Genomic DNA, 490,269 nt, shown 5'->3' with positions numbered 1-490,269 from the left:
AGTTAATAAACAAGTTCAACAAGGTTACAGAATACACGATTAACATACAAAAATAAATTGTATTTCTATATACAAGAATGAACAACCTGAAAATAAAAATAAAGCGATTGCATTAACAATAGTATTAAAAAGAATAAAATGAATAAATTTAGCAAGAGAATTGCAAGACTTGTTCAGTGAAAATTTCAAAACATTGTTGAGGGAAATGAAATATGGTCTGAATGAATGGAGAGACATTCCATGTTCACTGGTTGGAAGATTCAGTATTGTTAAGATGGCAGTTCTCCTAAATCAATCTACAGGTTCAACTCAATCTCCATCAAAATTCTAGCAGGTTTTTTTTGCAGAAATTGACAAGAGAAACCTAAAATGTATATGGAAAGCCAAAAGACACCAAATAGCCAAAAAAAATTTTGAAAAAGAACAAAGTTGGAGAATTTTCGCTTCCTAATCTTAAAACTTAATATAAGTTACAGTTATCAGAATAGTTCGGTACTGACATAAGGATAAAAGTATAGATCAATGGAACAGATTTGAGAGTTCATAAATAAACCCTTATATTTATGGTCAATTGATTTTTTTAATTGAAGTATAATTGACATACAACATTATGTTAGTTTCAGCTACAACATAATGATTCAATATTTGTACATATTGTGAAATGTTCACCACAATAAGTCTAGTTAACATCCATCAACATACCTAGTTACTTAGTTATAGAATTCCTTTTTCTTGTGATAAGAACTTTTAAGATTTACTCTCTTAGCAACTTTCAGATATGCAATACAGTATCATTAACTATATTCACCATGCCGTCCATTACATCTCCATGACTTATTTATTTTATAACTGGAAGTGCCAATTGATTTTTGACAAGGGCAGTTTGATAGAAAAAGAGTCTTTTCAACAAATGGTGATGGGACAATTGGATATTCACATGCAAAAAAAATGAATGTAGACCCTTACCTCACATTATATACAAAAATTAATTCAAAATGGATCAAAGACATTCATGTAAGGGCTAACACTATAAAGCTTTTAGAATAAAACAGGAGAAAATGTCAAGACCCTTGGGCTAGGCAAAGATTTTTTAGAGGCAATCTGAGAAACATGATCCATTGAAAAAAATTAATAAATTGGACTTAAAATTCAAAATTTGGGGATAAAACTGGATGAACCGTATGAGACCTCTCTATCCTATCTTTGCAACTTCTGTGAACCCTTATTTCAAAATTTTAAAAAAACTTTGCACTCAAAAAACATTAAGAAAATGAAAAGACAAGGCACAGATTGGGAGAAAATATTTGTAAATCACATATATGGCAAAAAACTTGTATCATACAAAGGATGCTTACAACTCAAGAAGAAGAAAATCCAATTTTTAAATGGGCAAAAGATTTGAATAGACGTTTCTCCAAAGAAGATGTACAAATGGCTCACAAGCACATGAAAGGATGCTTAACATCATTAGTCATGAGGGAAATGCAAATCAAAACCACCAGCTATTACTTCATATCTACCAGGTTAGCTATGATTGGAAAGACAGATGATAACAAGCATTGGGAAAGATGTACAGAAACAGGAATTCTCACGCATTGCTGGTGGAAATGTAAAGTAGTATAGCCACTTTCAAAAGCAGTTTTGCAGTTTCTGAAAAGGTTAAATATAAGTTTTTAATATGACCTAGCAATTCCACTCCTACATATCAAAACATATCTAAAACATATGTTCAAAGATTCATACATTAATTTTCTTAGCAGCTTTATTCATAATAGCCAAAAAGTGGAAAGAACCCAAATACCTATTAACTGGTGAAGAGAGAAACAAAATGTGGTATATCCATAATGGAATACCAATACTAGTAAAAAAGAGTAAAATGTAGATACGTGCTACAATATGAATGAACTTTAAAAACATGCTAAATGAAAGAAGCCAAACACAAAAGATTACATATTATGTGACTCTATTTATATGAAATATCCAGAAAAGGCAAATCTATAGCAACAGAAAAGTAGATTCATGTTTGCCTAGGGTTGGGGGTGGGAATAAGGTTTAACTATAAACAGATATGAAGAATCTTATGGGGAGAAAAAAATGCTGTAAAACTGGATACGGTAATGGTTGCAAATTTACTGAAAGTCATTGAATTGTATACTTAAAATGGGTGAATTGACAGTATATAAATTTTACGTCAGAAAAGTTATTTTAAAAGGGATGTCAGTTTGATCAAGTTTTTATAACTTTTGTAATTTCCTTACTATAAAATTGACATATTCTTTACAAAAATTTTAGAAAATACAAAGGAGCAAAAAGAAGAAAATTTAAACACCCATCCTTCCATCTTCAGATAACCATATTTGACGTTTTGACATGGGTCCTTACAGTTTTTCTTTCTTTAGGGACGTAGGCTGAAAAACGAAAACAGTCCCTACCCCTTGACCTAGACAGAATCTGGCATACATTTACCACAATCCTTTCAAAGCTGCAGCTGAAATCTTGGACATGCAAAGGAAAAGCCTGAGCTGAATCTGGATGTAAGGAATGGAAAGAGCTGAATGGTTCTGCATAAAGAAAGAGGGGCCTCTGAGAGGGAGAGTACAAAGAGAGTCCAAGCTTGAGTTTCCCCACCACAAAAAAAGAAAAAAAAAAATAAACACAGAGCCCGGAACAAGGACTTGTGTGTAGGTAATTTATTTGAGCAGTGATCCCAGGGAGCGGAGTGAGAAAGCTGGGAGTGTGAGAAAAGGAAGGTGGGAAAGCTACTGTAAGGTGTGTGATCAAGCTTGTCACTGTGGGCCTGATTTGTCCAGAACCTCCTGAGAAGCATAAAGAATGCCTCCCAAAATCATCCCCCTGGAGGAAGGGAGGCAGGGGCATTCACCCACCAGCTCCTGACACTCATTAGCTGAAGGTTGCCCATGGGGATGTTAACCCCTACACTTCTGAGCTGTGCTTGGCCAGGCAGATTTATCTGCAGCAGAAAGTGAAAAGACACACAGCACACTTGGGGCAATGTTGTTAGTAAAGTTGATAGGGAACTGCCCACTACAGTTACTGCCAAAATCAGAAGTGGGCTGAAGAAATGTAACACAGGGCACCAGACTGGATCAGAGCCTCGTGGGAAGAAGGAAGAGGTCAGGTGGTGGAAATCATCAGAGGACTTTTTAAGCACAGAGAAGTAGAATTCCCTTTTTCATTGAATCTAAGATGCCATTGATTGTAAAATGCACATTATTCTGGGTACCACTGAGAAAGAAAAGACACTGCCGACTACACTCTGACATGCCTTCAGTTGTAAGACACGTTCTTATTTCAGAAATATTAAAATGAGAGAAGTTGCGTGTCTTAAAATTGACGAAATACAACGTTAAACTCTTCGTATTACTGGAACGTAAATGCCTCCATCTCCAACCTTTAATAAAGTCTGCTAAACACAGAACACTTTGTGCGGCTCATTTTTTGTGCAAATTAGGGGGAATGGCTGAATTTCACATCTGAATCAATGTGAACAGCAGACTGACATGCGTTGGATGTCAAGATAACCACTGTTGGAGGAAGCAGGAGCTTGGAACCAAAGGTGGCTCTGAGTCTCAGGAATCTGAAGAACTATGATAACAACTTTGGACTTTCTTCCGTTCACAGAATGGAGTTTGAGCCAGTCTTAACAAGATCTTAATAGACAGGGAGATCACTTTTTAAAAGAACACAAAACTAGGATCATATTAAACAGACTATTTTATGTCCTTTTCTTCTTAATTATGTAATTTGATCATTTTTTTTTTTAGATTTTTTTTCATTTTTCCTTTTTCTCCCCAAAGCCCTCCGGTACATAGTCATATATTTTTAGTTGTGGATCCTTCCAGTTGTGGCACGTGGGATGCCTCCTCAGCATAGTTTGACGAGAGGTGCCATGTCCGCGCCCAGGATCGGAACCGGTGAAACCCTGGGCCTCGGAAGCAGAGCACACGAACCTAACCACTCAGCCACAGGGCCGGCCCCTGATCACTTCCTTAACTGGCTAAAAGCTGAAATCAGTTTGTCACAGGTCTGAATCTTAGAAAAATAAATCTGATCCTGTGGTGCTATCTTATCTGTAGGCTTTCCTTCAATAAATTTGGCATTCTTAAACTTTTTAATAATAAAAATAAATAATGATTAAGACAGAACACAGTGTGTCTAAAAACAGCTTTGTTTAATCACTCTTGACCAGTCGTCTCCAGCTTTGTCAGGTTTAAGAAACTGAAGGATTGAGTCGTGCCTTTTTCTTTTCTAAACTGTTTTGGTCTTACTTTCTTTATATGTTGACTCCTGACAATATAATATGGAGATTTAAAGAGGTAGTGTGAAGTGATGAAATGAAGATAATGGGGTTTGGAGACAAGCAACCTTGTTTTGAATCTTGTCTCATGACCCAAGACTTGTCCCATAACCAAAGTACACATCTCTTGTACTCGACCACCTCATAGGGTGGTTGTACAGATTATTACTACTGAGAGCATCTGGCACTGGAACATGGTAGTTAATAAGTATTATTTCCCTTCTTGTACATCTTCACGCACCCACTACCCACTACCACGTGAGCCACACGTGAGTGCACACACGCATCGTCTGTCAGAGAGAAACAGGGCCTTTCCTTCCTACGAGAACTAAACCTGTATTGCTTTAGGTCATTTCTTTTCCTACAACGTGTAAACTCATTGCTTACTCTGAAGGAATAAAAACAGCACTGCTTTTCCTACCATTCTTTCTGGCTCTTAGACATATATTGCTTTTCCCCTATCGTATCTCAACACATGGGCTCTATGAGAGAAAATGTCAGGTCATAAAAGTCTGTTTTGTTTTGCTTGTTGACATCCAAATTTTCAACCCTTGATTTTGTTGCACCCAAAAATATCCAATTTCACCTTAGTCCACAGAAAATAGTGTGAGGGAGGAAGAGATTTTCTTCTAGAATCCTTCTAGGTTCTTCTGACTGGTCTAAGAGTTAAATGGACGTGAGGCAGATTAACAGGAGAAAATCAAGTTTAATTTTACACGTGCAGGAAGCCCACATACATGAGACGGTCAGAGACCCCACATACATGACAGGTTCAGACACAGAAAGGTAAAATGAGATATTTATGCCATCTTGAGCCCAGGAATGGGATAGGAGCCTGGGGCTTCAGAGGGGAGGAGGTTAATCCACAGGGCATTAAGAAGAGCACAGGTTCAGTAATTAGATGTTGGCCCTGACATAGAGATAGGTCATAAAAATTTATTTCTGGAGCCAGCCCTGATGGCCCAGCAGTTGAAGTTCAATGTGCTCCACTTTGGAGGCCCAGGTTCGGTTCCCAGGAGCAGAATCATCTGTCAGTAGCCAGACTGTAATGGCGGTTCACATTCAAGAACTAGAAGAATTCACAACTATATAAAACTATGTGCTAGGGCTTGCGTGGTGGGAGGGAGACTAACAACAAACATTAGCTTAGGACGAATCTACCCTTGCAAAAAAAAAGAATTATTTCTGGTAATAATTCTTATTATGGGCAAGGGCCCCAAGTGAAATTCTTTAAGGGAGAGGTAAAGTTTCTGTTGAGCCTGCAGGGTCTCAAACGTCTTTAGCTCAAAGTATTCCACATGCCAAAGTGGCACATCTTGGGGTGGCCTTTTCCAAACCCCTTGAATAGCAATTCAAAGATTGCAGTTTTGCTAAATCTACTTATGATTGTCTCTGGACCCACAAAACCCACATAGGAGAACAAAATTTTCTATTCACATCTGAAGACATTTGAAGGCTCAAAATTTAGCCTTTGATTTTTCCTCCGATGATAATGGGTTTGCTCATGGATGGGCCCTCACGCCTGTGAGTGGACTCTGTGTTTTGTCTATGACCTAAATTAAGCATATCTCAGAGAGCTCAGTTCAGGAAACTAGAAAGTAAAAGCAGTCAAAGGTATAGGCATTGGAAACCATAAAATTTGGTGCAAGATGACGTGAGATGCCACCGGCCCCCAAAAGAGCTCCTCAATTGACCTACAAAGGAAACACTTTCTCTTTCTGGCTCTTAGACTGCAAGACAGTCTGCAAGATATTTTTAGTATCCTTAACTCATGTTGTGAAGCCATTTGACAGAAGCGAAACAACAAGTGGAGATATTTCCAGAAAGCTCTCAGATACCATATTCTGAACACAATGCCTTTTAAGACCAGAAGCACACGTAAGGCAGAACCTAGAGCCTTCCAAAGATGCGTTACAACAAGACGGGTAAAAACAAAGCACAGAGGGAGAAGAGGACCTCTGGTTGGCTGACTGGGGAGACCTTCACAGAAAAAGTGTCATCAAAGCTAAGCATGGAAGGACAAGAAGAATTTCAATAGATGAATGTGAGGAAGGACTCTTTCCTCCTAGGGTGTGAACCTGGATTTGTTGAAAGTTCTCTTTGAAGGTTAGAGCGCTAATGACGTAGCAGGTACGAGTCTTAGTCCTTAAACTCTAATGGGCAAGAAATACAACCTTGTTTTCTATGTTTTCATTTCTACTCCAAGTTTTCACAATGTTGAGGTAGTAGACACTTAATTTAAATAATTGCCGGGTGCCCCTCTTTCTCCACAGCTGTATTTAAGTTCCATAGAGTAAATAATATAAAGGTGTCCAGGATGGGATGGGCAGGGAATCTAGCCCTTGGTCATTGTCAACAGAGTTTCACATCTGCTGAGATGTCCATCATCCCCTTTTGGTCCCTGACCAACTATCCACAAAGTTGCTACTGTGTAGGCTCTCATTCCTGTCCACAAAGCCCCTGTAGGTGTATGGCTCTCTGCATCTACGTGGTTAACATTATTGGGTTGCTGGTCCAGGATCCAAGTGATCTCTCTCTATTATGTAACAGACAGGTGATTGGGGTGGGATTAACATAAACCACTCCCCCCTACCATTTCCGTTGGTGGATCCTGATTGGCTCAGGCATAATCCCATCCTTCTCTCCTTGATGGCAAGTTGTTAGAGTGGTTATTTTAGGGGCATGCACGTGACTGAGGTTGGTCCAAACTAAAGCCCAGGAGTACTTTTCCACGCTTGGAAAAATTAGTTCCCTTTCTGAACAGGCAGATTGAGACCTGGAACAGACAGAACAATTTGCTTTTAGGAGGAAAGCCAGCCTGAGGACAAAGCCAATACTCACAAGAGAACAGCAATGGAGCCAGCACCTGATCAGTCTCTCTTACCTCTGAGCTTTATTACCAAGCCAATAAAATCCATTTATTGTTTATATCAGTTGGAATGGAATTTCTTATTACTTTCGTACAAAACCCAGTCTACTTTAGTGACACTCCTGGGCACACTGAAAGTATTCTGGTTGTTTGGGATCCACTGGGATTCAGAGAACTCTGAGAGGTCGTTCAGGTTTGATCTACTGGATATGCCACATAACCATTTCTTTTTTACTGTCTTGCTGCCTCCTAGGGCTCTAGGCAGAAGAGGGGGCATAGAAATCCTCTATTCTTATTTCTCAAAAGCCATCTGCAAGTGTTTGGGGGGAGGTGTCGACCTATACCCCATTCCTAGAACTCAGCCTGGTGGGAAGTCAGGTCTCCAAGACCTACTCAGCAAGAAGGCTCTCATTGGTTCCCCTCCATGTTTACCTCCTCCCCTGCTTTGAGGCTTACTTTCCTAGTTGGGAAGGGAGAGTGTGTACAAACTGTAGGAGGGTAGCCTGCTCATCCTGTACCTCCAAACAAATTTATCTCCTCTGTGTCCTCTTCCTTTCCTTGGCTGAACTGTTGGTGGTGGGGCATAAAGACCAAAGGATGACAGGAAAAACAGGAAAGGAAATGGAGAGTTATCACAGAGCAACGCTCCCTGGGCAGAGCAAGGTCTGCATCAGAAATAAATACCATATAAATGTTGACTCTCAAATTTATACTTGAAGTGCAGACCTCTCTCCTGAACTACAGCCTCATATATTAGTCATATACTACGTTAGTATATACATATATTAGTCATATATACATATGACTGAGTCATATACTCAACATTCTTACTTGGATGCCTAACAGACAACACACACTTCACTTGTCTAAAATGGAATCATCCTAGCAATTTCCTCCATCCATATTTGTCACCACAGCCCTGACTGTCCTCCAGACCAGGCTTTGTGGTTGAAGGCCTTGAGAAGAACTTTCTGTGGCATGGCCAAGGAAGGCTCCTCCTAGAAAGAGAGGTTGAGTGGTGCCCTGAGGCATCTCTGCTGTTCTGGCACCACTAAACCCTGCCTTCCTGCCTATGCTTTCATGGCACTTGTCACTGCAGGGCTCTGTTTATAGGGTCCTAGTTTCTAAGAGTATCCCCTAAATCCACGTCTGTACCCACAGTAGTTGACTGTGAACTTGTATATTACCACTCACTGATTTGGGCGCAGTCCTTAGCAAACAGAAATATAAGCCAATAATGAAGCTCTTCCTGCAGAGGGTCACCGGTCTCATGTCCGTTCAAGTCCGCACAGGCAGATGCTGGTTTGGTAGGGGCCTGAGCCCTCTCCAATGAAACAGCGTCTTTAAGAAAAATAATACAGGGGCTGGCCCCATGGCCAAGTGGTTAAATTCACGTGCTCCACTTTGGTGGCCCAGAGTTTCATGGGTTCAGATCCTGGGTGCAGACACAGCACTGCTCATCAAGCCATGCTGAGGCGACGTCCCACATGCCACAACTAGAAGGACACACAACTAAAAATATACAACTATGTACCAGGGGTCTTTGGGGAAAAAAGGGAGAATAAAATCTTCAAAAAGAAAAAAAAAAAGAAAAGAAAAATAATACAATATTATGAACAAAAATCAGGTACAAAAATGAATACTTATTTAGAATAAGAAAAGAAATCAAATTACAATTTTTAAAAGCTGACAAATTCCATAAATATTACTATATACGGATAAATAATATTAATTTCCTGAAACACACACATAATATCTTTAAATGTTTTAATATTTGTTAATTTTTAAGTTGCCATTCTATGAAATTAACTTAGCTTTGGTGTGCAGTTTATGGATTTTTAACAGATATTCGTGAAATTACTAACGTAAGTAAGATACAGAATTGCAACCAAATTCCCTCATACTGCCCCTTTGCAGTCAAACCCACCTCTCAATCCTCACCCATGGAAAATACAGATTGTTTGTCTTCTGTATAGTTTTATCCTTTCCAGAACGTTACACAAAAGCAATCATACACTATGTAAATATTTTGGACTGGATTTTTCCATTCAACAAAATGCCTTTGTGATCCATCCAAGTTTTTGCATCTTCTATAGTTCAGTCCTTTTCATTGTTGAATTATCCCAAAAAACCTGCTCCGCTCACAGTTATTCCCATCTTAGTTGATAGCAACTCTATCCTTCTAGTTGTTCAAGCCAAACACCTCGAAGTAGCCCTTGACCCCTCTTTTTCTCTCAAGCTCACATCTAATCCATCAGGAAAGCAGGTTGGCTCTATCTTTAAAATACACCGAGACTCCAATCGCTTCTCAGCACCTCCACTGCTACCGCCCTGATTTGAGCCACTTCTTCTCACCTGGGTTACCGTGACAGCCTCTCACCCGGTCCCCGGGCTCCCACCCTTGGCTTCCCTACCATCTATTCTCAACATAGCAGCTGCAGTGTCCTTTTGAAAACATAAATTCTTCTCAAAATTCTGTACAGGCTCCCCATTCCATCAGAGTAAAAGCCAAAGTCCTTATAACAGCTTACAAGACCCTATGCCAACTGGTCCCCACTTACTCTCCAGTTTTGGCTCCTACTTCTCTTCTCATTTATTCTGCTCCAGCCACACTGGCCAGTCTGTTCCTCAAACACACCACACATATTTCCACCATAGGGTCCACTTGTTTTCTCTGCCTGGAATTCTGTCCACCTCCCTCCCGTGCAGATGCCCATTGACTAATTCCCCACCTCCTTCAAGACTCCGATGAAATCTCTGTTTTTCGAGGAGGCTTACCCTGACTGCTCTATGTAAGACCATCACCTGCCCCATCCCACCTCCAGGCACTACTGATCCCCCTTACACTGCATTGCTTTTCATCGACAGGCCCATCACCTTCTAACATACTATATAATTAACTTATACACTATGCCATTGTTTGTTGTGAGAGCCCCCATAGGATATTGGCTCCATGAAGGCAGGGACGTGTATCTGTTTGATTTACTGATGTATTCCAAGCACCTAGTGCAGAACCTGAAACATAGCAGGTGCTCAATATATGAGTATATATGAGTGAGTGAAGAAGGTAAAGTACAAATTCTGGGGCTTAAAACTTTCTTACAGACAGAGTAAGTCAGTCAATAAAAAGCACAGACTTCCAAGTTCTCTGAAGTGTTGAGGACCACAGAGAATAGCCTCAGCTTTCTGAGCTGGGGGCAGAGGGCAACATCTGTGACTTTCAATTTTGCCCATCACTCAGCAGGGGTTGGCAGCCTCAGCACCTCCCAAGGTTAAAAATACTTACTATAGAAGAGAGAATGCCAACACCTGCTGGGCCCAGCGCCACCGAGGAGAGCTGTGCAGGTGGTGCATGTTGTACAAAATGAACACAGTGACCCTGGCTGGTTGGCATTCCTTTCTCACCTTAGTGACACCTCACACCCTGACCTTCCAGTTTCCAGAAAGGCCCACCCTTCCTTCCTGGCACCCTGACAGGGCTGGTTATACCCAGCCAAGTGGTAGTAAAACTCCTCCCTATCGAATGCCTGTTGTGTGCCAGACATTATTTCATTTAACTGCACAGGTATCCATGAATCCACTGCCTAATACAGAGGCTTGAAAGGCTAGTGCAGTCTATGCCAGCTGCTCACAAATTGCTTAAGGAAGCAATAACAACCTGAAGGGCTGGGGGTAGGGCAGAGTCTCCCTACTCCTCTAACTAGTGGGGAAGCCTGGGCTGCCTGCCAAAGTCACGACTTTCATCAGTCAGTGGTTCCGTGACGCTAAGAACTTGGTTTCCTGGTCCCTTCTCGTCTCCATTGTCTGACTATCAGTCTTTGATCTGCCACCTCACCACCTCCCCTCATTGATTTCCAGCCAGCTCTTCAAGGTCGGAAGCCATGTGTTGCATCCCTGAAGCTCACATGTTATTTTCACCCATAGGTAGAGGAAGACAAAGCAAGTTAACAAGAATTATTTGAGTGCCTTTCATGCATCCAACAAGTATTTATTGTGCCCACACTATGAGCCAAGCTCTTTTATAGACACTAACAATTTGGCAAATAAGAGAGACAGATTTCTGTTCTCAAGGTGATTACATTCTAGGAGAGAGGAAATGAGACTAGAAACAATTTTTTTTAAAAGATCACAATATCAGATAGTGAAAAATGCAATGGGGAGAATTAAGAAAGTTTGTGAAGAAGCGGCAGTTAAACTAAGATCTGCAGGCCAAGACAGAGGTTCTCATGCCCAGATTATGAGGAAGTACATTCTAGGCAAAGAAAACAGCCAGTGCAAATGTCCTGAGGCTGGAATGAGTTTGGAGTGTACGAGGCAAAGAAAGGGGTTTCTATGGCCAAAGGAGAGTTGGCAGAAGGCAGAGTGGCCATGGATGGGGTGGGAGGGGTAGTTGAGGCTTGATCAGAGGCTTTGTGGACTCAGGTAAGGAGTGTGGATTTTACCTAAGTGCCAATAGAGGGCTTTAAGCAGGGGGACGACGTGATCTGATTTATGTTTCTAAAAGATCATTCTGGGGCCAGCCCGGTGACGTAGTGGTTAAGTTCACACGTTCCACATCGGCAGCCCAGGGTTTGCCGGTTCGGATCCCGGGTGCAGACATGGCACCGTTTGGCAAGCCATGCTGTGGCAGGCGTCCCACATATAAAATAGAGGAAGACGGGCACGGACGTTAGCTCAGGGCCAGGCTTCCTCAGCAAATAGAGGAGGATTTGCAGCAGTTAGCTCAGGACTAATCTTCCTCAAAAAAAAAAGAAAAAATCATTCTGGCCACTGGGAGGAGAATGGACTTTAGGTAAAGGTGGAAGCAGGGAGACAAGAGGCAATGTACTCGCCTGGGTGAGTGATGATAACAGCGGATGAGGATATAGTAGTGGAAGTGGAGAGAATTCTGAGATTCACATGTGTTTTGGAGGAGAGCAGAGTCAGCAGGAATTGCTGGTGGATTGGACGTGAGGGTAAGAGTAGGCAGGTCCAGTATGACCCCCAGGTTTGGGGCTGACATCGCTGTGCCCACAGACACCTGGCCTAGGTGTCCGATCTTACCTCTCAAGCAAGCTGAATACCTAAAGGGTATAGTTCATTTACTGTTCTCTCTACAAAAATCTGCCCCTCTACATTTACAGTGGAATTTTCCGTGTGCAAAATCACATACAGACAGACATCTTCAAAAAGGCCTCCAGACAGGCTTGATGTTGATTATTGAATTGTCACGTTTGAGGTAATGACTACAAGGGCAGTGTATCATCCATCCCTAAAGCAAGATAAAGAGAGATAAACCTACTGTATGCCTATTCATAATAACATACACAACCAACATACATGCTTGTGACTTTAAAAATTGAGACCAAAAATCAAATTGTAGCCCACGTTTTTCCAGATCCTCTAATTGCTTCCATAGAATTCAACAGACAGAATAGGTCTTGTTCATAATTGCAAAGCCCCAATTAAAAAAAAAAGAAAGGAAGAGGCTGTTATCCCCATTGCACAGAAGAGTAAACCGAGGTGCTGAGGAAATGAAAGATGGAAGCTCAGGAAGTGAAATATTTTGCCCCAAGATCACATGCCAGTCCCTGGTAGTGCCAGACCTCCAGGCCCCCTGGTCAATCCAGTGCTTCTTCCACGATGCCATAAGATTTTCCCATAAACCACAACACTATTTATTGGACATCCTGGGCCCCAAGGAGAGAAGAAAAATGAAGTTCAAAATAAAGAGACTAATTGAGACCTTAGTAGAGGCGCACGAGCCAATATCCAGTGAGCGTACCAGAGAGACAGCAGGCAAGATCCGTGCCTTCAGGAAATTGAGAGCCAGAGAGTTAGTCACTTGGCAGATATCATTAAGCACCAACAACATGCCAGGCATTGTTCTAGGTGCTTGGCACACACAGATGAAGCAGACACAGAGCTGGATTTAAGAAACATGACTGTCTATAAGAGAAAAAAACAAATATATTTGAAAAGTGTTAAAAGGAAAAAACCAAAAAAGACATTGTAAATGGGGTCTATGTTATGCCAAAATCATCCATCAATTCAGTAAATTCAGCTTTTAAAACTGGTTTCTTGGGAACAGTTTAGTGGTTAGCAGAGGGGAAGCGGGTTGGGGAGGGAGCATAAGGGGTAAAGGGGCACATTTATGTGGTAACGGACAAACAATAATTTACAACTGAAATTTCACAACGTTATAAACTATTATGACCTCAGCAAAATTTTTTTAATTGGTTTTTTTTTAATTAGGTGGGTTATTGGGGATCTTGCAATAAAAGAAAAGCAATTGCTTAATTGTTTTTACCTTTACTGGTAATCCTAATAACTATTGCAGTTATGCATGGCCTTACAGAGCTATAGATATCTATACTGACAATAAGCATCAGACACAGCAACAGCACATTAAACACAAAAAATGTTTATTAGTCATGAAGGCCACAACAGGGAAGCCAAGCCAAGTAAGGTTCCTCAGCGAACTCTTCCTAGAAGAGGAGATTTTTAATCAGACTTAAGGTAAGAGACTTGTTCTGGTAGAAAAAAAGAGGAAACAATTACTACATACTGTCGATTTCTCAAAAGTGTCATCACATGTGTTTTGTTTGTTTTATTTACAGTAAGAAGAATAAGACTATAGGGAAAAATTTGTGTTCAGTGGAAAACTACTGTCTGTTTTTAATTGAGGTATAATTGAGATATTATATTAGTTTCAGGTGTACAACATAACTATTTGATATTTGTGTGTATTGCAAAATGATCACCACAATAAGTCTAGCTGACATCCATCACTGTACATAGTTACAGAACTTTTTTTCTTATGATGAGAATTTTAAGATCTACTCTCTTAGCAACTTTCAAATATGCAATTCAGTATTATTGACTATAGTTGCCAAGATGTACATTACATCCCTATGACTTCTTTATGGGGATGTAATGTACACCCCTTTTTCACTGTTTGAGCCCAACCCCCCACCCCCACCTCTGGCAACCACCAATCTGTTCTGTGTATCTATGAGCTTGGTTGTTTTTTTTAGATTCCACATATAAGCGAGATCATATGGTGTTTGTCTTTCTCTGTCCAGTTTATTTCACCTAGCATAATGCCCTCAAGGTCCATCCATGTTGTCACAAATGGCAAGATTTCATTCTTTTTTATGGCTGAATAATATTCCATTGCACATGTATATATTTATATATACACACATATATACACATATATACATATACATACATACATACATATATACATATACATATATATATACACCACATTTTCTTTACCCTTTCATCCATTGATGGACATTTAAGCTGTTTCCACATCAAACTGCATTGTCTTAAGAAGACTCTTTCAGTTATCTGATTCCAATTCTATTGGAGCTATTTTACTATTCTGTAAGTTGTACACAACTAATAGCAACACGAAATAATTCTCGTCTATAGACATGCAAGTTCTGTCCCATCCAGTGGAAGAGCGATTGACTTTCCTCCTTCCTTCTGGAACACTACTTTGGCCACCATTTGCACATTTATTTCAATATTCTTGATCTAAAACTGGTTTGTTCTTTGGATTCTCTTTTGAACCAGTCGTAACCTCTTCCTGGTTCCTTCATTGATTAACGACTAGAATAAAATCTTTAATGTGTGTTTATGTTTATACCTGTATAAGAGTCATGACTTCACTTTATATTGAAAGTTACCTTTTAACAGGATAAAAGAGAGACAGGCAATATAAGAAAGTGAGAGAAACTGAGGGGAAGAGGAGGAGACAAAGGGAAAAAAGATAAAGCAGTTCTCTTGTGTGCAAAGTCTGAGGGGAATAAACTAGAAGTCAGGTCTTCTGAGAGAGTCGATTGGATGTAAACTTTTCTTTTTTGCATCTGCTGTTCTCTTGAGTTGTGGCATTAGTGTGTGTTGGAGAAATATAATTAGGAACAAAATCTCCCAATCCAGAAAACCTCTCCACAAAGGAAGAGAAAGAAAAGTTTTATTATTGAATAAGCATTGAAACAGAACGTTATGCGCATGCCAAGCAATCTGCTAAGAGGTTGCAAAAACTGAAAGAAATCGCATCCCCTTAGACAGCCAAGCAGATACAACCCATTACTTCTGTGTTCTCCAGAGAAGCAGTAACTAGTCCTCATGATAGCACCATTTATTACATATAGTTCATTCTAAATTCACCTAGTAATTGAGGTGATCAACTGTGTTAGTTAATTGGTTTTATACAAAGAAAAAATAAATTTCTATCTTTGTGACAAGAGGTAGTTTTGCAAGTGGGAGCCAGATACCCACTGAATGAGGCTCCTACCTGCCCACAGAAACTGGGAGATAGGGGCGCTATTTGAGAGATGGCCCCCAGGTCTTTCAGAAAGACATCCTGGGTCATAAAGCTGGCAAAAGCCTTATTTAACTTTCAAAAGGATTTGCATGTATTTCAGAGACGGAGACATAACCGACAATGATCAGTGTTCTGAAGTAAATGCTCTCAGAAGGGGTAAGGGGGACATGTCTCCTCCCTTACTTTTAAGGAGGAGAACTAAGCCTCTTACTGTAGACGTTTGTTTGCCCTACATGTGTAAATCATTACTCACGTAACTGTAATATTCAACTGCACAGTTGGAGGTGTGAGCAATGCCCTCCCCACAAAATGTAATGCTCATCCCCCGAGTGCAAGTCCAGTTCAGTCTCCGTAAGGCCTCTGCTCCCCTGGAGTGTGCGGGAACCCTGTGTGAGTACAGTGTCCAGAGAGAGGGAAAGAGAGCTCCCCCACCCCCATCCCCCAACCCTGTGACATTTGAGGCTGAAGGATGCCTCTGTCACCACCAGACTGGTTTTAGAAGGGTTGCTCTGAGAGCTAGCGTCACAGACGTCCTGAGAAAAGTCTGAGGGACTTGCCATTTGCTGCTCTGGTCTAAAGAGTTCCTCGAGAGAGGACAAGCTCATGCCTCACTGTGAAGCTCGGTCAGGGGTTCTGCAGATGACAGTACTTCTCACACAGCTACTTCCCCAGGAGGCCAGACTGCCCCAAGAAAGCTGGGTGAGGCCAGCTTCCAGCACTGATCACCCCACAGACCAAGAGCTGTGCCCTTCTCCTCACCTGACTGGCACAGAGGCCAGCTCACTGGTTCCATCTTCAGCCATCATGGGTATTTTATAGCAGGGAACTAGAACCCCTGGTCTTACCTGCCACCAAGCTTAAACACAGCGTCCCTCCTTCTAGACTCCCTAACCTTGAGGCAAGAGACTGGACTCTTAAAGCCTATCCTTTCAAGAGGCTCCTGAGTTCCCCATACAAATTTCCACCTCCTCCTCAGAGCCATGCACATGAGGAAATTGGAAGAGGGGAGGGGGGGCAGTTACACTCTTCCCCTTGGGCATTGGAGAAAAAAGTCACAATTCCACAGTCAGGAAAAGCCAGTCAAGGATTTCTTCAGGTAATTTCTGCTGTAAGTAATTTGCTTCCTCCACTTAAAGGTCAAGAAGCAGCATAATCTCAAAGCTCTTCCTTAACCGGGCATCTAGCTACGCTGGATCAATGAGCTTAGAACTTGAGAAGTAATCTTTCCGTGTACTCAATGCAAAAATTCAGGTTTTAAATTAAGGTTTACTTCCCCTTTGCAATGAGGGAAAAAAAACGAGGTAACTTTTAGAAATAGACTTTGAAACCTTGAGATAGGTAATCAGATTACCAACTAGTCCTACTGACATTTGAGTCACGCTGCCCTCCATCCTTTGTTTCTTGAGAGCACGGGACTCTGCCTTATTCCAAAACAGCCCCAATTAGAATTAAAGCTGCATTTAGTTTTTGCTATGGTTCTGAGTCTTTTTCTTAATCGCCTTTCCTTTTAATTGGATATTACAATATTTCTAATACTTTATACTTTTTTAAAGCATATAAAGGAAAAGTTCAAACTAAAATGGATTGACTATGATTATTCAAATAGCTACAGTGTTGCCAGAGTACTATTGCGTTAGTTTATCCTTGCAGCTGTCAAATTGAGCAAGAGGTGTGGGGATTTCCACCCAATTTAAAGCAAAATGATCTGAAGAGAGAGTTATATTCAGATTAAGCAGCTTCACTGCCCGTGTGACTAATCTTGGTTCTTAAATTTCACGGGCTCTGCTGACTCACTTCTCTATTTAAGATGTTTATTGCCCAGGAAATAACACTTACACCATCAGAATCCATTTCCACTTTGAATGATGCCAAAGTTACGAAGTAGCATGGGAAAAGGCTGACCTCCTTATCTGTGAGTTACAACATGAATGCCAGCAAAGGAGAAAACTTTTACCTTTTACAGGAATCCTTAACTTATCCAGCGTTATTGACCAATGTTGAGAGGTAAAGAGGCGACAGTTGACTGACCAGACTAGGCTCCCCTATTTGCCTGACCTTTGGTGCGGTCACCAGGGGTCATGGAAACAGGCTTCAAATTGAAGGATCAGATCCTTACATTTGTCTAGTTGCCCAGTAGAGATTAAGTTCTGGCTGTGCTCTTAAGAGAGTAATTTATAAGCCAAAATGCCAATTTATTCAGTTTCTATGCACATACATGAGTGTGCACACACATACGTGCACAATAAAACTGTCAAACGGACAAAATTCCAGTGTCCATTAGTCAATATACTCACTTCCTAGTTAAAAAAAAAATCTATTTAGAAATCAAATCATTATCAGAATTTTACTTTTGAATATAGTATCCTGTCTATTGTCTTGTGTGCCTTTGAGCTCCTGGAGATCAAGAGACGGGTTTTTTTCATCTTTATATTCCCAGGGCCCAGCACAGTGCCTGGTACACAGTAGACACTTAAATATGTTTTAATACATGAGTGAATGAATGATGATGTATGTGAAAACTCTGCAAATTGCAAGGCACTATATAAAGAAAGAATTATGATTATGAATAAGGAGTGGTGACCTTAAGCTACCACTGATTAATGTATCCATCTTTGCAGTGGGAGCAATGGAAGTATGAAAGTAAACATTGGGAAGCAAGTGCACGTGTATAAAAGCAAGATTAATGTCAAAACGTCAATTAATAGTTTTAGATAACATTGAAAGAGATATAAAGTACAGAAAATGGGGTTTTAAAAGCATTTCAGATGACCAAAATATAAGAATGAATTGATGTGCAGAGAGAGAGGAAGGGGAACCCGAAAACTAAAACTTCATACCTCCGCACCACGTGTCTATTAACTCCAAAACTCGGTTCCATACCTAACAGGAGAAAATGTCTCTGTAGGAGATTGTTCAAAAATTTCTGCTTGCATGTCTTTTCCCTTGGAGGGTGGGAATGAGGAAAAACAAAAATACGGGTCAGTCAACGAGCGAAAACTTTCCAGAGAAGATTGTCAGGATCATTTTACCTTAGAAAAAGAAAGAGGTCACACTGTTGTGTTTAGGTGAGATGCTGAGTATATTTGGGTTAAAATATACACTAAGTCAGAGAGAATCTGTAGTGGTTAGACCCTGATCTGGCCAGAAAAATATTTTGATTCTCTAAACTTATTAAGTAAGACTAAGAAGCTAAATAAAAAGGCGTTGAATTCCCCAAACCTCTAAGTCACAGGAAGAAATAAGTCAATGACAAATAAGCCCCTAATTCTGCTGGAAGAGCCTTGAGAGAGAGTAATCAGTGATGGACATAGTTTGGGGATGGGGAAGAGGTGCCATGGCCACAAACTTGGCAGAGCCACCGACATGGTTGAGTCCTGGCTCGGGAGGCACCGTTCATTCTATGCTGGCCATCAGTCACATCCATCTGCTCAGGGGAAGAGTATGCACACTGGAAGCGGGAGAACAGGTGGACAATAGAAAGTGCCACTTCCTTCTGTATTCACAGCATCCTAATTTCCTTTTATTTTAAGTGTATGGTATTTTTTAAAAAAATCTTCATATGGGTAGAATATTGAGCTAGGCCAGGAAAGATTTAGATGAGCTAGTACTGAAGTCGTTTAGCAGCGATGTCCCTTTCTTCCCACTGGAAGGAGTAGTTTCTGCTTCTGGCCCATAGTCTCTGTCTCCTGAAGGTCGCCTCTCCCCGCAAGAAAGAGAAAAGAAATCATACTGGCAGCTGTTTTTTTGTTTTTGTTCTTTCGTTTTGTCTTTCAGTCACGTGAATCTCAAAGTGCAACTGGGCAGAAAGTTTGAGGAAACTAACTAGCCCTTGAGTATACGACCCTGGTGTCATTTAGAGTTGGGGGAGGAAGCAGAGACAATCTTACTAGGACAGCATTTTTAAAAATCACAATTCCTCATGGACTAGAATAGCTGAGACTGACAGAAAGCCAGGCAATAGGAGAAAAGAAAAATGCAACTTCAACAGGGCAGAAGGATACGAAGCGAAAAACTGCTGGAAACTAGGACATATGCATCTCACTCTGCTCTCCACACAGAGATTTTCAGCAAGGATTCAATCATTATGCCACCGAACAGAAATCAGAACCAAAGGGAATCCTCACTCACTCTGCCTGGGAGCAAAAACTGAATCTAAACAGATATCACCGTGTTCAAAGTGGAAAACAGAATAAAAAAAAATCAGCGTGGAAACTATTAAAAAAAACAAAACAATAAAGCAAGAGAAAGGAAAAGGTATTCCAGAGATTCAGAAGCTTTACATACATCTGAATGGCTTTTCGCTGGAGCCTGAAGAAAATTACAGGAAATTGTTGGATGTCTTAAGTGGACTTGAAGAAGACATGAATGTAGGCGAGTGACGAAGTAGAAGAAATAAGATAAGCAAAATTTTGATAATTGTGAAAGCTGAGAGATGGGTACTTGTGTAGGTTTTTTAATTTGTATAGCAAAAGTTTTCAAAACTAAAGATCTGTTAGAGATAATGCATTCATTGTGCAAAATTGCAAAATGTTACACATAGCCACAAAAAAATAATTTCGCTTCAATATATGAGTGATATGAGTAAGAAAACATACTTTTTAAAAATCCCATTTATAGTCATAAGAAGGAGCATATTGGGAATAATCTAATTAGGTAATAAAAGCTACTCAGAGAAAAAGGATAAAACTTAAGAGAAATAAAGGACCCCTAAAACAGATAGAGAGATGCTCATGGACGAGAACACTAAATACAGTGAAGATGGCAATGCTTTCCAAGTTAACATCCAGATTTAATACAGAACCTAAAGCAGAACCATGTTAATGGGTATAGGTTAAAATTCCCATTCATATACTTTTTTAGCCATAGCATTTCTTTTAAGCTCTAGAGTCTTATGTATTAATCGTATCTTTTATTTTTCTATGTTTCATGATGTTTTGACATCTTTGGAGGGCCTTGCTGGCTGGAGAGAATCTGCCTTGAGGGCTAGCTAATTCCTAAGACGGTAAACAACTTGTTGGTGAGCCCACCTTTCCTATACAAACCAACCAATCTCAAATCCATTCTCCCAACCACCTGCTTTCTCCAGCTCTCACACACAAAGCCAATATCTCTCTTGCCCTAAATCAACCCAGGGCCAGACACCAGACAACTAGAGTCAGCCCTAGCCCACTGGAATTACTCAAACTATCCAATCCTGAACAGTTTGCTTTTCCCTGTCTTGCCTTTCCTGCAAAAACACACAATAAAAGCTGTGGCCTATGCTTTTCCCTCGCTGCTATCTGCCTCCTGACTAACACTGGTGCTTCCCACTGTGGCCCTGCATGGCACAGCGTGCCTTTCGTTTCTAAGGCAACTTTTTTTTCAATGGCATTGACCTCTCCATGTTTCCACTCAAGTTATTTTTATAAATGAAGAGCTGGGTACAAACCATCTTACTTTTCTGCATTCTTTGGCCAAGAGGCTTAGCTCTTTTTTTTTTTTATGTCTAGTTTTTTTGTCAGAGCAGCTGCTACTGCCAAAAAATATTTATTTACAATGTCACTGTATTGTTGAGCATCTGTTGATCACTCTCGAGCTGCACACTGCGTCACTTCTGTTTACAACACCTCCTTCCATTCAGGTGTGTGCTGCTCATTTGCTGATGAAAAGGCGGAGGCTACAGAAGCCACACTCATTCATTCATCCAACAACTTCTTCCTGATGACTCAGCATGTGCTAGACAGTGTGCTGAGTTCAAGCGTGGGAATATAAAGGTATCTGAGACAGGAGCCCAGGCCTTAAAAGTGTCACAATCCAACTGGGTAAGTAAAACATGAACGGAAGATTTCTAAGTTATAATAAGATGGGAATTTAACTCAGTGCCATTTCTTTTGCTTTCACATCCTTTTTACAGTTCTCCTGGAGAGCTGTCTCACAGCCGTGACGCTGATACGGAAGTCCACTTGGCAAAAGTGCTTACTTGTTTGTACAGAAGGAAAAAGAGCTATTTAAATGACCAGTAGGTGTTTTCTGAGAGTGAATAAAAAAAAACTCTAAGATTCAGGGTCAAATCTCAAGACTTGGGGAGATTGTTCCGTTTTGTCACTGTTGAAGGGGAATTAGAGGTCTCCTGTGTTTCACTTGGTTTCTAAGCATAGCTATTGCTTTTTTAACTGGGAAGCATGGCTGAAAAACCAAAGGAAGGAATACAGAACACACGCAGACACGTTTTTGTCAGGAAAGGTTCAGATTATATGACAATGACAAACTTTTGCCTGGCAAAGAAATATGTAAATACAATGAGATTCATATGGCAACAACTTTATTTTTAAAGCTGGGTTAACTTCCTGAGAATAATATGTAACCAAATTAAATCAAAATGGAATATAAACCTCTCTAGTTGATTAAATACATGAGTTAAGAAAAGGAGGGAAAAGGCAAAAGAAAAAAAAGATGAAAAGACACTGATGGCAACTATGTTGACACACAGTTCTAGAGGGTGACAGCCATGAATAAAAAGATGAGGAAGAATTGAGCAAGAAGATGGGGCAGGTCATTCCAGGCAGAGGGAACAGGAGATGCAAAAGTATGATAATGTTTTTACTTCAGCCTCTGATTGCTTATACACCTGTGACCATGCACCATGGCTCAGCTTTCCTCCTACGCAGCATCTTAACTTCGGTTCATTATAGCAAATTCTTTATGGTACATGCCAGAAGCCTCTCTTCACTTTCACTACAACTATTAGGATGTCTTTCAATGGGCTGGCCTGGGAGCTTTGCTTTTAATCAATCCTTTCCCACACTATAACTTTAAAATGCCATGTGGGGGGCCGGCCGGTGGCGCAGCGGTTAAGTGTGCACATGGAGCTTCTCTGTGGCCTGGGGTTCGCAGGTTCGGATCCTGGGTGAGGACATGGCACCGCTTGGCAAGCCATGCTGCGGTAGGCATCCCACATTTAAAGTAGAGGAAGATGGGCACGGATGTTAGCTCAGGGCCGGTCTTCCTCAGCAAAAAGAGAAGGATTGGCAGCAGATGTTAGCTCAGGACTAATCTTCCTCAAAAAAAAAAAAAAAAAAACGCCACATAGGAAAATTAAATGCTGTATGAATCCCATTCCCCATTCTTCGTGTTCAGACTTACTTTGTGAACTTACTCATATTACTGCCCTTTACAGTCATTTCATAAACTTTCACTTACCTGTCTCCCCGTCCCCCAGACCATGAGCTCCTGGGGTGCTGGAACTCTCTTTTTTCTGTGCATATTTACATACATGTTGAAGGGGACTGGACAGGATGTCGAATGACTCTAACTCCTCTTTCTCACAGGATCCTCATCAAGCTGTGTGGTTTTCTTTATCTTTTCTGCTTTTCTGCCTGCGTCACTATAACTTCACCTATTGAGTTATCAAGCTTTCTCATCCTTGGTCGTCACATAAGTGCTATGGTATCTAATTATGGTTTTGATTATTGTAAGTAAAGATGTTGCTATTTTCATATATTTAAAAGTCATTCGTCTGCCTATAACCCCTGCTCACTTTTCAAAAGAGTTGTTTGTATTCCTCACTGATTTATTTTCTAAGACAATAATTAATCTGTAAATCAATCCATGAAAATGGTATTTAACCCATTAAAAGTATAGTTTTGGAGTCAGGTGGATCTGTGTTTAATTCTTGGCTCTGGGTATTTGTCGTCATCTCTAAAATAGGGATGAAAATAATACGTCCTGTCCTGTAGATGTCATGAGTATTATGAGAAAAGTAGCAGTGTACCTAGTATATAATTATAGGTACCATTTAATGTTTACTATCATCATTATTAGAAATAAAAACATTAATAACAGTAATTAAATTTTATATTGGCATAGCATTTTAAAATGTTCTAAGTATTTTAACATCTTTTAAAATCTTTATAACAATCCTGTAAAGTACATAGGACTCTGCTGACATAATGCCTCACCTGTGCTCTCTAGACTAGAGGAGTGAATAGAGTTCAGGTAAGCTTTTTAGGTCAGATAGGTGAGAACACAAAGCCCAGGTAGGCTAGGTGTAGGAGCTAATTCAAATCTCACCTTATAAGTGGTAGAAGGACTCCATGCACGGGGCTGAGCCTGAATGCAGGAAATATAAAGGAACGCTGGACAGGGGTTTTTGCATAATGTAACCCAGATGTCACCTGAAGTTTTCTTGAGATCTAATATTCCATGCAATGTGGAAGCTCCAAGTCGCCACCTCCTACCCCAAAGATTCTGCAAATTCCTAGGAGGCTTACATTCTCCTGGTCACTTCTGGCTCCAAAGTCCTTCTTCCAGTGAATTGGTATAGTTTGTGGATCATCTTAGCATCCAACTTGTGCTCTGCATTAAGGATATTGCTTTGACCTTTGATAGGAATTCACTCTTGATACAATTTCCAAAATAAAATGAAACAAAACACTCACACTCTTACAAGGCATAGTAGATATTACTGAAAATTTGTGAGGGACAAAAGAATGAGTTACATTGTCAAAATGTAAAAATAAAAATCTTCAAATTGCACACGGACACACTCGTCCATCTTTTGGTCACTCCACAATCAGAAATTTTTTTCACTGGTTTCTATACCCCTCTGGTCCCCCAGATCCCAGGCTCACTCCATCTTGCCACCTCTTTTCTCATCTGCTCCTCTAATCTCTCCTCTTTCCTGAGTCCCTTCCTAAATTAGTTTTAGTAACTTCAAATTCTCCTTGTTTCATTTTGCAGAACAATTTAGCTCCCCTCAATGTTTGCCCTCAAACTCGGGCTTACACCTGCATTTCCCAATCCATTACGCGCTCAGCAGAATAAAACGGATTTTCATATAACTAACATTTTTAGAAGACTTTTCTTTGTGTGTTGACCCCATTCTCTCAGTTGTGGTTATACAGCACATTTTCCCCCCTCCACTACATCATCATTTAAAATTTCATACAGTACCAACATATTTGTCTCCATGTCCATTCCCAGTGCTCAAATGTTAACCGGGTAAGTGAACACACTTTCTGGAGAGTGAGGACGACGAAGTTCCAGACACCAACACTCTTCAGTCTGCAACGATGAAGATCGCCAGCCTACATCTACTCACTACCAAAACTCACCCAGCTAATTTCATCAAAGAATGCAGAGCAGAAAGTGGCCAACTCCAGCAGGATGATAAAATACACACTACCTATGCACTGTTGTTTTCTTTCGTTAAATCTATTTTTCTGATTGGAATATATGTTCATTGCCAAAAAATAAACAAACACTGCAAAAACATATAATGTAACCACTATTAATAGCATGGTATATATATATTATATGTATATACACATAATATATATACAAATTTTCTAAACAAAATTGGAATCAAACTATAGTAACCACTGCTTTGTTTTTAGTTAAAATGTAAAAACACAACTTACACATCTCAACTTTCACATCTTAACTTTAAGGTTAAATGTTTTTATGATGTGTGTGATTTGGGAGGAAGACAAACTATGAAGAACATTCTGGTAAAATTATTCCTTTAAGTCACATCGCTGGGAATGTTACGTTATATCCTGACAGATCCCAATTATATCTTCCTCACCAAGCTATGGACACTTCTTTAACGAGCTGTGGTAGCCCAACAAGCAATCTGACCCTTTAAGCCATGGTAGAAGATCTAAGTGCATTGTCATTTCTTTGAATGTATTAAATGGATCGTATTTGCTGCAATGAAGTAAATAGTTGAGACTAGAATCTACAAGGAAGGGAGATGCAAGCCTTTGCCTGTAGTCAAATCCTTCCTTTCATCATACTTACTGTTGTTTCTCAAGCTGGACAGTTAGCTCATTGACTCTTTCTTCCCTTCTAGACTATGTTTATAAGGCTATAAACATAGCATCTAAGGATGTCTTGGACTGCAGGAAGTAAGCTTTGCTATATATCATTTTTAATTGTACATTTTCCATTATTACCTAATTTCCACTATAACTCATTCTTTGGCCTACAAATTATTTTGAAGTATCTTTCTTACTTTAAGAATATATCACACTGGGGATTGTTTTGGCTATCTGTATTGTTATTACATTCTAATTTTAATGCATTATGATCAGAAAATGTGATCTGTATGGTATTGATTCTTTGGTATTTGTTGAGGCTTTTTTTTGTAGTCTATATACATGGTGAGGCGTGTTCTTGAAAACAGTGTGCATTCCCTAATTGCTGGGTTCAAAGTTCTATGTATGTCTACTAAATAAAGCTTCTTAATTTTATCTTTTAAATCTTCCACATCATTATTAATTTTTGTCAAATTGATTCATCCATCTCTGAAAGACACTTGACATTTTCCACACTTCCTCTTAGAATTCTGTCAATTTTGGTTTTGGAAATTTGAGGCTATAATTATTGGGTGTATATAGGTTCAGGATTATTATAACATATTGGTGAATTTTTTATTTTACCGTGTAACAACCCTCTATCTTTAACAGTCCTTTAGCTTTAAAGTCTACTTTGAATGATATAAATATAGATATGCCAGCTTTCTTTTGGTTTGTATTGTACTATATTTTTTTATCCCTTTACTTTCATCCTTTCTATGTTCTTATATTTTAGGTATATTTCTTGTACAGTATATAGCTGGATTTTGGCTTTTTTTTTAAAAAGATTTTATTTTTCCTTTTTCTCCCCAAAGGCCCCCAGTACATAGTTGTGTATTTTTTTTTACTTGTGGGTCCTTCCAGTTTTGGCGTGTGGAATGCTGCTTCAGCATGGCTTGATGAGTGATGCCATGTCCACGTCCAGGATTTGAACTGGTGAAATCCTGGGCCGCCGAAGCAGAGCACACAAACTTAACCACTCAGCCACGAGGCTGGCCCCTGGATTTTGTTTTATCTCATCTGAGAATCTCCATTTTTTAATTGAGAAGTTCCATGTGTACAACATTATAATCAACGTCTGTATACATTACTGCATGCTCACCACCAAAATCTAGTTTCCATCCATCGCTATACGATTGACCCCCTTTACCCATTTCGCCCTCGTCTGACCTCCCTTCCCCTCTAGTAACCACCAATCCATTCTCTGTATCTATGTGTTTGTGTTTGTTTTGTTTTGTTTGTTCATTTAGTTTGTTTCTTTATATTCCATATATGAGTGAAACCATACAGTATTTGTTGTTCTCTGTCTGATTTATTTCACTTAACATAATACTCTCAAGGTCTAACCATGCTGTCACAAATGGCAAGATTTCATCTTTTTTATGGCTGAGTAGTATTTCATTGCATATATACATCACATCTTCCTTTATCCATTGGTCCATCAAAGGCCATTTATGTTGTTTCCATATCTTGGCTATTGTAAATGATGCTGCAGTGAACACAGGATGCATGTATCTTTTCAAATTAGTATTTTGTATTCTTTGGATAAATACCCAGAAATGGAATAGCTAGATATATGGTATTTCTATTCTTAATTTTTTGAGGCATCTCCATACTGTTTCCCATAGTAGCTGCACCAATTTACGTTCCCTTTTCTCCTTATCCTCTCCAACACTTATTATTTGTTGTCTTTTTGATGATACCCATTCCGATGGACGTGAGGTGATACTGCACTGTGGTTTTCATTTCATTTCCCTAATAATTAGTGATGTTGAGTACCCTTTCATGTGCCTGTTAGCCATCTGTATATCTTCTTTGGAAAATGGCCATTCAGATACTCTGCCCATTTTTTTTTTTAAAGATTTTATTTTTCCTTTTTCTCCCAAAGCCCCCTGGTACATAGTTGTGTATTTTTAGTTGTGGGTCCTTCTAGTTGTGGCATGTAGAACACCGCCTCATCATGGCTTGATGAGTAGTGCCGTGTCTACACCCAGGATTCAAAGTGGCGAAATCCTGGGCTGCCGAAGCACAGCATGCGAACTTAACCATGCAGCCACAGGACCAGCGCTTCTCTGCCCATTTTTTAATGGGGTTGATTTGTTGTTGTTGTTAAGTTGTATGAGTTCTTTATATGTTTTGGATATTAACCCCTTATCAGATATATGATTTGCAAGTATCTTCTTCCATTTGGTAGGTTGTCTTTTCATTTGTTGATGGTTTCCTATGCCGTGCAGGAGCTTTTTAGTTTGATGTAGTCCCATTTTCTTACTCTTTCTTTTGTTTCCTTTGCCTGAGGAAATATATCCAAAACATATTGCTAAAACTGATGTCAAAGAGCATACTGCCTATGTTTTCTTCTAGGAGTTTTATGGTTTCAAGTTTTACATTCAAGTCTTTAATCCATTTTGAGTTAATTTTTGTGTATGGTGTAAGATAGTGGTCTAATTTCATTCTTTTGCATGTGGCTGTCCAGTTTTCCCAACACAATTTATTAAAGAGACTTTCCTTTCTCCATTATGTGTTCTTGGCTCCTTTATCACAAATTAGTTGTCCATACCTGTGTGGGTTTATTTCTGGGTTCTCAATTCTGTTCCATTGATCTGTGTGTTTGTTTTTCTGCCAATACTATGCTGTTTTGATTTCTATAGATTTGTAGTATAATTTGAAAATAGGGAATGTGATTCCTCCAGGTTTGTTCTTTTTTCTCAGGACTGCTTTGGCTATTTGGGGTCTTTTGTGGTTCCACACAAATTCTAAAAAATTTTGTCCTATTTCTGTGAAAAAGGTCATTGAAATTTTTATAGGGATTGCATTGAATCTGTAGATCACTTTAAGTAATATGGACATTTTAATAATGTTAATTTATTCTTTTTGTTTCAATTATAAATGGGACTGTTTTCTTAATTTCTCTTTCTGCTAATTCACTGTTAGTGTATAGAAACACAACATATTTTTGTGTATCAATTTTGTGCTCCTTAACTTTTATTCATTTATTATTTCTAATAGTGTTTTAGTGTAGTCTTTAGGGTTTTCTATATACAAGATCATGTCATTTGCAAATAGAGATAATTTTACTTCTTCCTTTCTGATTTAGATGACTTTTATTTCTTTTTCTTGCCTAAATGCTCTAGCTAAGACTTCCAATACCATGTTGAATAAAAGTAGTAGGCATCCTTGCCTTGTTCCTGATTTTATAAGGATAGCGTTCAGTTTTTCACCATTAGTTGTGATGTTAGCTGTGGGTTTGTCATGTATGGCCTTTATTATGTTGAGGTATGTTCCTTCTACATTTATTTTATTGAAAGTTTTTATCCTAAATGGATGCTGAATCTTGTCAAATGTTTTTTCTGCATCTATTGAGATGATCATATGGTTTTTAGCCTTCATCTTGTTAATGTGGTGTATCACATTGATTGATTTGCGGATGTTGAACCATCCTTGCATCCTTGGTATAAATCCCACTTGATCATGGTATATGATCCTTTTAATGTATTGTTGTATTCGCTTTGCTAATATTTTGTTGAGGATTTTTATATCTATGTTCATCAGAGATATTGGCCTGTAGTTTTCTTTTTTGTGGTTGTCCTTGTCCGGTTTTGGTATAGGGTAATCTTGGCCTTGTAAAATGAGTTAGGAAATATTCCCTCCTCTTCAATTTTTAGAAGAATTTGACAAGGATAGGTACCAAATCTTCTTTGAATGTTTGGTAGAATTCACCAGTGAAACCATCTAGTCCTGGACTTTTGTTTTTTGGGACATTTTTGATTACTGTTTCAATCTCCTTACTACTGATTGGTCTATTCAGATTTTCTATTTCTTCATGATTCAGTCTTGGAAAGTCATAAGAGTCTAAGAATTTATCCAGTTCTTCTAAGTTGTCCAGTTTGTTGGTGTACTTGTTCATAGTAGTCTCATAATTTTTTTGTATTTCTGTGGTATCCATTGTAACTTTTCCTGTTTCATTTCTGATTTTATTTATTTGAGGCTTCTCTCTTTTTTTCTTAGTGAATCTAGCTAACGGTCTGTCAATTTTGTTTATCTTTTCAAAGAAGTAACTCAGTTTCGTTGATCTTTTTTATTGTCTTTTTAGTCTCTATTTCATTTATTTCTGCTCTGATTTTTACTATTTCCTTTACTGTACTGACCTTGGGTTTCATTTGTTATTCTTTTTCTCGTTCCTTTAGGTTTGAGGCTAGATTACTTACTTTAGATTTTTCTTACTTCTTGAGGTATGCCTGTATTGCTATAAACTTCTCTCTAATCACCACTTTTGCTGCATCTCATAGATTTTGGCATGTTGTATTTCCATTTTCATTTGTCTTCAGGTATTTTTTTATTTCTCCTTTGATTTCCTCATTGACCCAATAATTGTTCAGTAGCATGTTGTTTAGTCTCCACATATTTGTGACTTTTTCAGCTTTCTCCTTGATTTCTAGTTTCATACCGTTGTGGTCAGAAAAGTTGCTTGATACGATTTCAATCTTAAATTTATTGAGATTTGTTTTGTGTCCCAGCATATGGTCTATCCTTGAGGATGTTCCATGTGCACTTGAGAAAAATGTGTATTCTCCTGGTTTTGGATGGAATGTTCTATATATAGCTCTTAAGTCCACCTGGTCTAATGTTTCATTTAAGGCTGTTGTTCTCTTTTTGACTTTGTGTCTGGATAATCTATCCACTGATATAAGTAGTGGTGCTAAATTTCCCTACTATTATCATATTGCTGTCAATTTCTCCCTTTAGGTCTGTTAATAACTGTTTTATACATTTTGGTGCTCCTATGTTAGGTGCATATATATTAATAAATGTTATGTCTTCTTGATGGATTGTGTCCTTTATCATTATGTAATGTCCATTTTTGCCTCTTGTCAACTTTTGTTGGCTTAAAGCCTATTTTGCCTGATATAAATATAGCTACACTCACTTTTTTTTTGGCCACCATTTGCTTGGAGTATCATCTTCCATCCCTTCACTTTGAGTGAGCCTATGTTTGTCTTTAGAGCTGAGATGAGTCTCCTGGGGGCCGCATATAGTTGGGTCTTGTTTTCTAATCCATCCAGCCACTCTGTCTTTTGATTGGTGAATTCAATCCATTTACATTTAGGACGATTATTGATATATGAAGACTTAGTACTACCATTTTATCTTTTGTTTTCTGGTTGCTCTATATCTGTTGTTTCTTTTTCCTCGTGTTTCTGTCTGTCATTTTAGTTTGGCAGTTTTTATGATGTTTTTCTCAGTTTCCTCTATTTTTATGTTTTGTGGCTCTGCTTTGGTTTTTTGTTTTGTGGTTACCATAAGGTTTGTATAAAACGTCTCATAGACAAAGTAGTCATTTATCTGCTGATAGCATTTTATCTTCATTTGCCTATACAGGTTCCATCCTTTTCTTCTTCCTGTTTTATATTTTGTTATCACAAATTATCTTTTTATGTTGTGAGTTCACTACCAAATTGAAATACCAAAAGTTATTTTTAATGCTTTTTTTCTTTAACCTTTATGCTGTAAGTGTGTTGACTAACCTATTCTGATACAAAGTTGCAATTTTCTGATTTTGTATGTCTATTTATTACCTTAGTCAAAGTTTTGTGTACTTTTGCCTTTTCATTTCAGGTAGAAGAGCTCCTTTCAACATTTCTTGTAAGGCAGGTCTAATGGTGATTAACTCCCTCCCTCAGCTTTTGATTGTCTGGGAAAGCCTTTATTTCTCCTTCATATCTGAAGGACAATTTTTCTGGATAGAGTATTGTTGGCTAACAGTTTTTATCTTTCAATCTTTACTTTACAATCAGTCATTCTACTCTTTCTTGGCCTGTAGAGTTTCTGCTCAGAAATCTGCTGATAGACTAATAGGAATTTCTTTTCTTTTTTTTTTTTATTAATGTTATGATAGATTACAAGCTTGTGAGATTTCAGTTGTACATTTTTGTTAGTCATGTTGTGGGTACACCACTTCCCCCTCCGTACCCTCCCCCCACCCCCCCCTTTTCCCTGGTAACCACCGATCAGATCTCCTTCTCAATATACTAATTTCCACCTATGAGTGGAGTCATATAGAGTTCGTCTTTCTCTGACTGACTTATTTCGCTTAACATAATGCCCTCGAGGTCCATCCACGTTGTTGTGAATGGGCCAATTTCGTCTTTTTTTATGGCTGAGTAGTATTCCATTGTGTATATATACCACATCTTCTTTATCCAGTCATCAGTTTCTGGGCATGTAGGCTGGTTCCACGTCTTGGCTATTGTAAATAATGCTGCGATGAACATAGGGGTGCAACGGACTCTTGAGATATCTGTTATCAGGTTCTTAGGATAGATACCCAGTAATGGGATGGCTGGGTCATAGGGTATTTCTATTTTTAACTTTTTGAGAAATCTCCATACTGTTTTCCACAGTGGCTGTACCAGTTTGCATTCCCACCAACAGTGTATGAGGGTTCCTCTTTCTCCACAACCTCTCCAACATTTGTCGTTCTTGGTTTTGGATGTTTTTGCCAATCTAACGGGGGTAAGGTGATATCTTAGTGTAGTTTTGATTTGCATTTCCCTGATGATTAGCGATGATGAACATCTTTTCATGTGTCTATTGGCCATATTCATATCTTCTTTTGAGAAATGTCTGTTCATGTCCTCTGCCCATTTTTTGATCGGGTTGTTTGTTTTTTTGTTGTTAAGCAGTGTGAGTTCTTTGTATATTATGGAGATTAACCCTTTGTCGGATAAGTGGCTTGTAAATATTTTTTCCCAATTAGTGAGCTGTTTTTTTGTTTCAATTCTGTTTTCCCTTGCCTTGAAGAAGCTCTTTAGTCTGATGAAGTCCCATTTGTTTATTCTTTCTATTGTTTCCCTCAACTGAGGAGTTACAGTGTCCGAAAAGATTCTTTTGAAACTGATGTCAAAGAGTGTACTGCCTATATTCTCTTCCAAAAGACTTATTGTCTCAGGCCTAATCTTTAGGTCTTTGATCCATTTTGAGTTTATTTTGGTGTGTGGTGAAAAAGAATGGTCGATTTTCAATCTTTTGCATGTGGCTGTCCAGTTTTCCCAGCACCATTTGTTGAAGAGACTTTCTTTTCTCCATTGTAGGCCCTCTGCTCCTTTGTCGAAGATTAGCTGTCCATAGATGTGTGGTTTTATCTCGGGGCTTTCAATTCTGTTCCATTGATCTGTGGACCTGTTTTTGTACCAGTACCATGCTGTTTTGATCACTGTAGCTTTGTAGTATGCTTTGAAATCGGGGATTGTGATTCCGCCGGCTTTGTTTTTCTTGCTCAGGATTGCTTTAGCAATTCGCGGTCTTTTGTTCCCCCATATGAATTTTAGGATTGTTTGTTCAATTTCTGTGAAGAATGTTCTTGGGATTCTGATTGGGATAGCATTGAATCTGTATATTGCTTTAGGTAGTATGGACATTTTAACTATGTTTATTCTTCCAATCCATGTACAAGGAATGTTTTTCCATCTCTTTATGTCATCGCCTATTTCTTTCAAGAAAGTCTTGTAGTTTTCATTGTATAGATCCTTCACTTCCTTGGTTAAGTTTATCCCAAGGTTAGACTAATAGGAATTTCTTTGTAGGTTATTGTCTTTTTTCCTTTAGCTACTTTTCAAATTCTTTCTTTATCATTGACTTTTGACAGTTTTACTATAATGTGTCTTGGAGAAAGTCTTTTTGTTTTGAGATAATTCGGTGTTATATTATCTTCATGGACTTGTATATCAGTTCCTTCCCTAGGTTTTGGAAGTTCTCAGTGATTATTTCTTTAAATAAGCTCTCTGCTCCCTTCTCCCTCTCCTCTCCTTCTAGGATACCCATTATCCTTATGACGCCTTTTCTAATGGAGTCAGATAGTTCTTGTAGAGTTATTTCATTTTTTCAAAAAATCTTAGTGCTCTCTTCTCTTCTATCTGAATCATTACTAGATTTCTATCTTTGAGCTTGCCAATTTTCTCTTCCATGTGGTGTGCTCTGTTTCCAATGCCTTCTAATGCACTCTTCACCTCATTTATTGAGTTCTTCAGCTCCAGAATTTCTGTTTGGTTGTTTCCTAGAGTTTAAATCTCTTTGGTTAAGTATTCCTTCTGTTGATTAATTTTATTCCTGAGCTCATTGAACTGGCTTTCTGAGTTTTCTTGTAGCTCACTGAGTTTCTTCATGACAGCTATTTTTCTCTGTCAGATCACAATCTTCTGTGAATTGAAGTTTGGTTTCTGGAGAGTTGTCATTTTTGTGTGTGTGATACCATGTTACCCTTATTTTTCATGGTGCTTGCTGAGCTGTTCCTCTGCTGGCACATTTCAAGTAGTGAACGCCTTTTTTATTTAGGTAAAGCTTTGTTTACTTTGATTTTAATTCAACAGATTGGTAATCAGAGGCCTTTCTTTTGATTTTCAGTAGGTGGCACTATAACACAAGTTTTTTATCTTAACCTGTGCTGCCTCTGGCTATATTTGAGAATTGGCTCTTTCCACCCTCCACTGCCTCTGCCAGAGGTGTCAGCAGTGCCCTCCTCATAGCTGCTTATGCCTCTGGGGTCACTGGTACCTTGCTTCTGCTGGTGTCTCTGCAGTCACTGGCATCACTTGAGTCAGGGGCACCACCACTGCTGCAGCAGGGGAAGGGTGAGGGTGGGGAGAAAACCAGGTTTGTATGTGCCACTGCTGTGGGCAGGGGGTGTGAAGCAGTGGGTCCCCCGCCACTGCTGTCTGGTTCCCTTTGGCTACAGGCACTGCTGTGGCTGGGATGCCAGAGTTGTGTGCGGTGCCTCTGCTACTATTGGGTTCCCTGGGGCTGCAGGCTCAGCTGCTGTGGCCAGCAGGCCAGGATCACAGACACTGCCTCTGCTGTTCCCCTAGTTCCACCTTCTCCATGTGTTCCAATCCACCCACCTTCAGATGTACAGAGGTGTAGATCTCTCTGGCACCCTACTATGTTGGGCAGAGGAACCTTTGCTTAGTTACAGATGTTTTACTAGTTGTAGACTTAAGGGGAGAGACAAAGGGAGCATCTCACACCACTGTGATGCTGACGTCACTCTCCTAAGAGTCTCTCTGTATTTTAACCAGCAAGTTTAACACATTGACCAGCCCAGTGATTAGTGCTATATCTGGATTTAATTTCTGCCATCTTATTTTGGGCAATTTACCATGTATTTCTTCTTTTTCCCCCTCCTATTATTTAAGTTAATTAGTAAATCATCCTTGGACACCTGGATAATTTCTAAGTAAGATAGAGAATACAAAACATTTGTCACCAATGATAGTTTTAATATACCTTTAACTATTTTTACAGATTATAGATTGATTATCAGTTAACATGTTTAATAGAATGTTCCTATGCCCTTGGGGGATACTAGTGTTTACTGAGATACTTTGTACATCAGCTCTTAGTCACCTGCCTTCTAGTTTTCTCTCTGTCTGTAAGGGAACAGACATTTATTACTGTGGTTAAAAGTTGTAATTAATATGGGTGATTAAGACTATATTAAATACAGTAGTTGCAGTAAAAGAATATATAAATCTGAAAACATTAATACATTTTGTCTACTTATCAAGGAAAATTTTAAAGTTTACTAAGGTGAAAAATCCAACAAGATATGTGTTTGCCTAATACGCTAAGATTAATTACATGTTAAAGCTAAAGTCAAAAGCTTTAAATCTATCATTTAATTATATATTTTTGTATGTATAACCATGCACATATGAAGAAAATATCAAGTAGTAGAAAAAAAAGCTTATGAATCATTTTTAAAAAGAAAATCAGTAGTAAAGAATAAGATTGTTCTTTAAATATAGTTTTTGTGGCTTCGTCATTCTCTTCAATCAGTCTTAGCAAAAGTTCCTCACTTCTAAAAAAGCTTCCTATTGTATGTATTGTCACTCTAAAGGAAGATGTTTTCCTATATTCAGTAATTGTGACTTATGCCTATATTTAATAACCAATTTTCTTGGACAATTTTTTTTTTATTTCCTAAACTCAAGGCTTAAATTCAGAATAATAAAACTGTTAAGAGGCCTTTTACATCTAAACTTTCTTTGGAGTGTCCCAGATGGTGACAATGTTTTTTATTTTCCTACCTTGTGAAAGGAGAGATACTAAAAATAATTAGGTATATTTTGTATTCTTCATATTTTGATTAACTAAAACCACTATATGAGCTGACCTTAAACAGGCTTTTTCTCTCTTAAATAATAACCTCTCTTACAATAATCTCTAACTTTGGGTATTCCTAACTATGCTACACCCTTCTCATTGGTCATGAAAGACAGGATTGTACTTTAGTGATCCTTACTCAAAAGTAGGAACCATATAAAAGCTTCTTGCCTTCTGTAATATTATTTCATTGTCTGTTCCTTTTATAACTATTAAATGCTGCTCCAATCTAAATCTAGCTGCCCTACTTCTCCTTCCTGATAAAGGGTAATTTCACTCTTTTCAACAGCTGTTAAACTCTAAGCACGCCTCATCCTGTTTTGACTGATGCTATCATGTACAACCCTGATATATTACCATTTGATGATGACTCATAACTTAAAAAGAATCAAGGTATACTTTATCCTAAATATGCTGTAACTTTTGAAATATTCTATTTTGGAATATTTTCAAAATATTCAGATGGAACCAACATCTCAGACAGCTGAACTGATAGCTCTATTAAGAGCATGCCATCTTGCTAAATAATTAAGAATTAACGTCCATGCTGTCTATGGATGAGCATTCAGGATTGCTTGAGATTTCAGCATATTGTGCAATCAAAAGTATTTTCTGACTTCCTCAGACAATTCAAACAAAAATTGAAAATAAATTATTGTCTTATTGACAACACCCAGAGAAACTTTGTCATTAAGAATAAAGCTTAAGGGCTGGCCCCACGGCCAAGTGGTCATGTTCGCATGCTCCGCTTCAGCAGCCCAGGGTTTCGCTGGTTTGGATCCTGGGCACAGACATGGCTCATCATGACATGCTGAGGCAGCATCCCACATACCACAACTAGAAGGACTCACAACTAAAAATATACAACTATGTACCAGGGGGCTTTGGGGAGAAAAAAGGAAAAAATAAAATATTTAAAAAAAAAAAAAGAATAAAGCCTATACTAAAGTTAATACTATAAAGCCTACTACCATACAAAGGGGCCTTTCTAGCATTACCAACATATTATAAAGACAGCTGTTCAATCTTATTTCTTTATAAGACAGACTAATTAAAATACAACACTCTGGGGGGCTGCCCCCCTGGCCTAGTGGTTAAGTTCAGTGTGCTCCACTTCGGCAGCCTGGGTTCAGTTCCCAGGCACACACAAACACCACTCATCAGTGGTTGTGCTGTGGGGGCAACTCACATACAAAATAGCTCAGGGAAAATCTTCCTCAGCAATAAATAAATAAATAAATAAATAAAATACAACACTCTTCCCTCATTGGAGGTGTGAGGGTGGATCAGGGGAAAGACACCAGCTTTGTCAAGACTGTTTCATACTGCATGGTGTCTCCCAAATGACCTCCAGACTGAAAATAATTATGCTGAAGGAGTTAATAATAGCCCAAATTACAGGAACAAATTGGCTCAAACTTTGCAAAAATATTAGTTAAAAAATTTTTACCTAGGAGGCTTAACGAGTGATAAAATTTTACTCATTTTAATTATAATCCAGAAAACGTATGAAGAAATCCCCACATCAAAGACCATTTGAATATTTACAAACGGATTTAATTCAGTTGACCAAATTACAACCCTTTAAGTACTTTTAAATAACAGTTTATAACTTTTCTGGTTAGACTGAAACTTTCCCTTAGTTCTAAGTTTTATGCCTAGGCCTAATGACATTCCAAGTTACATTTTAAAATTTTCATAAGCTCTCATATGAAACTGTTACAGAAAGACCTCATGAGGCTGAGTTTGACTCATCCCCTAACAGACTCCATGCTTGGTATGTTGCAATCACTACATTTTTTCAAAAATGAATCTTATATACACAGTCTTATGCCCAACATACAGGTTATATCTCTGAAAGGCCTATCATCAGACATATTGCGCCCCCTACCATCACCAGCATAATCCACAACTGGGAGACTAGATTTAGTAGAAGAGATGCCAATAAACGTCAGCCTTACAACCATTTCAGGTACTTTTAACTTCAAATATAGTTCTTAAGGTCCAGGCCCAGAGCCGTGGACACATGCTTCCCAGTGTAGTGTAAAGGTGCTTAGGATTCTATAATTTGGATATCCAGACTGAGAATTGACCCCGACATTCATTGTAAGGACTCCAGAGAAACAGATGACTTTCCTAAGTAGACTCCAGCTCCCAAGATTCTGTGGATGGAGAAGAGAACATGAAGGGGAGACCACTTTCTCCAAAGACCTTCTGATGCTTGATCTGACAACTGACTTATATTTAGACTTCCATCACATTGTGTTTATATTCTGTGTCTGAAAATTCCGCCAGGGTCTGAATTCTTTGGGGATGTGGTTCTTTCTGGTTTTTGTGCTGACTCTTGTTCAGGGTGTTCCTGTATGTATTGTGGTTTTTTGCTGGAAGTTCAGTTCATTGGAACTTTGTGGGCATTTCTGAGGCTTGTGTTGGGGAAACCTTCCTCCAGTAAGGATCTGTTTACTTCTGCCCGGCATCTGGGGCACTACCAAGCTGGGGAAACGTTACACTTGCAGCATGTAGTCTTTTGAGACACGCAGATAGTATGAACTCAGGCCGCAAACTGCCATGAGGGCTGGCCCTTAGCCGCATATTCTCCAAGGAGATATTCTTTCCTCCAACCAGAACAGACAAGTTTCTCTGCTCTCCGCTTTTTCAGGTAAAAATTACTTAATTCACCCTTCCTTGAAGGCAAAACTCTTTGTGGTTCCTGTTTTTAGGGAATCTCCAATCTAACTCCAATTTGAGTCCAAAGCTTTGCTCCTAGCCCACGTTGCCTTCTTGAAATGAGAACTCCAGGTCACCTGGGATTTTATTAAACAATCTCAGGGCAATTGATGCCACTGGCATTTGCTTACCTCCCTAAATGCATGCTCATTTTGTTTTGGCTTGAAAGGGTTTCATTTTGCAAACTTATTCATGTTTTTTTTAAATCACTCTCTGCACGTTTTTTATTTTTGGTAAGGAAGATTGGCCCTGAGCTAACATCTGCTGCCAATCTTCCTCTTTTTGCTTGATGAAGATCGTCACTCAGTTAACATCCATGCCCATCTTCCTCTACTTTGTATGTGGGACACCACCACAGCATGGCTGGATGAGCAGTGCATAGGTCCGCACCTAGGATCCACCAAACCCCAGGCCACCAAAGCAGAGTGTGTGCACTTAACCACTACACCAGGCCGGCCCCTCAGTCATGTTTTAAAGGGTGTTCTTCTCATATAACGTCCTTAGGTGCGTCATAGTAAAATAACTTCTAAAATTTAGTCTGTCATATAGCCCAAAATAGAAGTTGACAAATTCTATCTCTTCTTGGATATCTCACAAATCCAAAACTTGGGTAGTGACCTACCCCCCCACTACCATATCTAATTCTCCTTCAAAAATTAATGACGCCATTCGGGGCCAGTCCAGTGGTGTGGCAATTAGGTTTGCATGCTCCACTTTGGCAGCCCAGGGTTCACTGGTTTGGATCCCCGGTACACATGTACACACGACTTGTCAAGCCATGCTGTGGCAGACGTCCCACATATGAAATAGAGGAAGATGGGCACAGATGTTAGCTCAGGGCCAATCTTCCTCAAAAAAATAAATAAATAAATAAATAAATAATGACACCACTTCCTGTCCACCTATTTATGACAAAAAAATTGAGCACAGTCTCCCTCCTCTCTCCATCTTTCACACCCCAGTACAACTCTTATTGATTCCAAGTTCTAAACATCTCAATTTGTTCTCTTCTTCATTCTGGCTACTACTGCCTTCAGAATTCAGCATTTCTTTTCTGGATCACTGAAATAATCTCCGTTTCCATGCTTACCTCACTCAGATCCACACTTCACACAGCTGCCAGCATGAATATTTAAAAGAAACATCTGACCACATCATTTGCATAATTAAAAATCTTCGATGACTCTTCATTGCCATTAAGATAGTCTCAATGACTTCCCCTGGCATATATAGTCCTCTACAATCAGTCCCCGTCTATGCTGCAGTCCTACCAAATCGCGTGCAATCTTCTGCTCCATGTATGCTCCTCGAGTTACGCTCACGCCTCACCCCAGCTTCCTTGGCCACCTGTCAGCTCCTTATCTTTCAGAACCCAAGTCAAGACTCTTCCAGGAAACTTGCAAGCAAATTCTTTTTTTTTTTTTAATCTTTTTTTTATTTTATTTTTTTTTCCTTTTTCTCCCCAAAGCCCCCGGGTACATAGTTGTATATTTTAGTTATGGGTCCTTCTAGTTGTGGCATGTGGGACGCTGCCTCAGCGTGGTTTGATGAGCAGTGCCATGTCCGTGCCCAGGACTCGAACCACCAAAACACCGGGCTGCCTGCAGCGAAGCGTGCAAACTTAACCACTCGGCCACGGGGCCCCACAAGCAAATTCTTACTGCACCTTTTGTTACATCACTGCTCGATGTGCTTAACTATTATTGCACTTATCACACTATATTGCAATCATTCACCTGTCCCAATTAGACTATCAATTCCTTTTAAGGGCAGAGAAATTCTTCTCTCTTTAGCCACAGTACCTGGTGCAGTGCCAATTCCATGGGGTTCTAAGTACCTACTGAATGAATGTTTTTGATTTCTACAATACCTTATGAAACTAATTCCTACTTTCCACTGACTGCCCAGGTTCGGGCCCTTTCTTCTACCTCTATCCTCTTAAACGTCCTTCTGCCTCTAGTTTATCAAACTTCCTAATATCACCTAAATTCTTTCTGAAGCACAGTTCTGATCATGCCCTGCTTAACCTTAGAAATCTCCTATTGCTGGTAGCCCCTACCTCTTCTCCCTGCTGCTCCAGCAGCTCACAGCAACCCACTGATTTTCCAAAGTGACAGCTCAGCTCTACCCTAATTACAAAACCAACCAGGCCCTGTGGCAGGCAGTACCCAACCAGCCTCCACTCTACCTTCTCAATCCTCAGCTAACGAAATTTGTTAGGATTAGACACCCTTCCTACCTAACACCTACTACTTAATCTTAATACTCTCCTCATACCAAACTACTCATACTCAGTATATGTCTGCCAATAACATGTAAGTCTTTTTTGTAGTACAGTACTTTGCATCAGATTTACCTAACTGCTAAGCCCCAGAAGGAAATTTAAGCACTAGGTCCTGTTTTAGTGCTGTAGATGAAACACACACTCAGTTCTATTGAATAAAACTAGGGACAGTTATTACATAAAAGAATACATTTTTATTATATAGCATTTTATTTTTAAAAAACTTTATTTTCATAGAATACATTTTCACATTGGTGAGTCCCATAGTGGGAAAATAACAATTTATTACTTACAGTTTTATACTTGTGGACAGATTATTTTAGGACAAGTAAAATAAACACATTTGAGGATTAAGTCTCAGCTTAGCATCTGTAATATCTGATACATCTATAAGGGGATCTCTTCCCTACATGGAACTTCTCTATATTCAGAAGCTCTCCAGGCTCTTCCTAGGATTTAGAAATTAGTAATATGAAATACCAGCATTTCCTAATTTTAAAGTTTCCCTAGAACATGTAACCATCAGTAACTGGTATCGACTGAACAGAAAGGGAAAGTTTCAAAAATTAAACACTGCCTAATTTTCTGCAAAGTCTTTCCCTTTCTCCATCACTCCCGGGACAAATACAGATGTTTGATCAGGTAGTGATAGTAATAAAGGTGAATTCCCTTTAAGAGTTCGATAAACTAAAAGGCAAAAGCTCATATATAATGTTTAGTTACACTGTGAGTCTTGTGGGAAACTGGGAGACAATCCCTCAACTCGCTAGAATATGGAACTCAGTCTCACAATTTCTTGGATACAGTTCCTCTCAAACCTTTTCCTCAAAGAGTAAATTCTAAAAACAACCAGGTGACTAGGAGAAGAGGTTTGTCACACCAATGGACTTATCTGTTATTTCCTCCCTATTGTGAGTTGAATGGCATGACAGAGCAGAGGCAAAGAGGTGTACAATCAATTCTCAAGGTATTAAGTCAAAAAGGTCACAGTTTCCACAGCATGGCAACAGCTTTGCAAATGCCCACATCATGATAGTTGAAATAACAAAGCCCAGCAAAGGTTAAAGCCGAGAGCGCCAAAAGGCCTGTCTGGGAAGCTTTCTGCAATGTATCCCCTCGAACATAGTCAGTAACAACTTGTCCAAGGCCCCTAAAGAAATAAAAAAATCACAGTACAAATGAAAAATCACAAGTGAAGTTAGAAGGCTATACAGATAACTTGGCTGCAAAAAATAATCAGTCAGCTTCAAAATGCAACTCATGGTAACAAGAACCATAAACCAAAATGAAGGACTCAAGAGTTTTCTAATAATATAATAAATTCTTCCTATTCTTCAGATTCAATTTTCCAGAATCATTTATATCAGAGACAGTAAATAATTACTACTCTATTTACAAAATCTAGGGTTTTTTCTTTCAAACTAAACCATATGCTCTACCGAGTTTTTCATTAATTCAAGAAGAATTTATCAGGCAGATATTATGTGCCAGAATCTGTTACAGATGTTGAGAGAAGAGCAAACAAGACAGCATCCCTGCCCTTTATGGTACATTCTACTGAAGAAAAAGTACATACGTGCTCTAAAGAAATATTTTAGAAAGGATGACCTGAATGAGAAGAACATTCCAAATAAAAGTGACAATGATCTTGCTATCTTTGAGGAATAGTCAAAAGGTCAGTGCAGCTGGAGAACATGGAGATCAGAAGGCAAGGGCAGAAAACATAAGGCCTTGAAGGTCATGATAAGGAGTTTGAATTTTATTTGAAATACAATGGGAAGCCAGGGATGTGCTTTAAGCAGGGAATGACCTAATTTTACTTTGTTTTAAATAAGTTTTATTGAGATATAATTCATGTACCGTAAAATTAACCCTTTTAAAGTGTACAATTCAAGGGCTTTTAGTATATTCACAGAGTTTGTGCAACATCATCACCATTTAATTCCAGAACATTTTCATCATCCCAAAAAGAAACGCTGTACCCACTAGCCCATTACCCAACCACTAATTTGTTTTCTGTTTCAATGGACTTGCCTGTTCTGGACATTTTACATAAATGAAATCATACAATATGTGGCCTTTTGTGTTGAGTTTTTTTCACTTAGCATGTTTTCAAGATTCAGCCATATTGTGGCAAGTGTCATTACTTCAATCCTTTGTATGGCCAAATAATATTTCTTTCTAAGAATATATCACATTTTGCTTAGCTATTCATCAGCTGATACACATTTGGATTGTTTTCACTTTTTGGCTATTATAAATAACACTTCTATGAACACTACTACACAAGTTTTTGTGTGGGGACATATGTTTTCAATTTTGGGAGTTATACACCTAAAAGTAGAATCGTTGAGTCACATGGTAAACTCCACAACTTTTAGACGGAACTGCCAAACTGTCTTCCAAAGTGGCTGCAACGTTTCACATTCTCAACATTACATGAGGACTCCAACTTCTCCACAGCTATAGAGCCATTCTAGTGGGTGTGAAGTAGTATCTCATTCTGGTTTTGATTGGCATTTCTCTAATAACAAACAATGTTGAGCATTTTTTCATGTGCTTATTAGGCATTTGTATATCTTCTTAGGATAAATGTAATTTTACTTTTTAAAAAGGTCACTCTGGTGGTAGCGTGGCGAATGGACAGTGCAGGCAGGAGAAAGGGGGCAAGAAGAGAAACAGAGAACTAGCTAGGAGGCAACTGAAGTAGCCTAGGCAAGATTGTTGGCTAAACCCAGGCTGTGACGGGGATATACTGTGGCGTGAGAACCCAGGCTATGTTTTGAGGAGAGAACTAACAGAAAAAGTTGATGGACTGGATGTGGGGTAAGACAAAAAGAAATATCCAGAATGACTCCCAGGATTTTTGGCTTGAGCAACCAGATTTAATTGAGTTAGGGAAGAAGAGGAGAGTAGGTGGTTTTGAGGGGAAATCAAGAGAGATTTGGGGGGAAAAAGAGTGATTTTGGCAATGTTAAATTCAGGATGACTATGAAACATCTAAGTGAACATGTCAGTTAGACAACTGCAAATATAAATCTGCAACCAGGGGCAGAGGTCAGATCTGAGCTCACCTCTGGAAAGTGTGTACATGGAGAAATTAAGAAAGCCAAGACTGAGCCTGGGGTTCAGACCTTTATTATTTAGAAGTCAAACAAGACGACAAGGAGCTGGCGGAGGAGACCGAGAAGGTACAGCTGGTGAGGTGGAAGAAAACAAGGTACGTATGGCATCTAGGAAGTCAAAGAAACATTATTTAAGGAAGAAATGGTCAATTAAGTAGAATGCTGTTGAGAGTTGAAGTGAGTGGAGGACAGAGAATAGACAACTGGATTTGGAAAAATGAAGGTCTTTGGTGACTTTGGTAAGAAAGACTTCAGTACAATAGTTGGGATAAAGGTCCAATTAATGTGTGTTAAGAGACTGGATGCTGAGGAACTAGTGCACAGTTACAGACAACTCTTTCAAGTCTTTTTGTGTGTGTGAAAAAGAAGGACAATTAGTAAGGCAACTGGAGGAGAAACCAATAAAAAAAGCATTACTTTAGAATTATCTCTTATTGTGATTTTTCATTAATTTAGATGGATCTCCTTCCAAGAAACACATATTAGAGAAGTATTACTGTACCTGTGAGCTGATATTTTATACACAACTAGAATCCTTTATTTTGAAAAGTCTATCTGGTTAAAGGGTAATTCTCCTAACCCACCTCAAAACCCCAAGAAAGCAAAATCTCCTTTAACACTAGCTAGAAAATGCTTCTGACAAGTCACTTAACCTCCCTGAGGTTTCATTTCCACATCGATAAAATAACAGGGTGGGTTAAGATACTCCCCTCGTCCTTTCCGTTCTAACAATCCGAAAACGCCTCCCCTACCCAGTGTCATACTGTCCTTGCCAAACAACATAAATGAACAAGTCAAGAAACCTGTTATTTACAATTTTCTAGGAGGTTCACTAACTTAGAAAGTCTAACAAACTACACCGGAAAAAATAAACAGAAACTGGAAATTCATTCATTCAACAGGTATTTACTTAGTACTGTGTGTCAGGTGCTGTTCTAGGCACTAAAGATATAACAGCAGACAAAATAGTCAAAAATCCATATGATACTTCATTTTTTAAAAAGGGCAAGACTGGGGCCAGCCCCGTGGCCAAGTGGTTAAGTTCACGCACTTTGCTTTGGCGGCCCAGGGTTTCATAGGTTTGGATCCCGGGCATGGACATGGCACCACTCATCAGGCCATGCTGAGGCGGCCTCCCACATAGCACAACCAGAGGGACCTACGACTAGAATATACAACTATGCACAAGGGTGCTTTGGGGAGAAGAAAAAAAAAAACATTGGGAACAGCTGTTACCTCAGGTGCCAATTTGAAAAAAAAAAAGAAAGGGCAAGACTGAACTATAGTATATAGGGATACACATTTGGGTGATAAAACTATGATGAAATGTAAACAAGTGATTACTACAAAAATCAGGATAGCGGTTCCTGGTTGGGGGTTGAACAGTTATGAATGAGACAGAACACAAGAAGAGGCTTCTGGAGTAGGTGGCAAAGTTCTTATTTCTTGACCTGAGTAGTATTACTGTTATAATAATTCATTAAGCCATAGATTTGATTTTTGTGTTTTTCTATATCCGAGCCTTCATTCTAGTGAGGGGAGACAAGGAATATACAAAATAATAAATAGATGACATAGTATAGTAGAAGGTAATGAGTGCCACTGAGAAAAATAAAACAAGAGGGAAGGATAAGGAACGTTGGGAAGGACACTGCAATTTCGAATAAGTGGTTAGAGAAGGCTTCACTGAGAAGGTGACACAGAAGATGTGAAGGAAATGAGGGAATAAACGAAGTATAACTAGAAAAAGTGAGTTTTAGGCAGAAGGAACAGTAAGCATAGAGCCCCGAGGCCTGGAGTGTCCCTGGCATGTTCAAGAAATGTCACAGAAGCCAGTGTGAATAAGGAGAGCGTACCTGGAGATAAGGGAAGAAATGGGGCCGGACCACACAGAATCTGTAAACCACTGTAAGAATTCTGACTTTTAGTTTGAGTAAGATTAGGAGACAACAAGCGGTTTTGAGAAGGGAAATGTCTTGACCTAACAATATTTTAAGAGGATCACTGGGGCTGCTGTGTTGGGAACAGACAGAACGGGGAGCAGTTAGGAGACTACTACTGGAATCAAGGATGATTACCAAGCTTAGGGCTTGAGCAAACAGAAGAAGGTAAATGCCACTAATTCAGATGAGCAAGAGTGCTGGAGGAAGAGACGTGGGGGGATCAGAAACTCAGTTTTTTATAACACACTATACTCAAATGCCTATTAGATATGGAAGTGAAGACATTGAGTAGGTGGGTACATAAATCTGGGCATATAAATGTTTTATATATATTTTAAAGTTTTCCACAGGTCTTGAGTAGCTCAATCAACTTCTCCCTCATATGCAACAAAGAGACAAGCTCACAGCAAACAAACTGAGCAGACGATGCAGTACTGAAGGGACTGCTGTACTTGCCAGTGGCTATGGAGAGTGAGCGCCGCAGCCAGGGAGTAGTCCATCGCAGAGCAAGGATTCAAATAAGCAGCTGGAAGCAGGCCCAGGAGCAAAACGCTGACAACCCTCTCACTAGTCCAGTGGAGAGATGCAGCCTTGGAACCAGCTAGAGAAAAAAAGGACCAAATTCATAAGAGTTGAAGGGGGAAACACATCTCTCACATTCAATATTTGCCACAAAATAATCCAAACTGACAGAATGGCAAACAGTATGCAATAAGACTCAACTCGGAGCATAAAGAGGGTGAGATTAAGAAGGTAACTGAGAGAGGTGCTATCTCCCTTGTCTGAAGTCTTTTAGCACAGGGCTTCTCAATGCCTACAAACACTGATTAGAAGACAGATCCGCTTTGCTGATAGGCAAGAAGATGGACGAAATGTCTTTGCAGAATGACTAATCTTGGACTTCAGTGTAATGGACAGATACCTTACAAATATAAGTTAGTGACACTTGAGGATTTCCTTTAAAATATTAGTCTTTTATTTACACCTTGTAATCTTTGGAAGTAAGGTAATATTTAAAAAGCCTCCCAAAACAAAATTAAACCAGCCAACTCAAAGAGAAGCAAAATTCTGATGTCAAGTTTTAGGATCATGGTCCTTCTGTTCCATCACTTATAAATAGCCCAAAACAGATATGAAACATGAAAACTTCCTTTAAACAAGTGAAAAACAAAATGAGCTTTAAACATTTCTTTGAGAGTCTCTATCTTTTTTTGGTTACAGACTCCATTGGGAATCTAACAAAAGGATGGAGCTACTTCCTGGAAAAATGCATGTAGACAAAGACATTAAAAACAATGTACACAATGTCAGGGGCTTTCCTTCAGTCCCATGCACACCAAGTTAAAACCACCCTGCTAAACCTAATTGAACTAAGCAAAGGAATGCAGAAATAAAAACTTTTCGAAGCTAAAATAATTCTAAAAAGCAGAAAAACTACAGTTGCCTAATTTCTCATAACTCGGATGCAAGCATCTCTAAATGGCTGACTCAAGTATCAAGAGAAGTCTTTCTCTCTGTAAAATACTGATATTTCCAGACTTTAAAAATAATTAGTTAACTCATTATTCACCTATAGCTTTTTTAAGACTAATTTTAATAATACGTAAACAGTATTCATCCAAGAAATTCCATGATTTTAATATCAACCTAATAAGCAAGTCAATTACAGCTATAAATATGCATGACTTTTTTAATTGTCTACTATTCTAAAGTATCCACATCTGGCTCCTCTCCATTAGCTAAATAAATAAGAGTGACTAAACTATATACAACACTCTTCCTACAGAGCTATTTTCTTTTTAAAAAACTAAAATTTTTGAAAAGACATAGACCAGAAGGTTCTCTATGAATGTAAATGGCATCATACAACCATGCTGGCATTATCTGCTCAAAGGTGTAGGCTAGGTCTTCATTTGACAGAGTTAGACATAAGAGGTCCCACCACAGACAGCAAGTCCTGCCAGTAGCGTGATAATTAGCCCAGATGAAGATGGCCAGAGCCCAGAAAGCAGAGCCAATGGAGAAAACATACAATGGCGGGTGGGTGACAGGTGAATTTGCTGCGATCCACACCATCCTGGGGTAGGTCGGTCCTGGAGAAATGCTGAGACTTGAGCAGGTCTGATCACTGAGGTTCGGAGCAAGAGAGCTGAGGAAAGAACCATTAAGGGGATGATAAGCACCTCTCCTTTAACAGGATTGACAGACTTTTTTTTTTAAAGATTTTATTTTTTTCCTTTTTCTCCCCAAAGCTCCCCAGTACATAGTTGTATATTCTTCGTTGTGGGTCCTTCTAGTTGTGGCATGTGGGACGCTGCCTCAGCGTGGTTTGATGAGCAGTGCCACGTCCGTGCCCAGGATTCGAACCAACGAAACACTGGGCCGCCTGCAGCGGAGCGCACGAACTTAACCCCTCGGCCACGGGGCCAGCCCCTGACAGACTTTCTAAATGATCATAGGCAAGCTACTTAACCCCAAATAGGATAACACCTCATCTCTAAAATGAGGATGGCATCTATTTCACTGGGTTGCTGTGAGGTCAGACTAAGCAGCCACTGAAAGATCGAACTGTCAATGAACCACTTACGTAAAAGGACTTCATTTTTACTAATTTTAAAAAGTAAATTATGGGGGTCGCTGCAGGTGGCCCAGTGTTTCGTTCGTTTGGGTCCTGGGCGAGGACATGGTACTGCTCATCAAACCAAGTTGAGGTGGCGTCCCACATGCCACAGCTAAAAGGACCCACAACGAAGAATATACAACTGTGTACCAGGTGGCTTTGGGGAGAAAAAGGAAAGGATAAAATCTTTAAAAAAAAAAAAAAAAAGTAAATTATGGGGGCCGGCCCCATGGCCGAGTGGTTAAGTTCGCACCCTCCACTTCACCAGTTCAAATCCTGAGTGCAGACATGGCACCACTCATCAGGCCATGTTGAGGCGGCGTCCCACATGCCACAACTAGAAGGAGCCACATAGTATAACTACGTACTGGAGGGATTTGGGGAGAAAAAGCAGGAAAAAAAAAAAAAAGATTGGCAACATTTGTTAGCTCAGGTGCCAATCTTTAAAAAAAAAAAAAAGTAAATTATGGCTCCTTTCTCCTTCCATGTATTCATCTATTCATGCAACAAACATTCACTACATGTAAGATTATGCTCTGCACTGGAGCAAGAGATAAAAGACAAAGTCTTTGTCGTAAGGAATTCAGTCTAGTCTGGGAAGTTCATCTACTACTGTCTTGCTTCTCAAGATTAATTTCTCCACTTGTATTCTTGAACTCATCCCTCTCTGTCCCCTTTGGGATCCTGTCTCTGGGTTAAAAAACAGACAGACCAGGTTTACCCAACTCCACCACTTACTAGCTGTGAGATGATGAGCAATTAAGTTAAACAGGTTCTCTAAGCCTGAATGTCCTCATTTGTAAAATGAAGTAACAGCAGGTCATAATACTCTGTTGAAAATTAAACAATATATGCAAGGTGCTCAGCATAATTCCCAGAATGTTATAAGCACTCAATAAAAGGTAAAAATTTCTCTCCTGTATCTTTAACCTCTCCTTCCTTCCTATTGGTCATTTTGCCTCAACTGATGTAATATACTTAACCCTTCCCTTGATCCTATGTCCTCTAATGCCTGTGCACTCTTGCCCTGCTCTCTTTCTTTCCTTTCTAACCATGCTTCTTTAAAGTGTCGTCTAAATCACTTCAACTTCCTTACTTTCCTATCATTTTTCAACTCTGAAACTTGTCTTCATTCCCACCAAAGCTGTTTTGGCAAGTCCCCAATGGTCTCCATGGGGCCATATCCAACAGGTACTGTTCAGTATCCATCTTATTGGGCCTTTTTGCATCACCTGGCATTGGTGGCGCTTCCTCCCTTCTTTTCTTTGACAAAACTCTCTTCTGGTCCTCCCTTTGATTCTTTGGCCATCCTATATCAGCCTCGTCCTGCATTCACTCTTAAACATTTTCCCAGGATTCTATCATCTGCCCATTGCTCTCTTTGCTTCCTGTGCCCACCCCTGGCCATTTCGTCCACTCAGCTTCTATTACGTATAAGCTGATGACACCCAATTCTGTATCTCTAGCCCTGGTATCTCTCCAGAGTTTCAGGAGTTAAAGTGCCTGCTCAGTATCTCCCCTGAGATATCCTACGTGGTCCTCAAACCATGCCAAAAACTAAAATCATTCTTTAACTCACTTTCTCATCCAAACCTGGCTCCCATTTGCATGTTCCTTACTTGATTTAATGACATCTCAGCTACTCTTTAACCTAACCCGGAAATCTGCAAGTCATGTAGGACTTTGTCCCTAAATTCAGTCAATTGATAAATCATATTGATCTAACTCCTTAACATTTCTTGAGACAATCTTCTCTTTTTTGAACTACTTTCCAAGTTCAAGACCTCACCATCCTTGCCTGGACTACTACAACAACAGTGTCCTATCTGATCTCCCTGACTTGTGTCTTAGCCTGCCCCATCTCCCATGATAGCCATCCACCACATTGTACCAAAGTGCTTAATCTGCTGCAAACATATGTCAAATCTTTCAATGGCTCCACCTTCATACCCGGTAAAATGCATACTCCTTATCAAGACAAGTTCTTCTGTGATTTGACTCCAGTTCACCTTTATAGATTCATCTCTCATTTCTCAACTTGAGCTTCACACTCCAGTATCTGATTTGTTTTGTTTTTTCTCATACCAAGCAGTTTCTACAACTTCATCAATGCTTTTGCTCATCCCTGCAGCTCTACCTGTGATGTGCCCTTCTTCCCATAGCTATCCTTATCCTCAAGACTCAAATCAGGCACACCTCCTTCAGGAACCAGGGCAAGGTAATCTTTCCAAAATAGAGCTAAATGTATTCTTCCTCTGGACTAGCATAACAATTTACGTACAACACAATTCTTTTTGCTTTATGTTAAATTATGCTTATATGCGTTTTCCCTATAAAAATGAAAACTCTTTGAGCGCAGGAACTATGTTTTATTCACATTTATGCTAACCTTACTAGAGTACCTGGTATAACCCAGTTCCATGATTATCGAATTGATCCCCCCCACCTCTACACCAACTGCAGGGGAAATGGGCAAGACCAGGCTTTGGCACTTAGATTCCAACACACTTTTCTGTTTCAGGGTGGGAGCATTCGAAGGACAGTGAATGGGGAGAAAAAGAGAACTTTTAGGAATAGCCTCAGCAGGACTGTAACTTCCAGAAGAAGCTCTTTGTCAGATTACCCCATCACCACGCCAGCCTAGAGCAGCGGAGATACGCGCTCGGGCGAACGTCTGGGTCAGGAAGCAAGGGTGGTCACTGCCGTGGTTTCGGCAGGAGCCAGAGCGGCCAAAGGAAAGGAGGAGGGATTCCCTGCTCAAGAGGTCTCACCACCCTGCAGACGAATCCTCAGCGCATGTCCTTCCCCGGCTGGAGGCTGGGCTAAGAACCTCCAGCCGCCAAGATTCCTCACCTCGGCCTCCTTGGGCACCGCAGAGGACACTCAGCCTCCAGAGAATCGCCATCTCGCTCCTGAAGGCTCAAGGTCATCCAGCAACCCGGAAGCAGTTATACGACAACTCCCGCCCCACAACGGTGAACGAAAACAACGAAAAGGAAAACACAGCGTGAACCGGAAGTCGGGTGTCCGCGCGCGTGCCCGCTGCGCATGCGCATACGCATTCGACGGAAGGTCCGGAGTCCAACGCGGAGAATGGCGGACTTGCGTGAGGCGGATGAAGCGGAACTGCAGCGCCTGGTGGCGGCTGAACAGCAGAAGGCGCAGTTCACTGCACAGGTGCGGGGACAAGGACCAGGGTGAAGAGAAAGGAGGGTGAAGTACGGGTCCCGGGTACAGTGGCGGCGCAGTGAGGCCGCCTGATGCTCCATCTCTGCTACGCCAGCTTCCCCTCACAGCAGAGAGGACTTGGCTGCTGGTGACCGATAGTGCTCAGGTGCCGCTAAGCAGGCCCAGCCTGGGGAGACGAGAAGGTGTCAAGCAGAAGAAAGAGTTGGGCGACGGAAGGGCATGGGAGCCTGCGTTGGCGGCGAGCTCTCTGGGCTGGCATTCAGAAGATCTGGGTTCTAAGCTTGCCTCTGCCTCTTGCCGGCCACGTGCCCCTGGACAAGGCACCCATCCACTGAGTCTTGGTTTCGTTGTCGCTCGCTGCCTTACTGGATTGTGAGGATCATATGCGACAATGTATTTGAAAACGATAGAGCAGTAGAACATAATCGGACAAAGATGGGCTCTGGAGACAGTCTAGACTATTAGATTAGAACAAGCGTTTTTTGAAGCCCTTTAGGCATGGTTGCAACCCTGGCGTCGTCTCTTACTAGCCGCATGACCTTGGGCTAATTACTTAACCACACCTCTTAAACGGAGGTGACAGTCGTCTTTTAGGGCTGCAGAAAAGATTGACTGAATGTTTAGTACCCAGCCTCCCAAAAAGTAAGTCTTTAGTAAATGGTTATTTTCTAACCCCCCTTTTTTAGGAGGGGGAGGGCTCGTTGGGGAGAAGTAACAAGAATCCTGATTAGAAATCTTAGGGTCCTGAACATTATGAAAGTGCACACCTTTTCTGTGCCTGTATTTGCATTTTTCAGGAGAGTGGATCCATAACCGTCATCGGATTCTCAAAATATGACCATTACCCCCCAAAGGTTAAGAACTCACCTACTCTGTAAGGGATAGGTTTGGAATGAGATGAGTGCAGTGGTTTGGGGGAATTAATTCGTACCGTACCTTCCTTCCCAGTTTACACTGGTGCTAGTTTGAGAATATAAGAGAAGGTATTAACCCTGCCTGAAAATTTACAATCTGATTAAGAACTTGACACAAAAAGAAAATAATAGACAGTGGCCTTCAAGGAGGTAAGAATTTTAACTGTTTTAAAGGATAGGGAAATCTTTAGGGAGGGCATTCCAGGAGTATTATTAAGAGTCAAGTTGAGTATGCTTTATGTGGACCTCATTGAAACAGTACAGACTGGAGATTAAATAAGGGAGTGCCCTGAGTGGCTAACAGGGAAATTGATACATTAACAAACACAGGGGTGACTTGATGGGAAGTATTTTTTAATTACTAAAAAGGAGAAAAACAGAAAAGGAGAGGATAGAGGATTGTTGCAATGTAGGGATAAGGATCTAAGCCACCTTGATGACAAATTAGAAAGTGAGGAAAGAGGAGAGCCCATAGTTTGTTGATTGAAAGAATGATTTAGTCAGGTGACGGAAAATGGGAAGGAAATAGAAAATTGGTAGGCCTGTCTGCAGACCCCAATGGTTACTATTTTTCCTTCCTCTTAGGTGCATCACTTCATGGAACTCTGTTGGGATAAATGTGTGGAGAAGCCAGGGAATCGCCTAGACTCTCGCACTGAAAATTGTCTCTCTAGCTGTGTGGACCGCTTCATTGACACTACTCTTACTATCACCAGTCGGTTTGCCCAGATTGTACAGAAAGGAGGGCAGTAGGCCAGCCCCTGGGACAATGACAAAAGAAGCAAAAGACTTGTTATTAAGCAGATTGAAGGGCCGGTGGGGGAAGGTTGTCAACCCACTGTCAGTCAGGTCAACTTCAGGCTATTACCAAGCCTGTTGGTACGAAAAAGGAACAGATCAAATGTTCAAAAAGTGAATTTTATTTATTTGGAATTCAGAAATTCCATGTTGTATCACAATAGTTATTCAATAAATGTCAATTCTCCAACTCTTTTTTTTTTTTGGAATCCCATTTTAGGATTTAATATAGAAATCTCTGATTGGCAAGAACACTAGAAATAAATATGTTCCAAAGCCAGTACTGCAAATGGGAGATCTTAGGTTTTGATGAGCCATCCTAAGCCATATTTAAGGGGGCTGGAAGAAGCATCCAAGCTTTAGCCTAAGGCATAGAAGAGAATTTGGGGTTGAGCAAGGTGAAGAACAGGAAACAGCTTTATTGCTTATACGTGACCAAGAAAAGGTAAACATGGCAAACAAAACAAAACAGGCAAGATGTATATTCGCTGGGAAAGAGGCCTGCTAGTGTGGGAGGAAGGAAAAGTCAAGACCTAAATAGAAGCCACTTCCTGGAGATGCCTTGTTCCACTGGCCCCTCTTCCCGAGTCTGTGCTTAGAATCAGTAATTTTATAGCACAGAAACAATGCTAAAAATATATATGCTGAAAATCCCTTCCAACAGATTTCACTTGCTCCAAGAACAAAACAATTGCTTTAGGTTAAGAGGTAGTAATTATAGACTGTTCTTCCCCCCTTGGGCCCCTACCAGTCCCAAAGGTAAAAATATACACCATGGAACACTGATAATTGAGTACCGAAGTATTAATATTTCAAATAAATATCCCAAAAGGTAGCACCTGCTTATAATCAAGGGATAGGGAACCTCTGGCCAACCATGTATTTTATGACTAAGAATTTTAATAGAAATCTGTTCTGTAAAGAGAACAAATTTAGTAGTTAGAACCACAAAGTATTACCACCTCATGGAATGCTGTCATAGTTATATTCTATTGCTGGTGTCTTACACTGTCCTGCTACCATGAAATATGTTTGTATTACACATGGGAAAAGTAAGGCTAGGGATGTTAACTTACCTGCTCTGAACCTCATAACCAATCAGTGGCAGAACCAAGACCAAAGTCTGAGTTTTCAAGCTTTTTACTCAGCCCATGAAGCAACCACCAGGAAAAAACAATGTGTCACCTGATCTGTCATAATGAAAAAATTCACTTGTGTTCTGCCAGCCTTCGTTCAAAGATATTTTGGTTTCTTGAGAATTAACATAGTAGGGATCACAGTAGTCATGCGCCACATAAGGATGTTTCGGTCAACAACAGACCCATGTGCAACAGTGGTCCCATAAGATTAGTACCATATAGCCTAGGTGTATAAGTACCCTCTGATGTTTGCACAACTATAAAATCACCTAACGACACATTTCTTAGAACGCATCCTCATTGTTAACCGACACATGACTGTATCTTAGCAAAGGGAAATAACCAAAGGCAGACTGGGAAGAAGTGGCTATGTCCCTGAGAAGCCTGTTTCATTCTGGAACTGATTGAACCTAGTTTCAGGGAAAACCTAAAGTTCATTAACAGATCTAAAAATGAACAAGGAAGATAACATTTAAATGGCAGTTGCTGCCCTGAATCCTGTTCAGAGCACCATTAGATGGCATGACTAATTCCTCATTCTTCCCCATTTGGTTGAGGACTTACCTAAGACAACTGAAGAAATAATTTTGAACACAAGTCCATTTAGGCAATATGCACCAATGGAACTAGAAAACCACTTTGTATCCAATTACCATGTTTAGGGGTATATTGAGTAGCCACTGACCCTGTCCAGCAGGGGAATTTGACAGAAAATCCTAGTCTCTTCTAATACCAGCTATCTATGGATGTTATCATGAAGGGAAAATGTTCTTATGCTCATTTCCTCATTAAGTAAATAGGACCACACCTGTGGGGCCAAAATACAGAAAGATGAAAGCACCAAGAATGAAGACAAAAAAAGTCAAGTTGTGGCACCTGCTATATAAACAGACGAGAGCAACTTGATGTTGCCTTATACCATCCTACACAGCACTGGTTCCAATCCACCTCTTGATCCCATTCCTTGCTTTCCCCAAATCCAACATTCCAATTGGTGTACCCAGGTCATTACTGGATTCAGCTTTCTGGGTCCTTTAATTTGCTGTATATGCACTCTATGCTAAAAGTGATTAATTGCCAAAAAATAATCTCTTCAAGAAAACTTAATAACAAAATACCAGATTCCCTATTAACAGTAAGAGGGTCAAGTTTAACAGGCCAAAATGAAAGATAAGAAGTCTGTGAGAACGTATACAGATGGCACAGGACAGCTCTGACCTCAGGCCCCCTGTGCTGAGCAATACAGTCAACAGGAAACCCCAAGGTGTAAAAGCTGTAAATAGCCAGGGTCTCATGGAAACTGGAGAGTGTTTCTTTCTCATTTAGTCATCCTCTGAACTCTCGGCAGACCTTTCATCTGTAGCCACTTTCCAATTTGTGCGTTTGTTTGTCCTCTCCTGGATTTCATTGTTAACTACAGGGATATGAACTTTTTTCTCTCTCTTTTTCCTCTTGGTTTTCTTAGTGTCTCTTTCCTCACTTTCCTCAGAACTGCTGGATGCGGAATCATCTGACCGGGAACTGTCACTTTCTGCCTCTAAGAATAAAGCAGGTTTTCTGAGAGACTTTTTCCTGGATTTTTTCTTGTGCTTATGTGGTTGTTTCCTTTTCCTGGTACTAGAAGCCCCAGTTTCTTCTGAGAACTCGCTTGAGGAATCTGCTGTTATATCTGTGGCTTCCTTTTTGCTTTTCTTCTGTTTTTTGTGTGACTTTTTTTTCTGCTTTTTTTTGTGGGCTTTCTTTGACTTCTTGTGTTTGTGAGATTCATGGGAAGATGATTTTACCTGGGGAGATGTTTTTTGTCCATTGGTAATATCTTGCTGATCACTACTAATAAAAAAAGAGAAACTTTTACCAAAGAAAATAAAAAGTGTATTTATATTTTACTATTCCACATTCTAGACAGGAAGTTGGGGGTTAACACCTAAATATTAAATCAGAGCTTTGACACAGGGTTACTAAGCGACTATCACCTTCACTGAGTTTTTGTTTCCTTATCTTTAAAATGAAGATAAAAATTCTAACCTGCCATACTGAGTTACTGTATGGAATCCTATATATAAAACCTAAGTGCTATAGATACGCAGAACACCAATGAGGGAAAGGCAAAACACCAATGGTCTCCCAGCTAAGTTGCCTATTATTTCTCTGGTTACATTTTTAATGGCACATGTTATATCCTTTGTAAAAATCAGGAACTCAATTCATAGTCTGGACTTTGTACTAATCTTATCTTGTAACTTTTTCTTCAGTAAGCCTATTTGCCTTACCTGTCTGTTTCAAATTCTTCAGGGTATAACTCTTTATAACCACTGTGACCCCATCTGTAAGATGACATATTTTATTACACATACTATAAGGCAATGCATACATTTTTAAAATTAAGACAAATTAGACTTACGAGCACATGCTTACACAGATATACACACAGAACAAAGAAAACAGAGATAAAGTAGAGCCAACGCCACATTATAGCTCAGTAACTTAGTTGGCTGTATTTTCTGTACCGCACACTATCATTTCAGACACAAAGGATTCCTTTGTCCATCTGTAAGAGAACTTGCCCTTCTCTTCCTTAAGAAACACTAAGGAACACTCATACTCTGCTCGTTAGCTGTGAAGTACTTCTCCAAAAACACTTCACAACATAATGCTGTCTACATTTTTTTTAAATTTTTTAAATTACAACTTTACTGAGATATAATTCATATACCATAAAATTCACCCTCTTAACATGTACAATTCAGTGGCTTTTAGTATATTCAGAGTTGTGCAACCATCACCACTATCTAATTTCAGAACATTTTCATCACCCCAAAAAGAAACTCTACCTGTTAACTCTCCATTCCTCCCTCTTTTGTAGCCCATGGCAACCACTAATCTACTTTCTTTCTCTAGATTTGCCTATTCTGGACATATCATATAAAAAAGAATCAGACAAATGCCTTTTGTGTCTGGCTTTTTTCACCTAGCATAATGTTTTTAAGGTTCATCCATGCTGTACCATGTATCACTACTTTATTCCTTTTACTGCCAAATAACATTCAATTACCATTCAATATACCACATCTTGTTTATTCATTCATTAGTTGATAGACATCTGGGTTTCCTCTTTTTGGCCATTATCAATAGTTATGCTATGAACATTTGTGTACAAGTTTCTGTAGCGATAATTAATTTTTAAAAGTATACTTTCTCAGGCCAAATAGCATTAATGGTCACAAGAATTTAGTCACAAACCTGTCTGGCATGTTAGCTTCATAATCATATAACTTCTTGTTCCAGGATTTAGCCTTAAGAAAATCATCTTCTAATGTCCCAGAAATTTCATTCTTTGGCCTCCAATAGTCTCTTTGACTTTCTTCATCAAAACCATCACTACGCATCCGGCTATAAAACAGAAGAACTTTTAGGTTTAGAAGCAATCTGTGAGGTTACTTTATGGAACATCATGCACTAAATTCATTGAACAAGCTAAGGGGAGAACAAAACAACCTGATACCTAATGTTAAAAAAAAAAATCACGTGAGAGCTAGCCCTGGCCTAGTGGTTAAAGTTCAGCACTCTCACTGCTTCGGTGGCCCAGGTTTGTCTCCCAGTTGCAGAACCACACCACTCATCTGTCAGTTGCCACGCTGTGGTGGTGGCTCACATAGAAGAACTACAAGGACTTATAACTACGATATACAACCATGCACTGGGGCTTTGGGAGAAAAAAAAAAAATTGGGAAAATACATGATCTGTTCCTCTCTATAAGTCTTTACAGTTGTCCAATGAAAACCAGACCATTACTACTCATTCTATTACAGAGTACAGACAAAATGACTTCTGGACTGCGGCATGCTGTAGCTCCCTCACTGGTTTTCAACTAGGAGGGCATGCAAAGAAGGAAGCAGAGCATAATCACAGCTGGGGACATTTCAAACTACTCTAGAGATTTTGAAATACAACCCCTTCCCTGAAAACCAGCAACCTGCTATAGTGAGCAAGGCCTAACCCATGAGTATGTTGGGGTACGAGAACCACTTATCCCGCCTGTGCTTATATGTTGACTAACAGGTCACCAAGCCAGCTAATCAGTTATCAAAAATGTTTAAGGGGGGCTGGCCCCGTGGCCGAGTGGTTAAGTTCGCGCGCTCCGCTGCAGGCGGCCCAGTGTTTCATTGGTTCGAATCCTGGGCGCGGACATGGCACTGCTCATCAGACCACGCTGAGGCAGCGTCTCACATACCACAACTAGAAGGACCCACAATGAAGAATATACAACTATGTACCGGGGGGCTTTGGGGAGAAAAAGGAAAAAATAAAATTAAAAAAAAAAAAAAAAAAATGTTTAAGGGCCTCCTATGTGCCAGGGACTGTTCTAACTGCTGGGAATATAATAGCAATTGAGGCAATCAGAATCTCTGCCCCTAAAGAGATTGTTATTAAAAATTTATTCACCATAACAAGCATTAATAGTCCACTCTAAAAGAAAAATATTTTGTTCATGGAAATGCCACTTGGAATTGAACAACCAATACAAAACAAATCATCATCTTCAGTAACTGTACTTCTAAATTCTCAAAGGACCATCTTTTTAGAAAACAGACTGAAAAGATATTTATTTTTATGTTGAGACTCTGACTTCTTTAACATGGATACCCTGAATACTTTATTGTCTGAAGCCGTTCACACCCCCCAAAGTTCACATACTCCACAGGCACAATCACTCTCCTTAAATATCTTACTATTAACTATTTCCCTGGGTGGCTTTAGAAATCAGCATTATTACTTTATAGTCATTTTTCATACACAGAGCTCTACACTAGCAGGCATATGAGGCCCAAGAGATGTTCCCAATACTCAGACGCTTCTATACCTCCACGGGTAAGACAACTAAGCCTGCACAATCCTTCATATTCACATTCAAATTATTAAGAAGGTAATGTGAAAGGCTGTGTGACTTGGCAAAGATAGTGAGTAGATGGAGTAAACAAAAGGCTGAGAGAGAGAATGAAAGACTAACAGGGGAAAGGAGTGAATGATCAGCTAAGTGACCATAAGATACCAATAGAAAATCTTAAGTAAAAAGCCATCCAGCAAAGTCAGAATTCACAGAATCTCTGAAGTTTACAATTGTTTAAGGTAGAATTTTTAAATTCTCCATTGCAAACAAATACAAAGAGTGAGGCCATATGCATCCTGGCCATTACCTTTATGCTTGGGTCTAGATTTATGAGAGTCAGAAGACTTAGGGACTCACAGAACTGAGTTCATCTATCTTTAGCACACCAAAGTGTTTTTAAACAAAAGTTGATGATTCTGAGTAAGATGAGAATTATTACAGTTCTCAGAGCTGCAACTTCACCTTGAACTGCTGGGTAACATTTCCCTTTTAGTCCCCCGGTAAGCATCTTCCATCTGTTTCTCCAGTTCTCTTATTTTCCACATATCCGATTCCTCCTGAATCTAGATTTTTTAAAAAGGAAAGAAATAAAAATAAGTTAACAAAAATAACTTTACATCACAGAAAAGTAACTGAAGATACAGTCTGCACTAATTATTGGATTACAGACTGGGTTACAATGAGGAACCTGGGAAGCAAATCCTGGTTTCTCTAGAGTGGTTAAAAAAATCTGACCCCGTAAATCACAAATAAGTAGAATTTTGCAGCAAAAGGAGAACTTTTTAACCCCTACAAAGACACACTTACCACCTCATCAATTTTGCAATTATGCTGCAATTAGCAAATGATAATGTCTTATGTTTCTAAAATGCTTTATGATTCTAATTGTATCATCTCAGTTGAAACTTAAGCAATCTTATGAGGAAAACAAAGCAGGTACCATTATTACATTTTACTGAGAAGAAACAAAAGCTCAGAGATTTTACCAAAGTCAAAAGCTGGTAAGGACAGGTCTTTAAACTTTCTAGGCTAAGTCTCTTTTCACAACATTATAATCTTTGTTAAGCAAAGCAAAACAAAATAGAACAAACAGTATGAGAACTGCTGGAGAATTTCCTGAAAAGCAGATTACAACTGCCCAAAGAACAAGAATACACTTTATTTCTAAGTCTTCATGTAATGTTTTGTTCGATCTGTGGTTGGTTTCTCTCTTTTAGCCACGACTTTCAAATCCAAGCTCACCACCCAGCTAGGGGTTGTTTAACCTAACGACAGAGGCTGCTTAGGTAACAATTACACCTTCACTCACAATCAAAATATCAGGTAATATGATAGTAATAACACTTATGATCAAACTAGGAGTTGTACAGTTCACCAAAGAAAACCAAAGGGTCCTCGGCCCTCTTTTCATCATATGTGCTCTCCTAGGTGACCGCATCTCTTCTCATGACCTCTATCAATTCCCACATATCAATAATCCCCAAACCTTTATGTCCAGCCTCAACTTTTCTCCTTTCCTCCAAGTCTGAATTTTCACCTGTTTGGACATCCTATAAGCACCTCACCATCAACATGTACAAAACCAAACTAATTACCTTTCCCATCACACTTGTCCCTTTGCTTTTGTTTCTCATCTCAATTAATGGCATCATCATCATTCACCCATTCAATATACATAACCCAAGATGTTTATATTCGATTCTATAATTATCATTATCATCCTATAAGTCACAAAGTTCTTTGGATTCTATCTCCTAAATTCTTCATCTTCATCAGTACTATCACTGCTTTCATGCCAACCCCTCACTCTCTCTCATCTGAAACACAGTATTTACCTAACTGATTTCTCTCCTGTTTCACCCATCTGCTCTATCCCCCACCCAGCTAACAAATCGTCTTTCTAAAATACAATTATGTCACATCCTCCTTAAAAACATTTGATGGCTGCTTTATTGCCTAGAGGAAAAGTCTAATCTCCAAGCATCATAATCCAACTCTAATTTATCACTCAGGCCTCATCGTCACTATACCCCGCATTCCCTATTTTCTGGATGCACACAATTTCTTGCCATGCCCCAAGTGCTTCATGCACTATCTTGTTGCCATGTTAGTACATGATGTTCTGTCTGGAATGATCTTTTACACCTGGCAAACTTGAAACTGTTCATCAAGAACTAGTTCAGGAGCCGGCCCCGTGGCCAAGTGGTTAAGTTCACGTGCTCTGCTTCGGCGGCCCAGAGTTTCATGGTTTGGATCCTGGGCATGGACATGGCACCGCTCATCAGGCCATGCTGAGGCAGCCTCCCACATGCCACAGCTAGAAGGACCCACAACTAAAAATATACAACTATGTACCAGGGGGCTTCGGGGAGAAAAAGGGAGAATAAAATCTTAGAAAAATAAAAAAATAAAATAAAAAGGAATTAGTTCTAATATCAGCAACTCAAATACCACCAGTTCTGTGAAGCCTTTCCTAATTCCCCGAGGCAGATTTCACTATTCCTTCCTCAGTGCACTAAAGCACTTTGTATATGTCTCTGTTACAAGTACTTATCAAATTATATTGTAATTATCTATTTTATTCATCTTTGTATCTCCCAACTGTACCAAAATAATGCTAGGTGCACTGCATACGCTCATCGAAGGCTGAGAAATAACGAGGTTCTACCTCTCACCTTATTGTGAGCATCTGTGTGCCGGATGACATTCCTCAGGAGGACTTTCCCCAATGGAACCCGGGACATTCTTCAATCTGAAATGAATCAATAAATAACATTTAATAATAACAATTCTCTTTATTACTTGTCTTCCATTACAATGTTATAAAGAAGCGTATGGTAAAGGAACGATCACTGAACTGGAAGTCAGAGATCCTGAGGAATAGTTTTTCCTTCACCATTAAAAGGGGGAAATGCCTGACCACACTAATGTCAGGATGAAAGGAGATAATGTACACTGGAGTTCTTTGAAACTGCACAAAATTAAGTGCTTTCAAGAGCATCATTTTATTTAATCCTCAAAATAACTCTATTATTTTATATAAGGCAAGTAACTTCCTTCCTACTTGGTAGATGAAATTCCCTTAAAGCCATAACTTGCCCCAGGCGACACAGTCCAAGGCAAACGAGGTCCTGATTAGAAATCAACTCTGGAATCCCAAAATTAGTTTGCGAATACCTAGACTTGAGAGCCTCAGGGATCACAAATGTCAACAGTAACAAAAACTGAGACCCAAAACCATCGAATGCAGAGATACCCTCAATTTCTCCATTTAGGGGAATTTCATTTTCTATTCTGACAGGGATATTCACGTGTGCACTAGCAGGGGCTTTGTGCAACCACCCCACCACTCACTCACCCCTCGATCCTGAGGAAATCAGGCATCTTGTTAGTGTGAGACGAAGAACCACTCCATTACAAGATCTCCTCCGACCCAGGAAGCCAAGGAGTCAGGGCTCAAAGGCAGCTCTGCAGCTTCACCCGAGTCCTTCGTGAAAATGCAGCCTTCCCACGGGTTATTCTGCCCTCACCCGCGGCCCAGGCCACGGCTGCCTTTCCCCTAGCCCAGACCGACAATCTCTCCGGACCGAGGCCCGAGGCTGCGCCGGCGCGGGATCCGGACGGCGGGGCGGCTGGGGCATTCCCCGCTCACGCTCCTCCGGGATGGCCCCGGGGGGTGGGTTTAGCTCCCCAGAAAGGATGGGGACGCGCTGGAGGGGTATGGCCGTCGACTGGGCCCCAAGAAGCATCTAGCGTGCCTGAAGGGGGAGTTGAGGCTTCCAAGTGGAAGAGAGAAAAAACACCCCCATTTTTGTCACCGGGATCCCTGCCCCCCTGCGGCCACAGAGCTCCCGGTAACCTTCCCTCCAAACGCCCTCCCCACACAAATACACACAAACACACCCATACCGTGCGCCGCAGCCTCGCGTGGCGGGGGTGGGGGGAGAAAGCGGTCTGCGAGAAAAGCGAGCAGGCTTCCCTTTCAGACCGGAAGTCGTGCTCCTGAGAAATTCTTCCCACCAACAGGACGCCCAGAGACTCCCACAGGGAGGGTTTCCAGGACACTCTAGAGGTCGACAGGTGCAGAAGGGAGGCGGGCGGCTTCCTGAAAAAGAAGTGGGTCGGGCTCAGCTGAAAAGCTAGCCCAGCAGCAGAAGGGGGAGATTCCGGAACTGGATGTGAAAGGACCTTTCTGTCTGCAGCTTCCCGGACCCAATTAGATGTTGTACCCAGTCTGGTTACCCTGGTAACAGGTGTCGCGGTTTGTCAAGGAACTGAGAGAGGAGGTGAGTCTGCCGAACTGTGGAATGATTGTCTGTCGATTCAGTTCCCCATTTAGTTTGATCCTAATATAGTATTCGAAGAACCCAAACCTCGTCTTTTCCTCATTCTGTGGCTGCTGTGGGACACGTCTCCAGTGAGGGAGGTTATCTCAAGACAGAGAGGATATTATTATTCTCATCTAGTGTTTACCAGGTGTTCCGGCCTCTATTAGCTTACTTAATCCTCACAGGAACCCTATGAGATAGGTATTATCGTCGTCGTTCTGGGGAGAATAACGTGAGGCACATATATAGATTATTTCTTAAGGTCGCACACCCAGGAGGTGATAGAGCTAAGACTGGAATCGAGGCTTCTGGCTGGAGCCCATGCTTTTAAATACTAGGCTATGCTGAGGACTGAGGAAGTCTCATGTGGCCCTCACCCCACACACACCTCTGGCAATTTCAGGACTGGATAGGCACCAGTCAGCCAATACCTAGGTACTGGAACAAGAAAATCACCAGGAAATCCAGACTTAAAGTGACTACTCTGTCCCCTCAGGGCTTGTGAGGTTCTAGGCAGAGGTAAGGCCCTATTTGAGAGGACAACTTGAGAATTTAGGAAGGGGTGGTAGGTAATTAGAGAATAAGGAAAAGATATAGTGGTGCTGAGCCCAGTTTTTTAGACACAGGTGTTAAGGATAGCTGCTAACTTCACCCAAACAATTTCTGACCTTTTCCTCCTCCACTAAAAGAAGAAAGGAATCAATAGTTACAAAGACTTTCTTTTCCCTTAAGTCATGTCTTTCCACAGACTTAAGAGGCCTATTCACTTGAATCATGGAGTCATCCTCAAAGGGTCTGCTCAGCCAAGTTACTCAATTCTGGAACCTCCTAGATGATCTGGCTGAAAGCAATCCTGAGAGCTATGAGAAGTTCATTCAACAGCAGTTGAAAGAGGGGAAACAGCTCTGTGCAGCCCCAGAACCACAGTTCTGTCTACAAACTAGGATCCTGGTATGTAGAGTCGGTGCCCAGGGATGGGGAGGTCCTGAATGAAATGATCCTGTAGTAGTGTGTTAGTGTGGGAGATTGTTTTCAAGGAGTAAGAATGGGACATTCATATTTGATATATTTTGGAGATCTCAAAATGAGCCATTTTTCTGCTAGAATGAAAATAAGTAATTTAATGATTTAATAGAGCTGCATGGAGTTGGAGATTTTTCAAATAAAGAGAACTTATTTAGTGTGGGAAGTAAGGAAGTGGTGAAACAGGGTCAAACAAATTCACCTGGAACAGCTGCTTAGATCAACTCCTCCTGCCTCCTCCCAGATACTCTGGGAGCAGCAACTGGATTCTTGATGAAAAGCCAGCAGCTTTGGGGAAATCAGGTAACAGTCTAATTTCTCAAACACAGTTTTAATACATGCAATGACTTACTTGGAGCCTAAAGTTCTCACTCTTCAAATTCTTTGACCTTTAAGATATTTAAAAATAAAAAACTAGATTTTGAGATATGCAAAATTATTTGCTTTCTAGAAACCAAAAGAAAAAATACTTTTTATCAACCTATGTGGGTGGAAAAGGATCCCAGCTCCCCAGTCAACCACACATCCAGTACCTCTAAGTATTGGAAGACCAGAAGATATGTCTGAGGCATCAGGTACATAGAATTATGGCCGAGAAAACACATTAAAAAAATTTTATTGAGAATAAGCATGGACCAAATTTTACTTGGCAAAAGGCATTATAAGTAAAATATTTTATTTAGTTATAATGTAGTTAATGACTAATAAGTGTACCTTTATTGAATACTGTTTGGTTTTTCTAATAATATGAGCCGTTTTTAACCCAAATAAAATATAAGAATCGAATTTATACTCTCTAGCTTTATCAGGATTATGGCTTAATGTATTACCTGACAATATCCTTAGTGAAACAAGTTGTCTTCATTTCACACCCTCTGAATTACACACACAGATGTTTACACAGTCATCGATGTTGCCTATAATCCTGATGTTCTCCAGGCAGCAGAAAAGGACCAAGTAAAAAAAGATCAATTAATATGGATGGCCATGAAATGCATTGAGGAACAACTTCAGTTCACTCTCTCACACTCTTACCATATCACCAAATTTAGGATAAAAGGAAGCATTCAAAGGATGAAACAAAATCTGATGAGAATCCAAACTGACCCCACAGATTTAAGAGAGAAAATGAGAAAGGGTAAGTTAATGAATGGAAATAGAAAATTAAACTGATTTAAATTTGTTTGCATCCTGTGTACATTTTGCAAACTAGAAGTCTCAATTTTAAAAGAAACTTAAGATAGATAAATATAAAGATTATATATTAGAAATATTAGCGTGTCCTTAAAGATTTTTAAATCCTGCATACTTTTAAACCAAATTCTTTGGTTTAAGACTCTTTTAAGATTCCCAAACTAATTTAGCTGCAGCTTTATCTGCCATCTCAGCTAACACTACATATAGCTTATGGCCTGTTAGTATTTTATGTTGTTGATTAATTTTGTGATTTCATCTTCCCCCTTTTTTTCATAAAGAACTAACCCTTGAACAGATAAGAAGCAGTACTGTGAGCAACACAGATCACTTTCCTCAACTTTTACTGCCAAAAAACCAAGTTTCAGGCAAAACAGGGTGTCTGATACAAGAGATGTCCAGTACAGAGATCCAGGTGGAGATGAAAAGACCAATCTACGAATTAAAAGTTGTGGTGGATCAAAATGAGAAACCTCTGAAAATTGAATTAAAAGTAGAATTACCTGGTATTAATTCAGTATCTCTCTGTGACCTTAGTGTTTCTGAGGTAAGTTGAATAGATAATACTGTAAATTTCTATCAGTCAACATTCACTAGATCACGCTATAGTAACAAACTCTACAATCTCAGTGGTTTACAATAATTGTCAGGTGACATGTCAGCTAGCCCTGCTCTGCTCCACAAGTCTTGCACATTTCAAGATAACAGGTGAAGGAGCAATTTCCATCTGAGATATGCCATTCTCATGGCAAAGGGAAAATAGAAATGGCCAAACCATGCAGTGGATCCTAAAACTTCCTCTCAGACATGGCATATGTCACTTTTACTCACATTCTGTGGGCCGAAGTAAGTCACAAGGCCAGGTCCTATATCAGTAGGGCTGGGAAGAATATCCTTTTCACAGCTGGCCACAGGAAGTTACATGGTAGAGAGATGTAATCCTTTTACAGCAACTAATTGGCAACAATCCTACAACCTACCACAGTCCACTCTCTTGGTCACAGACATTTGCTTCTCTCCCCAAGGAAGACCTCCAATCCCAGCATCAGATTCCAAATTACATGATTTTGCCATCGTAGTCCACCTTCTGCTCCTCTTGATCCACAAAGACAAGCTATCGACTCTTGTAACCCCATGCACCATACAATGTGGAATGAGGAGAGGATAACCATAGTTAGCGGTCTCAGTTCGGAAATGCGAAAAATATGAGCCAGAGCAGTTCTGAAATCCTGGTAGGCAGATATTGCAAGGGTCACTTTCCTGGTGGTAGATGTTCTTGCTTAGGTCCCATGACAAGGTTCGTTGATTACCTCGCCCCCTAGTTCCATTATTTTCTGTGTCCTTCAGTTCCATTCTTTGGGAGGTTTTTTCCTTTTTCACTATCCACCTTGGCCACATCTGAAAATAACATTGGAGACTACGCTATCCTTGGGTGCTAAGGAGCTAACGCAGCCTGTTTCATGCCCACGGAATGTAAGGGTGCAGAGATTATTTTAAATTAGTTTTAGTCCAGGCTGGCAGCATTTTATTTCTTTGATTCCCATCAGTCTACCAAAATTCTTCTTAGATATGTCGATTTTTCAATGGTCTGTCTCTTTTGACCTAATTGCTGTCATTTGGGCAAAATGTAAGGATCTACTGAGCTCCACCTTAATCCAGTCAGGTTTTAACAAAGGGTATAAAGACTTGTGATTTAGTCTTTGCCTCTAGGCTGTTTTAATCAGCCTTTGTTGATAAAACGTAATTTTATCCTTTACTGGTTGAAAAGAAAAATTAGTTCCATTTTTCAGTCTTAGAATTTCTGGGCTCTGTATATTCCCTTTCAATTTTTCTTGTAAACTGGGAAATTCTTTTCTAAGTTCATCTTTTTGTAGTACCTTGTTAAATGTAGCCCATAGAACCAATGCATAATACCAACATTTCATTTTCCCATTTCTTTACCTAAAGCCACAAATTAACCAGATACATTATTTGTCTTCCAAATTATTGTGATAGTTTTACTCAGAGCTTTAGCGCTATAAAACATGGATCACCATCTTTCCACTCTCCAGTAAGTTTCCTTGCTCTTTGCTGTTCAGCCCCAAAGTCCATGCCACATAATTTAGGATGGCAACATTCATCTTCTGGTACCATATCAGTTAACTTTCGATGTATTGTGCAGCAGTAACAAATAACCTCAAAATCTCAGGGATTTATATCAGCAATTTTAATGCTCATTGCCAGTCATATAGCAATAAGTAGGTTCTTCTCAGGGGAAAGGAGTGAATAACTGGGAACAATAATCTGGTAGCACAAACTTTAACCAGAAAATACTTTTCTATTTTCATCTTTTAAAATCTTTCTTGGTTTATTATTCTTAGGATGATTTACTGATCGAGGTCTCTGAGAAGTACAGATTACATCTGAATCTTCCAGAATCTGTGGATACTGAAATGACTACAGCAAAATTTATTAAAGAGAAAGCTACATTATTCGTCACGATGCCACTTGTGTAAATCAAGAGCATCACGTGTTTTGGGTTTTCAGTGCTAAAGTCATGGGAATTATAGGACCCTCATTACGGGTGAAGAGGTAGTGGTTTATCTTAAACACTAGTTTCATATTTTCTAAGAGTTCCTTTAGATGGAATGAGATTTTTTTCATCAGCTGTTTTTTTTTTTTAACTCACTCTTTCTCCTCAAATAAACTTGGCATCAGGCAGAAACTACTAAAGTCTTGCCATGATATACTTGTTTTGAAGATATTTGTAATGGTCTTAAGTAATTTAAGTATCATTTGGGGAATTTTGTTTCTAAGTAACTTGTGAGAATTCCTGGTTTACTGGTTGAAAAAAATTTTGTCTCGAGTAAATTTTTGCATTAGGAATAAGTCCTAGACTGTGCAAGATGTTTTTTATTACCAAGATGGGCCATAGCAATTAAAGTTTCCACCAGCAATAAAGATACAGGGCCTATGTAATAATATGCAAACCTCTGCTTCTATGAACCTCTGTACTTCTATAAAACAGCTCTGGCAGCAGTCTAAGCTACCCAAGCCAACCTTTAAATGTCAGATGTGGACTTGTCTTTGGATTGGATACATGCAGTAACAGTAACTGAATGTTATTGCACGTAAGACACAAAATACATCCAATTCTAGTTTAAGAAAAAGGAGTTGACTTTTGAGACAAGTGCCTTTCTCCTAATAATTTTAAAAATACAGAAGTAGGGGCTGGCCCTGTGGCCGAGTGGTTAAGTTCGCGCGCTCTGCTGCAGGCAGCCCAGTGTTTCGTTGGTTCGAATCCTGGGCGTGGTGGACATGGCACTGCTCATCAAACCATGCTGAGGCAGCGTCCCACATGCCACAACTAGAAGGAACCACAACGAAGAAAATACAACTATGTACCGGGGGGCTTTGGGCTTTGGGGAGAAAAAAGGGGAAAAAAAATAAAATCTTTAAAAAAAAAAAATGCAGAAGTAATGTACTTTTCAACTCCTATACATCTAAGTTGTCAAACGGTTGTTCAATACCAAGCTATCAACTTTCCAATTTATATCACAAGTAAGCAAGGTTCATTTCAAACTTTAAACATCCCTTAATTGTCTTTTCTAGATACAAAACAGCTTCCTTGTAATTATTGGTTTCTAGTTCAACATAAGGTCTTTAAATGAGGTCCTTCTTAATTTTAAAGCTTTTTAACTTTAGAAACTAATGTTGTATGTGTAATAGAAATAACTAATATATGACATTTAAAAACAAATATAATTTTCTTAAACCTGGCCTGGATCTGAATTCTCCTAGCAATAGAATAGTACATCATCAAAGTTTTCCACAAGTGTATAACGTCCTAAAATTAACAAACCTATTATATTCTCATCCCTCAGAAAACTTGGAATGCTTTCCTCTTTCCTTCTACAAAATCGCTGTCAAATCACATTCCTAGAAACTCCCATACCTCCCCACGCAGAACTAACTGAATCATCTACTCGTGCAGTCACAGCACTTAGGTGTTACTTGTGTCAGCAGCTATGTGCCTGTACACTCATTACTAAAGTGTGTATCAAGATCTAACAACGCTTAAAGTTAAAATGTTAAATTGACAACCGATTTTGCAAAACATGTCACATATTGTTTCAATGGATTTTATATTCATAAAAACATATCTCACCCTCCCTACAAAAAGCAAAACTTTGCCCAAGAGCATTAACTAATGAACTGTGGAGTAAATTTGAATTGTATCAAGTTTTTTCCTCAAAATTGGAAATTATTTGAGATGGACATTAATTATCTTTGATTTAGGGAGATTTTTCTACAAACTTGGTTTTAGAGGGATTATCGGCAGTGATTATATTCCCATGTATTCCAGGGCTTGTGCATTACTAGGTAATGAGTATTCCTTGCAACACATTCCTGTCATCTCGCGTTGGTCAACTCCTCTTGTAACCATGCCTTGGGACATCATATCTTCACTCACTCAGGACTGGAGTTAAATATCTAACAGAGCTACACCCCAACATGAGGTGCTTCAGTAACTCCTTGAGCTTAAACTATCCTCCTAAACTCAGTCCTTATTTTACCAATTCTAGAAAACCAAAATGTATCAAGAGCTTATATGTACATAGCTGTCCCTGGTCTTAATCATTTAATGGGAAAAACAATTACCAAAAGATCAAAAATTAGGCAAGACACATTAGAAATATACAGTTAAAATTTTTTTTTTTTAATATTGGCACCTGAGCTAACCTTTGTTGCCAATCTTCTTTTTCTTTTTTTTCTTCTTCTCCCCAAAGCCCCCCAGTACATAGTTGTATATCCTCGCCATGAGTGCCTCTGGCTGTGCTATGTGGGATGCACCTCAGCATGGCTTGATGAGCAGAGCCATGTCCGCACCCAGGATCCAAACCGGCGAAACCCTGGGCCGCAGAAGTGGAGCGCATGAACTTAACCACTCGGCCACAGGGCCAGCCTATATAGTTTAATTTTTAAACAATCTAATTTGAACCAAAAAACACTACTTCTAACTTTTTTTCTTTCAGTTCTGGTAAGAGAAATAGAATGAATCCAGATTTAAATTATAGCTCAGATTTTTAACTCAGAACAATTTTTATTAGAAGGAGTTTTTATTTTTCTATCAAGGGAACAACAGAGCCATAAGCATTAGCAAAGAATGAATTGTTTTTGAAGTTTCATGTATTTGAACCAGATGTGGCTCATATTGACGATGGTCCCCTGTGATAAGCTTGTTCCTTCTGCATAATCTTCAATTCAAGCTAAAATTACTAAATACTGAAAAATCAGATTAATGTATTGAATTGTCTTCATAATAATACAGCAAGGATGTTTGCGGAATATACGGAGTGTCACTTGTGCACCATGTAATAATAAAAGATTCAACACTGAAAGACCTAAATTTCAGGGGATAGTCCACGTAGTACATATACAAGGAAGCACTGGTCAGATTTATTTTAAATAGTCATAAACAATTCCAAGTATTTATTGAAACATATCAATTCAATAGAAAGTCTGGAATTGTAATAATGTTCCCAATTCATTTTTATTATCCTAAATATCACCTCCTCCTTCCTCGCCACAGAAGAAAGGCAAATTGTAACAAAATAGAAAAAAATATTTAGGCTGATAAGGAAGCATGCAACCTAAATAATTTTTTCTCTGCAATAGGATTTTAGGACTTTCTTATTTTACATGAGACAACACTGGGGTGGAAAAACACAGAACACTTTTTTTGTACACATTTAATATTTTTTCCTTTATCCAAGTAGACATGACCACTTTGTTTTGGCCATGATCTTTTAGCACTCCAAACTGTTCACCAGTGTATCTCTCCCCCTCTTCTTTTCAGACAGGACTTGGTGATAAATGGACTTTGGCACATACCTCACTAGAAATCATATTTTACATATGTACACTTATTCCATAGTTACTTGACACAGTTTGCCAAAGTTATTTGAGTAATAAATTCTAGTAATTAAGTTCATTTGCAAGTAACCACCAGTTAATCTTGGAGGAAAAATTCTACTTTCACAACTTCTCTCAGTTAAATTCTATAAGCATATTCTTTTATTTGGAGATAACTGTGGAATTCTGCTCTCAGAATTATACATTTAAATTGTTTACATAACTACCCATACAAATTCTCACTTATACCAAGTAGCTGGTTTATATTTATATCTTCATCTCAAGAGGGGAAAACAACCATTTCAGGATTCATAGAAAAATAAAGAACAGTTGATTTAAGAGGTCTAAGAAAATGGTGACTTTTAAAATTTCACTTATTTTCCTTTAAGTTCTCTACCCTTCCTATCCCTGATAAACCAAGATCATGTAACAGAAAAATTTAAATTAGGGTTAAATTCCAAAATCAAGCTTCAATTCAAAGAGAATTCTCTTTTCCAAGAGAACTAATTTTCCTGACTTCTCTTTCCCTCAAATCTAAGCAAAAGATGTGAGGCAATTAAATTTCAAAACCTCAAGGTTTCATCCAGGTTACTTTTCGAACCTGTCTCAATAGGGAACCACAATTCTACTTCTATATTTCCCAGTGGAAGTACTTATCACCAAAGGGCTAGGCCACATGTCCCTTGACTAGGAGTACACAGCTTAAAATCTGGTGTTTATTAAATGTGCACAATATTTGAGTGTAATTGGCATTTAAAAAAATTCAGTAATGCACATTACAAATAACTTATCCAGACAGACTCAAAAATAACTGGTTAACTTTAAAATAAAAAGAATACCTGTTTAATAACATATTTATATCTTGATAAGAATGAACCAGTGTGACCTGGGAGAGTCTAGAAATTCTTGGGTTAATTATAACAACATAGTGATAGGTTTTTCAAGGTACTTTCTAAACTCAGCAAGCCATTGGGCTCCAACTGCTCCATCCACAACCCGATGATCACAACTGAGTGTAACAGACATCATGCTAGCCACATCAAATCTAGAAAAAGATAAAAACATTATTAGGTATTCTGAAAGCAATCACTAGATCTGCCAGTAACCAGCCCAACTGCCAACTCCTACTCTTAATCCCAACCAGGTATCACCATTCTCTACCAAGTCTTCATGTCCTGTATACCTCTAGCTCATATTAATAGCTTGAAGAAATAGACCAAACAGCCATCTGGAGCGTGGGTCAGCAAACTACAGCCCACAGGCCAAATCTCACCAAATGCAGGTTAATTAGGATTCATTTATGTATTCCCTATGCTTGCTTTCATACTATAATGGCAGATAACTGCAACAGAGACCACATGATCTGAAAAGCCTAAAATATTAACTATCTGGCTCTTTAATAAAAAGTATACTGACCCCTGACTTACAGTAAATAAGGTCTCCCATCTCAAATAGGATTAACTACATTTAGTAAAATAAGAGATGCTGCCCTGAGAAACTTCATTCTATACTTACGTCTGACTCTACCTGAAGCTTCAATATGCCATGCCAATAACTGTAAAACTGAGACTCAAGAACAGGTGTAATGTAATGAAAATGAGCTTACAACTCCCTCTCCATTTTGGCACTCACCCTTTTTCATTATCAGCTGGAAGCAGTCTATCCTCTGAAGCACCAACTGCCAGAATACATGCTTGAGGTGGGTTAATAATAGCAGAGAAGTTCTTAATTCCAAACATTCCTAAATTGGAGATTGTAAAAGTGCCACCCTTGAAAAGAGATTAAAAACAGATCACGTTAATTGCTCGTCAACATAAATAAGAAAAAATGACAACTGTTTGTGAAAGACTTTAAGATAATCTTTTACTCTAAGAAGGCCTCTGAACTGCCATAAGACAGAGAGAAAGAAAGGAAAGGAAAATGGAATATGAAGTGATGGATACGTTAATTAGCTTGACTGTGATCATTTCACAATGTATACATATATCAAAATGTCAAGTTGTACACCTTAAATATGCACAATTCCTATTTGCTAATTATACATTAGTAAAACTGAAAGAAAAAAAAAGGCCTGAATGGAATACACTTTACTGAAAATATATAACATTTACAATTTGAATAAAAGTCAATTGTGTGGCACATTAGTTGGAAAACATCCTATTTTCAGCTTTTGACAGGCTACTCAATTTTTATTTTCAGGTCCTTGTGTCAGTGAGAATACAAGGTAGAATCAAAAGGTGTAAATCCATTAAAAGCATAATGGTGACCTTAAAAACAACACAATTCTTAACATTCAGAAGGTTAATAAATAATACCTTACCTGGAATTCGTGTGGCTGTAGTTTACCCTCTCGTGCTTTGGTTGCTAAGGAAACAACATCATTAGCAATGGTTTCCAGTCCTTTTATATGTGCATTAAATACAATAGGTGTGATGAGTCCTGCAGGAGTACTGACTGCAACGCTGATATCAACAACATGATTTCTATTTAAAAAGAAAAAAAAGAGATCTCAATAATTATCAACAATGTTTATTAGGAGCTTATGTGTCAGGTTAAGCAAGAATATTGATATTTACTTCAGTTTGTGTACTGCTCAGCCAGAGAGATATCTTTCCTGTTTTTACATTTTGCTGTGCCCTCTCCTTGGTCTGCACTTTTTTAAATGAATGAGAAATGTGTTAGTAGGTTGGTTTCACATGCACTCTCTAATTCCCTGCCTCCTCTGCCTTGACTAACACATGTGTAGGTGGGGACAAAAGGCTCAGAGCATTCAGTGAGAATTAAAGAGAACTCCTTGGATTGTGAGATGAAGTGTTTGGCTGCAGTTGAGTCTGCAAGCAGAGCTTGAGCAGATGAAAGGAAGAGTGAAGGGAAGGAACTGCATTCTGGGAGAAACAGGAGAGCTAAGGATGTAGGGTGGTCATGTCTCAGAATATAAAAGTAGGATTCCTACGGCCAGCCTGGTGGCTGAGTGGTTAAGTTCGTGCACTCTGCTGCGGCGGGCCAAGGTTTCACTGGTTCCAATCCTGGGCACAGACATGACCCCGCTCATCAGGCCATGCTGAGGCAGCGTCCCACATGCCACAACTAGAAGGACCCACAACTAAAAATATACAACTATGTACCAGGGGTCTTTGGGGAGAAAAAGGAAAAAAAAATAAAATAAAATCTTAAAAAAAAAAAAAGTAGGATTCCTAATCTTTTTCTACACCAGGGCACCTTTGCACTGGAGTTCCTTCTCAGAATACATTTTTTTTAACACAGAAAATAAAATGCTCAAATTACCAGAAAATCAAAAAACTACACTGAAAGTCAGATATCAAACTATTCAAAAAACAAAAGTGTGATATATGTGCTTCTGTATTAATAACAAGATCTTGCAGCAGGTCTAATAATAGCTATGATTTTGAAGTGATGATAAGTAAAACAATATATATTTTTTTTAAACATTGGCACCTGAGCTAACAACTACTGCCAATCTTCTTTTTTGTTTTCTTCTGCTTTTTCTCCCCAAATTCCCCCAGTACATAGTTGTATATTTTAGTTGTGGGTCCTTCTAGTTGTGGCATGTGGGACGCCACCTCAGCACGGCCTAATGAATGGTGTCATGTCCGTGCCCAGGATCCAAACCAGCGAAACCCTGGGGCCACCAAAGCAGAGCGCACGAACTTAACCACTCGGCCACGGGGCCGGCCCCAGTAAAACAATATTTTGAGACATGTGCAACAACCACAATGTGATATCAAAATAATGTTACTGGTTACCAGCACAAGTACTGTTAATACCTCTTTTTTTTTTTTTTAAAGATTTTATTTTTTCCTTTTTCTCCCCAAAGCCCCCCAGTACATAGTTGTATATTCTTCGTTGTGGTCCCTTCTAGTTGTAGCATGTGGGACGCTGCCTCAGCGTGGTTTGATGAGCAGTGCCATGTCCGTGCCCAGGATTCGAACCAATGAAACACTGGGCCGCCTGCAGCGGAGCACACAGACTTAACCACTCGGCCACGGGGCCAGCCCCTGTTAATACCTCTTTTATTCTCTACATTTATAATAGGAGGAAAAGCTAGATTTCAGTTGCAGGTTAGTGGAAAAGAATGATTTTTTTCCTCATCCAAGTTGCCAAACTCCTGAATTATATCCACACCTCCTTAAGGGCCCCTGCTAAAGTGTTCTGCAATCGAGAAAAAGTTAAAACTTCACAAGAAGGAAGAACTCCAGCTCATTCTAGGCACAAGCTTTAGAAGATTACAGCTACCAAATCCCTCAATGTGCCCAAGCTGGCCTGATGGAGCCGGCTTTTGTCACTTGCAAACATAGGGACCTGCTCTAGCAAAAGTGTGTGACCCTTAGCAGCTACCACAGCTGTGCTCTGGTTAAGGTACCACATGGCAAATAACTTCTTTCTTAGTAAAATTATCTTGTTATTACAATATTATCTAAAGATCTTCCTCATAAGAGAGTACAGATGGTGTTTCCTATCTTGTTCACCACCGAATCCAGCAAACAGTACATGTTCAACAAATATTTGTTGAATGGCTGTATGAACAAATGAATGAAGGGCATTTAGTAAGAATTAATGACTAATTCATAGAACTTGCTTTGCAACCTTGATCCTTTCATCTAAGTAGTGTTTCTTCAGATATTCTTAAAAAGTTAAACATATATTTACCCTATGACCCAGCAACTCCACTCGAAGGAATCCGACTGAGAAATGACAACATGTCAACACAGAGAATTGTATGCAAATGTTCACAACAGCCCTCTAAAAGATAAGTCTATGTTTTAATCCCAGAATCTATCAATGTGACCTCATTTAGTAAAATGGTCTTCACAGGTATAATTAGGATCTTGAGATGAGATCATCCTGGACTATCTGGGTGGGCCATAAATCCAATGCCAAGAGTCCTTATAAAAGATAGAAGAGAAGACACAGCCACAAAGAAGGCCATGTGAAGATGGAAGGAGAGGTTGGAGCTATGCAGTCACAAGCCAAAGAGTGCCTGGAGCCACCAAGGAAAAAGAATCAGCAGATTACCTGGTATGTGTGACAAGACTGCAAAATGGTTTAAAGTTCTCTTGGGGAGTTTCAGAAAAATTCATGATAAGTACAGAGAAAACTAGCTCCCTCATAGGCAATCATTAATATCAGTTAGGTGAGTATTCATGGTATTTACATATCTTAGTCATCAACAATATTTTCATTGGAATAAAAATATTAACACTGAATACTGATTTATTCAAAATTTGTGCTATATCAACTTGGTAGGATGATGGTGTGTATGTGTGTGTGTGCGCACACACACATACACACACATGTAAGAAGAACACAACACAGCTAAATCTTAATCTTCAACAATAAGTCAGTTGGTGAAGTAAAACATGAAAAATTCATACAAGGCAACAGAAAAATGTTATTTAGAAATATGAAGGTAAATATCAGAAGAAATAATAGTTTAAAAGTTGTGTTTGCATCTTGGGAGTAGAGCTCAGATTACAGGTCAAGTTGGTCACTGTAAACCATGGAGCAATATTCTAAAGTATATACTATTCTTTTAATAAAAACTAAGTTAATAATAATACAAGAGCCTACACAGTAGAAAAAGCCTAGGCTTAGGAATCAGAATCCTGGTTCCAATCACAATCCTGCTACTTACTAACCTATTAACTCAGGGAAAGTTACTTAACTCACTGAGCCTCAGTTTCTTCATCTAGAAAATGGACGTGAAAGCACCTAACTCATAAGGTGGTCATAGGATTAAATGAGACAAATGTGGAAGACACTGAGCACCATGCCGGTCACACGCCACCATAATATTAACAAATACTGGATTTTGGTTCTGTTTTCAATTTTGCTCCCACCCCTCAAGTTCAGCAGAACTAAAAGGTGAACAAAACCCATTTCAAGCCAGCTTTGTGAGAGTCATCATCAACTTAATTATACATATCTGTACAGTTATCTCCCTTTGCTAAACTCATATAAAGAATTTGTAGTCTTTACTAACTAAATTTAGCACTATCTCATAAATAGTTTTATATTGTTTTCAAACTGTTTTACCTACAGAACTCACGTTCCACTCTGTATTCCATTTTTCCTTACCTCCTATACTCCTAGTCATATATAATGCAAGAAAACTGCTGATGAATATATACCTTCCCTACTAGTGTTATACTTACTGTCTTATAACTGTGTCCAGCCAAGAAGAATTTGCTTCAGGAACTTTTAAACATGCTAAAGCTGAAGCTTTTATGATGAAATCATTGACGGAAATTTTGCTTCTTCCTTCTAACATCTGCAAAGATAAGAAACCATTGTAGTTTCTTAAATTCTCTTCCCAAAGACTGAAACTATATAATCTCAGGGGGTTAGGGGAGGACACACACATACAAATGTTCTGAGGTGGAAAGGATGAAATAAAACCAAAAGTTGGTTCTTTCATCCTTTTAAATTTAGGCCTTTGCAGCTGTTAAGCTTTCTGCTAAGCACTGCTTTAGCTGCATCCCATAAGTTATGGTATGTTATGCCGTCCTTTTCATTTATCTCAACAAAACCAAGTTGGTTCTTTGAAAAGAACAACAAAATGCCAAACATTTAGGTAGAGTGACAAAGAAAAAGAAGATTCAAATTCCTAAAATCAGAAACGAAGTAGGGGACATTACTATCTACCTTACAGAATTAAAAAGGATTACAGGTAATACTATGAACAAACATATACTAACAAATTAGATAACCTGGGTGAAATAGACAAATTCCTAGAAAGATAGAAACTACCAAAATTGAATCAAAAATAAACAGAACCACTGAATGGATTTATAACTAGTAAAGACACTGAATTGGTAATTAAAAAACTGGAAAAGCCACATTTGAAAGCCTAGACCCAAATGGCTTCCCTGGTGAATTCTATGAAATATTTAAAGAATTACAATCAATTCTTCACACACTCTTCTAAAAAATAGTGGAGGACAGAACACTTTCTCACTCATTCTATAAGGCCAGTATTGGCCTGATACCAAAAGTAGACCAAGATATCTCGATTGAAAACAAGAAAAAAACCCCTACAAATCAACATGCAAAAATCAGTTGCATTTCAAGGAGTGATGTCAGCATCATGGCAGAGTGAGCTCTCCCCATAAACTCTCCCCTCTAAGATACAACGAAAAGGACATTCATATTCCAACAGAGGACATCCACACAACACAAAAGGTGTCTGAGAGACCCACACAGCCACACACATTGGAAGGTGGAGGTGCTGGAGCACCACCCCCAAGGAAGTGATACAAGGTAAGAGAAAGCTTCTCTTTCTGCTTGAAGGGAAGCAACTCAGTGACTCCACGTGGCTCCACAAGAAAAGGGGGGAGAGAGCGGTGGCCCTCCGCAGGAACACCATAGATCTCTGAGGTGCCTCTCAGCCCAGGGGAAAGCCCCACACAGAGGTGACTAGCTATTGTAGGGGTGTCTTCATCAAGCCAGTGCTCCAGGAGAGCAGATATCAAGGGCAGAGCAAGAAGCCCTAAGACTGCACAGAAGAAAGAAAGCGCCCCAGCACCTGGGAGCTGTCCTACAGATTGCAGCAGGCTCCAAATACGCAGTTCTTGACTCCAACCCAGTGGCAAAAGGCGGAAGTGACAATGAAATACTACCACAATGTGGAGGCACATATCCATGCCATCTAGCAGTATGAAAAGATATATTAAATCTCCAGACCAGAAGGAAAATGATAACTGCCCAGAAATCAACCCTAAAGACACAAAAATCTATAAACTAAATGACAGAGAATTCAAAATAGCTATCATTAAAAAACTCAATGAGTTAAAAGAGAATGCAGATAGTTCAACAAATTCAGGAGCTACTCCACAAAAGAGTTCAAACTATAAAGAACAACAAACTAGAAATATTGGAGATGACAAAAACAATGGATGAGACAAAGCAGAACATGGATTCCCTGAACAAGAGACCTGATATCATGGAGGAACGAATCAGCAATATTGAGGACAGAATCTAGAAACGCTCCAGATGGAGAGAACTAAGACTAAAAAGAAATGAAGAAAGTCTCCAAGAAATATCTGACTCACTTAGGAAATGTAACATAAGGATTATAGGTATTCAAGAGGGAGAAGAGGAGAATGGTGCAGAAAACTTGTTCAAAGAAATAATAGTGGAGAACTTCCCAAACCAGGGGAAAGAGATGGAAATCCACGTGAAAGAGGCAAACAGATCTCCTACTGCAAGGGAAATACTAGCAAAGCTGGCAAAAGTCAATGACAAAGAAAAAATACTAAGAGCAGCAAGGCAGAAGAAAATGATGCACAAAGGACAAAGGAAATCCTATCAGGCTTTCAGCAGATTTCTCAGCAGAAACATTACAAGCTAGGAGAGAGTGGAATGATATACTCAAATCTTTGAAAGATAGAAACTTTCAGCCAAAAATACTCTATCTACCAAAAATATCCTTCACATATGATGGAGAAATAAAAACTTTCCACAAGACCCTAACCCACTACAAGAAATCCTCAAGAAGGCCCTCATACCTGAAAAGAAGAGAAGGGGTTACAGAGCCCTGAGTAAGGAGATAAATAGGCACACAAGATCAGAAAATTGCAGCTATCCATCAGAACAAGTTAGCAAACACTCAAGTAAAATATTAAAGGTAAAGGGAAGGAAAAGAACAAAAACTAAGATAATCTTGTAATTTTAAACACAAACTCACAACACAAGATGGAATAAGATGAGACAAAAACAACTTAGGCTGGGGTCAGCCCAGTGGCACAGCATTTAAGTGCACACGTTCTGCTTTGGTGGCCTAGGGTTTGCTGTTTCGGATCCTGGGTCCGGACATGGCACTGCTTGGCAAGCCATGCTGTGGTAGGCATCCCACATATAAAGTAGAGGAAGATGGGCATGGATGTTAGCTTAGGGCCAGTCTTCCTCAGCAAAAAGAGGAGGATTGGCAGCAGTTAGCTCAGGGCTAATCTTCCTCAAAAAAAAAAAAAAAAAAAACTTAGGAGGGGAAGAGGAAGGTGATTGAGTCAGCTTAGTCTAAGGAGATAAGAGGTCATCAGAAAATGGACTATCTGATCTAGGAGATTTTGTATACAAACCTCATGGTAACCACTAAACAAAAAAGCAGAACGAGAGGCAAATAATAAATAAGGAGAAAACTAAGAAAGCCAGCATAAAAAACTACCCAACTGAACTGGTAGTCCAAAACACACAAGATGAGTGACAAAGGAAATGCAAGAGAACCAGAAAACAAGTGATAAAATGGCAGCATGAAGCCCTGATATATCAACAATCACTCTAAATGTAAATGGGTTGAATTCTCCAATACAAAGACATAGAGTGGCGACATGGATTAAAGAACAGGACCCAACAACATGCTGCCTCCAGGAAACACACCTCAGCTCCAATGACAAACACAGGCTCAGAGTGAAGGGATGGAAGACATACTCTAAGCTAATGGCAAACAAAGGAAAGCAGGTGGTGCAATACTTCTAGCAGACAAAGTAGACCAAGATAAGACAGGAAGAGAGATGAACAGGGACAGTATATAATGATCAAAGGAACACTCCACCAAGAAGATATAACACTTATAAATATCTATGAACCCAACACAGGAGCACCAAAGTACATCAAGCAACTATTAACAAATCCAAAAGGAGACATTAACAACAACACAATAATGGTAGGGGATCTCAACACTCCACTCACATCAACGGATAGATCATCCAGATAGAAAGTCAATAAGGAAACAGTGGAATTAAATGAAAAACTAGGCCAAAGGAACTTAATATAGATATATATAGAACACGCCATCCAAAACCAGCAGATTACACATTCTTCTCAAGTGCACATGGAACATTCTCAAGGACAGACGATATGTTGGGAAACAAAGCAAGCCTCAATAAATTTAAGAAGACTGAAATCACATCAAGCATCTTTTCCAACTATAACGCTATGAAACTACAAATTAACTATAAGAAAAAAGCTGAGAAAGGGACAAAAATGTGGAGACTAAAAAACATGCTACTGAACACCAATGGACCATTGAAGAAATTAAAGGAGAAATCAAAAAATATTTGGAGAAAAATGAAAATAAAAACATACCATACCAACTCATATAGGATGCAGCAAAAGCAGTCCTAAGAGGAAAATTCATCACAATACAGGTTCACCTTAACAAACAAGAAAAATCCCAAATAAGCAATCTCACAGTACACCTAACAGAATTAGAAAAAGAAGAATAAACAAAACCCAAAGTCAGCAGGAGAGAAATAATAAAAATCAGAACAGAAATAAATGCAATTGAAACAAAAAAGACAGCAGAAAGGATCAATGAAACAAAGAGCTGGTTCTTTGAGAAGATAAACAAAATTGACAAACCCTTAGCCAGACTAAAAGGCACAAGGTAAGAGAGAAAGCTCAAATAAATAAAATTAGAAATGAAAGAAGAGAAATTACAATGGATACCAAAGAAATACAAAAGATTATAAGAGGATACTATGAAAAGCTATATGTCAACAAAATGGACAATCTAGAAGAAATGGATAAATTCTTAGACTCTTACAACCTCCCAAAGCTGAACCAATAAGAAATAGATAATCTGAATAAACAAATCACAAGTAAAGAGACTGAAACTGTAACCAAAAACATCCTAAAAAATAAAAGTCCAGGACCAGAGAGCTTCCCTGGAGAACTCTACTAAACAGTCAAAGATGATTTTAATACCTATCCTTCTCAAACTATTCCAAAAAATTAGGTAAGACACAACACTTCCTAACACATTCTATGAGACCAACATCACCTTGATACCAAAGCCTGACAAGGACAACATAAGAAAGGAAAACTACAGGCCAATATGGCTGATGAACATAGATGCAAAAATCCTCAACAAAATATTGGCAAACCAGATACAGCAATACATCAAAATGATCATAGACCGTGATCAAGTGGGATATATACCAGGGACATAGGGATGGTTCAACATCCGCAAATCAATGTGATACACCACATTAACAAAATTAGGGATAAAAACCACAAGATCATCTCAATAGATACAGAGAAAACATCTGACAAGATCCAACATCCATTTATGATAAAAACTCTTAACAAAATGGGGATAGAATGCAAGTACCTCAACATAATAAATGTCATATATGACAAACCCACAGCCAACATCATACTTAATGGGGAAAAACTGAACGCCATCCCTCCAAGAACAGGAACAGGACAAGGATGCCCACTACCACCACTCTTATTCAACACTGTACAGGAGGTTTTGGCCAGAGCAATTAAGCAAGAAAAAGGAATAAAAGGAATCCAAATAGGAAACGAAGAAGTAAAACTCTGGCTGCTTGCAGGCAACATGACTTTTTTTTAATAAAGATTTTTATTTTTTTCCTTTTTATCCCCAAAGTCCCCCAGTACACAGTTGTATATTCTTAGTTGTGGGTCCCTCTAGCTGTGGTATGTGGGATGCTGCCTCAGCGTAGCTTGACGAGCAGTGCCATGTCTGCACTCAGGATTCAAACCGACCAAACACTGGGCTGCCTGCAGCAGAGCGTGCAAACTTAACCACTTGGGCACGGGGCCAGCCCCAGGCAACATGATTGTATAAATAGAAAACCCTGAAGAATCCACTGGAAAACTATTAGAAATAATCAACAACTACAGCAAAGTTGCAGGGTACAAAATCAACTTACAAAAATCAGTTGCATTTCTATACTCTAATAACAAACTAACAGAAAGAGAACTCAAGAATACAATCCCACTTACAACCTCAACAAAAAGAATAAAATATCTAGGAATACATTTAACCAAGGAGATGAAAGAGGGACCAGCATGTGGCCAAGTGGTTAAGTTTGCATGCTCCACTTCAGCAGCCCAGGATTTCCCCAGAATCTACACCTATGTACTGGGGGTCTTTGGGGAGAAGAATTAAAAAAAAAAAAAAGATTGGAAACAGTTGTTAGCTCAGGTGCCAATCTTAAAAAAAAAAAAAAAAAAAGGAGGTGAAAGACCTACACAATGAAAACTATAGGACATCACTGAAAGAAATTGATGAGGACATGAAGAAACGGAAAGATATTCCATGAACATGGATCGGAAGAATAAACATAGTTAAAATGTCCATACTACCTATAGCAATCTACAGATTCAATGCAATCCCGATCAGAATCCCAATGACATTCTTCATGGAACTAGAACAAAGAATCCTAAAATTCATATGGGGTAATGAAAGACCCTGAACAGCTAAAGCAATCCTGAGAAAAAAGAACAAAGCTGGAGGCATCACAATCCCTGACTTCAAAATGTACTACAAAGCTATAGGAATCAAAACAGCATGGTGCTGGTACACAAACAGGCACACACATCAATGGAACAGAACTGAAAGCCCAGAAATAAAACCACACATCTATGGACAGCTAATCTTTTGACAAAGGTGCTAAGAACATACAATGGAGAAAAGATAATCTCTTCAATAAATGGTGTCGGGAAAACTGGACAGCCACACACAAAAAGTAGACCATTATCCTATGCCATACACAAAGATAAACTCAAAATGGATCAAAGACTTGAAGGTAAGACCTGAAACCATAAAACTTCTGGAAGAAAATACAGGTAGTACACTCTCTGACTTTGATCTTAAAAGGGTCTTTTTGAATACCATGTCTTCTCAGACAAGGGAAACAAAAGAAAAAATAAACAAGTGGGATTTCATCAGACTGAAGAGCTTCTGCAAGGCAAAGGAAACAGGATCAAAACAAAGACAACCACCAAGTGGGAGAAAATATTTGCAAACCATTTATCTGACAAGGGGTTAATCTCCATAATATATAAAGAATTCACACAACTGAACAACAAAAAAACAAACAACCCAATCAAAACATGGGCAGAGGATACGAACAGACATTTCTCTAAAGAAGATATATAGATGGCCAATAGGCACATGAAAAGTTGTTCAACATCACTAATCATCAGGGAAATGCAAATCAAAACTACAATAAGATATCACCTCATACCCATTAAAATGGCTATAATCACTAAGACAAAAAATAACAAATGAAGAGGTTGTGGAGAAAAGGGAACCCTCATATGCTTCTGGTGGGAATACAAACTGGTGCAGCCACTATGGAAAATAGTATGGAGATTTCTCAAAAAACTAAAAATAGAAATACCATAAGACTCAGGTATCCCACCACTAGGTATCTATCCAAAGAACTTGAAATCAAAAATTCAAAGTGACTTGGGCACCCCTATGTTCATTGCAGCATTATTCACAATAGCCAAGATTTGGAAGCAACCCAAGTGCCCATCGACCAAACTGGATAAAGATGTGGTATATGTATACAATGGAATACCACTCAGCCATAAAAAAGGATAAAACCATCCCATTCACAACAACATGGATGGATCTGGAGGGTATTATATTAAATGAAATAAGCTAGAGAAAGACAAACACTGTATGATTTCACTCATATGTGGAAGATAAACACACGGACAAAGAGAATAGTTTAGTGGTTACCAGGGGGAAGGAGCGTGGGGGGTTGGGCAGAAAGGGTGAAGGGGAGCACTTATATGGTGACGGAGAAACAATAATATACAAGTGAAATCTCACAATGTTGTAAACTATTATGAACTCAATAAAAAAAATCAGTTGCATTTCTATACATTGATAATGAACTGGCAGAAAGAGAAGTCAAGAACACAATCCCATTTACAATCACAACAGAAAGAATAAAATACCTAGGAATAAGTTTAATCAAGGAGGTAAAACACCTAAACACTGAAAACTATAAGACATTATTGAAAGAAACCAAAGAAGACATAAAGAAATGGCAAGATATTCCATGCTCACAAACTGGAAGAATAAACATAGTTAAAATATCCATAGCACCTAAAGCAACCTACAGATTCAATGCAATCTCAACCAGAATCCCAATGACATTCTTCGCAGAAAGAGAATAAAGAATCCTAAAATTTATATGGAACAACAGAAGATTGTGAATAGCGAAAACAATCCTGAGAAAAAAGAACAAAGTTGGAGGTATCACACTCCCTGAATTCAAATCATACTACATAGCAATGGTAATCAAAACAGCATGGTACTGGCAGAAAAACACACACACACAGATCAATGGAAAAGAATTTGAGAGCCCAAAAATGAAACCACACATCTATGGACAGCTAATCTTTGGCAAAAGAGTCAATAATGTACAATGGAGAAAGGAAAGTCTCTTCAAGAAGTGCTGTTGGGAAAACTGGGCAGCCACATGCAAAAGAATGGAAGTAGACCATTGTCTTACACCATACCCAAAAATGAACTCAAAATGAATTAAAGAATTGAATGTAAGACCTGAAACCATATAACTCTTAGAAGAAAATAAAGGGGGTACACATCAGTCTTAGCAGTATCTTTCTAAATACCATGCCTACTCAGGCAAGAGAAACAAAAGAAAAACAAATAGGCCATCGGATTAAAAAGCCTCTGCACAGCAAAGGAAACCATCAACAAAACAAAAAGACAACCCACCAACTGGGAGAAAATATTTGCAAATCACATAGCTGACAAAGGGTTAATTTCCAAAAAGCACTCATACAACTCAACAACAAAAAAATGAACCACCTGATCAAAAAATGGGCAGAGGATATGAACAGACATTTCTCCAAAGAAGATATCTAGATGGCCAATAGACAAATGAAAAGATGATCAACAGGGGCCGGCTCGGTGGCACAGTAGTTAAGTGTGCAGGTTCCGCTTCGGCGGCCTGGGGTTCGCTGGTTTGGATCCCAGGTGCAGACATGGCACCGCTTGGCACGCCATGCTGTGGCAAGCATCCCACATATAAAGTAGTGGAAGATGGGCATGGATGTTAGCTCAGAGCCAGTCTTCCTCAGCAAAAAGAGGAGGATTGGGGAGAGGGGGCAGAGCAAAATGGCAGGGTGAGCTGACCCGGGATTCTCTCCCCTCCAAAATAGAACAAAAGATTGGAAGAACTGAATTTCAGAGGATAAACATAACGCCAGCTCGTTAGAGACCTACAATACCAAGAAGGCGGAGATCATAACCTTGCTTGCACCTTCGGAGGCGCTGGAACGGTAGGAGAGAACATCGCTCCCTCCCCTAGAGTCTGCAATCGCTGTGGCACGGGTCGGGAAGGAGCGGGGGAGGGGCCGCGCGACTGGGGGATCATCCGCTGATTCAGTGGAGACCCGCTGACGGGGGGAAAGCTTCCGTCCCCGGGGACCCCATAAATCAAGGGCCTTGGGAGACCAGAGAACAGAACTGATCTGAACCCAGACCAGTGCGAGTGAGTAACAGCCCCTCCCCCCTGCTGGCAAAGCCAGTGGGCGCAGCCGTCTTGCCCCAAGGCAGAGAGCTCATAACACGCGGCTCTTGACCCCCATCTAGTGGCGACAGGCTGTAACTGCAACTGAATTCTACCACCATGGGAAAAAACCGCTCCTCTACCATCCAGCAATTGATAAAAGCCCCAGACCAGAAGGAAAACAATAAAAACAGAGAATTAAGTCCTGAGGACTTGGAATTAGGTAAACTAAGTGATAATGAATTCAGAGCAGCTATAATCAAAAAACTCAATGAAGTAGAGAGAAAGAGAAACAAGCCGAGTTCTGGAGTTACTTCACAAAAGAGATTGAAATCATAAAGAAGAATCAAACAGAATTACTTGAGATGAAAAACACAATGGACCAGATAAAACAGAATACAGATTCCCTGAATGCCCGTGTAGACAACATAGAGGAGAAAATTAGCATAATCAAAGATAGACAGGCTGAATGGCGCCAGACAGAGGAAGAGGAAGAAAGAGAACTACGAATTAAAAAAAATGAGGAAAATCTCTGAGAGATAATGGATTCAATGAAGAGTAAGAACATAAGGATCATAGGAATTCCCGAGAATGTGGAAAAGGAAAATGGAGCAGAAAGTGTGCCTAACGAAATTATTGAAGAGAACTTCCCAAATCTAGGGATCGACGGAGAAATGTGTGTAGAGGAGGGTTTTAGATCTCCTAGATTTGTCAATGTAAAAAGACCTACTGCAAGGCACATAGTAGTAAAGTTGGCAGATAGGAAAGATAAGAAGAGAATATCAGGGAAGTAAGGAAACAAAAAGAGAATAACCTATAAAGGAGCCCCTATCAGACTGTCAGCGGATTTCTCTACAGAAACCCTACAAGCTAGGAGAGAATGGAGTGATATATTCAAAGCTTTAAAGGATAAAAATCTTCAGCCAAGAATACTCTATCCAGCAAGAATTTCCTTCAGATATGAGGGAGAAATTAAATCTTTTCCAGACAAACAAAAGTTAAGGGAATTTGTAACTAAAAGCCCTCCATTACAAGAAATCCTCAAGAAGGCTCTCATACCTGAAAAAAGAAAAAGGGAGAAAGGGGACACAATCCACAGACTAGGGAGACCGATGGATAGAACCAGAACAGGATAGCAAATATTCAATTATAGCATTAGAGTAAAGGTAAGGAAACTACCAAAACAAGGATGATCTTAGCACTCTACTACAAATTAATAAGACAAGTTGGAATAAAAAATGAAAATAATTATTTAGGAGGGGAAGAGCAAAGGGTCTAAATCAGTATTGGTCAAGTAGGTAAGAGACCACCAGAGAATAGACTATATTATACAGGAGATTCTAAATACAAACTTCAAGATAGACACTAAAATAAAGTACAGAACAGAGTCACAAATCATAAATAAGGAAAAATCTAAGAAACCCAGCATAAGAAATTGCAGTATTAAATGGGTAGTCTAAAGCAAACAGGAAAAGAAACACAGGCAAACAAGATAATGAGTGACAGATTAACAGCATTAAGTCCACATGCATCAATAATCACTCTCAATGTGAACGGATTGAACTCTCCAATAAAAAGACACAGAGTGGCAAAACGGATTAAAGAACACGATCCAACAATTTGTTGCCTCCAGGAAACAGACCTCAGCCCCAAGGACAAACACAGACTCAGGGTGAAGGGGTGGAGGACAATACTTCAAGCAAATAGCAAAGAAAAAAAGGTAGGTGTTGCAATTCTCATATCAGACCAAGTGGATTTCAAAATAAGACAGGTAAAGAGAGACACAGAGGGACAATATATAATGATCAAAGGGACACTTCATCAAGAAGAAATAATGCTTATAAATATCTATGCACCCAACACAGGAGCACCAAGATTCATAAAGCAACTATTAACAGACCTAAAGGAAGATGTTAACAACAACACAATAATAGTAGGAGACCTCAACACCCCACTCACATCAATGGACAGATCATCCAGACAGAAAATCAACAAGGAAATAGTGGAGCCAAATGAAAAACTAAAACAATTGGACTTAACAGACATATATAGATCACTCCACCCTGAAAGAGCTGAATACACATTCTTCTCAAGTGCACATGGAACATTCTCTAGGATAGACCATAAGTTGGGAAACAAGGCAAGCCTCTACAAATTTAAAATAAATGGAAATAATAACAAGCATCTTCTCAGATCATAGTGCTATAAGGCTAGAAATTAATTACAAGAAAAAAGCTGAGAAAGGCACAAAGATGTGGAGACTAAACAACACACTACTGAACAAGCAACAGATCACTGAAGAAATTAAAGAAGAAATAAAAAAATACCTGGAAACAAATGAAAATGATAGCATGCCATACCAACTCATATGGGATACAGCAAAAGCTGTATTAAGAGGAAAATTCATCGCAATACAGGCACATCTTAACAAACAAGAAAAATCCAAAATAAGCAACCTTAAAGCACATCTAACTGAACTAGAGAAAAAAGAACAAATGAAGCCCAAAGTCAGCAGAAGGAGAGAAATAATAAAAATCAGAGCAGAAATAAATACTATTGAAATGAAAAAGGCAGTAGAAAGGATCAATGAGACAAAGAGCTGGTTTTTTTAGAAGATAAATAAAATTGACAAACCACTAGCCAGACTTACAAAGCAAAAAGGGAGAAAGCTCAAATAAACAAAATCAGAAATGAGTGAGGAGAAATAACAACACACTCTGCAGAAATACAACAGATTATAAGAGAATACTACAAAAAACTATATACCAACAGAATGGATAACCTAGAGGAAATGTATAAATTCTTGGACTCCTACAATCTCCCAAAGCTCACTCAAGAAGAGGCAGACAATTTGAACAGACCAATCACAAGGAAAGAGATTGAAACAGCAATCAAAAACATCCCAAAGAATAAAATCCCAGGACCAGATGGCTTTCCTGGGGAATTCTACCAAACTTTCAGAGAGGATTTAATACCTATCCTTTTCAAGCTATTCCAAAATATTAGGGAAGATGGAACACTTCCTAACACATTCTATGAGGCCAACATCACGCTGATACCAAAACCTGATACAGGACACCACGAAAAAAGAGAACTACAGGCCAATATCGCTGATGAACATAGATGCAAAAATTCTAAACAAAATTTTGGCAACCAGAATTCAGCAATTCATCAAAAGAATCATACATCAGGATCAGGTGGGATTCATACCAGGGACACAGGGATGGTTCAACATCTGCAAATCAATCAACGTGATACACCACATCAACAAACTGAGGAATAAAAACCACATGATCATCTCAATAGATGCAGAGAAGGCATTTGACAAGATCCAACAGCCATTTATGATAAAAACTCTGAACAAAATGGGCATAGAAGGAAACTACCTCAACATAATAAAGGCCATATACGACAAACCCATAGCCAACATCATACTCAATGGGCAAAAACTGAACGCCATCCCCCTGAAAACAGGAACGAGACAAGGATGCCCTCTATCACCACTCTTATTTAACATAGTACTGGAGGTCCTGGCCAGAGCAATCAGGCAAGAAAAAGGAATAAAAGGAATCCAAATAGGGAGGGAAGAAGTGAAACTCTCGCTGTTTGCAGACGACATGATCTTATATATAGAAAATCCCAAAGAAACCATTGGAAAACTGTTAGAAGTAATCAACAACTACAGCAAAGTTGCAGGGTATAAAATCAATTTGCATAAATCAGTAGCATTTCTATACTCAAGTAATGAATCAACAGAAAAAGAACTCAAGAATACAATACCATTCACAATCGCAACAAAAAGAATAAAATACCTTGGGGTAAATTTAACTAAGGAAGTGAAGGACCTATATAATGAAAATTACAAGGCCTTTCTGAGAGAATTGGATGATGACATAAGGAGATGGAAAGACATTCCATGTACATGGATTGGAAGAATAAACATAGTTAAAATGTCCGTTCTACCTAAAGCAATCTACAGATTCAACGCCATCCCAATCAGAATCCCAAGGACATTCTTTACAGAATTAGAACAAAGAATCCTAAAATTCATATGGGGCAACAAAAGACCCCGAATTTCTAAAGCAATCCTGAGAAAAAAGAACAAACCGGGAAAACATACTACAAAGCTACAGTAATCAAAACAGCATGGTACTGGTACAAAAACAGGTGCACAGATCAATGGAACAAAATTGAAAGCCCAGAAATAAAACCACACATCTATGGACAGCTTATCTTTGACAAAGGAGCTGAGGGCATACAATGGAGAAAAGAAAGTCTTTCCAACAAATGGTGCTGGGAAAACTGGAAAGCCACATGTAAAAGAATGAAAATTGACCATTCTTTTTCACTATTCACCAAAATAAACTCAAAATGGATTAAAGACCTAAAGGTGAGACCTGAAACCATAAGGCTTCCGGAAGAAAACGTAGGCCGTACATTCTTTGACATCAGTATTAAACGGATCTTTTTGGACACCATGCCTTCTCAGAGAAGGGAAACAATAGAAAGAATAAACAAATGGGACTTCATCAGATTAAAGAGCTTCTTCAAGGCAAATTAAAACAGGACTGAAACAAAAAAACAACCCACTAACTGGGAAAAAATATTTGCAAGTCATATATCTGACAAAGGCTTAATATCCATAATATATAAAGAACTCTCGCAACTCAACAACAAAACATCAAACAACCCAATCAAAAAATGGGCTGGAGACATGAACAGACATTTCTCCAAGGAAGATATACTGATGGCCAATAGACACATGAAAAGATGCTCATCATCACTGATCATCAGGGAAATGCAAATCAAAACTACACTGAGATATCACCTTACACCCGTTAGAATGACAAAAATATCTAAAACTAATAGCAACAAATGTTGGAGAGATTGTGGAGAAAAAGGAACCCTCATACACTGCTGGTGGGAATGCAAACTGGTGCAGCCACTATGGAAAACAGCATGGAGATTCCTCAAAAAATTAAAAATAGAACTACCCTATGATCCAGCCATCCCACTACTGGGTATTTAGCCAAAGAGCTTGAAGTCAGCAATCCCAAAAGTCCTGTGCACCCCAATGTTTATTGCAGCACTGTTTACAATAGCCAAGACGTGGAAGCAACCTAAGTGTCCAGCAACAGACGAATGGATAAAGAAGATGTGGTACATATATACAATGGAATACTACTCAGCTGCAAAACAGAACAAAACCATTCTATTTGCAGTAACATGGATGGACCTTGAGAGAATTATGTTAAGTGAAATAAGCCAGCGAGAGAAGGATAATCTGTGTATGACTCCACTCATATGAGGAATTTAAAATTATGGACTAAGAACAGTTTAGTGGATACCAGGGGAAAGGTGGGGTGGGGGGTGGGCACAAAGGGTGAAGTGGTGCACCTACAACATGACTGACAAACATTAATGTACAACTGAAATTTCACAAGATTGTAACCTATCAATAACTCAATAAAAAAAAAAGAGGAGGATTGGCAACAGTTAACTCAGGGCTAATCTTTCTCAAAAAAAAAAAAGATGATCAACATCACTAATTATTAGGGACATGCAAATCAAAACTACAATGAGATATCACCTCATACCCGTCAGATGGCTATATTTAACAAAACAAGAAATAACAAGTGTTGGGGAGGATGTGAAGAAAAGGGAACCCTCATATACTGCTGGTGGGAATGCAAACTGGTGTGGCCACTATGGAAAAGAGTATGGAGATTTCTCAAAAAATTAAAAATAGAAATACCACATGACCCAGCTATCCCACTACTGGGTATCTATCCAAAGAACTTGAAATCAGCAAATCAAAGAGATTTACGCATCCCCATGTTCATCACAGCATTGTTTATAATACCCAGTAAGTGGAAGCAACCCAAGTGCCCATCAACGGATGAATGGATAAAAAAGATGCTGTGTACATATACACAATGGTCTACTACTCAGCCATAAAAAAAGACAAAATCACGTCATTTGCGACAACATGGGTGGACCTTGAGGGTATTATGCTAAGTGAAATAAGCCAGAGAAAGACAAATACTCTATGATTTCACTCATATGTGGAAGATAAACCCACAGATAAGGAGAACAGAGTAATGGTTATCAGAGGAGAAGGAGGTGGGGAGAGGGTGAAAGGGATAAAGGGGCATATATGTATGATGATGGACAAAAACTAGACTATTGGTGGTGAACACGTGGTCTATACAGAAACTGAAATATAATAATGTACATCTGAAATTTACACAATGTTATAAGCCAGTAAGACTGCAATAAAAAAATCAATTAAAAAAATTTTTTTTGAAAACTACAGGTTAATATTTCTTACAGATATAGACGCAAAATCCTCAAAAATATTCTAGAAAACCAAATCTAGCAATATATGAAAAGGATTATTCATCATGACCAAATGGGATTTGTCCTAAGAATGGTAAACATCTAAAAAGCAATTAATGTAATAATATCCTAATGGAATATAGGACAAAAACCACATGACCATCTCAATAGACACAGAAAAAGGATATTTGACAAAATTCAACACCCCTTTTGATAAAAATACTCAACAAACTATGAATAGAAGGGAACTTCCTCACCCTGCTGATAAAATAGACATATAAAAACTCCAAATCATCATCATACTTCAGTGATGAAAGACCTATTTCCCCCTAAGATCAAGACAAAGATGTCCACTCTTGCCAATTCAATTCAACATTGTCATAGATGTGTTAGCCAGACAAGTTAGGAAAGAAAAGGAAATAAAAGGCATCCAGACTGGAAAGGAAAAAGCAAAACTTCCTCTATTTGAAGATGACATGATTTTGTATATAGAAAATTCTAAGGAACACACAAAAAACAAGGTTGCAGGATATAAAATCAAAATACAAAAATAAACTGTTTCTACACAATGGCAATGAACAATCTGAAAACGAAATTTACAATAGTATCAAAAAGAATAAAATACCTAGGAATAAATTTAAAAGAGCAAAAACTTATACTCTATAAAAATTGTTGAAAGAAATTAAAGAAGACCTAAATAAATGGAAAGATATCCCATGTTCATGGAGTGGGAACACTTAATTTTGTTAAAATGGCAATACTCCCCACATGGATCTACAGATTCAATGAAATCTCTATCCCCATAGGAAATATCTAGAAAAGGCAAACCTATAAGACAGAAAGTAGATTAGTGGTTGGCTAGGGCTGGGAAGGATGAGAGGATTGGGGTAGGGGTTATGGCTAAGGGGTGCATGGTTTCATTTTACGGTGATGAAAATGTTTTAAAATTTATTGTGGTGATGGTCACACAACTCAGAATATACTAAAAACCACTGAATTATAAACTTTAAATGGGTAAATGGTACAGTATGTGAATTATATAAGAATAAACTGTTTTAAATAAATGAATAAAATAATACATTGCACATAAAACTTCCATGCCTAATTTCCAAACAAATTTATTATAAAATAGCTTTAATATTTTGACAATAAAAGTATGCCATGATCTTTAACCCTGTAGTCAGTTGCAAAGTTCTACTGATGCTTCATTCATTCATTAATATTTGAGAGTCTACTCTGTGCTGGGCATATAACTCTAAAGCTCTAGATATAAAACAGTGAAAAAAATGGGTAAAAATTCTTCTCAGGGAGCCTATATTCTAAAGGGGATGGATAGATAATAAATAACTAAAACATATAGTATGGCAAATAGTGTTAAGTGTTGAGCAGAAAAATAAAGTAGGGAAAAAGAACTAAACAGAGACCCCACCACTCACTCCACTCCTCTTTCCTTAATTTTAGCATAAGGTGACCAGGGAAGACCAGAGAAGGTGATATTGAGTCAAAACCTTAAGGAGGTGAAGGAGGAAGCCGGATAGATACTAGAGGAAAAATAGTCCATGCAGAGGGAACATACTCCTAAAGCAGGAGTATACAGGTGAGTGTTGAAGTATAGCAAAGCAACCATTGTGTCTGCAGCAGAGTGAGCTGGCAGGAAAGCAGTAGGAGAGGAGGTCAGAGAGGTTATAGACAACCTGTGTAAGGCCCTGTATGCCACTCTAAGGAGTTTGGCTTCTACTTTTCACTTTCTTGAAAATACCTTTCATATCCCTCTTTCCTACTCCATTCTTAATGCAACCCTCAAATCCAGACCCCTATCACCCTCATTGCATGATTACATGACAAGCAAAACTAGTCTCTGCCATTAAAGTGTGCCAGTAAATATCTATTAGATTAGTCTTTCTTAAAACATTCTTATCATCATGTCACTTTTATTGGTTTCTTACTTAATGTCTAATTCAAGTCTAAATTCTTCTGCTTATAAATCAAGGTCTTCCCTAAACCAACAACTGTGTATCCACTCTAGAAAAGATAATCTATTTCCCACATATGCTATACAGTCATCCCTTGGTATCCGGGGAGATTGGTTCCAGGGCCCGCCCACGGATACCAAAATCTACCAATGGTCAAGTCCCTTAGTTGGCCCTCCATAACCACGGGTTCTGTGGTTGCTTGAACCACAGATGCGGAATCCATGGATATGGAGGGCAGACTATACTTACCTCCTTTTTTGTAAAGGACTTTAAACTTTATGATATTCCATCACTAGGATGAACTTTCAACATGGCTCAACCAAGTTTTTCCACTTGGTTTCCTACTGTGAATTCCCCAATGGTGGTCTCCCCCTTCTCTGAATTCCTATTAACACTTAACCTATACAAGGTAATTTAGCAGACAAGGGGCATTACCGTGCAAAGACTGATCTGCAAATGAATATTTTTACTTTAACAAAAACTGCCTCCTCTCTTTTTCACATGCATCATCTCAATTAAATTATAAACTCATGGAGAAGGATGATGCCTGATGCTATGTTCCTAAAAGCACCTTATGCCAAACACTAAGTAGGGGCTTGGTACTTAACTATAAAGACGAAGCAAACATACTCTTTCTTCCCTACCAAAAGAGACTCACGTAGTTTCAGAGAATCATATTGACTCTGTTAGGCTAAAATGGATCACTGCAAAGTCAACTTTAAATGATAAGCTTTAATCAAGGGTTAAAAAAAACAAAAACTCTCCAGGATATTTCCTGCAAGTTAAAATTAAGATGACACCCATATTCCATCAACAACTGGCATACTGTAACAAAAATATGGGCAAAAATGTAAATGTTTACCGGGGAAAAGCAAGACTTTTAGAATTTATAGAGATGGAATTTCCAGACCTTTTACCTTATTAAGTTCTTTCCGTACCAACAAAACTTCTCCCATATTTACATCAATAGAAAGGTAATAATGAGGTATGGTTTGCTTAGATTGCATTAACCGCTGTGCAATAACCTGAAATCAAAGAGATCAAAAAATAATTATCTTGAGTTGAGATGAGACCTTACCCACGGCTGTTTGCCCCTTTGCCCTGCTCCCTGGTAATGCTTACTCCTCAAGCATTAGTAGAACTGGAGGATGAAGGATTGTACCATAATTTAGCCCCTTCCAATGGCATTTAATCAGAACAGTGTTTACCCCAAGTACTCAATTGGTCAAACCAGACATCTCTTAAACTAATCATCTAAGATTCCCAACGAAAAAAGTCTCTGTCAGTATTTCAAACTATATATGCAACTAAACAATCAGAGAAAAACACGCCCCCAAGAGCTTTGGTTCCAGATTTATGGTAACAGTCTTACTCGACGAATGTTGCTGATTGGTATATCTGTGAAGACACCTGTAGGAACTGGTGCCACTCCTGGAACTGCGGGAGGAGGCACAGCAGCTGCTGGAGCCTATGGGGAGGTAAAAAAACCTCTTGGTAACTGTAGCTCAATCTTAGCAGAAGCAACTGGTGACTATTTTACAGATGGCAAAGTAAAAACTAAAAGGCTTATAGAGAAGTACAGCTATTTCTATCCCAAGGGAGCAAAAAGAACTCAGATTTGGACTGTGCTTAAGAGTTTTGTTTTCAGTTTTTATATTTAGAATTCTGTAACCATGTTTTAAGTGTCATTTTTCTTTGAGCCAGACTATGTTTGATGACTAGTTTATGTCAAAATATTTTTTTTCTTTTTTTTAAAGATTGGCACCTAACATCCATTGCCAATCTTATTTTTTCCTTTTCTTCTTCTTCTCCCCAAAGTCCCTCAGAACATAGTTGTACATTCTAGTTGTAGGTCCTTCTGGTTCTGCTATGTGGGACACCACCCCAGCATGGCTTGATAAGCAGTACTAGGTCTGTGCCCAGGATCTGAACTGTAAAGCCCTGGGCTGCTGAACTGGAGTGCACACACTTAACCACTCGGCCATGGGGCTGGCCCCAGATCAAAATAGTTTTGTTTTGCAAAATTATCTTCAAGAAAAGCAATCAAAGCATTCCTAAATTGAAAGAATTAAGAGATAAATATAAACAAGGTAATTCATTTTCCTGTACAGTGTTAAGAAAAAACAATGAAGGGCCAGCCTGATGGCATAGTGGTTAAGTTCTCACGCTCTGCTGTGCTCACTGTTGGTGGGAATGCAAACTGGTGCAGCCACTATGGAAAACAGTATGGAGATTTCTCAAAAAGTTAAAAATAGAAATACCTTATGACCCAGCCATCCCACTACTGGGTATCTATCCTAAGAACCTGAAATCAGCAATTCCAAAAGGCCCATGCACCCCTATGTTCATCGCAGCATTAGTTACAATAGCCAAGATGTGGAACCAACCTAAGTGCCCAGCAACTGATGATTGGATAAAGAAAATATGGTATATATATACAATGGAATAATACTCAGCCATAAAAAAGGACAAAATCGTCCCATTCACAACAACATGGATGGACCTTGAGGGTATTGTGTTAAGTGAAATAAGCCAGACAGAGAAAGACAAACTCTGTATGATAACTCCACTCATAGGTGGAAGTTAACATATAGACAAAGAGAACTGATCGGTGGTTACCAGGGGAAAGGGGGGGTGAGGGGAGGGCACAAAGGGTGAAGTGGTGTACCCACAACATGACTAACAATAACGTACAACTGAAATTTCACAAGGTTGTAAACTATCATAATCTTAATTTAAAAAAAAGAAAAAAAGAAATAAAAATAGGGCCTGAATGAGGAGAGGATGTATTAAGAAAAATTTAGTATCACTACTCAAAAAAAGACAGTTTGGAATGCATGTCAATGTAGTATATCATCTTTGCTTTTGTATATGAAAGACAGCATATTCATATCTATATAAATTGCTAGCCAGTGAAATTAAACAAAAGAAAACACAATACTGGTTAAGCTATTCCATTCATAAATAATGTATGAAAGGGTCTAATAGACTGGACAAAGCACTTTGCACAGACAAATTACAAAAAAAAAAAAGCCAAATGTAACTCACAGGAGCAGCTTTAGTCGGCACAAAAGAGTCGATGTCCTTCTTGACGATTCTGCCTTCTGGTCCTGTCCCTGGAAGAGATACATGTGAGACCATACTGCTGGTTCCTCAAGGAGATCAACGATGATCCTGAAGTGCAAGTTGCTAACGGTTCTCTACCAAAGACCCTCTGAGGGAATCACTGTCTTAATCCTGCCCCTTAAAGTGCTCCCTAAAAATACCAGCTGGTGTCAATTACTAATTTTAATTCACACAGAGTGCTCTTGATTGATCTGTAGTGGTTTTTTTTTTAACTATAGCAAATATTCTTTTATTTTAAGTATTTCTCTTTTAGAGTTTTATCTAATTAAGTTGTACTTTATTTTTTCATGTTCTTTAATTTAAATTGGGAAATACCAGCATAAGGATAATGCTGAGTACAATTTATACCTCCAAAAGTAAGTCTGGCTGCCTCCTCCTGGTTAGCTCCAAAACCCTTTCTGAATCCTGAAACAGCTCTCATTTGAGTTGTAGATTCATTTGATCATGAAGAATTCCCTTTGTACACAGTCGACAAATATGAAAATAATTGTTTTGGACAAATCAGGCAAGTCAATTTTTCCACCACAAAATAACGTGAATAACTCTCAATTGCAATGATCTCATCTTTAGAATGATTCACTCCTTATGTGATCTCCAACATGCAAGGCTTTCTCACAGGAGCCAAGGCTCTAAACTGGCCTGTGTTAGAGCCTATGTAGGAAACAGGTGCAATGTCACACATGAGGAAAGATCTTCAAACTTCTCTCAATGGGCTTAATTTTATTTTCATTCAATTTCCTTCCTCCTCCCATCCACAACTTTAGACCCAAGTAGATAATCCTGAACCTTAATTCTCAGGAGATTGAGAATTTAGTTATTAAAATACCTTTTACACTGGCCCACTTCTAGAAAAAATTTGGTCAAATTGATTCATCTGCCCCAAGGCAGACTTTTAAAAGGATTCTCGTTGTGCGCAGTTCGTCCCAACTCCTTTCCTTCATTATGAAGAGTGAGTAGGCTAGGACTGTGTTTATCCTCACCAGCAGCTCTAGGACAGAGGTAGCAGCACCCCTATTAGATTCTCCTCCTTTACAAAAAGACAGAAACCATAACCTCCCCTTACAACCAAGGCTGATCTGGACACTGTGGCCCCTCAAGAGGAGGACAGCTGCAGTACCACCTGCCTTATGCTAAGCTTCAACCCACAAGAATTTCCTATTAGGAGTTAGCTGAAATCTTTTAAATCCTTTTGCCTATTTCCCTAAGAAGGCACAACAGGCCATCATAAAACAATATGGTATAAGGGGAAGAACACTAGACTTGGAATAAAAAACACAGGGCTGTTGTCAAACATAAACTAAACTGATGACTGTAGTCACTTAATCTCATCTGGTCTTCAGTCTCGTCTGTAGGATAGAGATTATAATACCAGTCCCTGCTCACAGGGATGTCGTGAGGATAAAATGGGATAGTGATGTCAAAGTGCCATGCATCAAAGAAATATAAAACATAATATGGGTAGTTTTGAGATATATCAAACTCTGAACATCAGGGTTTAGGATTTAAAACAATTTCTCCTCAAATGGTTACATTTTGGTTAAATTTCCTAAGTAATCTGTCCTTCTAGGGAGAGTAGGGGGACTGGAGATTGAGCTCAACAATCAATGGCCAATGATTTAATCAACCACGCTTTTTAACTGAAATGTAAAAACTCTTGAACAACAAGATTTGGAGAGCTTCTGGGTTGGTGAGCACACCAATGTGCTGGGAGGGTGGTGCTATAGAGAGGGCCTGGAAGCTGTGCACCCACGCTCCTACCACAACCCCATACCTTGTCCCATGCGTCTCTTCTATATGACTGTTCCTGAGTTGTATCCTTTATAATAAAATGGGCAACAGTAAACAAAGTGCTTTCCTGAGTTCTGTGAGTCGTTCTGGTGAATTATCAAATCTGAGGAGGAGGTCTTGGGAACTCCTGATTTATGACCAATGGGTCAGAAGTATGAGTGGTCCCAAGACTTTCAACTGACATCTGAAGTGGGGGCAGTCTTGAGGGACTGAGCCCTTAAACCTGTGGAGTCTGATGCTAACTCTGGATAGTGTCAGAATAGGACTGAATTGTTGGATACCCAGCTGGTGTCAGAGCATTGACTGTTAGTGTGGAAAACACACACATTTGCTGTCAGAAAACAGCACACAATCAATGATCCTCTCAGCTCATTTAATGTAGACCACGCCCTCCTCCTCCTACAAAATTTCTTCGACCTCATCAAGACCTTCACTCCACTGACTCCTCTGCTCTCACCATCCATTATCTCCTTCTTGTCTTCACTTCCTCCTTACCCAGCTTATACTCTGTGGATCACTGTTAAAATCACTCCCTGGTCAAACTCTAAAACATTTGCCTTCTCAATGCTAGCACCAGAGGAGCTTAATGTTGCTAGGGAAAAAAAGCACACACCTAGCTGACTGACTGTACTATAAATTCAGGGCCACAAACCTAACGTAGACACACAAAACTACCCAGAAATTAAATTATATTTCCCTTGAATTCACATTCTCAATCTCTGAGAACACTACTCCATGATCTCTCTAACCTCAAACCTCCCCGTATTCATTCTCCAGCTGATATCCTCACTTCATATTTTATTGATCAAAGAGTAGCAACCAGAGAGGTACTCTCATCTTCTGCCACCAAACCTATAAAACCACCCCATATTCTCTTCTCTCCTACAAAAACAGACAAAATGTCCCTAATTCCTATCAAGGCCAATCCCATCAACCCTTCCACTCTCAAAAACTTTGTTTCTTGCCAGATTATTCTGCCCTTTCTCCCTTTCTCCATCATCAATTTATCCTTTTCTATTAGACCACTGGTTCTCAACCAAGGGAATTTTGCCCCCTAGGGGACATCTAGCAATGCTTGAAGATATTTTTGGTTGTCACAAGTGGGGGATGCTACTACATGTAGTGGGTAAAGGCCAAGGATGTTGCTAAACATCCTACAATGCACAGGACAGCCCCCTACAAACACAAAGAATTACCTGGTCAAAAATGTCAATAGTGCCGTAGCTGAGAAACTCTATACTAGGCCCATTCTACTAGCTCTCATTTTCAAAAGCCCTCTCTTGAGCCCATATTGTCTCAAAGCTACAACTCTACTTCTATGCCTTCCTTCACAGCAAAGCTTCTTGAATGAGCTGTCCACAATGCTATCTCCACTTCTTCATCCACTTTGTGCTTTTCAACCTATCCAGACTGGCTTCCACTGCACTTTTGTTTCTATATTACTGTTGTCAAAACCCCATCTCCAATCCTTGACTAAGTTCTATGGATTCTATGTCAAAAATGTATCTTGAAGCTGTCCATTTCTTTCCATTTCCACTAAGCCACCATCATTACCTCCAACAAGAGGATCTTATCAGGTTCCCTGGCTTTCATTTAATCCATTTGCACAGAGCAGCCAAACTCATCTTTTAAAAATATAAATCATTTCACATCACTTCGTTGTTTTAGTCTTTCAATGGCTTCCTACTGCACTGCAAATACAAATTCTACCATGATCCGTAAAGTCCTTTTATGTTCTCACTCTTGTGTTTCTTTCCAACCTCTACACTAGACTCTTTGCTCACTATGCTCCATTAACTCTGGTTTCCTTTATGTTCTTCAAATGTGCCAAGCTCTTTCCCACTTTAGACTATGTACTACTGGTCTGCGCCCAAAATGCCTTCCCCCCAGTCCTTCACATGGTTGGCTCATAGCTGACTCCTTCTCATCTTTCAGGTCAGATAAATGTCACTTCATCAGAAAGATCTTCCCCAACCACGCCGTCTAAAAGCAGTCACAACTGCACATATCTTTACCCTGTTACTCACTGGTATATCACTTGGTTTATTTCTTTCTTAGCATTCAAATTATCTTATTTAATAATAGTAAGTTATTATTATCATTATTCCTAATACCTTTATATGCTTTCTATGTGCAGGCACTGTTTATTAACTTATTTAATCCTCACAACCTATAGGGTATTATTTTTATATACAAATGAAGAAACCAAGACACAAAAGGTCACATAGCTATCGTACAGCAGAGCCGAGGTTCAAACCAAGCATTCCAGCTCCAGAGCCCGTACTCTTAACTAGTATGCTCTACTCCCTTTCTGGTCACTTAATTCTTTATTGTTATTAATATAAGCATCTGAAAATGAAATCTTGTCTGTTTTATGAACAAGTGTTGGATGCAGAACCAATATTCACTGAAAATTTGTTTAAATGATAATAAATGAATCACCTAACTCTGCATGATAACAATATTGAGATGTTTCCACTTCTATCTTTAGTAAGGTAGCCAGTGTTGCTAAATATTTAATAAATGGTCCTTCTTTACTTGTCTAAATTCTTCAGATATAATTATTAAACCAGTCCCTCTTCCTCTTAAAATTTACTCCAACTGCTGTCCCTGATTCTAATCACATGAACATAAAGAATGGCAATATACTAATGAAATAACATTAAGGTGGAAAAAAGGGTCTTCTAATATTACAAGAATCTTCTGAAGTCCAAAAAATGTATAACATTCTATTCTTGTGTCTTTGGGAATTGGCTTGCCTTCTAACCACACAACAACTGATTGCAGACAAATGATAAGCAGCACTGAGTACCCATAGCTGGACGATTGGGGAAATAATCATTACTTTCTTGAGAAATTAAGGAAGGCAGAGCATCAAAACAGAAGGCAGCACAGGATAGTGAGAACAACACAGGCTTTAGAATTAAACAAATTTAGATTCAAATTGTAACTTTACTACTTAACAGAAAGGGAGATCCCTTACAAGTCTATTTTCTTCTCCAAAATAGGGAAGAACAATTCTTACTTCAAGAAACATTGCGTAAATTAAATGTGGCAATTAAGTGACTAGCACACAGTAGTAGCCATCAAACAATGTTCCAGGAATATTAATTTTCTTCCTTTTCCAAATAAGTATCTTAATTATCTTACATCAATTTTAGCTTTAGTTCAAAAACTAAATTTATTTCAATGCCAGGCAATAATAATAATATGAACAAAACTAATGTGTACTGACTATTATATTCTAGACACTGTTCCAAGCACTTCGCCTGTTTTAATGTACACTATTATCCCAGTTTTACAGATGGACTAAGTAAAGACATATACAAGTAATTCACCTAAAGACACATTACACAGAAAATGATAAAGCTAGGATTAAACCCCAGACGATCTGATTCAAAACCCCATGCTCTTATTACTAAGCTACAGTTTCTCTTTGGGGAGAAAAAGATGAGTAAGACATTATCCTTTACCCTCAAGGAGGTTTAGTTCAGTTTTATATTAGTTTTATTACTTTAAGTCATTTCAAATCACCCCAACTCCATGTTTTATTTTGCATATTGCTACAGTCAGCCTAGCAATAACAGAGATTGCTTATTACATAATCAAGTCCTATAACTCAGCTTTGCTAAACAAGCACATTATACTTTCACCAACAATTAAGCAGTTTCCATAAATAGAGAATGAAAAAAGCCATCTAAATTATATAGGTAGATTCTAGACAGACTAAATAAAGTAAAATAAGTTTCCCTACTCTGTGGTGGCAAAAAGGAGGTATTTCCCCCCTCCTCCTCCCCACTATCCCAGATAAGACAACTATATAGAGTTGTACTTGCTGGCCTTAAAGAGGAAACTCAACTAAATTTTACCTTTACAACCTCATTCCACAGAAACAAGACTTACCTTTTACTTGTGTAAGGTCAATCCCTTTCTCGGCTGCCAATTTCTTTGCAAGAGGACTAACAAACAACCTTCCCTTTGGTCCAGCAGGAGCAGCTGGGCGGGCAGCTGAAGGTGTAGGGGTTACAGGTTGGGGAGTTGGAGGAACAGAGGCCACCTTTCGAAAACAGTCACAAATTGTTAATTTGCCACTGTACAGATTGATCTGAAAGATCAAGAGTCTACATTTTATTAAGATGTCAAAGGTATATTAATTAAATAACTTTCCTCTTTTTCCAAAGATCGTAATGCACATTTTTCCTGCTTAACCAACACAGCAAGATTATTCAAAACTTTATGTCAAAGACAGAACAAAGGCAAATTACCTTACTCCATAACTTGGACAGGCATGGATTTTAAAACTGCCAACCAATAAATAATATCCTTAGAGCCCTTCTTCACTTTACTTGCCGCTTCTCATTCTCTTTATCACCAATGTGTTTCTTGTTTTCACTTAATTTCAAAATAATAAACTATGCTGGAAGATTCTATGTTCGAAGAACTTTAAGAAATAAACCAATACTACTACTTGCCAGCTCCCTGTGAATGTATGGCAGTCAGAAATCAAGTTTTCTCTGACAGAAACGTGTACCTACTCTCAACTCATGTGATTGCAGCAACCGCAGAAGCCTCATTATACTGTTACTGAAGCTTAGAGTTTGTACAAGTTCATGTTATACGTGCATAGTGTAGAGCATATAGTGACAGACTAAATCCTATGCAAAACAAGCCATGTTATGTCAAGGTTCCAATGTATTACAAATATAAGCTTGATCTGCTATAATATGTGAATACCAAGAAGACTGACAGCAACAAAGATTATACAGTAAATTCTATAGAAAATGGGGAACAAAGCATTACCTTCCATATCCATATCTACACCTAAAGCAGAAAAAGAACACATCACCTTAGCTTTGTTCTCAGCAGGACTCAAGACAGCAGGAAAAAAAAAGAAAAGCCACAAGGATCAAACTATTGACCACTAGATGAGTGGTGTAGTGCCACATACCCTGTAGGTCTCCACAAATATTAACTGACTATCTCCCTCCTTATTCATAGAACCTTAGAGCTGGAAGGAACCTAGAATATCATCTAATGTAATCCCTTGATTTAGAGATGAGTAATACGCATTCCTTCAATTCTAGAAGCATACCTACCGGGGGTGGGGTAGGTGGTGCCTGTGGTTTTAAATCCGTTACTTCAGTCGGCCTATAGTCAGCAAATGCTGGGATATCTGCCTCTTTTTCTACAATGATACAGAGTGGGGTTCCTAGAGGGACGTCTCTTGTGCCTTCAGGGATCAGGATTTTTGCCAAGTAACCTTCTTCCTGTACTTCAAAACCTTAAATGGAAAGAAAAACCATTATGGAACTTAAAGGGCTCCACTATCCCACCAAACTCAAAGCACAGTTTTAAGAAAAAGGCTCCTCTCCTTCAAACTAGCTATCTAACCTTTTGCAAACTATTCAGCCTCTCTGTGTCTCAGCTTCTTTCCCTATAGAATGGGGATAATAACAGTACCTACTTCACAGGGATATTATGAAAATTAAATAAATTAGTACTTTTAGCACTACTGAAAGTGAATCAGTACTGGTACAAAATACTAAATAAATATCTGTTAAATAAAACTATGAGAGATTACAGACAGTGGTTAGTTCTGAACATTTTCTTAAAAACATCTCCATGGGCAGCCCCTATGCGTACCCACTGCACTGCTAAAGATCAGACCCACGTGAATGTTAAATTAAGGGAGCTACTAGGCTTGACAGTGATGGGAGATTACACCCCAAAAGCATCGTTGGAGCTTTTCAAAGAGGGTATACTTGGTATTATACCAAATGTATCAACGTGATGAAATACAGCATTACCAGGGTTTCCACGGTATTCGCAACTTACATTTTATTTAGCTACTGCTTTTCTTACAAGGAATTCAAACACGAAGGACTGCAAAAGTAAAACTAAAAGAAGTCACTGCAGAGGACAGCTATTGCCTTCCAGATCTCGGCTTTCTGTGGCATTGTGCCTCTCCCTGATGGACACATATTTGATGAACTCTTCCACTTCCCAGTTGAGAATTAATATCCAATAAAAGATGTGTTTAAGCAGAAAAGACTACAAGGCCACGACAGAGTTTAAAAGGTTTGATTAAGGTAATACTTCTCTAGCGACTGTTTCTAGAATACCAGCCCCTGCAGCAACATTAGTATTCAAGTTAAAATGCAAAGCAGACCTACTGTTACCAAGGTTTTTTGTTTTTCTCTTTAAGAAACAGAATCCTTTCTTCTAATAAAATCCTATGAGGGGAAGCACAATATGCAAAAAGAAAAGAGGAGTTGTTCTGGTGGAAGTTGGGGGCAGGGGGCAGTGCACAGTCAAGTCCTGCTTGTTCACTTCTCCTTTTCCCCAAGGTGTCATCAAGGAATCAGGGGGTTTGAAGAACACAATCTGAAAACAACCACTGCAGAGGATGCCCAGAATCTCCCACTGCATCTCTAGGGACTGGACAGGAAAGAAAGATATTTATCTATAAATATTATCAGAAAGACATGATTGTCTATGTGGCTTTTATTCTGAGCATAAAAACAAATTAGGAAAGGAATATACAGAAATGTGATACGATATCTGAACAGGATATATACATTCTATCAGTCATTCTCAACTATGAAAATGACCTAAACCCTGGTTTCAGTTTTCCCTCAGTCATCTTAAATTCTTTGGTATTTTCCTGCCTTGGAAGTTATTTTTTCCTGCTTCCTCTTTTTTTCCCTTGTCCAGTTTAAAGAATGGCAGTTCTGATATAGCTTCTCAGTAACATAATAAGGCCAAGAAGCAAACTCAGGCCTAAGATAATCCCAAAGTTGACATATCCTTGATTCACTGACAGTGCAGTATGAAACTGACAAATCCGACTACGCACACTTTTGTTATGAGATATCCTGTTCCAGGAAATGAATCCAAAGAATTAAAATTTTTTCACCTTATCACTCACTCGTTATAGGATAGAATGGCAATCCTCTTCCCTCACTGGAAAACTCAGTGCCTCACCCGTTAAGAGCTGAAGAAATCTCACCTATAGTGGCCTTGTCAGTCTCTATCTCTGCCAATAAGTCTCCTTCACTTAGCTTCTCACCCACTTTTTTTTCCCATCTCTGAACTGTGCCCATGGTCATGGTAGGAGAGAGAGCAGGAAGAACCACCTGCAGAAAGAAATACATGTTATTGCTTAATACTGGGAAGCTCTGGATACAATGGAACTTAAGCAAGCTTAAACAGTTTTATGGGATGAGAGTGACTGTGAGAAGCCGAATCCTCGTCTGCCTGATGTCTCTCTAACAGTAAAAGCTCAGTGTCTCAAAAGTGTCCCACCAGTGAAATCATCCTTCAAATCTCAAGCTTTACAGTATCAGCAATACTCCTGACTCACCCTCCAAAGTTAAAAGCAACGGGCAGATGGAAAAGCTTTCTTTCTAGACAGTCAAAATTAATTCCTCAATAAATATCTAAGCACAGAGCATCTTTTCATCTTTTTCTTTTAACACTTAGATTAAGCTAGAATTTTTCATTTTCACAGAATGATCTGGGCCCAGACTGTTCCATTAAAATTTTGCTGCGCTCTTTATCAGTATCTATCTTTTCCCTCAGAGGAAACTGCATTTCTCCCGAATTTCCCAAATACCTTTCCAAGATAAAAACTAAGAAGTGTTCTTACAATAGTCACTTTCGGCTCGATAAAATCTACACATCAGACTGGCCAATCTAAATTAAAAATTGCTTTCCTACTTATACGGCTTGCGTGTCCACTGAATTTGGATGCTTATTCAGTTATTATGGGTCTTGTTTGTTGCCTTCTTAGTCTTTTGTACCTAATTAACAATAAAATCACGCTGAGAGAAAAATCATTTCCATTGAAGATGTCTCAGGAAGGCAGGAAAAAAAGTAAAATAAAACTTAGACTGTAATTAGAAAATTTTTTAAAAATTTTTTTCTTGTAGGGGCCGGCCCCATGGCCAAGTGGTTAAGTTCGTGCACTCCGCTTTGGTGGCCCAGGGTTTCACCAGTTTGAATCCTGGTGCGGACGTGGCACCACTCATCAAGCCATGCTGAGGCAGCATCCCACATGCCACAACTAGAAGGACCCACAACTAAAAATACACACCTATGTACCTGGGGGCTTTGGGGAGAAAAAGGAAAAATAAAATCTTTAGAAAAAAAATTTTTCTTGTCAACCTTCATCTACTTCCTAAAAATTGGTGAAGCCAACAATCTCTATGCAGTATCTTAAAGGATAATTATGACACAACCCTAACACTTGCACACAAAGCCACAGACATAAAATGGAAAGAAATGAAGTAAAAGTCTTATGTAGTAAGACAGAATTTGCTGAACAGGATGAAATAAATACGTGAACTGAACACCAGACAAAACTTCATCATGAGTGACTGCTAATAATAAATCATGGAGGAGAACATTACGTTCAAAGAAGACAATAATTCCCATACAGAAATTTCTACAAATAAACTAAGAGAAGGAAAAATTCCAGTCTTAATCCTTTAGAAAAACGACAGCTGGGTTTTATCCATTTCTAATATCCGAAACACACAAATATAAATGGGATAACCCTAATATCTAGTAAACTCAGTCTCTTACAAACTGACTTAGTAAACAGAATCAACAGTGATTATAGTTACTGCCTTCAGCTTTCTTGCAATGCTATTATATATGTCTATTCTACGCTTATTATTTATTGTCAGTTTCCTCATTAATACTACTGGACTACTTCATCCACTCTTAGAAAACAGATCACTACACGACAGAGGAAAACACCAACTGGGCACTTTCATTCAAGGGACAGCACTTGAGGCTCACTAAAACTCCATTTATACAGGTAGTAGATGTAAGTACAAATCATCCTCAAAATCCAACCCAATGTTCTTGAATGAGAAGTGCCAAGCATTATCCTGTCTATGACAATGAGGCTGAGAAACGTTAAAGGAACCGTCCAAGTTCACACACCTGGAAATAACAACTAAGACTATAAGTTGTTAATTTTCATGTTTATATCTCCGTTTGCTTTCAAATGACAAGAGCTGGCCATATTTAATGCCAGTTTCCAGGATGCGATAGTCATCTATGAAAACTAACGAATAAATAATAAATTTTCTAGAGCAAACACCCAGAGGCTGAGCCTCACCTGCATGTGAGTGGGATATGAGCTACCAGGAGCCTGAGCAGAAGGTGTAGGAGGCGGAGCAGTGGCAGCAGGGGTTGGTGCAGGGGCTGCTTGTGGGGTTGGTGCTGCCGAGGAATCCAGTGTATAATTTTTAAAGGCCTCAATATCCTCAGGCCTAAGGAAGAAAAAGAATGCATAAACATAAGGGAGTTCTAAAGAAGATTCAGCTCCTATACAAGTAGTCTTAGAAGCCTTTAACTCCTAAATCCTCACTTCTGGGTTAAGATACTCCACTTAGCACCTAAGTTCCACAAATTACCAGGGTACGACTCACTTTTCAACTGTGATACAGATGACAGATCCAACTGGAACATCTCTGGTACCTTCAGCAACAAGTATCTTTGCCATGTAACACTCCTCCGTGCTCTCAAATCCAACAGTGGCTTTATCAGTTTCAACCTTTTAACACAAAAACAGAAGCTTAGGCTTGTGCTGCCAGTATGAAGTTTACTAGCTTGTCTCTAAAATTAGACAGTTCAACAGTCACGTAAAGATAAAGCCTCTATCACAGATTTGAAAGCAGAAATTAGTTTAAAACATCTTAGCTAAAAATCAGTTTGGCTAGTTGCTGACAACTTACCTAACCAATCTCCCCTACTATCAAGTGGTAAAAGGAAGAACTTTCAACCCAGAAAGGTGACGCTCAGTTTAGCTGGGCCAGTCCCTCCTAACTCATGTCAACGAAAATAATGCATAACCAATCTATAAATGAAAATTTGGGAGAGTTTATTCTGAGCTAAAATCTGAGGACCATGGCCCGGGGCCTTTCTTCCCGAAGGAAGAAAGAGCACCAAAGAAGTGAGGTATACAGAGTGGTTATATACCCCCAAACAGGATATTTCACATATGATTGAAATGTCCCTCCCACAATAGTCACAAAATTGCCCTGTCGGCACAGCCCTTGATGGACACAGCAGGTAGTGGGTCTGCTATCTCAGAGGGCGTAGCAGGAGGCAAGTCTGTAGTCTCGGGCTGGGTGGTCACAGGTGAGCAGCAATCAGTTCCTAGCCTAAGGAAAGATGCTTAATCCTTAAGGAAATGCCAACTTTGGGCGGGGGAGGGAAGTTGCACCTTTATCTCAAGGGCCTTTGTTCTTGCCATAGGGAATATCCAAAGCAGATATACAATGCATGCTCAGCGGCCACGGTCAGGCCCTTTTAGAAAGACAAGGTCAGGCCGAATTAGGTTTACACCAAATGTCTTCCTCATATACTCCAATATATCCTATTGCTTGCCATTTTTATTTGTCATTCACTTCCACATTTTAAAACAACTTACCTCTGCAATTAGTTCACCCTCATTGATTTTTTCCCCTTCTTTTTTTTCCCAACGGGCTATGGTGCCTGCCTGCATTGTGGGGGAAAGAGAGGGCAATGGAACCTGGAGAAGAAAAAGGAGAAACACCAAATTTTAAAAGGGCTACCTAAGTCTCAGTCTGATTTAATGTTTCGTTCAACTCAATTCAATTCAGCTTAATTTAATGCAAAGATTTTATTGAGTCCCATCACACGCTGAGCACCGGAGATATAAAAGGAGTTTCTGCACCAGAAGCTCTCCAGTTACAGGCTCCCTGCTCCTCAGTCCTGTGGGCTGACAGAGCACGGACCTCAGCAGACATTCCACATACTGCCACAGGTTTGCAGCTCTTCCTTCAATGGAATAGAAGAGGAGAAGGAAGCTCAAGAGCTACAGCGAAGATGGGTACTGGAGAAGGGCCGATGATATATACAGGGAGAGGGCTGGAGGATCCCTGAGGCCTCTGAGGGAGGATCCCGAGGCCAGAAAGTCTGCCCTGAAGGACAACGGGGTCCCGCGAAGGACAGGTCTGAGGCTCACCTTCTGATGCGGGGGGAGACTATAACAGCGGCGGCTCGGCGATCCCAAAAACTGCAGCAGGAAGCGATTCCGCGGCGTGGCCCGCGAGCTGGGGCTCCAGCCGCAGAGCGCCCGGACCGTGCCATAGCCTATGGTCGCGCGGCTGCAACCAGCCGAAGCCTGGCCAGCACGCGGCGTGACGCACGGAGCTCCCGGTTCCTCCCGCAAGGCCGTCCACCGAGCCCCGAAGCCTGCCCCTGGGGCCGCACTCTGCGCCCGCCGCGCACAGACGCGCCACATACCGCCGCCGACCCCGATACCCCAAAACCCGCGGTCTCCGGAGTGACCTCTCCAAGGGAAGCCCGTTGTTGCCGTCAGCCACGCCGCGCAGCCGCACGTTGTCGTAAAACTGGCTCCAAAGATTCACCCCACCCCCTTCCCGGACCAGAAAAGTGTGCAACGTCTGCTTTCCTCGCGGGAGTGGGAGAAAGGGTGGTCCAAAGCGAGTGTGGGGGGCTACTTTGGAACCCCGGGGCTTGGGGTGTCTCAACGGAGCCAATGCAGGCGCAGATTTGGGAAGAATAAGCTGAGGAGTGGAAGGGTCTTAGGAAAGGTATCTCCAAGCGTCGGACGGAGCCTAAGAGCTGGGAAAAGCGCGGCTGAAGGGGAGGGGCCTACAAAGGCAGCGAAAGCCGGGCTGAGAGAGGCAGAGTGGTCTGAGAAGGTGGGCCGAGGGGAGGGACCAAGTGTTGAAAAGCTGGGCGGTGAGCCCGAGGACCGGCCGGCGCTGAGAGCCTCCGGCCAAGGGGCGGGGTCTTGGAGCGCTCGGATGGAGATGAGAGTGAGGAACCGGCCCACAGGACGTCAAAGCCTTCCGGCGGGTGCCCTCAGCTCTGCTTACTCAGTGGTAACCGGGTGTGGGGCCTCGCTCTGTGCTGGCTATCCTGGGTTATTGCAAAGGTTTATTTTCAGGTTTGTAGCCCAACCAGAAACCAGATAAGAGACTTTCCAGCCAAATGGTGTGAAGGGCAGCCAAGAGGAAAATACATTCCCATATTCAAGATGTACTGTATAGCAGGATTAAGCATATTCCCTGTGTGGAGATACAGGTTTCAAAGCAGATTTGCATTTCTAATTTACCATAGAATCCCTTTAAATAGCAAAAAGCTTTGTTATGCTTGAAATATTTCGTACTAAAGCTAAACTATAAGCCCGTGAGGGCAGGGTATGTCTATTTGTTCTTCCATGTATCCTCAGATTTAGTATAGGATCTAGTAAATAGTGGAGGCTGAATGCATGTCTGTTGAATTAATGAACAAAAAGTTATCTACAGCACGTTAGTACACTTCCACTGTAAGCTTATCATCCTATAATTAGAAAATATCTCGGAGGGCCCGGCCTGGTGGTTGAGTCCATGGGCTCCGCTTCGGTGGCCCAGGGTTTCACCAGTTCGGATCCTGGGCCCCCGACTTGCTACGCTCATCAGCCATGCTGAGGCATCCTCCCACATAGCACAACCAGAAGGACCTATAACTAGAATATACAACTATGTACTGGGGGGCCTTGGGGAGAAGAAGAAGAAGAAAAGATTAAGGAAAAACAAATCTCATTTCTGAGCTGAGGGTGACATTATATTAGGAGGGGAGCACATGCTATATTTCTTTCTCTTAAGTTCCCATTGTCAGGGACCACCAAGAACACAAGGAACAGGAGGAAAAACCGACATTTGAGAACGTGTTCAACCTTGCTAGTAATTAAACATTTGGAAAATTAAAACAGTTAGAGGGTGCTATTTCATACCTACTTAAGTGGGAAACTTGAGAAAGTCTAACAACCCAGTATTAATGAGATTGGAGAGAAGGAGATGCACTGTTGGGGCCACTGAATATTGGTTGTTTTTAGAAATGATAATAACAGTAGGAAACAAGAATCAGAAAAAATTGTTTAGCTCTTTCCCCAAAATCCTATTCTAGTATCCTTAAGGCATTTAAAACAAGGTAAACGTTTTAGCATCTTTCTAACAGAAAAAGAACTGGAAAATATAACTATCCAAAAATTAGGAAAAGATTAAGTAGGCACAGCTGCCTAACAGAGTTAATATATAGGCAATACAACTGAGAAATATGAAATTTCCAGGTTGAATGGAAAGGCACATTTGAAATAATATTGAGTAGATAGAGCAATTAGATTTTTACAATTATGTAAAACTATTTATGAATAACAATTGGAAGAAGCAATGGAAGAATAATTGTGGTTCGCGAAAGGGCTTATACTGTAAATTTATAAATTATAAAAATGTTTTAACAATTTTGCATTAGCTGAAATGTCTTACTACTTCCACTGCATTTGAATTTAATAGCTGGATCTAAATTAGCCTTTGTATGAGATGATCTTCAGTTTTGTTCTTCTTAGGTAGGCTTGCTTAAACCTTGTTTTGCATTTTTCAGTGCATTATCAAGTTTGCATTTTGAATATACTTTTGACAGGTATTGCTAAATCATAGGAGGGCACAGGTGGAACAGTCCAGGGGTGGTAAGTTTACCCCACAGGTAATCTAGGAATTCTTACGTTTGTCAAATCAGTCTTGAGAGAATAGGCCTGAATTCTCCTAAGCAGATTGGATAAAGGAATTTAAGGAAAAGGAAGACTCATTACTTTAAGGTTTGAAGTAGAGAGACATGTAGAATGGTGACATTACTGACACAAAATGGGTAGATGGAAAGAGGAATTAGTTGGTAACAAAGGATTCTAAGTTAAGTTCTTTACATATTTAATTTTAACATGATAATGGAATAACAATTAAAATGGCTTGTAATTAATAGTTGAAAATTAATAGTTGAAAATAGTAATTAATAGTTGTAATTGAAAGTCAAGTGAAAGCACTCAGGGCTAAAGATTTAGATATATAAAACATTCAAATTGCAGTGACAAATGAAGCCTACTTAAGTTTTAGAAAGGCAGCTTTCAAACTAACTTGGAAATTCTGGTTCTTTTAAGGACATTTCTGAAGGTCTCTTGTTACTGTTTCTTGCTTTTCATTAGAGACTGTTTTCCCACATGGTTTACACTCACAGGTTCTTATTTGTTTGCTTTATATATAGTTTCCAAAGAAATGCTAAATCAATTAATTCTCTTTGATAATAATAACCTATTCTGTGCTTACATTAGAAATACCAATAGTAAAATATCTGTAGCAATAAAGTAATCCTTATCTCTACTCCCCAGGTAGTGAGTAAACATGCTACCAGGGAGATCACTTGAGGAAATTTACTTTCAGTAAATGTAAATGGCTTTATTAATTAATTTCAGTTGATAAACACAAGTGAAAATACTTAAAGGTATTTAGTTTGCAAACTCCATTTTATTCATAGTTTCTTTTTTTTTTAATTAGTTCACAAATCTGGTACATACAGGCAGTTAAAACTGGTTATCACTTTGATAATCAGAAGCCTCTGGTATAACACAGCCTTCATGAAAACACTGTAAAACAGGGAGAATACATGGTAATAATCTCTTTGAAAACAATGGTTGCAAACATCCATGTTTCTAAGAAAATATAACTTTACATATATATTTTAAGCAAGCTATACCTCTTACATAAATTCAGACAATAGGAGTGTGCAATCATAATGCTTATTTTATGGGAAAAAATGAAATTATAATTATGACCTAAATGCTTTTAAGTAATTACAGTCCTCGTGGATTGGCTGTAGAACATAAAGATATTTTCCCTAATTTACAACCATCCTGGTCAAAAAGAGCTGAAAAGTTGGTCAGGAAGTAAGATTGCCATTACCAAGTAAGTTTAACCCAAATTCTTTAGGTTCAAATTGTAAAGTGTTCCAATTCCAACTAATTTAAGGAACTGAATGAGAATAGGGCTTCAGTTTTTAAATGATGAAGACTTCTTAAGGAATTGAGCTTTCTACTAAACTAGTTTTTATGAGAGGGTCATTTTTTTAATCTAACAGGGTTTAGAGATTATTTTATGAACTCTAAACATTCTAGTTCCTTAGTTTTCTCAAAGAGAGAACTTTAGGAATAGCAGGATGGACTATTCCACACAAATGCCACGAGGGGACAATACTCTGATCAGTCAAGAGGCCTCCCCCAGTGCAGCCACAGGATATCAGATGGACTATTCAAACCAGAATGAATCAGTGCACGCTCCTCGGAAGGCTCCTGTCTTTAGAAACTGGAAGGAGGACTACCACTACACTTTACACAAGAATTACTGGAGTGACATCCTGTATTGCGGGGGCTTAGCTGTTACCCATGGCATATGAGATTATTGGGCCAAAGAGGAAAAAAGTCATCTTATTTTCTCCCCTGAACTCAACTTCAGCTTTCTATGGAGGCACTAAGGCCATGCAGGCTCCTTTTTGAAAGGACATAAAGATAAAAGACAAGGTAGAGGACTTTGACATTTTTCTCTGATTTAATTTTCTCTGAAAAGTTAAATTCTACATAATGGTAAGAATGTTTGCTGAAAGAAAACTGACAAGTAAAAACTGATTTAAGAGACAGACATTCAAGATTAATTGTACTGGAAATACAATAACGAATTTTGGTCTGATAACCCTCATGCTGTCTTATAGCAAAACACTAAAATTCATGCAACAGAGAAATGGGTGACATGAGGATTTTTTCTCCAGACTTCCTGGGGAAAAAACTGAGAATATACTGTTTTCTTCTGTTTGCTTTCATAATGAATTATTCTTGCTTTTGACTAACTTTCCAAAGTGTCATTTCCAGTCATTTCTGATGAGAAATCATTCTTCAATAGGAGAAGACCAGGTAAACGTACATGAAAGACATCAGGTGTCTTTTGAGCTCCTTCTGTCCGCTAGAGGAGCAACCAAATAGATTACATAAAACTACCTCCATAACTAAAATGTCAGGTAGAGTTGGAACAGAATTAGTTGTCATTAGTATACTTGTAATAAAATAAAGCTTGTTCTGAAACTGCAAGGGCTGGTAAGAAGAGAAGAGCCTGTATAAAAGCTACTGGGTTCTCTAGAAAATGGATACAGTATACAGAATGTGAGAATATACAGAACTCACACTCAAGTTATAAAAATAGACATGGTTCTCAGACAACAAGCAAATGAGTACAAAAGAATTCTCCAAACATAACTATTTTTAAAAGACACATCTATATATAACAATGAAATGTCATCTCAGAGCTTCAATGAGTAGACTGTTGAAATGGCTGAAAAGGGGAGATGAACTAGAGACAGACAGGTCACGAACCCAGGACAGATCTGTCTGTTCTGGTTGGCAGTGTACATCAGTGGTCATAGGTAGAATTTTGGGAAAATATGTATATATAGTAATGGCTGATTGGTTGATGGTGCTTGGTGAATGAGAAAACCCAAGTTACTAAGTTATATCTGGAAGTTTAACTCTCTTAGCTTCTACACTTGACAATGTTGCACATGAGAAAGGATTCTAGATTTTTTTCACCTAGAATCAACCCTGCCATTCACAACTCATGCTCCATGCCCCCATGGTTCCTAGTGTACCCTAAAGGATCAGCCTAGACTAAATATATAATAGAAAATAACTCTGGCCTTGAAATGAAGAGGGGCAGACCAGTAACTCATGCTCAGTACTCATAAGTTACAAATACTGAAATTAATGGTCTCTCTCCTTTTGACTCCAAAGGAGATGTCATGAGCTAAAGAAAGTCATGAGAGAAAGAAAGTCAAGAAGATATGGGTAGCAGCACCTTTCCATACCCGCCTGGATTTTTAAGGAGACTTTCACTCCTTATTCCTTTCAAGCACAAAGTTCATCAACTGGAAAAGACAAAAATGGCTCTAAAGTTAAAGAGTCCCCAGAGAAAAACTAGCAGTACATGAAATACGCCTCTGTGGGCCAAAGGATAAGTTGCAGAAGCAGTTAAGACACAAGAGGCAGCCCAAGGTCTTACTTATGGTTTTAGCACAGTATAGCACAAATGGGCAGCCCTTTTTCCATCCAATCAGCAATTCAGCACCATCCATGTCCAGTCCAAAAGATTCCTGAAGAGTGGGCTTTCATCTTTGGTACCACCTCATGAGTTATTCTTGGTTTGCAATAGCTGCAAAGAAGCAAAAAAGCTGGTACCTTTGCCTTGTCTGTGAGTACAGATGCTGGGACTCTGATTGCTGCAACCATTGAGGCCAGTTAAAATAATACTGTAACACACAGGAGTGATGCATCCAATTCCCAGGTTCCAGATAATAGCAGCCATGCCCCTATAGGAGCGGGATCATCCATCCCCATTGGTTAAGGCCTTCGGTTTGTTGTTCTCAGAGTAGAATAAAACACTGTGTTCCCACGGACAAGGAACTCCAGATGAACCCATGGTCTACATTTGGACAGAGATTTTAAGTACCATATATGCCAGGCACAGACACAGGACTGGCCTGTGGCTATCACACTTGGAAAAGTTTCTGTTTTGGCAGCACGAACTAGAAACTTCTTAGTGTTTTCCGGTTTTAGTCCTCTTTCCTGAGTGAAGCAGCCAGGAGTGCCAAGTTCCACAAGGCCCTAATCTAATACTCAGCATTAATTTTCTCCATGGTCTTCTTCCACCCAGGCTACAATTTTCCCCTCCCATCCAGGGATGGCATCATCATCGTGAAAAACCTAGAGAAAGAAAAAAAGCCACAATGAAAAAACAGAGTAAGACAGAGAGTCTCACCAAACAACTGCTGCTGAAGAAAATAAGACCTCCAACATAAAGGATAAGAAAGTGTGGAATGGGGGCTGGCCCATGGCTGAGTAGTTAAGTTGGTGCACTCTGCTTCAGCAGCCCAGGGGTTCACCAGTTCAGATCCTGGGTGCGGACATGGCACCGCTTATCAGGCCATCTTGAGGCAGCATCCCACATGCCACAACTAGAGGGACTCACAACTAAAAGAACAACTATATACTGGGGGATTTGGGGAGAAAAAACAGAAAAAAAAAAAGAAGATTGGCAACAGTTGTTAGCTCAGGTGCCAATCTTTAAAAAAAAAAAAGCACGGAGGAAAGCCTGTGTCCCTTTGGTTTTGTCCCTAAAGTTATAACCAGTAAAAAAATATATACATATATATAAATAATATATATTCTTAGTTCCATATCTATGAAATGGTAAAAGCATCCCTAACACTGCTTTGCTCATAGAGATTTATAAGAATTAATAAATTACTAACCATAGAGCATTTTGGGCTTCTTGAGAACTGCAGTAATATAAGCATTAAAAAAATGAGAAAGGGGAAAATTTTGGTCCTAGGCATTATAAAGAAAGGGTTAAAAAGACTAATCTTAACATGTTTGCATGCAGTTCTTTTCATTCATTCTTTCAGTGCATTTCCTAAGCCACTAATAGGACACGGTTATTAAAACATTTCAGTTAGGAAATTTTTACCAAATAAAATACTGGCTTTTCCAACCTTGTTCATTCTGTAATGACAATGAGAGCACTTGCAATATGTCATAACCCAGAACTCTTCCCCCTAAAGAGGTCTATTTTTAGCAGATGGATTATAAAGAGAAGCATGGGCTAAGAAAATTGTCAACGAGTGGAGAATAAGCTTAGATGACTTTCCAGAGCTCCTCATTTTCGTCAGCTGAGAAACTACCACCACAATATACAGTTCAATATAGTCATGACTGTTTATTTATTTTGCTCTACTATAGCAAAAAAAACTATCTGCTTCCTTATAGCAGAAAGTTTTCTAAGATTTGACTACAGATAGAAAAGGGACCCCAAAACCAAGCTTTTGTTTAATCTTAGGTCTTTTATTTTCCCTAACAAAACTTTTTCTTTTTAAAATAAATCCAAGTTTGGTCAAAGTGATTAAGTCCTTGAACTCAAGAAGCTACCAACTTCTTGGGCCATTTCCTAACCTTCTCAGTCTAGAGTAATCAGACTGGTCTGAGGCTCTGGGAAATTCCTCTGACCTGGTTAGGGAACTCAGGTAGTTCTGGGTACTAATCCTTGAGTAGGAGGTTTGTGGTGCAGGAATGACCGGTAATGCCACCCAGACTTCCCGGGGATTCTGTACCTCCTCTTTGACAGTGCCAAACTCGGGATCTAGCGCTTTGAAGTGATACCGGTGATTCCCTTCTCGGTCAATAGCTGCTTTAAAATCCTTCAGTGTCACTTCCTCTAACCTGCAACAAAGGAGAGAGCACTAAAATAGACTGCTTATCAATAGGTTGGAAAGATAAGATGTTAGTTTTAAACCCAGGCCCCTGCCAAAGCCTCTCCAGGCATGGCCTTGTTAGGTCACTACCCCTGATAACCCTGATGATTCTAAAACAGCAGAGGTTAGGGAGTAAGTCACCATTAGGGAATGAAAATGGCATTACCTGTGGGGTGATCTGAGAATTTAAAATAGATTTATTGCTTCAGCAGCAGCCAAATCACTTTTCTCTATTTTCCTCTGGAAATAAGACATAAGGTCTCTGAAATCTAATTTGTTGAACTATCAATATGTCTAAGTTCTCCTGATTTCCTTCTTTGTAACAATATTCTATTTCTCTAGGCTGGCAGTATTAAATCAAATATTCCATCTTTATCCTTCTAACTTCAGAAAGCTCCCCTCTAACCCAGACCAAGCAAACAGACTCTTTAAGGAAAGGGAAATCCTATCATCTCTCTCAGTAATTGGTTCCAGGGTTTAAAAATCTTTACTTCAAAGCCAATTACCTTAGAAGGGAGTATATCAACAGAGTGTGTGAAGGTTTTTAAATAGGTTAGTTGCAGTCATCAAATAGTGACAAAGAAGAATGAGTAATAGCTGTGGAGTAACAGACTACAATCTATGGCTATCAGCAGGAGCTATTTTGAGCACTTAAAAACTATTTTTCTGGGGCCATCTCCGTGGCCAAGTGGTTAAGTTTGCACACTCTGCTTTGGTGGCCCAGGGTTTTGCCGGTTCAGATCCTGGGCGCGGACCTAGCACCACTTGTCGGGTCATGCTGAGGTGGCGTCCCGCATGGCACAACTAGAGGGACCTACAACTAGAATATACAGCTATGTACTGGGTGGGGCTTTGGGGAGAAGAAGAAGAAGAAGAAAGAAGATTGGCAACAGATGTTAGCTCAGGTGCCAATCTTAAAAAAGTAAAATAAAATAACTATTTTTCCTAATAATAGCAAATACTTGGAACATATTTGCATATCAGGACTGGAAGCACTATTACTGCGTCTGTACCTAGCAGATTATGACTTGTCCCTTGTAATGTCACTGGTTAGTGGTAAAGCTGGAACTAGTACCTCTATCTCCTGTGCTCTTCTCACTACGCCACAGTGCCTCCCAAACACCTCAGCTGGTTAGATAGGCAGTAACTAACGATTCTGCCTTCCTGCCCTTTTTTCTAGAGAAATAATGACCCCGGAATCTCACCTCTTTGGTATATTGACCATGAAGGGTGTAAGGGACCGGTCAGTGAAATACAGCACTTTAGTGCAGGCGCTGCTGACAGTTGGAGAGCTCTGCGAGTGAGGCAACTCTGCAATCAGAGAAAGACACTGTGGTCAGAACATTCAGTTTCTCCCAACCACCCCTCATTTCCATTTATTCAAAATGTCCCAGGAGAATAAAGCTGCCTGAGGTCACAGCACAGCTTTCACACCCTTGCCAAACACCATATCCATAGGGTGTGACCAACAGGAAGTCACCGCTGGGGCCACAAAGACTACAGGTGCTTCAGACGGACACTTTCACAAGGACCATCATTTCTCACCCATTCCAGGTATTTCTAGCAGGGGAAAAGCAACCGTTCTGACAGGCATTGTTGCTAAGAGTCAAAGAGGTCACAGAAGCCCAGCAAGATTTCAGCTAGGACAGAATGGACACATAGCAGGCGCTGCAGACACTGCTAATATTTAGATTTTGGAGGTCAGTGTAGCGAATGCTCATGCAATTCATGAAAAGAGAAACAAATAGGAATATGATCCATAGGAGCAAAGTAACCTTAGAAACTCAGATTCTAAGAGGCCTTATGCTTCTAGTCTAAAAGGTACAAGACATACCTTATCCTTAGCTATTCAGGATCTATATGTGTTGGTCCCATGGTTTTTAACTCAGGTCTCTAGATCCACATCTTGTCTCTACCCTTTGTATAGGTACTTACACAAAATCTTAATTAATAAGTACATGTGATTATGACTTTAAGAGAATAGGAGAAAAGACCAATCAGAAACTTTTATCATAAGCACTAAGAAATAATTAAACTTTGATTCGAATCTCTTCCGCAATTCCACCTACACATATTTTCTTCTTAACTTAATTCTAGGCATTGATCCCAATCAAACTGGCAGTCACAGGAGAGCGGTTCTATGAAGGAGTTTAAAACAAGGGAGAATATGAAGGATGAATTAATACAGGAGAGAAAGACAAGGGAACACTCTCTCTTTGGACAGCAATCACAATCAGTCAGTTTTCTGAATTATTTTTCAAAGAATGCCAACTATTGAAACTTTCATGTCATGATGCTCATTTGACTCCAGCACCTAGAACAGTGCCTGGCACACACACAGTGGCTGTTTAATAAAATATTCAGTTTTATCATTAAATTTTAGGATTCATTCATTCATTCATTCAACAAACATTTACTGGGCACCTTCCATGTGCTAGATTTTGAGAATATAAAATCAACTATATGTGGCCTCCGACCTCAAAGAGTTTACAATATCACATGGATGACATATATGATTACAAGTAATTTCAGTACACTAAAATCAGATTTTTACAAGGAAGACTGGAGATGGGGCAGTTAATTCCACCTTCAAGAGGTCAGAAAGGCCCCATAGTTGGAAAATCTTTAAACAAAGCAGCTTAAAAAAATCATCAGGGGCCATCCCCCTGGCCGAGTGGTTAAGTTTGCACGCTCTGCTTTGGCAGCCCAGGGTTTCGATGGTTTGGATCCTGGGCGCGGACATGGAACCACTCATCAAGCCATGCTGAGGCGTCCTCCCACATAGCACAACCAGAAGGACCTATGACTATAATATACAACTATGCATTGGGGGGGGGGGGGCGGAACTTTGGGGAGAAGAAGAAAAGAAAGAAAAAAACCCATCAGATAGAAGTTGGAAAGGGCATTCCAAGAGGGAAGGATACACATAAAGGCATGAAATGGGACCACGTATTTATAAAACTGAAAGTCAGCTAGTAAGGCTGGAGCATAAGGAATACACTGGGAAGCTGTGGAGATAAGGATGACAAAGTAGGCAGGAGCCAGATCACAAAGGGCTCTGCCAGGCTAAGACATTTAGATATTAGTCTTAAGCTCTGGGGAGATACTAAAAGGGAGTGACACAATCAGACTGACATTTTAGAAAAGTCAATATAGCAGCAAAGTAAAGTATGGGTTGGATGGGAGACACTCTGGAAACCAGTAATCTCCTTAAGAGGCAATTAAAACAATCTGAAAGATGAAGAAGGACAAGATGTAGCTCTAGAGCCAGAGAAGGCATGGATGTGAGAGACCTTCAGAAGGTAAAAGTCTTAGTACTTGGGATATAGTTGAACATTGGGGATAAAAGGCAAAAGCCAAAAATAACTGAGATTTACGGTCTGGGAAAATGATGCATGGTAGTACCATTAGCTAAGACAGGGGAACAGAAGTGAGTTATGTCATCCATTTAAAATGTGTATTTGGTGCCTATTATGTATCAGGTACTAGAGATGCAAAAATAAATTAGATACGATCCCCACCATTAAGAAGTTCAAAGTCTAGTGGAATGAAATAGCAAAAAAGTTACGATATATGAAAATAATATTGCTATGGACTGAACTGTGTCCTCCCAAAATTCATATGTTGAAGCCCTAAACCCCCATGTGACCGTATTGCAGATAGGCCCTTTAATGAGGGATTAAAGATAAATGAGGTCATAAGAGTGGAGTCCTAATCCCATAGAACTAGGGCCTTTATAAGAAGAGGAAGAGACACCAGAGCTCTCTCTCCACCATGTAAAGGCATGAAATGGGACCACGTATTTATAAAACTGAAAGTCACACAGAAAGAAGGTGGGTGTCTGCAAGCCAAGAAGAGAGCCCTCCCTCACCAGAACCTGACCATGCTGGCCCCCTGATCTTGGGACTTCCAGCCTCCAGAATTGTGGGAAAATAAATTTCTGTTGTTTAAGTCACTCAGTCTATGGCATTTTGTTATGACAGTCCAAGATGACTAATACAAATGTTATGTACACATTTTGGGTGAATTTTAAGGAAAGAGTAATCATGATGTCAACTGCAACACAGAGGTCTAGTAAGTAAAGATGGGTTTGGTAAATAAGTCATCAGTGACATTAGTGAGAGTAGTTTCAGGTACTAGTGAAGACGGCTGGATTGGATTGCACAGACTTTCAAGTGAAAAGGAAAAAGAGAATAATGAGGGAGAACTAGTCTTACTCAATAGTAAATCTTATAATAAAATGATAATTGTAAATTCAGTGTGGCATTACTATAAAAATCATGTACAAAAAGATCTGAGACTATATGACCCAGAAACATATCCTTGTGTACATGCGTATGTGTAAATTTAATACAGATCTTTAGATGGGGTTACATCCCAATAAACCCATTGTAAGTTGAAAATATTGTTAAATGGAAAATGTGTTTAATACATCTAACCGACCGAACATGATAGCTTAGCCTGGCCTACCTTAAATGTGCTCAGAACACCTACATTAGCCTACAGTTGGGCAAATCATCTAACACAAAGCCTATTATATAATGAAGTGTTGAATATCTCATGTAATTTATTGACTACTGTACTGAAAGTGAAAAAAAGAATGGTTGTATGGGTACAGTATGGTGTTAAGTGTATCAGTTGTTTACCCTCATGATCACGTGGCTGGCTGGGAGCTGCAGCTCGCTGCCACTGCCCAGCATCACAAGAGAACATCGTACCACATATTAATCGCCTAGGAAAAGATTAAGATTCAAAATTCGAAGTACAATTTCTACTGAATGCATTTTGCTTTCCCACCATCATAAGGTCGAAAAATCCTAAGTCAAACCATCGTAAGTCAGAGACCGTCTGTACATGATTTTACAAGCCATCACGAATCAGTTTTAGCTTTAAAGTTTAGGTTTATGATCCATTTGGAGTTAATCTTGGCATATGGTATGAGGTATAGATCAAGACTCTTCTTTTTTATATGGGTGTTTAATCATTCCAGGACCATTTGTTGAAAAGCCTACCCCTTTGCCATTGCATTGCCTTTGCATCGTTGTCGAAAATCAACTGCTCAAATACATGTAAGTCTACTTCTGAACTCTCTCCTCTGTTCCACTGATCCATGTGTCTAACCATTCACCTATACTGCGCTGTCTTGATTACTGTAACTTTATAGTTAGTTTCGAAATCAGATAGTGTGGTCCTCCAACTACTTTGTTCATCTTTCTCAACTCTTTTTTGTGGTTATTCTAGTCCCTTTATTGTTCCATATAAATTTTTAAATCAGCTTGTTTATGCCTACAAAAAGTCTGGTAGGATTTTTATTGGAATTGCATTGAAACTATAGATCATTTGGGGAAAATGGACCATCTAAATGTTGAGTACTCCAATCCATAAACATGGTATATCTTCTCATTTATTAACATCTTCTATGACTTATTTCATCAGTGTTCTGTTGTTTTGTAGTTTTTAGTATTGAAATGTTACACATGTTTTGTAAGGTTTATACCTACATATTTAATGTTTTTTTTGGTCCCACTATAAATGGTACTTTAAAGGTTTTTTCTATTTCCAAATATTCATTGCTAGTATAAGGAAGAAGTACAATTGACTTTCTACATAATGACCTTATATCCTATGACCTTGCTCAACTCACTTCTTAGATATAGTAGCTTTATTATAGATTCTTTGGGATTGCTACATAGACAATTGTGTCATCTACAAACAGGTAGTTTTGTGTCTTCCTTTCCCATCTCTATGCCTTTTCTTTTTCCGGCGTCTGTGGTTCATTAGAGATACTAGTTTTGGAATCAGGGTAAAATAAAATGCGTTAGGAAGTGTTCCTTCTATTTTCTGGAAAAGTTTGTGTAGAATTGGTATTATTTCTTCCTTAAGTGAACCCATTTGGTCCTGGAGTTTTCTTTGATGGATGGAGCATTTTAAACTACAAATTCAATTTCTTTAATAACTATAAACATATTCAGCTTATCTATTTCTCCTTGAGTAAGTTTTGGTGGTTTGTGTCTTTCAAGATATTTATTCATTTCATCAAAGTTGTCAAATTAATAGGTGTAAAGTTGTCTCTTCCTTAATTATGCTTTTGATGTGTAAAGGATCTATAGTAATATCCTCTCTTTCATTTCTAATATTTGCAATATGTATCTTCTCTTTATCATTATGTCTCTTTATACCTGAAAATATTCCTTGTTCTGAAGTATATTTTGTCTGATACTAGTATAACCACACCAGCTTTCTTTTGATTAATGTTTCCATGGTATATCTTTTTCCATCCTTTTACTTTTTTTTTTTTGAGAAAGATTAGCCCTGAGCTAACATCTGCTGCCTATCCTCCTCTTTTTGCTGAGGAAGACTGGCCCTGAGCGAACATCTGTGCCCATCTTCCTCTACTTTATATGTGGGATGCCTGCCACAGCATGGCTTGCCAAGTGGTCCCATGTCTGCTCCCGGGTTCCAAACCGGCGAACCCCGGGCTACAGAGGCAGAACATGTGAACTTAACCACTGCACCACTGGGCTGGCCCCCATCCTTTTACTTTTAACCTATTTATATGATTATATTTAAAGTGGGCTTCGTATAGTCAGCATATAGTTGAATCTTGTTTACTCATCCAATTTGAGAATCTCTAATCTTTTAATTGATATGCTTAGACCATTTCTATTTAATGTACTTATTACATGTTTTGATTAAAATCTACTATCTTCCACTAAATACAATAAAATGATAATAGTCTCTAGGTCAGTGGTTTTAAATCTCTTGTCCTCAGACCAGCTACTTTAGTAAGAACCTTCACTCTTCATGGCAACCATAACTGGATATCATCACCCACATTTACCAATGAGAAACAGAAGTTACGGGGGTGAAGAGTTCAGTTCCTGAAGTCCCAGAATTCCTGATTGGCAGCCCCAGAGTTAAAATACAGTTCTGCTTTACTTGAAAGCTGTGTTTTTCCCACCAAACAAGGCTGCCTCCCAATTAATATGATGCTCGTAAACAATAATTTTGTAAGTGGTAAGGGACTATGTAATAAAAGACAGATTAGTTTTTAAAACCTACCATCCACCTTGTTTTCTATTTGTTCCATATGTTTTTTGTTCCTTTTTCTCTTTTATCCTCTTTTCCTCCCTGCCTTTGGATTGAGTGTATATTGAGTGTGTGTGTGCGTATATATAGATATATTTTTTTATATTGTCTTCAAAGCCCACTGTATTTTTTGTTTGTTTGTTTGTTTTGAGGAAGATCAGCCCTGAGCTAACTACTGCCAATCTTCCTCTTTTTGCTGTGGAAGACTGGCCCTGGGCTAACATCCATGCCCATCTTCCTCTATTTTATACGTGGGATGCCTGCCACAGCATGGTGTTTGCCAAGTGGTGCCATGTCCACACCCAGGATCCGAACCAGTGAACCCTGGGCCGCTGAGAAGCAGAACATGTGCACTTAACCGCTGCGCCACCAGGCCGGCCCCAGCCCAGTGTATTTTAGATTCTCAATTTGGATACATCATTTCAACATGTAAACAATATTTTTAACAATGAGATATTTTACATTTTTTGATACTGGATTGAGTATTTTATGATTCCTTTTTAACTCCCCTCTTAATTTTTTATTTAACTTTTAAAAATTTTCGTGGTTGCTCTTGGATTTAAACATACACCTTTAATTAGTCACAGTCAGCTTTCAAATAATATTATCCCACTTCCCTTACAGTGTGAGAACCTTACAGCAGCAGAGTCTAAATATCTCTATCTCAATCTCTGTACTATTGTTGTCATAGATATTACTTTCACACAGGGGATAAACCCATAATACATTAATACTATTTTTGCTGTAAACAGTGTGTTATCTTTTAGACCAATTAAAAATATGGGGAAGAAAAGGTCTTTTACATTTGCTTTCACGTTAACCACTTCTTTGAGTAGAACACTCAGTCTTTTTCCAGGGAAGGAGGAATTTATTAGACTTTTGAAAAAGAACTTCCAAATATTTAGACTATCTACATTGGCAGTTTCTACTAACCTACAGAAAGTACTCAAGAGGATAACAATAAAATAAAAAACCTCTCAAGAAAACAGAAAGGACTGTTTCTAAAAAATGCTAGGAAAAGAAACTGAAACTAATGTTGGTACTAACATAATTTGTTTCATTCCCAGTGTAGACACCTCTTGATTCAAGAGCACAAGATATCTGGAGGCTTAAGAATGCTACTTTATTTACTCTACAAAAATACTTTACCTTTCATATTCGTGCAAATATTTTAAGTGTTTTACTTTAGGTTTTGTTTATTAATGTGGTCTTTAAAATTGCATGCAACATACAAAACTGATGATGGTCAGCTTTTTACTATTTGGTTGTTGTAAATTATTAGATAGTTTTAGATTAGGCCTGGGTAAACTATAAAAGATAAGAAAATGTGAACGTTATTAAACAAAGGCTACGATAAAAAGTAAAATAGAAATTACCAGGCAGCGTAGATTTCCAACATGCTGAAATGAACAGGGGAAAAAATGTAATGAGTGAGCATAGAGCCAGTTAAAACATACTTCCTAGCCATGGCCACTAGATGGTGCAAATATTTTGCAAGACTAAACTGAATGACCTAAGCACTCAAAACTTAAAGGAAAATTCCCAAAGAAATGAAACTTCTTGCCTCTAGGAAGAACTGGAAATTCTCTGTGCTATTTGGGATTATAGGATGATTTGTGTTTTTGTTGTATATTTTGCTTTGTTCAGTATAAATGTTTTGACAATGTCCAGAGACATTTTAGCCTCTCTGAGTCAACGGCATCTTGCGTGTGGTACTTGAGGTGATGGTGTGATGATGATGGTATGTGTCTTCATAGTCCTAGAAATAACTTGATTCTAGTATTGCTACAGAAATAACATAAGAGTGAGTACTACAAGAAATATTCTATCCCCAAAATATTAGTAGCATGAAAAATACTAAATTTCTGATCTAATACACTAGGAGTCCTTACTGAGCAATAATGAATACTTACTCGAATTAGGGGGCCAGGAGTCCCGATATTCACTGCCTGCTTGAGTTCTGGTTGACTTGCCTTGAACCTGGGGAGCCATATAAAAATCCTAAGAATTATGATCAGTAGAGGAACTTTACCAAGAAATTTAAATCATAAAAGAGCACCTAAAATATATACTTGTCTACCCTATCTCCTTCCACAGTATATAAAATTGGACATATTCACCCTAACACTAATAACATACATTTATAAAAGGCTCTCGAGTTTCCAATGCATTTTCTCTTATATTTTTTTCATCCAATGTCAAGCTCATTCAGTGGGGAAGGGGTAAAAAATAAGCAGTAAAGAGAGGCCAGTGGGGTCAAGAACCACAATTCCTTAGACAGTTATACGGTTGCTAGGAGCAAGAGTTATCACGAACTCCTTCCCTAGATTGTCCTACCATGATGGAGAGTCCACTGAGAGGAAAACCAAAGAGAAAAGTAACTATAACCTTCAGCAGGCTCTTATATCTTTTAGCACTGCCTTCATCTAAATTAAAATTGATAAAACTAAGCTTCTTTGGGAGCTTGCCTAAGAGAAATACCAAAGAAAGAGGATTACCCTTCTTTCTTGTTTCTTCTGGGTCTCCATGACATGCAGGCGCTCCATGAGGCTGGAGATGCCCTGCTCTAAGCTGTCAATGGTGTGGTGCTGAGGATCATGGCCACTGAAGCTATTGCGCAGGCTGCGGAGGGCATCTCGAACAAGCTGCAGGTCGCTTGTCTGTGGGCAAAAATGAGGTGCTGTTGGCATGGCACAGTGCCGTATTATTAACCACAGCCAAACCGCTGGGCTTAAGAAGGTATAAGGGAGAGGACTCCAGGAGAGATCTTTTATTTTTGAGGGAGGAGGTGTCAACAGTAGGAAATTTTCCTGCATGGAAGCGGGCCTACTGTTTGCCAACTAATTCTTGATTTTGGATATCAAGTACCTCACATCTTTATATACCCAACAGATGTAAGAATTAGGAAATGGGGATAGAAAAGGCCTGGTCCACTGGCAATGGTTAGGGTATTCTTCTGGTTTTAGCTGGATGTGACAGGTCTGTACTCAAATCCTAAGAACCTACCCCTCTGTGGGTGATGGAAGCAGCTGCTTTTCCTGCCACTGGAGGGTGGAAACCATTGCTTTGAGAGTTGTGACTGTTGTAGTTGGTCACCTATAGCAGCAAGATGAAATGATGCTTGTTAGAAGGGAGAATTCCAAACCCAGATGTCCTGTCTTAGTTTTCTTCTTTACATTTATCACTTCCTGACACAGTAGATATTATGTATTTATTTAAAGTCTCTCTGTTAGGGCGTAAGCCTCACGAGTGCAGATTTTTCCCCCCTCTATCCCCAGTACTTGACACTTGGTAGGCATTGTCGAGTGCAGAATGAACAGAATGGAAACTTCAGCCTAGAGGCCCCAACTAGCCTCTGCCCGGCCACTGGAGGGCCTGAGATTACTGTGCCAGCACCTCCGGCCTTTGCTTTAGTAATAAAAAATAAGAACAATGACTAATACTTTTTGAGCTTGACACTGTGCCAGATAGATCTACCAGGACTGCATTTAGTTATTTACATGGATAACCTTACATATTCTTCATAACGGCAGAGAAGGCCACTATTACTTCAATTTTCCAGATGAGCCTTATTTCTAAGTCTCAGAAGCTAAGCAAATTAAAGTCACACAATGGTAAAAAGTGATAAAGATGGAATGTGAAACCAGATTTTCTTAGCCTTGAATCTGCACTCTTAACCCCGCATCAAATAGCCTCCCAACACACTGACCTGTGGCCTCGGCTCAGCCCTGAGTCAGAAACAGAATCTCCCTCTTTGCCCCTGTAAATGTGGGAGGGAGACCTCGAGTTGGAGGTTACCTCATCTGCCTCTCTTTTCATACAGTGAGCCAAAAGGACATCTTTGTGTTCCAGCTCCCGCTCCAGATCAACCTGCAAATCAAAGACTAAATCAGCAAAGGACGTCTTCAGGCCAGAAGGGCAGGAACGACAGTGGCTGAATATGGTCCCACCTGCTGGTAACTGGCCTCAGAGAGTTTCCGGAGTGCTTCCTCCAACTTGGCCTGATGCTGCTGAAGGAGGCGATCCTTCTGCCCCAGCTCTTTCTGCAACAGAGAGCAAGCTTTCAGACGTGTGGCAAAGCCAAGGACATCGAACAGTTCACCCTTCGTGACGCAATTTGCACCTGAGGAAAGTAGAGCCTCGAGGGGAAGTCCTTTCCCCAAGCTACACAGGAAGACATTACGCACCATAGTAGTCTGACTCAGTGCAAAGGATTCTTGGGAAGGGAACTACCATGTGCAGAAGGACCACTACATTCCCTCCATTCTAATTAGATAGAAAGGTTAAGACTGAACTGAAGTTTCCAGACTTCTAGTTCTGTACTCCTTCTCCTAGCCATGCTATCTATTCTTCAGGGTTGGAGAATCAAAGGAACACAGAAAAAGATTTCCTTGCAGAAAGGAAGGATGAGAACTGAGTACCTAAGCGCTCTTTGAACAATGCCAATAATAGGCTGCTCATAAAAGGTCCAATGGAAATCACTTCCAAACTGATATACATTCTTACTTTATATTCTCCCAAGAGCCGGTTCCTCTCATCTAGCTTCCTCTGCAGATCCACCTGCAAGAAGGATAAGAAAGAATTAACTGGCATAGAGGTATTGTCTGCCAACACTGGTAGGAAACCACCTACTTGGTAACCAGAGTTCATGCTGCCAATTATAGTATACAGCACAGAGAGGGCATGATTATAGTAAAAACACACAGCTGCTCTCCATGTCTTTAGCGAGATAATCAGACTACAGAACCACAACAATTTAGCCTCTGTCTCAGTGTCCTCAAAGTTGAAGAGCTCAAGGCCATGTAGTGTGAGCTTTTACCTAGGAACAGACATGAGTCTGATGGGGGATAAAAATAACTGCAGACACTGAGGGCAGGCATCCGGAAATAGGATAAGAGATTAGGATGGCAGACCCAATAGGACTTCATGCGGTATCCTATTGTGCTACTGGGGCTCAATGAGGTCAGAGTTCCCTCATTTAACTGACATTCTGGTTGTGCAGCTCATCTTTGTCCATATTTGCTCTCAGCAGTTCTTGTTTGAGCTGAAGAACAGATGTGTCCTGCTGAGTCAACCTCTGCTGCAAGGCATCCTGGGGGGAAAAAAGCATGCTCATTACTGTGGTCCCAATTTACCAATCAGCCAGTTATTACTAAAAGTTTTAAAGCCCTCACTGCATATCAGCATTAGTTCTGGTAAACTGGGAGACAAAAGGACTGTAGGATCTTGCCACAAGGTGATAAGCAGGGATTCTTTTGTCCTCTTCCAAGACACTAGCATCTAAAGGAAAATCCTATGCGTTGTCCTACCAAGCTGATGAAACCTGATTTTTCCTTCACCTCATACTCACTCCCACCCTCCACTGTATTCCTGAAAGCATGATGCCCCAGAGAGCAAATGCCTTTGAGATCACATAGACCTACATTCAAATTACAAGTCTACCACTTACTTTCATGACAGTGACCTTGGACGGTGCACCCTCCTTCCTCCCATCCTGGCTTTCTAGTCTATATCTTGGGCATATAAAATACTCAATCTACATGAGGTTTTTTTCCTTCTTCTTCTTTGCCAAAACCCCATTTCCTAGAGGGCTGGGCCCTATCGCGGCCCGCCATATGTTCATGTAGGATCCCTGGAATTCTCCCGCCCTGCCGTCCAGAGCCTGCTCCTGCCCTGCTTCCATTGCCTTCCAATGCCTAGTCTGGACCAGGACTCGGAATCTACTTCCATGCTCAGAATTGTTCTTGGATTGATGGTTCCTCTTCCCGGTGACCTAGGATCTTACCAGCTTTAGGCTATCTTTCTCTCAGCCTGGACCCTCTTGGCTCCTATCACACCTAAGAAAAGGTGGGTTGCACATACTTACTTAAAAGTGTCTGCTGTAACACATTCCTCCAATCTTGGTGACTTCAAATCGAACTAATGGACTGGAGCTGCATTACAGTATATTTGCTCTGCCTTTTCTCTCTTTACAGACTGTAAAGAAATGGTGCAGACTCTGGAGAATATGGGAGCCCATTCTAAATATGCTGTCTGCCATGACAGTAGATGGCAAAGGTAGTGTAAGGTGCCCTTGGCATCAGCAGTTCAGAGGAACATTTCCCAAAGTGTGCACCGTGGGCTCTTAGTAAGTGTTGCATGGGAGACAAAGTATGTCTGTGGCTAACAATTCTAAACTTTTTTTAGGCCAACCTCTTTATGACAGACCCTTCTCAGGACCTTTAATATGCTATTATTCACTGTAACTCTTCAAACATGTAGGGCATTTCTCAAACTTATTTGAGCATGAAACATACTTGCTTTCTGAAGTATCTCAAGGGACTAAGGCTACAGGACATACTCTGGAAAATGCTGCTGTTACACTCTAGTTCAGCCCATAAATGGGAGCGTAGGGAAGGAGAAAAGCAGCAGCTGAATAATAACTTTGTCCACTTTTAGGTATTTATTCAGCAGATATACTCCTGCTTGGGTGAAATAACATATATTCAAGGTTATTAGCTAGATCACCGTTTGTATTAGCAAAAGACTAGAAATAACCTAAAAGACTATCACTAAGAACTGATTAACAAATTATCATATATACAAATACTGGAATACTATGCAGCCAAAAAAAGACCTAAGAAGGTCTTTATTTACTGAAATAGAATGATCTCCAAGATATTCCTAAGTGAAAAAAAGCAACATGCCAAGCTGTATTTATTTATACTATTTATATTTATCTACTTATAGTATTTATATTATTATTAGGGGGAAGATTATATACATACATAATTGTTCATAACTGATAAAGTTACCTCCAGGAAAGAGAACTAGGTGACTGGGTGCACAGGGCCAGAAGGCAGCCTTTTCAAGGATTATCCTTTTGTACCTTCTTAACTTTAAACCATCTCAATGTTATTAACTATTCAAAAACTAAGTAAATTACAATTATTTATTATTATTATTATTTTTTTTTTTGGTGAGGAAGATCAGCCCTGAACTAACATTTTTTGCCAATCTTCCTCTTTTTGCTTGAGGAAGATTGCCACTGAGCTAACATCTATGCCCATCTTCCTCTACTTTGTGGGTCGCCACACAGCTTGATGAACAGTGCATAGGTCCACACCCAGAATCCGAACCTGCAAACCCCAGGTCGCTGAAGCTTGAACTTAACCGCTGTGCCACCAAGCTGGCCCCATAAATTGCAATTTTTTAAGAGGACATTCTTCTTTAGAACTGAAGAAAACTCATAAAAAACTGAAACTTAAGAAAGCTGTAAAAACAGACTGTTTTTACATATAGAAACAATCAAGGTGGTACTGAGAGAAGTGACAGCACCACGAGTCATAACTACCAGAAATAAGCCTCAGCAAAACAAAGGTATATTCCTCAACATGCCTCACTCCCCATTCACAAAGCCCTCTCTTTACTAAGAGCACAGGGCCTGTTAAAGACCCCGGCAAATGTATACAAGAAAAGACCACAGGCCCAACTATCCTCCTAGTACCACTCTCACCGGCAGACTACTTTACCTCGCAGAGAGCTTATTTAAAGAGTTGAACGTCTTCTTTTTTTTACCTTTATTCCCTGTAAGTTTCTGGCTTCTTGTTTGCATTTCAGCAACTCCTTCTGCAAACCAAATATAGTTAAATCAGATGGTAGCATCTGGGTTGCTTCAGAAGCATTACCTCATTCTGTCAGTAAGAACACAAAACTCAGATAACCATTCTAAAAATTAACCCTCTACTGAGGCAGAAAGCCAGTCTGGTCTAGTAAACAGTACAGGCTGACCCACACAAACAAGAATAGGACCCATTCCATTCTTTCCTGAGGCACCCGGACTCAGCTGCCCAGGTAGAGAAGAGTCTTGCCGAGAAAGAAGATCCCAGACATTCCCACGGGCCCCCCTTCCCATATTTAGCAATCTTCATGGCAGGAACACTTAAACATAATAATCTAAATCCCTCTCACTGAAAAATATATGTCATATCTTAATATGTCTATCCCCAATGTCATTAAATAATTATCTCAGTTTTTAATATTCAGCAAAGGGTTAGAGTGCTTCTGATTCTCCAAGAGGGTATTGTTCTTTATGGACTAAATAAAAACACACGTAGCACAATAATGAAATATTCACAATAATGAAATGAAAAATGAAATAATGAAGTAATTAAACTTACAATAGATTAAATATATGTGTATGATTGTCACTAGGAAAGAGATTTTAGGAGAGGGACACCCATAACCCAGACCCCACTCCCTTCTTTACCTAATGCATCACATCAAGGTTTGGAATTAACATGTCTAAAATGGGGATTCTTAACCTGGACTCTACTATGGGCTGGAAAGTTATTCAAATAAAAATTCAAGTCAGTGAGTGTGTGTCCATGCACTTCGCATATTTCTGGGGAGAGGGTTAATGGCTTTAGTCACTTACGACTTCAAAAAAGTCAAGACCCACTAACCTAAAAGGATTCTGGGAAGTATTCATTAAAAAAAGACCATATTGGACTATAGTTAATAATACTGTACTGTATATTTGAAAATTGCTAAGAGAACAGATCTTAACAGTTCTCATGACAGGAAAAAAGATTTGTAACTATGTGTGGTAATGGATGTTAACTAGACTTACTGTGGTGGTCATTTTGCAACATATACATCTATCAAATTGTACACTCAAAACTAATAGAATGTTTTATGTCAGTTATGAAAAAAAGACCATACTGATATTAGATCCATTTTTTATTTTAATTGAAAAAGAAAAACAAGGAAAGATTTCAAACATATAGAAAAGTATAACCAATAATGATACAGATACCTATTACTCACCACCAAGATTAAAAAGATGTTACTTTTTTGCCATATTTAGGACATATCTCTCTTTCAATTACAGACGTAATACAGATACAGCTAAAGTCCCAAGTCAGCATCCCTTCCCCTGTCCCCATTAGCATTCTGATGCTGGTGGGTAACATTCCCTTAATTTTTTTCAAAGGGTAAAATGTGCACGTCCTGACATACCTTTAGGTCCTGATTCTCCTCCATACTCTGATCCAGACGACTTTGGATTATAATCTGAATATAAGGCAAAAAGAGAATGCCATGAAATTCAGAGGCCATTCATTCAAGAGATATTTATAGAGTACTTACTAGATGCCAGCCCTGTGCTGTGGATACAAAGAAAAACAGGAAATAGGGGAAGCACATGCCCAGCCAGGGTGGTGCAGATAGATGAATCTGGATAAAGTCGGGAATGAGTATGTGTGTGCTGGGTGCAGGGGTTGGGCAAGGGGAAAGAGAAATGGCAAGAGATGAAGTTGGAGAGGAAACAGGGGCCAGATCATGAAAGACCATGAAGGCAACGGAGAATCCATAAAAAGTTTTAGGCAAAAGGATGACAAAATGAAGTTTGCCTTGAAGGTAAATTATTCTCGCTATTTTACAGAAAATAAATGAGAGGAGGACAGGAGAGGCATCAGGAAAACCAGTTAGGAGGCTGAGAAAATACTGAAGACCTGAATTAAGGTAGTGGCTGTAAGAAGGGAGAAAACTGGATAAAGATATTTAAAAAGTAAACTGACAAAACTTCGTGACTAATTGGATGTAGAGGGAAGGGTCAAAAGGATTAAAGGATGATATTCAGATTTCTGTTTTGCGTATTTGAGTAGATGGACAGTGCTAACAAACAGAATCGAAAAGGACAAGCAGGGCCAGCGCAGTGGCGCAGCAGTTAAGTGCGCACGTTCTGCTTTGGCGGCCCGGGGTTTGCTGGTTCAGATCCTGGGTGCGGACATGGCACTGCTTGGCACGCCATGCTGTGGTAGGTGTCCCACATATAAAGTAGAGGAAGATGGGCATGGATGTTAGCTCAGGGCCAGCCTGCCTCAGCAAAAAGAGGAGGATTGCCAGTAGTTAGCTCAGGGCTAATCTTCCTCGGAAAAAAAAAAAAAAAGGAAAAGAAAAGGACAAGCAGTTTTGGTGGTGGGGAGAGAAGGAAGAGAAAAGTTGTTTAATTTAGGACTCATTGAAATTGAGATGCTCATGGGACATATAAGTAGAGGTAATCAACCAGCAGTTGCACACTGCATATACAAATCCAGCACTCCATAGACAGAGCTGAGCTGGAAATAAATATTTGAGAGGCAACATCTGAATCAGATGGGAAGTGAATGAAGCTATGAAGGTGAATGAATAAGACAGAAGAGGGCCCAGAGTGGGACCCTGAGGAGCACCAACATTTAAGGTACAGGCAGAAAAAGATAAGCTTCAAAGGGGACCTGAATGTAAATTCTATGAGGACAGGGTCTTAGGTCTGTCTTGTCATTGGCACAGCTCCAGCACCTTGAAACAGTGCCTGGCACATAGTCACCACTCAATAAATATTTGTTGATGAAAGAAAGAAAGAAGGAAGGAAGGAGACAGAGAGAGAGAGAGAAAGAAAAAAAGAAAGAAAGGGTAGTTAAAGATACATGAGGAAAACCAGGAGAGTTGGAGTCAGGGAAGAGAGCATTTCAAGAAGGCATGGTAGGGGGCCAGCCCGGGGCATAGCGGTTAAGTTTGCGCACTCCACTTTGGTGGCCCAGGGTTTGCAAGCCCGGATCCCAGGTGCAGACCTACACACTGTTCATCAAGCCATGCTGTGGCAGCATCCCACATACAAAATAGAGTAAGATTGGCACAGATGTTAGCTCAGGGCCAATCTTCCTCACAAAAAAAAAGAAGAAGAAGGCACGGACATGTGTATGGTGATGGATGGCAATTTGTCTTTGGGTGGTGAACATGATATAAACACAGAAATCAAAATATAATGACGTACACCTGAAATTTATATAGTTATAAACCAATGTTACCTCAATAAAAAAAAAAGAAGGAGGCACAGACAACAGTGTCAAATGCTAAAAATAAAATACATAAACCAGATTATTTAGTGTCTAGTCGGAAAAGAAGGGGCTCACCAATTGTTCCTCAGGATTGACTCCTGGTTCACAGAGGGCCAAGGGCCTCTCCTGTTCATCTTCAGGTAGGGATCCATTGAGGAGTAAGGCCTGAATAACCACAAAGGCAGAAGGAAACTTAACTCCCATCAGATGACAGAGGCTAGAGTTTGGCTTGGTAAACTCATTCCAAATTGAAAGCACAACCAGGCTTCCTCTAGAAATCTCCTTGGTAAGTTTTGATCCCTAGACACCTCCAATTGCTCATCTCGGGTCTATCTGGGGTTCCTTTTGTCAGGCCCCTGCTCTCGGTTTCTCTCATCTTTCCAGATGCACCTGAATCCTCTGCGCCAAGGCTCCTTGGCCCCGAAAAAAATGTAAAAATAAACTCTCCTTTCAGAAGTGACGTTTCCAACCAGAGCTGTTCAAACTGAACTGTACCGGCTAGAAAGTGAACTAAAAGCAGTGTGGCATTATCTTGGTTTAGAAAAGTTTATCACAATGAATTATTTGGAATACATTTGGCATATTGACTTCGGTTTTTTAAATTTTTGTTTGCTTTAATAATTCTGCATTTTTACTCTCAAAAGCAACCTGGATAGAACAAGAAGGAAAACATATTTGCAGAGACACGTCTTCATTTCAACTCTTCACACTAGGCTTTGTTTTTATTAGAATATGGGGGGGCGGGTGAAGATTTACCCTGAAGCTAAGGAAGCTGAAGCCTCAGAGCTCCCCCCATGCACTGTCCCTTCCAAGGCCCTACATCTAATATTGTGTTCCTAATCTGTAATCCTATTGTTAAAGAAGGCCCCGAAAATCGTCTATTTTAGGACTCACAAAACTTGGATCTACCCCTGCAGGTAGGTATTACGAGATCTATCAGTTCAGTGAAAGATTTAAAAAGTGTCCCCGTTTTATATCACGACATTTTCTCAATCCAATCAACAAGATGAGTTACAGAGGTTTAATCCTGTCGCAAGTGAGAGAACACAAATTACATCACAAACGTTGGTATATGAAAACAGTTTAAAATCCAGCCACTGGTTGGCCTACTAAGCACTGATTAATAATAAGATTTTAGTAAAACAAATTAACTTGATTATCCCATGGAGTTGTAGCAAGAGGTATAGACAAGTATAAGAAGCCAAAGGGGGCCTGGCCCTGTGGCCTAGTGGTTCAAGTTCCACACGCTCTGCTCCAGTGGCCTGGGTTCACGGGTTCAGATCCAGGGTGCAGACCTACTCCACTCACCAGCCACGCTGTGGAGGTGTCCCATGTACAAAAGAATAGAGGAAGATTGGCACAGATGTTAGCTCAGGGCTATCCTCAAGCAAAAAAAAAAAGAGGAGGCTTGGCAATGGATGTTGTTAGCTCAGGGTGAATCTTCCTCACCAAAAGGAAAAAAAAAAGCCGCCACAGGGCTACAGGTTGCTAAGGGAGGGCACGTTACAGAAATACCGACTCTACAGGCAGTGTTCAACGGGCTCTAACTAAGGCATACTAATAAGTCAGAAATCCTGGATGTGGCTTAGCATGCAACTTGTTCATCACTGAAAGAGTTAAGCAGCCCAGTGGATGCTGTGAACCCCATTGTATTCTATAATGGAACTGAATTCTCATTGTTATCATGTGGCTGCGAATTAAAACTCCTCTGTTTGCAGGGAATATTAGGATGCTGACTTTCTGCCTGTAGATTCTCTTCTTTTTCTGTCTAATCTGCCATCGGATTTCTCCCAGGCTGAAAAATGCAAACCCAACTGAAAGCCAATTGATGGATATCTATGCTCACATAATGCAAATGATCCTGGGAAAGACCTGGTTGGGTGGAATCCCAAAGTTCCCCACGCTTTCACACCTCCTACTAAAGGACAGCACACAAAAAACATTCCATTAATTAAAACCATTCCTTAATGGGGTGGCAGAAAAGGGATCTAAAAGGCAGACATTTTAAAAATACAGAGCAAATGGGGGAAAATCAACAACTCTCCTTGGGAATGTTTAGGCAGTAAACACTCCTACAACCCTCCTCAGTGCCTGGGGCATATATTATGCAAATTGTTTTACCCCAGCACCAATCCCCTTTTCTCTTTGGGAACCCTTTGTGTCCGCACCCTGTTGCTGGCTGGCTGGGAGCACGCCCTCCACCGCCTGCCGGCTGCCAGAGCCACTCACATAATGTGGGCTTTGTTTACGTGTCCATAAATATTTGACAATTCAGAAGCAGTGCAGTTCCTAGCACAAAAAGAAAAGAATATTCCTAGGCAATTTCAGGGTCATCAGCACTCCACACGGGCTCCCCTAAAAAGGGACAGATGCACAAAGACAGAGGACTTGGGGGGTCGATTGGGGTAGGAACTAAGCCAAGTGGGTCAAACGGCCTCTGGGGGAGATTTGCTGAGCTGGCACTGAAGGTATAGGAAAACCTGAAGGGCTCTGTGGCTCGAGGAAAAGTTCTTCTACCTGATCACCGTGGTCAGCATCCATTTGCAAATGCAGCGGGACTGAGCTGAATCCCTCAGCTAGACTCAAATGGAAACCTGCGGCATTACTGGCTCTTCCACCCCTTTTGCTGAAGAATTTCTAGGAGAAAATCCCTGACTCTTCACAGTGCCATTCTTTGGTGAACGTTGCAATGGCAGGTCTGCAGCTGCAGAGAGGGGAGAAACCCACCTATGAAGCCAAGAGCCAGAATAAGGCTTTGTAGGGGTCAATAAGGGCTCCCAGGCTTGCAGAAATCCTAACAGCTGTGCTATAAAAAGAGTCCATAAAGTCCATTTAAGAGTGCCTACATAGAAGGAACTTTCTGCTCATTGTATACTACTCCCTCCATCTAAACTCCCCATTCAACTCCGACCTCATAGACAACTCAGTTTATTTTCAGCTGATACTAGTGGCTTAAGAATAATAATCAACTGGTGCACCAAAGACAAACTACAAGGGAGAGAGCTACCTGTAATCCTGATATCATTTTCTTGGCTTCCTCCATTTCTTTTTCTAAGTGTTCTTGTTGTTCCAACAGCTGTTCTTCCCATGAAGTCTCCAGATAGGTTCCCGGGCTGCCCGGTCGCCAGTCGCGGGATAATGGAGAGTCTGTCTCCTCTGCAAAATGAAAGGAAGGAGTAGAGTTCATGTTGAACAAAAGTGAGGTTCCAGCAGAAAGTGTTCACAGTCCTCTGCGTTCATAGGTTCAGGTCACCTGCCTTCTGAACTTGTCCTCGTTGCAGAAACTGGACTCTCCACCAGGGGGGGGTTGTGAGACATAAAGAAACCATTCTTAACTCCAGGCTCTGGAGAGCAACACTTACTCTGTCCGGGACATCTATCCTCTGTAGAATCTTTAGGAAGCAGTAAGACTCCCTCTTTGGGAGTCTTGGTATGGGACACACATTTTACTCTTAATTCTCCAGAACTGGCATTCCCAGAGCTTGATTCTGCCAGGTACCAAGAGGGGAGCTGTCAGGTGCAATGAAAACAAAATTCCTGTTTGTTGCTCTGGAGCTTCAGAGGGGAGACCTCAACTCAACCTTCCTTTGGCCATTCTGTCATAACTGAACCCTGTCACATTTAAGTTGTGTAAATCACACAGGAAACAAACCAGTAAAAGCACACTCGCACAAATTGTTGGATCTCTCTCAGGTTTTATTTTCCTACCCTTATAGTCTCTTTGCTCTGATCTCATTCATAAGAATGAATATAAGTACACTCCTTCAGGGTTGTCGGGAAGATTAAATGAGATAACTTACATGCAGGGGTCCGTGGTGCCTGGCCCAGAGCAGGCACTCAATAAATGCTCTCCGTCTCCCTCCCCAGGGTCCCATGGTTACCGACTCAGTAACATGACTGACACTTTGGTACTAACACCAGGGCTAGAGGGGGAGCAGAGCAAGAAAGAATTTAACTCCAGTTTTTCTTCTGAGGGCTTCGGTTTCATTCATCCCTCATAGGTGAACAAAACTCTATCTAAATCACGTGCTTTGCCTCTTCCGTGCTTCCCTCTGTGTTTATGCAAGAAAAAGCAGAGTGATTGAGACAGAAGAAGAAGTCGTCTAAACAAAGGGAACTCTCTGTGGTCCCTTCTGTGGTCCTCATACCAGGCCTGCTGTAGACCTGCTCTCTACCGTATGGTCTCACAGACACCTCAGCTCCTACTACGTATTCCTGGCCCCAGTTTAAGTTAGGAAGTACTGAAATGATCTGTATAACACAGAAGTAATAAAACTGTTGACTTGACTAAGGCTTCTGACGGTCCCAAAGTCATTTCCTAATTTATAGCAGCCAGCTGATGAACAGCCTGTCTATGCTGCTGCAGAACTTTTGACAACCAGGACATCAGAAGTGACATTCTGTAAGAGGATAACCACACGAGTTGGCTCCAAAGCATTAGAGTCCTCTAGAACTGACGCCGCACGCACAGACTATGCAGAGGGAGAAGGCCAGGGAGCTAACAGGTAGATAGTCAGGACCCCTAAACTCTTCAAGCCGAGGGCTGTTTCTTGAGCCAACTAGGCAGGCTGAGAAATAGTACCTGTTCTGTTCTCTATTCCTTCAGAGGGAATAATCACAAAATCTGCCTTCTCTTCTGACTGGGTTATAATGGATTCGCTCTTTGCACTGTGGATAGGACTGGGTGAAGTCAGGCTGTGATCAAAAGAAAAGAAAGAGAAACAATTATTATGAACACTTGTTTAGAAGCCAAACTTTTCATAATTTATCCCCGAAAAATGTTCTTATTAATCTTACTCCTATTGCCTAACACAGAACCCCAATAAGAACAAATATTTGTCGAATGAATGAATATGAACTGATTGAATGAATGAAATGTACATTGAATGAATGAATGACCCAGTCCTAGGAAGCCTTTTCCACAACAAGGCTACCTTTAAGCCTAATTCATTGAAAAGAGATTGATCAGAAGTATGGGTAATCTAGCATTTTAAAGAACTCCAAGTTTGGTGTTGTTTGGTTGGGTTTTTTTTTTTTACTTACCACCACCACCATCCCTGGGCCCAAGTTCAGAGACTGATGACTTCATGTCTTAGTAGCTTTGGGAGCTAGAAGGAAAATCTACTTCTAATACATTGATCTTTCACAGACACAAGCAATACCAGCAGAGTAATCATGACAGATCAGCTCTGGGCAGATCCCAAAGGAGGGGGCAGTGTGGAGGGTGCCTCACGGGGTAGAAATCGCTGGAGTGTGAACAGTGTCAGGCTGAGCAAAGGGGCAGTGATATATTAACAAAGCTAGGATGTGATAAGGAAAAGGCTAATACATCAAAAGGGGAAAAGACCCGTTAGGGGATGGTAAAGGTTTACTTGATTTACTCCCATCAAACAGTTATTTACATCTCTGCCACAGTATTTCAAATTGTCATCAGAAACTTCATGACAGTTCTTGAGTTATGCTATAACTACTAGCCTTGGAAGGAATTGTTCAGATTTTTAGGAAAGTGGAATTTTAAGTCTCCAGAACAACAGCAAATCTACAAGACAAGATGGGAATGTAAGGCCAATGCTTCCACCCAAAGAGCCCTTCTTTGCATCACACCTTGAGAACATCAGCACCGAAACAATCTCAGGGGCTGTGGGGTCTGCAGACCCAGCTCCCTCTCAGGAATTCTTTCCAAATCCATCACCCAGACAACAGTGAAAGTGTCTAGGATTCACTGACCCACTTAATGTGCCCCCGAAGTCTCCCAGGCTAATCCTCACAGCCACGATCAGGAGTTAACATTTTGTCTTCCTAGAAACCAGTAAAAACAAGAGCCAAGCACCATGGAGGTAGCCAGAGATTTTAAACCCTCTGAAGCAGCCTGAGGACCAGCGTTTCATCTTCCTCACTGTCCAGAGTTTAAGGGCTTGGTAGGAATGACTCCAACTAGTAATACATTCTCACCCCTATTAGAACCTCAGAAAAAATTTCAAAGTTTTTTGCTTCTTCAAATTAAAGAAAGTCACTTAACCATATCTATAGATCTATAACCCAAACAGGCAAGAGAGGTGGAAAGCAGCAAGAGGTGGTATTTAGAAAAGATAACTGCTTTATAGAACTCTCTTATCCATCTTTCATCACTTAGGCAATCTGACTTACAGACCAATATGCATTAGCTGCTGGAAAAGCACTAGTCTAAGGGTACTATGTCATTTATAAGAACAGATTTACGACTGTTCAGACCTCAGCATTGGTCTTCTTACAGAAATAGGGATCCAAGTGCAGAGATGCCTGCAACGGCTGCTCCTCTTTGGGAAATAATCAGACAACACTTTCTCAGCTGACAAGGTGCTATGGTTGTCATGTTCCACTGCCTGCATTTGGCTGGACCACGGTTGGCATGTGTGAGACGAAGGCGGGTGGGGTGGGAGGAGTAGTGTGAACCTAGGATGCTGGAAAACTGCTTTCCTAAAAGCAGAGACGCATGCTTAGCTCCACCTTCTCCCTCCTAAGTGAGCTGTCGCCCATATAAGGGCAAAAGGAGGCGGATGTCTGCATATCCAACCCCACTGGGGGAGTGGCAGAGCAGCCAAAGGAAAACAACATTTCCCTTTCTTGAATTGAGGCTGCCAGTATGTGAGGCCACAGAGAGGTAAGACGGTGAAACTAGATGGCCAGGTCAAAGGATGAAGGACCTGAGGAAGAAAAATCCTGAGGCACAGGTCAGAGCAGGCATCACGGCTGCCTCCCCAAGAACCTCACTGGATGAGGATGGGGCATTAAAGCCTCTGCCTCAAGTCAGAGAAAAGTATTTTAATGCTAATTAATTATATCATTTAGGCTCTCCTTGATTAGCTTAAAAACCCTATTTTATAAACAGGTAATCCCCTACTTCCCATCATAATCCTCTCAAGTCAGGGAACAACAGATTGCAAATCAGGTCCCCGTGATACGTTTCTTAATTCTCACAGGTGTAACATCTCTCCAGTCTTAACTTATTAGACAGGCAACCCCCAGCTAGATACTTCCATATTAGTCAAATCAATTTTTTTTAAATGAGTAATGAGTGATAAGAAAGAGAGTCCTTACCCCCCTTCCCCCAAAAAGAGAGTCCTGTTCTCTCCTTGTCTCCCTTAGCAGAGACAAGACAGGGTAAAGTGCCACTCCTCCTTCCCTATGCTGGCTCCACCGTCCGAAACCCACTGTCTTTTATAGTGCTAACCCCAGGCCAGCAGCCTGTTCTCCCTAGTATAGCGCCCCCACCCATCCCCCTCTGTCTCTGGCCAACAGAATGCTCAGTCCTGGCCCTGCTCCCACCCATGCCCCCCACCTCCAAAGCCAAAGTGGCCTCAGCTCACCATTTGACTTGCGTCCCTCCCATGGTCCCCCTCCTGGCTCCGGCTTCAGCAAGCCTGCTTCCCTGGGTGAAGCGGGAGGCTGAGAGTCACAGCGCTCCCAAATTCGGGCATGTCTCCCCGCGCTGGGGCCCGAAGAACGACTCTACGGGCAGGCCAACTACCAGAGCTGCTTGCCCCTATCGCGGGAGAGAGTAGGAAGGACAGAGAGGCAGGCGTCACGGCCCCAGGGACAGGGATGCTCCCGGGTCTGAGGCGCGCTGTCCCGGCGGCTCAGACACTGCAGCAGCCTGGCCTCGGCGGAAGCTGCCTCCCCTCGCGGGCTGCGGGTCCCTGGCAGCGGCATCGTGGTCTCCGCGGCCGCGCGGCTCCGGGCATGCTCCCGGGCGCAGGCATCTCAACCCATCTCCGACCGGGGGCAATGATCCCGCGGCTCCAGCTGCGCGGTCGAGTCGGGGCGGCGAGCGTGCGGACGATCCCGGCTCCGCGCCGCCTCCCTGGTCCCTCCCTCCGCTCCCTTCTCTTCCCCTCCGCCCCCCTCCCAGGCTGTCACATGCGGCCAGGCAGCGCCGGGCTCGGACCCAGGCGGACGCGCGGCGGGCCGGCCGAGCTCTGGGCAGGGGCAGGGCGAGGGCGAGGGCGAGGGCGGGGGTCACGGGCGGGGTGGGGCAGGGGAGGGGCCGCCGTTCCGCAGAATCCCGAGGAGGGTCTCTGGTCCTCGTCCTAAGAACCCCAGAACTGAAAACGCTGCCTTCTCTACTCTGACCCTTCCCTTCGTGGACAACGAGGTCGGGGCAGGTCTATCCTGGCTCCTTACGGGAGGGACTCTTCCCCGGAAACCCGTCGACCGCCTATCTCCTCCCACCTTCCCCTCGGGCGTTTCATGTGTTCTTTTTTTCCCAACTAAGGATCATTTTGCTTGGACACAGTGAGAGGCTGGCCCGAGGCTGGTCTACGTAGGAAGCAACAGGAGCGCTGGATTTCGCCAGGATGTCTCGAGGAGCAGGGGGAGAGGATTAAACACCGGGGCTATCTTTCCTATCTTCTCATCCCCGGGTCTCCTGGCCTTCATGGGTCACCGGGCCATTAGGTGGGCTTCCCCTGAGGAAGGGAATGGGTGGGCAGAATGTTCCAGAGCCTGCTGGGTCCCAGGGAGCTCACCGAGGTAAAGGCAAGGTGCTGACCGAGCATCCCAGAGAGGTGAGTGAGGAGTGGGGCTTAGAAGAAAATGACAAAATCAAGAAGCAGTGAAGGACAGAAAGGGAAATGCAAACTATTCTCTGACCCCTCTCCTGGAAAACTGTCACGGTCAGCCCACTGCAGCCCCATTTCCAGTGGATCTCTAATTCACTCTCTCTCTCTCTCTCTAACTCTGGCAGGCACCAGAGGAGTCAAAGGCCTGTACCCATGCAAGAAGCAACAGATCTCATCATACAATGAAACATCCTTTGATTCTGTACCAAGTGATAGTCTCCACAGCAAGCAAGGAAGAAATGGCTTAGATTCGTATTGAAAACACACCTATTGCTTAACAAGTACAGGTTTTCCTTCTGGGGTCTTCAAACTGGATAGGGGTGATGGTTGCACAACATTATGAAAGTACCAAATGCCACTGAATTGTACACTTTAAAATGATTAGTGGTTAATTTTATGTTGTGTGAAATTTATAAACAAAAAAGCACATCTATTAGATATGAAAATTAAAGGAAACTGCATAAGGTTACCAGTATATTAAAACACTGGAAAGAATTCCATGTGACCTTGATAAATTAGAAAATGGTCCATCAAACTAAGATGGAATTTCATGAGGAAAAGAAATCATAAGAAGAAAACAAATACACATAAGATATATGTAAGACAAAGAACAATTAGGCTTAACAAGAACAGACTAAACTGGGTTGGGGTAAGAGAGAAAAGGTCGTAAGAGCATAAATTAAATGTGACTCAGCAATGAAATGAAGTTAGTAAATAAGCTAACATGATCTGGGGATGTGTTTACAGGACCATGATTTACATGAGCCAGGAAAGCAGTCTTTTTCTGCCACTGCACTTGGCATTGATCAGGCTTTCATTAGAGCACTTTGTCCTGTTTTGGTCTCTGCATTTGGCTCTAAGGGATATAGACAGCCTTTCAGCTAGAGTCACAAACATCATTGGCCCACTCAAATGCATACTAATCTGCCACAATTCCCAGCCCTATAAATGAAAGTTGGAAACATTTTAATGCTCTCAGACAACTCTGCCCCATTTTTTCTCTAGTTTTATACAGCTTCTCAAGACATAACTTAGAGTTACACTCAGGCGCAAAGACAATGCAGTAAAACTAGCTCTCAAAAACAATGGCAGCTGAGACGCATTGGGCTGGAGGTCACAGTCACGCCCCCACGTGGACACAGCTAAGCACTGGCACTGGGGCTCTGCACAAAGCTTCCTTATGTGGGAAATTTACCAACACCCCACCCCACCCTCCCGCCAGCACAAAACCGCAAGGCAGTGCTGAAGGCTCCCCTTTTAAAGCCAAATACAAACTGAGGGAAAGAGAAAGGGCTTAGGAGCCTTACTGCCTGCTGTGTTGCTGCTTGAAACCGAGAACCCTGAGAATCCCCAGGAATTCAGCTTTTAGCCAGGACTGTAGTGGAAAGAATCTGAGGCCACAGTTACCTGGAGCAGCTGGACTCAGACGGGGACCTTTGCTGCCCTTCGTACTGCTGCACCAGGGCTCGCACGCTCCAGTACGGATTCTCAATCTCCTCGTCCATGCTGCTGTTCCTAAAGTCAGGGGGCACCAGCAAGGAGAGGGTGTCAGTCTTTCAGTTCAGGCCAACTCAACAGGTACTGATAGATAGCCCCTCTGAGCACTGGAAATAAGATGAATAAGGCAAGCCCCTGCCTTGGAGACACTTGAAAACTAGTAGGGAAGAGAGACATAAAAACAAGTAATTTCACCAATCTTTGCAACACCTCAGGGTCATGCTCTCTCTCACCAGACACACAACCCCCAAAGTGTTTCCTGCATGACTCTCCAGAACAGCTTGGCCTTTAGGATACATTAGGTAGAGACTCCCCAGATGTACTGGACCACTGCTCCCACATATCTCCCAGTGAAGAAGACACATACTGAAAATTCTGGGCACCAGAGCAAAAGATTACATATATGATTTCTTTACTTTCTGCTAAGTACAAAATAAACACTGCTGTAAAAAGGGCTTTTCTTTTGGAGCGCCCTCTCCAACCTCCACTCCATGCTCTTTTCTGCAATGTGGAGCTGTTTAGGTGATATTTCCACCCACTGCATCATTTAAGAGGAGAAATATCAGAGAGAAGGACAAGTTTCCATCCCTCGCCTCTACCCTTACCTCTGTCTGTATCGAAAGACATCGCGTCCTGACCGTGACATATCATGACACACATCGGCCAGAGCGGCAGCTGCTCCCTGGGCCACGGCAGTGGCACAGTGTGGCTGGTGACTCTGCAGAGGGGCTCTGGAGTCCCGTCCTTGGCTCACCGTCCTACTTGAGCCAGGTTTGAAATGAGCTGCCAAGGCAAGAACCAGCCTCATGATAGACTTCAGGTTTCCTTCCACAATATCTGAGGGGCAGAACAGACCAAGAGGTCCTAAGAAGGAGGCAGAAGGCTGAGGACTTACTCATTTAATACGTATTTGCTAGTGACACAGGTAAACAAGGCAGTTAGACCTCTGTCCTCACACGGCCACATTCAACAGGGAGAAAGAAGACTTAAAAGCAATTCCAATAAAGCACAATAACGTGTTATGGTAGGAGAAGAACAGGATTCTTTGGGAGCTTAGAGTAGAGGCATCTTGTCTAGTCTAGAAGGCTCAGGGAAGGATTTCTAGAGGAAATGAGTTCTAAACTGAGACTTGGTTGATTGAAAAGTGGTTTATCAGATGAGGGAAGACAAGGTAAAGGGTATTCCAAGAAGAGGGGACAGCAGGCATGAAGAGGTGAAAAAGAGCATGACCTACTGGAGCTGTGCTGTCCAATAGGGGAGCACCAGCCACATGTGGCTACTGAGCCTTAAAAGGTAGCTATATTCTGAAGTGAAGTGTGCCATAAGCGTAGGACTTAGCGCACAAAAAAATAGAACTAAGAAATCTCATTAGCCTTAGTACAAAAAATAGAATGCAAAACATTTCCTTCATAGTTTTTTATATTGATTACATGTTGAAATAATATTTTGGGTTAAATAAAATGTTATTAATATTAATTTCATCTTTTTTTCAATGTGACTGTTAGAAATTTTTAAGTTACCTATGTGAATCATATTATATTTCCATGGCACAGTACTGTGGTAGAACTGAAAGAAGTTTGGCAGAGCTAATGCTCAAAGTGCAGGGAGAGAGGGTGAAAGATGAGGGGGGTGAATCAGAGGTCAGGTCATAAAGGGCATGGTAAGCCACAGGAAGGACCGTGGAGTGCATCCTAAGGGTCCTCGGATACAGAGGACTGGCATAAGCAAATGTTCTCTTAGAAAGATCGTTCCGGCTGCAGTGTGGAGAGCAGACAGGAAGGGAAAAAAATTGATGCAGTGGGACTAATTAGGAAGCTGTTGCACTTCTCCAGGTAAAAGACAATGATGCCCTGAATGGCAGTGTTCCCTCAAAATAGCCGACTTTAATGGGCCAGATCCCCAAGCCCACTCCTCATGGGGACCAGATCGGAGATATTATGACATTCTAAATTTTGCCCTAGAAAAAAAGACGAATGCAGGCAGAAGACAATGGGATAGGTCTGGTGAAAGTTAATGTAAGGAAATGGGTAATATTCTATTTTTTTTAGTTTCAAAGCCTTTTAAATATGCAAGGCTTTGAGAAGGATTGATTGATACCTTCTACAGGGTACTGTCAATGGTGAGTATCTGCCCCACTGAATAACCCCAACACAGAGAACACCAATAATCCAAGGTGAAAGGAGGGCTCCCTCCTGGCCCCATTCTCATCAGAGCCATGGGCAGGCAGGCCCAGACACTGAAGCTGAAACAGAACCACATTACAACCTATTCTAGAGAAATAGTAAGAAGACTAGGGAGCCTCTGCTCTCCAAGGACACCTACACGATTTCTTCCTCGTAGCTTGAGCTCAAAATGGATTGAGAAGTGTCCTCTTCTGGCCTTGTGGCTATAGGAGAGGGCACGTGCAGAGGTCACAGAGCCCATTTCACCCTGCCTGGAATGTTCTGTGATGTCCAAAAAAAAAAATGGTATAAAATATTTTCATTCTGGAAAACTAGTTAGAAAAAAATATAGACTATTATGATTTGAAAGAATTCTTGGTCAGGAAACCCTAGGAACTTGAAAGGCATACTCTACAGTAGTCCCCTTATCCACGGTTTCAGTCAGCCTCAGTCCCAAAATACTAAATAGAAAATGCCAGGAATAAACAATTCATAAGTTTTAAATTGCATGCCATTCTGGTAGCATGATGAAATCTCAGGCCATCCCGCTTTGTCCTGCGTAGGAAGCTACGTCACAATACCTACGTCATTCACCTCACTTCATCTCATCACGTAGGCATCGTATCATCTCACGTCATCTCAAGAAGGGTGAGTACAGTACAATAAGATATTTTGAGAGACAGAGACCACATTCACATAATTTTTATTACAGTATATGGTTATAATTGTCCTATTTTATTATTAGTTATTGTTCTTAATCTCTTATTGTGCCTAATTTATAAACTGAACTTTATCACACGTATGTATGTATAGGAAAAAACACAGTATAGATAGGGTTCAGTACTATCTGCAGTTTCAGGCATCCTCTGGGGGTCTTGGAACGTATGCCCTGCTGATAAGGGGGACTATTAGATCTTCATTTTTGATAACTTAAATGAGATATTCTAAAATTAAAATCCAAATTTTGTAATCTCTTCTCTATTAATTTTCCTACACACACTCAAGTAAACCTTTATTTAATGAAAATGAATAGAGAACTTCTATCTCCACCCGGGTTTCCAAAACACTCAGATTTTGATAATAGTTTCATCCCAAGAGGATAACTTTCTTTATGGAGAAGTGATATGAGGTCATGGGCCTGATCCTACTCCTGTCTACCCAGAACCCTCAGCTACACAACTGATGGTTCTTCTGAGGGTGGCAATCATCAGTTAAAGCTGAATGTAGTCATATGTACAACGACGGATAAAAACTAGACTATTGGGGGTAAACACGATGCAGTCTAATACAGAAACTAATATGTAATCATGTGTATCTGAAATTGCACAATGTTATAAACCAATATGACCTCAATAAAAAAAATTTTTTTTTAAAGAATATAACCTAAAGAAAAAGAAAAAGAAAGTTGAGTGTACGCATGCACCAAGGATGGGATGAGGCACTGACCTTTAGCCGATGTCTGGTGCATACGAATCTTTTTGGAGGCCACAAACTGCAGCACTTTCTCCACATTATTCTTCATCTCCTGTTGGTTACTCGGACTCAGCTGTACCCCACTCAGCTTTTCTCCTGCTGTTAGAAGACAGAAAATATACGAAGTTATAGGAAGGAAACTATCAAAGTTTCATAGTACCCAGACAGACAGTAAGGCATTATTTGATGTAAACACTAAGATTATATATAAATACGCAAGTGAGTTAAGCCTTGGTGTTTGTAACTTGGATGGGGAATAGGAAAATGAAAGCCTTTTGAAGGGCCTTAAAATTTTCACATCTACTCCCAGGGGCCTCTGAAGTTACTGTGTGGATATTCATTCATTCAACAATATTCATCGAGCACCCACTGTGTGCCAGGCACTGTTCTGGACACCAGAGAAACAGCAGTGAATAAGACAAAGGCCCTTCCATCACAGAGTTTATATCTGCAGGGATGACAGATGACCAGGTTAACAAGTAAATGTTTAATCCAATTCCAAGTAGTGATAAATTCCATGAGGAAAAACAAAGAGTGATCACAGCCTCTCTGAGAAGACATCTGAACAGAGACTTGAATAAAGTAAGAGATGCTAAGATTTGGGGAGGAAGCATTCCAGACTGAGGAACCACAGGTACGAATCCCAAAATGGGAATGAGCTCAGGTTATCTGAGGAACAGCAACAAGACCAGTGCTGCTGGAATGGAGACAGCGAGGAGTCGAGTCCTAGAAGGCAGAGACATATGCAAGGCCAGGTCCTGTGAGGTTCCGTGGACCAGAGTAAAGAGCCTGAATCATCTTCTAAGTGTAATGGGTAGCTAGTGGAGAGTTTGAGGCAAGAGAGTCACCTGATTTTATTTATGTTTTTAAAAGTTGATTCTGTGTGGACATAGATTATTTGGAGAGGAAACAGGGAGATTAGTTAGAAAATGAAAAGAGTCAAGGCAAGAGATAACGATGGTTTGGGCTAGAGTGGAAGAGGCTGACAGGTGAGAAGTCAGATATCAGATAAATTTTTTTGTCTTTTCCCCCCCAAAAAACTAGAAGAACACAAGTAAGTCCTATTCTAAGTCAAGAGAGGTTCTTTGTTAGGTGATTGCTTTTTTTTTTTATTTAATTTTTTTATTGAGACAACATTGGTTTATAACATTATATAAATTTCAGGTGTACCAAGTTACAGGTAAATATTTGATATAAAGCAGACAGCACCTGTGAAGGACTGGATACGATATAAGAGGAAAAGAGAATAATTAAGGACGGCTTCTAAGTGTTCTGCATTAATAGGGTAAATGGTACCATGATGTGTTACATGAAGAAACCTGGAGGATAAAGGGATTCACAGGGAGAAGGAAATCAAAAGTTCTGAGTAGGACATGTGAAGTCAGAGCTGCAGTGTAGACATCCAAGGAGAGATGGTGACTAGGAAGCTGATATTCATGTCTTCAATTCAAGGAAGAGTTTAGGGCTAAGGATACAAATTAGGGAAGAGATCACTTAGGGATAGGGTATACACAAGGGCAGGACTGACCCTGGAGAACTTCAACATTTAGAGGTCAGGACGAAGGAGAACAGGCAGCAAAGCAAACAGGAGAAGCCAGCGGGGAAGGAGGAGGACGGTAAGTCCACAGGGTCCTGGGAGCCACGTAAAGCAGTGTGTGAAGCAGGAGGGAGGGATCACCTGGGGCAAGTTCTACCGTGAGTACAACGAGGACTGAGGCCCAGCCACTGGATTTGACAGGGCGGAGGCTGTGACCTTGAGGAGAGCAGTTTCAGTGGAGTAGTGGGAGCAAAAGCTCAAGGGAAGAATGGGAAATAAGGTAGTGAATTCAGGGAGTTTTTTCATATAGCAAAGTCACAAGAGAATCCAGCATTTAAGAACCTGGCTTTTGCTTCAATTAAGAAAAAAAAGAAAGGAAAAAAGAATTTGGGTTTTGGGAGAATAAGAGTACACATTCATATTGCTTGTATATGCACACAATATCTCTGAAAGAAATTCAGGAAACTGCGAACACTGGTTGCCTCCAGAAAGTACAAGGAGCTGACAGAGGGACATAGGTGGAAAAAAGGCTTTTGACTTTATATCTTTTTATACCTTCTGGATTTTCTACCTGATTATATTTTCAAGTACAATCTATTCAAATAAGTGAAAATTTAAATGTTTAAAATGAGCTTTGGAATTAAAGCAGATCTAGTTTTGTACCTCTGCTTTGCCACTTATAGTTATGTGACCTTGTAAAGTTGCTTACCTTTGTAAACATCACAAAACAAGAAAGACACTAGTACTCATATCACACCCATATCATAACTCAATCAGTCAAAGTAGCATGCTTAGCAAAATGCTTGATATATTCTAAGTGCTCAATGAATTTACTTATTCTTATAAATCCTCTCTTTTAAGCTTGTTTCCTAAAAATGGGGATAATATTATGTTTTTTAAGAGTTGATGATTAAATGAAATTAAACAAGATAGAAAGTGTTCAATAAATGGCAGCTACTATTAGTATTACCATTGTTATTTTCATTAAAAATGAATACTTTGATGAATCCATGAGCTGTCCCAGTGAGGTACTCATGGATAGGCTGCCTGTAGCAAACCCGGCTTCTTCCATACAACTTACAAGCCCCACATCCCTCAAGGACTCTAAGCAAGGTCAGCTGACTAATATAACAATAAATGTTTGAGTAACTATTATGTGCCAGGCACTTGGGTAAGAGTGTGGAAACAAACAAAAAATTATACTCTACCTTCCCTTAAAGAGCTCAGTCTATATAGGAAAGATAAGTAAACAATTACCATTTGGTGAATGGTAATAATATTATAATTATAGAGCCATAGACAAATGCAATAGAAATAAGGCTGTGGTACCATCTAATAAGAATGGCCAGCAACAACTCCAGGGCTTCAAGAGAACAAGCCCTTTCATGAAGCATTATGGTAGTGAGTATCACAGAGGGGTCCTTTTGCTGGTAACACACCTTTTTGCCTGGCTACTACTTCCTTTTCCAGCCTTGGTTTAGACATCAATTCATTTGGTAAGCTATCCTTGAACCCCTAAGACTGGGTTGGGTGTCCCCCCGTATGCTTCTATCTGTACCTACCCCATCAGAGTAAACACATTAATGGAACTGACTTCATTTTCCAGTCTTTCTAAATAGATTGGGAGACTCTTGAGCATAGACGGTGCTCATCCTCATATTCCCAAAGCATAATACAGTGCCTGGCACACAGTGTTTAGTGACTAATAAATAAATGAATTAACCTTGGGCAAGTATTTTAAATCTGCTCTACTTCCATTTCCATATATTTTAAAGAAGCAGCAATCTGCTGTGAAGGACATATGGAGGATAAAGAAGGCCATGTTCTGGTTTAAGCTAGCATCAGTGTCCAGGGCCAACTGACCAACAATTTCGATGAGATATGCCAGGATCACCCCATCCCGAAGATCCTGTCGCAAGTCCTGTACCGGCTTCACCGCTGGCCTCTTCTTGAGCTGTGCATTCACCCAGGCCACGTATGCCTGCAGCTGTTGCTGGAAAATGAAGGGTGGAAATAAGGGAAATGTTACATATTATTCTTATCCTCTACCCTGCACCCTCTAAGGCAGCATTTGAGATAGAGCTATAGTGAGCAATCCATATCCAGAGGGAGGAGGAGGAGGTTTTAAGGAAGAAAAGAAGAAGGATGGTTCAGACATGGAACATGTTCTAAAATTTTCTAGTTTTATGATAGTCTCCAGAGATGAGCTAACCTCTGACTTGGGTGGCAGTGTAGACACAGAGAAGCAGATGAGTGTTTCAATGACTACAACACCTGCTTTCCCTGAGTTTTGCTCTGTTGACCAAGGATGAGGGCCGCGCCCAGAGCCACAGCCAATTTTTGGGTGTCATGACTGCTGCCAGCAACCCATCGCGCTTCTCAGGAACAATCACTCATGTTCTGTATGCACAATGGACTGTGACACTCCTAAGAATTGATCTTGGGGAACCAGGAATAAACAGTAAACCAAGCTCAGAACCGCCTCTCCCATCTCTGCTTTCTTCACAATGAGATTTAACTGAAATCATCTCACAGTCAACCCAATATTTATTCTCCTGAGCCCATAATCCTGGGATTGCTACAGAGTTAGTTTTAATCTGTGCTTTATACTGTCAAAGAGGATCAAGCTACCTAAAACCTGCACAAAAAAGGAAAAAGAAAGGCTATGGTGAGCCGTGTTCCTGAAGACTTGTGGGGCAGAGCTGTATTTTCATTTATTTTCAGACAAAGCTAGGGCTCAGTATCATCAGAAGCCTGTTAGGCCCAGGCAAGGATGTATAAGTCATCCTTACATATTCCATTTTGTCTCTTAAACACAGCTTGTATTCAGGTGTTTATTCTGATTATTTGGTCTGAAGACGGGCACTAAATATCAAAATAGCACATGAACAATGTCATAGTACAGGTAGCAGTTCTGTCTAGTTTCTGTAGAAGCCCAAGACTCTGAACCTAAAAATTAAGTTCAAGGGCTAATGGTATTAAATTATAATTTGGTTAAAGTACAGTTGATTTCTAAGCCCCAAGTACTTCCTTAATGAAATGATGCTGGAAATTACTCACTGGTTGCTTCCTGAGCTTAAATTAAATCTTATTTTCTCTCTATCAATTTGTGGGGATAAATATAAAGTCCTTTGGAAGACAGTACCAAGGCAACAATCTATCAGATACTGATACACTACAGGAAATGCAATGATGAGCATGGGGTGGGGGGAGAAATCTAGTATTTATTGAGTACGTACCATGAACTAAACACTATTTTTAGTGTTTTATACAAGTTTTAATGAATAATTGAATGTAATTGGAACAGGGCCTGCCACACAATTGATGCCTACTAAATGGTCATTAGTATTTTCATCATTATCCTCTTCTACTTCAGTTCTCACAAAAGCATTGAAGGGTTGGTATCATCTCCATTCTATGGATGAGGGTCAGAGAGATTATGTAACTTCTCCAATGTCCCCATAGCTAGGACATAGCAGACCCGGTACTGAAACTCTGTAAATGTGGTCCAGGCTTTTACAAAGGGCCTTTCGCTATCCAACTCACTCCATAGAATAGAAGTGGCTGCACCTTCTGCTTAACATGGGCCAGACTCTCATCCAAGGTCTGCTCCCACTACACGGTCAAAGCCTGTGTGAAGCAGCCAGGCAAAGGGCACCTCCACAGTAAAGCACTCTGCTCTGGGGGAAAGGAGTTAAGACCCGAAAAGGCATTAAGGGTAACAGCTGGAATCTAATTACCTGGCTTATGTATAAAACTCCTGTCCAATCTCCCTGTATTTACTATCACCCTCAACCCACCCTCCACAGATTCCTGTTTAAAATCCTTCACTGACCCCTCATTATCAAGATAAAATCCAATCTCCTTAGCTGCATTTAAGTCCGTCAAGCACTAGCCCTTGCCTCTTCTCCAGCTTCACTCACCCCTCTCCCATTTGCCGCCCTAGGTTTCAGTTTGTCCAAACCATGTGCACTGCCCCAAATGCACCACGCTTTCCAGTCACTGTACCTCCCCCAGCCTGCCTCCTCTTGAGTCTGAGCTCAAGCCTCACCTTTTCCAGGAAGCCTTCCCTGACTGTCCCACACACCTCAGACTCTGATCTCCTTGAGGATGTCCTGTATCATGCAATCTGTTCAACAATAATTTGAGCGCAGGCACTGTACTAAGTTATGGAGTTACAAAGAGGCTATGCCTTCAAGAACCTTGCAGGAAAAAAATGGAAGAGAGGAAGAGGAGGAGAAGCTTGCAGGCTGGTAGAGACAAGTGCTATGACAGGGGTGCACAGAGTGCTAAGAAAGTATTAGCCCAACCTGAAACCCACGTTTCCAGGGGTTTTCTGAAGGAGCACAGGATGCAAAGAAGACAGTTAGCTCAAAGGAGCTCAGGTCTGAGCTATGCTCCAAGCAGAGAGTTATGATAGTTCAGAACTACTGGACTCTCAGAGTAACAGGCACTCAATAAATATTTGTTTGAATCAGTGAATCATTTGTCACATTTCATCAGGCACAGACTTAAAATGATTGCAAAAGTTAATTATGCAGGGACAGAGAAGAACAAGTATTTTTCATTAGGCCAAGATAATTTCCACTTAAATAACCATGGCCTTCTTTTGCCTGTTGAATAGAAGTAAGTCATCTCTGATGCAAAACTGATTAGAGGTTCCTAACAGGACTTTTCATGCACATTAATCACAGCTCTGGTCTTCCAACAAAAGAGGATTCTATGGCATAAACGATAATAATAGTCACCACTTTTCTGTGTCAAGAGCTATGCTAGGTCCTTTAAACACATGTTCTCTAATGCTAATCTGCCAGGGAGATTTTATTGTATCTAGTTTGCTAATTGGAAACTGTGACTCAAAAAAGGTGAAATAATTTATTTAAGGTCACCCAGATAGTAAACTATGACTATGAGATTCACTCTAGCTCCCAAGCCAATGCTCTTTGCAATCTACCACACTAAATAGATGCATCCCTGAGGTGTAAATGACCTCACTAAAACTCTCAGAATGGAAGTCACCTTAGTCTAGACCACTTCCTCCACCACATCCAATGCTTAAGTCTCTTGTGGAATAATCTACACTAAGTAGCTGTCTCCTACTCCAAGCGTGGTCCCTGGACCAGCAGCATCAGCATCATCTGGGAGCCAGTTAGAAATATAGGCTCTCAAGCTCCACCCCAGCCCTACTGAATCAGACCCTGTATTTTAACAAGATCCTCTGGTGTTTCATATCACTGTTCCCATACCTGGCTGCACATCAAGATCACAAGGGAAAATTTTCAAAAAGATAGATAGGCAGACCTTACTCCAAATCCACCAAAACACTCTCCAGGGGGTAGAACTCAGAAAGCCTTATATTCCCAAACTCCCCCACATGACTCTTGTAGAGCTAACTTGAGTCTTCTCCTCGCTAAACATTCCAGTCCCTTTAACAAAGGGGTTCTCAACCCTGACTGCCCATCATAATCACCCAGAAGCTTTTAAAAAATACTAACATCTAGGCCCCACCATTGACCAGTCAGAATTTCTGGGGGTGGGGCCCAGGTACGTCAGTATTCTGTAAGTGCTCCCAGGTACATCCAGACTTGCGAGCCAAGGTTAACCATTCCTTACATTAAATGGCTCAAATATTATTGATCTTCCTGTCTAAATCTCTCTGAAACTATGACATCTAGAACCTAATACAATATTCTGGGTGTAAAAAGAGACAAGCAGATTCCTCATTCAAGATATTTCTCTTTCTTTTCTTTCCTTTTTCTTCCTTTCTTTCTTTGCTTCCTTCCTCGGCCACCAGAACGCAGTGTTGATCTACACCAGGGGGTTATTCAAAACCCCAAAGTATTATGTTTTTATTTTACTAACTGTTCATTTTGAAATAACTTCACTTACAAAAAAGTGGCAAAAATGGTACAAAGAGTTCTCCTATACCCATTACCCAGATCCCCAAATGTTTACATCTTACATAACCACAGTACAATGACCAAAACAGGAAATTAACACTGACACAATAACATTAACTAATCTACAGACTTTTTCAAATTTCACCAATAGTCCCACTAATGTCCTTCTTCTGGTCCAGAATCCAATCCAAGATCTCTCACTCATTTAGTTGTCATATTTCTTTAGTCTCCCCCAACCCGGGACAGTTGCTAAGTCTTCTTTGTCTTTCATGATCTTGACAATTTTGAAGAATACTGGCCAGTTATTTTGTAGAGTGGCCCTCAATTTGGGTTTGTCTGAAGTTTCCTAATGATTAAATTCAGGTCATGAATTTTTGGCAAGAATTATTGGGTTTTTTTATGACTACTGCAGAAGTCACACTGTGTCCCTCTCAGTGCATCAGATCAAAAGGCACATGATGCCAAAACATCTCATTATTGGTGAAGTTAACTGAGATCACTTGGTTAAGGCAGTGTCCACCAGTTTCTCTACTGTAAAGTTCACATTTTTCCCTTTGTAATTAATAAGTATCTTGTGGGAAGATGCTTTAAAGACTATGAAAATATTCTTTTTCTCATGATCACTTTTCCTGTCCATTTTAAATTTAACATCCATTGATTTTTCTTTCCTGCAACAGTTATTATTATGGTATTTCCCAAATGATGATTTTCTAATTCACCATTCCTTCTACAATTATTGAAATTTGTAATATAAGGAAGAGCTCTCCCCTGTTTCCCCGTTTATTTATTTATATCAGTATGAGCTCAAAGATAATTATTTTATTTTTATTTATATTTTATACTAATCCATTACTATAATTATTTATTTTGCTTCTCAAATTGTTCAGATTTGGCCATTGGGACACCTTCATATTGGTTCCTGTATCCTTTTCACATGCTCTGGCCATTTTTTTTTTAATTGTGGTAAAAAAAAATAACATAAAATTTACCATCTTAACCACTTTTAAGTGTACACTTCAGCAGCCAGTCACACTATTGAACAACAAATCCACAGATCTTTTCCATATTGCGAAAATGAAACTCTATAGCGAATAACCAAAAACTCTACATGCCCCGCCTCCCCTCAGCCCCTGGCAACTACCACTCTTTCTGTTTCCGTGAATTTGACTACTTTAGATAACTCAGATATGTGAGATCACACAGTACTCGTCTTTTTGTGACTGGCTTACTTCACTTGGCATAAAGTCCTCAAGGTTCATCCTTGTTACAGCATGTGACAGGACTTCCTTCCTTTTTAAGGCTGAATAATATTCAATTGCATGTTTATACCATATTTTGTTTATCCATTCATCTGTTGATGGACATTTGCGTTGCTTCCACCTCTTGGCTATTGTGAATAATGCTACTATGAACACCAGTGTGCAAACATCTTGTCAAGCTCCCTCTTTTTGATTCTTTTGGCTATATACCCAGAAGTAGGATTGCTGGATCACATGGTCCGATCATTATGTGAGCACTTTGTTACTTTATGGCTTCATTACACATTCCAGTCTCCTCATCTTCTACTTTCCCTGCCCCAGTTCTGGAATCAGCTATTTTTCAAAAGAACTGTGGATCCTTTTATTGGAGAATAGTTTTTAGAAACCAAAATTCGGGCATGAGGTGTACTCATTCTACTGGGATAACATTCTAGGCCCTCTCAGCAGTAGAGTAGGAAATGCATGTATGTATACACACATACACACATATTTATATCTACTTATCTTGACAGATAGACAGACATACCATGAATTACACCATAAATTATACTGATCCCCACTTCAACCCAACACCACAGGGTTCATTCTTTCCTCTCCCTGTTCCTTACTTGTAACTCCTTTCTCCCACAGTGAGAAACCTGACATTCACGTTCCATAATATATTTACTCATATTTGCTCAATCCTAGAAAACACATCGAATAGTTTCAGACTTGCTAATCCACACTTTGTGAAAAATAAGTTTACTAACCAGAATATTTGTATATAGTTCTTTTTGTCTTTACCCTTACAGTATACAATCAAAATACTGATTTCCAAGTGAATTAGGTTAGTTCTTTCCTTTTCCATCCCCTTCAGTGTGGTTGTTACTCATTTGTAATACAGTTAGGTACATTTCTTCTATTTGTAGTCCATTTGCAGTTCTCCCCACATTTAGGTTAGTTTTAATTATTTTCTTTTTGTGGTAGGTAAAAGATTAACATGATTCTAAAAGTCAGAGCTATACAAAAACAGACATTCAGAAAACTGTCACTCCCCTCATTCTTTGCACTCCATTCCCTTTTCTCTGTTCTTTCCATCTCATTCCAATACACCCATCTAGGTAACCAATCTCGTAAGTTCCAGTTTATCTGGAAAAAAAAGATACATGTATATTTTCTTATTTCCTTTTCCTTCTAATGTGAAAAATAGCATAGTATTGACACTCTTTTTTTTACTTGCACTTTACTTAACATTCACTTAATATATTCTGGACATTATATTGTTTTAGAGATCTTCCTTATTCATTTTTATAGCTACATAGTACTGCATTATGTGGACATACTATAGTTTATTCAATCATTCTTCTATATAGGGGCATTTAGGTGTGGACATACTATATTTTATTCAGTCATTCTATATATGTGCATTTAGGTTTTTCCCAATATTTTGCAATTTCAAACAATGCTGCAATGAGTAACCTTATGCATGGGTGTTTTCATGTTGATGGAGGTCTATCTTTAGGGTAGATTCCAAGAAGTAGGATTGCTGGATCAAAAGGCAAGTAAGTATATAATTTTATTAGACATTGCCAAATTCCCTGCCAAAAGGGTTGTATCTGTTTGCATTCCCATCAGCAATGCACAAGAGCACATTTTCCCACAAGCCTTGCCAAGAGAATATGTCGTCAGACTTTTTAATTTTTGCCAATGTGATAGGTGAGAAACTGGATCTTAGTGTTGTTTTAACTTTCATTTCTTTATAAATTTAAATCTCTTTTTGTAGGTTTAAGAATCCATTTTATATCTTTTTTTATATCTTTGTGAACTGTCTTTTCAAGTCTTTGTCCCATTTTTATATCAAAGTTTTTAGTCCTTTGTTCCTCCAGTTTTAAGATTCTTGGGGCCGCCCGTTGGCTAGGTGGTTGGGTTCACGCACTCTGCTTCAGCGGCCTGGAGTTTCACTGGTTCGGATCCTGGGCACAGACATGGCCCCGCTCATCAGGCCATGCTGAGGCGGCATCCCACATGCCGCAACTGGAAGGACCCACAACTGAAATATGCAACTATGTACTGGGGGGATTTGAGGAGAAAAAGCAGGGGAAAAAAATGAAGATTGGCAGCAGCTGTTAGCTGAGGGGGGCCAATCTTTAAAAAAAAAAAAAAGAGTTCTTTATGTGTTAGAAATGTTACCCTTTGTCTGTGATAAATGTTGCAGATATTTCCCAGTTTGTCAGATGTCTTTTGACTTTGTTTATGGTGTTCCTTTTGGCAATGGAAAGGTTTTCACTTTATTTTATTTATTTATTTATTTTTGCTGAGAAAGACTCACCCTGAGCTAACATCTGTGCCAGTCTTCCTCTACTTTGTATGTGGGATGCTGCCACAGCATGGCCGCCGCCAAGTGGTGCAGGTCTGTGCCCCTGGGAACAAACCTGAGCCACCAAAGTGGAGTGCGTGGAACTTAACCATGAGGCCACGGGACTGGCCCCAGTTTTTATATTTATATAACCAAATTTATTGATATTTTATTTTAGCACCTATGAATTTTGAGTCATAGTTAGAAAGGTTATCTCTACCTTGAGGTAAAAGAATTCACCTGCTTTTCTTTTCTAGTTTCTTATATGGTTTCATTTTTTACATTTAGATCTGTGATCCATTTTGGAGTTTATTCTTGTGTATGAAGGGAGATATAGATCCAATTTATCTTTTTCTAAATGGCTACCCAGTTGTTCTAAACCCATTTATTAAAAAGTCCCTCTTTAGGGGCCGGCCCCGTGGCCGAGTGGTTAAGTTCACGTGCTCCACTGCAGGCGGCCCAGTGTTTCGTTAGTTCGAATCCTGGGCGCGGACATGGCACTGCTCATCAGACCACGCTGAGGCAGCGTCCCACATGCCACAACTAGAAGAACCCACAATGAAGAATACACAACTATGTACAGGGGGCCTTTGGGGAGAAAAAGGAAAAAATAAAAATCTTTAAAAAAAAAAAAAAAAGTCCCTCTTTACCCCGTGATTTGAGATGTAACCTTTATCATATGCTAGATTTCTGTAAGTTCTTGGCTCTACTTCTGGGCTTTGTATTCTCTATCACTTGCATATTTGTTTATTCATGCACCAGTACCACAATGTTTTATTTGTAGAGGCTTTATAGTATATTTTAATGTCTAGTAGGGCCAGCTCCTCCTGCTCAAAAACTTTCTTTCTTCAGTGTTTTCTTATTTTTGCATATTTATTTCTTCATATAAACTTTAGTATCTATTTATCTAACTTCCAAAAAAAGCCTGTTGGAATTTTTATTGGGACTATATTAAATTTATAAGCTGACTTAGGGAGAACTGTCATCTTTATGATGTTGAATCATCCTATTCAAGAATGGGGGATGTCTTTCCATTTGTTCAAATGTGTCTTTCAGGAGTATTTTAAACTTTTCCTCCTGTAGCTTTTACACATTTCTTGTTTAGTTCATTTCTAAGTATCCAATCTTTGTTAAAATTGCAAATGAGGTTTTCTCTACTATTTTGTTCTCTTATTGGTTACTTTTTGTGTACATGAAAGCTATTGATTTCAGTATGTTAATTTTACATCCTGTTACCTTATCTTCTATTGTTTGAGTGTTACCAGGATTACCATTACATCATCTGAAAACAGAAATACTTTTACTTCTTTACTAAGCCTTGTGCCTCTAATGTCCTTAGTCTACTTGCGTTGGCTAATACCTCTGGTACCAAATTGAATAGCAGTGAAGATAGTGTGCATCCTTCCCTTGTTTCCGGACTTAAAGAAAATACCTGTAGTATTTCCCAATTTAGTAAGTTAATGGTATTAGGACTAAGATATATACATTTTATCATGTTAAGAAAGAATCCATCAAGTCTTATTTTCTTGAGCGTTTTTATGAGGAACAGATGTTGAGTTTGGTAAAAGTTTGATCAGCATTTATGAAGATAATTTTATGGTTATGTTTCCTGAGATCTACTAATATGGTCTATGATGTTAATGGATTTCCTAATAATGAACCTGCCTTGCATTCTAGGAATTAATCCTACCTGATCATAAGGCATTATATTTTTAATATAATTAAAAATCCAACTGGTGTTGGATTCCGTTTGTGAATAAAGTATTTATTAGTGCTATATTAGTACTACATATGTTACACTTTTTCATGGGTGTTCATAAATAATATTAGTCTGTAGTTTTCTTTTTTGCACTGTCTTTATCATGTGCAGATATGAATAATTATGCTTGCTTTATAAAAAGAAGTGAGAAGTTTCCTTTCATTTTCAGTGCTCTGAAATAATCTATACAGCATTAGGACTACCTGAAATGTGGAGGTTTGGTAGAATTCCTCTGTGAGATAATCTGGGCTTGGTACAGAAATTAGTCTCTGAATTTTCTCTCTCTATCAGCTTGGGTAATCAGAAGTTCCCTAGGAAATTATCCATTTCACCAAAGCTTTAAAATATATTTGCATGGACCTGCAAAGACTCATAATTTTTTCTGTTTTAATGGTTACTTCTCCATTGTCATTTCTTATTTTGTATATTTGTGCTTTCTTCATTTCTCTTCTTCTTTATGTCAGAGAGCAGTTTTGTCTACTTTGATAATTTTTTCAAAAACTCTTAAAAACAAAATGGTTTCCAGATTTATTGCTATTCGGGTCTAAGTCCCTCTAAAATAATGATATCTAGAACCAAACACAACAATCTGGGTGTAAAACCAGACACTCAGCTTTCTAATCCAAAATATTTCACATTCTTTTCTCTTCTTCCTCCTCCTTTTCTCCTTCTTTGCCTTCATTTGTTACCACCTCACCCTGCTGATTCACACAGTGCTGTCAACCAAAATCCCTAAGTAATTTTTAATACATTCTACTGTTAAACCAGTCTCTTCCATCTTCATTCTTATAAAACTGGTTTTCCTTTTTTTTTTTTTTTTGAGGAAGATTAGCCCTGAGCTAACTGCTGCCAATCTTCCTCTTTTCGCTGAGGAAGACTGGCCCTGAGCTAACATACATGCCCATCTTCCTCCACTTTATATTTGGGACGCCTACCACAGCATGGCGTGCCAAGTGGTGCCATGTCCACACCCGGGATCCAGACCAGCAAACCCCGGGCCGCAGAGAAGCAGAACGTGTGAACTTAACCGCTGCGCCACCAGGCCAGCCCCTGGTTTTCTTGATCCACATTTACCTTTAATAAATTTCAACTTGTTAGATTCCATCTCACAAGATCCTTCTAGACCCTGTCATTTCACGCATTTGTTTATTCAAATCAACCAAAACTGCCAGGCATTGTGCCAAGCCAAGCGCTCACAGGCACATAAATAACTATGATGCAAAGTGATTACTGCAGCAGTAGAGAAACCTTTAAAAAATGCCGTCTATGCACAGAAGGAGCAACTGGGATGGAAGCATGTGGGCATCAGGGAAAGGTCAAGAGGGGAGGAAACATTTGGCTGGTCCTTAAGGCTGTTTGGCAGTTGGAGAAGAGAAGAGCATTCTAGGCAGAGATGATAAAAAGAGGAAGAGTCGTGAAGGCATATATCTTGGAGGAATAGCCAGTTGATAAGTTAGTGCGTGGGCACAGCTGTCAGTGGCAGGGATGATGATAGAGAAATAGGTCAGCAAAAGGCCTACCAACACTTAGACTTAAGTCTTAAAGATCTTCAACAAGAAAGTGTGCACTTTTGAAACAGGAGAGTGAAACTGTGAGACCTGTATTTAAGAAAGGTCACTTTGGACACAGGGACAATATGAGACAGAAAGAGAAGCATCCAGACGTGGAGAAACCAATGAGGAGACCAAGAAATAATTCAGGTGAGAGAAGATGAGAGCATAAACTGAAGTAGTACAGTAAGAAAAGGACAAATTCCAGAAAAAGTCAAAGGTGACTCATAGGTTTTAGGCAGTAACAAAAAGAAAGGGTCCAAAAAGTCATACCCTAATGGATGCTGATTTAACTGAGATGCAGAATATATAAAGAGCGAGTACTGGGAAAAGCAAATAGTTCAGTTTTGAACAAGAGTGAGCTATCTGTAAACATCAGTGTACAGATGTTCCACAGCCAGTTGGCAAAATACAGGTCTAAGGCACAAGAGATGGGGGGGAGGGGTGGGAGATAGATGTTTGAGAGTATCTATGTGGGACAGGAATAGCCACAGGTGCAAATGAGACAATAACTATCATCTACTGAGTATTACTGAGTATCTTCTACATGCCAGGTACTGTGCTAAGCACTTTACCACATCCTTCCCTACAGCCAACTATACTTTTTTCCCTCAAATTGCTCCTGTGAGGAACTATTATTCCCATGTTTCAGATGTGGAAACCAAGGTTCACAGCAACAACATACCCAGGGCCACAGGGCTGGTAAGTGGCAGAACAAGGATCTGAACTCAATGCTGACTCTAAATCCTGGGCTTACACTATCCCAAAACATAAGGAGATCTGTAAGAAGTCATCTGGCAGGAAAGGGAGTGGGGAGAGAGGGCACTGAAGGGAAAGAAGAGAATGAAAATGTTCTGGGTGCCAATTCTTGTCAGCCACTGAACGAAGTATTTTGTATGCCTTGTCTCCTTTAATCCTCATACACAATCATTAAAATCAATATTATTAGGGGCCGGCCCTGTGGCCAAGTGGTTGGGTTCACATGCTCTGCTTGGGCGGCCCAGGGTTTCACCGATTTGGATCCTGGGCACGGACCTAGCACTACTCAACAAGCCATGCTGAGGCGGCGTCCCACACAGTGCAACCAGAAGGACCTGACAACCAGAATATACAACTATATACTAGGGGGCCTTGGGAAGAAGAACCAAAAATAAAATCAATATTATTAGCCCCATTTTCCACATGGGAATCCTCGCTCAAGAGCATAGCACTGATAAGGGGTGAAAATGCGATTTGAACCTGCTCCATCTTACTCCGAAGAATACATTATTTCCACTATACCAAAGAAAGCACACAATGCGAGAAAACAAAGGAATACTCAGGGCAGAGGCTGCAATATATCAAAGGGACAAGTGAAGTGAGATGAGCAACAAAAACTTATTTTAGAACATACTTAGAACATTTAGAAAATTATTTAGAACGTGCAATCAGAGGGACAGAAGAAGAATCAGGGGAAAGTGTTATGTGGGAATTCAGGCACGGGAGAACTTTAAGACGGGTGATCAATAAGGTCAAACGCTGTAGAAAAGTCAGGCTGAGGACTGGAAAGTCCATTTCATTGAATAGTTAACAGGCTTTGGTGAGCTTTTTTAGAAATGATACTGTAGAGTGGTGGGGTTAAAAGTCAGAGGGCAGTGAACTGAGACCTCAGGAGGGAGGAAAAAAAGTAGTGAGGGGAGGAGAAGGGTATTAGCTGGAGAGAAAGGTGGGATAGAGAAGGAGGGTTTTTTAGGATTAGAGGACCTTGGTATGCCGAGATGAGGGGTCAGTGAAAGAGAAATTGGTACAAGGGGAGGAGTGTGAATGATGCAGCAAGATTTCAGAGGAGGAGAAGAGGGCCACTTCCTGCTCTGATCATGAGGAAGCAGGAATAGGCACCTAGGTGGGGAAATTTGGACATGGGGAAGATGGAGATTAAAGGAGCTCAAATCCAACTGCCCCTCTATTCATTATGAAGTAGGCCAGTTTATCTGTTGACGGTAAAAGGGGCAGGGAGGGAGGGAGCCCAGTGGTTAAGTTCACGCACTCTGCTCCATCAGCCCAGGGTTCACAGCACGGCTCGTCAAGCCACACTGTGGCAGCATCCCACATTAAACAGAGGAAGATTGGCACAGATGTTAGCTCAGTGACAATCTTCGTCAAGCAAAAAGAGGAAGATTGGCAACAGATGTTAGCTCAGGGCCAATCTTCCTCACACACATACACAAAAAAGGGACAGGGAGAATGACAGAGGCTTTAGGAAAGGGACCCTGTGGGGAGCTGGAAAGAACAATGACTGCTCAAGATTTCTGCGCAGCACTAAGGACTCAGCTAGAGCTGGATATCATCATTTTGTAATTGAATCAATCAGCAAGGTTATGTGATTTCCTCCAGAAGTGCTCAGCAGGCCTGAGGCATGAGTGGAGGAAACCAGGAACGGGCTAATCTAGGACTGGAAATGGTCAGAGGAGAGGCAGTGATCACCAGCGCCGAGGAAGTGAGCATGATGGTGACAGTGTATTTGAAGTGACTGATGGTGGAATCTGCACCAGGAAGAGGAAATTAAAGGAGAGCTGATAAGCTGAGAGGAGAGAAGAATAACGAGAGGAGAGCTTAATGAGACTGAAAATAAGTTTAACAGGAGTGCAGGAGTGTGAAAACTGAGGTTTTGAGGAGAGGGTAGAGTTTCAGAGTTCAAGATTTCAGAGGTAAGACAATTCTGTGGAAGGAGTTCCAGGATGTAGCCTTAGTATATGGCCTTGTTGAAGTGGCACAGAGGGGGACAATTACTGCAGTGGGGACAGTCAAGGAACCAGAGGCTAGACTTCTTCATCATGGATCCTGAAGTCATTCTAGGAGAGTAGAAGATGTTAAAATGCTAACGATATTTACTATTCTGCCCAGATTCATGTAATTTAAAAAACTGATAAGCACGCCTTCAATGAAATCATTGATAAAACATTTTTAATTGAAGAAAGGCCTTTATCATGTCATTACTGTGTCTTCATGTTGAGAGACCTACTAAGTGGCATCGAACAAAGAGATGAGAGATTCACAACCGAGTGGGGCTCTTCCTAACCACAGGTTAAGGGTTACACTGGCTTTAGGTCTCTTCCACTCGCTTTAAGTCTAATGTGGGGATTTGACCACTAAACTACATCTCAGTTTGTCTCCTCTTTGACCTGAAAATATCTATACTTCACACCAAGGGGCAGACAAGACCTGTTCTTGCTATAAAAGCCTACTGCTGGCTCTGAAAAAAATGATTTGAAGGATAAAGTAGACACTTATGAGGACCAACCTCACCACCCATTTCCCCCACAAAGATGTTTATCTTAAAAGAGGCCTGTGGTGCAAGCCTAGGCCCTGAGTGGCTCTGCTGCTTGGTTTAAAATTTACTAGAGCTGCTTCTGCAGCAGATGAAATACCATATACTTTTTGTAAGAGGCTGTGACTCTCTGGGGGTTGGACTAGTAGTTTTCTTTTTTCTTTTTGAGGCCTCATAATCTTTTTTAAAATTATAACTTGTGCGAAATCTAGATATACAAAATAGGGAAAAGCAGAGCTTCTCTGGTTAGGGCCAGGGTGGGGATCCAGAGCATACCTACTTTTTCTCTACCTCCAAACCCCACCCACCCCCAGCCATCTGAAGTAACTCATTAGGGCTTCTTGCAGCAGCTGAAAAAAACAAGACACCACATTTTGTTTCCTTCTATAAGTCTATTATTTAGTGAAGACAATATGCAACAGGTTCAGCAAAATGAGATATCTGGAGTATTAAGAAATATATCTAGAACATGCCCCTTGTTCTTGGCCTATTTCCAACAACAGCTGCAGAAGCACAGTAGGACCACAATTAGGTTCAAATCAGATCCACCAGGAGCAGTGTAGCTAACAACTCCTGGGGCAGCTGCCCCCTCACAATGATCCCCCTTCTGTAGGAACATGCCCCCTGCATACAGTGGTGAGCCCAAGGACCAGACTAGAATCACAGTCATTTGATCCAGCATTTAGGAATAGAATGAGTCTCTCTCTGAGGAAGTTGTAAGATATAAAACACAGATGTTGCCATAGGCCATGTTGCCCACCTGCGAGAGTGAGCATCTGTAGTGAAAGAGAATAAAGCCACCTACAAAAGAACCAGAGATAAGAGGCAGAGAGCAAAGGGAGTGATATTGCCAGTGTTTGAGTTCTTGATTTTCATTGTTTCTGAGACTCTGCTCCATCCTTGCTGTTCCCATGGTTTAAGTGATCAGCCTTTCCTTGGATTCCACGAGTCAGTAAATTCCACTTTCTATCTCTGCTCATTCAAGATGGGTTCTTGGCACTTGTGACCAAACTCATTAAAAAAGCAAGACAGTCGAACACACAATGTCGGTGACAGCAAAGAACTACTCTGGGTCCAGAATTAACATTTCTAACTTGTTCTGGGGAAGCTAAAAGGATGCCTGTATAATCCAGAAGTCTAGAAAGTGAGGGGTTTTATGGCAACCTTCTGAGTCAGGCCTCAAGGGAAGGAAAAGTAGATGCCACAACAAGCAAAGCTGACGAGACGGACGCTCTCCAGTCGTGAGAGCAGTGTAACAAAACCAAGGAACTGGAGGCCTTAGTAACCCTTTAATCACCATCAGCTTCCTCCAAGACACTCCAAATAACCCTACAATATGAGTTAAACTCTTCCAGGATAGACAGTTCTGTCCACATTCTTAATTTGTGCAGGAAATCTTGACCTTGAAAGCTTTCTTACCACCAAATGTAACTTTCTTTCTGTTTTTCTTGGGGACCTGCCCTTCCTTCCAAACAAGTTTGTAAACCCAGCCTCTGCTCTCCATCTCCTCTAAGCTTCAAGGTCAAAGAGAATTCCTGCAGGGGTCTGGTTTAGTTAGAATTGCAAAAGCACTGCCTGGGCTGCAGCAGGCAAGTCTGTGGGACCTACTGCTTCTTGTGTAGAAGCTTCCAAGAAGTTGGCAAGGAAGAAAGGCAAACAAGAAAAGCAGCAGGGCTCTTGTGGTGTCTAGGGAGAGAGTTCAGAAGGAGACCTGCATGGCTCCGGAAGGAAATCAGTTTCACAGTGAAACCAGATACCTGTTTAGAACTCTGAGACCCTGCAGCAGCAGCAGATGAGATGGGAGCAGGGATGTTGCTGAGAAACTAAGACGGAAGGAGGTTTGGAAACTTTGAGTTATTATTGGCCTAAATTTTGCCAGTAAAAGAATGCACTATTGTATTTCTTTTCTAACAACTCCTTCAGGCCCTTACTGAACCAGGAAAAGCTACTTATTCATTGAACTTGGTGGCTAACTAGATAAATAAAGTTCACATGTAAAAATATCATTAAATTTCTTCTTCCCTGTATGAGCAGCGCTCTGCATATTAGTGTTCAGCCCAGTGATAAAAGGATAATCTATCAGAAAGTGAAGAGCTAAAAACTTTCTGAAAGATACATCTCCTAACCTTATTTTAAAATTTCCATTTGTTACGAGTTCCACAAACACTCTGTTCCTTCAGGAGTACATGTTACAAGGTAAGTGCTGAATAAATGCAGGTGAATGAATGAATGAGATATCACTGTATAGTCTATGAGTGTCTCTTATCCTAGCAACAGGGCATGGAGCCCACTGTTGCAGGGCCTTTGGAATTGGTTCCCCATCCCATTACCATACCTGACCACGGAAGGTTATGTCCATGACCACTTAAATGGGGCCTGGTTTTAGGATAATAAGGAAATAGATTCAGGAAAGTGTCAGTTGGAGACTTTGGTCCTTACAGCCTAGAGAACAAGGGCAGTTATGGCCAACGAAGCATTTCTAGTGGTCCCCAGACCCTCTGAACTGCCTGCGGGAGAGGCACCTGGCAAACAGGGCCCAATCACTGCTCCACATGCCTGGCCAGCCCATCACACCACAAGGAACATAAAGCTGCCTGATAGCTTGCTGCCAGGGAGCATCTGTTTAGCTGGCATTGACTCCTGTGGGAACAAAGCCAATGAGCCTGGGTGAGGAGAGGAGAAATCAGTCAGGATTGAAAAAAGGTTGGGGAGTATGGTGCTTTGTTACATTAAAGACTTAACGGGCCTTTAATTTCTACAGCAAAGCACAGAGGAATTCATTGTGGAAATGTCTGAAAGCCTCTGGTTGGCCCCACGTTGCAAATCCTACTCCACGGAAGGCACGAGGCACTTAGGAGAGATGTTCGCTGCAGCTGCTCCACTTGCCAATCCTCTTCCTCACTCATTCTACATCCCCCTCATGGGACATGACACCAGACAAAGGCTCTTCCTGTATTTCTCAGGGACTGCCAAGCAGATGAATCTCAATGTGGGATTTAAATTCCCACTTTTCCACTTGGAGGGAAAATAGTAGAGAAAGTCTTCCAGGTCATGTGTTTAAAAGGTTAAGGCTCAGACAACTGATTTCCTGTCAACCAACATTTTAATAAATCATTCCCACAATTTTTAGTCCCTCAGGCCACTCAGACTACAGCGAGGCATAGGTTCACTCTTGCCTGACAAGCAAGATTATTATATCACCAAAATTTTCCCAAGTTTCTACTCTGAACGTTTACTTTATTTTCATCAGCCTGTGAGCCACTAGGGCACAGATTCTGTGTTATTTGACTTCTATTTCCAGAGCCTGGCATGGTGCCCGGTAAACACAGTAATTCAGTGAACGTCTGTTGAATGAGTGCTTGCAAGCATGTTTACCAGACTAGCAGCAAAAAAAGTCTGGCCTCAGTGAGCAGGTAGGTTGGTAAATATCTTCTGCTTTTCATGATATCATTAAGTAAAAGATAGCGCTATGATCTCCCAGCAACACTACCTCTTTTATAACACTAATCACATTAAGCATTCTATTATGGTTTTTTCAGTACACCTATAAATCACCCCCCATAAATTCCTTGGGAGCAGGAACCAGGTGTTTTTCAATTATTTTATCCATCCCTTCACCCAATAAATGACCTAAATAACTGAATGAATGATGATTGGCCAAACCATATTATAGTCTCAGGTCTGTCAAAACCTCCCAACACAGGCACCAAAGTCTTTTTTAAACAAAGTTCAACCCCCAGAAAAACACTTGCAGAAATTCATCGTGGCATATTAACCAAGGACAACATTCATATGGCAACATCAATACCAAGTGGCAGAGAAAATAAATAACTAGCTTTGAGGCAGATGCAGAATGGGGAAATTGTGAACTACAGAAAGCTTGGCCAGGCCCAGAACATAGGAGACAGGGGATGATAGCCAGGGTGGGCTACAGAATTTGGCAATAGCCAAAACTTGCAGATAATTCATAGTGCAGATTAACCACGTTAATAAAAGGAATTGCATTGACAGCACTGACGTGGATTAATTCAGGGAGTAATCTGTCAAGTATGTTGAGGCCAGAGCTTTATTCAGGGAATGTGGTAGAAGAAAATTCTGTCATGCAGTTATGCGTAGTGGCATAGAGATTGAGAACAGAGGCCAACAGTGGGTAAAGGGAAGCCTTGATTCAGAGGGCAGGGCTTCTCTCTGCTGCAGGGTTCCCTTATAATGAACCAATTAGGGCCATAGCTTCATTTCCTGTGGCAGTTTTCTCTGCCATAGAGAATGAGGTCACAGCCCTAACCACACAAACCTATAAAGCATCTGGGTGATGAAGAATAGCTTCAGATATGCCTGGTTCATTCCAGGGAGATGCTTAGACACATGTGTGGTATTCTTAGCCTCAGTGGGAAGAGTTTTTCAGAGGAATTGAAGTGTTTTCTGACACTAGCTTTTAAGTCCTATTTACCTCCTTATCACATGACTCTAACAAAAGAGGCTGAATATTACTAGATGTATTAAGCAACTCTAGAGGCTGGCATAGGTCAAATAGGGCCCCATCAACTCTGAAATAACCAATCGTACCATTATTCAGTAGCATTAAATGTGATTATGTGAGAAGAATTATTTAATATAATTTATTAGGTCAAAGAATTATTTAAACTGTAGAGGACCATTGAGATTTAACATATTACTATTAGTAGTATGTAGATGATGTCAATTTCTCAGAGAAACCAGAAGCACTTATTGGCTATCAGAGTTCAAATCTACTAATAGAAAGGAATGGATTGTACATTAGCTTCTGGAGGGGGTGGAGAGAAGTTTACAAGATGGGTAGAAAAGTCAAATGCCAGAGAGGGAAAAGAGGCACTCCCGCATTACTCCAGAGATGAATTAATTATAAAGTTGTGTGTCTCTTGTTTTTATGAAGACTCTATTAACACCACAAAAGAAAACTTGCCCACTCTCCTTTTCCCTTATGTTTTACAAGAATTCGAGGTCTGGGGATATTTATGGAAGGATCAAAGCATGAAAAAGACAGGCAAACCCCTTGGTTTACCTGGCTCTTCAGCTGAAAGGTTTGAAAGTGAAAACAGGCAGAAGGCAAAGATGAGGACTCCCTCTGAGCTGGTTTCCACCTCCTACTAAGACAGTGGGACCTGACCGGCCGGGCTGAGTTAAAAAAAAAAAAAGAGGAGACCATAAGAGGACCTAAGGAGCTTCTGTCACAATTGGTGGATGAGTCAGATGTATGAAGCTTGAGACCAGGGAAGCCCTAAGGCAGACAGTGAGGAAAGAGGAGCCAGGAATTCTGGAAGCACTCAAAGAGCTGGCTCGTCTGTGTTTCAACTCTCAGACTGTAGCTCTTTGTTAACAATCCCCTTCCATGTGTTCAGAGAGGAAGGATGCAGAGACGAGGAGCCCTGCAGTGCAGGCAGGATGCAAGCGCTGCCCTTCACTGAAGGTTGTGACACCCTTCAGCCAAAGGAAAATTCTGACTGAGTTGGTTAGGTGGGGACAGCATTTCTGCAGTTTTCCTCTCTGTGTCAGGAACAAGGCTGAGGCACAGGGGCCAGGACTGGGGAAGGTTCTGAGGCAGGTCAGGCCACAGAGCTTCTTAATTAGAAACAGGAATTAAGGAAAGAGCCCGTGGTGCAGCTGTAGAAAGAAAATCTTATACACAAATTCACGAGAATGGTTACCTCTGGAGAACAGGCCAGGACTGGAGGGGTGGCCAAGGCACTCAGTCTCACCTGTAATGTTCACATTTAAGAAGAGAATGTATTCATAACATTGTTTAACTAAAAACTGATTTTTAAAAAAAACTTTAAGAAAGAGAGACATAGAGGGAAGAGAAGGAGAGTTAGAAAGAAAAGGAGAGAGGGAGACAGGAAGAAAGACACAACTAACAGTCTAGGTGTCCTTGTAGGGGGGTCCCTGGATGCTGGGATAAAGCAAGCCAAGGGTGGGGCTCAGAAGCCATCGATGACCTTTGGAGCAAACCACAAGGGGAAAAGGTCCTAGACCAGAATTTCCTGGGTCACAAGGGAAGGAAATGGAATAAATAACAGAAAACAAGTGAAGAGAAAAAGACCCCCAGCCAGTCCTTGCCTTTACTGTCTGTCAGGCGGAGGCCCCAGTTTTTGCACCCTCATACAGAAGGGGCTCTGAACTGGACCCAGAAACTCAGGCACCCTCTCCCCTCTTACCTACTCTCTGTCAATCATGCCCTTAGCTGTGGAGAAATCTACTGCCCCAGGTTTAGAAAGAGATATAAACATGAAGAGGGCACTTCACATGGACCACCTACTCACCCTGCCCTCTCTCAAACTTTCTACCAATGCAATGTCACCCCACCTCCCCTGGCTCACCCAGTTAGCTCCCGAAACAGAATGAGCACTTTTGCTATCTATTCAGGGGCTTCCCTGGGGATTTATTTGGCGAGAATCCCCGGGGAAGGCGGAGACCACCTCCTTTGGAAGGAGATGACCTTTGAATTTGTGGCCCTGTCTTCTGGGCTCAGGTAAACCGCGAGGGGAGGTCATCGCTCAGCTTAGCTGGAGGCAGGCGGTCCTTTAGATTTCTCCCGGTTACATCATCTCGTCTGTACCGTACCCACCACCTTAGGGACTCTGCGGTGGAACTGGACTGGGGTCCCGGTGAGGATGGGGGCGGAGGAGGACCTCTTCCAGAGATTAGGCGGCAGGCGCTGGGGGAGGGGAGCTGGGGAGTGGGAGGAGCAAACAATTACCTCATTGAAGCCCTCCTGCAAGACGTCCAGTAAGTTCCCCCGGGTCAGGCAGGCTAGCATTGTTCCTGCCGGGGGCTCCTCGGGAGGGGTCTCCAGGCCAGGCGGCCGCCGCCGCCTCCTCCTCCCTCTGCACACAAAGACTCTCGGCTCAGCTCATTGGGATCTCTCCAGAGTCCCGCATGCCACTTACTGGAAACCTAGACCCGAGCCAAACTAGCGCCTTCCACTGGGCATGCTCGCACGGGGGCCTCTGCTGGAAGGGCCTGGGCGCTGTCGCGGTTCCTATAGAAACAGCAGGGCGCGCACCGGGTGGAGGGGCGCTGGCGGGCGGCCCCTGGCCCGGCGTGCGTAAGGGAGAGCCCTGCGGGCGCGCGGGCCGGCTGGCGTGTGCGCGCGCTGCACACACACGCGCGCGCGCAACACACACACACACTGGGCTGGGGGGGCGGCTTGCGTGTGCGCCCGCTGCACACGCACACATACACACACCCTGGGCTGGGGGGCGAGCGTGTGTGCGTACGCTGCAGACATAGACACACACGAGGCTTGCAGGCGGGCATGCGGGTATCAGCGCGCGCCACGAGCATACACACACACACACACACACACACACACACACGTTGACACACAGGCGGGCTGGCCGGCATGTGCATGCGCTTGCAGTCACATACACGCACACACACCAAGCCTGCAGGCAGGCGTGCTGGTGTGAGCGTGCGACAGACACACACACATATATGGGCTCTGCTTATTTAAGGCCGCAAGTACCCCACCCCAAGATGGGTGGGAAGGGGAGTGATTCATAAGATTTTTCCCCCTCACTAGCTGAAAACAGCAACCTTTTTCCACTTGGGGCCTGGACAGTAAGGTTAGGCTAAAGAAGATGAAGCAGAAGGGAGAAAGGCAAAAAGAGAAAGAAGAACCAGCTAGAAGGAGAGAACAAAAAGAGAATACAGAGTGATTGATGGTATTAGGACAGATTTAATAGAACAGTGCTAAACAAACCACTCAGAATCACAACAGAAACATGAAAGGTAAACCAAGGATAACCAAGGCTTTACCAAAAAAAAAAACCTTTCTTACTTTCTAAAATAACTGCTAAAATGTAAAACCTGTATTTTTAATGAGTTTTAAATTAAATGGGTTTTAATTAAACACTGCAAAAATGTCCTGGTGCTTTTGAAAGAGTTAGTAAAAATTTCCTCAAGTGAAACAGAGAGCTGTTCCCCTCTGTTTCTAGTTATTCAAGTAGCAGCCTTGATTATTTTTGAAAACACTAGTCATTGGTACTCTCAGTGCTCACTCTTACTTCTATAGGAAAATTGGAAGCTGAAAGAACACCCATATTATGTTACACCTCGTGATCCCAGATGGGAGGGAAGGGTTTTCCGAGTGGTAAGGCTCAGAGAAGGTCAGGACCTTGCCCAAGGACACAGCTGGTCAGTGACAGAGGCAGTTGGAAAAGCTAGGACGCACGATTTTGGAGATGGCCCAACTCTCTCCCCAAATCCCCATTAGTTCATTAGCAGGAAAAGTCAATAATGGCTCCTATTCAACCTAATGACCTCCTCCTCAGGTCCCTAGAGAAAAAGAAAATCCTTACCAGGAGCAGCCAGAACTAGCTACATCTTGCCTGAATGTCTAAAGCTGCTAAACACAAAGATGCTTCTGAGAAAAGACACCCCTCCCTCTGACCACAGCAGCAGGAAGCAGAAGGTCAGTAGAGGTGTTAAATGCCTGCTGCTGGCTGAATGCTGTGGGTTCATTTCTGGCTAAGGCTGGGGAAAAGCCATGACACCCAATCACACTGAACCCTAGCAGCCCACAAGTCAGAAGACCACTGTCCTCCATAATCTAGCTGGGGAATTTAGTTGCCAAGAACTCCCTTCACTGTGACCACAGTTCATGGTGTAACACTCTCAGATGAGTCACTAATCCATGTTATTGCAACAAGACCCTTTTTAAAGAGAAGTGTGAAACTTCCAACAGCATAAAATTGCACGTAACACATCTACATGCATAGTGATACAAAACCCAAACACCCAGTTGGAAGATCCCTCTATAGAGGATTCTGATTTGTTGACAGTCCATCATGCTTTGGACACGGCAGAAAATATTCAGACATCAGAGGGAGGTCCTGCTGACGGTTATCTATGCCAACAAGTCACTGTTTCTCCAACAAGAAGTCATTGATCAAAGTAGGACCTGTGAGCTCTGTTCTTGGGAAAAGATATTAAATCACTGAATTTTAAGGCTCCAAAACTCATGTGGCCCAGCTCTGTCATCTCACAGATGAAGGAACCAAGACTAGCAGAGGTGCTCACAGTCACGCAGCAAGTCAGTATGGGGCCTAAGATTTGAACCAAAGGCCTCTGAGGCCAAGCTCTGTGCTATTTGCCCTATACCTCACAGCATGCTGGATGAATTAGAGAGAATTGTGGTAAATAGACACAAGATTTATTATAGGGCATATGGCCCAAGATTGCACTATTCCCTGGAAGTCTGTAATAATGCTAACCACATATTCTACAACAGTGGTGTCCAATTGAACCTTCTGTGATGGTGGAAATGTTACATAGCTGTGCTGTCCAATCCAGGGGCCACTAGCCACATGTGGCTATTGAGAACGTGAAATGTGGCTAATGCAAATGTGGAACTAAAATTTAAGTTGCATTTAATTTTAATTCACTTAAATTCAGATAGTACAATTTCAAAATATTCTGTTCCACTGTCCCCACACAGCTAATGAAATGTTCCAAAACTTATAGTATTTTTACATATAGTCTGCCTCTCACACTTGGAAAAAGCACAAAATTCCTGTTGGACCACATAATCTCATTTTTTTTTGCTCAGAAAATATGTTCACCATACTTATCATGGTCTGACTTAGAAAGTGGCCCAGGTAAAGAATTGAGCTTGAGCTCTAAGCAACACTAACATTTACCATTCCTTCCATCCTCTCCATCCCACCCTATTGTGATATCAACATAAGAGCTGGGAGAATAAGTGGGTTAGCTAAAAGAATTCGGAATAACTAGGACAATGATCTGTATCCTGTAGTGCCGGTACATGGGAAAACTGCAAGCCAGTCCTGGTAGCTGGAACCACTCCCACTGCTGCGGGCCTGTTATTCACTCTGCCTGGGAGGAGAGGCAGAGTCCAAGCACCTGCTTTCTGCATATCTCTGCCATGTTGCCTGATTTCTGAAATTATACCAGGCTTCCTCAGCCCTGCATTATTTTAACAATAATGGCAGATACGTCCCTCACCAACTAAAAGGTACCCATATATCTATACACAACAGCAATAATAGCAAAATCGAGCATCTACTCTGTGCCAAGCCCTGTACTAAGCACTTACATACATTAGCTCATCTGACGGTCACAATTACCATAAACAGTAGGTTTTTTTATTCTCCCCATTTTATGTATGAAGAAAGAGAGGTTTGGAGGATAAATAATTTACCCCAGACCCTATAGCTACTGTAGGAGAGGAAGACAAATCCTCTACCCATTCTAGGTCCTTCTGGCTGGTCTATGAATTAAATTGACATGAGACAGAATAAAAGGAGAAAATCAAATAAAGCTTTATAACATGTATACATGGGAGAGACCCAGGAAAACTGAGTAACTCAACAAAATGGCCGAGCTGCCAGCTTCTATGTTATCTGCAGCTAAAGACAAAGGAGGATATCGGGAGTGGAGAGAGTCAGTTATGGAAGATTACCAGAAAAGCACAGTAAACAAGAGTAAGGTTATTATGCACATTTAAGTCTTTGCTTTCCACATTGATAAGAGTTTCTAGAGATAAGGTTATCCACCCTTCTTCCTGGCACAGAGAGGGAGACACCTTTACAGATGGAGATTTCCCTTATAAATGTAAATGTCTCTTACAAACGGTAACTTCTACTTCTACTTGGTTTTCAGAGCTTTTCCTGTGTCTGCAGTTTTGAAAAGGAACCAGCCCAAAATAATCCGTATGCCAAAGAGACAGATTTTGGGGTGGCCAATTCTGATCCCCCACACTACTAACTGGTAAAGGCAAAGTCCAGTTTCTTAATCATTATGCAATACTTTTATATGATGCTTGCAGCATAGAAGGTACTCGGTAAATATTTATAGCTGAATGAATGAGCCAGTGCAGGAAACATTGGCAAACTCATTCATCACTTATATTAATACAGATAATAATATGTTAGCCTAAGTAAGACCTTGAGCCTTAAACAGACCTGTCATTTGGTGAAAATATTGACTGTGAGTTCTCCCTGTGTAGAAGTAAGATGTGTGAAATTCACACCTATGTAAAATATAACACATCTATTCTGGGCAATCATTAACGATACAAAGAAGCAGAAAGGCAATGTGAAGAAACAAATAATTAAAATTGTCAATGGAAATGTTTTAAATGACTCTGAAATAATTTCTTAATCTTTTTTTCTCACATTAGCGAGTTCCTTGGCAGTAAAATATGTGTACAATTTGTATTGCATTTATCTTCAGAGACATCAGCATAAATATATACAAAAGGGCTCACATCTACCTGCAAAGGTTCCAAGTGGGTCCCGGCTCCTAAACTGCTCTCTTTTTCTGCCAGTCTGCACCATTTAATCTTCCTTAGACAATACATTCATCTTGCGGATCAACTACTCAACTGTTTTCAAATACTGCCTTTTCCTACTATGTCAGATATAAATTCCTCATGCCCAGCTCTTAAGGCCTCCCACCAAATTTCCTGCGCTCAGGTTAGCAGGCTCTTCACTGTCTCACAGATATACAAGGCTCATTGTCACCTCCATGGCTTCACAACTGTCCGTCTGCCTAGAATGTCCCACAGTTCTACTACTCAAATCTTCACTAGGCCTAGTTCAAGTTCCACTTCCTCGTGAAACTCCTCTGACCACTCTTGATTTTGTTAAAATCAAGACAGCTCTGATCTTAACCTGTCTGGATCAGTCATCTCGCACATAACCCATGGTTCATTCCTGCGCTTCTTTCAGGTCTCTGCTCAAACGTCACTTGAACCATTTGGCCTTCTCTGACTCCCTATTTAAAATGACAACACCCCCTCACCTGGGCACTCCCAAACCTCTTTGCCTGATTTATTTTTATTTTTCTTCCTAGCTTTCATCACCATCTTGTATGTTCTATATTTACTTATTTATTTGTTTATTGTCAGCCTCCCCCTGCCCGGAATGTAAGCTCCATGAAAGTAGGGAATTTTGTATGTTTTGTTACTGTTTTATCTCCAGAACCAAGAATATTTCCTGGCACATAGTAGATGCTCGATAAATATTGGCTGAATGAATGTATGAATCTTCCTCTCTTTAAAATTCAAAGTTATAGCATGCTCTATACTATATCATTTAGCACTTAATTATAGTTAATTTAGGAATGTGAATTCTTGCCTCTTTTACTGTATTTCCAAGACAAATATAAATAATTTCTGGTATCCTTTTATATATTCCTCTCTTTCATCAAGGCATTCCTTCATTAAGTATTCATTAAATATGTGTTGAGCACCTATTATATGTTGTTATATGCCGGGTCCTATTTTTTTAGCAAAAACTTCAAGAACTCATAGTTACACATAAATACACACACACAAAAGCAAGAAACAAGACTGAAATAAAGAATAGTAAAATGAAGACTAGTACAACTGAGAATCCAATATTAGTATGTGGTGACTGAGTGTACAGGGTGAGTGTGACAGACTGAGTGGGTAGAAAAATGAAAAAAGAGACAGAATGGTGAGAGACTAGAGTAGGATGTCACCAAAGTAATCACCAGATGCTAGTGCTTAATATAAACTGTACCAAAGCAGATATGCAAATATATTCTACATGAATTTTTTAAATTCATATTTCAGAATTCATATCTGCCAGCTATCCTGCAGGTAAAAATTAGATTAAGACTAGCGACATCTGGTGGATATTTTGGAAGTGACCCTTGAGTTTCTCAACTATGAAAACAGTGTAAATGCCCCCATGCCTCTGGACTGCCATTCATAATGTGTTAGGGCTCCACATTACTAATTACACTATCATGAAATAATCTTTCTGTAGGACCCAAGGTCTCATTGCAAGAGGTAACCAGATTTTTATCAAGGACCTTTCTGTCTCCCAACTGATATCCCTCTGCCTTCTGAAGGATATATACAAAATCTGGCACCGCAATTGTTCTTTTAAAAAATAACTTTGTTACTTAAAATGTTCACATCCTTTGACCTAAGGATTCTACTTCCGGGACTCTACCCTAAGGAAAAAAAAGTCTTGAATAAGGAAAGTGATTAGCTATTTACAATGGGGAGGAGAACCTACAAGTCCAACCACAGAGGAATGGTCAAGAAAATTACAGCCATTATGATGTTTACCAAACATTTGTACCCATAATAAAACAAACACTAACAATTTCATATTAACAAATATTAAGTTAAAAAAGCAAAGTCAAAAAGTGTGTGCATATCTCAAATATGTAAATAATATACATAGAAAAAAGACTAGAAGAAAACATTCTAAAATATTAACAGTGACTGCTTCTGGATGGGAGGATTTTTTTTAAATCACGGTTTGCAATATTTCCCAAATGCTCTATAATTAATATGCATTATTTCTATAACGAACATTATTTAAATCTTTTAAACAATGCATATGTTCTTATTAATTGCTAGAATTTTTCCACTTCTGCCTGACTTTATTAATTCCAGAAAAAGATAATGAACAAAGCGAGCTAGAATTTCCACAAGAAGGGGAAGCAAGGAAAGAAAGCAAATATATTACAATTTTCTTCCAGGATCTGAGTCGTGACAGAGAAATCCCCCAGTTGTAGAATTGTACTGAAATTCCATTAATGGCATCACATGCCTCTCAACAGTACAGCAGAAACTTACAGAGGGCTCCGCTGGCAGCAGGGAGTTACAGAGTCTCATAACCACTTGGGTCCCCATCTTCAGAGTCCCCAGAAGAGCTGGATCAGGGCCACCTTAAGACAGGAGAGGGAGAAATGTGCAAAAACACAGCACAGGAAAAAAACTTCGAAAAGCTAAACCAATCTAGTAGGGTCAGGCCCCATCCCCAAATCTACAACTTAAGTCATCTGGAAGTATCAGAAACAGGACCTTGTTTAGGAGGTAATTCAGCCCAAGTATGTTATGTTATAATGAAAACAGGGCTATCCCAATGGCATTTGAAAAACTAGTTGCTTAAGTTCTAATAATAATCAAGTAAATAGCAATGCTTCCCTATCATGAGTTAACGGCAAGGATGCATTTTCCTTCCTCCCTACATTTATCTGTCAAAGACCATAGGAAGGATTCCGAAGACACTTAGGAGAAATACGGGGAGCTCTCCTGACATGCACTTCCCTTCATCCTCAGGAATTCAGTTTTAACCAAGAAAGGCAGCATATATGTTCTAAGGCAGAAAATTGTATATAGCACTTTAAGTTTACAAAGTGCTATCACCTACTTCATCTCATTTCACCGTCATAGTAAATAATCCTTGGAAATAGAGTTCATTTTATTATCTCCAGCTAATAGGAAATAGGCTAGGGGGTTGCTCTGCTAATTAGTGGTGGAGGCAGTTTTCTAGCCACCTTTTCTGAATCCCACTTGCACTAGGTCAGTGCCAGAGAACAGCCAGGAAAAGAGTGGTGGTGGTGGTGATGATGATAATGGCAGTCAAAATTTGCCTACATACTACGTTCTGTTCCAAGTACTTTACGTTCTCACACTCTATGAAGTCGATACTATTATTACCAACTTCTTTGTGCTGTGATTCCATCTTCAGTACTCTATCGGTCTTAAGGAATCATCCCTCTCAGGGACAAACCGTGGGGCAGCAGTATTTGGGGAGGATGGTGTAGAGATTGAGAAAGGGAAGTGCATTTCCACTTGTCTCCAAGCTCTAAAAGTCTGAATCAGGAAAGGCACACTAAGAACCTGTAAGGCTTGGATTCGTTTTGGAACCTGAAATTTCCGCCACCTTCTTCCCACCCCGGCCTCGTGCCTCTGTGTGTCCCCAGTTCTGAGCTGGACGCTCGACTGTGGTAATAAAACTTCCCAGATACCCGCCACCTTTCAGCACCTACCTCTTAAATCATCGGTTCGTCTGGTTCAGCAGCTCCGTCTTCAGTCCTTCAGAGCACCGCCTCCTCCAGCTAGAGCGTCGCCGCTGCGTTCCCGCTGCCATGGTGACGCGGGGGCCGGCCCAGGCCCTGCCTGTCTCCAGTGGACCCGCGCCCCGCCCCCTGCAGGCTCGAACTCTGTCTCCTGACAGCCAGGATCCCACCTCCTACCGGCCTAGACCCGGCCCCCTGCCTGTCCTCCTCCTAATGGCCCAGACCACAACCCCTGGCAGCCTTGACCCGCCCCCTGCCTGTCCTGACCCGCCTCTCGCTGGCCCGAGCCTGCCCCGCCTCCTGCTGGCCGGGTCCCCACCCCGCCTCCTGCCGGCCCCATCCCGCCCCCTGTCTGTCCAGACCCGCCTCCTACCGGCTTTGGTCCCCGCCCCCTGCCCGTCTAGACGCGCCTCCTGCTGGCCCGACCCCGCCAGAGACAACTGCTTTCCGCAGATAAGAGGGAGCCTCCTGTCTGTCCAAACCACAGCCCCTCCGCTCCAGCCAAGGCCTGCAGAGTAGGGCTCGAAGTGGCTGGACTTCGGGACCGCCCTTAGGGTGAGCAAGATCTGCTGCGCTTACGTAGAGCCCGCAGACCCCCGCCCCAGAAAACGCACCAGGCATGTTCCTTCCTCTATTTATTGATCCTAGCAGCTCCGCATTTGCGAGAGCCAACATTCCAGCCAAGGAGAGCTTCCGGCCCACGCTGTGCTGTCAGTATCGGTGACTTGAAGGCCTTGTAACCGATGGATCGAAGAACGCTTCCTCCATGCCTCAGCCCCTGCCCTCCTTCATTTAGGTCTGGGACCCCTGACCCAGCCACTGAGGAAATTGCCCACGCCAGCCCTGGAGGCTGTGTACAAGAGCACAGAATGCTTTTCCAGAGCATCTTTGGAGTTTTAGGTGTGTAAAAGGGATTAAATTAAGTCCAACAAAATCAGCTCAAGTGCTTAAGGGGTAACCTGTTCTTTCTGAACTATTTTTTGAGAGCCGGAGCAAAAGTAGGGGTCAAAAACCTACTTTCCTGGACACTCAACCTAGCCCCCTCATTTTGTGGAACTTCTTCCACCCCTAGCTAACCCAAATACAACTCCAAGCTAACGGTGGCAAATAAGAGATAGGCCTAGGGGAGAGAGCGATACTGGGGACACACAATTTCAGGGGCTCTGGAGTTCTTTAAGCTTAAAACATGGCCGCCATCCTGTGGGCTGCCAGCCAACTTCCCAAAGCAGTAGATTCTCCCCACAGGAGTAGTGGTGAGATGACGAAAACGATCCCCCCCTCAAGGCTCACACTAGGGTCCCGTTCTTGCTGTCATAGCGGGGTGTGGCCTGGGGGAAGCGAAGAGTCGCATACTCTGTAGCGTTTTCTAACTGCAGATGCTTCACCTCCCGGGTAGAGCGTGGCTGGGTACGGCTGCACACTTGAATGTCTGCGTAATGTAAGCTGCTGTCCTCCGACCTGAGGCTTTGACTCCTCTCCTGAGACGCAGGCTGCCCTAACACCCGCTTGGACGTATGTCCTGTTGTGTTATGGCCCTGAGAGGAATGGACAGCATTAAGGGAGATTGTTGACTCGGTTTTGCCCCTCGCCTCCAACGCAGGGTCAGCTACACTGACCGCCCTTGGCTTTGCTCCCTTGGGGGACAGAGGAGGATGGGGAGAACCAGCAAGTTATACAGATAACTGAGATGTGTCTGTCCCAGGATGAAAAAGCTGAGTTCTGGGATCCCATGTCTGAGCAGCCCCCTGGAAGGGATGGAGGGCTGTCATTACCTTTGCACCATTCTGCTGCTGCTGCTGCTGCTGCTGCTGCTGCTGCTTCAGTGTTTGTCTTGCTTGGCTCCCTGAGAGGAAGAAATCTGACAAATCCATTCTGCCCACTTCACATCTCTATTAGACTATTATGGTGGGCTTCTAAGTAATCTCCCTGCCTCTTTCACTTCTACCATTCCCACATCCAAACTCCTTAGCAGGCGATGCGATCTGGCCCTTTCACAATCTGCCCATAATATTTTCCATCCTCCTTTTTCACCAGCCCCTAACATAGCTCAATGAATACATCTTGAGAGCCCATTATATGTCAAGCTCTGTGCCACGTTCTGGGGATAGAAGAATGAGCTGGCTGTTTCCTCTTGCCTCAGGGAGCTTACAGTCTACTAGGGGAGACAAGTATACAGACTGTCACAGTGCAATGTGGTAAGTGCTCAACCACACCAAATAACTGGTCACTTTCAATCAAGTCAGTCTCTTCTCTCTTTTCTTTCTTTCTTTTTTCTGCATGAGGTAATTCTCATGCCTAAAATATCCTCTCCTCTCTGCTCCTCTTCCACCTTGTGAACTTGCTTTATTCCTTCGACATTAGTGTTATCTCCCATTCTCCCACAGCATGAGTATGCATCTATTTTAGCACTGGTAGATGGCATTACAATGACTTGTTTACATGTATCTATCTCTCAAACTTGATTTTCAGCTCTTATAGGGCTGAGACAGCATGTCCTTCCTCTTGTGCCTCTGCCTCCTTGGGATGGTACAGAGTACCTCACATACAATGTAAGTACTTAGTAAATTTTTGCTAGATGAATGAAAGAATGAGCAACCAACCTTGCCACTCTGAGGTAATGGGAAGAATGAGACCCAGAGTTTCAGAGCTGGTCTTGAACCCAGTAACTTAAAGGTCCCCTTTGGTGAACTCTCTCTCTTTATCCCTTCCAAGGCTACTCCTGTTTTCCACCCTTATGCCCTTTCCAAAGACACTGGTTCTGTATCTTTTCTCTAATTTGCCTCCCCAGCTCCCCTCCCACCCCCCACCAGTTACCTGTTTTTTTTTGCCTCTGGAAAGCTGATGGGCAGCTCCTGTGAAAGAAAAAACAGATCATCATGTGTAAGAGCCCTGGCTGCTATCTTCCCTCCATCATTTGCTCCGTGGTCTCCTGAACATTCTGGGATTGACCTTCCCTCACCTCCCTCTAACACAGATTCACCCTAAGTCAGTCCCAAAGCATTTACCAAGGGTACCACACCTCTCACAAAGGGATAGTTCTGGAAGGTGGAGTGGTACAACTGACATAACCAAACCCAAAATACAGCCTCAGGCAAGCAGGCGCTACATGCCAGGCATGAGCTTGGTTGAGGGCTATTCTGGGATTGTCTAACAGGCTAATCCCAGCAGAGGGTAAGGGAAACCTGCCAAATGAGGGGATATTCCTGGATTTGGAGACCTTCTTACTTCTTCTTCAGTGCTTTTTGTTCAGGATCTCTGCCAACCCAGGGTTCTCATTCTGGGAGTCACAGAAGCTGCCACAACTAGGACTAACAAGTGAGGACCCCTCAAAGCCCTTTCTAACAGATGACCTCCCTCCGTGCTTCCCTGTCCTTGGTTTTAATTAACAGAAAGTGAGAGATGTTCGACCTTTAACATCCACAGCACAAGGAGCTCTGAATTTAGTGAGTGACTCAGCTACGACGCCTGTGCTGCGGGACAGACCTGTTATATTCATTTCTGAGCCCCTGGGGTCCCCGATGGAGCCAGTGTGTCTATGTGATTGTCAACTGTTTGATGGCCAGAGAAACAACACTTGTCTGAGGAAATAGGCTGAATAGTTTGGAGCTTACTCCGGATGCTTTTTCTTGCTGGTACATTTCAGATTCTCACAAGAGCCAACCCTATTTGTCTGACTTCTGTCTCCCCAAGGAAGTTTCCTTCTTTTGCTAATTAAAAAGAAACAGAGAGAGGGAAACTTCTAAATCATGTTCATTTTACTAGTGTGAAAAAATCTGGCAGAGGTTTGTGTTTTGGTTTGATTTTTGGTTTTAATGCAGCTTGCTGATGATACACAAATGACAAGCAATAGGATATATTGGAGTATATGAGGAAGCCATTTGGTGTAAAACTAATTCGGCCTGACCTTGTTTTTCCAAAAGGACCTGACGTGGCCATTGAGCATGCATTGTATATCTGCTTTAAGCATTTGCTATATCCCAAAGACAAAAACAAATGCCCTTAAGATAAAAATGCAACTTCCCCTACATTGGCATTTCCTTAAGGATAAGCATCTCTCCCTAGGCTAGGAATTGATTGCTGTGCCCACCCTGTGACCACCCAGCTCGAGACAGCAGACCTACTACCTACTGTGTGAATAGCTGTGCTGTGCCGGCTAGGGCTAGGCAATCTCACTGCTAGGGCTAGGCAATCTCATGACTGTTGAAAAGGGACATTCCTATCATATGTGATGTATGCTCTTTCTTCCAAGACGGTATATAACCACTCTGTACACCCCACTTCTTTGGTGCCCTTCCTTCCTTGGGGAAGGAAGGCCCCGGGGCTAGTCCTCAGATCTGGCTCATAATAAACTCACCCAAATTTTTATTTATAGATTGCTTATGGAATTTGTGTCGACACTAACTTGCAAGCAGTTAGAATCTCCATCTGAACTCTACCAACAGTTCAGAAGAAAAGCTTTGAAGCCACTTCTGGGTTTTTCTACTTCCTCATCTGCCACTTCAGCTCCTTTCTCTTACCACTGCCTAGTCATAGCCTTATCCTAGCCTCTAACTCCTTGCCCCTTGTCACTACTGTCTTCCTACTTCTACTTAAATGGATAAAGAGAATATTAATTCTAAAATAACATAGACTTGGGGGACCCAATTTTAATGAATAGAGCCTTTTCCCAAATTGGATATTGCACAATGCCTGGACACAACCCAAACAGAATATTCAGTTAGACTCATAGGTGATAGGATTTTATTTTTAGCTCAGAGTTAAGGAAACTAAATGGGCACTGTCTTCTATTGGTAGCAAAAATAAAAATTGGTGCAATCTTTCTAGAATGCAACTGGCAATAAGTATAAGAAGCCTTAACCATAAATGTGTGTACCCTCTGATGTAGCAATTCCATATCCTAAGAATATGGATCCATATCCCAAGAAATAATCAGACAGGATGCTCATTGTAGCATTATTTATAATTGCAAAAAATAAGAAATATCTTAAATGTTCAACATGGGGAATTGACTAAATAAATGGCACTGCCAATCAGTGGAACATTATACATGCATTTAAGAAAGATGTTGGAAGAACATCTAATAGCATGGAAAATTTTACTCTTTATTAAGTTAATAAAAAGATAATAAGATATGTTTGGGGAAGAAAACTATACACATAGGCATTTAAAAAGGATTATATGCAAATATACTAAAATGCTCCTGTCATTCTGAGTGCTTATATTTAGGGTTGCTTCTTATTTCCTACTGTTTGGTATTTTCTGAATTTTCTACAGTAAATGTGTATTATTTTTGTAATCAGAAAAAAAACCCCAAATAATATTTTAAAATAAAACTCACTTCAATTGTCATAGTATCTTTAAGTCTCTGGAAGTTTATTGAGATAATAAATGGAGGAGAATGATATTTATCCATTCCTACTAATATTGTAAGAGAAAAAATATATTTTGGTTAGGATATCTGCTGTAGCGTTTCTAGCCAGGCTCTAGAGTCAGACTGATGGTATCAGACCACCTGTGTGAACTTCAGCAAGTTTTTAACTTCATTAGGCTTCTATTTTCTTATTAATAAAATGAGGATAATAATAGAACCTAAACCTCATGGGATTATTGTAAAAATTAAATAAGATAATAAATGTAAAATACTCAGCTAGGTGCGTGGCATTTAATGAGCATCAGCAGAAGCTGACTACTGGGACTACCAGCATCAGAGGAAGAAGTAACCAAAAATGAGGAATACGAAGACTTGGGAAGAAAGGGAGTGAAAGAAGCTGTTTCACCTCCTTCCCTAGAAGCTTTTATATGTTTCTAGATGTCCTATGGTTGCAGGACATCTCAGAGTTTAAAAAGTGCCTTATTTGTTTGTTCAATCCTAACAACATTCCAGGGAAGGCATATTATTGTTCCCATTTTACAGATGGGTCAACTAAGGCCCTAGAACTTTGGTACCTTACTCAAGAAGGCAGGGACCAAATTTCCTGTTATTACTATGTCTTCTGCATCTATCACTATGCCAGGTACATATAGATGTTCAATAAAATATTTGTTTAATAAGTTAATGGATAAATGAATGAGAAGTAGGAACACTACTTGAATCCAATGTACTGACTCCAAATCGTATGTGCTTTTCAATGTACCTCACCTATCTCTCTAAATACAATAATGCTTTATTCATAAACAAGACATCTTCAAGTCTGACCCAGGTGGGGAATGGTATCACAATGGACAGGATATAACCAGGTCCAGGATTTTATAGTGATGACAACTCTGGGAAAGAATAATAAAGACACTACAAATAATTTATTGTGAGGCTTTCACATATTCTCTGCTCTTCAAACTTGTGATCTAAACAACATAGGTCATGTTATCTACATCTTATATATGAGGAAAAAGAGAAGTTACAGGATTTGCCTAAGGTCAAAGAGCAAATAAGCATGAAAGTCATAGTCACATGTTCCATGGAGAGCCTCCTCCCCTCTTCTGCCCTTTTAAATAAACATTTCTCCAAAGTCGATTTGCTTGATTTGGGAGGCAGTATTATGTAGTGATTTAAAATATGGGATTGGAAGTCAGACAGGCCTGGTTTCGAATCTGGGTTTATTTGCTTACTAGCCATGTTAACTCGGACAAGTTAGTTAACTTCTCTGAGCCTCAGCTTCTTGGAAGTAAAATGGGAGTGAGGCCTCCTCCCTCAAAGAATTGTTGGGACAATTAAATGAAATTGTTTATAAAGTGCCTGACACATAGTAAGCTCTCAAATGTACAATTATTATCATTATCTGGAGAAGGGAAGGCAGAGACGAAAAAGGAGAGGAAGAGGAGGACAAAGAGAAACAGTGCCAATACACCATTCCAGCCCTGCTCTGGCCATTCTACAGCTGGCTTGGCTGTGTTTTCTGAGGTCTTCTGAAAGGTCAGAGCACAGAAGGAGGTGCTGCTCTGGTGTTGGCACCCGGAGGTGCCAGGCAGAGGAAGGTGGCAGTGGGAGGTTGGCAGAGAACTATCTGCAGGCTCTGTCTTATGTTCGGGGCCTCCACGTCCACCTACAGAGGTTACCCTCCACCCTTTCCCCCTACTCACCAGCTTCCCCCACAGCAGAGCCGGTTTCCCATGGTGCTCTGTCTCCGAGGGAGCCCAGCTGTTTTTGTACGTAAAGAGGCTTGTGCATTTCCTGGTTCGCGGTTTAGCTTTCAGCAGCAGCTCCCAGGGACTCTCTGTCAGTGTCAGATTTCAGCCTAGCAGGTTGGACTTCGGAAGCCACCTGCTGGAAGGATTCCCAGGTGACTCCTCCCAGCCAAAGGACAGAGTCACACAGCCAGGCTCCAGGTGAGACCTATCTCACCTTTGGGATTTGGAACTGTTTTGATGAAGCCGTGAACTTTGAGCTTCAAGCTTCAGTGAAAAGAAACCTGAGATAGAAAAGGGCTCTGGGTTTCCTTAGGAAATGTTTCTTTACTACTCACACTGTCACTGAAATACAGTCTCTATAATGGAGTAAAGAGTCTTACCTTAGGTTTCCCCAGAACTACTCAGGTTTAATTGAGTTTCACTTTCAAGGTAATCAGTAGCAGTTTCTCATTATCCCTGTCAGAATCTGGGTTTGAATACTGGAGTCACTTGGAAACTTAAATTTAGGGAAATGGATTCCTTTTACATTCTCCTTTGCTATTGGAATTAATGTGAGCAAATTACTTTTTTCTAGGATTGTAAAATGGAGGACCGAACTCATTACCTAATCTCTGTTCCGGTCAAAAATCATATGATTCTATGATTGGAATGGCCTCAGCACTTCTTCTTTTTTTTTTTTTTCCAAAGATTTTATTTTTTCTTTTTCTCCCCAAAGCCCCCTGGTACATAGTTGTATATTTTTAATTGTGGGTCCTTTTAGTTGCAGCTTGTGGGTTACTGCCTCAGCATGGCCTGATGAGCAGTGCCATGTGCGCACCCAGGATGCAAACAGGCGAAACCCTGGGCCACCTAAGCAGAGCACACAAACTTAACCACTTGGCCATGGGGCCGGCCCCTCAGCAGTTCTTAAAAACTCACTTCCCCATCCCCAGTACTGAACTACAGAATCTCCACTTAGACAACTCAGCTTCTCCTTCCAATGACCCAAAGTAAGACTCATTCCACACTCAACAGCAGCTAGGATGCAGTTGAGTAAATTCCTCTGTAGAAAATATGGGCTCCAGGAGAATTTATGAAACCTGTAAGGTTTGTCTTCAGTTCTCCCACCCCATCTGTAGTGTCTTGCACAGATGCCCAGTTATTTGTGTGCCTCTTATGGATAGTCAGGACCTAGCACTCAGCCCTGCACTCCACAGAGAGTATCATGGACTCTTGAGTCCTCCTCATCTTCTTTCCTTATGAAAAATGGCAATATTAAGAAGGACAGCCTTATAGGTTTGTGGTTAAGACTAAATGAGATAATGTGTATAAAGTTCTAGTCCAGGGTCTGGCACACGGGAAGCTTACAATAAGCCCTAGCTATTGTTATTATTACTTCTTATTCTCAGCTAATTGTCATCAGCTAATGTGGTAAAGCATCTTACTGTATTATTATCTTGTGCTGAATCATTGCACTAGCATCTTATTTCGTAGCCATGCCTCTCCCCAGCAATCCATTCCACCCTCTACCATTAACTATATTCTTTTCATGCTGTTACCCAAACTTCTTAGCCTGGCACTCAAAGCCCTCCACAATCTGGTCCCTTTCCAGCCACTTTCTCTAATTTAGAGGAAAACATTTAAGAGATTTTATATGACCAGAAACTCCAAAGGAACCAACAGTGTTCTAGTAGCCAGAAAACCCAATACACCTAAAGTAATATCAATAGAAGTCTAGAGTGATAAACGTGAGTATTGATTATTCTATTGAAGTCTGTACCAGTCAGTCCATGACTCGAATAATAATTTTAGGTTGACATGTTGAGTTTCAAGTTATGTTGTCAAAAGCCAGTGTGTTCAAGAGAAAGTTGTCTGGGTAATAAGTGGCATAGAAAGTCCTATATGATATGGTTAAAAGGACTGGGCATGTTTAGGTGGGAAAGGGAAGCCTTAGGAGGACACAATGGTTATCTTTAAATATCTGAAGGACTCTCAAGTGAAAGAAGGATTGTATTTACTTTCTGAACATAACCAGAACCAATGGGCAGAAGTTACTGAAATGCAGATTTTGGTTCAATAGAAGGAAGAATTTGTAACAGATATGTCCAAAAAGAAAATCAATTGGGCTACCTTATGACGTTCTAAGTTCTCTGTCGCTCAAAATGTCCCAAAAGAAGTTGATTAATAATCTTAAGAGAATTTAATTGGGATAGGGATTTGGACTAAATCAGAGGTCTCAAATTTTTTTCTAGCTAAGGAACCTTTTAAAGCTTATGTGTAAATCCCAGTTACAAGACAGATCAATGTGAAGCTGTTCTGGTTGAAGTCTGAGTAGGATCCTTTCTTTATTCTTTTTCTTCTCAACTAGGTATTAAGATTCCTGAGAGTAGACAATAGAAGACCATAGTTTTTATAATTTATATTTACAATGTGTATCCTCCATAGTGTATCACTTGGGGTTTGATAAATATTTATTGAATGAATGAACAAATGAATATATCAGTAGTTACTTCTCTGAGGCATGCCTTCATTTTTAATTGATGGCAATCCTTCAACCAAAAATTGAATTCTTCAAGTGAGGCTTCTTATCCTAGGGGTCTGCAGATCCCTAAGAGGGGCATATGCATGGATCTCAAGAGCTGTTGAACCTATTCAAATTGTATGCCAAATTTGGGAGCATGTGCCCTTTTTTGGTAAGAGAATCTATAGCTTCTGTCAGATTTTCAAATGAGTCTGTAACCCACAAAATTAAGAATTAACCACTTTAGTGGAAGAATTTCATATGTCCACCACAGCCTGGTAAAAGATATATTTTGGAGCAGGGAGATCTTCTGGACACTCCGCAAATCATACACACACATGCTCTCTTGATTACAGAGAGTAACTGAGAGGTCAAACCCCCAGACTTTCCTGAACACACCATACCACTAGTATTAAGACTACTTCCAAGGGAAGTTTCCCTGGCCATTGCCACCACACCAATAGCCCTAGATCCCTGCATTTAGTCTCTGATTGGGTGAGGTGATGCAGTGACTCCTCTCTTTGGGATGTTCCAAGATTAGAGACAAATACTTTCTTTTATGGGCCTCCCATGTGCAGAGGGTGGGGAGACTTTGGGGTTTGGTGACAATGGTAGAGGTTTCTGTGTTTGTGCCCCTGTGTATGCATACTTGGTCCCTCAGAATCAGAGAATATTTTCAGCGGACAGACCTGAGTATGGGAAAACAGGGCTTTAGGCAACTCTCTCCAGCCAAAACCTATTTTCCCAACCCCTACCCAAAACAGGCCAGACAGTCTGGAGACCCTTGTTTTTGTGTCTCTAATCACCAGCTCAGACAGTGCCCTCTGGGCTGTTTGGATGGCATATCCCTTTTCCCTCCCAGGATCACTCTCTCTTTTGTTGCATTGTGAGAAATGGCTAGGAATTTGATGTGGAGCCAGTGTCAGCTTCCGGGTGTGACCTCAGCATGCAAGTGTGAGCTCAGGGTGCTGTGACGTTGGGCACATCTAACTGAGAAGCTTTTTGTCTAGCTGGCTATTGACCTCCTCCCTCCCTGCCCATCCCATCCTCCAGGCCGCAGAATAGGGAGCAGCACAAACAAGGCCCTGAGATTTGGGTTTATTCAGCTCCACCCAGAACTAAACCAAAGGCTATGACACGTCCCAAGGGACCAAACCACACATTGTGGACCATGCACTCTTCCCTTCCCCCAAGGATGCTGCTACCTCTGGGGTGGTGGGCAGCTGCTCGTATCACCGCAGGAGGTAGAGAGGGGTTCGCTGGGTGCTAGGTCTGTGGCACTCAGGGCTCAACTGTGGCTCCCTCTTCCTCTTCCTCTGGATCAGGAGGCGCAGGGAGCAGGGAGATGTAGACCTCATTGACCTCTGTGTCCAAATGTCGGCCACCCCGAGGTGCCTCCAGGTTAAGGATGCCATCATGCGAGAGAGCAGCGCGGACCCGCCAGGGGTCGACATCAGCAGGCAGGACATAGGTGCGGCAGAACTCTCGGGACACGAAGCCGTGGCGGTCCAGGCGCTGGGGGTGCCGGGCAGACACCTCCAGCAGGTTGTCCACAGTCCTCACAGTCACCTCATCTGGGGTAAAGTGGCTCACATCCAGAAATGCCTGGAACTTGCCCTCACTGAGCCTGAGCTCAGAAGCCCCTGCCCTGCTGCCCTCCCCAGCTTGGGCAGCCCGAGGTCGGACATAGTAGCCATGGTAGAGGGTGGGGGTCAGGATTTCTTCTGGCAGGAGGCCTGAGGGGCAGAGAGAGAGAAGACAAGAGGCAGGATGAGGGAGCATGAGGTGGGAACAGGGGTGAAATGAGAGGAGATCAGGAGATGAGGATTGGGGACAGCAGGAGGGCGATCAGGAGAAGCAGGGAAGGGAAGGAGAGGGACATAGGGGCTAGGAGGCAGCTGGGGAGAGGCGATTGAGAACGGAACTGAGATGGGGGTAGAGAAGGGCAAACCAAACCACCACCCAGGGTGGACAAGAGGAACAAAGCACACTGGGGGTGGCAGGAGGCAGGTATCAGAGCTTTGTGGGCTCCAAGTCTGCACTGAGGTCACTAGGAAAGGGAGACAGCCCTGCCTGGAGGGGGGCAGGGGGAGTCTGGTGCGGGAGATGGCTTGCCCCAGGAGTTCAGTTAAGCCCGGAGTGGGGTGGAGGCCAGTACCATTGGGAGGTCAGCCCAGAATTTCAGGAGGTGGGGGTGGGAGGCAAGAGGGTGGTGTCTGTGCCATACCTTCTCCGAAGCGCTGCTCACCCAGGCGGCTCGGGTTGGCAAATTCGTACTCGGCGGTGGCCGGGTGGGCATGTGGCACTGAGCGGCCCGACATGGCTGCAGACTCGTCGGCGGTCCTAGTCCGAGGTGCAGCCCCAGCGACGCAGCGGGACCCCTCCAGCTGCCTGGAGAGACAGGGCTCACTTGGAGGTGGGGGCGGGGTCTACACCACCCAAAATAGTGCCGAGCCTCAGGAGGAGGGGCGGGAGCCGGGGCCCTGAGTGCCAGCGACGAGTGTGACCAGCGCCGCCTGGACCCCCGTCCCCTCCCCCCCCTTCAGCTGTCGCAGGGGGCCTGAGAGGACAGCTGGGGGTCCTGGCTGGGGAGCGAGCTGCAGCGGGGAGGCTGATGCCAGAGGCCCCAGAGAAGAGTACCTGAAACCCTCACAAACAGTTTGCACATTTTCCACACCACCTTTTCTCCTCTTCAGTCGCAGGCACCCTGCATCCTACTTCATAAAGCTCTCCTGGATTTAATGTTCTTTAGCCATGTAAGGTGAAAGATATAAGAAACCCTTCTATCCTTTTTGCTGGTAGGATGAGGGGTCTTTCTGCCCAAGTTAATGTCAGGGTCCTCTCCTGAACCCAGGTCAACCCAGGGCACCACACAGACGCCTGGCACTGACATGTTGACAATCACTGCTCTCCTCCAGGAACCAACAAAGAGTTAATGTCCCTGGGGCCCTGCCTAGGAAGATTCCAGTTCCTGCCCAGGCCCAAGATAGTTGCTGGCTCGATTCCTCTGGCATGCTAGGCTGGAGAAGAGGAGGAGGGGCACACTGCTGCCTGCTTAGGATTCCTGACTCTGTCCCAACTCCAGAGAAGGGGGGAGGAGGGGCCATTGGGTGTGGACGGAAAGTTAGTGAAACAAGACCAGGACAAGTCACTCGCCAGCTCAGATGTGTTTGTGTTTCTCTTTTCTTAGCTCAGTGAGTCCTGGGTATGTGTCACACTGCCAAATCCCCGATCACAAGTCCCCATGAACGGGCGGTGAGCTGGGATAATAAAACCCCTGACATCACCATTCCAGAAGCTTCACAAGACTGCATATATAAGGGGCTGGCTGTAGCTGCAGCTGAAGGAGCTGACCAGCCAGCTGACCCCCCACATTCACCAAGCCACCATGGACATCGCCATCCACCACCCGTGGATCCGCCGCCCCTTCTTTCCTTTCCACTCCCCCAGCCGCCTCTTTGACCAGTTCTTCGGAGAACACCTGTTGGAGTCTGATCTCTTCCCAACCTCTACTTCCCTGAGTCCCTTCTACCTTCGGCCGCCCTCATTCCTGCGGGCACCCAGCTGGATTGACACTGGGCTCTCAGAGGTAAGTCTCCCCTCTGCCAGGACAGGGGAGTTCTTCCTGGAACCTCCTGGAAACAACTCCATCTGCTCTTCTTTTCCTCCCTGCCTAAATCTGGCAATGTCTAAGTGTCTTAGGTACTTGTGCATCCAGCAGTGAAGAAAGATAAGGTTACTAGTGCCTCCCTCCTCCAGTCACCTGTTTGTATTTGATGTTCCTCTATATCCTATTTCTTACATTTTTTCCATGCACTATGAAGATCATCCTCCATTTCCTAACGTCTAAGTGGGATGCTTCTTTCTGGTTTGGTTCATAATGATCCCAGGGAGAGAGCTGTCTTCAGACTCCTTTTCTCAACTCTTCTAATACCTCATACACCTGACAAATTTTATCATCTGAAGTTTCAGAGCCAGAGAGTCTTACCTCATCCTGAGCTTTTCATCCCCTCTGCCTGGAGCTGGAGACAGCAACCAACTATTTTCTTCCTTTCTATTCCCTCTTCTGTGATTTTCCGGGTTTCTCAGGGCTAACAGGGCACTGGCCTGGGTCCAAGCCTAATAAGGAAAGAATGTAGGTCTAGTCTTGGGACCCCCACTTGTCCTAAGAGGGTGGGAGAATGGGGTGAACAGATAAGGTTGACAGAAGCTGTCACAGATAACACTCTGGTTTAAAAATATTCCAGTGTGAGTAAACAGGAGCTAAATAGGCAAGGGCTTTGGAAGGACAAATCAGGGCCAGCAGAACATTCCAGACTGAGTGGGTGGGAAACTTGGCAGAGAGCTGAGCAAGAAGAAGGGGGCTTTGTCTTACAGACAAATGACAAGGCCAGGCATTGGGATCGGAGAGGCAGCAGAAGCCATACCCAGACTCATCCTTGTGATTGGTCCCCTGGGTGGCCTGTCATCTTCCCTGTCCCTGTAAATAAAGTTTGGGCCTTGGGTACCACTGTGGTGGCTGCCTTGAACCAGAGAGCCGTGTTTATTAAAAAAAGGGATTTTTAGCCAAAAAGAGGAGGATAAACTTCCTGGACAGAAAGCAAGTTTGCAGACCGACGAGACTGCACTAGTGTAATCCACATTTCTCCCATCTTTTCTCCTACCCCCTCTTCTCTGCTTTGCTATTTCTAGATGCGTCTGGAGAAGGACAGATTCTCTGTCAACCTGGATGTGAAGCACTTCTCCCCAGAGGAACTCAAGGTCAAGGTGCTGGGAGATGTGATTGAGGTGCACGGCAAACATGAAGAGCGCCAGGTGTGTATCTTGTTTTCTCTTCCGCTCATTCATTCAGTGCATACTGCATGCCAGACTCTGCCATCAGCCTCTGAGGCTGGCAGCATGCCAGTACTAAGCCAAAAGGGTCTGGAATAGAAATAGACCTATTGTTGTTGTTTTGGCCAGAGAAGAGATCTTTGTTGTTTGTTTATTTTGATTTGATTGCCTTAGATGGGATAGATGGGGTGTTCACTTCCCATTTAAGCCAGTAGTTCTCAACTTGGCTGCATTAGACTCAGGAGGGGAATTAAAAAAAAAAAAAAATCCCAATGCTCAGGCATATTCCAGACCAATTAAATGAGAATTTTTTGGGGTGGCACCCAGGCATCAGCGTTTTAAAAATCTCTCTAGGGACCGGCCCCGTGGCTGAGTAGTTGGGTTCGCACGCTCTGCTGCAGCGGCCCAGGGTTTCATGGGTTCAGATCCTGGGCGCGGACGTGGCGCTGCTCATCAAGCCATGCTGAGGCGGCGTCCCACATGCCACAACTAGAAGGACCCACAACTAAAAGAAATATTCAACTATGTACTGGGGGGCTTTGGGGAGAAAAAGGGAAAAAAAAAATCTCTCTAGGTAATTCTAACGTACAGTCTAGGTTGAGGACCACTGATTTGCACCCTGAAGGCCCTTGAACTTGGGACTTTTCTTTTAGATGTTCAGGAATCCTCTTCTCTTTAGCTCATCTTAAGGCTGAACTACTTGGTTTGCCTAAATTTTCAAACTGTACTCAGCTTCTAATACTCTGGAGCTCATGTGGAAATCAGTTAATTGAGAGCCTGTCTGGATAAATGCTTGAGATTGAGCAGGCATAAGGGTAGAGGTCAACTACTCTTTAGCAGAATTCTGAAGAATGGAAAACCTTCTCATTGCTTTCTGGAAGGGTTTTTTAATGAGTTTGCTTCTTACCAATCAGTGATAACTCTGTGCATCAAACAGTACAGTTTGGGGTCCTCAGGCTGTTCACGTTTTGCTCATATGATTTAAGTTTGGGTCATAGTCTCTCTAGATGGAGTCCTTTTTTTTTTTTTATTTTTTAGCAGCAGTCCTATTGGTCTGGAACATTCTGGGACATTCCTGAAGAGTCAGGATATTTTCTGGGTTTCCTCAGGGACTCAGATCTTCAATGCCAGATGATATTCCAAATCCTGTAGGCCCAACAAACATTGATCTAAACCTTTGGGAAATACCCTTAAATATCTCCATGCCTCAGGAAGTTTTGGCTGTTTCAGACTTTCAAAATTCTCATTGGTAGGAGTGACTACCTAGGCAACTTCATCTTAGCCCCAAACAGAACAGCTATATAGCTTTCTCTCATGTTGCCATGACATTTGGTGACACCTAAGGGAAAAGAGGATGTCTTGGTTCTAGGCAAGTAGTGCTATTTCCTGTTCTTATCTTTCTACCTCTTTCCTCATTCTCTTGGATTAGGATGAACATGGTTTCATCTCCCGGGAGTTCCACAGGAAGTACCGAATCCCAGCTGATGTGGACCCTCTTGCCATTACTTCCTCCCTGTCATCTGATGGGGTCCTCACTGTGAATGGACCAAGGAAACAGGCCTCTGGCCCTGAGCGTACCATTCCCATCACCCGCGAAGAGAAGCCTGCTGTCACTGCCCCCAAGAAGTAGATGTCCTTTCTCTAACTGCATTTTTTAAAACAAGAAAGTTTCCCCACCAGTGAATGAAAATCTCATGACTAGTGCTGAAGCTTATTAATGCTAAGGGCAGGCCCAAACTATTAAGCCAATAAAATATTATTCAGCAACAGATAACTGTCTTGTGTTTGAATATTCCATGTTCTAAAATAAATGTACAAATACAGCAGATCCATTTAATCATCCCATTATGATTTAGGGGGCTCCAGGGATATTAGACTCAGAATGACTGTCTCCACCACTTACTAATGGTATAAATTTAGCAAGTCACTTAACCTTTCTGCTCTTCAGGGCTTCCATTTATAACATGGGGTACTGATTTGTACGGTTGTTGTAAGGAGTAAATTAAGGAGAAAAAGTAGGTAAAGCCGTTGGGAGAATTCAAGGAATATAGGTTCCTCTCTCTCTTCCCTCTTTGATTTTGGGCCTCAGTTCTAACAACAAATATGAATAAACTCTGGATAACAAGACACAAAAGGCCTTAGTGCATCTCTGAAATTAATCATGTCACCAGGGAGGAGATGGTGTCCGCAATGTTATGTATTTTCCTACTGATAAACATTGCCTTCAGTTGATTCACAGGAACAATAAATAGGACTTGGGTAATTAAACAAGCCTCTTAGATGTAGTCTCTAAATTACCCAACAAACACCTATTAAAACTAAGAATGGGAAATATCCAATTCAATGACCCATCCTAAAAAACTTTTTTAAGAATTACAATTAATAACTGATCAATAAATGATTCTATTATTTAGCTTCGAGAAAGACTCTACAAAAACACTTCCATTTCACTTTTGTGGGTCTAGACAAAACTTCTGACTCAATTAATGAAAAATAGCCCTCATGTAGGTTGTCTGGCATGAATGTTTAGAGATAACTCTTATTTTTCTGTAGCAGCTTCCAGCTGATTTCTGATTTCTCACAAGGACTGACCAGGAGGTGAAGTTAGATTCTTGCCTTTACAAAGCCTACAGTTTGGGGTCAGCCCTGCTTTTAAAATACTCCACATGGAATAGTTGTCAAAATCTTTCACGTTACCAGGGTGTGGAACTAGGACAACACAAATTGCAACTCTACACAGGTTCAAAATGTTTTCTTAAAAAACAACTTCCTAACAGTCTGAAATGCTGTGATCTAGCTGGAAGTCAGATTTCTCTAAACTTACCGACAACTTTTGTCGTTGTGGAGCAGATGCTGTTGGCTGCCTAACCAACCTATTATTTACCACCTTCAGTCTTGCCAACAGTACCCCAATAAATCAAAGTCTGACTATTAGATCATCATATTTATGTTTTTGACAAATTCATTCAGAATGTGCACGGTCACTTTTTTATTACCACACCCAAGTTAGACTAGTTCTTTACTGTTATTCTTTTCCAGATCACACCCTTTGCTATGGCTGTTCATAGTAATTAGTATAGGACTTTTCTAGTCCAGCAGAAGTTTTGTGTTTTTTTGGTAACTTTCTAATTAGCTCATCTATAATTCTACTTCATTCCTTGTGTCTGAATTATGCAAGTAGATTAAGGCAATTCTAACTAGCATTTATTTTCCTTTTTAATATTAACTAACATTTATTGAGTGCTTACTATATGGTAGGCACTGTGCCGACTGCTTTACCTTTTTTATTATTTAATTAATTATTATTATTTTTTTTGAGGAAGATTAGCCCTGAGCTAACATCTGCTCCCAATCCTCCTCTTTTTGCTGAGGAAGTCTGGCCCTGAGCTAACATCTGTGCCCATCTTCCTCTACTTTATATGTGAGACGCCTACCACAGCATGGCTAGCTAAATGGTGCCATGTCCACACACGGGATCCGAATCGGCAAACCCCGGGCTGCTGAAGCGGAACGTGCGCATTTAACCACTGTACCACCTGGCCGGCCCCTGTCTACTTTTGTATATTTTAAATTCTAATAATTAAAAAAAAATTTCTTTTTCTAGTACTTAAGAGGGGATGTTCATTAAGGTTACAATAAAGTTACACTATCTGAGCATGACTACTGGCTCATATCCAGAAAGCCTCTAACCAAATGTAACCTAAGTCATGTGGGATTTTGCAGTTCTGCCACTGACGACAGGCAGGGAAGAGCAGAGGGGTTGTAGATTTGAGAGAAATAATTTTTTAATGCCCTTCTACAATACCCCTAATGTAGAACTAAAAGCAAACATAATTAACTTAAATTTGACATTTAAATCTTGGTTTAAACAAAAAAAAAGGGATAGGGAATATTTTCTGTGGTTTATTTATTGAGAGTGAAACTGTGCTACAGTCAGCTAAATTCTTAGTTGTGCTTAGAATGTGCTCCCTCCTACATTCTACTCTGGAAAAATGAAGCTTCTTATTCTTTGTTAGAATCCTGGACCCTGAAATTGGCAGTTATTAGGATTCCACAGACAGATGGAGTGATGCTCTATTTCAGGCTTTGAATAGCTACTCATATAAGTTGACTTTTCTGTGCATTTGTATTGAGGAGGATCCAGCTCAGGTTGGTGTCCTGGGAACCAGTGAGGCTCGCGCTTAAATCCTGAGGGAAGAGACAAGAGAAGGAAAGACAAGTGGAATGAGTCAACAATAAGGAGTCTTAGTAACCGATCTCACTCTTATTTCTGAGGAAATAGACAATGAATACTGTCAAAATTGAAAAAGAGAGAAATCATTCACTCATTCTTTCACTTATTCACTCATTCAGTTTACTTTTATTTGAGTTCCTTCTACATTCCAGGCACTGAGTTAGGTCCTGGGAATATAAGAATTAAAAAGAATAGTCCACCTACTACGGGTTGAAAGTGGTGTTTTGTTGTTGTAGCTTGTATCATATGTTGTTTCAAAGTAGTGTCCAAACTGGAAAGAAAAAGTAATAGATTAAAAACATAGGAATCTCTAACCAATATTAGGAAATAAAGTACACAATGACATGAATTCTAACAGGCTGTGCCATATTTAAGATCGACTAGAGGTCTATATGTCATTAGCCTATATTCTACTAACTTTCGTATCTTTTGTATGTTTGTTTGTGTAGGAGAGATCTAAGGGCAAGATGCAGATAAAACATAAGTCTAGGTAGGCAAGGACTAGGGAGCAGCTAGCCTGAGATAGAAGGCATTATATATTTCTGGAGATGAATAAAGTCTGAACAGAAGCAAGAGAAAAAGAGTACTACCCATCCTTTTACTATCTTATGATAATATAATATTCAATTTCATAGTGAAGTGAGATACGTGTTCCATTGAGGACTGCTGCCCTCCCCCAACCACTTGGACAGAAGCCTGAGAGACCTCAGCATTGGAAGTTGTCAGATTCCTGACTCTCAAATAGCTACTGGTGTTTCTTTTGCTAACTGAAGGAAACAAAGAAGAGAAAGTTGGATTACCTGGGAAGGCAAGGGTTTGGGCTGCACAATATTCCTTAGGTCATATCTTTCCTGGTTCCAGTTGCCCATCAGGGTATGGTTCGAATAGGCATTCTCATTAGTGGTGCATCTCCATCCATACTGGCAAAACTTGGACATATCATTCCAATCGGTCCACACTTCAGCATGGCCATCTGCATTAATGAGGCTGCCATAGTGTGGGTTTGCAAGGTAACGGGCAAGAGACTGTCTCTGGAAATAGGTGAGAATAGAAAAGCTTGCTGCACAAACCAGAGAGCAGAAAAGGGATCCCTTTCTTACCCTTGGCCAAACATTACATAAGCACATCTTACTAAAGATCTAGGCTTTCCTCCCAATGTAATTGTTGTGGTTCTGTTTTTTTCTCTTCAGGTTCATTGAATGCTTTGACTTATCCTCTCAATCAGCAGTAGTGGATGACTATGTAGATTAAAGGCCCCCCACCAAAAGACAGGAAAACCTTCAGTATCCCCAATACTATATAGAGAACTAGCTAAATGTTCAGGTAATTTTGAGATGTAGGAGTTTAAGGACTAAGAGTATTCCTATAGTCGAAGAGAATAGGGAGAAGTGAGAGATGGATAACTAGATAACACAATAAATGATCAATAAATAATAGTTTCCTTTCTTCTATGCCCAGGTCAAATGCCACTTCCCCCATGATGCTTTCTGTCAAGTTAACTTCTCTCTCCTTTGTCTCATACTGAATTTTATGTTCACATCTTTCTATATTTATAACTTTCTACCATATGTTAGAATTCTTCAAGTATGTGTCAAATATCCTATGCTGAACTGTACATCCCTTGAGAACAGTATCTGAGTCTTACTCATTATCGCACCCTCTCCTTTTGCCTGCCCTCCCAATCAACAGTGCTTCGCACATACCAGACGACAGGTCTGAATTTCAACTTTTTGTAAGGAATCAAAAGCCTAACCATTTTTATTTTTGGCCAAAAGATGAGTCTGGTATCTTGGCTTAGGAGAGCAAGATAATACCTTGTCTGAAGAACAGTAATTTGATGCTGAGCTCGTGTTGTCTGAAGATTTTATAAGAGAGTGAAAGTAAATCTTACTCTGCCATTCCATGTTCTTTAAAGGAAGAGATGTTACCAAACCTGGCCCTCCCACTTCTCCAAGCAAAGGAAGAATGTAGATCACCCAGATCACCATAGCCAGGTGGTCATGATTTCGGAGTCACCTCTCACCCACCTTTCCACAGGTAGGGACACAGCCAATACTGTAGGTTAAAGGTAGCTACCCTCACACCATGTGCCTTTGTGAAGATAAATGCACACACTGATGTCAACAAACAGCATGATGACTAAAGAGTAGCTAGGCCCACAAAGTCTAAGAGGCCTAGTACTCAGACTGCAGACCAAGGTGACACTATGCCTGGGGCTCTAAGGACAGACATAACCATCCACTTAGTTGTCTAAGCCTGAAACCTGGGGCTTACCTTTGATTTTGATTTCTCTTTCAACCCGTTATATCCATCCAACCACTAGGTTTTGCTGATTTTTGAATCAGCCCACTGGCCTCCATCCCCACTGCCAGGTTCCAATTCAGATCACTAACAGTCTTTGTCTCCATTACTGCACTAGCCTTCTATCTGATCTCTGCCATCAGCCTTTTTCTTCTCCAGTCCTTTCTCCATAGGAAAGCAGAACTTTTGAAAAGAAAAATCTAATTGTGTCATCTTCCTATTTAAAATCTTTCAGTGGCTCGCCACTGTTTTCAGAATAAGGTTGAGATTGTTAAAATAGCTTACAACACTCTACACGACCTGGCCCCAGCTTAACTCTTCAGTCTCATCTGTTCCCCACTCTCCCTGTAACTACATTTCAGGCAAACTCAATTACCTCATGCTTTTGTGTATATTGTTCCTTCTGCCTCTTCACTTCTCTTGACCCGGGTAAGGGGTACTTTTTCCCTTCCTTGGCTTTCAACTCAGGTTCACTTCATCCAGAGAATCTTTCCACTTCACCCCACAACTTGGTAAGCTTCTGCTGTGTGCTCTCATAGCATCCTGAATTACTCCACTCATAACACCGCATCCCACTGTCTCAGAATTGCCTGTTTTGCTGTGCATTCTCCACCAGACTACAAGCTTAGTAGAAATCACAGGCCACATCTTGCTCATCCATGTATCTAATCGCACTCACAGTGGCCTGGCACATTACAGGCACTCAACATCTCTTGAATGAATAAAAGGTAGGATATAACCACCTGGAGAAATCCCGAGCAGCAGAGGCAATGGGCAGCAGCAGCCATTTCTGACGAGAGGAAGGCTGTTATAAAATCCTCTCTGACAACAACTTGCAAGACACAGCCCCACCTCTCCTTGGCCTCAGCCCCGCCCCGCTTCTTTCACCCAGAACTCGCCTCATGGCCTGCCCCTCTGCGCTAGTGACTGCTTGTGACCTCATGCAGGTGTGACGAAGTCGCTTAGAGCCGGCCTCGGGCTAAAAGACATTTATTTTGACACTCCCGAGCGGGTGGAGGAGCAAGGGGACGGGGTGGCCGGTTTCTCGCTTTTGCATTCATGTCTATCTTCCTCCATGGATGTCAAGACAACCGGACGCTGTGGGCGCGTCATCAACCAGCGACCGGTGAAGAAGAGGTGACGAGAAACCTGCGAAGGAAGTGACGTAAGAAACGAGCGCCTCTGAGAACGCCAGCAGGGAGCATGTGGAGGCCATGGCCCCTCGGCGCCTCCTGTTGGTTGGGGAGGGGAATTTCTCCTTCGCCGCCGCTCTGAGCGAGACCCTGGATCCGAGCACCAGTCTAACCGCCACCTGCCTCCAGCGCCCGGCCGACTTGGCCCGGGATCCGGTGGCCCAGGAGAATGTACAGCGCCTGCGCGAGCAAGGTAGCTAGGCCCGCCCCTCCACGAAGCCCGGTGCCTCTGCCCGAGCCGCCCTAAGCGGAAAGGGTGGGCATGTGGGGATCAAAGAGACGTGGGGGCTGCTCTTGATCACTCCGTGGACAGTTTACAGAGAGTACGCTGTGTGCCTAGACCTGGATTGTTTTGCATGGTTCAGGTTAGGGAGAGGTTTCTCTGGTTCCAGGTCTTAAGATATACTTCTGTGTATATTTTTTGCCAGGTACAGAGGTACGTTTTGGTGTGGACTGCACCCAGCTGGCAGATGCCTTTGAACTGCACGACAGGGAGTTTGATAGAATTTATTTTAACTTTCCACACTATGGACGCAAAGCTGGAGTAGCTAAGAACAGGGAGCTGCTTGCCAAGTTTTTCCAGAGGTGAGGAAAGGAGAGCATTCACAAGTAAAATGTTTAAGATGTACCTTACAGTTCAAGTGCTCAAACATTTTGGTTTGGGAAGTAACGTGTACATGTGTATGATACGTTTAGAAAGAATACAGAGCTCCAAGGGAGCCCACAATCTAGTTGGAAAGGCAGACATACTACCCTAAATACTAAATGAAAGTACAAACTGTGTACTCTTGAGTGTGTAAACGGAGGATCACTTATTTTTGACAATATGAAATAATGGTAGCCAATATAGCCTAATGACTAAGAGCATGGATTTAGGAGCCGAACTGCCTGGATTCAAATCGCCACCCACCACTTAATAGTTGTGTGATTTTGTCAGCTTACTTAATCCTTAGATGCTCTTGCTTCCTCATCTATAAACAGAGGATATTAACAGTAACTATCTCATAAAATTATTGTGAACTTAAAACAGTGCTTTACACTGTTATACTAAAACTTATAATACTGTTGGAGGTCTCTGTGGGTCATAGTTGTCAAGAAACTTTTCACACAGACAGTATTTTAAGTTACTATTTGAAGTATAGAATTTCAATAGGCAGGAGGGGGGTGAAAAGAACAACTTTCTATATGGGGAAGAACACCCTGATCAGTGAATGATGTATAGAAAGTTTGCAGACATTGGCCCTTCTATGACATATAGATGAACAATGCAAATACAAAGCAGGGTAACACCCTGGTCAGCCACAAGTATCAGTTATGAGTTTAACACTGAATTTACATTTTTATTTACTTGCAGTTACTTTCTCTGCATGTTTGAAGTCTAATAGATCTTTGCAAATAGGTATAATTGGATCTTAATTATTTCAAAGCCAAACTCTCTCTCTCTCTATATATAGCTAACTCCTGTGGTAATTTCTACTTGTTTCTGATAAATGTCTGGTGTCTCCCTCCCCCGGTTAGCTGTACAGACGTTCTTGCAGAGGAAGGAGAGGTCCATGTGGCATTGTGTAGAGGACAAGGTGGGACTCCTGCTGATAAGCCCATGAGAGAATGGCACAACAGTTGGCAAGTGGTTGCCATGGCAGCTCTGGGGGGATTCATTTTAAGTGATGTGTATCCCTTCAGCTGTGAGGCTGTGCCAGGGTACAAGAGCACTGGCTATAGGTAAGTAAGAACAACGGTCTAAGCCTTCTCCTTTTTTCATCCCTTTAATGATGAAAAAAACATCTCCTAGGCAAACTTTTCCCCTGCCAATTTCCTGATTTAGTCCCTAGAAATATTTGCCTTCTTTAATAATGACAGACTTCATAGTTGGTGTCTGTTTTGCCAGGAGTCAAGATAAGTCCTTTCATGTAGAAGGTGCTTTGAACCATATCTTTACCCGGAGCCTACCCTTTGAAGGTTTGCAACCCAGAATCTTCAGGATCAAACTGGGTGACCAGTGGTTTTCCTTTCCAGAACCAGAAGCACTTGTAGGAAAGTTGAACAGGTAACCTGTTATTTTACCAGAAAGCACTTCGATCTCTAGTTGTATCTTGATTGGCTTGATGGCAACCATTTACTGAATGGAAGCTACATAAATTGTTAATAATGGTGGTACTGTGAATACTTGTCAGTCTGGCCTGCAGAAGCCTGTTTAGAATTAAAAATTGTCATATTTTCTGGTGTATTGTGGGGATGATGGTGTCAGAAATCTGAAACACATGATGTGTCTGTTTATGGTAGATGATTTCTTTGTTTCCTTTCAGGATCAACTTAAAGATAATTTTTTCTATACATCTATTTGTGTTTTTAATTCTAGCTACATTATAGTTATTTTAAGTTAGAAGAGTTATTTTTTCTGTGTGTTTAAACAGGGGTTTCCTAGAAGCACCTTCATGTCATCCTGTCAAAACCATAAATGAGAAACTCATTGCTGAATTGGACAAAGCTTTCCCTCTTAAAAGGGTGAAGTGTTCCTTCCCTTTGCTGCCACAGGGAGGCACCGGTGTTGTTACTTCTTGGAACTGTGACATTCTATCAGCTGCCTTTTGGATTAGTTTCCACGAAGATAATGCAAATTCTGAGTCCCTGACTGGTGGGACAACAGAAGATATGGAGGACTGTCTAGTGTCATTTTCAGAACTTAGCCTTCCCAAGAGCCCTGGAAGAGACAGTAAGGAAGAAGCTCATGAAGGTATCTATAGCCAAGCCAAGATCTGCCTTAGACCTTCTCTCCTAGTTCATGTTCAGGCTGTCATCCAAGCGCCAGACTTCCTCCCAGGTTCTCTGCACATCCTCAGTGGACCTGTCTTTCAGAAGTGCCGCATTTCGCCTTTCACAATGCCAGCATTTCATGAGACTTTGTTTATCTTTGGGTTTAGTGAAAATCTGAAGGATGGCTGCCTTCAGTCACTACTGGATCACCTGAAGGGCATTCTAGATAACCTTCTAACCCAGACATTCCTGGAGGGCTCTAAGCTAAGCAGTTCGGTGGAATTTGTCTTTCAACCAAATGGGAAAGATTATATGATTAATGTAAAGTCTCATAATTTGGGCCCAGATTGTGCCAAGGATCTGATTATTGGGTCTGTCATCACATCTGCTACAAGCATTTTACACGAAGACCAGTGTTTTGTGTTTGTGTCTATGAACTTGGACCTATTAGCCATGCTTGTCTGGAGTATCTCTGACTGGAGAATGTTGTGGACCTTTGACAACCGTTTCCTGAAGAATTTTGTCCCTGGGAAAATAGAACCCTTTAAAAGCTATTCCCTATATCCTCCATGCTATGTGCATGATATTAGTTTTTGGTTAGATGATAAGAAAGGATTTGATGAATTAGAGTTTCATACTTTGGCCCGAGCAGTGTCCCAGGACACTGTCATATCCATACAATTCCTTAGTTGTTTTCAGCATCCAAAGACTGAACAGGTCAGCCTTTGCTATAGATTGACCTACCAGACCTGTGACAAGGCCCTCACCCGGCAGCAGGTAGCATCAATGCAGACCCAGTTTAGGAAAGAGATTCAACAACAACTACATGTGACTCCTCGGTAGTTTAGTAAATTCATTTCTATAGTGTGATCCTCCTGGGTGTGGGCATAGATGAAAAAGACCAATTTGTAACTGGTAGTCCTTCTGGACTGTGTTTTTTGTAAAATTTTTTACCTCGTGACTATAGCCATTGTGGGTTGACTCTAAAGATATTTGTAACTCTGTCACTTAAACTTATAGACTATACTGAGATTGGTGACCTTTGGAGCTGTACAATATTTTGATCGTGAGTAATGACGAGGAAAACAAACCAATAAAACAGCATCTTGTATTTCAGATGCTCTGTTGATGAAGAGGCGGTAGAACTTGAATGTCTCATCAAATATGTTAAAAATATATTTTCCACACTGTCAGTTCTTCCTCCCTTACCTCTATTGTATCATCTCACTAAATCAATATACAAGAGTGGTTTCTGGACCAACATGTATTAGCTTGGGTAAGTTACAAGCGCTCCATAATTAGTATTGGGATCATCGTCATTTTTATTCTGTGGCTGACTACTGTTAAAGTTATGGAACTAATAGAGTTGACACTGGGGTCTGTCTGACTCTAAAGCCTCTGTTCTTTCTGCCACTTTGTGTTACTTTGCTTCTCCTTCCATCGTCTTCTTCAACAGTAACCTCTCAACTTTGATTAACTCTAAACTTTGCCCCCCTAGATTTTGGGGTCTTCTGTTGTAAGCATCTCTGAGGGACACTGGGAGATTGGCACAGCCCAGGACTCTGCAGAATGGACTACTCTAATGTGAATTAATGTATGTTCATGTTAACTAATAGGTAGGCTCCACAGACTGGAGTTATATTGTAAAGTCTGTGAAGGAAATAACTGTCTTATTTATTCTTGTATTTGGAGAAAAGCATGTGGGAAGGCAAGAATGGAAGCAAAGAAACAAATTAGGTTATTATGGTAACACAAACGAGAGAATGGCGACCTTTATCAGGGTGGTAAGAAGTTGTTAGATTGGGTAATATTTAGAAGGATTTGCTGATGAATTAAATATATGTGCATGGGTTGGGGGTGTGGGGTTAGAGAAATAGAGGAATCAAGCAGGACTCCTAGGTTTTTGTCCTGAGAAACTGGAAGGAAAGAAGTGTCATTAACTGGAATGGGAAAATTGGCAAAGGTTTAAGTTTGGGGAGTGGAGTCAAGAATCAAGGGATCTCTTATGGACACGTGTGTTGCTTACCTCTCCACATAGGTTATAAGCTAATCAAGGGCAGGGAATATGATTTATAGCTTCCTTCTATCCCCAGTAGTGCCTGGCACGTGGGTGAGGTAGCATTTGAGATGGATCTTAAAACAAGGGCAGGGATGTGATGGGAGGATTGTTAGGCAAGGAGCCATGCATGCATTCCAGGCAGAGGACATACAGGAGCAGAGGTAGAGGTAGGCAACACTAGGGGCACTTTTCAGGCTAGTTAGTTGGAATGTAAAATGTGTATAGGAAAGTAGTGGGAGATAAAATTAGAAAACTAGGTTGAGGCTGGAGTTAGTTCATGAAAGACTGATAGAATAAGGTGTTTGTACTTGATTTGGCAGGCAATAGGAAAAATCTAGTGAGTTTTATTAGGGAAGCAACACTACTCTTCATTTTACTAAGGAAGAGTTGTGCTTTTGAAAGTTAATTGGACAGTGTTGCACAGGATGAATCTGAGATGGGAGATCCCTGTAAGAATACTATTGTAGTAGTCCTAGGCAGAGGCAAGGAGGGGCCTGCATTAGAGTGAAATGAAAAGGAGATGGATATATGAGATACAGCTAGGCTGGGATGTCTGAAATCGGTAATTAATAATTTCATGTAGGAATTGAGCAATATGATAAATCTCCATTTTCAAAATTTGGGAATTTTTAGTATGAAATTCTCAACCTAAATAAAGAAGTAAACTGATGCAGGCTGAAAAAATAATAAGTTTATTCAGGAATAGCAGAGGAATTGCAATTTGCGACAAGCAGGCTATAGGTTTTAGGAGGATTGGGGAGGGTTGTTTTGAAAAAAAGTTCATTGCAGGGGTCCAGCCCATGGCCGAGTGGTTAAAGTTCTGCCTGCTCTGCTTTGGCGGCCTGGGTTCACTGTTTTGGATCCTGGGTGCAGACCTACTCCACTCATTAGCCATCCTGTGGAGGCATCCCACATATAAAGTAGAAGATTGGCACAGATGTTAGCTCAGGGCTAATGTCCCTCAAGCTGAAAAAAAAAGAGGATTGGCAACAGATGTTGGCTCAGGGCAAATCTTCCACACACACACACACACACACACACACACAAAAGTTCATTGGAGAAGAACAAGAGTTAGAGGTTGTTGTGGTTTCTTATTGGCTGCAAGTGGTGGTTAGGGCAGGAAGGGATATTCCTTTTCTTAAAAGCAGGAGATGAAATTCCCATGTGAAAAATGTCCTCCCTTGTACCAGAAGAAAAGTAACATTCCTATCATCACAGATAAGTTGAGACCAGAGAATTTTATACAAAGAAGTCTAGACAAATAGACCTTGTTATCTTCCTTCTTCCTGCTGGGTATGCAGGCTGCAAGGAGTGGTACAGAAGTGAGCGCTCCCCCTTCAGGGCTTTCTGATTCCATTTTAAATGAGGTTTTCCTTTACTTATTTTGACAAAATCCTAACCTGGGAAACTGTCAAGTCAGCACCCTCTCTATAAACTTGTCTCAGTTACTGCTACAGTGCTCCACAGGATGGGATGGAACTCTGACTGGGGGAGTGGGCAGAGTGTCAGGAATAGAATAACTCCTGAGAGTCACAGGCGTGATCTCGCCAAGGTGCCCGTATAAAAATCCCTGTATGAAATCAGTTTTCTCCTGACCTTCTGGTGGGAAGACCAGGGGCTTTGTAGTAAGACAGACCTGGGTTGGAATATGGCTCCACCATTTTCTAGGTATGCAACCTTGGTCTTCAGTTTCCTTATGGATAAAACAGGTCATTGTATTATATTTTAAAAAGATAAAATATGTAAAATGCTTACCATAATGCTGACATAGCAATGGCAGGGACTGGTGTCTGGTTGAATTTGTTGCAGAATTTCTTCAGTCTCACTTTTCTTCTTCTATATTCTGCTATTGTGGCTTTGTCTCTCTGAAGCATTTAAGTAGCTACAGGCTGCCTCTGTCAATAAAACACAGGGCAAGCATCAGTGACCTTTTAAAAACCTCCCCTTTTGTAGGCAGCTGTGCTGTGATCTTTCAAACCTCTGCGCACTCACTTTGTATAGTCGTTGAACCACTTTCTACCTGTGCTTTCTTTGAAAATAGGGGACCTGGAGGGAGGTTTTTGTAGGAGAGTGGAGAATGCAGAGAAGTGAAGGAGGAGAGAGTTGGAGGGAGGGAGGAATGCCCAGAGTTACAAGTATGTGGAAGGGATGGCTGTGATCGTGAAAGTCAAGTCTGAGGTCCCATTTCTTTTCTACTCAGGGATTTGCCCCAGTTGGCCAGAAACGCTATAATTGAGTCTTTTCTGCGCATGTCAAAGTCTTTTGTCCCTCGGCGGACACCGTTTGCCAGCCAAAGCTATGTCTCCACGTTCGCCGCCCTCGTAGGGTGCCGAATGCTACCTGCTTGTCCACGTCTGCCATGGCAAGCCGAGGGGTCCGGCAGCGTCTGAAGGGAAGCGGGGGCAGCGGCGGGGACACGGCCTCCGCCGCGGACAAGCTGCGGGAGCTGCTGTGCAGCCGCGAGGCGGGCGTCGGGGAGCCGCGGAGCGAGTAGGTGTGCGGGCGCGGCGGGGGCGTGGCCGGCCGGGCGCCTGGGCGCGGGGCCGCCCCCGGGAGGGTCCTGTCGGCGCCGCGCGCGGGGCTTCTCCCGGCCGCCCGGGCAGTTCTGCTCTTCCTGGGCGGGCCAGCGTTGCTGTTCGCCCCGCTTTAGATCCCCCACGTCGGGTGCCCTGTTTCTTGTTAAGAAACCCCGGAGTGCAGGTCTGTGAGGCTTCAGCCCAGGCCCGGAGTGGGCTGGCGTCCGGTGGTGGAGTTGGCGGAGTCTCTGTGGGAGGCGTTGGCGAGAGCAGAGTGTACCTTTGTCGGCTCTCTCCCCCAGCTTCCTTCATTCCCTCCAAAGCCGTGACCCTTTCCTTTTCTGTGTGGGCCCCACACGCTCCAGCGCCTGCAGCCACCTCTCTTCCCAAGCCCGGGGGACTGCAGGGTAAGGAGCTGTCAGCACCGGAGTTGGAGGAGGTTACGTGCTTTGCACATATTAGGCGTCTATACATTTAAACAAGTGGGGAAATGCATAAAGCCGCGGAAACTAATGACCTTGTTAAGAGAAGAAAAAGAGCTTTGTGGCCTTCGATTGAGCAATTAGTTGGCTTGGGATAAACTAAGTGTCATAGATGCAATGAACTAAAGTGTATGAATTAACTTACACGTTAAAAGCAGGAAGTGGAACGAATCATTAAGGTTGATTAAGGTCTTAATTCATTTCTTATTCTATTCAGAACAGTTAACGGCTCACCTTTTTAGCTGAATAACTTAAGTACTTTGATGTCCCTTGCCATTCTTGTCCTCTCTGTCTAGTTTTAGTCCTTCTGCTTAGCAGATCTTCCTGACACATACTTCTTTTTGCTTCTGAGCAGGTTATCTGGGAACAAAGCAGGACAAGTGTGGGCACCTGAAGGATCTACTGCTTTCAAGTATCTGCTCTCAGCAAGGTTATGTGCTGCTCTCCTGAGCAACATCTCTGACTGTGATGAAACATTCAACTACTGGGAACCAGTAGGTGATTTCTTTAGTTTTTGTTGTTGTTCTTGATTTCACTGCTTGGGACCTTGTTACCAGTCAAGATACAAATAGTATACAAATGTGACTACTAGTAACATAACTTTATTTTCACTTTTGTATTCTAAGCTGATGATTTACCTACTATTGAAGGCTATAGGAAACTTGGCTGTTTTACAAAAAGGTGAAATTTGTAATTTTCTTAAAACTTTTTTTGGATCAAAATTATACTTTGAAATAGTTTTTTATTTTTTTATTTTTTAAAGATTTTATTTTTTCCTTTTTCTCCCCAAAGCCCCCCAGTACATAGTTGTATATTCTTCGTTGTGGGTCCTTGTAGCTGTGGCATGTGGGACGCCGCCTCAGCATGGCTTGATGAGCAGTGCCATGTCCGTGCCCAGGATTCGAACCAACGAAACACTGGGCCGCCTGCAGCGGAGCGCACAGACTTAACCACTCGGCCACGGGGCCAGCCCAACTTCGAAATAGTTTTTAAAGTTAACTGCTGCTGGGGCTGGCCCCGTGGCCGAGTGGTTAAGTTCCCCCGCTCCGCTGCAGGCGGCCCAGTGTTTCGTTGGTTCGAATCCTGGGCGCGGACATGGCACTGCTCATCAAACCGTGCTGAGGCAGCGTCCCACATGCCACAACTAGAAGGACCCACAATGAAGAATATACAACTATGTACCGGGGGGCTTTGGGGAGAAAAAGGAAAAAATAAAATCTTTATAAAAAAATAAATAAAAAAAATAAATAATGTTGGTAAATAATATGCTTATACTGCTAATTCTTGATTTATACCTTCATAAGTGTGTTGACTTCCTATTATAGAAAATTCAGAGGTGAAATTTTCTGACCTCATTTTGTATCAGAAAAATAAAGAAGGCTTAGTGTAAGTAGTTTAAGGAAAATATAAAATTTAGAATTTCTCTGTTTTGGTTAATGAGTATTTTTAAAAAAATAAGTAGAGGGTAAAATTCAAGCTTTCGATGTTGATCAAACAGTAATGTTGTAGAATTTATAATGGCCGAATGTTTTTCAATATTGGGTCATTTTGATTCTTATCTATTACTTGCAAATCTTCTTGAGAATTTCAGCATTTTTGTGTATCTTTGTCTCATTCATATTTTTGCTTAGAAATTTCATCTGTATTCTCTTGACAAGGATTTTTGGCCATCTGTTTTGTACTTTCAGACACATTACCTCATCTATGGGAAGGGGTTTCAGACTTGGGAATATTCCCCAGCTTATGCCATTCGTTCCTATGCTTATCTGTTGCTTCATGCCTGGCCAGCTGCGTTTCATGCAAGAATTCTACAAACCAATAAGGTAAGGGCAGACCAACCTGAAAGCAGTCACAACTGATCAAGAGGTGAGTCTCTGAAAGAGTTTAAGAAAAGGACAAAATAGATTGCTAGTTAAGAGGGGACTTTTTTTCCAGAAGAATCATTTATTCATTCATCATTCAACAAATATTAATGGAGCAACTTTTATTTGGTAGACTTTGTTAAGTACTGTGGATGTACCAGTGACCAAATCTCTGCCCTCATGGAATTTATAGTTTAGGGGGGAAGATGATTGGTTGAATAAGTAATTATAAATGCAGTGGGTCTTATGGAGGAAAAGTACTGTGCAATGGGATAGCATATAAGGAGAGCCTAATTCAAACAGTGTTGAAGGATAATTAGGAGTTACCTGAAACCTAACCTGATTATTTTTCATAAATTTGGCTATTATGTGTGTTGGCATGGATTTCTTTGGATTTGTCCTGTTTGGAGTTTACTCAGCTTCTTGAATCTTTAGGTTTATGTCTTTTGCCAAATTTGGGAAGTTTTTAGCTGTTATTTTTTTGAGTACTTTTCAGTCCTGCCCTGTTTCTCCTATCCTGAGACTCCACTGATATGAATGTAAGAGTTTTTATTGTAGTTCCACAGGTCCTTGAGGTTGTTCTTTTTTTTCCAGTCTATTTTCTCTGTGTTGTTCAGATTGAACAATCTAATCTTTCAGTTCACTGATTCTTTCCTGTGTCCCCTCTGTTCACTGTTGAGCCTATCTACTGTGCTTTTATTCTGGTTATTGTATTTTTTCAGTTCTAAAATTTTGATTAGGTTTTTTGTTTGTATCTTCTGTTTCTTTACTGAGACTTTCTAATTTTTCATTCGTTTCAAGCTTGTTCTTAATTGCTCGTTGAAGCATTTTCACAATGACTCTTTTAAAACTTTGTTGGATAATTTTAATATCTCTCTCATCTTGTTGTTGGTATCTGTTGATTGGCTTTTTCATTCAGTTTGAGATCTTCCTGGTTGACAAATAATTTTCAGTTGAAACTCAGACATTTTGGGTACTACATTATGAGACTCTGGATCTTATTCATGGGCCCATCTTGCTTCCTCTGCACCACCCTGTTCCTCTTATTTAAGCCTCTGTTTTTTAAAAAAAATTTTTGAGGAAGATGAGCCCTGAGCTAACATCTGCTGCCAGTCCTCCTCTTTCTGCTGAGGAAGACTGGCCCTGAGCTAACTTCCATGCCCATCTTCCTCTGCTTTATATGTGGGACTCCTACCACAGCATGGCTTGCCAAGCAGTACCACGTCCGCACCCGGGATCCAAACTGGCGAACCCCAGGCTGCCGAAGTGGAACGTGTGAACTTAACTGCTGTGCTGCCAGGGTGGCCCCTAAGCCTCTGTTTTAGCAGGCTTCTTTTCGTACCACTCCTGCAGGAGAAAAGAGGGAGTTCTCCACCTTGTTACTGCCAAGTGGGAGTAGAAGTCCATGTTCCCCAGTAGGTCTCCACTGATACCACCCTAGTGGGCAGAGTAGAGGTACCTCATTATTGCTAGGTTGTAGGGGGAGGTAGAAGTCCAGGCTTTCCAAGTGGTCTTCACTGACACTGTGGTGGGAAAGGGAGCTCATTACCACCAGTGAGGATGAATGCCATGGCTTCCTGCTGGACCTTTGTTGGCACGATGGGGAATGGGGCTGCAGTTTTTTTTCTGGAGTACTTGGCTAGATTAGAGTGGTTACTGTCTAAAAGTTTTGTGTCTTGCTAGGCTACCCTTTTCATGGTCTTTTGGCTAGATAGAGCAGGCCTTGGCTGGTGTTTTTTTGTCTGTACCCATTGGTATTTCTAGTTGCTAACTTCTTTAGCTCCAAGTCTAGAATATAGAAGGCAAAAAGAAAATCCAGGGAGCTTAACCATGTTGTCCCTCAGGTCCCAAAGTCCCTAGCCAGTCTATCTTCTTCTCACCTTTCAGAGTCTTCTTATGTTTGTTTTACATATAACGTCCAGAGTTTTTGCTTTTACATAGCAGGAGGAGTAGGGAAAAGTATGGCTAACTCATCTTCCGTGAAGCAGAAGTCCCTGATTAGAGAACTAGAGCATAAGCAGGAGTTGTCTAGGTAAAGAAAGAGTTGGAGATGAGGGACAAAGGCCTTGAGGCTGGGAAGAAGCCAGCATGGCCTTCTTGTATAGGTAGGTTTGACATTTGGAAGAGAGAGTGAGTAGTGGACTGGATTAGATGAAACTAAGAGGTAGGAAGAGGCCAGGTTTATACAACACTTGGTAGGCTCTATTAGGGAATTAGACGTTTTTTTCCCCAAGTGCATTGTGAAGCCATGAATAGTTATAGACAGAGGAGACACATGATTGCATTTGCATTTTAGAATGATCAGAAAGGTAGCACCTGTAGAAAGTGCTACCTACTAGCACTAGTCCCTACCTACTAGATACTAGTCCCTACCTAGTATTTCATTGCTGGTTTTTTGAACTTACCAGGGAAAGATATACAGGATGAGGGACTTCATAGAGAAATAACAATATGCAGTACTTAAAGTTTTTATTTCCACTTGGATATCCACTATCACTTCAAGTTTGACATATTCAGCACAGAATTCTTCCTCTTACATCAATGATAGGAAAAGCAAGCAGAACAGGAATAAAGATTTCCCTTCTCCTCTTGTTCTTACTTCCAATCTCCTCCCTGTTAGCTTCTGCCAGTGGGAGCCAGCAGGGAGCCACTTGGCAGGGGGGAATTGTAGCTTATGGACTCCCAGCCCCAGCATCATAAGGTAGAGTACAGACAGGTGGATTATTGCTGATAGACAATATGGTAATAATTAGCACCTCTAGTGATGATTACCTTTCCGACTTCTTGCTACCCTGAACAAGAACACCTTTGTTTTGTCTCCCTATGGATCTGGGTGTGAATTTCTCTGAACTGTATACTCAGGATCCCATATGTAGATCCATGGGCCATTAATTTCATGGAGTACTGCTCAGTTGCCCTCCAGAATGGCTATACAACTTTACACTCCTTGCAACAGTGTTCGAGGTTTTAGCTTCTTCACGTCTCCTGAACACTTGATATTTGACTTTCTAATTTTTGCCCTTCTCATGATTGTGAGATGCTTCTCGTTTTAATTGTGTTTCTCTGATTACTAGTGAGGTGGAGCATTTCTTCTATTTATTAGTCATTCAGATTTCTTTTTCTGTGAATTACCTATTCACATCCTTTGCCTGTTTTTCAGTTGCTTTTTCTGGTTTTCTCTTCTGATTTGTAGAGGTTCTCAATAGTAACCTCTTGTATGTTTTAGTTACTGGAAATCCTTTCTCTTAGGCTCTCACTTCTCTGTTAGCTTTGTCTGTGGTCCTTTGTTGAACAGAAATTTTTAATTTTGATATGGTCATATCAATTAATTTTTCACTTATGGTTGGTTGCTTTGGGTGTTTCTAAAAGAAATCCTTCTTCACCATAATCACAGAGCTGTTCTTCGGTCTTTTCTTTTATTAGCTTTATAATTTTACCTTTTACATATAAGACTTTAATCCATTTGAATTTTATTTTTTATAAATTGTGGAAAGATCCAGCTTTATTTTTTGCTGTATGGTAAACTGGCTTTTCCAGCGCCATCTGCTAAATAATCCATCCTTTTCCTTCTGATTTGTTTTACCATCTCTGTCATACACCTCATTCTCATATGTATGGGTCTGTTTCTGGCCTCTTTATTCTATGTCATTGGTCAATTTGTCAGTCAGTACCGTACTGTTTTTATTATTATGGCTTTATAATGTGTGTTAATATCTGATTGATGAATTTCTCACTTTGTCCATTTTAAAATTTGTTTAAAAATGATTTCAGAATCAGTTTGCCCCTCCTCCAAATTCTGCTGGGTTTTGGTTGCAGTTGCATTGAATTTACATATTAATATGAGAATCAGTATTTTTACAGTGTTAATTCATTCCATCTCAAAAAGGGTGTATTTATCCATTTAGTTAGATTTTCTCTGTCTTTTAATAAAATTTTAAAAATATATTCATTTCAGTCTTATCTAGTCTTTGATAGGTTAATGCCTAGATTCTTTATACTTTTTGTTGCTGTTATGTGTGGTATCTTGTTTTCTATTATTTTTTCAAGTGGTCATTGCTGGTATAGAGGAACACAACTGATTTTTGTTTTTTGATCTTAATCTAACTCTTGGTGATTTTCCTTATTAGTGTCAATGGTTTGTCAGGTGAATGTCTTGGATTCTCTTTCGTCTTTGTATATAGAGTTTAGTTTCTTCTATTACATTCCTTATACCTCATTTCTTTTTTGTGTCTTTTTGTACCAACCAGGCCTTCCAGTTACCATGTTGAATATTAGTTGTTATGGGAGCATCGTTGTCCTGATCCCAAATACAGTTCTTATCTTATATTAACTTGTGTTATTTCTAACTTTCTAAGTGTGTTTTTGTACTCTTCCCAATTAGAAGAGGAGTCCTTACACGTAGACACGTTGTACTGAAATTATCTGTATTCCCAGTAGCATCAAGGATAGTGCTCAGTGTATATAGTAGATTTTCAGTATGTTTTTATTGAGTTAATGAATGATTCTGGGCATTTACTGGATCACTTTATTGAATTATTTTTGGAATTTTTTGGTTATAGTGATGAAAATGGACAGTATTTCCAACTTATATGCAGTTATATTAATCATAGTATGTATTTAAATAGAGCCTATATTCTGAGGTGCTCAATGGTCTGAAACATACCAGTATACTGTAAGTTAAAAGTTCTTTGCCATAACCCTTATTATTTTGTTATTTTTATTTCTTAAATTTATGTTCTTAATTATAAAATTAATAAAATCACATTACAGATGTTTGGAAGATAGGAGGAAAAATATGTACCTAAATCCCACCAGCCTGACATAGCCACTTTTACCGTTTTATTATATTTCTTTCCAATCTTTTTATATACTTCTGATTTCCGTAGCTATAACTCTGATGTATGAATAATATTGTGTTATTCATTTTCACTTGGTATTTTATAATATTCAGTACCTAATATATTGTGGTTGTTCAAGAAATGTTTGTTGAATGAATGAGCTTTATGTCATAAGAATTTTTCCACTGTCTTTGTAGCCATAAATTTTAATATCTGTATAATAGTCCATGAAATAGATGTAGCATCGTTTATTTAACCTTTTTTCTATAATTTGACATTTTTAGTTTTTTAAACAGTTTTTTCTAAATTAATAGTGCTACAGTTAACATTTTCATGAATAAGACTACCCTCCCGCTGCATATTTTGAGTTAACTCTGTAGGCTGGAATCATAGAAATAGGTATACTGGGTCTAGGGATGTGAAAATTTGTGTAGTGCTTGATACATACTGCTTTTCAAAATGATTATACCAATTTATAGTGTTATCAATGACAAATGAGAGTGGTTTCATCTTTAAGAATTTTTCTAGCATGCACCTGTGACTTATGTTTTCTTGTTCTGGGTTTCTTTCAGATTCTTGTCTTTTACTTTTTACGATGTCTTCTGGCTTTTGTGAGCTGTATCTGTGAACTTTACTTTTATAAGTAAGTATAAAAGCTTTGCTTCTAAAAGTGCTATGAAAAATACCAATATAGAATAGATTATTTCTCTGATAGTGTAAGCAGTGTTTAGGATAGAAAAACTTTCCTTCTGGCCCCTAATATTATATCTGAAGTGCAACTTAAAAAAATTTTTTTTCCTAGCTTTATTGAGATATAATTGACATATAACATTGTGTAAATTTAAGATGTACAACAGGGTGATTTGGTACATGTATGTATTATGAGATGATTACCACAATAAGGTTAGTTAACACATCCATCACCTCAAATGATCACAGTTGTGTGTGTGTGTGTGTGTGTGTGTGTGGTGAGAACATTTATGATTTATTCTCTTAGCAACTTTCAAGTATATAATATAGTATTGTTAACTATAGTCAACATGCCGTACATTACATCCTGACGACTTATTCATCACATAACTGGAAGATTGTACCCATTGACCAATATTTCCCCATTTACCCCCCACCCCACCCCCATAGCCCCTGGCAACCACCATTCTATTCTCTGTTTCCATGAGTTTGGCTTTTTTTTAGATAACACATATAAGTGAGATCATACAGTATTTGTCTTTCTGTCTGACGTTTTACTTAGCACAATGCCACCAAGGTCCATCCATGTGTTGCAAATGACAAGATTTCCTTCTTTTTTATGGCTGAATAATATTCCATTGCACATATATAGCACATTTTCTGTATCCATTCATCCATAGACAGACATTTAGGTTGTTTCCATGTCTTGGCTATTGTGAATAATGCCTCAGTGAACATGAGGGTGCAGATATCTCAGAGGTAATGATTTCGTGTCCTTCGGATGTATACCCTGAAGTGTGATTGCTGTATCATATGGCAATTCTGTTTTTAATTTTTTTAGGAAAGAAGTGTGACTTCTCGTTTGAAACAAACCATAGGAGGGGAATACTTGTAATTATCACTTTCTTTGCTGAGATTCATAAACACCTTATCTTCATGTTACTAATTTTAATTCTGTTAATACATATCTAACTGGTGTTTATTTGGTAGGATTTAGTAGAGCCTTGGTCCCAAGATATGGGATCATGATTTACCTCTTCCCCTTGAGCTTAGCTGTTAGGAAATTACTCCCAGTGTGAGACTCTGATCTTATTTGTACCTGCTACATAATTTTTCACCGAGTACCTATTAGTTGAGTATTAGTGGAAGTATTAAGCATTTAAGTGTTTCAGTAATAAAAATAGCCACCTTTTTTACATGAAACCTAATACCTTATTTTAATAATGCTTTAAAAGATATTTGGACTTAATAATCATTATTAAAAGTCTTCCCACTGCAAAACAGCTAAAAATGTCAGATAAAAAATTCTTTGCCTTGACTCTGTGTGGAGTAGAGAAGAAAGAAAGCCAGTGATGTCTCTGAGGATTATAACCATAAGTTGGTCTTCATATGGGCTCAGGATTGAATTCCAGTCACCTACATGGTCCCCCACACCACAAGTTGAGAATTTATTTTAAATTGTTCTGAGTTGGTTGTGCCCCAAGTATCTTGCAAAAACAAATATAAAATTTCTGTGGAGGGGCTGGCCCCGTGGCCGAGTGGTTAAGTTCGCGCGCTCCGCTGCAGGCGGCCCAGTGTTTCGTTGGTTCGAATCCTGGGCGCGGACATGGCACTGCTCATCAAACCACGCTGAGGCAGCATCCCACATGCCACAACTAGAAGGACCCACAACGAAGAATATACAACTATGTACCGGGGGGCTTTGGGGAGAAAAAGGAAAAAAAAATAAAATCTTTAAAAAAAAAAAAAAATTTCTGTGGAGAAATGGATCTTTAATCCACGTGTCAAAGAACTACCACAGATGAAGTTGTAGTGAACAAGGCATTATAATAAAAAGAAATCACAAAGCACAGAAGGGAACAAGATATTATAAGTAAAAGCCAGCAGTTATGACAGTCAACAGAAAGCTGAGCCACAGAATTTCATTTATTAGCAATTATTAAAATAAGAATATGAAATAATTTTAAAGAAGTAAAAGAGAGAATTGAAAACATGAATAAGAAGTAAGAGACTAAACAATCAACAGAGAGAGAAGGAACTTACACAATGGGAGAAAATATTTGCAAACCATAATCTGAATAGAGGTTTATTTCCAAAACATATAAGGAACTCCTACAACTCAATATCAAAAAAATTAATCTAATTTAAAAACAGACTAAGAACTTGAATAGACATTTCTCCAAAGAAGATATACACATGGCCAACAGGTATATGAAAGATGCTCAGTGTCACTAATAATCAGGGAAATGCAAATCAAAACCACAATGAGATATCACTTCATACTCGTTAGAATGGCTGTTATCAAAAAAACAGACAACATGTGTGGGCGAGGATGTAGAGAAATTGGACCCCTTGCATAGTGTTGGTAGGAATGCAAAATGGCGTAGCCACTATGGAAAACAGTGTGGAGTTTCCTCATAAAACTAAAAATAGAACTACCATATGACCCAGCAATCCAAATTCTGGGTATTTATCTAAAAGAGCTGAATCAGGATCTCAAAGAGATATCTGCACTCCCTTCTTCACAGCAGCACTATTCACAATAGCCAAGGTTGGAAACAACCTGAATGTCCATCGACATATGAATGGAAAAAAAATTGTGGTATATACATACAATGGAATATTATTCAACCTTTAAAAAAAAGAAGAAAGTGCGTGAACTTTGAGGACGTTAATGCTAAGTGAGCTGACTGGTTACAGATGGACAAACACTGCATGATTTCACTTATATGAGGTATCTAAAATAGTCAAACTCATGGAAGCAAAGAATAGAGTTGTGGTTGCCAGGGGTTGGGGGAGAGGGAAATTGGAAGTTGCTAATCAATGGGTATAAAATTTAAGTTGTACAAGATGGATAAGTTCTAGAGATGTGTGTATAACATTATGCCTATAGATAACAATACTGTATTTTACACTTAAAAATTTGTTAAGAGGGTAGATCTCATATTAAGTGTTCTTACCACAATAAAATAAAAAGATAAAAAAAAAGAAAAAGAGGGACCAGCCCGGTGGCACAGCAGTTAAGTGTGCACGTTCTGCTTTGGTGGCCCGGGGTTCGCCAGTTCGGATCCTGGGTGCGGACATGGCACCGCTTGGCAAACCATGCTGTGGTAGGCGTCCCACATATAAAGTAGAGGAAGATGGGCACGGATGTTAGCTCAGAGCCAGTCTTCCTCAGAAAAAAGGGGAGGATTGGCAGCAGTTACCTCAGGGCTAATCTTCCCAAAAAGAAAAACAAAGAAAAAAGAAAGGAGACTACAAAAATGATCAGGGAGATTTGAAAAGAACTACACAGAACTTCTAGAAATGAAAATATAATAATTGATATTTAACATTCAGTGGCCAGTTTAAACTGCTAATTGGACATGCTAACAAGTAAACTAGTAAACTAGAAGATTAATCTGGAGAAATTACTAAGAATGCAGGTCAGAGTGAGAAAAAAAAGAGATATGAAAGAGGTTAAGAAATGTGTATGCTGGGGTTGAAAGATACGATATATATCTAATCAGATTCTTGGAGATGATAGAATGGGGAGAGGCAGTATTCAGGGAAGTAATAGCTAAGAATTTTCCAGAATTAATGAAAAAAAGATGCTAATCCACGGATTCAGGAAGCCTAACATATCCTGAGCTGGATAGATAAAAAGGAATTACTGAAACTGTGTAGAACACCAAGGACAAAGAAGAAGATCTTAAAAGTTGACGGAGAACTATTACAATACCTGCAAAGGAACGTTGGGCAATTAGACTGACAGAAACCTTGTCAAAAGCCAGAAGACAAAAAAATAGCATCATCAAAGTGCTGAGAGAAAATGACTGTGACCCTGAACTTGTATATTAGCTAAGCCATCTTTTAAGAGCGAAAGCTAAACAAAGACTTTCAGACAAAAAATAAAAGAGAGAAAAAGAAACCAAACAAAAAACAGAGAATTTACTATTAGCAGAGTCTCACTAAAGGAACTTTTAAAGGATATACTTAGGAAAAAGCAAAATTATTTCAGAAAGAAGCTTTGAGATGCACTAAGGAACCTGAGCAAGAAAATATGTAACACATGGGTATAGGCTGAACAAATATTGACTAAATTAAGCAATAATAATCTCTAATAATGTTTAACTTATAGGGCCAAAAAAAACCCCTAGAAGAAAGAAGTAAAAGGAAATATATAATTGCTTAAGTTTGAGAAACACTGACTTAGATATCACTTATTAACACCTTGGTGTATCTCCTGGTCTTTTTTTCTGATAACCATTTATTGAGTAACTCTGTGCCAGGCACTTTTCTATGCGTTGTTCTCACAGAAACCGTACAAGGTAGGTTTTTTGCAGATGAGGAATCTGACAGAGATTTTGTAACTAGACCAGGGTCCTACTGCCAGTAAATGGCAGAGCCATAATTTGCACCTGTGCCCATCTGAATCTGAGGCGTGGTATTTTTTCCACTACATCTTGCTGATTTCCTCTTGGTAGTAGACATAATCTTAGCATGGAAAGTATACATTTCTTCTTGGATAGAGAGCTTTTCTCCTGCATAAGGAATAAGAATGTTTGGGGTTATTATGCACACGAAATTGCTAACAAACATGTCAAGCCAGTTCTGTAATTGACTTTAGATCTTCCATGTTCTCTGTGATGCAGACGTTTTCATCCTTTGATTTGAAATGGCCATCCCTAAAATTTGCTGTGCTGATAGTCTTTGCCTTTCTCCTAGAGCTGTGTGCAAGAAGTTTGGACTGCATGTGAGTCGAATGATGCTAGCCTTCTTGGTTCTCAGCACTGGCATGTTTTGCTCATCATCGGGTAAGTAAAAGTGCAGGTGAGAGCGTAACAGGTCCACTGATATTTCACAGTTGCATTGAAAGGAAAAACTTATCTAGATGTAGGTTATATTTATATAACGGCAGTAAATAGCAAAGCACTTTTATCTGCGTGATCTTGATTGGCCTTTACAATAGTTCATGGTATAAATGAGATAAATATTTTCTCATTTTTGCACGTGAGGACACAAACTTAGAAAGATGAAATGACTTACTGAAAGTCAAAGAATTCATGAGTGGTAGAGCAGTTGTTTTTATCAGGTTGCTTTCTATTACATTATTGTATTTTTTTTTTTTTTTTTATCACTGCAAGACTGAAAAACGCAAGCATCCACTACCTTTCTTTGCTGTTAGAGGAAGGAAAATAATTTTGTTATTTTGGTCAAGGAAGCTCTTTGTGCCTAAAAACCCTGTTCTTGATGGTTCTGCTTTCTGCCAGTTATTTGCAATGTATTCTATAAAGGTATACATCTTCTGTTGGGGTTTTTTTACAATAAGCTCCTAGAAATTTGGAGTAAAACCTTGATCTAGAGTAGTGGCTTTCAAACTGTGCTGCCCTTGAATATTTGTGTTCTATGAGCTGAACCAAGGTAGCCATCTGCCAAAAGGTAGCCTGTGCCCAATTCTCCAGAAATATTAAGTTACTAGATATAATTATCTCAATTTTAAGTTCTGGTTTTGTGTACCAGAATCTAATATATGCACTAAATATACACAAAAAATAGTATCTGGCGCAAAAGTATATATGTACTTTTCCTTCATTGACTGTATCAAAATCCATGTTGTTCTGCAGAGACCTGAGGGCTCCACACCTGAATAATTTTGAGGGCCACTGTCCAAATGAGACTGTGCTCTACCCTCCGAGCTAGCAGAGACCTCAGATTCCTCTGCTCCCTTTGTCCTCTACATTGGCAGCTGGAATCGACAGCTTTGGATGACACATATTATTTAGCATTTATCTGTGAAGGTTGTACCTCATATGTTTTTTATGTTACTTTTTTTTAAGTTACAGTAATAATTGGTTATTATATGAGGGAGATACCTGGGAGTATCTTTGGTTTTGTCATCTCAGTTGAGGATGCTAAGGCACAGATAAGTTAAAGGCATCCTTTGATACAGAGCCTCCGAACCCTTCGCTGAGTTTCTTAAATAAAACTGCCTTTTGTGGTTCTTACTGGAGTTGGTACTGATTTTCCTTCCCTAGTGTTAGGTGAGGCAGGCCTTACACAGCCTGGAGAGGCAGATTTGCATTCTTGTGTAGAGTTGTTACAAACACTTTTGATCGGATGTTACTGTTGCCGAGACCCTGAAAGTGCTCAGTGGTCTGCTGTATATAACAATAAAGTAGTGCTGGTTGCAAATAATTAGGGGACATTTAAAGGCCAAACTATGTCAGTGGGTGCAGGATGTAAAGCAGTGCTGCCATCCCGTGCTTGGCCTTTGAGAAGGCTTCCTAGAATTCCTGTGAGGTACAGGTTAGTACCAGGACAGTCTCAGAAGACTATCGGAAGATAAAGTTCTTCAGAAATAGATTGTCAGCAGTGGCTCTAAGTTTCTTGAAGCCGTATTCTCTGCTTGAAAATATAAATCGGAAGTGTTCCTGGGGAACCTGGAATTCTGTAAGTTTTGGATTTGGGGTACAGGTCAGGCGAGGAATGGTATGGTTAGTATTGTATAATTGGGTGATTTATTGGTACCCAAAAAATAGAAGTGAGAAAATAAGAAAATAGTTGAACTTCATTTTTTTTTTTAAAGTGGTATCACTTTTCTGCCCCTCTCTCATATAGCATTGCTCAAAATATGTTCCTGGTTATTGACATTTTGCAGTGTAGCTGTAATAATTGATAGCTAATAAATCTCAAACTCTTGTCCTTTCCCTTTTTTCTTTCATTTCTTTCCTCGTGTAGCTTTCCTTCCTAGCAGTTTCTGTATGTACACTACATTGATAGCCATGACTGGCTGGTATATGGACAAGACTTCCATTGCTGTGCTTGGAGTAGCAGCTGGGACCATCTTAGGCTGGCCATTCAGTGCAGCTCTTGGGTAAGACACTAACACAATTTGTCTTCCTTGTATCGATGAGCATATAGTAAATCTTAACGTTAGGTTATCGGCTTATTCTCTGGATAGGACCCAAAGTTATAGGAATTAATTGGACCTACAAAGATTCTGGGGAACGGAAGAACATTTCTCTTAGTGCTTATTGTTATGATTAACTCTAAGAGGAATAGTGACTATTAAACATCTACTGTATGTTAGGCACTGCTGAACCCCTTACAAACTTTATCCCTAAACCTTACAGCAACTCTGCAAGAGAAATACAACTATTAGTGCTTTATAAATGAGAAAGTAGACTCCAAGAGGTTGAGTAATTTGCCTTTAAGATTACGTTTGCTTTTGGATCCAGGCCTTTCTGACTTTACAGCTGATGTTTTTTCCACACTGCACCACCCTGTGCTGTGCATTTTCCCGGTCACCAGGCTTGAAAGCTGAGTTTCCTTTCAGTCCCTCTCCTTTTTGCCCCCAGCATCTTTTTTCAGGGTTCCATAGCATCTCTCAGTCCTCTTGTGCTCTTTATTCCCACTACTTCTGCTCTGGTTTGTGCTGCCTTGCCTTCTTGCCTGTACCACTAGTAATTTAAAAAAATATTTTAGGGGCCGGCCCTGTGGCCTAGTGGTTAAGTTTGCATGTTCTGCTTTGGCAACCCAGGGTTTCTCTGGTTCGGATCCTTGGCATGGACATGGCACCGCTCATCAGGCCACGTTGAGGTGGCATTCCACATGCCACAACTAGGAGAACCCACAACTAAAATTATACAACTATGTGCTGGGGGGATTTGGGGAGAAAAAGCAGAAAAAAAAGAAGATTGGCAACAGTTGTTAGCTCAGGTGCCAATCTTTCAAAAAAAAATTTTAGTTTGATGTTAAGGTTATTATAGTATTAGTATATCTGTATTGTAAAAAAACATACCAGGTTGTATGAGGTAACAAGAATTCTTAATTCTCTTCTCCCCTAGCCCAATCTTCAGAGATAGTCACTGCTAACAGTTTTGATTATATCTTTCAAAAAATTATCCTTGTGTGTATAAATGCACACATACACATATATATACATACATACCTAAATTCTTAAAACAAATAGAATTATGCTGTACATATGTATGTCTTCTGTTGTACGTAGATTTATATTGTTCTTTCTTTCTTTCTTTTTTTTGAGGAAGATTAGCCCTGAGCTAACATCTCCTGCCAATCTTCCTCTTTTTTGCTGAGGAAGACTGGCCTTGGGCTAACATCCTTGCCCATCTTCCTCTGCTTTATATGTGGGATGCCTACCACACCATGGCTTGACAAGCAGTGTGTAGGTCTGTGCCCAGGGTCTGAACCGGCGAACCGCGGGCTGCCAAAGTGGAATGTGTGAACTTAACCTCTGCACCACCGGGCTGTCCCCTGTATCGTTCTTTCTCTTAGTTGCATAGCATTCCATTATCTGGCTGTCTGTATTTATTTAACTATTGTCTTATTGGTAGACATTTGGTTTTCAGTTTTTTGCTATTCTACACAATGCTTCAGTGGACATTTTTATACGTATGTCTACATACTTGTGGAAATTTATCTATGGGGTAAATTTTTAGAAGAGGAGTTACTAAGTCAGAGAATAGGTGTTTTAAATTTTCTTAATTGCCTTTTAAAGGCTGATTTCCCCACCTCCAATCTTTTCTTCTGTTCTATTCTGCATATCATCCTCAAGCTATTATATTTTTTAAGATTTTGTATGAGGCCCTCTTCCATACTTTCTGTTCTATCTCAACCATCTTAATGATTCCCATATCTTTATATCTAGTCCCATCATCTCTTGAGCTTCACTGATATAGTCCTAGCTACATGTTAGATATCTCCGTTATATAGCTAAACATTTACAAAACTAAACTCATTATCTTTCCTTCTTATCTGTTCCTTTACCTATATTTCTATCCCAGTAAATGGTACCACCATCCACTCACTGCCGAGCCGGGAACCTGAAAATTATGTGTGACTCTTTTCTCTTTCCCATGTGCTATTAATTTATTGTATCTCCTGAGTATCTTTTGAATTTGAATACTTTTCTTTACCTCTCTTTGCTCCTGGATTACCACACAGCCTCCTAAATGATCTTGCCATCTCTAGTCTTGATCCCTGTCAGTCTATTTCCACATCACACTAGAGTTATCCTCCTAAAATGCAGATATGATTGTATCACTCCCTGTTTTGTTTTGAACTTTATAATAGCTTCCTCATTGCTATATGTGATAGAGGTGGCAATCTGTAGCCTGTGGGCCAAATCGAGCTGTGCTGTTTCTGTACAACCCAAGAACTGAGAAACTTTTACATTTTTAAAGGGTTGTTAAAAAACATAGAAGAATATGCAACAGACACTGTATGTGGCCTGCAAACCCTAAAATATATACTGTCAGGTCCTTTAAATAAAATGTTTGCCAACTCCTGCTTTATGGTGTCCAGACTGTAATATGACTCACAAAGCCCTGCTCTTTCCTCCTTTTTGCTTCTCCAGCCTCCTTTTGTCAGTTCCTCCATTCCTTTTATTCTTTATTCCATCTACGTTGAACTTTGTGAGTTCCTGAGATATCTCTCTATGGCACATTTTGATTGGTCTGCTTTTCGCCCAGATAAGTGATTTCAGGATCACAATCAATCAGTTAGCAATCTACCATCATTTATTGAATACTTTATGCTAGGCACTACTGATATTGTTATAAATAAGATAGTTATGGTTCCTGCTCTTTGGGAGCTTATATTTTAATAGGAAAGACAGATATTGAACAAGTAATTAAAAATATGATGACTTATCAAAGTAGAAATACAGGTGCTTTGGAAATGTATCTAGTTGGGGAGACAAAAAAATGAAAGCACAAAATGTTAATGCAAAATTTAGATAGAATGTGGAAGTTCAGATTATAGAAGAGATTTCCTGGGACAGCACATGACATTGCTAAATAAGTGATAGAGATGATAATGCTCTATAAATTCAGAGATGGGAGAAATTGGTTCTGCAGACATTTTATAAAGGAGGTGAGAGCAGAGCCTGTAGTTGATGTTTGGGTAGATTCTGTATAGGTAGATTGGTGTAGGGAGAGAATTCTTTGTGATTGCAGCATGGGTAAAGCCTCTGACTAGTGTCCTAGATATGAAGGTGATTGTTCATGCAATAAGAGTGGAAGCCTCCACTGAGAAAATGGATGTAGAGAAAGAAGAATAGAAGTTGGCTTTTGGGAGATATGACCATAGTAGGGTAATATGATGGGGTAGAGGAAAAAAAGAAGCCTAGAAAGGAGCACTAGGGAAGAGACCAGAAAAGAACAGGAGCCAGGGAGTCTACAGAGGAAGGAACAGATGCTTTAAGTGCAGGAGAAAGACAAAGGAAAATGAAGTTTGTGAAGAGATACTGGATCTGGCGGAGAGGAGGTTCCTGTTGACCTTGGATCAGTCTTATTATTATTAGCTTGATCTAAGGCCTTAAGGAAGAACTAGTGAAGGCAACATACCTGTGCCACTTGCCTGGGGAATTTAAGTGAAAGGAAGAAGAGCAAATGGTATTGGAAGGTGATATATCAGAAAGTGAAGTCAAAGTTTGTAATATTCCTAACATCTTAATAAATCATAGAAGGGAGAGATCAGTATTTATTTGGCAGGGTGAGTTTCGGACAATAGGGCACATTTACTTACAATTAATATATTTTAAATGTCTGTTACACATAAATATGTATAAAGTGGAGCTCATTGCGTAAGCTCAGTGTTTATTTCACCTGTGCATCATGGGATGCACAGTGCTCTTCCGGGTCCTGTGATGAGATCGGTATATTTTCGAGAAGACATCCTCTCACATACCAGCTTTCTTCCCTCACTATAACTGCTAGAGACATTTTTCTCTCAGTTCTGCATAAGGTATGTGTGGATCTGACCTGTTGGAGACTATATTCTGAGAATTTAACTCCCCACTTTCTATTTCTTTGTTCAATAGTTTACCTATTGCCTTTGACTTGCTGGTCATGAAACATAGGTGGAAGAGTTTCTTTCAATGGTCGCTGGTGGCCCTCATGCTCTTTCTGGTGAGTTTTCTTTTTTCTTGTGTTGTTCTAAAGTTGTAGTGAAAGCACCATCTGATGTGGGAAAGAGAACATTAGGAGTTCATTCTGTTTTTCATTCTGCTTTATCCTGTTAGTGTTGGGAGAATGTTTCCGGGACAAAAGTCTATAATCGCTATATATTTTCTGCTCTGTTTTAGGTGCCTGTGGTGGTCATTGACAGCTACTACTATGGAAAGTTGGTGATTGCACCACTCAACATTGTTTTGTATAATGTCTTTACCCATCATGGACCTGATCTCTATGGTAAGGCCTTATGAAATTTGGGGAAGAGTTAGGAGATAGTTTAATTTGCTTGAGCTTTGGAATTTTATTTTATTTTATTTATTTTTTTTAAATTCACTCCCAGTATTTTTTTGTTTTAGAATTTTTTTTTTCCTTTCTCCCCAAAGCCCCCCGGTACATAGTTGTATATTCTTTGTTGTGGGTCCTTCTAGTTGTGGCATGTGGGACGCTGCCTCAGCATGGTTTGATGAGCAGTGCTGTGTCCACACCCAGGATTTGAACCAACGAAACACTGGGTTGCCTGCAGCGGAGCGCGTGAACTTAACCACTCGTCCTCGGGGCCAGCCCCTGAGCTTTGGAATTTTAATTCATTTGCCTCCTTTTCTCAAATATAGCATTTCTTTGCTGACAGTGTTCTTTTCATATTTAAAAATAAGTGAGATTTGAATATAGCATTTGTAGCCACTAAATATTTCTCCTTGGTTACTGTGACATTCAGATCTGGCTTTCTGTTAGTCCTGCTGTCTGTTATTCTCAGTTTCAGAGTATTGAGAACTCTGTTGGGTATGCCATGGCTTTTGATACTACCCTTTTTTTTTTTTTTTAAAACGTATGCTTTTTGGTAAGGAAGATTGGCCCTAAGCTAACATCTGTTGCCAGTCTTCCTCTTTTTTTTCCTTCCCCCAAAGCCCCAGTACACAGTTGTATATCCTAGTTGTAAGCTCTTCTAGTTCTTCTGTGTGGGGTGCTGCCACAGCATGGCTTGATGAGTGGTGTGTAGGTCCACACCCAGGGTCCGAACTGGCCAACCCTGGGCTGCTGAAGTGGAGCACATGAACCTAACCACTTGGCCGTAGGGCTGGCCCCCGCATACTACTCTTTTTTAATTGAAAGTTACTTTTTCTCTTCTCATTAGAAAATCAATATGATAACAAAAATAGGAAAATAAAAACATTCATAATCCCGTCATCTCTAGATAGCTATTGTTAATGCCTTAGAGTATATTCCTCAACATTTTCTGTAAATATATACATTTCGGATTACTTTTTCTTTTTTCAACTTGCATTACTTCAGTATCAGGCATTAGAGGAGAAAGTTTGGAAAATCTGTAGACAAAGCCTAGCAAATGGGAGGGGGTCAGTATGAGAGGTTGATAGTTTGGCTAGTTTAGGGTTAAGAGGGAAAAAAATGGAATGCCTTTAGTCTGGGGATGCATTCTCCTTACCTCCATCTCTACCCAAGCCCGATGCCTTTCTCTAAGCCAGCCGTTGAGCCTGTTTTATTTGGCCCTTAGGGCACTTTAGTTATTGATAGCTACAGAGGGATAAGCTATAGATCTTTCTGATCAGATCAGCCAAATCACTAAACATTTTATGAGACACGTTTTGATTAAAATAAGTGTAGTTTCTTCTGTCTTAGTCTTTTTAAGGTCTTAGAGCATTCTGTATATGTGATTGTCTTGGGGCTTTGCTATAAAGCAGGTTAATATTATGTCTGTATCTCTTATCAATTTAAGCCATGCCCATCATTTTTCTGTGCCACTTGCCAAGAGAACCAGCAAATTGAATGAGGAGATTTAAAGTAAGCATATGAATGAGATTTAATTGGGCCTCCTGGGATTTGGGGAATATTGTCATTTTAGATGGCAAGTAATAGGTTAAAATAAATAGTATTTTGTTCAGTGAATTGAATTCACAAACTGCATGGTTAAGAGAGTAATTGCTAAGTTGAAGGAAGTTTAAAAGGCTCATTTATAGCTTCAAGATCTCCAAGGATGTGAGAAAAAGCCCCAATTTTAAGCTTATGCCTCTAGATGTCTCCCTTTAGCTAGGGAGAGTTTGCATGTTTTTAATTGCCCATTGTTTTAGTTTACTTTTAAAATTTTATTTGATTCTGCAAGGCAATAGAAGGGAGATTGTCTTCTTAGACCCAGATTGCACATTAGAAATTAATTTACATAGAATCTATTGGAAGCATAATATCCATATATAGGTGAATAAATTGTGTTGAGTTTAATTTTGAAAAATTGGCTTCTCTGCCTTTTTTTTTCTTTTTTTTTTTTGACGAAGATTAGCCTTGAGCTAACATCTGCTGCAAATCCTCCTCTTTTTGCTGAGAAAGACTGGCCCTGAGTTAACATCCATGCCCATCTTCCTCTTTATATGTGGGACTCCTACCACAGCATGGCTTAACAAGCAGTGCATATGTCCACACCTGGGATTCGAACCAGCGAACCCTGGGCCACTGAAGTGGAACGTGAGAACTTAACCACTGCACCGCCTGGCAGGACCCCTTCTCTGCTTTTTAAATGGGTTATTACATGTTGATCTTCTGACTGCTTATTTATAAAATTGTGTGAGAGTATATGAAAGTTACATATTTTTGTAGTCCTCTAGATTGATGAGGTTTATAAATCTAGAAATAAGCAGGTTGGTAGGGAGAGTAGGAAAGAAAGAATAAACTGATTTAAGTTTGTTTCCTGTTTAACAGTGGGTGGGTCAGGGACCCCTGTGGTGGGTTTTGGGATCCAGCAGAGCCGTGGCCAGTCTTTCTCTGGACATTGGCATCTGCTGTTCATTTCAGCCAATGTTTTACTGGGAAGAGTCCTTGGGGCTCTGTTTTGCCTGCTTTGATGAATCTGGGATAGCTTCAGTTCAGATTTTGCTATTGTGGATGTACAGGAACTGATTATTTTTTTTAGTGATGGAGAAAAAGCTTTGTTGGGAAAGAGGGAATGGTTATACTGGGCAGTAACAGGACTGATACAGTGCTGTAGTCAGCCAGACTTTAGAGGGTTGTTGCTTGATGGTAGAATTTTTGTGCTTTTACCTTATCTTTGAACTTGACAATTTTTGAGGGGTCTGATTTCCATTCTTTTTTTTTTTATTGAGTTCATAATAGTTTACATCATTGTGAAATTTCAGTTGTACATTATTTCTTGTCTGTCACCACATAAGTGCTCCCCTTCACTCCCTGTGCCCACCTTCTACCCACCTTCCCCTGGTAACCACTGAACTGTTCTCTTTGTCCCTGTGTTTATCTTCCACATATGAGTGAAGTCATGTGGTGTTTGTCTTTCTCAGTCTGGCTTATGTCGCATAGCATAATACCCTCTTGGTCCATCCATGTTGTTGCAAATGGGATGATTTTGTCTTTTTTTATGGCTGAGTAGTATTCCATTGTATATATACCACATTTTCTTTATCTAATCATCAATCAGTGGGCAGTTGAATTGTTTCCATATCGTGGCTACTGTGAATAGTGCTGCAATGAACATAGGGGTACACAGGTCACTTTGGATTGTTGATTTCAAGTTGTATGGGTAGATACCCAGTAGTGGGATAGCTGGGTCATATGGTAGTTCTATTTTTAGTTTTTTGAGGAATCTCCATACTGTTTTCCATAGTGGCTGCATCAGTTTGCATTCCCACCAGCAGTGTATGAGGGTCCCCTTTTCTCTACATGCTCTCCAACATTTGTTATTTTTAGTCTTAATGATCATAGCCATTTTAACAGGCGTAAGGTGGTATCTTAGTGTAGTTTTGATTTGCATTTCCCTGATGATTTGTGATGTTGAACATCTTTTCATGCGCTTGTTGGCCATCTGTCTATCTTCTTTGGAAAAATGCCCGTTCATATCTTTTGCCCGTTTTTTGATCAGGCTGTTTGTTGTTCAGTTGTGTGAGTTCTTTATATATTATGGAGATTAACCCCTTATTGGCTATGTGATTTGAAATATTTTCTCCCAATTAGGGGGTTGTCTCTTTGTTTTGATCCTAATTTCTTTTGCCTTTCAGAAGCTCTTTAGTCTGATAAAGTCCCACTTGTTTATTTTTTCATTTGTCTCCCTTGTCTAAGAAGACATGGTGTTCAAAAAGATCCTTTTAAGTTTGATGTCAAAGAGTGTACCACCTGTATTTCTTTCAGAAGTTTTATGATTTCAGGACTTATTTTCAAATCTTTGATCCATTTTGAGTTTATTTTTGTATGTGGCATGAGATAATGGTCTACTTTCATTCTTTTGCAAATGGTTGTCCCGATTTCCCAGTACCATTTATTGAAGAGACTATCTTTTCTCCATTGCATGTTCTCGGCACCTTTGTCGAAGATTAGCTGTCACTAGATGTGCAGTTTTATTTCTAGGCTTTCAGTTCTGTTCCACTGATCTGTGTGTCTGTTCTTGTACTAGTACTGTGCTGTTTTGATTACTATAGCTTTGTAGTACATTTTGAAGTCAGGGATTGTGATGCCTCTAGCTTTGTTCTTTTTTCTAAGGATTTTTTTTAGCAATTCGGGATCTTTGGTTGCCCCATGTGAATTTTAGGATTCTTTGTTCTATTTCCATGAAGAATATCATTGGGATTCTGATTGGGATTGCATTGAATCTGTAGATTGCTTTGCGTAGTATGGACATTTTAACTATGTTTATTCTTCTGATCCATGTGCATGGAATCTCTTTCCATTTCTTAATGTCATCATCTATTTCTTTCAATAATGTCTTATAGTTTTCATTGTATAAGTCCTTCACCTCCTTAAATTTATTCCTAGATATTTTGTTCTTTTTGTTGTGATTGTAAATGGAATTGTATTCTTTTTTTTTTTTTTTTTTAAAGATTTTATTATTTCCTTTTTCTCCCCAAAGCCCCCCGGTACATAGCTGTATATTCTTCGTTTGTGGGTTCTTTTAGTTGTGGCGTGTGGGACGCTGCCTCAATGTGGTCCGATGAGCAGTGCCATGTCCACGCCCAGGATTCGAACCAACGAAACACTGGGCCGCCTGCAGCGGAGTGCACGAACCCAACCACTCGGCCACGGGGCCAGCCCCTGTGGAATTGTATTCTTGAGTTCTCTTTCTATAAGTTCGTTATTAGAGTATAGAGATGCAACTGATTTTTGTAAGTTGATTTTGTACCCTGCAACTTTGCTGTAGTTGCTGATTATTTCTAATAGTTTTCCAGTGGATTCTTTGGGGTTTTCTATATATAAGATCATGACGTCTGCAAACAGCAAGAGTTTCACTTCTTCATTTCCTGTTTGGATTCCTTTTATTCCTTTCTGTTGTCTAATTGCTCTGGCCAAAACCTCCAATACTATGTTGAATAGGAGTGGTGATAGTGAGCACCCTCTGATTTCCATTCTTTTATAGAGTGTTAACTCCTTTTTGTTTTAGCAGGCCTGCAGAGAGAACATTTCTTCCATCATAGCAGTCAGTATTCTTTGTGTATTCTAGGACTTCAGTAAAGAGTTGTCATGAATGAGTGAATGAACAAATTCTAGAATATCCATCAGATTACTTTAGTGCCCTGATCACTATTATATCCTAGAATATTTTGGTTAGACCTGTTGTGGTGTCCTAGGTTGGGATTTTCTTGATACCAAATAAGAATAGTAGAGGTAAAAGTGCTTTTTAAATCAGAAGGTACTTTACAATTATCAGCTAATTTTATTATAATTTGTGAGTCCATTCAGTAAATATCAAAGAGTTATCTTTTATAGATGCTTTGATGCTGTCCAGTTGTCAAACAGTGAAATAACATGTCTTTTGTCATGGAAACTCCAGCTCTTTGACTTTACTTACATGTTTGGCATTATTTGGCATTATTTTGACTATTTTGTAGGAGTCTCCTGCTCCAAGTGCTTCATTAGCTGTGGTAAGCACAGTTTCTTATCTGAAAATTAAAAATGCATTGTGCTGATAGTTTTTGCATCCATCTCTTATGGCTGTTTTCTTATGTATAAGAACATAATAAGCCTGTAGTTACTTCTTGAATGAATGGATAAATGGACCTCAGGTAAAGAAGCAGTGAAATAAATTGCTTTTGAGCATTTATCATGTGTCCTCATAGAACTTTGCTGTCTAATACAGCTGCAGACACGTTAATAGATAATTACAGTCCAATGTATTGTGTGCTACAGTGGAAAGATAGGGAATTGTAGGAGCAAGTCCATCTCATGGTATCAGGAAAGACTTCTTAGAGGTGGTGGTCCCTGAGCTGAGCCTGGAAGCAAGAGTAGGAGTTTACCAAACAGACACTACAGGGGTGCATTTCAGACAAATAGAGCGTCAAGTGTGGGGACTGCTGAAACAAAAAAAATGATTGAATATTGAGTTCTTTTTAAAAAACTTAAAGTAGTTTTACAACATTAGCTGAATTTTAGGTAAAAACTACACAGCATGAGCAAGATAAATTCTCTCCATTGTGATTGTAATAATATAAATATTTACTTTGTCTATTGTTCCTGGTTTTCAAAGGGACCTTTCCATACTTTCTTGGCCAGATAGCATATATTAATGACGCGTGCTAGACCTGAGCTGACTCTTGTGTTTTGAAGTCAGGGGAAAGAAAAGGAGGAGGATTTCACAACAGCTTCTTTTCATTGAATGCCTAATATATACCAGAAATTTTACACATATCGTCTTCTTTGCCTCACAAAACTCTGTAAGATAGGCATTGTTTATCCTTACTCCTAGATGAGGACACTGAGGTGGAGATGGTGAGGGACTTGCCACGTAGTTAAATCAGTGGCAGAAGTGAGATAGGAGCTTAGGGTTGTCTGACTCCAAAGCCTGTGTTTTTTCCCCTGGAAACAACCTTAGCAAAACCCTGGAGTTTAGCTGTTGCGACTTGACAGGAGAATAAGCTTGCAAAATCAGAGTGTGAGTTGGGTGGTAGAAGATCCAATCTATAGAACGCGTGGGAAGCTGCTCCTTTGAAGGTCTGGTGCAGTGTGGCTCTGAGAGTGGTCAGGAGCCCCTGCAGAGCTTCGAAGACAGGGTGGCGTGCACACTGGCAGGCTCTCTTTCACCTGGGAGCACTGCATCAGACACTTGTTGAAGAAAGGAGTGTTTACATGAGGTAAAGAACACTTGGCATTTAGGAACTTTAGAACAGTGTAGACATAAAATCGCAAAGTTGTAGGCAAAGCATCTCTGTGGGGTCACAGATCAAGAGGTGAAATTTAGTGTTGCAAAAAAAAAGTGACTGGTATTGGCGCTGATTTTGCCTCATACCCTTGTAACATTTTGAGTTGTCAGAGGTTGAGGTTGATCAGTATTTTTGTGTGGTGAGTGGAGTGGTGCTCTCTGTTGACAAGTACACAGGCCTGGGGATGGCGTGGGAGGACAGGTATAAGAAACACTCTTCCCTCAAAAATAACAGTGAGTCTGCTCTAGAATGACGCTTTGCAACTTAGGACATGATCCCTGCCTGTTTATGTGTTTTATTAGCATCTGTCAGATCACTGGACGGGAAATTTCAGAAGGTAAAGGCTAATGCCCTCTATTAAAAGGCCCACAGTTTTCTATTCTTGCAGCAGCAGAGAATGAAGCCCCAGTGGTCTTTTGAGGCCTGCTTAGAGTTGACTGCCAGCCAGAACTGTTCTAGAGCCTTCACTCTTTTGCTAATTATTTCTGTTGAACTGTGGTGGCTTTTCCCTTTTGGTGGTGCAAATTTGACATTTGTGAGGACAATTTACTATAATTTAGTTCCTACAGTTCTGTAAAATTATAGGCCTTATAAAATGGTTCGCCTTCATTCAATCTATGGAACAGTAAACATTATCCCTTCTTTCAGCCTCTTCAAAGCTCCCTTTAGCTCATTTGAATGAAGAGAATTGAGGCACTTTCTATAAAGAGGGAGATTGATGAGTCACTCCCTGCAGAATCCCCGCTTCCAGCTTTCTTTCACCTTACATTTTGCGCGAGCTAAATGCTTAGCTTGTCATTCTGACGCGTTTTTTCTGTAGAGTTCAGCTTTGATACTTTCTGAGCAGCAGCATCCAATATCTCCCTGGAAAGCGATAAAAGTTTTTACTCTTTTCTCTTTGAAGGCGGGTTGTCTCATCAAGTAGTGGACTCTGACTAACAGAATTTACTATTTTTGTCCCCTTTTGCCCTTGTTTTTAAGGCTGTTGTCACTTGAACCTTCCCCACTCTTGGCTTATTCCTCAATTTTTGCCCCATCCTTCAGGGAAGTAACAGTCTGTTACGAAATGTTCAAGCTTAGCTGTGAACTTGATCTGTGAGCTCCTAACACAAAAATAATTGAGTTTACCAGCTTAATACTTCTGGTTCCACATCTCAGAGTACGGTGTATCTAGGTAAAAAGATAGTCAGCCTTAACAGGAGGGTGTAGGAAATTGTGGTAGAGACAAGTATTTGCTAGAAACTAAAGAGCTCCCCTGAAAACGCAATATGTGTTTGCAAGGATCAAAGAGAAAGAGACCTCTTCTGTTTATGCTTAACATCTGTAATAGATGATGTAAGAGATGACCCCCTTTCTCTCTGGTCACTGTGGTTTTTCTTTGTAGGTTCAGATTTCCAGAATTTGTTAAGGAAATAGGCAGGTCAAGGTTGACAGCACTGCATCTACACTGGTGGTCAGGAGGGGATTGTGCAAAAAATTATCTTTCTGGGAACTGGACTCCTAAAGGACTCATTTTAGGAAATATGTTGTTAACTCTAAATTAAAATCCAGAGAAGATACGTATTTCTGTTTTGAAAAGAAAACCATCCATTAGTTTTCTGTAACCCAAAAGGTTATTTGTAAAGAATATAAGATATAAATGTCTCTAGTGAACTTGGCCTGGAATAGGACCTCTGTTCCTGAACAGTTCCAATCATTGTATTTAGACAGGAGGGGGTGAGCTTTCCTAAAAGGTGACAAACAGTTGAACTTGAGTCCTTCCTTAGGCTACGCCCCCCCCACCTGAGTCCTCCCCTATATGTTTCTAGCATTATGGGTTTGGTTTCTAATCTTGTTTTGCTGAGCAAGCTGCAAAGATGTCAGGTTTTTCTGACTATTCCTCTGCCTTCTGATTACCCTTTTAAGCAATGCTGATTGCAGGAAATTGCTGTGGTGCAAGGCGGGTGTCACAACACACACTGATTAAAACCCGCATGTGTCATTCACTGCCTGATTGAAGTAATCACACAGAGGGGAAGAGCAGATGAAAAACCTGCCAAATGTGCAGAAGGGGGGCTGTTTCTCATCACTTGGGTTTAAGGATTTTGAATTAAAGAATCAAAACTAGTGTAAGGTTTCTGTTTTCAGTCATTTTGTTTTATTCTGAATCCTCAAAACTTCTGAGCAGGGTTTGGGTCTCTGAACATTGTTTTCCTAAGGAAAACAAATTGTTGTTTTTACCAAACACAAGGTCCCCTATATACCTGACTATGGAATACTGGTTGAACATTATCAAAGGGAAAGATAGTAGAATGTAAATGGGATAAACAGGTGAGAAGAAAATGAGCAATGCCTGAATATCTCAGTCCTACAAGTCTCCCCGACCCCCCTCACTCACTTACTCAGATGTCTGGTTGTCACCTGTGCTTATCACCAATGAGCTATACATTGGAAGTTCCAATAACCCCCTCCTCGGGTTCAATTAGTTTGCTGGTATGGCGCTCAGAACTCAGGGAAACATTCACCTACGTTTACCGTTTATTATAAAGGATGTTATAAAGGATACAAGTGAATAGCCAGATGGAAGAGATGCACAGAGCAAAGTTTGTGGGAGGAGGCCTCAGAGCTCCCATGCTCTCGGGGTGTGCCACTTTCTCCACACCTCTACATCTTCGCCAACCCAAAGCTCTCTGAACCCCATCCTTTTAGGTTTTTGTGGAGGTTTCCAATACATAGGCATGATTGACTAAATCATTGGCCATTGGTGATTGAACTCTATTGCCAGTCCCTCTCCCCTCCCTGGAGGTGGGGGGGTGGGACGGAAAGTTCCAACCCTCCAATCACATGTTTGGTTCTCCTAGCAACCTGTCCCCATCCTTCTGTTACCTAGAGATTTTCCAAAAACCCCATAATTAACATAATAAAAGACACTTTTATCTCTCTCATCACTTAGGATAGTCCAACGGTTTTAGGAGGTCTATACCAGGAAAGGGGGCAAGACCAAATATATATTTCTTACTATAAATCACAATGTTACCACTAGGCTATTTAAGTTATTTGGTTGTTTGAAAAAGTATTAGTCCCATTTGGGCGTGGCAATTTAGCCTAGATATAATAGTCACCATAGAAAATATAGCTACATATTTGAAACTTGCTTTCTCTCTAAATCCATGACCAGTCTCATTCTCTTCCCATCTTGTACTCCTGTGCTTCCCTTGTGTGGCTGAGCATGGAAAGAGAGTGCGCTGGCCGACCCACATTCACTTGAGGCATTGGATCATAAACATTCCTTGAACAAAGAACTTTATGAGTCAAGCACTGTTATAATAGCTTTGGGAGGCATCCACTAATGATTTCTCTTTGTCTCCCTCAGGTACAGAACCCTGGTATTTCTATTTAATTAATGGATTTCTAAATTTTAATGTAGCCTTTGCTTTGGCTCTCCTGGTCTTACCACTGACTTCTCTTATGGAATACCTACTGCAGAGATTTCACGGTGAGTGGCTTAAGGGATGATAGGTTTTTTGGGCGGAAAGAGCAAGTGTATACCAAAAAGTGAGAAAGAATCTACTTATTTTATCCTCCATTTTCTTCCTATGGAAATGGTTGGCTTATTGAATTTTTGATCTGTATTTGTAGATTATTTAAACCTATGTGAAGATCTGGTTAATAATTGCATGTTAAACTGACAGAGGGAGGAGCTTTATATCCCTTCAAGTGAAGAAGTCAGTATAATATACATAACCACCCAGGGAGGCAAAAACATTTATAAAAATCTCAGGAGATAAGCCTATTTCAGTCTTCTGCTTTTTAAGGAAGTGTGTGTTAACATGGTAGATTGCTTAAGATAATCAGTGGCAGAGGCAAACATTCTTTGCAAATTACTTCAACCAAAAATTTGAAAACTGAACTATACAGGGATTCCCCCAAATTTGATACTGAAGTGAGAGAAGCTTTGGACTTCCTAAGAAGCATGATGCTTCTTTTTGTTCCGTTTTGCTTCTGAGTTTGCCTTATTCTAGAAGGTTCAGTTTGTCATTTATTTTGCTTGCTCTTATTCTGTATTGCACAGCCAGTGTTTTCGCAAGTTGTCATGGCTCTGGATGTCTAGAGCCCATAGTTTCTTTTATGGAAGACAGATTTGAGCAGAAATTCATACGAGCTTTGGAAAGAGATTTAATTTCGGACTTTTCAGTCTGATTTGGATGCCCTGTGATCCCTGCATTGCACCCCCCATTCTGCATTTCTACTATTAATGGTTTATAAAGTGTTCACTGTGTTATAATATTAGAATGTGAAAACAGCCTTCAGAATAACTTTTGTTTTGTTTTAACATAACCACAATGCCATTATCCTAACAAAATTAACAATAATTCCTTAATATCATCTAACATGCAGTTGGTATTCAGATTTCCTACATTGTCTGAAAGTGGCTTTTTATAGTTAATCTGTTTAAACAGGATCTAAACAAGGGTCATGTACTGAATTTGGTGTTATGTTTTTTATGCTTTTTAAGAGGTTCCCCCCTCACCTTTTTTCTCATGAAGATTTCTAAAGAAACCAGGTCATTCATCTTGCATAGTGGCCCATATTTGGATTCAGCTGTTTGTTCCCTTGAGGAGTTAGCTTATTCCTCCATTCCTTGTATTTCTTAAGAATCACTTTTTCTTTTTTGAAAAGTAACTGTTTTTCTGACTACAGAAATAATTTGTGCAAGTGGAAAATTTGGAAAAGCTTGTACTGTCAGTATAAAAACAGTATATTAAGCTGTTCTCTACAGTATGAATCTGATTTTGGTTTAAAAATGTGTAATGTACACAAATGTCCACCTAGTAAAAAAGTGAGTGCTGTTTTTTCTTTATACTTTTTGTGTATTTTCTAATAGAAGCAATACTTTCTTATAAGAAAAAACACAGAAAAATGTGAAGAAGCAGGAAAGAAATTATCCATTATCCCATCGTAGTACAACTGTGGTTATGATTTTGTACATTTTATGGAGGACATTTCAAAATTTTAGGCCATATTTTTAAAATGTATTTGTCAGCCTTTAAGATACAGAAGACAGATTGTTTACTTGTAAAAGATAGGTTTATTTTCTTATAATTAAGAAAATTCTAACCTAAGATACTTCCTGGAAATGTATAAATCTGAAGTTACAGCCTAAAATCTCATGATAAAATCTTAAGAATGGAAAGTTCAAAAGATAAGCTTGTTATTACAGTTCAAGAATTTTTATCCCTAAAGAGTTTCTGCAAAAAAACAGATAACTTAGGCATATGCTAAATTAGGCATTGCTAAGGTGGATCTTGATGACAATCCTGATCTTTTCATCTAAACTTGCTCATTGTAGACAGAATGGACACCAGGGGGTGCTGTCTGTCTACCCTTTACTGGTGATTCCTGTGCACTGCTCATTATCACTAATAACTAAACACAGTAGGAGATGCCTTCTCTGTGGGTTGCAGGCTTACCACTCAGTGTTCGTGTACCTAACCACAGGAACTTTGCAGCAGGTGCTTGGGTCTTAGTGTTCATTAGATTCCTTTAATTCTTTCACATGCTTTAAGTACATTTTGTTTCCAGTTTTGAGATTCAGAGTGTATGGGTGTTGCAGAAGAGGAGAGAAAACTTAATCAGTAAATTTTCTTTAGGAGTGTTTTTATATTTACTTTGAAACAAAGTCTTTGTCATTTGTGTCTTCATGAAAACCAGTGATATGTTTGAGAATCCAACTCTTTTTCTTTTCTTTGATCTATATATAGCTTTTTGAACAGACCAATTGGTGTATAAGTAAGAATAATATATTAAACAGAACATAGGGATTACAACCCAAGAATTGAGTTTATGTTATGCTTTTGGTTAGTCTCAGGAACCTTTAGTCTAAGTGGCAGGACTCATTAAGAGAGAATACTTTTTTCCCATTTATCCGGTGTAGAAATTGTTAAGCTCTGTTACCCATTCACCTGACTTTCGTTTGTGTTCTAGCCAAATCTAGCATTGTGCCTCCCTTGAGATGTTGGATTGTTTGGGAGAGCTAAGAAGTATATACTTTTTTCTACTTGACTCCTTTATTGCATCAGAGAAAGTGTGAATACAAGAGTTGAAACATTTTATGGGGTGTCGGAGGGCATATGCCCAAGTTTGAGATCAAGAGAACATTGAAACTAAATATGTTGTTTTGTTCTAATATGGTGAAAGGTGGATATTTTTCTGTGTCTTACAGTTCAGAATTTAGGCTACCCATATTGGCTTACCTTGGCTCCAATGTATATTTGGTTTATAATTTTCTTCATCCAGCCTCACAAAGAGGAGAGATTTCTTTTCCCTGTATATCCACTTATATGTCTGTGTGGCGCTGTGGCCCTTTCTGCACTTCAGGTGAGTTTCAGAGAAATGTATATCTACTTCATTCTATTTCACTTTTTAAGGTGCTCATAAAGCTTCAAGGCAAATTACAGAATGCTTCCACCTAAGATATTTTGTCCATACATTAAACCTAATACAGATCATACTATTAAAGCTTTATGTATTGATTGCTTGGCTGTTGATCGTATGCTTATTTGCTGATTACATATTTACAGTGTTAATTTCTGTGTTAATTTGTCTCTGTTGCTAATAAGAATCCAATTGCTATTAGAGAAGTTTTTTTAAGTCATTGTATGGGCTTACCACAGAATAGTTGCAACACAGCACAGATCTTGGAATGTCTGCTCTTCAACTACAAAATCAGATTAAAACTTGCTCAAGTGTTTGAGATAAAATCAGGCAGTTAGCAATATGGGATACTTTGTAATCCTGGCTTAAAACTTGTGCAGGTCAATTCCCTGTCAGAACTAATCTTGAATTTCTCTGTATTTGTGGTCTCAGAAGCCTCTAGACTCTTTTTTGACCTTTGCTACCGTTTGCAATTGGCAGAAAAGAATAGTTAGGGTGATAGGGTTTTTTCTTAACAAATTTATGGAGATATAATTCACAAACTATACAATTCACTCATTTAAAGTGTACAATTCAGTGGTTTTTAATATATTCACAGATGTGTGTAACCATCACGACAGTCAATTTTAGAACATTTCATCACTCAAGAGCCTCATACCCTTTAGCTGTTGTCATCCCCCTTTCCCTTATCTCCCCAGCCATAAGCAACCGCTAGTCTACTTCCTGTTTCTATAGATTTGCCTATTCTGGGCATTTCATATAAATGGAATCATAAAATACTTGGTCTTTTGTGACTGGCTTCTTTCACTTAGCATAATGTATTTAAGACTCATCCATGTTAGGATGATGGTTTAAAAAAATAATTTTGATTATAAAAGTAATTGAACTTGATTACAGATAATTTTCAGCATTTTTGCCTATCACATATCAAAGTTTATTATGGTTGTAGTCTAAGTGTACATATAACTTTATATCTTTTTTAATATAATTATATCATAACATTCTGTGTTGCCGTATCTATACCCATCATTTTAATAGCAGTATAGTGTTAATTGGATATAATATATAACATTATTATGTAATGTATAATATATTGACTTGGTTATATATAATATAATGATTAAATGTAATTTTTGTTAGAGTTTAGGTTGCTTGCTTATTTTAGTATCATAAATAATGCTAGACAAATGTGTTCGTTTAGGTATTTGGATTGTTTCCTTAAGACAGATTCCCAAAAGTACTAAAGGAGTTCAGACGTATTTATGGCACTTATTGTATATTGCAAAATTGTTTTCCAAAAGTAGTTCTAGTCTAGGAGGGAAAGAAAGAAGGAAAGAAATCTAATGGAAAGGTACTCAAAGACTGTAGAATTTATATATGTGTGTATATATTGTAATAGTATTCATCTAGTTTGTAAAGTAGTTTAGCAGATAATTAATAGCATTTTCCTGATGTTCTATGAGAAGAATTCTTTTTTCTTCTTCTTTGATCATGAGACATTTTGTTGATACTAAAAATTTTGATGAAAACTTGTTGGTAATGAAAGTAAAAATTAATACTTGTTATATCAAAATAGGTTGAGATACTTCATATATCAAAGCAAACTAAAGCATTTTTAAACAATTTTTAACATAAATTTTAAAAACTTAACAATTTTTAACATTTAAACAAAAACGTTTTTGTTTAAATATTTTAAAAAAATTATTAAGACCTTAAGCACTAGAGAAATACCCAAATAATTTTCTCGTGAAGTTAGTGCGGTTTCATTGTTGGCAAGCCCTCTGACTGATCTGACCTACAGACAGTCTCAGCGGAGTTTGCCTTACTCTTAGAATTTGGGGTGGGTGCCTCACTAAGTGTTTGCAATTCTCAGACCCTTGATAGAAACTCTTTTGCTGCTTCCTCCCTCTTGGTGTTACTATGATGTCTTGTGATTATGTGTTTCTTGCAAGGTACGTCTTCTTTTTTCAATGTGGTTTTCTTTCCTTCCAGAAATGTTACCACTTCGTATTTCAGCGATACCGCCTGGAGCACTATACCGTGACGTCAAATTGGCTGGCATTAGGAACACTCTTCCTGTTTGGGCTCCTATCCTTTTCTCGCTCTGTGGCACTGTTCAGAGGTAGATGTACTGAGAATATCTTAACCCATACTTACAAGGCACTTCACCTTGGGTTTTGCTTGATGCGTGATTGTTTAATACAATTCGGCTTCAGCTGGGAGGACGACTTTTCTATGGGGAGAACCTGTGGACTATTTTAATATTATGACTGGGCTGCCACTTCTCTAGCTTAGGATTGAAGAGAAGATTGAGAATTCCTTTTAGAGTGATTAACTATAATTTTTTTTCTCTATTGTTGATTTTGTTTTTCCCTTTAAAGGTTGAGTTAAGGAAGTCTTAAACTTCGGTTGCAAAGGGGACTCAATTCCCCTGATAATATTCTTTCGTATAATCATTATTTGGATCCGGAATATTAAAATATGCTAAAATAACATAAGTTAAAAAGGTGGAAGGGTGTAGAGAAAGGCAAGAAAGCAAATTATTTTTTGGCAAAATAGGGTCTCTACTGTAATCACTTCCTGACCGTAGAGACGTTTTGCACTAGGAGAGCAGCTTCCTGCTGGAGTTGTTGTGGAGCTTCACACTCTTAAATTTCACATGGATTACAGTGGGATGTTAACATGCATTACAATTAAATGTCAGAATCGCATCTTACTCATCTTCGGCTTTCACACACCTTTGTCCCTTCCAGGGTATCATGGGCCCCTTGATTTGTATCCAGAATTTTACCGAATTGCCACGGACCCAACCATCCACACTGTGCCAGAAGGCAGACCTGTGAATGTCTGCGTAGGAAAAGAGTGGTATCGATTTCCCAGCAGCTTCCTTCTGCCCGATAAGTAAGTTGTCCTTTAATTTCCAGAGTTTTAAATCAAGGAGTAAAAACAGTAGTTCCGTGGCAGTATCTTTTTAATTTTTCTTTCATTTTGGATTTTTCACAAAAATTTTAAATAATTTACTATCTCAGAGAACTGTGAGATCTGCACTGTGCATCCATTGCCTGTGTTCAGTAGACTGAATGCTGTGTCTGTTTATGCACCCTTCACTGCCCATAACCACAGAGGTCTGGGTACTTCTGGAAACTCCTTGAGCCCTGGGCTCCCGCTAGTGGTTCTTTCTGAGGATTTATATTTAAATTTCTATAATTATCTGATATTACTCCACTTCTAAAAGTAGTCTAGAAACTCTAGCTGGAAGAGTGTTTTTAGAGAAGCAATGTTTGTCATCCAAGAACAGTGAAAGTTCTCTACGAACCGTGGACAGTGGGGAAAGCTGTGGTTAAGATATCTGTGCCACTTTCCTTTATGCTTTCTGCTGTTGGAGGTGATAGCATAGGTTCTGGAATTCCTTCTGTTTGCTTAATTTGGACAGAGAAGAGTCCTACTTAGGGAAAAGAGAAGTCAGGTTAACGTGAGTCATGTTGCTACATTTGGGGACTGGCTTTAGCAGCTTAACTCGTGGTGGTATCTTATGCTTGATAAAGATCCTGTATCGATCACTTGATTAAATTAAAAATTGTTTTTTAAGTATTAACTTTAGCCTTTGCCTTTTACATCTGAAATAGTTTCATAACTAAAGATACTTTTGAGGATTACTCAGGAACAAGGTACTTCTCCCATAGTATATTCTTACATTTCATTCTTTTCCTACCTGATAAATTTGCTTTAATTTTGATGAGTCTCTCTGATCATGTGGTATTTGGTAATAAACTTTGATGCTTCTCTGGTCGTTTGATGGAATAACCATTTGGTTGCAAATTTCACTGTGAGAGTTAGCGAAATGGGTTGAGAGATCTCTAGTTGAAAATTTCTCAACGGTTTTGGACTGAATTGTGACCTCTGCCTCTATGCTCCCTGGTTGAGGTTTTAGCAGAAATACTTCTTCTCCAAGTGAAATGTTTTCACATGAATTTTTTTGGGGGCTTGTTTATTTCAAGTACATTTAGCAATATGAGCCCCCTGTGTTTTTCTTATTCTCCTTATTTGTGTTTCTGACAGCTGGCAGCTTCAGTTCATTCCATCAGAGTTCAGGGGCCAGTTACCAAAACCTTTTGCAGAGGGACCACTGGCCACCCGGATTGTTCCTATTGACATGAATGACCAGAACCTAGAGGAGCCATCCAGATATGTAAGGGCAACATTCTCCTTTTACTACTTTGAAATGAGTTCTATCCCTAAAATCTGTTGGCATACACATTAGTGTGTTGATGAAATAGACGTTTCCTTTTTTTTTTTGAGGCAACTTTGGTTTATAATATTATACAAATTTGAAGTGTATGTCATTGTATTTCGATTTCTGTGTAGATTACATCATGTTCACCACCCAAAGACTAATTACCGTTTGTCACTGTATACATGTGCCCAGTCACCCCTTTTGAGCCCCCTCTCCCCCCTTCCCCTTTGGTAACTACAATCTAATCTCTATATCTGTATTTGTTTATTGTTGTTGTTGCTTTTATCTTCTATTTATGAGTGAGATCATATGGTATTTGACTTTCTCCCTCCAACGTATTTCGCTTAGCATAATACCCTCAGGGTCCATCCATGTTGTCACAAATGGCCAGATTTCATCGTTTTTTATGGAAGAGCTGTATTCCAATGTATATATATACCACATCTTCTTTATCCCTTTGTCCTTTATGGTCACTTAGGTTGTTTCCAAGTCTTGGCTCTTGTGAATAATGCTGCAGTGAACATAGGGGTGCACGTATCTTTATGCATTCATGTTTTCATGTTCTTTGGATAAATATCCAGCAGTGGAGTAGCTGGATCTTAGGTAGTTGTATTCTTAATTTTTTTTCTTTGTTGCTGGGAAAGATTCTCCCTAAGCTAACATCTGTTGCAAATCTTTTTTTTTTCCTTCCCAAGGCCCCAGTACATAGTTGCATATTCTAGTTGTCACTCCTTCTAGTTCTTCTATGTGAGCCACCACCACAGTATGGCTACTGACAGATAAGTGGTATGGTTCCATGCCCGGGAACCAAACCCAGGCTGCCGAAGTGGAACATGCCAAACTTTAACCACTCAGCCATCAGGGCTGGATCTATTCTTAATTTTTTGAGGAATCTTCATACTGTTTTCCTTAGTCACTGCACCAGTTTGCACTCCCATCAGCAGTGTATGAGAGTTCCATTTTCTCCACATCCTCTCCAACACTTGTTAGTTCTTGTCTTGTTAATGATGCCATTTTGACAGGTATGAGGTGATATCTCATTGTAGTTTTGATTTGCATTTTCCTGATGATTAGTGATATTGAACATCTTTTCATGTGCCCCTTTGCCATCTGTATATCTTCTTTTGAAAAATGTTCAGATCTTTTACCCATTTTTTAATTGGGTTGTTTGTTTTTTTGTTGTTGGGATGTATGAGTTGTTTGTATATTTTGGATATTAACTCCTTGTCAGATATATGGTTTGCAAATATCTTCTCCCAGTTAATAGATTGTCTTTTTGTTTTGTTGATGGTTTCCTATGCTGTGCAGAAGCTTTTTAGTTTGATGTAGTCCCATTTGTTTATTTTTTCTATTGCTTCCTTTGCTGGCCAGACATGGTACTTGAAAATATGCTGCTAAGACCAATATTGAAGAGCATACTGTATATGTTTTCTTCTAGAAGTTTTATGGTTTCAGGTCTTATGTTCAAGTCTTCAATCTACTTTGAGTTAATTTTTGTGTATGATATAAGATAAAGGTCTCCTTTCTTTTGCATGTGGCTATCCAGTTTTCCCAACACCGTTTATTGAAGAGATTTTCTTTTCTCCATTATATGTCCTTGGTTCCCTTGTTGAAAATTAGCTGTCCATAGATGCATGAGTTTTTTTCTGTGCTCTTGATTCTGTTTCATTCATCTGTGTGTCTGTTTTTGTGCCACTACCATGCTGTTTTGATTACTATAGCTTTATAGTATATTTTGAAATCAGGGAGCGTGATACCTCCAGCTTTGTTCTTTTTCCTCAGGAATCCTTTGGCTATTTGGGGTCTTTTGTTGTTCCATATAAATTTTAGGATTCTTTGTTCTATTTCTGTGAAAAATATCTTTGGAACTTTGATAGGGATTGCATTGCATCTATAGATTGCTTTAGGAAGTATGGACATTTTAACTATATTAATTCTTCTAATCCAAGAGCATGGAATATCTTTCTGTTTCTTTGTGTCTTTTTCGATTTCTTTCAACAGTGTCTTACAGGTTCCAGTGTACAGGTCTTTCACTTCTTTGGTTAAATTTATCCTGAAGTATTTTATTCTTTTTGTTTTGATTTTAAGTGGGATTGTAGTCTTCGTTTCTCTTTTTGCCACTTTTTTGTTAGTGTATAGAAATGCAACTGATTTTTGTATGTTGATTTTGTATCCTGCAACTTTACTGTATTAATTTATTATTTCTAAAAGTTTTTTGGTGGATTCTTTAGGGTTTTCTATATATAAAATCCGTCATCTGCAAAAGTGACAGCTTCACTTCTTCCTTTCCAATTTGGATCACTTTTATATCTTTTTCTTGCCTGATTGCTCTGTCTAGGACTTCCAATACTATGTTAAATAAGAGTGGTGAAAGTGGGCACCTTGTCTAGTTCCTGCTCTTAGAGGGATAGTTTTCAGTTGTTCTGCATTGAGTATAATATTAGCTGTGGGTTTGTCATGTTTGGCTTTTATTATGTTAAGGTATTTTCGTTCTATACTCATTTTATTCAGAGTTTTTATCATAAACAGATGCTGTATCTTGTCAGATGCTTTTTCTGCGTCTATTGAGATGATAATGTGATTTTTATTCTTCATTTTGTTAATGTGGTGTGTCACGTTGCTTGATTTGCGGATGTTGAACCATCTCTGCATCCCTGGAATAAATCCCACTTGATCATGGTGTATGATCTTTTTAATATATTGTTGTATTTGATTTGCTATTATTTTCTTGAGGATTTTTGCATTGATGTTCATCAGTGACATTGGCCTGTAATTTTCTTTTTTTTGTATTGTCCTTTTCTGGTTTTGGTATCAGGATAAAGGATAATGTTGGCTTCGTAGAATGAGTTAGGAAGCTTCCCTTCCTCTTCAATTTTTGGGAAGAGTTTGAGAAAGATACGTATTAAGTCTTCTTTGAATGTTTGGTAGAATTCATCAGGGAGGCAGTCTGATCCTGGACTTTTACTTTTTGGGAGGTTTTTGATTACTGTTTCAATTTCCTCAGTGGTGATTGGTCTATTCAAATTCTCTGTATCTTCTTGATTCAGTTTCGGAAGGTTGTATGATTCTAAGAATTTATCTATTTCTTCTAGAGTATCCAATTTGTTGGCATATAGCTTTTTGTAGTATTCTCTTATAATCTTCTGTATTTCTGAAGTGTCCATTGTAATTTCTCCTCATTCATTTCTGATAAAATGGGAATTTCTTGGAAAGTGATTTCTTTACAGTGAAGGATATAACAATGTTTATTGAGAAAAATGAACAGTATCACTTTTATTTGCAGATTACCACCTACTTTATTTTCTATGTAAAATATATAATTCAATGCATTTTCTAAGCTAGCCTGGAAATTTTTTTATGTTGAATTTGAATCATTATTTTGAAACGCATTCTGAAATTCTTATTATTCCTTGGTCCTTGTTATTAAAGTACTTGGTGAGGAACTTTCAAGTTGTCAGTAGACCTTTGGCCTATTAGTATATTCTAGTTTTAGCAAATGAACAGTCAGTGAAGGCTCTTTTCATAGTGAATCCGTAGGGCGATTTCCGTCAGGGCTGTGCTCTTCTGCCCACTCGTCTTTACGCACTCTGAGATCCCATGCAGATTTTATTTCAGTTCCTTTGAAAGGTGACTCTTTCGCCATTTGATACCTAGAAAATCTTTGTGGAAAAGGTGAGAGCAATAAAAATAATGCTTCTGGTTTACAGAGACAGTAAAAGATTATTTTATACACTTACTAGAAAGCACATTTTTTGGCAACCTGTCAAAGAAACATTTAAGAGTTTAAATGTCAAATACATTTCGTTTAGGTTTTCTCATGTCATATACTTAAAATGTGAAATACCAGAACTTGTAGTTCTCTTCTGAAGCAAACCTGTAGTCACATCTCGCCTTTTGTCTCCCAGATTGGGGCTGCTTAGACTTCCATGGAGACCCTCAGGGCTTATGAGTGAGGTTCCTATTGTGTGAGCTTTAGTTATAAGCTATGAAAATGGACATCATAAGATGTGTAATTGTCCTGGCTCCCTGAGGAGGTTGTACTCCACCAAGTGGCTTATATTAGAGCTTCCTTCTGACTTAAGCCTCTGATTCCTGTAACAAATGAAAATACCTCTGGGAAGGGTAAACTGTTATTGGTTGTTTTCATTTTAGCTGCAGATATACTCTTGAGAGCAGGCTTTGATGTTCAGGGGATCACCATGGGGACACTGGATAGTCCAAAGGGTGGGAGAATACACTGTGACAGGGGGAAGGTGTGAGTTCAGAGTGATAGTCTTACAGCTATGTTTTTGAAAGAGATAGCATGGAGAAGTGAAAAAGAACTGGACTTTGGAGTCAAGTGGGCCTGAGTTCAAATCCCATTCTATTTCTTACCTTGGTGACCTTGGGCAAATTAGTTAACTTCTCTGTTTAACTAATTTCAGTTTTCATCTGTAAAATTGGAATAATGATATCTACTTTGAAAGATTATTATGAGATTAGATATTATATTTCCCTGTCATATTTAGCATAGTGTTGGGTACATAGATTTTTCCACAAATATTCTTAATCTGATAATGGTGTATCAGATGGATTAGAATTAAAGGCACCCTTAAGAAGATTTATAATCTGCCCGAATCTGTCTCTCCTTCCTTACTTTTACCATTTTCCAACTTGATTTTCATTTTTCTTAGCCCAGACTCATCATTGCCTTTTCCACCTCAATGGCTTTGCTTACATTGGTGACAGTGCCTGGATTACCTTTGTCTCCCTTCTTACACTATCAAAACTCTTCCTCTCTCAAGCTTTCTCAACTAGTTACATCCTAGTGAGCAGTCCATCTTTAAATGCCTTAAGTATTTATCTGTACAGCTCATTTAGCCATTTAATTTTGTCGTCTTATGTTATTTAATTATTTCTGATATGTATATCATGTCTTTCCCCTTCAGGTTGTGACTGCTCTGAAGAGAATGACTGCCCCTTATTTCTTTGTGTTCACCTAGCATCTAGGATAGTGCTGTATATTTAGTAGTTAGCTTATACATGCTTCCTGAGTGGAGACATGAATATTCCTTATCGTTGGGACAGTGATGTTGAGAGAAAGCTGACTATAAAATCCACAGGGACCTTTACATATTTCTTAGGCTTTGGTCACTGGTTGTCTCTGGTTAGATCATATTTCTATATTTTCTGCGACTGGGCACTGTTAAATTGGGTTAAGTGACTCTATACATATTAGCTTTACCCAAAAGCAAAGATTTTTCAGAATACCTATAGGAATCACCAAAATGCTGGCTGATAAAACCAGGGACAGGGGCTGGCCTTGTGGCCAAGTGGTTAAGTTCATGCACTCCGCTTTGGTGGCCTGGGGTTCGCTGGTTCAGATCCTGGGTGCAGACCTACACACCGCTCATCAGGCCATGCTGTGGTGGCATCTCACATGGAAGAACTAGAAGAACTTATAACTAGGATATACAACTATGTACTGGGGCTTCGAGGAGAGAAAAAAAAAAAAGCAGGGACAAACAAATCAGATGTACCTGCTGAGTGTGTGGTGTCTGTCATTGTGCTTGTCCACCTTCCTTTGGTTGAGAGTTTTCCTGTAGAGTTCTTTGGATTTTTCTCCATGGCCGTGGAAGTGCCCTCCAAATCGAGTCCACTCACCTTGACCCTTTGGAAAGTAGAAGAGACATTTGATAGTTTACTGTGAATTCTACTTGAACTATGATCAGGGATTCATTTCTTTCAATTAACTGTTTAAAAAGTTATTTGTTGTGGCCAGCCAGGTGGTGTAGTGGTTAAGTTCATGCACTTCGCTTTGGAGGCCCAGGGTTCACAGGTTTGGATCCTAGGTGCAGACCTACACACTGCTCATCAAGCCATACTGTGGTGGCATCCTACTTATAAAAAAGAGAGGAAGATTGGCCCAGATGTTAGCTCAGGGACAATCTTCCTCACCAAAAAAAAAAAAAAAAAAAGTTATCCTCTCATGATAAAGGTAGTGTACATTCATTTTATAAAATAATGAAAGCTATTGATAAGAAAAAAAATCATCTATAGTCTCATTACCCAGATATTAAACCACTGTTACCATTTTGGTGGGTTTTTTCTTTCAGTTTTTTCCCTTGCATACACACACACACACACACACACACACACACACACACACGTACATAAATGAAAATTTCAATTATTTTTAAAAATTTAATGTTGTAGTTCTTCAAGAAATGGTGCCAGGATCATGATTCTAATGGCCAAATAACTTTGCCCAACATATAGAAGCACATACGATACTACACTTAGGTTTATTACTTCTGGTATCAGTCCTGGTTTTAAGTCTGGGTTCATTCAAGAAGTAAAAATATTTATGTTCTCTATCTTTCCTGAGCATGCTAAATAGCAGCGTTATTTTTATCTGCCCTTTGGCTCTGAGTGACAGGTTTGAGCCAACCCTTGGCTTCAGTGCTAAGTGGTTCAGTCTGTCTCCTGTTTCTAGTCTGCATGGAAGCTAGGGAACATGCGTGGCTTCCTTTATTTCACTATCTTCCTTTACCTCAGAGTTCATCAAGAATTAGGAGTGTTTTGTAAAGGCTCTGTGGTTTCTACTACACTGTGGGAACTGTATTGCAGAAGTAATATTTTTTGCTGCGTATTCTTTCATTTAGGTATTGAGTAGCTGTTGAACATCCCATTATTGAACAGGTGGCATTTTTACAGTGGTACATGCCAAGAGTTTCTGCCAGAATCAAGGTCTGAATTTAGAAGATACATTCAGTGTCTCCTCTTTATTTCTTGACAAATCCAAATTTTTGTTCACTAGTTGAAGGTGAATGATATTCTTCTGACTCCAAATCTGGTGTCTGATTTGGAAGCTACCTAGTCAGTGAATAGTTTGGAGTGAAAAACATCTGTTCAGGAGGGAGTTTTCATATAAAGACTTTTCTCTAACTTTGACTTCATGCTTAAGCAGACTTGCAGGAAGTTTGTCCATGTGTTATCTTTGAAAAAATAAAACTGTTCATTGTTTAATTTTTCCCAAACAGTAATACAGTCAGCTCTTCTATAACATGATGTAAAATTGCTAAAAATCATTGTGTGGTAAGAACCACAAGGCTTATGGGAAAAATGGAGTTAGGGACACAAATACTCAAAAACTTTGTCAGTGACCTGTAAAAGAAGAGGTTAGAACCTAATGAAAATGGCAGCACAGTTTTACGTATGTTAAATGGCTCAAAGTACATAAATACTACAATAATACGGGAGTTTACCTTGAAAAGACCTGAAGTTTGCATGTGAAAGTGGCACTGGAAGGGTTAGAATGTGTGAAGTAGTGAAAGGGTTATCTGAAATAAGACAAAAAATTACAATACTAAATATGGATGAGTGGAGCTCATCACAGGCAGTGAACTGAAGAAGCTAGGAGATATTTGAGTATGTGCTTGTACACACTTTTTATATTCCTACACTGGTTAGTTTAGCTGAGTACAGTTTTCTGGATTCACCTAGTGTTTTTTTTGTGGATTAAATGACACATAAGCAAACACAAAAATTGAATTATGCTCACATTGTTCCCTAATATCTCAGTTGTGTTGGAACAATTTTGCATTTTTGAAACAAGTGTTATAATAGAATCTGCTAAAAATTTAAGTGAAGGCTGTTCCAAATGCTTCTTTAAAATTAGTTCCATAGTATTCATTGTGTAGGCATTTAGAAAGGAAGTGATGTTTCCATGATCTTCAGTGATTGAATGACCAAAAATTTTTACCTGTGAGTTTACATTTTTACAGTGCAGTAAATTTTTATTTGTGAATTTAAAGATTCAGTTGACAAATATGTATTTAGCAAGTATGGGAGACTATAAAACAATAAGACAGTCTGTGCCTCTGGATGACAACTACTTTTTAAAATTTAAATAGGGTATTTATAAAAGAAGAAATGAAAAGCTAGAAAAATGCTTGAAATCTTTTCCTATCAAATGTTTCTCCTAAGGGCTGGCCTGGTGGCGCAGTGGTTAAGTTCGCACGTTCCGCTTCTCGGTGGCCCAGGGTTCGCTGGTTCAAATCCCAGGTGCGGACATGGCACTGCGTGGCAAAAGCCATGCTGTGGTAGGTGTCCCGAGTATAAAGCAGAGGAAGATGGGCATGGATGTTAGCTCACGGCCAGCCTTCCTCAGCAAAAAGAGGAGGATTGGCAGTAGTTAGCTCAGGGCTAATCTTCCTCAAAAAAAAAAAAAAAGTTTCTCCTAGGCCCCAGTGTTCCTATTTCAAAAACGGGAAATATCATAGGAGAATATTGATGCCTGGCAAAATGATGTAGTGGCAAGAGCACTGGGCTAGGAGTTAGGAGAGCCTGTGATTCTTTTCTGGAATTGAATGAAGTGTATTTTCTTCTTAGATGACTTTGTGAGTTTCCAGGGACCTTGAAATAGCTTTGCATCTCTTTCCAATTTTCTGTAACTACACCTGAAATCCAGTTGCAATTTGAACTTATCCTATTACCTGTTTTCTAATCAAATATTTTATGTTGGCGCATCTTGTTTTGAGTCCTGATTCCTGGGCCGTGGGACGTAATGGCCAGAGATGGAAGTCAACATACTGTTTCTGCCCCAAAGGAAATGAATATCTGTTAGGGGCGCACTGTGCTGTGTCATGCAACCTGAGTGTGATGCTGACGTTTGAGAGTTGAGAAGATGTCACTGCAGACTCCAACTCTGGCAGAATCTGTTATAGCTGATGAAGAAAAGCTGTGAGAATATTAATTATTACCCAGCTCCCTTAGCTCATTCCTCCCCCAACAGAATGCACACCTTTTATTATTGATGTCTTGACCTCTATCTCAGGCCTTTTCTTTTAGAGTGTGTGTTTTTGTTTATATCTGAGGTGGTATTAAATTGTCATGCTTAACATGCATTAATTAATGAGATGTAAACAATGTGATACTGATTATCAATAAATTAGTTTGAATTCTCCCCGCCCCCCTTTTTTCCTTTTGGTTTAGAGGTCCTGATTTGTTCTCCAAAGCTTCTAGTGGGTTGTTAGAAACTGAAAGAAGTCACATTTCTTTCAAATGAGTCTTAAATGCGTGTATTTTACAAAATTTTAAACTAAAGCATATTTTTAGCTTCGACATCTGGTTGATATGTAGCCTGTGACTAATGAAATGAAACACATTTTTGTTTCATGATCATGTGTTAATGTCACCCTACAATTTTGTTATTTTTGACATAAGAAAGAATGATTAAATCTGAAGAAACAAAAAAATGAGCTCTTTGGTTACACTTTAAGGCAGATTTAAATCCAGTCTTTTGATTTTTGAATTGTAGATGATGTGGTAATGGAGTGTGGCATCAGATTTTGCAGTGTGAGATATTGACAAAATTGAGAGAAGAAACTATTCTTTCTGATTCTCTTAGACCTAAGGGGCAGTAGTCACTTGGTGTTACCAGGGATTCAGACTGAGAAATCTCCAACTAAAAATAGCCACAGAAAAACAGTATATATAGCATGATCCAGATTTTGTAAGGAAAAATCTGTATCTGCAGAAGAAAAGGTCTGGGACATATACTAACAGGTTGATGGTGATTTTTGGGGGGTTGTGAGACTACAGATGATTTTTTTAAATGCATTTAAAAAATATTTTTATGATAAATCGTGTTTTACTTTCATCATTAAAAAAATAACCATAATAGGGGCCATAAATATCAAATCTTTAAAACTGCCAAGAAGATCTCTCGTCTGCTTTACAAACATCACTCAGCAAGCTGTCAGTTGACCTTGGGCTTCCTGTCCTTGAGCACAAGAAGAACCTTCAACTCAAAATTGGGACATAGATTTTCTGTTAAGTAATTTTTGCCTTTTTCGCATTTTGGCCTCTTAGTTCAGTCATTTCAATTATTATGTCTAAGACTACTTTTGCTGCTCTTTCTGCAAACTAGATCTAGATTGCTTTAGACAAATAAGACTGTGAAGCAATATGTTAATCTCTTCCAGGCAGGAGAGGAGTTAAAGAGTTAAATGAAAATTTAAATAAAATTAAATAATTTTCCTCTTGTTGGGGTTCATACAGAAAGCCATGTCCATCCAGTAAGTGTCCCAGAGACTACCTGTTGGCAGGGACATTCCCAGCAGTCCTGGATCATTGGCTTAAAAAGACAATGATATATAAATCTTATCATCATGGTAACATTAATCTCTGATCTTTTGGCATCTTTTTCATTCTTAATCATTTTGAATTGTTTCTCATTCGGTTCCTTCCTTGATTCATTCATCCACCCATTTATTTAACTTTTCTTTGTCCCTGACTATGTGCTGAAAATACAAAAGTGACAAAAAGCATAGTCTCCTGTCATTTAAGAAAAGTCCTGTCAAGAAAAAGAGAAAAAAATTATGAGGAAAACAAGGAATTGGGAGAAACAGAAACAATGTAGGAATCAGTGTTCCCTGATAGATTAAAAGAAAAGTTTGGGAACCATAAAACAATGTGCTTTGAAAAGAGAACAATCAGAAAATAGAAGCACCTAGAAATTGAAAATAAGATAATGGAGATTTTAAAAATCAGTAGAATGATTAGAGGATAAAGTTGGAGAAATCTTCCATACTGTAATTATATAAAAGCAAAACAAACAGAGAGAAAATAGGAAAAGGAATAAAGATGAGAGGATCCAGCATCTAGCTATTAGGAAATCCAGAAAGAGAGAACAAATGAAAGGGAGAAGAGGAAATTGCCAACGAAATAATGTGAGAAAATTCCCCAGAACTGAAGAACATCCCTTTTCAGATTGAAGGAGCCCATAAAGTGTACCTCAAATGATGAATGAGAAATGATTTGTAATAAGATGTATCAAGTACCAAAAGAAGTTAAGTGTATATTATTATTTGATAATTGAAAAATCAAAAGCCAGCAGGAGAAAAGCTGGAAGGATTGTGAGCAGTTGGTGCTGGGAAGCGGGATCAGGGAATAAGGAGGGTACTGCTGTTTTTCATAAGCTTCCTGTACTGCGTAAGTTTGGAACTATGCACATATCTTATTTTGATAAACCTAAAGATGAATTTAGAAAAGGACATAAATCTTGCACTCAGAGTCTAGAGGAGAGGCAGTTCTAAAATATTATTCAACAATGTGATGAGTGCCATAATATGCTGTGGGAGCACAGAGAAAATAGGAAGGACTCTCCCTAATTCTCTTTTTAGGGACATTTTCACATAAGAAGTGGCATAGGAGCTAGGTCTTGGAGGATAGTTGAGAGTTCTCATGAGACAGATTAACAGGAGAAAAACCAACAAAAGTTTAATAACATGTACACGTGGGAGAAACCCAGGAAAACAGAGTAACTTGCCAAGATGGCCGAAGCCTTCACTTTACCACCCTCAGCTAAAGACGAAAGAAAATGTTGGGGATGGGAAGAGTCAGGGACTCAAAGAGAAGGGAGGCAATTCACACGGAGGTGAAAAGGAGCAAACATTTGGAAAACTAGAGTTTGTCCACACAGAAACAGAAGAACACAGAGGGGAGTCCAACAAATGGGATTTTCTAGGTTCCTTCCTGTCTACCACCCAGTTCATGTTATGCTAAGGTGATAGCTCCACTTCCTGAGACAGGTTTTTTCATCTGAATTCTTTTAGGCAGTTAAGGGAGAGGTAACAAGAAAAACTTTGAGTCTTGTTTCTTAAAAATAATCAGTTTAAAATAATCCTCATGTTAAAGAGACACATTTTGAGTGGCAAATTTTGTTCCCCTTCAGTATACTCTGTGATTTTCACATGATGACAAAATCGGCTGTTGACACATTTCTCAGTATGTACTCCGCCTGTTAAGCAACGCATGATTGTATATATATATATTAGAAAGAGAGATTGATTTGTTTAGGATGGACTCACATAATTGTGGAAGCTGGTAAGTCTGAAATCTGCAGGATAGGTTGGCAGGCTGAAGACCCAGGGAAGAACTGATGTTGCAGCTCAAGTCGGGAGGCAGAATTCTATCTTCTTTGGAGAACCTCAGTCTTTTTCTCTTAAGGTCTTCAACTGATTGGGTGAGGCGCACCCACAGTATGTAGGGTAATCTGCTTCACGCAGAGTCGACTAATATAAATGTTAATCTCATCTGAAAAATAACTTCATTGCAACATCTAGTCTAGTGTTTGACCAAATATTTGGGTATTGTGGCCTAGCTAAGTTGACACATAAAATTAATTGTCACTGCTAGAGTAGAGTGGTTATTGTCTGAAAGTATTGTTCCTGGGGTCCTGAGGTTCCTAGTTGGTCTGCCTTCTTTTCTCTACCTTTTGGAGTTGTCTTATGTTTGTTTCATAGACAACATCCAGGGTTTTTATCTAGACTTAGCAGGAGGAATATAGAAAATGCCTGCTCTTGCTTTTTATTTGCTGCCTTCTTTTAACATATCAGATTAAATGCTTCATTTATATTTGAGGCCATAGGGTTTTATTTCTAAGCCTCTTCTCTGTTTTCTTCTGTAAATTATTTAGTTCTTCCTTTTGTGTGGTTTTTTTTAAAATATCACATCTTTTTGACTAGAGTGTCTGATTTTATGATTTTATCTGGGTGTTTTTTTCTCCGCTTTCAGATTTTAGTTTAAAATTTTCTTCATTTAGTTGGAAGTATTTCTAAGCATATTCACTGTGGTCTTGGTGAGATACATTCTGACCTTTGCCAGGAACTCATTAGTGTATAAGCTGTAATCCAGAAAAACAGTGCTGTGATTTGACTCCATTGTTTATATTCTGCTGTTCACTTTCTTTATCTTTCTCTTCCCAAGTCCCAATCTTTAACTTGAAAAAAATTGAAAATACCATCTCTTTGCTTCAGAGACCTTCAGTATCCTACCTATGATTTCAGAGTCACTTGAGATACAGTCTGGCTTTCTGTCATTTGTTTCTAATGTGAATTGGCAAACCTTAGTGTTTGGCAGATTTGTGGCTTAGCTGGTTCCCTATCAAGTTTGATATATTGCAGGAAGATGGAATACTTTTCTGTTAGCTGTGTTATGTCTATTTTCACATAGATGCTTCTGAACTCCCCAGTCAGGGTGATTTATGGAAACTCTAATTCAAAGCCTGGGAACCACAGCCTGCCTATTTGACCCAGCCTGTCTGTCTGGCTCACTTATACCTGTGAGTCTTTATAAAGGTATTTTGCTATTCCTGTCATGCCACTCTTTTTTACTACCTTCCCTCCAACAAGTCTGCCAAACCACTTTTCAGGCTGCAGGTCTTGTTTTCTGCAGGAGTTCCTTGCAGATTGAGCAAAGGAGAGCTGCTGATATTTCTTTTTATTTTATAATTATGACACAATTTTCCCATGGCCATTTACCCTGCCCAGTCCCCCAATAATTATGTACTATTAATTTCCCTTTTAAAAAATCTACTTAGTCTTTTAAAAAATCCACTTACTCTTAGCACATATAGTATCACAAACTCTTAATTATCTGTATTAGTAGAAGAAATAGTACATAAATAGCCCCTAGCTGAATATATTTTGGTATTAACAGTTTAATATGAGACTATTTTAGGAATTCACAGAATTTCAGATAAACTAACAAAGTTACCCATTGAAACAACTTAAGAATCACCAGAAAATTGGTCACCTTTCCTAGTCCACTTCCCCTACCTAGCTTTTCCCAACATTTCAAGTAGGGAACAAGTCATATAATTTCATAGGTTGATGCAAATATTAACCTGGGTAGAGCTTCATCTATTGAATTTATACCCTTTTGGATGGGTGATGAAAATGACTGAAAGATTTGAGTTTAAAAAGTCATTCCCTCTTCATGGGTCACAAAATATATACTAGGAACTGATGATAATGTCAATTGACTCATTAAGCAGAGAAAATTATAATAGCAGAAGACTTTGTGAGCATGTTTTGCCAATTCTGGATAATTAAAAATTAATTTTCTGTTGCTTTTTATTTATGCTTTGTCATAATTGCTTTATTCTATTGGCTGAATAATATTTAAAACTTATTCATCTGGGGGCCAGCCCCGTGGCCAAGTGGTTAAGTTTGCACACTCTGCTTTGGTTGTCCAGGATTTCGCTGGGTTCGAATCCTAGGCACGGACATGGCATTGCTCGTCAAGCCATGCTGAGGCAGCGTCCCACGTTCCGCCACTAGAAGGACCCACAACTAAAAATACACAACTATGTACCAGGGGGCTTTGGGAGAAAAAGGGAAAAAAAAAATCTAAACTTTATTCGTCTGTTGTTGTCCATCCCAGTAAGCTCTTAAAGGGCAGGTATCTATGTGTGTGTTTGTCTTCCTCTGATCCTCTTTTATTTTTTTATTTTATTTTATTTTATTTTATTTTTTTGGGGGGAAGACTAGCTGTGAACTAACATCCGTACCCACCTTCCTCTACTTTATATGTGGGACGCCTGCCACAGCATGGCTTAACAAGTGGTACCATGTCCATACCTGGGATCCAAACCAGCGAACCCTGGGCCACTGAAGCGGAACATGCAAACTTAACCGCTGTGCCACTGGGCCGGCCCCTGGTCCTCCTTTAAATTATAATGACAATATAAAAACCTTAAAGAAAAAATTGAAATTTTTGACAAAAATGGTATATAATTTTTTGTATACAGGGCTTAACTTAACTCTAAAGTAGAAATTCTCTGAAAGTTGTGTGATTTATTTTTCTTTTGTTTCCAATTTGGTGCTTAATAGGCTTTTCTAAATGATGGTAGTGATAGTGACTTTAGTCACTAATGAATTTCATTCTATGTTATGGATGTATTCTTAAAATACTTTATGTAAACTATTTTAAAAATCAAATTTACAAAAGAAACCCTAAATTTGCTGTTGTAAAACAAAAGAAATTAAGCAATCTCCCATGATTTCTCAGTTTTCTAAATATGCCTTTTGTATAAAGTAGTAGGTTTGTTTATATTGAGATATATTTTTGAGACCTAAGACATATGTAGCTTGGGCTTCATTCAGTGACATTACCACCGTCCTGAGTGTTCACCCCCATGCACTGATTTCACAAGGAAGGCAAATATTTTCTGTTCATTTGACGTTTTTGATCAATTGGTAGTGGCTTACTGGAGCCCCAGGTTGAAAGCATGATGAGATTGTATCTAGGCTCAGTGAAAGAGTGCTACAGTTGATTAGTGATGTCTAACATGAGTGATGGGAAGGGAAATACTGTCTGAGTTTTCTGTATGTGTCATCAACCAACTTCAGCCTGGATCTGTGTGGTTATTCTAGGCTATGTAGGTAAGACATGTGACCTATTCCCAAATCATGAGTTTTATATTGAAAAAGCACTTGGAATTGAAGAAGCTCTGTAAAAATTTAACGTTTTTCAGGCATGCAAGCCCACAAAATTCCCCTAAGCCTTTCCATATTTAACAGTGTCAGAATAACAATGATAATATCTTAGTTTTTAAATAGCTCCTTGACATCAGCAAATTCAGAGAACCGAATGATCTTATTTTGCCTTTGCCATTCCTGACAAATATGTATCTTCAACTATGTTTAGTGCTACAAGTAAGACAGACTTTCTCATTGCTCCATTCTTGGCAATATAAAAAGCAGATCCTGTGTATTTATCACCTGCAGTGCAGGGAGGTCGTTCAATATGAAAATATATCTAACTATGAGCAGCAGTAGTTTTGAGAAGAGTAGAATCAGCAATGTGGAGTATATTTAATACAGTTGTGATGAAATTATTTTCTCTCCAATAATCATTTCTTAGAGTTAAGAGGGAGTTTACTAGTTTGCAAAGAGATGGTAAAACCTCTGAGGCTAGGTTAAGTGACTCCCCTAAATCACAAAGCTACAGCTTGGATTAGAGGCAGAGTGTTTGGAGGTCCCATTTCTTGACGCAAATGGTAACATTAGATAGGCTTAAATAAGAGCGCTTACAGACTGAGAAAGACAAACACCATATGATTTCACTCATGTGTGGAAGATAAACACACACACGGACAAAGGAAACAGTTCAGTGGTTACCAGAGGAAGGGGGCTGAGGGGTGGGCACAGGGGTAAAGGGGAGCGCTTACATGGTGATGGACAAGAAATAATGTACAACTGAAATTCACAATGATGTAAACTAGTATGAACTCAAAAAAAAAAGAGCACTTAGTTGGGGGCAGGGGGTTCAGAGCATTATTCTGCTTTTCTGTTGGTGTCATTTCAGAGAGCTGTTTCAAACACTTGTTTGTTTTATGGGTCTTGCTGATATAGTCCACATCCAAATATAGTCGGATATATATACCATAGGATTTCTTTTTATATTTATGATAAAAAATTGTGGCTAAAATGGAGTCAAAATATATCTTCTCGGAGAAATTCTTTACATGCAGAAAGTTCTCCAGGCTTTCAGGATCTTGTGTGTGAATTGAGAACAAGCAAGGACTATCCATGTGGAATTTTGGGTTATTCTTAAATGTGATTCTTCTGTTCGTTTTCTGGGCTCTTTGGGTTCTCTAATCCCCTTCCCAAAAGCAAGAAGAGTGCTCTCATAGATCTCAAGGGAGTTGTATATTCTTGTCACAGTAGTAGGATCCAGGAATAATTGTTTAAATTGATTTCTCTAGTCAACTCCTATACTTTAATTTTTCATTCTATAAAATATCCAAGTCAGTCAAATCTTGTTACAGTGAATTGTCTGGCCTTACTCAAGATTAGTAGTCAGTTCACTGGAGCTTGAAGTCATTTTGCCATTTAGAGATTTTTTTAGTAGATTTATTACTGTGTTATTTGATCTTTTTTTTTTTTAAAGATTGGCACCTGAGCTAACAACTGTTGACAATGTTCTTTTTTTTTTTTCCTCTTCTCCCCAAAGCCCCCCTCCCCAGTACATAGTTGTATATTCTAGTTATGAGTGCCTCTGGTTGTGCTATGTGGGACGCCGCCTTAGCATGGCCTGATGAGTGGTGCCACATTTGTGCCTGGGATCTGAACCAGCGAAACCCTAGGCCACCAAAGTAGAGTGCACGAACTTAACCACTCGGCCTCGGGCCAGCCCCCGATTTGGTCTTTATTGTATGATATTTTAGAGGAAATAGATTGTCCTCCCAGGACTAGAAGCTAAGGGAAGATATTCTTGGCACTCACAGATAGCCGGTCTTAGTTTTAATTAAATTAAATTAATTAATTAATTAATTTTTTTTAAAGATTGGCACCTGAGCCAACAACTGTTGCCAATCTTCTTTTTTTTTTCCTGCCTTTTTCTCCCCAAGCCTCCCTAGTACATAGTTGTATATTTTAGTTGTGGATCCTTCTAGTTGTGGCATGTGGGATGCCGCCTCAACATGGCCTAATGAGCGGTACCATGTCCGTGCCCAGGATCCGAAGCCTGGGCCACCGAAGCGGAGCACGTGAACTTAACCACTCGGCCACGGGGCCGGCCCCATGGTCTTAGTTTTTAACACTTGGTGTTTGAAATTGTCCAGCATCTTGGTGCAGCTGGTGACCATTCTTTCCTTCAGTAAATACTTTTTGACTGCCTTCTGTGTGCCAGTACTGTCCCAGCGCCAGGGATACAGTGCTGATCAAGATGGACTCAGTCCCTGCCTTCGCAGAGCTTAGAATGCTCAGCTCTAAGTAGTCCTGGGCCTTACTACAGTTGCTCACAGAGGGATATGAGGACACCTAATGAATCAAAATTTATTACGTGTTTTGGAAAGAAAGAAGACATTCTGAATACTTCTTAAAAGTTAAGTAGTAAATTCATAGCGTATGTCAGCCGCTGTTGTTTGATAGCCTCAGTTATGACCAAGTTTTACTTAGCTGTGGGCAAAGTGCCTACACAGTTTTTTCAGCTTCAATCCTCCCACTTGCCTTGGAGGTTAAAGGACAATTGATTTTGATTGATCTTTCACATTATCCCCTTAAACTCTTAGAGGATTCTTTACTGCATTTGTCTACCAGATCATTTTCAGTGACATTTGAGAAATAAGATCTGTCTTGTATATGGAGATGGTTTCTCTGTGATGTGCCGTGAACTTCACACTGGCCCTTGCCAGAGATCTCTATTTTTACAGCTATGTGCGTCATTGTCATTTCCAGCTGATAGATGCCTGAATGCAAGTTCACATCCTTCCTGTCTGAGGACTTGTGGGAGTTGGCTCCGGCAAGAGGATAGACAGCAGAGAAGGTCACTGAGAAAAGGCGGTTGGAGTATTAGTTCTTTCCTTGTCCCCACATGGCATTCTAAAGAGTGGTAAATCTATTGTTTGGTACAACTGTTGAGCCCCTTCCTGTTGTTACTTTTTCTCAGTCTTCAGCCTCCTTACGGTTTTCTGTGGCTTTCGGAATCCGCTCTCCCCGGGTTTCACAGCTGCATATTTCTTTGATGCTTCTCCTACAAGTTCTCTAGTGGTTCCTTCCGTCCCTTGCTTCTTCCACCTTCTTTTGCCCAGTCCTGTAGGCATCCTCCCAAGCTTTATCTATGGTCTTCTGCTTCTCTCTATTTCTTTCTTCTCTCCCTTTTTCTACCTTTTCTCCTTTTCCTCCCTCCTCTTATTTTCATGCGTTCTTGTGTACATTTGTTAAATAGCATTTACTTAGCAGCTACTGTGTGCTTTGTACTTTGCTAGGTTTTTGGAGTGCATGACTGAATGAGACAGACACAGCTGCAGCTTCCATAGAATTTACCAATTTCTCAATTAATTCATAAATTATACTTGTGAAATGTTTTAATGAAGAAGTACTGGTTGTTATGAGAGCATGTAATTTGGGGACCTGTCCTAGTTTAAGTGGACAGTGAAGTCTTTCCTAAGGAAACCATTTCTGGCTGAAATCTGAAGGATGAGTAGGAATTTAAGAGGTGGAAGCAAGGAGGGTTCCAGGCAGTAGGAACAGAGAACAACTCTCTCTCAGTATCCCAGTCACATGGGCCTCCTTAGTTACTTGAATACGTCATGCTTCTTCCCACCTCAGTCGGGGTAAAGCGCAAGTTACCGTCCTCTTTCAGTCTCACCCAAACTGATTCTTCACTGCAACCCTCTGCTTTCCCCAGTTCACTGGATTAGATATGTTGGTGTCATTGATTTCCTTTGAAATAGACCTGAGATTTGCCCTTGCTTCTTTCTTTATTCCCACTGCAATAGAACTTTAAAACTTCATCACTTCACTACTGGATACTCTGTTAGTGACTGGAGTCATTGCTTCCAGCTTTTCCTCCAGCCTTTCCTTGTCCCTCCCTGCCCAGCATAGCCACTGTGGACGTCTCTTTCTGAGACCCATTTGTTAATCATATCAATCGTTGGCTGAAAACCTAGAGTAGATTCCTGATGCACAAAAGCCAGATTCTCCTAATTTCAGTCCTTTCATTATCCGTCCTTAGACCATCTCTCGCTAGTTTTGTTTCTCAACACTCAGCTCTTGGGACAAGCAGATATTCCTCCTGTTTTCCCTGTAAACCGTGCTCGTCTCTCCCTTTTTTCCTCCGTTCTCCGACTTTTACCACCATCTCCATGAAATCTTTTCAACTACTGTAGCCCCCTGTGATTTCTTCCTCTCTGAACTCAGATTGCTCTTATAATACTTTGTATTTCATATGTGCTAATATCCTTTTCTGAGATAAGTTATAAGTTTAATAACAGAGACATGTCTTTGAATTTTATATACCCTAGTTTAGGATTCACCAAATAATAAAGGCTTTGATGATGCCCGGAAGATTCATTTTGATATCATTTAGTGGATACTGATAATTCATTGCTTTTGAGGACTGTACGTAGTCAATATGTAACCCTTCTGTCCTACATGTTAGGCGTAAATTGAATTGACAGTAGACGTCAATCTAGGTTGAAAACAAGAACAATTCATTTTAATGGGCTCTAATGCTCTAGAGTTTTTTTCTATCAGTCAAGTTCTCACATTCACAGAGTTAGTCAAGGATTCCTTCTAATATTACAGGTATTTGTGTAGTCCTTTATACCTTACATGCTTTATTTAAATGAGTCATCTCATTTAATCCTCACTACAACTCTTTGAGGTAGATGGTATTATCCTTATTTTACAGAAGAATAAATTGAGCTATAAAAAACTTAAATGCGTATGAGTCACTCAGCTGGTTGATGGTGGAGCCCAGACCTGAATCTAGGTCTCTGACTTAGAACTCTTCTTCTAATTTTTTAAATAAAATTTTTTTCCCAGATTTACTGAGATATAATTGGCAAATAACATTGTATATGTTTAAGGTATACAATGTGATGATTTGATATATGTATATATTGTGAAATTATTACCACAATGAGGTTAGTTAACACATTGGTTACCTCACGTAGTTACCATTTTTTTGTGGTAAGAACATTTAAGATCTACTGTCTGAGATTTCAAGTATACAACACTGTATTGCTAACTTTAGTCACCATGCTGTACATTAGATCCCTAAAACTTAGTCATCTTATAACTGAAATTTGTACCTTTTCACCAACATCTCTCCATTTCCCATAGCCCCTGGTAACCATCATTCTGCTCTGTTTCTATGAGTTTGACTTTTTTAGGTTCCACCTGTAAGTAAGATCATACACTATTTATCTTTTTCATTCTGACTTATTTCACTTAGTATAATTCCCTCAGGGTTCATCCATGTTGTCGCAGATAGCAGGGTTTCCTTCTTTTTTATGGCTGAATAATATTCCACTGTGTGTGGGGGGGTGTGTGTGTGTAGTGAATACATACCACATTTCATCTGTTGATGAACTCTTAGGTTGTTTCCATGTCTTGGCTATTGTGAATAATGTTGCAATGAACATGGGGGTGCAGATATCTCTTCAAGGTAGTGATTTCGTTTCCTTCAGATATATACCTAGAAGTGGGATTGCTGGATCATATTGTAGTTCTATTCTTAATTTTTGAGGAGCGTCCCTACTGTTTTTCATAATGCTATACCAATTTACATTCTTGTCAACAGTGCACAAGGGTTCTCTTTTTTCTACATCCTTACCAACATTTGTTATTGCTTGTCCTTTGGATAATAGTAATTCTAACAGGTGTGAGGTGATAGCTCATTGTGGTTTTGATTTGTGTTTCCCTAGTGATTAGTGATATTGAGCACCTTTTCATGTACCTCTTGACTATTTGTATGTCTTCTTTGGAAAAGTGTCTGTTCAGGTCCTTTGCCCATTTTTAAATCAGATCATTTGTTTTTTTGCTGTTGAGTTTGTTTTCCTGATACATTTTGGGTATTGATCCCTTATCAGATTTATGATTTGCAAATATTTTTCCCCATTTCATAGGCTGTCTTTTTATTTTGTTGATTGTTATGGCTTCTTTTCTAATTACCTTATTTCTTCTCTAGTAGAGAACCACCCCTTGATCATACCTAAACATTTTCTGCTGGAGGCTTTTGTCCTTGTGTGTTTTAGTTGTTCAGTAACTGCTTCCACAAAAAAAGAATTCTTTATTGAGCTGCCTCCCAGGAAGGATGAAAAGAAGTTACATTTTTTTAATGGATTAATATCTCAATTAATATGATTTTTGCCGTGATATCTTTCTAAAAACTTTACTTTAAATGGAATTTGCATGTGTGGTGTAATGAGTGGAGCCTAAAGCTAACTGGTGTAGTTGGGTATTAATTAGTTACTACCCACATCTCTGGTAGACCATGTAGTCAACACCAAATCCAGATAATCAGACCTGTAGTATGCCCGGCCGGAAAAGGCCATGCTGTGGTCAAGTATTGAAGTGTCATACTGAGAGCTCCCTCACTGAAGGAGGTCTAGGCATGAGACCATGAAAGTCTCTGCCCCTTGCTGGTTCTGTTTGATTACAGAGGCCTGACACTAGCAAATCTTTTAAAGACTTATTTCATGTTTTTAAAATCCTTGGGAGCTACAGAGTGGGTGTTCAGACCAGAAAGGCTGCTTCCTGAAGTGTTTATGCAAAGGATCATTTTTAGAGAGTTATGTGGAATGGAATTGGGTCTGACGTCAATTCTCAGTGTGCTGTCTCTCCCCTGGAGGAATAGCCCATATGTAGAGACAGATGTGAGACTGAAGTCTTTTTACATATAAATAATGCTGGGAGAGAATGAGAATGTTACTGTGAGTTAGAGGTTGGGGAAGAACAGAGTTTACTGTGAGCCAGAGATGATCAAGTTGTTCTTATATGCACTTTTTAAAACTTTTGTTTGCGTATAACTCATGTCTAAATGTGCACAAAACATAAGTGTACAGTAAATTAATAATAATAGAGCAGGTACCTGTGTAACCCTCACCCAGGTCAAATACTAGAAGATTGCCAGCACCCAGAATCTCCCCCAGCAATTCCTTTTAATTTTTTGAGGAAGATTAGCCCTGAGCCAACATCTACCGCCAGTCCTCCTCTTTTTGCTGAGGAAGATTGGCCCTGAGCTAACATCCATGCCCATCTTCGTCCTTTATTTTAGATGTGGGACGCCTGCCACAGCATGGCTTGATAGGTGGTGCATAGATCCACGCCGGGGATCCGAACCCTCGGGCTGCCAAAGCAGAGTGCACAAATTTAACCACTACGCCACTGAACCAGCCCCATCCCAGCAATTCCTTTTGATCACTACCCACTCCTCCCATCAGAGGGAGTCTCCTCACTTATATGGTAATAATTTCCTTGCTTTTCTCTTTAGATTTACCACTTTCGTATGCATTCCTAAATAATAGGTTAGTTTTGCCTGTTTTTGAACTTCATATACATGAAATCATACTGCAATTTTTGTGTGTCTTGATCTTTTCACTCAACATTTTGTTTGTAATAATCACACATGTTGTTGCATGTAGCTGTAGTTTGTTCTCTTTTATTACTGTATAGTATTTCATTGTATGAGTGTACCACAACTTATTATTTTACTGTTAATGGATGTTTGGTTGTTTCCAACCTGAGCCAACTGCAAATAATGCCACTTTGAACATTCTTGAACTTGTCTTTTGGTGCATGTGTTTCTCTTGGATATACATTAGTTTGAGCCATGTGAAATTACCATTTTTGTGTATTAAACAGTCAAATATTAATGATTTCATATGGTTCAATCTAATACCTAGGAGTAGAATTCTTGAATTGTAGGAAATGCGTATGTTTATTTTTAGCAGATTCTGCCAAACAGTGTTCTGAAAGTCTTGTACCAACTTAAACTCCTGCCAGCAATGTATAAGAGTAGTTCCTCATTCTGGCCAACGCTAGGTATTATAATTTTTCATCATGGCTTTGATTTGCGTTTCCTTGGTTACTGATGAGGTTGAGCACTTTTTCATTAGTTTTTGGCAGTTTAGATTTCTTCTTATGAAGTACCTATTCAAGTCATTTACCCATTTTTCTATTGGATGGTCTTTGTCTTATTGATTAGCAGGTGTTCTTTATATATTCTAGATATGAATCCTTGATTGTTAAATGTGCACATATATCTTCTCCCATTATGTGGCTCATCTCTTCCCTCTCTCAGTGGTATCTTTGATGAATAGATATTCCTAATTTTAATGTAGTCAAATTTATCCATCATTTCTGTTACAGTTAATGCTTTTTATATTGTGTCTAAAAAGACTTTTACCATAAAACCTTGAAGATATTCTCCCATATTATCTTCCTAGAGGTTTATTATTTTGTTTTTCACATTTCGTTCTGTAATCCATCTGAAGTTGATTTTTATGTATGGAGTGAGGTTGAGGTCCAATTTCATTTTTCCCCCAGAGGATATCCAGTTGTCCCAGCACCAGTTAGTGAAGAGACCGTCCTCTCCCCACTGCTCTGAGGTGTCATTTCTGTCATAAATCAGGGTCCATATGTGCCTGCCTCTGTTCTTGGTTCTGTTCTCTTCACTGGTCTATTGATCTGCTCCTGCACTGGTACCTCATTGTCTTAATTACTTTAACTTTATAGTAAATAAACCCCCACCTTCCTTGCTCTTCTTTTCTAAGAGTGCCTTGGCTTCTGCATTTCCATATATGTTTTAGAATTACCTTGTCAAATTTCACAAAAAAAGTCTATTGGAATTTTTATTGAGATTTCATTTAAACTATCAATCAGTTTATTTAGAATTTACGTCTTTATAATAGTGAGCCTTTAATCTAGGAATAAAGTTTATCTCTCCATTTAATAGGGTAAACTTTACGGGCTGGCCCTGTGGCTGAGTGGTTAAGTTCACGCGCTCCGCTTCGGCAGCTCAGGGTTTCACTGGTTCGGATCCTGGGCGCGGACATGGCACTGCTCATTAGGCCAAGCTGAGGTGGTGTCCCACATGCCACAACTAGCAGGACCCACAACTAAAAAAATATACAACTACATACTGGGGGGATTTGGGCAGGAAAAAAGGAAGATTGGCAACAGTTGTTAGCTCAGGTGCCAATCTTTAAAAAAAAAACTAATAAGGTATACTTTATTCTCTATCAAAAAATTTTGAAATAAAATTCATCATTTCAAAGATTTGTTTATTGTGATAAATTTTACCATTTTAACCATTTTCAGGTATACAGTGCGAGGCATTAAGTATATTCACACTGTTGTGCAACCATTACCACTCTCTATCTCCAGAACTTTTTTATCATCCCAAACTGAAACTCAGTACCCGTTAAACAAACATTTTGTTTATTCATTCATCCACTGATGGACAGTTGGGGTGTTTCCACCTTTTGTCTATTGTGAATAATGCTGCTATGAATATCTGGATACAAATATTTATTTTGAGTCCTTGCTTTCAGTTCTTTGGGACCTATAACTAGAAATAGAGTTCCTGAATCTTATGGCAACCAATGATTTTAAAGTGTACTATTCAGTGGCTTTTAGTACATTCATAATGTTCTGCAACCAACATCACCATGTAATTTCAAAACATTTTCTTCACTCCCCCCAAAAAACCCATACCCATTAAGCAGTCACTCCCTCAATTCTGAGCAACCACTAATCTGCTTTCTGTCTCAATGGATTTGCCTATTCTGGACATTTCATATAAATGGAATCACACAATATTTGGTCTTTTGTGTCTAGCTTCTTTCACTTAGCATAATATTTGTAAGGCTCATCTATGTTATAGTTTGTGTCCTTTTTAAGACTGAATGGGCCAGCCCCGTAGCATAGTGGTTAGGTTTGGTGTGCTCTGCTTGGGTGGCCCAGGTTTGCAGGTTGGGTTCCCAGGCACGGACCTACACCACTTGTCAGCCGTGCTGTGGTGGCAATCCACATGTTAAGTGGAGGAAGATTGGCACAGATCTTAGCTCAGGGCTAATCTTCCTCAAGCAAAAAAAAAATAAAAAGAGGGGAGATTGGCAACAGATGTAAGCTCGGGGCTAATCTTCCTCAGCAAAAAATCAAAATAAAAAAATAATATTCCATTGCCTGTATATACATTTTAATTATATGAATATACCACATTATAAATTCATCAGTTGATAGAATTTGTCGATAAAATTGTATCTTTTTTTATAGAGGACTTTCCCATATTTTGTTAGATTTATTTCAAGGCACTCATTTTCAAGTCCTTGTAAATAATATTTTTATAATATAATTTGAAAATACATAATTAAAAAATATAATAATATTGTATATTGTTTACTGCTGTTATACAGGCATATATCACATTGATTTTACATCCTATAAGTCTAAAGTTTGATAAACTCTCTTAATTCCAAAAATGTATTGGTTGATTCTTTTGGACTTTATATATACCAGTCATGTCATTGAGATAAATGAGTTTTGTTTCTTTCTATTTCATCTGAAGTTTTTTTCTTTCTTTTATCTTTCCCTGCTGACTAGAACCTCTAGTACAGTGTTGAGTAGAGTAATGATAACAAGCGGCCTTGACGTATTCCTGATCCCACAGGAGAAGCTTTCGACTCTTCACCATTAAATATGAGATTTGCCATAGATCTATTCATGTTTCAAATGCTCTTTATCTTAGCTGAAACCTAGCATTCTAGGAGGACTCTTCTTTTTTTTTAAGATTGGCACCTGAGCTAACATCTGTTGCCAATCTTTTTCTTTTTTTCCTTCTTCTTCTTCCTTCTAAAGCCCCCCAGTACATAGTTGTATATTCTAGTTGTGAGTGCCTCTGGTTGTGGCTTGTGGGACGCCACCTCAGCATGATGTGATGAGCGGTGCCATGTCTGTGCCCAGGATCTGAACCAGCGAAACTCTGGGCCACTGAAGCGGAGTGCACAAACTTAACCACTCAGCCACAGGCTTGCCCCTCTTTTTTGGTTTCAATTTTTAAGAAGCATTTAGATGAGCTCCTGAGAGCACTTTGCCTCTATTTCAGTCATTTTTGACAGTCTTAATATATGACTTCTTTTGTGTGTATGTGAGGAAGATTGACCTTGTGCTAACATCTGTTGCCAGTCTTCCTCTGTTTTATGTGGGATGCCACTATAGCGTGTCTTGAGGAGCAATGTTAGGTCCATACCCAGGATCCGAACCTGTGAACCCCGGGCTGCCCAAGCTGAGTGTGTGAACTTAACCACTACGCCACCGGGCCAGCCCCAAGATATGACTTTTGAAGTCGTACTGACCTGGGTCAAAATATGGCTCTGCTGGATACTCACATGACTTTGCTTAGGACTGTAAATCCATTTTGGGCAAGAACTGTGTCTTATTTATTGGATTCTGTATCATTAGCTCTAACTTAATGCCTGGTACATTGTGGGGGTTTAATATATGTATCTTGAAAAAAAATGAAGTTATTGAGTTTGTCTGAGCCTTGACTTCCTCATTTATAAAATAGAGATTAATAATCCCTTATAGGCCTTGATATAATGATTTTTAAAGTGGTTATGTGACATAGTTGACCTGTAAGAAACTGAAAAATAATAGTTTCCTCCCTTGAGATTTACTTTTCTTTAGCTGACTACATTAGTGATTAAGATGCTTAAGGGACCCAATTTCCAATGGCTGGGGGTTCCCCACAGTAGCAACAATTCTCAGACACCAGCTGGGTGTCCTACAGTTCAACTAAATTCTGACACTATCTACCCAGAGATGGCATCATATTCCACTGGTTAAGGGCTCAATCCTACAAGACTGCACCCCTTGTCCCTGTACTCCAGATGCCAATCACAAGCGCAGGTTGTTACCTGGGCTTCTGACCAACTGGCTACTGATTGGAGGTTCCCATGACCTCCTCCTTGGATTTCAGGTGCCAATCACAAGTCCAGGTTGCTACCTGTACTTCTGACCAACTGGTTATAAATCAGAGGTTCCCACGACCCCCTTCTGGGTTCGGGTAATTTGCTAGAGCAGCTCACAGAACTCAGAGAAACGTTTTACTTATTAGATTACTAGTTTATTATAAAAGGGTTTAACTCAGGAACAGCTAGATGGAAGAAATGTTTAGGGCAAGGTATGGGGAAAGTGTTTGGATCTTCCATACCCTCTCCCACCCGCGCCACTCTCCCCGAATCTCCACATGTTCACCAACCTGGAAGCTCTCTGAACCTCGTCCTTGTGGACTTTTATGGAGGCTTCATTACCGAGGCACAATTGATGAAATCATTGGCCATTGGTGATTGAAGTCAGTCTCCAGCCCCTCTCCCCTCCCCGCCGAAGTGGGGAGTGGGACTGAGAGTTCCATCCCCCTAATCCCACAGTTCTCCTGGCAACCAGCCTCCAGCTTTCCAGAAGTCACCTCATTAACATAAATGCGGTTGTGTTGAAAGGAGCTTGTTATGAATACCAAGACACCCCTTTCACCTTTATGGCTTTGAAGAGTTTTTAGGAACTGAGGACAAGAGACCAAATATTATAACAAAAACTGCTCTCATTGCTCCTATGCTTAGGAAATTACAAGGGTTTTGGGAGCTGTGAGCCAAGAACAGTGGAGCAAGACCAAAATATATATGTTTATTATAAATCACAATATCACAGTGATGTTTTCTGTCTTTGAGTTTTTATTTAACTTCACAGAAACTTGTGTGTTGTCTTTTTTTCTGTTTGTTTTAAAAAAAGTTAAAACTTTAAAATTAAAAAGGCTTAAACATTTTCCCTGTGGCTGTTAAATATTCTGATAGCTTCAAGATGAGAAGAAGAATGTAATTATATTTTGAAATGAACTATTTAACAACAGAATTATCCTACAGATTTTGTGGCTTGTTCCATCGGATTAATCAGTTTTGTGAGAAGCACAGTACCACCGTGGTTTTAAATGAATTGTGTTAATATTCTCTTATGAGCATCTGTGATGCTCTGGTGTATCCATGTTGTGAGCAACTAAATGACTATAGTTTTGCTAATAGTTACTGTTTATTTTTCATAATCTTTTCCACTTCTGCAGTTTCGATATCTCAGTTTCACTGATCTTTTCCTGCAGGGACAGTTTCCATGTCTCTGTCAGTTCTGTTGAATTTTTGAAGGAGAGGATATGCATATTCTGGACCATTTGCGAGGTGTCGCGTAACCTCACATTGACTCTGTCAGCAGAGACAGGGCTTCCTCACGCATTAGCATTTGTGTTTAGTCATGCCCTTTCAATCTCTGGAGTAAGAGGCGATGCATTAGAAGGGAGCAATAGTGAGAAGATAGTTTTTTGAATAGGTTGTGGACTCATGCTAGCTTCAGAAGTGTCTGTGAGGCTAGATGGACTTAATACCCAAGCTAGAGTCAGAACTCCCAAAGCTTACGTATATATTTGGCTGGATGAGTGCGTGCCCTCCCCCACACCCCCGGAAGCCTTATCAAAGTGGAGAGAGCAAAGAGCAACATTATCTGAGGACTTGGATGTTTGTGCTTCTAAAACCCTATGGGAATTCTTAGGATTGCAATTGATATTCCTTACCCTGAAAGAACCTTTGAAATTATTGATGAAAGTTTGGTCTTACTCTATTGCAGATTGACATCAGTAAATGCCATTATTTAGTGGATTTGGACACCATGAGAGAAACACCCCGGGAGCCGAAATATTCATCCAATAGAGAAGAGTGGATCAGCTTGGCCTACAGACCATTCCTTGATGCTTCTAGGTATGTGACTTTAATTCTAGGAGATGTAGTAGGACTAGTAAGGGTGAAAATTGGAATCTAGGATTGAATAACTTCCAGTCGTGGGCTGACTTTAGTAGCCATCATTTTATTTTTGTGTTTGGGCCCAAACACATCTGTTCTTATCCAGTTTCCTGCGAAATCTAAGAGTGTTCTCTTTTTCTAGGCACCAGAATGCAAAGTATCGTTGACCTTAAACAAATAGCCAGTTATTTCTCCAGCAAAAATGGGCTTATTCAAGATCAGCAAAGAATTGCAATTAGATATCTACAGCCATTGTGAGCCACGTGCTAGCCCTGAGCAGCAAGGGGAGGAGAAAAATGCTTTATAGAGGGGAAGAGGAAGTTGGGAGCACTATTGTAAACAACGAGTCTGTTGGACGCGACTGGTAGTTTGAAGTGTAGTGGCTTTTCATTAGCTGAGTTGTGACAGTCTCTGATGGTTGAGCTTCTTGCCGGTCAGGAAGAGGAAGTCCTTCTTCTTCCTGTTGGGCTCTGCTATTGCCATAGGGCCTGGGAGCGCCCCCTTTTGGCCTTCCAGCTCCATTTTAATGAGGTTTCTGTTTATTAATTTCCACAGTTTATTTTGGTATCATCCAAATAAAAGAATCTAAGTAAAAACAGATCCACTGAAGAAAACACAAATAAGTGTTTGAAATTGATTATTTTTGGCAACTAACTTCAGCTATCTTAATTAAGAGTATTCTAACATTGTTAGGAAGATTGACAGTGTCCTTTAAAGAACTAGGAGTTCGTATCCATTATTTTTGGCCTTGAGCCTCAGTCAGGGATGAGGCAGGCCTTACTCGATCTTAAAGAGAGAAACCAACTAGACCAGGGCTTGACTGGCACTTTAGAAAGGTCTCAGAATTAAGGATAAGAGAGGAGTCAGGATGTTCAGATAAAGCAGTAAGGGGTGAGTTGGAGGGGTCAGGTTGTCTTTGGGCACAAGTCCAGGTAAACAGACAGTTGAAGTTAAGGAGGTCCAGGGAGGCCTGGCAGGCAGAGCCCAGGATCCAAGAGGTCAGACAGAAAGCGAAAGGTAGAATACCAGGTCTTGAGAGGCAGGTCTGGGACTCAGAAACAGGGAAGAAAACATTTTCAGTAGTAAGGAGTAGTCAGAAGCTGCTGATAAATCAAGTAAGGAGAAGCATAACAACTGTCCATTGGATGTGGCAGCTGATAAAAGCAATTTTGGTGGAGTGGGGCAGGGTAGAAGGACTTGAGAGATTAGAGGGGTCAGAGCAAAAATAGTAAGACAAAAATTGGAAAGGGCAAATATAGACAAGTCTTTTGAAGAGTTTTGCTATAAAGAGAAGCAGAGAAATAGGACTATAGCTGGTGGTGGGTGCAGGGAAATGATGACTAGAGAAGATTTTTGTCCTTTAAAAAAATTATTTTTATTGTGGTAGCATATATATATAACATAAAATTTTCCATTTTAACCATTTCAAGTGTACAATTCTGTGGCATTCATTACATTTACAATGTTGTGCAACCATTACCATTATCTTTTTTATAAATTGACGTATAATTGACATATAACATTGTATAAGCTTACGGTGTACAACATGTTGGTTTGATACACTTACATATTGCAATATGATTACTACAGTAGTATTAGCTAAAACCATTATCATGTGACAGATATACATTTCTTTTTTGTGTTGAGAATACCATTATCTATTTCCAAAACTTTTTTTATCACCCCAAACTATTCCACTTTTATTTTTTTAAGATGAGGGAAATAACAGTCATGTTTGTATATTGTTTTTTTGGGTTTTTTAAAAAGATTTTATTTTTCCTTTTTCTCCCCAAAGCCTCCTGGTACATAGTTGTGTAGTTTTAGTTGTGGGGCCTTCTAGCTGTGGCATGTGGGACGCTGCCTCAGCATGGCTTAATGAGCGGTGCCATGTCCGCGCCCAGGATCTGAAGCAACAAAACCCTGGGCTGCCGAAGCGGAACACATGAATTTAACCACTAGGCCATGGGGTTGCCCCCACCCCATTGTGTTTATTCCTTCACCAGTTGATGACATCTGGGTCACTTCCACTTTTTGGCTATTATGAATAATGGTGCTATGAACATTCAAGTTCAGTCTTTGTGTGCAGGGTTGGGTTTTAGCCAAGAAAGTTCAAAGTGTCGAGGGAGTTGAGGGTTTATGCAGGGAAGTGATACAATGATTGATCATGGCCTTCAGTTGGGTAAGGAGGAAGAGGGCAGGGCATCGAGGGAGTGGAAGACCGTGAAAGGTTGTAGGATCATAGATTGATATTCGATACATTGTCAGAATTGGAATAGTAATAGGAGAGAGCTTGAAAGAGAAGCAGCAGTGATGGTATGAAGTTCTCTACATCACACATGTTCTTTGGTGCCTGGTTTGTTATTTGATGACTAAGTACTTGGGCTAGGTCTCTATTGTGCCTTCATTTTTGAGTTGAGAAAACTGTGACAACATGAGATCTGGGCCTGGAAGGATCTCTAGCTCTGAAGGGAGAGCAGATCCCAAACAACCTTCCTGTTAACAAAGGGAAGGTTAGTGGGTCACACTTACTCACCAGAAGCACATTGGTCACAGAACAAACTCTGTTTATAGCAAATGGAGCAAGGAAGTATTTTTGAGGTGACTTCTTTTTTCCTTTTGGTTTTGAAGGGTTAAAATGAGAAAGGTTTGTCATCTTCCCATTTCCCCTTTTGGTAGCTCACTAGCACAGCAGCTGGTACACATAAACTGTGAGCCTTTGGGACAAGACAAAGTGACACTTGTGCAGTTTTCCCTGGAGAATTCGAATCTTTTGAGGGAAGAGCATAAGGTGTTGGTCACCTTCCCACCTGCCTTCTGGTGAGCACAGTGACTTGGGGTGATCATACAGCCACACTAGTGATGTGGCTGAATTTCCTCCTCCAGGCCCCTCTGTGTTCAGCACTGTCCTCAGCTAGCAGGAGCAGGTGACACATTGGGAGACCATGAAATATGAGTGCCTTTCCCAGAGATGCTACATGCTGTTCCCCACCGAATATCCTGCTTCCCTAACAAGGTAGATTTTAAGGGCAGAAATAAAGCATAAGTGGCTCCATTTGAAAAAGTTTATTGAACATCTTCTACATCTAAGACTTTAGACTGTGGGCAGACAATACCACTGCCTTTGGGAGTTTCCAGTATCTCTGGGGAGATGCACCATAGTTCAGAGAAGTGCTGTTAGAGCATAGGAGGAAGGCATTAATTCCAAAACAGCTAGGGTGAGAGGGACCAAGGAAGGTTCCCAGAGGAGGTGACATCTGAAGATTGCATTGGTGATAGTATGGGAGGTGGACTGAAAGGAGGCAGAGTTGGAGGCATAGAAACAAGTTAGGAGGCTATTCTGGTTGACTAGATGGAAGGTCATGCGGGACTGAACTCACCTGCAAAGGAGGGATAGGCTGAAGAGACGTGTTGTTTCAGAGAAAGATCAGGACAAATTTTAGATCCCAAAACCCACGACTTTCCTCAATGGCCCGTATCAAGCTTTTGAAAATTGCCTTTGCTATATGAGAAGTGTAATCCTAGTTATTGTTGTGGATTGCTTTCTCTTGCTGGGCTGGTCCCTGACCAGAAGCTTTTGCAAGTTGAGTGTAATTTGCTAGGGAGAGCCGACCTGAAGCTTCCTTCCTGGTGTGTCCTGTTTCTCCTCTTGGTCCCTGCTGCTCCTTTACGTCCTGTTCGCCCAATGAGCACACTTCTGGTGCAGGTAGAGGAAGGAGAAGTTTATTGGGGAATGCCTTCAGAGGTTTTTCATTTCCCATAAATTGTACTAATTTCCCCAAAATTGGTGGTTTTTTCATGACCATATGACAAGGAAAGGATTCAGTTGGTTTAAAAACTTAAAAGGTGCAGTTCACCTGAAGGTGTGCAAAGTTTAGTGAAAAGAGTGTGGAGTCAGAAGACTCGTGCATTTAATCCTGGCTACTTACTGGTTGTTCCTCTCTGATTCCCAAATTTCCATATCAATAAAACAGAGATAATAATATTTTATCTACTTTATGGGAATGTTGCAAGGGTTAAATGAGAGCGGAAATATGAAAACATTTTAAAATTCTAAAGTATTATGTAAACGTCAGACCTTTCAATTAATTAGCAGGCTGCCTAGGGTTCCAAAATTATGCTGGTTTTCTTTAATATTTCTCTTCTTCAGTATTTCCTAGTATATATTGATCTAACTGCAGAAACGGAGGGATCCTATAGTCCAGTTTGCCACAGCAATTTATAACTCTTAGCACCATGACATCTCATTGCTGACTTCAGGCCAGTTAAGTTAGACTGCACTGTCAGGGGCTGTGTGCCTCAGAACTGTCTCTCTGAGGTGGTGCATGAAGTGCTCTTGAGAACACGATCCTGGATGCCTTCGAGCCTATTCACTGGGGCTGTTACATTTTCTCTGTCTTCTGGAAGGAATGGTTTTTGTAGTTTAGCAATTTATATAAGAATGAGAAATAATGATATGATCCACATGTAAGGGTCACTCGTGTCTTAGACCCCAGATCGAATGGGGCTGCAGGCCTAACTTTTCTCCAGCTCTTTCTGAGGAAAGGAGAAGGTTTTAATAAACCTGTGACATACTGCCACATGATCTTTATGGAAATGTAAGCAGATTAGTTTCTCAAATGTTTTAAGTCTCTAAAATTTAAATTTGGTTTCTTTATAGTTCACTTTAAGATCATTTTTTCTTTCTTCCATTATCCATCTATTTGTCTGTCTGTCAATCTGACATCCATCCAGTCAGCAGATATTTTTTGAATAACTGCCAGGCACTGGGTTGGATCTTAGGTACATAGTGATGAATGGTACACACAAACTCCCTGTCCTTTTGGACCTTACAGTATAGTGGGGAAGCTAGAATTAAACAAATAACCATAAAACTATATATAATTACAACCTGTGTTAAGTGCTTTAAAGGAAAAGTACAGGCTGCTGTGAGAGAAAGAGTCAGCAGCGGGAGGTACCTGGGGTTTTCTTCTTATGTCCTGAAGCCGGCTGGTTAGGCAGGTTTGGAAATCAGAAAATATTTATTGAATAGTTATGATGTCCTTGTCACAGAGCTAGATTCTTTAAGGGGTATAAAAGAAGTAATTAGACACAGGTTTTGCCCTTGAATAACTTAAAACTTTTGTAGTTACACATACAGAAACAACTTGAAAATAGTACTAAGATCATAGGAGGTGCCAAGTTGTGTGCTAGAACTTCAAAGAAAGGAGACATCTGTGGAGGTTAGAGTAGACTGAGAAGGCTCCCTGAGGGAGGTGATGCTTGAGCTGAGGCTTAAAGGAAAAGGAGGGCTTTACAGTGAGAAAGAGGGTAGAATCGCTTATGTAGTTCAAGGGGAAGAAATCATAAGTGCAAGTAGAAAGATAGAAAGAAACCTGTGGATGAGGGGCCTGAGGATCAATAAAGAAAAGTTTAATTTACCTCTTTGCCTGGTTTAAATTTGCTTTTTAAAGTGCTCTATGTTATATCATTCAAATGAGAACACTTTTGAAAGTAAAGGGGCCCTGCCCTTTGCAAATTGAGATATATGGTCATCCTGTTTTAATGTGACCAGAAAATAGGCTCTTGTCTCCAAAAGTAGGATGGGAAATGGAGCATATGGATATAGTTCCTTTGCCCCACAGTCCGTGCTTTCCATGTGGATTTGCCCATAGTTTACTTATTTGATTTAATTTGCCGACATTCCATGTTGGAGCCTACATGGGTCTCATCTGTCTGACAGGGAAGCAATCAGGATAGTTTGAAGACAGTCTCGGCATATAAGAAGATCATACTTTGAGTGTATGTCAGTGGAGACTCCATTCCAGGGGAAGCAACCTATGGATTATTAAGATGATATTGTGATTGGTGCAAATTTAGGAATTCTGAATATCCATGAATATGTGAAGAGTCTTGTTTTCTGTTGAAGTTATTGGAAGTTAAGTGAGGCCTTTACTGTTGGACTGCTGGAGAAGGACTCACTAAATAGGGCTAAATGTTGGTTGGCCCATTTGAGAGAACAGCAGCCCAGATGCCCATCCATTCTTTCCCCAACAGGCTTCTTTTCTTCAGCAGAGAACTAGAGACCTCAGATCCCTTTAGTTTGAGAGACCATCTAGGCATAAGATCTTAATCATCATTTTCTAGTCTCGCCTTGCACGTAGCTGCTACCGTAGCTGCAACTTCCTCTCCCTGAGTTTGCCATATCTGAGTCTGGCTAATTTTATAAAGGTTTATCAAATTCCCAAGATATGAGGTCTAAACTAGTTAACAATATCACTTTTTAAACCAGACACATTTGTCACTCTATGGCCATCTTGTATTACATACTGTCTAAAATAAGAGAGGATTTTTTTTTCTTTCTTTGAAGCATGATATAATTGCTGCTTGTATAAAATAGCTCGACAAGTGGGTGGATGTAATACCTACTCTGAGATTCCCCAGAGAGGAGTGAAGGGAGAGTGTTGCAATAAATTACCAGCTCAATGGTGGGTTTCTTTCTAAGTGTGGTGAGAGTGTTTGGTTGTGGGAGTCTGGTGGGAAATGCCTCACCAGGATGTTGGACTTGGCCTCCTGAGCAACAGGGCCTGTTTGTGGCTTTGGAAACAAGTTGGGAGGCCCTGCCATGGCTTCGCACAGCCACTTTCCACCCATTTTTTTCCTCCTACATTATAGGTCTCTTTTGTCTTGCTTGTTTTGCTTTCACCTTTGGTTTTTGGATTTTGAGATTCTATTCTTCCCTATTTTAGAGCATAGTAGCCTTCTCTAACTGAATTTTAGGTTTGCCTGATTAGGGGCTTGAGATAATTTGGGGAGACTTAAATAGGGCAGGATTACAAAGCCCTGCAAATTTATAATTATAGGTGAAGAGTGGATGCAAGTAAGGAGTTAGAAGTTAACATCTTTGGCTGGTGTGGTAGAAGGGATCTTTTCTAGTCAGAGGACCTCTACTGTGCAAGGTGGGGACTGTGCTGATAGCATCTGCTACTTGTGTTCTTTCACTGCCCAGCGTAGGATTCTCAGTGGCTACAAGCTTTAGCTTCTGTGGAGATTGTTTACTGAGACTGTGACTCTCCTTTTAGCCTCCAGAAGTGAATCCAGTAGCTGTGAGGCCTAAAGAGTCCATGGCACCTGTATCCCTTTTGGTCCTATGTAGTAGTCTGGTTGATGGCAGCCATTGTGTCCCTAGCCCCTAATCCCAGCATAAGCAGACCTATTTATTTCTGAAGGATACTAAGAAGACCATTGGAGATCACTGTAAAGGGCAAATTAGTTGGGACTTCTTGTTTTGGATATTGCTGTGTAACAAATCATCTCAAACTTGACAGTATAAAAGGACAGCAATTATTTATTATTTCTCTCATGGTTCTGGGCTTGACTGGGCTCAGCAAGGCAGCTCTTCAGCTACTCAGGGTTTTTATGTATTGGCCACAGATGGTGGTTGGGACTGGAGGCACCTCAAAGGCTTTCTCACATGTCTAGCAGTTGATGCTGGCTGTTGGCTTCATCTCAGTTGGGGCTGTCAGCCAGAACACCTACATGTGGCTTCTCCATGTGGCCTGCACTTATTTGCAGCGTGGTGGCTGGCTTCCAAGAGCTAGTATCTCAAGAGCTATATGGTTTTTTATGACCTGGCCTTGGAATTCACATAGTGTCACTCCTGCCTTATTCTCTTTATCGAAAGCAAGCACTCGAATAGCCCACGTTCAAGTGGAGAGGAATTAGACTTTCCCTCTTGATGGGAGAAGTGTCAAAGAATTCATGGACCTGTTTTAAAGCCATCACAGCTCTTTTGATGCCATTCTTCATCCAAATTGGATAATTTTTGAAATTTTTCTTTTTAAAGGAGATTTCTTGCATAAGAGACATATGGCACACAAAATAGTCCAGCAGGCTGTTTCCATCTGCAGCTGCTTGCTACCCAGGTGGAGAGGGAGACTACACTCCATGGCAGAATTTGGTTGCAGGCCAACAGTTTAACATGTTTCAGATGGTGTTCAAATCCTTTGGGTAGAATTAGTTCTTCTACCTGATCAGTAATTGAAGTGCTCTTGTTTTTTCCCTACACGTCAATCACAGTGGTGCCTCCAGCTCCTTCATCTATGCCAAGAATACTCTTTGCTCATTGTATTCTTCAGTCATTGAGATCTCCTGACATTTTAAGAAAAATAAACCTTTTTTGTTTTTCTGAAGCTCAGAGAATCTGCTTTTCATTGTTGTGAAATTAGTTCTCTAGAAAGAGACTGTGTACAGACCATCTGTGCTCCAAGTACGTGCTGTAGAGACTCTCAAGTTTGAAGAGTATGTACAGTGTTTTAGGACTGCCACTGCTTTTAGCTAGCTTAGACCAAGCAGTTGGCATCATCAGAGGCCTTTGTTCTAAAAGTTCCTTGAGAGTTAGAACCACATCTCTTGTTGATTCTCTACAACTCATACATAGCACATAGTAGGATCTCAGAAAATATCAATTGTTTGACATATTTCGCCTTCTTAAAACTGGATTTATGCCAGAGTAAAAAGAAAAAGGAAAAAAACGGTGAAATATGGATTTCTTCAGAAGCATCTGATGCCCTTATTTGGTAAAATAAAGATTGTTGAGTGGCTGATTGGCTTCTGTTTCCTTTCTCCTGGAATGCTGCTTGTTAGAACCCAGGCATTACACTTTAAGGAAATCCAAAGGCCATGTGGAGAGAGGAGGCCCACATAAAGGGGGCCTGAAGGCCTTTAGTGTTAGCTGAACTCTCAGCCCATGACCAGCTGTGTGAGTATGGCCATTTTGAATACTCCAGCCAACACCAAGTGAAACAGAAAACCATCAGTCAATCACAGATTTGAAAGAAGTAAATTGTTTTTTTAAGGTGGAAAAAAAGAAAAAAAGATTGTTGAGTTATTTTATACTATACTCATTGTTCATTTCGTCTCTATGCCAGAATCATCTACTTGATGTGGCCTCCAGTGCTGCTCACTATTTGTCACATAAAAGTAGCCCAAATGAGGGTCCAAAGAGCAGAGACAGACACCTTCTTGCACACTGTTTAGTATCTTCTCTACAGGAATGTTGGATGGAGCACATAGTACCTTCATACCGAAGTAGCTATAAGATGGAAAAAGACTAGTGAAGAGCATTTCCCCAGCAACCTTGGTGGGATTGAAGGTCAGAAAATGGCCCGTTGCCTAATACCAATTCTGTCTCAATTCCCTCATTTTGAATGTTGGCTAATGGTGACTGGTGAAAAGGTTATGATGTTATGTTGGATGATTGGCCAGGGCCCCTAATCAGTGAAATGACTCACTCTGTACTCCAGTCTTGCAGTGCTGTGATTCCAATCTGTGCCTTACCAGACTTCCAAATCACACACAGTATGGATCTTTGGAGGTTGCTACCAAATAGTCAAAACTGTGAATGTATTCGCTGAATGTCAAGGGTCTATTGGACATGCCTACTGACAGTAAAGTGTCGTTCTGGTCACATGGGTAATGATGATTCAGCAAATTTTGTGAAACTGAAACCTGGAGAGGTTACTTGACCTTTTGCATCAATATTTTCTTTGCTAACATGGATGCCTTCCGCATCTCACTTGTGCTTTAACATCCCGTGGGTGGCAGCAGCCTTCCCCATTCCCTGCCCCTCACCGTAGACTCCTACTTTACTCTGCCCCACCTGCTGGCTTTAGGACTGAATTGTTTGGAAAGAGAAGAGAAAGAAGAGCTTCATGTTATTTTTGATGTTTCTTTTTCCTTGTAGAAGATGAATATTGCCAGAAGCAAGAGAGGTAAACTAGATGCTCTGATTTAAGAGTCAGAGTATATTCATTCATTCATTCACAGAATAGGTATTGAGCACTTTCTGTGGCACTGTTCTAAAAGCTGGAGACACAGCAATTAGACAAAGTTCTGTCTTCTAGTGACAGTATAGTATTCTAGTGGAGTGTGACACAGAGCATGTAACTCCTGTGTCCATTTCTCCTTTTTGAAAAAGAGATAAATGTCACCTCTTCATTACTTACTGACTGTTAAAGTAATGTCCCTCACCCCATTTCCTGGTAAAGAATAGTCACATTTTTGCTGCATACCAGCTTTTTGAGCAGTTCTTAAATTGCTTGACATGGGACTATAGGTTGACTATGGCTAAGATTAAGTGTCCTCAGAGCTGAGGATTACTGTGAAAGGCCAGTTCTGTGCTGAGGATTGTAGAAAGTTTGTCACTGAAATGTGAACTAAGTGCGAGAGAGAGACAGGAACAGAGACAAAAAGAGAACTAGATGGAAAAAGAGAACTGTCAGTGGGCTTATACTACAGGTTCACAGGGATATTAATGTTTGGATGGATGGATAGATAAAAATAAAAGAGAAAACCTGAGTACTAGAGTGTTTTCTTTTTAAAATGAAAAATTGACCCAGCATTTCCATTTGTGCCTATTGAACTGGCGACATCAGGGACTGGCAGCCAGTCTTCCATTGACGTCAGCAAGAGCAGATTTAAATCTCCACAGCAGAATGCTCCCTGGCCCTGATAAATAGAGCTGGTAATTGAATTAGAAAACATGCTCAACCGTCAGCTAGTTATTCTATTCGGGCGATTGCTTTGTCCATGTCTGTTTCATCCTTGAATTGCTCCAGTGACTTTCTCACTAGGAGGGGAAGTATTTCAGTTTCCATGATAGAGGCACACATTTTGCTTCTTCCTAAATTATGCTGCCTGTGCTTCCCTAGGGCAATACTTTGGCATTTCACATTATTACAGACATTGTTGTACGAGTTTTGATAGGCATTCGTTTTATTCTAATTTGTGATTCAGTCTTGTCTTTGTTTCCATGTGTATGAATGCGTACGCACACGTTATTCCAATGCTCAACTGCTCTTTTCTTTCACAAAGGCAAATAACCAATTTGATTTCTCTTTTTCCAGCAACAATGTAATATAACAATTTAAAAGGCCCAGTCATGCTTAACATATTAAAGCTATTGATGGTAAAGAAATTAATCTAGAACAGTTACTATACTGTTAGAAATGAAGAATTCAAGCAACTTGTTCTTTTGGTTTTGAAAAAATGACACATCTTCCCATCCCAGCTCAGAGTTGTGTATATTGACTGTCTTCTCACTTCATCTTCTAGAAGAAATTAGTGTCTTTAGATGTTAAAGATAGATAATGATGATAAAGATCACAAGTGGTATCTGCAGGAGAAAAGGAGGTTCATCTTCTAATAAGGATTTTTCCAGTACTAAGCTCTGATTATAGATTTTTCCTAGCTTTTCCTTGTATTTAGTTCCCAGAAATCTGGGAGTGGGAGTGCGAGGGACCGACAATAAATAAGTTAACCAACAAATAAATATAAAATTACAAATTGTGAAGAGTGTAGTGAAGAAACACACAGGGTACACTGAGAGAGATTAAGTGATAGAAATGGAAACCTAGCATTTCTTAGGATAGTTGGAAGACCTTTCAAAGATGACTTTTAAGATGAGGAGTAGAAAAATAAGATGGACTTAGTCATGAGAAAAACAGGATGGAAGAGTTCCAGACAGTGAGGGGAAAGCATATGCAAAGGCCCTAGGGAGGAAAGAACTTGTAATTTTGAGGAACTGAAAAGAGGATGGTGTGGTGGGAGTGTAACACGGGCAAAGAGGAAAATGGCACAAGGTGAGCTGGGACAAGTAAGCACGGGCTAGATCTCCTAGTTCTTTGTAGGCCATGAATAAGACTTGGGTTTTATTCAAGCCATTCTCTAGTTGCTTCTGAGTGGACAGAACATTTAACATAAGATGTCCATGGATTTGGTTATAGAGGGGCAAGTTGCTTATCATGCTTAGTGTGCCTTGGAATGTTGGATGGATAAAATAAAATACAGGCATACGTTGGAGATACTGCGGGTTCGGTTCCAGACAAATGCAATAAAGTGAATATCCCAATAAAGTGAGTCACACAGATTGTTTGGTTTTGCAGTGCATATAAAAGTTATGGTTACGCTATACTGTAGCCTATTAGGTGCAATAGCATTATGTTTAAAAAAAACAATGTACACGTCTTAATTAAAAAGTACTTTAGGGGCCAGCCCAGTGGTACAGCGGTCGGGTTTGCGCATTTCATTTCGGCGGTCCAGGGTTCACCAGTTGGGATCCCTGGTGCAGACATGGCACCGCTTGGCGGGCCATGCTGTGGTAGGCGTCCCACATATAAAGTAGAGGAAGATGGGCATGGATGTTAGCTCAGGGCCAGTCTTCCTCAGCAAAAAGAGGAGGATTGGCAGCAGATGTTAGCTCAGGACTAATCTTCCTCCAAAAAAAAAAAGTACTTTAATGCTAAAAAAATGCTAACCATTGGGGCTGGCCCCGTGGCCAAGTGGTTAAGTTCGCGCTCTCTGCTGCAGGCGGCCCAGTGTTTCGTCGGTTCGAATCCTGGGCGCGGACATGGCACTACTCATCAGACCACGCTGAGGCAGCGTCTCACATGCCACAACTAGAAGGACCCACAACGAAGAATATACAACTATGTACCGGGGGGGCTTTGGGGAGAAAAAGGAAAAAATAAAATCTTAAAAAAAAAAAAAAAAATGCTAACCATTACCTGAGCTTTCAGTGAGTTGTAATCTCTTTGCTGGTGGAGTGCCTTGCCTTGACATTGATGGCTTCTGACTGATCAAGGTGGTGGTTGCTGAAGGTTGGGGTGGCTGTGGCAGTTTTCTTAAAATAAGACAACAATGAAGTTTGCCACACAGATTGACTTTTCCTTTCACGAATGATTTCTCTGTAGTATGCAGTATTGTTTCATAGGATTTCACTCATAGTAGGACTTCTTTCACAATTGGAGTCAGTCCTCTCAAATCCTGCCACTGCTTTGTCGACTAAGTTTGCGTAATATTCTAAATCCTTTGTTGTCGTTTCAACAATCTTCACAGCATCTTCACCAGGAGTAGATTTCTATCTCAAGAAACCACTTTCTTTGCTCATCCATAAGAAGCAACTCCTCATCTATTAAAGTTTTATCATTAGATTGCAGGAATTTGGTCATATCTTCAAGCTCCACTTCTAATTCTAGTTCTCTTGTTTCTACTACATCTGCAGTTACTTCCTGCACTGAAATCGTGAACCCCTCAAAGTCATCCATGAGGGCTGGAATCAGCTTCTTCCAAACTCCTATTAATGTCAATATTTTGACTTCTCCCCATGAATTATGAATGTTCTTAATGGCATCTAGAATGGTGAATCCTTTCCAGAAGGTTTTCATTTTATTTTGTCCAGATCCATCAGAGGAATCACTATCTATGGCAGCTATAGCCTTATGAAATGTATTTTTTTTTTTTTTCTTTTTTTTAAAGATTTTATTTTTTCCTTTTTCTCCCCAAAGTCCCTCCAGTACATAGTTGTTTATTCTTCGTTGTGGATCCTTCTAGTTGTGGCATGTGGGACGCTGCCTCAGCGTGGTTTGATGAGCAGTGCCATGTCCGCGCCCAGGATTCGAACCAACGAAACACTGGGCCGCCTGCAGCGGAGAGCGCAAACTTAACCACTCGGCCACGGGGCCAGCCCTTACGAAATGTATTTCTTAAATAAAAAGACTTGAAAGTTGAAATTACCCCTTGATCCATAGGCTGCAGAATGGATGTTGTGTTCACAGGCACAAAAACAACATTCATCTCATTGTACATCTCCATCAGAGCTCTTGGGTGACCAGGTGCATCATCAATGAGCAGTAATATTTTGAAAGGATTTTTTTTCCTAGGCAGTAGATCTCAACAGTGGGCTTAAAATTTTCAGTAAACTGTGTTGTAAACAGATATGCTCTGATCCAGGCTTTGTTGTGCCATTTACAGAGCACAGGCAGAGTAGATTTACCATAATTCTTAAGGGCCCTAGGATTTTCAGAATGGTAAGTAAGCATTGGCTTCAATTTAAAGTGACCATCTTTATTAGCCCCTAACAAGAGAGTCAGTCTGTCCTTTGAAGCTTTGAAGCCAGGCATTGACTTCTCCTCTCTAGCCATGAAAGTCCTAGATAGCATCTTCTTCCAATAAAGGCTGTTTGATCTACATTGATAATCTATTGTTTAGTGTAGTCATCTTCATTAATTATCTTAGCTAGATCTTCTGGTAACTTGTTGCCGCTTCTACATCAGCATTTACTGCTTCACCTTGCACTCTTGTGTTATAGAGACGGCTTCTTTCCTTAAACCTCGTGACCCAACCTCTCCTAGCTTCATATTTTTCTTCTGCATCTTCCTCACCTCTCTCAGCTTTCACAGAATTGAAGAGTGTTAGGGCCTTGTTGGGGATTAGGCTTTGCCTTAAGGGAATGTTATGGCTGGTTTGGTCTTCTATCCAGACCACTAAAGCTTTCTCCATAGCAGCAATGAAGTTGTTTCATTTTTTTATCATTCATATGTTCACTGGAGTAGCACTTTTAATTTCCTTCAAGGACTTTTCCTTTGCATTCACAACTTGGCTAACTATTTGTCACAACAGCCCTAGCTTTCAGCCTGTGTTGGCTTTTGACATGCCTTCCTCACTAACCTTAATTATTTCTAGCTTTTGATTTAAAGTGAGAGACGCACGACTCTTCCTTCCACTTGAATGCTTAGAGGCCATTGTAGGATGATTAATTGGCCTAATTTCAATGTTGTTGTGTTTCAGGGAATAGGAAGGCCTGAGGAGAAGGAGAGAGATGGGGGAACGGCTGGTCAATGGAGCAGTCAGAACACGCATGACATTTATTAAGTTTGCCATCTTATATGGGTGTGGTTCGTGGCACCCCCAAATAATTACAATAGTAACATCATAGATCACTAAGTACAGATCATTATAACAAATATAATAATAAGGAAAAGTTTAAAATATTGCGAGAATTACCAAAATATGACACAGAGACAGAAAGTGAGCAAATGCTTTTGGTAAAATGACACTGACAGACTTGCTGGATTCAGGGTTGCCACAAATTTTCAGTGTATGAAAAACACAAAATCTGCAAAGTGCAGTAAAGTGAAGTGCAATAAAATGAGGTATGCCTGTAACATATAGTAAATGCTTCTTCCACATCTGTGCAACCTTCAGCATTCGTTCTCTCTTCTGAATGTGTTATCATTTTGCACTTCTGTATCAGCTGTTTAGTATCTGCTAAGTTACGGTTAAGTATCATTCATATTCTGTTTCTCCTAACTAGGTTATTAGCTCTTTGAGACAGAGGCTTTTGTGTCTTCAGGGCCAGCACACAAAGCCCTACATGTAATAAGCACATAGGTTTTTTTGTTTGTTTTAAGGATTTGAGATTTCCTTTATTTAAAAATTTTTCTACTGGTTTTTCAAAATTATTACAAGTTATATTTTTCCTACTTTTGTGTATGTTTGAAATTTTCTCTTATAACAAATGGAAAGTAGGTTGTAAAAAAATAAAGCAGCAATATAGTGTAAAGTACAAGATAAAAAGCCTCTGCTCTATCATAGGGACTGCGTAATTTTGGTTTAATTGATACTGTACAATTGGCTTTCCAAGTGGCTGTGCAGGTTTCCACTTTCACTGGCAGTATCTGTTTTCTAACTCCTCACCAGTGTTTGATACTGTCAGACTTTTTAACTTTTGCAAACCTGATTATTGAAAAATTATATCTAGATTTACATTTCACTGATTATTAGTAAGATTAAACATTATTTCATATGTTTATTGGCCATTTACATTTCTTTTCTCTGTTCATATCCTTTTTCATTTTTCCTATTGACTTGTCTGTCGTCTTATTGATTGTAGGAACACTTTAAATATTCTAGATACTAATCCTCTGTGATATATATTGCAAATATTTTGTCCCAGTTTCCTTTATCTTTTTACCTTTGTTTCAACTTGCCTTTTGCATTAAAAAATAATGTGTAGTGGCCCTTCTTCCATTTCAGGGCAGTCAGTATTTTTGGTGATGATATGTCCCGTGTTAAGGCCCACGATAGTTTTCTGAAATGCTCTTTTAGACCTCCTTGGCATGATCTGTCAGCATAACAGGAAAAATAGTCATCACCGTTTACTGTCTCAACTCAATAGACCCTTTTTGTTTTTTATATTTTTTAGTTATTTTATAAATAACTTATAAAAATAATAATAAAGGGATAGTAAAAAAACAGCTTTATTTGAAATTTTAATCATAATTTAGATGTAACAACTCTAAGTATTCCATACTCTCCTGGTTTTGAATATACATACATATATATGTATATACACACACACACATATACGCACACATCTGAAATGGACACCTCTGAATGCAACTGACTGTTCGTCAGCTGTCATGCATGAACCTGGAATATATCCATCTTGAAAATACTGATTCCAGACTTCAGGTGTATCTCTAATAGGTTCTATTTTATTACTCCTGGTTCTTCTTGGACTTACATCATCAAAATGCAAAACCTGAAGAATTTTTTGAAACCTTTAATGGCTCATAATTTTGTTGAAGAGAGTTCAGCTATCTTCTTTGTTCCAGAATTCAAACATTTTCTTTTTAGATTTATAAACACCACTTAAAATAATCCATCCACTGAATTTTTTTATTTCTTCATGATCTATATCCTTCTAGGCACCTTTGTATACTAATCTGCCTTTAGCATTTATCCACTTATGAAATATATCAAATAAAGTTTGGCACACAGACATCATAAAAGATGAAAGAATATGGTCATATGCCCTTTTAGCCTAACAGGATGGTCTAGGTTCTTACTGCACAAATATTGCATGATGAAGTCCCTCTTGTTGAATGACTGACTGACTGAGAATACCTTATTTCCTTTTTGTTCTTAGAGATATTTTGGTCGCTCATCAATTCTTGAGTTTGAGAAAATTCATCTAGTATATTGTTATCTGAAGACTCATAGTCTGAAATTTTGCTTATGTGATCAATTTCAACATCATCATTAGAGTCTTGAGTGCTGCTGTTTGTCTCTTTGCATTTATCTTCTGATTTGTCTAATAATCGTGAAATGTCTTGCTCTGTCAATTTTCTTCTTTTTGCTGTTTTGGGCAGGAAATTTAAAAATTCTGAATTCTCACCATGTTCAATGAAAGCTAAAAGCAGACTACAAAGATAATGTCTCAAGTTTTTATACATTATTGAAAGATGATGCAGTCCTTTGAATAATGCAGTAAGAAAATTAAAGGATAATGCAATAGTGATTAGTTATTTCACTTTGGCATTGTCGTTTTTGGTGATTTTATCATTCTTCCTTTTTCTTATTATTTTAGTCTTTTTTTAAAAAAAGCATAGTTGTAAATAATCCAAGATATAGAAAAAAATAAGACCACTGAGATCCTATAGTAGAGGTTAAATTTATAAAAAGTTGCAATCATATGGTAATTACAAGATAGAATGAGTTTTATTCCTTTTTTTTTTTTTTTTTAAGATTGGCCCTGAACTAACGTCTGTTGCCAATCTTTTTTTCTTCTTCTTCTTCTCCCCAAATCCCCCCAGTACATAGTTGTATATTCTAGTTGTAGGTCCTTCTAGTTCTTCTGTGTGAGATGCCACCTCAGCATGGCTTGATGAGCAGTGCTAGGTCTGCACCCAGGATCCAAACTGGTGAAACCCTGGGCCCCAGAAGCAGAGGCTAAAGTTCGCCAAAGAGCGACCTTAAGCATTCGGCCACAGGGCCTGCCCCTCTGTTTTTCAAAATAAGTATAATTCTTCTTTGTTCTTTGGAAGACTCTAGAAATAATAAAATTATGAAATAATAACCTTCCCAAATAGTAAGGAATTGTTCCAAAAAGAAAGTAAAGAGCTAAAATTGGCCCCAGTGGACCTAATGTTTTACCAAGGACTGAATTGCCAGGAAATATATACTGACTATATTAATGAAGCTTTTATTGTGGAGTCAACTGGAATGGAAATGATGCTTAATTAGTTTTAGCCTTTCTTTACTACACTTAAGCACACGAGTTTCCTGCTGTTTACTGCTTTCTGTTCTGACCTTCCCCTTATTTCTGCAGCATAGACAGAAAGAATAAATTAACTTTTTGACTTGAGGTAGATGCTTCCTCCTCCTGTTCATTTTGTTTGCAGGAGCCCTACTTTATCTCATGTCTCTCTTCTAAGCCTCTTTTCTCTATCAAAGCCCTTGAGCTGTTAGCTGTTGAAGTGAAGTGCATCTCTGTTGAGCACAGAGCATGCCAGCGCCCCAGTTGGGAAGAATCTCTAAGAGGTGTGTATGCCAAGCACGATATCATTGTGTGCAGGCATTGCAGGAGTCTGCCAAACCCAGGGGTAGGCTGCCAGTACAAATGCCACGTTGACATGACATTTACAAGTTTAGAGTCTGGAAAAGGACTGGCAATGGAACACCCTTCAGCTGCCTCATTTAGGGTGGCAGTAACTGGGCCAACTTTTGATTTTTAGACTGAAGTCACAGTCAAAAAGTAATACTTCATATAGAATTTGCCACTTTTTCTAGGAAGCGATGAATCCTGTTAGCCTGTTCCTAGAATGCATGATAAACCATAGTGGTTAAGAATGCAGAATCTAGAATCAAATCTGGATTTGAATAAGGACTCTTATCGCTTATTGTGTGACCCTAAGCAAGTTACTTAGTTGATGTAAGCCTCAGTTTCCCATCTATAAAATAGGGATAATAATATCACTTCCCTCATGGGGTTATTGGATGGATTAAATATTATCTTTAAAAGTGTAAACACTTTTCCCAGTGCCTGTCTGATACTGTGTTCAGTAAATGTGGTATCTTTTACATTCTTTAGAAACGTGAGAAATTCAGATTTTTCAGCTGTTCCTATATTTTAGTAAGAAGCAGATGTATTATAACCTACCAGGGACATGTCACGACATGAGCTTGTGTATAGACTCTCTCTTTGACTCAAGAATTGCCGGAACACTGTGCATAGGAAGCCCAGGACATAGTTTTCTTTACCTCTCTAGGAAAACTTAGAGTTGGTGTCAGGGTCTTTTGAGCCCTTGGCATCTCTACAGTTTCTTAGATGCAGAAGCCATTTGGGTGTTAAGAATTTATTTCAGTAATAGCAGTCCTTTATTGACCTGGAACTTTTCTCTGACATATTCTAATGCAAAGTGAAAACCTAGAGCTATTTTGAAGGATATACTGTGGCTTATTATGGAGACTATCTTTTTGGTGTGGATAACAAGGTACTTGATTTTGATTAGTTCTTCTATCGTGGTCTAATAGTTAAATAACAGACTTTTCTGTGCTACTTATATAAAATATAATCCTCACCATTTGTTGTTAGTGCTGTTGAATCAATTCCAACTCCTAGTGACCCTGTGTATAACATAGCTGACACCCTGCCCGGTCTTTTTACGCCATTCTCATGTCTTCCAGCGCTATGTCAGACAGTGCTCTGCTGCTATTCATAGAATTTTCATGGCCAGTTTTTCAGAAGTGGGTGGCCAGGTCCTTCTTCCTAGTCCATCTTAGTCTGGAAGCTCCACTGAAACCTGTCCACCACGTGTGTCAGGTATTTGAAATCCTGGTGGCATAGCTTTCAGCATCACAGCAACACGCAGCTGCCATAGTATGGTAGCCAACAGGCCAGTGGTGTGGTTCCCTGACTGGGAAACAAACCCAGGCTGCGGCAGAAAGCACCAAATCTTAACCACTAGACCACCAGGGCTGGCTATCCTCACCATAGTGCTAAGTTTATTTCCTTTAATCATTTTCAATACCATTAGTAAATTCTCTTAAATAATAAAATTCTGTCTTTTCTTTTTTTTACCTTGTTTTTCAGATCTTCAAAGCTGTTGCGGGCATTCTATGTCCCCTTCCTGTCAGATCAGTATACAGTATATGCAAACTACTCCATCCTCAAGCCCCGGAAAGCAAAGCAAATCAGGAAGAAAAGTGGAGGTTAGCAACACGCCTGTGGGCCCAAAGGACAACCATCCTGTTAACAGGACTCCCTCCAAGTCTTGCCTGTAACATTTGTAATAAAGGCCATCTGACATGAATACTGGAATCTGGGTGCTTTGGGCTAGTCAAAGTCAGTCTTGTTCACTTCTTGCCTGTGTCTCTGTTCTGCATGTAAGCTTTTTGCAACTAGGCAGAAAAAGGCCCTGAAGTCTAGGTAGATATATTATTCCACATCTCATTGTTTTTCTTCTCTTCAATTATTTACTAGACCGGAGAAGAGCAGAACCAGCTTACAGGAAGAATTGAAAATCCCCAAACTGGATGGCTGTGTTAAGCTGTTCTCCACACTCTGGCCTGGCATCCAAGAACTACAAGCCTCTCTTGGGCCATATGGGCTTCTCCACCAAAGCTGTTTGGCAGCTCCTAGCAGACCTTCTTGTTCAAATCCTAATGCTGAAAATGAGCACAGCCTAGTTGCCAACCTATATGTCCTTTTCACCTCCAGCAAGACTAAGCTTTTCTACCGCACTTCACAGGACTAGGACCCTGTCCTAGAGCTATCTCAGGAAAAAGGCAACCATTTGAGGAACTGTGACCTAATTTCGTTACGTAGGATGCCTCTTATTTTCATTTTATTCCTTTACAACAAACTCTAACTGTATGTTTGTTTGGTTTCTTTAAGTTTTAGCATGCAATATTTCTTGAATTCAAGACTTCCCTGTATAAAGGTATCAACAGACCAGACTATAACTGTACAGGATATATTTGGAGAAAACTAATTCTATCAATTGATAGATTTAGATGACATCACATTTTTAATTAATGTATTCTGAGGCCATTTCTGAAGAAATTAAGAATTTCCCCTTTTTAACAACCCTTGTGAAAAAGATAAGTGTATATTTATAGCGCCTGTTTTTGAATTCTATTTATTGCAAAGCACATCCTGCATGGGGCACGGCTAGTCAAGTAGGCAATAATAAGGACCTAATTAAAGTGTAATAAGTATATACTATTACTTTACCTTTACATACAGTATTTCATAGTTTACAAAGCTCTTTCACATTATTTTATTTGATCTTTACAGTCACAACGTGAGGTGGACAAGGCAAGTGCTTTTATCCCCATTTTACAGATGAAGAAACTGAGACTATAAGGGGAGGTAAAGTGACTTGCCCAAGGTCACACAGCCAGTAGTAGTGCTAGGACTAGGACCTAGGTTGCCTGATCTCATCTATTGCTCTTCCATACTTCCTCACTTGACTATGGAAACACTACTTGAAAGAATGATGAGGTTGGCCAGAGACCTGATTGATAATGTAACTTTCTATTTTAAGGAAGAATTTTATCTGTATTTCTTTCAGTTCTTTGGAGCCTCTGGTCTGCCTGTTGGTCAGACCATCACAGCAGTGCTCCGTGATACAGCCAGCCTGTGGCAGGAAAGTAGTGCTTATGTTTGGAGATCATGCTCCTTTGCAGCCACACAGGATCCCATATCAGTTCCATTTCTGTAGTCAATCTGGGGTCACATTATAGGTGCCTTATTTCCCTAAGGGTAATTGTGTCTAGGATCTGCAAATAGGATGAATCTATTTTTCAGAGTTTCCATCTTTCATTTTTCAAAGAGAAGGGCTTTTCAATAGGAACTGATCCCAAGAGAGGAGAAAACAAGTGATAAGGGAAGAAATGGCAAGTTCCCATATAAAAAGTCTCCTCTTTAGGATCCCCTGTAAGGGAGTATCTGGGATGGGGTTGAGGCACTGGAGAGGCAATAAATCTAGACAGTATAGAATGATAACTAGAGTGATTATAGACTGGGGTTCCATTTGCTGCATTAAAGATTTGTGGCATGTAATTCTCAATACTTGATTACTGTTTTCCAGGGCAAATATTGGCACATGTGGTCTCACTACAGGACAGAGAATTTTCAGTGAAATATCTTGCCATACCTGCAGTAATAGTGTATTGTCTCCTACAGTGGGTGAGGTCTTCTACTTTCTGCAGAGGTCAATAAGAGAGTCCAGTAATGGAGGTCCATGATGAGTGGCTTTTTTTCTAATCAAAGTGGTACAGTGCTGATCTATTTTATCATCTTGCATGTTAAAAAAAATCCTTCTGAGCAAGAGCTTACTGTAATATAGCACAAAACAGGTCACGATTGATCCAGGGATTCCTTAGGAGTGTCAGTTCCTATCCCTTTTAAAACGTGATTTTGTTTTTTTCTGTTCTATGTATATTTTTAGTGAGAGCACAATAAATTGCAGAACACTGTGCCAAATGCTATAGATGAAGGATATGAAAGTGAATTGTTTTTGTTGTGAAGGTGTTTTTCATGTGATACTGTTTAAGGACATTTAAAAATCTCCATCTCAGCAATACAGGGAGATTAGCTTTGCCTGGGAAAAAGAGTTTTCAAAACACCTGGTCAGAGTAGCATTTCTTCTCCAGAGAATCAGTGTTCCTCATGAGCTGACTGCTCTGCTCACTGAAAGGATAAAGTATCTGAGGTACTTATTTCTCCCTAGATTGTTGAGTATTTGTAATAACCTTTGATGATGGAGCTGAGTGAGGGCGTGGGTGTACTTGGCAATTCCAGGGCCCTCTGATCTCTAGATCTTAAGCAACCTTACTGAACCCCAGATCTTATGACACTGAGTCCCATTATTGAAGCAGACTGTGTAGTAGGCATCTATTATCAAAGTTTACCTGTTACCCAGTAGGTGTCATCTGATAAGAAAGAAGACCAGTGGTTTTAATCTCTTGGGATAATCACAGAAAATTGAAGCCCATACTCTTTATTACTGAAGTCAAGATTAGAAACAGACTCTTTGTTTTAAATCAAGGTGGTTCTTGATCCCAACCGTTAATTTGGGTCATTTTTCCTAGTTTGGAGTTGTGGAAAAGAACCTTCAAAACCCCATGTGATTCTGCAGCATTAGATCTGGAGTGACCATTTGGGCAAAGCACCCATGGCAATCCTTTATTGTCTTTTGCATTTCATGGGATTTATTGCAATTAGAATTCATTGTGATTATGCTGTCTTCTGCCCAGTATCCGGCAGCTCTGCTTTTAATTTGGTTAATTTTATTTTCTCTGAAGAGAGAAAAGAGGCACAATTTAATCTTTGCCTCCACAGGCATGTTGAAGTTCATGTGTTAATTCATTCTTGCGCTACTATGTTAAATACCTTGGGTAAATGGATAAATGGACATGTGCTTAGCTTTAATTTTTTTGCAACAGAAAGATCAGACTTCTGTATGGCATTGTTGGGTTTCAGAGGCTCTCTAGTGTTTTGGTAAATCTAAATGAAAGTTGCCTTTAATTTTTCCAATATATATAACCATGTGATTCATGCTGCAGATGAAATCGGGAAGCAGTACAGTATGGAAGCAAGAGTATTGCCCAGTTCATTTGTCTTCCTGATCCTTGTACTTTATTTCATGTGTCAGTGTTTACATTACATACTTGTATTTTCTGTGAAAGAAAAAGTTTAATAAATCTTGGCAGTCTGATTTTCCTTTTCTTAAGGTGATATTTTCTCTTTTGCTTTCAGCTTTTAGATCTTTGGTGGAGATTGGAAACTGAAGGAGCTCAACTCTTTCCATCTCCCCTCCTCCCACCCTTCAGTGTATAGACCTGCCTTTGATAGGCCAAATAGCCCAGAATGTTTATTCTGAAAACTCAAGGAAGAAGTCTTTGGGAAACCCAGTGAGGGTTAGTTTTATTTTACTTGTGGAAAAACTAAGCGCAGTAGGACTTACTCAATGTGTCAAAGTTGTGCCTAAGAGATAGTTTCTGAGTCCATCTTGGGTTTTTCGATTAAGAATCTCTGGACTGTGAGAGTCTTAATATTCATAGAAATGTGGATCTAGTAATGTCTAACATTTAGGTAATTTCTCCATTTGTCAGGGGTTGTCAGGAGCAGTAGAACTTTTTTGTGAATGAATTCCTAACATCACTCCTATGCCTTCCACCTTATAGCCAGTAGCTCTAGTAGCCATGTGGTTTTAAACCATCCATTATCAGTTTTCTTCCTATGGGACCCAAAAGGCCCATGAAACTTAGTTTGATTTGTTTCTCCCAAGTTATTTTAGAGAAGGATGGTTTATTAATATAATTCCAGGAGGAGAAGTCCACAGCCTTAATGAATTTCTTTTCTCCTGTCTAGAAGGTCTTCCTTCTCTCTTTTACTCTTACTTTGAGGGCCAGCGTGAGTCTCCCTTTCCTCTATGAAGACTATTTAGACATCATACCCCTGCAATTGCTTCCTTTCCTGAACCCTCTTGAGTACCTAATGTCTTTACTAATGGCATAGAATCTTAACACGTAACCCTTGTACACCTCTCTCTCAAGGGCATTGTTGGCACATCTAGGGGCAAGAACCATGTCACACTTCTATGTATTCTCAGTGCTCCACACAGTTCCCTGAACATTTATGTGTTTATTGACAATGAAGAAAGTAAAAAGAAACCTGCAACTAATATACACCTGTTGCTTTCAATTTAGCAGATTTTTAGACCACAGAAAATACAGCAAGTCCTAAGTCCTATAGTACTCACAGGGCAATTTGGAAGATGTGAATGAGGCTCAATATCGTGTATATTTTAGGAATTCTCCTGAAGTACACAGGTTTTCACAGATTCCTCAGAGTACCTTCTAAAAAGAGAGATTGGGTACCTTTATTGAATATTTCTATTATTACTTGATTTTGGAGGGTCAGACTTAGCCCAGGAAACCTGAATGAGTTTGGGGCAGGAAGCCTCGCCTCCAGGTGTGAGGAGGTGCTCCTTTCCTACCAGCTACATGCCCTGCTGGGAAAAGGAAGTCTAACTGCAGGATGACTTTGTGGTGACACATTCAAATTCAGTAATATCAAGTAGCAAATGATTCTTTAAAACTGAAAGCTTTTTTGGCTCTCTTCAGCTGTGGAGTGCAGCATAGACCTGACATGGACACAAATTATAACCAGAAGATTTGATCAATGAAATGAGGGAAATTCAGATAAAGGATATGAGGTTACAGAATTGCAGTAACACAGACAGACTGGGAGCTCCTGTTGTAGCTTCTTAGAATAAATAGCTTGTGATTAAGTTGAGAATTGGGTGAAATAGCATTTTACTTGAGTATGAGCTTATTTTTAAAAAGTGTAAGTGAATCTTAGGATACGTTCACAAAATCTTTCAAGGTGATAGGGTTTTCTGTTTGTTTTTGCTTCTGGCCTGCTTGTTCCTGTCTTTACTTGCCTGGAGATAAAAGTATAAACCAGGTGACTCCTGGTGAGCCTAACAGCCCAACGATTGTGTGAGTTCAAACAAACTTCTCTGACAAGGATTTTCCGCAGACCTACAACCATGGATTCCAGCCTTTACCTGCCTTCGAGGGTTCTCCTTGACCTTCATTTGCCTGCAGAACCGGTATTTGGCACCCGGTGCCATTGGCCTGTAATTTGCCTTTTTAGCTCTCAGCTCCCAAGCTGCCAAATGAGAAGGGTGTGCCTTTTGGTCTGTTGGCTTGCTGCTTCAGCAGCACTGTACTGAATGCTGGAGAAGATGTGACATACAGAGCAGTGGTTCTCAACCAGAGCTGCACAAGAGGCACTTGAGGACACTTCAAAGAATTGCCACTATCTGCTTGACCCCCCCAGGAGTTCTCAGTTAGTGGCCTGAGATGGGCCTAGGCATCATTATTTTTAAAAAACTCTATAGGTGATTTTTCTAATGTCTGCTGCTATTGATCTCAGAGACTGGAAGGCAAACAGTCATACCAAATATCAAAGATAACCAGGCACAGTGGTTGGTGTCCTTTCCAGTTACAACCCCTGGCCACCTAGGCCTCCATCGAGGCCTTGTCCCCTCCCCAGAACATTTTCTCGGCTTTTTCCGGCCTATCAAACCTTACCTGCCGTATCTCCTATTCTCTCTGGGTCCCGCTTTCTGGGAAACAATTAACTAATATGGCCCTGAAGTATGCTAATGGAAGTTAATAATTTACTGCACTTCTCTTCCCTTTGATCCTCTCATCTCAGTACGTTTGAATGACGACACATCTAAGAACAAGGGATGACTAATTTTGGCAACTTCAGACCCGTTCAAGTGCCATTTATTTAATTTATTTATGAGGTGGGAGGAGAGAGTTTGTGCAGGCAGATCCAACCTTCAGGAAGACCACCTGGCCTTTAAGTTCCAACCCTATTTTTTATTTTTTTTAAGATTTTATTTTTCCTTTTTCTCCCCAAAGCCCCTTGGTACGTAGCTGTGCATTTTTAGTTGTGGGTCCTTCCAGTTGTGGCATGTGGGATGCCACCTCAGCGTGGCTTGACGAGCAGTGCCATGTCTGCGTCCAGGGTTCGAACTGGCGAAAACCTGGGCCACCCAAGCGGAGCGCACGACCTTAACCGCTCGGCCGCCGGGCGGCCCCTATTTTTTTTTTTTTTTAAGATTGGCACCTGAGCTAACAACTGTTGCCTGTCTACTTTTTTTTTCTTCTTCTTCTCTCCAAAGCCCCCCAGTACATAGTTGTAGATTCTAGTTGTGAGTGCCTCTGGTTGTGCTATGTGGGATGCCGCCTCATCATGGCCTAATGAGCGGTGCCATGTCTGTGCCCAGGATCTAAACTGGTGAAACCCTGGGCCACCAAAGCGGAGTGTGTGAACTTAACCACTCGGCCACGGGGCCAGCCCCCAAACCCTGTTGATTGGCACTGCTTGGCCTGCTCAGAGGAGGACCTGTGGCTGTCGAGAGTAGGAGAATGAAAAAACCATGTGTGTGGGTATTAAGCCCTCCTGCTCAGGATACACTGGGGCGGCCTACTTTGTAGATTTTCTGTACTTAGCTCTGTTTCTTTGAGACAAGTACAGCAGAGACTTTCCCTTAGTCATTCTGCCACTGGTCTTCTGCAGAGCTGCTCTGGAGCTGCTGGTAACCCCCTTGGACATGAGGGCAAAGGTTAATCTCATTTTGAGAGAAATGACCTGCAATGTGTTCACTCAACCAACAAGAAAACACCATGTTTATCACTTAGGAATTAGTCTCGCTTCTTTCTTGTCTCCCTATTAATGATATGTCTCCAAGCCTTCCTGGTATTTCCTATAATATGTTCCCATTTTTTTCTTGCCAGTGAAATATTTGTGGAACGTTATGTAGACAAGGAGTCTGGTTTTACCATGCTACATTTATAAAAAGAATCTTACGATTTTTTTTTTTAACTTAGCCCTTTCTCCCCTCCTTGGGCCTTTTTCTATAATTGTGTTCCCACAGTCTGTGCTTGCTAGAGATAGTCTAAAAAATAGCACCAAAGTTTGAAGTTGTTGCCATGTTTTTTTTTGGTTTTGGTTTTGTTTTACTCCCCACTGTCACTGTTTCTGACTTCCCTAGTGTCCAGCAGAGGGCAGCCTAGTCTCACTAAAAATTTCAGCACTCCTTTTACTCCCGGAATCTCATTAGTTTCAGGATTTGCGGTGTTCTTGGTGTTGAAATTGAAGTGTAAGTTGGAATATCTGAGTAGCATTTCTTTAGACTTTATATCCTTACATCGCACTCTTAAATTGCTATAGTTGCAAAAATGTCCTGGAGAAAACCATGCCCGTAATTTGTGGAGGATGGATCATCTACCACAACAGTGATTCCCTGGTCTGTAAATTATTCATAGGTCAATTCTTCTCAGTTAATTTCAGTTCTATGTGACATGACCTTGTTGGTATTTCTAGGTAATAAAAGATATACGTTTGGTGGAGAAGGGGAAACGGTTACTTTTAGGGGTAATTACTAGCCATTTGCCCATTTTCACGGTTCCCAAAATGAGCAAATTATGTCATATACACAGTCTTAACTTTGCCCCTGCTAACTTACTGATATCATCAAAGGCAACCCAAAGGGTATATGAATGTCCAGGGTTCTCCCTTCCATCAGATGCCAGCACATTATCCACAGTAGCTCAATGAGAGGTATTAGCATTTAGCAGGGGCTCAGCCCTTGCAAAGTAAAAGATCTTAGATATTCTTTGATTGCTTTTCATGTGTAGGTCATGGGGTGAAAAGGAAACATTTGCAGAAGGAAGTAGAATTTGCATTTAAAAGTGTAGGGTACCTACCTAGGCAAATTTAAGCCTTGAGGAACAGACAAAGCCACCTCTTTGATATAGAAGGAGATTCCCTCTATTTGTGTGACACCTGATAGATACCCTCCTTTGAACACAACCTTAGAACTATATGATGAATGTATTGGAGTTTGGGGTGTTTTTTTTTTTATTTTGGGGGTTCTTTTTATTTTTTTTTTCTACCCTCTAGATTGTGAGATTTGCTCTGTGGAGAAATCATATGAATAATAGCTAACATTTATTAAGCATTTACTATATGTCAGGAATGTTTCAAGTCGCATTTTTCTCACACAGTCTTTACAACAACCTAATGAGATTGATAACTATCATTATCCTCTTTTTAAAGATGGAGAAACTGATACTCAGAGATGTTAAATGTCTTTCCCAAAATCACCTAGGTAGAAAGTTGCAGACCTGGGATTCAAACCCAAGTAGTCTATCTGACTCCAGACCCTCTGTTTTAACCGTGATGTTATACTCCCTATTTCATGACCTCTTTGAAGTCCAGAGCTCCCGGCCTCCTTTTTTGGATATTATGTTGAGGTATCTGGAATGATTAGATAAGAACAGGATCTAGTCAAAGTTGTTTCAGTTTTTTTTTTTTTTTTTTTTTTTTTTTTGCCATCTTCTTAATCTGCCTCAGGTAATCACAGCCTGGAGGTTGTCCTAGTAAGGGGGAGTGTGCAGATGATACATTCAGTCTTTGTAGGGGCTTTTCTAGAACACTGTGGGCCCCCAGCTAATTTTAATCACACAACTAGATCAGAAAGGGAGCTGATTTCCTGAAATCCTAGAAGTTAGTGGAAATTTCGGTTTCTGATTACAGTTCCAGCCAAATTTCTGCTGAGACCTGGGTGGCGTGTCCAGGGGGTCTTGGCACTGATTCTTTCTTACTCTCATGACCCTTTTCCTAACAGTTCTGCTGGGCAGATCAGAAAAAGAAGTGGGAAAGAATGCCATCTTCAGGGAACACCACTGGGAAAAGCTTTCAGGGGACCAGGAATATTTTAAGCAATACCTGCTTTTACTAAATCAAACCTCTGTCTAGTTGGAGCTTGGGGACAGTGTCCAGATGCTGAAACTACTACTTATATTGGCTGGGTCTAATACAAGGCATGGTGATAAGGGCTTGCAGAAATAACAGAGAAGAAAGAAGACTGGACTCTCCCCTGTGGGCATAGCAGGGCTAGACAGAGAATAGCTGGCAGTGGGGGCTGTCATACACATCTGTGGATGCCACTGGGAAGGCCAGCCAGGAGGAGGCAAAGTCCAGTCTATGGTGTGGTAACCAAGAGCCAAAAGGTTTGTTTGTTTGAATGCATAATAATTTCCACGGTTTGGAATTCAAAAAGCCTAAATGCAATGTGGTATCCTGGATTGGGTCCTGAAACAGAAAAAAGGCAGTAGTGGAAAAATGGGTGAAATTAAAGTAAATTAGTAAATAGTAAAAACCAAACAAATGAAAGGACAAATGGATATACTGTACACTGAAAATTCTCCCTTCTACCTCTGTTCACCAGGTACCCAGTTACCTTCCCATAATCAATCAATGTGATTAGTCATATGTGTCCTTCCAGAGTTGTTTTTTTTTCCTTCAGATTAGCACCTGAGCTAATAACTGTTGCCAATCTTTTTTTTTTTTTTTGCTTTTTCTCCCCATATCCCCCCAGTGCATAGTTGTATATTTTAGTTGTGGGTCCTTCTAGTTGTGGCATGTGGGATGCCGCCTCAGAGTGGCCTGACTGAGCGGTGCCATGTCCGTGCCCAGGATCTGAAACAGCAAAACCCTGGGCCACCAAAGCGGAGCATGCAAACTTAACCACTCGGCCATGGGGCTGGCCCCACAGAGATTTTTTTTTTATGCTTATTCAACATGTGTGTGCATTCTATTTTACACAAGTGGTAAGATACTATATACATTGTTCTGGCGCTTGCTTTTTTTTTTTAATCTTAAGATATTTTAATATTACCTATTAAGGAGCAATCTATAATTTCCGAATATTTTCTGCTTAACTTACACTCCACAACTTCAATAACACTGTGTGCCTTGCTTTTCCACTTAACACTGTAACAAAGGGTTTTTGTTGAGCTGTGTATAGCATCTGGCAAGATAATCAGGGGACTGTCCTAAGAATGTTTTAGCCCATAGTAGGACTCAAAGGCCTAATGCTTTGAGAAAGGTTGTGATGTCTGTTTGATCTCCAGGTTTATTGTAGCTTAAGTCTACCCTTGTGTTAGAGGAAGTACTAATTCTGACTGCTCTTCTTGGGGAACTGGGGGCCTACACGCCTTCAGCATAGGTCTCCAGGTGTTCTCTTTTTGTGTTTGACTTGGGCACCAGATCAGTGAGCCCTTGGTAATCAATAACGTAACTTCTAACGTTTACATGGTGCTTTCCATTTACAAGGTACTTTACATTATGGATCCTATTCCTCACAACAACCCCAAGAGAGAATAAGGTAAGATTTACCCCTATTTTAGCAGTGAGGAAACCTTCTGGAAGGCCTGAGTCAGGTCTTCTGACTCTAAATTGTGTACTCCTTTCATCCTTTCACACCAGTCCTCTTTGTTGCCAATGCTCAATTGACCGGAATGTTTCCTACCTGCTTCTGCTTCCTCAGTAGATAATAACTATTAATGGATAATATTTGAGGGCTTACTCTTGTCAGGCATTAATCTAAGGACTATACATGAATTATTTAATCTTAACAACCTTATGGGGTAAACCTTACAGCCCCACTCTACAGATGCAGAAAGCCAAGAATGAGCGGGGATAAGTTATTTGCTGAAAGTTGCACAGCTAGTCATTGGTAGAGCTGGGATGTCAATCTAGGTCTTCCTGACTCCAGTGTGTACTCTCCTAACCATTGTACATACTGCCCTGAATCAGAACTGACTGTCCCATTTCTTTGAGCTGCTCTTCCCAATAATTCAAGCAAAGTTTTGCTCTGGAAATCCAATACCCTTTTTATATCTAGTGATCAGCTGTGGCGTGAAGGTAGGGGATGAAGCAAGGAGTAGTGATAATCCCTGATTATGAGTTCCATAGCTTCTTCTGATTCACCGTGTGACTCCAGGTAAAGTCTTTTTCTCTTTGTCAAGTATTCCTAGCCATAAAAATGGGGTTAAAATTTTGCCACAAAGCAGAGAAGAGAAAGAATCTGAAAATACTGAGGTGAAGTTGAGGGGAAAATATTTGAGACTCACAGGATGAAGACATTCTTTGTATACACATAAATTCAAAATATCATTAACACCATGGTGAAAATTACTACTTTGCAATGAATTAAGTACAGACCTGGGAATCTGTTTACCAGGGTCATCTTGCTAAATGAAGAAAATTGGAAAATGCCTGCATGTGCCTCAGGTTTTCTGTGCATGAACTTGGCCGTCCACCACTTTCTTGATGGCCTTTTCAATGGGATGGCACTGCTGGGTCTGCCCTGAAAGAACCACCCACATCTAGGTCTCTCTCCCGCACTGGCCTTCTCTCCCGGCGGGGTGACTCTGTGGAGCAGATCAGCCCTGGAGTGAGCATGTATTTGTAAACTCTGCAGACTGTGAGGAAGAGGCAAGCTTAGTAAATGTGAGGCAAGGGGCCGGAGAGCACAACAGTGATGTCATTCACACTTCCTGGGCACTGACCCTTTTCTGTTGTGACACTGAGAGCTGTTACAAGCACAGGAGTTGATGGCTGTTAATCCCATCTGCCTGTGTTTCTCCATACTCTTGGTGCTTCATCTGAAGGAACTGGGCGAATCTAACCTTGTCTTCCCTTGATGCGCTGGATGAGTGAACTATAGGTGGGTATCAGGACTCAGTGCTGAGAATGTCACATTGTTTCCCGAGTGTTGCTTTAAATCCTCATCCTCATCTCAGCTGTTGCCTCTGGCACTCCCTGGTCATTAGTTTCTTCTGTGTGTGGGACATGGAGCAGAGACCAGAAGGAGCACTAGAGAGGAAGAGAGGGTATGGAAACAGCTCAGTGCCACAGTTCTACATTTGTAGTGCTTAGCTGACTTCCAGGAATCCAGAAAAAGAGAGATCATTTTAATCTGGCAAAAACCACAGCCAATAGGGACAGAATTGCTTATTTGTTTTTAATTCTTCTCTCTCTTTCTTCTTCTTCTTTTTTTTTTGTGAGGAAGATTGGCCCTGAGCTAACATCTGTTGCCAATCTTTTTTTTTTTCTTTCTTTCTCTCCCTAAAGCCCCAGTACATAGTTGTATATCCTAGTTGTAGCTCCTTCTAGTTCCCCAACTTGGGACGCTGCCACAGCATGGCTTGATGAGCAGTGCGTAGTTCTGCGCCCAGGATCGCAACTGGAAAACCCCAGGCCACTGAAGCGGAGCACACGAACTTAACCACTCGGCCACAGGGCTGGCCCCAAGAATTGGTTATTGATATGCAGTTGTAGCTATCATTTGCTTTCTCAGGACTGAGGTGGCTTCCAAAGACTCTCTTCAGACTTTCCTTGAGCAGATGCTTGTTTGTTGACAAGGTAATTATTTTTCCAGGTGAACTTTTTTATCTTTTTTAAAGATTTTATGTTTTGCTTTTTCTCCCCAAAGCCCCCTGGTACATGGTTGTATATTCTTCATTGTGGGTCCTTCTAGTTGTGGCATGTGGGACGCTGCCTCAGCGTGGTTTGATGAGCAGTGCCATGTCCGCGCCCAGGATTCAAACCGACGAACCACTGGGCTGCCTGCAGTGGAGCATGCGAACTTAACCACTGGGCCACAGGGCCAGCCCCTCTAGATGAACTTTTTAAATCAATGTCTTTCAAATGTCATTGTACATTAGAACCACCAGGGGTGCACAGTAAAATGTCCTGCCCTATTCTCGGGGATTCTGATTCAGTAAATCTGGGGTGGAGGCCAGAAATCCACATTTTTTTCCAGTTTTATTGAGAAATAATTGACATTCAGGAATCTGCTTTTTTTTTTCCCCTGAGGAAGATTAGCCCTAACTTAACATCTGTTACCAATCCTCCTGTTTATTTGCTTAAGGAAGATTAGCCCTGAGCTAACAGCTGTGCCAGTCTTCTTCCATTTTATATGTGGGTTGTGGCCACAGCATGGCTGATGAGTGGTGTAGGTCCACACCTGGGATCCTAACCTGCAAACCCAGGCCACTGAAGTGGAGGGCACCGAACTTAAATCACTAGGCCACTGGGCTGGCCCCTGGAATTTGCATTTTTAAACAAGCACCTTAGGTGATTCAGATAGTCAGTGGACCAAAAGACTGTCTTACATTTTGTTCTAGTTTCCATTTGGCCCAGATTTTGAAATGGCCTCTTTCTGCTTCAGTCTGTTTTAATCACTTTCTTTATTGAAGGCTTTATTAGCATCTCCATGTTTACTATCTGTTTCATTCTCACACCATCACAGAAACCAGAGAGGGAACCAGAGGTGGTTAGCTCTATTTTATTGGGGATGAGGGGGTGGGAGGTGGGATTGAGGCATACGGAGAGGTAGGTCACAATGAGTCAGAGACAGAGGTGGGAACTGAAGGCCAGAATTGATGACTCTCAAACCAGGCAATTTTCTGGGGCCTATTTTCTCAGCTTGTGATTTCATATTTAATCATAGTTATTCCTTAGGTGTCCAATTCATTGTGCTTGGGAAAGCAAAATGTATTTGAGTTTTAAACAAAATAGCTTGGCATCAATCAGTGTGCTAATTTTTGTTTAGCATATGGAGGGTCACCTAAGCGTCAGCTAATATCTAGATGGCGGTATGTGTGGAAGTGACTCAACGTGCTGCTCTCTGCCCTTGCTTCCTTTATCATTTCTGAACACTTTTTACATCAAGTACAAGGAAACAGATTTCTCCTCTCCATGCCAATAGGAACCCGCTCTGGTCTTCTAACTGGTAAAATACTAAATCAAAAGACCTCTCAGCTCTGTGTTTGTCAAACTTGTAGTATATGGATCCATTACTAAAGGTAGAAAACACTTGAAAACTCTGTCAACTTAAATTATTTTTATTACATTGTTACTTAAATTTAAAATATAAAGTAGGAATATAATGTTCTTTTATTTATAGTTCTTATACAACTAAAAAACCAAAATAGATTTACAAATTAAATACAAATGAAACCACAAAACTAATACTATTCATGTTAATAAAGTAATTTAACTGTATTAATGTATTTTGTTTAGACTATATTATCCCTTGTATTTTGACTATGGTATTGCCCATGAAACCTCAGCTTCTTGTGAGTTCAACCTGCCTATGCCACCAAGTGACCTCTGACATCTCAGTTTTCTCACCACTTTTCTGTTAGAACTATTGTAAATGTGCAGTCCTGTGATGTCCTGTGATTTGGCTTTCATTTTGTGCATGAAAACACCATTTTCATTCTAAATCCACCTCTCTTCTTTTCTCATTATCCTAAAACAATAAAAGCAGCATTGAAACAGATGTGCAAATGTAGGTACTGAAATCATGTGGCAATACTGGGTTTTGACGTGGTCACCCAAACAATCCAGAATATGCTTATGCAAATCCAAAAAATATTATCTACATGTAAACAAAATTAAAACCCTAGAGAATACATCCATAGACCTAATTTGAAAAATACTATTCAGGTCTACTGGTTCCCAAACCGCCACTACTATCAAATGCCCTATCTACTGTGTTCACTTCCAGGAACCTCATGTTTTAAAAAAAAGTCTCCTAAACTGTATTTATTAATAATTTCACATTTTTATTAATCAGACGCATAGAATTACGATTTCAAAGCTTGTGATCACCATATGTAATCATCACTCTAAGCTGCTTATAGTTCAAAACAAACAAACAAACAAGACAGGACATTTTAGTAATTCTGTGCTGCCCTAACAAGGGTAAATGAGAACTTTCCATTAAGTTTTGTAAGAAAGAACTCCCATACCCTCACCTCCTCCCACTGCTGCCTCTGAGGACTCTTGGAGTTTTAGGAGGCCATTTAGCCTTTCTTGTACAAGTAAAGTAGCCCCTCCACTGCATTTGGAAGGATTAAAGCTTGTCCTAGTTTTGCTTGATTGTTGTACTTCTAGCATGCTAAAGATCTAAAAAATGGGAGGAAGAAAATACAACAGAAGGCACCATTCCAGTACCAAACTGAAAAGAAACACAAAAACAAGAGAGCAGCATGTTTTTAACAGCTTGCATGGAGAAAGCGGAAAAAATATTGACTGGGGAGTTTGGACAGCACTGTTCATTTTCTCTCACCGCCCGCGTTATTTGTCTTACGGAGCAGGAGCCAGATACAATTCTGGCGCACAGGCCAAAGGAAGAGGTGGAGGGGTTCTGTGGAAGCTTGAGGCTAGTGGGGAAATTAGGGCTGGAGACCCAGTGGCTCAGGGCCAGGATGAAAGGAGGGGAGGCGCTAAATCTTTTTTCCTCCTGGCCTTGGGCATCCTCTTTGATCCCTCTGAGTCCTAAGAGGGCACAGCACGGGTCACTTAAGTAGGAGGTCCCTGACCCCTTCAGATCACCAGGAGCAGGATGAATCCCTGCCCTTGTTTCTTTCGGCTGGGGAAAGGACGCAGGGGATCCGTTCGCTTTCTTAGCCCACCCTTCTTCTGGAGTTTAGACCTACAGCTCCCGCAAGGGGGACTGGGCGGGAGCCTTTACGAGCCGGGTAGACACCCGGCTCCTACACCTCCGCGGAGCTGGAGCGCGGGCTTTAGCCCTGCCTGCCTGGGCGCGGGGCGGGGCCAGGGCGCGGGGCGGGGCCAGGGCGCGGGGCGGGGCCAGGGCGCGGGGCGGGGCCAGGGCGCGGGGCGGGGCCAGGGCGCGGGGCGGGGCCGGGCGGCGGCAACCGGCCGGAGGAGAAAGAACATGGCGGGCGCTGCAGGGCCCGGGATCGGCCCAGGGGCAGCAGGGGGAGATGGAGACGATTCGCTATATCCGATCGCGGTTCTAATCGACGAGCTCCGCAATGAGGACGTGCAGGTACTGGGGTCAGGGTCGGGGAGCGGAGGCGGGCCCGGCGGGACGCGTGGTAGGGAAGGGGGAAGGCCGGCGCCGCGGTGGGGGAGGCCCGGGGATTGAAAGAGCCGGCTCGGAGTAGAAACTTGACGGGGAGGAAGGGAGCGACCCGTGAGGGGCTGGGTGCCTCGACCCGACCCTCCTGGGGACCTCGCCAGCACTCCTCTTCCTGACCCCCTGAGGCGTCTGCCCGGCGTCCCACCGGTCCCGGCCGGTCGTGGGAGAAGCGGCTTCCCGTCTGGGCGCCCCTTCCGGGCGGTGCGGAGGGAGCGCCGCGTCCAGCCCTGGGCCGGCCGTCCTTGTGGCCGAGCGGGCGGGAGCGGGGCGGCGCGGGGGCGCCAGGGGCCCTTGGAAGTGCGGGTGAATGGGTGCCTTCCTCTCGGCTGGGACCCCGGCCGGGCTCGCTGGGTAGAAAGAGGGTGGGTTGGCCGATTAACCTAGAGGAGTCGGTGTAGCAGCTCGGGGGGCACTTTTCTTTGAAAAGGCAGGGGTTGTATTCATCCGTTTCACCTGCTTCATCACTGCCGGAGTTTTCTCTCTTTAAAATTGTCTCACTTCCTGGCTATCGTATGTTCTTTCATTCATTTCGCCAGTGGGCCCTTCGGAGTGTTTCTACTAGATCTTCCTTTGGCTGATGAAGCCGAGCTCCTGAGGTTCCTCATAGAATAAAGTCTAAACTGAAGGTTTTTCTCATTCTTACCCGTATGTCATTAATTCACCTGTTTGCAACTTTTGTCTTCTGGGCTAAATCACAACTTTTGGTTTTTTTACTTCGTTCTTTTTTCCACTTTGTTTTTTAAAGCTCCGTCTCAACAGTATTAAGAAGTTATCAACAATTGCTCTAGCACTTGGAGTAGAAAGGACGCGAACTGAACTGCTGCCATTCCTTACAGGTATGTGAATCTTTGTTTAAAGACAGGCATGGGCGTTTCTGTTTTCCAGTGGCTTTCAAAACTTTGATTATTTTTTAGCATTTGTTACCCACAGCACTGCTAAGTACCAAACTGCGCCTGATGCTTTCTGGGCAAAAGGAAACAGGACAGAGCATACTGTAATACTGTGGCCAGACATATTCAAACATTAACTGTTTAGTTAATAGTAAATAATTGATATGGGATTATGAGTTTCTAATTCATTCTGTAAAACAACTAAGAAGACTCTTGAATGAGAAGGAAGAAAAGGCTGTTACAGGATTGTGACAGGACCATCTAGTTACATAGTGAGCCTCTTCCTAGTTTTGTGTGTGCCCAGTTCTGGGCCAGCTGTCCTTGTTGATGAGTACTGGGTTGTTGTCATTTCCAGATACAATTTATGATGAAGATGAGGTACTGTTAGCTCTTGCAGAGCAGCTGGGAAATTTCACCGGCCTCGTGGGAGGTCCTGACTTTGCCCACTGTTTGCTGGTAAGTATATTCCGCCTGCCCTCCTTCTAGAAGTTTTGCAGTATAAATGATACGTTGTTTGGTGATAGGCATATTGCAACATTTTTTTATTCACATCTTTTTATGGATAGTCACAGTGTTAGCTATTGAGAAAATAAATAATGTAGGCACTTTGGGCTCAACCCTTTCTTATTTTTTCTGACGATGAATATAAGAACTTCTTCCTCTTTTGTTTTCTGCCTCTTTAGAGTTATTTGTCAGTTTAGAGGTTGGGAGAAAAAAGATTTGTTTGTTTGGGTTTTTTTCCTTGAAATTGGAAATCATAATTCTCGTCTAGCAGTGTCATGACTTTGGAAATGTTTATTAGCTTTTTGTCTTCGATTGTAAGCATAAGTTTTGCTTCTGACTGACTTTGTGAATTTGGTGAGTTTAGTTCAATTTAGTTGACATTTGTTGAGAGCCTACTATATCAGGCACTGAAGTTACAGTGGTAATGTTAAAGAAGACCAGTGTGAATGGAATGAGGTCTCTGTCCTTATTTATCAACAAATAATTACTGTACAGTGTTAGATGGAAAAGTAGAAGCACATACATGGTACTCAGTAATTGAGAAGAGAAGGAGATTAACTCAGGCTGATCAGGGATGACCTCTTGGGAGATGACATCTGAACCAGGTTTTGAAGGATGACTAGGAATTTCGACAGTTGCGCAAGATGAGGGTGTATCCTTCAGGGCTTAAATACTGTCTGTGTGATCCTGACTTGTGATTTTTCTCTCTGCCTTTCTATGGAACTTCAGATATAGCCAGAGAGAGAGAGAGAAATGTCTATCTCTTTGTCTCTCTCCATCTGCCTATGATTTTTCTACTAGGATGTCAAGCAGGCATTTCAAATTTAACATGCCTAAAACAGATCTTAATTTTCTCCCCAAAATATGCCTCTCCTTTAGTTGTCCCATTTCAGTAAATGGCATCACCGTCTACCCGGTTGCACAAGCCAAAACCCAGAAGACATTCTTGAATCTTCTTTCCCTCATTTTCCACATCTAATCCATTAGTAACTTCTGCAGATTCTCTGTATATTCCAAATCAGTCCAATTTCTTCCATCCCTACTACTACCTGGCTCATCTTTCCTCTAGTCTTTCCAGGCCACATGATCCCTCCTCTTGATTACTACAGTAGCTTTCTAACTATTGCCTTCCACCTCACCCCCACAGTTCACTGTACACCCAGCAGATGGATCACTCTCTGCCGTGGCTCTTAGAAAATCCAAATTTCTGCCAGAGCTTGTATTTTAGCTTACAAAACCTGCCTCTGTGAGCTTATCTCACACTATGTTCCCTCTTGGTAACCTCATTCCATTCACAGTGATCTTTCTGTTCTTTGAATAGACGAACCTTGTTATTGCCTTAAGACTTTTGCTCTAGGTATTTCCTCTAATAAAATGTTCTTTTGAGCTTCCTATGGCTGGCCCCTTGTCGTTCAGATATCAACCTCAAAGCATCTTCTCAGAGAGGCCTTCTGTGACCACTCAATCTGAAATTACCGCCCAGTCACCCCTTATCACTTCCTCCTATTCTGTTTCTTTACAGAGTACTCATCACCATCTGATTGTTTTCTTGATTAGGTGTTGTCTTCCTCCATTAGAATATAAACTCCACTGGAGCTAGGAACCTGTCTCTTGTTTCTCTCTGTCCTCAGTGCTAGAATACAACAGTAATCATTTACTGAAAGAATGAGTTGCAGAGGCTTGGAAGCATGAAACAGGTTGTGTTGCTGGAGTACAAGTGTTGGACTGGGGTTGGCAGGAGTGGTGGTCGAGGGCAGTAGGAAAAGAGCATGGAGAAATAGGCAGAGTTCAAATCAGGAGACAACTTGTGTGCGATTCTCAGGAGCTTGGCTTTGTCCTGTGGTAGTGATAGAGATTGTCCAACTGTACTGCATGAGAGGAGGTCAGAGAAGGCGGGGAAGGTCTTGAAGAGCCTTCACAAGTAAGAAAGCAGTAATTTTTCAAAGGGCTTCTGAAATACCTCTTAGGAAACCTGAGTACTTTCTACCTCTGCATCAAACCATTTTCAAAATGTCTGTTAGGTAGACTTGCTTCTTCCTTTTGACTCATTGTAATTCTGTTTCATTTTCTTGCTCAGTTCTCCATATGAGTTTTGTCTTTAACATTTGCAGCTCATAGCATATGCTGAATCTACCTAGACCAAATGCAAACCCAGGAAGGGAGAGGTTCAGAGAACATCCTTCAGTTTTCACTGGGCTTTGTCATATTCACTTACTGAGCCAAGTCCAGACCAACCTGTTTGGTCTCTTTGCTTCCCAAAGCTGCAAGCAAGGATTCTTACCAGCTCTGTGCTCTTCAATTAATTGTTTTATCAGAAACTCCTGCTTTATGTCTGGCTCATGGAAAGATTCTGGATGTATTCTGAGAAAAATGATTTGTACTTAGGCTTTTATAGGTTGGATAGGTTGATGGTGTGGAGCTAGTGGACAGGGGTTGCTTGCACTTCCAGAAATGGTAGAATAACACTCCAATGGCCGTGGACTCACTTGCTTGATGAGATGTCATCATGTAATTGTGGTGCCCAGCATTGCTCATGTTTTTGCATTTATTCTTGAAATATACACGATCCTGTCTGAATTTGGCTACGTATCTTTTAAACCTAGTGATTCAGCTCATAGTAATATTAATATTGTGTCAAATCTCTTCCACGGTGTCATTTGTAGACACCATCTGGGAATTGCCATCTGGGACATGATATCTTGGCTACCCTACAGAAGTCGTGTCTTCAGGTTGGACACACCATATGTTATCACTGTGTGAACTGAAAGTAACCATTTGGTGTGGTGTAGCTAACATGGTTACATGTACCACCTCCTTTCAGTCACTTTAAAAGGTGATAATCTGTACGTAAACTGATTTAATAAATTTTCTTCTCTGGTTTTCCTTTTTGGTCCACTCAGCCTCCTTTGGAAAGCCTGGCGACTGTGGAAGAGACTGTGGTTCGCGACAAGGCGGTGGAGTCCCTGAGGCAGATCTCCCAGGAGCATACTCCTGTGGCTCTGGAAGCTCATTTTGTACCTCTGGTGAAACGCCTGGCGAGTGGGGATTGGTTCACTTCTCGCACATCTGCGTGTGGTTTGTTCAGCGTTTGCTATCCCAGGGCTTCAAATGCTCTCAAAGCAGAAATTAGACAGTAAGATATGGTATTTTTTTTTAGTTATTTGGGGTTTTGGGAACTTGTTGCTGACAGTTTACACAGTACCCTGTTACCAGTGAGTGGCTGATACAAGGATAGTAGGATTGATGACATCACTTTCTATTGTCCAGTGGAATATACCAGAGGTTTTATCTTTGTCACTTCTGTGAGTAGAAGACTAATCACTGATGTTTGTAAGAGAAAAACCTCTAAAATGTCTTCATGTGTATGTGCGTGTGTGTATATGTGTGTGTTGGAGGGTGTTCAATCAATGGTGTTTGACAGGAAATACTTTTCTTACTTTATTTATTCTAGATGCTTCCGTTCCTTGTGCACAGATGACACACCAATGGTACGACGTGCTGCTGCTTCCAAGTTGGGTGAATTTGCAAAAGTTTTGGAATTAGACAGTGTGAAAAGTGAAATTGTTCCATTGTTTACTAATCTAGCTTCAGATGAACAGGTAAGTTAACTTTTATTATTTAAGGTACACAGATAGGCTCTTGTCCTCTAACATTTTAAGAGTTTCTTTGGAAGTTTTGGTTCTCATGTCAGGATCCTTTTTGCAAATTTAATGCTTATTCTGGCCTGGATAAAGTTTAATATGACCCATCTCAGTGTCTCTATAATTCTTTCTTAACCAGACTATGATTTTCTTTTATGTTAGCAGCTGTTGAAAGGAGGAGTCAGAGGAAACGGGAGCCATAATTAGAAAGGAAGACCAGAGCTGCATTAAGGGGTGACATACCTATGGGAATTGCAGAGGGGATTGTCATTTGGGAGAGTAATATTTCCTGGAATTTTTGACTTTGAGATAAACAAGCATAGCAAGGTTAGGAAGCCTATTTGAGCCTCTGCCTTCTCTATATGAATGTTTAGGATGACTTTGCATAATAGCAATTTTAAATCCAGGGATCTAGATCTCTTTGGTATAGAAATAATAATAACAACAGCAAGCACCTAAATAAAGTACTTAATCTTTCTCAACCTGTTTTAAGTGGTTTACATGGATGAAGTAACTTGGTCCTCACAACAGCCGCATGAGGCGGATACCCCATTTTACATATGAGGAAACAGAGGCACAGGAAATTGAAATCAGTTGCTCAAGGTTGCATAGTTGGCAGTGCTGGGAATGGGATTTGAATCTGGGCAGTTTGTCTCCAGAGTTCACGGCCTTCACAGCCAGGCTGTACTGCTCCTGTATGTGCTTCAGAGGATCAGTCCCCAGACTTCCTGAACTTGAGAAGAAGAGTCCTTTCAGGTTTTCAATTTGCCTGGCGCCTGTGCTAGGATGACTATGTGTGTGCAGGACTAAAAGCACCAGACGCATACTGATGAGTCTCATTTTCAGATTCGAAATCTGAGGGTGGCAAATCTTACTTTCAAAATAATTTTAATTAAAATAATATCTAGAAAACACAAAATAAATATGTAACTTAATGAATTATTATAAGGTAATGTTGTCTATCATCTGTGAAAGGAGACAGGACTTTAACAGCCACTATTCCATAGGCCCTCCGTGGACTCCCCCCAAACACCCCCTCCCCCTTCCACTCTCCACTCCTCGCTCCCCACCCCCTTAAAGACTAATGCTTTATCTTGACTTTTATGGGAACCACCTCCTTGCTTCTCTTTGCATTTTTATTATTCAAGCATAGTTTAAAACAGTACTGTCCAACAGAAATACAATGTGAGTTACTTATTAGTTTTAAGTTTTTAGAAGCCGCATTTAAAAGAGTAAAAAAAGGCAAAATTAATTTTAATAATATATTTTATTTAACCCAGTATATCCAAACTAATCATTTGAACATGTGGCACTAGCCACATTTCAAGTATTCAGAAGCCACAATGGATAATGGTTACCACATTGGACAGCATTAGTTTAAAATCCTCATTTGAGATTTTGTTGATTTCATTTTCCAGTGTCTAATTTAACGTTTTCTTTTGTCCTCTGCATTTCCTACAAATTGGTAGTTGAATCTAGCGCGGGTGGAGGGGGGGCGTTGCAAATGTTTTCTGTAAAGGGCCAGATAGTAAATATTTTAGGCTTTGTGGGCTGGAGTTTCTGTTGTAGCTACTCAGCTCTGCTGTTGCAGCACAAAAGCACTATAATAAGTAAACTAACAGGCAGGGCCATGTTCCAGTACAACTTTATTTACAAAACTGACTGTCCTGGATTCGGCCAGTGTTTGCCCCACCCCTGATCTAGAGGCTTCATGAGATTTAGGTTTGATATTTTTGGGGCAATAAGATCACTTCATAGGTGGGGGGTTACTTTTTATCCAGAGGCATGTCATGTCTAGTTGTGGTGTTAGAAGCAATTGATGCTCAAAAAAGTATTAAGTGCTTAATTGTAAAGTATGTGTATGTATATTCCCTCCGACCAGTGATAGAATTGCTGCTCTGGGCTTATTCATTCATTGGAAAAGTACTGAGCACCTACTACGCCATTCTGGTGCTGGGATACAGTGTTAAACAAGGCATAGAAACTCCATCTCTCAGAGTTTACATTTTAATGAAGGAAAACAGATAGGGACCGGCTCCGTGGCCGAGTGGTTAAGTTTGCACGCTCCGCTGCGGTGGCCCAGGGTTCAGATCCTGGGCGCGGACATGGCACCGCTCGTCGGGCCACGTTGAGGCGGTGTCCCGCATCCCACAACTAGAAGGACCTGCAACTAAGATATACAACTATGTACGGAGCAGGGCGGGGTTTGGGAAATAAAGCAGAAAAAAAAAATAAAAAGATTGGCAACAGTTGTTAGCCTACGTGCCAATCTTTAAAAAAAAAAAAAAGAAAAGAAAACAGATAATGGATAAATAAGCAAAATATCAGAGATGAATGCTATGATGAAAATAGAATAGGGTGACATAATGGGGTGATGACAAGGCATTCCTCTAGACGGGCTAGTCAGAAGAAGACTGAAGAGATGACATAAACTGAGAGAAAAGAAAAATACGGGCTATGCCCTTTGCTAGAGCGTCAGAGCTCCAGGAAAAGAGACTTCCAGGAAGAAAGGACACCTAATGTAAAGGCCCTAAGGTTGGAACATAGCGGGTGGAAGGCACTGATAAGAGATGAGATAGGAGAAGACAAGCAGGGGCCAGATCATGGAGGACCTTTAAGCCAGAGTATAGAGTTTGGATTTTATTTTCTAGGTGTAGTGGGAATACACCTAGATTTTTAAGCAGAGATATGACTTGATGTAATTTATATTTTTAAAAGATTCTGTCTTCTGGGTGGAAACTGTAGTCATGTGTCACTTAACATCAGGGATATGTTCTGAGAAATGCGTTTTTCGGCGATTTAGTTGTGCAAACATCATAGAGTGTACTTACACAAACCTATTCATGGTATAGCCCACAGCACACCTAGGCTATGTGGTACTGATCTTATGAGACCACCATTGTACACATGGCCTGTTGTTGACTGAAACACCATTATGCGGCACATGATTGTAAATTGTAAGGTGGAAGGTGAGAATAGAAACAAAAAGACCAGTTAGGAGACTTTTGTAATAATCCAGGCAAGAGATGATGGTGAACTAGGGTGGTAGAGTGAAGATGGAGGGAGTCGGGAGAAAGTTTGGGAGGTGGAGTCAGTAGAACTACAGTTGGATTGATGAAGGGACGAGGAGTCAAGGAGATCTTGATTTTTGGCTTTCGCAGCTGGGTGGATGGTGGTGTCGTTGCTGAGATAGAGAAGATTCTGGGGGGAGGAGCAGGTATGGGAAGAAAATCAGGCGTTCTGGAAGGGGAGTAATTGAGTAACAAATATTTATTGGTATATTTTCCCATAGATGATAGGAGTCCTTTGATTTAGCATCATTTTTGGAATCCAGAAATATCTGTATAGCCACTACCAAGAACCTAGTAATACCTTTTTCAGCCTGGTCATTGAGTGTCAGGCATATAGTAAGTTATTGTTGATCTACAATTTTTTAAATTTGTAATATTTTAGAAAGTGGATGTTGCTGTATCTCTCTGTTGTCTGTATGTATGTGCATATATATATATATAAAATATACTTATGTACACACATAACACTTAAAATTTTTGTCTTGTTTCTCCTGGGTGCTCAGATGTTTATATATTTTCTGTTTCTATTTACGTATTTATGATTCCCAAATCTATAGTCTCAATTCCTAATTTCTCATTGATTTGTCTAATTGTATTTTCTACTTGCTTAAAGGACATGTAAGTATCACATTGACACTTGGCAGTTATGTTTGGAAAGCTGAGTTCATTAATCCCATACCTTTCTAATTTTTTCTGCTCCATTTTTCTAGGCTTGGCCAGTTGAAAGTTATTCTCTCCTTGGTCCTCAGCATTTAAATCTAACGATTTTTTATTGTTATTATGATGAACTCTTAATTTGTTTTCTGTGTATTTCTTTTTTTTTTTAAAGATTTTATTTTTCCTACTTCTCCCCAAAACCCCCCAGTACATAGTTGTATGTTTTTTTTAGTTGTGGGTCCTTCTAGTTGTAGCATGTGCGACGCCACCTCAGGATGGCTTGATGAGCAGTGCTAGGTCCACGCCCATGATCTGAACCCTGGGCCGCTGAAGTGGAGCGTGCAAACTTAACCACTTGGCCACAGGGCAGGCCCCAGTTTTCTGTGTATTTCTTTCCAAGTCATCATCTCACGCTTGAACTCTTATTCGTGCTGCCCCAAACTGAACGTTTTGAAAACTGAGCTTCCTCAGTGACTCCCCTTTACCCTTATTCTCTTTTTCTGTACTGGTCTGTTATAAACAACTTGTACGAGCATAGTTTTCATTTTATCCCTCAGCAACTTGTTATAGTGAGGTTTTGATGATATCATTAAAATGTTCTCCTTTTTTCACTTTATCTTTGCATTTGCATTTCGTCTTCCTTAATAAAAACTGCTCTCCAGCCAACGTAATTACTTTGCTGTTCACTCTTAGAACGAAGTCGTTTTCTACCTTCATGGCTTTCACATGCCATTCCAGGCAAAGTGAGCAGCTATTTCAAGATGTAAAGACATGAGGCTGCATATAATGTAGTTGTATTTCAGTGACACCCACAGCACTGGCCCATACCGCACACACTGCCCCATGGCTCTCCGTAACAGAAAGCAATTTTCTTCCTTTAGGATTCAGTGCGCCTCCTAGCTGTGGAAGCTTGTGTCAGTATTGCCCAGTTACTGTCTCAGGATGACCTTGAGGCTTTGGTGATGCCCACCCTTCGACAAGCAGCGGAAGATAAATCCTGGCGAGTTCGCTATATGGTAGCTGACAAATTTTCAGAGGTAAAATTATTGCACTGATACTTTTTAAGTACTAACGAAAAAAAACAAAAACCCACAGATTTGTTTTTGTACCAAAAGTTTCTAAATTAATTCTTCTGAATTGGAAGTGCTTGGGGCAAGAACGTATACATGAAGATTACACTATTTTCTTTTGTTCATGTTAATTATTTTGTTTAGTATACATCAAAACCTGTACAAATTCTTTTATAGCTCCAGAAAGCTGTGGGTCCTAAAATCACCCTAAGTGACCTCATCCCCGCCTTTCAGAACCTACTTAAAGACTGCGAAGCTGAAGTGCGAGCAGCTGCCGCCCACAAAGTCAAAGGTTCGGGAGTTCATTGATGTTGCAGCGTGTGTTCGTTTTGGTGCTAGTTTATGCCACTGAATTTGCATTTTTGTTGTAGAATGTGTTTTCAAATAGAAGTGATTTCAGTGTTTACAAAGATTACATTGTCATATAAAGCTACTCCCTTTATATTTAAAACCAAACCGCCATTTTATCTTGTTTCTGTAAAAAAAGGCCTTCTCAGGTTGGATTGGTGTGATACACAATGGCATGTAGATTGACGGAAAAATGCGTTTATAGTAGGAGCCATTTGTCCTCTGTAGAGCTTATTTAGTTAAACATACAATTTGATTTAACTTGAAACTGTTGATAAACCTGGTTAAATTTCTTCATTTGGATCCTTGTAAATGGCTCTATGTAAGCATTATTTTTTTCTGTTTATCTCTTTTAGAACTTTGTGAGAACTTGCCCATTGAAGGTAGAGAAACCATCATCATGAATCAAATTCTGCCCTATATAAAGGTAAACCTAACTTTAGTTTAATTTTTGTTTTACTCTGCCCTATTTGAACGTAAACCTTACCTCAATTTTTTGTTTGTTTGCCTTAAATCTCTTCGAGTTTAAAGGTGGACAAGGGATGAATGGGACAGATATGTTAATATATGACATTGTTATTTATCTCTTATTAGTGCTTTATAATTGTAAAATGCTCTTTGTTGCATAGGTTTATGTTATCTGACTGACTGTCTGAGGAAACATTATTAGCTAATCACTATTGAAATAGTGTTGTCTTTTTAAATGCCTCGGGAAATGGTATGGAAGTTTCTGTTGTCTTACAAAAAACAAAGGCTTTTAATTTTGATTTTATTTTAGGAATTAGTGTCTGATACAAATCAACATGTCAAATCAGCTCTAGCTTCTGTAATTATGGGATTGTCTACAATTTTGGGCAAAGAGAATACCATTGAACATCTTCTACCTCTTTTTTTAGCTCAGTTAAAGGATGAGGTGAGTCTGGCTATAAATTCTGTTGTCTTTGATAGTCAGTGCTTTGGTTTGATTTTGGTTTGGGGTTTCACAAAAATAGAACACAAAATAGAGATGAAGGGATTTTAAAAAGTAACTTATTTTAAACCAGTAACAATCCCTGTGTTTGGGTGTGGGGTTACAAGTTCCCAGAAAATGGGCACAAGGAGCCTTCCATATAGACTTAAAAATATCTGTTCATCCTCTGCCTGATTCCTGCTTATATGTACTGGTTTCTTCTCTTTAAACTTGGTGTATCTTTGTTTACAAAGTTTCTTTCATTTAAATTTAAATGTAATAATATCAAAATTATAATGATAGCTGACATTTATTGAGTAATACTGTGGGCCAGGCACGATCATAAATGCTTTGTGGGTATCATTACATGTAATCATCACAACAATCTTATGAGGTGTGTCTTATTATCATCGTCATTTTACAGATGAAGGAGCTGAGGCACAGTGAGATAAAATAACTCACCCAAGGTCTCAGCAATGGCATATCTGGGATTTGAATGCATGTAATTTGATTCCAGAGCCTGTGCTCTTTAGCATCCTATAGACTTTTCATTGAAAATTCTGGTTAAGATCAGTTACATTTATGTGCTTTAAATTATTTGTGTACTTGGTTTTAAGTATTTCTTCCAAGACTATACTTTTTTTCACCTGAGTCAGTAGTTTCTTATTTTAAAATTTATTTAGCAGTTTTTACTTCATCCTGATAATAGGAGAATACTGGGCAAAGAGCTTGATTTTTATGTGTTCTTTTGGGGCTTGTGTACTTGCAGTGTCCTGAAGTTCGTTTGAATATCATCTCCAATTTGGATTGTGTAAATGAAGTGATTGGCATCCGTCAGCTCTCTCAGTCTCTCCTTCCTGCCATAGTGGAGCTGGCTGAAGATGCCAAGTGGAGGGTCCGGCTGGCTATCATTGAGTATATGCCTCTGCTGGCAGGCCAGCTGGTGAGTATGTGAGCTCCATGAACTGAAGAATAGCATCAAATAGTGGAGTAGATTTACCATGGCATAGGAGGCCCAGATAGCTCCTATGATTATGTTCATTTAGACGCATGAAAGTATGGTCTCTCCTAGTTGCCTGGGGGATGGTTTTTATTTTCATTAGTGCATTAACTTCTAATAAAAAGGTCTTATAGAAACACATTTCACCTCACTACCACCTAAAAGCAAAGCCATAGAAGAATATAATCAATTTCGTGATGTATGTAACATAGATTTTGTGATATTTAATGTCTCGGTGGCTTAAATAGTTAATTAAGAGGAAAAGGGAGTATGGTTTAGAGATAGGTCAGCTTTGAATTTTGCTCAGAGCAGCTTCTCTGTTTGCCTATATTCTGAGCAAAATGTCCCTAGAGAGCACTTTTCCTACATACTGCTTAGAGGGAGTTGAGGAATCACCGTATGGAAAAAGAGTCTTGAAGTTTGTAGTGGCCACCCGTTGACAGGAAGAGCAGAGCTTGGAGAGCCAGGATGGTTTGTTCCCCCGTGACTCTATGCTGACCCCACTTCACGAGTACTCTTGTGCCTGTTTTATTCTCCCTCCTCTGCGCTCTCCCATCCCAGAAGTACTCTCTTTAATTGGGGATAGCTCTATTTCTTAATGTCAGTTTCTTCATCCTTAAGGATTTATTATGATATTAACCAAAAAGGGAAAAAATTAGAGAATTATTAATATCATTGACAGGTATTTTCTTGGGTAAATTCATTTTTACAAATAATCTAGAGATTTCTTGGCAGACTGTCCACACTGCATTTTTCCTACTTATCTGCAGTCTTGTGTCTGGCTCCTGGCCACCCTATTCTCTTCCACTTAACAGGGCCTGGGGCATCTCACTTATGCTTTTCTTTAAGATCTCTATCCAATAAAATAGATTTGTAGTTTGTAAATCAGATCACATGGTATTCCTTTTCTGGCTGGGTCATGAAGTCAACCTATTTGGAAACAAGTGTTTTTTTAGCTTTCAGATCACTTTGGTGTAATATAAATAGACCATCTTGATTTCTAACTTTGAAGATGTATATTAATGGAATCGTCTGTATCCATAGGGTGTGGAATTCTTTGATGAAAAGCTGAATTCTTTATGTATGGCCTGGCTTGTGGACCATGGTAAGTAAATAAGTTAAAAGCAGATTAGTAATAGAAGACTCATGTTTTTGCATATATCCCATTTTGTTCTTAGATTTTCTTTTTAGAAAGGAATCATAATCTGACCAAGTATTTTGCCTTACCACTGTAGGGGTGAAGAAAGGCTTTGAGTAAGGTCTAGTTATCTTCATCTGAAAAAATGTGACATTTCTATTTTTCACCAGTGTTTTTCTATCTTAAATTTTATTTTCTCCATTAAACAATCTCTACTCTGTTTCTTACTCATTCTATTACGTTATTTTCAGACTATCTCTTTTCTGTGTATACTGACTCCTTTCTTATCCCAAGGTCTTCTCCTTGATTATGTCACTGGTGTCTTCTGACACTATAGACTGAGGGACAGGAATTGGAATCAGATGAAAGGCATAGGGGGATAGAATGGCTACTTGGCTTCTTTGAGGTGACGTAGAGAAGGAGGTATACAGTGGCACAGTAAAGGAGTCTAGGAGTGGAAGACGTCAGCTGTGACTTAGGACAGAGAGGGCCCAGATTTCTGGTTATGGTGCAAGGCAGGCGTACTGCCCGCACTCTGGCTGCCGCTGCCTTGATGCTGAGAGGGCGAGCTGCAAGCTCAGGGCAGGGTCAGATGGGACAGCATTTAGAAAAAACCTTTTTAAAATATTTTATTTTCTCTTTGCATTTATAACGTAATTCACTTCAAGGATCACGGAATCTTTTTCTTCCAGTGCCACACACTGTGTTACAAAAGAAGACTGCTACTGCTGCTTATCAAAAATATAAGACAGTAGATGTTTTTTATAAAACCACTTTATATGTTAACTTGTTATCAGTTGAGTTTTTGACAAGGTCTCAGGTCTATGTATCTCCTCTTGTCAGCCAGGCACTGGTGGGTGTGAGGAGCGCCCTCTGTACCAGTGAGGTCCAGTGCCAGGCCCCATGTGCAGACTCGGCAGCTTCAGTGTAGTCTGAGACTTGTTCAGATGAGGGCCCTGGGGGCTTATAACATAATGTTCTCTGAGCTTCGGTTCCATATTTTGGTGGATATGATAGGCATCCTGTTTCAGTTCCACAGCATCTTTCATATACTTTATGTATTGAGTGTATCCCTGTTCATCTGGGGGTCCTTACGCCTGGATGTTTGGGGGGAGTGGGCATATTTGTGTCTGCTTGTACATACAGGTAGTTTTGTTAAGGGCATATTTGGATCATATGGGAGATCATATAGTTAAGAGTGTGAAGAGGGGTGTGAAACAATGTGCAAATCTTGTAAAAGTATATATATGCAGATAATTTCATTGTTTTCAAACTAGATTGTGAAGATTTTTTTCTTGTCCTCTAAAGTTACCTTTGTATGGCTTAATTTTTCTTTTCTTTTTAAATAAAACAAGTTTGGCAAATCATAGAAAAGAAATGTCCTCTTTTTAGAAAAAAAGTGCTTATATTATTTCTGATGCATATTTTAGTGGGAATGACATGTCCCAGCAGATTATTCTACACTTTCTTTGAAACCTGGCATTCTAGATTTATTCTAGATTTATTTTGAGGAGCTTTTAAAGTCATAATGTTCCACAAAGAATTAAATTCCTGACACCCTTTCTATGTAGGATTGCTCTGTCTATGCAAGTTCTTCCTCTTTTCTCTGATTTTTTTCTTCCAATTTGGGAGCAAGAGAGACTTGTTTATTTTTCCGTAGCAGAATAGTGAAGCATTCTTTAAACCAATGAAATGTCAGGTCTGAAATTGTCTCATACTTAGTCACACCAGTTTTTTGTTGTTTTGTTTTTGCATTCTACATAACTGATATGTAGTGATCACTGATCAATTAAATTTTTTGACACTGTTTTCCTGATTGTTAGACTACTAAAAGAATATTGTGAAAAATCTCGAGAAGTATAAGGAAGAAAGTATCACTCACCCCCCTCCCATGGTTGAGTGGACAGTGTTGATCAGAGGGAGGAATTTAGAAGGAGAATTTATTTTTTATAGGAGAAAGGAAAAGTTATCAAAGTCAATGAGCACATAGTGTGTTAGACATTCAGAGGAAGCTTGCAAGTCCAGCTAGACCTTGAGGGGAGAGGGAAAGAGAGAGACAAAACAAGGAGAGAAAACAGGCAGAACTGTGGAATGGTTTGCATTCTTTGGCAACAAAATTGAGAGGAGCCAAGAACATAGTAGGCATCTGGCCAAGGAGAGTGGAGTTCAGTTAAGACTTGGGTCAAGGCGGAGTGTGTTTGCGCTCCGTCTCTGGTTACTCTGGCAGCGAGGTCTCTTCCTATGGTAATGGCATTAGGATGAGAAAAACCTCAAGCAAATTAACAAGGAGAATGAGAGGAGAAGACGCAGGAGCTCTAGCTGGCTCCACCTTAGGGGGAGGAGATTGTGCCAAAGACAATGACTGAATGTGAGGGGAGGAAATTTGTATATGGGTGGAACACTTGACTTGAGCTTGCTCCTTAGAGCGTGCTGGTGGATAGTACTGACAGGTTGCTTCTCCCATAGACTTTGGTCAGGTTGCATGCTGGTAATTATATAGTTCCTTGGCTATGCTGTCTTGCTGTTCTCATCAGTGGCATTGCCAAAAAGGATCTATAAACTGGGAAGAGTTGGGTATTTCCTGTCCAGAAGCCTTGTATAAACTGTCCAGGATCAGGGCTGTAGCTTGGATAGCTATTCTTGCCCATTCTATCACCCAGGAAGGTTGGGCCTACCTGGCGAGAGAAGTAAAACAAGGAATCAGTGCCCACCACCCAGGTTTATTACCTAACCCCAAATTTTGAGTCTTATTGGACCTGTCTTTGTTCAGTGCTGTATATATCAACTAGTTGTTGAGAAGATAGTAGCTCAGGCCTTTATTATCCACATTTATGATGTCTTTGATAAATGATCTGCTAGGGAATTGTTAGATGCTAAAGTAGGTGCATTTAGACACAGAAGACATTGACGTGTTTTCTCAACATAAACATTTTTAAGGGAAAAGAGGCAAGTTGGTCTGAAGTCTTTATTTGCTATTGTGTAGATGACCACAGTGACCTCTGAACGACCTCCTTGCTGCCTGGGTCTTCTCAGCTGTTCTTGCTGCTGCTGGAATAGGCTTGCTAAAATACCACATTGGTCATTGGGTCACAACTTTGCTTTAAAAACCCATCATTGTTTTCTTTACAAAGTCTAACTTTAGCCTTCAAGATGCTCCGTGTTCCTGGTCCACCCTAACTGTCCAACCTTGCAGTCTCATAGATTTCAGTTTTTTCCTTTGTGCCCTGGATAAATTTTTTTGCCCTTTCCAGGAATTCCTCCCTTCTTCTATTTACACAAATCCTCCTAATCTTTGAGGCCCACTGCAAGGCCTTTCTTTCCTGAAGCCTTCCTAGACCTCCCTTATTGTCTCTTCTCTGAACTCCATCTGCCCTCACGGTCTTCACCAGACAATTTCATACTTCGTGGTAATGAGTCTTGTACCATGTGGCTTCTTGGAGTGCATCAGCTTTCATTTCTCTGACAGTGTACGATTTTTGAGGGGAAGTGTCTTACGTATTCTTTCTGTAACACATAGCACGTGGTAGGCACTCATATTCATTAATTAATGACGCCTATAATGAGTTCCTCCTTTTCCTTGGACATATTAGACATTTTGAAACTATAATAAGACTAAATCAGTGTATTATTGGTCATAGCTGAGCCTGTTTCCATTGCAGTATGACTGAATTTGGAGTCTGTTTGCAGAGTTTTGGTTTTGGTCCACCTTTGATGATAATGTACATAAACTGTATTGTGCTTGTAATGTAAATAGCATGACGATGTTTTCTTCACCTCTTCTGCAGTATATGCCATCCGTGAAGCCGCCACTAGCAACCTCATGAAACTAGTTCAGAAGTTTGGTACAGAGTGGGCCCAAAATACCATTGTTCCCAAAGTGTTAGTAATGGCAAATGATCCTAATTACTTGCATAGAATGACCACTTTATTCTGCATTAACGTAAGTATTACATAGCTATTATTGCTAAGCTTAGGTGTTAAAGCAGTTATTCAGGACTGTATTTCTGAATTCTGTGTGTTTTGTCTTCTATTTGGAATATATTTCTTACACTGATTAATTTGGACAGTTAGAAGATGAGAGAAAATGTCAGTTTTTTAATTCATGTTAAAATCTACAGTAGTCAAGTCAGTTGTGAATTCTGGTTTAATTGGGACTCTTTGAATGCTACCTGGTATATCCTTTATTCAGATGCGCAAACTAGAAACATTTTCCTGTTAGTCAGTTACTTACTTATTAAATATTAATTTGTCTCTTTAGATTTTGGGGTATTTTAAAAAATAAAAGTGTTTTAAACGTGCCCTCTTATTTCTTTTTCTAGGCACTGTCCGAAGCCTGTGGTCAAGAAATAACCACTAAGCAGATGCTGCCCATCGTCTTGAAAATGGCAGGAGACCAAGTAGCGAATGTCCGTTTCAATGTGGCCAAATCTCTACAGAAAATTGGACCAATTCTAGATACTGAGTAAGATTTTAGTTTATTCAGTTGTTTTAAAAGTAGATTGAAGTTTTTACGTTATAGTGGGGAATAATAGCCAAAATTAAATTCAGTGGTTTTCACTTTACCTAAGATGTGGCTTTGTATAAAGAAAATAATAATAAAGTAATTTAACAACTGTTTTTGAGGGTGTCCACTTTGACTTTTATATTTAAGCTCTGTATATGTGTAGATCATTGCCTGGAGCTAATTCTGCTGAGAACTTGAGAAATTATTTAGTACTTGTCGAGTTTATATTATAGGTATTTTAAAGTACTCTTTTATTTTAAACTTTAAAAATTACCATAGAGCATATATACCATAGAGCATTTCTCTGGTCCAGAAGACTGCTGCTCACAGATAATACTGTTGGATTTTAGGGCTTTGCAGGAGGAAGTTAAGCCGGTACTGCAGAAGTTAGGCCAAGATGAAGACATGGATGTCAAATACTTTGCACAGGAAGCAATAAGTGGTATGTCTTTTTGATTTTGCCTGCAGCTTTTGCTTGGGTTAAGAGGGTGTGAATGATGTTAAGTGGCAAGGCGATAAGCATATGGGTGACGGGGAGGGAGGTGAGCTCCTGGAATGTGTGTGCCTCTTTGCGTAGAACCTTCTTGGCCCACCATTAAGCAGGCCAGTCTCTCAGTTCCGTGTCTAGGGCTAGGTAGGAATACGATTCTTACTGGTAAGAAGAGTTTTTCATTTGAATTGTAATCAGTTTTTAAAGTTTAGCTTTTGGTTAGCCTGGCAGAATATCACGAAACTGACCGTAATAACAAGTTCATAGTGTCATGCTTTTGGATCATTGTTGTCATGCTTAATAGTCACATAGATAGTTCATGAACTTTCTGTACCATTAACTTGATTTTGTTTGGAATTTTCCAGTGCTTGCGTTGGCATAATGAGGAACAGGAGGGAAAAGACTTACTAAATTCTTATCACAGATTTCTAGTCAGTGTGTTCTTAAACTGGGTGGAGAAAAAATGGAGAACCTTCAAGACCTCATCCAAGCAAATGGCAACAACAACTTAACGAGAAATCAAATTTCGGTGACTTGATTCTTTCTAAAGATGAAATGGGATTGTTTTTTACTCGTCTCCCTTGTTGGGATAATAATATTTAGAACCATTTTTGTTGTTTGTGACCAATTCCTGACACTTGATACAGTCATTTCTTGATTGTCTCCTAATGATTTATCTGGTACTATCTGGGCTCCTGCATCCTCACTGTTTAATCAGGCCTCAGCCACTTAATATTCCCGACCAAGTGTGGATGAGTTTGGACCCAGACATGGAGTGGAGTGATTCCCTTGATGTTTACATGTGTCTGTGTGTCTCTCCGTCATTCCAAAGTTGAATGTACATGGTTTAGAATAACTTATTTTATAAACACTCTATTTGGGAGACACATCAAGATTTAACTGTAGTGAAAGCCACATTTTTTTTTTCCTGGATAATGATGGTCTGTGTCAGTGCCTCACATGAAGGGGAATGTGAAAACTCAGGGTTTATGTATTGGTTGCTTGGGTTTTTATTTGCTTGATTTTGACTGTAATCATGTCATTCAGAAACCTGAAGTGCAGACGCATCTTGCTGCTAACGTGTGATGTTGCAACCTAACTGAATTTCACCAGCTCTCCACTGTGATTGCATTCCAAAATTCTCTCTCTCCATCCCCTGAGAAACTTAAAATTTAGTGCCTCCCAATAAGCAGTAGTTGTACTGTTGCATTGCAAGATTGCAGTTTTGTATTTCTAATGAGTAAAGGAACCACTGGTATAATCCTGGGAGCACTTCCTGCTCTTTACCTGGCTCTGCTTCCAGCTGTGTGAACATCTGGTCTTTGCTACATTGTACTTTCCAAACTGAAGTTCATTACTAATTCTTTTGTATGGGTGATGTTGGAATCTAATCATTTGAAATGTTTATTTTTCTACCTCTACGGTAAAACCTCATTAATTTTTCCTAGAATTTGATAATGAGTTAAGCTAAGGGTTTGCTGAAGTGAATTAACAGTATGTAAGGAAGCCTGTTGTGTCTGAACTACTTAAACAGTAATTAAACAATATTCAAGCTCTCTTTAAAAAGCACCCCTTTACTAGTTGATATGCCAATTACTAATCACTCTTTTCAATTATATTAAAATGCCTTCCATGAGGATCTTTGAGGCCACATCTTTTTTCACATGCATACTTACTCTTTATCCCTGGAATATATACATATGTATTTCATGGAGAATTTAAATATTTTTTTAAATGTTTATTTACATTTTTCACCTAATCGAACTTGCCTTGTCCTAATGAATTTTAATTAATGAGGTTTTATTGTACCTTCTTTTTCTCTCAGCGCATCTTGCTGTGTAGTTTGCTTGTTTCCATTTTGGTTTTTGAATTCTTTCGTTGATTCACAACTCTTTTTTAAACCCAGGGAGCCCTGTTCTGTTTTGTGAAGGCCCAAAGACTCCTAAAAAAACTTTGTACATTAAACTGTTACATAAAACCAAGGCTGACCAAATACTTTCAAGTTTGTCTTTCCTTAGAAAAACAGAACATTTTAAATCAGAAATTATCTGCCTGCATTTAAAACTGCCAAATTATCTTATATTAAGTTTCTATTTTATTACTTTTTAGGCTAAGGATTGAATATTTTCCTAAGCAAAAATCTTTTCTGTGTTCTGATTTTAATAACCTATTATGATGTGAACATTTTCATTTTAGTCTCATGGCTCTTTCTATGTTTTATCACCTGCAGGTTATGTTCCTCCTTTGAAGTGCACATTTGAGAGACTGTTGTCTTGATTCTTGTAATGAATATGCACAACCATTGCTTCACTCTGGGGCTGGAAGTGCTGTTGGTTTTGACTGCCCGTGTGTTCCCCACCCCCACCCCCCGGGGAGCCCTGTGGGTTGGCCTTCCCCCTAAGACTGTGGTAAAGGGGAGACAGGGAGCCCTGCTTTCTCAGGCCTGGGTCAGAGAGCTCAGCAGGGCCCTGTCTTTTGGGTGACCCCTTAGAGACTTCATTGTTTCTCTCTGACTTAAACAGGGAATCCTTTTGTTCCTCCTCAGAAGAATTGTTCTTTGGCTCCTAACTTGGTCATTTTCTCCCTGGATTAGTTTTCCTATTTTGATGTCACCAGAATGTGAGCTCCAGGAGCTCTGTAAGGGCAGGGATTTGTGTCTGTTTTGTCTTCTGCTGTATCGCCAGCACCTCGGTGAGTGTCTGGTGTACTCAGTAGGTGCTCAATAAAATTGTGTTCAATGAATTTCTGAAATCTGTCCTCTGAAGTGTTGCGTGCATGGAACAAGTCATCAAAGGTACCAGACTGCATCTCATTCTCCCATCAACACAATAAAAGCATTTGAATGCTCTTAAGAAACGAGCTTTATGTGGCTCTTCTCAAGTCCCCCATCTTAGGCAAAAGTTGCCTGTGGATATGTACGATTACCTGGAATGTATGTTGTATAGTTTTTCATCTAGGCAGTTTTCATCAGTTTGGTCGATAGGAGAGTCAAGCAGAGACATACATGCAAGTGTATGCCAATAAAAATGTCTCATCAACAATGCAACTCACCTTAGTGTTTCTAAGATTTGTGTAGAAAAAAATCACCCCTCACAGGTTTAAGAGACCAGATCTTCTTTATGCTGCTGAGAAGATACGAACCTGAAGATGTGTCCTGTTTCATGAGAACAAACAGGTTAATGTGAGGTTTCTAATGAGGCTTTGTCAAAATAATAGTTAGCCCTCAGCTTGGGTAAGTACCACAGGTTGGCCACTGTGATGCAAGGCCCTGGGGGTCTTTGCTGGACAACTGGTCCTGCCTCAACAGAGACAGCAGCCTGACCTTTGAGCTGTCTTATCCAGGCATCCAAGAGACTTGCATAGACCTTCAGGGGAACACACATGTCCCTCCTGACCCAGTGGTTAAGCTATGGCAATGCTCTCTTGTTGCAATTTTGTTATTAATCGCTGTGTTGTCATGGAGTTGAAAGTCTGGTGCTTTCCTGTAGAAGTCACATTGGATCCAGCCCCTAGGGATGGCAGGGCAGGTGGCCAAACAAGTTGGGTGCTTGTCCCACCCTCTGACTTACATTCCTCTGGCAATGCCTTCCACTGGCACTCTTCCTTACAGCCTCCTAGTACTCCACTGCTTGGATATAAAACTGGAGGGGGCGGGAGCTGTTACCTGCGCTCCTTGCTTTAACAGATGAAGCAATTGTGGTCTGATGTTATGTAATTGCCCTCTGATTCTCTTGTATTCCTGTTTCCATCCAGTTCCTTGCTTCTCTTTCCTGTTCACTCACATGTCTTCAGTCCTCTTTTGTACCTAGAATAGTCTCACTATTCCCCATTTGCCTCCACGAGCCTGCTGTTTCCAGGAAATTACATAATGTTCAGTTGAGATGGAAATCTTCTGGAGGATGAAGAGAGTTTAATTACTCATTGGGTAGAAAAGCCAAGTCATTTCTTTCTCCAGAGTTGTTCTCTTAAACTGATATTACCAGTTCTGAAAGGAGTCAGGTCTTTTCTGTCTGGTTTGGGCCCTGTAGGCTGTCAGTGACCAAGATGGGGAGCACCGAGCTGGCACCGTAAGGCCCAGTGGGAGGCACTTGCCATGGCTCTTGAGGGAAAGGCACCTTCAGTAAGGTCCTGGGTTGAACTAGCTTTCTCTGCACAGGGACCTGTGTGCTTCCCCACCTCAGCGCTGCAAGGGCAGGGCATCCTGGCTAGGGAGGCAGGTGGGCTTAGGAGGGCTGGACTCTGGTAAGGAACAGTTACAATGCCACTGTCTGTATCTCTAGTGGTGGCCCAAAGGCTAGGAAGCTAGATTTTCCTGTGAAGGACAGTGATGAGCCCAGCGTCCCTGGGGCTGACAAGAACCACTTCTGGAGACCCAGAGGGCCTAGAGAGGACACTGGGAAGGTAAGTGCCCCAGACACCCAGGCCTGAGTCCTCCCCTCTCATGGGCTGAGGGGTGGGTGGAGGGCAGCCAGCATGGCCTCGTGCTACAGGAGGCTAGGCAGAGAAGCAGGACCTCTAACTCCCTGAGGGGACAGTCAAGTTTTTAGGGCCAAGAGAGTCTATTTTTAAAGCCTGTTGCTGTTTCTTGTCCTTTGTTCTGGGAATGCTCTCTTAGGAGTGGGGTGGGCTTTCCAGAGCTCTGTCACTCCTGTGGTTTGAAGACTCCCCTCCCCCGTCAGAGACAGCGAGGCCCATGCAGAGGACGGGTGCTTTGGTGAAGAGTTGCTTGTAGAAATGGGCTGTTCCCACTTACCTCTCAAAATTTAGACAGTTTTTATTTGCTACAATTCCTCTCAGTCATTTCTATTCAAGTAAAAAACCATGCCTGTCAGTTTTACTGTGTAATAGACTGAATGTTTTACAAGCCCTATTTGATGCAACTCTGGAGAAGTTCAGCAATTGGGGCTGGTGCTAGCCACTGCCCTGGAGCTATTACAAAGGCCATAAATGCGCAGAGGCTCTTGGCTGCCCTGTGCTGACACCAGGCTGCGTTTCGTTCATTCTGAAGATGGCATTCTCACCTGCTCCAGTGGGTTTGCTTGGTAAAGATTCTAACATCAAAGTTTGCCTTCTGAATCTTCATGGCTGTTCCTTCATCGTATGTGAATTGAGGCTATGAGAACTTTTCCTGTTGTCCCGGCCCTAAGCTGCGGTCTTTCATCTTAGAATGTTCTCGCCTTCCTGCAGGGCCGCACACTGTTATCCCAGGGCCTGAGCAGCCAGGCGGGTCTGGTTTGGGCAGCTTTGGGCTGTTTCTGCAGTGGCTGCACTGCAGGAGGAAGTCCTGGGGTCACAATGCCACTCACAGCCTCAGCCATCGCCTGGGCCCTGACAGATGCCTGGGGTGGTCAGTCCTTTACGTCCTTATGTCTATTTCATAGAACTTGGTCTTAGGGAAGACACCTTGGCCAAAGGACTGGGAATAATAATTATATACTTTTAAGCCTAAACCATAGACTTCCTTGGGAAGAAAGGAGTTATATTTTCCTACAAATTCAGGATCAACTGGCCATGCCATTAAATGATGGTATGCCTCTGGCCAGAGCATGGAACAGTTGATGAGACTGCTCATGGCAGACTTACTCAGGTATGTAGGTGACCCCGTGATGGCCACAAGCTGTGGTAGCTGCTGTTCCTTGAGCCTCGAGCTCGGTAACTGTGTGCAGGCACCTCGTCTCAAGCACTTGGCAAATCTCTTCTTATCCTCACAACAACCCCGAGGGGTAGTGCTGTCAGCTTTGCTTTTCAGGTGGCTGTGAACCTCCCCCGAACCCTGTCATATCTACTGGGGGGGTCTTTTCCAGCTGTGGAGGCCCGCAGTGCTAGGCCTCTGAGGCTGCAGATCATTTAACCCAGAAAAATCCCCTGCCCCGTGACTCAGGGAGCCCTCCCTGTGTTTGTTTCACTTAAGGAAAATGACCTGAGGGTGAGATGGAAAGGGAATTGGCTGTTGCCAGGCAGAGCCCTGCGTGTCAGGGGCCAGCAGCCAAGTGAGTGATCCAGGAAGTCATCCAATTGCAAACCAGACATTGTTCTTAACCCTTCACTCACTGTCTGGTGCAGAGCAGTCTCACCCATCTGCCCAAATGGGGTCAGAGTGAACCTTGGCTGCTGAGAGCCCTGGGAACTGTCCTCAGTTCTGGGCTAGGCTCTGGGCCCTGCGGGAGCTATTTAGCATCCCCAAGCTTGGGCCTGCGACTTGATCCAAGAGAGAACAGCCCCAAGGGGTGAGAGCCAGTTCCTTTTGGTGAAGGAAAGGTACCTGCTTGGTTACTCAGAGACTGGCCCTTGGGGTTTGCAGAGCAGTCTGTACTCTGGATGTCGCACGTGCCCCACATGCAGGACCTGCCAGGAAGGAGTGTGGCCACCTTGCACTCCCTGCCAGCCCTGGGTCAACTCAGCTGCTCCTTCCTGGTGGTGGCAGACAGGTGGTCTCCCCTCCTAGTCAGGTGGGACTGCCCTCCTGGACGGTCCACGGGTTGCTCTGACGACAGGGCTGCTGACGGGCCTCTGCCAGGCGAGGGTTAACAGAGGATTTGTTTATTGAATCACGAAGAAGCTGTCACATGATTTTAATCAAAACACCATTTCCCTGACAACAGTGATGTCAGTCTTGTTATTGCAGGAAGGAGCAGCTGTGAGGGACAGTCATTCTCCACCCCGAGCCCAGGTTTGGAGACTGAAATCAAGTGAAGCATCCATAAATGCAGGCACTGATGTACCGAATGCACCCTCCTTTTCCTCTTCTCTCTGTGCGAGCAGTCTGTCTTGCACAGACACTGGCCGGAGCCCGGCCCCTGCACCCGGAGTCTGCTGAGATCTCACCTTCTGCACCCCTTGCTGCTTCTAACTTGTTTCTACTTCTGGTTTTTCCAGTTTTCCTTATTTTCCCCAAACTCAGAGTCGTTTGGGCCCCTGGGATCTCTGGCTTCTGCCTTCTGGCATCCGTCTCTCCTCCATGTTCTAAACCAGCACTTGCTGGTGAACCAGGCAGTTCCGGCTCGGCTGAGGTGGGGGCCATTCTGCAGCTCAGGAATCCCAGCTCTTTCAGGAGCCAGCTTCCTGGGGGAGGCAGGGCTGCCTGTCCTGTCCTTGTCCCTCCTGACAGCAGGTTAGGAGGGCCTATGTGCTGCCGGAGGGTCTCCAGGGCATTTCTAAGGAGCTTGGCTGTGGATGACTGAAGGGCGGGAGCTCCTCCAGGGCCAACCTCGGGCTGGGGGATTAGTTCTCTTGAACGAGAGGTCTGTGTGCATCTCCCTGAGGGCTGGCAGCAGAGGTCAGTGCGGGGAGGTCAGCACTGGGCCGGTCACAGGCCCAGCCAGAGCCGTGTTCTCCACTGTAGGGGCTAGGGGCTCGAGTGGCTGTCTGCAGAGAAAGACCTCCCAGGCCCTGCAACGCTTCTCCACCAGGAGCTTGGCCTAAAAGTTAGAGATGGATAAGACAGGCCTTCTAGGTGGGACCTGGATTCTCGTGGATGTTCTTATGTCTGTGGTACCCATGGCTGGCGCTGCCCAGAACTCTTCACAGAAAATAAAGACATCCTGGGCAAAGTTCTTGGTTCTCAACGTGGAGCAGGTGTTCAGAAGAGGGCACCCACCCTTTAATCTGTGAAGAGATTTCACAGGCACCAAGCAACCGTTTTCTCTGTCTGGTGTTGGGACAGTCAAGAGTTAAATGAAAGCAAGACAGGTGGAGGTGAGGTACGCTTTCTTGGTGGGCAGTGCTATGTCAGGCTGCTCTGGACTCGCACAGTAGCCTGCAAGTTAAGTCAGCCAGTCTATGTTCCCAAGTTACCGTGGGGAATAATGAGCCTTTGCGATGATTTGCTCAGGTTAGTGGCTGGGCTGGGAGTGGTGCCAGGAGCTGAGGACTCAGTCAGAGGTTCTTTGCTGCCTCCCAGGCTGTTCCTGGCAGAGAATGGGAAGGCACCACCATGCCCGGGTGGCCTTTCTGGTCAGGGTGGCTGTTCCAGGGGGTGGGCTGGGGGAAGCTTGGCCCGGCTTTCCCAGCCTTGGTCCTGGCCAGGCCCTCCTTGCCAGGCCCTTTCATCCCTGGGGCCTCTTCCAACTGCCTGCCTGCCCTTTGGCCCCCTTTGTTGGCACAGGGACCCTGCTAAACCTTTGGGCTTCTCTAGTGACCAGAGGTCAGTTCTAGTGGGTCCCAGACAAGTCAGCTGAACTGTAAACCCATCCTTCGCATGGTGTGCTTCTAGGAAAGCTCTGGGGGGTTTTCCCTCAGTTCAGTTGTGTCCCACTTGCCAACCGTGCGGGCGGCCCTGGCATGGTAATGGACTCCTGAGGGTCAGAGTTCTCAGTCAGGCCTCCTTTGGGGCATCTCAGGCCCCATTATTCTCTCCTCTTTGGGGAGTGAGGAGAGAGACTGAGTCAGAAACTCTGAAAGCCTGCCTGATGAAGAGAGTGACTCGATTTTCCCTTGGAGAGGTCAAATCCCCAATGCCTCATTTCTTCTGGGCCCAGATTTTCTGAGCTTTCTGCCTGGCCAGCTCTTGGAGGTTCAGCTGCAGGGGATCCGCTTCCCATGGTGCGGTGAACTCCCTCGCCTGATCTGGGCTCCTTGCTTCATGGCTTAGCCCTGCACCTGCTTTGCCTGGGCTTCAGACCCTGCCACTTCAGACCAGCTCTGAGTCAGTCCTGCTGGGGAAAGTCCCCTAGAAAGGTACCCGAAGGGAGGTAGCAGTGCTCCCTAGGGGTATTTGCAACTGCAGCTCCAGAGGAGTTCAGCTGCGCTGGGGGGCTGGGACGTCCGAGCAGGAAAGCTTGTTCTAGTGGAATGGCTGGAGACACACGGCAGGCTCCCCACTAGGCCTGGCCTGGCTTTCGGGTTTGGCCTCGGTGGTTTGTGGTCATAGCTATATACCTGGGCTGCCAGTGAACCCTTCACTTCAAGACCCACATTTGCCTCCCAAAAGGACATCGTAAAGGATGAAGCCGTGTGTAGGTATGCTGTCCCTTCAGAGCTGCTCAGTCTTGTCAATTATTTGAAGTGACATCACTGCTGAGGCTGAAACGAGGACAGAGTCATCTCTCTTCAGCCCCCTGGGCAGAGCAGCTGTAGCCTGTGCAGGTGACATTTATTTTGCAGCTACGTGGCACCCAGGATTTAGTGCACAAAGCCCAGAACTTCCTCCCATGGTGTGCCGGGGCTGCGGGCAGAGCACAGGGCTCTCTCCCTTACCTGGATTCCCCCAGGGAGGGATTGGAACACTCAGCAGGGAGAGTGCCGACAAGAACTGGAACTCTGAAAAGGCCCGAGGGGTTGTGCTCTTTCTCAGTCAGGGGTTAGAAACCCCTCTAACCCCATGAATGGGCCTCAGGGAATCCAGAAACTAACTCCTCCCCTGAAATTATCTGTCCAAGGTTGTATGTCTGTGTACATGTTTCCTGGGAAGAGGGTCCAAAGCTTTTATCAGCATGTCAAAGGGATCTGTGAAACCTCAATTTGCGAACTAGTAGGGTAGAAAGGAGCAGATGGCCAAGAACGGAACCTTGGGGCTCTGTTACTACCCTGCCTGGGAAGGGCCCTGACTAGCGGGGACAGGTGTGCTCTGGTGAGTGGCACTGCAGACGCTGCCTCCTTTTGGAGTGTGGGCACTGTCAGCGAGCTCTAGGCCCTGAGCCCTGCCAGGCAGAGGAGTTCAGGTCTCCCTGGCCCCAGTCTCTTCCTCTACCCTGCGCTGAGCCTTTGGCTCATGAGAGCCACAGAACTGAAGGATGTTCTGGATAATGTGGAGGTTGCGCTTGACTGGCCGCTGAAGTTCCGGCCAGTCTCTGCTGGCAGGCCTGTTATTTTTGCCTGGACGCTGGACGCTGGGGTTGTTTTTGGCAATACAAATAAAAATGATGGAGAAATTTGGTGGGAAAGGGCAAAGTCTGCAAAACATCGTTACTGAAATTGAGCGCCTTCCTTAAAAAAAAAAAGCAATTGAAACTCTGTGTTACTGAATTCTTGGGCAGCCAAACAGGGCTAACAGCCATTTTGGGGCAGGACTGAGCACTGTAAGTGGGGCTGGGGCAACAGAACAAGCCTATGGAGAGGGGGCTCTCCTCCTGCTCTTGGTTGGCTGCTCCAGTCTCCCACCCGGCCGGCCAGGCGGCCAGCAGATGATCCCTCAGTTTGGGAACTGTCTCAGCTCTATAGCATGGGCTCAACTGGAATGATGTGCGTGAAACTAAATCTCAGTTGAACTTGCTGCCAGAAAGTAGGATTTAATACGCCCTTTCACTCGGGCTCTGGCATGAGAACAGGTCCCGAACGCATGAGAGCGGCCCCAAATGATCAGCAAATGGGTTCTGCAGCACCTGAGGGAGGGCACTGAGCTGCTGCCTGTGCTGTGAGCGGTCCCCAGTGTGTGTGCGCGCGTGCATGTGTGCACGCACGCTGGACGGACGCCTTGTGCAGGCCCCAGAGAATACGTGCTAGCATAAGTCGCAGGGTCTTGCTGCACCTCCCCCCCTGCCCCTTGCCCTGCAGCTGGTTTGTCCTGGGGGAGCCCAGTGCGCCCGGCTCCTCTGCTGCTCCTGCTGCCTCTCTGAGTGGCCCGGAGCACCAGGCAGCGCCCAGCCAGCTTCCGTCAGCGCTCTGCGGCGGCTAACGTGTACTCAGGCGACTTGGGAGCGAGGTATTATTTACCCTGCTGACGTCAATGAGAACATATTATCCACTGTCCTTTTCTGTAGCCTGAAATGAGCATCAGCACTTAGGGAACACAGCCACCTTCCATACTTCAAAAATCCCACCCGAGGCCTGACGAGGTGAAGGCCCTACCTCATCCGCCTGACATGCATCTCACCCAGGCTCTTAGAAAAGAACTTGTTTTTATTTTAATTCAAGAGGGTGGAAACGTAAAAACAGTACATTTTCTTTGCAGAAAATTACCCCCATTTAAATTACTGTTTGATACAAAGATCATTTATTAAACCACATTTTAGGCAATTTTCTAACATTGAGTGACAGGTTACATTTTGATTTTTTCACATTGGAGCTATTATGATTTGCACTCAAAATACAAAGCTATTGAACTCACCACTTTTTCTTAGTAATTAATAAAAAAGCACACAGGAAAAATAACTACAATTAGATTAACTTTATCAAAAGTAACTCACAAACCAAACATCCAGCAAAGGCCACCCTCCTCCCTTCAGCAATAAGCAAATATTCTTGCCGTTTCTACAAAGTGCAAATAACTCCGGATCACTTTTATTTCTTAAACTGCAGTCCCCAAAGAGAAGCAAATCTCCTTTTCTCTCTGCTGCTTTTGCCTTCGGAGATGCTGGTGGAGGCGGATTTCTTTTACCCTTGGTGGTGGGAAGGCCTCCCCACTGGAATTTCCTTGACTGAGCGAATCTTCGACAGACAGGCATCCCACAGCCAGCGGCGAGTCCCAGGTCTCTGTAGTTGCTAATGTAACATCACTCCAATCTGGGGTCATATTTTTCCAGGATGTTATTTTGCACTTCTATTTTTAAAGCTCCTGCCTACCCACCCACTTTGCCTCTGAAAAGACAAAATCTTCAATCAAAGTATGTTATTTGTTTTAACCCTACAAGTGTCTAATCGGCATTTCTCCTCGATGGGCCTTCACTGTAAAGAAACGTTACGCCCCTCCTCAGGACCAGGCTGGGTCCATGATTCTTCTCTGTGCAGCCCCCTTTCTTGGGGTTGGGTTTGTTGGCCTGCTGTGGGGGCCCAGAGCTGTGCAGTTTGGCCCCTTGGCAATCAAGGAAGGGTGGGTCCTTCTATCATATGCTCCTGTAGGAAATCACTATATCGCGCAACTTGGAGAAACTAGACATGTTGATGTGAACCTAACTTCTGTAGTTAACTGGACACTGGAAGGATGGCAGTCTGTGGGGTCTGTGTCCCCTTAGCCTTGTTCATGCAGGGCCACCTGGACAACTGCAGTTGTCACCTGGAGGGCACCTCTTTCCCAAAGCCAAGCAGCTGTCAAGTGGACAACAAGGTTGTGGGGACAGTGTCACATTCACCCAATGCTTCACCATGATGGGGACTCTGTTTATACAGCTGTTTGCTCATGAAGAGTCCACTGCTACCAAGGAGGGCAAAGGGTGCCCAGCGAGAAGCCGGAAAACCCACGAGCTTGTCCTGGCCGCTCCGCACACGAGCTCTGTGCACTTGGACAAGTCACGTCAACAAGTCATGTGTTTGCCAAGAGCTTGGCTTTCCTCAGCTGTAAAATGAGGACTCTACCTGCCCAAATGACTCCATGGAATTGTGAGGATCAGAAGAGCTGGCCTGTGAAAGTGCTGGCCTATTGGTGCAGGTGTCAGCTATTGCTCCTCTCCCCAGGCGAGTGGAATGTCGGGCAGGAACCGGCACAGTGGGCGCTGGCTAGGGCGCTGCTGCCTGTTGCTCAGTGTCTGCAACGGTAGGTGCCGTCTCCTGCCAGACGTGTCGAAATCTGCCCAGATAAGATGTGGTGTAAACTAGGGTGGCTGTGAGCCTTCTGGAATCAGCCAGGCTACCTTAATGGGGAAAAAATGGTAAAACAAGTATGTGAGGGGCACTGTGAGACCAGACACTCTGAGGCAAAAGGGGCTTTGGAAGGCCAGCCTGTGTTTATCCTGCTGCCTTCCAGGGGCCGCAGGCCGAGACAGAAAGGGCTCCGTAACCAGTCACTTCCCTGGGGCCGCAGGCCCGGGAGGACCGTACTACTGAACCTGTGAGAAGGGATACATAAATGAAAAAGATTTATCTTTGTCCAGTTTAGAAACAGAGGCAGATGATACTGCTCTTGTCTTCCACACATCACTTTGAAGATAAGTTCTGTACGAATTTCCTTTAAAAGCAACAAAATGATCAAAGGTCCCTGCCTAGACAATGACTCCAACTTACTACCTGTTCTCCAGTTTTTACCTTTGATGTCTAGGCACAAAGGGACCGAGCGGCTCGGGTGGCTTCCGAGGAGGCAGGAGAGGCAGCCCAGTGTGGGGTGCAGATGCAGCCCAGGTCAGCCCCAGCACTGGGACTCCGCAGCTGCTCACTGGGGCCAGTGTTGTCAAGTGACACTATGTACTGTCTCTAGAGGAGGAGGAATGTGAAAAAGTTATCCCCACTATGAATTTCCTTTAAACCCTTAGGGTGCCTGAGGGTAACTGTTGAATAGGGGTTTTTAAATGTAATACAGAGCTGAAAATTCTACCCCAACATAGCGCCCAATATTTAAGTACCTGCAAAAGAAGCCACTCATGTCCTCCTGTCCACCTGTCTGAACTGCCTGCCCCTGGCCAGAGGCTGTGCTCACCTCCGCACCGGGACCCCGGGCCAGCTAGCACGAGAAGCTGCTGCTTGTCCCCTTTCTTTAGTTTCTGGTTGGCCACCCTGTCACTCTAGCTGAGCACACACCCTTCTCCCCAACACTAACGATTAGGCAGAATTCTTTTCTCTGAGAGCCCCCCTTTTAGGTACTAATGACAGTGTGGGGGCAGAGTGGGAGAGGCCAGTGCCAGATGAGTCCCTTCTGCAGAGGCCTTATGTCTACTGGAGGGCGATACTCCCCCAAGGTGGTTGCCTCTCGCCCCATAAGGACACAGGGCACCCCCCTTCCTCCAGGAACTCCAGCCAAGGGCTGCCTTTAGTCCCCATCCCAAGCTCCTGCCAGTCCCACCTAACCAACGCAGGACAGCTTAAACCCTCGCGAGTTCTTTATTTCTGAGGAAGAAAGGGACTTTCTCTTTCCCAGGAGGCAGAGTTTGATTCAGAAAGGAAGGGGTTTTGTTCATACCAGAACTCACAGAGTCCTTTAGTCCCATCTCCTGGTCCTCCGTGGCGGCCCCAGATGTCTCCCATTACGCCGATGTTGGAGGGTGGCTGGTGTGGCGAACCTTCTGCCCCCTTCTCTGTTGCCAAGGTAGCAAGAGGCCACTGCAGGCCCGGGAGGGGCAGAGGGGGCGAGGGGCGGCGAGGCGTCGTCAGTGGAGCTCACGGCAGTTTTGAAATGGAGCAGCCACCCTCCCTCTTTGCATTAACACGCTCTGTTTGCCTTACAGGGACCTGCGTATCAGCTGCACGTAAATACCAGAGACACACTTGCCCGACTAGAAATGGCAGAACTAGTGCTTTTTTTCCCAAAGCAGAGACTAATACCCCTGGATTAAAAAAAGAACATAAACAAAAAATAAAGAAAGTACCACACATATTGCACTTTTTGCTGAATGAAATTTTTACCTCACGTTCATCTCACCAAAGTCTCTTCAGAGGAGCCTGGTTTACAAAGTAATAAAGCTAATGATTATTATACAGTAGTGTACACACTGCTAATGTGAAACAGACTGGAAAGAAAGTCGTTCTTTCAAAGCAGCCTCTCATAAAAAGAGAGGTACGAAGCCTTCTTAGTGTTACTTCAGTATTTGTGAGGAGAAAACGGCTTGGCAGCTTACACAGGTCACTAGTTAGGGGACAGAGCAACGGCAATGATCAGACAGGGCTGGGAAAACACCTGATTGACCAACAGAAGCAGTCTCCTCTCACCACCTTACGTTTCAGTAAATACAGATCGTTAGGGAATTTATTGATTTCTGCTTGAAATAAATGAGAAAAACAAACAGGAGCTTACAACACAGGTCCGGCAGGCGGGTCACGCACTGGCCAGGTGAGTGCCCGCGCCGCTGGTCTGTCGGTTCCTACCATACCTGGCCCTGCTGGTGCCTCCCCATGTCTCTCTCTGGGCCCTTTAACCTTCCAACAGCCTCGCCGCTGTCTCTCATCTGTCAGCCCGCTCGTCCTGCCATAGCTCCGAGGTTTCCCAGGCTAAGTGGCTGATGGCCTTGCCGGGAGGCAGGTGTTTATGCCAATCTGTAACTGTGCCATTCCTGCGACTCTGAAATGAGCGGCCTGCATTTTCAATCTGGAAAGCGTTTTAATTTTATAAATATTACAGCGCTTCTGTAGTATATTTTGGGAAATATCCTTCAGCCTAAACAAATCAAGCCCTATTTTATAACTGGCTTATTTTGCAAAACCTTAGAACAGATTAGAGATCTTAATGAAAGGATCCCTTAAATGAAACGATGTGATCTATTTCATGAAATCATCAATCTTAAGCATGAAGGAGAATAATCCATAGAAGGAACATCATTCTTCCTGGATTTTCACTGCGTGTTGCTAAATCACAGCATGACAGTCCTCCGCACCACCCTTTCTTGCTAACACCCAGAGTCCAACCCCACGCAGAGAGCCTCTGTGAACGGGCCTGGCGCCAAGTGGAGCCGATGACAAGGATGCTCCAGTTTCAATGCTGGGCGGGGCTGGGCGGGGGCTGGAACAGAACTCCTTAGACTTTCCATGCTTCTCCTCACCTGCCTGGACACTTACTACAAAGAGGAAAGGCAACTTAAAGGTGTGTTCTAGATGCAGCATCACTGGAGTATCTCTCTTCTTTGTGCTTTAAGGAAGATGCTTTGTGCTTAGCGCATTCATCTGCTGATAGACAAGCCGTTCTAAAGGACAGAAACGATAGTCTTTGTAAATAATACTGAATTTGTAACCCTTGGATGTTACTGTCCAAATGACAAGTTACTCATGACGTCTAGGTATACAGTTAACTAGCTGTAGCATCTAGTTTTTACTTACTCTGATGAATGAATTGTAAGGGTTAATTTACTAGTAAGATAACGTGTTTGGCAGATGATCTGCTTAATGGTTAACACATCTGTGGTTTTGAATATTGCTGTAATACTTGAACATTTCATTACAAGTCAGAACTTTACGGAAATTAAGAATGCGATTCCCACATGGTGGAAAACAAACTCTGAAGTGACTTTGGATTTAGCATTGACATCAATGGAAAACTATTGGTTTCTACAGAAAAGAAAGAATTAAAGCATGATCTGGGGGAAAAGGCACAGCACTACCACTTCACATGGGAGATCAAAGTTCATTTGTCTTGTCCTTAAAATTGCTAAGCCCTATATGAAACTGTCCAAATATACAAAGCTCAAACTACTAGCAACATAGAGTGTAAAGTCAAAGTAGTTATTACATTTTAAAAGAGACGCCAGGTCCTCTAAAGACCCACTGCTCGAACCAGAAGTCTCCACAAGGACTGTGCAGGGAGAGCCCGTCTTCCCCGGCCCGGGGCTGCTGCTCCTGACGGCTTCTTGAATTCGTGCCCCCAGTCTCCACTGCGGTGGGTCTCTGGTTCTACAGGTGACATCTTTGGTGCCAAGTACACTCTGACGTTCTGTAACCCAGGGCACCTTCTGAAGTGGTGTGTCACCCGCTCCCAGGGGGAGATGACCACTGGTCTCAGGGGTCAGTACCAGCCATTATGTAGTGGCCCCTGAAACAAAGCTCACACTCTACTGCTTTTCAATGGCCTCAGGGACAACTTGCCTCAGCAGCTTAGAACTTAGGATTCAATGACCAAGTACACTGTCCTTTATTTCCTGTGCATCAAATTTCATTATGCATTCTTGATCTGCCTTTAAGCAACATGTTGTTGCTTGGCTTCAGTGAAAAATATATTGCCTTTTTTTTTGCCCATATACAATGGCACACATTTTTCCTGCGTTCACCAAGGTCTCCCTCGATAACGAATTGGTGGAGTTTTGCATAAAACCTGGGTCTGGATGCCTTCTTCGTATAAAAACATTTTTTGGTGCCTCCCGTGAGAGCTTGCTCCACTTGACCTAAGGGCGTGAGCTTCCGCCTACAACTATGTTCCAGCACTTGCCACAGAAAACTGGTGGGACAGAGGCAGGAGGAAGCAACATCCACCCGGCCAGGCCCTCTGATTCCAGTTGGGTGACTTGATTTTTTCCCCATTAGGGAGAGGGCAGGAAAATAAGCTTTAAATTTAAAAGGCTGGAATACAAATAGAAATACTCTTCCTTTACTTGACCCGCCTTACTTCCTGTGCTGAGGTTAATTTACCAGGACGTAACCACTGTGCTGTGGGTCCACAGCCTCTAGCATTTCACAATCGAAGAGTCCAGGGAACTCAGAGAGGGCTAGAGGGTCGTAGCTGGAGGGGGCCTCCTGCGGTCCTGAGCTCCTGGGACAGTCTGGAGCTGCCATGCCGCTCTGCTGGGCTCCATCCATGGGGTACTGACAGGCAGTGGGATAGTCTGGCTCAGGGGAGGCAGCGCCTGGCAGCTCACAAGTCTGATAGGAGAACTGTAAGGGTGCTGGGGCAGCTCCCGACTGTTGTGGCGGTGGTGGCGGCGGCGGCGGCGGTGGCGGCTGCTGCTGCTGCAAGTGCACGGGCAGCGGCGGTGGAGCCCGGGGACCAGGCGAGGAGGGCAGGGGCTGCAGCCGCATCTCCTGGTACTGGCGGAGGAAAGGGCTGTATTGCATTTGCTCTGAAGCAGGCTCCAGGACGGGGCTCAGAGGCTGGGTCAGGCTGAATGGCGGTGGCTGCTGTGATGGCGGTGGTGTCTCCTGGTGGGGAAGGGGCAGCTGCTGACTCTGCTGTGGGTACGAGCTCTCCGCTATTTGCATCTGATTAAAATACGCCTGCAGCTGAGACTGTTTCTGGAGGAAGAGTCGCTTCTGTTGGAGTCTAAATGGCAATACCGAAAGAAAGAATTTTAAATCCTCTTCAGTGATGGCCATTTTAATGTAAATCCAGTATCAGTCATTAGCTTTAGTCCCCCACCTCTCTCTTTCCCGTGGCAGAAGAAAACAAAGTAGGGGTAGGAACCAATCGTGTCTGGTTTCCTAAACCCCCCATTCTGACCAGTCGGTGCTAAAGTGAACACTAATTCATTTTCTCTAATACTCTGAGTTTTTCTCCCTATGAAGCAGGAGGCTAATTTCCCATTTGGAGTGATTCAAAGGTGTGGTGACACCTTGGCTTCTGTGGGTGTCTGGAGATTGATGGATTAGGTAATTCTACCTTGGCCAAGCGGCTTGTACTAGTGAGGCCTAGGGCAGGAATACTGCAAGAGAGGACGGAGGCCTTCCCTGCAGTATAACCCACTTAAATCGCATGAGCTCGTGGATTCTGAAAGCATAATATATTCACAACCCAAAGGGGAAATGCCAGACGAAAAGGAAAACAAAGCACATTTGGGGCTGCTATGTCCTAAAAGGCCCATGTTCCATGGACGCTGGAATATCTGCATTGACGATCAGGTCTTGACACCTATTTTCCTAGTAGAGGCAAACACCTGGGGAAAAGGACAACACATCCAGCATTCTTAAGTCTTCCATAAAGAAAGTGACTTCTTTGGCCAAAGACCCCTTCTCACCTGTGTTCCTGCAGCTGCTGTTCAAGGCTCCTCGGTGGTTCTTTACAATAAAGCTGACAGGTGTTCTGGGCTTTTGACAGAAGGCTGGGCTTCTGGAAGAGCAGAAAAATAATACAAGCATGACAATATGTTGTCATCCAGAATGCAGTCATTAGATTGTAGTTCTGCCTAAAGCATGAAGCCAAGTGTGTCCTCCAGAACCCACGCAGAGTGAATGGACTGCCACCTGCGCACTGAGACCCTGGCAGAGCCCGTGGCCCTGCAGCATTGGGTCAGCAGGCCTGGAGTGTCTCAGCTCTAATCTGCTTCAGTTTTCCATTTCTAAAAGTCCTGTAAGACTGTGAGGTTCACAGAGATTAAAAACAATGAGAAAAGTGGAGTTAAGTCTTGATAGCAAAGGCCACAGTACCTGCTGAATGAACGAATGATTCATTCTTTTTTTTGAGGAAGCTTAGCCCTGAGCTAACTGCTGCCAATCCTCCTCTTATTTCTGAGGAAGGCTGGCCCTGAGCTAACATCCGTGCCCATCTTCCTCTACTTTATATGTGGGACATCTACCACAGCGTGGCTTGCCAAGTGATGCCATGTCCGCACCCAGGATCCGAACCGGCGAACCCCAGGCCACCGAAGCGGAACGTGTGCACTAACTGCTGTGCCACCGGGCCGGCCTCTGATTCATTCTTCATGGGATCTATGTTGTATCATTTTTAAAGATTTTTCAGGCACCAATGTAGAAGAAAGTTGATATTAAAATTTTGCTGACTTGAGATTTCCATTTTATTTATTATTCATTAAGAGGCATAACATTAGAAGCAAAGAAGCCAGGTTTCCCTTCCTACCACTCAGTGGCATTGTCCTTTCCTGGGGCCTGAGGACAAATCCTTTTTTGCCGCCAACACAGAGCATAAGGCTAAGTCTCAACATGTTTCTAGAAACTACAAGTGCAGAGTTGAACCTACCTGCCTATAAGGAATCAAGCAGCTACCCTAAAAAAATACCAAGCAAAATGGGCTTCTGCTGTGCAGAAAGGCAGGTTCTGGATGAGTGGAGTGAGCTGGGGTGACAAGGGGAGGCTCCCACCTGGAGTCTGTGCTGCAGGTACTGGGCTTCCAGGCCTTGCCGCTGGGAGAGCTGAGGACGCACGCTGGTGGCGAGAGCAGACACGCTTTTCTGCTGTTGAGAAACTTCCTCCTGAGGAGCAAGGGGTGAAAATATTTTCAGTTCTCCGTGTGGGAGAAAGTTTCAGTTCTCAGTTTAAGCACCTTGGGAAACGTCCAGAGGAACTCCAGCTCTGTGGGCCACGACACTCCAAGCTCTTGACACAGCTAGTAGGCTGAGGGTTAATCACGCTGCAGAAAATTTACACAGGTATCATCTGTAGTAAACGATTACCCAGTCAGTACTGTAGCAAAGGCTCTTGATGTCATCAGGAGGCCACTACTTTCATGTGGGCATTGAATGCTATAATATCCTTGATGCACTGAACATAGGCTCAAAATGAAATTTACTGGATCAACAATATTTTTCTGTGTTTTTAGCATAAATAATCCACTTGTAATAGTTAATGAAGTGATATCACATCAAAGGTAGTGGCAACAAGCTTCTCATTTCTGTGAAGTTTACTCTTCTTAATTTTTATGTGTGTTGGGGGGGCAGTTCAAGGGAGACTGTAAGAGCTAATTCATATCAAATCTGCCCTATGAACCAAACAGAGCTTGAGAGCGTCTAGGCCTCCGTGCAGTACTGATCCCCCAGGGCCAATGTGGGTGTGTCTCACCCATCAGTGGCAGGTGGCAGCAACAAAGAAAGCTTTCAGGCTGTGGGCTTCCCCAGTGAGCCTGCGTGCTCTAGGACTGGAGTAAATCCTCTAGACGAAACAACATATCTTCAGGACAGACTCACGCCTCATCGTCAGCACTGTGGGAAGGGTCCAGGGCACCCACCTGAGGGGAGCTGCTGGCCACGTCTTGGAGCTGAGGAGCAGCTGAGGCCAAGTTAGGGTCTGCCTCCGATCCTATTTGTTCATACAGCAACTGCACTTTATTCAACTCTAGGATTCCTTTGGTTCTAGCCAGATTTTGAAGATGTTGTCTAAATGCTACAATTCCTGAAAGAAAGAATAAGGACCAAACAGTTTAAATAAAACACAAGACCTTCCAGTGACCACAGGTGTAAAACCAACACGGCAACAAACCCCCTCAAGTCCTATAATATAAGAGTTTTAAAAGCCAGGAGAGGGCAGTCAGTCACCTTGGGTGAGGGAGGTGTCTGACGCCCTGCGGCCCTCTCTGAAGCTCACTGGCGACCTGTTGTGGGCCTCTCGTTTCTGGGAGCTCAGAGCCTGCATGGCCGGGTTGGCGGGTCTCAGGCTTATGAAGGGAGACGTCATGCGGGGTGATGGCTGATTGGCTAACATGATGTCCTTAAGCGGAGGGCTGTCCTCAAGGAAGTTCAGGTCCCTCTGAACAGACCCCATATCATACTCAGAGTTCACACTGTCAAGGGAGGGGTTGTCACTCATGGAGAAAATTTTCCCTTTAAGAGAAAAACAAAACAAAACAAAACAACAGTTATGACCAACAGCAAGCAGCATCTCCTTTGAACATGGGATTCAAAGCATAACCAGCTTGAGTTTCCACAGCTGCAGTGTGCTTAATCTCCAACCGAACATCTTTTCAGAACCTTTTTACAGGGCAATTTAATCAGCTTTGAATTTAATGGGGAAAACACTCCAGAACCTGGACCCATACAACCTCTGCCACTCCCAAAGAGCCCGAGTCCTCGACACCTCACACGGCACTCGCATGAATCCTAGGAGTTAGGGGAGCCAACTCAGAGATATTTCATCTCTCTTAGCTGCCGAGCAGGCCTAAGCCTACAGCCTGCTGAATGTGGTCTGTACAGGATAAAACGTTCACTGTATTTTAGAAACTGGCTGGCATCGTTACTGTTTTTTGGAGACTGGAATATGAGTTGCTGCTGTGAAGCCTTAACCCAGTGCTGACGGGCGCTCATACCTGACCCCGGCATTACCACCAGCTGGTTGGTCACTTCCGACAGGGTGTGCCGTCTCTGCCCACAGCGCGTGGACTGGAACGCGTCAAAGGCCTGGCTGGGGTCCTCCTCAGCCTCTCCTTCTGTCTCCAGCCCTTCATCAATGGAGGTCTCCATCATGTTGCTGGGCAATGACTGGCACCCCTTCCTCACCAGCACAGGCGGCACAGGGTCCAGCAGACAGCCATTCACCTAAACATCAGTGTGAGAGGAAACTATAAATTGCTGCTCTGCTGAAACACTAGAAAATCCACAAAGGAAAAAGTGTCGACTTGTAGCAAGCTAGAAGTTAAGTAAAATATTAAAAATGTACATATTTGTTACCAATGACGACACGCAGATTAGAAGTTGAGGCAAGTCAACTGCAGCTTAGAGACAGAAGCCCATTATGACCCAAATTGGCACTGTCTCCCAGGTTTCTCTGAGTCACCGTCATTACAATAAACAATTTTTTTTAGTGGTTTCCAGATGAATAGGGGTATATTAGCTTGAGGCCTACCAGTTATTTTTTTAAAATAAGGGAGACAAAGAGGGGGAAGATGAGATTTAAAAAAAAAAAAATACCTGTATGGCTCATAACTAAGAAAAGAGTAGTCACCAGCATTCTTCTCATTTTCAACCACAAAACATACTGGAAGGTTCTAGACATACTTTTATGTTCATAATTTAAGTACCTGCCCATTTGATTTAGTCTTTAATTGGTTCTATGTGCCCGAGGAATGGAAAAAAAGGATTCTTTAAAGACAGGCTGATACCACAAAAAGGATTGAAAAAAAAAAAAACACCCTCAAGTGGCAAACAGCCAAAGCCTTCCATTATAGAGTAACAAATGACTCACAGGCCCCAAATTCCAGCGGAGGTTAACGAGCACCAGCACACCGAAGCCTCTCCTCCAGCAACACACACAGTATCTACGGTTCTCTCCCACAGGGCTGAGCTCAGCACAGCTCCTGAGCGAGAACTCTGCCTTCCTACGCAGTTGCCAAGCAAACCACCTAATGGCAGGCAGAAACAGCAGACAAAGGGGAGCTGTGGTTGCCAGTTCTTCTGGCTGGTAAAAGCCCCAATGGGGAGGCAATTATTTACCTCATTACCTTAACTATTCCCCCGTGGAAATCAATGCGTTTTCTCCTATGAATAGCTGCTCAGGAACAGCCAGTCATAAGACGCTGAGTTCTCAGCAGTACTTTCACCTGGAATACACTGGGTAGAGCTATTGTTTCCTTTGGAAGCAGGAGAAGCTCATGTATGTGAGAGGTGACGTGGGACATCCCTGTGCCAGACACAGGAAGCTTTCCTCTTATGGCAACCAATCTGAAGGCACCGCAAAGCCCTTTATTTGGAGAGACAGACTTGGGTGACTCAGATCTTTGTTTGGTTGGGGGAGGGGACAGTTATTCCATAAAAACTGCTCTGGGGCTGTAGCCATTACTTGGATAAGGTAGCTGACGCATTGTAGGGCTTTAAAGTGACGAGCGGTCATTTAAAAGGAAGAGTGGCAAATGCTTTCCTCCCAGACTAAGACCAATCTTCCCCATGGCACCAGAAAACAAAAACTCTGAAATCTGGCCAGCAACTTATGCTGCCCCTGGCCCTTCCTCACATAAGTGTTCCCTTTTTGATACACTTCATAGTTTGCCGTAGGAAAGAATGGCTGCTTGGGAACTTATATTCATACCTCTAGGTTCCTTAACTGTCTACTAATACAATTTTCTAGGACTAGCTAGGGATGATTTAGAAATGGGTAAAGTCGCAGAGAAAAGACTGTTAAGTAAGTATCTACTGAGCATCTTTACACTTACAGCCTACGTCAAAATTTTCCCAGATATTTCTTGCAGTATAGCCTTACAACCAGGTTCTTTTTTTCCTTAATAGAGACAAGTCATCTTTTTCTGAGTACTCAAAAAACCTTGCAGTCCCCTTAAAATTTATAATTTTTTCTTAAATTGTCTGCTTACAAACTTACCTGCTCATCTAGACTACAGGAGAAATTATGTCTTTCATTTAAAAATGTTTGAATTCAATTTTATCCTGGGACAGGTGGAAAACAATGATCTGTTTTTTCAGATGATGTCTGATGATTAAATCAGAAAGCATGTGGGAGCCTGCTCATAGTTAATAGATGTGAACATCTTCAGCTATAAGTTCACTTGCGGAAACAGGTGATAATCGTGCCACCCTTGCCTACCAATTTACCCAGGGACTTGATATAACAAATTCAGCTCTGGGATTGTGTGACTGAAATATTGGGCTGATTTACTTAGGTGACCTAAACTGCTAGACGTAAGAGCTTTTGCTCTAGGAAATAATCTAAGCTAACTGTAAATTGCAGGACTTCAAAATACAATGTGGGTAAAATGTACACCAATACGTTGTTTTTGTCTTTCCTTAAAGCTCAATCAATCACTTCACTTCTAATAAGAGACTTCATATGCACTAGGTAGTATACACACAGGAGTCAAACTCTCAGAAACTCCGTCACTAACTGATAACACCCTTGACTCTACCACAGATACAAGATTCTAGCACAGGAGATTGGCAGACTCTTCTGGACTGAATGTTTGTGTTCCCCCGGAAGCCATATATTGAAGCCAACTGTGGCAGAATTTGGAGGTGGGGCCTCTAAGGAAGTGTAGTTAAAGGGGTCATAAGGGTGGAGCCCTGATCCAGTAGGATTAGTGTCCTTATAAGAAGACACAGCAGAAAGCTCTCTCTTTCTCCACCTGAGCACAGAGGCAAGACAATGGGAGGACACAGTGAGAAGGCAGCCCTCCAGAAGCCAGGAAGAGTCCTCACCGGAAAGCAAGTTGACCAGAACCTTGATCTTGGACGTTAGCCTCCAGAACTGTGAGAAAATAATTTCTGTTGTTGAAGCCACCCAGCCTACGGTATTTTGTGATGGCGGCCCAAGCAGACTAGTACAATAGAGTAGCACAGAGTACTAGTCAGTGAGCCTGGAGGCTGGGAATATGCCTTCTTTAATTTGTGTCCTAAGTGTCTGACAAAGTTTGGCATATATGGAGGCGGAGCTGTAGGCTCAAATCTCAGTTCCATGACTTATTAGCAAGGTGCTTAACTTCCATAAAGCTCAATTTTTTTTCACTTGTAAAATAGGAGTAAAGTTGTCTGAGAGGATTAACTAAAATACTGTATCTATTATTATTATTTCTTGACCAAAGAGAATCCTTTATAACAATAAAAATTTAAAAAGCATGAGGATATAACTACAACATTTTCTTTTAAAGCATCTTCACCATCATGAGGCAAATTAAAATAAACAACCAGGTGAGGAAGGAAAGAACTGGATAACCTCAGTACAGTCAAATATTTAGACACAAGGAAATTCACCTGAAGCATATATAAGCATGTAAAAAAATTAAAGTACGTGATGTCCAAAAATAGGAGAGCAGTTAAGTAAGGGTACATCTAATACAATATATTAGGCAGTTGTTAAATACACCTCAGGCTTTCAAAGAAGATTTCATGATATGGGGAAAATGCTCATAATGTTATATTATGTAAAAGCAAGACACAAAACTACATATAATACAATGCCATTTTGTTGTAACTAGTCTATCTACTTCCCGAACCACCCTACACTCACCCACCCACCCACCCACCTACCCATCCATCCGCCCATCCATTATCCATCCATCCATATATAACCAACTCTAAGGAAACATGCCAAAATATGCTTGTCTTTGGGTAGTGGGATTATGGATAAATTAATTTTTTCTTGTTCCCTTCCTGAGTTTTCCATGTGTGATTCTGATTGGTTTTATTTTGTTTTCAATTTTAAATAAAAACATTCAAATTCGGAAGAAAAAGTGCCATTTCTCCCCTTTACAAAGTAGCCTTAGAGGTTAAGACCATTAAGAGGTTTTGATATACGTCCTTTTCAGACCTTCTCTTATGTATGCTACCTTTAAAAAAAAGTACTAAAAATGTAAACAGACATGGAACACCTCTATTACACTTGCATTTTCACAGTTTAGACTCACAGTTCCCTTCTGCTATCCAGCTATGAAGATAGTAACTTGGGAATCCTTTTATTATAATCTCTAATAAAATGTTAAAAGTGACTGAAATGTGTGTGTGTGGGTGTGTATGTAAAATTCATCATTCCCAAAGAAAGCCTCAAAAGAGAAAGACTGATCCCACAGAGTTAGCACATCTGCCCAATGGTCTCTGTTACCTGGGGGTCTCAGCTACTGGTCAGAGTTGGGTGACTGTCTCAGAAAGGTGCTATTTTTTGAAGTCGGGTTCAAGGAGAACCAGAAACCAACACTTCAATGCAGATTCCCTAAGGGACTTTACTGATAGTTTTAAGTTGAAGACTTCTGGGAGGGAAGGAGAGGTGAAATCTTTGACACACAATACCTGCCACCAACTGAGAGCAGAAATAAATGAGCAATACATGCAGTTAGGAAGCATCTTTTAGAAGACAACAAATGGGTGTTATAGTGAATGCATATGAAGCAATATGAATAACAAAGGAATTGTATCTTTGATAGTTTTGTGTTTGTCCAGTTATTTATGGGCCCCAAAGAAAGAGGTATAGAGAAGGCAGAGGGACAGGCATTTTTGCTGACATAAATGAAATGGGCCACGAATAAGACAAGTGGATGTCTATGGCCTGACTACGCACCAGGGTGGCACTGCCAGTGTGGGTGGCCAGTTCCAGCGTGGCACTGCTTTTCCTACAAATGCAAATACACCATCTATCTCTGTCTATATCTTTCACAAAATCATTCATTTCCTGTCTGTTTCCTAGTTACGGTAACAATCACAAGCTTTAAAAATAGCTTGCCCTATATAATACGGCAGCCAATGCCCAATCTGTGTTTCGGGCCTGATGCCCTCACAGACAAGCTTTTAGCAGACTGCATTTTAATTTTTTCAAGGGAATTAGATCTTAAATGAATTATGTTGCCCCAATTTATGCCTAAATTTCTGGGTGAGAATTTAGTAGCAGTTTATGAGGTTACTGAACATGCTAGGCAACTACAGGCAGAGAAAACAGACTGTCCACAGGAAGTAGCCTTGTCCTCAGGGGCATGGACACTAACTCCTTGTGGTTAGCAACTCGGCTTAACACCTGCCTGTGGCAGCCCAGGATCAAGCCGCCTTGACTACGTTCTAGCTCAACTCATTATTTAACTTCTGAATCAGCTCTACCTCCAGAGCTCCCTGTTTCTGAAAATGGCACTCACCCTCCCCATCATCTAGGCTCGAAATACTATCAGTTTGGACTTCTCTCTGGACCCTAATATTTATCGATTTTATCCATACAACCTCATTTATATCATCCCCTCCTCTCCAGTTTCATGAGCACTATGCTAGTTCAAGGTCCTCATCATCTCCCTGCTGGACATATGCTCTAACTTTCTGTTGTCCTTGTCACCAGTCTCTCCCCTATCCAATGCAGCCTATGTAGCCTTCCAGGCTCATTTCTGAAGCACAACATGGCTCATAGTGCTTCCTTGATCAAAAATCTTCAATTGTTTCCTACTACCTTGGGGAAGTCCATTGGAAAAAAACTCTCTTTGACCATGAAACACATTCCCACGTTGAGAACCTTAGCCTAGAGAAAAAGTCTACATCCCTTGGCTTGCCGTTTGAAGCTAAGGTATTTGTCTTTATGCCGTACGACACCCGGTCACATGCCCTGCTCCTCAGGCGCACTTAGCTGCTGCTCTGACTTAGATGGACTGAGGCTTCCCTGATGTTTGCTGTTGCTCAGGCTCTTTCCTCCACTGAAATACCACTCCCAAACCAGGGAGTGATTCTGCCCCCTTCTCAATTCCCAGCTCTGACAGTTAACCCAAAGACTTTCCTGATCAAACCAGCTAAAGCAACTCCCCCTGCTTCCTCCTAGTCTTGCAGCACTTTGATTTATAGCTCTTTAAGGGGCCAAGTATATTTTATTAATTTATTCAACACCTGGCACACTGTCTTTAGTTATGCATCCTGTCTCTTCTGCTGGACTATCAACTTTGAGGCAGAACTCATGTCTGACTGATCTTTTTAATACCCAAAGAGGCTAAAAAGATAGGAAACCAATATTTCTTTGAGTATCTACAATCTGCCTAGAACCTCACACACATTATCTCAATTAATCCTCACAACACTCTCATAAAGTTGGTATTCTCATTTTACACAAGAGAAAACAGAAATTCAAAGAAGTTAGTCACCTTGCCCAAGCCTACAGAGCTAGTAAAGTAGTCTATTTTGAACAGACTCCAAGACCTGCCCATTAAGAAGATCCCCTGTACAGGACTTGATGCTAAGTATATAAAACATATATTATAAGTTACGTAAACACCCATTAAATGAGAGAAGCTGTCACCTTCCATATACCAAAAGCCAACTTTATGCAGTATACCAGGATAAACTCATCTCCTTTAAGCATGTTCAAACTGGACAGAAAAAGATGTTTAATTGACCAAAAAAGATGGCCCATCATTTTGCAGCTGCAGCACACGTGGCAGAAGAGAGGCAATAATAACATAGACAAAGCTCAATTCAGCGTAAGAGTTGTATTTTTGTTTTCAGAATTACAATTTGTTTAAAAAAACAACCCAAAACCTATGAGGATCTAGAAACTTGAAGAGAGAAGGAACTGGTTAAGGAAAGAGGAAAAAAAAAAGATTTTGAAAAGTCATAACAGTTGTAACGATAAGATGGTGATGAGAGCTGAGTTTAGCTCTGGATGCTTCTCTCAGGTTTTCTGCACAAAAACAACACTCTTGAGTGACTTGAGGAAATGACAAAGTTCAACAAAGCCAAAGTACAACACTCGTGGGCCAAACTGAAGTCTCCAGCCAACCTGCAAGTCTCTCAAAGACATTGGTACCTTTGGAGTGTCGACACACTCTTCTTCCATGAAGGCTGCTTCCGCCTGACAGCCCGAGGCTGGGAATGGGAAGGCCTCCACATTGGACGTCTGTGGGAGGAGGGCAGATCGCATCAGTCGCACATTCGGCGAATGCATGGTCACTGGGAGCCCCACCGTTTGTGCCTGTAAATGTGGCAAGAACAGATAATTTGGGAATGTTAATGCTTTCTATATAAATATACAAAATTCTTGGAATAAAGTCATTCTTCCTGGTGTAATGAAAGGATAATTAGCTATTTGTTGAAAACTCCAGAAAAGATTTGATACAGTATGTATATGACACAGGTAACGATTTGAAGCAGGCTCAGCGATCCACTATTCTGAGATAGGTTGTACAGAATTTCACTCCTCTTCCATGATGAGGCGCATATTACACAGATGACAAGAAAGCTAGTCTTTGTAAGGAATCTTGGAACACTCTTTTTTCCAATTTAACAAACATATATTGTCTATATCCTTAAAAATATTACCCGGGAAAGATATAAGGAATAGAAAAGTCACGGCCTCTAGGAGCTCAAAATTGAACCAGGGACAGAAACATACACAACTAACTATAAATACAAAGCACATGGCAGTAAGTGCCGTCTATCTATCTGCTTTTTTTTTCTGGGGTGGGATGGTACATATTTCTTGGCAAGGGTGTGTGTGAAAAAGGAGGAAAAGAGAAGCAGCAGTTACTTGGAAGTGACAGGAATGTCCTTCTTTCAAGGAGAGGCACAGCCTGCTGGCCCATGTAAAGAGATGCTTACGGCTGAGCAAGTTATATTCCTGAAGTCAACCTACTATAGAAAGCTCCTGATGGTTTAAAGTCCATTCTTCATCTCTTGTTAAGAACTCTAAGTAAACAAGCTTTACAAACTCTTCTTTTAAAAAATCATGTAAAAAAGAATCTTCCTTTATGACACTTTGCAAGGACTGATTTTAAAGAGGAAACTGTTGGATACTTGTTTCCTCCCCATTTCTTCAAAACTAGCAGAATGACTTATTAGATGCCTTTTGAGTGTAACAAACATTGCAAAACATCTGAGGGAACAATCATCAGACTAGTTTTTCGAGGCAGAGGAGTGGCCTTTTTTCTGCTATAATCACTTCAAGGGATATAGGATGGTGAGTTTTAAATTCAAACAAATGAAAAGGAACAAAGTGGTATGGTTCTAGCTTCTCTTCTCCTAAGACCTGGGTTTGATTCCTGGCTCCATCACTTACTAATTGCGTGAACTTAATCAGGTTACCTAAATTCTCTGAATCTTGCTTTCTTCACCTGTCAAGAAAGGCATAATGCCTACTTCACAGTGAAGTTAGGATTGCAAAGGGCAACATGTAAAGTCCTCCACTCAGCAGCATTAATGCCTCCTTTCTCCTTCTTTCTAAAGTCTTAAAATGATAATAAGATTTAATATAGGAATTAGACTGCAAAATGAATACACAGTTTTGTTCTCAGATACTATAATGGTTCCCAGTTAAAATTTCAGGTTGGTGGTTTTCAATGATGGGGGGGATATGTTAGAAATATACTTTATATTTGAATATACTATGAAAATATTTAGAATATGCTTTATATTTGGTATATTCCAATATTAACATCATTAGATACACTGCATGAGATAAAGAAAAAAACAGCAATAGCAAAGGCTTGGTATCATATGGATGGTAAAAACAAACAAAAAAATACATTGTATACTATTCTGAGTATGATAAAGAAGTAGCTTTTCTTGTATCATCATTCCTCGGGCTTATATCCTACGCCACTTTCGAGGCTAAACAACTTTTTTTTCCTTTCAAGCATTAGTCATTTAATTTTTGTAGCCACCATGTCACGATGCAAAATGTAAACTTCCTAATAAAGTATATTTGATACATTCTTCTTACCTTTATCATCAGCTTTTCAATCAAAGGATAAAACTGAACTTTGACTTCTGTTTCCCAAATTTATTGGACTGCTTCATCTACATGAAAGTAGTCTAAATTATTAAGGCCAAGCATTACCTGAAGATACCGCACTGGAAATGAGACACCAACCTGACACTGACGATGTGTGCTCCTTCTCAGTCCCTGCCCCTATGCCCGTGACTCTTTAAACGGCAGGATCACGCTGTGCCAGACCAAGCATACCACATTCTCCTTGACAACCTTCACATCCAATCTGGACTAGGACTTACCGTAAACTTGGGAGGGACAGAGGAATAACACATTTTACTGTGACAATCACTTCACAGAAAACAGGATGCTAGGTTTTAGAGGTCTGCTTTTTAGGATTCTTTCAATCACTGAGGGGATTAAAAAAGTCTTTTTGGAACAAGGTAGGGTATAAATATTCAAATGGCATGCTCAGCACTACAGAGCTGACTAAAAAACATTATAATAAATAAATGGTTGATTAATATCCCAACGAAGCAGATATTACCAGTTTCTTCAAGAGTGACAATAAACAATGATCATGTCCAACTAATTGTAATGACTTTTTAGACCATGTATTTATTGTCTTGAATCTCTTCTCCTGACTTGTGCTTTCCAGAACCATTAAAATGAAAATAATGTTCTTTCCATCAACTGTGTAAATACACAAGAATGAATCATTCATTCCAGTTCTTCTTTAATTACTGATTAGAGGTTGCCCTCCATCACTGCAAGAAAAAGCATCGTATTGGTCTGCTAGGGCTGCCGTCACAATTCTCTATGGGAAAATCTTTACTGCTCCAATAGGAATATGCCTATTATGGATAGAACTGTGCCCCTACCCCATCCATATGTTGAAGCCCTAACCCCTAATGTGACTGTATTTGAAGACAGAGCCTGTAAGAAGGTAATTAAGATTATATGGGGTCCTCAGGGTGGGGTCCTAATCCACCAGGACTGGTGTTCCTCTGAGAAGAGGATGAGACCCCAGAGATTTCTCTCTCTCCCCGTGCGCAGAGGAAAGGCCATGTGAGGACACAGAGAGAAGGTGGCTGTCTGCCAGGAAGACAGTCCTCACCAGAAACCAACCCTGACTGGCACCTGATCTTGGCCTTCCAGCCTCCAGAACTCTGAGAAGTTCAGCTTCTGTTGTTTAAGCCACCCAGCTTGCGGTACTTTGTGACGGCAGCCCTAGCAGACCAATACGATGCTTTTTCTTGCAGTGATGGAGGGCAACCTCTAATCAGTAATTAAAGAAGAACTGGAATGAATGATTCATTCTTGTGTATTTACACAGTTGATGGAAAGTTGGAGTGGAACAACTGTTAAAAACCAGTAGTTAGAATTCACAAGAAAAAGGCATGACATCTGCAGTCAATTAGATGTAACATTTTCTGCACATTATATGGCAAACATAAGTATTGTAAACCTATCTAAGACAGGAATCTTACTGTTTTCTAAGCAGTAATACTGGGTACTTTATCACCATACTATATCACCATGCTATAAACTGCTTAAGGGCAGGGACTGTTTACTGGGTACCTCTGAAGCCACAGTAAAAGGGACTGTGCCTAGCACATAAGTGCTCTATTTGAACTGAGCTGCTGACATAAGTTAACTAATTTTATCTTTTAGCAATCTTATGAAGTAGGTATTGTTATTTCCACTTTATATTTAAAGACACTAGAGCTCTGAGATGCTGACTTGCTGAAGTCACTCAGCTTTGTATGGAACCCAAGGTCTGCATGATTCCACAGCTCATGTGATCTTTGCATGGGATCGTATTGTTTCCACAACTTCTTATTGCTGTATCAAGTAACAAGTGATTTTCCACTTCTTTAAAAAAATAGTAGAACATCAAAGGATCAAAGGGAGAAAACTTTAAGCACATTTATACTCATAAAAACAGAGAAATCTATTTTTTTTGTGTGTGAGGAAGATTGGCCCTGAGTAACATCTGTTGCCAATCTTTCTCTTTTTTTTTTCCCTCCCCAAAGCCCCAGTACATAGTTGTAGATCCTAGCTGTAGGTCCCTCTAGTTCTTCCATGTGGGATGCTGCCTCAGCATGGCCTGATGAGTGGTGTGTAGTCTGTGCCCAGGATCCAAACCAGTGAACCCCGGGCTGCTGAAGTGGAACGCATGAACTTAACCACTCAGCCATGGACCTGGCCCTGAGAAATGTATTTTTTAACAAGTTCAACACTAAACATTAGAATGCAAAATCTTGTAGGGAAGGGAGCATCTTCTTCAGCACCAGTGCTTATTGCTTAGCATCCAGAAAGCAGTCAAGACATGTTTATGAGGGAGCACTGAAGACTTCTATTTGAATTAGAGACATTTTAAGTCCCCGTAAGTAGCCTTCTATGACACCTTGGTCAATGAACAAGATAAAAAGAACTATGAGGTGCTCAGTAATAAAAAAAATTATCAAACATGAGAAGCTACGTTATATATCTGAATCCCAAGTCAAATTAAACATAATTTGAGGTGTCATGGGGAATTGGCTTCAAGTTTAGATATGAAAGGCAATCAGGTACAATAACACATGTGTGGGCTCAGGAGCAATCATTTACTGAACCCCATTCCCTCACTTGTGTAATGTTTAAGAAGAATAAATAGACTTGGGAGGGAGAGCCTCCTGCAGCACTGGGGGCTTTCCAGCTTCCTATCCTTTTGCCTAGCAGGATTTTCACGAGGGAAGGGGCACCACCACAGCTCACTATTACTATCCAACTTTTGTTGTTGTTAGTGCTGTGCAGACGATTTCGACTCCTAGTGACAGCAGAGCAGAACCCTGCCTGATCTTTTCACGCCATCCTCTCACCTTCTGGCACCATACCAGACAATGCTCCATTGCTATTCATAGGGTTTTCATGGACAATTTTTTGGAAGTAGGTGGCCAGGTCCTTCTTCATAGTCTGTCTAGTCTGGGAACTCCATTGAAACCTGTGCACCGTGGGTGACCCTGCTGGTATTTGAAATACTGGTGGCATGGCTTTCAGCATCACAGCAACATGCAGCTACCACAGTGTGACCACTGACAGACATGTGGTGTGGTTTGAATGGAAAACAAACGCAGGCTGAGGCAGTGAAAGAGCTGAATCTTAACCACTAGACCACCAGGGCTGGCGTACCCCAACTTAAGGATTCTCACTTCATCTCCCTCCTCTCTGTGCTGAAAGCAATACCATTCAACTTCGAAGGATTCCAAGAGTGCTCAAAGATGCTCTTACCCCAATATTTGGAACTTTATCAATACATTATGTTACTCACATTAGTATCAATATTCACATTATTTTATATATTAAAGTATGGAGGGCCAGGCCCTGCCGAGTGGTTAAGTTCACACGCTCTGCTTCGGTGGCCCACAGTTTCGCCAGTTCAGATCCTGGGCGTAGACACGGCACCACTTGTCAGTCCGCGTTGAGGCAGCGTCCCACATGCCCCAACTAGAAGGAACCACAACTAAAATATACAACTATGTACTGGGGAGATTTGGGGAGAAAAAGCAGAAAAGAAAAAGAAGATTCGCAACAGTTGTTAGCTCAGGTGCCAATCTTTAAGAAAAAAAAAATAGTGAATGTATATATTGCAGTAAAAAAAAAGCATTTATAACAAAGTATACCATTTGCCTACAAAACCAAGGAGATTTTAATTTCCTTGGGTTTTTTTTCCCCACATATTCTGTAGGAACCAATGCAAAATTCTATTACAATCCTCCACATTTTCTAAAACTGCTAACCAGGAAATGCAAAGTCAAAACTCTTTTTCTCTTACTTGCACTTTGAACAAAGCAAATACTCACAGAAGTAGATGGAAACCCTAGTAGATCAAATGACGAACCCTTCCTCTTCCTAACCTCTATATAGATGATCTTCCAACTCTCTTTAGCCCCAGCCTCTCTCCCAGGATCCAGATTCACTCTTCCTTCTATGCAAATAAGTTAAAGGCACCACTATTCTCTCATCCTAGGGCTCAAGAGTGGGGTCATCTCTAACTCACTGTTGTCTCTTCCTTCCCAATATTTATTGATTATTTTACACAACAAACACTTACATAGCACTACTCTAAGTCCTGCACAATTATTAACTAATTTAAACATCATAACATCCTATAATTATCCCCATTTTACAGCTTGGAAAACTGAGGCACAGAAAGACCTTAAGTAACCTTTTTTTTTTAAAGATTTATTTTTTTCTTTTTTCTCCCCAAAGTCCCCCAGTATAGAGTTGTAAATTTTAGTTGTGGGTCCTTCTAGTTGTGGCATGTGGGACGCCGCCTCAGCATGGCTTGATGAGCGGTGCCATGTCTGGGCCCAGGATCCGAAACGGCAAAACCCTGGGCTGCCGCAGTGGAGCGCGCGAACTTAACCACACGGCCATGGGGCCAGCCCCTAACTGTTTCAAGGTCACTTTTTAAACTCTTAAGCAGAAAATGAGAGAACCTGGGATTTGCTCCAGAGTCCTTGCTTTTAGTTAGCATGCTGAGCTGCCTCTCCAAACCACTGCTAAGTTCACCTAGTCTACCTTTGACAGGCTCTTACGCTTTCCCTTCCTTTCTACTGCCACCAGCACCACCTGAGTTCAAGCCCTCAGTAGTTCTCATCTCAACTACCGTCATAATCTCCTAACTGCTCTCTCCCAATTTCTCCTCTTCTCTATCCAGTCTATCCTTGTCAGTATCACCAGATTAATAAGCTTAAAGCATGATATAATTTCATCACTGTTCTGCTCAAAATTCTTCATTAGTTCCTCATTACTTCCTGAATTACAAGTAAAATCTTTACCTTGGCATTCAAAACCTTCATGACATGGCTTCAACTTACCACTCCAACTTTTTCACTTCCCTATGCTTCAATTCCAGCGGGTTAACTTGAACAAGCCCCACACTTGCCCACTGGAGTACTTCTGTTCATGCCGCTTCTTCTGCCTACCGATAATGCCTTCAACTACTGCCTCTCCCTAACAAAGTCCTACACATCTCTGAAGATCTGTCTTAAATGCCATCTCTCCCATGAAGCTTTCCCATTCAGATGTATCTCTCTTTCCTCTGCCTTTAGTTCTTCCACAGCATGTATCTTTCTGTATTTTGAATCATGATTATTTATGATGTTGTTTTATTTTGCTTCTATACTGTAATGTCTCTGAGGGCAATGACTGTGTTTTATACATTCTAACCCCTATAGAAGCTTGCACATGGTAAATTTGCAATAAAAATGTGTTAAATGAAACTGAATATACAGGCTAATTACATTAGTTCTCAACATAAGCGAATGATAAAAAAAGGAGAACTCTCTTACAGAAATAAACTGTTTGAAATAAAGTTAATTCTTAAAAATAGGAAGATACTAAAACATTTGAGAATCTGGTGAATGATAGGCAGAAACTTTACAGAAAAACAGTGCAGAGAACGAAATCCTAACCCATTGTCGTACAAGATGAACAATGTGTCAGACATGTGAATAGGCACATGCACAGATAAGACTGTTGGCTAATGGGGTGTTACCTTGGCAACTGTTTGTTCAGCAATGGTGCTAGGCCGACGCTGGCGGGCATCAAGTCTCTGCTCCACAGGAAAACTGCTCCTATGTGATTTCAGGCGCTCCACCAACAAGAAATAAATGGCAGCAAAATGGTTATAGCTCTTGTTCTGCAGAGACTGAAACAGAAAACAAGCGCTGAAGGCAGAGAACCATAAAAACCCACCCAATGATCTACACCTTTCTAAAAAAGGAGGGAAGAAGTCACATGTTCTTAAAAATAGAGTAACAAACAAAGTGTGTGTCAAAATGAAAGCTGTTCCAGAATTTAGGATGGAAGGCATAATTTCAAGTTTCTAGTATTAGTTATATAAAGGGTGATGCCTTTAAATGACTTGATTGGTCCTTTTACATTAACAAGATCCATTCCTTTTTCTGCATTCAGAGAAAACGCCATCATCGTCTCATGGAGACATTCCTCAACGCTGTCCTAAGGTCCCATCTCATGGCTGTAGCTATGATGGAAGGTTGGTTAGCAACCTGAGCCCAGAGGCTCTAATTCCATAGCTTCAACACAAGTCCAAACCATTGCAAACTCTGAAGTGAACGATTAAAGTCTTTGGGGAAATTTCTGGTGATTATTTTGGGCTGGAGAATGACATTTGGATGCTAGATTGAGAGACACTGTGTCTCTGTTCTTAGGTAATTTTTTCCTCTTGTTTTTGCAGTCCCACCCTCTTGAAACCTTGAAAATAAAGTTGCTTCCCAATTTTCACATCCCTTGCCGGCCAGCTTTCCCAGGATGCTAAAGAAACAGAGAAACCACTGCTTCTTTGGCTTCTAATTCCACCTGACAGTCTGCACGGCGCTGTGCAGGGCACCTCAGATGCAGAGCACTCTCAGCAAAAACCAGAGGCCAGCGAAACTGCACTCACAGCTGCCATTCTAGATCTACTTCAAGAACAAGCACAGAAAAACATCACCGAGCTCATGCTGAGCAAAGCAGGAAAGCCAGTCTGGTTTCACTACGGTTACAACGAAGGAAAAGGCAGCACAGTCTGGAACACTTTATATTCACAAGGGGGCATTTGATGTTCTTTCTAGTTATGCTTCCTTCTTAAAAGCATTGTTTGTTTGTTTGTTTTTTACTGTTGTGGAGATATTAAAAATATGTATATCCTATGAAATATGCTAACTCTTAAAGGACAGAAATAAAAGTGACAAGCAATTTCTCAGGGTCATGACCCATAATACTTCCAAATCAGGAATCCACCTGTTTTTGCCACTTTCTCCAGTTTACAACCTAAATCTCACTGGCTTTCCTAAACCTGATGCCTACCTTCTTGTTTCCTGCTCAGTCCTCAGCCTGTTCCATATCTGCACGCTGATGTTCCACATAAACTGGTTTCTTACCTACATACACCTTTATGCTTCATCTGAGAAGAAACTTTCTACTTTGTAATTAGCTTCCATCTTTGTCTTTTCTCAATCCTATATAAACCCTTTCTCGTGAATTTTTTAGCAGATGGGGCAAAGGGAGGAATTTATACATTGAATAAAAGCAAACATAAATAGAGTCTGATGTAATCTTGAGGGAAAACGGAACAGTATGCCCAGGTGCTGGGATGGCATGCTGAAAGACCAGGAGGACAGGTAAGCGTGTGAAATTTCAAGTTCCTAAGTACAACAGAATCCTAAAGTATCTTTAGTCAAATCTCCGAGCACTTTACCTCAATGGTTTTCTGTTGATCTATTCCAAGGCTGTGCATCAATCGCAGAACCTGCTCATTGAACTCCCCAATGGATGGCTCATTTTCTTGCCCTTGTGGATAGAGAGTAGGCCTCTGTACAGGAACTTCTACGAGCATCCATTTATGCTCCTTGATTTGAGCAATGGTTAGCCGTTTGGATGGGTCTAGGACCAACATCCTTCGAATGAGGTGCTCACAATCTACAGGAAACACAATGTTAGAAAAACCATGTAAATCACCTTGCACTTCAGAGTATTTGCTTGACTCATGTGACTTGGTACACTGGCATTAATCTTTGTATCCTCCACAGTGCCCACCGGAAAGTAGGTCAAATGAACAAATGAATATATAAAGGCTACTTATATTTGTCAAGTTCACATGGTGAATGCTGACACAAAATTAACCATCACCATGAATGAATACTTCAACAGAAGGGTGTAGGTCTATCCAATTTTGCATTAAATGAACCTTTCCACTGAATTTCTCAACTGAAAATATCTAGACACAGACTTAGATTTCCACTAGAGGAAAAAACAAGCCTTCTTCCTAGAACAAGCAAATAATAAATGGATCCTCAGTCACTTCTGAGGCTGATATACTAAGGCTATGTATATAAGTGAGGCAAGAGCTCTCCAGTGGACTGTTGCTTTTCTCCATATCAGTGCAGCTGAGAAAAATGTACGTGAAACATTATTTACTTCTGATTACACCAAGAAAACTGCACTGCTGCAACTTTGGGCACTAGCTTATTCTCTGAGCTGATATCATGCTCTTTACTACCCCCACATAAGCTAACCTTGTATCACCTGCTGTGTGCCAGGCACCATGCTAGGTGCTCTATACAGATTAATTTAATCAATCCTCACAACACCTCTATTAGTAACTACTGTTGTTTCCATTTTACAGATTGAAGAAATCGAAGCACAGAGAGGAGATATAACTTGTCATGGTTAGACTGCCAGTAAGTAGGGAACTCAGGGTTAAAACCAGGCAGTCTGGCTCCAAAGTCTACGCAATTAACTACTAGGGCTTACTTCTACTGTTAGTAGGAGCAAAAGAGTTAAGGATGATAACCAAAAACTAAACTGAGGGGTAAACTTAACTGATGCCTACATAACAACCCAATACAAGGACTGGTAGGGATTATGGCATTTCATCTTAATTCAATAGTTTTGCCAGTTGGTTTTAAATTTAATTAAAAAATTTTAATTTGCAACTTCCCCCCAAAGGATATGGGAAAATCCATTTCGTACTTAGAATAAAATGGTTGTGAATCTGTATCTACAAAGTGCTTCTCTAAGTCTAAAATAAGCCTGGGACATTTATAGACTGAGAATAAATGGGAAGACTTGCTGTTCTTAATCTGGGAAACTTTCTGTTTTCAGTTACAAGTAGGAAGGCTGGAACTTCTCTCACCTACATGGAGGGGGTGCTTATTTCTATGGCTTTTAAAGTGACTCAGTCACTTTATTTGGCACCCAAACTCTTGGAAAAAGAGAAGCCTTTGCCTAGGCATTTCACTTGGAGCACAAATTCTGTAAAGCACAATTGTAAGATGAACAAGTTGTTACCTTCTGACATGAAATATGGAATCCGGAATCTTCCTTCTAAAACCCTTTGCCTCAAAATCGGAAGAGTTGGTCCGTCAAAAGGCAGAGCTCCACAGACAAGAACATAAAGAACAACTCCCATGCTCTAGGGAAGAAATCAACGCAATCACTTTTCTCCCGAAAACGTCACACTTTATTTTCCTAAATATCCCTAGGGCTCTTAAAAATCCTATGGACTGAAAAATTCTTGTTTGGATTTACTATTTTCTCAGACTATGAAAAAAAACCCTGAAACCCTAACTACTGCAATAAAGTATCCTATAATAAATACCAAAAGATCTGAATTTAATCATTTTGATTATTACTCAACTTTAATTTATTGCCGATATTAGGATGATTAACATCCGTCCCTAGAAATTGATTCCTAGAATCTAATTCAAGATACTCTAACTAATTACAATCCAGTGGACAGGGAAAGTATGAACTACTGTCTATGTTTTAGGTACCAAGAGCTTCAAAGATGGGCCAGAGTACCAAGTATTATCATCATAGATGCATTTAACACAGCAAAGCAAAGAAATACCCAAATATCCAGCTGTGGTCCTTCATACTGCTGCCCTTCAAAGACTTCTGGGGCTGCATAAGGGGGGCTGCCACACCATGTTGCCAGCAGTTCACCACTTTTAAAGAAATTTCCAAAACCGAAATCTATTGGGATGGAAATAAATGTTACTTTCATCTATGCTCTCAAACTATACTGAATTTCTCGTAATAAATTTAATAATATGCTCTATTAACAATATTACTACTATTTGCTCTGGGAGGAATGGGATGACATCTATCTTGTGATGTTTCCTTAGCACTTAGCACAATGACTAACAAATATTAAGAATTCACTAAATACGTACTGAACGAATGTGTACATGAATCAAATTTTTTTCTCAAAGTGAATGAGAGACTGGAAGAAGACTTTAAATAATGTATTTTTAAGTCTGAAAGAAAATCCATTGGTGTGGACAATCAAGTTGAATTTGATAATCTTAGAATTTCAATTACTCCATGATTAAGACCATTTATCTTATATGGTCTATAAAGAAAGAAACGAATGAGTAAAACTCTAACATATTTACCTTAATCCAACCAAGTGGACTGGCTGCTCTTACAGCCATTACCCCAGGGTAGCAAGATATATAACCTTTTAAGGCAACTGAGTATAGCGTTTCTGAAGTAACAACTCTCTAAGTGTTGGCCTGTACATCCTGATTTTGGCAGAGACCCATCAGAACAGCTCATTAACAGGTGATGGCCATATGGTCCCAGCCACAGGCCACCTATCACCAGTATCTCTTATCTACTCATTTATGGAATGCAGTGGCATTATACTGTAAACCAGTTAATGGCCTTCCCCTTATGATGTTAGTCATACTGAATCTACAGTCTTGTTATACAGTCTGGAAACACTGTACTAAGATATCTTCAATATGCATGAAAATTACAGCAGAATACCGAATTGTGAGCTCTGGTAGAAATGCAAGCTTGTTCCCTTTTGCTAAGCCTTCACTTAGTCTCAAGTTCTTACTGAACAAACAAATTCCTACTATTTTGCAAGTTCTGGTCATACTGTGTTATGTTGTAACACACTCCTGACTGAAGAACACTGCCTTAGTGACAGGAACTAGCTTTACTCCCAGCTAGCACAGGGCACTGCAGGGATCGTCAACTTTAAGAAGTGCCCCAGGGGGACTGGATCAAGTCTTCAGCGCCAGACTGACTGGCCACGTGACTTTGGATCAGTCTTTGTGTGCCTTGGTTTCCCCATCGGTAAAGTTGAAATAATAAATAAGTGTAGTCAGCAGATTGTTGTGGGAACCAATGAGTTAACATAAACTCACACTCTATTCACATCTTGAGACTATGGCACACATCTGTACCTTAGGTGAAGCATTCTCTCAGCTGTTGATGTAAAAACTGGTGGCAAGCAGTTGTAACAGTAACCATAGTCACAATCCCCAACACCACAGCCTCATGGCGGAGTGCAGTCTATGAAGTCAGGGAGGACTAGAGCTGACTTCCAGTCCCCGTCTAGTTTCAAGTCCCCCAGGGGAAATTACTTAACTTCCCTGAACCTTAGTTTCTGCATCTATAAATGTGGGGATAATCCACTACTCAGATGGGATGCTGTGAGGATTAAATGAGATTAGGAATGTAAAATGCCATAGTAGAAGTGAAATGTCAGCTCTCTTCTACTTATGTGAAGCCATCATTACCAACTATGGCCTTTCAGAGAAAAGCTCCTGAGAAAATACACAGCAACGGGAGAAAAAGTATAGAGGAGCTTAAGGGTTCAGAAGAGAAAACAGGGGACGTGGGGAAAGAGTCTAAATGTAGTGGAACACTGTGGTCTGTCCCTGGCATCCAGGAGCAGGAGGCAATGAGAACTTCTCCCTTCACAAGGTGACTGCAGTTCAGTCCTATACTTGGCTTTCCAAAACAACGGTCAGAGAGGTCTTATCTTCTCAACTCCACCTCTCCGACTAGCCAATCATATCACATCATAACCCACATGTCCATACTGATACGTTTCTAATTTTCTAGAAAAACTACACTCTCAAATGAGTCAAGGACTAGATGTTCAAATAATATTTAAAGAGGAAAATACTAATTTACTAACAAGGAAAAGCACAAGAAGCTCTGGGATGTGTGTCTGGAGATCCTGAAATAGGTCCAACAACTGATGCACTTTAAACCATAATCACAAGACAAGTTTTAGCACATGTAAATTGAGGATACTCTCCAAATAGCATTGTAAAGTTTTAACATCTCAAAGAGCCATTACGTAACTCCTTCATTCTGAACTTCCCTGGACTTCATTCTGAACTTCCCTGGAGTGGAATGAACTCGAGGAGTGGCTGGGACAGAGGCCTCTCAGGAAGGCGGCCTGGCCTCCTCACGGACCCTGGGCTCTCTCACTGGCACATTTCATAGACAAGACGAGAGCAAGAGCTAGGAAGGCATCCCAGTGCCCTTGGTCGCCCACTCTCAACCTTGCCTTTACACATCTAGGACAGAGAAAGCGGCCTGTTAACTTATAAGAAGAATGGTACTGAGCAGATGTTTACTTCTATTTCCTGGAGGTAACTGAAGAAAATTGGAACGTGAGCCCGTAGGAACATTAAACGAAACACTGTAAGACAAACAGGTTCACTAAAGCTATTATAATAGCATATATGCAGACGTCTTCTATAACCTTGTGAAGGCACTTTGTATTTGCAATCATCTGATATATGGGTTAAGGAAGACTTTGGCATTAGGCAGATTTCGGATCAAATCCTGGGTTTTCCACTTAGCTGTGTGATCTTGGGCAAATTACTTAACTTCTCGGAGCCTTGGTTTACTCATTTGCAAAATGGGGACAATATCAACACTTTATAAAGTTATTGTGAGTAACTTATACTCACAATAAGTAAGGATATGTAGATAAGTACACATATTAGAAGTAGATAATACATAACACTTTAGGCATGCTATTGAAATACAGTCGATGCTCAATAAACAGCAGCTATTGGGTAAGCTACGCAAGAGAATAGAAGAAGAATTGCCATTCTTCTTCTTCTTGTTTCACTTATCTGTCTTCCCCATCAGATTAAATTCCTTGAGAGTAGAGAAAGGGAAATGATACGTCTGTACTCTCAGCACTTAGCGTGCTGTCTGTAGACAGCAGCTGTTCAATAAAGGTTTGCCGAATGAATATGTTGTCATCATCTCTTTTAAAAGTGCTTACTATGTGCCAGAAGCTGATCTAAGCTCTCTGAAGATGATTTCTTCTGAAAAACCCTACAAGTATCCTTGTTTTAGGAGAAAGTGAGGGCAGACAGTTAAGTACCTTGCTAGAGTTAAGTTGCAGAACTGGAACAGAAACCAAGTCTGACTACAGAGCCCTCCCTGTTAACCACCACCTTTACGTCCTTGTCTGGCACAGTGATAGAGCAAGTTAATAATTGTCAAGTTAAGAAGCAGCAATGGAAAGGCGCTTTAAAATAAAAGCCTTTTTATTTCTTCACAGGAATCTGGGTAATTTGCTTCATTCACAGTCTGTAGCTTTCTGCCTGAAAGTATACAGTAAAATGAGGAGTGAGCAAGAGGGATGAAATTTGAAAATGGCATAGCTATGCAGCATTTGTTTCTTATCGCCATTTATTCAAATGGAATGGATTAATGTTTCATCACACCAACCAAATTCATTCATTCCTTCATTAAACATTTGGGAGCATATGTGTCAACTACCTTGCAAACACAAAAAAGAGAGTCTCATGACAACAGAGAATAATAAAAGACCCCACAAATCATCCGACTTCGGAAAGCATTATGAAAACAATAACTTGGGCATTCCTCTTTTTATGCTAGACCCAGATCCAGCCTGGCCTTGCTAGACAGGAAACATGCTTTCAGTAGAATATCTTCTCCATCTGCAAGTTAACACCTAAAATGATGGCTGCTATATCTCTCAGACATTTTGCTTCCTGTTTCTCTGTCGTAAAACTTACACCATGTAATGCTGGATTCACTTACATACTATTTAACTTTTAATTTTGAAATAATTTTACATTTATAGAAGAGTTGCAACAATACAGTAAGGAAAATTCCCTATCCCCTTCACTCAACTTCCCCTAAGGTTGACATTTTACATAACTATATTAGTAAAATTATCTAAACTAAGAAAGTAACATTGATTCAATACTGTTAACTAAACCATGGACTTTATCAAGATTTCACCAGTTTTTTCACTAATGTCCCTTTCCAGTTGAGGATTCCACAATGCATTTGGTTATCATCCCTCCTTAGTCTTCTCCAATTTGTAGCAGTTTCCCAGTCTTTCCTGAGCACCAACACTACAGATCAGGTATTTTGTAGACTCTCCCCCAGTTTGGATTTGCCTGATGTTTTCTCATGATTAGATTAAGATTACGAATTTTTGGGAAGAGCATCACAGAGGTGAAGTGCTCTTTTTGGTGCATCCTATCAGGGGGTGCATAGTATTACATCTAATTACTGGTGGGATAACCTTGATCTCTTGATTAAGGTGGTGTCTGCTGGGTTTCTCCAATGTAAAGTCATTGTTTTTCCCTTCAATACATCTTTTAGAGGAGATACATTGAGACTATACATATCCCATCTCTCTTTAAACTCTCACTCACTAATTTAGCATTCATTGATGGATCCTGATCGCAGCAATGATTACTGTGATGGTCAAATGGTGAGTTTTCATTTCCTTCATTTCTTCTACACTTATTAATTACAATTCTTCTTTAAGGAAAAGCTGTCCCTTCTTCCCCTTTTATTTATTCATTAAATCATTTATTAATTATAATATTGTCATGAGTATTTATCTTATTCTTTGGGTTATAATTCAATACTATTGCTACTTATTTTTTTTTTTTTTTTTAAAGATTTTATTTTTTCCTTTTTCTCCCCAAAGCCCCCCGGTACATAGTTGTGTATTCTTCGTTGTGGGTTCCTCTAGTTGTGGCATGTGGGACGCTGCCTCAGCGTGGTCTGACGAGCAGTGCCATGTCCGCGCCCAGGATTGGAACCAACGAAACACTGGGCCGCCTGCAGCGGAGCACGCGAACGTAACCACTCGGCCACGGGGCCAGCCCCCCACATGGCCCCATATTTTTAAAATTTCATTTTATTTTAAGTACTCCCTTATCTTCTGGCATCAGAAGATGTTCCAGGCTCATCTTGTATTTTCCCTGTCCCAGCCCTGGAATCAACTCCTTTTCCAAGGAGCCTTGGTTCCTTTTACAGACAAATGGTATTTAGAAACCAAGACTAGGACCTAGATGTGCTCATAGCAACTGGGGTATCACTGCTTCTAGGCCCTGTCAGCAGACAGAGTTAGGAAATATATGTATGAATGCTAATCCATGTATATACACACACGTGTATTTATTTTTGTATCTATATGAATATGTATTAGAACAACAACCCATGAGTTCATACTGATACTTCTCACTCCAATCCAGGGTTCAGTTTAACATTATTTTGATACTATTTTATTTATACATGATTGGCTGAGCAACTCTGACCAAATTTTAAAGGTATAAAGAAGTATCTTTACTCTGTAGTAATTTGTCATTTGCGTGGGAGTAATTGTTTGAACTCTCCCTCATAACACACTTTGAATTTGTCAGATCAATCATGATTTTCAAGATTTCTTAAACACAGCAGAAAAAAGTAAAATCTTTCTCAAACAACCTTTTAGCTTCTCAATTTTGAAAAAGTTCAATATGAAATCATAAGTTTTAGAAACAAAATAACAACTAGTCCTTCAACACGGTCTATGAGCTAAACTCAAATCCAAAAAACACTTATGTCATGCCTATTTTGGGCTAGGCATTACACCCTCAGTATTTTTGTATATATTATTTCCTTTAATGGTGATGACAGCCCTGTGAGGTATGATTGTCCTTACCTTACAAAGGGGGAAACTGAAGCTTGAAGTGGTTAACTGACTTGCCCAAGGATCTACAGCTGCAAGTGGCTTAGCCAGTATTCAAACACAGGTCCTTTGAACTTCAAGCCAGGTGTTTTTTTTTTCAATATATCACAGATGTTCTGAGAACACCACTAGTCAAAGCGGTATAATCCAACTTAAAGTTGGAGGTAAGGCTGTCATAAACCCAGGAAAAATCCTTTACATTAAATAGAGATGAAAGATTTTCTAATTTATCCTTCTACTAGCGGAACTTGACAAGTGAGGGCTTTCTCTTCTCTATAATATTGGTGCTATGTTAACAGCATCCTTAATAAATGAATGGATATAATTAAGATTTTTACAAAGTCAATGTCAGAAATACACACCAACCTTCATTTTAGGAAGCTATATTCATTTTAACAATGTATGATGTGTTAAATAGACACATCTTGTCCTTTTCATGTGAAGATGATACACGCTCCCATCCCTACAACACTAATGCACGTACTCTGAGGTTTTACTCTAACGACGGTTTTCAGATTTCCTGATATAGCCATATTCTCTCACCTGGTTTCTGTGTGGCCTAAAATGTCTGTAGAAGAGAGGGCTTGGGGTAGTCTTTAACCACAGAACAGATCAATTACTGTTGACTGACTCTCATGGAAATCAACTTGGCCTCAAAAGCTGAGTCCTCTAATTACCTTTATCTAACTAACCAGTAACAGACTATGGATATATTTGAAAACAGTACTAGAACTGCTATTACTGTTTTCTGCTTTATATTTTGAAAGTGACTGATTGACCTATATCTTCTTGATAACAAAACCCGATTATTATTACTGTCATCACTAAATTACATAAATTATCAGTGCCCAAACATCATTAGCAAAGGGCCAATGTTTTAGGAATAACAGGGCCTTGCACAGAGTAAATAAGCTGATCCTGATGATCACTGTCTGATGGGAACCAAGCACACTAGAGAATTCTGTTATGTGTGTTGGAACGAGATAGATCAGACATTAGCAAGTATACAAATCACCTGGGGAATCTGCTAAAATGCAGATTCTGATTCAGCACATCTAGGGTTGGGCTTGAGATTGCGTATTTCTAACAAGCTTCAAAGTAATGCTCATGCTGCTGGTCCCGAGACCACTCTTTTGAGTAGCCAGGAAATCAAGACTAAAACAGAGGTTGTGAAAAAGACATAGAAAATCTTAACACAGTTTGTCACTGTTTATTGTTGAAAAATGATTATAATTACTAAATACTTTCAGGATTTCAACTTAAATGACATAAAAACTAAATAGAAGAAGTCATTAGGTAAACTAAGTCATTTTTTAAAAAAGAAAAAAGCAGACAAAACATTGGAAACCAGTCTTCAAGCTAAGAAAAAGTAAACGATTTCCATGAATCAACACAACCAAGGCAATTTTTAATCTCCAGCAGTGTGTTATAATGTCTAATTTATAATTTAAAAAATCCTCCTACAGAGCAGCAGATGGCTTTAGGGTTAAATTTATCTTCACTTCTAAAATTACCAGTAGAATTCAGATATCCAGTCTCACTGAAGAGTCACACATCTTTTGTAATTATTATCACAGGAGTGAAGAAGACAATTATGAGGAAATGAAAGCTGACAAACGAAAGGTAGGAGAGCAGGAGAGACAGGGCTGACCCAGTGCACAAACTGAACACCAGCCACGGCTGACGTCAGTGCTTACTCTGTTGCCCACCGGTGAGAAAAGGCCAGCTGCATAGTTCCCTCCAGACACCAGTCACTCCCTCCCTACCTGACAGCAGGGCACAAGAGCAATCATCACAGCTGAGACGAAATGTGATCCTCTGACCAGTGCGAGACATCTGTTTGTCTATGAGAGTTCCGTGAGCTAAGGAGCAAAAAGTGATCTTCCTCAGCCCAAAATGGAATGGGGAGAGGGGAGGAAGATAAAGAAGTGAAAAGCAAAACAAATCGAAACAAAACCCTCTGAGCTGTCTTCCATATTCCAGGCTTAACGCGCTGCTAGTGCTAAGTAGGCTTGAGGGATAAAGACAAGGTCTCATTGTGCTTGCTCCTGCAAAGCTCTTTTTACATTTTGCATAATACGAGTGGCAGGAGGATAACAAATGGAAGACTTCTAATAAATATTTTACCAATAAAACCTGTCTCAGTCTCCCCTACCCTTGTTTGGCTTCAGGGCGCAAAACTGGAATGCCACATAAAGAAGCCCTGTCTCAAGGTCTTCCAGTAAGCAGGCAGGTTATTAGAAGCAATAATGAGAGATGATGGGCCACGCAGAGATTGTGGGCCAATCCAGAGAGGAAGCCTTCCTCTTGGGTTAAAGACAAGTGACTTGTGATGCACACGTCAGATTAAGTAGGCTCATTACACGTTACTAATTAGATTTAAGGTCCCTCTCCGAAAAAAAAAATAATTTGCATCAAGCAGAGACAATTCAGAATACAAATGATAAATTATCGTTCTGCTGAGATTTATATTAATAAGGCTTTAAGGCCTTGGTAATTAAAGACAAAAACATGCTGAGGGGGGTTAAATGGCTATCAACATTTTCAGAATTTGTTTTCACATGGAATCAATTATACATTGAATATAAATAATAGCTACCATTTATTGAATGTTTACATGGTGCCAGGAATTTTAATTAACTATTTATTTAACAAACAAATAGCACTAACCACGTACCAGGTACTGTTCTAAGTACTTTGCAAATATTAACTAGTAACTACTATGAGATATGAACTTTTATCATTCTCTCTTTACAGATAAAGAAACTAAGGACAGAGAGGTTAGGGAACGTGTCCAAGGTCACACAGTAAATGGTAGAGCCAGTATTCAACCCCAAGTAGCCTGGCTCTAGAGCCCAGACTCTTACCTACCACCCTCCTTGTCTCCAACATTACTGCTAATTCCTACAACGTTCCAGATTAATCTGTTTAATAGATGTGGAAACTTAGGCTCAGTGACGTTAAATAATCAGCCCAAGGTCACCCGGCTGCTAAGTGGCACAGCCAGAATTTGCACCAGCACTGTCTGATATCAAACTCCACATTCTTTACGTGAAGCCTTGTTTGAACTGTGATATCTTCTGAAAACTTCCTCCAAGTAATTCATACATTTTTATCCTTATCTAAGTATTTATTATAAACATTTTAGATTAGGAAAGTTGAAGAATAAAACTAAATGTCCTTCATCTATTTATTCTCAACTTAATGCCTGAATAGTCATAGCCAAAATAGCTAGGAGGAAATAGTTCTGCAATTACTAAAACGAATGAAAGCCAGTATTTCTTTGCATTCTGCCTCTTACTCTGAATGTCCTAACACTCCTATTTTGCAAAGGCTGGAGGTCTCCTAATTGAAGCAATGAGCACACACAGGTGTGGGTGAACCCACGGGTTCATCGGTGTCTGAAGTGTACTCATTGGAGGAACATAAATTAGAAGCTAATTTCAAAGACATCTTTCTGTACTTATTAAAATGAAGCATGTCTGATACTTCTATTCCATCTTCTGTCTTACAGAGACAAATATTTTAATTTAAACCTAGTTTTGACTTGCGCTTCTCTTCAATTTCAACATACAAGATGGCTAAAGCAGTTCATTTATTCAGCTCATTTAGCAATTAAAGAAATCTTCTCAAGTAGAATAAACAGAGAAAGTATAATTTGAGGGAATAATTTTCTATTTTATTCTGGGTTCTTGCAATTTCTCCATGGAGTCCCCTCTTTCCTACATGTGTTAGATTTCTTTAAAATTCAAGAATTTTCAGAGATCAGAAGATGATGTTTTTAAAGGGAAGCAGGGCCATAAAAACATTATAAAATCTATGGATAAAAATAAATATCCTGGAGGGGGCTGGCCCTGTGGCATAGTGGTTAAGTTTGGCATGCTCTGCTTTGGGAGCCCAGGTTTGCAGGTTTGGATCCCAAGCACAGACCTACACCACTCATCAGCCATGCTGTGGTGGCGACCCATATATAAAGTGGAGGAAGACAGGCATAGCTGTTAGCTCAGAGCTAATCTTCCTCAAGCAAAAAAAAAAAAAAAAAAAAGAGGAAGATGCTAGCTCAGGGCTAATCTTCCTCAGAAATAAACAAACAAATAAATATCCTGGAGAAATGCTTTAACAGCACTGGAACACATCTAAACTTTTGACAGCATGTGGAATCCTTCACGATCTGGCTCTGTCTACCTGTCCAGGCTCTTTTCCTATCATTCCTCACCAGCACTCACGTTCCACTAGCTCTGGTCTGTAGTTTCCCTACATGCTTTGAGTTCTCTGCCTGCCTGCCCTTGCACATGCTGATCCATCTGCTTGGAGCTGCCATCCCTACCTCGCCCCCTCGACACACTCTCTCCCCCATCCTACCACAAATGCCTTCTTCTTAATCAAGTCTTAGCTAATAACTTCCCTGATTCTTCCAGGCAGAGTTAGTCTTTCTCCTAGCCTCATGGCCTTAACAACAATTACTTTTTGTGTTATATTTATAGAAACTAGACCTATTAAAGGTCTGATTCTAGATTAATTTCTTGAGGTGAGAGCAGAGTTGAGTTTTTTGCATTGCTGTTGTTTTTGTCTTGAAATATCTGAATCTCCTGGACTTAGCTCAGGAGCATAGTAGATGCTTAATAAATATTTACTAAAATTTGGGCTAAATGGTGGTGAGGATGACAAGAGAAAAAAAATGTGGGCAAGAAGATATTTAAGTGCTTAAATATACTGTGTGTGTGTGTGTGTGCATGTGTGTCTCCACTTGTGAGGTATGGAATCAAGGACAGTAAGTATAGAATGATGGGACCCAAAATTCAAGCAGTGAGAAGCCCTTAGGAATAACTGACAACGTGAGGAACCTCCCACACCATGTACTGGAAGCACAGGTGCTGCGGTCCCAGAGGCCCAGGTGTGGATGCCAGCTGCTACTTATCACCTGAGTCACCTTAGCACGTTACTGACTCTCTTTGTGTCTCAGCTCTCTCATCGAAAAACCGGCAAGAGCTCTGCAGCTCCGAGGGGTGCTGCGAAGATTAAATGACACAGGTCCCTAGCAGAGTAGCTGAAAACAGTGAAGGCTCGATAAATGTTAGCTGTCACACTAGCTTAACCAGAGAGAACAACTTTAGGTCTCTGACACTTTACCTGTCTTCTAGATAAAAATTAGAAGGCCTTCAAGTTTAGATATTCAAAAACAAAAATAAAAACAGGAACAAACAAAAAACTAGATATCACATAATGACATTAGAAATACTGAGTTTACCTACCTATATTACAGGCAGAATTATAGTAGGCATATTATAGCCAGGCAAAACTCGGTAATAACCTTAAAGGAATATTCTGTATATTCTGTTTGCAGGTTTCTTGCCGTTCTACTTTGACATTTTCTTTTGAGATGTCAGTGAGAGATGTAATTCCTATAGCATATGACTCACACGTCTAACCTTTCTCCTTCCAGAACTCCTTTGACAAATTGTTTTTGTGAATTTTTTGTTTCAGTGATAAAGGAATATAAAGCTGAAGCAGGGGTTTCCCCCTTCTTAACTATTATACAGTTAAGGACTTCAAAAAACAAGAGTCTTCTCTGAAGAGGTCATTTTAGAGAAGCTGATGCATTCAAGGAGAGGTAAACAAAAAGTTCCAATGACGAGCACTACAGAAGGCTGGCAGAAAGGAGGGAAATGAATGAGACCAAATGGAAGGCCAAAAGAAGGAAAAAAAACCCAAATGGGAGAAGTGAGCACACATAAGAAACTACAAAACACTAACTAACACTGTGGATTGCATTTCTCAAAACAAAAATGACAAATCAATAGAAATTTTTATATATATAACGGGAATGTAACAACTTACAAAACTGTCTTATTCAGGTAATCCCATTAGAAAAAAAAATAGACTACAGAAGGGAAAATCCATTACCTCCCTGAAACATATATAACATTGGCATTTAAAATTAATTATTAAAAAAATAATAAAATAAAATAATTAAAATTAAAGTCAAAGTTAAGTAGAAATTAATTATTTGCCTTTCCCCAAATGCCCAAGGCAAAAACTAATAGGAAATGGCACAGAAATAAATCAGTTAAATGCACAAATCAGAGGCTTTAACTTAAATTTTACACCACAGTGCAGCAAACCAAGGCAGTTGCTTTCTCCCCAAACTTAGTGAGTCCAGTGAGTATCCACACTAGCTAATCAACTAATAATTTCTTGGTCTGCTCCTCTCATCTAGACGTCTCTCTTCCTCCTTAACAATCCTAGAATACAACACCTCCACCTGCAACTTTGCTCAGCTTTTGCTTCTTAAACACCCTAACTGAAATCAATCTCCCTCCCACTCCTACAACCTCTACTGCTGCTACTCCAGTTCAGACCCATATTTTCTTACTTGGACTACTGCATTAGATTCCTTATTAATCTTCCTGTCTTCAGGAAGATTCAATATTTTTTGTTTGTTTTTTTTTTGAGGAAGATTAGCCCTGAGCTAACATCCACCACCAATCCTCCCCTTTTTGCTGAGGAAGACTGGCCCTGAGCTAACATCTGTGCCCCTCTTCCTCTACTTTATATGTGGGACGCCTGCCACAGCATGGCTTGACAAGCGGTGCCATGTCCGCACCTGGGATCCAAACCAGTGAACCCTGGGCCACCGAAGAGGAAAGTGCGAACTTAACCGCTGTGCCACTGGGCTGGCCCCATCTTCAATCTTATCTACATCTTCCACCTATCTTCACTCTGCTGCCAGAGAGACATCTTTCTAACACGCAAATCTAATAATGTTAACCCAGTCCCACGTTACCCACTCCCCACCATAAAATTTTCAATAGGTTACACTCCCTATTGCCCATAAGAAACTCTGTTGTCAATGTCCCAGGCCTACGGATTTTACATTTCACCAGTATTGAGCTATAGTTCCCCACCTTCCAAACTCTTCCTCTCTTATACCTGTGGTATTTACACAGTCTGCCTGCCTGTCTGCAAAATAATACTTCTGTATATCTTCCTGGCAAGCTTCTGACCCATCTCTCAAGCCTGAGTTCAAACAGTTCGTTCTCTATGAAGCTTCCTTGACTCCTCAGGTAGAATGATGATCCTTCACCTCTATTCCTACTGCAGTTTGTACAAATATTTTTGGGTAACTATCATATTGTATTTTACTTATTCTTACCATTCCACTAGACTTTTAAGATTAGAGGAAATGACTTCTTGATTTGTATCCCCAGTATCTAGCGTAGCAGAGTACCTGACACGTAAATATTTGCTGAATGAGAGTTTTGACCATGTGGATAAAGAAACTTGGAATATAAAATACAAAAGCTTTTACAATTGTGAAAAGGGTAGCAGGAAAGCTAGCAACACAATCTCTACCCTAGTCTCCATGTCATAAATCCAAACCCTATAGTATCAGAGGCAGGCAAGGTGCTTTTGTGTCCAAATATTTCTCATTCTGCTTCCATCACCTCCTTGGTCTTTTTTCTGTCTGTAACCTCTCTATAGCCACCAGGCATAATTAGGCGAGCAGGGTACAGCACCAGCAACCCACACTGCTCCTCTAGCCCTGTCAGTGCCTCCACTCACTCACACACGCAGACAAATGCACCTCCTCCAGCAGAGTGCCACAAACAGACCTGGACACAAATCAGACCTCAGTTATAGTCCTGCCACTGTGGATATTAATAATGAACTTATTTCCCTTACTTTTCATTACACATAGAACTAAGGAAATGAAGAAAAGAAAAGAAAAGAAAGCTTAATGTCGTCGGTAGAAATGCTCCTGAATCTCTGCCTGCAGGTCTGTTTCCGCTCACACCGAGTGCGATGGCTCACATCCGATCACATTAGAGCCAGCTGCGTCCCAGTTACCTGCTATTTTGATATTCATGTTGTTATCCAGCAGGAGATTTTCAGCCTTGAGGTCACGGTGCACAATCTTCCGACCATGACAATAATCAACAGCTGACAGGATTTGCCAGAATTTGCGCCTGGCCTCAGACTCGTTTAACCGGCCATGATTAGCAAGGTAGTCTGTAAAAGAAGAGCGAATTCAGAATTATTCACCAAAAAACCCAAAAAGAACCCCACTATTAGTATTCAGGATTTTTTTCCTCAAAAAGCTTTTATAATAAATAAGAGTTGGCGTTCAAGTAACATGCTGTTTTCCAAGTTCCTTGCTTTGAGAAAAGTAATTCCAACCATATTTCACTGGAATCCAGATAACTGAAGAGAACCTAAGACCAGACAACAGTAAGTGGCATAATGTTTACAATACAACTCAAGATGCTCTTTTATGCCTAAGCACCCCCTTTGTTCTTGTGTTGAAAAATTTATTGACTATTTTTCCTAACCACATTTTAAAAATAAAATTTACGTAAAACAAAGAATATGAATCAATTCTCTGACACTCCATCAGACGAGGGATATCTTTCTTTTAAACAATCATTTCATGCAGTTATTATACAAATCACTGTAATGTGAGATACAGCCGTCCCTGGCAGTAGTTTACATAATTCACACCCTGTTCTCCTGTTCAATGGAGCAATGCTGATCTACCCAAGAATATGCAGACGCGTTCTCTAAACCAAACACTGTCATGACAGCCATACTCTCTCAACAAATACACTTTGCAAGGTATGTTAGCTCTCTTTGTGTAATTTATAATCTATTAAAACAGTTTACCTGAAAATTAATTCTGCAGATACCTTCACTAAAGTTTTCTGAGGCGAGGGGCCATATCATTCTCTTCTGTACTTCCCACATTGCATAGAACAATGCACAAAATGTCTCAGGTACAGTATTTATTAAATACCTAGCTGATTAAGGTCTTATCATGGATGGTATCATGAACCTTTCCATCAGCAGTATTATAAAAATGTGAAGTAGTGTTATACTCTACATGTCATAGGCTTTAAATTTAAGCACACATTTTGTATATTCTTCCACATCTGCCATTATCACAAACTGAGGTGATTAGCTCGTCACAGCTTCCCCTTGTGTTCACAGAGCCCACACAGTTGCCATCCATAATTCTGAAGGGGAAAAACGGATCAGTGAAGAACAAACATGTAGAATTTTCAGTCAAAACATCCAAACTATCATCAGAGTGACTATGTCTAAGTAAACCAGCAAGTGGACAACGTGCTCTCTACTCAGAAGAGTAAACCTGAGCCTAATTTCTATACTGTGTGAGCTAGGAAATCCATAATAAAGGGTTGGACCCTTGGGCAAAGACAAGTTACTGAGAGGAACGCAGCATGTTTTCTGTAAGGGATTATCTTTTGGCTAGTTAGTAATATCTTTCCTAAGATTCCACACCAAAGACAATTTTTTCATAGACAAATGATCAACTTCTCCAGATAGACAAAATTTCTTTCTGGTGAAAATGCCGAGTTAAGGTGGGTCAATGGAAAAGACTTTTGAGATTTTGGCAACACAGAGAAGCCTAAGAGATCCAACGTAAACAAGCACAAGCTAATATGCACGGAAAAAGAACCCAAACTGTCGCCTACAAAATGAGTCCTGGGAAGCACAACGGAATCCACAGTAAGGGATTGTTTTTGGAAGTGATCACTCCAAACTAGCACTACCACAGCCAAGGGGGAAGAAAAGCCTTGAGGCCGGGCAGCAAGGGTACTGTCTGAAAAGCAAAGGTGTGGGATATCGGAACCTAAAACTACCATGGAAAGCCACTGTCATCACAGCAACAAATATTTAACACACTAAAGAAAAATGACAACATCCATATTCCAGAGATGAAGAGATCAACTCTTTAAAAAGGTGCTTTTTTTCACTCATTAAGTGAAAATTTCAGCAAGTATTCTATCATATCTATGATCTCCCCCATTCTTTATGATTTCTGCAGGGTAGGCATCCCTGAAAACTACCATTCGCTGGGAAACCAGTAAAAGAAGTTACTGAGGCAAAAACCCGTGGCTGCAGATAACACCAGTTTAGGCATCCATCATCCCCTGTGAGGGGCACTGTCATCAATTCAAGCTCGAGTTAATGCACATGGTCCTTAAGATAACATGTAAAAAGCACACTCACCTTCCACATTAAAAACTCGACTTAATTACGGTTACAGAACAAACTTATGAGTGTAACAGCACTTCTCTATACTAACTGCCTATGTGGGTTTTTTTAACGAATGGATCCAGTTTAAAAAAAAATTCTTTTTCCCTATGTTTATATTTGTTTTGATTGTTAAGTGAAATGTAATTTTATGTTTGTTGACTTTAATGACAAAACTTTGGAGGTTATATTTTGTATGTCCTTCCTGCCCATTTTGCTTTTATGGTAATTGATTTTTATTGTATTTTACAAAAATCATGGTCTATGACAGATTGGACAATTTAAAAAATTGATCTTTCAATACTGATAATTTGAGAAATACTGGTACAGACAAGTAAACAGGCAATTAGAATACACTGTGATAAAGGCTAGCACAGGAATAAATATATCCTAATAAATATTTTTGAGGATTTAAAAAAATTTCCTATCTTTTTATTATGAAAATTTCAAACATACATGAAAGTAGAGAAAATAGTATAATGAATCTCCAAGACTTAAGAGTTATCAACATTTTGCCATACTTGCTTCGTTTATCCTTTTTTTCTTTTTCTTTTTTGGCTGTAGTAACCCTAAAGTAAATCTTGGCCTCATTTTGTTTCACCCTAAATACTTTTGTATGTATCTCTGGAAAAAAAAAAAAAGACATTTGCTTACATAACCACAATCCCGTTATCAGACCTAACAAAATTAACAATTCCTTGATATCATCTAATATGCAGTCTGAATTCAAACCTCCTCAGTTGGCTTAGTTGACTCAGGATTCAAACAAGATGTACATCTTGTATTTGCTTATTTTGTCTTTGGAGTCCTTTTATTCTGGAACAGTCCCCTTGCCCTCTCCCCTTTTTCTCATACTACTGACTTGAAGAAACTGGGCTGGTCATCCTACATTCTTGGTGTTGTCCCTTGCTTCCTCAGGATATTGTTTAACTTAGTCTTCTATCTCTTATATTTCCTATAATTTGGAATTCAAGTATAAAGAACAGAATAGATTCAGGTTTAAGTTTTTGGAGGATGACAAGAGTATGTCATAGGTGCATCTACTTAGAGGAATATAACATTTGCTTCTCCCGCCTTTAGGAGTACTGAGATTGATCAACGAGTCTGGGGGTGATAGCTTGAGCCTTCAATTAAATCACTCTTTCTCCTAATATCATGGTTCTCAATTTCCAGAGTACATCTTCTAAGACTTGTTAAAATAGATTACTGGCATCTATCTCCAGAGTTTCTGATATAGTAGGTGTTGGAAAGGGCCCAAGAATTTATATATTTTTTAGAAGTATCCAGGTGATGCTAGAACAGGGACCACACTTTGAGAAACACAGCACTAATTTTAGTATGCATTGGTGGTTGTATCTTAATCAATTACTTCATAGGGGTTGCAAAATTGTGATTTTCTAATTTTTTTATTCCTGCCACATAAATTAAATGAAACTATTCTGTTGTCAATTAGGGCTATTTAGTTATCCTGAAATACAACGAAAATAGGTCAGGAAGGCTGAATGCTTAATTCTTCCTCTGTGAGTACCAATTTTCAGAGTAATGGGTTGGGGCACACTAGCTACCCCCAATGATAACTATTAAGATTTGTGTGTTTAATTTTTTTTAGCTTTCTTTTTCTCCTATTTTTTTTTTAGCTTTCTTTTATGATTCTCTTAAGTATCATAATGAATGCATGGATTTTTATGTTTAATTTGTTTCAATCACTACAGTCATTCATTCTTCTTCTTTTTTTTTTTTTGGAAGATTAGCCCTGAGCTAACATCTGTCGCCAATCCTCCTCTTTTTGCTGAGGAAGACTGGCCCTGCCCTCACATCCATGGCCATCTTCCTCTACTTCATATGTGGGATGCCTGCCACAGCATGGCTTGAGAAGTGGTGCATAGGTCAGCACCTGGGATCTGAATTGGCGAACCCCGGGCCACCGAAGCAGAGTGTGCGAACTTAACCACTGCACTACTGGGCCAGCCCCTCATTATTCTTTTTGATGCTCAAATTTTCCCATCCTTGACCAATGGGAACCCCTTTATACGCTTTTTTGTTTTTTAACATGACCACAGAAGTATTCACTATCTTTTGCCTTCTGGCATAATAAAAATGTCTCATAGGGGCTGGCCTGGTGGTGTAGTGGTTGAGTCCATGTGCTCTGCTTTAGTGGCCCACGGTTCATGGTTTGGATCCCAGGTGTGGATTTATACATTGCTCATCAAGCCATGCTGTGGTGGTGTCCCATATACAAAGCAGAGGAAGACTGGCGCAGATGTTAGCTCAGGGACAATCTTCCTCACCAAAAAAAAAAAAAAAAAAAAAAAAAAGTCTCATAGTTCCTGCCCCAAATCTGGAATCAGTCACTTTTCCAAGAAGCCTTGGTTCTTTTTATTGGGGAATGGTATCTGGACGCTCAGGGTGCTTTTTACTGCTGGGTTGGCGCTGTTTCTAACTCTTCTCAGGGACAGAGCTAGGAAACAAGTACTTTTAAAAAGAAAAAAAATGAGTTCATTCCATTTCAAATTTAACATTATAGGAATTACTTTTCTTTGATTTTTACATTTGTCTTTCTTTTTCTGTTACATAAAAGATCTTGGTTCTTAATAGTAACATAAATTAATTGTTTTATCCTATAATACACATGAAATAGTTTCAAAATAGCTGTACTAATATTACTACCAACAATAAAATTACTGGATGAAGTTTAAAAGTTAATATTTCTTTGCATGTCTTTTTATCTTGAGATTATATTGCCCTAAGAATGTACAGTCAAAATACTATGTTAAAGTTACTTGAAAAGCTATCTCTGTGCTCTGTCTTGCCAACACGATATGAAGACAGCATGTTTATGTGTTGTTTTCAAATATTAGGGATTATTTTTTTCTCCTATTTGATTTAACTTTATTTTTGGAATATGTAAAACACTTACCTGATGTTTAATATGATGCCAAAGTTAAAACTATGTAACAGGATATAGTCTGAGAAGTCTTGCTTTCATCCCTGTTCCCTTCCTCTGCCTATAGGTAACTGTTTTTATCAACTTTTGATTTATCCTTTCTGTGTTTCATATTACATGTGAAAATACGTATACATAACTGCATTCTCCCCACTTCTTACACAAAAACATTTATTCTTTTTTTTTTCCCCACTTCACAGCATTGTAGATACTTTTAGTATTTAATAGTATGGTGCTAAGAATGAATGTTCAGGAGCCAGGCTGCCTGGGTTCAAATTCTATCTTCACATTTGCTAACTATGTGACCTTGAGAAAATTACTTAACCTCCCCAAACCTCCATTTGCTAATCCAAAAATGGGGATAATAGACTCCACCTCACACCGTTATGTGAAGATTAAATGGAAAAAAGCAATTAAAAAAGACAAAAATTTCTTCATAGTACCTGACACATGTAAGTGCTCAAAAATGTGAGCTGCTATTATTTAACTATGATTATTACTATTGTTGTTATATTACCAGGGGTTGACTCAGGCTACCTTCCCTTCCTAACTACAATCTACTCATTAGCCCTTTATGATATGGCTTCTACGTTTCACACTCCATTGACATTGCTTTAAAGTCAACGACAACTTCCCTAGGCTAAAGCCAATTACCTTTTCTTAGTTCTCATCGTTTATTACCTTTCAATCATATTTTACACTGAATTGGTTTCCAAAATAAATCTCTCTCCCTATTGATTCTGTATTTATCTGATTTTCCTCCATCTCTTTTACTGATTGCTCTTCTTTCTCTTCTAACCACATAAACCTCCTTCAGTCTAGCTCTGGCCCCTGCCTTTCTTTTTCTGTACTCCTTCCCTCATAGAATTAATCTTAACTATCACCTTCTTGTGGATAACCTGCAAGCTGCTTCATTCTTAGCTGGATTATGTTAGTCCTCTTTCAGATTCTTCTCACTGAGTGTCAGTCTCAGGGGCGCCCCTTTAGTCACTCCAGTCAAGGTAAGTCTTAACACTGTGGCCTGGAACCTTCTGCTCACAGATTTCATTGAGAGTCTAATGAAAATTATACTTGTATGCAAAGACACACATAAAATTTTATATGCAACTTCAGGGGAGTTTCTAAAATCTTAGGTTTAATCAAGGTTAGGAAACTCTGCCTTGGGGATTTACTTCATTGATTAGAATTTTTATAAAATTAACCTCCAAATTTGCCAAACACATTTGACCTTTCCACAGTTACTCCATTGTATATCTACATAGAATTTCTTTCTGCTACTGCAGTGTTATCAAGACTGAGCTCATCTCTCCTTTTTTAAACTTCATTACCACCTTCTAAGTCCCTATAACTATCATCTTACAGTCATTTGACCTCAAAAATTCAAGAGTCATCTTCTACCAACCCCTAAATTAAGTAGAGCTGAAGCCCCAATAAGTAGGTTTCAAGTTATATAGATTTAAGCTTTATATAATTAATCAGTGTTTTCACTCTGCATTTACAGATAACAAGTCTAGATTTCATAGCACAGTGCCTGACACATAATAAATGCTGATAAATGTTAGCTACTATCATCATCATCATCACCACCAACCAGCACCTAGTGGCATCCTTTCTCTTCCCCCAGGGATAAGGGGCAGCTTTCCCAGCATCTTATCAAAGTAGAGAAACCCATCCCTTAAGTTTCAGGGATGTCAGAATTTTTGAATGACTACCTTTAAGCTTAATATTGTTCAGTCAGAAATTATCAGCATCCCTTAAAGTTGGAGCTGAATAACAGTCCAAAAAGATTAATAATTTATGCAATTAAATATTTAATGTTATGTTAAAAGGATTTAATTTGTAATTTCATCAATTTGTAATTTGGGAGTAAAGCAAAAAGGCTGATGCCAAGTTAATATTTTATGCTTAAATAGCTTACAAAAAAAACACCCCACTTCAGATAATTAAATCTTGGTTGGAGATCCCTAACCCACAAATCTGCAAAGACTTTACATTTCTAATTACTAAACTTGAAGAGAAATAATGTTTTCAGGAGTATGACCACTATGAACACTGAGGTTCCGATAAAGGAATCAAAATTGGTTCATTTGTTCTCTTCAAATTATTTTGAAGATCCATTATTTTCAATCCCCATATTCAAATCTCCACTCATCTTTTTCTCTAACATTTCCTTCCTCTAATCAGTACAAAATGTTACTGTAAAATAAAACTCTCTTACTGTAGATCAGGACTCTGGTCTTTGTAACTTAGATTGTGCTGATTCTAACCAATCAATCTTGGATAAAATATAACTAAGAAAGGAAGGCCCAATAAATAAAGTAAAAACCTGAAAACAATTTTTAGCACATTAATATATGTACCACCTTACAGTGTGAACACTAATAGAAAATGGATTAGGTTACCCTAATTTTAAGTATTAGATTACAACATTACTTATAGTACTAAATTACATTAAACTTCTAACCTTGAGACACATTTATGAATATGAAACTATAAATTTTAAAACATTTTCCTTTTTTCTATTTGTTTTTCTAAGTATATAATCATATCAAATTGTGTCTTTGACAAAAATTAAAGGAAATTGTTGCTCGTGGTATACTCTGGCAATTTAATTGTGCTTTCAGCAATTTCCCTACATTGGACTGTTTGCATCTGTTAGACTCTGAATTAGTTCTTCAAGCTTCGTGAAACTACTGAAGCAAACCATAGTCTTCTGAGAAGATGAGTTTTCAGTTATATAAAGTTTTAAAGATTATTTATAATCAACTTTTGTGACTATATGTTCAAGTTTTCAGCAACAAATAAAAGTATATATGGTCAAATTTTCTAAAATTATTTATAACCCCCACATAGAAGCCAACAGATTGCAATATCTGATGACAGTAACAGATATCAAATAAAGAGATGAGTTAAAAAAATTTTCATATCTTTAATAAAACATCTAAGTAAAATAAATTTCTGATCTCTTTGTACCTAGTGAGATTTCAAAATATAGTGGAAGTGAGTTCTGGAGTCAGAAAAGCCTGATTTTGAATGCTGTTTCTATTTCTCACTGCTATGTGACCTTGGACAAGTTATTTAGGCCCTTGGCTACTCTGATTTCTCAGTAAGAAACCCCAAGTTTTGTTCTTTGTGAGAGGGTCCTACCTTAAACTGTTCCAGACATGGATCCTAACTTGATAGCAAAAAACCTTCAAGACTTTTATTTCTACTTCTATCCTATTGGCTTCTGTCCATATACAGCAATTTCTTTATCCTGTTGCAAGAAAATATCATGCTGTCTGCAGTGTCTAACAAGAGTCTAGTAGTTAACAACACAAAATATGCATTAGAAAAAAACTTTTATTTCCAATTTTGAAGTATTTAATAGGGCAAATCAAGCAAGAAGGCTTGTAAAAATAAACATGTACAAAGAATATGATTTTTGGCCCAGGTTCCATGTATGTGTACAGATCTTAAGAACACACACACACTCCCCTCTCAGCTTTGAACCAGAATAAAATCAATTACAAAAGAATAATGAGCACAGTACCAAACGACTACTTGGGCCCTCAATTGTACTGATTCCCTTCAGGTCAATCTCAAAGCACAATGCTTTCTTCCTCATGGAATCAAATTAATGAAGAATGTTAAACTTTCTTGTGAGTTTAAAGTGTAAGTCATTCATTTATCCATTCATTCAACAAATATTTGAGTGACTTCTTTGTGTCAGCCACTATGCTCAGCACTTTGCCCTTATGAAACTTCTATTTGGGTGGAGGAAAGGACAATAAGTAAGTAGACAAGTAAAAGTTGTAACTATGGTGTACCAGAGAACTGGGGTGAGCAGCTGGAAAGTATGAGGGGGAGGCTGCTTTAGATAGGGTGATGGGGAGAGGCCCTTATGAGCAGGTACTATTTCAGCTGGGGAGAGAGGCATTCAAGGAACAGACGCAGCACACTCATGAGACCAAAGGACACCAATGAGGCTAAAGCATAAAGAGCAAGGAAGAGGGGAAGGCAAAGGAAGAAACCGAAGAAGTGGAAGTCAAACTCAGCAAGAATTTAGAAGCCTTAGGAGAGAGTCTACATTTTAAAATACTGGAAAACCATTCAATGGTTTTAAGTAGGTGGGAGACCTGATCTAATTTACATTTTAAAAGCACTTAAAAATAATCTGAAACTGTGAACTCTATGTTAATAAGCTGTACGGTTCCATTAAGCAAAAATTCAAACAAACGATGTAAGCACCCCTATGGGAATGGTCCTGATAGCTGATGAGAGAGCCAGAAGGAAATAAAATTCAGTCCCTAATGCAAACAAATTTACAATACATATGAGAAAAGAAGGCTAAATAATAAAAACTTTAATCATCCCTTTAAGACAATAATAGAAGAGATGTCATGAGGCAATACTGGCTCACAGACATAAGATGAGATACTGTCGGAAACATCCTAAACTCTCCTAATATAATTTCAGAACAATAGCTGGGTTTTCTTACTGATTTTGATACATGTAGTAACATTTCATTAACTGTCTCAGAACTGTTTTTTAGGCAGTAATTAAAAAACAAATTACGTCAACTGAATAGCCTAGGACAGTGCCCAGAGTCCTATTTAATACTATCAGATGATGATGTCATCTTGATGGCATTAAACATTCCAGACAATTCCCTAAATAGGTATGTGCATCTCACCTGTTTTTATCATCTCTACTGGACCTCAAACTCTCTTGTGAATTATTTCTGAGTAATGAATATGACTGGACTGATAAATGAGTCACTCTAAGCTGAACTACTGATGTTGTGTGCTATTTACTCAATTTATGGTAGTGTTATAATAATATTTATAAATGCAATCTGGTCACACTTCTAACACATTCTTTACACAGATAAATACATCCAGATAGCTATTTTGATATGCAATTATTTCTTAAGAAGGAAAGAAATATAGTCCAAAGTACAGACTATGGTTTACCAAACCATGAAATTTTTAGGAATTAGAATTCAAATGTCAAACCTGGAGAATAAGATGCTGACAACAAAGGAAGAAAATCTGTTAATTCTAATATTTTGGTTTCTGTATATATGTAATCTAAAGATATATTTTTAGCAAATACTTGTGATCTAAGACCCTGTTATCATTCACTCATAAATCAAAGGGCAAATATATTTCTCTCATTTTTTCATTGAGTTCTTCAGATGAATTGAGAGTGGAAAACAATGAAGCTAGGCTGGATTGGTTCACTCAGAAATGGGCACAGAGAACTCAAGAGTATAGATTAAGCTGTGCTGAGTAAGAAGAATTTTTCAATGAAGCTCTTGCAATAAAGTTAAACAGCAAATCAAGTGTCCTGGGCAAACATGTTCAGAAAAAGGCAAGCTCCTTACTGTATCAGCCAGTGGCTTAACTATGATGCATATTTCCTGGGGTCCCACATAGAAGTAATAACGACATTGCGAAGTCACTTATGAGAGAGGAGAAAGGATAATAATGAAAGGGAAAGGCTAGCTGGACAAAACAAGAGCCTAGCTATCTGCTCAACTATTTAGAAATCAAATAGGGCAGTTAATTCAGTAACAAACTAACATTACAAGGTTGAAATGTTTCTGTGGTAGATCTTTGTTCCCATTTCTTCACTCCTTCCCTGTAATAGGATTAAATATCCATACCCTCTGTTATGAGACTTTGCAATGACTCCCAGCACAACAGGTGGTGTACATCCTGAACTATTGTTTTTGATCTTGGTCATGGGGAATGTGTGTGGTTTGACTCGGATCTTGTGTTTCTGCCCTCTACCATGAGAATCGCATGCCCCCGGATGAGAGACAAGTGGAGCAGATCTGAACCCAACCTACAGCCTGAAATAGAGCCACCCCAGCTGACCTACAGACAAAAAATATTTGTTGATGTAAAGCACTGAATTGTGGAGTGTTTGTTATGCAACATTATCACAGCAGAAATATGACTGACAAAATTTCCTGAATACTAGAAAAGAGAGGTTTGCTCAACTACAAAATGAACTACAATTGCACAAAGAAATCTGAACATCTCTGCCACACATTTTTGTGATATTTTGTGTTCCTTATTACACATACACTTGTATTATTTTTACATATCTGGAATACATCGTAAGATATCAAAACCAACCTGACTGGCCTTGAAGAACAGCTGGTTGGGAACTGCTCATGTAGACAGTGTTAATTATTGGCTCTATTATGTAAGATGATGTGAAAAAGACTAGTCTGGTTTCCTTTCAGAGGAGGGCACTTGATCACCTTTTCCAAGCCAGTTTACCCATCATTAGCACCTAGACTTAGCCACTGGCTCCTAGTTCCGGGTTCAGTGCTGGGGAAGGAGGAGAATTGATTAGGTACGGTTCTGAAGAACCAATTATGATTCGATTCCAAAGGAAGATAAAACAGACAGAGGGGTTAGTTATAATAACTACTAAGTCCAGGGAGTAATTAAAGAAGATAGCTCCAAAACAACACGGACTACCCTTGAAAACACTGGGCTCTGTTCTCAGCTCTTACACAAATCACTTAATCTTTCTAGGTCTTAGTTTCTAAATATACTTAAATATAATTTAATACACTCAATATAACTTCTAGGTTGCTTTTTAATTCAATATTAACACTTCAATGGATATCAGCTTTGTATAAAAATGCGACTTCAAGTTTCTCCTCGGTTTATTTATTAAAATTTTTCTTATGATAAAATATACGTAACACAATTTCCATCTTAACCATTTTTAACCCTATGGTTTATTTTTATCTCATCTTTTTCCCTATAATTTCTGGTACAAAATCCTTAGGGTACTTATTTTAGGACTGAAGTTAGATGATTGGGGTCTGAAACTACTACTCACTTAGCAATGAGGCTGAAAAGACAGAATCCTGGGTGGAAGAATGATAGCTAGCAGTCATAAGAAACAGATCAAAGCCAACAGATGCACAGGAAAGACAAAAGGTAAGTGGTTCCAGTTTGGGCAGTATTCAGCGATCTAACACAGGCAGGAGAGCCTGCATCCCCATCTCTGGTAGTTTTTGAAAAAAGATCTGACATTTCATAAAGCTAGTAGTAGTGTGCCAAAACAAGAGTAGTGAGAGTGACAGAAATACAATTAAATGAGAGAGTGGACGTTAAGGCCTCTAACCATGTAGCTCATTAATAAATGTTTCTTTTTAACAACAGAAAAAGAAACTAAATGCTTATGGAACCTGCTTGTTCTAAGAACTTAGTGGTGATGACCCTGAATAACAGAGGAATAGGGATAGTCTTGAGCAAAGTTTTTTCGGTGGCCTTTGAAAGATTAATATTCGACAAAGAACATGACTTCACAGAGCTGGTTTGCAGATTCAACTCTTACATTTAATGATGTCTCCAGGTGGTTTAAGTGGCTAGTCTTGTGTTACAGGTGTGGTTAACCAGGAAAGAGATTAGCGTGGGTTTCTAATCATTACTCTTAGGAAAACCAAACATACTATTACCATGTACTGCTGATACACAAAAGTTTAAAATAAAGCACTCTAAGATACAGTTTGGTACCTTTCTCTCCAATCCTTAAATTTTGTTAAAGCCAGAGTTTAAACTAATAGTGGTCGGATCTACAGAGTTTAGAAAGTGTCTGCATCCTTATCTCGAAGCTCCATATCCACCAAAGTTAGAATACAGCCCTACAACTTGCAAGACATTAAAAGTCCTCGAATTCTCTCTTAGGTGGTGTTGTCCGTAGATTTCAGAGCAAGTGTTTTATGATTACCTTGTGTAGTTAGCAGTTTCTCAACAATCTCTGACCTATCTGTCTAGTCAACCTTTTCCATCCTCTTGTTTCTCCCTCTTTGAGTGAAAGGAAAAAAGAATTTAATGGTAAATCCATTTTGCTTTCTGCAAATTTAAGACATGCTAAATCAAGTCACTGTTTGGTCAAGTATTACAAGATTGTTAACAATAAAAAATACATCGATTCCTTTATAATTTTGATTGTTCACTTAAAAAATTGCCACTCTAAGGTTTACGAAACATCCTGGGCATTGTCAAAGAATATTGTATTGGTGTCTAACATATTTCATGATACAAGGGCCCTTCAGAGCTGTGTAACTTCACAAGGAGCTAAAGTAAAGCCTTGGGGAATTCCAAGCTTGCCTTATTTTTAATTTAAAGTCCACCATGCGCTGGTATTACCAACAGTTCAAATAAAATATCTTATGTACTATTCAAATATTTGTGGACCATTAAGCTTTTCTATAAATAAGGATGTCTATTAACCAAACAAATTGGAAAAAACCAGTGAGATCTGTCAACGCCTTTGGATACGATCTTTTGAAATTTAGAGGATTAAGCAATCAGTGCCAGCATGGATCTACCATTCACATGCAGTGAGTTTCTGGCTTTATGTTTCCTAGGGAAAATTTCATCATGCAGATAAATGACAAAGACCTAATTCACAGCATTTTAAACTACCATAATTAGGTTGCAGTTTGTGCCATGAATGGAATGAGGCTTTATCAAATATGGGCATTCCCATAACACACAGATAAAAGGTAGAAAAGATACTTGGGGAACTGAGAATGTGGAGCAGGGTTTGGAAATGTCGTCTCTGGTCAATGAGAAAGGGATAGCTAAAATCAGAGATGATGGTAGGTGGTTAAGGAAATGATGTGTTCAAAAGGCAAACCAAAGTTGAGGTCTAATGGCCATAAAGTCCTTATGGCTGGGTAAATTACCACAGCAAATACCATAAAGTGATTAACATCTTTTTCTTTTCTTTTTTTTTTTTGAGGAAGATTAGCCCTGAGCTAACGTCTACTATCAATCCTCCTCTTGTTTCCCGAGGAAGACTGGCCCTGAGCTAACATCTGTGCCCACCTTGCTCTACTTTATATGTGGGATGCCTGCCACAGCATGGCTTGACGAGCGGTGTGTAGGTCCACACCCAGGATCCAAACCAGCGAACCCTGCCTGGGCCACCAAAGCGGAATGTGCGAACTTAACCGCTTGCCACTGGGCCAGGCCTGCGATTAACATCTTAACTCCTAGTTTACTAATAAGTTTTCCAACTCCAATAATAAGTTTATTAGTATAAAACTAATAAAATTAGTTTATTAGTAATTTTTGTGTGTGTGTGTGAAAATATTTTTAATTTTATATGGAGGTCAAAATGAAAAGGTTTTCTTTATAACTATTTTATGAAACATAATTCCATAAAGCTAGAATATGTCTATGCAGAATTATTAATAGCAAATATTTTCCTGAGCACTGTCATATCTTAGATACAGGCAGATTCTGAGAGAAATAAATATACATATAAAAATGTATTTCTCCCTCATCTCTCCAAACTCTTACCAGTTTAGTTCTATTCCAGTCAAAATGAGACCTACCTAGAAGTGGAGAGAAAAGGACCATGCATGAGTCATAATAAAGGAGTAAACTGTACTTTGTTCCCTTTCAAACTTTTGTTTTATACATTTCCTTCCTAATTTACCTATCAACGATTTCTTCATTCATTAATAAAATATTGGGCACCCTGATCTCTAGCTTCATCTACCAACTGCCTACTCATCAACTCCCCCTGGATATCTAATCTGCATTTCAAACTAACAAGCCCCAAACAGGATTCTTGAGCATCTCTCCTAAGCCTGCACCTTTCTCGGTCTTCCCAACTCAGGAAAAGGCCACTCTATTCCTAGAGTTAATCTTGAGACTCTTTTCTCTCTCCACATTCAATCCATCAGCAAATCCTGTCAATTCTAATGTCAACATTATGTCTAGAATTCCACCCTTTTTCTTCACCTCCATCATTTCTCCTCTAGTCCAAGCCAGCGTCACACCCTGCCTCAACTATTACAATAGCTTAACTGGGTTTCTGCTTCTGTTCTCGTCTCCCTGTCTTCTCTTCTTGACACAGTAGCCAGAGTGATCTTTGGAAACTTTTTATGTATCACGTCAGTCCTCTGCCCAGAAGCCTCCAATGGCATTCCATATCACTCAGAATAAAAGCTAAAGTCTTTACCACGGCTGAATAAAGCCCTAATAACAAGAATCTGAAAACACTTTTGATTTAATTAAAATAGTTGGCTCAAAAATTATACAATGAAGTGTGACTGGTCATGGCTCAGACCGAAGGCACATACTCAAATTTGTCAGTGCTGACTATCAAAACTGAGGCTTAATCTTTGATACAGAACTACATTCACAAGTCTGCAAGGACACATGTACAAGTAAGTTCAGTACAACATTATCTGAAATAGCCAAAACCAAGCAACAATCTCAATGTTCATTAATAGAGGAATGGCTAAGCAATTCAGGGCACATAACCATACTAAGGAATACCATGACGCTGTTAAAAAAACGTGATGAATCTTTATGTATTCACATGGAAGGATCTTTCTCTCTCTCTCTCTCTAACACACACACACTCTTCACTTTATTAATTCCAAACTGAGGGCAGTTTCCCACATATACCTGCTGTTGCACAGGCTCTTCCCTCTGAATATCTCCACCCTCCTCACTGTACCAATTTCTACTCATTCTTGAAGACTCATCTCAGGGTATCATCTCCTTAAGGAAGCATTTACTGACTCCTCTGGCTGGGTAGGGCAGGTGCTCAATGCTGCTAACTAGATTAAAAGATAAAAAAATACCTACATTTTCTATATTCTAAAAACTAGCTTGAAACTTCATTCTAAAATTTAAGTGCAGAGGCCGGCCCCATGGCTTGGTGTCTGAAGGTTAAGTTCGTGCGCTCCACTTCCACAGCCCAGGGTTTTGCCGGTTCGGATCCTGGGTGCGGACATGGCACTGTTCACCAGGCCATGCTGAGGCGGCCTCCCACGTCACACAAGTAGAGGTACTCACAACTAGAATATACAACCATACACCAGGGGCAGGGTTTGAGGAGAAGAAGGAAAAAAAAAAGCAAAAGAAGAAGATTGGCAACAGATGTTAGCTCAGGTACCAACCTTTAAAAAAAAAAAATTAAGTGGTATCTACTCTCTCTTTCCCTCAAATCCAATGTAACTTAAACAGCTTTATTGGGATATAATTAGCACAACATACAATTCACCCATTCAAATCACACAATTCAATGTTTTATAGTACATTCACAGGGAGAACTATTTTTTTTTAACAACACTAAAAATAGTCTCTGAGTTTGGAAACCATCAATTTGTGATTATTATAAGATAGAACACAGAGGTGGTAAAAAAAAAAAAGCAATTATTACATCTTATATAATTGACGTAAAATACTTCCTTGAGAAAATCCTTCTGGGGACCACATTATTGGGCTTATAAGAGTAGGACAGAAACCTGCAATACTTTTAATCTCATCGATTGTTAAAAAAAGACATCTGTAGGGCTCAATAAATATTTGTTGAATGAATAAAATTTCCAACTATCTAGTAAATATTTCCACCTGGATATCATCTCAATCCGTCATATTCAACATGTTCCGAATGGAACTCATTACTTACTGGTTTCCTTTGTAACTTCCACATTCCCATTAATGGTATCAGTATTTCCCTCATAGTCATCTTTGACATCTGGCTGTCCTTCATTCTGTCATATTCTGTAATTTTTACTTGTAATTTGATGGCTGCAAATTCACTCCGGATACAATTCTCCTTCTCTACTCAGCCCACCTGAAAACCCTCCTGAAGTTACTAGCCTTTGGTGTTTTGATGCATGTAGTGTGAACTACAAATTTAAGCCTCAGTCCAAACTCAGTTCACAATCACAAAGTGGGTCTGCCTCATCACATAAAGAAAATAATACCCTTTTAAGACACCAAGAATAGCCATTAATAAACATTTTAAAAGATGCCTCTTCAAGGAGACAGGAAGCTCTGGTGCAATCTTGTATCTTTCTAATACTTATTACTGTTATCCTTAACTAAATCTAACTTTCCTTACCTCTGAAATCTTATTAGAATGCTAATGCAGTCCTGGAGACTCCCTTTTCATCACATACCTCTTAGAGACCATATTTATTTTTGGCATTGCAAATCAGTTAGCTACTCAGAAATTTGCTCTAACTCTCCTATTCTCTCAGGTAGTATAAAAAGATAACGAACACATCTTAGAACTGTAACAGAGTGTACATATGTCACAATTATTCTCTGCAATAAGTTCTACTTTCATAAGATTTTCTGCCCTTTGCTATTATTACCCCCAGGATTTACTAGTTAGGTATTTCCTGAAATTTACATTCAAGTTTCTATTTGTAGTCTGATATGGCATCTAAACGTAGATTCGTTAAAAAAAAGATTTTTAAACAGCCAAGTGAAGCTTTAATTAAAGAATCAGAAATTTACTAATCTGATATGAAACATCAGAACATGCCCTAAAACTGAGGAGGAGAACAACAATGAAAATATAAGTGTTTGCATTTTTTTAGTGTCCTAAAAACAAACAAACAATAAACAAAACAAACCAGATTACTGAAATTAGAGGAGGTTAATCAGCCTGCAACTTATATTGCAAAAGTCTGTTGTTGCTGAGATTAGCCTGAACTTGCTTCAGCTTCTATAAACCACCTCTAACACTCAGAGTATCTTTTTAATTTTCAGTTACAAAAATATGTGCCTGCCAGAAAACAACTTTTAGGCAAATCCACTCTCCCAACCCTACCAAGGATTTTGATTAATTTTATGCTAGGTCAGGAGATAACCTAGAGAAGCAATACTGTACCGTATGAGAGTCCTTAGGAGAGAGTACAAGTATCTGAAAGCCCCACGTCCCTCTGTAGCATCAGAATTTAATGAAAATTCCATTGCAGCTAAGATAGCTTTGTCCTTGTTCCACAAGATGGAGTGACATCTCTAGCCCCACCAAGATCTCCATGAGGTTGGGGGAGAAAGAGGTACCAGCCTTTTAAATCTGGGAGATTCCAATAAAGAGAAAACAAGACAGTTGTTTCAGCATCAATTATTAAGAGCCTTTATCCTGTCTTCTTCATGCCAGTGCAATAGTTACATTCACATTTCTCCGGCCCTGTGCTGTATGGAACTCTCCAAGGTTCTGACCCTTAATGGTAGCCTAGTAACCTAAAGAGTGGCACTTGGAAAACTAAAGGCCATGGAAAACAGAACGGCAGGTTCAGTGGTCCTCTGCCATTTCTAAATCTTGATTCAAATATCTCACGCCTACTTTGGCCTTACTCTGATCATTCCATCTCATCCCTGGTCTACACCTGCCTCATACCACCCCTGGTACATAACCAAATCCTATGAAATTCCTACAGTGTCTGGATCTATTTCTTTCTTCCTTGTTTCAAACATTCTTCCAATCCACTATTTTAGAAACCTGTTCAATGGATTGTGGGAGAAGGGTCAGATTTAATTTAACCTTGATTTGTTTGGTTAGATTAGAGCCAATGCAACTGGAGAAAAAATATTTCTCTCAACACTTTAAATATTTCACTCTACTCACTTCTTGCTTGCTTGGTTTCTGAAGAGAAGCTGGATGTAATTCTTATTTTCGCTCCTCAGTAGGCAAGGTGTTTTTCTCCTCTGGCTTCTTTCAAGATTTTTTCTTTATCTTTGATTTTCTGCAGTTTGAATACAATATGCCTGGGTATAGTTTTTTGGGCATTAATCCTGCTTGGTGTTCTCTGAGCTTCTGTGATTGGTGTCGGACATTAATTTGGGGGAAATTCTCAGTTATTATTGCTTCAAATATTGCTTCCGTTCCTTTCTCTCTCTCTTCTCCTCCTTCTCCACTACACATATACCTTTTGTGGGTGTCCCACAGTTTTTGGATATTCTGTTCCATTTTTTTCTACTCCTTTTTCTCTTTTTCAGTTTTGGAAGGTTCTATTGACATATCCTCAAGTTTAGAGATTCTTTTCCCAGCCATACCCAGTCTATTAATGAGTTCATCAAAGCCATTCTTCATTTCTGCTACAGTGTTTTTGATCTCTCTTTCTTTTTGATTCTTTCTCAGAATTTCCATCTCTCTGCTTATATTATTCATCTGTTCTTGCACGTTGTCTACTTTTTCCTTTAGAGTCCTTAGCATATTAACCATAGTTGTTTTAAATTCCCAGTTTGATAACCCTAACATCCCTGTCATATTTGAGTCTGGTTCTGATGCTTGCTCTGTTTCTTCAAACTGTGTTTTTTGCCTTTTAATATGCCTTGAAATTATTTGTTGAAAGCCAGACATGATGTACTGGGTAAAAGGAACTCTAATAAATAGCCTTTAGTGGTGTGGTAGTGAGATGTAGGGGAAAGAGAAGTGCTCTACAGTTCAGAAACTCACAAAAGTGTGGAGTCCCCCCCACCCTGATGACTGGACCCCCCTGGAGTTTTTAACTCTCAGACTTGTCCACACTGAGCTTCCAGCAATTCATCATTCAGGGTTTCCTACCTCAGTACTGGTTCCCACAGAAGTTTTTGCTTGTGGGCTTCTGCTCTGGTAAGACATGATTCTCTGTATTCGCCTCTCTGTCTCTCCAATGCTGGGAGCAGCGGTTTGCCCTGTGACTGATGATTCTTTAGTCTGTTCAGTTTTTTACTTGTTAGGATGGAGTGATGACTTCCAAGCTCCTTATATGCCAGGCCAGAAACCAGGAAAACACATTTCCACTGTATGAATTCCAAAGACTGTTTCCTCCCTCCCAGAAAGTGCTCTGAAGCCCCCAAGCCAAAGAGGAAAAAGAAAAAGATAAGGGTAAGATGATGAGAAGCAGTAAGAGTTCTCTTGTTTCAATTATGCCCGTCAGAAGCACTCAAAGTAGTTAGGCCATTGTGAGCAGGGAAACAAAAAGCAGTTTACAATATCCTGACTGAGAACTCATTTCTCTGAGGTATGTTTGTGGGGGGAATGTTTCAAAGAACTGTTAAAATTAACCCCAAAAGAACACCTGGAATCTTATCTCACTCTCTTCTACACTCCAGCCTGCCCAGCACCAGTTTATACTGACCCAACCTTTTCCTCTGGTGAAAAATAGTCAGAAAATATGATTTCCCCTGAGAAACTCTGAAATTCTCTCAAAAACAGTTTCACAGAAAAATAAGGAAAAGGACAAGGTTATGCAGAACTGGCTCAAACACTTTATAAGCAGATTAAACAAGAAAAACTTTGATTTTATTTCTTATTAATTTTGCACATACTGGATGGAAAGTGGAAGGCAGAAGGCATTATGCAGTGTTTGTCTAGTACCAGCCCAGGGGTTTCCTCTAATTTCTCCATAGGGAGGGTGAGGGGCAGGGCAGGGTGTGGGGCACAGAATGCTGTAATGGTTAGAGCACAGGCTCTGGAGTTATAATGCCTGGGTTCGAAATCCAGTGTCACCACTTTTTAGCTGTATGACCTTGGACAAGCTACTTTTCTGTGCTTTTTTCTTCTAAACTATAAAACAGAGATAATAACTGTACCTACCTCAAAAGCTTTTTATGAATTTTAAATAATTAGTATTAAACACTTAAAATAAAACCTGGCACATGGTATCATCAAGAGAAATTCTTGTCAACTCTAAACTTCAAAATTTATCCTGAAGCTGACTGCTTATTACCACCTGTACGACCACCTCCTGAGTCCAAGCCACCATTATCTTTTGTCTGGAGCTTGGCAACAGTCCTAACCAGTCTCATCTCTGCTCCAATTCTACTCCAGTCTGTTCTCCAAACAGAAATCAGACTGACCACTTAAAAACTAACTCACACCATGTCATTCCTCTGCTCAAAGTTCTCCAATGGCTTCTAGTCAGCATAAAATCCAAAGTCTTAACCGTGGTCTATTAGGCCTGACATGATCTTGCCTATTACCCACCCTGTCCCATGCTCCTTTCCCCATACCCTATCATTTCTACCTCACTCTGCTCTGGCCACATTGGGTTCCTACCTCAGAGTCTTTGCCTTGCTGTTCCCTCTGCCTAGATAGCTACATTGCTTTCTTCCTAACCTAATTCAGGTCTCTGCTTGAATGTCTACTCATCACAAAGGTCTCCCTCTAACCACTGTCCAGGGACTCTATCTTTACTCTGCTTTATTTTTCTTTTTAGCACTCTTCTCCACTTGCCAGTTCGTATATTTGTCTGTTTACTGTATTTCTTCCTCTCTTAGGATGTAAACCAACTCCATGAGGACAAGGACTTTGAATTTTTTTCTCTGCATCCCCTGGGTCTAGAACAATGCTTGGCACATAGTTAAGGCTCAATAAATGTTTGTTGAAGTAATAAATAAATATTCATTGTTATTTTTCTATCTGTGGCATCTATTTCATATCAAAATATTCCAAAAGCTTCCAACCAGGACTTCATGCTTCCAGTCTCTTCTGTTTCCAGTCTATCTTATGTACCACAAGACTATTCTTACTGAAACACTGTGTTTGTAATGTTACCGTTCTGCTCAAGCACACTCCTCTCTGACCTCAGCAGTTCCTCAGTGTGTGCTGCAAGACGTTAACAGATGTTATACGAAAGGAGAGACTCGGTGATTAAGAAACTTTGGAAAATACAAGATTAGAGAAGTTTGTGTTATTTTACTACACAACTTCTCAGAGTATTTAATTTACTAATGTACAATGCAAGCCTCCTGGAGAAGAGTTTAATATTTCTCACTGTTTGTGACTACAGAATGAATCCTTTTTCAAGGGGCCAGTCAAGGACTTGCTTTTATAAAACATGCTGTAGGAAATACTGGCCTGTAGAGGTATCTAAGACCATTTTCAACAGTGGCCATCAGGGTCCTGCTTCCTTTCCCGAATATCTTATTCGGGAAAATTCCACATTCTATGGGTTCTCTTTCTTATCAACAGAGTTTATTAAGCAAAAAACCCCAACTCCCCACCCCCAACCAAACTGTAGATTTGTACATTGGCATATATCTTTGAAAAGAAGAGCCTTTCTGGGCTTCTAACCTACTTTAGCTTTCCTTTTGATCCATAAAAAACCTGGTTCCTCAATGAACATATGTTGTATTTTGAATCTTTTGCTTGCATACTGTATCAAGCAAGGAGAGGGTGTCATACACAGTAGATACTCAGTATATTTAGATTCATCTTAATAATTAGTATGCACAAATTCAGCAAGATACAGGCCATGCAAAATGTGATACTCCTTACTAGAAATTAATCATGAAAATCATATTAGATAACACAGGGTGGATAGTAAATGTATGAGGTTTAGGTTTTGGAAAGAATGTCTTTCCTGGTACCATAATCTTATAAAGTATGCTCATTGTGAATAAGGGACTTTCTCTAAATTGTATTTCAAACTTTGCAAAAATTTTGTGTGACTGAATACTCAATATTTCTTATGACAATAGTAAGAAACACTGTATCACTGAAATCAATGTATTCATTACTGAAAATCTCTAAGGAAGGATTGTGTCTATAAGAATTCAGAAAATAGACCCAAAAGAGGTATACATCAGAGATATTTCAGGGTACCTGTCTGCCATTCCCTGTTCAGACAGTCCTCACTCATAGTGTGAAGTGGCTTTATTTTATACTATGTATATACTATATACTATACCTCCTTCTCCAGGCCATAGATAACTGGGAAAGGGGTACATACCTGATCCAAACATAATTGTAGTAAATTGTCTTCCATCGTGATAGAACTCAAATTTTCTTCAGGTAAAATTCCCACAGTAAATTTCATTTTAAAAGAAGAGCTTATACTCCAGTGCATATGGACATACACCTTTGAACAGAAGGAGTTTTCTGGGTCCCCATCCACAGACTGTCATTCCTTTCCACTCTCCAGATATAAGGCTTCATTTACCACAGAGGAAAATGATGTCTATTCTAACTCCAGAGATGGGCCTGATTTAGTCTCTAGGTCAACCCATTCCTCTTACCAGAGATGGGTTTAGGAATGGTATATTCTGGTGGCTTCTCTTTCTCACCGAAAGAGTTTACTAATCCAAAAAGTCTCTAAACGCAAGTCCAGTCAATGAGACACAAGGGGGGGAAGTCTGCTCATTTCCAGAGCAGATTTTAGGAAAATTTTTCTCATTCCTAAGAAAAAGCCACAGGAAGAAATGGCCACTTCCTTTTCTGAATGTTATTGCATCTGGATGTGACGACTGGAACACCTAGCTGTAGCCATTTTACTAACGATAGAGCCAATCCTGAGGATGGCAAAGTGAAGGGATGCAAAGAACCCAGGGTTCTTGATGACACTGTTGAATCTCCAATCAACCAACTGTAAGGGCTGCCCTTCCTCCTGACTTACTGTTACAGGAGATAACACATTTCCCCATTTTTCAGCCAATCTGAGTCAGGGTTTTATCACTTGTAGCTGAAAGACCACTGGATCAAAAAGGATACTGTGACTTGGACTGAGTGAGTTAGGTGAATCAGATTCTTTCTCCTGGGAAGTACTAGCACTGAGAGACAAAGTGGGAAGCTGCCAGTTAGTTGTGAGGAACTGAACTGAAAGAGTATAGAAAAACAGGAAACTCATAGGAGCCATTGTAAAAGGAATAAGCAGAGAGAACAAGAGACAGAGGAGAGACTGAAAGGGATAGAGAGATGTGTAGCAAGCAGGGAAGCCATTAGAAAGAACAAGACTGATCCTTTAAGGCAAAGATATTCTTTTAGCTTTTTAGCTCCCATGCTGCCTGGCTAAGCTTTTCTTACTCATGAATTACTATAACCTTACACTGTGTCTCTTCATGAGAGATAGGATGAGTGTTCTCTGCTACTCAACAATCCCTGTCTTAGGACACACAAAGGTAGATGGAAAGGGGAAAGTCAAATTAGACTAAAATTGCAAATTAAAAGGGGACAAAAATAGGAGAGTGACATCAGCATCATGGTGGAGTGAATTGTTTCCTTAGTTTCTCCCTTTTAAGTTACAACTAAATGGACATTTATTAATCAGTAGAGGATTTCCTGCACAGCACAACAGGACATCTGAGAGATCCATGCAGCTATACATCTGAAGGTGGGTGGACCAGATCCCTGGGAGGCAATGGAAATGGGTGAGCATATCCCTTCCCTTCCCCTCCCCAGCGGCAGCAAGCCAGATCGCAGATCCACAACGGCTGGCACAACTGTAAGAGGAGGTGGGAAAGCCCAGTCTACGCAAACGCTTTCAGAGTTGCAGCCCAGCCTGTGGAAGCACCCACTGTACCACGGCAGCCCTGCTGGTGGAAACACTCTATACTGAGTGACAGCGGCTCAGCCCCCACGAAGGTGCCCACCTACTGAGCGCAGTGCAGGTGAGAAGGTGCCCTCCCTGCTCAGAAGGTGCCCCCGCCCACAAAGCATAGCAACCTGCAGGACCCACTGAATGGCAGCTCAGCCCCTGCATGGTTGCCCCTTGCCCCTAGGCAGGTAGGCAAGAAGGCACCCCATCTGCTCAGAAGTCCATCTGCTCCCTGTCCATGGAGCACAGCAGCTCACAGGACCCACTGAGTGGTGGCTATGCCCCCATGAAGGTGCCCTTCCCACCTAGCACACAGCAGCTCAGCCAGTCCCCTGCCAAGCAGAGAAGCCTCGCTTTATGGTGCCCGACCTGCTCGCCCAGCACAGAGGCCCTGCCCATGAGGGCACAACCTGAAGAGTGGCTGCAGCCAGTTTGCACAAACACATAGTAGCCCTACCTGCATAACTTCCAGCAGATGAAGCAGGATCAGACAACATAGCTCCTGCTCACCCCCAGTGGTGGCAGTTGGAACCTGTGACCTGAAACTACCACAAGTGCACTGGCAAAGGATCAATTAATCAAATATCATGAAGAACTACAGTAACACTTCAGAGTAGAAGGAAAATGACAAGTCTCCAGAAGCCAACCCTGAAGTCACAGAAATGTACAATCTAAATGACAGAGAATTCAAAATAGTGGTCATAAAGAAACTTAATGAGTTACAAGAAAACTCAGAAAGACAATTCAATGAGCTCAGGAATAAAACTAATGAGCAGAAGGAACACTTCACCAAAAAGATTGAAACTCTAAAAATAAAAAACAAAAAGAAATTCTGGATTTGAATAACACAATTAATGAGATAAAAAACAATCTATAAATCATAAAAAGTAGAGCTGACATTATGGAAGACAGAATTAGTGAATTAAAGGACAGAAATATAGAAATTCTTCAGGTAGAGGAGGGGAGGGAACTAAAATTTTTTAAAAAATGAAGAAATTCATTGAGAAATACCCAACTCAATTAGGAAAAGTAATATAAATATATAGGTATTCCAGAGGGAGAAGAAAGGGAGAAGGGAGCAGACAGCTTTTTCAAAGAAATAATAGCTGAGAAATTCTCAAACCTGGGGAAGAAACTAGACTTACAAGTAGATGAAGCCCACAGAACTCCTTATTACATCTATGCAAAAAGACCTTCTCCAAGGCCTATTAAGCATACTATTAAAACTGGGAAAAGCCAATGACAAAGAAAAAATATTAAGAGCAGCAAGGTCAGAAGAAAATAATCTACAAAGGAACCCCTATCAGGCTTTCAGCAGATTTCTCAGCAGAAACCTTACAGGACAGGAGAGAATGGAATGATATATTCAAAATACTGAAAGACAAAAACTTTCAGCCAAGAATACTCTATCCAGTGAAACTATCCTTCAGATACAGTGGAGAAATAAAAGCTTTCCCAGATAAACAAAAAGTGATGGAGTTCATTGCCAATAGACGTCCCTTACAAGAAATGATGAAGGAAGCCCTCATACTTGTAACAAAAAGGCAAAGGTTTAAAAAACCTTGAGCAAGGAGATAAACAGAATCAGAAAATTGCAGCTCTATGTCAGAATAGGTCAGTAAACACTTAACTACAACATCAAAGACAAAGGGAAAAAAAGCATCAAAAATAACTATAAGCAGTTCAATTTAATCACAAACTCGCAACACAGAAAAGAACAATTTGCGACAACAATAACTGAGAAGGGGAAGAGAAAAGGGATGGAACCTACTTAGGCTAATGGAGATAAGAGGCTATCAGAAAATGGAGTTTCTCATCTATGAGATCTTTTCTACAAACCTCAGAGTAATCACTAAACAAAAAATCAGAGCAAAGCCACAAATCACAAATAAAGAGAAAACTGAGAAAACCATCACAAACCACCAAACTGAAATGGCAGTCAGAAATACAAGAGAAAAGAAACAATGGAAATAAAGAACAGCTGGAAAACAAGAGATAAAATGCCAGTATTAAGCCCTCATATATCAATAATCACTCTAAATGTAAATAGATTGAATTTTCCAATCAAAAGACATAGAGTGGCTGGGTTGATTAAAAAACAAGATCCAACAATATGCTGCCTCTAGGAAACACATCTCAGCTCTAAAGACAAACACAGGCTCAGAGTGAAGAGATGGAAGACAATACTCCAGGCAAATAGCAAGCAAAAGAAAACAGGCGTTGCCGTATTTATATCAGACAAAGTAGACTTCAAGATAAAAAAGACAACGAGAGACAAAGAGGGACAGTATATACTGATAAAAGGGACAGTCCACCAAGAGGATATAACACTTATGAATATTTATGCACCTAACACAGGAGCACCAAAGTATATAAGGCAACTATTAACAGACCTAAAGGGAGAAACTGACAGCGACCCAATAAGGGTAGGAGACCTCAACAACCCACTTACATCAATGGGTAGATCATCCAAACAGAAAGTCAGCAAGGAAACAGTGGCCTTAAAAGAAACACTGGATCAGATGGACTTAATAGATGCATAGAACATTCCATCCCAAAACAGCAGAATACACATTCTTCTCAAGTACACATGGAATTTTCTCAAAGATAGGTCATATGTTGGGAAACAAGACAAGCCTCAATAAATTTAAGAAGACTTAAATCATATCAAGCATCTTTTCCAACCATAATGCTATGAAACTAGAAATCAACTAGAAGAGAAAAGCTGGGAAGGTCACATATATGTGGAGACTAAACAACATGCTACTTACTAAACAACCATTGGATCAATGAAGCAGTCAAAGGAGAAACCAAAACATACCTGGAGACAAATAAAAATGAAAATACAATATACTGCCTCTTAAAGGATGTAGCAAAAGCACTTCTAAGAGGGATATTTATAGCAATACAGGCCCACCTTAACAAACAAGAAAAATCTCAAATAAGTAATCTTAAACTACACCTAAAAGAACTAGAAAAAGAACAACAAACAAAGCTCAAAGTTAGCAGAAGGAGGGAAATAATAAAAATGAGAGCAGAAATAAATGAAATAGAGACAAAAAACAAAACAGTAGAAAGGCTCAATAAAACTAAGAGCTGGTTCTTTGAGAAAATAAACAAAATTGACAAACTCTTAGCCAGACTGACTGAAAAAAACAGAGAAGGCTCAAATAAATAAAATTAGAAATGAAAGAGGAGAAACTACAATGGATACCAGAGAAATACAAAGGATTATAAGAGAATACTACAAAAAACTATATGTCAACAAAACTGGATAACCTAGAAGAGAGGGACAAATTCTTAGACTTACATAAGCTGCCAAAACTGAATCAACAAGAAACAGAGAATCTGAATAGACCAATCACAAGTAAGGAAATTGAAACAGTAATCCAAAACCTCCCAAAAAACAAAAGTCCAGGGCCAGAAGGCTTCTCTGGACAATCCTAGGAAACATTCAAAGATTTAATACCTATCCGTCTCAAACCATTTCAAAAAACTGAAGAAGACGGAATGCTTCCTAACTCAATCTATGAGGTCAATATCACCATGATCCCAAAACCAGACATGGACAACACAAAGAAGGAAAATTACAGGCCAATATTGCTGATGAACATAGACACAAAAATCTCTAACAAAATATTGACAAACCAAATACAGCAATACGTTAAAAGGATCATACACCATGATCAAGTGGGATTTATACCAGGGACACAGGGATGGTTCAACATCAGCAAATCAATCAATGTGATACACCACATTAACAAAATGACAAATAAAAACCACATGATCATCTTAATAGATACAGAGAAAGCCTCTGACAAGATCCAACATCCATTTATGATAAAAAACTATCAATAAAATGAGTATAGAAGGAAAGTACCTCAAAATAATAAAGACCATATTTGACAAGCCCACAGCCAACACTATACTCAAAGGTGAAAAACTGAAAGCCATCTCTCTGAGAACAGGAACAAGACAAGGGTGCCCACTCTTACCATTCCTATTTAACATAGTACTGGAGGTTTTGGCCAGAGCAATTAGGCAAGAAAAAGAAATAAAAGGTATCCAAATTGGAAAGGAAGAAGTGAACTCTTGTTGTTTGTGGACATGATTCTATATATAGAAAACGCTAAAGAATCCATTGGTAAACTATTAGAAATGATCAATAACTACAGCAAAATTGCAGGGTACAAAATCAACTTAGAAAAATCAGTTGCATTTCTATACACTAATAACAATGAACTAGCAGAAAGAGAAGTCAAGAATACAGTCCCATTTACAATCACAACAAAAAGAATAAAACATCTAGGAATAAACTTAACCAAGGAGGTGAAAGACCTATACACTGAAAACTCTAAGACATTACTGAAAGAAATTGAAGACGACACAAAGAATTGGAAAGATATTCCATGCTCATGAGTTGGAAGAATAAACACAGTTAAAATGTCCATATTACCTAAAGTAGTCTACAGATTCAATGCAATCCCAATCAGAATCCCAATGACATTCTCCATGGAAATTGAACAAAGAATTCTAAAATTTATATGGAACAACAAAAAGACCCCAAATACCTAAAGCAATCTTGAGGAAAAAAGAATAAAGCTGGAGGCAACACAATCCCTGACTTTAATATATACTGCAAAGCTATAGTAATTAAAACAGCATAGTACTGGCACAAAAACAGACACACAGATCAATGGATCAGAACTGAAAGCCTAGAAATGAAACCACACATCTATGGACAGCTAATCTTTGACAAAGGAGCTAAGAATATACAATGGAGAAAGGAAAGTTTCTTTAATAAACGTTGTTGGGAAAACTGGATAGCCATATGCAAAATAATGAAAGTAGACCACTATCTTACACCACACACAAAAATAAACTCAAAAGGGGATGTAAGACCTGAAACCATGTAACTCCTAGAAGAAAATATGGGTAGTATACTCTTTTTTTTTTCTTAAAGATTGGCACCTGAGCTAACATCTGTTGCCAATCTTCTTTTTTTCCCCCTTCTTCTTCTTCTCCCCAAAGCCCCCAAGTACATAGTTGTATATTCTAGTTATGAGTGCCTCTTGTTGTGCTATGTGGGATGCCACCTCAGTACAGCTTGAAGAGTGGTGCCATGCCTGTGCCCAGGATCCAAATTGGTGAAACCCTGGGCCACTGAAGCAAAGTGCATGAACTTAACCACTTGGCCACGGGGCCAGCCCAGGTAGTATACCCTTTATATTGGTCTTAGCAGCATCTTTTTGAATACCATGTCTACTCATGCAAAGGAAACAAAGGAAAACAAACGGGACTACATCAGACCAAAAAGCTTCTGCAAGGCAAAGAAAACCAGGAACAAAATGAAAAGAGAACCTACCAACTGGGAGAAAATATTTGCAAATCATATATCCAACAAGGGGTTAATTTCCAAAATATATAAAGAACTCATACAACCCAACAACAAAAAAAAGCAAACAACACAATCAAAAAATGGGCAGAGGATATGAATAGACGTTTGTCTAAAGAAGATACACAGATGGCCAACAGGTACTTGAAAAGACGTTCAACATCACTAATTATTAGGGAAATGCAAACCAAAACTACAATGAGATATCACCTGACACCTGTCAGAATGGCTATAATTACCAAGACAAAAAATAACAAATGTCGGAGAGGATGTGGAGAAAAGGGAACCCTCATACACTGTTAGTGGGGATGAAAACTGGTGCAGCCACTATGGAAAACAGTTTCGAGATTTCTCAAGAAATTAAAAACAGACATAACATAGCATCCAGCGATCCCACTACTGGGTATTTATCCAAAGAACATGAAATCAGCAATTCAAAGAGATTTCTGTACCCCTATATTCACTGCAGCATTATTCACAATAGCCAAGATGTGAAAACAACCTAAGTGCCCATCAACTGATGAATGGATAAGGAAGAGGTGGTATATATATACAATGGAATACTACTGAAAAATAAAAAAAGACAAAATTTTGTCCCATTTGCAACTACGTGGATGGACCCTGAGGGCATTATGTAAAGCGAAATAAGACAAACAGAGAAAGACAAATACCATATGATTTCACTCATATGTGGAAGATAAACAAATATATGGATAAAGAGAACAGATCAGTGGCTACCAGAGGGAGAGGAGGTAGGGGAGTAAGTGAAAGGGGTAAATGGCACATATTATGGTGATGGGTAAAAATTAGACTATTGGTGGTGAGCACACTGTAGTCTGTACAGAAACTGAAATATAATAATGTACACCTGAAATTACATAATGTTATAAACAATATGACCTCAATAAAATAACTGCAAAAAGAATCACATCCTAAAATAAAAAAGGGGGGGGCAAAATAACAGATGAGGGATGAAAAAATGGCTCCAATAATAGTAAAATTTAACAAGATCATAAAAGTAAATAAAAAGTGAAGAAGGGGCTGGCCCAGTGGCACAGTGGTTAAGTTTACACATTCTGCTTCAGAGGCCCGGGGTTTGCCGGTTCAGATCCTGGGTGCAGACCTACGCACTGCTTGTCAAGCCATGCTGTGGCAGGTGTCCCACATATAAAGTAGAGGAAGATGGGCCTGGATGTTAGCTCAGGGCCAGTCTTCCTCAGCAGAAAAGAGGAGGATTGGCAGATGTTAGCTCAGGGCTAATCTTCCTCAGAAAAAAAAAAAAAGTGAAGAAGATGATCATGTAGTCAGTATCAAACAAATTGGCCACTAAAAGAGAATAAATCATGTCAAGTGTCAAAGATGTTCTATACACAGCAAAAATGTATCTGGGTCCAGCATTAGATTTTCAAATCCTTTCCTGACACATTTCTACCTTTCATTTTCTCTCACGCTTTTGGAAAAGAATGCCAGGGCTTGACATTTTCTTTCTGCAACCTCTCTCCCATCTGGTGCTTTCCTCCATGCCCTTCCCGCACTGAGTTCTGCTGACACTACCCCATATTAATCCTGATTACATTTCACCTGGGTTACAGTCAATACTTGTCAAGGAAACACTATGGCTTCAGGATCTCCCAATTCCAATACAAATCAATCTTTCCAAAGCAGAACTCTGAATACGTCATTCCTTTATTTAAAAATTCTCCCTAGCTCTTCCATGCTTATGGCATTAATTAAGCCCATATTACTCCTTAGCCTAGTTAGTATACAGAACTTCCATTATATATAGTTTTAACCCATCTTTTATGCCCTTACTATCTCTTCCTATTACCATCTCCTCTTCCTATCACCTTTCCTCCCCCATCTGCTCCAGTCAACCTGAACTGCTTTGTTCTCCACATAAACGTCATAATTTTCTAATTCTGTACTTTAGCTCATGCTGTTATCTTCATCTGAAATTTACCTCCCTCTACTCTAAATTCTCTTCCACCCTTGTAGACAGCACAAAGGAGTAATAGATTTTTAGAAATTGCAGCATATTCTAATTAATAAAATCAGCATATGAATGGATCAGAGTAGATATATGCAAAATCACTTTAAGGATTACAAAGTCAGCAATACTTTTCCAAAATAGACAGAATGCAGCCAAAATGGTAGTTTATCAGCAAGGGCAGCAGCAATCCGAGTGCTATCCAAAGGTATCAGTCAGAGAGACCAGATATTCTCAACAATCCTCCAAGTTCCAATTCAAATGCCATCTCATTAAAAAAATCCTGCCTTGTTCTTTAAGCTTTGTCATTGCTATATGAATATGGCTTATTTATTCTAATAGACTTGAAAGCAGAAAACCACATCTTATTCAATTTGTAGTCCACAGCACTAAGAACAGTGACATATAAGTAATAGATGTTCAATAAATATTTGCATAAGTTTATTCTTACAGCCTATTGGAGAACAAAAAGAACACTGAGGTTTCCTTTCCTATCTTTAGGTTAAAATAATAGGAAAGGTCTTATAAATTTTTAGGGTTTCTATTTTTCCCTCAAGAGGAATTTTTTTTTTTTTTTTTTTTTTAAAGATTTTATTTTTTCCTTTTTCTCCCCAAAGCCCCCCAGTACATAGTTGTATATTCTTCGTTGTGGGTCCTTCTAGTTGTGGCATGTGGGACGCTGCCTCAGCGTGGTTTGATGAGCGGTGCCATGTCCGCGCCCAGGATTCGAACCAACGAAACACTGGGCCGCCTGCAGCGGAGCGCACAGACTTAACCACTCGGCCACGGGGCCAGCCCCTCCCTCAAGAGGAATTTGAGTTAGCTAAACATCTAGTTTAGAGTGTAAAAAAAATTAAAATGTGTAACAATATTACATTGAGGGAGGAACAGAAGTTTCTGAGAAAAGTTAAGTAGGAAAATTGAATGGGAATTGAACTGGGCAGACAGCTTACTAGCAACTCAAGCCAGAGTTTCATAGCATGATTATTTTATTTTATTTGGAATGCCAAAATCACTAACAGTAAAGATCATATATTATATGTAAGAAAGGTATAACACAAAACAAAATTTCAGATCAGACATTTAAAAAATGTTAAAAATGCATTTCAGAAACAAATCCAATGGGTTATTTTGCATTATGAATAACTTGTACCTCTTTCTTTCCATTAACGAGTTTCTCTTTAAAGAGTTTAAAAAATGGTGACAACTATTATATCACAGTTATCCTCAGAGTGGTAAAATAGAAACTGCTGAGTTGTACACATGGAGAATGGGTAACAAACTACCTTGAAGGGATATAATAACCAGGACATGTCGTCCTTATGTTAAGGCCTATCAGCATTTGATGATACTGAACAAAATTATCCACATATGAATACATTTAGGACATTAAAACTTCTTGGTAAATTAAAAAATAATATATTCTCTAGTAAATGAATAACTAGAACTATTAATAACAGAGAAATGTTTAAAAGCAATTTATATATGTTTTTGGCTATTGGTCCACAGAAGCACAATCTTAGTTCAAAACAGTAATCATCAATGTTAGAGAGTCAATTCTCTCAACTCCTTAATAAACATTTATAGTATATACCTACAATTTACATACATGTACTTACAAATTACAAATGCAATATGCATCTACAATATGCTGTAGACTAAGCACTCTGCCAGGTACTGGAAATACAAATATAAGTAAGAAACATTTTTTGCCCCCCAGGAGTTCAGTAGTAGGGGAGACAGACCTAGAAGCATATAATTATAAAATGGCCAAGTATAGCACTGAGAGATATGCACAAGCCATTATATGACCACAAAGAAGGGACCTTTACCTAACCTACCTAGCATGAGAGAGTCAAGAGAAGCTTTTCACGCCATTGTTCTTTCAACAGCATCCATCACCACTCTCATTATCATTGTCAAAAGCCTCTGTATACACAGCCAAAAAAGCAAGCAGCAGATTCCACACACAGACTTTAAGTGATAGTTAATATAAAAAATAGAAATGGAAAAATTACTGATATCCCCTGACCTTTATAAAGAAGTTTAAGATGTCAGATTTCACTGGTAGATAAGGTGACCAAACAAAGAAGAAAAAAATAGTTTTTTCTTTTGCTGAGGAAGATTTGCCCTGAGCTAACACCTGTTGCCGATCTTCCTCTTTTTGTACATGAGCTGCTGCCACAGCATGGCCACTGACAGATGAGTGGTGCAGGTCCGCGCTCGGGAACTGACCCACGCTGCCGAAGAAGAGCATGCCAAACTTAACCACTAGGCCACTGGGGCTGGCCTAAGAAAAATGTTTCATTTAAATATTTAAGTAAAAAAAAAGATCTTTAAAAAATCCTGTCCCTCATATATCATAAATATATATATATATTTATATATGAAGGATCCACTGATAAATCTAATAAATCGTTTGCTCCACTGCAGAATAATATTTTAAATATTCTGATTAAATTTTCTCTCAAAGGAATTTGTATTCTGAAATCAGACTTGATACTCATAATTATTTTCTAAAGAGTCTGCATCTATGGTGAAAAAAAACCCAGGTCTTACTTGGGGAGGGAAATTTCACCTCATATAAAACATAAAGTCATATTCTCCATGAGGCTTTTGTACTATACTCCTCTAAAAGTGTGAAGCTGATGGGTGTACAGATTCTTAATAAGACACAACAGATGGACATGGTTAGTGAAACATGGTTAAGACTGAGGAGAAGAGGCAGTTGATGACAAGCAGAAAAATGTACCATTCTCACTTGCATTTAGGTGTGGAGAACTAATTTAAAAGCTACTTGAGATGCCTGTCTTAGAATTGTAAAACACGTAAAAAAGTTACTCTAATACTGCTTAAACATGGCACAATATTAAATAATTTACCTTGCATTTGAAATAACTCATAATTGGGTTTTCATATAGACAGAACCATAAACAGAGCAACAAGTGAGAAAATCATACAAAAGAGTCAAGAAATAAGCAAAGAAAAAGAGGCAGGTAAACAGTACCTATTTTGGCTAAACAAGCTGATGATGGCCAAATGCTATGGGAATAGTAACGACTCAAATCTTGGAGCATTCTATACTGCGAAGAGCAAAAACTTGCAGCAGAGGAGATCAGTTAACAATCAGAGATTTCAACAAGTAAATGAAACATTTAGCAGAGAAAAGGAAATCAGCGACTAACTCTGACATCCAGGATTTTTTCCTTTTTGTTTTACATAAGGATTTGTTCTACCATTGGAGTTTCTGAGAGTTTTTCTGCCTTTTGAACATGTTTATTTTGTACTGAAATAACACAGCAGCTATTTCTTTAAGAATGAATAATAAGATCATTGTTACGGAGCAATAAATATTTACTAACAGTTTATCACAATCATGTTTTACCTAAATAATTTCTATTTTTGCTTTCCCCACAGTTTTTTGTTTCAAATTCTTAACAACAGAGTCCATGTTATAATTGACTTTAGAATTGTAAAACACACATGCAGGTGCCAAAGAAAGGCTAATCAATAAACAAAGCAAAGTGAAATCAGAAAGGCATTCAATATATACAGATAACTTACAAACTGCAGATAACACAGAAGGGAAGGAATGACAGATATGAGAAGGTAAACAGACAGCTCACATCAAAGAAACCTCTCAGCTTGTCCCAGGTGATCCTAAAGCTGCTGGTGGAACATTTTGGTAGTGGCACCGAAATTGGATCAAATCTACTTTCTGATATGATTCTTTGGCATAAATCTGCATCCTGTTGCTACAAATGACCATTTCTCACTGTTTTAAGTTCTTAGAAAGCTTCTGTGCAAAGCAATATGCACATTCATGTCTGTATTCAATCTGATCTCCATACTGAGAGGAAGACAAGCCTCCATTAAACCACAGTGTTAGGAGCCTCCCTCGGGAAATGTCAATTCCCTTTCCCACTGCCCTTCTTCTTGGATGTTCTTTTCTCTCCTGTTGTTGGAACAATTGTACTACTGCAGAGGAAGGATGGTACCAGGGCTGAAGGTCAAGTTACTGAATATTTCTGAGCAGAGGAGGGAAAATGAGAAGCTGCTTTTCTCATTCTATGGTTCCCAGAATGATTCCAGAAATGATAACATTCAAATTCAAGTCTAAAGTTATTTTTATAATGTGTACTGTGACTGAAGGATCTCCAATTAAATTGTCTTTTCAGAATTGAAGCAATACTGTCTTTTCCTATTACCTATACTGTTGGATGGTGTCCTATCTGTTCTGCTCTTGGGGTGACACTTCTGGTGGAGGGGAAGGACAGTTGGTCCCAAAACTGAGGGTCAAGTTACTGAGCCCTCTCTCAGTATTGCTGAACAAGAGGGAAAAGAGGCTGCTGTGTCTTTCCGGAAATATTCTTCCTGCGGCATCTGGAAAGACTCAGGGTTCAAGGTTGGGTTAAACTTCAATAATTGGTTCAAGGAAGCCAAGTCACAGCTTGAAGCTCCTGCTTGGATCTGTGGGTCTGGACAGGAAGGTAATGCTCAAGACTCTCAAATTGCTAAAAGTTGGCCCAGAAAGGACTCCAGCCCAGTTTGGGTCTTCTAGGAGTTTTAAAAGAAAAAAGTGAGATAATATGACATTTATTAAGGATCTGTATGTACTAGGGAGTAGGCTAAGGGATGGGGACACAACAATGAATAAAATAGAATATCTAGTCTCAAGAACACAGTATAATGAAGGAAGAAGACAGCTGAAATACAATGCTTTAGCATTAGGATACGGATGTGAGCAAGGTGTTCATGAAGCAGGAAAAGTTAGCACCCAGCTCTGTTCAATCTCCTGGGAACTTCCTTCTTTTCTAAAGCACTGTCCTAATCTTTAATTTAGACTTCACAGTTCTCTAAGTCCTCTATATTGCAAACTGTTTTCCAATATTAGAAATATTGCCAGTACATGTGGAAGTTCTTCACACTTCCATGGTTTCATACATATCATTCCCAATATCAGGAATATTCTTCATCCTCCTACCCGTAAGTCCTTATTATTTGTCTTTACATACTCAAATTGTGTAGCAGTATAGTGTAGTGCAGTGGTTCTCACACTTTAGTCTTCATACGAATCACACTGGTAAGCTTGTTAAAAATGCAGAGCCTTGGATCCCATACCCAAGAAATCTGATTAGTTATCCAATATAATTTTGATGTTAATGATGACAATTTTATAATATTTATTCAATAAATGTCATTGTTATTAGCATTATTAACAAAATTAAAAAATTGGCTTTTCTAATCAAAGTCATCTGAATCTGGTTGGTTCTGTTTCTCCAAGCACTTATACTAATTAAATGCCCTGTTACAAGAATTCAAGTTACTCTCATTCACATCACAAGTGGTCCATGTTTTTCATGACAACTTTTAAAAAATTGGAGTAGTGAGTCAAAAGCAGTCCATGGTACCAAGATAATATTAAAGACATCCCGTCTATCAACCAGGATTCTTAGGAAAAAATTGCAAACTAGGAGATTTGATTTTGGTGCTCTACCAATTTCTGTCATTCTTCCCCTCCCCTCAACCCTGCCACATATGAGTGACCCATTTGACTATAAAGATGTTAAAAAGTCAGAAGTGATTAATTTTGGCCACAGCTCCCTAGCCACCAATCTTATACTAAATCTTATACATTTAGAGTATCCAATGACAAGATTTAAAGTTATATGTTTTCTGTGTTAACTCAGGATTTGATTACATTGTCATATATGTAACAATGTATATGTATTTAAACAATACATATATATAAATAATATTTATCCATTTTATTACTGTATGTTTGTCAGTGTATACGCAATAAATTTGACAGATTTTTATCTTTTATTTTATTTATTTATTTTTTCTTTCTGGTGGGGAAGATTGGCCCTGAGCTAACATCTGTTCCCAACCTTCCTCTTTTTGCTTGAGGAACAAACTGTGTGTATATGAGATCTTAGAAGCACCTATGAATCATCTTCAATGATAAAGTTATATGAGACACATAGCTGTATAAAGAGCTGATATTGGCTTATTGGTACAGCTAATAATTACTCTTATGTAGCATTTATGTAATGGTTTGGAGTAGCACATTATTTCCATTAAAATTATTAGCCCACCAAAAGAAAGCTACAGAACCTGCAAAGTCATCCTAGCCAGGTAATATATTTGCCACTGACAAAGCCAAAATCACAACTTATTATACTGAAGCAAATAATCAAACTGAAGTGCCTGCCATACTGTAGGTGTTCAATGCATGTCTGTTGAAGGAACGAATGAACGTACAAACAAAGGCTACCTTTACACACATCACTGGACTAAAAAGAAGTGCATTATTTTATCTTGAGAAAGCCCAACAATGCTAAAACTAAAAACAAGCCAGTTTCCCATTAAAACTCAGTTAAAGCTTATCTAATTCCTACAGGTCACTGCATTAATAACTCAAATTTAATGTACCTTTATTTAATTTTGCTTTACTCTAGTGAATTAAAGACTAATCTTCCTTGCATATGACATGTGAGATATCAAGCTTTTCAGCAAAGAATATGTAGCTTGAGGCAACTTAATATTATAAATCTAACTTGAACTCAGAAGTACTCTTAACAAAAGAGGTTCACTAAAAGCAGTGAGAATCAATTTTATTTTTATATATATAAAATCAAAGGTAGAAAACTCTATGCTGAAACTCATAATGAAACAGCACTATTTCTAGAAAAATCATGCCTACTGAGACCAGCCATATTATTTAGGTAAACATAGAAGCAGAGATCACTTTGGTTTTAGCTGTATTGAACACAACCTATTATTTTTACTTTCATTTACCTTATATAATTTTATCCAAAGCAATTTTCCTATTTTAAACATAAAATAACTTAGGGAAAAACAAGCAACATGTCAATTCAAAGAATTTATGTTTTGATGTTTGAATTACTGGAGGTCTGAATAGAAAAAATGGAAGAGGTTGAGAATGACTATTTAAGAAGATCAACAAAACATTTATAATATTTTCAGTTATTGATGCCTAGCCTTTACTTTTCCCAAACTAACACCCAAGCCAAAGATTTTATAACTCTTAACAGAGCATTATATTATTATAATTTCTGTAATAGGTGCACAATAAATATTTAAAAAATGATAAGCATGAAGATTCCTGCTTTTTAGGGGAACGCTATTTTCACCACAGCTTTTTCTCGCTGACTTTCAATACAGAGGTCAAAATTCTTCTCTCAAGGTCTCAAAGATAGCAGGAATAATATATAACTACTGATAATTATAGTCATGTGTTTTCATAAAGATCAGAGATTTTCTTCTACTTGTTCAGACACTTCATAACAGAGATAGTTTAACCAAGTCATGGGTTGAAATTTGGTTACTCAGAAAAGCCAAAGAAAAGATAATTAATTGCTAAAGCTAAGATTTAAAATATATCTAAATTATGGATATTAAATGACATTTTAGCTGGTTAGTATATTGACATCAACTATGTTTATCTACTAATCCAATGTTTTATGGGAGAAGGATCTACAGAATCACAGACAAGCAATAAGGCTTTCGGGACTAATGAACTGTTTATAGCTTATATTGAGATGATACTACTGCATTTGAGTTATGTTTATTAGTAAACCACAAAACGATATTTTTCTGTCTCTCTTCATTTCCAAGATCTACTTTGGGATGTGCAAAGACTTATGAGTGCTTCTAGAACAGTTAAATTTTTTTTAAATGAAAGAGCTATTCTGGAGAAAAGATCTTGTTAGCTATGAAAAAGTGATGCTGAGAACGTACTAGCAGTATCTTCCTTCTGTACTCCCAGCACCATGACACCACCACCACTCCCTGTGCCAGCACAAGGACTCCCAAGTCGCATAATAACAAAAGTAGATGTAGACGTCAGAACCACAACTGCAATGTCCTTTATCATTTATAAAATACTCTCACATACATTAGTGTATCACTTAATCCTCACGAATGAATGAATGTTCATTTTCTGGTAGGTTACCTCAGCAAGCATTACTTCCTAAGTACATAACAGAGCTGGGATAATTACACGGGTCTCCTGGTATCTAGCTAAGTGACTTTTCCACTATAGTACTATAAAATTGAAGTATTCAAACACCTTCACTAGTTACCTGTGGTTATCTTGTAGACAAGATGTTACCTGATCTGGGAAAAAAATAATTTGCTTCGTATTCACAATAACAATATATTATTTTAGAACACAGCGGTCACCAACTAAAGTGTATATAAGTGTACGATGAGCAGATTCAAAGTCAGCGTATAGACAGATACAAGGAATATGTGCAAGGATCAACAAAATGCTGTGCTCACAGATGGAGAGACAAATGTGCAGGAAAAAAGAATGAAACTATGTGACACCACCCTAACCAGCTGCAGTATGCTGAAATATAATAGGTGCTAGAACACTGGAACTGACAAGCTACATAACATATCAATTATAAAATATGTGTAGCCTGACAGAATTTAGGAAAGAATAAAAAAGTATTCATTTTGCTGACTAACAATTCAAGATCGCAAACACTGACTGGGAGACCACAATTGGTAAACAAGACATATTCCAACAATAGGATATACTTATCATAGCCTCTTATCTAGTTGGACCTTCTCCAAAAGGTCTACACTCTAAAATCTCTTCTGAACTTTTTTGTAGAGGTACCTCATATTTTCCCAAATGAAAAGATATGAGTTTTTTCAATAATAAAAGCTGTGTATACTCATTGTGAAAAAACTTCAAACATAGAAACACACAAAATACAAATGAAAGCCCCCATAATCCCACCCCTCATACACACCATTGTACAACTCAATTCATATTTTCTAAACTTTTCCTTATGTCTATGAAAATATGTATGCATAATGAAATATAAACATTGTGTGTATAAATATACTGTTATATAAATATATCACATCAATATGAACCATATATTATATAAACAGCTTTAAATAGTAAACAGTATTAAATAACAATAATATATTTGAAAATTTAAATGTAATCATACCATACATACTATTCTGTAATTTATTTTTTTATCTGAACAATTTATCTCTTAATTTTACAGATTCCCTAATTCTAAGGGTAATTCTTTCACAGCTACATCTGATTCAGAAAGAGAAATTTCATTTATTATATGATACAAATTGAACAAATCATTTTTAAGACTCTAGACTTATTTTCACCTGTAAGTCCTAAAGAAAGAAAAATAAAAATGCTTCATTACACAAAGGGAATATTTTGATTAGTTGTATCTAACATATTATTTTGACTAACTGTATCTGACACAAATCTAGTATTCAAATGAAAAAATCTGAATGATGAAGATTTAATTTGTCACATGTCTAGAAGGCAATCTATAACAAAAGCTTGGTTGTTTGGCCAAGTAATTTCATTTCTAGTCATTTATCTTAAAGAAATAATTCAGAACATGTCAAAGATTTAGTTTCAAGGACGTTTATGGTAACATTTATAATGTGGAAAAAATCTAAATGCCCACCTACAATGAACTGGTGAAACACATTATGTCAAATTTAATTGACAGACTACTACATAATGATTTAAAATAATTTTAAAGAAATATATTTATTGACTTGAAAATATTTTCATGAGATATTAGAGGGGGTATAAAAGTATATTTATATTTCTTAGTAAGTTAAATATACACTTATGATATGATCCAGCCATTCCATTCCTAGGTATTTAATCTAGGAAACAGAGAAAAGTACTAGAGAAAAGTAAGCATATATGTATACACAAATTTGTACATGAAAGTTTACAGCAATTTTATCTGTAATAGCCAGAAACGGGAAACAACTCAAATATCTATAAATAGGTGAACGGATAAACAAATTGTGGTATATCCAAACAAGGGAACACAATTCAGCACTAAAAACAATGAACTACTGATATACACAACACCTTGGATGAATCTCAAAATAATTATGCTGAGCAAAAGAAATCAGACAAAAATGAGAGTATATACTATATGATTCCATTTATATAAACTACTAGAACTAAGCTAGTCTACAGTGACAGAAAGCAGAGCACTTGTTGCCCAGGGGTGAGGGATGAGGAGGAAGAGGTGACAGGGAAGGGTTATAAAGGGACATGAGGAAACTTTCGGGGATGCTGGACCCATTCATTGTTTTGATGGTTTCATGGATTAATAATATGCCCAAACTTTTCCAGTTGAATAGTTTAAATTTATAGTTTATGGTATGTCAACTGTACCTCAATAAATCTGTCAAATCTCTCACACATACACACAAACTATACTTATGCTATCATCCCACTGCTTTGCTCAAAATATAAAACACAAACAGAAAACTGCTTAAAACATAAACATGCAGTTTAATGAATTATTATAAATACCCATATAACTACCACCAAGGTCAAAATATAGAACATTTGCAGCACCCCAGAAGCGCCTCCCCCTCATTCCCCTTCCTAATCATAACTTGTCCTTCTCCCCAGAGGTAACCCCTGTCCTGACTTTTATGGTAATCACTTCATCTTTTAAAAATAATTTTACTATCTAAGTAGGTATCCCCAAACAACACAGCTTAGTTTTTGTATGAATAGAATGTGTTCTTCTGTGTCTGTTTTCTTTTCCTCAACAACGTGTTTTTAAGCATCATTCACAGAGTGTAGTACATTGGTTTTCCCTGCTGTATGGTACTCCACCGCATGAATATACTACAATGTGTTTATCCATTCTACTGTTGGTGGACATGGTGTTTCCAGCTTCGAACTATTAAAAATAATACTGCTATGAACACTCTTCTAGGTGCATCCTAGCTTATACGTATATGAAACAGGGTGAAATTTCTGGGTCACAGGGTATATTTACTCTTGATTTTACCTAATAATTTACACACTACCAACAGTATATGAGAGTTCCTATCGCTCCATACCCACGTATTATCTTCACCGCACTTGCTGCTACCTGAAAATTTCTTGTTTACTTTGCTTGTTTAATGTCCATTCACTGTAACCTCCCTAAGAGCAGGAGTTGGCCTGTCTTGTCCACTGCTCTACTCCTAGCACCTAGAACAGTGACTGGAACAGGGCTTGACTGAAACAGCTTGACACAGAGCTGAAGCTGAACAAATATTCGTTGTTGTACTAAATGAATAAATGAAAATTCCAGTCCATTAGTAATTTCAGCCAGGGCTAAGTAGAAAGACAACTGGCCTTGTTTGCTGATTCCCAAAATACTTATATGTTATGTAACAAAAAATTGTTATGTAACTTAAATATCATGATTCCAACTATAAAAAACTATACGTATACACAAAGAATAAAAGTGGAAGGAAATAACCCAAAACTTAGAAATATTTGTCTTGGGGCACTAAAGGGTCTTTTTCTCCCTTCTCCCCAACTTCACCCCTAGCTTTTATATATTTTCCAAAATTTCTTCAATAAATATATTACTTTTGTGAAAAAAGGTAAACTTAAAAATAACAACAGCAATGAAAAAGAATGAACTATTGATACATATAACACGGATGAATCTCATAGACATGAGGTTGAGTAAAAGTAGTATGCACAATAGAGAATTATTCCATTTATCTGAAATTCAAAAGCAGGCAAAACTAATCTATGGTGGGAAAGATAAAGCTAATGGTTAGGCTTGTGGGGATATGGACTGGGAGGGAACATATGGGAGCTTTCTAGGGTGATGGAAATGTTCTATATCCTATCCTAGGAGATGGTTACCTAAGATGATACATATGTAGAAAATTCATCAAGCTATAAACTTAAGATCTGTACACTTTATTGTACATAAATTATACTTCAATTTTATAAAAAAGGAAAAATGTAAATAAAGAACGACTGGACAGGAATAAAAAACAAAAATGGGTTTTATGGTTTTCTAATTTTTCTAACCATGTTGTTTGCATTCCAATTGTACTAAATAGTAGAGGTCCAGAAAGTGGTTTTTTTTTTGAGGAAGATTAGCCCTGAGCTAACTACTGCCAGTCCTCCTCTTTTTTTTTATTGAGGAAGCCTGGCCCTGAGCTAACACCTGGCCCATCTTCCTCCACTTTATATGTGGGATGTCTACCACAGCATGGCGTGCCAAGTGGTGCCATGTCCGCACCCAGGATCAGAACCGGCGAACTCTGGGCCACCGAGAAGCGGAACGTGCGCACTTAACCGCTGTGCCACCAGGCCAGCCCCCAGAAAGTTTTTAAGTGTTAGTTAACAAAGCAGTGTTAAATTTGTACATTAAATTCCTCAAACCACATAGAAGCAAAACCTTATGATGATTTTTGAATCTTTTAGCTTTCCTCTTTTTCAGATTCCTTCATATTTTGCAGCATGAAACATACTGTACATTTAGACCATAAGTTTGGAAATAAACTAACAGGTGAATGTGCAACAGATCTTTTCTCATTCCAAGCAAATTTGAATTTTTTGAAATCAATGATAATAATACTGCTATTGGCAGTAGAAATGCTGAGAGCAGTCACTTACAAAATGAGATATAACGCCATGTGGCCAATATGTTAGGAAAAATGTTTCCCTTTTTCTTAGTTCCTTTTCGAAAAATAGGATTTTCTATATTTGTTTGACACTGTGGCAGACATTAAATATATTATCTTACTACAATGTGGGTGGGGTTTTTTTTTTGGTTCTAAAGGTACTGCCTACTTTTCGTGAATCAGTAAAATCAATGTTCACAAATTAGTAGTCTATTATCAAAAAGTTGTTATTGAAAAACAAAATCTATTCATACATTTTTAATAACTGCCTGACTACTCCACATGTTAAAACATAATATACCTTAAAAGCAAAACAAGTCTTACCTCATTCATTCAACTACTAAGTGCCTGTCATGTGCTACTTTCCTGGGTGCTGAGGATAGGGATAATGAGTAATATACAGATCCTGCCCTAAGGAAAATCACAGTGGGATAGGAGAAAGATATATAAACTGACAATGCTGCTTTACAACAGACAAAATCATGAGAATGTGAATGAATTAGCTTTAGATTAAACTGGCAACCATGCATAGGCAGGACTGATAAGGGAATACTAAAGACAAGAGAGCACTTGGAATGCTAATCATGAGCCGGAAGTGAATTAATGAGGGACTAAATTAGGGTTAAGGCAATGAAAATACAAAGTAAAGAGCAGAAATGAGAAATATTTCTAAGGAAAATTAGTAAGACTAAGCAACTAACTAGATATAAACATGAAGAAGGATGAGTCAAAGGTACTCAGTGGTGGTAAGAATGGGCAAACTGGTGACAGAAATTTGAACACAGGAAAAGCTTATTTAGATGAGGAGAAGGTAATGTGTTCAGCTTTGTAACTCATTTTCCAGATATCAAGGCAGAAAGTAAGGATCTGGAGTTTAGGCTAATGTAAAGGCTCAGGTCAAAGATCTGAGATGATCTTCCTAGAGGCACTGAAGGCTTCAGAATAGAGGAGCTCACAGTGAGAGAATACACAGAACTCCTTCTCTTAGGGAACAGGAAAATGAGACAGACAAGTCTTAAAAGCAGGAAAAGAAACCTGTCACAAAAGAAAATTCCCAAGAAGAACAGAGTGCTTGCTAAGTGCCAAGTTGTGCAGTGAAGACAAAGAATGAGGGCTAAAAAGAAGCAAGTAAATTTGACCAGTAGGTCACTGGTGACCTTTACCAGATGCTATATTACCACTGAGTTTGTAACTCCACAGCCTGCAGATATTATCTCTGCTTGTTAATCATTGTCTATTTTTTTTCTGATTTTCTACAGAACTTCTCTTGTATTTTCTAACAGCACTCACCACATACATATTATAGCACAGTTGTATCTTTAATTCTTCCTCCCCCTCAAATATCTAGATAAGAAACAATAATCACTTCTGAATGAAGAGCCAAATAAATGGTTCATAATGGGATAAAGAAGCAAAGACAAATGTTATAGTATTTAATGTTTATTTTACCAAAAGTAAAGCTAGATATTTATTTTAACCCCCCCCCCCCAAACCATGATATTTAATGAAAAGCAAATCTATTTAAAAATGGTTGAACATGGACAGGATCAAAAGAGATTATTCTGCCTGTTTCAAGATGGCAGACTGAGAACTGCCTAGTTTTCCCCTCCCACATCAAATCCTGGAAATGACAGAAAATTAATTAGTGGTCACAAAAACAAAAAAAATCAAAGAGCTAGAAACGGGGAATATTCTGTCATCTACAACAGACTAAATCAAACTAAAGAGGAAAATCACAGACTAAGATCAACGTGGATCTGCAGAGGTAATACAGATATAAAAAACGGCAACAGAACTACCAGTGCTCTATGCCCAAAGGTGGAATAGAGGAAGAGAAAAGGGCCAAGGGGCAGTCAACAGCATTATTAGTTAGAACACCACAGTGGGTGCAGCCAAGTCAAATCAGCCCGTATTCATCCACTGCACAACACCCCTGGCAGTGAGAGACGTTACTGAGTGCCTCCTCCCAGGAGGGAGATATGTGTATAAGATCTTAAAGAGACAGAGCAGTGTCCTGGGTGGCTGGTGACACCTAGAAAGAGAGGGAAGTGTTCATTCCCAGCAGATCAGCCACCAGGATACCTAGCCCAGAAATATTTTCTACTCACTCCTTCCCTCTCACTGAAAATCGAGTGAAAACTCCAATAGCAGGTCTTAGCCCTCTTCCCAAGTATGCTGCATAAATAGAGTCAAGACCGAATATGACAAAGAATTTCCATTATAAAGATGAATATATAATCAAAGAATGAGCAAACTCTCGAGGAATATAAATCTCATTTAAGGCAGAGAACAAGCTCAACAAATGAAGAACCCACCCAAAGAAACAATATAAACTGGAATAGGATTTAAAAATAACTATGTTGACTTCTTCTAGCCATAATGTAGTAACAGAAACCAGATGTATCCTTCATTTAAAACAATTAGAAAATTGGGCAAAACATGTAAAACAACTGTGTTCAGACACTGGGCAATAGGCAAATAGGACAGTGATCCCTGAGAGAGGGTAACCAAATGAGGTGAGGCCTATGACCTCCTGGCTTTCTGTCTGGAGGCACATTCTGGAATTCACAGCAGGGACAGAGATTCCAAGCAAAGCATGGTTGTCTTGCAGAGTAGAGGAGACAAATTAGAATTCAAGAGGTCTGAGGTTTCTGGAAGATGTGGGGCAAAGTTCTGGAGAGAAGGGAGCTACAAAAAAAAAAAACAAAAACTCACAAATCTTCATAAGAGTGCCATTAATTCTTTGCTAAATTCTAAGACGTTTGTGCACGACGAAATTCTACAAGGCTGGGCAGAGAACAACTAGGCTGCCACGAGCTGAATGGTTCCCAAAGCTCACGTAGGGCTGAGAATCATTCAAATTTCCACCAACTAAAGGGGAGAGTTCTCATTGATCATTCAAAGCATTCAGCAGAGACCTTAGAAGGACCACACCTTAGTAGTGAGGCCAAGCTATCGCTACTGTAATGGTTATACTCTAACACCCACCCTAACAAAACTTGAAAAGATCAAACAGAACTATTAAGTAACTTAACTGCCTACCAAAGCTCAATACTCTTTAAAGGAAGACAACAAAATCCAGAGACTTGACAATGTAAAGTTCACAATGTCCATCATCCAATAAAAAAAAGTATTAGACACACCAAGAAGCAGGAAAATGTAACCTATAACCAGGAGAAAAACAGACAATAGAAACATACTCAGAAATGAGACAGATGATGGAATTATCAGACAATGGCATTAAAAGAGTTATTATAACTATGTTCAAGTATTTAAAGGAAAATATAGTGAGGAGAAAAAGAGGAACATTAGAGATAAATATATGTTTAATATCTTCCCAGAAATAAGGGAATATATCACATCGAAGAAAAAATAGGAAATGAGAAAAAGAAATCAATGAGAGAACTTGGAAATAAAAAGTCTAATTGTTGAAATACAAACTCAATCAACTTGAGAAACCTGAAGCCTCAGCAATGGAAAATACTTGACTCAACATAATCTACTCAGCAATGGAAAATGCCTTGACTCAATATAATTTATCCAGCAAACCCCCCAAAGACTCAGGAAGATGGCACAAGGAGCTCTGAAAGTCTGCGTGAATGAAGCTAAAATAAGGGTGATCCATTGAAGATGTTTTAAGAAGTGGTTCAATTCCCAGATTTCATCTTTCATTCTATGTAATTGGGTGACTGCCCTGACTTCTACTCCAGTAGAAATCTAGAGGCTGTGTCTCTTGAGAGACTGAAACAAAGGGTTTCTAGACTTAAGGATCCTAGGCACAGTTGAGGACAGGGATACCACATTGAAAACAGGGAGATTAAGTAAACAGGCATATTTGATGCTGACATGCCTCAGCCTTCCTTACCCATGAGGCCAAAATGGCAACCAGGCCTTTACCTTCTGGGTAGAAGACTGCAATAATCTTCTCCTGGGACTCTATCAACTTAAGAGTAAAGATACAAACATTGGGAATCTCCAATAAAAGAACAGTAATATCATTCCCATAGTAAAATTCATAGCTGACAAATCCCATCCACTCCTGGCTTAGTTTACAGTCAGTTTCTTAGTACCCAGTTTCTTAGTTCCTTGCTCTTACCTAGGAATTGACAACCAAATATGTCAGATAATCATCTAAAGAAACCTCCTAAGATAAAATATATAGACCAAAACATACTCACCAATAGTAAAAAGAAAAACCAACTTGGAGGAAAAAATAGAGTATGTAAAGAGAAGAAAATATAACAAAATTATTGTTGTTCTCATAGAGCTAAGACATTGTAAAACTATCAAACAAAAATGGGTGTTATTTTAAAAGGAACAATCAGGGAACAAAATAAACTCATAGATTTTAAAAATATAATAGCAGAAGAAAACTTGGAAGGAAAAGTTTATGAAATACCCTGGAAAGCAGAGCAAAAAGACAAGAATATGGAAAAAGGAGAATAAAAAAGAAAAAGTTAGAGGGCCAGTTGAGGAGGGTCAATATCTGAATAGGCATTTGTGAAAGAGAAGACAGAGAAAATTAGGGAAGGGAACCATCAACTAAGCAATACAAGGCAATTTCCTAGAACCAAAGGATATGAGTTTCCAGACTAAAAGGGCCACCAAGAGCCCAGCACCATGAAACAAAACAGACCTACACCAAGACACATCATTGTGAAATTTTAGAACACTGGGGACAAAGAGAAGATCTTACAAGCTCATAGACAGAAAACAATTTACAACAAAGATTCAGGAACTGGATCACTTTAAGCTTTTCAAAAGCAATCCTGGAAACCACAGGACAATGGAACAATGTCCTCATTATTCTTAAGGGAAATTATTTCCAACTTAAATTTCTATTTCAAGAGAAACTATTAAGTATTATGGTAGACATGCAAGATCTCCAAGCACACAAGGTATCAAAAAATTTGCTCTTATATAGCCTTTCTTCAGGTTTCTGCTCAAAAATCAGAAAGGCTTTCCTTGACAACCTTTTATAAAAGAACAGTCTTCATCCTGGCTTCCCTATCCTCCTTACCTTCTCGGAAACACTGACATTGTACATTTTCTTTTAATCCCCCGCAACCTGAAACACTCTCCCTAAAATGTAAGTCCAAGAGGGCAAGAACTATATGTTCACTGACGTGTTCTGAGCACCTAGAACTGTGTCTGATATACAACAGACGCTCAATATACAATGTATTGCTTTGATAGAAATAAAAAATAATTTTACAAAAATAGACAATGAGCAACTAGCACAAGCAGACTATCTATTCATGTACGAGAATAAAATGCAGACATTTTCAGAAATAGAAGGTCTCAGAGGTCTCACTCAGAGACCTCTTTCTGAAAGCAGAAAGCATATTCTCCAAAACGGGAAGAAAAGATCATTTCCTGTGTGGACTATGGTTTTCCCATTTTATCCTAAGTAGGAAATCTATCCCTCTTATCACCTTAATTAGCAGATAAAATCTACTTCTGATTCTCCTCTTTCACAAATAAAGAAGTAGCTTTCTCTGAATTAATTCGGTCTTATTGAAATTCCTTAACACAATGATTCACTTAATAGAAATTCATTCTGAAAGAAATAGAAAACACAGACTGTCAAAAGCCTCACATTAATAGAATTTGGCTGGGTATGGTTATGGCCAAGATCAGAATAGCTGATGCTTCTCTCTCTCCCTTCACTGTAGCCTAGCTGCAGCTGCAGCTGCCAGACATGGGAGAAGCTCACTGCTCACAGCACAGAATGTCAGCTTTGAACCCTAACTAAAGGCAGGCTGCCAATAATCAGCAGGAGATAGCTGAAATTAATATAGAAGTTAACAGGAAAACTGGATTGCTTTTCAGAAACTTGTCTATTCAATTAAGGCCTATTATGCTTATATTTCCAAACATATGAAGCTTAAAAACTATTTAATCATCTCTGACAAATCCATTTCATTCATCAAATGTTCAGAAACTAAACTGTTTCCTGAGATTTACAGAATCAGCCTTTTAGACCTAGAAAACTGACTGTGAACTCTTCTAGGGCAGTGGTCAAGTCACTCATTTCTTTCTTTCTTTTAAATCCCCAGCACTAACCACAGTATCAAGCACATAGTACTTAACAAGCTCATACAACCTCCCCATTCTTAGAAGACTCTGAGGTTCAGATATGTTCTACTGCTTGCCCCAGGATGTTTATATTAGGAGTTAGATCTAGGGCTAGCACATAGACTTTACTCTGGATTTTTCTTTTAACGTCTGACTCAGTTTAAACAAAGGTGAGGGGGAGACCAACAACTTTGTGAATCATGAATCATGCTGGTTCTTTGATGTACTTACTAGTCTCCCTAAAAGTTAACTAGAAAGATTTACAAATAATCCAATTAGATCTGACCTCTTCAACAGTAACTATGTTATACGTGTCTAACAAAAATTCAAAAGGAAAGATCTTAAATTTTATATCCAAGGACAGTCTAATTTTATCCGCATGAATTCAACATTGGCATACCTCTTCTGAAGCACATACTAATTTACTATCTTTCTACATTGACATCTACCATCCTCAGACATGCGAAAGCAACATTCGCCTATACATCTGCACAGTAGATTATGTTCAGTTAATAAAGCTCATCAGACACGTGACAGGGATGTGACTGGAAAGGTAGATGGGGCTGCATCATTATACCAATTCTATACTAACTTCTGACTTTATACTGAAGGCAATGGGGAACCACAGAAATACTTTAAGTAGAAAACTGACAAGCATCAGTCTGCATTTTTGAAATATCATTTTTGACAGCAACATGGAAGACGGATTAGAAGAGGGACAAATCTGGAGGCAAAGAGAACTTAGGCTGCTGAAGTAATTCAAGTGAGAAACGATGAAGGTCCAAACTAAAGCAACTAAAGCAAGAAATTGGAGAAGTGAGGGCAGATTTAGGCCGTACTGCAACTGGGACCCTCGTTAATAATTTAAAAACTCAAAGAATTAAAAGTTAAATTAGACTCATACTGGTGTTATAAAGTAAAACCTTCAAAGTTTACTTAAATTCATAATAAAAGGCCAATGAACAACTTTTCCAACATTACCATTACATTACATGCCATTAAGATAGTAACCAAAGGCCACAAAAATTGTCCCATAGGTGCTCTGAGTAACCAAGCGTCTAAAGGTATTTTGGCTAAAACAAAGCCCTTTTTCAATCACCACAGCCAGTATCCTAATATGTTATCATTGAAAGGGAAAGACAGGAAATGAATCAATAAACGTCAAGCACATGCTTGGCCTGGAAAGACACAGCATATCAAGGAGCAGAAATCTGAAAACAAAGGCCCTGGGTAATTTAATTACCAGGCCGGAATCTGCTGACTGCCGGTTTAATTGTTTGAACAGTGCCCAAATTGTCTGACAAGGTGACCACCCTAAGATTTCTGCACCATTTACTGCATGTGAGCACACGGACAAATATAAGAAATAGTTCTAAAGAATGTAGGAATCTTGAGTAACTTTCATTAATCATACCTATGATTTCAAAGGAAAATTTTAGAGTCAAAACCTTGTATTTATAAATAACCCAGGGCTCTTTTAAGCAAATTCACTTGCCATTACATACTCCATGCTGCCAGATCAAGAAAATAATGTTCTTCAGAGATGAGCACTAACTGCTATATAAGAATTGGAAAACAAAAATTACTCAGATTAAATTTATTTGCTCGTCTTTACCATTATACTCTGAGAGGGTTATTTTAGGCAGGTGTGGGAGTTGGAAAAAAGAATGTAACTGTAGGGTGGTAACTACCAGTAAGTACTCAAAAACTGCTCAGAACACTAGAGGAAGCCAACTTTCTCCCTTGATTCAGTTAGTATTTCCTCATTCATGTTTATCTCCTGAAGAGTAAACCAACAGAAAACCCCTTTCAAAAACTGAACAAAGAAGTACCTCAGACTACTTAACCTGGCAGCGTTCTCCTGTTGGCTTCACTTAGTAAATAAGGTGTATAAAGCCAAAGGAGACTATTACACCATTCATCCAACTGACGTTCATAAAATGCTGCGTATTGTGCTAAGTCCTCGGCAGAAGCTTACAATCTAGTAGAGATAAAATGATGCACATGAAGACGTTAAATAACAAGGAAAGGCAGCATGTAGACAAATTCTAAAATGAGTTGTGCAGGAAAGAGAATTATAATGTTCTCATAAGAGGAAATCAATGTAGACAGAATTGAGAAAGCCTATTGAAGAGATGAAGCTTCAGCTAGGCCTTTAAAGAGGAAACATCTGAATGCGTAGAGTGCCAAGGGCTTTCTAGGGCTCCAGATCAACATGAGCACGGATTTGGAATCAGACATTTACATGTTCTATTTTGAGAACCAATATGGAGATCAGCCTAATTACGGGTTTTGTGATCATCAGATTAGATTTGGTCATTAGATTTGGTAAGAAATCTACTGGCCAGTTTCCAAAGTACTGAAGACAGGGACTGGAATGGTTCCTACTCCCGTTTCGAGATAAGGAGGAAATAGAGGACCAAAGCAACATAAGAAGCTATACCAAGAATAGTATACCCACCAGAGTGGACAAAAGTGTTACATGCTTTGCCTGTGTCTAGTTTTAATGATAACATTAATGATATCTACCAAGATTCAATTCAATTAATTGACACGCATAAGGGGATGAGGAGAGGGTAGAGAATCCTCCAGGCAGAAGAAACAGTAATGAGTAAAGTCACTGAGACAGAAGAAGCTTGGCAAATTCAAGGAAGTTTAGGAAGGCATACAACCATTTAGTGCAGTGGAGTCAAAAGCCCAGGCTCTGAAGTCAGGCTATGGCTTCAAGCCTTGGTTATGCCTCTTACTTGCTTATTTGCTGTGTGACTTGGGCAAATCATTTAACCTCTCTATTCCTCAGTTTCTTCTATTGTAAAATGGAGATATTAATAGTCCCTATCTTATAAAGTTTTTAGAGGATGAAATGACACAGAATATGTACAGGACTTAGCACAATACCTAACACATTAGGTAAGTGTTCAAGAAATAATAATCTTTATTGTTACTGTTTTTAAGGCTGGAGTGTATAGAGTGTAGTCATCCTTGTCAGCCTTGTTACCTGGACTTTATTCCAAAAACAATGAAAGCCCCTGAAAAGTTTTAACAGCTTTAGTTGGATTTTTGTTTTAAAAAGATGGATTACTTAGTACCTCTTATAAGAAACCTCCAAAAGAAAAGTTTATTCTAGGATTTACTGCCAAGAAAAGTTTGTTTTCTTTGAGGAATAGGTACATTTCTTTCTCCTAGATAAAATTCTGTAGCACTATATCTTCTTTTCACTTTGACCGCCAGAAAGTTCAGAGCCAAACCTGAAGCTCTTAGGCCCTTCCTGCCTGCATGTTTGTGTTCCCACCCTCACCTCCCGTGATTGTTTTCTACTCTTATATGTATTTTCTGAGTCAGTTCTTTCTGATTTATATTTTAGAGCTATTGTTTTTGTATTTTTCTCCTTTAAAGAGACTTCAACTATTTATGGAATGAGGTGCAATCTAATTAACCAAACAAAAATAAAGGGCAGAAAGACCGTAGCCTCATAACGTATGAATCATGCACTGTACATCGCTCCCAGCATGCCTCCAAAATCACCCTTTTGGCATAAACCTAGACAGATAAAGCAAGAAAACCAGATGGCACAGGAAACCTCTCTCTGTGCAAAGAAGCAGCAGATGAGGAGAGTGCAAAGAACTAAGGACTTTCCTGAATTAGCAGGGCACAGTTAGGACAATCAGTGCCAGGAGCAGGAGAGAACCTGAAAGTGGCAAGCTGCTGGGAGGTTACATAGGGCTCAAGGTTAGAGTTTTTATTTTTTGTATATGAATGTTTTTCCCGAAAGTACTTCACCCTCTTTATAACCTTCAGTTGTTCCACTGTTCTATTTTCTCAACTCATGAGATCCCTCACTTACCTCCCTCCTGAACTTGGATCTTGTGGTCGGCCACTTCAACTCTGATCTCTCTGGCCACAGCAACTCCTATATGCATTTGACTTTCTACCATTCCAATCCCCAACCTGAGTCATTCATACTGTCTACTTTTTCTCCTCCTGGGTTGGAAAGCACTGCTGCTGACTGTGCGTCTACCGGAGACTCCCTCACTGCTAATGATCGACGCTTTTCTTCATCCCTTGACTATCATCTGAGCAGCACCAGCTGCTCTAAACCTTTCCCCACAGTGCAGTGTCTAATGTACTGCTCTTTCCCTGATGTCTCATTTGCTACATCACGGAATGAATTAAGTCTCTTCTATATTAACAAATTCATCTTCCTTCTATTTCACCCCAAAGCACCTCTGTAGCCATATCCTCACCATGAGCTCTAATTCTGTGACTGTACTTGGGCATATCTTCTCAGAGAAGGAGGAATTCCTCTCTTCTAAGCTAACCATTCCATCTGTGCTTTTGATCCCACTGCCTCTTGTCTACTCTGTGACCCTGTTTCACCAACTATCTCTGCCTTCCTGCCTGTATTCTTTTCGTTTCTAGCTTCTTCAAACACCAAGACCACCACCACAAACAAAACCATGACACAATACTGAATTCTATAGACCCTAATTATTCCTCAGTTCTTTCCTTCTCTTCTCCTTCTACCTTGAAAACCTCAAAATAGTTTTATAATACCTTTCTCCCTTTCCTCACCAGCCATGTGTCCATAACTCCTTGAAATCTGGCTTTATCCCCAATTTATTGAAAAGTACTCTCTTCAAAGTCATCTGTGATGTTGTAATGACCAAATACATCCCCCTTCATTCCAAGCTCCCTCCCCTTTGGCTAATCAGGACAGAAACTTTTCTTATTTCTCAAGATAACTCTTCTACTTCACCAATTCCACTTCTGCTTGCCTTCTAAATGAAGGCAGAATCACAACGCACTTCTTAGCCTTCTTCTCTGAGATCTCATTATTAATTACAGATTCACTCATCACTTCTGTGCAGATAATTCCCAAATCTATACCTCTACTACTGAACTCTTTTTTGAGAGAAAAGAATTTATTGAAGGATAATTTATGTACAATAAAATGCAGATTCCTATGGCGTTACTTAGATGAGATCTGATAACTGTATACTCTGTATAACCACCACTCAAAACAAAAAAAAAAACCCATTTCCATCACCCAAGATAGTTCTCTCTTGCCCCTTTCCAGACAAGTCTCCTGTCTCCCTAGAAAGAGTGAAAAGAGACAACCCCTTTTCAACTTCTAGTACCATTAATTAGTGTTGCCTGTTCTAGAACTTCATGTAAATAGAACTAAACAGTATAGACCCTTTTGTGTCTAGCTTCTTTCCCTCAGCATGTCTGTAAGATGTGTTCGTGTTGCTGCATGTATGAGTAGTTCACTCCTTTTTACTGCTATGTCGTCTTCCACTGCATTACTATTTTTCAGGATACATTCTCCTATTGATGGACATTTGAGCTGCTCCTGCTTGTGAAAAAGGTTGCTATGAACATTCTTGTACAAGTTGTTTTATGGGCACTTATTTTAATTTTTCTTGGGTAAATACCCAGGAATGGAATTACTGGGTAATAGAGTAAATATATGTTTAACTTTGTAAGAAACTGAAAAACCGTTCTCCCAAGGGGTTGTACCGTGTTACACGCCCACCAGCAATGTATGACAATATTAGTTGCTTCATATCCCCACTAACATTTAGTACTATTGGTCTTTTAAATTTTAACCATTCTAGATGATAAGCAATGTTATCTCACTGTGGATTTTAATCTGCATTTCTCTGATGACTAATAAGGTTGAGTAATTTTTCATGTGCTAATTTGTCATTTATATATTTTCCTTTGTGAAGTGTCTGGTTCCAGTCTTTTGCCCTTTGTTAAATTGGGTTGTTTGTCTTTTATGTTGAAGTTAAGCTGTCTTTTGACTGTCATTTGCTTCCATATCTTCAACTGCCAACAGCTCGTATCAAACTAAAAGTCCTGATGTTATCTCCAACAGCACATTTAAAATCTAATTTGTAATTTTTTAATTAGGAACCAGACCTCTTTATTGCTGTTAACCACATCACAAATATTCTTCCATCACACTTGCTTTAAATCCTAACTCAATGTTTTCCTCTTGACAATCAATAAGAATTCTTGGAAGGCAGTGGAGTATAATTATTAACATACAGGCTTTGAGATTGCATGGTTCAAATCTGGACTATGCCACTTATTTGCCGTGTAACTTTGGACAAGTTACCAAATCTTTCATTGCCTGTTTTACAAGGTTTTAGGATTTTAAATTAAAAAATCAGGTAAAACCCTTTAAATAGTACCCAACAAAAAGGGAATACTCAATAAATATTACTTATTATTTTTAGAATGGAAATACCTTTTGCTTAAAATTTTTCTCAAGATTCTAACAACTAACATCTTTTTTGTGTGTGTGTGTGAGGAAGATTAGCCATGAGCTAACTGCTGCCAATCCTCCTCTTTTTGCTGAGGAAGGCTGGTCCTGAGTTAACATCCGTGCCCATCGTCCTCTACTTTATATGTGGGATGCCTACCACAGCATGGCTTGCCAAGCGGTACCATGTCTGCACCCGGGATCTGAACCGGTGAACCCCAGGCCACCGAAGCGGAACGTGCGCACTTAACCGCTGCGCCACTGGGCCGGCCCCTAACAACTAACATCTTAATCTAGGCATTCAGCCTCTTACCCCTAGACAATCAAAATAGTTGCCTAATCGGTCACTTTCCTCTTCCTCTAATTCAGTCTACACACCCCTGCTGGATTTATCTTCTTAAAAAGCCCTTATACACAAGATCACCTTTTGGCTCACAGATGTCCATTCTAACAAGTAATCCTAACCCTTTATCCAAACACTCAAGGTCTCCCACAACTGGTCCTCACACACCTCTCTAACATGCGTCTCTTACATATAGAAGCAGGGAAAGAATTCAAAACATATTCAAGAAATTATGCCTAAAATAGCATATTAAAAAAGCCTGAAGCAGCAGTTTAAATATATTACTTAGGGAAATGGAGGTAAATCTAAACTAATCAGCTAAAAGAAGAAAGTGGGTGTCTATGATGAAGGAAATAGGAGTGGGAAGGAGGATGGGAAATCGATATTTTTGCGTAACAAATCTTACGGTTATTTGACTTCTTACACTAGTACACGTTTAACTTTTGTAAAGATAAAAACTTAGAAGACAGAAATACGAAGATCAAGAGAGACAGCCAGACAGACAGAAAGAAAGGGTAAAAGAAAGAAATTAGATTATTAACTGAAGCAGACAGCTTGCAATTTGGTTGTCCATACCCAAGATAATCTGTAGACCTATGTAAGGAACAGTTGGGCACATCTGTTTACTTAGTGGAGCTACTCTACTTACAGCTTGAAGAGTCTGGATTTTATCAAGTAATCAATAGGAAGGTTACTGAACACAGTAGTAATATAATATAAATCATATTCAGGGAAGACTAAATAGGAATTATACCCGGAATGTACTTGACTAGAAAAGAAATAGGAGGTGGTAAAACATGAGGTGTTTACTAACTGAGACATGAGGTGATAAAAGCCTAGATCAGGGTGATGACTGTGGAAACAGAAGGATTTAATTTCAAGTCATTTTTCAAGAACACAGAGTATAATCTGCCGGCCAACTAAATATAAAAACTAAGGGAATGAAAAAAAAAAGGAACACAATGCCCTTCAGCACAGAGTAGGCACTAAAGGAATACTTCTAAAGTCAAAGAGTAATTCCAACGTTACAAACACAAAAAAATAAATCCTAATATATATTTCTTAATACATAGTTCAATGCTGTTTATGTGGTTCTTTTTCATTTCAAGTCTCCAGTAGACTTAAAACATTTTTGGCTCAAAATTCGCTTAAAATCGTATGCATATTTTTCACTACTTGATTAATGTTCCATGGACTGCAACTTCTCACTTCTATTTCACTATCCTCATGGCTGCATGTCAGAAACTGGCTGTCTACCAGACTGTTCTTTGCTTGTACCTACCTGAATCTATAGTTTACTGTCTTATCTTCCATATTTAACCTAGGTATTTTACATTAAAAATAAACTTTATACATTAAAAATCCCCAAATGCTGCTTCAATTTATATAAAACAATATGATCCAAACTTTTATCATCAAAGGTCTTAGCAAGAAAGAGCAATTTAGAACATTCTGTTTTCATACAAATGACACCTAACAGGTAACAACCATTTCTAGTTTACTCATACAACGATAGCCTGAAGCTTTAAAAATATTCCAGTGGGGAAAGACTTAAAAATCCTTTCCTTGAACCCACTGCCCTTCTCAACTACTTCCCCATTTCTTTTCTCCCTTTTTGCAGCAGAAATCCTTGTAAGGTTGTCTCTTCTGCTCTCTCCATTTTTCTTTTCTCATCTGCTCTTAAAACCCTTTAGTCTAGCTTTTGGCCCACCTGCTCCACCAAAACTGCTGTCACCAACTGCTAAATACAATGGTCAATTGTCATTCTTCATCTTCTTGATCTATCAGCAGCACTTGACACAGATGTTCACTCCATCCTCCTGAGGACACTTTCTTCACTTGGCTTTCAGGACACTACATTTTCTTGGTATTTTTCTGTCTCCTTTGCTGGTTCCTCCTCTTTCCCCAAACTTTCAACATTTGAGTGCCTTGGGGATCAGACATTGGTCTCTTCCTTAACCATACCCACTATTTAGGTGGTCTCCATCTGTCAAGAAATCCTACTGATTCTACTTTCAAAACGTTTCATGAGTCTGATCACTTAGCACTATGAACGCTGTTACTACCTGGTCTGAGCCATCACTCTCTCTCACTGCAACAGCCTACTACCTGTTCTCCTTGTTTCTATCCTTGCTCATTACAATCTCTTCTCAATACAGCAGACAGAATGATGCTTTTAAAATGTTAAATTAGATACAATCACTTCTTTGCTCAAGCCCCTCTAATGGTTACCTAATTTTATTCAAGGTAAGAGCCAAAGTCCTTATAATGGCCTACAGAGTCCCCGAATATGCCCCACTCCTGCCTCCCATTTACCTTCTGACCTCATCTCCCACTATTCTGCCTCCTTGCTCACTCTTGCTCTTCCCTCTTGCTTGCTTCTCTACCAGTACACTGGCCTCCCTGCTGTTCCTTGAATACACCAAGCACACTGCTGCTCCAGGGCCTTTGCATTTACTCTTCCCTCTCCTGGATCACCCTCTTTCCCCCCATCTATATGACTGTGCTTTCTAGTCTTTGCTCTAATGTCAGTGAGGGCTTCCCTGACCACTCTATTTAATACTGCAATCAACACTTTCACTCCCCATGTCCCGTTCCTTGCTTCATTATTTCCATAGCACTTATCACCATTTAATATACTACATAATTTACTTATTTTGTTTATTTTCTCTCTCCCCACACTAGAAAGTAAGGTTCAAGAGAACAGGGATTTTGGTCTGTTTTCTTCTTTGCCATATTTTTTTTGGGGGGGAAGATTAGCCCTGAGCTAACATCTGCTGCCAATCCTCCTCTTTTTGCTGAGGAAGATTGGCCCTGAGCTAACATTCATACCTATCTTCCTCTATTTTATATGTTGGATGCCTGCCACAGCATGGCTTGTTAAGTGGTGCGTAGGTCAGTGCCTGGGATCCAAACTGGTGAACTGCGTGCGGGCCCTTGAAGCACAGCACATGAACTTAACTGCTACATCACCACGCCAGCCCCTTCTTTGTTGTATTTTTTCCACATAGAACAGTGTGTGACACATAATGGTTTCAATAAAGACTTCCTGAAAGACTGACTGACTGAATGAATGAATGAATGAGTGAATATAAGAAAGAATAGGAAAGAAAGAAGGAGAAAGGAAAAGAACAAAAAAAAAGAAGAAAGGAAAGGAAAGGATGAAACTTGACAAAGCAATGCAACAATTAATATGGTGTAGCCAGCACTGTAAACCAGATTTGCTTGGCTTCAAAGCCCATATCATTCCCTTATAGCATCAGTTAAGAAGCTTCTATTTGAAACAAGTATCTTAAGAGTTTAAGTAAGCTCAATAAACATTAGCATAAAAAAGGGAAAAAAATAAGTAAAAGAAGCAAGCCAACTATCTTTCTTGAAATACAATTAGAAAATTATTCAATCAGAACTATTTATTTAGAATTCAACCATAAATAATACATTTTTCAAAACTACAGAAGTGTATATAATTCTCTGTTTTTAAAATAACTAAAATGAAAGATAATTTTGAGAGGATCAGAAACTTCTACTTTTGACCAAGATGGAGTAACAGGGATCAGATATACTCTCCTGCCTGAAACAACCCACCCCCAACAAACAAAAACAGACAAAAATATATGAGACATTGCTTATAAGACAGTGAACATTAGGCAAAGAAGGAGAGTGATCCCCGAGAGACAGGAAATAAATTAGGTGAGGCCTGTGAATGCCCTCAACTAAAGCCTTGAGAGTGTCTAGGCTACAATGTAGGGAGGGGGAACCCAGGCAGAGCCCAAGGAAGTCCCTGAGTTGAAAAGACAGAGCTGAGAGTCTAGGGAAAACAAGGTAAACAGAGGTCACAAAACAGACTACGAGAGAAGGGCTACACACAGAAAAATCTCCAAAGATCTGCACAGGGCCCTCCTTGGACATTCAGAATATCGACTGGCACACACGTGTGAGAAAACTACCTGAGGCCACAGAAAGAACTGTCTGACAGGGTTAGAGAGAACAGTGCCCAGCACCAGAAACAGCACCTGCTCCTACTGGCCAGGCTAAAAAACACCCAGGATTCATGGGGCATTTGGGTAGAAAACTCCAAAGTGGGACATAGTTAGACCTAGACTGAGCACTGCTCCAGTCATAAAAGGAAGACCCAAATAGATCAAACTATTTCCAAGTAACTTAACTACATCCCAGAACAAAGATCAAGACAAGTTATAGGAATATAAAAATATGTGGCAACCAATAAGGTAAAACTGACAATGTCTGGCATCTGATCAAAGACTACCAGGCATGTAAAGAAGCAGGAAAATATGACCAAAACTGAGGAGAAATATGAACCATTCAAAACTGATGCAGAACTGCTAGAGATGTCAGAATTAGGAGACATGGACATTAAAAATTTTGTGTTGGTTTTTTAAAAAGGCCCTAATCAAGTTTATAGAGCTGAAAACTACAACGTCTAAGATGAAAAATACATTGGATGAGATTAATGGTAGATTAGATATTGCAGAAGAAAAGATTAATGAACTTAAAGCCACAGAACTAGCAACTATCCAACGTGAAATATCAAAAGAGGAATTTTTTTTAAATGGAAAAGAGCATCAGTGGGCTGTGGGACAATTTCAGACAGCCTAATATATGTGCAATTGGAGTCTCTGAAGAAGAGGAGAGATGGGTGGGCCAGAAAAATTAGTTAAGAAAATAATGGCCGGAAATTTTCTGAATTTGATGAGAACTGTACATTTACAGATCCAAAAAGCTCAATGAAGACCAAACATAAGAATAATAAAGGAAACTACACAAAGGTACATCGTAATGAAGCTTTTGAAATCAGTAACAAATGGCAAATCTTAAAAGCAGCCAGAGAAAAAAGGCACATTACATGCAGAGGACTAAAGAAAAAGATGGTAGCAGATTTCTTGTCAGAAATAAAGCGAATGAGAAGACAGTAGGACAACATCTTTAAAGTATTGAAAGAAAAAAGTCAGCCTAGAATTATATACCCAGTACAAATATCTTTCAAAAACAGACAAAATAAAGATTATTTTAGACATACAAAAGCTGAAAAATTTCAGCACTAACAGACTTGCACTCCAAGAAAAAATAAAGAAAATCCTTCAAGCAGAAAAAGAATTATACCAGATGAAAATACGTATCTACGTAAAGAACAAAGATGAAAACATGCATCTACTTATGGGGATATAGCAATGGTAACTCCAATGGAAAATATATAAGATTTTTTTTTGAAAGATTTTATTTTTTCCTTTTTCTCCCCAAAGCCCCCCAGTACATAGTTGTATATTCTTCAGTGTGGGTCCTTCTAGTTGTGGCATGTGGGATGCTGCCTCAGCATGGTTTGATGAGCAGTGCCATGTCCGCACCCAGGAAACCAACGAAACAATGGGCCGCCTGCGGCGGAGCACACAAACTTAACCACTCGGCCACGTGGCCAGCCCCAAATATATAAGATTTTAAAAAAATACTGAAATTCCTTTAAAACATAATTAACTTCTTAAACAAAAATAATGACACTGTATTTTATGTTTTATAAAATAGGTATAAGTAAAATGTATGACAAGAACATAAAGGCCAGAAAGGGCAAAATAGAAGTATATTATTTTAAGGTTCTCATCCTGCATGTGAAGTGGTGAATATTCCTTGAAGGTAGATTGTAAGTTCAAGATTTGTACATGAACAGTCACAGCAATTCATGTATAATAGCTAAAAACTGAAACAAACCCAAATGTCTATCAACATATCAATGGATAAGCAAATTGGCGTATTTTCATATAATAGGCTACTGCTCACAATAAAAAGAAATGACACATGCAAAAAAATGGATGAATCTTAAAATAATTATATTGAGAGAAAGAAGCCAGACAAAAAAAGATTACATACTGTATGATTATATTTATATAAAATTCTAGAAGACACAACTAATCTATAGTGACAGAAAACAGGTAAGGAATGGCCTGGTGGTGAGGTGGGGCAAGAGAAAGGGACACAAAGAAACGTTTGGGAGTGATAGATATCTTGATTGCAGTGATAGTTTCTCTCATATACACGTGTGTATGAAAACTTATTAAATTATACACATTAAATATGTGCAATTTATTCTACGTGAATTATTCTTCAACAAAGCTGTTTAAAAAATAATTTTGGACTTAAATTTAGGTTAAAAAACAAAAATATTTAGACTATCTACAGTGTTCTGGCTCCACAGAGTAAAAATAAAAAAGGTGAAAGCTAGATTTAATATTTATAATTTTTAAGGGTTAGAATGGATCATAGAAACCAATTAATCAAATACTTTCTTATCAGAGATAAACGAACCAAGTCCTGGAGAGGTTTAGTGACTTGCTGAGGTCTTACAGCTATAGTTAATAGCTTACTAAACTGTCAGATCCACAGTGGCAGAGACTGTGTTATTTAGGTCACCACTGTATTCCCTAGACCTAGTACAATGCCAGACACACAGTAGGAGCTCAAGAAATATTTGTTGACTGACATTTCCCCTGGAAAGAAAGGTGAAAAGGAAAGAAAATCTCCCTTGCAATATGACTGAAAGCCTTTCCCTATCTTTGATTCCCCAATCTCTTTAATGCAAATGAGAGAATTAAGCATAGCTTCAATATCATAAAATATAAGAGAGTAAATCATATTCCATATTTTTAGCTTACTGGATATTTTATTATATTCTAATGCTTACAAACTTCTAATTCATTTACCAACTCTTAAACAAGTAGAAGAATTAACAGAAAATACTCCATTCATGAAGATTAATGACGTTTTCAAATTTAAAAAAATTTAAAGAAAAATACTTACCAAAAATTTCTCCATTTTTGGCATATTCTGTCACAAGGTACAACATATTTTTGGTCTCCATTACCTATTGATAAATAATTCCATATTAGTCTGACAGGAAAGGACTGCAATTTACTATAACATTCTATGGAGTTATCTAAATTAAAATGAATAAAAGTATCAAAGTTATGAACAATTCAGAAGACGATGAAGTTTACAAGATTGACAATACCCTCATGCTAACACTGTGGTGAAAAATCTCGATCCTTGCTCTTGCAAGTGTGGCCCATGGACCAGCAGCAGAACCAGCACCTCCCAGGAATCTGTCAGAAATGCAGAATCTCAGGCCTCACCCGAGACCTGACACAGAGTTTACATTTTAACAAAAGCCCCAGGTGACTGCTAGGCTCAGTTGTGAGAAATACTAATATAGGTTAACAGGAATTTTGAAGACTGCCTTTTCACCACCTTCTCACTGACTTTTCTAGCCCTGCGATATGGTAGACTCTGTGTAAGAAAAGAAAAATAAAAGAGAAATCAGTTTATCTGGCCTGGAGCCTAGCTAATCTCACACAAAATGTGATATTCCTCCTACTATACTTTCATATTGCTACAAAGTATTGTTATTTTAAAACATTGTTCAAAAGCTTTTTCATAACTCCAGTGCTATACACTTTTATTTAAATTAGTTTTTCTAGGTTCAAAGAGGAAGCGTGTCATTGTCACAAACATGATTTTTCTTTTTTTTAAAAAGATTTTATTTTTCCTTTTCCTCCCCAAAGCCCTCTGTACATAGCTGTATATTCTTTTAGTTGTGGGTCCTTCTAGTTGTGGCACGTGGGATGCTGCCTCAGCATGGTTTGATGAGGGGTGCCATGTCCACGCCCAGGATCCGAACTGGCGAAACCCTGGGCAGCCGAAGCGGAGTGCGAGAACTTAACCTCTTGGCCACGGGGCCGGCCCCACAAACTTAATTTTTCAAACTACTGAACTGAAAGGAAACTAATTTATAGATTCAAAATGAGTGAGTTTTAGATTTCTTCTCTGTAACACTCTTTCTCTTTCTACTTTCCTGCACATGCTAATAATGTAAAATTTAACTGCTACCTACTGAAAGGCTGAAAACTACTTTTGCTCTAACATATAGGTTTAGGACTATCCCCTATCAGGCCAGAAAACTAAGAGCTACCTACAATTTGGTTCTAAACAAGTCAAACAGTAAATCAATTTAACTGATTATTTTGTTCAAATAAAGATAGAATTATCATGTGAACCACAGTAGTTTTAACCTCAGGTTGGCTCACGGTTCATTAGAGACTTCTAAGGATGTGATTAGTTTTTTATAAGTACCCTCTTTAGGAATATTAAAAAATACATAAATGAAGCTTAAAAGGAGAAATATTCTGATATAAATTTGACCTAAGAGGCCCTCTGCGTTTTTGAACTTTAGAAATTGTTCTGAGTGGCACACCATAGTCTCTCACTCTTAGCTAATGGTAATGCTAATGGTCTCCAATGGTCTCCCCACCTTTTTAACTGCAAACCTCTACCAATAGAAAGTTGTTTAGCCAAGTATACATATGAATGCACATATGCATACACGTGTATATATACACACACATATGTACACGTATTTATGAATATATACATACAGAGACACAAATTACATATTTGTGCCACTGTGTAAATATATTATGTACATTAGAAAATGCCCACAAGAAGATAAATATAAAAAATAAACATAATCAGAAGTTCTAATATTTTCCTTTTTATACCCCAAAGGACACTTGTGCTAACCATTTGAATGCATTCAGTGGTGTGCTAGCACTAGCTTTGAGGAAAAAAAAAGGCCCTGACTTGTAAACCAATTGTAAACCAAATTTATACCACATTCTGTGGTGTAAATACACCTACCATCACTGATTTTGAGCTACTAACACGATGTTTATCAGCTTACAAAACTTCTGAAAATTTAACAATCAGCTCTCACAAACCAACATAGGCTGAGACCAGCATACTATTTGGGGCACACATCATACTTTGCAGATCAAAGTCACAGGCTGGCATATTGTAACACTGTAGTTTAAAAGTAGTTTTCCGTGGGCTGGCCCAGTAGTTAAGTGCGCACGTTCCACCTCAGCAGCCCAGGGTTCGCCGGTTAGGATCCCTGGTGCAGACATGGCACGGCTTGTCAAGCCATGCTGTGGCAGGCGTCCCACATATAAAGTAGAGGAAGATGGGCACGGATGTTAGCTCAGGGGCAGCCTTTCTCAGCAAAAAGAGGAGGATTGGCAGTAGTTAGCTCAGGGCTAATCTTCCTCAAAAAAAAAGTAGTTTTCCAAAACAGAAATTCTACATATCAATGACTAGAAATGTAAAAAAAAATGTTTCGTAGTAGATTACCATTCTAAAACATGAATTACTCTCTAAAAATCTGAGAAAAATCTTACTTTTAAAAAATATGCCTTACACTTGAAGTGGGTGCAGTTTATTTTACAAAAACTATATCTTAATAAAGTTGATTTTTTAAAAAATGGCTCATTTGCTTTATCTGATAAAATAACCCAAACAAAATATAAGATTTGGCTCTAGGTACTTCAGAGCATGCCACTAAGTCATATACTATTTTAGCCTTTGTATTTCATAAAACACAAACAGTATATTTTTTAAATAAGCAAAATTGCTGTATCTTCATTAATGGTACTGTCACCAAACCCAGCAGGTTTAAGCAGGGTGTCATAAATGCCCAACTCTAAACTTTTTAAATAAATAACTGAGTCTGAGCGAGAACTTAAAATTAAGCTACTAGTAGTTTTTGATTTCCTAATTTTAATTTAGATATAGAAAAATGGATGTACTGAGCTTAATAAAGGCATATAATTATCTAACTAACATAAAAGAGAAAAACTATGATGCAAAATAGAGAAGTGGAAGTGAGAAGCAGAGAGAGGTAGAAGGCTGAGTCATACCTGATAAAGTTTGATTATGTGAGGGTGGTCTAACATTTTCATTATTTGTACTTCTCGGTAGATTTTCTCAAGGTTCACTGCATCCAGCTGAGATTTATCTATAATTTTTATTGCCACCTGCATCCCAGAACAAATAAATAAAATTAGTACACAATGGTTAACAATTTCCAGTTAAGAATCTTTTCAATAAATGACAACTGAGACTTGGCTGTAGGCTCCTATGACGATGATGATAACTAGTTACACCCAACGCTCATTCATTCATTCAGTAAACATTTCTTCAACATCTACAACGTGTAAGGCACTGTGGTGGATTTTGTTTGAGAGTGCCTTCAGCCTACTAGGAAGAATAACCCTGCGAAGTTACTTTAACAAACATATTTCTCGTTCAGTAGAACTATAATGCCTTTTTACTCCATTTATAAACTGAAGAAATAAAACGTCAGCAGTTTCAACTAGTTATCATCCCACTGCAGAGTAACTATAAACATATGATCAGACAAGTAGAAGACAGTTTCTGTTGTACTGAAACACAATTTTTCTAGAAAAGCAAGTGATGCTTCCAAAGACTACAGATGTTATCTTTCTGGGAAAAAAAGCTAAATATAAAGCATTAAAATCCATCTACATGAAAAAATACCAATTGGATTAAATTTCATTTTAAAAATCAAAGTGCAAAAACCTCAAATGTTAGTATTTACCCTAAATTTTGACTTCCTTAAAGGAATTTGATTTCAAAAAATGTGTCCTCTGCCTGTCATAACGAGATAGGAACCCAAACCACTCCAAGGGTAATAATTTGAAGGAACTGCATTTGAAGGTGAATAACTAGGTAGTCATAAATCAAAAATCAAGTAGTTTTTTCATGCAACCAAAAAGAACTAATTTTTTAAAATTACTAGATATTTGGTTAGGAAATAAGCCATTCTGATTTACATAAAATTTTCAGATAATTGGGAACCACTCAAACTTAATTATAGTAAGTTCTGAAGAAACTCTAAAATGTTCTTCACATTCTACCCAAAAGTATTCTGAACACAACTGTCTTACGCTGCTGTTTCAGGGTAATTTTTAATATCAATTGTTGTATGTGCTATAAATGTTTAATACTCCTAAAATGTATCCAAGAAAATAGGACTTAGCTTGTCAATTCACCTAATTCCCTCAGACTTCTGAACAATTAGTTTTTTCTTCTCTCCTTACGGCTGCTGTGTCCTTTACTGTTATCTCTTAAAGCTCTACTGTAAGGTTTCTCTCTCACTTTTCTCTATTTTTCATTTGCTGTCTACAGCTTGTTTCCTGGTTTGAATTAATTGTAACCCTCATAATAAATCAAGCTTCTCAGAGGAAATCAGATTACTAAATATAATGCTTAAAACTAAATTTATTGCCTAAGAAGAAAGAGGGTAGCTCCTTCTCTAGGCAGTAGAGTGCGTAGGTTTTGTGATAGCTATTTTCATTCTGTTTGGTGGTATTTTATGTATTTCCATAATCAAAATATTTTAGAAACTAAAAGGTGCTATACTTTGCCTGATACGTAGACTGATTAATATCGTACTTGCTATTTGAGGACCACTGCAAACCTAAATATGTTTAAAACAAGCCCTCTCCCCAACTAGGAGCATGAGAGAAGACAGTTGCAGTTACTTTGAATAACTTTGGGTAAAAGCTGCCAGATAAAAAAGATGTGAATATTTTAATTTCCCCAATATTCCTTAGGAAGCTAACATGGAGTTTTACAGACACACATATTTTGAAGGAAATGTCTTTCCCTACGATTTCTAGATACCAGCACCCCCACCCCAACAAAAAGCTTTTATAACAAAATGGTTCACAACCATCTAATAGAAAAAAGAATTGGAGAGAAAGAAATCATGACTGAAAAAATCTCAGCATGATTACTGTCATTTAGAAAAATTTTTACTATATATAATATCTTGAGTACTTATTTAACATATTTAATGTTAAAGAAAAAGTTTAGATACTAAATACAATTAAAGCAAGGTATTACCAAGAGATATCTCCTCTTTGATATTCTTTGGGAACCTTGACCTCAAACAATGAAAAAGTGAAAAATATATAAATTACTTAATTAAATTTCATAATAATAAACTATAAACCTCATTATTTAACTTTTCTCAGCCAAAAAGTCTTAAATGACAAAATATAATTCTCTCCTCCATTTTATCTTTGGACACAGACTGTATGTATACGGACTACAGGCCTCTATATTTATATCTTTACAATTACCCCTTTGTTTGCAAGCCTGCTATAAGAGGATTATGAGAAAGCAAAGAACTAAAGAAAAAGTAAAGCATGTGTCAGCATACTCCTTATAAATAGTTAGGGCAAGTCTAACTGCTGTAACAAGTAGACCCCAAAATGTATCATGATTCAAACACAACAGAAGTTTATTTCTTGCTTATGTTGTGGAACTGGAAGAGAGAAGCTAGCAGGTGGCCTCCTCCATGCAGGCACATGAAGTGCAAGAAGGCTCTATCTTTAACGGGTGGCTTTCACAGTTACCCTGAAGGTGGTCTCCATTCTAGCCAGACAAGAGAAAAAGGCTTGGAGGAGCACTCATGACAGGTTTTTATGGGCCAGGCATGGAATTGGCACACATTATTTCTGTTCACTCCATTAATTAGAACTCAGTCACATGACCATACCTAAATGCAAGGGAGCCAAGAAACAGTCCAGTTGTAGGACCAGGAAGAAAAGGAAACAGTGGATTTTTGGTGATTAGCTAGGAGTCTCTGCCATCCTCTTCCAGGTAATTTCTTAACAATGGGACTCTTTATCAAGTACTTCCCAGAAATAGAATGATGATGATGATGACTTTCACAACTGCACAGCACTTTTTAATTTAACAAGACACTTTAACGTATTTTATCTTGGTTACTTCTTGACTTGGAGAAGTAAATGAACAAGGAGTACATCCATGAGTTGATGAAATTGAGGCTCAAAAGATGTTACATAATCTACAAAGGTGCCAAAGTGCAAGCGAATTAATGGGAAAAAACCGCAGGCCATCTAACTCCAAGTGCAATCTTCTCACTCTTTCAAAGAGCCTATTATTCACACATTTACTGAGCACCTGTTGTGTGCCCGGAATTATGCCCAGGATGCAAAAATGAACAAGATCTGATTCCTACCCTCAAGGAACTTAATAGACCTGTGAGAACAAAGAGAACACATTTTGGAAAACAAATTTTATCAACAAAAATCTGCACCTTGGGATTTCCTCAATGGTGTATGAAAGTCCCAACTTACAAAAGGGTTGTGTTCCAATTATAACTTAGATTTCTGGGAACCTACTTTCTGCACCCCTTCTCTACTTAGTTCTAAATGTGGTACCAAGGACAAAAACCTGCGCAAAGTCAAGCAAGAGACTCCGTAAATCGAAGGATCCCTTTTCGTTGTTGTTCATCTAAATTATTCAGCTCTTTTTCGTGTGTGTGTGAGGAAGACTGTTGCTGAGTTAACATCTGTGCCAATCTTCCTCTATTTTATGTGGGACACTGCCACAGCATGGCTTGACAAGCAGTGCTAGGTCCACGCCTGGGATCTGAACCTGGGAACCCCAGGTCTCCAAAGCGGAGCACACGAACTTAACCACTACGCCAATGGGCTGGGCCCTCTTTAATTCTTAATTATGCATGCAATAGCTTTAAAAAAATCCTTCAGTGAATTTATATGGAGATAGAAAAATTAATATTCCTTCTCCTAGGGGACAAAAGGAAGGTTTCCTATACAACTGTGAAGGGTGTATTAGATAAACTAGATTACTACCAAACTAAATACCATGTAAAGTAGCAACACTGATTATTCAACCTCAGAACCAGGAAAACATGAATTAAAAAAGACCAATTGTTCAACCTCAGAAACAGGAAAATGTGAATTAAGAATAATAAAATACCTAATATAATGTTATATGTCAATTATATCTCAAAAATACCCATTTTGACTTATTATATTTGCAAAGATTAAAAAGTAAACACCCTTGTGAGCTAAGATTCAATGAGATGGTCACTTTTACATACTGCTAGTAGGAATATAAAATAGGTCATAATTTTTCTAGAAGGAAATTTGGTAATCTTTACCAAGAACCTTAAAAATCATCTGTCCAATTTAGCCTAAGAATTCTACTTCTGAGAAATTATTTGAAGGAAATAATCTGAAATGATGATAAAAATTTATGTGTAAACATATTCAAGAATATTATCTTACAATATAAAAAATATAAACAATAATTGGGAAATAATTATATGAGTTATGGTAAGTTTATTTAATGACACGCTATTAAAATAGTTCCTTTTAATAATATGGAAAAATGTTTAGACTAAAATATTAAGTAAGAAATCAGGATATCAGCATAGCCTCAACACAAAGTATGTGTAGAAAAAGATCAGGAAAATCTAGATACAAATATGACAAAAATGTTATCAGTGGGTGAAAAATAGGGATTATTTTATTTTCTTGCTTTATACTTTTAGGTACAGTTTTTCCTCAGTAAGCATGAATTACTTTTCCAATAAGAAAAAAGAAAAATGAAACGGAGTTATATTTACCACATATGCTAACTTCATCTGTGAAATATTAGCCATTTTCATTTTCTTATTTTCTAAATTCTCTACAAAATGGCTATATTATTTTATAAGATTTAAATATTAAGAAAACTATATACACAGAAATGCTTCCAACAACATTAAGCAAAAAAAAATATACATATATAAAAGTAACAACTATGTAAAATACAAATTTGCAAGGAAGACAAGGGATTAAATTCAAGAGCAGAAATGAAATAGTGTTAAACTGATGGATAAAAGAAATTTTTTCATTTTTCAAAATATAATTTAATGGTAATGTTACCCTTTGATAATTTTAGAAAAAATTATTTCACTTCCCATAAAAGAAATATTAATTTCACGTACTTAAAGAAACCACACATACAATGGTGGCTTTGGGGTGCTTTGTAAGGAAGTCACACAGTAAGACCTATTCTAGCAACAAATCAGAAGAGATTAATGTATGTTTGCCGTCTCGGGTAATACTTGCTTCAGGGCTGCTTACTACTAATACACTAAGTCTACACTGTCCTTCTGAAGTACCAAGTAGCATTATCCTTACCATATGATTAGATATTTGAAATTAAAAATAAATGCACTTTTCAAGTTTATACATCAAAGCATGGGTGGAATCAGAACATACTAGCCTATCATTTGATTGAAAAGTGAATGTGGGCCTGGCCCAGTGGCATAGTGGTTAAGTTTCTGTGTTCTGCTTCAACAGCCTGGGGTTTGCAGGTTCAGATCCCAGGCATGGACATACACACTGCTCATCAAGCCATGCTGTGGCGGTGTCCCACATACAAACTAGAGGAAGACTGGCACAGATCTTAGCTCAGGGCCAATCTTCCATACCAAAAAAAAGAATATGATTGGTCTACATGAAAAGTTTCTGAAACCAGTGAGAGTCAGTAGTAAAACTGACTTGGACACTTCTAGGTACTCTTTAAGAATAATGTCAACATTTTTTCAAATTTAAAACTTGACTTTTAAAACAAAAAATTTATATAATAAAATAAATGTTCATGAAGATTTGATTTGTATTTTATAATGCTGGGAGAGGAAAACAGACAGGAGGAAATGTGAATGTCACTACACTTTGAGATCCATAAAAACTGAATTGAGAATGCTTAAGACTGTAAAAGAAGTGATCAAAAATAATCTCCTACCTTAAAAACTATTTAAACAAATCAAAAAAAAGACAACTCAATTAAAAAGTGGGCCAAAGAACAAAAAAGGAATTCACAAAAATATTTAATCTTATAAGACTGTGTAATCAAAGTAAATCAAAATACAAATTCAAATAAAAATATTATTTTCCCCTATCAAACTGAGAAAAACTTAAAAAATAATATTGCTGGTAAGCATGCATTCTTCTTGATGAAAATTCATAGGTATTCCTTTTCTGGAGGGTAATTTGGCATCTCATGCCATAACATGTGGATGTAAAGGACATACTCCGTGACCCAAGAATTCCAGTGCTATGAGACTACTCTGAGGATGAACAAAGACGTATATACAGGAATACCCTCTGAAACATTATTTTAGAAAGAGAAACAGCAAGAGAGAGAAATAGTCTAAATGTTCAATAATAAGAAATAGATTAAATAAAATATAAAGTCACATGCAAGGGTACTATTTAACCATGCTTTAGGCATTTTTTTTTAAACTTGGGGAAATGCTAATAACACATTAAGTGAAAAAACAGATTATATATATAAATATAAATAAAATATATGTGAATAAATAAGAGGATATGAACCAAATATCAACAGTGGTTATCTCTTGGTCTGGATGGTGGAATTAAGGATGTTTATTTTCTTCTTTGATCTTTTCAACAATATCTAAAATGAACATACATATCTTTTGTAATTGGAGGAAAAACACATAAATACTACGTTTACTCTAAAGAAGAACTTAAAACAAACTTTAGCATCATTTTTCAGTTTAATTCATCCAAGATTCATCTTGTTTAAAGTATTTTTTAATGTTTCTTAAAATGGAGAGTTTCTGATGAAATTCCCAAATGTCATTGTCTTTGATTCTTCTAATAATCTCAAACTGGATTATGGGCTGTTTCTCTCTGAAGAGCAGGAAAGCATTCTCCACCAATGTTCTGCATAAAGAAACTTTTACAGAAATAACTTATTTCAAAACTATGAACGTGGAAGGTAGAAGAGGTACTAGGCACACTGAAGAAGAAAGATATCTTAATGAATTTCTGGAATCCATCTGGCTTCAAGGAAATGAATCTGCCATCAGCAGTGGGCCATAAATCAAATATCATCCTGTGAATCCAAGAATCAAGGCCAGTTTCAGTTATTTCCAAATAAATGTTTTCTTAATTGCCTGACACTGAGATAGAATTTCCCAGTGGAATGAAGACGAGAACACATTAAACTCTGTTAAAGTTAAAAATTTCTAGAGAATATAAAAATTTACACAACTTTTATTTTGCACGTTTGTCTCCCTCACCCTCCTCCGAAAAGAACAGATCATTTTGAACAATATTTAGAAAAAATAATTTGCCAAATATTACTTGTCTTGGGTGCCAAGAAACTAGAGAACAATTTCTAATAATGCATATATAGTCCATGACAAATACAATTTTTATTTCAACACACAATTAAAGATCATACAGAGGCCTAGATACAAATATTAGTGATTGAGTTATTTGGTAACAAGTCCTGTTGCACATAGTACAGCTGCTTCTTGCAATCTGGAATATTTCACAGCACAAGATTAACAACATGACAACTGAGAAGAGTCTTAAAATTTTAAAGCAAAATATAAAGTTTAAACGTACTAAAAAAGTTAAGTTCTCTTCTTCAAGAAACACTATAGTAATCAGGGTGTAATATGCCCCTTCTGTTGTTTCTACTCTTGCTCTAAAAATGCAATTTTGATACCTTATTTGGAAAGCTTTAAAAACACATTTTAAGGTAATAGTTAGTTTAAGAATTATGCCTAAATATAAAAGTCCCAAACTGCACACAGAAAGCTTTTCAGTGAAGAAAAGCAATTTTCAGAGTGTCCTTGCTATCAGTTTTAGGAATGTAAATGCCCAACATCTACATGCTATTTTAATAAGGTAATTTTCAGAAACTCTGTGAAATATCTTTAAGATTTCATGGACCACACATTAATATGCTCTTTAGCTAAGCAATATAAAAGGTATGGTATTGAGGAAAACTCAACTATCTGTCACAGAAAAGGTCTGAAAATAACTAAGGATGGTTATCCCTGGTTGGAGACATTATGGGTAGTTCTTTTCATTTATTTATACTTTTTAATTTTCAATAATAAACAAGAGAGATTCGGTAAAAATACATAATTCTTTAATATAAAAATAATACCTTCTTACTTGGTAATTTCCCTTCTAGGAATTTCCCCCCAATCCCTCCTCCCCCCAAAATTAAAAGCGAAGACACAAGAGTTACATACACAAAAATCATTCACTGCAATTTATTTACTATAAGTGAAAACTGGAAATTATCCTTTTCAATAGCTAGGAAATCATTAAGTAAAACAGGATTCATCTACAAGGCAGAACACTACGCAGCTATTAAAAATGTCTTATAAAGTTATATATATAATAAGCAAAATGCTTAGGCAATAACGGTAAGTGGGAAAAAAGGATACAATTTATGTAAGTGTACATAAGATGTAATCTCAACTATGGGAAAAAAATGCATATAAAAAAAGACTAGAGGGGAGGTCAGCCCCGTGGCCGTGTGGTTAAGTTCATGCGTCCGGCTTTGGTGGCCCACCCAGGATTTTGCTGGTTCTGATCCTGGGCGTGGACATGGCATCACTCTTCAGGCCATGCTGAGGTGGCGTCCCACATGCTACAACTAGAAGGACCCACAACCAAGAATATACAACTATGTACTGGGGGGATTTGGGGAGAAAAAGCAGGAAAAAAAAAAAAAAGGGAAGATTGGCAACAGTTGTTAGCTCAGGTGCCAATCTTTAAAAAATAAAAAAAAGTTTAAAAAAAATACTGGAGGGAAATAATGCCATAATGTTAAGAATGATTTATTCCCATTGGTGGAGGAATTACACAGGTACTTTTTGGTGCACTATACTCTTTATATTTTCTACAGTAAGACTATATTTCTTTAACAGTCAGAAAACAAAAAACAGTTTAAGGGCACAAGTGACTTTTCTGGAATTTTATTTAACAGACAAAAAGCAATGAAAACCAGCCATACAATTAGTTAGAAGGAAAAAGTTCCTTGCTAGTACAGTATTAACAAAACACTACTCAAGGACATTCATAGCATAGCAAACTAGCAACCACTATTGCCTAAAATAGTTCAACAGTCTCAATGCTATTATTCTTTCCTCATTATGTTAATTTTATAAAATTAGATACTCTAATTCATAAACCACAAACCAGTACTACGAAGTTTTTATGAAGTATTACATTAGGAAGCTGGATTCTGCCACCACCTGCCTTCCCTTTTGTGTGCAAAATTTACACAGAGATCTAACATGAGAACACCGCTTCATATGATGATGTAATTATATTTCTCAAACAATGTTAAGCTATTTGATAGATTAGACCAAAATGAAGATCTCTTTTGTCTACTGTTTCTTTCCCCCTAAAGGGAAAACAGTCTTGGATCTCCCAAGCTCTGTAGAAAATCTATCATTTTTGAGTGTTATAAAACAAGAGACGGAGACAAGCCAATTAAAAATAAAAGGCTCCAATTGTTCATCACACAGATGTTTAAACTAAGCCCCCAAATTTCCTTCAGGTTCAAACTTGGGAAAAAAAGACTTCCAACTTTTAAAACACACAAACTTACACTGATGTTAAAGCATACCATATTGAAGAAACTTTGATAAGCAGTAAATATAATCATATTTTGCTGATATTGTTTTTTCTAGCATATTAATTGTTCTGACTGTAATTAGTAGTGTAGGATGTTCAGTAATGAGAATCTAAAATAACGTTAAATAAAACAAAGTTTCCACTAGCCACATGATTTATGGTATTTGAGGCAGTTGCTGTATTCATCAAAGACACAAATATTTATCCAGTGAATGAAGGAAGAAAAAAATACTGCTTAAAAAAACCCCTCACTAACAACAAATAGTATACTTTAAGAAACAACTGTATCTGTGCCAGTAGCTAAGCAATTCTTAATGCAAATTACCATAAAAGAGCACAGAGCAACTTTATAAAACTTGAGATCTACAAGAACTACTTTCTTCACTAATTACCTTGCTATTTCCCTCACTCCTCTCAATTTTAATATCTCCAATCAAATTACCACACCCACCTACCCATCTTAAATTCACACTATTTCTCTCTATATGTTAAGGACGCCTTTTTTAGAAAAGCACAAGGGAGATGGGTTCTGTGGACTCGAAATTTCAGCTTTTAACTTAAATCATTTTACACACATATACTACACACACAATTCAGGATCCGAGTGCTCCTTCATGATCTGACTTGTGCCTTCAGTTACAAACGCATTGATCTCACTCTATCTGATAGCCAAACCATGACACTGCTCCACAGCGCCCCCTAGCTCTACCAGTGGTATCAGTTTAAAAGGGATATCGTTTGAACTGTCAACCTCAAGAGAAAGTCAGTCATATCAGCTCCAATTAAGCAGTTTTTAAATAGATACAATATTACCTAAATTTGACCTAATAAATAAAAGCTGACAATTAAATCTTGTAACTAATACTGATAAGAACTGATGAGAAAAACAAAACGAACTGATGGGTTTGGAATTCAACCACATAACAATACAGTTCAAAAGTTCTGTAGAAGCTCTGTAATGCGTAAGCTGTTTGATTTTTAGACAGTCATTAAGCAAAGACTCATATAAAATACACATTGAAAATACCTTCTTTTCATGTAATTTAAGGGGAAATGGCATGGCATTAGGCCATGGTTCTTTAGAGGAATGCAACCAATTTCTTTCTTCATCTTTAAAAATGCTGGGATCAGACTGAGTAATCTCACTATAGTCACATTATTTATCATTACAAACTTAATCTAAGTTGCTAACACTGGTAAATTTGTGAGAGGAAAACTTACGACCTTGGTCCTGATGCTAAAAAATAAGTTAGATTTGAGCTGAATGAGTATCAGTAGGGGAGGGCAAAAAGTGAAGATGACACAATGACATATACCCCTTCTTTTGGAAACGGACTCTTTCACATTAAGCAAAACTTCTAAGAACAAAAGCTACAAAAATCACTCAAGTTTTCAAATGCCCTTCGCCTTACACGGCCATTCTGGAAAAAAAAATGTCCTACATTATTCCATATTCAAACTCTGGTACATTCACACTAATAAGGGCAAAAACTGAAAAGGATGTAAACTGAAGGCAAAAAAACTGAGAAAGGATGAAACTCCAGACCAACTACCATAAAGCAGAGTACAGTACGTCAAAAACACAAGGTTTTATTCTAAAGAATGGTTTTGTTTCTACCGTTTTTCTAAAGTATTTAATTTGCACGTCTTAAAATAGAGACCCTGAGGAGAGCAGCTTGAGGCAGTGGAAGGAAGGGGGGCGGGTTAGGTAAGAACAGAGACTTGTGAGAAAATATGTGCGGTGCATTAGAATGTGCAATGGATGGGGGGATGCTGGATTCACCGTCAGAAGGCAGTTGAAGGCTTTATGAGTAGAGAGGCACAATCTGATGTGGCTTAAGGAAGGCGTATTCACAGCCAGAATGTACACCTGGTAAAGGGACGACCCAGGATAAGAAAGACTAACCCATCAACCGTGCAAATGCAGAGATGACCATTTTAACCAGTTCCATTGTCTGGAGTATTAGATGGAAATGCCTCAGGCACGAGACCAAGCTAGCCTGACACCAAATCCCAGACACTGTCGGGCAAAAGGAGGGAGACAACATGGACAGTGACCGTCCGGCATTCCCGGCCTCGGGGGCCCCTTCTTGGCGGGACCGGGGACGGGAGCGAGGGGAGCCAGGGTCCCGGGGGCCGTGCGATGCCCCGTCCGGGGAGCCCGAGAGCCGGCGGTCCCCTCCTCGGGGCTGGCGACGGCTCTCCTCGAGCAGCCCAGGAGCACGGAGACTTCCCCTCCCACCCCACCCCCAGCCGAAAGCAGGGAAGACGCGGAACTTGGGCTCCGGAGCGGAGGCCACAGACCAGGTCACGGCCCGGGTGAGAGGCTCCGGGCGAAATTCCGTGCGGCCACCGGGGGTGGCGTAGGGAAGGCAAAGCCCCGGCTGCCCGGGTTTCCAATCAGACGACACTCGGTCCGAGCGACCCGGCCCCGACCCCTCCGGCGCTGGCCGACCCCCTGCACCTCCTGGGTCCCCACAGTCCCGGGCCCTCTCGCCTCAGCTGGTGACCCGGCCTCTCGCATCTCCCCAGGCCCCCGCTGCAGCCGCCCCTCTCGGTAAACAGCTCCTCTCCCGAACCCTCGCCTCGGACGCTCCCGCCGAGCCCCGGGCCGCACCTCCGTCTTGGTGATCCGGTGCCGCCCCAGCTTCACCACGGCGAAGTTGCCCTTGCCCAGCGTGCCCTCGATGTCGTAGAACCCCACCCGGACCGGCCCGCGCTGCAAGTGCCTCGGGCCATCCGCCATGACCATGCTGGGCCCCGCTGCTAGACACGGCGGACTGGAGCGCGGGCTGGCGGGCTGGCGGGCTGGCGGCGCGGCTGGGCTCGGGCGACGGCCGCTCGGCTCGCTCCTCCGCTCGGTCCCTCCTGCTCCGCAGGGCCCAGCCAGGCGCGCGCCGCTGCTGACGTGCGTCGACGTCAGGGGGCCGGGACAGGGGGGCGGGGGCGGGACCGGGCCTCGATTGGTCACCATGGCGACCGGAGCACCGCAGACGTCGGCGGCGGGAGGGAGGGAAGACGGGCGGGGCCTGGACGGCGCGTTCCTTCCGGGCTCCCGCGCCTTCAGCTCTCCCCGCCGCCTCGCCGCTGCCGGGGGCGGGGTCGCCTCCCGGCCCGCCCAGTTCCCCGGCCACCCAGCCGAAGGGCAAGAGCGAGCCCTGGTGGGCGGAGCGGGGGCGTGCAGCGACCTGGACCCGGCTTGCAGTCCCCCTCGCCCGCCCCGGCATTCTCCGCCCACCCGCGGACCTTCCCGCCAAAACCTCTCACCTCTGACTACAGCGCGTCCTAAATTTGGCACGGGCAAAGAACTGGCTGAGCAATGCGTTGCTCACAGGCTCCTTTCTTTGTATTTTTTTCTCGTCTGTTTCTATATAAATCTCTCCACATTTTGATGTCTCTGAGAAGTCATTCTGACAGCAGCAGGGTCGCTTATAGAATCACAGAATATCAGCGCTGAAGAGACCATAGAGATCACCTTACCTGGGGATTTGGAGCCTCGAATGGCCTTCGGAGCTTCGAATCCCCTAAAATGTACGCGAATTTTTGCTTGAGCTTGTCTCTGGGGAGATGAGACTGTAGCTTTTATCAGATTCCCAAACGCGCTGACGACCCAGAAGAGGTTAAGAAATAGTTATCTGATGCAATTTCTTTTCAGATGAAGAATCAAGCCCCAGTGAGGGAATTACCTAGGTCACGCAGGTAATGGTAGAGTTAGGATTGCAAATCACCACACCAGTCTTCCACATGGTGATTCAAGGAAACAAGTAAAGCGTTATTTTAATATTTTGAAGTATATTACGTGGCTCCAGATCTGGATTTCTAAATGCCAGTCTCCACTAAAAGGAACCAGAACCTTTGGTGAAATGGCTGATTCCAGGGCAGAGAGAGGGAAACTATAAAATACCCTTAAAAGATCTTGTGCTAGAAAGCAAGATTTTCAAAGAATGATGAGGACATGTCAAAAGGAAACAGGAGCCTCGACGTACCAAATCTGGGACAATTTTAGCATCATGAATGAATAATGATAGAAATGGATTACAACACAATGAGTTTTAAAAAGAACCCGTGAGTGCATACTTATTCTTAAAATATTAAATAAATAAAGGGGAGAGAAATGACAATTCTTGTTGACAGTGGAATGGCAACTAATGTACATAGAAGAAACGATGAAATTAGGAAATCACCATTTTGCAACCACTATAGTAATAATTGTAATAATATAGTAATATAGTATATTTGTAATAATTGATTCAGATAGAATTCTCAAAGATGCTAAAATCATTGAGTGAAAGTTTGCTGGGTAACAGGATATTTACACAGTCTCAAAGTATTTTCAGATTTCTTATTCATTACAAAGGGATAAAAACCATACCTTTACAGTGGAGAAATCTGAGAGACACCACCGTAACCAAATGATCAAAGTTAATGTCACCAATTATGGGATAAAATGACATGATGTACCTCTTGATGTGAGGTACTGAGAGGAAATACAGTTTCTCTTTTGCAATATCCCTGTCAAGAATACATACTTTGAATCTAATCACAAATAAACAATCAGAAAAATGCAAATTGAGAAATTCTACCCCACCACTGGCCTGTCCTCTTAAAAAATGTCAATGTCATGAAAGACAAAGAAAGGCTGAGGAACCATTCTAGATTTAAGGGATAAAGAGATATGTCTCTACAGGCAACATGTGATCCTGGATTGAGAGAAAAGTGCTATAAAGGAATATTTTCAGGACAATTGTTGAAATTTGAATATGGATTGCATATTAGATGATAGTATTATTTAAATGTTAAGCTTCTTGGATTTTATAGTTGTGTTGTGGTTATGAAAAAGAGTACTGTTATTGAAAGATACACACTGAAGTATTTAGAGATTACAGTTTTTGTTACGTGCAACTTACTCTCAAATGGTTTAACAAAGATAGATAAGGCAAATATGGCAAAACGTTAAATTGATAAATCTGGATAAAGGGTATACGGTAGTTCATTGTACTTGCAAATTTTCTGTTGTTTTAATTTTGTTTTTGGATGGGGAAGATTTGCCCTGAGCTAACATCTGTTGCCAATCTTCCTCTTTTTTTTCTTGAGGAAGATTAGCCTTGAGCTAACATCTGTGCCAATCATCCTCTATTTTGTAGGTGGGATGCCTCCACAGCATGGCTGATGAGTGGAGTAAGTCTGTGCCAAGGATTCCAACCTGTGAAGCTGGGCTGCCAAAGCAAAGCACATGGAACTTTAACCACTTGGTCACTGGCCTGGCCCCTCATTTTAATTTTTTAAATGAAAATTAGTATATATGTGTGTATATATACATTTTATTCTATTAATTTAATTTAATTGTTTTGTTTTGTTTTATATTCTTTGCATAAGATCGACTGGCTCTTGGGCCCTCCACCTGCTCACTGTGCTTCTGCCCTTCACTCTCCCAAGAAATACTTTATTCTACTGTGAGTTATGTTGTTTGCAAAATTGAGGAGGGAAGTGGGGGGAGGCTATAAGACTGATAGGATTTCTGGATTGATGTGGGTGGTATGTGAGGGTTCATATAACTAGACCAGGAGCTCCCATATGTACCCCAATTCAAAAATAGTTCTCATATACATTTTGCCAGTTAGGTTAATGTGTTTTAATTGCTCTGGGAATGGGTTCCTTTGGAAATCTAATGAAAAGCTACTTACTCAAGACCCAGAAAATGCACATAAAGATCCACTAGAGCTAACAACCTCCTCCTTTACAGTATGACTTTTGAGCAAAAATTGACTCATTTCTATGTGATTATTTTAATCAGATAACCAGGCCAACTCCCTTCTTGCACAATCCGGGACTAAGACTTGATTTGGAGCAGGAAAGAAGAGAAAGGGATGGTGGGGAGTACCAAAAGATTTTTGGCAAACCAGAGTTCAGTGTGAGGGTGCTGAGTGTCTAGAGGTTAGAGAGAGGCCAGAGATGGAGGAGCCCTGGGAGGGGCTGTGCTGAAAGTAAACCTTGCCCACTTGGAAATACAATGGGTGTGTCACTGAAAATTACTTGTAGCTTGTAAAGGTAACCCTGAAGAAGACATGTGGGCTAGGTTAGAATATTGCAACCTTGGAAAATATGCTTCAGCTCTGCTTCCTTGGTCCGAAAGACCTACTTCTCCCTCTCCAATTTCAACCCAGTGTGTCTCTTATGTGCTTTTGCTTCAATTAAATGACCTATATACATTTTAGCAATTATTAATATTATCCAACTCTTGCTTTCCTTTCCTCTTTCTCTCTCCCTAGACACACACACACACCACCGCCACCACTGCCACCACCACCACCAGCACCTCTCCCCTCAGGAAAAAGAATAAAAGATGAGAGAAAGGGAAGAGAAGAGAGGCTTCATATAATTCCCATCTTTTTCATCTCCAGTTTTATAAACAGTGAGATAGAGTACTCTAGTCACCAGATTTCCTATTTGTTTGACCTTTAGAATGCAACATTTCCAGCTAATGCTGTGAGTCCACAATATTTGCCATTGAGTTGATTAAAAAATGTTAAGATAACACGTTAAAAGGCAAAAGAGTGTACACATAGAAAGAATTAAGAAAGATGGTGAGAGACTGAGATATGAATTAATTCTATAACATACTTAGAACAAAATGGACTTAGAATGAAAATGTGGAATGAAGAGAGGAGTTAGCAAAGAGGTACTGGAACAGTGATTTGAACTGTGAGGGAAGAAAACTTCGTGGCTCACAATGCTGTACATATTTTGCTGAAGCAGACAGTCTGTGGACTTGAAAAACAATGTATGTACCATATGTTTCCTTGATTGTGATCAATGTCTATATTTTTACTGTTTTATCATTTCAGGACTGAGTAGAAGTCAAGACACCAGTAGGCACAGACCTAAATTTAGATTTAGTTCAAGTCAAAAACTGGTGAAATCTTTATTAAATGACTTTGCTTAGAAAAAATAAGATTACAAAGCTAGAACGAATACTTTGCTTTTTATATTACAAAAGGCAGAAAGTACATGAGAAGATCCAAATCATTGACCTGTACCAACTACAAGTACTTCTTATTATTATAAAATAGAGCTATTCCTGAAATATGCATCAATTCTGTCAGGTTAATGAACATGTGGGTGCCACTATGTTTAAGGTACTATTATGGAAATAAACTACAGGATTGACGTTATTTAAAGAAAACTTTCTTTGGTTCCTTTAAAGGATGGGTAACCATGCTCTGGTTTTGATTTTTTAAGCTAGTTTTAGCTGTGGTAATCTTCTCTAAATGAAAAAGTTGTGATTCTGTCTAAACTTTGAAAATAATTTCAAAATTTTGTGTCTCCTCCCCGATTTTCTTAGGATCTTAAATTTGAAAGGCATCTTAGAGAGCATCATGTGAGTCCATCTTCCCATCTGATACAGAAATCTCTAGACACTTGACAGATGGCATCAAGCCTTTGTTTATTGCTTCATGCTTCATTATATGTCTCGTGTGTAATCTATGTGAGACAGTTCATATCAGCAGAAAATACGTCCTCATGTTGGCCTCATAGCTGCTTCTTTCTGACTTTTGTCCATAGTTTTAGTTCTTTTCCCTGGTGCAAGACATTACAAACAAACAGACACACACCTACTGTCATATTCTCTCTTCAGTTCTCCAGGCCAAACATTCCCAAATTCACTGTCTAGCTGACTATGTTTCTAGCCTTCTACCATTTCTTCTTGTGCTTCTTGGGACTCTGTTTTGTCAATGTCTTTCTTAAAATATTGTTCCCCAAACTTAACATAGTAACCCAGGTATGGTCAAAGCAGTGTAGAATACTGGCCATTGACCAGTCTGTCCTTTGACCCAGACACTCTGCTCATACTGATCCACTCAAAGATGGTGCTAGTTTTCTTTTTAGCAGCCAAAGCCCACAGTTAAGATTAAGGCCAACTAAATCTTCTGGGTCTTTCAAAATAACAATTACCGTTACCATTTTCTTGGGCGTTTGATTTTTTAAAAATATAAATGGAAATTCTGATAGTTAAAATGTATCTTGTTGGTGGTGTTCATTGTTCCAGATAGTAGAATCATTTTGATTCTTCACTCTGCCATCTATCATATTACCTAATCTTAGTCTTCAGATCCATCTGCATATTCCACCAGTACGCCTTCTCTTGTTTTATTGCAGTCATTATTCTTTGTATCACCACTCCTAGTACGAGTGTGTGGCTCGTAGTAGGTTCATGACTCGATTGGTAAACTGGTCAATACTGCAAAGCTTGGGCCAGAGTTTTAGAGCTTGTCACTAGACAGCTTCCAGTTTGACTTCCAACAATTTATTGGTCGACATTCATTTGATTTGGCTTTTCATATAACTGTGAGTTCCAGGAAGATTCTACGTTTATGCTACTGGGATAACATTATAAAGAGGGTCCTCAACATTCTAATACCAAAGTTTCAATGTACTATAAGCTACTCAGCTCTCAGTTACTTTCCCTTTAATTCATTCCTTTTTATTATTGGAGTATTGTACTAATCTTCCCTAACCTCATTAGGTCGTGAACTTCTTTGAGGGTAAGGGTCATATCTTAGTTGTTTTTGAAATTCCTAAACTTTTTAGCAGAATTCAACAAATGTAGTTTAGTTTGACATTTATTGCATCCATGTGCTAGGCACCACGGTAGACACTGGGGATGCAAACATGAGTAAGACACAGTGCCTGCCCTTGAGAATTTTATGGTTTAGAGCAGGAGCTCTAAAATCTGACTGCTTAGGTGTGAATTGTGGCTTTACTACTTACTAGCTGGTGACCTTGGGAAAGTTGCTTAGCGTTTCTCTGCCTCAGTTTCTTATCTGTTAAGTAGTGTTAATAATAGCACCTACCTCAGAGGATTATTTGAGGAGGGTAGACATATAAACAAATACTTATAATTTAAAGTGGTGAGAGCTCAGAGGAGAGGCAATGAGCTCAATGTAAGGGTTTGCAGGAGAGGCTTCCAAAGGTGAAATTCGAACAGAGTTGTAAAGGCTTAGTAAAAGTTAACCAGGTGAAAAAAGATTGGATGAGCATTTGAAAAAGAAACAGCATGAGCAGTGGTTCTGAAGGTATGAAGAGGTGTGATGTTCTCAGGTAACTACCATCAGTTGTGAATGTCGAGACACAGTGATGAGAATGTCCACAGGTGAGACAGAAAGATACATGAGACCAGGCCATGAGCAGCTCCTTCTTGCCCTTCCAGCCGGACTGCTGCTCCTAAACCCCTTCAAAGAGAAATTCTAAAGTCGCAACTGGGTAGGAAGCTGCTGTAGCAATGGATTTCAGCTGTAGCAATGATAAGACGTGAGGAATGGGAGAGAGAGAAATGTCAAAGATTGTTACCAGGTTTTGTTTTTTGTTTCTTTGCTTGAGGAAAATTAGCCCTGATCTTACATCTGTGCCAATCTTCCTCTGTTTTTTTTTGTATGTGGGACACCTCCACAGTGTGGTTAGTGAGTGGAGTAGGTTCGCACCCGGGATCCAAACCCACAAACTAGGGCTGCCAAAGGGGAGCATGGAGAACTTTAACTCGGCCATGGGGCTGGGCCCTGTTACCAGATTTTTGATAGGTGTAAACAGATGCAATCAATTACCTGAGAGCTTACCATGTGCCATTCATTCTGCTGGGCACTGAACATAGAAAGGTGAATGAACTATGGATCTAACCTTAAAGAGCATACAATCTATTTCATTCAGACATTTAGTCCTTATTTCTTTAATATGGATAAAGATATTGTGAAAGACTGTTAATTGATCTGCAGAAATCAATATATATTATGTCTGGAGTAAACATGAGTTGTGCTAGGAGTCGTATGTCCTGCGTTGCCATTTACAAGCTCTGGATACATAATTCTGGAGTTTGGTGGAGAGATACAGGCTGAAAATGTAGAGATCGATAGTCAAGGATATGGATGGAATCACCCTATGGGAATATTAAGAGTGAAGGAGAAGATGTTGCAGCTACTTAGTGCCTTCTGCTAGTCTAGGGGCCTGTTCCTTACAGCTCAGGGGGATAAACTCACAGATTCGGGGGGCCTGGTTTTGCGTTTTTACCATTATTATCATCTCTTAGGGGAATAAACATTACAAGTAAGTAAATAGTCATTCTTTTTGAAGCTTCAGTCTTGGAAAGTGTGTTATATTGTGAAAACTGGAACCACATTAACTACTAATTTACTACTGGACCTGTTCCTTTTGGTTTTGTAGGTAAAATTTGGGAACTGTGAATAAGTAAATTTCAGTTTTTAATATAATTATATACAATTTCAGTGACTTGATTTTAACCTAATTTTAGTGAATAGTTTTGGATTAAGTGTTTATAGAACCTAAATTTCCTATATTTGTAACTACAAAAATTATTTTAAAATTTGCATTTATCTTCGGTCTCCAAGAATGAAGAATATATTTATTTGCTTAGTTTACTGACTTAAAGATAGCAAAATACAAAAACAGGCCAATAACCCCCCCACCCCCCTAAAAAACAAAGAATGAAGGAGAAGACAGAATCCTACAATATTTGTTCAGCACTCACAGGCATGGGCAAATAAAGAGAAGCATTCCCTCCTGCCAAAGAGGAGAGGGCCAGAGAAATAAAAGGAGAATGAGTAGAGAGGGAAAAATATCTTTGAAATCTAGGGAAAAGCAAGTTTAAAGGAGGAGAATTTCCAGAAAGTGGGAGTACTTTGAATCACCGAAAAGATGTCAAGCAAGATAAAGGTGAAAAGAATTCACTGGATTTAGTCATGAAGAGATAATTGATGATCTTTGCAGAGGATTTCAGAGTACTGAGGGTGGAAGCCAAACTGGAGTGAGTGGGAAGTGGTGAAGAAAAGTGAGTGTAGACTGTTCTTTCAAGAAACTTGTCTGTGAAAGAACAAAGATAGAAGGGGATATAGAGTCCAAAGAAGTTTGGTGTTTTGTTTTGTTTTTGCTTTTAATTGGTAGAGAGTTGAGCATTTTTAGAAAGAGCCAGAAGAGAGAAAGATTGAAATAAAGTTGATTAGAGATCATCTATAGAGGGCAATGAAATCTTGAACACAAGCCAGGAGATGAGATGCCTTCTTTACTCTGATATGGGTGGGAGCAGGAAGCAAGGGCAGCTTTGGATGCAGGTAAGTGGATAGTTTGCAGTGCACAAAGTTTACCCTTGGCATCAGTGTCCTCTGTGAAGTAGGAAGCAGATTCTCTGCAGAGTGTGAGAGTAGAGGAACAAGAGGCTTTAGATGGGTTGTGAAGGTTTAAAAAATCTGCTATAAGAATGGAAGAAGAAATCTATTAGGACACATAGAAAACTTGCTGGGCAATAAGAAGCTCCAAGAAGGTCCAGTTGAGGTGGGGAAACAATATATTGATGGAAATAACAATCCACATGGTTGGTCATGGGACTTTTTGCAACAATGTTTGGTAGCCTGGATGTCAGATTGATACAGGGCTGGAGTTTGCTGGGTGGATCCTACAGAATGTCAAAGGGCCAAGGGAGTTGAGGATTTGGCAAGAAAATTACTGAGAACGAGTACCATGTAATCTGATAGAGAAAGAAGTGAAGATCAGTAGGGGCAGGGAGACTGATGGGAAAATAGGGGGTTCAAGAGTCTGGAGCAGAAATGAGATGAGAGCGAGGACATGAAAAATCTTGAGAAGCAGTCATGTCTCTGCTGGTATATTTGAGTTAGATATAGTTTTAGGTACGATAAGATCCAGGGGATAGCCTCCAGAATGGGTGAGTAAAGTGAAGAGGTGTGATCTGTCTCTTTCCCCACTGTATTCCCAGTTACTTAACACATGCCTGGAAAATAATCCGTGTTCAATATATATTTGTTCAAAAAATGAATAAAAATGCTTTATTTTCTGCTTCCAAGTATATTACACCAATTCTCCTCTTCCCTACATATTTCATTAGTTAGTTATAATTATGGTAAATGCTTTAAAAGAAAAGTATTGCATGCTATGAGATTGCACAACATAGGGTCCTGATCTAGTCTGGGGAGTGCGGGTGAAGAAGTTTTCTTAAGAAAGTGACATTTAAGGTGGGATCTGAAGAATCAATAGCAGTAAGCCAGAAGATGAGATGTGGGGAGAGCCTTACTAGAAGAAGTGAAAAGATTTCTGACTCTCTTGAGGTCACAATAAGCTGAAAATGCTCCAACTGAATAGTGACAATGAAGGTTGAAGGATGGGCCTGAGGGGCAGGTGAGTACCATATTATGTAAGGCCCTATGTATATTAAATCATGAAGTACATTTTGACCCATTAGGCTTGAAATGGGAAAAGTTGACTTGTAACTATTGTTTTTGTTAGCTTATAAGCCTTAGTAGGAATTATAATGTTATATGGATGTGTGATTCTACACAGTCAAATTTGAAAGCTGAAAGATTATGTTTGTCTAAAATGTCTCTTCCAGCAGCCTGCCACTTCCTTTCTGCAAAGCTTTTTCCTTTGGATTATACAAAGCAAGTGATTTAACCTTCCAAAAACCACTCTTAAAATGCACTTTGGTTACCAGTAGAGAAAGTCTCTAGGCCTCTTTCCTTTCTGCTATTCTAATTCTTTTCCAATAATTTCATGATTGGGTTAATTAGATATTTGCATAGGGAAAAGATAAGTATCAATTAATGGAATCTGAAGAAGGCGAGGAATAGCTCAGACAGAGACGTTGGCTGATGATGGGGAAGGGAGGCTCAGGTAGGTAAGCTTTGTAAAGGAGATTTTGAATCTTGGGATGTCCTGGTGCAGCTAACGTCCCGGGGATACTTGTTTCACGTTTTGTCTAATATAAACCTATGTAAAACCTCCAATTCTGCCAAGATAGAGAATTACCATGGGCTGGCTGCTGACCCTAAGATCAATCTTGGAGGAACTGCAGAGGAAAACCATCAAGAAACTAGGAAACAATGGGAAACTCCCTAGAGACTCCCAGAGAACTCCCTAGGGACAGGGAAGCCTGTTTTGAACTGATGTGTGTGTGTGCATGTATGGGTATATCTGTGTGTTCATCTGAAGCCTGGGGCAGGAGACTTTTGTAGAAATTAGCACCAGAAGCTCCTACTGCTGGTGTGTCTTCTCCAGGGCAGAACAGAATCCAGAGTTTGGAAAACTGGTGGGGACTGACTGACCTTGAGCGTTTGTTCACCTTGCCCTCCCCATTCCCTCCAGCCCCTGGGGCTGGTGAATTACAATCTAGAAGTACCTCCTCTTAAGGCTACTTTTCCTTGAGGGGTGGAGGGTGAGGGTGGTCCTAAAGATAGGGCCCTGACCTGAAGAGTTACTTGGGAGCATGATACCTAGTCTGAGCAATTAATTATGGTAGTCTGGTGCTTGGAGCTCTCCACCCTAGGGTTATGCCTACCCCTTTCCTTGATCTCACTGGATGTTGACACAGACTGGGATCTGCCCTTTGGTCTTTTCCCATACCAAATGCTCAGACAGAATAGCTGATACCATCAGAGAAATACACGCTCACAGGCCACAGTAATGACACACCTCTGGAGCACAGCTACTTCAAAAGAAAACAACTTGGATTACAGATGCCACCAGAGGTAAATATGTTAAATCCGATGGTTAATAAATATAAAATAAGCATAATAAATAATTGATAAGGAAATCATAAAATTCAAGAGGAAATCCTAGGCATAAAAAACATGTAATAGGGGCCGGCCCCGTGGCCATGTGGTTAAGTTCGCACGCTCCGCTGCGGTGCCCGGGGTTTCTCCGGTTCCGATCCTGGGCGCGGACATGGCACCACTCATCAGGCCACGTTGAGGCAGCGTCCCACGTGCCACAACTAGAAGGACCTGCAACTAGGATATACAACCAGGTACGGGGGGCATTTGGGGAGATAAAGCACAAAAAAAAAAAAGATTGGCAACAGTTGTTAGCTCAGGTGCCAATCTAGAAAAAAAAAAACCTCAGCTAATCAAAAAAAAAAAAAAACCCCAAAAATATGTAATAGTAGAAATAACATAACAGATGAGATAGATAGTAGAATAAACATGGCTTAAAAATAAATTAGTGAGCTGGAAGATCAGATTAAGGAGCTCTTCTAGAAGGAAGCAGGGAAGAATAAAGAAAAAGAATATATAAAATAAAAGTTAAGAGATAAGGAAGATTGAATTGGAATGTGAACTTCAACCTACAGATACTAGGAATGTCAGGAGAGAAAAATAAAACTGGAAAAGAGGAAGTATTTGGAGAAATGGAAATACATTTCTCAGAATTAAAGAAAGATGAAAGATCTCATATTTATGCTGTACCAAACAAGAGTGGTAAGGAGAAACTAACTCTGATAATACTATAATGAAATTAAAGTTTTTACAGGCAAAGATAAAATTCTAAAAGTTTCTAGAGAGATAGAGCAGATCAACTATAAAGGAACAAAAATCATTAGGATCGCAGACTTTTCAAGAGCAATGAGAAGGCAATGGTAATATTTTTAAAGTATTGAAAAGTAAAAAGAACTTTGAGCCTAAATTTGTATCCATCCAAATTGTCATTTAAATGTGAGGGTATATAAAAATATTTTCAGGCATATAAGGTCTCAAAGGTTTGTCACACAAAGACCCATACTGAAAACAGTATTGAAAAAGGTACTCAAATAAGAAAAGAAGCGAATCCAGGAGATGCTACTAGAGATGTATGAAGTAAAGATAATCAAATACTTGGATAAAGTTTGATGTTGTCTTTTAAAAACTAGCAAAGTCCAAAGAAAAGAAAACAAGAAAGTATGTCTACAATAACCTAGACTTAAATTCTACACAATATCAAACGGTGGTGTCTTTAAGTTAGACATTTTTAAAATAGAAAAAATAAAACAGAATAAATTTAAAGAAAGTAGAAGGAAGGAGATGAGAAATATAATAGCCAAAGTTAATGAAATAGAACACAAAAGTACAATGCAGAAGACCAACAGAATCAAAAGTTGGTTCTTTGAAAAAACGAATAAAACAGACAAGTCTGTGGCAAGAGTGATCAAGGAAAGAAAGAAAAGATATTAAATAACTAGTATTCTCTTATCAGCTTTTAATCTCATCTTTAAAACCTCAAGAGTCTGGAGCATAAATGAGATGAGAGCAAAATGTGTCCATTTTGTTGTTTATAATATCATCTCAACAACATGCAAAGACATTTGAAATAAATGAAACGGAAAAATTCCTAGAAAAATATAATCTGCCAATTGAGTTAAGAAGAAATAGAAGGCCTTAATAGTGCTGAAACTATTAAAGAAATGAAAGCAATTTTAAAAATCACCTCACAAAAAACCAGCGGGCCAGGTAGTTTTGTAGGCAAATTTTACTAAACTTTCCAGGAACACATCATACTAAACTTATTACAAACTGTAACAGAGAACAGAAAAAGAGGGAATGTTCCTCAACTCGTTTATGAGGCCACATAATCTTGATCCCGAAACAAGACAAGGACAATATGAGAAAGGAAAGTTACAGATTATTTCCTCAGGAACATAAGTGTAGAAATTCTAAATAAAATATTTGTAAACTAAGTCCAACAGAGTATGTAAAGTAAAATATAACATGTAGGGTTTTCCCAAGAATGCAAATAGACTTAGAGAAAATCTATAAATGTAATTCACAATATTAACAGCTTCAATGACAAAAATGACATGATCATTTAAAAAGATATGCAGAAATATTTCATAGAAATTAAGCATAAATTCATGGTAAAGATTCTTAGCAAATCAAGAATTTGCCTAACCTGGTGGATAATTATGTTATGGCAAACATTATACTTCACAGGGAAACAGTAGCAGCATTCCATTTAAAATCAGGAATGAAACAAGCGTGCCCAGTATTATCACTTTTATTCAACCTTGTATTGACAGTTTTAGCTAGTGCAATAAGGCAAGAAAAAGAAGGTAGAGGCATAAGGACTGGAAAGGAGGAAATAGAATTGTCATTATTTGATGATGACATGATTGCCCCATAAAAAATCAAAGACTCCTGGGGCAAATTATTATATAAATAGAAAAAATAGAAGAATTTAGCAAAGTGAGTTCATTCCTGTACACCAGCAATGAATAACCATAAAATGTAATTTAAAAGAAGACGCCACTTAGGATACATTTTAAAAAATCAGATACATAGAAATAAAATTTTTTAAAATGATGCACAGGACCTCCATGGAAAAAATGTAACACTACTGAGATTTATTAAAGAAGTCCTAAATAAATGAAGAGAAATACTATGATACATATTTCTTATTTCTTTAATGGAAAAAACTTTAATATTGTAAATATTTCAATTCTCCCCTATTGGTTTATAGACTTAATGCAATTTCAAGAAAAATTTCAATAAGATTTTAATGGAACTTGATCGTTTATTCTAAAATTTATATGTAAGACTAAAGGGCCAAGAAGTCAAGACATTTCTAAAGAAGAAGAGTAGGGAGGGGAGATTTACTTTACTAGATAACAGGATTTATTTTGAAGCTATAGCATATGAAGATAGCATGGTACTTGTTCAGAAATAGAAAAATAAGCCATTGAGCAGATAGAAAACTTAGAAACAGACCCAAGCAAAAATGGAACTTTGATATATGATTGATGTGGCATGGCAGATCAATGGGGAATGGAGGGACTATTCAATGAATAGATTTGTAAAAAATGGTTATCTATATGGAAAAAGTGATATTGATCCCTACCTCATATCATTTGTAAAAATGAACTACAGACAAATTAAGGACCTAAATGTTAAAGTGAAATTTTACACATTTTATTAGAAAATGTAGGTAAATATGTTTCTGACTTTGGGGTTGGGGTAGGGAAGCTTTTATGAAAGACATGAAAAAGCTTTTTTTTTCATGGGGAAGATTGGCCCTGAGCTAATATCTGTGCCAATCTTCCTCCACTTTGCATGTGGGACACCACCGCAGCATGGCTTGATGAGCAGCATGTAGGTCTGTGCCTGGGATCCAAACCCACAAACACTGAGCTGCTGAAGCGGAGCGTGTAAACTTAAACACTATAGTACTGGGCCAGCCCCAAAGCTTTTAACCATAAAAGAAAAGATCAATAAACCTGACAAATTAAAATTAAGATCTGAACAACAAAGGATATCTTAGAAAAAGAAAAGAGAGAAGGTACCAACTAGAAGAGGATATTTGCAACCCAATTAACCAAAAAAGGATTAATAACTAGAATATATAAATGTTTCCCCAAATTAATAAGGAAATGACAAGTAATCCAATAGAAAATGGGTGAGAAATACAAACAGAAATTTCACAGAGGAGAAAACAAACGATCAATAAAATTATTATGAGATGGTCAACTTCATTATTCATTGGGAAAGGCAAATTAAAACCATGATGAGATACCAATTTACACCCATTCAATGGGCAAAACTTAAGAAGTATGATAATGCCAAGAATTGGCAAGAATGTAAATTAACAGAGTGTCTAATACAAACTGTTGGGAGTGTAAATGGGAGGACCACTTTGGAAGGTTCATCATTATCTAAATGTTGAATATTTCCATATCCTAGAACTCATCAGTTCTACTTCTAGGTGTACCTCCAAGTAGGAGATACAAACAAGAATGTCGCCAGCAGCACTTACTGCACTATCACAGTTAGTAAGATAAATATCTGAAATAACCCAAAAACTTATCAATAGAAAATGGATAAATAAATTGTGGTAACTGCACACAATGGCATATTATATAGCAAAATAAATAGCTACAAGCAAAAATATGAATGATCTGAGCAGTACAATTTTTTCAGAAAGTTCCCAAAGATTTTATAGTGCCTGACACCATTTTCATAATGTTAAAACAAAGAAAATTGAAGAATATAATTTTTAGGAATACAAATATGTGATAAAGCTATAATTTCAAAACCAAATTATAATAATAACTGCAAGATTCAAGAAAGGGGAAGGAGAGGAATAGAACGGAGAGAAACCATTAGGTGGGTGTAAATGATTGTTAATGTTCTAATTCTTGTATTGAATGTTTGGTTCACGAGTATTTGTATTATTAGTAATAAACAAGTACATAGTACAGACAAATTAAAGCAAAAGAGAGCCACGCTTAGGCCAATGATGAGAGCATGTCACAAATCAAAGATAATCCAATTCTGTGCACTCGAGTGCACAGAAAACAAGAACAACATCAACTCCCTCACCATATTTTGCTTTTATGGTTAGTAATCATTAATCCACACAGCAATCCTATTTTTGGTTGCTACTATAATCCCCTTTCTAAAGATGAATCAAATCTTAGTGAGTTAACATAACATACTTGAGTCCACAAAGCTAGCTGTGGTAGAATCCAGAATTTGAAGTTTCATCTGTTTAACTCTAGGGCTGAGCCCTTAACAATTGGGTTAGGCTCCTGGTCACTAAGATTGGTTTACTCACTATGATACCAACTAAAAGCAGTTGTTCTGTTGAGGATAACGGTCTTTAGAGATGTGAAGGTAAGAGTGCACCTAACGTTTAAGTATTTTGCCACACAAAGTATGCCTTGGCAAACTGAGGAATTTGTATATGCACGTCATAATGGAAAAGCTGTGTTAAAATGAAGTCACATATATCATTGAGTAATAAGAATCTGAATGCAAGAGAGCTCAAGTCAGAAATGTCCTTCACTGTTGGATCAAGAGTGATTCATTCCTCTAGTCTGCAGAATGTTCCTTTTTCATATGCCCACGCAAAAATGTAAAGATACAGAGAGAATGTTCGCAAAATCTTTTTAGTGGTTGTAAATTTGCTGTACACCTAATTTATCCTGCTTTGCGACCTTACCCAGGCACCCGTCTTTCTGCTTTCTTAGTTCTTTACAGAACACCAAATGTGAAGCTCATGCCCCCTCTACTGGTCAGCCACATTTTGTCATAAATGTCTTTCTAAAAAGGCATCTATCCATCCTGAGTAAAGATATTGTTTCCTGTTTCTAGTGCCCTGATTTTTTTGGAGGGCAGTGTGGACAGTAAGAAAGAGACAAGCATATATATTTTTTGTAAACAAGACAGAATGTCACCAAGAACCTGGTTCGTGAGCAGATGCCACGTTAATGACTTGTACAAAACCTCTGGGGGAAGAGTATTGGCGGTGTGGAGATCAGCTGGAGAGGCAGCATCTGCAGCCTTTGCTTTACAGCTAAAAAATCTATTAATTTTCTTCAAATCAACATCAAATTAAATTTATTAGGGACTCTCACAGACGTCTGTCTTTTTGGGTGTATCTCCACCCCATTTTCCCTAAAGTTGATGTTCTCTTCTTCTTCCTGTGTTTACATGTCAAATCTATTCATCAGAGTAAAATGAGGACCTCTGAAGGCAGAAATCACATTTAATTTTCTGTCAGGTTCAGCCCCCAACTCCCAAATAGTGCATACCACATGGTAAATAACAATTATGCTACTTAGCTACCCCTCTCAAATTGCCATGTTACAGCAGAAAACATCCCCATCCAGTAGCCCAAGGAAATCCAAATCAAAAGGATGAAAGAAGATGCTGACCACTCCCCAGAAGAATAAATACAGTAATTTTATTGTTGTGCCTATAATCACTATTTGACCAGAAACATTTCAGGATATGTTGCTTCCAAGATGTTCAATAATCAAGTTCAGAAAACATCTATTAAAATGACTTCCCTTTTCCTCCACCCCTGAACCTCCAAGTCCTTAAATGCTAAAGAGGATGAAACAATATGGTTCTTCTACTCTTTTCTATTCACATAATACTCTCCCACAAAACCCTGACAGATATATGGTAGCAACTCTGAGTGTCAAGAAGCTAGACATGAGGCAGCAAGTTTCTGTGGTTGGGGAGTGAGGAGCCCTGGGTTCTGGTCTTGGCTTCACGAAGTTGTAGCTAGGTAACCATTAGAGTCACTTTAATTTAGTTTGTGCCTCAGTCTCCTTGTTTGTAAAGTACTAGTAATCATATCTGCTTTATATACTGACTTCACTGGGTAGGTAGGTCATGTATGAGAAAGCACTTTGTAGACTCTTTGTTTCTAGTTCCTCTTCTCATGCTGTATTCTCTCCAGAGCAGAATAGAAAGGGTTCTGTCACATCACTCTTTCCATTCCATTTTGCATCCATGTACTGAAGACTTCTGACTGCCTCAGATTGGGGCAAGCGAGGACTGCCCTGGCTTTAGAGAGCCTTGCATATCACAACCCGCCCGCCCCCACTCAACCACACACAAATTACTAAAGAGTGTATGGGCCCCTTTCTCACTTGGGCATTCAGCATTGACATAGCGTGTCCATAAGCCTAAATATCCACTTTTATAACTAACACTGTTTAAGCCCCAGGAAATCATTTTTCCATATCTCTTGCCTTATGTCATCAAAAGAGAAGATGGCTGCTTCTGAATGCTATAAAGTTTGTGGGTTGTGCTGTTCCCAAAGATGGAGTCCCACACTGCTTTGAAGTGTGGAGAGCATTTGAGTGATGGAAGTGCTTGGATAAGAGGAAAGACAAGTTAATCAAGTCTTCAAATCGTCTCTTTCAACAAGAATGAATAGATTTTTCCGTATCCAAGTACTGTTTTCCAATAGTGCTGAGTGTACATTTGTTTTACTTCACAAATTTGGGGTGAAGTTTTCACACCTGTTGTACATGGTGGCTGAGGAATATTTCGCAGCATTAAATAATTCATATCCCTCTTAAATTGTACATATGAAGGTCTAGCTAAAACATTTATAAAGTGTGATACCATTTCTTTGCATTGGCACCTAGAAGGACAATACATTCTGAACAAGGAATTGCTTTATTTTTATAAATCATTTAATAACTTTTCATTAAATTTTCAAAAGTTAAATTGAAGAAGTTTAATTTAAAATGTTGACATTTATTAATTTTAATTTACATTTTTCCTTTTAATTTTAATAGATACTTTTGAATATCTTAGAAGACGTAACATTTGACAATATATGAAAAATAATTTTTGTTTTTTACATTTATTTTAGTTTACATTTTTGATGAAAATATAGTAACACCTTACACAGTTTGAATACACTTATATATTTTAATTTTATATCGTCAGTAAAACACAAATTATGTGAAAATCTTCATTACAACAGCTTAGTGTTTTTGCTAAAGTAAAAGCAGAAAAATCGTAGATACTCCATAGATCCCGGTTGAGTGAGTAGATAAAATGCAAATTTAAAAATATTAAACCACCTTTAAGAATATGAATTCTACCCCAGGGCAATAAAAATATATTTTATAAGCAGTTTCTCAAGAGGAGTTTCTCAAATGGGATATAAAAGACGTGCGGTGATTGTGGAGGGGGAGGAATTTCTCAAAGTCTTTGTTAAACATACTGCATCTTCTGGAATACAAATTTTCCCTTTTAAGCTTTTATTTATACGTGAAAAACAGAGTAGGTGTGAGATTTAAACAAATATTTAAGATAACCATGGGGCTTTGGAGAAATGTTTATTTCCTAAAGAATGTGTTGGGCCACTTTCCCAGGGCTGTGCATTTACACACACGAGTCCCTTTGTGTGGTGTGTGTGTGTTGTGTGCAGCTGGCACTCTTCTCTCCCGATACTTCAGTGGAAAAGTCTAAGAAGCACTGAAAGAGATAATAAGCAACTGACTATTGGACGAAATTAGTATGCTGAGGGAGGAATTGACAGAGTTCTTTAAAAATCCTTCATTTGAAGAGGGGTGAGGCATTGCACCACGTTGCCAGCTTGATTGATTGTTTTTGTGTGTGGCGCTAATGAGACCAAGTCATTAATTCTGTTCCTCAGCAGGCTGGTTAACTGAACTCTTTTACTTTGCTGAGATAGCCCGGCCTTGGCCAACCTCTTATGTAACTGATGGCCAGTGGAAGAAGTGAAGAAGAGAATGCAGAAGGCACAGCACAACCTAAGAGTGCTTTGGAGAAACGACTAAAGGAAGGTTTTCTCCTGAAGGTGGGTAAGTAGTGCTTCCTTCACACAGATCTATGCTCAGAGTTCTCAGTTCCACTGAGGCACTAGGAAATCCAAAGTGATTTCCATCCTCCTTTCTGTTCCTCTCTGCTCTGTTTTCTCAGTTCTGCAACATGAGAGTGGTAACACTGAGGAGAAGAGTCAGAAAAGAGGAACAAGAGTATTAAGAGTTAGGTGGCCTGGTCCTAGTTCTGCCTAGGATACTAAGTAATTAGGAAACTTGGAGCAAGTTCACTGAACTTTGCTGGGTCCCCTTTTCCTCGTTTATAAATGAGAGTTTTGGTCACTAAAGGTCACTAAGGTTTGATCTCTAAGGTTCCTTCTAATTCTAATGTTCTGGATTATTTTTGAACACTTTCCTGCAAAGTTCTCCTTTGCTTTTGTAACCCCTAAAGTGTAAACTTAATGAAATTCAAAAAAGGCCTAATCAGAAAGCTTTTAGGAACTCTGTTAGGGTCAATGAGTTTCCAAGCTTCTCAAAATATAAGGACATACCTGAGGTTCTGACTTTGCATTGGAAGTATCAGTATAAATGGATGTATATTAAAAAATATATATATTTCTCAACTCTGTCCACTGGAAAGTCCTAGAAATAGAGACCAAACCAGGAGCAACAAGCATTGCTAGCACCTAGACTAAGGTCTCTATATACTAGTTTTCTCCAAAAGTAATCAGGGCATGTAGCGGATGCTGTGGTGTGCCACCCAGATCCCCCTTTCAGGACTAAGGCCTCATTCCCCCTGATGCTGGGAGCATTGGCAGCTGTTGGCTCTCAGCTGAGTCACTATCTGGGCATTGCCCTAAAGCAAGATTTCTCAACATCAGCACTAAATTGACATTTTGGATTGGATAATTTTGTTGTTGTTGAGGACTGCCCTGTGCATTAGAAGATGTTTAGCAGAATCCCTGGCTTCTGCTCACTTGCTGCCAGTGCACCCCACTCATGGTTGTGACAACCAAAAATGTCTCCAGCTATTGCCAAATGTCCCCTTCGGGGCAAAATTGTCATGATTGGGAAAGATTGCCCTAAAATGAAGAGAGCCACTCCACCCAAGGTTACACCCTCCTCCAAAGGGGCAGCCCACATCAAATAACTGGTTAATGTAGGTTACAAAGGTCAGGCTCGCTTGCCTCAAACAGGACAGCTTGAAGGGCTAGACCATCGGTAGCACTGTCTATGGAATTGGTTGTGGGTGCACTGTGGTTCACCTCCTTCCTCTGCCCAGTCTTACTTCTGCCACTCCCTCACAGGTGTTGATTCTGAGGACAGCCCCCAGTAAACTTGTTGTGTGTAAATATTCAACTCAGAGTCTTTCCTGGGGGAACCCAACCTGAGACAGGGCTTCTTGGAGAAATGGTTGATTCCTGGTCTGAAACAGGAAATATGTCAGATAAGCCTGGAGCATCTAGTGATACCAGAAAGCAAGGAAGCTATCAGAGTCACGTCAAAAGGATTCAGCAGTCCATTTAGATAAGCTCTCACTGGCCAAAGATGGTCAAATATGAGCATCAATAATGATAGTAACTCAGTGGATAGGTGCTTCAATTCCTGACAGAAAGATAGAAAACCAAAGTCATTAGTCACTTTGAATGGAGGACGCAAGGAACTGCCTCTTTAATTTGAAAACTTATAAAGAAAAGAATTAAGCACTTTTTCTGTCATTCTATATTTTCTGTCATTCCTATATTATCTATATCAGATAGATAGATATAGATCTATCTAGAGATGAAGGGAAGACTAAAAAAGAACATTAATGAAGAAGAGATGATAGATATAGAACATCACCATTTGCAGTCCCTGAAGAATTAATGATCTTAAGCCATCATCTCAATGGCTGATAAAATCAGAAACAGAAATACCCAGAAATCATGTACCTCCTGACACATAGTGGATAGGTACCACCACTATGTAGTGGTCTTGTGGGAAGTTTAGGAGACAGCCCTCATACCTGGCATCAGTTAGGAGTTTGGGGATTCCCCAAACCATCCTTAGTTTTGATAATTCTCTAGAAGGACTCACAGAATTCACTGAAAGCTATTGTACTAATGGTCTATTACAGCTAACAGATACAGATTAAAAGTGGCCAAGGAAAAAAGCACATAGGGCAGAGCTTAAGAAAGTTCCAAAAATGGATGTTCCAGCTGTCCTCTCCCCATAGAGTGATGGACACCATTACTTTCCCAGAATCGATATATGACAGTATGCACAGATTATTGCCAACAGGGAAGCTCACCTGAGCCTTCCTGTGCGGAGTTTTTATTTGGTTGATCGCGTATGTGACTTCTCAGTCTCCAGCCATATGAAATTGAGCTGGTTTTGTGTGACCCAAGGCCCTCAGGCAAACAAAAGCACTTTTATCAGGTATGCTATTCCAAGGGCTTAGAGACTACCTCCCAGAAACCAAAGGCCAGACTGATTTTTGAACAAGATTAAATTCTTTACTACACATCTTGCAAAACAAAACCAAACCAGAAAACGACCCACATTGAACCTGAATCTGATTAAGCCTTTAGAGACAACTAACAATTTACAGGAAATATAATGGATAGACAACATGTTAATGACACCATAGTGATGCAGTGAGCAAATCCAGTTTACGGAAACCCTATAGGACAATCAACCTGGTATCTTTAACAAAAAATTGCAAGGGAAAAAAAGATATGGAAGAGAAGCCTATAGATTAAGTAGTCTTAAAAGACACATCGCTCAATTGCAATGTGTTTTATTTGGATCCTGACTGAAATAGAGAAGCTGAAAATATTTGCAAGATAATTGGGGAAATGTGAACAGTGATTGGATATTTGATGATGTGAAGGAATTATTGGTAATTTTTGCATTTGATCATTGTGTTGTGGTCATGTTTATAGAATAAAAAGAGTCTTTATCTTTTAAAGATGCATACTGAAACGTTTATGGTGAAATGATTTGTCTGGGATTTGCCTCAAAATAACCTAGGGACAAGTTGGTAGTTGGTGGATTTTGGATGTAATGAGACTGACTATGTGTTGTAAGAAGGCAAAAAATTTGGTTTGTGTTGGTTCATGTGTTCATTTTTGCTACTTTAACAAATGTAAAATGGATCTGTAATACAGCTAGTGGGGCACAAGTGGCCTTCACTGGGTCTTGCTTTTCTGCCAAGGTGCTTGTGTACAATAGACCATCAGTTGCCCATCTCCCAGTTTTCTCTGGGCCTTTGAGAGAGCAGAGGTGGTAACTGTGGTTGAAGTTGGAACTAATATGCATAGTAGTTGAGGCTAGACAGTCATTGAAAGAGATGCAGATGTGTATACAAGATAATGGGATAGATTTCATTTATTTAATTTTCAAGGAAAATGTTACAGTTTTATTGAGATGAATTTAATATGGATAAACATTATCTCATATGGTATTCTGGTAAAATCAAGCTTTAAAGTTAAAATTAAAACTTCATATTTGCCATTTAACTGTATGTTTATTTTTCTACGTCTGAATATATGCCTATAATAGAATATTAAATTTATGAAGCAAACAGAGTTTATAAAGATGAAGAAGAGAAAGTTAGATATTTCAGAAGAACTTTGAGCTTTGAGTATCCAGTCTGCTCGGAACGAGAAATAGCAAAAAGTCATTCTATGCCCAGCTAGCAGAGACTCCTGGTGTCCCCAAAATGTACTTACACAAGAGCCTGTTAATATTTTGTGGTTTTTTTTTGGTTGTACACTTAAATAATTTTTTAGAAAAAGTCCACTTCTGAAAAGGCTACAGTTCCTAATACTTACTGTTATTTGCTGGTGTGTATTTTCGCTATAACTGAGACTGTAACGGTTTCTTATGTTTAGGCACCTATGATTTATGCTCCCATCTTGTCTCTTCTGACAGACTTTTATACTGGCTTCTACAAAGTCAGGCCCCAAACTCTGAATAAGAAAACTGCTCAGATGTCTTGTACAACCCAACTGCCTTTGAGGTTTCCCAGACAGCTGCTGGACAACACCAAAGATTTAATTTCTCATTTTGTAGAAGGAGGGTTGCTAGTCATTAAGAGCGCTCGGTGTTCTCTGTATTGTGAGAGCTGTTTGTCAGAAGACAAACACAAAGAGCTGGCAAACCAACCTCCCTAGAACAGTTGTATACAAGGCATACAAGTGAGATGTTATTAATATTAAAATGAACATGTTTCTGTAATTCTGTGTCTTCAGGATGGGTAGAGCGTACTCATGCTCATGTGCAAAGACTGGCATGATAACTGTCCACAAAATTTACTTAGTTTTCTATCTATTTTAAAATACCTGTGTCAATTAGTTACAATAAAATACATATTTAATGGGATAAATTAAACAGCCTGGAGATCTGTGAACGCCCTAGTTGTCTGTACTATGTTACTACTCTCGGAGCAATTATTGATTAAATCCTTATAAAATATGTAGGCATTATGTCTCACTTTTCTTCTTGTATACATTGTCAGTTATTATAGTACATTAATGTAAGCCCTTCAGTCCTGTCATCACTATGTGGTTTCTTTTCTCCTTAACAATTGCCTAAACACCCCTGCTGTTAGGCTATAGGCCAGTGATGAAATCTTCTGGAAGAAACATCAGAAGAATCATGACGTCAGTGAAGGCCTGAAGTGGGTACTCTTAACTACTGATACTAAATGGAATAGACTCACAGGTACAGGCTTTCCAGTATAAGTTGACATCACCAAGCACATGGTTGAATGGTATGACTGAGGATTTCTAGGACATTTTTTTCCATCCAAAAGCAGATGACTTTGTGATAGTAGATGGCCAATTATACCAAGATTAGAAAACAAGAATTAATTACCTAGGATTGAAGGAAATTAAGATGAAAAATTTGCTTGTGGTTAATGTTCTATATTCTATTGGGCATATAAGAACACTCCTTTTCTTTCTTCCTGATTTATTACTAATTTTTGATTTAACAAGCTAACTGTACAAAGTGGGACAGAACACTCTTTATACGGTGTCTTATTGCAACTGATGTCTTAGAATTCTGAAAACAAATCTATAAAAATATCTTAGAAAATAGATTATAAGCTAATAAATCAAGAGGAAAATCTAAGAAAAATGATTCGTTTTTTGACTTTAAACATTTTATTTTATTTTTAAAAATGAGATATAATTGACATATTTTATTAGTTTCAGATGTACAACATAATGATTTGATATTTGTATATACTGTGAAATGATCACTAAGAAAAATGATTCTGAGGAAAATAGTGTCACATTGATTGGCTTTATCTGTAAAATTACACAGAACAATGGTAATTGTTATACAAAGTGCAGTTTGTTGCTTCCCTTTACTTTTTCATGGCCTTGTCATTATTTACATGGGTTCAAAACAAATCTGTCTTTTTCCTATTGAGATATGATTGATAAAAATTTTGTAAGAGAGACCATGCCAGAAATGTCACATACAAAAACAAATCTTATTTAATTAGGTATGATAAACTCACTATTAAGATACAAGGACTGCACTTCATATGTGGAAATGATGCCTACAAATTCCTCCCCTACCCTAAGGCTAGAGAAATCTTAGCTTTTATAGTTAATAAAGAATGCTACTTCCTGACAACCAGGAGTGTTGGCAGGCTTGGGGATCTCAGAGAAGGAAGGACACCCCAGTTATATAGCTACTACAGGAAAACCTTGGTAGAGGGAAAATGGATGCCTTTTGTTCCTAGACTTAGAACAGACAAATGAAGGGGCCTGCCTGGTGGCATAGTGGTTAAGTTTGTGTGCTGTGCTTTGGCAGCCTCATGTTTGCAGGTTTGGATCCTGGGCGTTGCCCTAGCACCGCTCGTCAAGCCACACTGTGGCAGCATCCTACGTAAAAAAAGGAAGATTGGCACAGATGTTAGCTCAGCAATAGTCTTCCTCGAGCAAAAAAGAGGAAGATTGGCAACAGATGTTAGCTCAGGGCCAATCTTCCTCACACACATACACACACACCCACACACAAAAGAAAGAAAGGACAAGTGGATAATAGCAATTCAAATACTTCTGTAACACTGATGTGATCAAAGTACAACTAGGGGCTTTATGAAGCCTCTAAGCAGAAGTTAATTCTCCAAGCATTAGTATCGTATGGACTTAGTTTTTAAAAAATCATACAATAAGGAAATCTTCACATATTAATCAACTCCACTGGTGGCTCCCATGTAAATTAAACTGGCAAAATAGAAAAAAGTCAACAAGTTAATGATATGAATCAGAAAATTGCTGAACAAACCTGTATGGTCAAGTCTATGCTTAAGGGGCAGGACCTGGCCAGAATGCAGGGCAAAGCAAGCAGTAATGGTACTTGCCCTGCTGCCATTTTGACTTAGCACATCATATATCATGGTCACAAAAAACCAAACTAAAACAAAACCACAGTCACAAAAAACCCTAAACACTTGACATTCTTTTTTTTTTTTTTTTTTAAAGATTGGCACCTGAGCTAACAACTGTTGCCAATCTTCTGGTTTTTTTCCCCTGCTTTTCCCCCTCAAAGCCCCCCAGTACATAGT

General features: G+C 39.9%; 14 protein-coding genes across 35 annotated transcripts; 6 read left to right on the top strand and 8 right to left on the bottom strand.

Annotated features, from left to right (window-relative positions):
- Nucleotides 1–40,683: 40,683 nt before the first annotated feature.
- On the bottom strand, nucleotides 40,684–51,253 carry SDHD (succinate dehydrogenase complex subunit D). 2 transcript variants are annotated; one of them, XM_023644801.2, is made up of 4 exons: nucleotides 51,051–51,253; nucleotides 47,610–47,726; nucleotides 46,034–46,178; nucleotides 40,684–41,659 (listed from the first exon to the last, which is right to left on the bottom strand). In XM_023644801.2, exons 1-4 carry the CDS (start codon nucleotides 51,100–51,102, stop codon nucleotides 41,494–41,496), a joined length of 480 nt encoding a protein of 159 aa, XP_023500569.1. In that variant the 5' UTR covers nucleotides 51,103–51,253; the 3' UTR covers nucleotides 40,684–41,493. The 2 variants fall into 2 exon arrangements, with proteins under 2 accessions (XP_023500569.1, XP_023500570.1); XM_023644802.2 differs by lacking the exon at nucleotides 46,034–46,178 and having other exon boundaries at nucleotides 40,687–41,659; nucleotides 51,051–51,209.
- Nucleotides 51,186–53,288, top strand: TIMM8B (translocase of inner mitochondrial membrane 8 homolog B). The gene is made up of 2 exons (XM_001501866.7): nucleotides 51,186–51,374; nucleotides 52,886–53,288. Exons 1-2 carry the CDS (start codon nucleotides 51,246–51,248, stop codon nucleotides 53,051–53,053), a joined length of 297 nt encoding a protein of 98 aa, XP_001501916.4. The 5' UTR covers nucleotides 51,186–51,245; the 3' UTR covers nucleotides 53,054–53,288.
- NKAPD1 (NKAP domain containing 1) lies at nucleotides 53,203–63,170 on the bottom strand. Of its 4 annotated transcripts, none has more exons than XM_001501859.5 (6): nucleotides 63,036–63,170; nucleotides 61,802–61,878; nucleotides 59,589–59,689; nucleotides 57,478–57,627; nucleotides 56,508–56,561; nucleotides 53,203–56,067 (listed from the first exon to the last, which is right to left on the bottom strand). In XM_001501859.5, exons 2-6 carry the CDS (start codon nucleotides 61,868–61,870, stop codon nucleotides 55,560–55,562), a joined length of 882 nt encoding a protein of 293 aa, XP_001501909.1. In that variant the 5' UTR covers nucleotides 61,871–61,878; nucleotides 63,036–63,170; the 3' UTR covers nucleotides 53,203–55,559. The 4 variants fall into 4 exon arrangements, with proteins under 4 accessions (XP_001501909.1, XP_070129708.1, XP_005611620.1 ...); XM_070273607.1 differs by having other exon boundaries at nucleotides 53,203–56,064; XM_005611563.4 differs by having other exon boundaries at nucleotides 62,485–63,127.
- On the top strand, nucleotides 63,146–69,119 carry PIH1D2 (PIH1 domain containing 2). Of its 2 annotated transcripts, none has more exons than XM_023644800.2 (6): nucleotides 63,146–63,412; nucleotides 64,187–64,405; nucleotides 64,929–65,052; nucleotides 65,370–65,615; nucleotides 65,953–66,218; nucleotides 68,032–69,119. In XM_023644800.2, the coding sequence occupies exons 2-6, from the start codon at nucleotides 64,229–64,231 to the stop codon at nucleotides 68,164–68,166; spliced, it is 948 nt and encodes a 315-aa protein (XP_023500568.2). In that variant the 5' UTR covers nucleotides 63,146–63,412; nucleotides 64,187–64,228; the 3' UTR covers nucleotides 68,167–69,119. The 2 variants fall into 2 exon arrangements, with proteins under 2 accessions (XP_023500568.2, XP_001501900.3); XM_001501850.5 differs by having other exon boundaries at nucleotides 63,272–63,412; nucleotides 64,203–64,405.
- Nucleotides 69,120–70,734: 1,615 nt separating this feature from the next.
- Nucleotides 70,735–111,936, bottom strand: DLAT (dihydrolipoamide S-acetyltransferase). The gene is made up of 14 exons (XM_001501821.7): nucleotides 111,121–111,936; nucleotides 110,563–110,664; nucleotides 109,559–109,683; nucleotides 109,246–109,399; nucleotides 107,125–107,251; nucleotides 105,212–105,396; nucleotides 104,019–104,172; nucleotides 98,250–98,317; nucleotides 96,574–96,669; nucleotides 96,119–96,226; nucleotides 77,740–77,855; nucleotides 73,887–74,049; nucleotides 73,199–73,335; nucleotides 70,735–72,611 (listed from the first exon to the last, which is right to left on the bottom strand). Exons 1-14 carry the CDS (start codon nucleotides 111,397–111,399, stop codon nucleotides 72,482–72,484), a joined length of 1,944 nt encoding a protein of 647 aa, XP_001501871.3. The 5' UTR covers nucleotides 111,400–111,936; the 3' UTR covers nucleotides 70,735–72,481.
- Nucleotides 111,937–114,440: 2,504 nt separating this feature from the next.
- DIXDC1 (DIX domain containing 1) lies at nucleotides 114,441–183,788 on the bottom strand. Of its 5 annotated transcripts, XM_014741242.3 has the most exons (22): nucleotides 183,421–183,779; nucleotides 182,222–182,313; nucleotides 154,357–154,486; nucleotides 150,930–151,055; nucleotides 147,927–148,158; nucleotides 147,232–147,339; nucleotides 141,810–141,922; nucleotides 140,235–140,383; nucleotides 137,303–137,392; nucleotides 135,369–135,422; nucleotides 133,926–133,976; nucleotides 131,356–131,460; nucleotides 130,875–130,928; nucleotides 130,319–130,411; nucleotides 130,167–130,238; nucleotides 129,375–129,464; nucleotides 128,867–129,028; nucleotides 128,282–128,348; nucleotides 127,745–127,768; nucleotides 120,485–120,590; nucleotides 119,139–119,247; nucleotides 114,441–117,735 (listed from the first exon to the last, which is right to left on the bottom strand). In XM_014741242.3, exons 2-22 carry the CDS (start codon nucleotides 182,276–182,278, stop codon nucleotides 117,655–117,657), a joined length of 2,073 nt encoding a protein of 690 aa, XP_014596728.1. In that variant the 5' UTR covers nucleotides 182,279–182,313; nucleotides 183,421–183,779; the 3' UTR covers nucleotides 114,441–117,654. The 5 variants fall into 5 exon arrangements, with proteins under 5 accessions (XP_014596728.1, XP_070129707.1, XP_005611618.1 ...); XM_070273606.1 differs by lacking the exon at nucleotides 127,745–127,768 and having other exon boundaries at nucleotides 183,421–183,788; XM_005611561.4 differs by lacking the exons at nucleotides 182,222–182,313; nucleotides 183,421–183,779 and adding an exon at nucleotides 175,337–175,740.
- A 284-nt stretch (nucleotides 183,789–184,072) lies between these two features.
- On the bottom strand, nucleotides 184,073–190,858 carry C7H11orf52 (chromosome 7 C11orf52 homolog). Of its 2 annotated transcripts, none has more exons than XM_001916879.5 (4): nucleotides 190,528–190,858; nucleotides 186,265–186,302; nucleotides 185,223–185,293; nucleotides 184,073–184,985 (listed from the first exon to the last, which is right to left on the bottom strand). In XM_001916879.5, exons 1-4 carry the CDS (start codon nucleotides 190,557–190,559, stop codon nucleotides 184,737–184,739), a joined length of 390 nt encoding a protein of 129 aa, XP_001916914.2. In that variant the 5' UTR covers nucleotides 190,560–190,858; the 3' UTR covers nucleotides 184,073–184,736. The 2 variants fall into 2 exon arrangements, with proteins under 2 accessions (XP_001916914.2, XP_005611616.2); XM_005611559.4 differs by lacking the exon at nucleotides 190,528–190,858 and adding an exon at nucleotides 186,470–186,573.
- A 3,299-nt stretch (nucleotides 190,859–194,157) lies between these two features.
- HSPB2 (heat shock protein family B (small) member 2) lies at nucleotides 194,158–197,329 on the bottom strand. Of its 3 annotated transcripts, none has more exons than XM_001501785.6 (3): nucleotides 197,064–197,329; nucleotides 195,303–195,466; nucleotides 194,158–194,811 (listed from the first exon to the last, which is right to left on the bottom strand). In XM_001501785.6, exons 1-3 carry the CDS (start codon nucleotides 197,066–197,068, stop codon nucleotides 194,357–194,359), a joined length of 624 nt encoding a protein of 207 aa, XP_001501835.2. In that variant the 5' UTR covers nucleotides 197,069–197,329; the 3' UTR covers nucleotides 194,158–194,356. The 3 variants fall into 3 exon arrangements, with proteins under 3 accessions (XP_001501835.2, XP_070129704.1, XP_070129703.1); XM_070273603.1 differs by lacking the exon at nucleotides 197,064–197,329 and adding an exon at nucleotides 195,756–196,092; XM_070273602.1 differs by lacking the exon at nucleotides 197,064–197,329 and adding an exon at nucleotides 195,716–196,004.
- CRYAB (crystallin alpha B) lies at nucleotides 196,061–199,682 on the top strand. The gene is made up of 3 exons (XM_001501779.6): nucleotides 196,061–196,664; nucleotides 197,768–197,890; nucleotides 199,338–199,682. The coding sequence occupies exons 1-3, from the start codon at nucleotides 196,464–196,466 to the stop codon at nucleotides 199,536–199,538; spliced, it is 525 nt and encodes a 174-aa protein (XP_001501829.1). The 5' UTR covers nucleotides 196,061–196,463; the 3' UTR covers nucleotides 199,539–199,682.
- Nucleotides 199,683–201,798: 2,116 nt separating this feature from the next.
- Nucleotides 201,799–205,321, bottom strand: CFAP68 (cilia and flagella associated protein 68). Of its 4 annotated transcripts, none has more exons than XM_070273605.1 (4): nucleotides 205,187–205,321; nucleotides 202,943–203,173; nucleotides 202,343–202,413; nucleotides 201,799–202,096 (listed from the first exon to the last, which is right to left on the bottom strand). In XM_070273605.1, the coding sequence occupies exons 1-4, from the start codon at nucleotides 205,229–205,231 to the stop codon at nucleotides 202,090–202,092; spliced, it is 354 nt and encodes a 117-aa protein (XP_070129706.1). In that variant the 5' UTR covers nucleotides 205,232–205,321; the 3' UTR covers nucleotides 201,799–202,089. The 4 variants fall into 4 exon arrangements, with proteins under 4 accessions (XP_070129706.1, XP_014596723.2, XP_014596722.2 ...); XM_014741237.3 differs by having other exon boundaries at nucleotides 202,347–202,413; XM_014741236.3 differs by lacking the exon at nucleotides 205,187–205,321 and adding an exon at nucleotides 203,957–204,237 and having other exon boundaries at nucleotides 202,347–202,413.
- Nucleotides 205,322–205,545: 224 nt separating this feature from the next.
- FDXACB1 (ferredoxin-fold anticodon binding domain containing 1) lies at nucleotides 205,546–209,523 on the top strand. 2 transcript variants are annotated; one of them, XM_001501767.5, is made up of 5 exons: nucleotides 205,546–205,829; nucleotides 206,065–206,221; nucleotides 207,155–207,358; nucleotides 207,525–207,683; nucleotides 208,051–209,523. In XM_001501767.5, the coding sequence occupies exons 1-5, from the start codon at nucleotides 205,658–205,660 to the stop codon at nucleotides 209,231–209,233; spliced, it is 1,875 nt and encodes a 624-aa protein (XP_001501817.2). In that variant the 5' UTR covers nucleotides 205,546–205,657; the 3' UTR covers nucleotides 209,234–209,523. The 2 variants fall into 2 exon arrangements, with proteins under 2 accessions (XP_001501817.2, XP_070129699.1); XM_070273598.1 differs by lacking the exon at nucleotides 206,065–206,221 and having other exon boundaries at nucleotides 205,600–205,837.
- On the top strand, nucleotides 208,051–301,815 carry ALG9 (ALG9 alpha-1,2-mannosyltransferase). Of its 4 annotated transcripts, XM_023644796.2 has the most exons (17): nucleotides 208,051–209,666; nucleotides 212,650–212,939; nucleotides 213,803–213,941; nucleotides 215,136–215,270; nucleotides 220,720–220,790; nucleotides 225,545–225,633; nucleotides 227,558–227,693; nucleotides 231,666–231,753; nucleotides 231,930–232,035; nucleotides 242,293–242,415; nucleotides 245,143–245,297; nucleotides 247,347–247,476; nucleotides 248,108–248,255; nucleotides 249,414–249,543; nucleotides 278,319–278,449; nucleotides 298,185–298,303; nucleotides 298,575–301,815. In XM_023644796.2, the coding sequence occupies exons 2-17, from the start codon at nucleotides 212,809–212,811 to the stop codon at nucleotides 298,610–298,612; spliced, it is 1,869 nt and encodes a 622-aa protein (XP_023500564.2). In that variant the 5' UTR covers nucleotides 208,051–209,666; nucleotides 212,650–212,808; the 3' UTR covers nucleotides 298,613–301,815. The 4 variants fall into 4 exon arrangements, with proteins under 4 accessions (XP_023500564.2, XP_070129701.1, XP_014596720.2 ...); XM_070273600.1 differs by lacking the exon at nucleotides 208,051–209,666 and having other exon boundaries at nucleotides 212,707–212,943; XM_014741234.3 differs by lacking the exons at nucleotides 208,051–209,666; nucleotides 212,650–212,939 and adding an exon at nucleotides 212,965–213,372.
- A 12,356-nt stretch (nucleotides 301,816–314,171) lies between these two features.
- PPP2R1B (protein phosphatase 2 scaffold subunit Abeta) lies at nucleotides 314,172–346,871 on the top strand. The gene is given in 17 exon segments (XM_023644791.2): nucleotides 314,172–314,340; nucleotides 315,179–315,269; nucleotides 315,679–315,779; nucleotides 318,728–318,960; nucleotides 319,279–319,426; nucleotides 324,078–324,233; nucleotides 324,444–324,558; nucleotides 324,971–325,041; nucleotides 325,393–325,527; nucleotides 326,333–326,506; nucleotides 327,608–327,668; nucleotides 331,487–331,641; nucleotides 332,021–332,163; nucleotides 332,556–332,647; nucleotides 336,976–336,987; nucleotides 336,990–337,096; nucleotides 346,723–346,871. Coding segments are annotated over 17 exon segments (2,016 nt in total). The 5' UTR covers nucleotides 314,172–314,226; the 3' UTR covers nucleotides 346,831–346,871.
- SIK2 (salt inducible kinase 2) lies at nucleotides 343,514–464,920 on the bottom strand. 3 transcript variants are annotated; one of them, XR_290540.4, is made up of 16 exons: nucleotides 464,469–464,920; nucleotides 452,444–452,560; nucleotides 449,496–449,559; nucleotides 385,905–386,066; nucleotides 372,138–372,262; nucleotides 371,576–371,699; nucleotides 369,984–370,204; nucleotides 368,280–368,432; nucleotides 360,836–361,000; nucleotides 353,943–354,171; nucleotides 353,176–353,460; nucleotides 352,869–353,032; nucleotides 352,006–352,116; nucleotides 350,926–351,017; nucleotides 348,714–350,234; nucleotides 343,514–348,171 (listed from the first exon to the last, which is right to left on the bottom strand). XR_290540.4 is itself a non-coding variant. In XM_001500043.7 (15 exons), exons 1-15 carry the CDS (start codon nucleotides 464,823–464,825, stop codon nucleotides 349,598–349,600), a joined length of 3,006 nt encoding a protein of 1,001 aa, XP_001500093.4. In that variant the 5' UTR covers nucleotides 464,826–464,920; the 3' UTR covers nucleotides 343,514–349,597. The 3 variants fall into 3 exon arrangements, 2 of the variants coding, with proteins under 2 accessions (XP_001500093.4, XP_070128868.1); XM_001500043.7 differs by having other exon boundaries at nucleotides 343,514–350,234; XM_070272767.1 differs by lacking the exon at nucleotides 348,714–350,234.
- Nucleotides 464,921–490,269: the final 25,349 nt, after the last annotated feature.

This window comes from Equus caballus, chromosome 7 (assembly GCF_041296265.1).
Source record: "Equus caballus isolate H_3958 breed thoroughbred chromosome 7, TB-T2T, whole genome shotgun sequence".
NCBI classification, from domain to species: domain Eukaryota; kingdom Metazoa; phylum Chordata; class Mammalia; order Perissodactyla; family Equidae; genus Equus; species Equus caballus.
The sequence above is the reverse complement of the archived record's forward strand: the minus strand, read 5'-3'. Positions and strand labels throughout refer to the sequence as shown.

Coding starts and splice junctions, on each gene's coding strand:
- PIH1D2 (XM_023644800.2), top strand. CDS start 64,229: ATGGAGTCATCCTCAAAGGGTCTGCTCAGCCAAGTTACTCAATTCTGG. Junction 64,406..64,928: donor GTCTACAAACTAGGATCCTG/GTATGTAGAGTC, acceptor TTTGCTTTCTAG/AAACCAAAAGAAAAAATACT. Junction 66,219..68,031: donor GTGACCTTAGTGTTTCTGAG/GTAAGTTGAATA, acceptor TATTATTCTTAG/GATGATTTACTGATCGAGGT.
- ALG9 (XM_023644796.2), top strand. CDS start 212,809: ATGGCAAGCCGAGGGGTCCGGCAGCGTCTGAAGGGAAGCGGGGGCAGC. Junction 215,271..220,719: donor GAATTCTACAAACCAATAAG/GTAAGGGCAGAC, acceptor GGTTTCTTTCAG/ATTCTTGTCTTTTACTTTTT. Junction 298,304..298,574: donor AATCAGGAAGAAAAGTGGAG/GTTAGCAACACG, acceptor ATTATTTACTAG/ACCGGAGAAGAGCAGAACCA.
- NKAPD1 (XM_001501859.5), bottom strand. CDS start 61,870: ATGTCCCGGGTTCCATTGGGGAAAGTCCTCCTGAGGAATGTCATCCGG. Junction 56,562..57,477: donor GAAGCTAACATGCCAGACAG/GTTTGTGACTAA, acceptor GTCATCTTACAG/ATGGGGTCACAGTGGTTATA. Junction 56,068..56,507: donor GAAGAATTTGAAACAGACAG/GTAAGGCAAATA, acceptor TTTTTTTATTAG/TAGTGATCAGCAAGATATTA.
- C7H11orf52 (XM_005611559.4), bottom strand. CDS start 186,516: ATGTCAGTTGTACCACTCCACCTTCCAGAACTATCCCTTTGTGAGAG. Junction 185,294..186,264: donor CCAGAGGCAAAAAAAAACAG/GTAACTGGTGGG, acceptor TCTTCCTCTCAG/GGAGCCAAGCAAGACAAACA. Junction 184,986..185,222: donor AGCAGCAGAATGGTGCAAAG/GTAATGACAGCC, acceptor CATTCCTCTCAG/GGCCATAACACAACAGGACA.
- CRYAB (XM_001501779.6), top strand. CDS start 196,464: ATGGACATCGCCATCCACCACCCGTGGATCCGCCGCCCCTTCTTTCCT. Junction 196,665..197,767: donor TTGACACTGGGCTCTCAGAG/GTAAGTCTCCCC, acceptor TGCTATTTCTAG/ATGCGTCTGGAGAAGGACAG. Junction 197,891..199,337: donor GCAAACATGAAGAGCGCCAG/GTGTGTATCTTG, acceptor CTCTTGGATTAG/GATGAACATGGTTTCATCTC.
- TIMM8B (XM_001501866.7), top strand. CDS start 51,246: ATGCGCATACGCATTCGACGGAAGGTCCGGAGTCCAACGCGGAGAATG. Junction 51,375..52,885: donor AGGCGCAGTTCACTGCACAG/GTGCGGGGACAA, acceptor CCTTCCTCTTAG/GTGCATCACTTCATGGAACT.
- SDHD (XM_023644801.2), bottom strand. CDS start 51,102: ATGGCGATTCTCTGGAGGCTGAGTGTCCTCTGCGGTGCCCAAGGAGGC. Junction 46,179..47,609: donor CCTGTCACCCACCCGCCATT/GTATGTTTTCTC, acceptor TTTTTTCTCTAG/CTGGTTCCAAGGCTGCATCT. Junction 41,660..46,033: donor CTCACTCTCCATAGCCACTG/GCAAGTACAGCA, acceptor TTATTTCTTTAG/GGGCCTTGGACAAGTTGTTA.
- CFAP68 (XM_014741236.3), bottom strand. CDS start 204,130: ATGGTGATCTGGGTGATCTACATTCTTCCTTTGCTTGGAGAAGTGGGA. Junction 202,414..202,942: donor CCAAACCCTTGCCTTCCCAG/GTAATCCAACTT, acceptor TTTTCTTTCCAG/TTTGGACACTACTTTGAAAC. Junction 202,097..202,346: donor AACACCACTTTCAACCCGTA/GTAGGTGGACTA, acceptor CTCTTCCCTCAG/GATTTAAGCGCGAGCCTCAC.
- FDXACB1 (XM_001501767.5), top strand. CDS start 205,658: ATGGCCCCTCGGCGCCTCCTGTTGGTTGGGGAGGGGAATTTCTCCTTC. Junction 205,830..206,064: donor ACAGCGCCTGCGCGAGCAAG/GTAGCTAGGCCC, acceptor ATTTTTTGCCAG/GTACAGAGGTACGTTTTGGT. Junction 206,222..207,154: donor CTTGCCAAGTTTTTCCAGAG/GTGAGGAAAGGA, acceptor TCCCCCGGTTAG/CTGTACAGACGTTCTTGCAG.
- DLAT (XM_001501821.7), bottom strand. CDS start 111,399: ATGTGGCGCGTCTGTGCGCGGCGGGCGCAGAGTGCGGCCCCAGGGGCA. Junction 110,665..111,120: donor GTCTCCCCCCGCATCAGAAG/GTGAGCCTCAGA, acceptor TTTCTTCTCCAG/GTTCCATTGCCCTCTCTTTC. Junction 109,684..110,562: donor AGGGTGAACTAATTGCAGAG/GTAAGTTGTTTT, acceptor TTGTGTTAAAAG/GTTGAAACTGATAAAGCCAC.
- DIXDC1 (XM_005611561.4), bottom strand. CDS start 175,396: ATGCTAGCCTGCCTGACCCGGGGGAACTTACTGGACGTCTTGCAGGAG. Junction 141,923..147,231: donor TCTGAGTCCAGCTGCTCCAG/GTAACTGTGGCC, acceptor TTTTGATCACAG/CCTGACTTCACCCAGTCCTA. Junction 130,412..130,874: donor GGCTCTTGGGAGAATATAAA/GTAAGAATGTAT, acceptor TCTCTGTTGCAG/AAAGAGCTGGGGCAGAAGGA.
- SIK2 (XM_001500043.7), bottom strand. CDS start 464,825: ATGGTGACCAATCGAGGCCCGGTCCCGCCCCCGCCCCCCTGTCCCGGC. Junction 386,067..449,495: donor CAAAAATGGAGAAATTTTTG/GTAAGTATTTTT, acceptor CTTCTTTTACAG/ACTACCTTGCTAATCATGGC. Junction 351,018..352,005: donor ACCTGCAGCACAGACTCCAG/GTGGGAGCCTCC, acceptor CTGCTCTTCCAG/AAGCCCAGCCTTCTGTCAAA.
- HSPB2 (XM_001501785.6), bottom strand. Junction 194,812..195,302: donor TGAGCAGCGCTTCGGAGAAG/GTATGGCACAGA, acceptor TCTGCCCCTCAG/GCCTCCTGCCAGAAGAAATC.